At 35.7% G+C, this 423,964-nt stretch overlaps 2 protein-coding genes across 6 annotated transcripts; both read right to left on the reverse strand.

Annotated features, from left to right (window-relative positions):
* Window positions 1–10,718: 10,718 nt before the first annotated feature.
* Window positions 10,719–133,838, reverse strand: Nplp1 (Neuropeptide-like precursor 1). 2 transcript variants are annotated; one of them, XM_067771385.1, is made up of 6 exons: window positions 133,575–133,838; window positions 133,328–133,455; window positions 45,411–45,533; window positions 39,691–40,417; window positions 38,132–38,487; window positions 10,719–18,993 (listed from the first exon to the last, which is right to left on the reverse strand). In XM_067771385.1, exons 2-6 carry the CDS (start codon window positions 133,367–133,369, stop codon window positions 18,544–18,546), a joined length of 1,698 nt encoding a protein of 565 aa, XP_067627486.1. In that variant the 5' UTR covers window positions 133,370–133,455; window positions 133,575–133,838; the 3' UTR covers window positions 10,719–18,543. The 2 variants fall into 2 exon arrangements, with proteins under 2 accessions (XP_067627486.1, XP_067627485.1); XM_067771384.1 differs by having other exon boundaries at window positions 133,328–133,838.
* Window positions 133,839–171,825: 37,987 nt separating this feature from the next.
* On the reverse strand, window positions 171,826–422,870 carry uzip (unzipped). Of its 4 annotated transcripts, XM_067771388.1 has the most exons (8): window positions 422,720–422,855; window positions 417,934–418,121; window positions 417,657–417,863; window positions 326,997–327,036; window positions 275,611–275,642; window positions 182,053–183,000; window positions 180,157–180,506; window positions 171,826–180,011 (listed from the first exon to the last, which is right to left on the reverse strand). In XM_067771388.1, the coding sequence occupies exons 6-8, from the start codon at window positions 182,837–182,839 to the stop codon at window positions 179,583–179,585; spliced, it is 1,566 nt and encodes a 521-aa protein (XP_067627489.1). In that variant the 5' UTR covers window positions 182,840–183,000; window positions 275,611–275,642; window positions 326,997–327,036; window positions 417,657–417,863; window positions 417,934–418,121; window positions 422,720–422,855; the 3' UTR covers window positions 171,826–179,582. The 4 variants fall into 4 exon arrangements, with proteins under 4 accessions (XP_067627489.1, XP_067627487.1, XP_067627488.1 ...); XM_067771386.1 differs by lacking the exon at window positions 417,934–418,121 and having other exon boundaries at window positions 422,720–422,870; XM_067771387.1 differs by lacking the exon at window positions 417,934–418,121 and having other exon boundaries at window positions 422,663–422,868.
* Between the last annotated feature and the right edge of the window lie 1,094 nt (window positions 422,871–423,964).

Here is a 423,964-nt window from a genome sequence, read left to right on the forward strand (position 1 = left end):
AAAGAAGTATTATGAATATTGAAAAAAAAAAAAAAATTATACTACTGTTATCCCATTCCACAGTCCACAGTGTGCATTTGATAATGCATACAAATTTCATTCAAAAAGCATAAATGTGCTCTTCACTGAAATAAACACAAAACTTGTATAATAATCACACAAAAAAAGGGCAACTATTATAATATTTAGCGCTAACCATTTTTTGATTTGTTGTTCTTAATTATTCCAATAATCTTGTACGGTCTAATGTTAGCTAGAAACACAAGTATCGGTTTTCTTCACTTAACACACTACGTTTCGCCAAATTTCTTGGCATCTTCAGGGGCAGAATCTTTAATTTATAAAAAGACAAACATTTATAAAAAGCCAAATTATTATGTTATGTTATTTCGCACACCTAGATCAATAGTGAGCTAACCCAAAAACCTAAGATTTCGAAGTATGAGTATCTTAGTACTTCCCAATTCAATAACTACCTAACTTTGTGTATTCGATTCATTAATACTTCCACTAATCAGCCGGAAAAGACATTGTAAACATTTAATATTGCATTTGCGCATATGGGAGAGGCCGTCAGGTTTTTGCGTTTTCTGAACATTGCGATTTTTTAAGTTAATTGCAGTTTTGATCTTGGTATTAATGTCTTTGTCTTTTTATAAATTAGAGATCCTGCCCCTAAAGATGCCAAGAACTTGGGGAAACGTATGCTGTTAAGTGAAGAAACCTTATACTTGCTCTAGCGAACATTAGACCGTACAAGGGAATAATTACTAAAAAAGGAGACTATTGCAATACATTAAAAAGTATGAATTATGTAATTAAAATTGTAAAAAAAAATTATTTCTTGTACAGTAAAATTAATTATTCACATCAAGCATCGTAGCTCACTATTATATCTCTACAAGATGGTGCTGATGATGGTGCATCGATAGACTAACAGCAGATTCTTCATACACTCAGAGAAAAAATCGTTCTAAAACGAACGAAACAAGTTCAAAATTAAGAACATTCGTTGACAAAAGTCTATTAAGTACGTTTCTTCTTGACTCGTGACCGATGGGCTTGTTTTAAGAACAGTTTTTCCAAGCACACCGTTCGTATTTTATGACCACTTTGGTATTGATGTGTGAACCTTCGGTGCTCATTTCAAGCATTAATTGGGCTTGAATCAAGAATTTTCGTTCTCACGCTTCGAGAACGATTTGTGGTCGATTTAACATTTGTCGGTTTCAATTCAAGAAAGGTTTGTTCTTGATCTTTGGTGGACGGGAGGGGGGTGGTTTGGGAAAGTGATTTTCCCAATTAGTACCCATTTAATTATTCATTTTTATTAATAATAATTTTTTTGTAATTAATAAAAAATATTAACAACAAAAAAGTCATTATTAAAGACCGAAATATGAAAAAACGCATAACATGCATTTTTTCATGTCTTTCTCTTATTGAGAAATTTTTCTTTTTATTGATGCAATTTGAATATATACTTAAAACATTTCATAACAAGTTTGAGAATTAGCTGTGCATATATGAGTGGAACTGAACGAAAAATAAGATTTAAAAAAATAGAATATAAAAAAAATTGTTTTAAAAAACTTCAGAGTTTGACGGTGATCGAACTCGCGCCACACGATCGCAACCGCAACATCGTAGCCCCTGGGCCACTACAACTGCTTGGTAGCTGATGCCAAATGTTGTATTTAACATTTTAGTGCACACGAATTATACCGTTTCTTTTTTCTTGAACTTAATTTAAGAACATTGTTCTTACTTTATGAATATTGTTCTCATTAATAGAACATTTGTTCATATTTTAAGACCAGCCATTCTCATTTCAAGAACATGGTTTGTCAGTTCAAGAACAAGGTTTTTGTTTTGAGAACAGGTCGTTCGTTTTTCAAGAACAAAAAAGTAACAACATGAAAAGCTTGAATTGAGTCCGGTGGTGCTGGATTTTAGAACGGCGTTTTTCTCTGAGTGTATTGCTCCTGCAAATATGACGGGCACGCTCCGCGATCTGATGGACGTTTCTTATATTATGATTATTTATATGATGTCCAGTACCTCTGCAGGGATATCTATATATAACTTATATTATTTATTATAGCTAAACTAAACAAGCTGAGGTATAACCGCCAAGGTGATAAAAGCGGAACAATTTCCTAAATATTTGTTATTTTTGAAAGTAATAAAACTTCAGCGACTGTAAAAGTTTCTTTTTTTTTGTGGCTAAAATCATTTTGGCTGTTATGGCTAGAAATAACAGATGTCTTGGAAGAGGCTTTTTTATTGTACCGCTTCTTTTCAAATTTCAACTCAATAATAGTCTCTGCAAATAGTCCCGAACTGATGCTGATATTGTTAAAAATTAATTCCGATATAGTGTTGAAATCATTACGAATATAATCTTGAAATGACCCTGTAATGACTTCGAAAAGAGATCGAAATAGATTGAAAATTATCCAGAAGTTGTCACGAGCTAATAAAAATTTCCTAAAATTGTTCCAACTTGTTGGTAAAATTGTTTCGAAATGAATACGAAAATAGAATGAGTGATTAAAAATGTTTTATTACTTCGGAGTTTTTTTTTTTTTTTTATTGCTCCGGCTCTGAACAGGTACAGAGCATAGAGCAGAGACATAGCATACAAAACTGATTCCATTTTTTATGCTCTGCCACGAGCTACGTCGTGCTTTATTTAGCAAATAGCATAATAAAAACTACAAACAAAATGCTATTTGTGGTTGAGCGAGATCAAAAAATGCTATTTACTCCGTTGGGCATTGTTATGCAGAACTTTGTCTTGCTCTTGTCTTGGGAACAGGGGTGAGTATCCCCATTCTATAACAATAACAGCAAAAATAAAAAGCTACAACGACAACTTAAAAACAGACAAATAAAACGACAAATACAAAAAAAAACAACATCATTGCTACAATAGTTCCAAAAATAAAAACAAGATAACAAAACAAACTTCTGCATAACAATTCCGAGCAGAGCAAATGGCATTAATTTTTATTCTTTTGCTCTCGCTTCACTACAAATTTTATTTCGTTTGGAGTTTTTATTCTGCTAATTGCTGCACTCTAAAACAAGACGTAGCTCGTAGCAGAGCATAAAAAATGCTATCACTCTTTTATGTTATGGCTCTGCTCTATGCTCTGTTCATGTTCAGAGCCGGACCAGTAGCAGAGAAAATTTGTTTCGTTGCTACCACAGCTGTGGACCAAAAAATGCAAACACAGCTTAAAATATTTCCTGAAGTCATCCCGAAGTGGTCGTGAAACAGATCCCAAGTAGTCCCGAAAGGGTCAAAGAATAAACCATACAATTCCACACCCATCAAATTTTGAAGTGAATCCCGCTTTTACTGCCGATCGTTCATATATGTATATTAGATTGGGTGGATTTATTAATCGATGTCAGGAAAAAAAGTTCCACTACGCATACCCAAAAAAATAATTTTCGAGCCTGCGATAATTTTTTTGCCTTTTTTTACATTTATATTAAGTCGATTTTATGTTTGTCACCTCATTTCCATACGAATTTTTGACCCACGGAAAAGTCTTTTTCGGTAACTTCCCGTTGAGCTACACACTTCAGATCTGGCAAACATTACAATGCAAGTGAAAAAAAAAATCCTCTACGTGGCGCACGGATCGAGATATACAGAAAATCAATTTAAAAATGGAATTTTGCGATCGACTTTTAACTGACATCTCGGTGATCCAAAGACTTGAAACATAGTTTGCGAGTCGATGGCACTACAATTTGTGGAAAACAAAATGCCGCCAGGTGGCAGACGAATCGAGATAAACGAAAATCCCTGAAAAAATGCAGGGAATCTTGCGATCGATTTTTAAGTAACTTCCCGGTGAGCTACAGACTTGAAACTTGGGCCCTGAGTCAGAACCCGGTGACAATTTGATCAAAAAAGTTTCGCTAGGTTGCGCATGGATTGAGATATTAAGTAAATTAATTTTGATTTGGGAATCTTGCAATCCATTTGTAACTAACTTCCCGGTGACCTAGAGACTTGAAGTTTGGCACAGTTCTGACAATATAATTTACGGAAAACAAAATTCCGCTAGGTGGCGCGCTAAGTGAGATAACTACAAATCCTTGACAAACGAGGGGAATCTTGCAATCGATTTTTGAGTAACTTCCCGGTAAGCTGGAGATATGAAACTTGAGGCATAGTCAGAACCCAGTGATAATGTATATATGACAATGCAATATTTTATAAAAAAAATTCCGGTAGGTGGCGCATGGATCGAGATATTAGGAAAATTTATTTTAATTTGGTAATTTTTCAATCCATTCTTAACTAACTTCCCAGTTACCTAGAGACTTGTAACTTAGCACATAGTTCGAGACCCGGTGACAATACAATTTATAGAAAACAAAGTTCCGCTAGATGGCGCGATAATTGAGATAACTACAAATCCCTGAAAACGAGTGGAATCTTGCAATCGATTTTGGAGTAACTTGCCGGTGAGGTAGAGACTTGGGAGACTTGGGCCGTGGGTCAGAACCCGGTGACAATGCAACATTTGATCAAAAAAAATTCGATAGGTGGCACGCGGATCGAGATAGTAAGAAAACATATTTTAATTTGGGAATCTTTCAATCCATTTTTAATTAACTTCCTGTAACCTAGACAATTGAAACTTGGCACTTAGTTAGAGGCCTGGTGAGAATACAACTTATAGAAAACAAAGTTCCGCTGGGTGGCGCGCTAGTCAAGACAACTGCAAATCCTTTAAAAACGGGGGAATCTTGCGATCGATTTTCGATTAACTTCCCGATGAGCTAGATACATGAAACTTGGGCCATAAGTCAGAACCCGTTGACAATGGAATATTTTATCAAAAAAAAAAATCCGCTAGGAGAAAAGAAAACTAGTTTTAAATTGGGAATCTTGCAATCGATTTTTAACTAACTTCCTGATATCGGTTAACTTTCATCCATACAAATCGACTTACGTTAATGCATATGTATATATAATATCCATGTACGAGTTATGTAAAACGATGTAATAAATGTTAAAAATGCTGTGCAAAATCAACAGTAATTAAAATTTAATTAAATTTGTTTAATGATAAACCCAAGTACACACATACATACTTATTTATTGTCAAAGCCAGGCAATTGGCAGCTATTCTTTTAGCGACGTTTGCAGTGATGCGCTCCTATGTATTGTTGCTGTTGTTGGTGTGACCTTGCGCCTGACTGCGCTTAATTATTTACCGCCTGAGCCTTGTAGAATTGTAATTATAATTACATTAAGAATACAAGTGCACACGCACATATACATAGATAAGTTTATGTTATAAAATTTTATTTCATTTTTAAGTAGATATGTACATATATACATACATAGGTAAATAATTAGCTATAAGACAATCATTATGGCATAAGGTACATAAAAATATGTTCACAAATACATAAAGATGTTGCACATAAACTCAAGCACATATAAATAAGTTCATGCATACGTACTTACATACGTATATACAAAAACTATAAATGCATTTAATGTAAGAAAGTTAATAAACAAGTAAAGTTGTTGTAACCAATGTACAAATGTGGAATCTTTTATTTGCTTATCATATCCCTGCAAAAAATCGTGCGACTAATCACTGAAATGACTGTGCTCCGATTAATCTCTTTTGTCTACATTTGGGCATAATTTATCCCCTTTGGTCCTTTTTGGGTACAGTTAGGATTAGTCAAATTGAAATTTATGTAGCACATTTTAAGAAATATTAAAAAAACGGCAATGCAATAAGTAAAACGAAAAAGATTACAGGTGATTGAATCGAATTATTTAAGAAAAATTCGGTGCCTCATGCCGAACCTAAATTATTAGGACGAAACGACTACGCCGGATTTAGTGTTAACATTCAGAGAATATTTTTTATTCCTTTTTGAAAAGCAGTCGAACAACTTACATCAAGCAGATTTGGTGGCTTGGCAAATACTTCGATTTTCTTGCCATGAAAAATGCGACTGGTCCCTATTTGAGTCCTTATTGAAGCGAAGAGCGACTAGGCTTCATATGTTCTCATATGGGTACAAAGGGGATTGGTCCTATCGATCCCTTTCAGATATAAATGGGTACAATTAGTCTGTTCATAGGACATGTTCAAACAAAAGGGAACAGTTCAACGCAAACAAAGAGATCAAAGCTGGTATTAGTCGTATACTCCTTTGCGACTCATCCCGGTCTCATCCTAGACTAATCGCTTTTTTTGCAGGGATACTACAGATAAATATACACACATAGATATGTAAGTATGATAGATGCATTTTATTTTTCAATAGTAATTGTTTACATAAATATTTCAAGGACGTGGAGTTGTTTACGAGGCGTTTTTGGGATTTAAAAATTTTGACTGCCGAGCTTTTCTACCAAGTTGCGTTAATTTTTCATACAAATTGGCAGGATGGGTCCTACTTGTTTTATGCCGACTCCGAACGGCATCTGCAAGGCAGACGAGTTTTGATTGGGAAGCTTTCCATGGCAGAAATACACTCGGAGTGCTTGCCAAACCCTTCCAAGGATCTTGGAAGGCATCTACGGCATGAGCCTGTACTCATGTTTGTAACTATACTATGCAGTGAAGTGCCTTCTTCCCTTAAGTATACCCATACTGTGTGAAGAAAACCGCCTTTCGTCCATGTTCGACGTTTTATGTACATTGATTAGGCTATCAAGGACTTTAAACAGAAAATACGTTAGGCTATATAGTTGTTGGGGTACAAGTGGCTTATCTTTTCCACTTTTGGATTTTACTGAGCCAATCCAAGTTTATTCAGCATGGCAGGGAATATTCCGTCGAAACCGGGCGATTTTAGTATGTTTTTAAATTGATTTTGGTGCGAGTCACAATTTGGAGATCTGTTACAAGAACTGTTAATCGACGTGTTCGCATCACTTTTCAATAGAAGATGTCATTCATAAGTGCTTAAGGAACTTTTCATTGCTAAACATGCATTCCCAATCATCTTTTTAGTATCCCATGAATTATATCGCTCGTTGATAGAGCTATTTTTAATCTTGCAGTTTCACTAGAGCATTTGATATCTGCTCTTTGATCCACCATGCCGGCTTTGTTTTATTCCAGGATCTCCTTAGAGGGCAGTATTTATTTTAAGCATTTACTTAATGTATAATGTTTTTGGCCGTTAATATAAAATATTTTAAAATTTTATTGAGCTCAAGGCCGGTTTTCAATAAAACAAATAAATATGTTATTGTTTTAATTTATTTTTACTAAATATTTCGAATTCAGTCTGAATTCATCATTCAATACCGTTCTTGGACACTCTTGTTATTAAGAAAAACAATATGATCACTATGGATTGGTTTAAGAAGCCAACAGCATCCGGAAGACTCATCAACTTCAACTCGAAACACGAGAAGAAAATAATTATTAATACGGCCAACAACTTTGTGCGGCTGGTTCTGTCCATCAGCGACAAGATATACCGTAACAAAAACATAAAGATAATTCAAAAGACGTTAGAGGACAACAACTTCCACCTTAAATTATTAAAAAAACTGATTTATAACCACTATTTTCGACCTAGTGGTGAAAATGTGAGAGAAACATCGCAGGATAAAATATACAAATCAGCAACATATATCGCAGGGCTATCGGAAAGGATAAAATATTCGAACTTATATGATAAGGAAAACGTACGACTAGCCTTTACGTATGACAATACGCTCCGGTGCATTTTCAGCAATGTTAAGGATAAAATATCCAAATATGACAAGTCCGATGTGGTATACAAGATTCCTTGTAATGGCGACGGGTCTCACTTATGCCAGAAAGTATATGTAAGGACTACAAAATCTAAACTTAAGACAAGGATATCCGCTCACAAATCAAATATAAAATTAAGGAATAATTTTTCGGAAAACAAAACAGCTTTAACATCACATTGTAGAGATACAGGGCATTACCCGGACTTCGAAAATGTCACCGTCTTAGAAGAAGAGAAAAATTACAACAAAAGATTCATTTTAGAAATGTTACATATAGTATACACACCTAATGACAAGAAAATTAATTTCAAATCCGACACTTCTAATTGTGCATATGCATACCGCAACCTTATAAAAAACAACAGACACCCCTAATGCATTTTTCATAAACATATATGTACATATATGTAGGGATGTACATGCATATTTACACCATCGTCTTGGAGACAACAACACCAACGCTAGGATGATCAGCTTAATCGTTACTGTTTTGCCGTCTTATGTATTGATGTTTTCCAATATTTTTGTTTACAAAAACTGTTCTTTAGTTTGTTTATATTTTCTGTTTTATTATGTTAAATACCTTTGTTACATATAATTAGTATTAAACGATTTAGTCTTCTAATCACAGTTGAAGAAGTAAGTAGCGATGTTTTGTTTTAAAAATTTTTTGTTTGTGTATAAAAAAGGGCTTTTTTCGTTTTGTGTATTTCTAGCTCCTGATGATGAATTCAGACTGAATTTGAAATATTTAGTAAAAATAAATTAAAACAATAACATATTTATTTGTTTTATTGAAAACCGGCCTTGAGCTCAATAAAATTTTAAAATATTAAGCATTTACTAACATTTTGGTTACAATGTTGTTATAACAAGAAAACAGCTCGACGTCCTTTTGCTATGCTAAAAGTTTATTTGTACGTCCTGCAGTGTCATTTCGTTGTTTCTACATCTGCGTCAACTTAATGTCAGTTGAATTCAAGGTTGTCGAGGTGCTTTTCTATCTCCTCCGATTTTAGAGTGTTCTTTTTGATGTCTTTGAACTGATTGCTCATTTGAAATAGATACGCGAAATACCTTCCGAACCTGCAAATAAAAAATAAAGGCATACAAGGCACTATATACCTCCTTGGAGAATTAGGTCGAGCTTCTTTTCCGATTTGCATCGTGCAACTTAGGAATTTCTCTATAAGTTGTCGCGACGTGAATCATGAGTTTTAAGTCGACTGCCACACACCTTCCAAGGCCGAACCCGCTTAAAAAATTTTTTTAGTATTTAATGTTGATTTTCCAGAAAATGGAGCCCAAGACGTTTACCACATTCACTAGGTACGACCATTCACAAATTGCCATCAATATCCTCTAACGAGAGTCCGAGGAAATTTTCTGTTTCAGACAGGATGGACAAGAGAGATAAGGGCTTTAGAGGCGTTGGTTCCACATTGCAATTGAAAAAATGGTTGGTGCCATGTGGGAAAACGTTACATGCAAGACACACGTGGGGTATTTCTGAGTTGGCGAGTGCAGGGCGCGAGCAACGCAACATCACACATTTTGAAAACGATTTTTTTCAATTTTTCTTAGCTGGGTCGCCCATTGGCAATAGTTTAGCAAACGCTTCCTGCTTCTCACAGAAAATCCATATGGTGTTCTGAGCCGGCATTAATGGGAGCAGCGAATATGGGAGATAGCCGCATTCGGCAACAGTTTTGTACTTCATGTTTAATGACTACCTCCGAAATGGTATCTACTGATGAGATGCAGAGTGGGACACTCGGTAGCCATTCGTATACCAAAAGCGCTGCGAGGGAACAGAGTTAGAACTAGTACCGTCCCCCCATACAAAAGTTATATGCTATATCGGAACTAGAACGAGGTCTAACTTATAAGCATTTAACGACAGAAGGCAGTGTCCAGTATTATACCAATCGTGAACTTTGAGTTTTCTCTCTTTAGAGTTATGGGCAACTTTGTAAGTCCAATATCGTAGGATTTCCAGTCCCGCGCTTCTGCCCACGCCTTTCCTGCTTGATCGATCATATGCAACTTCTGTATTTTTTTATTTATTCCAAATTAACTGCGACATCTATTGTCGATTCATCGAGTTCTGCACCCTCTTTTGCAAACTCATCAGCCTCTTTGTTACCTTATTTTCCTTTGTGATCGAGAACCCAGCATTGATGTATGGTTCGGTCTCTTTAATCGTTCTTTGCATTCCAGAACACTTCCTTATGAAGTAAGTACTGTGTAAGCGTATTACCTTGATCGACGTCTGACTGGCAATATTGTATATTTATTGACGCGACAACAGCTTATGCACGCTTCGTCCTGAATTTCTGCTGCTTTATTCACGGCTACAATATTAACCTAAAATACACTGCAGTAATTTGGCAGCCTGAAGGATCTTCTTATTTTTGGTTCGCCATAGTAAAAAAAGAAGGCGTTGGGCTTCCGTTAAAACACCAAAAGAATGAAAGTAATTATTTTTTGTGGTACGGAAAGAAGCCTCAATTTTTTAAAATAAACTTTTTTCTCTCAGAAAATTCAAAACGTTAAACATTTTTAACAAAAATTTTATAATTTGCGGGTTAAGTGTTATTTCGAAACTTTGGCTGTTACATGCTGCGCCTAATAATAGGCAACAAGTATTTATTGTGCTCATGCAACATAAGCTTTCAAACTATTGATAGCAACAGTTTAGAAGACAGTGGAAATGGACAGTGGTGTTAATCTCAAAATAAATGTCTAAAGGATGTAACAACAGGAGGAGTTATGACAAAAAATGGATTACTTACATATTTGAGATATTTCTTTGTGTCAAATTGTAATATGAAAATTTCTTGCATGCTTTTGTAAGAAACTTATAATAAATAAATGTATGTATATATAATTTTTTTAATTTTTACTCACCACTTTAGTTCATAAATAAATAAAAAAAACACGCTTTATTCCTGTTTTGTAGGAGCCATTTAGATATATTCACTTTTTTATACATAAGCATGTTTGTTATAATTTTAAATATTTGTATGATTAAATAATTGAATTTTGTATTTAGTTCTTTTTTTATTTTCAATGACCTAGCGTAGATGTTAAAAGTTTATTCGCTTCCCAAAATGGTCTTATTTCTGGAATTCGCGGGAGGAGACATTTGTTTTGCTTATAAGTAGATGTGTACCTTTTTAAAATTGTATGTATATGTTTATATAGTTTTTTAATTTTTATTATAATATATGTTTTGTTAGATTTTAATAATTTCTTTTTTTTTTTTTGCTTTAAATATGTATTTAAGATATATATATAATTGTTACTCGCACCTGCATATGTATATTTTTTTTTGTATATTTTTGTAAGTTAATTTGAAGAAAATTGCAATTTTGTTATATTCTTAGACTAAAAGTAAATACTTTGTATGTGTGTATATATAGAGGTATGTATATTATTTAAATTAAACACATATACACATGTAACATGCTTGTTTAACTATTTTTTGTTTTTTTCTAGCTTTATTCAATTATTTGATTTAATGTTTGCTGTGTTCAAATATTATACTTATTATTATTTATTGACCTCATCAGACTTTAAATTGTCGCAAGGATATTTATTTTTTATTTATTTGTTTTGTATGTTTCGTTTTGCCTCGTTTTTTTCATGCTTTAAATTCAATAAATACGTACACATATGCATATTTGTTATTGTCTTCAGTTACATTTATAGTGCTTAGTTTTCTTAAATTTCTTATTTATTTTTTTCTCATTAATGTTTCTCAAACTTTTTATAAAGTAGGTATTTCATTTTTTTAACTTAAATGTTTGTTAAATATGTAGATATGTATGTATATTTAATAACATTTCGAATTAAAACATTTGTCAAAATTTTTTTATATAACTTTGGTGATACATATAACACATAAATACAATAAACGATTACATATTTATAGCCAAAATGATTGCATGCAATTTTTTTTGTTTAATTTTTGTGTGTTATTTTTTGCTTCTGATATTTTTTGCAACTTGCCACAGTAAGCAATAATTCAATTTTTTTCAAGTTTTAGTAAATTTTGTTAGCAATAAATTTCTTTTGATTAATATAATTATAATTTTGTTTTTTTAATTTGCACATATTTTCGAGATTCATTGTCCATTTGAGCAGCTCTTTAATTTTTAAACTTGCTTGTTTTTTTTATTTATTGTCCTCACAAGAATATTCTCAACTAATTTTTTTTTACTACTTCGAACTTTTGATCTTTAATAAGTTATAGCAAGTTTAGTTCTAGACAACGGTTTAGCTATAATAAGCATTGAAATTAGTCAAATTAAATGCCAGCGTTTCATGTTTATGACAAAAAGCAATTTCCTTCAAATCTGATTCTAATATAAATCGCTTTCCAGAACAACACCGTATATGGTTTTAACTACACCACTTAAAATTTTTTTTTAATACTTAATTTTACAGAATTATTGTCATTCTAGTATCGCTTGGTTGTTTTTTTAAACATCCCAAGGCTTTTATTGTCTTCTACGCAGTATTGTCTTAATGTCATATTCATCATATATTATGCATGTTTTTTCCTTTTGAAATATACTGAACTTTTTCTCAAAGTTTCCATTTAATTCTTTTTTCTGGCCTCACATGGCCTTTTACTTTATTCTTAGCGTCTTTATCTATATTTTACTTCCAAACACAATTTTGGTTCTCATACAGCCCAATTCTAAATAGTTTTTTCTCATTTTCATATAATTTTTTATGAATATGAGGAAAACTCCACGTGTAATGAGAACTCAAAACTATTATGTGTTCTACAAAGAGAATTTAAGAAAGAAGACCTGTTGAATAGGTCTGTTTTTACATTTTATTGTTTTATCATTTATTTAATTTTTTTTAATTTTGTTTTGTATTTTATTATTATTATTATTATATATTTGTTTGATATTCTTGTTTTTATTAAACTCTTTCTTTCAGCAACTCGAAGTAAGTCCGTCAAGCGGACTGCGCCTATCAAATTTTTGTTTGCGTTCGTCTTTCCTATCTTTCGAAACGAAATGCTCTTATCTAGGTTTTCAAGAAAAACTAAAAGTAAAAAAGTAAATACAAATATACAAAAGGTCTTCAGTGTTTGTCAAATAGCCTCTTATGTGCCTTTTTTCAAAAGTGTAGAAATTTATATAAAAAATCAAGAGAAATAATTTTATAAAAAATTTTTAGAATACTGTCTCGTGTTTATTGATTTTTGATACAAAATAAAAATGTTCATAAATTTTTGATATTTTATTTGTTTTTTTTTCAAAAATTTTAAAATTATTAAAAAATTTGTAAAAATAATTTTATAAATTTTTTGTGTGTAGTTTTTCTACGAAAATATATAGCGTTGAATAAAATATATCTCATGATTATTTTATTTTTAATACAAGCAAAAATGCTTATAATTTCTTAATATTTTTTTGAAAAATTAAAGTTCAAAATCTTGCAGCACAAAAAAATATAAAATTATAAAAAATGTTGAAAGAAACAAACAAAAAATTATAATTAAAAGAAATAAGTGTTTCGAAATAAGTTGCTCTATTTTTTCTATTGGAATGTTAAATTAACGTAGTAGAGTTTAATTATTGAAATTTTTTGAGGTTTTAAAATATTTATAATAAAATGTAAGAAATAAAATTGTGTTTAATGTTTTGTAGAACCCAGGTTAAGCATGCTTAAGTCAATGCAAGAATCGCATAGAAAAATTCCCGGTTTTAAATTAAAAAAAAAGAAATATATATATATAAATTTTCGATATTTTTATTTTTAAATCCAGTTGGTTTTTGTTTTTAGTGTTAATTAATAAAAAAAGTTTAAATTTAAGGATTTCACAAAAAATATTCTCAGTTAAAAAAAAATACAATTTTGGCTTTTTTTATTTTAAAATAGAGCTAATTGCTTTTTTGTTTTATTAAATTAAATTAGCAAAACACTTTGTTAAATAAACAAGCTTTCAAAATTTTGTTTTATCCAAAAAATGATTTATTTTGTTTTTGTTTTTGTTTTATAAAATCAACTTAAATTCAATTGAAACGCGTTTTTATAATTCAAAACACGTTTTATGGCACAATACCTTTTTATTATTAAAAAAAATCAAAATTAAAATTTTTAAGGTCTATTTTTTTTTAATAATTGTCATCATACCTACTCACGTATGGAAGGACCTAAGGTCCTAAATTTTTTTATTTACTATTATAGTGTTGTGTAAATTGTTTTTCAATAAATTCATTTTTAACGGAGCATAGTTAGGGTTTTTGAAGACATGTAATAATTTTGAGCAGATATCTTCATCGGATATGTACAATAAATATAAGATTTTATAGATTTTGGTTGTTTTTTTTTTAATTTAAATAAAAAACATTGTATAAAGAACCAAAATTTCAAACAATTATATAATAATTAAATACAAGAATAAATACAAAGAAAATAAAAGAAGGAAAGTAAATAAAAACAATTTCAAATTAGCGCTGAATATAAATATTAATTATAAATTAAGAAAAATTTTAATTGAACCAAAAAATAATAATATTAAAACTAAATATAAACTTTATAAACATAAAAACCGAATTGTAAAAAATTTGAAAAATTATGTGAAAATGTATAAATAAACAAAAAAAAAAAAAAAAACTGAACAAATATAACTTTATAAAAAATATATAAATATTCAAAATAAATAAAAATGGTTACAAGTTATGAATTTGTAAGCAAAACAAAAAGAACAAAAATATATATATGTATTGTAAAAAATTATAAAAAATTTAAGAATTGAAGATATATAAAAATTAAAAAAAAAAATTATAAAAAATACAGCAATTACTAAAAATTATAGCTCTAAGTTTACGTCCTAAATAAAAACTATTTTAAAATAAAAATTTTCTAAATTAGCTTATTTTTTTTATTTGTCTGCGAGATATTTTCTTACTTGTTATGTTGTAATTTTTTTAGTATTTCATTATATATATTTCTTTTATTTTTTCGAATAATTATTTTAGATATGTTCAGTTAGAGAATATGTATGTGCATTGAATAAATATAGATATATATGAAAATGAAAAGATAATTCGAAAATAACACAATTATTTCTCACTCAATTATATATTGAATAATTGTAAATAGTTTTTTTTTAATATCGTATAATTTTTAGACTGCCTTTTTGATATGCCACACTTTTTAATAGTATCTAACAACCACCTGTTAATTTAAATATAAAAATAGAAGTAATATTTAAAATAAAAATAATAAAATAATTGTAATTGCTTTTATCCCCTTGGCATACTCTATAGCAAAGGAGTTAAGAGACATTTTTTTTTTATATTTTAAAAAAACAGCGATTTTTTTTGATGTATATTCATTTCTAGATCTCAATATATATATTATCGCAACATAGAAAATTGCAATAACTCTATCGCGCATGCTCCATTAGTAGGCCAAGTTCCAGGTAGTGTTACCTGATAGTTTTCCAAATTGCGCCCTTTTTAAATGAGACTGGCCTCTTCTTTGTTATCTATTGTGCTTAATTTTATCCCTAGTAGGGTTTTCAGAAGCCTTTTTGGTGTCGACCGTCCTTAACTGGATATATATACGATATGCTCGAGAAATACCTCAAAGTACTAGCCGAATTATCTCGCGGACGATCATTAAAGAAACTAGAGTCAAAGCTACCATGAAAATAAATTTTGAGGTCTTGTTGATAGCACAAAGAGTTTTTTTGAACTCCAAGTAAGTTACGCTATGCTTCAGACTGAAACTATGTTTCTCCGGAAACATTTATTTTCAAAATTTAGACCAATTCAAATAGAGTGAGCTGTCTGTCCACATATTTTCACTATCAAAATCAATATGACACTATATCCCTGTTTGGGATAGAGTATACATTCTATAAAATGGTTTTTTTTTTTTTCAAAGACGTATAGTTTTTTTTTTCAAATAAAGAACGCATTTCAGGCACAGTTAAGTTTAACAAAAATGCCTCAAAAAATACATTATTTAAATTTTTCGAAATGCATCAAAATAAAATAAATTTCGCTGGGAAACACGCCACGAAGAATATTTTATTTTAAATAATTTAATAATAATAAAATGTCTTCTTTTAATGAAAAGATAAAAATAAAGTACGCCTGCTTTTTTTTTTATCGAAAACGCAAAATTAATTTGTTTGCTTTCTCTCTCAACTATTTATTCCTGAAGTGCCACTAATTTTTTATCATTTATGTTATCGCCTAATGACTGCGCAATTCCCAACTCACAACTAAAGCCTACTTTACAGCGCTTTCCTGGTTACGCCACATTTTGTGACTGAAAAAAAAGATCGTTCTATAGAGAAGATCTATCTGTCGCTGGTGGCGCTATATTGAAAGGTGTAGCTATTTTACTACGTTGGATAAGCCATGATGATTGCACAATCTAGCATTTGGATAGAAGCAAGTAATTTATGTGCCGATTAGCTTAAAAAATTAGCCTAAATGTATGCTATATTATTCACCACTTACGCTTCATATACCGGTTATCTACCATACACTCAACATCCGCGAAAATTTTTCTTTGAACTTTTTAATACAATGATGAACTTCTGAAACTCAACAAGAGATTTTTTAAAATCTTTAGTTATTAAGACTTGCTTATTTTGTATTCGATAATATTCATTGCCGAGCTATGCAAAGCATTCCTTAAAATGTGCTTCCATTCGCGACCAACTTATTTGCATTTTGACATTTTTTTTATATAAACAGAACAAGCAACTTTGATTCTTGCTTATTAAATAAATTCCCGGAGGTCCTAAAAGTATGCACAATTTCTTAAGTAAGCTTTCAGAGAAACATAGTTTAGTTTGAGAGCGGAATTCTTTCTGACACATTGCTATGCTAAAATTTTTTGAATTCAAGAAGCACACAAACGCGCTTGAAGTATCTTTTATGTTTCAATCTTTCTAAAGTTTGTACTATTAACATTTTACTCTTGAATACAAAAAACAAAAATTATTAAGCTCGCTTGCCATATAATCCCTAGGGATTCTAAAAGTGTGCTTAATTTTTCTGTTCGTGTTTTTCAGATATTTAAGTTTCATAGAGAGGAACAAGAAGAAGCCTAAAATTCTTAGTATAGTAAAGGTAAAAGCGCCGTAAAAATGGCAAGCGATTCTTAAAGTATGCCAAACTTTCTCTACACTTCGAGAGTTTCGACCTTGAGTTAAAGACGAGGAAAAATTATGGTCTCCGACCACTTAATCCCTAGGGATTTTAAATGAATGCAAAGTTCGCTGTATTGCTAATCTGAATTTAATTATTTCCGTTTGTTTTAAAATTCACAATGTTTAAATTTTTCGCAGTCAAGAAAAAGAACTAGGAGAAGCATAAAATTCTTTATTAAGTAAAGCCAAAAAGCACCTAGAAATATGCTTCACTCAAAAACAGCATTAAAATCCATTTCGAAAAAAAAATTGGCTAAAGATTGCGCACTGTTATCGGGTTTCGCCTTCAGAAAGAAGAACAAGAGGAAGCTAGGACAGAAGAGTTCAAATCAATTTAAAGCGTGCTGTCGCTGCAGCGACACCTAACAGAGCTACATTTTTTGGATTCAAATCAAACAGTTGCAAGATATCCTAAAAGTATGCAACATTTTCTCAACACTTCTAGAATTGTGTTCTTGAGTTCAAGATTAAGGAATTAATAAAGTTCTCTCACCACTTAAGCGCTAGGGATTCCGCAATAATGCTGAGTTCCTGAAAATCAGAACTTAATTAAGATATGTTTGTTTTTACAGTTCATATTGTGTCGATTTTTCGCAGACAAGGAAAAGAGCTAGAAAAAAAATTAGCTCTTTAAAAAGTAAAGCCAAAAAGTACCTGAAAGTATGCTACATTCTAGAAGAATGTGAAGAAATAGCATTTAAATCTATTTCGAAAAAATGTTTAAGCTTTCGTACGGTGCCGTTTTTCGCATTCAGGAAGAAGAACAAGGAGGAAGCATGCCGTTTTTGTGACTGTAAAGTTCATAGCAGCTAAAAATGTGCTACATTTTAAAAATTTCATCTTAGAGAAGTGCAGAACAACATTATTTGGATTCAAATAGAAGAATTTTAAAATATCCTAAAGGTGTGCAAAACTTTCGCAACATTCGAGAATAATTTGAAGAAACAGCATTAAAACTCTTTGGAAAAAATTGCAAGGAATCCCAAAAGTATGCTGAAAAATAAAAAAAATCACAGAAAGTATGCTTCGTTTTTTTTTTTTAATTTTGATTTTACAAATATAGACTTGAGCTTAACTTTTTTGTTTCTTTTGGTATTTTATTACAAGTCAACCAATAATCTTCCTTGCTATAGAGTAAAAACAAAGAGCTTTCGTAGGTTTTATTAATTTTTATTTCTAACGTTTTGTTGAGGGCTTGCGATCATTTGTCATTTCGACTATTTATTGTCAATTTACTTTATTAAGAAGAGTTTTGATATTTTTGAAATTCATATACAATTATTGTCATTTCAACTTAAAATAGAAAATGTAAAGATTAACTTATTATGTATATGTATATATGTATTTAGTTGCACATGTTTTTTTTTATTTAAAATTTTCATTCTTTTTTTTTCTTGCTTCAAAAATTTTGCAACTACTTTTGCTAATCTAAATATTTATTTTTTGTATTTTTGTATTTTTATTATAATTATTGTCATATGTTACTAGATTGTTATATATAATTTCATTTATTTCTGTTTTTTATTTTTGATTTTTTTCGACATATAATTTTTTTCATTCCTGTTCATATAGCATTTTTTCCATTAAATTCCATTTCCGGTCGACGAAAACTGCTGCGATGCATTGCCGTTATACGCGGTGGTGTACCCCAATGACGTTGTCTGCCTAGGCTGCTCGTTGATGATGCTCCAGCGCCCGTTCGCAATTGTGCACGATACGCACTTTTTTGATTGATATATTTTTTATTTTTACCATTCGTATAATAATTATTACTCGCCATTGTTGAAGCATAAGCGATTGGTGGTCGATTGAACGTTATTGGCAGCGAATTGGTCATTATGCTATTGACATTTTCATTATTATTTGTATAAGCATTGAAGTATTTTTTGAATAGACGACCGCGTATACCAGCAGCACCGCCCCAATGTACTACAGGGCGATAGGGTAGATAACAGCGTTTACAAACGGACGCGATGGGTTGAAGCAGTCGCTCTTGTTGGGGGTAATATTCGACCTGTTCACATTTTGTGGTTGTAGTTGTTGTTTTTGTTAAAAAGAAGAAGAAATAAATGCAATTTGAACAAATATATAGTCATTGATTAGAAACGCTTAATTGTTAGTATGTATGTATGCATGTATGTATGTATATTAGACCGTATCAAAAAAAAATTTCGTGGTAAACTCCCATAACTTTAGTAGATTTAAGAGACAGCTGCGAAGAAATTTTAAATAAAATTTTTGGAAAAACTTTTTTTATCTAAAATATTTGTAACACACTGATAAAATAACTCATATTGATCGATTTTAATTTAAATAGTTTTTTTTTAAGTTCAAGTCACAGAAAATGCTAAATTTTTTCTGCATATTTTAATGAGATAAAGTGCAAATTTTAAGTGCTTTGAAAATCGCAATGAGATTTCAGAATTTATCTTCTTTAATATACAAAAGCGTTCATGCGTTATGTACCTACAAAAGTTTGGCCTACATCGTGAGACAAAGAACAAAAAATATTTAGAAAACTAAAAATTTAGCACACCTAATTTTTGATTTAAAAAAGTGAAGCTTTTCTGATTTTTTTTTTAATATTTTAGATCAAAGAAACGAAAATAATTTTGAAATAGAGTTTGAAAATTAAAGTGTAAAATTTTTTTTGTAATTAAAAAAAAAAAAACTAAAAAAATTTAATATTTTTTTATATATTTCTTTTTTCTAAAATTATATTTTATTAAACTCGGTTTGAGTTATAATTCAGTTTTCTTTTCCATGTATTTCGCTTTCTAAAAGTTGACCTACATAAGAGAAAAAATATTTAAAAAATGAAATAAATAAAAAATAGAAAACATTTAAGGTGCTACAACACTGCGTAACCTGATTAATAATATAATTATGTGAATATTTTCGTAATTAATTTTTATATATTTTAAATTTAAAAGCTTAGTTTTAAAAGAGTAGTTTGGATTTTTTATACAATTAAAAATTTTTTTTTATTTATATATATATATATTTTTTTTTATTTTCCGTTTTCCAGAGAATGTAAATGTAAATGCTTCATTTTGTTTTGTTGATTTTGCGACAAGGTGGATAATTGATAGAATTTTGCCATCTTCAGTGTGATTTTTCTTTCTTACGCTTAGGTAATATCGATTAATTAGTTACATTTTCGGTGGAAGTTTTGTTTAAGTTTTATTTTAGTTATTATTATTTTTTATTAAGTTTTAAAAGAGTTTGAAACAGAAAGTTCTTTTTAAATTGTTTTTAAATAAAAGGTTTGAAATTTTTTAAATTTTAAATTTACTCAATTTTGTTTATTTCATATTTTTGAAAAACAGATGTCATTTGTTTTATTTTTCAAAAAATTTATTAATACTTCATAAAGTTTTAGATAAAAATGTTGGTCTCTGTTAAAACTTGAAATCAGGTTTCGAATACTTTTAAACTAAAAATATTTATAGATTTTTTTTAATTTTACTCGCCATAGTCATTTATATGATATTGTTTTATATTCCGAAATTTCTATTCTTGAAAAAGTTGGAAAATTTTTGATATTTACTTATTAAAATTTTTATTAAACAAAAAGCTTTGAAAATTGAAAATTTTATAAAATTTTGTTTTTAGTTAGACCTCTTATTGATATAATTTTTTTTTACTTTCCATAATTTTTCAAAAAAACTTTCGAAGACATATGAAAAGGAAAATATGTTTCTTAAATTAAAAAAAAATAAATATTTTTGAAATATTTTAAATCAAAAACCCGTAAGGACAGTAAATGTAACCCTTTAAGACTTATGCTGAATAAATATTTATAAATCACTCAAAATTTGCACTTTAATTTGCTTCAAAACTTCGGTTCGGTGAAAAGCTACTTCCAAAATTATTTCCAGGAGATGTATGGCGAGTTTTTTCGAAACGGTCTAATGTATGTTTTTCAGTTTGTAAGTGTTGACAGTTACTATGCAAACTACACAAGTGATTAAGTATAGATATAAGTTAAAGTCTTTACATTATTACACGCACAATTTATTAGCGTAAGCATTATATGTTGTTGCTTTGTTTCACACGTACACATACAGCCACAAATAAACTACATACCAAAAAATTTAAATTATTTTAGTAAAATAAAACGACTCATTCTTATACATACAATATTTATTTACATAAATGGCAAAGTAGATAAATAGCAAGAAAAGGCGTATTTTAAAAAAGACGTATTTCTTACAAATTTTTCGAAAAGTTTTTTGCCCAAAATTGTGTGCCAAAATCTTTTAAACCTCAAAACTTGGTGATAATTTCAAAACTATAAAGAGAGAGAGAGAGAGAGAGAGCGAAAATCAGCTACACTAAGCATGTGTTCTGAAACTGTTACACCCAAGGGGGTCTAGTTTGGTCAAAAAAAAGTTATTACTATCGCCAAGTTTTGTGTCTTTTTTTGGTGCATGCAAAAGTGGGATACCCGTAATATCTTTTTTTGAAACAATATTTGCCGAGACCTAATAGAAGTCAAATTGGTGTCTTCATGAGGGCAATTCTTGAGTTTTTAAATTATTCTGAAAGCTTTTTCGTAGGAACGCCCTGTACATTTTAATTCAACTCTGCTTGATAAAACCCTGTTTTTTCCCCTCAAAGCGGGACCTTGACTTGTGGAGGGGCACATGCCTATGAAAAATTGAGATATACCTCTCTGCTGATCAGCCGCTCAACGGCCCTATCTGATGTAGTCAATGTCAATATTTCTTGAGCGTATAGCAAGGCGCAAGTAATAAGGTTCATTTCTATTTGCGATACCGGAATTTTCGGGATTTCATATGGCAGTCCTCTGATTCCGGGCTTTGACCTCAGATTGAGATATTTTAAAATATTTTTTCTTTATTTCTTGGCTCGCAAATGTGGTGCAATTTTCTTTGGAAAGTCAATCTACAATTTGTCTCACAAGTCAAAAAAAAGTTTGGTTTGATTTGAAAAAAGTTTAATTTGACTAAAAAAAGTTTTGTTGGATTTGAAACAAGATTCAACTTAAAAAAGTTTCATTTGGCTTAAAAAGGGTTTCATTAGGTTTGGGAATAAAAAATTCATTGGATTTAAAAAAAAAAATTTTTTTTTTTTAAGTTTCATTTAATTTCAAAATTAATTTCCTTTTTGATTTTTTTAGCATCCAATATATTTTTCCAACTGTATACATAGAACACATCTAGCAAATTTGTGGTTTTTAAAAGTAATTCATAATTAATTAAACTTAATAAACTTGATAGGCATGGATGGATTACTCTTAGTAGTGCATATTTTTTTTAAGAATTCATCAGTGTTGAAGATCTGTGATTGACTTTCTTTTCAGGCGCGTGAAATTAGTTGGTCTTGCTGACAGAGCTAGAATGAATGGGTTGGGGTGAGTTAGAAACCTCGTGTTGTATGAAATAGCATACTTTATGATTTCTTCAGCTATTGTTGGAACCTTTAGATCCCGGTATAGCTGGTTGTTAGTAACATAGTAGGGTGCATTTACAATCATTCTAAGAGTTTTCGAATGGACTCTTTGGAGAATTTCTATGTTTGAGTTTGCTGAAGTTCCCCACAGTTGTATTCCATATGTCCAAATGGGTTTTATGATGGCTGAGTAAAGCAGGATTGTTATCAACTGATAATTGTGAATTTCGGTTCATAAGCCAATACAGACTTCTTAGTTTGATACCAAGGGCTTTTCTTTGTTGAATATGTGGCTCCTCCAAGTTAATGTTCTGTCGAGGTGCATACCAAAGGTACTTTGTTTCGTCGCTTTGTGGTATATTAATATTGTTGAGTTTAACGTGTGGGCAAGTGTTACGTCTGGTAGTAAACGTCACTTGAACGGATTTTGATTCATTAGATTTGAACCTTTTTGATTTCAAACAAGTTTCATATGCCTTGAAAAAACTTTAACTTGACTTGATAAAAGTTTCATTTGATTAGGAAAGTTTCATTCCATTTGTAAAAATTTAATTTTATATCAAAAATGTTTCGTTTGATTCTAAAAATGATTTTTTTTTTGATTTGAAACAAGTTTCATTTGGTTCGAAAAAGTTTCATTTAATTTGAAAAAATGTCATTTAGCTTGATAAAAGTTTCATTTAACTGGAAAAAAGTTTCATTTGGTTTAAAAAAGTTTTATTTGATTTGCAAAAGGTTTTACTTTATTTAAACTAAGTTTGATTTGACTTTTTAAAAGTTCTATCTGGTTTGAAGAAAGTTTCATTTGACTTGAAAAAAGTTTCTTTTAACTTGAAAAAAGTGTGTTTTAACTTCGAAAAAGTTTAATTTCGTTAAAATTTAAATTGATGTAAGAAAATGCATTTGATTTGAAAAAATTTCATTTAATTCTCGCAAAATTTCATATCATTTAAAAAAAGGCAAAAATTCGGAAAAATTTTCGTTGCTTTGGAAAAATTTTCACGTTAGTTGAAATAGGTTTTATTTAGGTTAAAAGAAAATTCATTTCTTTTTAAAAAAGTTTCCTTCGATTTGAAAAAGTTCCATCCGACTTGCCCTCTATTGGAAATGTAAAATAAAAAGATATTATTTCAAAAAACCGCTTACTGCTTTATCAGAAAGTGATGTGTCTCACGATTTCCTAAAATGTTCGTCTGCATAACGTCGAAGTCATTGAAGGCAACCATTTCCTAGCTGTAAGCTCAAATACCAAAAATTGGAAACTTTTTAACGGTGCGCAAATTTGCGAAAAATTTAATGTTTTTTTGCTGTCTGACTACTTTCTGAATTTTGACTTCTGAAATTTGACATCTGAAATATGGCTTCTTAATTTTGACTTCTGAAATTTGATTTCTGAATATTGATTTCTGAATTTTTGTTTCAGAATTTTGACTTTCTGAAAAAAGGGTTCTCTGAAAAAATGTGTTTACGAATTTTTTTTTTTTCTGAATTTATGGCGGGAACCATCCCCGACAATCATCAAACTTCATTTTGCAAGGTGAAACTGATTATTTTAGTATTCGCATTCAATATATTTCTAAAAATTTTTTAATTGCTGTAGAAAAGTGTAAAGCCAATGGGGTAACAAAGTCACATCTACCCCTAGTTACCCTATAAATTTATTTATTTTTAACGCCTTTGTATTATTATCACACATCAGTCATGTAAATGCATAAAAGGAATACATTAACAAATTTTGTAATAATAGCAATCTTTTTCTATAAATATCCTCACTAGCACATTGTAGCATTACGAAATGCAATCTAACCACCTTTCAGCCAACGCAAAATCTAAAAACAGAAATTACACAAATCATAATTTTCATTGTGTAATATTGCTGTTACATTAAAGTAAGGCACGTTTGTTCATGGACAAAGTTAATGTGATAAATGAATAAATATTTGCATTAATTTTTTGTCTAGGCAGAGATCAAACGATTTAGGGACAAAACAAAGTGTGTTGAATTTAAATGAATTATACTGAAGTTAAAAGGACCATTGAATTCGCAGTTACAGCAGCGAATAAAAACATTACAGTGAAGATTTTTATAAAAAGAAAATTTGTTAATATATATTTATTTAAAATTTTAAGAAAAAATTTCTATGAGTCATAACTATGCAAACCAATTCGAGAGTATTTTTCGAAAATTTATAATTTTTAATACAGATTTCTCTGAAGGTTTTTGAGTATGCAGTTTTAAAGCCCAATCAATTTAAGTTTAACAAAGTACAAGTTATAGGTCTGTCAAGTTTGCTCTAATTTTTCAGTTTATCTTTTTTTAAGTTGTTTTAGATTTTCCTCAATACTAAGTGAGAACAGTTTTTTTTTTCATATGGAAGAAAATCTAAAATATCCAGCAGCGAAAAACCTGTCAAAAATCAATACGAACTTTGAGACAGATATAACATGCTAAACTAGAATTGATTGGGCTTAAAATCTGCCTAGTCAAAACAAGTTTAGAGATATCCATATATAAATTGCGAATTTTTTTTTCAAATTTTCGAACCTTTCCGAAAACGATTGTTTTGCATCATTTCAGTTAAAAAATTAATAGAAGTTTTTTCTAAGAATATGGAAAATAAAAAAGAAGTACTTAATAGACGGAGTTTTCTAAAAATTGCCAACGTTGTTTTTTTGTTCGCTGCTGGTGGCTAGGTGATTTTTAAAATTAACATTTTTGTTTTTTATTTAAAAAAGTTTAGATCCAGAGATAAGGCCATGCTTGTTTAAAGCTCTCCGGCTCTGTTAATCCGAATATCAAGTCGGATGTTTAACCTACTCTAAGCTTTCGAGGTATTCTTTTATAAAGGTACGAAAAAATATGTTTTTCGGCTGCACTTAGCACGTAATTTCGCCACGAAATCAAATTTTCATTAAAAGTCTACATACGCCGTTAGAAAGTCTAGTCATTTCGCTCACAAAAGGTTTGTGTTAAACTTTTTCCGATATCATTTTTTGATGTATTGATGTTCATCATTTCGCACCCTAAATTCGTATTACTGTACACTGGAGAATTATTCTGTAGCATACTTTAGGACTTTCATACGTTAAGTTTGCAGTTGTGTAGCAGATGATTTAGTCTATCTTATCTGAACTGTTTAAATTCGCTAGTTTAATGTAATTTCAAATAAGCGACTGACGTGCCGTAAAGTATAATTCAAGTTTGCAAAAACAAAATTGGTTTGAAGAAAATATCGCGGATCTAATACACTTTAAGGGAAAAATGTTTGAAGTCTTGAAAGGAGAATACAATACATTAAAAATACTCTGTGAGTAAAAAGTTGTACTTTCAAAGAATATATACTTTTTTTAATTCAATCTCAAGTATGAATATCTCGAAAACCAGAATCAGTTTATAAAACGGGGCTTTGAATTGAGTTTAAGCACACCTTCAGAAAAGTATAGGTTCAATTTTGAGTCTAAAATTGGTCGACCTATGTAATTTACAGACATTTGTAGATTTTACAAAGCGTAACATTTCCAACATAACTTGTCTTAATTTTTTTTTTAATTTAATTATTTATTCATCAGCAACTAAATAAATTCCTGAAGCAAATGAAATGCAAAAAGATAATCTCCAAAACTGCACACAATTTAATTTATACTCACTTCAAGCGCGCCTTTGTTAATAACTCAGCTAAACTGGCAGAAAATTCGCTAAAACCATTCCGGACAGGAAATGATTACACAGATGTAAGTTTAAAATTACCGCCAAAAAGTATGCAACGCCTACTTTCCAGCAATCAACTATTGTAAACAGCTTGCGGATATCATTTACTCATGCCGCCACAACCAAGAAGTCAATGTCATAGATCCGCTTTGTAATTAACTGCAGCTCAACTGCATGTTGGCAGTGAACTTTTTACAAAGCGAAAGGAAGAAGTAGAAAATATAAAAGAAAAATAAAGTACGTGCTGCGCTAACTTTGTGGGAACCCTATCCGTCAAAAGCCAAAGTAGTCAGGAAACATTCTAGTTCGTTGACTAGAATTTTGTAGGGTTATACGCACTAGTCAGCTTTTGAATAGTTCTTTGACTATAATTTTGTGGTGTTATACATACTGGTTATTATTTGAAGAAATTATTAGACTAGAACTTCGTCTGTCGGACTTGAGGAAAAGCGCGAGTGCTTTTTGTAGCCAATTTGCATTGCATATTTCAGTTTAAAATGCTAGATATCGTCCAAATCAACGGGCACATAAACACAAGCATAACGAGTCGACCCTCACCGTTACCTCAACTGAGGTTAAAGAAGCGATTGAAAGGCCAAGTCTTCCATATCAATAGTCCCAGCCGGAAAACCTATGCCGATGCCAAAACACCTTGACCATGAAGGCATCATCAGCCTAGCACGTTTTTTCTACTTGTCGTTAAGAGCCTTTGCCATTAGAGAATAACGGGGAATGGCAAGGATAAACACACTACCAAAGACCGGAAACCCAGCCAGTATCTGCCGATTTTATATCTTCAGTCTGCCGTTAAAACCGTTATGATTACCTCAATTAAATGAAATTCTTTGGTTATCCAGCCACCAGCATGACTTTCCTAAAGTGTATATCACTACCACCGTTTTAAACTCCATTAAAACTCATCGTAGGACGGTGCTAGTGTAGCTTGGTCTATTTTGACACAGTCAACCATGACTCATTCGTTGCTTTTCCGATAGATAGATAAATAATTTATTGAGAATTGCAGTGCGACCATTGGTCTATTGTGCCCTTACATCCTTCACAGTACCCCAAATAAACCGACTTCATTGATAAACCCTAGCAGTTCTCTTGGCTTGAGAGATTTAATAAGTAAATATGCTGGCCTTGGTGAGCCCATAAAATTATCCCTGCGTCTTGATATTGCGTCACATTCCACGAGGATATGGTCCGTCGTCTCCACTGATCGATCACCAAATCGGCGTGTATTATTCCGTTAATTTTTAGTTTTTATATAATTTATATACGTATCTTTATTAAAATTTATAAATATTATTAAGAATTCATGAGCTTAATACCATTTTCACACAGAAACTTAATCGAATCGCAGTTCTATTTAATGAAATAGTTAAGTTTCCCTTTTCGTACAGGGCTTTTTGCTTCATTAAGCGAACATCTGTCAGCAGCCCCAAAAAAATATTTCGTTTTTACAAAAAATAGGTAAAATGGAAAGCAGCCGTTTCCTTTTTATACTCAGTTGAGCAGAGCTCACAGAGTATATTAACTTTGATTGGATAACGGTTGGTTGTACAGGTATAAAGGAATCGAGATATATATAGACTTCCATATATCAAAATCATCTGTATCGAAAAAAAATTTAATTGAGCCATGTCCGGCCGTTAACACGATAACTTGAGTAAATTTTGAGATATCTTGATGAAATTTGGTATGTAGGTTCCTGGGCACTCATCTCAGATGACTGTTTAGAATGAACGATATCGGACTATAACCACGCCCACTTTTTCGATATCGAAAATTTCAAAAAATCGAAAAAGTGCGATAATTCATTACCAAAGACGGATAAAGCGATGAAACTTGGTAGGTGAGTTGAACTTATGACGCAGAATAGAAATTTTTTAAAATTTTGGACAATGTGCGTGGTACCGCCCACTTTTAAAAGAAAGTAATTTAGAAGTTTTGAAAGCTGTAATTTGGCAGTCGTTGAAGATATCTTGATGAAATTTGGCAGGAACGTTACTCCTATTACTATATGTATGCTTAATAAAAATTATCAAAATCGGAGAACGACCACGCCCACTTTAAAAAAAAAAATTTTAAGTCAAATTTTAACAAAAAATGTAATATCTTTACAGTATATAAGTAAATTATGTCAACATTTAACTCCATTAATGATATGGTGCAACAAAATGCAAAAATAAAAGAAAATTTCAAAATGGGCGTGGCTCCGCCCTTTTTATTTAATTTGTTTAGGATACTTTTAATGCCATAAGTCGACCAAAAATTTACCAATCCTTGTGAAATTTGGTAGGGGCTTAGCTTGCCATAAGTCGACCAAAAATTTACCAATCCTTGTGAAATTTGGTAGGGGCTTAGCTTCTGGGACGGTAACTTATTCCTGTGAAGAAGGGTGAAATCGGTTGAAGCCACGCCCAGTTTTTATACATAGGCGACCGTCTGTCCTTCCGCTCGGCCGTTAACACGATAACTTGAGCAAAAATCGATATATCTTTACTAAAATAAGTTCACGTACTTATTTGAACTCACTTTGTATTGGTATAAAAAATGGCCGAAATCCGAATATGACCACGCCCACTTTTTCGATATCGAATATTATCGAAAACGAAAAAAATGCTATAATTCTATACCAAATACGAAAAAGGGGATGAAACATGGTATTTGGATTGGTTTATTGACGCAAAATATAACTTTAGAAAAAAACTTTGTAAAATGAAATGAAAAAGTTCCGCAGGGCGAAATAAAAAACCCTTGAAATCTTGGCAGGAATACTGTTCGTGGTATTATATATATAATCACCCTGGTCCACATTTTGGTCAATGTATGGAAAACGCCTTCACATATACAACTACCACCACTCCCTTTTAAAAGCCTCATTAATACCTATAATTTGATACCCATATCGCACAAACACATTCTAGAGTCACCCCTGGTCCACCTTTATGGCATTATATCGAAAAGGTGCCCACCTATAGAACTAAGCCCCACGCCCTTTAAAAATACTCATTAACACCTTTCATTTGATACCAATATCGTTGAAAACAAATTCTAGAGTCACCCCTGGTACACCTTTATGCCGATATCTCGAAAAGGCGCCCACTTATAGAACTGAGGCCCACTTCTTTTTAAAATACTAATTAACACCTTTCATTTGACACTCATTTCGTACAAACAAATTCTAGAGTCACCCCTGGTCTTCCTTTATGCCGATATCTCGAAAAGGCGTCCACTTATAGAACTGAGGCCCACTCCCTTTTAAAATACTCATTATCTCCTTTCGTTTGATACCCATATTGTACAGACGTATTCTGGAGTCAACCCTGGCCCACCTTTATAACGATATCTCGAAAAAACGTCCACCTATAGAACTAAGGCCCACGCACTTTTAGATAATCATAAACACCTTTCATTTGATACACATGTCATACAAACACATTCCAGGGTTACCCTAGGTTCATTTTCCTCCAGGGTGATTTTCCCTTATTTTGTCTCCATATCCCTCAACTGAGTATGTAATGTTCGGTTACACCCGAACTTAGCCTTCCTTACTTGTGTTAACTATAAATACAATCAAAATAAAATGCATGCGCAACTACCCGTATGTGTTGCACCTAACAAAATATGTGCCTATTTTCGAAAAGGCCTTATTATCTTTTGCAGGAAATGCAGCGAAAATTAAATTTTGAATTTTTTCGTGTTTTTCTTTTTTTCGTAAATTTTTGAAAATAATTTATTTTTGATTGTCATTTGTTACATTGACGATAAAATGCGAAGTACCAAGCAAAATCGATTGGATTTTTCACTCGATTCATTTTCAAAAAAACCAATGAACTATTTCAGAAGCTCAACGGAATCGTAACTATTACGATGAATATCCTTGATCGAAGGCACCTGGAAACGCTCCAGCAAGATATCCAACACAGAATGGCAATCCTAAAAGAGGATGTGAATGAACTTATTCGCGCCTGCCAGATGGATAAGGCTGACATCGTCAATAGCAACCTTTTAAGCAAAGAGGAAGTAAACCAGCTTGTTAGTGATATCGACGTTCTCGCATACACCAACGCCATTGAAGCCATTGAGTATGGCAAGCCATCGATCTACACCAACAGAACACTCCTCCTTGCCTAAGGTTACCGGAAGCCATATTTACACACCTCATGGCACGACCAAACATCCAAGGTGGTCATCGAATAGATCTGCGATACAATTCAATTCTGACCAACAAATTTTCGACATATGGCATTAGAGAACATTGCCTGCAGTTTTCTTCAGATATGGTCTGCGATCGAAAATTTTGCATTTGTTACCAGAAACGGGCTGCCTGGCATGCCTTGTCAAGTGGGGAAACACAAGATGTACCTATTCCACATACAATGAATCCACGGTAGAAGTCATTAAGGAGGATACAATATTCCTCGACAATTTCATCGGCGCCGTAGGTTCAGGTAAATATATTGTCTTTCTTAACGGTTTTTTATCCTTCAGATAGACAACGAGACCATTGTAATAAACAACAAAACATTATCGAACACTAGTGTGTCAGGAGTTCAGGTGCTTCCACCAACGTTGACCAGCGTCACGAATCGGAGCATGGCATTAAACCTCAACCTCGTACACGGAATAACAGTGGCCAACATAAAACTGCTTAAATACCTTAAGGCCAAGACCAACTGGGTTGCGCTTACTGAAGGATCAATGTTATTGGTACTTATGCTATTCATTTGGTGCATTTGTAAGATCACAGCAATGATACTCTTACCTGAAATAAACATTGCAAATCGGCTAAGTCGGAGAAGCCAAAATCCTTCTTTGCCAACTAATCCGCGGGACGCATATCTTTAAAGGGGGAGGAATTAACACGCTGGCGGCACCCAACATGTTGCATTCCCACAGTCCAGAAATACACGTGCCGCTGTGTCAGCACAAATATTGTTCCCATATAAATTGCAACCCAACTCCCTCGTCAAGGTCAAGCTCATTTCACCATAACGCGCAATAGCATATCATACTTATTACCTCTGGCTAATATTAATTGTAGCCGCAATGCGGTAGACGTTGCGTCAGCAAATTCTAAGTCACACGATTATGAAATAAGGAAATTGCAGAAGTGCACATTCCTGCAATGCACGAAGCCCGTGGGAAGTCAAGGCCAAGGTAGCTAGCATGCGGACGGCGCATGGGTCTGGCTACAGAATGTAGCTGCGCAAAATGTTATAAAAGGAAGCAGCAGATCATGCAGGGGGGTTCTTATACTAAATACTATCGTACTGTATCGAATATTAAAGCAATAAAATTGTTTAACTTTTACTTGCAATGCTTCTTTCTTGTTTTTGTATCCAGGGCACGTTGGCCCTTTAATTTTTTTTAGTGTAAGGATTCTTGATCCTTTAACTTATATATATATATATATGTATATACATATTTTTATGTATATGAAATATAATGAATAAAATGAATTTGAGCTAATTTATAAATTTTCAAGTAATTTTTCTATCCAAATGCGACTAGTATATTAACTAGTAGGATGCTGATGCAAATACCGACTAGTATTTCAACTGGTGCTACAATGATGCATAGACTGAGTAGAGTATGCCAACTGACTGGTATGTTGATGTTGAATACACTAACTAGTATGTAAATTGGTATGATATTGATGTATATAATAACTAGTATGCCATCTGGTATAATGCTGGCGCAAAGACTGTCTAGTATTTTAATTGGTATGACCCTGATGGGTATGCTGACTAGTATGGCATCTGGTAAGATGTTGGTGTATATAACGACTAGTTTGTCAATTGGTATAATGCTGATGCAGAGACTGGCAATTTATATTTCGTAGGACATCGCCATGTTAAAAATACCAGTTGCTAATATGGAAAAATTACAGAACTCATACTAGTTAGGATTTTCTGCAAACTAGTATTCTTCTAATATACAACTAGTTGGTTTGACTGCAGGGAAGGTGAGCAAAAAAGAAAAGGATAAAAAAAATGAATATATTGCAAAAAGTGTCAATAATTCTAAGTTTAAAATTAAAAAAAATCTGATTTATTTTCAAGTTGTAAAGCAAGAGAGAGTGAAAACGCGCAAAATTTTAATGCTGAACGATTTTGTTGGTTGAACAAATTAAAATTTAATTGAATTACGATACAATAATAGGTAGCGCTATTGCTAATGATGCGATGTGGGTTTCTTTTTTTCCGTGAAAAAGTTCTACAAGAAATACTTTGTCGAAAAGTTTGCTATGACACAAGTCATACTTGACAGCTGTTGTGTATTACAAGAAGCTTTTTGTTAATGCAGTGATTCCTGAAAGTTCTTAACATTTTACGCGAATATGAAGTGAAAAATAAAATATTACCGTAAAAAAAAATGTAAGAAGGGATAACCTCCGAAGAGATTTTAGGCCGAGCTTCTCTTCCAATTTGCGTCGTGCTCCTCTTGATTTTTCCTGCAAATTGGCGGGACGGGACCTACTTGTTGTATGCCGACTCCGAGCGGCATCTGCAAGGCAGATAATTTTTCACTGAGAGCTTTTCATGGCAGAAATACGCTCGGAGTGTTTGGCAAATACTGCCGAGGGGCGACCCCGCTTAGAAAAAATCTCTACTAATTGAAAAAACTTGTTTCTAAAATTTTGATGTTTCTTTACCCAGGGTGTGAAACCAATATCTTCGTTGTGTATGGCGGAGCACGCTACCGCCGTATTACCCTACCGTATGGGATATTTTGATGAAACTTGTCTCAGGACAATAAAGGTGTGGTGTGTCATTTTCAGTGTCAGTTTGTTTTTTTTTTTTTTTTGGGTATATACACACAAATATTTTATAAATGATTCAAAAGATGTTCAGAATTGATACCTAAAATAACCCAAAGTGATCTTGTAAATGGCCTTAAATGTCTTCGAAAAGGTCTCGTATAGACTGCAAAAATTGTCCTAAAATGAACCCGAAACGCTGCCTAAAATTAAGCGAAGCAGTCTCGCAAATATTCGTAAGTTGTCCCGAGATGTTACCTTAAATAATATAAGCGTGATCCTGAAACAGTACCGAAATTGTTTTGAAATAATCCAAAATTAATTTCAAAACTTCTGCAAAGTGAGCCCGTAACGATGCCAAAAATGTCACAAGGTCGAGATGATTCCGGAAAAGTCGCTAAGTGATTTGGTAACAGTCTCAAAAATAGTTTCAAAATAGTATCGAAATGATCTAAAAGTTGTCCCGATATGTTGCCTAAAATAGTTCCGAAATGCTCTTAAAATTGTACGAAAGAGATGGCGAAATAGTCTCGAAATTCTTCCGATAATAGTCCCGAAGTCATTCTTTGACCACTACTAAATGGTTTCAAAGTAGTTTCGAAATGGTGTATAAGTTATCCCGAAATGATACCTAAAATAATCCCGAAGTACTCCCAAAATTGTTCCAAAGCGGTTCCGAAATAATCTAGAAACGATTCTGAAAATAATCCCAAAGTGATTCTGTAACTGTCCTTAAATGGTTTCGAACTAGTTTCTAAATGATTGATAAGTTGTCCCGAAATGATATTTTAAATAACTCCGAAGTGATCTAAAGTCGTTTCAAATAATACATACATGATAACATAACATAATTATTTCGAAAAAATCCCCGAAGCGATCCTGAAATGAATTTTTAACTCCACTGAAATGGTTTCACAAAAGTACCCAAATAATCCATAAGCTAGCGCAAAGTGATACCTAAAATAATCACTTCGAGGATCCTGAAATCGTTGCAAAATGGTTCCGAAAAAGTCTCGAACTAATTTTTAAAATAATCTGGAAGTGATATTGAAAAGATCCTGAATTCTGCGATCCTGTAACTCTAGATCCAGACACCGTCATGTAATATTATCTATAATGATCCCGCAGGTATCCTAAAATTGTTCGAAATTGTTTCCGAAATAGTCTTGCACTAATTTCGAAAACAATCCCGGAGTGATCCTGATGATGATGATGAACCGATCTTATCGGTGCCAACAAATCATGGATGTAGATGCTGAATTCGATTAAATAAAAAAATTAACGATCTTTTTAAACAGAAAAAAATTATTACCAAATAATTTCAAATATTTTAGGTTTTTTTTCCACTTGCAGTTTTAAATGCAGCTCATATAGCAAGAAATCCAGTTAATATCTGACAAATTTAATACAAAATAAAATCAAAATAAAAACGTCAAAATAACTCGTGGAAAGGATCCCTCACGTAACTCCTTCACTGCCTTTGGTTTTGCAGCACTTATTGCATAATTTTAGGCGCACTTTTATTTAAGTATAAGCCTAAAACTAATTATAATAGATAATAACATAAACTTTTATCTTCACCCTCATCGGTCAGCCCAGCATATTTTCTTTTGGTTTCACAGACAAAATTCGCGTTGACGCATTCAAGCAAAACCTAGAACAATTTTCGAAACAATTTAACAAATATCCATGACAATAATTGTCACATTCCGCACAAAAGAAAAAAAATATTGAACAAAAAATATGTAAAAACTTTCCAACACAAGTATTTGTATAATTGTATTAGAATTACATGCCAATCAAGAAAAAATAACAATACACGTGCACAACCTACGGTATATGTTAATACTAGGGATGCCAATCTCGGGATACCGAAAACTTAAAATACCGAAATAAGTAAGACTGGCTTTTTAAGGGGAACGTTGAGTGAGAAATGACAAATTATGAAAAATGTGATAACAGTTTAAAGTTATTTTAACTATTACGTAAATTTTTACAACCTGTTTCAAATTATCCCACAGTGAGTGGAGTGGTGAAATGCATGTTCAATCTAAATAAATCATGTTGAGCCCTCTAAATGTAATAAAAATTTTCCACCATTTTACTTTTTTACGTATTGATATTACAACTCCAGGGGAAGTGTCCTTGTTTTAAATTCACGACATGAATTTTGGAGAAATATGCCTACACTCAAGGCTGTATCATTTATTCAAAGTAGTAAATCCGCATGGCAGAAGTGTAGTTTGACCAATTCCTCCTTCTTCAACAAAGACGGAAGTCGACTTTTCGCTGGGAGAGGGTAAAAGTGGACTGTTTGCTCTCAACAAACTATTCGAGTTGGCTCAGGATGGCAGGCACTGAAACTAAAGCAAAATTATAAAATCTTTAGCTCTACGGAGGCTACCGGCTTTCTTCAAGTGGTCAGCGGCAAAATATTGTCGTGGTCACGAGAAACGCGAGTTCTTGTTTGGCGAACAACTCGAATGTATATCAATCCAAATCAAACTTTCCTTCTAAGTAAACAGGTTTACCTTCTAACCAAATTTGATAAGGGATGACGTAAAAACATTTCGAAATACGTGAGTCATTTGCCCTGACAATTACAAACCGAAATGAATTATCACATCCACTGCTGAGTGGAATATTACCATATGTTGCTGTTGTAGCGATAAAGTTACTCCTCGAAGGTTTTGGGGAGTGTTATCGATGTGATGGTCCTTTACCGGATACAGATCCGGTACGCGCCGGCAACACAGCACCATTAAGGTGCTAGCCCGCCCGTCTCGGGAACGATTTATATGGCCACATTAAACCTTAAGGCCATCTTTCCCTTCCCATGTTCCCGAAGAGCTTGGGGTCGCGAGAGCGCCGTCTGTTAGTGAAACGGGATTCGCCGCTCGAAGGTGAGGTTGACAATTGGGTTGGAGAAGTTATATATTGCGCTACACAACCCTTTGAATCCGCTGTCGTTTGGGAAGCGCTCTATATTAGAAAACGTCGATATGTTCCAAGTTCCTTCCTTTGTGTAAAAAAGGGGAGCTATTGCGCCCTGTACTCGACCACTGTGAGAGCTATATAATTTGAACCCTAATGGCGTCTGCGCACAATATCTTGAGGGTATAAGGAACGGTAATATTGTGATAAAGTGTGTTCCCCCTATCAACTCTGCTTTGTTGCAAAACCAGATCTTAGTGCTGGATATGTGCTTTCTTGTTTGCAAGAAGTCGAAAAGATGAAAAGATAGAAAGAAGGCTTTACAAAAAGGAGTATTTTCCTGTTTGGATCCGAACGACATATTTCATCTGTATATGCATTTTTGTAAATTTTAGTCAATATATTTAAAATGTTGAAGTTTAAACAGTTCAAATAATTCACAGATTTTACTTCATTTCATTCAGTCATTTCATTCATTTGTTTGCGTTCGTAGTTTACAACCAGCTTTTAGAATATTCAGAGTATATATGTTAAACAAAGTCTCAAGGGATTGTGTAGCGCAACGTATGGCTTCTACAACCCAATTTTTAGCCACATTTACCCGTTTTTTTAACAAGTGGGGCTTTGGCGACCTCAAGTTCTATAGGGAAGTTCATATCAAATCTTGGTCTTATCAAATCGGTCCCACGATGGTCGGGCTAGTACCCTAATGTTGCTATTTTCCGGATCAATATACGGCATAGTCCCATCATTATTGATAAAACTGGCCAAACTCTTCTGGGAGTCACCTTATCTCTACAAGAAGGCGAAGAAAATTGCTTAAGTAGATTGGCGTTCTTTACGGAAAATTTAGGTAGCTACCTCAATACCTCAGAGCCAAAGAGCTCGCTCAAAAAACAGTTATATGCTCTTCCACTTATTCAAACAATGAATTCGAAAAAGGCGCGAGTACCAAGTAGTCGTGAAGCTCTTATTATTTTTTTTCGGCTTGTTACCGACGGGTTACAGACGTTTCATCGTTTTCATATTGAAACATAATCGCTAACTATTACGTAAGAAAACTATGAGTTGTCGTAAACAAATTGATAACACGCCGATAACAACTTAGAAGAACTCCGAAAAGAAATCGTCAGCTTTCGATATCAGATTAATGATTTTTATATAACAAATCGATAAGGTTTCCGTAACTTTTCGATAAATAATCGATAACAAATCGATAAGCTAAAAAATCAATATTTTCAACAAATCGATTACTTTTTAATAACATATTGGTAACTTCTTGATGAATATCCGATAAGAAGCCTATAACAAATTAGTTACACTGTGATACAAAATCGTTAACTCCTCGATAAACGTTGTCATCGATAACAAATTTATAGCACTTCTATAACACGCCTATAGAAACCCGATAACTCGTTGATAAATAATGGATAACACGACCGTAATGCTTCGATAACAAATCGATATCTCATCAATAACAAGCCTTTAATTTCAAATTAATTTCACCACGCACACTGTTCCCACATTTCGCTATAGTGTACTGACTACCCTTAAGCTTACATTCTGGAATACTCAGCACCATGAGAAAAGTTGTTTACACATCGAAATAGCAAAAAATAAAATCAGAAAAATTTACTAAAAATATATGCATGCCAATCATTTAAGTTACTTAAGTAGCGGAAAGAAATAAAACAAAAAATTGTAATGGGGAAGAAATCGCAATACCGAAATTGGCGCTCGCAAAATATTAGCAACGCTAATAAACATATGCATACATGTAAGCAAGCATTCATTCAAACTATCATACAAAAGTTAACCTTTTTTGTTTGTATTATCTAGGGCAATACACTAAATGTAGGAGCTAAATGGAGGCGATAGATTTATGAGAAGAAGAATAGTGAAAAACACGCTTCACAATATAAATACTTATTAAGCACAAATATACATTCATAGAACTAAAATAAAAGTAATAAAAATATGAAAACAAAAAAAAAAAAAAACAAAAAAAAAAAAAAAAATAATACGAGTCACAATTTTGGACAAAGAGAGAGAAAAGTAAAAAAAGAAAAAAATATCTAATTACAGAATGCGTCTAGATAGGACACAGTAGAACATAATGCTCTCTTATGTCACCGAGATCAGCATAAGTGCAGCTACACTACACGTTTTACGAAGAAACAATGCAAACGAATTTGTGTTTTTTTGCTTCTAACAATTCACCATACAATGTTACGACTGTGTTTGGTATGTGAACAAGGTATATGTGTAAAGGTCAATTCAGAGCAATCAATACACAAATTCACCGCCATTTACTCATACAAATTGCCTGGCACGTCCAGAGCGACTAAAACGGCCGCCACTATAACCACCACGGCCGCCGCCATAACCACCATAGGAACCAATTGTGCTGCGAAGCGAACGATATGAAGGCAAGAAACCCGAACGATAAACTGAACCAATATGACGTTTCTCTTGTGGTGGCCCATAGGCGTCGTGTGTTTCCAAAGGTGCTTGCAATGATGATGATGATGATGTTGCGTGATTATTATTTATATGCTCATATGCCGTAGTTTTCGGATCGCCAGGATCAATGCCGCCAATATAGGGTTCATATTCCGAATCGTTTGAGTGTGGCGCATTTTCGATGCCAAAAAGTTCAGGATCCCTGGATGTATCTTTAGATGTTGTTGTTGCACAATGGATTATATATATATAGTACATAATTTACAAAATATTACAATGTATGATTATTAATATATGATATAGAGTGATTATTTAAATTTGTAAATATATTATATATAATAATAGCCGTTATTTAGTTACATAAATACTTGCAATGCTCTTAGCTTATTTACATAAAGGTTCCGCTCATTTGAAATACAGTAGCGCATACGCAAATAGCAGTGGCAATTTCTATAAAATTTCTTCATTCTTTTTTTTATTTCCAATAATTTAAGAAAAAACTCTTATACATTCTGTAACTGTTCTTATACAATTTCAGAAACGTTTTCGAAAAATTTAAAAAATTCGAGAAAAGTATACAAAAATTTCGGACTTTTTATTTAGACTTGTCTGAATACCTTTGAGTATTTTGAGTATGCACGCTTGTAGCCCAATCAATTTCAGTTTAACAAAATACACGGACAGGTCTCTCGAAACTTGCTTTGATTTTTGGCATTTTTTTCCGGAAGGTGTTGAAGATTTTAATCCAAATCAAAATGCTATGAAAGGAAATATAAAACATCCTTCGGAAAAAGAATTGTCAAAAATCATTGCGAATTTTGAGAGACTAACAACTTGTATTTTATGAGACTGAAATTGACTGTGCTACAAAATTGTATAGTTAAAAATATGCAGAAAACTCTAAATCAAATTTTTTCGAATTTTTTGCAAAATAGTTTGGAGACTAGTTTGCATAGTTTCAGGTACAAAATTGATGGCAGCTTCTTCTTTATATATGAAAACTTGCACCGTGCAAAGCAACATCAAAATTTTAGAAATAAGGTTATTCAATTAGAAGAAAAATTTTCTAAGCGGGGTCGCCCCTCGGCAGTGTTTGGCAAGCGCTACGGGTGTATTTCTGCCATGAAAAGCTCTCAGTGAAAACTCATCTGCCTTGCAGATGCCGTTCGGAGTCGGCATAAAATATGTAGGTCCCGTCCGGCCAATTTGTAGTGAAAATCAAGTAGAGTACGACGCAAATTGAAAAAGAAGTTCGGCCTTAGAACTCTTCGGAGGTTATCGCCTTACATTTATTGTGTTATTTTAATAAAATAATAAATAAAGTAGTAGTTAGTTGATGAACTTTCATAAAAACTATCACTGCTATTTTTCTCTACGCTGCTGTATATACTTTACAACTTTTCAATCTTACTTACCTAAGAAACGTTTTTGTGCGCGTCCAAAATCACCCCAATCCAAATCAGCATAACTTGGATACAACCAATATTGTGGCATATAATCTACATAATCCATATTATTGTGAAACAAACTTGCTGGCAAATAAACTTCATCTTCATCACGTTTTTGTTGCTGTATGCCATGTACTGGTGAAGCCTTTAATGCTCCAATATTACGTTTCTCACCTGGTGCATTGGTTGCTAGACGTCCATGCGAATTATAACGTGCCACTGCTGCCATATTACGTTTAGTGCCATCACCTTTTGTTAAAAGTCCCAGACGTGCCAATGTTGCCAGATTACGTTTACCATTTTGTGGTAGTTGATAGTCACGCGCCAATGTACCAATATTACGTTTACCACCATAAGTGCCGGTTACAAAGCCACCGCTACGTGCCAATGCACCCACATAACGTTTGTCTTCATTGGTTGATTCCATGTCGTCCGGTTCTGATGATGATGGTAATTGTCCATTTTTGGCTAATGTTGCCAGACTACGTTTGGGATTTAGCAACCCTTGTGCAGCCAATGCAGCTACCGAACGTTTATCCTCGTCTGGGTAGTCGTAGTCGAGTGTGGCGGCATTAGATGCGAATTCATCATCATTGGCAGCATTGTCTGCAGCAGCAGCAGCGGCGGCGGTAGCAGCGGCATCTAATTGGCGATTGCGTAACATTTGGCGTAGTTGATTGCGTAGCGCGGCGACCTGGAATGAGAGTTTTGATCAAATTGTGTGTGATCTAAGCAAGAATTTGACTAAATTCAGGGTTAAGGATATAGATCTCCTCCACAAAAAATTGTTGACCCTACAACCAAACTAATAAGCAGGCCAAATTTTTGTCCCTCATAAGCGAACGCAAGACATTGATTTCGAAACAGATACGAAGCTCCCAATAAATCCTTAATCGAAGGTAAATAGATATTTTTGTGACTATACAACAACAACAACTGAGACCGATCTGAATTGTAGTTGTAGAAGTAGAAAGGTTGCAAATGGAAGAGTGTCACGTATTACAAAGTCACAAACTATAGAACAACAAAGCGGTGTCCAATGAAATAATTTGGCAGATTATGTCTTTGAAAGATAACATCTTTTACCCCTTGCAGGTATATGCTGGCATCTGCGAGACTCGTTGTCATATCAGAAGGAAAGCTCAATGAGCTAAAAGCGGAAGTGTAATGTTATATGAAGAAAGCTGTTTTCATTTGTAACTACTTAATTTCGTAGGATCAGTATGAAGGAAAGCGTGAGGAGAAGAAAAAATGGAAATAGAGAAGGAATGAGAGATATGAGTTGGGTGACAAGAAGACAAACAGGTGCAAAAAGGCTGGTGATGGAAAGGGAGCGGCGACAGAGGGAGCGGAGGGAGAGAAAAGCGGAGAGACTGGAAATTGGAAAAGGAAGGAGAACGATTACGTAAAGATAGACGAGAAGGTAGAAAGATAAAGGGGGGAGAAAACGGAGTGTGAGGAGAAGAGAAAGGGAAAAAGGAATTTGAAGCAAAGGAAAAAGAGATATTGATGAAAAAAGGCTGAGAGAAAGATAACGGAGAATAAGGGAAAAAGAAAGAGGTAGAAATTTCGAAGGGAAAAACAAAGTGGGTTTGGAAGAAGATTAAAAGAAGGCGTAATAAAAAGAATGATGGAAGGGCGTAAGGAAGGGCGAGACTAGAAGCAGTACAAATAGAGGAAGGAATATGGGGGCCGAAAGAGACTGGGTTTCTAAAAATAAAAGAAAGATATTGGAACACAAAGAGCAAGAAATGGAGTAAGAGAAAAGGTATTGAAAATGATGGGGAAGAGTGATAAGAGAACGAATGGAATATTAGCAATGCAAAGGGAGGAAGGAGGATGAGAGGCGGAAAGCAAGTTGGTTAACCCTAGAAAGATAACGTTATTTTTACCCTAGAGAGATAACGTACGTCTGAGAGACGTGTTCAAGTTTAAGGACCCTAAAGATATAAAAAAAAACTTATATATATAATTTTTTTTAAATAACTTATTTGATATATATTCACTTGCTTTAAATGTTTTTTAAAGAAAAATATGGTTTTTTTAATATATTAAAAATTAAGTTTTACTTGTCTTGGACTTGTTCTTACAAAAATGAGTTTTTTTCGAAGAACCTAAGTTAATAGCAAAAAAATTAAAATAAAATACATATTTTTGTTCTTCAATTGAACGAATTAACTGTTTTAAACTATACTTAAAAAAATATTAACTAAAATTACCATTTTCGGCAAAAATCTTAATATATAAAAAACACGTGTTACAGGTTTAAGGCCAATGGACTCCTAGACTACTGAACCGATTTTGACTTTGTTTCGCACCCCGTCTGTAGTTTGATCAAACTTGAAATATAGGATAGGTTATATCTCAGTTTATAGTCGCAATATTATTTCATTGCAATTTTTTTATTTGTTTATACGTAATATTAAAATGTTACGTATACGCAGTGGCACTGATATTTTCGGTGGTGAGGATATACTTCCGTGTAATTGCTTGGTGTTTAATTAAACCACCTGCTTATCAATAAAAAATATTATAGCGAATGAAATCAAGTATAGCACATATCCAGGCCCGACGAGAGGGGGGGGGGCGTGGGGGTTTCTGAAAGGGACCGCGATTTAGAGGTACTATGACATTTTTTTTAATACAGCAGAGTCTTTAATTGTTCCATGTGCAATTTTTAAGCCAAATTTCAAAAGCAACGAAAATCTTCGGTTTAATATTATAGTGAAGTGTGAAAAATAAAAATCTATATATATTAAAAGAAAGGCTAAAATGTGTGTTAGTTGGTCGCCGGTGTTTGAAGAGATGCGTCGGTCGATTTTGTTCAAACTTTCACACAAGTTGCGTAAACCTCACGCGGTGGTTACTACAGGCACAGGGTCTCAAGATATAGGCCAAAACGTGTGCCAGTGAATGCCTAGACAGTGTTTATACAATATGGATATCAAATGAAAGCTGTTGATGGGTGCTTTGGTACAGATTAATATATTATCCAGAGACGGACTGGGACTGGGATTAGGACTAGGACTGGGACTGAGACTTGGAGTGGGACTGAGACTCGGAGTGGGACTGGGACTGGAATAAAATACATACCACCCTCTGGGACAGGTAATAAGGGATGCAGAAGAATGAGAAGGAATTGAGGGAAGAGAAAAGAGAGAAGGAGGAGATTGAGATTGAGAAAGAGATAGAATGAGACGAAGATGGAGAAAAATGAAGCGAAAAAGACGGAGGGAGGAGTGAATAAAAGGATTAGGAAGAAGTGAAGAGGGGGGAGGGCAGAGTCAGACGGAAAAAGCTTATTAAAATGTATGCAGATAGGCCAAATTTAGGGCAGGACAACGTCTGCCGGGTTTTCTAATTACATATAAAATTAGTCATGTCACGCAGTCACGTAAAATATAACGGTTCGTCTTTTAGACGTATTTTTAAAAAACAATCGTATATATTTCAGCAAACAAAAAAGGTACTATTGTAAAATACTCCCACTGACAAATTGGCAATGGTAGCTGAGAAAACTGAGAATGAGAATGTTCTCTTATTACGATTGTGGGAGACTGAGAGCAAAACTAAAAGAACGTACTTCTCACAGACGTAAAAAAAGGGGAGAAAGAAAAAGGAAAGATGAGAGAAATCTAGCTCAAGCGAAGAAAAAAGGAGGGAGTTGGATGAGAGGAGAAAATTGATTTGTTTAGATCTAGAGGTGATTTGATTAGAGAGAATAGACGGAGAGCAAGAAGATAACTCCAGCGGATTAGGGGACTTAGAATGGTCATACTAAATAGTTCCCGAGATGATCGGGCTGGTGCCTTAATGGTGCTTGTTACCGGAACGTACCGGATCTGCATCCGGCAAAGGCCCATCAACATCGATAACACTCCCCAAAGCCTGCGGGGAGTGTCCTTATCGCTGCAACAACAACAACACAAGCAAGAAGATGAGAAAGGGAAGGTGTAGTGAGAAGAAAAATAATGAAGGGTGATTTCCCTTTACTAACTCTTCCCTTTTGGGCACTCGATGACTTAATATTAAACATACAGAGCGTATGATTCTTGGCCTGGATTATATAGAGGCACTGGAATGGTCTTTTGACAGCTCAATAAATACAAACCGACGACATGTAACGAAATTTTACAAGATATGACCCTGCGTTTATTTATAAAGGCATCCGCCAGCCCAACTACGGGAGAACCAAATACTTACTTAGTTAGGAAAATGGTCATGAGGTCATTCGTGGTTCGATCGAGGCTAGTCTAAAAGTGCCTGACTCCGCTTATTTTTGTCTAGAATTATTTTAAAATTGATTTAGATTCCACCGCATGTTTGTGTCTGCAGACTACTGACACGTGGCTCTCTTTGACAATATGGGCATCATCGAACTTAACGGGGATGGCTTTAACGAATTCAGATTCTGCCCTTGTACAAATGGGAAGTTACCTTCCACTTGTAGAGTAGCGAGATACTTCTGATCGAAATTGGGTGGCAGGCGCTCTACCGAAATCATTGGAGCACAGAAGCCCACACATACGGTGCGTCTCAACTTACTGGAAAATTGTTCATGCTGCTACTGCATGGAGGATGAATTCATCAAATAACTCCATGCTTGTTTCTTTACCCATTTCCAGAGCTAGGCGAAAATAGTTTTTTCTACGGCAGCCAAAATTTCGATAGTATTTAAAATTGTTCACATAAAATTTCAAATACAGGCCAATAGTGGAAAATAGCGACATTTGCTCATGAAGGGAGCTCTTATTTCTAATTTAGCTTACCAATAAAAGTCGCTAAATACCTATTTAGTGGAATAAAACCGGATAGAAAGTTCTGATTTTACAACTTAGCTATGTGTAATGGCTATTTTCAATATAATGTAAAGGAATCTGTAAAAGGGGGTAAAAATATGTGGAAAAACCATAAAATTGTGGTTAAATAGCTATAACTCAAAAACGAATCACTTTGTAGAAACATTGTTAAATAAAAATGATAAAAAAAAGCAGTTTGTGTGTTTGTTCGCTGTGAACCAAACGATAAAACACGCGTTCAGCGAAGGCATTCTACCAAATCATATTAATGTTGACAAAATGGTAAAAATAGCCAGCATAAACAAGCATACCTGAATATGTGCTGAGTGTGTAGCAAATTTCATTCGTTTTTCTTTCAGCCTCACTTTTTCGTACGCCAATGCGTCGAGTCAAATTCTAAAATAACTATCTTTCACTTTACGATTTGCCCCTTCTTACTTATTGCTCTGCTACTTTTGAAGGCAATTTGTATTAAATAAATTTGTTTCATAACAAAGCACCCAATTACGTACGCTCACTTTACTATATTCGCCCAAAGAGGGCTTTGCTTCAATATAAACTTTGATTACCGTTGCCTTACTCTGCATGGCCACAATAAAGTTCATAAAACACTCCGTATTAACCCAACTTATTGTTGTAGTTTTAGATGCCTTCCAGTATCCTACCACGTATCCTTTTGCAACTCGATTATAAAATAATGCAGTTACAATTACGTTCTAAAAAAATCTGTAAATTATAGATATACTCCCTCAAATATAAAGAATAGCAAATCTATAGCAAATTTTGTATCTAGAATTAACACTTTCTTTGACCATAAGGAGAGTAGGAGTGGGTATTTGAAATGAAAAAAAAAAAAAAAATAAAAATAAATCAAATATTCATACTTACATGCATTTCATAAACAGGATTTGGATAGACAAGCTGATTTATTACCGAATCCACATCATAGGGCGCGGCAGCGGGACCATCAACATCAACTGCGATAGCCAGAACCACGCACGGTTTTTGTAGCTGAAATAAGAGAGAAGAGAAGACGAAAATATAAATTCACTGTCTATATAAATGAAATCTGAAAAAGGGTAAAAAATAAGTGTGTGGGTGAGTCTGTGAATGATTATATGATTGAGTAAAAGCGCGAAGAGAGAGGAGTGCTTCGCAGAGAACAAACCATAAAATGAATGCGCAAGTAGTAGAAGAAAAAGAAAAACAAAAAAGAACTTTCGATGAAGGGTGTAAAGGAAAAAGGAACAGGAAAAAGGTATTTTTAAAAGGAAGTAAAAAGAGGGTATTCTTATGACAACAACAACCAGCGAAGCACGAAAAACAGCAGGAAGAAGCATACTACAGTGGCTAAAGTTACAGACGCTTGCGAATTTGTTGTAAATGAAAAACAAGTACGAATTTGAAGGATTTGCAAGTTGAATTGAATAAAACTTTGATGAACAAGGTAGCTTATCTTCTTTAGAACTTAAATGTTTTATCTCATCTTCTTCTTCTTCTTCATCTGTAAGAGTACTAGAAACTTGTATAATGCGGGCACTGATTGCTTAGGATTAAAGTGAATTATTGACTAGATGCGTGTTATGACTTACTAATTAACGGTGCTTTCATTTGAAGTTACTGAAGGATAAAAATGCTTAAAAGTCACTTGCACGAGGGTTAATATGAGTTTTTTAAGACTTTTGAAATTAATTTATTTCGATTCATAATCAAGTAAGCTTTATTTAAAAATCATTGAGTGATTGATGTAGGTGGAAAATTATAAATTGATTTAATATACCCAAAAATAGTTCTTCTTATTTCTAAATATTAAAAACTAAAATTTCTAGTATAAAATTCAAAAGAGATTTACATAAGCCTTAGATTAGGTTGAAGTGACCGGCCCGTGAGGACCTCTGAATGAGTCCAGAATTTTTTAAACGACCAAACTGAAAACCCCTATTAAAAATCAGAATCTACATATGTTATTAGTATAACATCTCACAGAAACGACAAATTTGGGTATCGGATGGATTTAACTTACATGGGTGATATCGTAGACCACAGTGTCCCGTATATTACCCAGTGAGAGTTCGTAGTTCCTCCCTGCTTAGACTACTGAGTTTGGCTGATACTTTCGTTGCCGGTATTATAAACAGTTTGGGATGTCCTTGCCCTGCGCAGTCAATCTAGTGACGTATGAAATGTCTAGTTTTCCAGTTACTTATAGTTTCCCTGGTGTGTGCTTTGTAAGTCCACAAAAGGGCTCTGGACCAAAGAATGCTGCTATAGCATCCTGCGTTGCTAGGTAATCTGCAAGTTCATTATCTTAATGACCCTGATGTCGTGGAACCCATTCTAACAAAAACCTGTTTTTGGCCCACAGGTCATTAAGGATTTCAGTACAGTCATCCACCAGCTTAGATGTAACTGTGTAGGATTGCAAGGCACGCAGGGCTGCGTGGCTGATATGTTATAAAATAACTCGGCCCTTTTAGCATATACCATAACGTTTGTATGACCTATGCCATTTGCCGCTTCTAGATCTGTATCACTCCGTATTGCTGAAATCTTAGCCTGGCAAGCACAGCGCACAAGCACAAAACGTGCTCGATCGTTTCCTCCTACACTTTCTACACCTGTTATCGCAAACTAAGCCTGAAGCAATGTCCAATCAGAATGTGTACAGTCTAAGGTCCTCTCTTTTCAATCATAGTCTAAGGCTGTAAAAGCGACACATGATCTTCGACACTTTACAGCACCGCGCTTTGGTCCACACCTTTCCTGCTTGGTCGATCATGTACAACTCTCGCCCTCTCTTTATCGTGGCCAATCTAATTTGGGCGTCTATGAAGCAAGCTTCTACGGATGCGCATTTTTAGCTATCTCATCCGCTTTTCATTCCCATTTATTCCCATGTGCCCCGGTACTCAATAAAAATTCATGCTTATCTCTATATCGATACTTTCCAGGCAATAGTAATTGGTTTCAAAATTATTAGTTTGTTTGGTTATTTGAAAATTTAATTTTAAATTAAAATTTTTGTTTGCAACAAAATTATTTTATTTGATATTTCGCATTACAAAACTGTCTGCACAATTTAAAAACGTATGTGCATTTCATGTTTCCGTTGTAGGAGATGCAATCGTAGATTCAATACATTTCAAACAAACACTTACAGCTGCGAGCACAAATATAGGAGTGCAGTCAAATTGCGTCCGTTTCTACTTTCTATAATTTAAGAAAAACCTGCGTGAGATTTGTAACTGAAGTAGTGCGAAATAATCTCAAAAAGGTTTTCGAAAAAAATTTTAAAATTCGAGATATTTTTACGAAAATTAAAAATTTTTTATTTAGATTTTTCAAACTTTTTTGAGTATTCAGTTTAACAGCCGAATAAATTTAAGCCTTACAAAGCACAAGTTATAGGTCACTCAAAACTCGCATTGATTTTTAACAATTTTTTCTCCGAAGGGTATTTTATAATTTCTTCCATACAAAGGTGTCATTGCTTCATTTTTGTGTGGATGAAAATATGAAACACCCTTCGGAAAAAAAATTGTCAAAATTCAATGCAAATTTTGAGAGATCTACAACTTGTACTATGTTGGTCTAAAATTAATTGTGCTACAAAACTGCATATGTACAAAAATTCTTAAAACTCAAAATAAAATATTTTTAATTTTCGTAAAAATTTCGCGAATTTCAAATTTTTTTGAAAATGGTTTTCAAATTATTTTGCATTGTTTTAATTTTAAAATTCAAGGAAGCGTTTGTTTAAATTACCACAAATACAAAAAAACAAAAAAAAAAAAATTAGCTAACAAACTTTCAAAAAAAAAAATTGCCACTGCTTTATCGTGTTCGCAATTGTATAGACTCAAAGCAAGAGCACTACAGCTTCGCTTGAAAAAAAAAAAAAAAACTCGTTTACGCGTATTTCTTTTCCATGCAAACATTGCTTGTACAAAGGAGTAGGAATTTATTTAAATAATATTAAACTTCTTTCTCCTGCATATAAAATTGATGTGGCGTTTCCGCATTGCTTTTGTTATTTGTATGTCGTGCATTTGGCATTTAGCTTATTTTAAACAGCGAGTTTACGCATACATGAATGACATATGAATAACACATTTGCTTGCATGCAGATGAGCACACTTCTATGGCAAATAAAAGATTTGTGTGCATGTGTATATGTGAGATGAAACGCGATTTCATACGCCATGGCGCACCTATCCCTATGCACTTGCACACATGGCCTCATTGCTGTGAGTGCACATACTACACATATTTTCGCGCACAGCGGATAACAAACACACATGTATGCAATTACACATACACGCATACATGCATACGTGATGTCAGTGCATGCTGTGGTTTCTCTGCATCATTCTGTTTAAATAAAATTATATTTAAAATGCCCTTTTGTTTGTTTTGTAAACAAGTAAATATTTTCTTTGAAATTTCTCACCTCCCATATCTTGTTTAATCTTCTTCTTCTTCTTCTGCTTTATATCATTCATACATGTTCTTACATATTCATTATTGACATTAAATATTCTTATGAAATCTTTTTCACCTTTTCACTCGTATTTTATTTATTTTTGACAGCTGACAAGCAGGCATTGATGTTATGTAAATTATTGAAATCTTTGTCTGACAAAAGTTGATTCCGTTGTTTGATAATGCCAACAACATTGTTATGCATTGGAATAATTAATAAGTTGCTGTTGTCGTGTGCACGCGAAGTAATACCTGCTTAGATGTTAAGCAGCGAACAGAAAAACTGAAGTGGCATTTTTTTTTAAATTTCGTTGGTTAAATTTTTTTTATTTTTATTTGAAATATTTGAAGAAAAAACTTCTATACATTTTGCCACTGAAACTAGTCCGAAAAAAAAATTCGAAAAAGGTTGAAAATTCGAAAAAAAATATCGAAAATTTCGAACTTTTTACCTAGAGTTCTCTAATTTTTTGCGAGTATTCAAATTGGTAGCCCAATATATTTTAGTCTAGCAAAGTATAAGTTTTTGGTATCTCGAAATTTGTATGGCTTTTAGGAATTTTTTCCCCTAAGGGGATTCAGAGTTTCTTTCATATAAAAAAACTTTTAACACTTTGTACGGAGAAAATTTAAAACAACCTTCGCAAAAAAAAATCCAGGCTTAATGCGAATTTCGATAGACCAGTATTTTATACTACATCAGAATAAATTTGATTGGACTAAAGAGCTGCATTCTCAAAAAAATTCAGGCAACTAAAAAAAAAAAGTTTGAAATTTTCAAATTGTTTTCGAATTATTTCGAGAACGTTTTTGGGATTGTTTTCAGTTGCAAAATTCATAGAAATTTTTCCTTCGAACATATAGAACAAAAAAAAAAAAAAAAATTTAATTAACGAAATTTTTTAAAAATTGCCAGTGCTATTTTTTTGCTCGCTCCTATACATCTAAGCACTGTACTAACCCTTCTGTAATGTTATCGATTTTTTTTGAAAATGTTTTTGAGATTGATTCGCATTGTCTGACTTACAAAATTGATTGGAGTGCAAAATTGCAGACCCAAAAAAATTCAGGGAACTCCAAATAAAAAGTTTGAAATTTACGAAATTTTTTTTCGAGTTTTCGAAGTTTTTTGAAAACTTTTTTGCGATTGTTTCCAAATTCATAGAATTAAACTAATGAAATTTGATTAAAATTGCAACTGTTAGTTTTCTGTTTTAAGCACGTTTATAGTTTCGATTTTTTTTTCGAAAACCTTTTGGACTGGACTACAAAACTGCATATACCCAGAAAAATTTAGGGAACTCCAAATAAAAAGTTTGAAATTTTCGAATTTTGTTTTCGAATTTTCGAATTTTTTCAAAAACGTTTTTGGTATTGGTTTCAAATTCATAAAAGTTTTTCCTTCAAATATCTATAACCAAAAAAAGAAAAATTTAACTAACGAAATTGTCAGTGCTATTTTTTTGTTCTACTACTACTATTACTAATTTGTGTAATGTTATCAATTTTTTTTTTCGGAAACGTTTTTGGAGTTGGTTCGTATTGTTGGCTTACAAAATTGATTGGACAAAACTGCATACCCAAAAAAATTTAGGGAACTCCAAATAAAAAGTTTGAAATTTTCGAAATGTTTTTCGAGTTTTCGAATATTTTTGAAATTTTGTTTGGGATTGCTTTCAAATTCATAGAATTAAATTAATGATATTTTGTTGAAATTGCAACTGATATTTTTCTATTGTAAGCACGGTAATAGTTTCGATTTTTTTTTCGAATCATTTTTGAGATTTTATAATTTATTTAATAATTTGGGAAAAATTTAAACAACGTGACATCAGGACGGACAATGCGACAGCTGTTTCGATTATACCTCGTAAATCTCTTCCAAGCCTTTTCTCCCAGGAGCGGGAGTCGAACCCGCACTCCTACGATAGTTGAAATGGTTATAAACGCATTCAGATTTGTCATGCCTTAGTTGTTGTAAAGTTTTTCCCAATTGCCTTCTTTTTGCATACCTTAATCTTTTACACATTGCATACTTCGTTTGCAGATTGAGATTGTTTCGAATTGTTTCACTTCCAAAATTGATTGGACTACAAAACTGCATACTCATAAACATTCAGGAAACCCCAAATAAAAATTCGAAATTTTCGAATTTTTTTTATAATTTTCGAATTTTTTGAAAACTTTTTTGGGATTGGTTTTTGAAATTCGTAGAAGTTTTTGCTTCAAATATCTATAACAAATAAAGAAGAATTAAATCAATGAAATTTGATTAAAATTGCAACTGCTATTTTTAAAAAATAAAAAGAATGTGATTCACGAAATTTTATAAAAACTTGCCACTTCTATTTTGTTGTTCGCTGCTATATTTTGAATTCGTGATAGTTATATATACTTGAAATCCTTGAAATGTCGAATAGTGTGATAAATAACTTAATTTCAGAGTAGCTCATGTAAATAGGCGTACAAATACGCAATTATATGAGTGTTTTAAAATACATACAACGCATTGCGATTTTATTCTCATTCAAGCATAGCCAGGTGCATGTATACTCATACATGCTGATAAAATTTTTATTTATAGCGACAATTCAAGAAAATTGTCTCATAAATTTTAACACAATTCACGCTTCGCTGATTTACATGTGTACGTATGTAAGTTTTTTCATTAGAAAACACCTGCGCCAAACTATGTACTAGAAATAATTTGCAGTCATTTATTTATGCTTGTACTTATGAGTTTATGAGCTTCTTTGTTAGTGTGGTGTAGAGAACTAAGCAAATAAATTTCATTTCACTCATAAATTTGATTTGGTCTCATTTTATTTAAACGCTTCTTTTGCTGTTGACTGCTTTACATTTATTTAAAAGCGTTGTTCGGGATATTGAAATTTCTTAAGCGTGAAAACTTCGAAAAACAACACTATTTTATTAATTTTTATCGCCTTGTTATCGCCGAAATATCGACAACCTATATACAAGTTTTGGACTCGTTATAAATGTTCTTTACACAATAAAGGTTATCGAAGATTCGTCGGGTTTTTATCGATGCGTGATCGATTTTTTACGAGTAGTTATCGTTTTGCTATAGCAAAGTTTTCGAATTGATATTGGAGGTTTATCGGTGCGTTATTGACAAATTATGGGTTTGTAATAGACGACCACAAGTAAGGACAGGGTTGTCTTCATGCAAGGAGCTTTACAATAATGTGTTGAAATTTCAACATTCATAAAATCTAAACAATCGATTGTTTGGCATATATACTATATATATGACCGATTTTGACAATTTCCTCAGGAAACAATGTATACCTCATATATAATCATCCTGTGAAACTTCAATCTCTTAGCTTTCAAAATTAAAAACATATGACAAAAACCCTTCTTTTTCTAAAAATTAGTTGTATATTATATGGTGGTCCGATCCAATCAATTTCGACAAATGATCAATCAGACACCCAAATTTACCAGCTTACCGCATTTCATGTCTAGTTTGTGTTCAGAGAGATGAGTAGACAGAGAGACGGACATGGCTAAATCAACTGAGCTCGTTATCCTGATCATTTCGGTATGCTTTTTGGTGGGTTTACTACCCTCCTTTAAAGTCATACAATTTTGAGATTCCTGACGAACTTAATATGCCATTTTATTTTGATGAAAGGTATAACAAAGGCAAATACTGATCTCTTAAAGCTACCACTGAAATAAAACTTACGATAGGAGTTTCACAAGGAACTAGAATGTATTAATTCGAGAAAAATATCGAAAATTCGAAATAGTTTTGAATCATTTTATTAAAATTTTAATATTTCAGAAACTGTTCGAGTCTGAAATTTAATAAGTTTATGCTTAAAAAAATTTTCGCAAATTTTGCATTGCATTTTGAAAATTTTTTCCACTTCGAAATCACTACGATTTGTATAGACTCCAATCTTTAATTATGTTAACTTAAATTGATTGGGCTACTTCACAAAATAATTAGAAATTTCTGAAAATTTCAGTATTAATGTATAAATTTTTAATTTTTATGAATATTTTCATAGGTATGTCAAAATTTTAAGTTATTTAAAAAATGCATCTGAAGTTAATTTAAAAGGTTTTCGTTCCACTAACAACAAATTTTCCGCTTTTAAATAAATCGCGCCTCAAGCTGACATACCAAGTGGTTGGATTTGAACGAGTAAAAGTTAAAACCTAACCCGCTTGTTCTACACAATTGAAATCGAATTAAAGCAGACCGATGGGCATGTAATGCTGTTGTTTGTTTATGGTGGTTCATTGTATGTTTACGGCTGACTAGTTGCTAAGAGTTGTAGTGAAAGTACGACGTTTTGGCAGTAAAATCCACTTGAATTTAATGTGCTCGTATGTTTGCCTGCTGTTTTACTACAATTAAGCACACTACATTTTGTCAATGGTCAAGATCTCTCCTTGCATTTAATAGCCAAGTTCAGTTAAGTATACGCAGTGGTGTCCCATCGATTTGTATTGCGTATCCGTAAATAAAAGTCTGTTATTGAATGCCGCGTTAAGTTATGCTTGAGCTGTCTCTAATTGCTTTCACATTTGCCATACAACAGCTTATGTTTTATTTCAATCGATTTTTTACGTACATCCCTACAGTAATGCGGCACAGTAATATCAGCTGTTCTTAATAAAAATATGCAAAATAAATTGATTCATGCTTAAATCGGATTATACTTAAATGTTAACTAAGCTTAACTGACAATGGAAAGCGATTCGCTCACTTAATTTGTTGATATTTTAATTGATTTTATAGCAAGTGCAGTACTTGAATTGAACGAAGTTTAATAACAGCGACGTTAATGCTTGTGGCTGCGTGCGATTGACAGCAAATCAAGTCGTCGTGCAATTTATGTCGTTTGAGTCTTCGCCTAATGTGATGGCAATCTAATTGAAATTTCTGTTTGTTTTTGCTGCTGTTCGTGGCTGATTGGCATTAACGTAGTATGCCTACGGCGGTGAGCAAATTCCAGCAAATTGTTCACGCGTATGATGTTTGGGGTTAACTGAACTGTGCTATGATGCTGAATGGCTGGAACATGCGATATGGTATGAGACTCTAATATCATGTCAAGTAGCTTACACTTGTAAAGCAGGCTTTTGTGTGCAATACACATAATATACACGGGCAGGTTACTTATTTCGAAAATATATGTTTATGGGTTCACAAGTTTCATATTGAAATACTGTTTGAATAATTGGTTGTGATACGATGCTATTAAAGTGGTTTCTTGTGCAGATATGTTACTTTATTCTTGGAAATATTAAGGCCATTATAAAATTTTAATATAGTCCGCTTATGCCACTGAGTTTTATTGTATGAATTGAAAAACCAATCTCATGAGAAAAATCAATAGAGGAAATTGGCATTTCTGTAATATCTGATTCAACCATTCAGATATGTGACTGAAGAGAATGAGTGAAATAAATTTCTAACCTAATACGCCATTCGATATCACATTAGCCTAATAGTAATTAGGTGAGGTCAACTAAAAGAAAATCAAATCACATAAACAGATTCAGTATGATGACGTTCGAGAAATATCACAATATCAAATCACCTATGAAAAGCCGAATGTGTCAATGAAAACTTAAAATGAAGTAAAGTACGAACTAGCCGAAGTCATGTCAGATCGCATTATGATCAATCAGATCATATCGTGCTTTATAAGATTGTACCATGCTCAATCAGATCTCTTTAACACAAGAAGATAGTGATGCCATAACGTAAAGATGAAAGAAGAATACTTTAGGAAAACTTTAACAGAGTTTAAAATTCATGAATGGAAAATATTAAAAAGTGCACAATACCAAATACTTTTTGAAAAGAAATTCAAAAATTTGCATAATTTATTACATCGTGCCCAATCAGTACACGTAATGTTCGACCAGCCACCCGGCTGGTCTGTCAAGTCAAGCTAAATAAAACCGTTTAAAAATAGCACGTTCCAAGAAAATAATTCGATATCAAGTCATATGCTTACATTATATGAAGTAATTTTGGCTGAAGTCAACGTAAGGGAACGTTTTTTTTTATAAGAAGAAATCCATTCGCCCTTAGAACCTCATTTGATTTAAAATCACGTTACAATAAAGCATGATCACGCCGACTCATATCACGTTAATCAATCACGTTACAATAAAACATGATCAAGCCGACTGATATCACGTCAATCGATTTAAGTTTATAACACTAACAAATCTAAAGTTTTCTGAATTCATAAGAAAAAAAGGTCAAGCAGGAGTGTTGAAATACCTAAGCAGCCCGAGAAACGTCAAGACATATCAAGATATTTGACATCACATCGATTAAAATAAATTTACTAAAAAAAACATGATATATAAATTCTTAACATAAGACCGGAAATAAATAATATGTAGATAATTTGAGCACATATAAAAGTGGAGCGCACATAACTTGAATTGGAATGTTGTCAGAAAAGGAGTGAACTTTTCAATCTTTAGTCCATTAGATGCGCCCCACTTTTATATTTTTATCTCTCATAAATATTTCTACAATGTCCATGTCAAAATTTTAAAATAAAAGTTCAGCAAGGATATGTCTTTGTATAAGTACACAATTTTCGCTGATTTTTGTCCATTTGTTCCTTTATAAGTGCTTAATTTTTTTTTTATTTTCTTTTTATTTTATACTTTTTAGTTCTATATGAAAAAGAGTATGGCCTTATTTATTGCAAGGCGAAAAACTTAGTTTTATTAATTTAGAATGCATACAATACTTGTTATGAATTGAGTGGAGGTTAGACTGGGTTGGTCCCCATACAAAAAAAAAAAAACAAAAAGTAGCTAATGTCCGCCCCTAAATTTAAAGATTATGTTGAGAGGGCTTCGGAAAATTTTATTTTTATTTTTTTTTTTTTGATCCTTCGGAATACATGTCATTATTTTGGCCTTGGGAAGCTTCACATTTTCGTTTAATGTCCTTTTAAGCTGGCGGCCACCGTGGTGTGATGGTAGCGTGCTCCGCCTACCACACCGGATGCTCTGGGTTCAAACCCCGGGCAAAGTAACATCAAAATTTTTAGAAATAAGGTTTTTCAATTTGAAGAAAATTTTTCTAAGCGGGGTCGCCCCTCGGCAGTGTTCGGCAAGCGCTCCGGGTGTATTTCTGCCATGAAAAGCTCTCAGTGAAAACTCATCTGCCTTGCAGATGCTGTTCGGAGTCGGCATAAAATCATGTAGGTCCCATCCGGCCAATTTGTAGGGAAAATCAAGAGGAGCACGACGCAAATTGGAAGAGAAGCTCGGCCTTAGATCTCTTCGGAGGTTATCGCGCCTTAAATTTTTTTTTTTTATGTCCTTTTAAGCTATGAAGTCGTTTTTACATCATTAGGTCAGCTAACGAAATTTTACTCCCCCTAATGTATGTTTTTTTTTCTTTACCAAACGAAAGCACTTAAAAATTCAAGAAAATGTTGCTTTGAAACCATATTACTAAAACACAAAACATAGAAGTTATAGCACTTAAAATATTTATTGCAACTGTTATTTTACCTGATTTTTATTATACTTAGACCTGAAACTCATGATATTTTTGGAGGAAAAATTGCAGGGTTTGCATTGAAAAGTTAATAAAAATATGCCAAATATCATGAATAGGGGAAGTCAAAGTAAATAAGTGAGTAAAACCTGTAGTTTCGTATTTATAATAATAACGCTATGCGACAAAATCAACTTTTTTCTGGGTATTGGACAAAACCCACTTTTTTGTAGAGATTGAGGCTTAAGTAAACAAAGTACTATCTCCGTTTTTCGAACTTAGCCTTCAAAAAATAGATATCGGCTTACGAAGTTCGAAGTTCGAAATTCTACATTTCGAAATTTAATTTGTTTTGTTAACGCGTTCAACAAATTGATAAAGTAAAGGTGAAAAGTCAGAAGTCAGAGTGTGGCGCTTCACCTCGTTTCACAGCTGTTATACTAAATTTGTCAAAAAAAGAATTAGGCCTTCAAATAAGGGAAAAGAGCGGACCACGCCCACAAAATAAAATTTCGAAATGTAGAATTTCGAACTTAAAATTTCGTAAGCCGATATCTATTTTTTGGAGGCTAAGTTCGAAAAACGGAGATAGTACTTTTTTTACTTAAGCCTCAATCTCTACAAAAAAGTGGGTTTTGTCCAATACCCAGAAAAAAAGTTGATTTTGTCGCATAGCGTTATTATTATAAATACGAAACTACAGGTTTGACTCACTTATTTACTTTGACTTCCCCTATTCATGATATTTGGCATATTTTTATTAACTTTTCAATGCAAACCCTGCAATTTTTCCTCCAAAAATATTATGAGTTTCAGGTCTAAGTATAATAAGAATCAAGTAAAATAACAGTTGCAATAAATATTTAAAGTGCTATAACTTCTTTGTTTATTGTTTTAGTAATATGGTTTCAAAGCAACATTTTCTTGAATTTATAAGTACTTTCGTTTGGTAAGGAAAAAAAACATACATTAGGGGGGGGTAAAATTTTGTTAGCTGATCTAATTATGTGAAAACAGCGTCATAGCTTAAAAGGACATTAAACGGAAATGTGAAGATTCTCAAGGCCAAAATAATGACATATGAATTTTAAAAATCGGACGTCAAATAACCAAATTACAACGAAAAAACCTTTTCGTCTGTATTTCGAAGGATCAAAAAAATATTAAAAAAAAAGTTTCCGAAACCCTCTCAACATAATCTTCAAATTTAGTGGCGGACATTAGCAACTTGTTTTTCCACCCAGTCAACTTGCAGAAACTTTTGTTTACCGAATTACAGTTGTCCGCTTTCGAATCAACTCAATAACTTGTCGTAATAAAATTCTGAATTAATGCAAAGTGGACCATCAACTAAAATAATGTAGATATATCAATCCCCGTGCAATGAATCGGAAATTTGTTTAGTTCCATAATTCCTAGCTTAGCGCAAACTATAATTCATTTAAAAATCGTCTGAAGGTTTCCCCTTGTTCTTTATGTATTTTCTAAATATCTGCAAGTATCTCTATACATGGCACATAGCACATTCGGAATGCCATGTATTGAATTCTCATTCGGCTCTAAGTTTTGCTCAAAGTTTCATGTCACTATCTCATACGGAAGCTATTTAAAACTCATCCGAAAAGTTTTCCAAATTCGGAAAATATTTCTAAATATCTCGATGTGCGCACAACCTATCGAAATTTTTCTCCCCTTTTATATAGTGTCACCGACATCTAGCTCATCGATAAGTCACTTAAAAGCCGTTTTCAAATTCACAAATGCTCATCTAATTAGTTCGAACCGTGCGCCACCTAACGGAGTTTTTTCCTTTTGTTTGTTTGGAGTCTTAATCTTTCTGTGAAGTTTCGTGTTTATAGCTCAATAAGGAGTTACTTAAAAATTTATTGCAAAATTTGTGTTGAATATGCGAACAAATATTCAACCGACTTAATATAAAGGAAATAAAAATAAAATAAATATTACAATTGATTGAAATTTACTGCTTTTAAATTTAAGTTGTTAGTTTATCTAGGTTTGTCCCTTGTAAATTATGTAGGCCCAAGTAGGTCTTTCAAACGATAAAACCACGATAGGGTCGTTTATTTTATATTTTTACAAGATTTAAGATGTATAAAATGTTCTAAATACAACTTGAATACTAATCTTTTAAGTACTTAAGTGTATAAAACAAAATCCAAAACCTTTTGCGGGCGTGAATAAACGCCGCTGTCAACAAGTGGCCTCTTTCAAACTTATAACTAATAAATATGCTGAACCTTTATGTCAAAGTTGCGCTCATAAAGTTTTTTTTTTGCAGCTTTTTTTCTTTTATCTTTTATGTGTCCTTACGACATAATTCCTCGAAAAGTATGTACAGAATCTGCATACTTTTACTTAAGTTATGTACGTATGTATGCATACTTGAAGTTGCAGGTGTAGTGTTGCTTACATGGCAACTTTGTATGTATTTGTGTGCACATTTTTTGCTTGAAACATTGTAACAAAAATTCCATAATGTTCAATGTAATGTGCTGCAGTAAAACATAATTCAAATAATGCTACAGTTAAATCTAAGCTGAGATGAAATAATGTAAGTAAGTATGTTGAAAAAAAATATGAGAATAATAACAAAAATCAGGTAAAACTACAATAAATAAAATATATGTACATATGCAATAATAACAACAAAAAGTAATTTATGGGAGTATAAAAATGTTGCCAGGCAAATAAAGCAAAAAAAAAAATGTCACTCATACGCAGCGTCACACCGCATTTGCTCTATAGCACGAAATCGTAAAGAATGCCTAAGTAGATGAGAATTGTCACAAATTATGTATACATATTTGTGTATATTCGTACATAATATTCTTATTTTTAGAAATCTTGATCATGCTTCAAAAATTGTAAGAAGACATATAAATGGTTGCACTAAGAACTTGATTTGTGTGAAAGCCTCTAAACGACAGAATAAAAAGCAAATGATGCATGAAGAAAATGTTGTGGGATTAAGTGTGTCATATGTATTTAATAAAATATTGGGGTGAACAAACACGCTTTCTCGAATCGAAAAAAGATGCCTGATGTACATGCATACACATGTCATTGCTTTTAAGAATTGAAAGACTCTGATTTGACTACCCAACTAGTGTAATTTTTTGATTAAAATGAGTGAGATGGGGAAGTGGAGGTTATGCAACTTATGCACTGCAATCGTAATGCCAAAAAAGGTTTTTTATTCTCGTGGTCTATACCTTTATGCCGACCCATGTATCTTTATGTGGTACGACGTGTTGAATCCAAAAATGTGTTAAGCTTGAACAAAATTTCGAGTAAAGTTACAAAAATTTTCGAATAATTTTCTTCCGATCAATATGTCGTATGTGGAGATTAAGTTTCCTTTAAACTATTCTGACCTATTTCGTTATAGTGCGAATAAAAACAAGGTTTATTCCACCTTGCGGCCCAAAAAAAATATTCATTCTCTCAAGATTCTGAATTGAACACATCGAGTTATCAATAGATAACTGCGGCTGTCCAAATAAACATACCGAAAATTCTTTTATATCCCAAGACCTATCTATCAGCATATTTTTTGACGTGCTGAGCCCAAATCTAGTCTCTGTTTGGCTGGTACAACAAAAAGTTGCTGATAACCATAAAAAGCGAAACTTCTTCAAGTTCTTAGAAATGATCTCAAAGTGATCCCGCAATGATCACGCAATGCTTTAAAATAATTGACGAACATAACCATCCCGAAATCGCCCGGAATTAATTCCATGAAAGATTATAAATGGTCTCTAATTGATTCGAAAAAAAATCTTGCAAAGAACCCCAAATAGAACGAACTAATAACGAAATTATGCCGAATAGTTTCGCAATGGTCATAAAATAGACAGAAAAGAGTTTCTAAGGAATCCCGAAACAATCCTATACTGGTGAAAATATAATCTCGAAAAAGTCTCTAGATAATTTCGATACAACAAAGAAATGCCCATAAACGATACAAAACATTTTCCTTATTTATAACGAAGCTATCCCCAAACAGTTCCTCAAAATAAGATAACCATAACTATAGGATATGGAAACGATCCCGGAACTACCACGAAATACTTTCGAAAAGGTAGTAATTTGTAAAAAACACGAAATTTTTTAGTAGTTAATAGAACTGATATCGATAAGATCACAAAATAGTCGCGAAGTTATTCCGAAATGTGTCTGAAATTGCTTCGAAAAGATTCAGAAATAGATCATAAATGATTTGAAAAACAATCTCGCATTGAACCGAAAATGGTCTCGAAATAGAAAGAAAATTGTGCCAAAAAATATTGAAACGGAAAAAAAAATGATCCCGAAAAAGTCCTTAAGTTATTCCGTAACAATCCCGAAATAGTCTTGAAATGACCGCGTAAAGGTCTCTAAATAATTCCAAAGAGTGACAACATGGTATCAAAATGATCCTGAATTAGCACTGAAATAGTAATTATTTCAAAACGGTCGATGAAAAATACTGGCATTATATTGAAACAATCGCTGAATAAATCATTTACGATCTGAAATTTTCCCTAAATGATTCGAAGAACAATATCCAAATTAGCCCCAAATATTCTCGCAAAATAAGAAAACATTATCCCGAAACAGTACCGAAATGATCAAGCAATGATGCCGAAATGATTAGCAAATAATTCCGAAACATATTTGAAATTGTACTGGATCCGAGGCTACGGTCTATTTGGATCGCACAACCAAACGTTTCATATAAATTGCAAGGAACTATGAAACAATTTCATATTTCAAAAGGTAATAACAATGATGATTGTCGCATAATAGTACCAAAGTTATTCCCAAATAGAATTAAAATCGTTCCAAATTGATTCCGAAAATGATCTGCATTCGTTTCTGAACAAAATGAAAAAAACAAGCTTGAAATATTCCTCAAATAGCATCGAAACTAAAAGATATGATGACAAACAGTCCCAAAATGATGCCAAAGCGATTCCGATGTGTTCACGAAATTATCCCCGATATGTTTCCAAAATGATTCCGAACTTGCACCAAAACAGCTTTGTTATGAATACAAAATAATTGTGGAAAAACACCGAAGTTATACCGAAAATGCTTTGATGTAATTACAAAATGGTCGGAGAAAAATACCGAAATGATGCCGAAACAGTCCAGAATTAGTTCCAAATATTCCCATAAACAATACTGAAATGTTGCCGCTTTGTTTTCGTAGCAGTCCTAATATGTTCCTAAAATTAGTCTGGAAATATTCTGTTATGATTATAAAACGGTCCCGAAAAAATGTTGCCGAAAGCCAAAAAAACATCTTTGATATAACAAAATTCTTGGTTCCTCAGTTACTCCGGCACACTCCAAAAATATCCACAAAGTTATTCTAGTACAATTTCGATATGATTGAAAAAAGGAACCGAAAAATTTTCGTGACTGATCCCGAAATCAGCCCAAGAAAATTACCGAAATGGCACGACTTAGGTCGCAACACTACTACTCAAAACTGGTAATATTACATTGAAATCGATTGCCTTATGATAAGAAAACGATAAATTTTCGATAGCAAATTGTTCAATTACTCAAACATTTTTGTGTTTCGATAAATAACTTTCCAATAAAAACAAATAGAGTTTAAAACATGTTGGGCGCTACGCCTACACTTACCCTATAACACACCACTTCTGCTTACATTGAGGGCTCCATCTCACTGGGAGCAAAAATGTTAGCACATCCAAAATGTAATAAGGGATATATGTTGTTAAGGTTAACATCTTAGTTTTAATCCACCTTTTCATTGTACCCAGGTGATATACAGGGTGTTTATGCGCTCTTGTCGAAGGACTAGGTGAAGGGTGTGACTAAGACTTCGTCTAAGGCCGTCTTCAGCTGCAAGACGTCGCTTCAAGCTGAATCCAACTTCGAAAATATAACACTTGTATGGGTACCTGGCCACAGGAACATTAAGGGCAATGAGAAGGTAGATGAACTTGCAATAGCAGGGCCCTGCCGAATGCTGCGGGGGCGGTCGAGATGCATGTTCCATTTACACCAATCTAAATAAGTATGCATGGCAGATTCAAGAAGTTAAGTTGCCTCTAACTGGTACTCCTTGCAACATGCAAGATAACCAAGCACACTTGGTCAAATTATATAGTTGAAGAACGAAGGACCTACTAAAAAGGTAAAGGAAGGAATCACTGCTACAATTACGGGGCACTGGCCGCTCGGCCTGCACGTTGAGAGAATGCGGATCCATTTCAACAGCATTTGCAGAAGCTGGGGCGAGGTGGGCAGCAAACAAACAGTCGCACACTAAATGTGTAAATGCCCAGCCCCATGTGATTTCGTTCATTTTCATAAATTGAATTGGTGTCTTATTGCGCTCTTATCTATCAACTAGACCATGTATATTAGACTGTGTCGATTTATTAACCGATATCGCTCATCGATTTTTCGATAAGATTTGGGTTTAGGAAAAAAAGTTTCACTACGCGTACCCAAAAAAATAATTTTCGAGCCTGCGAAATTTAAATTTTTGGCTTTTTTCGACTTTGATTTTTAATGTTTTTTTCATGACCTACTAAAAAAATTTACAAATGATTGTAAAATTTTGATGTATACCCTGTCCAACCCAAAAATGTCCGCTAAAAAAATATTTTTTTTTTTTCAAAAAACTGTTATCGCCAACGTTTTTAGCGGGTATTTTTAGGTCGGACAGAGTATACATATGAAAATTTTTTTAGTAGATCAAAAAAAAAAAAACAAAAAATCAAAGTCGAACGAAAGTAAAAAAAAAAAAATTTCGCAGGATCGAAAATTATTTTTTTGGGTATGCGTAGTGGAACTTTTTTTTCCTAAGCCTAAATCTTATCGAAAAATCGATGGCGCGATATCGGTTAACTTTCGTCCATACAAATCGACCCACCCTAATGTACATATTTAGTTACTCGTAAAGTGTGCAGTGAATGCTCGCGTGAATGACTAAATTCTACCATACCATAAGCGAAGATTTTCACATATCAGCAATAAAAATGAAAATTTGACTCAAATAATATAGGGAGGGGGAGGAACCAAGTAAGTCATATGAAATCAGCTGTGGGTGATTTTCACCAAATTTCTATTCAACAAGCTGTTTAACGTAGGTATCATGTTCTCACTTATCACAACAGCATTCTCAATTCATTTCTTTGTCTAATTTTTGAGCGCTAAGTCCAAGAGCTTGTCATCACATACTCAACCAAAGTTGGTGACAGTAGCAGAGAAAATTTGTGTTAGATTTGTAAATAAAATCGAGCAAACTGTCAAGACGCACATAAAATATTTCCAACAAAAGTGTTCATGCTTTAAGAGCGTATTATTATTTGTTGTTGTTGTTGTTTTAACTATACATTACTCTTTACAAAGCGATTGCTTTTCGTTCACTTTATACTTGTCAAAGTATTTGCGAAACTGCCACTCTTTCTTTCACACCACAACAAACAAACAGGCAAGCAACAGATCACACATCTTAAGACATTTACTTTCACATACACATTTTGATATAAGTATGTATGTATATATACGTGCATTTGCACTCAATTCCACAAGCACATTTAGTTAACAATGCTCTTTTTACGTTTCCTATGCTATTTTCTTTTTAAAATTTCGGTTTGCGTATGTGTGCTTTTGGTTAAATGTTGACGATTTTATTTAACCAGCAAATCCTTAAGCTGCTAGATGTTTCTCGTAATACTATCAGCTGTCGACATATGTTACAACAATATTACGAGCAGATAAGCATGTTAGCATATCTTTATGTTATGCTATTATGTGGGTTTTATAAACTTTTAATATTTCATTGTTATTTTATAAGCAAAATATATTTTGAAAAGCAGCATAAAAATATTTCCTAAGAGACTCAAGTGAAAAGTAAAAATATTTAGTGAATTATTCGAACTGACGTTTGTGTTGTGAACTGATCATTAAAAAGATTTTACTATCAACACTTAATAATCCTTGGCAGAATATTTTTAAAACTTGTTGGATATCAATCAGGTACGATTGCTTACCATCAGCTTTAAAGTTCAATTGGCGCTAAACCGGTCAAACAGTTATGGCCGTTAAAAATACTTTTTTTGTTGATGAATAATCTTCTATTTGAATAGCATGGCCTAGCAAGCATGGCCGCTGTGTTTTAGGTAAGTAGGTTGAACTGGCCGGTCCATGAGGACCTCATATAGACTGGTTGAGTCCGTAGTGTTACCAGAAGTTTGTTTTAACGACCAAACTGAAAAACCCTATCAAAAACCAGGACCTATGTTATAAAATAACTCCGTCCTCTTGGCAAATACTAGAAGCTCGCTGTGTTTTAATTTGCTTGAATATGTTGATGTCTGCATAAAGCTAGTACAGGACATTATTAAATTTATTTTCTTTGCGGGTTGGGATGGAAAACACCAATGCATCACAATTAATTCCGTCGCAGAAACCATGTGTCTATAGATTAGAAACCAACCTTTTGGAAATGTCGCCAAACCAGGAACTGCTTTCGCTTTATTTCAAGGTGGCATTTCATATTTCTAAATTTTTAAGAGCCTTCTGTTCTGTCTGCATCCCAGTGCCAAATTTTCGTTCTGAATGTGGTTTCCACGAAGTTGCTCGATTTTTGCCACTCTTCTGCTCCACTCAGCATTTTTGTTGTGGCATGGTGTCCATCAGCAGCTTCCGTTTAAATTTTTTTTGGTATTCCAATATTTGCCATTAACCCGCTTAGTAATGGAACCTGAATGAATTCATCGCATATTGAATTTGCGTCTAGTACGTTAATCGTGATTCCTAAATAATTTATTACCTTCTTTGGTGTTATATTTCCGAAGAAGCTTTCAAAGCTAACTTCGAGCAGTGTATATGGTCTCACCACTATTTTTTCTGCTGCGCGAGTCTAGCCACTCTTTTGTATAAATCATGAACCATTGAGCCTTATGTGCACTTCTTCTTTTCGACTTAAAATGAAACGTCGGGCATTCTACTATTAAAAATTTCATCATAGCTGGTGTTTTACAGGAGCATCGCATCGATAAATGATCCATGTGCTGCTTTGCATGTAAATTTCATGGCTCTCATGGCTTCTTATGTTTGGTGCACAAGGACATTATCACTGAGATAGGATCTGGTGACGTGCTGTTGATATGATAGGATTTGAAATCGCTGCTGTAAGGCAGGCAGCATGATTTCCACTTTCGAACTGTTGAAAGCGTCTATGGTTGCAAGGAGGAAAAGCCGCTTGATTTTCTTATTAACTTGCTGTGATAGTTTTACCCTATTAAGAACGATTGCAACTAAAGTGCATTTTCGATACTTGAAGACACGTTGTTTAGATGATACAAGGGCTTCAGCTTATACTATGGAGTCTGCGATACATGACTTCAGCGTATTCTCCGTCCGGATCTTCCACTGATTTTTCTCATATTTTTATGACTCTGCTTTGACAATAGCTCTTTTAAGGCAACTACATATTGTATACACTTGCCTTAAGGGTAGATAGATACGACTTACTTCTACTCTTTCCTCTTTTCACAAATAAACGGGCTTTTTGCGTTGTTTAGCCGGTAACATATGCGTAGATTTGTTTCATGGCTATTTGACCCTCTTATTTCAATATGTGCTTTAGTTTTAGCTTCTAATGTTGTCGCCCTCGGCATTTCTTTTGGCCCTACTAGAACTGAGATGCTTTCGAGTTCTCTGCCCGTAAAGTTTCTCCATCCTCGTTTGGCTTCAGAGATACTCGCAGATACCGTCATGGTATTTGTTATTGTTTCCTCGCAGTTTGATCTCCTAAAGGTGATCATGAGTCGAAATTTAAGACTTCAAGAAGTCATTGACATTTAAGTTAAATATTGTAATGCACGAAATTCGGCTCAAACTCGTAAGGTTAGCGTACACACAAAAGCGTTTTGGTGTCGATAAAAAGCAGCGCTTTTTTAATTAACTGGCCACATTCCACTTTCGTGAATTGCTTATTAGATTTATTAGGGCTATTATTTCTTAAGCCCATCACCTCCTGTCAGGGTCAATTCGACTCAAATCGTTCATCCTGCTTTCTGCTCCACATGCTTAACTTGTAAAGGCACCACGCAATCCGCTGTGAAATGTATCAAGCTGATTCAGTGACTTTAAGACTGTGCGCATCTTTTATTTCAAGCTGTTCAGCCAGAAAGTATGCGAAGATTATTTTTAATGCTCAAAACGGTACCCTCGAAGGTTTTAGTAACATAGAATTTGAGGTCACCAGAGACTCGGCTGCTGAAAAAACAGGATTCGCTACGGGTAGGTGAGGTTGATAATTTGGTTAGAGAAGCTATAAATTGCTAGCGCAACCCTTGAAAGAGTTTCGCTACACAACCACTTGAATCATTTTGGTATTTTTGCCGCTGAGGTGTATTGTCTTTATCCTATTAATTGATGTTCTACAAAATTATCTTTTAGTAACTAAGTCAAATCTTGTTGCTCCGTAATATTTGCTATACCAAGGTGGTGGGCTCATTGGCTTTAAGGGCAAGATGATATTTACTCGCCAAATTTTACTTATGAAATAGGATTTATTATCCTCTTTTATAAAATCCACGAGTCCCGAGGTTTAGCGAAATTTCCACTGCCACTTAAACTCGGCTCATATTTATACATAAAAGTATTTAGCCTGAAAATATGTGATGTTTATTTACGATGCACCTATCAATTTCAATTCAAATCGAGAGCTAATTTCCAGAATAACAAAATAAATTTTTTTAAAAATTGATCCTGTACTGCCGAAACAGTTTGAAAATACCCCCACAATTATATTTGGTTAGGCACCCTAATGTATATACATATAATGTGTATTTTGCACTTCAGTGCAATGCTACATTCAACTGTTGAGCGACAATTTATCATGGCATAGATTGAGTTGACATATACAAACGAGTGGAAAATCGTGGTACAACAGATGCAAACAGCTGTATGTATGTAGTGGTGCATGATAAGCATTTGCACATACATATGAACGCTGCATAAATACGTAATGCTGGCTTTAAAAACACTTTATTTAAAAGCCAAAAAAAAAAATGTATTTAATAAAACTTGAACAAATATTTGTATCGATAGATTTTTTTATAATTCGATTTTTGTATACAATAAATATTTGGTATGAAAATATTTTAATTGACAAAAATTTGCTTCGTTTATCTGGGTTAAACTAATTGCCGTTGCCAGTAAAAATTTTAAACACTACATGAAAACGCCTAGAATTCTGTTAAAATAACTTATGATGACAAAAGCATTTTCAGCCTATTTTATAAAATTTTACTAGAATTTCAGTTTCGTTTTCTTTCTGATTTAGTAATATCCTTTCGAAGCAACAATAATGAAGCTTTGCTTAGGAAAGCTTAATTAACTGAATTTCTATAATAGCCAATTACTAAAATATTGTTATGATACGAATATTTTTTTACTAATGATTTTATTGGGCAAAAGTTTGTATATAAGAAAAAATAATTAAAAAAATTTGTTTAAGTTAAAGTTTATGAGGAGTGTGATGACTAGCACCTAGGACCTACCTAATTATTTTCTAGATTTTAGTATTATTACTACTTCATGTAAGTATTGTTTTCAATAAAATTGTTTCACTTAAATTTTTTTTTTATTATTTTATTTTCAAGTTTTCAGGCTTTATTTAATTGTCCATTATTTCTCATTCTATTTAGTACATTTAGTGACTCATTATTACAAGGACTCTTTCCTGACAATTTGTTACAATCTAAGTCCTCAATACATAATCCTTCCAAAGACTTTACTCGACTCTGCGCCACTTATGCTTGCATCTCCTCGAACTCTAAAATATTTTTGTGTCACTTCTACCGGATTATATGTAATATTTGTTCCAAATATGAGCCAAATCGGACCACAAATACGATTTTTGTGAATATCGCGATCCTTGCGCCACCCAGGGCGATTTTTTCTTATTATTGGATTGTCATCGGGTTCTGAACTATATTCCCAGTTTCAAGCTTGTAGCTTATCGGGAAGTTACTTAAATTTCAATTACAAAAATCGTGCACAACGGCCGTGCAGCCTGTCAAGCCAAGCTAAATAAAACCGTGTAAAACGGAAATAGTCTTCTAAAAAATTTTGCGCCTAAAAATATGTAAATTTTCTAGACACTTACCTCCAAAGACGTGTGCTTTAACAATAAGCAGTAATGCCATTAAAATAGTAACTCCTTTAACAACAAAGTATGCCAATATTTATTTATATATCACTTGCAAATAATAACTTATGCGATATCATGATTGCAAGCCAAAACGCGTTAACAAATTTGATATATTGTGCAACATTGGGGGCATGCCGCACGTATGTCCTTATCATCATATTCACACATTTGGTCAATATAATTGAACGTGATTTGGTGATATAGCGTGAACAATAACGATACATACTCAATGCTGCATAAACGAAAATAAGCCTTTTCTTTATATAATCGTTACATGCATAAAATATATAAAGTCATATTTCTTATGAATAAGTTTTAAGCGTACTCATTAGGCTTAATTGATTTGTATAGATCGAGTTTTTATGTAATGGTCTGAGCAAATGAAATTTTGTGTAAAAAAAGGTTTATCAGAACATGCCTCTCAAATCAAATTCGATAGTGCACCTTATAGAATAGAGTCTTTGATTCGCTAAATATAAATACCGAAGAATTTTACCACTTTGGTCGTTGTTTCCCAAATATTCCTATACATATATAAATCGCCAGAATTCAGTATATAATTTTACTAAGGAAACTAGTTAAAAAAACAAAAACTACATATACCGTGGGAAAGTGCAATCATTTCCCTCACAAACCTTTTTATTTTATCCAGCTTTATACTGGTGATATATATGGGGTATTCCATCCCATTTCGACCAATTTTGACCCGACCCCTTTAGAATTGGCTGAAAGTTTTTCTTCTTTTTCTAGCTTACGAAAGACGTTTTTCAGAAGTTTTTCAAATTTTTTCATCCAACTCAAAAAAAGTTATGAATTTAAAAAAAAAACACTGTTTTTGTCTTCAAAATGCTTTTTTCAGAAGTTGACCGTTTGGGATCTTTTTCTTTTCTTAAATTTGTTTTTAAATGTACTTTTCGGAAAAAATTCAAAACAATTTTTAAAGTTTTTTTTTTGTAGTTTTTCAGTTTTTCGAGATTTTTCGAATTTAGCCCTTTTTTTTCTCATAAAAAACTTCAATCAATTCTGCAATCATCCCCACTAATCTCGGAGTGGGACGAGAATTTTTTTTTATTTAATTGAAAAAAAAAACTTTAAAATTTTTTTTGTATTTCTTCCGAAAAGTACATTTTAAAACATATTTAATTTTTATATGGCAGAAATACACCCGGGGCGCTTGCCAAACACTGCCGAGGGGCGACCCCGCTTAGAAAAATTTTCTTCTAATTGAAAAAACCTTATTTCTAAAATTTTGATGTTGCTTTGCCGGGGTGTGAACCCAGGGCATATGGTGTGACAGGCGGAGCACTCTATCATAACACCACGGTGGCCGTCGTGTTTTATTAGTTTATTTTAATTTTATATACCTTAATTTTGATCGTGTGCGGTTTGTTCAACTTCGCTGCCTAAAAGTAGACTTAATTTTTTTGCAAAAACTTGGTATGGAGAAAATATCGAAAACCTAAAACAAGAACAAAAGCTCAAATAATAAAGGAAGCATTTTCAAAAATAAAACCACATTTTCAAGGAAGGTAGTTGCCTCTTTACATTTTTATAAAATTAAGATTCAGTGTTCTGACAGGTTTCAGAAATATAAAGGCTCCTTTTTTGGTCTCAAATGTGCCAGCCTGATTCACCTTCAATTTTGATATGCCCACATCGAACTCGCTTGAACTACCTAGCCAAACAGTGTGCCATGGTCCAGAGCTATGCTGTGAACTCACAAAGGCAGACACTAGAGATATCATAAGTAAGTATAGGAAAGAAAGCAGTTCAGACAACACTGGATTGACTGCCAAGGGAAAATGAAGCCAAATTTTTTATACTCCCAGCAATGAGACAATTAGGCAAACTGATTAGTTTAAGCGGAGAGGACCTACGAGCTCTCACTGGGTGCAATACCTGTCCCTGTAGTCTACGATATCACCTAAGTAAATTTACTCGATACTCAAATCAGCCGCTTTTGTGAGTATGAATGCCGATTCACATACTTTGACTCTCCAGGCTAGGTGTTTCTTAATATCTTCGTGCTGCGGAGTAAAAAGCCTCCACATACAGCTTTCGGCTGAAAAGTCAAGCCTAAATAAAGGTCGCAGTGCATTGAAAACTAATAATAATTATCCTCTGTTGAGTCTTTATTGTCGCTGTTAAGTTGACTACTCATAAAAGATTCTCGGGCGCAAGAATTTAAAAGCTAGTGCGACGAAGTCCTATTCGATTTACGTTTGCAATTTGTTTAACTTATTATGTAACTTTCTTCCTCTAGCCATTTACATATGCTAATCTAAGGACCGAATTTGGAGATAATTATGACCCTTATCATTAAACCACTATGCCGTCAGAAATTGTTTAACCTGAGATTCCAAAAACTAAACAGTGTTACAAAATATCAGAATCTAGAAAAAAAACTTCAAAAATGGACGTCTCTGTCACTAAAACTTGACACCATACTCAAACCAGCTAGCGAACTCTAAAAATCGCAATTATACCCGTTACTCGAAGAAACTTTTCAGAGAGTTTTAACATTGCTAAAGGAATCTACTTGCATGATTTCAGGCGCACCTGATAATATTTAGATGTTAAATGCGGGGCGTATTAGTCTTTGATTTAGAATGTTGCTAAAGTCATTGTGACTTTGTTATGGGTTCATTAATTTTAGGAGAGCCGCGGCTGTATATATATCTTGTTTTTTTAACTTTCTTAACTCAGAAAAAGACCTCACGAAGCGCCTAAAAATACGCAACAAATTTATATGACAATTACTTGATCTAAAAAATTTTTGTCATGCTTTTAATTTATTCGCCAACACACTTAAAATACAAATAAATTTTAACAAATTCTTATTAAACATAGATTCATATCCAAAATACCCACGCATTCCGCTCGCAAGTATAACCAGTAAATTGTGAAGCCAACAAAAAGCAAATAATATTAATGTAAGCAATGAAACGACAACAATAATAATGAGAATCATTGCTCATCTACAAAACTGTTTAAACTTTTCTCTTTATCATTTATCTTCTTCCGCACGGTTATCCTTTAGCTATTTCAAATTAAACATGATTGAGTGCTTTTCTACAGTGTCTTCTTCATTTGACGTTGCCTACTTTTGTGCGCGTATTTTGCATACAAGACGACTGAATGCATAAATAATATCTGTAGTTACAATATTTCAATTTCTTCCTTTCATTTATTTGAACAATTCTTTTCCTTTATTAAAACACGCACACACAAATATATGTGCACGACCCAAACACGCATTTACACACATATACACCAGCACGTTCATACTGCTACAACTCATGCGTCTTATTTGAGCATAAACAATTTGTGGCCTTTTCAATTTTGATTTGACCTTTGTGCTCTACAATGCGCAATGCCCCCAGCGCGTGGGTATTAAGAAGTTTTAAGTTGACTTAAAAGTGGGTTTATCAAATTCAAATTTTTGCTAACTGTTCCTTTCATAAGATTTTAACCATATTGACTCATTTTATATTATAATTAAATTATCGTAAACTTTAATGGTTGAATGTGCAACAGTTCGGGTTGATTTAATACGAGTTAATATGTGTGGGAATTATGTAAGTTGAACTGTTGCCAGCATAAGACAAGGGTTCTAAATAATTTAATGAACCTACAAATATATTTAGCTACATGTTCTCAAAGATCTCAAAAGATCTCAAAGAAATTTGGTGCAAAGTTCGTAATGAAATTTAATTAACTATCAGAGTTTGCTCTACAGAAACCAGAATGTAATGCTTGAGGGACAACAGTTTTATCTATATATACAAAAATCAAATTCGGTGTGTGTAAGTGTGTTCCCTATGGAAACTTATTTCCCACACTTCAATCATGACCAAATTTTGGTTATAGGTTCCTTCGATCAAGACGAAAGCTTTTCCTATTTCAGAACTAAGAATTTTAAATCTAATTTTTTTGTTTCATTTTAACGTGCGCCACTGGGTTGTGCGACAAATTTTGTATGTCAGCAAAAGTTAATCATACGCCATGTACGTACTTAAGTGCAGAACTTTTGTTTGGTCAAAGCATTGAGTTCACAAAAAGCTAAAGCGATTGCATTGAGTGATTTAAGTTTTTATTAAATTAAAGCATTCCATTGTACAAAATAGCTGTCTATATGAGATGATAGACAAAAATTTTGCAGCTAAAATATTTTGATTAAGTTATGAGATTTTGAGTATGAGTTGTGTGTGACAAAATAAAATAAAGCAAAGAATGATAAATTAGAGGAATGAGGGATCTAAGAAAAAAAAAGGAGAGAGATAGAGGTTGTAAAAAAAGAAGAGGTAAGAGATAAGGAAATTATAAAAGGTAAGAATGAGATAAATTGGGAGATACATTGTGAAGAAGATGAATAAAATCTTATATACTGATTGCATGACTTTGAGTAACGGCAAGGAATACGTTAAAATACACATTCTTATTTAGATTAGTATCTGCCCAACCCGAGCAACGCCGAGTATCCTGTTAGTATTTTTATAAATTTTGGTCCGAGTATCTAAAGTTGTAGGTTTTAATGGAGAAGAGATAAACCCTCCAATAAGTATCCCGAAGGAATCAGAAGCTGATTTAATTTCTGTCGGTCCACCTGTCCATCTGTCTAGTTAAACGCAAACAGTGCCTCAGTTCTTTAAATATCTTGATGAAATTGGATGTGACGGTGTCCGGCTAATCATTATTCAGCACTGAAGGGACCGTGTTACTACAGCAAATATTCCCCATACAAACGATTTTTTAGATAAGAGTTTTTTTCCAATTCTTCCTCATTTTCAGGACTGAAAGCTTAAAATTACACTATGCAACTCATTATTTAGATTTTACGAATTGTCAAATTTTCATCAGATATTCGACAGACCACCAGTCAAATTCACGGCGTATGCAGATGACGTTTCAATCATCATAAGCGGCAGATGTCTACCAATAATCAGATCTCTCAGGGCTCAAGCGCTTAGGGAAGTACATGCCTGGAAATCTGGAGTCGAGTTAACCGCCAACGCGGAAAAAACTAAGCTAGTACTAGTGACTAGAAATATAAGGTTGCTAATTGGGCTAAGCCTAAGCTTGGACGGGGAACCCTACAAGAAAAGTAGAGCATAAAATATATAGGAATTATGCTAAGTAGCAGGTTGCCGTGGAAATTCTAGGTGGAAAAGAGAGCAAAGAAAGCCTGCGTGACACTGAATGCATACAGAAAGATGCTAGAATACGCGTGAGACCTATCACCCCAAGTAACTCATTGGATATTTACGGCAATTGTGATCCTTGTTTGATAATTGGGGTGTTTGTTTGGTGGAACGACATACAAAAAAGTTCGTATACCAAAAAACTAGAGTGGGTATGCACATTATCAATGCTAAGCATAACTTGAGCTTTAAAAAACTACCTCGGCAGCAGCATTGCATGCCATTCTGTACATCTCGCCTGCTGACCTAATGATGAAATAAGTATAGGTATAGCAGTAAGCTCCTTCTAATACAGGTCCAACGGAGTATATGGTCTCACGCCTGAGCTTGGAAGCACACCTTGGGGCCACAACATAGCCTGAGCGTTAGCGCAAGTGAGCAAAAATGGTGGAACATACTAGGCACATACATATCGATGATTCGACATTAACGGAAGGGGTCGCGTCTGCTGTTTGCTGTGACGATCCACAAATAACTAGATCCTACAGGCTGCCATATCACTGCACTGTCTTTCTGACGATAATTTTAGCCGTTAAGAAAGCAACAGAAATTCTGGAAGGAACGTGTTTAAGATACATCCGTGTCAATATATAGATAAATTGGTAGTCAGCTGGCGATTATGGCAACATCTCACACAGTACGAAGAAGTGTCCTGGAAAGTAAAAAGCATTGGAAAGACTTAGCTCAAGCTGAATCATACATCTCTACTGAGTTCTTGATCTCAAAAGCATAGACGGTAACGAAAAGGCCGATGAGTTGACAAAGGAAGGTGCAGCACCCGTTGAATCCATGGTAGGCTTCCCAATCTATTTGGGAGAAATCAAAAGACGACAGGAGTGGCATATGATAGAAGAGCGGGGCTGCAAAGTTTCTAAGATCATGTGCAAATCCTACGACATAAAACTCAGAAAGTTGATCATATCTATGAAGATGGAAAACTTACTGCTCACGATGGGCATACTAGTTGGGCACTGCATTCTAGTGTCACATGCTTAAAAGTTGGGATTCGTTAATACCAGCAGATGTAGAAAGCGCGAACTGCAGGAAGAAACAGTTGACCACGCTCTGTGTTCGGTTCCTGCCTTCGCCAGATCAAGGAAGAATCAAGGCAAGGGCGCTAGAACTTCATGCCAGCTCGGAATATACTAGACTTGTACGAGCGGAAGCACGGCGAACTAAATTACCACTCCACGCAGATATTGAGTGGGCACGGCGGTTTGAAGGAGTATCTACATAAGCGTAGGATAGAGGAGGAACCGAGTTGGAAAACGCAGAACACGATATGTTTCATTGTCCTCGCATTCACTGCGAAAGATCCTCTGTACACAAAATTTTTGGAGAGGAGACTTGCATTAGGAATTTAGTTCCCCTAATTTGCAAAGACATACAATGCTTGACTGCGGTGAGTAAAATGGCATTTCTAGTGATGAGGCGATTAACGCATGCCGAAAGGGAGCGCAAAGAAATGCGCATGAAAAGCGGTAGCAACTTAAAAAAAAGGCCAAGGCTGCAGCTATTAAGGCCGGTAAAGGCCTCGAGGTAGAAATTAAGCTAGGTCCCAGAAAACTTCTAGTACTTTCCAAGAGGATACATTTTACAAATTCTGGTAACACTATGGAAACATTCAGTCTATGTGAGGTCTCATTAACCGGCCAGTTCAACCTAACGTAACCTAAGTGGATAACAAAAAAAAAAATGCAAACCAGAGAAAGACGAAACGTGCAGCAAAACGAATTGTAATATTCATGTATTATTTGGTTTACGATTAACTGTGAATTAATTTATTTGTATGTAAAACCAATAATCCACTTAATCCTATAATTTTTTTTCAATTGACCGTAAATGCAGCATATTTCGATTCAATAGCTTAAAATAATATAATATTGTGCGCAATTAAATATTAACTGACTTTGGCATCAATTGACGAAAAGCTTATCAATTTGCAGTAATACCAATTAGTGAAATAAATGCACATAGCACATGAAGATATTAGGCTGGTTCAATGCTATCAGCTGAAATTTTTATGACACCATTTTGGCATGACACGATTTATTTCAATTTTTTTATTCGACCAAAGCTTTTATTATTATTACAAATTTATTAGAAAAAAATTACAAAACTACAGAAGGTGATGATTGCAGGACAAATTTTTCAATTCGTCACCAGCTACGTTCTTTTTGTTGTTTTAACATTACGTTTACATTCATACACTACCTACGTCAGGGTTGCTCCTTGACAAGTAAGAGTTTAACCTGTTACATTATCCAGAAGGAAGTTGGACCAGGGTAACTCGTATCTCGCTCGGTAGTCTGCATTCTTCTTCTGCAAAGCTTCGCTAGTGTATGTTGATAACGAAACCAAAATTGTCCAATTCTGAGTGGAATAGATTGAGAGCCTCTTTATGTTTATCTGGATCAAACGGCTGCGTAGGCAGGTGGCAGATCTAATAATAAGTAATAATGCTTACGGAGATGTTTCCAGTAACCTGTTGCCCTGACACCTATTCGTCTACTCGAATACAAAGCAACAGTCGCTATTGAAACCAGTCGCTTCTACCTGCTATGCCTTATATCGTTAGCTTAATGTGAAAATGTGCTAAGTCAACATTTACGAATTTTACAGGAGATGAAAAAAAATTAATAATTTTTGAAATAAACTTCTTTTTTCAAAACTGTGAATGAGGATGCCTTAATTTCTTTAGAGTCTAGAAGCTTTGAAAAAGATATATAAATATCATGTATGCCAACCCAGCAGCTACTTTATGACTTAGCACAATTTCCCCACTCATAAAATTTTTTCTCCTGATTTAGCACTTTTTACTCAATATGTTTCTCAGTCACTCCTCCCCTTTAATTATTGAAATATAACATTAAAACTATATAATTCACAAAAAATACTGTTACGAATATTAGCAACAATAAGAGGTACCACCATCTCTAAGCCGATGCTAAGCAGTGACTGTATGCACATCCATAAATCAGTCATGTATCTACATAAACGAATAAATGATTATGTCTACACATATTTACGTACACACAGCGGAGAAGTGATGCACAAACTCATGCAGATATCTTATCTGAGATGCTCCCAAAAGTATGCAATTGTAATTGTAGAAGTGTCGCTCACAAATACACGCGCATATGAGAAGCTATATACGTGCATCTGTAGTTATAATTATATGACGGTAACTAAGTAAATTCTGGAAGCGCCTAGAAGATGCCACGAGGAAATTACAGAGTATAAAAGCACCAACAATAGAGGCGCGAGAAGCAGTTTTGATTAAGACGCTATCTGGCAAGCAATAGCAGTATTATTTATTGTGAAGTACTTTAATAAACGCCATTTTTCCATTATTCAATATTGGAGTTATTTATTCAACAGTTTAGTGATTCGAACTTTAGTAGAAGATTTGAAATAAGCGGAATTGCAAGTAAATTCGTTACAATACTATTTATTTGTCAAACTATTTCTAGCGATTCTGATTTGGACTCTTTTTCCGGATGGTGCGCAGACAATTATTTATATTTAAATTCAAACAAATACTGTGTTGTGTCTTATTCCAAAAAGACAACTGCCACATACTTTATCTACAAACTAAATGCTAAATCTCTTAATCGTTGTCAAGGGAGTTAAGACTTGGGTGTAATTTTTAACTTCAAACTCTCTTTTTCTAGTCACATTGACTTCGTTGTTTCAAAATTTTTGCAATGGTTGGGTTCAGTATACGTAACACCAGTGACTTTAAGGACCCTATGACGTTGAAGGCAATTTATATATCCTTGGTTAGAAGTGGTCTTCAATATTAATCAATAATATGGAATCCTTCCTGTGAATCTAATTCCTATACAATTGAGAAAGTTCAAAAAATGTTGCAAAAATTGCTTTACGTATGCTTCACTGTCCAGATGGCCTCCCATCATATACCAGCAGGCACAAATTGCTTGGTCTACAGGCTTTGCATGACAGAAGAACTTTTATCTCACTCATGCCTGCCTATAATGTAATAAACTTTAGCACGAATTGCTGTGATTTATCTTATTTTGTCATTCCATATATTCCACTGCGTGATCTTCGGCATAATAGATTATTTATCGAAATAAGGCATAAAACGAATTATGCTATGAATGAACCTATAACTAGGACTACACATAAAGCAAATCGATTCAGTAGTGTTCTTAATTTTAATAACAGCTTATATAGTGTAAGCTTCTTCTTTTTTAACTAGTCTGTAACAAAGCATGTAGTTATCGACATGTAAGAATTGAAGTAGATTATGGTCAGCGCAAAGCATTTATCAAACACCAAAGGCATGTGAATTGGGTGAATCCAATTTCAAGGGGTTGTGTAGGCAACCCTCTCAAAGGGTTCCCAGCGTAATATATAGCTTCTTCAACCCAATTGCCAACTCACCTAACCGTGGCGAATCCTGTTTCATTGACAAATCTGGCGACCCCAAGTTCCTCATGGGACTAGGGGGTGGGGAGGACGGGATGGCCTAGAAGGTTTAATGTGGTCATAAAAATCGTTCCCGAGATGGTCGGACTAGTACCTTAATAGTGCTTTATTACCGGAACGTACGATCTATATGCGGCAAAGGACCATCAAAGCCTTCGGGGAGTGTCTTTATCGTTAATGCAACAACAACAACAAAGCATGTACTTTTAGACTGAATGAATTAAATAAGTAAATAAAATGCGAGCACAAAGAAATAACTAGTAATTCAGATTGATATTGTAACGATTTTACTGCCATTCCCCTTATTTGCAATCTTCTGCCAACGTTCGTATCGCTAAACTGTTGAATAAATAACTCCAATATTGAGTAATGAAAAAATGTCCTTTATTAAAGTACTTCACAATAACACTTATACTTTACAACTAGCTTGCTTAATAACCAAACTGATTGATAGCTCAAATGAAACTCTACTATTGCCCGACAGATTTCGTGCTTAATCAATAACTGCTTGAGAGCTCAAATCAAACTGAATTCCAGCGCCTCTACATTTGCTGCCTTTTATACTCTCTGATTTCAACGTTCGCATCTTCTAGGCTCTTCCATTTCCAGAATATACTAGTTGCCATCGGCTCTCAAATTTCTCAGCTGTAACTACAATTGCACGATTTGATAGCTTCTCTTATTGCATACCTTCAGGAGTATCTCAGATATATGCATGTGTTTGTGTATTGATTCTCCGCTGCTCGTATACGTACATGGCACATATGTGTAGACGCAATTATTGTTTCGTTTATGTAGATACATAATGATTGATCTATGGATGTGCATCATATCACTGTTTGGCATCGGCTTAGAGAGAGCAGCACCCCTTAGTTTTGCTAATATTCGTAACAATATTATTAACTGGTTGACTTAGCATATTTTTTTGAACAGCTGAAGACTTAGCACATTTACACATCATTGCAAACAGCACGTAAAAACTAAAAATTAAAATATTTGTTTCTTGTGAGAGATGTATTTTGAATTCAGTTTTAAAACTGCATTAAAATACAGTTTTTCAAAAAAAGTGACTTAGCACATTTTCACATTAAACTAACGATATGTAACTATAACGCTGCTCGTTATGTTTTTTCGTTTTATAATTTTCCATTTCACTGAATTTTCTCTTTTTTCTACCCAGTCTAATGTGTATATCGCTTTAATGTTACTGGCCGAGAGGAAAAATCCGGGATATGTTATTATAGAAAATTACACACACATTTATGTGAGTCATTCATACACTTTCCTGTGTATGTAATTGTTAAGTGCATGTAGGCGAGCCAGCGCAAAAAAAAAATATAAAATTTATAAAAATAACTTTTGTTTGTAATTTTCTTTTTTATCATGCCATAGTGTCTCGTTTCACTGTAGATGTTTGCACGTATGTGCGTGATGTTGAAAGTATGCATACATATCTACACATACGTGCATTAAATGCATACAAATAAATATATGCAGAAACAATTATCTTTATTTAAATTACATATAACATGAGTAAGCTTCTGATTGCTATTTGATTATAATAAAAAGTGAAGTTTCGGTTGCAATTTCTTCGAATCAATTGTATGTGAGAATAAGTACATACTAGCAAATATGTATACATGTATTTTAATTTTTATGTATTTTTTTTTTTATACTCAGCTGTACTTATAGACAGGTTGGATAACGGTTGGCTGCACAAAAAAAATTGACTAAGTCATGTGCGTTCTTCCGTCTGTCCGTGCGTTAACAAGATAACTTGAGATGTATTCACCAATGAACTGCAAAAATGGAACACAACAACGTTCGATTACATTCGGCAACATGATCGTGTTCAATGATCCAACTTGCTTAAACGAACATAATCGACATTGATTTAAAATCAACCAACTTTTGCATGCGTGAATATAATCAATTCAGGCGTTTGCTTGTTTGCTACAACAGCGATTACATTCATCGGAATGAAAAGGCAAGTATGAAAACTCCATGCGTCTGAATATTTACATGATTCTTCTGCTCTTACGTCACGGCGACAAGCTACATATAAAAATACATATAATCATTGCTTACGATTGTGTTTGTTTGCCGAATTAAACGATACTAGTTCTCGTGCTTTGATTTTATCTCCGCTTGCCTTCGTTTGATCAATACAATCGTACGCAAAAACCTGTTCGGCAATTCGATTGCAATCATGCTAACAGAGTCATGTAAAGACAGATGATGAGTTAATTCAATTACGAGTTTATTCGCATGATTCATTGTGATTGCAAGTTTTAGTGTTTGATTAAATCAAGAAAATTGTGATTTTTGCAGTTCTCTGGTATTCACCAAATTTATATGAAGCGAAATCGGATGATAACCGCTTCCACTCTTTCGATATCAAAAAGTTAGAAAAATGAAAAAAACTAAATAATTCAAAAACGAATACGAACAAGAATGAAACTTGGTAGGTCGATTGGTTTTATGAGGTATAACATAAATTCTAAAAAAAATTGGAATATGAGCGTGGCAGCATCCGAAATTGGTTTAACAAGCCGTAAATCAAAAGCCGTTAAAGATATTACATTGAAATTTGCCAAGTTGTATAGACTACGTGCAGATAATCAAAATCGGTTAAGGACCACGCCCACTTTTCCTAAAGGTCTAACCTTAACAAAGTTTTGAATAACACTATGGTATTTAACTACATTTGACTGATATTCTACCACAGTAGTAGTATGATTGAGCTTAGAACAAAACCTAAACAAATTTTGATAATGGGCGTGACCCGCCCCTTTTTTTTACCCTTTCAAAAATACTTCTAATGCCATAAGTTGAACAAAAACCTCGCAATCCGAACGATATTTTGCATAATTGTTCGGTTTCACCCGAACAAAGACTTTCTTACTTGTTTTGTATCAGCTTCACATACAATTATCGACTTAACTTTTTTTCTATGTACCATCACTTAGTTGTATTACAGTGTATGGAGAAAATAATTACTTTAAAATACTGCAAGTAGACAAAATTTCAAAAAAGTTCAAACTAAGAACAGAGCCTTCATTTTGCCAAAGGTGTTGCGTCCTTTGAAACAAGATATGCAATCAAATTTTCTAATTTGATTCTGTTTTTTTATATATTCGCAATACAGAAAAATACGAAAAAGGATGTTTCAACGGCATTCGCCGCGAAAATTAATTTTCATTAAAATATTTATATACCAAATGAAAACGCATTGATTGCGAAAGCTTTTTAATTTTTCCCCATATTTACATGCAATATATTTATACGCCTTTGAACGTCGCTGCGAACAAAAGCATTATGTGTAGCATACTTTTAGGCAGTCTTTCTTGTATTGGATTTCAAATTTCAAAGCGGATGGAGTAATCGATGAAGTAACTCTTTTTATATATATATATTTTTTTAATTGTTTAAATAAGGTTGAACTCATGGACCGGTTATCCTACATATACCTAATGAATCCAAGTGTTACCGCAAGTTTGTCCAAAGACAAAAGTGAACAAGTAAGGAAGGCTAAGTTCGGGTGTAACTGAACATTACATGCTCAGCTGAGAGTTTAGCTGCCTTCTTCTTTTCCCTACAAATTGGCCGGACGGGACCTATATGTTTTATGTCGACTCCGAACAGCATCTGCAAGGCAGATGAGTTTTTATGGCAGAAATACACCCGGAGCGCTTGCCAAACACTGACGATGGGCGACCCCGCTTAGGAAAATTTTCTTTTAATTGAAAAAGATTATTTCTAAAATTTTGATGTTGTTGTGGGCGGAGCACGCTACCATCACACAACGGCTGCAGCATTCCATAGTACATACGTTTGCGAAATATCGACCAAATTGTAGACAAAGGGTGAAATTTTTTGGAACGATTTTCCTTCATCCTTTGTCAAATAAGGGAACAACACCATGTAGGAAAATGAACCTAGGGTAACCCTGGAATGTGTTTGTACGATATGGGTATCAAATTAAACGTGCTAATGAGTATTTTAAGAAGGAGTGGGCCTTAGTTCTATAGGTGCACGGCTTTTCGAGGTATCGCCATAAAGGTCGACCAAGGGTGACGCTAGAATGTTTTTGTACGATATGGGTATCAAATTAAAGGTATTAATGAGGGTTTTAAAATGGAGTGACCTAGAACATCATCTGTCAGGTACCGTTATTTATTATTTATGTTGTAATACCACGAACAATATTCCTGCCATGATTCCAAGGGCTTTTGATTTCGCCCTGCAGAAATTTTTCTTCTTCTTCTACTTAATATGGTAGGTGTTACGCACAGTTTACAAAGTTTTTTCTAAAGCTATATTTTGCGTCAACAAACCAATCCAATTACCATGTTTCTTCCCTTTTTTCGAATTTGGCATAGAATTATGGGATTTTTTTAATTTTCAGAAATATCGAAAAAGTGGACGTGGTCATAGTCGGATTTCGCCCATTTTTAATACCAAGATAAAGTGAGTTGAGATAAGTACGTGAGCTAAGTTTGGTAAAGATATATTGATTTTTTCTCAAGTTATAGTATTAACTGCCGAGTGGAAGGACAGAAAGTCGTCTGTGTATAAAAACTGCGCGGGGCTTCAACCGATTTCGCCCATTTTCGCAGAAAACTGTTATCTTCATATAAGCTATGCCCTTACCAAATTTCACAAGAATTTGTAAATTTTTTACTTATGGCATTATGAGTATTCTAGACAAATTAAATGAAAAGGGCGAAGCCACGCCCATTTTCAAATTATCTTTTATTTTTGTATTTTGTTGCACCATATCATTACAGGAGTTTAATGTTGACATAGTTTACTCATATACTGTAAAGGTATTCAATTTTTTGTTAAAATTTGACTTTAAAAACTTTTTTTAATGGGCGTGTTCGTCATTCCAATTTTGCTAATTTTTATTTAGGACACACATAGTAACAGGAGTAACGTTACTGCCAAATTTCATCATGATATCTTGAACGACTGCCAATTACAGCTTGCAAAACTTTTAAATTAGCTTCTTTTAAAAGTGGGCGGTGCCACGCCCATTGCGGAAAATTTTACTAATTTTCCATTCTGCGTCATAAGGTCAACTCACCTACCAAGTTTCATCGCCTTATCCGTCTTTCGTAATGAATTATTGCACTTTTTCTGTTTTTCGAAATTTTCGATATCGAAAAAGTGGGCGTGTTTATAGTCTGGAGTCACCCGTGGTCCACCTTTATGGCGATATCTCGAAAAGGCGTCCACCTGTAGAACTAATGCCCACTCCCTTTTAATATACTCGATAACACCTTTAATTTTATACCCATATCGTACAAACACCTTCTAAAGTCACCCCTGGTCCACCTTTATAGCGATATCCCGAAATGGCGTCCACCTATAGAACTATGGCCCACTCCCTTTTAAAATATTCTTTAATACCTTCCATTTGAAGCCCATGACATATAAACACATTCCAGGGTTACCCTAGGTTAATTTTTCTAAATGGTGATTTTCCCCTATTTTGTCTCCAAAGCTCTCAGCTGAGTATGTAATATTCGGTTAAATCCGAACTTAGCCTTCCTCACTTGTTTTTTATTATAACCTTTTTTGAAAATACCTTTTTAAAATATACACATACATATATCTTGCGAAACTTTAGCTGACACATATATAATATGATATTATTTTCTAGGATATAATTAATGGTGATTTATTATGTGATTAAAATTGTTTTTTGTAATCAGATACAAATTGTAATAAATATTTCTTTTCTTGTTCGTCATTTGAAAGTATTCTACTATATTCTTCCATAAGTTTTACTCCACGTTCTGCTGTGTCGTTAGCTACTTTTATATTTATAACAGAATCCTTAGCTTTTCAATACGTTTCTGTATCCCGCCAGTATAATGGATCTACTTCCAGAAATTGAGATGATATCCCAAACCGACCAAAAAAACAATTGTATTTCCTGTTACAAAATCGTGTAGTTCTTTTTCTATGAATTTACTGATTTCACTGGGCCTTAAGTATAACCTCTTCAAATTTTCTGTTTCCTTGTCGCAGTTTTCTATGCTTTTGATTTTTTCCACAATCTTTTTCTTCATGGTACAAGAGACTTCATCATCGAACAATGCCAATGCAATACATATTTCAGGCAGGTACCATAGGTGGTTACAAAATTTATTGCAATGATAGATATTTTTTTATTAACATTTCGGTATTTATAAATTTCTTTGATAAAAGATAAGTCTTGAAGAGGTGCTCTATGAGGATTGGTATAGTTAAACCAAAGCTTAAAATAGGATTGTATAATAATCGCGCATATACTTGCTATCGAATTCTCTTCATACTCCGTTTGTTTAAACTGTTCACGAAATAAATATATTTTTAAGCAATGCAATGCCTTAGGCATCCACCGAGCATGATGAGTGGACCCTGGTACACAAAACTTGATGCCATCACTTGCTCCTAGCCATAAAGACGTTAATTCCAATTAATTGTATATTCCGATCAGTTCTCTTTTTAAAATAAAATTTATCAATAACAGGCTTTATTGATCTAAGTCCAGCGTGCAAATAAAACTAGATTATTTCACATACTTATGTTTTTGTTGTTTTATGTTCATGTTTTCGATACGAAATCTAATAGTGTAAGTGTTTCTTTTTAAAATTTTTTACTCATTTAACTATCTTGTAATTTTAACCTTTGTTTGTGGCAGGGATTTTTTAAAATAAATACCCCCCTGAAGATGCTAACAAAGATTAGCGAAACGTTGAGAAAATAGTGAAATAATCTAGTTTTATTTGAATGCTGGACTTAGATCAGTAAAGCCTGTTATTGATAAATTTTATGTTAATTCCAATTATTCCCTATAGTCATCTCTTACTATTTTCTTTTTCAACTCTTCCTTCGAGGAACTTAGAATAGTACCTTTGCTATCGCTTAAAAGTAATTTCAATTCGTTATTTTGTAGCAAATTTTTAAAACTATTTTTGTCGATGATTTTCCAATTTTCTTGAAGTCGCCGAAATAACTGGACGTCTTTACTAGTATTTACTGCAAAATAGCATTCGAAACCCCTCTCAGCAAAACTTCAAAAATATGATGATGATAAGGTAGATACAAAATTTTACGCTCAAGTTTATTTTCTAATAACGTTGCAGCTCCTTTTATAACGCCTGTCTTAACCGATGTCGTATCAAAACAACAGGCCACAACATCATCCTTCAGATCCTATTCAAATAACAGTTCATGCAACGTATCAGCTATTTCCGAGCCTGTTGCAGCACATAATATTGGGCCTCCTATTAACTGTTCGCCATTCCTGTAAGTAACATTAACTGTAAATCATTCCACCTTTTCACGAACTGTTATTTCTGGAAGCAGATTTCCATCATAATGCAAAGTGTCGTAATTTATCTATTTAATAAAACTTACTATAAAAAATTTTTTCATTCAAGAGCAGTATAGTTTTAATAAGAAAACGTCGAAACCAATATATATTGTAACGAATTTACTGAATTCCGCTTATTTGCAACCTTCTGCTAATGTTCGAATTACAAAACTGTTGAATAAATAACTCCACTATTTAAAATGGCCTTTATTAAAGTACTTCACAATAACACTACTATTGCTCGCCAGATAGCGTCTTAAATCAAACTGATTGTCGTGCCCCTACTGTTGCTGCCTTTTATACTCTTTGATTTCTCGTTCGCATACTTCTAGGCGCTTCCATTTCTAAAATTTACTAGTTGGTTATCAGCTATAAAATTTACTACGTTTATAGCTTCTCATATGTATATGCGCGTGTATATGTGAGCACAATTATAATTGCATACTTTTTTGGGAGCATCTCAGATAAGATATCTGCATGTGTTTGTGCGTCTCTACTCTTCTGCGTGTACGTACATATGTGTAGACATAATGATTGATTTATTGATATGCATACAAGTCACTGCTTAACATCGGCTTAAAGACGATAATATCCCTTAGTGTTGCTAATATTCGTCACAATATTTTGCCCTGTAACTCTGTTATTGATCGACCGATTTTGAAGATTGTGGCCATTTTAGAAAAGTAATAAAATACAAATGTAATTACGGTATTGAAAAGCAGTAAATTTTCGTAGAGTTTAGAAATATGGAAGCCTGAAACATGAAATTGTAAAAATTCGTATTTTTTCAGGATTTCAAGCCCTTTGCGCTACCTCTAAATCTTTTTGATTTTCATAAAGCTTTGTATATAATCGTTTTTGAGCTATTCGCGTATTTTTAGGGGGTGAGATCAAGAATCCAAACATTTTTATTTTCCTCCATATAACGAAGGGCCATCCTAACCCACATATGGGTACGGAAGTGTGAATGAAAGGAAAATTTTATTCTCAATGCCTCTGTACTTTTTAAAGGGGTTCTCAATATTTGGTATAAAGGTTTCATGTACGATGTAATGAAATGGGAGAGATAGAGAGTGGAAGAGGGAGTAAGAGTGGGAATGGCAATGAGTGTGGGAATTCGAATTAAAGTGAGAGTTGTAATGAAAATGGGAGTGGGCTTGGGAGAGTGAGAGGGAATATAGGAATGAGAAGGGGGCGCAGATAAACGGAAAAAGGAAGGGACAGGAATAAGAAGAAGAAATGGGAGAAAAAGCTGCAATGTTAGTCTATTCGATGATATATAGAGTGATAGAGGAAATGGAAGTCCATTTTCAAAATATAGCGCAGGATAACATCTGCCGGGTAAGCTGATTTTGTATGAAAGGCATATGCAAGCAAATGAAGCTAAAATATATAAAAAAAGATAAAAGCGTGTTGAAAACCATCTTCGAATATTTCAAATCTGAAAAATATAGCGTTTCAATAAATAAACAATTTTCGTGAAACCAACAATCTCGGTGAAACCTTTGATAACATCACAAAATTGCCTGATGATGATTACGTTAGCGGTTTTCGAAATGGTTCCATCGCAATATGCCAGTAAATGTTTCTCTCTTTTCAGTTTCTCTTAGAAAACATAATGTTTGAAATTCAACTATTATAAGCCGGTGTTAAGCTGATGAATTCTTAAACAATTTTCATTTGCTGAAATGTAAATAAATTAATTTAATTCAATTTAAAGATAACCCAGTTAACTTGAATTTAGATCAAACTTCACGAGAGCAACCATCTTTCACTAATTAATTTATTTCATTTATTTCAGAAAATCTGCTTTAAAGAATTCTCCTGTCAATAGGCATTTACAGCTAAATGGAGGTGTTTTTTTGTATTGCATAATATACTTTGTTTTTTTTGTAGTGTTGTATTTCAATTGTTTCTGCGATGTTCGTATGTACGTACTTGGAAGAAACAAAAGAAAACCACACACGCATGAATTAAATGTCGAAACTGATTGATTGAAAAGTTGCTGCCAATGTACCAGTCATTGAAATTGTGGTCAAAAGGTAATAAAAGTGAGATTGTAGGCGAATGAAATGAACATATCAAAGAAATGTATATCTTAACTTGTCATATATAATCACGTACACACACACATATGCTCTATACACATGATTTTTTTCTATACTAAAATACATTTATGTCGTTGTTAATATGCTTCCTTATAACAAGCTTTTATGCTTCCTTCTAGCAGGCATGAAACGTGCTGAAAGCAAGCGATAGTAGGTATATAAACACGTTAAGGTACCTATGTGTATGTATATGTAATAGCAGAAGTCGTACTCAAATGCAATAAGAAAAAAATAAAGATGTATAAGTTCGAGTGTAACCGAACATTATATACTCAGCGTGAGTTTCAATTTTACACTTCATTTCAGATAAATTACGTTTCTACATAACACGTGGCACCGCCGGTCTAAAAAAAAATATCTCCGCATTTCCTTTTACAATAAAACTTGATAAGTGAAATATCATTTATTGAAAACTATTTTTTTTAAGTCATAGCTTATTATTCTAGCCTACGACTCTTTTAAACTTGTTTTATATCTAACTTGTCGTGGTCTATAACCGATCTCGTCCATTTTTTCTAGAAATATTTCCTGCTATAAGGAAAATTTGTGTACCCAAATTATTACGATCCGTTAACTTTTCTTCGAGTTATGGCTCCCGAAGTATAGCAAATTGCTTAGTCATAAAAGGGGCGGTGCCACACCCATTTACAAAAATTTTAGTGTTTTCCAATTTAATGTTATAATTCGATTTAGAAAGTAAAATGCTATTGATAAAAAGCTCTTTTCGCTAAGATAAAGCTTATTATTTTCGTACACGACCCTTTTAACAATCTTTTATATAAAAGTGGGCGTGGTCTTTAACCGATCTCGTCCATTTTTTCTAGAAATATTTCCCCCTATAGCAAAATTTGTGTACCCAATTTTATTACGATCCGTTAATTTTTCTTCGAGTTATGGCTCCCGAAATATAGAAAATTGCTTACTGATAAAAGGGGCGGTGCCACGCCCATTTTTTTTAAATTTGAAGCTTTTCCTATTTATTGATATAAATCCACTTGCTAAATGAAATACCATTGGCATAAAGCTCTTTTTTGAAAAGATATAGCATATTTTGTTGGTCTACGACCCTTTTAAAAATCTTTTGTATAAAAGTTGGCGTGGTCTTTAACCAATTTCGTTAATTTTTCTTCAAAGCATCCCTTATAGTAAGGGTAACCTCTCTGCCCAATTTTGTTACGATAGGTTTAACGATTTTTGCGTTATGATTAATAATATTTGTAAAATTGATTTGATCACAAGTGGGCGGTGCCACGCCCATTTAAAATTTTTTTTTTTTTCAAATTTTTATCAAAAGTCTCAATATTAGTCCACATGTCAAATTTCAACATTCTAGCTGTATTATTTACTGAATAATCAGGGTTTCTGTGTTTTCCAAAATTTTATATATATAAAAAGTGGGCGTGGTTATCATCCGATTTCGCTCATTTTCAATACGAATCTATTCCGGGTACAGATAAGCTCATGTACCAAATTTGGTTAAGATATCTCAATATTTACTCAAGTTTTCGTGTTAACGGGCGGACGGACGGACGCACGGACATTGCTCAATCAAATTTTTTTTCGATACTGATGATTTTGATATATAGAAGTCTATATATATCTCTATTCCTTTATACCTGTACAACCAATTGTTATCCAATCAAAGTTAATATACTCTGTGTGAAAAGCACGCTGAGTATAAAAAAGTACAACTAAAAGAAATTGTCAAATACAGAAAACCAAAAGAGCAAACGAAAATTGTATTTAATTAAATTCGATTTGCTGCAATTGTATTGTTGCTTCTTGACCACAAGGTTTTGCTAGATCTTCGAAACAAATAGTTTCCGCTTTTCTGAATAAGATTGCGTTTCTATACCAACATATGCCAATTAGTGATATTACTATAAGTTAGTAAGTGCAAGGTGCGATAACTTCCGAAGAGATTTTAGGCCGAGCCTCTCCTCCAATTTTTTTTTCCTACAAATTGGCGGGACGGGGCCTACATATTTTAAGCTGACTCTGAACGGCATCTGCAAGGCGGATGTATTTCCACTGAGAAGCATTTGATGGCAGACATACACTCGGAGAGTTTGCTAAATCGCTGCCGAGGGGTGACCTCGCTTAGAAAAAATTTTTTTGTTATTTAAAAAACTTGTTTCTAAATTTTCGAAGTTATTTTGTCCGGGAATTGAACACAGGATCTTCAGTGTGGTAGGTAGAACACGCTAGCATCACATCTTGGCTGCCGCCAATTATTATATTAATATGCTACAAGTAAATTGCTGAATTCTCGGCTAGGGCGCCCTTACATGCTCTTGATGGCGTGAGTACCTGGTGTGGCTTCATGGATGCATGAACTGGGATAGAAACGCAAGTAGCTTTATTGATATCACTCTTGCTCTAATAACTTAGATGTTCAAAAAACCCATAATGAAATCACATTTTTTCCTAGACTACTAAACTAAAGAAAAAGTATTTATAACAATAGGTCCTAGTAGTACTACTGGAAGGTCCGTATTCCTAATACAAAAATTGATGATTATCTTAATACTACTACTGTATGCTTTGCGAAGCTAAAATCTGTGTCATAAAGTAATATTTTTTCTAAAAAACAAAAAAAAAAAAAAACAACACAGAAATAAGGTCCTGAATTGACTTGTTTTACTTCTCATCTTCACAGCTTCTGCAGGAGGAGCTTGTTGGTATGCATCTACATCGAATAATCTACCTGTAATGACACTAGTAAGTAAGTTTTAGAAGAAAATACGTTATATTTTCACCAATCACGGCCAGAAGTGCCCTGAGAACTACCAATCACTCCGTTATATCCATTTATGACTGGTTGCTTTAAGAGTATATTGAGCAGTTTCTAACACAGAAGAAGTCGATACAGAGATACATTCGGTTAATCCCTTTAAGTAAATTTTAATGTTTTACACTTAAATAGTTAATTCCAGCTCATCAGCCTTCACGCAGCTATAGCCAAATACGCTATGTTGTTGCGTCGCGCTGCATGGACTCCGATTAAACAGAGTTCTACCAAAATACCAATAACTTTAATTAAGTAAGTAATCACTTTGGTGAATCCTGCTAAAACGGATGTGGCAGACCAGACTGAAAATGACCAGAGGTTGTGACCAGTTCCAAAAATAAAAATATTAAACTCACCAAGCAAATAAGATTGCAACTGTGTAAATAAACAAGAAACTCATGTTAACATTTTGGATAAAATTCAATTATTGAGGGACTATAATTTCATCTAAAGATATTAACCAAATATTACAAAGTCAACACAAAACACTAACGCAGCAAAACAGAGTGAAAATTTGTGAAAACAGCAATAAAAATACTTGAATTCTTTATGCACAACAACAACAGTTACAAAAACAAAATAAATAAATAACAACAAAAGCCAATTAGTATAAACACAAAAATAATAACAAAGTACACACAACTTAGTCATAATCCGTTTAATGAATTCACAGCTTATCACAATGAAACTAAACGAAAACATAAAAAGTTGCTCATACGACATGTCATACCCAGAAATTGTCTGCGCTTGGTTGCATCCTAGCAAAGCAATGAAATACTGACTGATGCAAATATATCAAAACTGCATAATATATGGCACGAATTTAGCTGATTATTTGGAAGATGAGGACAAGAGGAAGTACTTGCTGTCATGCAAGAGAGAATCAGTGTATTTGTCTCTTGGCAGCCACGGCACTGTTGACGGATATAAATTCGAGAATGTCAAGGATTTCGTCTATTTGGGAAGCAGCATTAACAGTAAAAACAAGATAAGACTGAGTAGGCAATTGAAAAGTAAAGTACTCTCTCGACGAACAAAAATCACGCTCTACAAATCACACATCATGCCTGTCCTGATGTATAGCTCGGAATCGTAGACAGTGTCGAGAGAAGAAGACGGCTCTTGAAGTGTTCGAGAGAAAAGTTCTACGGAAGATTTATGGTTCTACCCGCAATGCGGACGGTCAGTATTGAAGGAGTTATAACCATGACCTGTATGAGATTTACGCAGATATGACTATAGTGTGGCGAATAACAAGACATAGGCTTCGCTGACAGGGTAACGCTATGCGAATGGACGAAGACGCTCCGGCCAAGAAAGTATTACAGTCGACACCGCAGTTTGAAAGCAGAGGAAGGTGGATACCTCCACTGAGTTGGGAGATGCAGGTGAAGAAAGACTTGACCTCCCTTGGTGCTTCCGTTTGGAATCAGCTGTCGCAAAACAGGGATAGCTGGCGCGATGTGTTATGAAAGGGTCAAAAACGTTTTGGCGGTTAAGAGCCAATCAATGATGATTATGGTGATGTGAAAGAGAAATGTATGACTTTACTTTAAAAGGACAAATATATAAATTTCTAATTTTTTGCTCGCGCAAGCAACAACAAAATTAATTGCTAGTGGTATATATCAAATATTCTAAAGGCAGATAAAAACAGCAGTGAGGGTAATGTAACTTGAAATGAGGAAAGCAAGAATAGAAACAAAACAAAATAGAAACAAAATTCATAAGCTTACACAAATTAGCAAAACGTGAAAAATATCAAATTTGTGCCAATGTCAGATTGTCGGAATGTGTTGGCTAGGCATGCAAGCGAGAAAAAAATAATTACGAACAACGAGCGAAATTGAATGAAAGAGCGATGGTAAAAGTGGGCAAGTTCTAACAGATAAATATTTACACAGTAGCTTAAGAGCGCCCTTGTAGCATAGCGTGGGCAAACAATTTGATGTTCAAATTAAATGAACAAATTTGGTAACACTTGTTATATGTTCAGCTGTATTTGTTCTTATTTGTCAGTGTTTTTTTTTTTTTCTATTTCTCATTATTTCTGGTGTTTGGAAATTTTTTTTAATTATTGTTGGTGTAACACAAAATTAGCAAACATTGCGTGTGGTAGGATTTCGCTGATAAGTAAGGAATTTGTGCTACTTTTCTGGTTGTAAGTTACTTTGTTGTAGTTTTTGGTTTTTGTTTTAATTTCAGTTGTTTTGGAAACGACAAAAATGTAGACAATTTTCTAGTAATTGAATTTTGAGTGATGATAAGATGATAAACAACTTCAACAATTAAGATCTACCTAAGCAGGATGACAGAATATTTAAATTTTGGCATATAGTTTTGTTGGTGTTTTCGCTGGATATGAATTCAGTAAAATTCTGTACTGACATTGCACGACAGCGGTGCACACAGCCATATTTTACGGCAGACATATTCTAAACATCTTAAACAATCGGAATATTCCTCGGAATGCAAGGCCGGGCATTAAGTGCAAAGTTTTAGGTGAGTACCTGCCATTGTTGGCCTAACCTCACGTTGCATCCATGCATACATGTCCAGCCCAAGATTTGCTACCTTGTTCCTAATCGATGATGTGAGTGGACACACCATCACCTGGGTAGGGTTGAAGGCTTATTTAATACCTTTTCTGTTCTAAGGTTCATGGCACCCGGTTGCAATATAACTCAGAATACGAGCTGACCAACTCTTTTCGCATTCGGATATCAATCACAGCCACCAAAATGCTCCCAAAAGCAACTCCCGCAAACGAGCAGAACGGCGCAAGTTCCGCGGGCTATCTGCTCCCCATGGTACCACTTTAAAATCTTAATATGACTTTCGCAGCCGAAGCTACTGCCGGTTGAGTATCCACCTACTCCGGACGGTGCCTGGATACAAGGCCAGACAAGCACAACCAATTGAAAGGTTATGCTAAATTCCAAAACTTATGTTTTCCGTTCGGGTATGCAGACTTAGTTAATATATCGAAGTGCGCGAAGCAGTAATCCAGCTGTGCTTACTAAGCATTGCCTTGGTATTAGGCTGAGTCACGTAAAGACACTGTCAATCAAGACCAAAATCAAGTTAATAATTCAATCAAATAAAAAAAAGAACATCATAAGGCCCTCAGGAATATTCATAAAAAGACGTCGAATTTCAGTTTCAGGGATTGACCGGTAAGACATTTTCTTAAAGACAAATCCCTAAACTCGTAGTTGAGGATAGTAACTTTCCCATAGAGACTCTAGCTCAACTTAGATTTGGATACTGTAATAGGTTAAACCCTTACTAAATCATAATCAAACCCCACATACCCAATTTGTGTCCCGCTTGCATAACACCAACCATTTTTTAATCGCAATGTGGAACCAGCGCCTTTAATACCCTAATCTCTCTTGTCCAACCCTGTTAAAACTGCAAGTTTCCTCGAACTCACGTTAGAGGACATAGAAAACTATTGCACTTATTGGATGGAGCGAAACACTTCTACAACAAAAACAACAATAATAATAACCAAAATCAAATCTAGGATGAAAACTGTACTTTTTAAGGACAATGCTATGAGAGAATGTACCTAGAATATCCTGACCCTTTAAAAGGAATATATCAATGATTCGGCAACTAATTGATTTCGTCGTGTATGCAAATGCTGCCATACGCGATGAACGGATCACGGCAGGAAGGCAATAAACCTTGCGATATCTGCAACAGTAAAGGCTTCTGGTAGATAAAAGCGGCAGTTTAGACTTGGTGTGGGTTTTATAGAACAGAAAAAAAATTTTGAAGTCAAACACTATCGCTTACAGTTGAGAATAATCTTTATGTCGCAATCCCAATAAAGGCCATAACATAGAATTTTGTTTGCGTCTACGCAAATAATGCCACCGAAGTAAATGATGAATCTTTTTGTAATGAACTCAAGGTAGATTCAATCGCAGCCAACACCATGACATTAATACCATTATTGGCTATTTAAACGCCAGGGTGGGCTATGAAATGAAATTTGGTCCTTTAATTGGCTCATTTAAACTTCACCGTGTAACATCTCCCAAGTGATTGAGGATGGTTAACTTCAGCGCCGTTTAAAATCATATGCAGTTTATATTATTAAAACACGCTTTCTGGTACTAGCCGGGCAACCCCGGTAACGAATTTTTATCCCTCAAATACATTAAAAAGGAGTTTTTTGAAATAGAAAACGCACAAAAAGTGCGATAATTCATTACAAAAGACCGATAAAGCGACGAAACTTGGTAGATTAGTTGAACTTATGACGCAAAATAGAAAATTAGTAAAACTTTGGACAATGGGCGTGGCACCGCCCACTTTTAAAAGAAGGTAATTTAAAATTTTGCAAGCTGTAATTTGGCAGTCATTGAAGATATCATGATGAAATTTGGCAGGAACGTTACTCTTATTACTATATGTACGCTTCATAAAAATTAGCAAAATCGGAGAAGGACCATGCCCACTTTTAAAAAAAAATTTTTTTTAAAGTAAAATTTTATCAAAAAATTTAATATCTATACAGTATATAAGTAAATTATGTCAAGATTCAACTCCAGTAATGATATGGTGCAACAAAATACAAAAATAAAAGAAAATTTAAAAATGGGCGTGGCTCCGCCCTTTTTCATTTAATTTGTCTAGGATACTTTTAACGCCATAAGTCGAACAAAAATTAACCAATCCTTTTGAAATTTGGTAGGGGCATAGATTTTATGGCGTTAACTGTTTTCCGTGAAAATGGGCGAAATTGGTTGATGTCACGCGATAACACGATAACTTGAGCAAAAATCGATATATCTTTACTAAACTCAGTTCACGTACTTATCTGAACTCACTTTATCTTGGTATGAAAAATGAACGAAATCCGACTATGACCACGCCCACTTTTTCGATATCGAAAATTACGAAAAATGAAAAAAATGCCATAATTCTATACCAAATACGAAAAAGGGATGAAATATGGTAAGGTAATTGGATTGTTGTATTGACGCGAAATATAACTTTAGAAAAAACTTTATAAAATGGTTGTGACACCTACCATATTAAGTAGAAGAAAATGAAAAGTTCCGCAGGACGAAATAAAAAACCCTTAAAATCTTGGCAGGTATTACATATATAAATAAAGTCGCGGTATCCAACAGATGATGTTCTGGGTCACCCTGGTCCACATTTTGGTCGATATCTGGAAAACGCCTTCACATATACAACTACCACCACTCCCTTTTAAAACTCTCATTAATACCTTTAATTTGATACCCATATCGTACAAACTCATTCTAGAGTCACCCCTGGTCCACCTTTATGGCGATATTTCGAAAAGGCGAACACCTATAGAACGAAGACCCACTCCCTTTTAAAAATACTCATTAACACCTTTCATTTGATACCCATATCGTACAAACAAAGTCTAGAGTCAGCCCTGGTCCAGAAAGGCCCACTCCCTCTTAAAATATTCATTAACTCCTTTCGTTTGATACCCATATTGCACAAGCGAATTCTAGAGTCACCCTGGCCCACCTTTTTGGCGATATCTCGAAACGGCGTCCACCTATAGAACTAAGGCCCACTCCCTTTTAAAATACTCATTAGCACCTTTCGTTTGATGCCCATATTGTGCAAACAAATTCTAGGGTCACCCCTGGTCCATCTTTATGGCGATATCTCGAAAAGGCGTCCATCTATAGAACTTAGGTCCACGCCCTTTTAAAATACTCATTAATACCTTTCATTTGATACCCATATCGTACAAACGCATTCTAGAGTCAACCCTGATCCACCTTTATGGCTATATCCCTAAATGGCGTCCACCTATAGAACTATGGCCCACTCCCTCATAAAATACTCTTTAATGCCTTTCATTTGATACACATGTCATACAAACACATTCCAGGGTTTCCCTCGGTTCATTTTCCTACATGGTTATTTTCCCTTATGTTGTCACCATAGCTCTCAACTGAGTATGTAATGTTCGGTTACACCCGAACTTAACCTTCCTTACTTGTTTTTGCTATGAAAAGCTTCTCAACGAAAACTCGTCTGCTTTGCTCCTGCAGTTGGCAGCTGATATATAATATATTGATACTGCACCGCCCAGTTGTGGAGAAAGTTTATTTCTATGTATTCCTTTTTGCGATAAGCATACCAAACGTGTGATATTTTTAGCTCCTTAACCTGCTCGTATCACGCGTATTGTTTGAAAGACATATGTCGAAATTATATGATCTAATTGAATCTTATCAGTGCGGCTGTAGAAAGCGTGATATAAGATAACATACAGGCTTGGTTACTATGGCTAAAAACTATTCTTGAAAACTGTGTTGGGAAAGGCAGCTGGGCGAAGGTTTTAAGATTGGTGCTCTCAATTTACGTCAGTTATGGCAGTGAAAGAATGCCTTGATAAGGATGTGTCTGTATTCTGCTAAGCCCTAATTTAACGTCCAAGAAAAACTAAGCTGCTTTATTTTATGAAATTGCGCAAGATTATAAGCTAAGTAAGGATTAAGAAGGGGCAAAAAGTGGGTCTTACAGTGAAAGTGGACAAGATTAATTACTTGCTGCTCTCATAAGAAGAATCGCTGTATATGCACTTTTGCAGCGAAGCTACTTTTGAACATAGAAATACGAATCTATGGTGAACTGGCTATATGAAAGATAGCAGCAATCGAAAAAACAATGTCAGCATCGAAATTCCATTGATAGTCACTCTTGCCGACAAATACCACTTCGTTCTGAGTTGGGAATTGAGAAGTAAAATCTTCTTATGTCGAACAAGTGCATATTAAGGGGACTTAGCTTTTTTTGAAACATACTTCGAAAAAAAAACAAATAAGGACGGGACTGTCTCCCACTGTGCCGAAGGCCTCATTCCTTTCATGAATGGGGATGAATAATGCTGTTTTGAAATTTCAAAATTCGCCAAATCTGAAAAATCACTTCTATGGGATATATATTATGTATATATACGACCGAAATTAATGATTTTTTTAGAAAACAATGCATGTCTTTTATGCAAACATCCTCAACATTCAAGCTGCTAGCTGTTAAAATGAGGAAGAAATTACGTTTAACCTGTCATCTGAATAATCAGTTGTATCGCATACATAATATATAAATCATCGATCTTAAGGGTTTTTTCAAGTAATAATAAATGCCGTAGCATCTGGAAAATTTGAAGCAACAAGTAGTTCAAATGTGGCAGAAATTACCTTCAACCTCTTATCTGAATAATCGGTTGAATGGGATATATATTATATATACAATCATTTTGTTAAATTTCAATCTTCCTGCAGTTAAAATGAGGAATAAATGATGAGTGATCTGATCCTGTCGTTTCCGACAAATGATCAATCCGACACCCAAATGTACTAGCTCACAAAATTTCATCCAGTTATCTCAAAAATTGAGGGACTAGTTTGCGTTTAAACAGACAGACTCCAAATAGCTGGATAGGTCATATTATGCGCATGCACGAAGACCAAGAAAGTATTTCTGTCGACACCACAGTTGGGAAGCAGAGGAAGGAGGAGACCTGCACAGAGTTCGCAGTAGCAGATGGAGGAAGGTTTGACCTACCTTGGTGCTTTAAATTGGTGTCATTTATCGCGAAACAGGGATAACTGGCGTGACTTATTACGAAACGGCCAAAGTCGTTTAAGCGGTTAAGCGCCAATTAATGCTCAATGATGATGCTGTAGTTGATTTGACCCAAATGAGTATTTGTAGTTGTATCAGTTTTACTCTTAGCTCTTAATATACAAAAATTTCTAGGTGCTCCCCATAAATTCAGAAAACAAAAATTCAGAAACACGTTTTTTCAGAAAATATTAGTCATATATCTTTTTCCAGAAAGAAAAAATTCAGAGGTCAAAATCAGAAGGCAAAATTCAGAAGGCAAAATTTAGAAGTCAAAATTCAGAAAGTAATCAGACGACAGATAAAACATAAAATTTTTCTCAAAATTCAGAGACGTTCATTTATTTGGAAGGAATTATGTATAAAGAAAAATATTAAAATCTAAAATTTTAAATTGTGTACAATAGCAAGCATGTAATTACTTAAATCTTTTCGCGTTTATCTTTTTCAAATGAATTTACAATACTAAAAAAAAACGAAGTCTTTATATTTTATCTTGCTTTTCCGATATGGCTCGCCTCCAGCTGATTGATGCAGTTTTCTTTCTGGTATTGCATATTCGTTTTTTATTTTATTTATGAAATTAAATATGTTAGCGTATGTCCCAAATGCACTTCGAATGACGTTGTGCCACCTTTCGATAGAATTATTTGTACGGACTATACGTACTCCATAATTCGATTGGACGTTGCTGTGTTCCAGGCTGAAAAAAATTTCAGAAATCAAAATTCAGAAAATAATCAGACAGCAAAAAAACATTTAATTTTGCGCAAAATTTAATGGTTTTTTGCTGTCTGATTACTTTCTGAATTTTAACTTCTGAAATTTGACTTCTTAATTTTGACTTCTGTTATTTTACTTCTGAATATTGATTTCTGAATTTTTGTTTCTGAATTTTGAATTCTGACTTTTTTGGCTTTCTGAACAGAGGGTTCTAACTAATGTTTTCTGAAAAAATGTGTTTCTGAATTTTTGTTTTCTGAATTTATAGGGGAACCAAATTTCTAAATGAGCACGTCTACTGCATAAAAACTTTTTAGCGGAAAATTTTCTGTACCAAACAATTTATCTTCGAGCCATAAACAATTAACAAAGAGCACATCTACGTCAATGACAAAGGCAACATTTAACAAGCGAATGACATCAAAAAGTCACATCAATAATGGCGTTTAATATAGTTATACAGCAGCGACTGCATGCGAACACGTAAATCAAACATTTTTCTCATTGGTATTATTCTGCGTTCAATATCCTTCAATACGCACGACCATAATAACTAATTTTGTATTAGCATTCATTTATGTTGATGCCTTCATCATTGGCATTGTGCATCATGGTAACACAGCACTCAACAGTAACATCAATCGCCTATTGAAATGCAACCCTTGACAATAAATTGAAATGTAATTAAAAAATCCTAAATGAAAAATATTACAGTCACAACGCAGTTCACGTATGTGTGTTAGTGAGTATATATGTGTGTTTATATATGCATGTGCATCCTCGCTGATCTTGTACGTATTTACTGTGACCGCTATTTCGCATACTTCGTTAGGCAGATGTAATTACCCAATATCGAAACGGTGTACTAGAGCTGCAGGATTTTTAATGACATGGGCTCTCTGGACGAAAATATTTATTCTGCTGTAAATCGGTGCTATATATTTCACAAAGTTTGTTAATAAAAAATACTGTAAAAAAGTATTTGTATCTACTGTGCTTCCATGTCAGGAAAACAGAAAATACGCCCACTAAAAATCTGGCTGTTACTTTATATTATCTTCTTCAATTTCTTTTGACATTTACTTTTTCACAACAGCATTCAGCATGTGCTTCGATTACTCTGCAGCTACAGTGCTATTAATGCTTTCAATGCATTGCAACCATACAAACATTGACCATATGGAAGCGATATGCTTGTGATATCATAACATCACATGGTCATGACGTTTAATGAATAATCGGAAAGAAGAGCAACTGAGCGTTGTTTGAATTATTAAGATCTCTTGCATGATATTGGAATGAAGTCCTATGTATGTGAGAGGGTGTGCGGGTGGTTTGCTGATATGACGTTAGCAGTTGCCGCTGACATTTCATTAAGCAGACCTTTTGACTTCTAGTACAGCATGATTGCAAGTTTGTGTTGAACAGAGGAGATTTAATCTTCGTACAAAAACTTAAATAACTTGCGCCTGATTTAAGGGAACTCGATGAGCTTTGAGGAACATACTTTTAGGGGGGCCACACAAATTTTATTTAAAAAATACAAAAATTGATCAAATTCAATACTGAGATGTACAAATGCAGTAAAAATTGTAATTTTAAACTTTTCAGTCTTAATAAACAAACTTTTTTTTTTAAGGTTTTATTCAGCTTGACTTGATAGGCCGGCCGACAAGCAGGCCGAAAAAATTTGTAGTTTGAAACTTCTCAGTTTATTATTTTTTTTTTTAATTTAAATTTCTTTTTTGGACAAAAACGAAGTTTTCAAGAAGAAATTCGTTTTAATTTATTGAACATTTAATGGGGAAAATTATAACTTAAAGCTTGTCAGTTTAAATTTTTTTTAATTTAAGAAATTTTTTGTTTTTTTTAAGCGAACTTTTAAAATGAAAAAAATTTTGACAAATATTTTAGGAAAGAAAAATATAGCATTTTAAAACTTTTCAGTTTTAATTTTTCAATAAAAATCTATATTTTTTTGCTGTGTAAAATGGAAGTTAAGACTTTGATAGCGACCGAAAAATCTGTTGTTGAAAACTGTTAGATGATTATGTATTCCTTTTACGCTTTGTTCTTAAATTTGTTTATCATAATTGTGCACGCTGGATCACCTGATTTATGTATTAGAACGGTGCTACCGCAATATATGCTAGATCACGTGATGTATGTACCTACTGACGAAAATATTGTGGGGCATTCCGCATTTTTTTAAAAAAATTTTTTTTTACTATGATTAATTTTAATTTCATAAACATGTTTTTTTTTTTTGCTTTTTTGGAGAAAAATTGAAACTTGAAACTTTTCAGATTTTATTTATTTGAAACGAAAATTAAATTTCTTTTTAATAACATCGAAATTTTTTAAAAAATAAAAAAGTTTTTTTTTTATATAATAGAATTTTTTTAGAAAAGAAATTTATTTTAATTTTTTAAACAGTCTGGGAAAAAGTGCTAAAAATATTTTTATTTATTAATATTTTGGGAAGAAATCGTAGTACGAACGTTTTCGGTAAAATTTGTTTTAATTATTACTTATTTTATAACAGCTTTTTTAATTGAATCAATATTTTTGGGGAAAAAAACGTTTTTTGGATGAACAAGAAGTTTTTATAAAGAAATTTATTTTAATTTATTAAATATTTTTGACTTCTGGATGTTGCCTTCCCAAATTTTACTTCTTAGTTTTGACTTCTGTAATATGACTTCCAATTTTTGATTTCTGAATTTTGACCTCTGACTTTTGTCTTTCCAAAAAAAAGCAGAGCTAATGTTTTCTGGAAATATGCGTTTCTGACTCAATAATCCGCTCATTTCTCTAAAGACACAAAAACTAAGGCTCAGGAAGATCAAAACTACTGAACACTGCCTTCTGATATCATGTGCATATAAGCAAGTCGTTGTCCGTAACAGCAGATATAGGAGGTACCAGCTGCAGGAAGAAACACTTGAGCATGAACTGTGTTCGTTTCCTGTGCACAAGAGGTCACGGCTCAAGCTACTAGGGGAGGCAGAGTTGCCAGAATTTCGAGGCAGTAATTAGGCAAGGTCCTAGAAATCTTCTAATTCTTTTCAAGAGGACGGAGTTATGCTCTAATATAAGACTTGGTACCGACACAATAGACACATTCAATCTATGTGAGGTTTTTATTGATCGGCCTGTTCAATATAACCTAAGTACTACAAAAAGTTTATCAGCAATGAATCAGACTCCCTGATGAAGATGTCGAAAAAGTACCAAAACGCGTTCGATAGCTAAAAATATTTTTCTTTTGCCTAAAAATATCTGCCAAAATGTGCTGAATAAAAAAGTAGTTCAAAATATAGCAAAAGGCAGCATAGCTTCAAATGGTCTACCCAATAAAACTTAACCTCATTCGGCTTGTGCGTTTTCCGCCCCTGGGTACGCATTTTGCATTACCTAGGGTACGGAAGCACGCTACTTGAGCTCTTTGGCTACCCTGTTATTGGGCTAAGCAACCATCTTCCCCTTTCGCGGGGGAAATCTTCTGTCACTTCCGCAGGTCATCAATGTCATCAACATTGCCCGAGAAAAGATCGCCTGGGCTTCCTCCACCCTTATCCGCTTCTATGCGAAATGAACGCTTTCGAAAAAGGTACTTTCAAATGCTACAATATCAAATAGCATTAAAATTTATTTAACATCCCTAAAGGAATTCAAGTTCAAAAAGCTTGCTCCATTTTCATACATCAAAGCAACAAAATAGAATTTTGCAAAATTCTGTTTAATTGATTGCACAGTAAAAAAAAAAAAGTAAGCGTACGTTTGCAGGCGACATAGAAAAAGGACATAGAAAGGCGGAAGCATGCACAAAGAAAAATATTTAATTAAGAAACTCACGGCAATCAATTTGAAAAATGTTGTAAACATCAACTAAGTACTTATCTAAAGCGAGCAGGCGAGTCTAAATAATTTTATCGTTTGCAAAATATTTGCTTGACCGGAAAAATTAAAATAAATTAGTTCCCCTAAAAAAAGCGATAAAACATTTATGTAATAAAATTATAAATTAAATCAAAGCATATACAAATTACGTACAATCCATTCTAGTAGATAGTTCACAGTTTGTATTTGAAAGCAACTTTATATTGCAAATAAGCTCTAAAAGCGTTGAAGACAAAGTTCGAAAACTTTTGTTGAATTAATTCAACACTGCAGGCCTAAAAGTGTTAAAGCAAATTTTCTAAACTTGTAAACTTTGTTGTGTTGTTTGCTGCTTTAATATAAAAGAAAGTTTTCAAATCAGTGCATACACTACACCAACAAGTTTACCAGTTGGTCTGTGTGTGTGTGTGTGTTTTGTGCAGCAAGCATTCGGTAGTTACTTCTTTGCGTTTCCGGCTTAGAATTGGGTGGAGAAGGATGGAGAATATGAAGAGTGGCTTAAATTGAAAGAGAAATTAAAACAAGGTCAAAGGTTACACAGTTGTGTACAAAAAGATTGTTCTGGAACATAGTGTGTATAAAAAAGAAATTTAAATAATTGAATGAAGCGGATTTTTTACTTCATTATAAAACTTAACAATTTTGATGATCCTCATTTTCATGCGTTTTCTCCTTTTTACTTTGTTTTACATGAATATAATTGGCTTACACCGTTTTCACACAGAAACTTAATCGAAGCACCATTCTGTTTAATGAAATAATTAAGTTTCCCTCTTCATACAGGGCCTTTTGTTTCATTAAGCGAACATCTGTCAGCAGCCACAAAAAAATATTTCGTTTTTACAAAAAATTGTTAAAATGGAAAGCATAAATCTTAAATATAAATCCAATCAAAATAAAATGCATGCGCAACTACCCACAGATATTGCACCTAACCAAACATTATTTTCGAAAAGCTATTTTATCTTTTGCAACAAATGCAGCGAAAATTAAATTTTGAATTTTGTCGTGTTTTTCTATGTTTCGTAAATTGTTGAAAATAATTTATTTTTGATTGTCATTTTGTTACATTGACAATGAAATTCATAGCAAAATCGACTGGATTTTTCACTCGATTAGGCATTCAATAAAACAATAATGAGATAATTACGAATTTGTATTTTGTGTGGAGGATTGAGTTCAATTAGGCATTTAATGTAGAAAACTTGACTAATTATTTCATTAAGGCTCTGTGTGAAATTGGCCATAATATTGGCAATGGTACCATATAAAAATAGCAATAATTAATTTACATTGTCATTATTAAGATATGCAAACATAATACGAAAAACAAATTTTGAAAATTTCAAATTTCTTTTCGCAAAATTTCTTAATTGCGTAAGTATTGTAAAATATTCTCAGAAGCTGAATTCGAGTTTGTGAAAAAAAGTGAAATTTTTTTTTTTAATTCCAATTAAATTTTAAAATGTATTTCGAGAGTTTTAAAAAAATTTCGTTTACATATCACTTTAGTCAAATTTCCAAAATATTTTACGGAAAATCCATTTTGGAAAATTTCATAATTCCTCTACTCATAATTGAGTACTGAAACAAAATTTAAAAAAATAACATTTTTGAAAAAAATCATATGCAATATTTTTTAAAGTTAAAATATAATTTTGTGAAAAAACTCTGGAAATTTATGGTAAAAGTCGTAAATTTTGTCATACTTCAAAACTTCAAATACAAATTTATTTCACGAACTTTATTCAAGAAAATTTAAAAGTTAATGCTCAAAACTTTTACTAAGACTGCCCGAATATTGTATGTGCGTCATTTTATTAAATACTAGCATACCCGGCAGACGTTTTTATGCCTTAGATTTGGTCTATCTGCATATATTTTAATAAGCTTTTTCCGTCTAACTCTGCCCTCGCCCCTCTACACTTTATCCTAATCTTTGTATTCATTTCGCCCTCCGTATTTTCGCTTCATCTATCTCCATCTTCGTCTCATTCTATCTCTTTCTCTGTCTCCTTCTCTTTCTCTCTTTTCTCTTCTCTCAAGTTTTTCTCATTCTTCTTCATATCTTATTGCCAGTCCCAGAGGGTGGTATGTATTTTGTTCCAGTCCAATTCCGAGTCTCAGTCCCAGTCCCACTCCGAGTCTCAGTCTCAGTCTCACTCCCAGTTCTAGTCCTAATCGCAGTCCCAGTCCGTCTCTGGTCTCCTTCTCCGGAAAAAAGCCTCGTAAATACTAATATAGGCAAATTTATATACCAAATTTCAGGCAAATCGAATAGGACGTACGTAAATAGGTATGGGGGTATTATTAATTCATGTTTTCATTTCGGCTTCGCATGCGTATTTATCAATTTTGCCAGGTCAATGTGACTAAATCGAATATCGCAATGAAAATTACTTTAAAACTCTGAGCAACAGCTTTCATTTGATATCCACAATACACACACATTCTAGCGGTATCCGGGTCCATGTCTTGGGTAAAGCATTCATCAACAGCTTTCATTTGTTCTCCATATTCTATAAAAACATTCTAGGGGTACCCGGATCCACGTTTTGGTCTGTATCTCGAGACCCTGTGCGTCGATCCTGAATTTACTCCACTATAAACCTCACGGAGTCCGAGACCTTTCTAACGAATGCAAAACCGTGGAAATCGGTTCGTGCGTTCTAGAGTTATAGCGCCAGGAAGGAAAACCCGACTTATTTTTATATTATAGATTCTGGGAAAACGATTTCAAGTAGAAAAGATTTCGAATATTTCGAAAATATTTCGAATATTTCGAAAATATTTCGCTATATTTCGAAAATATAAAGAAAATTTCAAAAAAATGTTAGAAAATACTGGGAATGTAGAAACCTTTTCAAAAGAATTTCAAAGTTATTATTGCTTTACTTACTAAGGAAATTTTTATTGCGGAACCAAAATATAATCTCCTTGCCATCCGTTTTTGACAAATTTTTTCAAAACCAAATACTGGCTAATATCTGCATAGTCTTCCGACAAATGCGTACAGATTTGGATTTATAAGGTGAAAAGTTACCCAAAATCGGCTTATTAGTAAGCTTAATAAACATACATATACAATACATATATCCCATCTCAAATATTTATTTATTTCTACCGGCATCAAATACAAAGAAACGTCTTTAGTAGACATTTTCCCATTGTCATTCGAGTGTCATGAATAAACAAAACCAAATTAGCTTTAGCGGAAAATCCTATTTTTGATGTATTTCTACAACAATGAAAAAGCAAATTTGCGTACAAAATGCATTTATCAACTATTTTGCTTTACTTTTGTTATTGTTATAGGATGTTATATGTACACAGGTATGCTGATGCCTTTCTTTCCAATCCGCAACCTGCTATATGTACGTATGCAGATTAATACAAGAACAAATATATTACTCGTTATCAGAATCTGTGCAAGCAAGAGTAGAATGTGCGTACGTATGGGAAGGAAAAGCATAAATGATGCAAAGCTAGTATTGTGTGCGCTTCAAGCCGATATGAATAGATTAATATGTATATGTGAGCACGTCCTTAAATATACATAAATACATATGCAAATGTACGAACGAAAAATTAAAGCGTATTTTCTGCAACCCTTCATGTCTATGCTTGAGGCCAGAATTTTCTAATAAAGCTATAGCTACGTTGTCAAAAAAAAAATTGTTATTTTTTTAGATAGGAGTTCTGTTATAGAGAAGAAATATGATTGATATACAAATTCTAACTCACAAAGCATACCGGAAATAAATTGTTATAGGCACATCATAAATTTGTGTCATACTCGTATACTTTCAGGCTCATTGTTTGGAAAAGCAATGAATGAAAACACGGTATAAATGTGCAAGGATTGAACACACGCTCATCCTAAAAAGAGTGGTCTGCGATTGTTCTCTTTTGTTTACATTGGGACATAATTGATCTCCTCTAACTCCTTTTGGGTACAGTTGGGACTATCCAGTTTAAAATTTTTGTAGCTAAGTTTAAGAAACAATAAAAAACGCAATGAATAAAACGAAAAAAAAAACCTAAATGGAATTAGTTTCGAATTATTTAAGAAAAATACGGAGCCTGATATCGATTTTAAAAAAATAGGACCATATGTTCCATTATCATGGAATTTGTTTTATTTTTATAACGCTGCGCAATAATACAAGTATGGTTCTATTCTGAACTCATTTTCGTTCAAAAGAAGCAAACAGGATACAGAGGCTACCACGAATGAACTTGAGGCGGGTAAAAATGCAGTTTAACAGTATGTAGCTATGAAAAAATCTTTATGCCAAATTTCGTTCGGATAGGGAAATTTTCGTTTGACTTATGGAATTTAAAGTATTTTGGAGAGAATAACAAAAAAGGGGCGGGTCACGCTGCTGAGGTAGAATATCAGTCAAATATTGTCAAATACCATAGAGTTATTGCGAACTTTGTTAACGTTAGACCATTAGGAAAAGTGGGCGTGACGTTTAACCGATTTAGAATTTCAATGTAATATCTTTAACGGTTTTTGATTAACGCCTTGTTAAACTTCAAAATTTTTGGAATTTATATTTTGCGTCATAAAGGCAATCAACCTACCAAATTTCATGAGCTTGGTGGTATTCGTTTTTGTGTTATCTCATTTTTCTAAATTTTCGATATCGAAAAAGTTGGCGTTTTCAATACCGGTAGGTATTCCTGTCGTAAGTGGCGATTTAAATACCAAACTGATTCAAGGGGTTGTGTAGCGCAACCCTTTCAAGGGGTTGCCAGCGCAGTATATAGCTTCTACAATCCAATTATCAACCTCACCTACCCATTCTCTTTCTTTAACAATCGAATCTCTGGCGACCCCAAGTTCCTCATGGATCAAGGGGGTGGGAGGTGATATGGTGTAGAAGGTTTCATATGGTCATACCAAATCGTTCCCGAGATGGTCGGACTAGTCCTTTAATGGTGCTTGTTAACGGAATGTACCGGATCTGTATTCGGCAAAGGATCATCAATATCGATAACACTTCCCAAGGCTTTCGAGGAGTGTTCTTATCGCTACAGCAACAAAATATCTATCTTGACTCCTTTATACCTGGTATAACCGTTATCCAATCAAAATTATAATAGCCTGTGTACAAGTACAGCTGGGTATAAAAAACATAGTATTGTAGAAGAGGCTTGAAATAATTATAAAATCTGTAACGACTTCCGTTTGGATATAAAGAAGAATTGTCCAACAGCCCCTTGGGCAAAGAGAATGGTCGACGATACCCGGGTTACTTCAGTTCATATAAAGCGACATAAATTGGCCATAATAGCGAATTCCGTTGCAAATCATTTCGAATTCATCCGAGTATAATAGCATTTTTTGCAAGAGAAAAAATTTTCAGGTGTACGAACTATAAATATTAAGTGAACGAAATTGATAGCACCCTGGTTTATGGTATAGCAGAACGCATCTGAGTTTTGGTGATTCCGGTAGCGCATGCAATCATAAAATATTGAACCATTTTGTGGGTCAGCAGATAGAATGCAGCTAGCGAACAACAAATGACAAAAAGGGCGTAGCAGTGCCGGAGCCAGTAATCACCAGCGAATTCTTCTTTACAGGATTATTGCTTAAATATACTGCCTTTTCAATAGATACACCGTACCTGAATGAAAAATTATTTGCGAAATGCCTGTGAGCTGATGTGATGTGCAAAACGGTGGCCCTTTTGTACACTAGCATTATATCATAACCAAAGCTTGAACTGAAGGGAAATTATCTCGACTCGAAAGACTTGTAGGGCGTGATATTTGTTTTTCGACAGAGTTTTTTACTTTTCAATTGTCAACTCAGTCCAAAGTAACACTTGTCAGCAAGAGTTATTTTCCATTTAATTTCTATGCTAACATTTTTTTTTGTGCTGTTAATGCTGGTTCCCAAATAGATGAAATCCTTCACAGCCTCGAACTTATATCCGTCAAAAAATACCTGGCTGCCAAGGCGCGATTCTTTCTTGGAAGACTTCAAGTACTTTGCCTTGGCCTCATTTAACGCAACACCTTCTATTTTGTGCTTCTTTATCTAATCCAGACACAGCAGAACTCACAGCGCGTTTGTTCAGGTTAATAATATCAATATCAACCCCATACGTCAGTAATTGTACGCTTTTTAAAAAGATTTTACCATCACGTTTAAGCTCTGCTGCTAAAATTGTGTCAAAGTAGTCACACGATAAGCAGTCGCCTGGTCTGAAGCCTCATTTGGTTTCAAAAGGCTCCGACAGAACCTTCTTAATGCTTATGGAGCTTGTGGTGTTGTTCAACGTCATTTTAAATCACATACACAAACAAAAAAGAAAACTAAAATAATTAACTTCATAAAGACATAAATACTACCAATGCTAAATCAAATGAGCTCAGTGGTATTCAATGTTATGAAAAAACGCTTAGAAATCTGAACTTGTTCATGCTGATTCAGCAAGTCTCAAATTCTTTGTGTGTCAATAACATTATTATTTTCATTTTCATATGCATACTCATGCACCCCAATGCCACCTTCTTACAAAACTGCACATTTGTATGCTCATATACCTATTTTTGAAAAAAAAAAAAAAAACAAATCCATGTGCTTCCCACACAATTTCATTTGGTTGTGGTTTAAACGAATTATTGAACATCATAACGCCAATGTAGCATAAAAAGTGAAAATGGAAGGATAAAGTTATGAGCAGATAAAGTACACACAACCACACACAAGCAAAGATTTCTATGTGTTTTTTGTTAAACACATACACAAGGGCAAAATATGATAGTGAAAACCCAAAAGTGAGCATAGTATTTAAAACTATTTATGGAAATCCCACACAATACCAAATTTTGCGGGGATGACAAAAATTCATTTGGATGCAAATGACGTGCAAAAAACATGTAATATACATACGTACTAGTTCATACAAAACATGTATGAATATTCGGTTAAAAATGGAAAACATTTTTGTGTATGCTGAATGGACTTATTTTAGTGGTGAAGTTGTAAAGAGGGCTTTATTCGTATGAAAAGTCAGTTGAAAGCGGAAGTACGCTAAAATAATGCCCAATTTAAAGGCAGAGTGCATATATGTAAATATGTATATATTGAAGGGTATTTGTGTTCACATATACAAATAATGAACTTTCGTTTCTGCAGCTCGCCTTATCGTAATCACTTCTTTTCTCTTTGTGTGAATAAAGGACACTTCTTACGACAGGAAATCCGTGCACATTTGGCTGAAAATGCCAATAAATTAAGTCATCAATTTGGATGATTTTGTTATAAGGTTGAGCACATGCGTGAATAAATATTTGCATATGTACAGCAGCGTGCACGAAAATAGCAATGGCAATTTTTTATAAAATGTTCTCAATTAAATTGTTCTTTTTTTTTTGTTTGCGAAAGTTGAATAAAGTGTAGCTTTCAATTTTTTAGCTGAAAGTATGTAAACCAATCTCGCAAAACGTTTTCGAAAAAATTAGAAAATATTTTCGATAATTTCGAATTTTTTTTTTTTATAATTTTCTGACATTTTTTTTGCTGCTATGAATTTTTTAACTGAAACCAAGGCGAATTCAGTACCAAGTGTTGTTATCCCAACAGCTGATTGCTACTTCTTGATTATTTTCCATACAACGCCTTGTACTTTGATATGTTAGTTAATCGCAATCAATGAAAATTTTTGGTTGAATACGCTTTGCCAGCACCTGGTATGGATTCGCCTTGACTAAAACTATACCAAACAATTTCGAAAATGTATCAATAAAATTCGAATATTCAAAAAATGTGTTCAAAAACTTCAAACTTTTTTTTATGGTGTTTTCTTTTCTACACGAAAATGTCGCCTTTACGCCAACCCTTCAACAAGTTGTGTTCTGTTGTAAAATCAGCTTAGCCTCAATAGAGCGCATCATTATCTTTTCTCAACAACCTACCCCTAAAAATGGCCCTAAATGCAACATTACTTACCCTCGCTGCCACTGACGGTGCAGAAAACAGCCTTGTCAATTAGCTGATGAATCACACGAAGCTGATGCGAATGCCATATATGTACGTATGTGTCGCATTATCGCTCACTCAAAAGCAATTTGCGATCACAGTTGACAGCGAACAACCACACGAGCTGCATTTTTTTGTAAAAATGGTTACAATTTTTGTTCTTTTCAAGTCATGTAACATTTTAAGTGGCTACAATTTCACGGGGCGAAGGGAGAATCTTAAAAATGTTTGCCCCTGAAAGTGGTGACATTTTCGTGTAGAAAAGAAATTACCATTAGAGTCTCTGAGTCTTAAAAATGTAAAGTTATATATCTCTCAAAATGTGCATTGATTTTTTAAATTTTTTTCCGAAATGTGTTAAAAATTTTCTTTCACATAAAATAATGGCTATGAGTCCGGAAAACTTTTTTATAATTTAAAATGAAATGAAATAAAGAAAAGCAGCAGAAAAAATTTTTTTCTTACTAAATTTTCCCGACGAGAAGGGACATTCGGTATTGTAGAAAATGTATAGCCCAGTTCGGAAAAAAATGTGTAAAAACCAATGCGAATTTTTTGTAGCCCTATAACTTCTACTTTGCTAGACTAAAAGTGGTTGAGCTGCAATCTTTGAAAATTTTTTTCGAATTTTCGAAATTTTTCGGAAACATTTTTGAGACTGGTTTGCATAAATTCGGCTACAAAATTCATCACATTTTTTCTTTAAACTATCGCACGTAAAAAAAAAAGATTAATTGACGAAATTGGTTATAATTTTATTATTATTAGAACTCGCAACACTGCGTCCCTCAAATCTTTTGTGCTTGACTTTTGACCTCTTCACGATTTGTACTCTATATTTCGAAGTCATTAAGAATCATATCACCTAGATGGGAGAGTCTTTGCCTAGCAGAGCGACCCATTCATAGAAAACGTGTAAAGGCGTTTCTTCCTTCAGATTAGATATAGCTTACTGAAGTGATATTGTACATTACAGTGCTATAGAGTGGGAATTTATAGCTCCTCTCTACTTAGATTCATGAATTTGGCTGATTATCGCGTTGCCAAGTCTATAAGCAACTTGGCTCCTATTAGCCCTGGGCTTTGAGTGCAGTGTTGTCTTGCTTTGCTGCTAGTTTGATTTTCCTACTATGTGCCCTTCCTTGTGAGTCGACAGACGGGCTATGGACTACCAAATGCTGCTATAGCGCCCTGCTTGACTACACGGCTGAAAATTTTGGTTTAAATATATCACTAAACTTTTTTTGGTTTTAATTGCAGACCTTGCGAAGTTGAGCTCATATGACTGGTTTTGAATTTAAACATTTTGGATTAATTTAAACCTAAATATATTAAAAATTTGGTTTAGCTCCTCATAATTCATAATATAGACCAAAACGGTACGGACGGGTAAAACTTTTTGGTTTTAGTTTTCTTCTCTAAATGACGTTTAGAGCGCTGCAATTGCGTTCACTTAATATCTTTTTCATAGTTTGTGCCAGAAGCACATTTTAAGCGGTGACAACTTGTACTAGTACAAACAACGGTTAAATGAAAACGATTTAAGATCTCAAAGAAACATTAGAAAGAAATATATAGCTTCTTCTATGGCGTATTAATTTTAAAAACAAGAAGAATTTCTTTTTTAATTTTAAAATTTGTAAAAAAAATGCTTGATAAAAAAATTTTAAATTGGATGTCAGGCCGATAACACATTATGCAAAATAACTTCCTGTTGTAATATATATATATAAAAATTTGACGTGAAATAATCAAGATACAATAAAAATTCGACAGTACTTGCAAGGATATATCTTAACTTAAGCTTCCAATTCCGTTGTAAACTTTTGCAACTTTTTTTTTCGACCCAGTCTAATGTGCATGTATTTTTGTTGAGCGACTTTCATAAACCAGATCTTAGGTGAACTTAAAATTTTAGCAGTTGATCTGAAAAGTGTGTACGATATAGGTTAGGTTAGGTGGTAGCTGCCCCGATAGGAGAAGCTCACTTGGACAACATGAAGGTCCGTTGTGATACCACATGCAATGAAATAATGGTGACGTAGCTATAGCTACTTGAGAAACGTTGCGTAGCAACTATAAGATTTTGGATGAAACCGATTTAAACCTGGATAAATTCCCCGAAGATCCTACCGCATGGATTCCCATGGGGCAGTGCCCTTTATTTTTATTTTGCTTAATCTCCTGCCATCCACTTCTAGCCAGAAAGATCTTGCTACCCTGAAAGAGGTGGTGTCCGCCCAACGTTTGTTGAGCTATCCCGAGGCGCATCTATAGAGAAGCAAACCAAAGGTGGCCAGCGGAATTCCGAAATCCCTACAGCCATCTTAATTTGGTTCAGTTGTACCGATGCGTGCTAAGAGATACGCTTGACAATTGCCCGGGATATCACTATGGCCAGGACCAAGATAATCTTAATTATAAAATAGTTCGATTCAATCGCAAGTGAGGTCAGGCAGTCCCAGACCAGCAACTCGCGCTTGGAGCAGGCTGCAGTGATAAGCCAACTTAAACTTGCAGCTTAAATTTAGCCCTGGACTAAATACCTCCCCCCACGGATCTTTCCGGCCATCTTCGACCCATCCGTGAACAAGTTAACCGGTCCCCTGTCCCATATGAGTCCTCTTCTTCACTCCTCTCTCGGGAGAATGACTGCCGAACCTGGTAAGAAGGCTTGAGTGTCCGAAGTCAGAAAGCCCATAGCCCATATCACGAAGCCTGATCAATAACCGGGCCCTATCAGAAAGTAACAACGGTACCCCTCAAATCGAGGGAGTTATGAAATCGGGCATCTTATATTTCCTGGTAAAAAAAATAACCAGTTCCGTTTTTCCCGGGTTGACCGCCAGTACACATGAATCAGCCACCTAGCCACAGTATCCAGGTAGCCCTGCAGAACATCGCGCAGTGTGCCCCGAAATTGACCCTGACTAGGATAGCCAGGCTATTTTTTCCAGCTCCACAAGAAGCACCTGCACAACTTCCTCTCAATTATGGCCACTTCCCACTCCGCTGCGATAGTTCTGCTGCAGAGAAGTTTGTTAATAAATTCAACAAGAGCCCCGTCGACTTCTAAACCAACCACGGCATAAGTTTGTATGCTTTAGAATCCTTTTGCTTTATTTTTCGCCACTGCTTTACCTCGTCTTGTTTTAGAGCAAAATATGTTATACAATACAGTGAAATTCCAACTCAACTCAAACTTTTTTTTAGATGCCTGAAGCATTCATTGGCTATATATTCTCAAATCTTGAAATTTGCACTTAAAGTTTATCACTTTTGCCGCTTATCACTTTCGACAGGCTTTATGCTAATTATCATCTTAAACGTTTTAAAAGTTATATTACTAAATTTTGTACGCAACCGTCACGTAGAGCATTTAAAACATGAAAAATTTCCACATTTAACTTTTGCTTACCTTATAAACACTTTTAGAAACAATTATGTATTATTTGGATTTTGGCTTGTAAAATGAGATTTTTACTTGCTTATATATATATTAGTAAAATAACTGCAAATAAAAAATTTGAATTTTGTACCCTCTTCAACCAACCCACATTCAGAGACTTCAAATGCGATGTTGCGTATACGCCATGGCGTACATTGCCTACGGTGAGAATTCGCAGCAGTCGTCTGATTGTTGCTATACAGACGGTAAATTTAGCTATTTATGCAAATATTAACAATTAAATAATTCATGGCAGGTAAATGAAAGCACATAAAAGCCAAGAATGTAAAGAATTTAATTAACAACAAACAGTGAGATTAAATAGTGAGGTTAATAGTGGTATTTGGTCGTGCTGTGCAGCAAAGCAATAAAATTCTTTAGATACAAAATTGTAGATTGCTGTAAAATAACTAGAAACTTATTTGTTTTTCTTATGCTCGTAATAATTAAACTGAATATGAAATTTAGTGAAAGTATGAAAATAAGCTTAGCGTGGTTATTTGCGAAGGCGGAATCAAAGTTGGACTATTGTTATTATTATTAGACCTGAAAGCATTGCGACCATTGTGTGGATCTATTGTGCATGATCTTTCAGCCTAACTTTGTAGGTGGAGGCTTTTATTGTGTTTCTTTAGGCTTTTAATTCCATATCACATAGGGATTAAGAGTCACTCCACGTAGATGGGAGAGTCTCTGCCTTGCCAGAGCGGCGCATTCGCAGAGAATGTGAACCGGCATTTCATCCTCCAGCTCACAGAAACGACAAATTTGAATATCGGATAGATTTAACTTACTTAGGAAATATCGTAGAACACAGTGTCCGGTATAGTACCCAGTGAGGGTTCGTTGTCCTCCGTGCCTTAGATTAATGAGTTTTGTTAATACTTTCGTTGCCGGAAGTATAAACAAATTGGCCTGTCTGGGCAGTAAATGCAGTGACCTCTGAATTGCTTTGTTTCCCAGTTATTTGTGGTTTCCCTATGTGTGCTTTTGTGTGATCCTTAAAAGGGCTCTGGATTATAGAATACTGCTGTAGCACCCTGCATTGATATGTAATCTGTATGTTCATTACCTTTATGTCACTGATGTACGGGAAACCGTCCTGACAAAGTCTGATAACTCCAGGTAAACGAAATTAATAATATAAAAATCGGCTAAGCGCCGATAAGAGATAATAAATAGTATTAAGAAGACTCAGGTTCATTTTTTCTTAATTAAATTTTTTTCATTTGTGTGGATGTGTAATTTCTAACAAGTTCACTAACCTTCAATCAAACTTTTTATCTTATTCACACCTAAGCGTAAATTATGCAGGGTGATCCAATAATTTGATCATTTGCTGGATATTGAAATTAGTGAAGGGTATGTCCCGAAATTAAGAACAACAGTGCGGCGGGCGCTGATGGATTGCCCGCAGAGTTATTGAAATACGGCGGTGAGCAGTTGGTAAAGCTCAGGCATCAGCTTCTTTGCAAAATATAGCCGGACGAGAGCATTTCCGAGGATTGGAATCTAAGTTTTCTTTACCCAGTCCACAAGAAAGGGGATACTGCAAACTGTGCCAACTATCGCGGAATCAGTTTTCTTAGTATCGCATTTAAGGTCCCCTTATTGAAGGGGCACATTGCACTGAAGGTAAGTTGCAAAAAGACTATGTGGAATCTTGACTCAGAGAGAAACAAATCAGAAACTGGCCATCTTTGTGCATGAGCACAAGCTGAATTCCGCACTGGACAGTTTTATGCACTCTGCCAAGATATTATAATAAATTCAGTTCCGTCTCTTACTCTGCACTAATATCTATAGCTAAAAGACGTGCAATGTTCACGCTTCAAACTCCTAAGTCAAATTTAGCAGTAATAGAAGCCTCTTCCTGTGTGAACCAGTTTATTGAGGATAAAAATCAGAACGGACGGTTAGCTAAGGGTGTTCTTTACTATGTTGGTAGTGTTCAAAACACATTGCGCACTCTCTTGTTACGTTGAAGCACTGAGTTGTTTATGCCTTTACTAAAAAGGAAATGCCAGATCGATAACGTAACCCAGATGTAGCCAAATTTTTGGGCGACATCAATTATGGTATTTACTTAGCTGCACTAGTAGGAGTTGCTGCTAATACTCGCTGATAAAAGCATGTAAAAGACTTCGGAAACTAGAACATAAACCGATGTCCCTTTGGGACATAACTGATCTGAGTTGCAGCAAACAGAGTATATAGCTTTAAACGTTGTCTTAAAAGAAACCCATGCAAGTCGCTGGCTGAACCCAAATGTTGTCTTTAAAAAATTGTTTAATAGAATGAAAAAGGTCGTCTGTCCGCAGTGTGTTTATGGCAATGTAAATAAGGGCGACGCTGAATACAACATCTTGAAGTGCTCGCTTTAATCAAGCATCTTACTGCTTTCTTATCGGCTTGTTAACGAAGGGATACAAATATATGATTGTATCGTCGTATTGAAGTTTTTTGGATATCTCTTTACAAACCCTGAGTCGTCGGTAACAAATATATAATAGGCCGATTACAATTTGATAACACCTCGATGGCAAATTGATAACACTCCGATGACTTTTCGATAAAAAAAGGATAATTTCTTGGTATCAAATCTACAACTTTTCTGTAGCAAATCGATACATATTCGACAACGATTAACACGCCGACAACAAATCGGCAAAGCCTGCAATAAAAAATCGATAACATTTTTTTAACAAACTAGTGACTTTTTAATAGCATATCGATAAGTCTACGTTAAAATATCGACACTTTTTTGATAAGAAATCGGTGAGCTAAAATATCGATATCAAACCGATAACAAGTTGGAAAAATTCCGCTAACAAATCGATAACTTGTTGATAGAAAATCTATAAATTTCTAGATAAATAATCGATAACTTTTTGATAACAATTCGATCAATTTTTGAAAAGCAACCTATAACTCGTCTTTTAAAAATCGATAACTCATTCATAACTTTTTTTATCGACAATAAATTAATGACACTTCGACAAGTTGATAACTGGTTTATACTTCGTCGATGACTTATCTTTCTCATCCTCCTTATGCCTGGAATGCCTTGCCTTGCTTGTTCTGACGTTCCATTTACGCACCAGGGGCGGCAGTGAATCTGCAACGAAGCTTCTAATGCTGCTTACCGTTCCTGCAGCTAACATAGGGCCAACTGAAATTACCCTAATTAATTCATACTTTACCAAACTTAATTTATTTCTGCTAGCTAATTTTTTACTAAAGTTTGTGTATTTTAGCCACAGCGACTTGCTTCCGCCTCACTTATTAGATGTAATATGGAAATCGTGAAATAATAGCTTTGCGAAAGCAATTCTAATGCAAAATATTTAAGTAGTAGTAAACTTTGTTGTAGTTATTTTAGCGTACAATTGTTTTTATTGTACTAACAGATGTACAAGTATTAGTATATTCCTTTCATTTCTTGCCTGACAGCAAATTGACATGTAATTTAATTGGAAATTAATACAACACGGAAGATGAATAAATTGTTTGAAAGCAAAAGTACAAATTTAGAATTTATGTGTATGTATGTCATGGTTGGGGGTAGTGCACTAAATTTTTGTTGCATTACACTTTTAATATCATTGCACTTACTTGCTTACTTAATTGGTGCTTAACCGCTGAAACGGTTATGACCGTTCAACAAGGCCCGCCAGTCGCTTCTTTTCTCTGCCAACCGGCGCCAATTGGTCACACCAAGGGAGTTTAAATCGTTTTCCACCTGGTCGTTCCAATCACCATAACTGTTAGTGCGTGCTGCCTCTCTTCATTACGACTTTGAACATCTATTGCAGTCATTTTATTTTTTCACTACAACTCAGCTGAGTTAAAAAGCAAAAAATCATGAACCAATTAACAGATCACGCATTAGAAAAATTCAGCAAATAAATCAAAGTTAGTTGTGAAGTAAATTTTCTCGGCGTGATGTCACGTTTTTGACAACATATGTCATTGCTGACGCAATGTTCAGACTTTATTCAAATCGGCGTATTTTGCTTCGCTCCTACCTACTACTACATTTTTTATCTCAAAGTTATATTTGGGTCGTATTGAAAACTAAATATCATTTACTGCCTAATATCTTTTAGTTGAACTTTCATTGCATACAAAAGCCAATTCGATGAAGTTGACGTGAGTTCATTGTGCGTGTCTTAAGACATGTTTGCTCACATTTTACTTAAAGTTTTTGTACTTTTTTCGGACGGAATGAGAATAGAAGGAGTAAAATATAAGAAAAATATTCGTGACCGTGACTTTTCTCCATCTCATCTTTTCGCGACACCGTCCTTGATTTCGAGGCATACATCAGGACAGGTGATTTGTTTTTAGTTGTTCAGCCGCTTTCCAAAAAAAGAAGAAAAAATATACCACAAAAATTTTACTCTAACTCAGGCGTAGTCGCTTACTCAGATAAAAATTTTAAATGCACCGAGCACTGGTAGCGAAATATGAGAGCAATAAAACAAATCGAAAAATTTCAGAAGCGTTACGCCATCGAACTTTTTTTAAATTAGATTACAAATATAACAATTCCGCAATACGTGATCTGGGCTCATTTTTTTATGGCAAAAAATATCATTATTGGAAGTTTTCTATGCCTCAACTCAAATGAGTGAAGAAAAGTTTTTTGTGAACTAAGCTGAAGCTGAAAGTATTTTCACTAACAACTTTTAAATTTTAGTCAAACATTTTTCAACTTCACTACCACTATAGCTGAGTGAGACTTATATTTTTTGCATTACTGCTCAACTGTAAGTGAAAGCTGGTGCATTAATGCACTACTCCCATCTATAATGTGTGTAAAAGGCAATGCTATTAAAATGGCCGAAGGGAGAGGGAAATAGAAAACAGCATAAATAATAATGAATGCTGTAAGCATGTTCTTTAAAGTTAATTCCCCAAACAGCAGCCACCACAGCTTGAAAGGTAGGAAATGCTTTTTGCACGAGTACGAGATTTTGATTTAGAATTTAAAAAAAGTAGTGAATTTCTGTTCTCAAAGAGCTTTTAAGCTCTCAGCTGAGTTACACAATATCGAAATATAACTTGATTTTTTTACTTTTTAAATAAGACTAACAAGAAAAAAAATCAGCATTGAAATTAGCAAAGTAGAAAATCAACCCTGTTGCAATTTCAATTGTAATATAATTTATTTCTAACGAAAATGTACTCACAACAATTTCCTGTGGAAAAAAGTATTTAGCTACACTGCTATATACACGGCAACGTGTAATGTTTCAGTATATTTACAAAGTTCCTCTTTTTTACTTTTTCTCCGTTATTATTATTTTTCTTTTTAAATACTCCCTCGCCGTTTTTTTATCAGCTCTGGTTGCTCTTGATGCAATAAAACCAGACAGGGGAAGTCAGTAGTACAACAACAACAATTTGACGGCCCACATAATACGGTAATGAACTTTGAAGTAGTTGGGAGCCACAATTTTTTGGTATTATTTTGCTACCTTAGTAATGTGCGAAAAAAGCCAAACTTGATAGAATTCCACTTTGGAAACAGGAACTTGAAAGAAAACAAAAAATGAAGTAGAGTTAATGGAAAAAAGTAGAGAAAGTTGGGTTGAAGTCGGAAAAGTAAAGAGAACAAGAGGAAGATGAAGGGTGAAAGTAAAAGTAAGAATATATATATTGAATAATATATATTGAGATCACTAGAGTAAACGAAAAATTGAGAACGAATTGGTATTCTAAGTCCATAGCGTCATCGAGTATGATAAACTACCACTCGAACCATCCATGGACCCAAAAGAAGAACACGGCAATAAGCCTAATAAGAAAAATTATGATTTTAAGTGATCAGGAGTTCAGGAATGAAAACGTGTTGAAAATAAAAAATATTCTATAGAAAAACGGGTACCCTAATGCAGTCACTGAGAAGCTAATAACTACAACAATTAACAATATTGAACATTCAAATATTTACACACAAAACAATAAAGTACGGGATAACATAATATACACAGGAATTACATACATACCAGGCTTAACGGACAACAAAAGTTTGAGAAATATCATAAACAGCAACAACGTAAGATTTGCGCACAGACGACACTGCACTCTAAATAAAATATTTACACGAACAAAAGACACAATCGAAAAGGAGCAACAACATAATGTGATATACGATATCAAATATAAGGGGAAAGCTGGCGAAGACTATAAAAAAATTTATATAGGGACAACAAAAAGATCATTAGGAATACGAATAAGCGAACACAAAGCAGACGCAAGAAACAAAAAACCTCTACGGCACTTCCACAACACCTATCAATACACAATCACTCAGCTGATTTTTCGAACAAGGCTAATACTAGAGGGCTTGCGAATACAACAAAGAATAAAAGACTGTGTGAACTTCAAAGAAGACGTAGACAATATCAACTGTGCTTACTTCACAGCAATCAAAAAGCACACAGTTTAATGAGATGAGCTACGAAAAGGATGCAACGCAAATATATGTATATAGTTTTAAAAACATTTTTAAAATTTAATTGAATGTAATGTAAGTGAAATCTTCAATGTTGTGTAAAATATCTATTTTGCAAATAATTGTTTTATATTATCAATAAAAAGAGATATCCCTGAGGAAGGTACAAAATATAACGAAACGCGTAGGAGGATAAAGGAAAACTTAGTTTTTCGCTTAAAAACCACCGACCAAATAGCTCTTATATAAAATAACCCAAAAGTAAGAAGAATTGTAATGGTTTGAGACAAATTAGTTAAAAAAAGTTAACAGGAAAATTAAAAAAAAGATGAGATTAAAAGTAATAGTGAGAGTTAGACTTGGATAAGACCAAGAGGGGAAAGAATAAGAGGAAAAGCGGGAAGATTTATGGAAGAATGAAAGAGATGCGGAAATTAAATGAGCCGATTAATTTAAACCAGATAATACAGAGGGGAGAGAAAATAATAGAGGAAGAGATATAGATAGAGGATAGGCAGGTGAATAGATAGAGAAAGTCAGAGCAATGATTGACATACAAGCAGCCTACCGTATTACTACTATACGAATAACATGTGCTTTTCGGACGGTGTCCGATGACGTGATCCATGCTTTATCCAGGAAAATCCCAGTAGATCTACTCTCAGGTGAAATGGCCGATCTGTATGGTATTGGAGCCAGCCGACCATCTGAAGATGCTAAGAAAATTTCAAAGTCATGAACAATAATTAGGTGGCAAGAACGGTGGGAAGAAGCGAGAAAACGGCGCTGGATCTTCATACTAGCTCGAAGTATAGCGAAATGGTACGAGCGAAAACATAAATAAAAAAAAAATAAATGTAAGGCGCGATAACCTCCGAAGAGATCTAAGGCCGAGCTTCTCTTCCAATTTGCGTCGTGCTCCTCTTGATTTTCCCTACAAATTGGCCGGACGGGACCTACATGTTTTATGCCGACTCCGAACGGCATCTGCAAAGCAGATGAGTTTTCACTGAGAGCTTTTCATGGCAGAAATACACCCGGAGTGCTTGCCAAACACTGCCGAGGGGTGACCCCGCTTAGAAAAATTTTCTTCTAATTGAAAAATCTTATTTCTAAAATTTTGATGTTGCTTTGCCCGGGAGTTGAACCCAGGGCATACGGTGTGATAGGCGGAGCACGCTACCATCACACCACGGTGGAGCGAAAACATGGCGAACTAAATTATAATCGAAAACAGATATTGAGCAGGCACGGCGGTTTCAAGGAATATCTACATAAGCCTGTGATAGAGGAGGATCCTTTTTATCCACACTGTTCCTCCGAATTGGAAACCGCAGAGCACGTAATGTTTCACTGCCCTCAGGTTCATGGCGAAAGACTCTCTGTATACACAGATTTTTTGGAGAGGTTCCTTACATTAAGAATGTAGTTCCCCGAATGTTCATACAAATAGATTGTTGGACTGCTGCTGTGAGCAAGATGGCCTTTATAGTTATGACGCAATTGATGTATGTTGAAAGCTAGCGCAGAGAAATACGCATGCGATGTAGTGGCGACTAAACCTCTTTCTCCTCCCCACAAATTGATATTAGAGAAAATTGCAAAGTTTACAAGATGGTTACTAGGACATTTTTCTGAATTTCACTTCTTCATCAGCTAGCTTCTCGGAAGCTGAGTATTGAACTGAAAATCTTCAACATTCATACTTTGTACTAGCATAAAGGCAGATGCCTTTAACCACTCAGCCATATGAATGTCCCGCTGCTCGCTTTGCAATTGGTATCGAAGTATTGCTTTTTGTTCCTATTCCATTATTCACCATTTAGGTACCATACTAATTCTATGCGCTATTTAATCCTAATTGTGTGGAATATTTTTAGGCGCGTTTTTTTTTCTTTGACCACCAGGTAAATCTATAAGCTCTGATTTGTTGAAGCATCGTTGCTGTAAAACTTCTGCTGCTATATATTTTCATATCAGTTACCTTGTATTGCTCAATGAGCCTACCTCAACCCTTGGTTTATAGCGGCAATCCCTAGTTTTGGTGTTATAAGCCTCCCACATACTCATTCCCATCCTTATGATATTGTACCAGATCGTCAATCATCTCATTGAAGTCAGCAGTATTCCTTAGTTGTGGACAATGTGATACTCTGAAGATCAAACCATTTAGTTCCTTTGAATGAAACTTTTCCATTTCCTCTTAGGAAAAGGTGTTAAGGTAGCATTTTTTTATGATACTGAAAAAATTAATGCTGCAGAGAAGGCAAGAAGCAACACATAAATATATGAGGGCGAGTATTGTCAAAAACTTACGCCCACAAAAGACATGACGAACTTTTTATGCTAAATTTTTCTAATCCATCAAATCTTTTACATTTTTTTCAGTTTATATGTATGCATTTGAATATCTCTTCCCATTCTATGTGTTTAATTTAAATTTACTTTCGCATACCCTTAGCTACTTATGCATGCGCGTATGCGGAGCATAATGGAGATTTTAAAATAATATTCCCTTTTTTTGACATTTATTACGCTATAAATATCAATGTTCGCACGCGCTTTGGAACTGCTATAAAAAATATCCATAAAAAATGTTCGTATGTATATTATTTCATGCTTTTTGTAGTGCACTGTGGGCAGATTGGCATCTGTTTTTGTATTAAATGACAATGGAGGCCACGGTGGTGTTGTGGTAGCGTGCTCCGCCTACCAAAGCGAAGATCGCAGGTTTAACCACCGAACAAAACAAGAATAAAAATTTAGAACCAAGTTTTTTCAATTAGAAAATCTGCCGTTAAAAGCTTCTCAGTGAAAACTCATCTGCCTTGCAGACGCCATTCGGAGTCGGCGTAATACATTTAGGACCCATCTGGGAGTTCTGCGCTCGCCAGTTATTAGGGACGGCAGAGTTGCCAGATCTTAAGGCAGCAATTAAGCTGGGTTCTAGAAAATTTCTGGTATTTGCAAATTCTATAACATAAGTCCTGGTACCTGATTTGAGGTTCATCCGTTCGGTCATAAAACAAGTTCTGTTAATATTTTTTGTTGTTGAATTTCCGACAGGGTGATAAATGATTTTCCGTCATCCCTTGTAAAATTTTGTTTTGAGACAAACGAGTTTCGGGGTTGTGCCATCATCAGTGTCGATTTTCATTCTGATCTGTTGTTATCGCTTGCTTTGTATTTATAATTCGTAGGTACATGCGCAGGTATTGTCAAAATGTATGTATTTATATGTATGTGCTGTGCGTTCATTCAGAACCAAGGGTGGCTTTTACTAATCGATTTGTGTGGCCGATTGAGGCAGGTAAAAGTCAGTAATTCTAGTCGTTTGACCTTCTTTGTAGATTTGTAGCTTAAGGCATTTGGTACACAGACTTGAAAGAACACCTCTTACATAAAAAGCATACAAGAGAGAAGACGGTAAATCATTCCAATGTTGTATATCAAATTCTAGTAACACTATAGATACATTCAGTCAATCTGAGATCTTTATTAACCGACCATATTAACCTAACCTAACCTATTTCTATTCCTTCCTTACAGAGTCTTTTTCTGTTCCTATTCCTATTTATATTGCATTTCTATTATGCCTTTTGTTCTTATCGTATTTTCGCCTACTGCTTTTCCCACTCCTGTTGTTGTTGTTATTGTTGTTGTTTTTGTAGCAATAAGTATGCTCCCAGAAGGCCTTTTAGAGTGCTATCGATGTAGATGGTCCTTTGCCGGATGTAGATCTGGTACGTTCCAGTAACAAGCAACATTAAGGTACTAGCCCGACCATCTTGGGAATGATTTGGTATGACCACATGAAACTTTCTAGGTCATCCCACCCTCCCAATTCCTACATCCATGAGGAAATTGGGTTCACCAGAGCCTCGGCTGTTAAATAAACAGGATTAGCCACGGGTAGGTGAGGCTGAAAATTGGGTTGGGCAACCTGTATAATGCGCTGGCAACCCGTTCAAAGGTTGAAGGAATTTGGTATTTTAGTCGCCCCTTACGACAGGCAAACCTGCCCCCTAGCCCGCTGGGGTACGCAATCCTGGTCTGACTCCTATTCTTATTCTTGTAAATTTTCCTGTTCCAGTCAGTCCCTATTCCTATTTCTTTTCCTTATACAATTTTCTTTTTACTATTGCTTTTCAATTCCTAGAGGAATTCAATCAGGTCAAAGCTTTTTCAATAAACTTCATAGTAGCATTAAAAGAAGGTGCTTTTAAAAAAATTTGAAAATTTAACTTTCATTGCAAGACAAGTGTAAGCTTGCCCAGCGTGCAGCGTAACAGCCGGTATGTGTGTCCATCTTTTTAACACACCATTTATCAAAGATTTAACTGAAATGACAATGCGTACATGCGTACAAAAAATAACAAATTTTTTTTTTTGCATATATTTTTTCCTCTTATTTTTCTGCTTGCCATAACAAAAAATTTTTGATTATTTTATTTTACTTTTAAAAATGATCTTTTTTTGCCAGAAACCTCTTTAGACACCAATCAATTACCAGCTTTTTCAATTATCATTGATGCATAAAATAAATGTTGAGTATTTTGAGCCCACAGCTGAAATAAAAATTTTATTTTCACGAAATGTAAATGACGTTTGTTTGCAAAAGTTGTTACTTTATTTATGCCAATGCTGCTGTCTATATAATTTTAGAATGGCAAAAAGCTAATTTGGCGTGGTACGTATTGATTTACTGCCAGTTCGAGAGGGAGGTGTGCTTTTCGAAATATGAGCAAATTTTTGATTAGATATTTTTCAAATACCGCATACTTTTCCTACACGGTTTCTAAACCAAAAAGTCAATGAGATTTCAGGATATACATACAAGCCATTACTTATGTAGACCAGCCACAGAATAGATACTTTTCTTGACAAGTTTTTAGGATACACAGAAAACTGCCTTGTAAGGCTGCTGCTTGGAGCCATCTGCTGTTGTAAGTAAGTCGGTACTATACTAGTGTAATGGCCTAGTGGGATGTATTCGACAATGATATTACTACAAGAAAAGCTAAAAACCACACAGCGAATTATTCTTTTTTTAAATTAGCGGCGCTGCTTTTTCAAGACCCAATACCATGCTTAATCGATATATGAGTACTCGGTGAAAACTGCAGCCATATATTACCCGCCAAGTGTTGTAACTAAACGCCGATGCCACAGTGCTTTGAAAACTCAAGATGATGTGAGCCACAGCTTATATCCAATACAAATCAGTTGTTAACCTTTCCCCTATAATAAGAAGCACGCTGTTTTGTAAATTACACGTAAACTTATCCGTGCCATCCCAAAAGACGGAACCAGTGCGTATACGTAATATTTTTATTATTAATTGGTATAAAAGAGTATATAAGAGGGCGTGTTAAAAATAACTTGACTTACGACGAGCTTTAGGTCTCACTTCTATTACAATATAAGGCATGCTACTCTTAATTTCTCCTACAAAGAGGCCTAACTATTTTAAGCCGATCCGAACGGCAACAGCAATTTAGATTAACTTTGACTGAGCAGCTCATAAGTCAGGACTGCACGAGCAGTGTTAATGAAACCACTGGTGAGGAGCGACCACGACCTGGGACTGGTACCTAGAACGTTCGATTGGTAGGCGAGAACACTAACTCCTCCCCAGCGAGTTAAAGAGCTTAGAAGATTCGCAGGGCAGGCACAATAGTCGTAAGTGGCAAATCAAATACATATACACTAAGGTTCGAAAGGTAAGAAAGACTGTTGCCGAGGCAGTCGAGCCATAGGCAAAAGGTTTCAGTACCGTAACACTACCTAAATATTCGGGGAGTTTTTGCGGCAAAAGCAACAACAACAGTACACAGCCTTCATACCACGACTGCCGCTCATTTTTAATTTTACACTTATGTTTAGCTGTCGAGGCTGCTGCGATCGCAAATTTCTTACGAAGAGAAGGAATGCCGCTACATCTGCTACCTTCAACTATTATTAACCTTCTAAGGAGGACTAGAGGGGATTATTTCCATTCCGCACGCAGTAAATAGGAAACTTCTTTGCGTAATGCGACAGCGGAACAGTAAAGTTTTGAGATCAATTCGAATTTGAGATTCGAATGCCAAATAAATTTATGAAGTTTTGTTGAAAATTCGCTAGTTTGAAGTTGGCGAGGGGTCAAGAACTATTTGCATTCTGCTCATAGAGAAGGTCGTCCACGGATTAGATGATAAATATTTGCATTTAGACCAGCTGTTGTTGGTTAACGCGCCACTGCTAGCCTAGGTTAGGTTAGGTAGTAGCTGCCTTGGTAGGCGAAGCTCACTTGAACAGCATGAAGGTCCGTTGTGATACCACATAAAATAATGGTGGCATAAGCTATAGCTACCTAGAAAGTCGTTGACGTGAGTCGAAACCGAAATATTTTAGTTTAGTTTAGTTTTCGCTAAAGCTCGTCTTTCAAGCGCCAAGTGATTCGATGATGCCCCCTTATCAACCTCCATACAGCTGCAGCATTCTGCTAGCGTTTTATATTCACTAAGTACTCATCCGAACGTTTGTGCTAGTGTATTTTGATGCTGGGCATACATCTAGTGTATTCGGTGCGCTTTCTGCATAGCTACTCTGGTTTCTTTCGGCTTGATTGTCATTGAATCACCGTAAGTCTTATCGACTTGTTTGCTAAACCCCTTTCAAGTCAAGGGTTTCGTTTTTTATTTAAATGTGAAAGAATGACTAAGTCTCACATATTTTTCAACATGATCGAATTTTCGGTAATTTTCAAGAAATAAAAATCAGATTCTTTTTACACAAGTTAGCATGAATACTACTTATTTACCTATTGATGTCTAAAATACAGGCTACGCCTTTATGAAAAAATCAAAATCAGCTGCTGAAAAAGGTGCATATTTTTAGGCGCATACAATTTTAAGCTATAATAATCCCTCAAAAGTTGGATTAAAATAAAATCTATAACATCGGCATGAGATAACATTGAAACTCCTTTCCGCTATTTTGCTTTGAAGCGAACAACGCGTTTATGCATATTCGCTTTAACTAGTTTTAAAGTATTTGTCCCTAAAGGTAGGCGAAAAAAATAGTTTATTCTTTTAACGCATCCTTGGTTGGTTGGTTGGTTGCTGTACTGCCCGGCTATGGAGCCGGGGCCAAGTAGCGCTCTAGGCGCCATTTTGATGTATTTCCTCCTGGAACCAATTACGTTTTGAATAGATGTACCCTGCGTACAATTTTACACAAACCACTTGGTTAGATCAATAAACCTATTGATTTCCTTGATTCGGCAGTTGGCCACCACCGCCCTTAAGTCCGGAAACACATAACTGCCTAGAGTTCGGGACCGAAAATTCGTGAGGGCTGGGCACTCGCAGAGAAACTGAGTAACCGATTCCTCGGCACCCTCCTTCCTACAGCTCCTACACCTCTCATTTTGGGGGATACTCATTCTATTCGCGTGTGTTCCAAACCGCCAGTGCCCTGTAATAGTAGTCGTGATTCTACATATTTCCTTCCTAGACCTATTTAGTAGGTCATCGGTTCTTTTCTGGTTGTAGTCTGGCCATATTAATTTGGTGATTCTACAGGTGTCCGTAGAGTACCAATCGCGGATTTGCTATTTTCTTTAGATAGGTGAGAATGTCTCTTTTAACTGATGTGTGTGGTCGATGCACCGTGACTGCTTCCGTGATGTCTAACGATGCTGCTTCCTTCGCTATTTCATACGCTTTCCGGTTCTGCAAAAGGAAAATGCAGACCCTCTCTATTCCTTGCAGCTCTGCTTGGAAGATGCTGGCTATGTTTGGAAGACGGAGGGGGGTTGCGACTTTTAGTTGGTTGAAGTAGACACCTGCACCGACGCCGAAGTCCATTTTGGACCCGTAAGTGTAGAGTGAGGTGGCCTCCTACCTGCCAACTCTGTCGCCCGACCAATGCGTTCTAGAGGGTATCTGCACCTTGTAATTTCTGTCGAAAACCAGTGTTTTTTAGAGGTAATCTGTTGTCGAATCCATATCGGTGAGCCTTGTTAGGATGTCACTGTGGCCATAATCTTTTTCTTTCCAGCTTTTAGACTCCCTTAGTCTGATGGATGTGCTGATCGCTGTATATCTGATGTGAACGGTCAGTGGCAGCAGGTTATGTATAACGTTTAATACATCCGTCGGGCACGATCTAAGTGCACCTGTTACCCCTGCGCATGCTGTCCTTTGTATTTTGTCTAGTTCTTTAGTGTTGTATTGCTTGTTCAGGGCAGGCCACCACGCTATGGCTCCGTACGCCAGGATGGGCTTTTTGACCACCGTTTAGAGCCACATCATAAGTTTTGGCTTTAGCCCCCAATTTCTGCTGACTATTCTCTTGCACGAGTAGTATGCGATATACGCCTTCTCTCTTTTTTCGATATTGGTTTTCCAATTTAACTTGTTGTATATTTCGACGCCTAGGTACTTAACTCTACTAGAGAGCGAGAGTTCCGTTCCATCTATTGAGGGTAGTCGAAAAGTTGGTATTTTTGTTCTGTTACTGAACAGTATCAGTTTTGTTTTGCTAGGGTTGATGTTGAGGCCACACGATGCTGCCCAGGTGTGCAGTCTACTTAGCGCGCCCTGAAGGATGTCGCTTAGCGTGGAGGGAAAAGCCCCCGATACTGCAAGGACCAAATTTAGGGCAGAACAACGTCAGACGGGTCTGCTATTTATATATATAAAAAAATTAGCGGTACCCGACAGATGATGTTTTGGGTCACCCTGGTCCTTATTTTGGTCGATATCTCGAAAACGCCTTCACATATACAACTAAAGGCCACTCCCTTTTAAACCGTTCATTAATGCCTTTAATTTGATACCCATATCGTACAAACAAATTCTAGAGTCACCCCTGGTTCACCTTTATGGCGATATCTGTAAAAGGCGTCCACCTATAGAACGAAGGCGCACTTCCTTTTAAAATACTCATTAACATCTTTCATTTGATACCCATATCGTACAAGCACATTCTAGAGTTACCCCTAGTCCACCTTTATGGCGATATCTCGAAAAGGCGTCCATCTATAGAACTATGGCCCACTCACTTTTAAAATACTCTTTAATACCTTCCGTTTGATACCCGTGTTATACAAACACATTCCAGGGTTAATTCCTATGTTAATTTTCCTACATGGTGATTTTCCCTTAATTTGTCTCCAAAGCTCTCAGCTGAGTATGTAAAGTTCGATTACACCCGAACTTAGCCTTCCACACTTGTTTTTTACTAAACTTTTTTTTGCAAAATTCCGAATTTAATAAAAGCTGATATTTGAAATTTATTTTTGGACAATTAAAAAAAATGTTGAAGAAAAAATTTCGAATTTTTAAAATTTAGAAAATTTTCCACTTTTTATAAAAAAATAAAATTTAAACAAAAATTTATTTGAATTTTTCTTTTTTATTTAACTCTTTTTGTCTTATATTTCTGCAAAATTACTGCAATAACACAAACATGTTTTAAACCCTGTTTGCTTAAGAATTTTTATAATTTTTCACTGGAAAATAAAGTGAAAAACCATTTTATTTAAAATACAATTTTTTATATACTATTTTTGCCTTAAATTTCAGTTAAAAAAAAAAAAAAGATTTCTAAAAATTATTTCACAACAAAAAAATTCAAAGCCTGATTTTAATTCCACGACAATAAGTTTCAGATAAAGAAAAACAATTAATGAAAAGGCTAAAACAAAATTTTTCCTCAAACACAAAAAAATTATAAAATTTAATTTTAAGCATATTTGAAATATTTTTACTTTTTAATTTTACTTCTTTCGTCTAAAATTTGCGTACAATTACTGTGCAATAAAACAAACAAACAAAATTTATAAAATGAAAAAATGTTTTATTTGAAATACCAATTTTTTTTTTTTTTATTCTTAATTGTCTGCACAGTTCATTTAATGACAAGAAGTTTTGGCTACAAAAAGATAAAAGTTTAAAACAAATTTTTTCATGAAAAAATATAATTTAAATAAAAATGTTTTTTAAATTTTTTCTTCTTTTTAACTTTACTGACTTTAGTCATAAATTTCTGCACAATTACTGTGCAATAAAAAAAAATATATTTAATTTTTTTTGGAAACAAAAAAAAAATTTAATTAAAATAATGTTTTATTTGAAATAATACATTTTTAATTTTTTTTTCTATTTTAGTCGTATTTGTCTGCACAGCTACTGTGCGTTATAGCACAATATTCATTTGAAATAGTTATATTTAAACAGATTAAAAAGTTGGTTCGAAGTTAAAAAAAAAATATTAGAAATTTGTTTTTAGCAAAATTTGAAAAACTTCATATTAAACTTAACTTTCATTTATGACAAAAAGTTTTAGATAAAAAAAGAATAAAAGGTTAAATTGAAATTGAAAAAACTTCTTAAAAAATTTTTATAAAAATAAGGCCTTCTAAATTTAATTAATCTTATTTTAATATTGAATTAAAAACCATAATATCAAACAAGTAAAGATGACTAAGTTGGGGTGTAACCGAACATTATATACTCAACGTGAGCTTCAATTGTACATTTCGTTTCGGATAAAATACTTTTCTACATAACACGTGGCACCGCCCGTTAAAAAAAAAAAAAATTTCTCCACATTTCCTCTTACAATAAAACTTGTTAAGTGAAATATCTTTAATTCGAAACTATTTTTTGCTAAAATATAGCTGATTATTTTCGTCTACGACGCTTTTAAAAATCTTTTATATAAAATTGGGCGTGGTCTTTAACAGATCTCGTCCATTTTTTCTAGAAAATTTCCTGCTATAGGGAAAATCTGTGTACCCAATTTTATTACAATCTGTTAATTTTTCTTCGAGTTATGGCTCCCGCAACATAGAAAATTGCTTAGTCATAAAAGGGGCAGAGCCACGCCCATTTTTTTAAATTTATAGTTTTTCCTATTTATTGTTATAAATCCACTTGGGAAATGAAATACCATTGATATAAAACTCTTTTTTGCAAAGATATAGCTTATTTTATTCGTCCACGATCCTTTTAAAAATCTTTTATATAAAAGTGGGCGTGGTGCTTAACCGATTTCGTAACTTTTTCTTCAAAGCACTCCTTATAGTAAAGGCAACCTCTCTGCCGAATTTTGTTGCGATAGGTTTAACTAATTTTGATTTGTGATTGATAGTATTTGTAAAATTGATTTTATCACAAGTGAGCGGCTCCACTCCCATTTTAAGAAATTGTTTCAAATTTTTATCAAGAGTCTCAATATCAGTCCACACGTCAAATTTCAACATTCTAGGTATATTATTTACTAAATAATCAGGTTTTTTGTGTTTTCCAAAATGTTATATATATAAAAAGTGGGCGTGGTTATCATCCGATTTCGCTCATATTCAATATCAATCTATTATGGATCCAGATAAGCTCGTGTACCAAATTTGGTGAAGATAACTCAATATTTACTCAAGTTACCGTTGTCCAGGCGGACGGACGGAGATGGCTCAATCAAATTTTTTTTCTACACTGATGATTTTCATATATGGAAGTCTATGTCTAATTCGATTCCTTTATACCTGTACAACCAACCAATCAAAGTTAATATACCCTGTGTGCAAAACACGCTGATTAAAATAATTAATTGAAAATTTGAAATTAAAAAAAAAATTTTTTTTGTTAATATTTTCATTTTTCAAATATTTTATGACAAGGATACGATTTTCAAAAAGAGATTATATAAATACTTTAAGACAAAAAGTTTTAGCTTAAAAAAAAAAACATGTTGATAATTATTCATCCATGGTTATGGTTTTTACTCAGCTGTCCGGCTGAGTTGCATAAGAAAGTTGTATTTGCTTAATGTTGTAGAAAATTTTAAATTTATAAAAACTGTCAAATTTGGTAATTTTTCAGAATTGTGAAGCAAAAAGTTGTCTTTTTACAAAATATTTCTTCAATATTTATGTAGTTCGAAATTTTAAATTCAAAAAATTTTCAAAGAAGTATTTTTTATTTCAAGTTTATTTGGAAAAGTCCATAACGTATTTCATATCATGGTATCAATGAGCTTGACTTTTAAAATGTTTATATGAAATTGTTTTTTTTTTGCAAGTTTTTTTTTTTTTTCAAGATATTCTTTAGCAAACTCATTTCATAATCTCAAATTTTAATTTATAGAGACAAAACTTATGTCTTTGTTTCTAAAATTTCCTATTTTTTTTAACTTTTTATCAAAAAATTTGTTTAAATTGGTAAATATCAGCTCAAATTGCTTTTATTTATAAAAGCAAATAGTTCATAACGACCGAAGCACAAAATTTTTTTGAAAATACTGGAGTTAACATATTCGAAATTTTTTAAAAACAGGGCTGTTTGATTGAGGTTGATTTGGTTAGGTTGTTTTTATGCAAAATCAAACTATTTTGCAATAAAAATTATTTATTGTATTTATCTCATCACATTTGTTAAGTTTTTTAACATTGATTTGTAAAAAAAGATTTTCTTAAATGTAACTTACCGCGTTCAAAGTCATGAAGAGCAATAACCAAAAGCGTAGCATAGCTATAGGCGCTGTCGAAAAGAGATGCTTATTTGTCAAAGATTTCCCTTGATTGCCGCGTCTTAGGCGCACACAGCTGTTAATCACTTAAGTTCAAAATAAAAATGTTTAAAATAAACAATCAAACTCTTAAACTTTTTTCAACTACAGCACTAATACATGCACAAATCTGTTTTTTAAACACACTAAACACCGGAAATTATACCTTAATTAAATTCTTTTCAATACTATCCATATAAGTAAGTTGCGCACGTCTTACTGTTAATTTGCGCGCTGCTGCGATTTTCAAATTTTATTACTGCAATATATATTTTCTGTATGTTGTTATATTTATTTCTTTTGTTCTGCTTTTTTTAATTTTGGTGTCTATGTCTGGTCGTTTGTCCGTTGGTATCCGTTCGTTTTTTCCGTTTTATTTCGTTGCGAATGCGTTCGCTGCGTCGGCTTCAGTATTACTGACAGCTATGACTATCTTAGTCGCCTATTTATATGCAATGTCAGAATACTTTGACACTCGCGCTCTCAATGCCTTTAACAATAATCGTTAAAACCAGGCAGCTATCGAGCTGTCGAGCTGTGCAATCAAGCATCTAACCTACATGCTATTGAGCTTCGTTGAAGTTAAGCTACACGCGGGAGTGTAATCGGAGCTGTTATGCTCATTTATGTCGGATAATGAGCGTAACAAGGTATCGGGTATGCAAGATGAGACGATTTCACGTATTTGTGTGTGTGCGGCAGCATGGTAATAATGCGTTTAATGTCAAACTGTTGCTGTAACTGTTGCTGTAACTGTTGCTGTGGCTAACGCCTTCATAGCTTCGTAAACCGTATTTTTGTTACTGTGTATTGTTATTTTAAATACCAAAGGGTTAGTGTTACAGCAGCTACTTTTGCCTGCACACTGCATATAAATATTTTTCCATTATCTGCGGCATACTTTTAGGCGGCGTATGGCGCAATACCCTGTCAATTATCTGTTGACTACTTTGAAACTTCTCTTTTTGCTTAGAGGGTATTTGTGTATATGAGCATAGAATGGTGCGTGTGTGTGTGTGTGTGTGGATCTCATTGCACCATTTTAGTCATATGTGTCAGTAATGACGTCACAAGTGGTACACAATTAGCAGCAAGAACGAGGGCATTAACTACACAATTGGGCAAAATGCTTAGTCCTATTTTATATTTTTATATTCATAATAAAATCCGCGTATTAATAAAAAAAAACTAAAAATAATAAAAAAAAGTATATGCGCCTAAAAATAAGCAACAATTTTATTGTAAGCGTTATACTGCGAAAATCGACTAATTGCTGGTAGTTCCTGCTGGAAGTAAGGTAGAGAAGTAACTTAATGCTGTTTCCTACCTACAAACTTTGCTCTGCTGCTTACTAACTTGTCCTACATATTAGTAGCCCTATTTTATGAACTTTGGCGGCGGAGCTTTGCATTGCAGAATTAGACTCGGAAGGCTTTGCAAGCCACCGCCGACTAGCGATGGTAATAAGAAAACTGTTCTAACGTATTTTTATGAAACCATTTCAATTTGAGACGGTCGGTATGTTAGGGTCAGTACACTGCCTCAATGCCAGGTGGTTGGGGGGTTTTTATTGACTGCCAAAGTATATTGGATGTAGAACTTTCAGGAAGTAGCCATGTATTGGTCTTCGTTACGAAGTAATGGGAAAGAAGCCTTGGTTATAAATCAAGCGGTGGGTTTTTGAATAAATATCATTATGATGACTTGATTTTTAGAGCGTGCTTTGCACACAGAGTATATTAACTTTGATTGGATAACGGTTGCTTGTACAGGTATAAATGAATCGAGATAGATATAGACTTCCCTATATCAAAATCATCAGTATCGAAAAAAAATTTGATTGAGCCATCTCCGTTTGTCCGTCCGCCCGTTAACACGATAACTTGAGTAAATATTGAGATATCTTCACCAAATTTGGTACACGAGCTTATCTGGACCCAGAATTAATTGGTATTGAAAATGATCAAAATCGATGATAACCACGCCCACTTTTTATATATATAACATTTTGGAAAACACAAAAAACCCGATTATTTAGTAAATAATACACCTAGAATGTTGAAATTTGATATGTGGACTGATACTGAGACTCTTGAAAAAAATTTGTTTAAATGGGTGTGGCACCGCCCACTTGTGATAAAATCAATTTTACAAATATTATTAACCATAAATTAAAAATCGTTTCAAAATTCGGCAGAGAGGTTGCCTTTACTATAAGGAATGTTGAAAAGGTCGCGGCCGAATAAAAATAGGCTTTATCTTTGCAAAAAAGAGTTTATGTCAATGGTATTTCATTTCCCAAGTGGATTTATAACAATAAATAGGAAAACCTTCATATTTAAAAAAATGGGCGTGGCACCGCCCCTTTTATGACTAAGCCATTTTCTATGTTTCGGGAGCCATAACTCAAAGAAAAGTTAACCGGATCGTAATAAAATTGGGTACACAGATTTTCCCTATAGCAGGAGGCAAAAATTTCTAGAAAAAATGGACGGGATCGGTTAAAGACCACGGCAACTTAGATATAAAACAAGTTTAAAAGGGATGTAGACTAGAATATAAGCTATAACTTAGCAAAAAATTGTTTTTAATCAATGATAGTTTACTTATCAAGTTTTATTGTAAGAGGAAATGTGGCAACATTTTTTTAAACGGGCGGTGCCACGTTTTATGTAGAAAAGTAATTTATCTGAAATGAAATGTACAATAGAAGATCGCGCTGAGTATATAATGTTCGGTAACACCCGAACTTAGACACCTTTACTTGTTTTTTTTTTTTTTTTTTTTTCGTGGCAGAAGGAAATGCTTTATGCACTAATCGAGATATTTAAGCCTCACTGCGAGACTCTCCGAGTGTAGGTCTCTCTTCTTCCATGAAGAGCTACGCACCAAAAACCTAACCTCCCACGGCCCGCGCAAAGCCCTGTACCTGGAACTGCGTTTAGCATTACTTCGGGTACGGGTGCGCACTACGTGAGATCTATGTCTACTCTCACGCTAATGGGCTAGGCATCTGTCTTCTTGTTTACAGATAAGTATATGCCTGATATATGTGCTGACCATATCCCATCTGCCTCTTCGGCAAGTCATTTTATTGATGACACTGTCCGGGGTTAGGTCGCGAAGTGCCTCTTCTACCCTTTCTCGCTGATCGGAGAAGTGCGCGCAATCGAAGGAGTTGTGGCGTACTTTGTCTATTTCCCCACAGTACAGGCAGCACGGTTTATCAGTCTTGCGCATTCTGTGTAGGTATCTGCGGAGGCGTGTCCGGTTAGAAACTGGATCTGGTAAAAGTCTACCTCTCCGTGTGGTTGCTTCAACCTTGGTTTCAGTTCGGGGATTAGTTCCCTTGTCCACTTTCCTACGATGCTGTTGCTCCACTGTTCTTGCCAGCGTCGAATCGATTCTTGTCGCACCTGTATGGAAACAGCAGCTCTACTCGCTTGCGATCCGTTGTCGTATCTAAGTGCTGTGCACTATAACTTAAATCTATAAAAATTGGCTACCTCTGACGGAATTACAACAAAATACCTCAATAGCGCTTTCAATTAGAGATGACACGAATAGTTAATTGGCCGAATACCGAATACCGAATATTCGACAACGCTGTCGGCTGAACCGCCGAATATTCGGCACGAAATACATGCTTGTCGGGGCGAGTTAGTTATGACGAATCTTAGTTGTGATGAATCTAGTAGTACCGATGACGATTCTTCTACTTTCAATATTAAAGTAAATGCAAACTTTTAACACAATCGATAGTAAACTGCTACACTGTTCCAATTAAAAATGCAATTTAAGAGCAACACACTGAACAATTCTCTTGCGAGTTGAAACACCGCTCTCAAGAGAATTTATACAAGACCACCGTTACTCCACTCGTACAATTGCAGAGTACAATTTCGTAATGCGAGCCAAGGACTTGCGCGCTTAACAACACCAATAGTTGGGTGTGTGACATGTGCGCGCGGATATCCGGTGAAGCAATACCAGCCAGCCTTTTCCATTCACAATTCTCCACACACACACACACATATTCCCACACCCTGATTCCTGCACACTACGCCACATTTTACAATTTCATTCAAACTCATTCATATATACAGTGATAAAGTTCTAAGCGACTGTTGCTGACACCGGCAGTCAGTTGCTATTACGCAGCTGAAACGATGGCTGGTAATAACGAGCAACATACCAAAGCTACAAAGTCTATGGTTTGAACCAAGCAATTTGTGCGATTTTTGCACGAAATCACAACACCCGCGACCAGGCGAAGAAAATCATTATATTTCATTTGCATTTGTATCTTATTTATGTATGTATGTAGTTATACGCTGGGGAAAAGTTTTTTCATTTGACACCACGATGATAGAGCAATTATCTGTGTGTGTGTGTGTGTGTGGTAAGTGGTTGTGTCAAATGCTCGGTTGGACTGTCGGTTGGTCAGTCAAATGAGGTAACAAGGGCATCTCTGTTCTAATGACCATTATATTTAATAAGCATCCGTTTATTCCATTCGAGTGTTTGAAAATTGTGTGAAATTCTAGGATATGGTTTCGATTTATTTTAAATAGATATATTCATAAATGGATGACAATATGTATATGTGCGAATGAGACCAGCAACGCTTAGCGTATTGAAGCGGTAACCGTCTAGACAGCTTTGGCCGCTGCGTAATAAGTCCAGCCACCTACTCCTGTGAAAGGAAGGACTAGGAAGCCTCAGGTTATTTTGTACTGCTGTCCAGGAAAAATTGGCAACGCTAGAAACAATCTCCAAGGATGATACACCAGCTGTAGGATATAGTTGCCAAACCGATTATCTTCTACGCCATTGTGGGCCGGTGGAGTGCGGTAGACACTCCTTCCACGTTTAAAAGGATGGAAGTAGTGCAGCGGTTAGCGAAGGTTGGAATTAGTGAGCCTTTCCATACCACAGCTGCACTGGCGCTTAACGCTATGCTAAATCTGTACCCAGTTGATATCGTGGGCAAAATGGCTACAGCCCCTGCTGTAATATGGGTTCATGATGCTATGCCTACTCTGCACCAGCTTCCTTCCGCTCCCGTTGCAACATCTATTACTCATATTCCCTCAAGGGAGGAATAGAGTTGGAAATAAGTATGGGAGTAGCATCTAGGGATGTTGTTCACTGAAGGATTCAGGCTGGGCGGGAGGGTTATGGGTGGAGTGTTCTGCCATAAGCTCTATATTACTGAAAGTTTATTTAACATCTACTCATATATTCAGGCGGCTATCAAAGCGCTAAGCTCGGTTCCCATAAGGTTGAGGGATGTGAGGGATTCCTTGGCCTCACTTTCGAAAGCATCTATCGACTTTCTGATAAAAAATTACCTCGGTGCCAGGCCACAAGGATATCCCTGGCAACTCATAGCCTGATCTCTTAGCCCTGGCAGGCAGTGGAGTATTGAAGATATCTACCAGTGGAGGCTTTGGATGGGTCTCGAGCCAGTTTAGCAAACGCTGGGTGACACGACCGGTTGCCGTCATCTATCCATTGATATTGGAGTGTTAGTGATTGGAGAACGACAAGGTGGAACCATCCAGTCACTTCATGCTCAGCTGTCCGTTAGACTCATACAGTTTATTATTCTTATAATTTCATAGATACTGCCAACGTGGAAAATACAGATATGGTTTACTAAAATGTATAAAGTGCCGCATTGGGCAACGTCTAAGCTAGGAAGGACCTTGCAGAAAATATTTACGAATCATTGTAGAATAAGTTGTCGTTAAAACGAACGTGGAGGAAAGAGTGAAGAGAGCCTCAATGAAAGTTTACGCATGATAGGGTGTACGTGACACCTTTCACCCTCTTTCTCTCTCTCTCTCCATCACTCATAAAGAATTTAAAGCCATCATTAAGCCCCGAACTACGAATATTTAGCTTGGTGGGCAGCAGCACAACAAGGAACGTACATTGAAAAATTATATAGGGTATGTAGGCAGCCCTCTAAACAACCCCGACGACTGCTCTCTATACCATTCTGCCCATTCCACTTTAAGACCTTGTTGCGGAGAACATAGCGTTAACAACTTCAACGAGACTCAATGCATTTGAGGGCAGAACATACGGCCATAGTAGTTTAGTGTCATTAAATACTGTACAAACAGGTTGCTTAATTCCGTATCTGTGCTTATATGGCGCGCTTAGAAACTTATTATTGGTGGAAGGCTGGCGATGTATAGCGATGGTACCAAAGTAATGGAAGGCGTAAACTGCGCGGTATACTGTGCGAATCGGGAAATAAACAGATCCTGCAAGCTGCCAGATCACTGCCATAAGCAATCCCTCGACATGTCGGAATATATGGAAATGATAGCAGGTATGGGTGGTGCGGATTGGAGGGGAAAACGATCAAGCACGCGCTGTGTTCGTGTCCTGCGCACGTCTGGCTAAGACTCCAGCTATTAGGAGTAACCCAGTTTTCAGATCTAGAAGCAGAAAGTATTATATGATCTAGTAAGCTTCCACTATTTGCCATTAGAACAAAGTTGTTATATAACAAAAATCCTGGTTTTTGATAGGGTTTTTCAGTCTGGTTGTTGAGCAAACTTCTCGCAACACTATAGACTCATTAAGTCTATGTGAGGTTCTAAACTTAAACTAATCTGGTAAAAGTTACTCCCGATTTTATTTCAAAAACTTACTGTTTCGAATTTATTTCAGTCAACAGTCACGTGGCTCTCAAGGCGCGAACCCACCGATTCTTTCTCTGATGATAGCAAGTACTAATTTTTGCCCTCGTTCACCGCAATAGCCACTTCATCTGATTCTTTATCCAGATCAGTTAAAGCAGACTTTAGTTACGTTTATTATGCGCTAAAAGAAATTACATCCCTGCAGTTTACATACGCTGCTAGTGTTTTCTTCTCAAGCCTAATGTAAAAAAAATTGCAAGATAGGTTCTCGCCGTCTTCATTGCCTTTGAGTGGGTGGTAGGCATCTGGAAGAAGTTATTATTTCTGAATTATGGCCGCCACTGTTTTTGGAAAGACATGTGTTAATTTGATCTCTGCTGATTTATCCTGTAGGCATCAATTTTTACTACGACCCAAATTGTTTAGGCGGCTAAGCGCCAATGACAACACCGAGCATTATTTTAGTTAGTCGGTTTCTTACCAAACGCATATATAGCCCTTTATCCACATTAACTAACAGACCCATCAATTCGGTAGAGAGAACTGAAAAAAAAATAAAAAATCAGGTCGCGATATACCTCCGAAGAGAACTTAGGCCGATCTTTTCTTCCAACTAGCGCCGTGCACCTTTTAATTTTTCCTACAAATTGGTTGGACTTTCTTACTTACTTAATTGGGGCGTAACCGTTTAAACGGTTATACCCGTCCAAGAAGACGCGCCCGTTGCTTCTTCTCTTTGTCAACTGACGCCGATTGGTCACAGCAAGGGAGTTTAAATCGTTTTCCACCTGGTCCTTCCAGCAGAGTGGAAGCATCTATCCACTACGTGGTGCGGCTGCAAGCGGGCGTCTGTCTGGGATCAAGCGGCTCACTATATAAACGTGCGAAAAATATTTTCATTCCCGCTGTGCCAGTTGTGCGCTGTGCTTGGGACCGGCCACTTCAAACCACACTCTAATGAGAGGAAAAAACAAGCCTTGGTAGGACGGGCCTACATATTTTATGCCGACTCCGAACGGCATCTGCAATGCAGATGGATTTGCATTTAGAAGCTTTTCATGGCAGAACTGCACTCGGAGTATTTGCCAAATCACTGCCGCTTAAAAAATCTTTTTTCTAATTGAAAAAACTTGTTTCAAAATGTTTGATGCTGCTTTGCCCGGGAATTGAACCCAGAATCTTTGGTGTGGTAGGCGGATCACGCTACCACCACACCACAGCGAGAATGGAGAGCTATTAGGGCGATATTCAGCGGTCAACTGCACGTACTATTTCCCTTTTTTCTCAAATTTTTTAGCTGCAAGTTAATGAAACCAGTATGCCTTTAGTTACAAGTAACTTGGAAAAATCTTTTCGAAACTTGACCAGAGTGAATGTGTTGTATTGCTACCGTTTGATCTCTGTGTCCAGTCTATACGAAGCTTAGCTGCTTGCGCCAAATTGAAATTAGCTTTAAAGAGTGCCTCTCTATTTTTCAAACTAAAGACCAGATTACACAGGTCATCAAAACAAAATTATTTTTTTTTGTACATGGGTTTTGCCCTATATATTCGGATTCTATGTTCAATTCTATAAAAAAATGCAATTACGAATCAAAAATATTTGTTTTTGTAGAAGTTATAGCGATTTGAAAATTTTGCATTTTTGCACCAGGCTAATGTAGGTCCTTTCGCGCTATTTCGGTCGATAGAAGGCGGCGGGTAGCTACCTGATGCAGCGATGCATCGAAAAAAGATCTACTTAAAGCACAACATACCCATCTTACAAAAAAAAAACAAAAGATGTGGCTGAGAAACATTAAAAAGGTGATAAAAAGGTCCCAGATACACATGATTTTAGGTAGATTTGGCAATTCGTTAATTACATATTAAGAAACTCATCGAAACTTTTACTGACGGATTGGCAGGCCTAGCAATAGAGCACGCCAGCTACCTGATAGCGTTTTTGTAAGTAAAATTTTTTTTAAGAGACTGTAGTTTCTTGGGTAAATCGTTGTGGGCGACACTATGTTTTTGCATATCACAGAGGAATGATGTCTTCGAGAAGTTGTAAACGAGCGGCTAATTCGTTTTGCTATATATGTGCCGAATGTATTGAAAGAAGACAAAAAAAGTTAGATTTAACTAAAAACACAAGGATTTTTTTTTTTCTTTTTTTATCTAGCTTACTTTGGTCTACCTGTTAAAAACCAGGACAAAAAATGGGCTCTACATGTTTCATGTAACTCTTGCAGAAGCATTCTGGAGCGTAAGTTTATTTTCTATTTTTTATTGTACTAACTGTTTCATATATATATACATATATCTACATATATATAATGAAATTGTTGTGAAATGCTTTAAGTTTTATTATAGTTTGGTACCAGGGTGAGAAAAGAGCCATGAATTTCGCAGTGCCGAGGATTTGGAGGTAACCGAGTAATCATGACACTGATTGCAATTTTTGTGTAGTGAAACCACTGAAAGGGAAACGTTTAAGGAAAACAATATATCCGGAACTACCATCGACATCCGCTCCAGTACCACATTCGGAACAAAATCCTGTACCTGATCCACCTGTGTTTGAAAAGTAACTATTACCTCAAGGCAGCTTTCAAACACCGAGTTCATCTGCATCAGTACATTTTTTCCTCAATTTGATCCAGGAATACCACATCTCATCAACTCTGAAGATCTCAATGACTTAATAAGAGACTTAAATCTATCAAAAGACAAAGCAGAGTTATTAGCATCGCGGCTTAAACAACGAAATTTACTTACTTCTGATGTTCGAATATCTCGGCAAAGAAAGCGTCATGAAGAATTTTCTTGTTTCTACAGTAAGAAAGATGGACTCTGTTTTTGCTATGACGTGAAAGGTTTATTTGAAGCAATTGGTATTCCTTGTAATACAAATGGATAGCGCCTCTTTATTGACAGCTCAACATTCTAAATTTCAAGTCTAAAAGAAGTTCTACTACACAATGGGAACAAATTTCCAACTATTCCACTGGCACATTCCATACATCTCAAAGAAAATTATGACAGTATTAAAATGCTATTAACAGCAATCAAATATACGGAATACAAGTGGGAAGTTATTGGAGACTTCAAGATGGTTTGTTTTTTTACTGAAATGCAAGATGGATATACCAAACTCTCCTATTATCTTTGCCTATGGCATAGCAGAAATGATGCCGCCCACTATCGCCAAAAACATTGACCTGAACGTATGGAGTGGGAAGATTTAATATTAAACATGAAGCAATTGTCGATCCTAAAAATATGTTGATGCCGCCATTGCATATTAAATTGGGCCTTATTAAACAATTTGTGAAGGCTCTTAATATTGAGTCTAAAGCTATTAAATATTTGTAAGACTATTTTTACAAAGCTGTCAGAGGAGAAAATTAAAGCTGGAGTCTTTGTTGGCCCTAAAATAAAAAAAAATTATGAACTGCGATATTTTCCCGGACCTAATTAGCAATGAGGAGAAACTAGCGACGAACAGTTTCATGACTTTCTTGGAAATCATAGGGATGAAAATTATGATGAGCCAATAACTGGCATGATTACGAATTTTTCCGCCATCGGATGTGGAATGTCGCTAAAGATGCACATGTTACATTCACATCTGGATAAATTCAAACATAATATGGGAGCTTATTCAGAAGAACACAGGGAGCGATTCCATCAAGATATAATGGAGTTTGAGGAACGCTACCAAGGCCAGTATACAGAAAGCATGATGGGGGACTATATTTGGACGTTAATAAGAGAAAATGTTACCGAATATGGCAGGAAAAGCAGAAAGAACCATTTTTAAACATTTAAACTGTATTCTAAAAGTAAATTTATAAGAATAAATCTTAAATTGATTTTTACTATACTAGAATAAATCAAATCTATGTCAAATTTTGATGAATTTTCATGTTTTTCGTTTTTCTCATTTTTTTCTAACAAAACCAAATCAAAAACTTTTTTATGTTCATATTCTTATTTCTGGGTGCAAAAGCAATACAGCAAGAAAGAACGGGACTATCTTCGGCTGTGCCGAAGACTTCATACCTTTCATGAATGGGGCTGAACAATAATATTATCCCGTTCGTAATATCCGAATAATCGGATCTATAAGATAAGAAATATATAGTGAACAGATCTACATACCTAAATAAAAAACAGGTAGGTATTTTGTGTGAGGATGCAAAGTTTCAGGTTTTTTGTGGTCTGCGTGTAAAACTATGACTACGAATCACGTATTTCAAAAATATATGACATAAACGTAACTATTTGATGAAATCTGATGAATTTTGAAGCTTCTAGCCGTAAAAAAGGGGCAAAAATGACAGTTTATATGGGGTTTTTAATATATATACCATCGATCTTTATGATTTTTTCAGACAACGATATATGCTATATACGCAAGCAATCGGTGAAATTTGAAGCTTATAGCTGTTAAAATGGGGTAGAAATTGCGAAAAGTTTCTTATCTGAACAATCGGTTGTGTGAGATATATACTATATATACAACCGATCTCTATGATTTTTTCAGACAACAATATATGCTATATACGTAAGCAATCGGTGAAATTTGAAGCTTATAGCTGTTAAAATGGGGTAGAAATTGCGAAAAGTTTCTTATCTGAACAATCGGTTGTGTGAGATATATACTATATATACAACCGATCTCTATGTTTTTTTTTTTCAGACAACAATATATGCTATATACGTAAGCAATCGGTGAAATTTGAAGCTTATAGCTGTTAAAATGGGGCTAAAATTTGCGAAAATATATATATATATATATGCTATATATATATACTATATATACCACCATATATATACTATATATACCACCGATCTTTATGATTTTTTGAGACAACAATATATGCTATATACGTAAGCATTCGTTGAAATTTGAAGCCTCTAGCTCTTAAAATAGGGCAGTAATTACGAAAAGTTCCTTATCTGAACAATCGGTTGTGGGATATATATACTATATATACGACCGATCTCATCAATTTTTTCAGGCAACAATATGTGCTATATACGAAAGTATATGGTGAAGTTTGAAGCTTCAATCTGTTAAATTGGGTAAGATATTACAAAAATCCTCTTTTTCTGAAAAATCAGTTGTATGGAGGATATATCCTATATATAGAGTGGTCCGATCCGGTCGGTTCCGACAAATGTCTAATAGGACACCCATATACACCCGCTCACCAAATTTTATCAAGATATCTCAAAAATTGAGGGACTAATTTGCATACAATCAGACAGACGGACAGACGGACATAGCTAAATCAACTCAGCTCTTCAACCTGATTATTTCGGTATACTTAATGGTGGGTCTATCTATTTTCCTTTAAGGACTTACAATTTTGGGTTTCGTGACGAAATTAATATACCATTTCATTTTCATGAAAGGTATAAAAATATACGCACGACCCATGTAAAAAATATTTGACCACTGCTGTGTATGACGCCGTGCAACTTTGCGTCGCAATCACTTGCAATCACATTCCCCACTATATAATATAAAAAATTTCACAAAGACAATCAGGTTTACTTTGAGTCATTGAAGTGAATGAATGCACTTATATTACACGTATTCTGATCACACGAGAAAAAAGATTCAATGGGTTACGCATAATAAGCCCCTAAATTTCTGCCTAGAACAATAAAACCCTCAAATTATGCGCATGAAAAATCAAATTTATATTTAAGTGAAAGAATTTAAAATCGTAAATTAACTCGGATATGAGCTCGCCAACAACAATCGAGGTAAATGCCAGCTATTTTAAATTCTATTGCAATCTGCATTAAGTGCAAGCCCCCTTCGCCCTCAAACCGCACTAAAATGTATGCAAACAAACAAGAGTTTCCTAAAAGTTATGGCGAAATGCAATAACTGAAACTACTTACAAAACTTTTTAGCAAATGCGGAGGCAAATCGCTGGGCCAATATTACGAAAATGCATTTTACAGAAGAAAAAAAAATTAATAAAAAATTTGATGGAATTATGAGACGCAAAAGGAATGGTCAAATTTTTTAGCAAACTATGAGATGAAGTTGCACCGCTCAACAACAAGTTTTTTAAACGCTTGATTGAATTCAAGGTCATGCAAACATGGAAGGTGGACGCTTGTAAAAGTAAACTAAGCAAGACGAAGGAATGAGCAATTTACTAACTTAAAGTGCTTCCTCAAGCGTTTAAAGGATTTGGGTATACAAGAAATCGCGCCAGTCGCTTCTTCGTTGCAATACCTCAAACCAATTAGAAGCATCGTGAAGAGGACATGGTTCTGTTAGGCCTTCTTTAGAAGAAATCGACGACAATTTAGAGTTAGTTAATTATTGAACGAGTAAGAGTCAAGGGATTTGAAGCGCTCAAAGTTGAAGCCGAAAATATGTATGCCTTGCCCATGTTGTGTGCCCATGCAATGATAAAGTACTCTGAAAGAGAGTTGGATGTTTCAGTTCTTTGAATAGACCCCTCCTCTCACCCTACCGATTCACTTTAAACCGTCGATATGTATGGAATTGGTGTCATAAGCAGCGAAGCACCAAAACAACTTCACCCAATCATTCCTGCTGGGAGTGTTTACCAAAATGTTGCTGTCCGCAAATTTTGTGGTCACACATCGTTCTGTACTTCGAATTAGAAAACCATAATGTCTAAGGATACTAGAGTGTCTTATGGTTTTAGTAATCCAACTGGAAGACTCTCTTAAACGTAACGCTGACAATGTCGCTGCTCGTTTATCTGCTAGGGTGTGATATCAATATTGGTCTGAAGACCTTCGCTTGGTGTTGACCTTAAAGCATCAGTTATGCTTATCATTTAAGATCTGTGCGCTTTTCCCAGCAAACTTAGGCTTGACGCCTCTCTCAAAGCTGTGCACCATAACCCAAACAGCAATATGGGTCAAATAATCACGGTATAAATCAATCTGCATACATTGGGAATAAGTCCGCACTTTACGCGAGGGCTCTTTTGCAAGTGTATAATGCAATGTACGCTTTCCTTTGTTGCAGAATGACCCTATCCCTGATCTCAGATATCCAGGCACCATTATTAGGTTAGGTTAGGATGAACTGGCCGGTCCATGAGGATCTCACATAGACTGAATGAGTCCGTAGTGTTACCAGAAATTTGTTTAATGACCAAACTGAAAAACCCTACCAAAACCAGGACCTATGTTATAAAATAACTCCGTCCTCTTGGCAAATACTAGAAGCTTCCTAGGACTTAAGCTACTTGCTGCTTCTAGATCTGACATCTGTATCACGTGGATCGTTTCCTTCTCCAACCCGCACTTCCTACATCTGTTATCACTGACCAAGTCTAATTTAAGGGCATGTGACGCTAGAAGGCAGTGTCCAGTCAGAATACCCGTCATTAGTCTACAGTCCTCTCTTGTTATTGATAGAAGCAACTCTGTTATTCTAAGGTTGTAAGACCTACACATAATCTTCGGCACTTTACAGCCTCGCGCTTGAACCCACGTCTTTCCCGCTTGGTCGATCATGTGCACCTCTCGCCTTCGCTTAATCTCGCCCAGTGGGACGTCTACGCAGCAAGCTTCAAGGGATGCGCCCTTTTTAGCTAGTTCATCCGCTCTTTCATTCCCATCTATTCCCATATGCCCTGAGACACAATATAGATGTATGCTTCTCCCTGCCCCGATTCTCTACAGAGACTGCTTACACTCTGACATGCATTTAGATGCTGTGCTATGCGAGATTATTGCCTTAATTGCTGCTTGACTGTCAATATAAAAGTTAACACGGTTGCAGCTTAAGCTATTCTCTTCCAGGGTTTCTACCGCTCTTTCATTCCTAACTATTCCCATATGCCCTGGAACCCAATATAGATGTATGCTTCTCCCCCTCCCGATTCTCTCCAGAGACTGCTTACACTCTAATACGTATAGTCTGTTCGTCTTGTGATTGATGACGCTATACTACACCGAGCTTGGTTGCAGTTGTTAACGCCATGTTCTATGCTACCAGGTCTAGAGGTGCAATTTGCAGAATAGCGTACAGTGCAGCCGTCGGGGTTGTTTTCATGGCTCCCGTAATGCTAAGCATTAATAATCTGCATACCCCCTCTAATTTTTTGAGGTAGGTGGTTTTTTGTGTGGCTTTCCACCAAACAAGAACTCCATAGTATAGAATAGGGCTTACAATGGCTGTAAAAACCCAATGAGAAGAAGAGGGCGATAAGCCCCACGTACACCCCAGCATTATTTTACATGCATAAAATCCCATTGAGGCCTCCTTCTACCTCTCCTCCAAGTTGAGCTTCCATGACAGCTTACTGTTTAGGATGATTCCTAGATATTTTGTGCAAGGTTTCTCTTGTAGGGTCACCCCTCCTAACTTAGGCCTGGCCCAATTTGGGAAATTGTACCTCTTTGTAAATAAGCCCTTATCCGTCTTCTCCGCGTTGACTTTCAACCCAATATTGATGCCCAGGTATGAATATCCCGAAGCGCCCGATCCATCAAAGAGCTAATCGTTTGAAGGCACTTTCCACTTATGACAATTGCAACGTCATCTTCGTAAGCCATAAGTTTTACGGGACCTTCATCGAATCGCCTGGTCAGTTGGTTGATGACCAGCGTCCACAGCACAAGTGATAGCACCCCTACCTGTGGCGTGCCCCTGTCCACTGATTTCGTGGCTTCGTACAATCCCCATTGTGATGTAATCTTCCTGTAATTTAACATTCAGCCGATCCATCTCGTTAAGGCTGGATGTACTTTAATGTAATTAATACCATCCATAATCGCCCATTTAGAAACATTATTGAAAGCCCCGGCAATGTCTAAGAAGACTCCTAGAGCATATTTCTTATATTCCAGGGCTTTCTCTATGCTTATTACCACCCTATGCAATGCGGTGTCTACCGACTTGCCTTTGGTGTACGCATGTTGTGTTGTGGAGACCAGCTTTTCGTCCACGTTGGACTTTACACATCTATCAGCCTATTAAAGGTTTTGAGCAGAAATGATGTCAAGCTAATGGGTCTATAGTCTTTGGGAAATACGTGACCGATCTTCCCCGATCTTTGGTAGGAAAGCTACGCGAGCAGTTCTCCAAGAGTGCGGTACATGATTCAGTCTTGTGCACCCATCAAATATTATTTTAAGCCATTCCACGACCGCTCTAATTGAAACTTGTAGCATGGCCGGGAATATGCCATCTGGGCCCGGCGATTTAAACTTAGAAAACGTCTTTACTGCCCACTCGATCTTGGTATCGGTCACCAAGCCCGGCACTACCCGCTCCGTGATCGAAGTGTGAGTGCTGTCTGCTGGCTCTTCTAAACCATCTCCTGATGAGAAATGTGTATCGAGAAGCACCTCAACGGATTCCTCACTATTACGTGACCATTCCCCGTTCTCTTTCTTTATTAGTCCCTGAACTATATTTCCCTTTGCTAGGACTTTTTTCCACCATGCTGTTTCGCTGGAGCACTCTATACCCACTTTTCCATGAGATTCTCTTCGCGCTGGAAATTTCACGCTTTTAGATCCTCAATAGACCCCTGTACTCGACCCGACACGCTTCGCTTTCCGCGGTCTTTACGAGCTTAAATATTTCTTTTACAGGTCTTCTTAGAAGACTCAGCTCATTGCTCCACCAATGCGGCTTTGCTTTTCCTCTGAATCTTCTTAGAGGGCAAGCTTTGTTATACGCAGTCATAAGCGTCCTTGTTAGTAATTCATTAGACTCCTCCAGTTCCTACACATTCGCAAGCTCTTTGGGTTGTCCCAGTTTTGTTTCTACCTGTTTCTGGAATTTAGTCCAGTTCGTTGACCTAGTGTTTCTAAAGATTCCTCCCTTCTCTACTCTCTTTAGGGGGATGCTGAAGTTCATATACGCATGATCGAAGAAGGACGGTCTATCAAGAACCATCCAATCATACCTTGATATATCACGTTCGTAGCTCAATGTAATATCCGGAACATTGCTGGATCTTGGACCAATATATGTAGGAACATTTACCCTGGTGGCTATCTGCAAATTGGTTTTAATTATTAAGGCGCTGACCATTAAGTTCCGGCAGGTTGAATTTTGGTATTCTGTACCGTCTGGTGTATAAGACAAGCTCAACTTAATCAGAATTTACGCTGAGTCCGCATCAGGAGGTTTACAAGGAAACCTCTCGCAATGCTACCTGCATGAGGTCACACAAACACACAAAGTATGAGCTCATTTGTTCCTATAAACAATAGTTAGGTCATCAGATTTTGCCACAATTTTCTCACCTCCCAAACTTGTATTTGCAAATAGTGACAACCATTTACTTTTTTGAGTCGGGTGCTTTTTAAAAATTGGGTATATTTTCATATACGGGTGGTTCTTTGTGAAAACCTGGCACTTTTTTGAACGGGATACTTACAAAGAACAAGGTACTTTTTTGAAGCGGGCTCTTTTTAAGAGCCGGGTGCCTTTAAGAACCGGGTAGTTTTTACAAACAGCGTACTTGAATGCAACTTTTTCAGAATCTGTTACTTTTAAAGAATCGAGTATTTCTTGAACCGGAAGCTCTTTGAAAACCGGACACTATTTAAATCGGTTACTTTTTTAGAACCGCGTAATTTAGCAGAAACGGGAACTTTTTAAGAACAGATAACTTTTTCAGAATCGGGAAGTTTTTTAGATTCGCGCCTTCTTTAGTACAGAGTAAGCCACTCGGCCAACTAACGCGTTTAGAGTGGTCTGATATACCAGCAGTGAATAGCCATTAATTCTTAATCCAAAGGGAAGTTACAATATTGTCTTTATCATTAATGGTGGTCGAGTCTTCCTACATCTGCCTGTTTGCTTCCAAACTGCGTTGTTGATTGGCATACCTTCTTGGCCAGAGCTTCTTCGTACCTTCGCATAACATGACCTAGCCAGCGAAGTATTTGGTCTCTCTTGTTGGTGCACTATCTTCATATCTGCGTAAAGCTCATACAGCTATCGATACTCGCCGTTGGCATCAAGGAGAGGGTCATAAATCCTCCATAGAATTTTTCTCTCGAACACTGTCCATGATCATGATCTATGAGCCATACATCAGGTCAGGTATGATGGGCGACTTACGGGTTTTTGTTGGTCGAGAGCGGATTTTACTTTTCAATTTCGTTCTCAATCCAAACTATCACTTGATGGCAAGAGTTATTATTGGTTTGACTTCTAAGCTGGTATTGTTTTCCCTGTTAGTGCCGGTTTGCAGACAGACGAGGTCCTTAAAAGTCTCGAGATTCTATCCGCCAATATTGAAGTGGCTGTTACGGCGAATACGCCGATTATTTCTTCGATGATAGCAAGTACAGTGGCGTAGTGGGGGATGGGGGCAAGCGGACATCTTGCACCGGGCGCTACCCACAGTGAGGCGCCAAATGGTTCGCAAAGCAGAACTTCCTAGATAATTTGTATTTTTATTATATTTGATTTCTGGAAAAAAATTTCTATACTAAAAAATGCATGCATAAATCTGGAACACTTGCGGCAGGTTGTGGAATAATTGAAAGCATACATAAAACTTTTTTCCCAATGTTCAACATTAAGATGGGAATTATTAAAAATGCTTTAACAAAAACTGTCAAACGTGAATCTGAAACAAGATGTAGCGCCAAAATACAAGCGGTTAGCGTTATCGTCGATGATCTATAGAATGTAGTAGAACACTTAGAACAATTAGCAGAGGACACTAACACCACAAGTGACACCACAAGCGAAGCTACAATTATTTTGCAAAATATACTAAATTTTAGTCGCATAACATTAGTTCATTTCTGGTATGAATATAATCATTGATCATGTGCAGCTCAGATTACAAGATCAGAGAAGCGTATCATGATCTTAAAGCACTGGCGACTGAACTATCTGAAATTCGAGACACTCTCTGCGGAGAAACAATAGAAAAAGGAAAGTATCTTTGCGAAAAATGGGATATTGATATAGTAAACGTGGAAAAAGGCACCGCCCGGAGAATCGGCTAGAGATGTTGGTCTTTCCGTAGAAGGTGATATGCCTCGCGTTATGAAGAGTGTTCTCGATCATATCCAACAAGAAATACGTACAAGATTTACACGACTAAATTACCTTAATTTTAAATTTGGATTTCTCTTAGACGTAGGAAGTTTGTAATAAAAAAAGGAATTTTAAGATATTGTGTGAATTTTATAATACAGATTTCGATGGAACAGAACTTTTATCGAAATATGTGACTGTAAAATATTACTTCGCAGTATTAAAGATATTAAACCTAAACCTCCGTTAGAATTTCTTACTTTTATAATCTCGTATGGAGGAAATGTTTTTCCCAACTTACGAGTGGCACTTCAAATACTCTTGGTTATCTTAGTATCAATTGCTAGCTGCGAAAGTTCATTCAGCAAATTAAAACTTATATCGCCCCTGGCGTAAGAAAACCTCACTACGCCACTAAGCAATTACTCGGGCTTGCCTTCATTTTCCGCTATACCCAGTTTTTTCGCTTCTGTATCTAATCCAGAGAAGGCAGAGCTCACAACGCGTTTGTTAAGGCCAATAATATTGTCACGGATATTAGCATCACTAAGCTATACCATCACTAAGGCGATGCTAACGCCATGCTAAACAGTATTTACGTCAATAATCAAATCATGTATACACATATATAAGGCAGCCGAGAAATGTCACACACAGATGCATTTACTTATACGCCTATGGGAGCGCGAGAGACTGTAAACTACAAATATTCACATCAATAATTGAATCGTTATGTATCTACATAAACGAATAAATAATTGCGTCTACACATATGTGCATATACGAGCAGCGGAGCGCCAATGCACAAACACATGCATATATCTTATGTGGCTGGCGATTTTGTGGCCGAAACTAACTAGTAAGTTCTGGAAATCGAAGAGCTTAGAAGTATGCAGCGTAAACTATAAAAGCGGCACATGCGAGTAGGAAGTAATTCAGTTTGAGTTGAGCTATCAATCAGTTTGCTTAAGCACGCGATCTGGCGGCCAATAGTAGAGTTTCATTTGAGTTATTAATCAGTTTGGTTATTAAGCCAGCGAGTAGCAAAGTATAAGTGTTATAGTGAAGTACTTTAATAAAGGCCATTTTTCCATCATTCAATATTGGAATTATTTATTCAACAGTTTAGTGATTCGAACTTAGCAGAGGATTGCAAATAAGAGGATTTGCAAGTAAAATTCGTTACAATATGAATATCATTAAGATACGCCAGCAAAATAAAAATTATTATAAAGTAACATTGAAAATATATATCAAGGAGCAAAAACACTTCACTGTCCTTCACCTCCAAAATCGAATGAAGTTCACGCTGCGACGTTGCGTGGAAACGTGAAAAATTCAAATAAATTTATATTGCGCTTGTCGTTTTTTGGACTGCAAACAACTGAATCATTTAATTTGCGGAAAGATACCAACCACACAAACAACCGACTTCTGCCGACGAACAATGAACTTACAACAACAAATTTAATACAACCAAACGGTGCACCAATGTGATTCGTGGTCACCCAGTCAAGCGGTGAAACAATAAAAAAAAATTTGCATATAAACAAGTTAATGGCCAACAGCTGTTGCTAAAACATAGCTCCATTGACTAGGTATATTTCATTGTTGCTATTGTTGTTGTGGTTGTTGCTGTTAAGTTGCCCTTCCTACATGCGCACACGACATTTACGCGTACTTAATTTATGCACCCACCCAAAGGTGTCACATTGGCTGAGTGTAATTAATGTTGAACGCGTATCAACGCAAATGATAATGTAAATTTGCGTTATTTAACAGCGCAAAGTTAAGTGAGAATTTTCACGAATTTTGGTGTAAAAGCAAATGTGTAGCATTTGTGTGAAGTACACACCTATGCATTGACCTTTGGTTGAAAATCAGTTGAAAAGTAATTATCAGTGTAATTATGCATTAAAGGAGTATGGCTTTAATTTAGAAAATATAAGAATTTTCAAAAAATTTTACATTTGCTGCGCATGAAGCTAACCTGAGTAGTGTTTAAAGAAAATTAACGCACCAAAGCAACAAACCCACAAAGAAGGTCAAACGACTAGAATTACTAACTTTTACCTGCCTCAGTTAGCCACACAAATCGATCAGTAAATGCCATACTCGGTTCTGAATGAACACACAGCACATACACATAAATATACACAAGCATCAATTTTGACAACACTTGCTCATGTACGTTACTTACTTACTTAATTGGCGCTTAACCATCTAAACGGTTATGGCCGTCCAACAAGGCGCCGTTCGTTCCTTCGCTCCGCCAACCGGCGCCAATTGGTCACACCAAGTGAGTTTAAATCGTTTTCCACCTGGTTCTTCCAACGGAATGGGGCCACCCTCTACCTCTGCTTCCATAGGCGGGCTCCGATAGAAACACTTTCTTGGCCGGAGCATCATCTTTCATTCGCATAACATGGCCTAGCCAGCGCAGCCGCTGCGTTTTAATTCGTTGGACTATGTGGATGCTCATGTACCTACGAACTATAAATACAAGACAAACGGCAACAACAGATCAGAACGCAAATCGACACTGATGATGGCATAACGCCGAAACCAGTTTGTCTCGAAGCCAAATTGGACAAGGGATGACGGAAAATCGTTCCAATATACATCATTTAAAGAAAAGTTCGTGTGATTCAAAGATGCTAGCCTCAGAGCGGTAAGAGCTAGAGCAAGCAAGGGCGCACAGCGTACAGTTGTGTTCGTTGAAACAGTTGTGACCGATTGCAATTTGCTTCTAGTTCTTTTTAAAAGTAATGAAATCCCTTTTATTCAGTGAAAAATATTTGTGAAAAACATATTCATAAAACAAATAAAGATTATTTACTATGAAGTGACAAAGTTATGCTTTTGAATATAAATGCACCAGATCGTGAGTCAAGCGAAAACAAGCCTAATCATGTAAAAAAAATGCTTAAAAATTACTCGTAGTTCGCGAATTAACTGCAGCAGTTTTATGTGCAATGTTAGAGAATGGAAGAAGAACTTGCGTAGATACGCACACACGCATAAACATATTATGGTGAATATAAGCAGTTCTATACATCACTATGCTGCTACTAAATGTATGCACAATAACAATAAAGCAAGCAGCCACACTTATGTACATGGACACAGTAAAGCAAGCAGCCACACATACACATAACCAGCAGCTTGAAGCAGACAGATTATTACATAAGTGTGGCCAGCCGATAAGAGTGAAGAAGAAAGAGAAACAATGACGCATCACATTATCGTCAGCTAAAAGTAGAAGTTGTTACTCACACATACACACGCACAGAAGGCATGTTCGTGAAAAGTTTAGACCTTAGGAGAAATATGCGAACGAGGCAACACAGAGTATAAAAGCAACGAAAACTGAGGAATAAGGAGTCAGTTTGATTTTAACGCACTTTTAGTTAAGTATGCGAGTATTGTACAACAGTAGAGTTCTAAATAAAGGAGATATTTCTATACTGAATATTTGAGTTATTTATCCGAGAGTTCAGCCCGAACGATAGCAGAATATGCAAAATAATCACAAATTATCTCAAAACTCGCTAAAATATCAATTTATTTTTATAGACTCGTAAAAACGTTCATTAAGACCTTTGGTAATCTATCTAAAGAGGTTCTTGCAGGGAATATTAGCTGTTCGACAGAATGCAAGACCCTTTTCCCCTTATCATGAATTGCCCCATAGTTCCCTGCATTAAAAATAACGTGGTAACATTTGATTTCTTAAAAATTTGCTACAAAAGTAGGTTATACCCAAGGCATCACATAATGAAAAATAAAGGTTATATCTTCATTGCATAAGATGCATAGATAATAAGTAATGTGAAGCATACACTACTATTTCATTGATCAAAACTCTATATATAAGATAAAAAAGCAAAAAAAAACAAACAAGTAAAGAAGGGACTGTCTTCGGCTGTGCCGAAGACTTCATACCTTTCATGTATATGGCTGAACAAGAACCTTATCCCATTCGTAATATCCAAATAATCGGCTATATAAGATATGGAATATATAGTGAACAGATGTACATACCTAAGCGATTTTTAAGATAAATATAAAATAGGTATGTAGCGAAGATGCAAAGTTTCACATTTTTCGTGGGCTGCGTGAAATAGATATGACAATGAATCACTTCTATGAACGATATATAAAAAATAGATAGGTAGTTTGTGTGAGGGTGCAAAGTTTGCCACGTTTTTTGTGGCTGCGTGAAATAGCTATGACAATGAATCACTTATCTTAATAATTTATAAAAAACAGGTAGGTAGTTTGTGCGATGTAGGCAGGAGTGTAGGTAGTTTCTGTGAGGGGAAGAAAGTTTCCACGTTTTTTGTGGGCTGCGTGAAATAGCTATGACAATGAATCACTTATCTTAACAATATATAACGTAAACGTAAGTATTTAATGAAATTTGAAGCATCTAGCCACTAAAAAGAGGGCAGTGACAGTTTATTTGGGGTATATAATATATATACCACCGATCTCTATAATTTTTTCAGACAACGATATATGCTATATACGTAAGCATTCGGTAAATTTTGAAGCTTTCAGCTGTTAAAATGGTGTAGAAATTGCGAAAATTTTCTTATCTGAACAATCGGTTGTAGGGGACATATGCTATATATACAACTGATCTCTGCGAATTTTGCGGACAACAATATTTGCTATATACGAGAGCATATGGTGGAATTTGAAGTTTCTAGCTGTTTAAATGGGGCAAAAATTAGGAAAAGTTTCTTATCTGAACAATTGGTTGTATGGGATATATACTATATATGACACCGATCTATAAAATTTTTTCAGACAACAATCAGTGCTCTATACGTAAGCATTCCGTGAAATTTGAAACCTCTACCTGTTAAAATGAGGTAGTAATTACGAAAAGCTTCTTATCTCAACAATAGGTTGGGGCGGATATATGCTAAATATATGACCGATCTCATCAATTTTTTAAGACAAAAATATGTGCAATATCCTAAAGCATATGGTGAAGTTTGACGCTTCAGTCTGATAAATTGAGGAAGATATGACAAAAATTATCTTTTCTAAAAGATCGCTTGTATGGGGGACATATGCTATAATGGTCCGATCCAGTAGCGGGTTTGAAGGGGGAACAAAATTTTTTCACGAAGTCCCAGAAACCAACTATTTATATACAGTATTTGTATAAATATGATGGATATTTGATCGTTACTTTTCATAATGCAGTTTTTGTATGCATACTTTAATCGAGTATCAATTTTCAAATATTATTAGCGCTCAACAGTAAGAATGTTCTTGCAAATCAGTCCAATGCTCAGAAATATTTGCGCTGTTGATAACATACTGAATCAAACCTTAGTTTATTGAATAAAGTTTATTCAGAATCTTATATGATGGCAATATAAGAGAAGATTTTATAACTTTCCTTGATGCGTACCATTCGATCCGAGAAGAAGATGTTATAAATGGAGAAAAAAAATTTACAGGTGTAGCCTTGGCACACATAGTGATTTAATAATTTAGGACTACCCTTCGAAGATTGCGTTGGAATTGGAACGGATGGATGTTTTGTAATGACATCAGAAGTTAAGGGAGCTGTGCAGGAACTTATTAAAATATGTACCAATGCTAATCATTGTCCGTGTTTCAACCATTGTCTTAATAACTCGCTTGCGAAACGTCGAAAGTTCTACAAACAAAGAATTGTATTGCGTTGATGAAAAAAATTATCAGTTTTCCAAATCAGTCTCCGAAACGTACCATAGTTTTCAAAAATCATCTGCAGGAATCATTAAGTGGTCCATGTGAAACACGCTGGTCTGAAAAACATGATGGTATAATGCAGTTTGAAGAAAACATCACAAAATTTTTTGCCGATTCTGCTGGCTCTTTTTAATAAATGAAACACATAGGTTTTTTTCCTCCGATATATTTCGGTTACACTACGGTAGCCGTCCTCATGGAACTACAAACGTAAACAAAAATTTTTTTTTTTATATAATAATCAAAACCAAAAACTTTACAATAAAATTGATTAAAAATATCACATACATTATTTTACACCTCCTTCAGCCGTGACGTGGAGTTTGGTACTGTTCGTTTGTTTGTTAGTAAATATTTATAGTTGTGAGCGGAATGGTCAATGTCAGCTTTATAGTTCAGTCTAATGTGTTCTGGAGTGTTTACGATATGTAGCATTTCCAATATAAATCACTTATTGTAGTGTTGCTCTTGTTGGAGAATGCTCGCGCTCTCGAAGCTCGGTATATGACCGCTAGCTGCACAGTGAGACATTAGTGCCGTTTTTTGATTATTAGACTGTTGGCAATATTTTAAATCTGATTTGTGTTGCGAAAACCTTGTTTCTAATTTTGATTTTGTTGTTCCTACGTAAACGCTGTTACATGGTTCGTTGTTTTTGCCGCCGCATGGGATTTTATATATGACATTGCTTTTTTCGGTTTCGGGTATCTTTGCTTTTGTTTTGTTAAAGAAACACCTTAATCTGTTGTTAGGTTTATGTGCAATTTTAACTATTTCTCCGTCATAGCAATGAGACTTTGCGAGTCGTTCTAATAACCGCCGTATATATGTTACGGATCTAAAAATGGTAGGTTTTTCGGATTTTTGTTTTCCTTTGTTAGATTTTGCATTTCTAATTAATGTTTTAATAATGTTGTTCGGGAAGTCATTGCTCTTCAATATATTTTCCGCTTCTCTTATTACCTCGTTGTGGTACGTGTCGTCCGAAATACGCAGCATCCGTTGTATACAGCACATTGCTGTATTCATTATCATTGACTTCGGGTGTTTTGAGTGGAAGCTATTGATTCGTCCTGAAGTTATTTGCTTCTTATACCACGATAACTTTAGTTGATTTCCTCTTTTTATCACAATGGAGTCTAGATACGGTAGTTTTCCATCTTCCTCTATTTCTAATGTAAATTTAATGTTTTTATGGAAAGTGTTGAGAGCGTTGAGTGTGTTATGTACTTCTTTTTCGGAGACTATCGCGAACAGATCATCAACGTACTTTGTTAGCAATATCATGGCTGTGCTAGTTTTTCTATTGTGGTGGTTAACAGTTCTTCCACTATTATGTCCGCAATCACTGGAAACAGCGAGACCACATCGAAAGAAACCAATTTCTCATCGTCGCATATAAATGTGTTATTAATTCTCTCTTTAAAATCAATTGTATTTTTGATACTAAATGCAGAGTTCGCTGTTATGTTGCTTAAAATGTTGGTGATGAATATATCGGAGGAAAAAAACCTATGTGTTTCATTTATTAAAAAGACCTTGAGCCAGTAGAATCGCCAAATATTTACAAGAACACAGGTCGCAAAAAATCCAATAGCATCACAAAAATTGTTGCTTCGTTTCAAGAAATTTCTACTTGGCAAGATTCAACAAAAAGTTCTGAGGGCCGTTCTATGTTGAAATCTATTTGCGAGACAGAGTTTGTGATTTCAATGATTTATTTGACCAATGTACTTTCTGTTACGCGACCACTAAGCTTACTTTTGCAAACACCGTCAATAGATTTGAATCAAGCTTCTGAAGCATTGAGTGACACTTTGCGAACATTAAAAAACCATAGACTTGAAGCAGGAAGTCGTTTTTCGGGACTTTACAAAAAAATGGTCGCTTTAGCAGATGAGTTGAAGTTTGATATTGTCCTCCCACGAATTGCTAAAAGGCAAATACATCGAGCGAATTACACTTCATCAGACGCTGAAGAGTATTATCGAAAAGCAATTTATATAGCTTTTCTTGATCATATCATAATTAATTTACAAGGTAGATTACCTGAAGATACATTGCAAGTTTTTAATCTTAATTTGCTACTCCAATCGTGAATCATCAAAGATAATACACTGCAACAAAATAATTTGTCTAAAGAGCTTGTCCAAGATCTTGGTAAACGATACGCATCTCTTAATGGAGTAGATAAAATTAATCTAGATGAAGAGTACGAAGTGCGGTCAGAACGCTGGTCTGATAAGCAACACAAAAAATTAATTCCACTATCAGCTGAAAAAGTTTTAAATGATTGCAATGAATATGCGTTTCCATCAATAAATGCTCTTATCAAAATTCTGGCCACGCTTCCAGCTAGCAATGCTTGTGCTGAAAGGAGTTTTTCGACACTTCGCCGGTTGAAAACGTGATTACGGTCCACAAAGTCCGAGAACAGACTCACTGGTCTTGCACTTTTAAATACCCATTTCGATATTGAGATGGATATTGATCATATAATTGAAAGATATGTAAAAAAAATTAAATTTACTGCGTGAATATGAACTATGCAGAAGATAAAATTGATGTCAAAAAATTGGATGTACCATTGTAATTTGAATAACTAAATGAAACCAGGGCGCCCGCGATTTAGAGGTACTAAGACATTTTTTTTAATTCAGGACAGTCTTTAGTTGTTCCATGTGCAAATTTTAAGCCGAATTTCAAAAGCAACGAATATTTATAATGATTTTTTGCCTGGGCCTGAGGAGACAATACAAACATCAAACAAAAATTTGTTTCTCAGTTCCCGCACTCATGCCTTTCTGCCGCCATTTGTTTCTTCTTGCAAAAACATATCGCTTTCCTTTCAAATCCTGTTAGCGTTCTCTCGTCTTGTTGCGTACGATTTTAACGTTGCCCTTTGGGCGGAGTTCTTTCTGACGCCGGTTACCAATTGTTTCTACGGCAGCGGTAAAATGTGCTCTACATATATGCTCCCACTTGACTTATGCTCTCAGAAAGCAGGTACGGGAGACAAACTACCGACTTTGTTGGGAGTCTGTTGCGATTGCAGCCTTTTGAAGTCTTGCTTTCTTTGTCCGTTTTGTTGCTCCCTTTTAGACATGCCTGCAGAGGCGGGCGCATATTTTGGCTGCGACAAGGTGGCGATCTAAATCTATGTTAGGGACTAGGATTGTGCATGCAACTAAAACAAACAACATTAAAGGCATGCCGTCGGTCTATCTGAACATGGTCGATCTAATTACGTGTATTTCGATCGAGGGACAGCCATGGAGCTTGATGTATATTTTTATGCTTGAACCCGGTGCTGGCTATGTCCATGTTTTGAGCTTCGATACACGATATTTTTTGTAATATTTTGGAGTTTAAATAAAAAGATTTATCGCTGAAATGGAGGTTTCGTTAAAATAAGCTATTGTTACGAATATTAGCAACACTAAGCCGATGCTAAGCAGTGCTCTATGCACATCAATAATTCAATCGTTATGCCTACACATATGTACGTACACGCAGCGGAGAAGCAACGCACAAACACATGCAGATATCTTATGTGAGATATGCAATTATAATTGTGGAAGTATCGCTTACAAATACACGCGCATATGAGAGCTATATACGTACATCTATAGTTATAATTATAGCAGATAACCAACTAGTAGATTCTGGAAATGGAAGTGCCTAGAAGATGCGAACGAGGAAATCAGAGAGTATAAAAGGCAGCAACAGTAGAGGCGCTACAATCAGTTTGATTTTAAAAGCCACCTGGCGAGCAATAGTAGTGTTGTCAAGAAATTATATTGTGAATAACTTTAATAAAGGCCATTTTGCATTATTGAATAGTGGAGTTATTTATTCAACAGTTTAGTGATTCGAACGTTAGCAGAAGATTGCAAATAAGGGGAATTGCAGTAAATTCGTTACATTATGTTTGTACCGCAGCCATAGTACTGAAAAATCCCATCTGTAGAGAAAATGCCATGACACCTTTTCCTCATTTCCGGATTTTACTGGAGGTGTTAGGACGTAACGTCATATGGCCCTTGCTTTGTTCAAACTTTATTATTGTACAATAACTACATCCAGAGATACGCAGTATGAAATATTCCATTTTTGTGGGAGGTGCCACGTCCACTTCTTCCTCACCCCTTATTTTATTGGCGGTGTTAGGAATTGTCTTAATATAGCTCCTTTCGAATTTCAATATTCTAACATAAATACTACCAGAGTTATACAGTATCAAAAACTTCATTTATATGAAAGTTTCCACGGCCCTTTTATGTATCGAATTTATTTTATGAGCATCCTTGGAAAGCTTCTAATAGGTGTTTCAAATTTGGTTGAGATCGACGGATCGACCGTTTAGGACGCAGCCGGATCTACACCTACATATATACATAATTTGAATTTTATATAAAAGGAATAGATAACAATTGCCTTGTATTATTTTCACTTTGGGCAATGAGTTATTGCTTGTAGAAATTGGCGCTTACAGCGTGTTTCGCAATTACCCTTCATGTTTATGGACATATATGTTGCAACTTTATGGAAAACTATCAAGAAACCTAAACATGGTACTTGGTGATGGGTAACCCCCGTATCCCGAAATTGAACTTTTGGATCCGTAAACCCGAGAAGCTAAAAATCTTGAAAATCGGCGTCCCTAGTATATATATGGTTATGACGTAGCGTGGGCTTATGTTCACAGCGATATCTATTATTGTTTACCCACAATTAGCAAAGCTTAGTCATGCGTGCAGGTGTAGATTTTATTGATGTTCCATTGTGGATTCATTAAGAATCCGATCGTTCTGATAATACACAAAATAAAAATTACTGGCATAACTAATGATAGCATGGGTTTAGAATAATTTGCGCATTTAATTTTCGAAACTTTTAGAGCTTTTATCTACAAAGGTATGAAGCAGGTTTTCAAAATGAAGTATGTTTGGAAACGTGTTTGAAAAGCTTTTCAGCAAATTTACAGATATATCCATAAATAAGCAACGTGATGCAATAAACCAAGTTAAACCACTTTTTTCAATAAATAAGAAGTTGTTCTACCAAAAATTTATCACCACCGGCAAAATTAGGTTAGATATTTGAACAGAGTAATTTTACAAAATTTTTTTTTCGCTATATAAATTCATGATTTGATTTGATGAACGTGTTTGAAAGCACAATTATTTTCGCTGCCATATCAACCATTTGACTTTTACTGGCATCATGCTACCAGATCCCTGAGGAATTTTTCCCAACAGGCTTTTTAACAGATAGAATCAATTTTGCCACATATGGCGATGATAAAAGACTAAAACACGAGAAAAGAAGCGCCTACGTTTGAGGGGTCAAGAAATCGCTAAAAACAATACATGGAATATTTTCATACAAAAATTCATCTACATATTTTTCGATCATGGAGTTTGATTGATTGCGGCCACCGTGGTGTGATGGTAGCGTGCTCCGCCTATCACACCGAATGCCCTGGGTTCAACTCCCGGGCAAAGCAACATCAAAATTTTAGAAATAAGATTTTTCAATTAGAAGAAAATTTTTCTAAGCGGGGTCGCCCCTCGGCAGTGTCTGGCAAGCGCTCCGATTGTATTTCTGCCATGAAAAGCTCTCAGTGAAAACTCATCTGTCTTGCAGATGCCGTTCGGAGTCGGCATAAAACATGTAGGTCCCGTCCGGCCAATTTGTAGGGAAAAATCAAGAGGAGCACGACGCAAATTGGAAGAGAAGCTCGGCCTTAGATCTCTTCGGAGTTTATCGCGCCTTACATTTATTTTTTTATTTTATTTAGTTTGATTGATATGGTTAGTTATACGTAGGATACAAATATGTAGATGTAGTTCCACTTCTTCTTCTTATCCGCCATTTTACATAAACTGTGTTTTTTGACATTCATTTTTGAAACCACGCTACCATCTTCACCATCAAACGTTCTGTCTCTTTTTTTAATTTGTTGGTTCATTTTTTTTTTGGCATTGCACAAGCTCATCCATGCAGGTTTGGTCCAACACCCGCGTAAGAACATACAATACCCCTGCATCAGTTGTTGAGGTTCGCAATTTAAAAGGCGTAATGGGTCAGGTGCTACGTAGGTTAATCGGTTTATGGATAACTATTGGCTCAGTCCATTTCAAGGCACCCGGTCCGCGCAGGACATGATTTTTGATTTCGATGAAATTTTAATATGGTCAAAATAATGAAACACGTGTTTGTTTTTTTTTTTTGTCTCAAAAAAATTTTTTTTGGATTTATCGGCAACTGAATTTGATAAAATGCAATCGATATTTTATTCACCTATTTTTTCAACTGTCAATAACTTTTTTTTTTTAATGGAAGCTGTGGCAGCGCGCTGCCCTCAAATGGCCCAATGAAACCAGGCTAATCCTGTACACACGATCGATTTATATATATATTCTGCATTTTGATTGCGTTCCCGTTCTACGCTCCGCTTTAATCGAAGTTGGGTATTCTGCATTACGACGGAATCGTAACGAGAAGAGGAAGAGCAAATAATTTTTCGAAATCAGCTGTTTGTACGGAATGTGTGAACATTGGAACATATTAAAGTAAAGAAAATTTGTAAAAAACACTGAAAATTTTTTATATTTTATTATCCACGCCATTTTGTATAAAAAAAAGCAATAGAATATATTGCCGCAGTGTTATATTTTTTTGGGTGAAGTGATTTCATAATTGTAAGTATGTTTTTGTCGTTCTTTTGGCCAATTCCCTGCCACGGCCACCAAGTTTTGTTAAAACGGATTCATTCACGAATATATTTGACATTTTCTGAATTTTATAGATGCTAACTTCATTGCACTGGCCTAAAATACTTTATGAAGATTTATTTATTCTTTCCGCAAGTATTGTTGATAATGATGCTTTCAAGTATGTGTTAGATACTTTTGCGGGGCAAATACGTCCAAGGACTTCGACATCGACATGTTATTTTTGACCTGGAAACATATAAAAAACAATCATCAACAAGCCTTCTACGTTTCTTCACAAGTTTTACTTACATTTTTGTTAAAATTCTGTTATAAATTAATAAAAAAATAAAAAGAAAATATTTTTCCGCCAACTAATTTGCAACTTAGAAAAAACGGAACTACGATCGAAATGCAGAATACACAAAATCGAACGATTCGAAGTTGGATCGAAGAGATTGGAACACAGAATACCAAATTTGCCAAATCGAAAAAATTCCAATCCAATTCGAAATGCAGGATAGGGGTGAATAACTTTTAATAACCTTTTTTTTTTTGTTTTTTGTTTTTGCCGAGTCTTTGATGGGCAGCGGTTTGTCAAGCGTCGCGATCTGAGACTGCTCAGCTACAGAAGAGATTTCATCAGCCAAGCGTAATACGTAAAGAGAACAGAAGCAAACGTATTATATATTAATTATTAAGAGAGGTGAGAACAATCTTTTTTATAGAAAAAAGGGAGTCCCAGCTATCAAATGTGTTTGAGTGAGAGTTATAATATTGGCATAAACGCCGAAACGGTTCATTTTGTTCGAAATTCGTTCTACGTTGTTTCAGCAGAAGAGGTTTGAAGTGTCTCGATGTCCGAGAGGGAACGCAATAGTTCATTTCATTCAGAAGGAATGGGCTCGAAATTGATCCATTTAAAAGTTTTGTCATAAATATTACACCAAGCATTTGCCTTCGACTAGCAAGAATGGGAAGATTGATAAGTTTTAATCGATTAGTTTAAGGTGGAAGATTAGTTAAAGAGTCCCATTGACAATTTCTTGAGTCAAATAGTAAAAATTGTTTTTGCATTGATTCGAGTCTGTCTGCATGGACTTGATAACGCGGATTCCAAATTATTAAGCCGTATTCTAATATTGGCCTAACTAATGTTGTAAAAAGTGATTTAGTTATGTAAGGGTCGTTAAATTCTTTTGACCACCGTTTAACAAATACAAAAACAGCTTTGCCTTTATTCACTATAGCATTAATATGAAGATTGAAACTAAGTTTGGAATCCATCATGACTCCCAAATCAATAAAATTACTTACAGTTTCTAGACTATAGTTGTTAATTGTATATGAAGCTGGTGACAAAATTCTCCGAGAAAAACACATGAATTTACATTTTTTGAGATTGAGCGGCATATTATTTACATTACACCAGGTAACCAAGTAATTTAAATCCATTTGTCAAAATTTAACCGATTCTCGTGATTTTTTCTTTGAAATGTTCGCTATTACATTTACCTTTATATAAATTTATAAAAAATAGCATATAGTTTACAAAAAAATTATTTTTTTCAGTATTTAGTAAAAATGTATGACTTTTTTCAAAAATTAATTTCTCAAAAAAGGATATTTTTTTTTTTTTTGTTTAAACTTTTTCTATATTGAGCGAACACTCCATTTTTCAATTTGAAATGCCTATTAGCCAAAACTCGTTGAGTTCGAGATATGAATTTTTGAATATTAAATATTTTTTCCCCCCATATATTGATTTTTTCTTTGAAATGTTCGTTATTACTTTTAATTTTATATAAATTTATAAGCAATAGCATATAGTTAAAAAAAATATTTACTTTTAAAAATTTATGATTTTTTTTTAATTAATATTTCAAAATAAGTTATTTTTTTTTTTTTGTAAACTTTTTCTATTCGAGTGATCAGTTTTTTTTTTTGTAAACTTTTTCTATTCGAGTGATCAGTTTATATTTCAACTTGGGTAAATAGGTATTAGCCAAAACTCGTTGTTTTCGAAATATGAATTTTTGAATATTAATCTTTTTTTTTTTTTTTTTTTAAAGTTATTGACTGTTGAAAAAATAGGCGAATAAAATATCGATTACATTTTATCGAATTCAGTTGCCGATAAATCCGAAAAAAAAAAAAAAACACTTGTTCCATTATTTTTACCAAAGAACAACATGTCCTGCGCGGACCGGGTGTCCTGAAATGGAATGAGCTTATTATAAATTTTTGTATATCTCTTGAACGAAGCCAAATGACAAAGACTTTGTTTTTGCAGTATATGGCTACCTACTTGTAGATAAATCGACAATTTCAAATAAAGTTCCATCATTAACACTTCAGGGCAAAATTGGAATTCATCTACTTTCAGATTAATTCACAATTTGACAAAAGGTTACATCGTTAACCCATCTAGGCAAAAACGAGAGGCTATCAGAACACAAATGAACCAGCATTTAAATTGGGTGCTATCATTAACGGTTCAAGCGCTACGTGAGATATCAGGATTATCGACAACTACTGACGACTAAACCGATTATTGTATATATCTCTTGAATCAAGCAAAATTTAAATTTTTTTGTTATTGATATTAGAGAAAAATTGCAAAGTTTACAAACGGCGATGGTTACTGGGACATGTTTATGAATTTCACTTCTTCATCAGCTAGCTTCTCGGGAGCTGAGTATTGAACTCAAATCTCCAACATTCATACCAATGCACAGTGGTCGGTTTCATAGGCCAAAAATAAAAAAATCCAAGTGAAAAGTTTGTCGCAAAATGTATCGTTAGTATCTCTTCTTAGAACAGCATTTTAAAAGGTATATTTGTTTTTCTTGTATTCGAACTGTACTTTTTAAAAATAGCTTCAAAAATGAGGTTATGGTATTAGTTGGTTTTTGCAGTGTGAGCAAGTTAAAAATAAAGTGCAAGTTTAAGCTATTTAAAAATACATAAAATATCATTGTATTGAAATAAATCAAAATGAATATTGAATTCAAAAATATTTACTTCATTTTGAAATAATTTCAGTGTCTTTAGCTCATTGTATTTTTTTTTTTTGTTATTTAAAATTTCGCCAGTGCCTTTATTAGTGTTTATTTGCACAAATATTTTAATTTCAGCTAAAGTTTGAGTTCGGTTCGTCACCAATCCTCACGTTGGGACTTACATCTTATTAATAACCAAAGGTTTTAGATTCAAAAGTGTTAATATCAGCTGCCACTTTCTGCCACTAACTATGTTTTGCGACAGTTTTATGATAGCGTCACCCTGATAAATTATTGTCGTATGTTATATGTGCTCACACGTAACATACGACATTATTTTATGCAGTCGACGAGTTGCAAATGTAAACTTGTGTGTGTGTTTGTTTTGTTATTGTTATGTATGCTAGATCTTTTAATAACCTTAGAGACATCTTACCAATGCAAACTATCGCGCATGTATATGCATGCGGTGAAAGTGGGTGGTTGTGGTTCAGTATGAAAGGTATCACCCGCACCAATTTTATGAAAAGATAATTCTCACATATTTGTAAAGCCGTCACCAAAGTTTCACGTTGATATCTCTACTGGAAGTATTTTTGGCCACCAACTCCATATAAGACCGACCAGTCTGCAGTGTAAAGGCAGATGCCTTTAACCACTCAGCCATATAAATGCCCGCTGCTCGCTTTGCAATTGATCTCCGATTTTTTTTGTTGCGTTATATAGGTATGTACTAATAGATTAGGACACAATTTGTTGAAAGTTTCTATCATTAACGGTTAAGGTGTTAAGTGGGTTAATCGATTTTTCGATAACTACTGTCAGTTTGTATATATCTCTTGAAGCAAATCAAATGGAGAAGTTTTTGTTCTTGTAATATAAAGGTACTGGGTTAACCCACAATTTGACATACATTTCTTTCATTAACTCTTCAGAGCAAAATGGGAATTTCTCGGTACACAAATGACCCAGCGCTTTAATTTCTTCATTTCTTTTCATTCAAGACAAATTTTCTTAACTTTTTCCTCGCATTATATACTTGTTTGTAAATTAACATGACATTAATGACAAAATATGACTCAGGGTTCCATTTGTCTTGATTTAGGAGACATACACAAAGCGACAGTGGTTATCGATAAATTGATTAACCCACTTATCGCGCCAACTGTTAATGGTAGAACCTTAAGTGAAGTTGTGCCTCATTCTACAAGGAGGTAGCTATACAATGCAAAAAAAAATTTAATTTTTCTTGGGTCAAGAGATGTTCACAATAATCATTTAAGTCATCAGTAGTTGTCGATAAACCGAATATCTCCCATCGCGCTTGAATCGTTAACGTTATTCAATGCAAAACAAGAGTTTGGAAAATCTTGCTTGCTTCAAGAGATATAGGACACTTTAAGTGCTGGGTCATTTGTGTACCGATAAATTCTCATTTTTGCCTTGAGGGATCCTTATTTTTCCATTAACACATTTCCGCTTGCAGTAAATGCATTAAACATGCAGCAAGTTGCTGAAGCGTATGCTGCGTAACGTTATTGTGGCTGAAAAAAAATTGGTACACTAATGTGTCAAAGTACTTTACAAAGTTAAACACCCTATTAAAATTCTATCACAATTCAAATGACCATCTAAGAAGTTGAATGTTGTCGCCTGACTTTCAGTCATAAAAATCATATGGAATTTCGGTCGTTTAGCCTAGAAATGGAAAATCAGCACTCGCATATATTGTAAGAATTAGTAAGTGCGGCAACTGAGTTGAGACATAAAGTCTTCTAAGTTTAGTGTAATGGCGCTAATCAAAATTCTATGCAACGACCTACAAAATGATATTATATGTAATAGAAAATGCAACAGATGTACATATGTATGTAGAATCTAGTAGTTAAAAACTTCCGCTGTAGTACAGGGTGTATTTAGTTGCGGCGCTACTTAATTCAAACGTTTAAAGTGTTACCAACTTTCCAAATTGAAAGTGTAAAAAAAGTTAAATTTGTAAACATACAGGGGAACGTCAAGAAAACTAATGTCTTTAGGTTAAAAACACCTTTTTCAACTGTGTTTGATATAAGTTAAATCACAACAGAGGAGGGCTTTCTGAGAAGAGCTATAACAACTTCTAAGCTGTAACAAACGATACCGACTGGCTGATGTTTTATTATCAGACCATTACGACAGCGAATTAGTATTTTAGAGCTATCGATTTGTTATCGGCTTGTTATGGCCGAGTCACCGGCTTCTTATTAGTTTATTTTTGTCTTATTGTAGCCGGGTTACAGAGGTGCCATCGATTTTGTAGTAAACTTTTATCGGTATCAGTTTCATAACAAACCAATGCGTCATCGCTAGCAAATCGATACAACGCCGTTAATAAGTTGGTAGCACTCCGATAAGAAATCGAGAGCTTTTAGATATCAATTCTATGGCTCTTTGATAGCAAATCGATAACATTCTGATAACAAATCGATAGCTTTACGAAAATAAGTTGATAGCAAATCGATAGCACGCCTATAATGAATTGGTAGCACACCGATATAAAATAGATACCTTTTCAATAAAAAATCGGTAAATTTATTATAATTTATCCATAAACCTTGTAGTAAATCTATAACTTTAAAATATCACATCGATAAATTTTTTATAACAAATCGATAACTTATCGATAACTTCTTTTATAACATCTCTATAACTTGTTGGTAATATGTCGATAACTTTGCGTTAATCAAACGATATTTTTTCGATATAAATCTTGGACAAAAATCAATAGCTCATCGTTAACCCTTGTTATCGATAATAAGTTTGTAATACTTCGATATAAAACGAATAGCACATCCTTACCCTGTCGATAACACAGCTAAAATAAACCGATTACTAGTCGATAACAAACAAATTTGTTTTTCTGTTTTCGTTAATTTCCGTAACTACAATTACGCTTATAGTCTGTATTCTTCAGCATTCCAATATCGCATACTAAGTCTACACTCACATTCTTTATTCCTCTATACCGTGAGCAAGGGAGATTTAGGCCAGTCTTCAAAACCATGGCGCCTGTGTGTCGGCAGCAGCCTTTATTTTCATAAACAGATTTTATTCTCTAAGATATACCATGAAGATGTATTTATCTCTCTCTCTCTTAGCATCAGTTATTTGTTAGAGAAATAAATGTTTTTCCCAAATAAATTTCCTTGTTGATTCACTTCAATAATGAATAATAAAATTAGGGCTTAAACGATAGTTTGTGCCGATTTTTTTTAGAATAAAAATGCGTCTACTGTAAAATATAATATTGACATAATAGTGAACAGCGAAAGTACTGCTTATAAAAGCAATGCTATAAACCTAATGTTACTAAGCTCTTAGAGCGCGCCTATAATTATTCCACACAATTAGGATTGAAAAGCATATAGAATTGTATGTACCTAAATGGTGAGTAAAGGAATAGCAACAAAAAGTCAATACTTAGGGACCATTTGTAAAACGAGCAGCGGGGCATTCATATGGCTGAGTGAATAAAGGCATCTGCCTTTACACTAGTGTCTAATATCTATAACATATTTATTTTGTTATAATAATATTTCAACTTCGGATTCTATGAAAAAATTCAATTAGCGACATCGAGGGTCATAACATGAGAACTTTTCAAAATTCAAAACTATAAACAGAATGCGATCAACTCCTGCACTTAATGGAAAAACAGGGTTTGGAATGGGCCAAAATTGTTTTATAAAATTTATATAATAATCAAAAAAAATTTAATATAAATAATAATATTTTTAACTTAAAATATTTAATTTTTATATAAAAAATGTTATAATAATTTTTATATAAAAAACTTAATAAATCAACAAAAAAAATTTGTTTTTTTCCAAAACTGAATTTTTTATTTAAAAAATTAAATTTTTATTTAAAAAACTAAATTTTTATTTAAAAAATGGAATAAACCAATAAAAATTTAGTAGCTAACAAGCTGGTTTACTTTTAATTAAAGAAACTAGACTCGCTGGGGAAGACGCGAAAGCATCGAAACGCGTCGTGTTGTAAAAAAAAAATATCAAGGCAACCCACAAAAGTATCGCATTTGTGTAAAATTTTAAGATTTGGTCTGTTTTCATGGTTTTCAATATAACATTTGGTCAAAGCATACGGCAAATAGGAGACCTTGTGAATTGCCCAATATTAATGTTTCCTATTAATTTACCAGTCATAAGGCTACAACACAATACATTTATGCACAAAAATGTTACCCAATAAAAGAGTACAAATTTTATTTTGTTTAAACATATTTATTTTATTTATAACTTAAAATATTCAAATTTTATATTTTACAAGTATTCTTTTATTTAAAAAGTAGGGAATAACATAAAATTAATATATTCTTTGCTTGTTTGGATTAGTTAGATTTTACTTTTGTTTTATAATTAATAAATTTAAACATAATTTTAATTACATAAATTTTGTAATTTATTTCATTGTGTAAATTATAATTTCCACATATGCAATTTTTTGTTTCGCTTTTGTAGTAATTTGTTTTTTTTTTTTTTTTTAAATAATATAGAAATATTATATAGTTTTTTTTTTTTCAATTTGTAGTCTATGATGTAGAAAGACACTTTTATTTATATTTTCATATAAACATTTTAGTTCAGGGTCTGCAAAGTGAATTGAATGGCAGGAAAAAAACAGTTCTTATTTATGGCCATATTATGTATAACGCCGTGGTACTTTGCGTCGAAGTCACATTAACATTTACCACTATATAATGCCAAAAATTTCACAAAGAAACTCAGGTTTACTGTCACTCATTGAAGTGAATGAATCATACGAATTTTGGTCAACAAGAAAAAAAGACTCGTTGCGTTATACATAATTTGCCCCTTAATGAACATTAGCAGATCGTTTCATTTATATTTTATAGTATGATATGCTTGCTATATATTTTAAATAAATTTAGCGGCAATTAAGAAGTTAATAGTTTATCCGGTACAAACTTAACAATTGTGTGTTTGAGGAAATTTGATATTTACTTCATTCAATCTAGAGAAACGTCGGCTACTTCTAAAAGATTACTAAAAAGTGTATATATTTAATATTGATATTTAGCCTCTTCACCTCTTTACTCGTTAAAGTATGGTACTGATACCGTAGCCAGTTAAATATGACAACCCAATCAATATATTATATTTTATGGCGCTTAAGCATAAAATATTCATACTCAAAATTCCTACAAACACAGAAAAGGCTTTCCGCAAAATAAAGTTCTAATATTAGGTTAGGTTGAACTGGCCGGTCCATGAGGAGCCAAGTTGTAATATTAATTACATTAAAAAAAATAGATAGAGGCGTAGTTCTTCTTTTAATTTTCCCTACAAATTGGCGGGACGGGATCTACATATTTAATGCCGACCCCGAAAGGCATCTGCAAGCAGTTGAGATAAGCTTTTCATAGCAGAAATGCACATCGAGTGTTTGCCAAATCCCTTCCCAGGAGTCTCCCCGATTCGAAAATATTGTTCTAATTAAAAAACCTTTTTTCTTAATTTTGTTGCACGAAAGTTGAGCGTAGGACCCTCGGTGTGGTAAGCGGAGCACACTATCAGCACACCACATTTAACTTTTTCATTGTTTTTTTCGGTTAATAACCTCCTTGCAGTTCTAAGGAAAAAGATACATTTTTTTAATATTTCTAGGTTTGTGTTTAAAGTTTACTAATTTTCTTAAAAAAAAATTGGGCAGCATATAGCAAATTTAAGTTTAAAGTTTTCTCTGCACACACATTTAAAGTTCTAAAAATGTTCAAGAAAAAAATAGTGGCCCAAATTTTATAGTACCGAAGCAGCTCAAAAGCAATTTCATACCCAAACCACGGGTGGCTCGGCGCGATTCTATTTTTTCTGAGAGCTTCTGCAAATTCACAATATACAGATGTGCAATATATAATAAAGGTAGGGTGGTAACCCTATATAGAAAAACCTTTCTCTGTAAAAACATCCTAAGTTGCAGCAGCTAAGAAATATAACCTAGAAAGAAGAGTGTTACCTGTATACTACATATTATACAAATAGTTTAAGCTGCATCCTAAATAGTAGCAGATATACCGGGGTATATTTAATGAATTTAGCTAAATGTGATGGTATCGTGATCCGCCTACCACACCGAAGATCTTGGGTTCACGCCCCGGGCAAAGCAACATCAAAAAGCGAGCATATTTCAATTAGAAAAAAAAATTTCATAGCGGAGTCGCCCCTCGGCAGTGTTTGACAAGCACTCCGAATGTATTTCTGCCATGAAAAGCTCTCAGTGAAAACTCATCTGAAGCGAATGAACTACGCAAAATGATGCATCAAGTGATGTGCGCGATCATCACGCTCTCACTAACACATCTGCATTTTCATTTTGCCGACGTCTGGTCAAAACCGAACTTTGTTTTTGTATTTTACTACAGTCTGGGCATACTCGCAAACATCAGAGTGCCGAAAGCCAATATCCAGTCAATTTTCTAGCTCCGTGTCACGCTCCATTCTCACGGGAATGCTCTGGATAAATGGGAGACTTGAAAAGCAGAGCCCATAATATTTTTGTACACATGAGTTGTGGTAGGAAGATATCACTGTTGTCTTTTATATAACACATTCGGGTTAGAACCAAACAGTGACATCTAATTTTTGAAAAAAAAGGGTTTGTTGCCAGACTAATGACAAGAAATTGACAAATTATCTGGCTCACAAATTGGACCAGACATCTATCTGGGTTTAACTGGCTCAAATTTTTGTTGTTGCATTTACATGCAAAATTATTTATCTAGCTCAGTATAATTGCGACTGAATGATGCCTGATATTGCTGTTCATATGTTTTTGTTTTACGATAAAGGAAAGACCTGCATTTTATGTTTTTCTTGTCACACTTAGGCCCTGTTTTTCAGTAGTTGGTTAAGCTTAGCTTAAACTAAGTTTGCTTAAATTCTAGTCAAATTTAAACTCCAGTTTACCTACTGAGCAGTTTTTTAGTCACAGTTTAAGGCCGCCTTTGAGGTAGGCTTTTTTGTTTTTTATTATCTAGATAATTTATAGATACGACAACAGCTGGATTTTGTTTACCCAAAAAACATTTAAAAGATATTTCTCCAGCGAAATATATATCTAGTTCCGGAGATGATATCTAACATCATTATCTAGTTATTCTTAAACCAGATAGTTCTCAAGTTGATATCCAACTTCATTCTCCAATCAATATCCAACCTTTGAGAAATTTTGTAAAATTTATAGTTCTCGAGTTGATCTCCAACGTCATTAGCATTTTCAAATTATTATTCAACTTTTGAGAGATTTTGTGAAATGTACAATTTTCAAATAAATATTCAACACGCTTCTCTACATTGGATATCGAGTTGCTGTGAAGTTGACAAAAAATCTCCATGGTGGTACCACCAAAGCCAACGGCTATTTATAAAAATAAATTCTTTATATTTTATTTTCATAAAAACACTGCAGTATTGTAATCTTCTTGAGTACAGATAAATAACCACAAGTTGGGAAATAACATTTTTTCAACTTAAGTAATAACATATATCGCTTTATGAAAAATTCCTTCTTTTGCTGAGTAACCTATGGATATCCAAGTTGAGCCACTGTTTCGAAACAACTCTTGAGATTTTGAAAGTGTGCTAGTTATCAACATGAGCTCTAATGTTGCTCAAGCCCAAATGTTTATTGGGTATTCGGCGCCATTTCGAGCGAGCGCACCGATAGGTTAACTAGAGTTTAACCCTGCCAGATCGGCCGCTTAAGCTCAGTTAAAGTAGACTGAAAAACTGCAGAATAAGTTTAAGCGTAGTTCAACTGACAAACTGAGTTGCACTTGTACTGAAAAACAGGACCTTATACAGCTAGAATTACAAAAAAATTTTAGGTTGCCGTCTTTTGATTTCGAATTCAAAACTCATTGCGAGCATATTGTAATAGCAAAATAGACGTATACGCATGATAAAAACACATATGTACAAGGTTTAACCGTTTCTGACATTATTGACGTTTTCCGCAATGAAAAACAAAATTGTAAATTTCTCAACCACACAGACATACATATTTATCATGGTTCAATTACTAGAGGTTTGTTCTTCAATGATGACAGATCTTTGACACTCCCAAATTGAAAAATCTGGACGGGTTGCTTTTACGAAGTAAGGAAAACGGGGAATAATTCAATCCCCTTCAGTGAAATTGTAGTAGGCAAGTATCTTTGGTAGTATATTAGTAGTGATAATAAATTTGTAACTGCCAAAAGTTTTTTGGCAAATAACTAATTTCCTACTAAGTATTTTCGTGAACAGAAGGTCGACTTTTAATACGCACCCAAAAATACCGAGAGAAGTGTCAAAAGACGCGTATTGACCTCGATAACAATAATTCGAAGGCGGAAAAAATTTTTAGCTTATTCAAAAGATAATGACGAAAAAACGAAAACTGGCCCATGCTTGCGTTGGCGGCCTTCAGCCGAGCTTATAAAAAATTACCGGTCCACCAATGAGGTGGGATCAAAGTTAAATGCGTGCAAAAGCCCTTTGTACACATCATCTTTTTCAGTGCACAAAAACATTACAACAACCACATGAAAATTGCCAACTTCAACTGCAAATATCGCCGGACGAGATACAATTTTTCTTTTCCGCCTTCGGATTATTTTTGTCGATGTCACTTCTCCCGATATTTTTGGACGCGTATTAGCAGTAGACTCCTGTTCTAGACTTTTACCTGAATAAGTTAACATGCCCAATGAGTACATTTCGTTATGCATCTCCATTATTTACTAATGAGATTTTTACGTGAATCGATTTAATAATTGAGGTTTTGACATTGAACGATGATTTTTGAATTGCTTTAGGTTTCGTATATTCATAGGTTTACGAAAGTGCACAATTCCTTGGTGCCATAGTTAAGTGCTTATCGGGTATTTGTAAACTGATTGCTTCCTATTTCTACTACTAATATTTTTCGAAAATTCGCAAAGAAACAACACAGTTAACGGATGTCAATTCGAGTTGGGAGCAAAATGGCTGCAATTGTCAAAAAATGTGTCTGTCGAGCAAACCTCTTGTGATTGAATCATGCATATTTATTTTTTTCTCAAACAAAATTAAATTTGAATAAATTACTTTGTTTATTTTTTGATTTCCTTTTGTTCCGAGATTGATTTCTGAATTTTTTTTCTTGCCCAAAAACTTCAAAAATATAAAAACCATGGCCGACCAGAAGAGGGAACGGTTATACCTTGAAAGTATTTTTATCATATGTACGTTTTTAAATTTACATGAAGATTTGTAAAATTAATGAAAATAAATAGAAAACAAAATTGACAAAATTTGTTTTTAACTTTTTTTGCTATTTTTATGTTTACAAGTGTTTTTTTTTTTATTGAATGAATGTATATCTCTTAAAAAATTTCAAGCAGCATAATAATTTTTTTTTAATAATTTAAGCTTGAAAAGATGCTTTCGAGGTTTTCATATAAAGGCTTATGTGCCTATTTGGAGAATTTGATGAAGGAAAAATGATAAACACAGTCATCACTTTTAAAAACTGTTGTATGTTATTTCGAAAAATTTGAAATATTCTATTTAGTTTATCTCCAAAAGGAAAAGTATCAAAATATTATTTTACAGCTTTATTAGTGGACATATTTTTTAATTAGTTTCCTTTTTGTTTTTTATAATATTCCTACACACAATAATACATACAATAATGCAATACAATTATAATTGTACAACTTAGCTCTAATTCCGTAAATAAATATCAAATATTTTTATTCACTTGCTTACAATTTCTTCCTTTTACCTATTCTTTATTCATACTTATTTAGCCTATCCAAACCGTCTTCAAAAAAAAACTATTTTTCAAAAACTCGTTTTCATTACAAGAACATACTTGGTTTACTGATTTTTTAACTATTGTTTTATTGCATAGATGGGCAGTTTCCCTAACCTTGCATAAGCAAAAAAAAACCATTTTCATTTCAGCTTATCCAAATGCAGGGCTGTTGAACATTTTTATATTGAATTGCGAAACACAATACATTTACAAAATTATATGTACGCTGAACCTTTTTTTGAATTGAAAACAAAAAAATAATTTTTTGATGTCTAAAGAATTTTGATGGTTCCCTTAACCCTAGAATATCATACTTATTTCTAATACGTAAACATCATACTTCGTCGAATCGACTACGGTAATATTTAAAAGGGTACAGAGAATGTCTCCTGTTCAAAAAAGATGTTTAAATTTGTATTAATAAATCCTTTTTAATGTATTTTAATGAAATAAGACAAAAACAGTTTAGCTTTTTAATATTATCTATACAAAAAATCAGCAAAAAAAACATATAATTTAAGGACAAAAACCAAAAACAAAAACGTGCGTCGTCATTTCGACGAAATATGATATTCTAGGGTTAATGAATAAATTTTTAATAAAAATTTTTCTCAGTGCTACAATATTTTTGAAAAATTGTTTGTTATCAATTTGTTAGTTTAAATTTAAATATCATACCGCAGTGCCTTAATATGGAAGTGCTTTTTCTTTGCACTTTCATATGAAATTCAGGCACTTTCAGGGCGTATGGGACTTCTATGAAATTTTGTTTTGTTTTTCTATTCAAAGTTTGAATTTGTATGTGTGCCTCTTCTTAAGGGCAAAACAAAAACAAAAGTGCTATAAGTGTATAGCGGTTGAACAGCTCGGTCCAAATTCATTTCAAAACTTAATTCAGCGAAAGTGATTTCTTTTAGCCCAAATTTACAAAAATTGCACAGAGCGATGGTCATGTTTCTGAGTTTCACTTCCTCATTTGCTAGCTTTTCATGAGCTGAGTTTTGAGCTCGAAATCTCCAACATTCATACTGGCGAAAGGCAGAAGCCTCTATGCACTAAGCCATATTAATACCCCGCTGCACGCTTTGTAATTGGTCTTAAAGTATTGCTAATAATTCACTGCTAGAAAATCCAGTGTCACTTATCAAGTTCCGTTGAACGAGCCTAAAAATATTCCAAGAGAGACAAATTGCAAAGCGTGCGGCTGGGCGTTCATATGACTGAGTGGATAAAGGCATCTGCCTTTACGCCATATTAATGTTGGAGATTTCGAGTTCAAAACTGATCTGAAGAAGTTAAATCGATTGATTATATAATAATTATTATAAAGCAATATGAGCCTGTCTCGCCCATTAGAAGTGATTTTAATTTGAATGAAAATGGGTATAGAGTTCCGTTGAAATTTTTTTATGATTATGATTGTTAATGTAAATTGCTACACTGTGCTTTTTGTTATGCTCATTTGCATTATTGTTTTGTATTTATTTTGGCTTCTTTCGATACATATATACCTTTGCTTTGCCTTTATTTTTTAGTCTATTAAATTTTTTAATCTTATCTTTATTGTGTACGAATATAAAGTATGTATATATGTATATATTTTTAATTTTTTTCTCCACTTGCGCTAAACAATTTGCAGACGGTTAAAACAGGTACAACAACAACTAAACACTAAACGCTAAACTCTAAGCTATATTCAATTTATGCTCATTAAAATGCATTTGCTTTTTTATATATGTATATATTTTTTTTTTTTTTTTGACAACAAAAAATTGTTTTCTTACTTACGATTAATATCATTTTTGTTCTTTGCTTTATTTGCTTATTGTTTTATTTTTTTCTCATAATTTTTCAACTTTCATTAAAAAATGTTATTATTATTATTTTTTTTTTTTTTTGTTAAATAATACAAATAGTAGCTAGCGAATAAAAACAAAATGAAAAAATAAATTAAAAAAGCTTATTAAGCCTAAACAAAAAAATTAAAATTTTAAAAATAAAATAAAACAGACAAGCTCGTCCTCGCAGTTAAATTTTATCACTTAAGCCTACAACGCTACATCTCAAATAACCAATAAGCTGCACATTACGCTACACATTACTTGCTGCGCCTTTGCTTACAGCAGCATACCCAGCCACACATCTAATAACAACAAATCTAAATGTAGCGTTTCAAAGTCATACATTGCCACAGCGTCAGCGCACAAAGCGCAACCAGCAGCGCATAGCATTGTTGTTGTAATTGTTGCACACTGCCACCTGTGGCCGCTATACCAGCCAGCGATGGCTTATGTTGCTCTGTCGCCAAATTGTCTGGCACATCATTGGGTATTTCATTGCTACTTGGTGAATCGTGCATTGTCTTCTCCAATGAATCAGGACCCGAATGCGTTACTCCAATATTTTTAACTTGCACAACTGGTGGTTGGTGCATAGGCACTGGTTCGTGACTGGTTGTGGTTGGATTTGTTGTTGTTGAAGTGGAAGTGGTTGAAGTTGTGGTCGTAGTGGGTATTAAAGTGCCATTCTCAATCCAATAGACGGGACTAAATTCGAGTTTGACATCTTTCAAATAACTTTTGCGCACCTAAAAGTATGCAATATTAATATAAAAGTACTCACATATTTATCTAAAGCGTTAGAAGTTTGAGTAGCTCTCTCACTTGAAAAACAAAAAATTATAAAACTTTCAAAAAATCAATTCAAACCTCTAACTTATTTTTATCACTTACCTCCGCTGTTATCTTCCTTGATACGCTTTCATCTATACCATAATAATAGGCATACAATTTGGCGCTATACGGTGCTTCCAACGTTACATAATTGCCTTTAAGTGTTACATTTAATGCGGTACCAGGCCATAGCTTAGTATGCACTGATTTCGTTTCCGAACGTTTATCAACATATTTCAATCCCCATTTGATTTCTGTTGGCACTATGGTGTCTTTCTCATAGATTTTTGTGGGCAGACCGCGTGCCACACCCTCATGTGAGCCCCAGTATTGTACTTGATCGAATTCGTACGTCATCACTGATTCGACGAGGAAGTACATATCACCGCGATTCGCCAGCACGCTGGAGGCTAGAATTGTAAATGTAAAATTAGTTAAAATGGAATTCTGAAATGCAATAAATTTTGAACAATTTCCAATATGCACAGCGTTCGAAGGTTCAAATCAGCCACATAGAACCCTACTTCGTGTTCTAATCAAATCATCTAATACCAGCAAGAATGTATTGTCGAATATCTAAACCTGGCTCAAACCCCGAAGTCGATTTAGCAGTTGCACCGATGTTTCGCAACAAAAAATCAAAGGTTTGATGAAAATCAGTCTTTCATGAAACGGTTTGGTCGTGTCCTTTGGAATTTTTAACATCTTTCAAGTGGCCTAAACTACTATTCTTTACTGAACCCAAAGCAATCCGCATACTAAGGAGGGTCATACCGACTGGTATCTTCCCATCTCCCATACTACATCATGATGACTTTGACGCTTCCTACACATTTGCCTAAAGTCTACATTGCCAGATTTATTTAGGACCTCGAAGTATCGCAGCACGCGCTGAGTGATGTGAGCTGTGACACACTTCAGTAAAACCTTGGAACGAAACAGTAAAATTGAATACGAGGTAAAGCCCTGTTGCATCCTCTCTCTTCTTAAACTTCTAAATATCGAAAACACACGCCCCTGCAAACTAAAGGCCTCAGAATATTACCGCGGTAAGCATGTCTAAAATCTACAGAACCGAAAGTTCGAGGGAACAATAAAAATTGTTCGGGAGGCAGTCGAACTAGTTCCAGTAGGTGCTAATACCGGAGTCTACAGGAACCGGTATGAATCCCACTAGACTGCCCACATCCGCAACACTTCCTATACATTCGGGTGTGTTTTTACAGAAAAAAAACAACAAAAGCCTCGTCCATCAGAAGTAGTCCCCTTTACCGTAGCCTTCACGCTCTTCCTCTTCTCATACGCACCGGCACCGAGAGTAGCGCAGTCGAGTGGACCAGTTCCGGCTTAACCTCTGGGTTGCATTCTATAGAATAAATCGACTTATCATCAGTCTTTGTACTTCCATGGTATCTTATTTACCCATGAGGCCACAGGGTACAACAATATGCTTAGGAGACAGTTGAATAACGGACCTGCGATTTTTTAATACCTCTCGTTAAGTCATATTGACAATGTATATGTATGCTTACGTAATAGTATCGCTCTACATCACGATCAGCATTCGCGGATTGTCGGATCAATGGACATCGTCTGTGAATGCTGAAATTAGAGTGCTTCGAGCCTTCTTGGATGTAGAGGGAGATTTAGGCAAAATGGACCACAACAGTGCTATTTTCAAAAATAAGAACTCACACAATAAATTATGAGCTCAGGAAACGGGAGGTATGTCTAGGAAACCAATACTGGATTCAAGTCAGAGTTGCGACAGAAAAAACCATATAAAATATTAAGCCACAATGAACCCAAATTGCAAATTGCATTTGTAAATCTGCTCTAAAAGAAAACCGGCACTAACGATTGGACCAGCTTGATTTCCTGAGGTCTGATTACCAAATCCATAAAATATTAGCTTAGTTTAATTTTTGTTTACCAATTTCAATACATTCCACTTACCCAAATCCGTAATATTCTCGCGCATATCCAAACGTATCGTATCCAATTTGATATCTTTCAATTCATAACGGAATGGTTCAGTCTCGACCAACACTTCACCTTCATCGTAATCTTTATCACGTCCATTTTCAACCACTTTGATTTTACCCAAACCCAAAGGATCTAAACGTCCCAAATTGTAATCTGCACCCCAATGTTCACTACCGCTCTCGCCTGTTGGTGGCGCCTTATGACGCCCAATATAATCATTCTCACCGATGCGTATGGCGCCAATAGGTATGCCAGCATTGAATTTACGCCAATGTTTCCACATTATCTTGCCCAGATGACCCTTATTCACCAACACCTCAAAATGTTCATATTTGCCGCGTTTATAATGCGCTGCCACACAAACATGCGATTGTAGTATCTTTTCCGTATGACCACTTGTGGCAATACCCTCGATATTCACACGACACACATAAATTGGATAGTGTTCATCTTCAGTTATATATTTACCACCTTCAACAGCAAATTGCAATTGCTTTGGATCCTTTGGGTTGTACGATTCCCAAACTAAAGTGCTAGATGTGACCAATTGGCCCAACTGTGTTGAGGCGTTTGTGTAGGTGAGCACCGGATGTACCGATGCGTTGGATGGTGCAATTGTCTGCATTAAAATGATTGTCAGCGCCACCAATAGTGGTGAGAGCTTATAATTGGAGAGAGTTTGTATTGTAGTTGTGTAAGAGTCCATTTTGTGTTTATGTTGTTTTTGCTGCTTTCTTTGCTTAAAATTTACTAACATTTTTCAAGTATCCTTTGGTGTATTGTTGCTAAGTTTACTCTGCTCAGTGCTAATGTTGATTATTGTTGAGCGTACCCAGCTTGGCAGAAGTAAATTCAATTCAATCTTATTTGTTTGTGCTTGTATATGAAGCTTTTGATTGATTGCTTGGTTGTTGAAAGCTGCAAAGAGAGAGAGAGAGAGAGAAGGAACGTTAGTAGAAGCTCAAATGGCAGACGTAATGATGTATTTTATTTGCATTATACATATATCGAGTAAATAATATTGTTGTTGAAATAAGTAACTTATAAACATGCACATTAGGGTGTTATACCAAAGAGGATAAATATAATAAGAGCCGTCACTCGTTATTTTTTAGGCATTTACTCGATGCAAACTGTGAGGTAGTCGCTACTTTTGTTTTATGAGGGACATTTTTGAATTGCCTTCCATTTATCCATGTGGTGTTGTCACTTTATGCAAATGTGTTTTTTGGAAAGAGAATTAAATAATTAATTAAATACAGTCGGAAAAATAAACACAAATACCCCATGAAAATGTATAGAAAACATTTATTAACATCTCGCCCAAAAAAAAGTAGCGACTACCTCACAGTTTACATCGAGTAAATGCCTAAAAAATAACGAGTGACGGCTCTTATTATATTTATCCTCTTTGGTTATACCACTTTTTTCAAACTTGTATATGGGGTATTCCATCCCATTTCGACCAATTTTGAACCCGACCCCTTTAGAATTGGCTGAAAGTTTTTCTTCTTTTTCTAGCTTACGAAAGACGTTTTTCAGAATTTTTTCAAATTTTTTCATCCAACTCAAAAAAAACACCGTTTTTGTTTTCAAAATGTTAAAACTTTTTCAAAAATTGGCCGTTTGGGATCTTTTTTTTTTTAAATTGTTTTTTAAATGTACTTTTCGGAAAAAATACAAACAAATGTTTAAAGCTTTTTTTTTTTAATTCTTCAGTTTTTCAAGATTTTTCGAATTTCGCCTTTTTTTTCTCATAAAAAACTTCAATCAATTCTGCAATCACCTCCACTAATCCCGGAGTGGGCCGATTTTTGTTTTTTTTTTTTGTATTTAATTGAAAAAAAAAACTTTAACAATTTTTTTGTATTTTTTCCGAAAAGTACATTTAAAAACAAATTTAAAAAAAAAAAGATCCCAAACGGTCAATTGTGAAGAAGTTATAGCATTTTGAAAACAAAAACGGTGTTTTTTTTGAGTTGGATGAAATAATTTGAAAAAATTCTGAAAAACGTCTTTCTTAAGCTAGAAAAAGAAGAAAAACTTTCAGCCAATTCTAAAGGGGTCGGGTTCAAAATTGGTCGAAATGGGATGGAATACCCCTTTTATATATTCTGGTTCTGAGAGAGGGTGTCAAAGTTTAGGTCTTAAAAGGTTCGCTGATAACCGCTGAAAAAGCTCTCAAACAAAAACGTATATATGTCGTTTTTCTACTTCTCAAATTGCGAATTTTTATATTTTCAAACCTATCTCAAATATGACCTGAACAAAATGGAGTTGAGATTCATGATTGCGTAATAACTGTGCAAAATCGGGAACAGCGATTGAGGCCAGGTCTAGCTTCACCTGCCTTACACAATTCAGTGGATGACTGCTTCCGAATGAGGGCCTGATTGGCCTGAGCGTCTTTGTCTATTCGTATAACATGACCTAGACATCGAAGCCTTTGGGGGTTTTTCACGTTGCACTATCTACATATCGCCGTCGCCATCACGGATCAAATCAAGAATCATCCTTCTGCCTTGCCCCGCCAATCGTGCTTCTTGTATGTCCTGGATGTCGACTTAACGAACCTTAACGAAAACCAACCGAAACACCCGAGCATCGGTAACTTCTCTTAATTTCAATATTATGTAGGTTAAGAAGAAAAGTTGCTCTAATTCGTATCTACTAAAGAATTTATATCTTTGATGCCGTATGAAGGAGTGGGAATGACAAAAAATTAAAAAATAGTTTTTTAAGCGCCATCTTAATGTACATGCATATATGTTATAAACCCCTACACATCGAGTGCGCGTGTACGTAACAAACGGTCACTTAACGAATAGCCATACAAATGCTCCCCATATAATAAAAGACGCACGCACATACTTTTTATACTCAGCTGAGCAGAGCTCACATAGTATATTAATTTTGTTCGCACAACGGTACCCCTTAACGGCATAAATTAATCGAGATTGATATAGACTTCTATATATCAAAATGATCTGGGCGAAAAAAGAAATTCATTTAGCCATGTCCGTCCATCCGTCCGTCCGTCCGTCCGTCTGTCCGTAAACACGATAACTTGAGTAAATTTTGAGTTATCTTAATGAAATTTGGTATGTAAGTTTCTGGGTACTCATCTCAGATCGCTTTTTAGAATGAACGAAATCGGACTATAACCACGCCCACTTTTACGATATCGAAAATTTCGATAAACCGAAAAAGTGCGATAATTCATTACCAAAGACGGACGCCGAATAGAAAATTAGTAACATTTTGGACAATGGGCGTGGCACCGCTCATTTTTAAATGAAGCTAATTTAAAAGTTTTGCAAGCTGAAATTGGGCAGCTGAGTATGCAATGTTCGGTTACACCCGAACTTAGCCCTCCGTACTTGTTTTTTTTTTTTATTATTTATCACTTTCTTTTAATTGATTTTAGTAAAAACCATTAACTGTAAATCGATCCATTTAACAATTAATTAAGGAAACAAACCCTTTACGCTTGATTTAATTAAGTTGCGTAGTAACGTTTGATGTTAAGTGGCGTACTTAGTCACTAGAATTTCTGTGCGGGGGCTGCCTCATATTCAATTCGTAGGGGATCTTTTTTGCATACATAGAAGGATAGAAAAACTTGGGAGCTCACTCAAAGATTTTATGTGTCAATTTGCAAGGACGCATCAAAAATTGGCTGTAGAGTAGGAAAAGGAATATTTGCAACTCTCACAGCCACGCCCATGTCTATGCGTCTCTTTGACTTCTCCTCCAGCGCGTTCTAATTCAAGATTTATGCTATCCAGGAGACATCTAACATATTATTTCATACAAATATTTTCGGTAATAGGAGAGCCATCTTTCCAATACCAATCGGTTCTTTGGTCTCACGCGGCAAAAATGAAAACAACAACAGATTGAACAGATAAATATCACCTCTCGACTTGACATTCAAAACATTGTCATCAGCCACCTTTACACTTCCTTGATAATCCTTCATCCTTCGTCAAATGAGCTGAAGCTCCACTGTCCACATACCAAACATTTTTGAGGAGTATATCGAACAGAATAAGCAGCATATAGTGAGGATTTTTGTGATCCCAATTTCTTATTACCAACCTTTTCCCGACTTGGGCAATCAGCTATAAAATGGCCAACACCAACGCAGCCATAACACTTTTTGTTTGTATTTTAACGCCCTTTTTTACGAAAGACTTCTTTCTAGCCAATGCTTGCTGTGAAGACTTCATTCTAACATCTTGCAATAATTTCATTTTTATTGAATCTGCACTCCATTTCTTCCCAGAGCTCTCAAGCGACATTATCATTGGACGATATATCTCAGGTAATCCCTTCAATAGCAAACAACCTAGCCATTCATCATTTACCTCAAAACCAATTGACCCAACGTCGTCACAATCTGTGACACATAATCCTCAATTGAGCTGCAATCCTCTAGTTCAAAAGAGCAAAGCTTTTGCAGTAAACCAACTTTTCTGTCTAACCCTGAATCTTCAAAAAGGTCCTTTAATGCCTTCCAAACTGCTTTTGCCGTCGTACAATTTCTTATGTAAATATACAATGTTTTCTCTACTGAAAGTACCAACCGACATCTTGCTTTTTCTTCCTTTGCTGCATCAGGCCGATCAGATCCAACAACGTACTCCCACAAACCTTCAAGACGTAATTGCGATTCGATCGCAAAACTCCATGTCAGCCAATTCTCTGATCCCACAAGCTTTTCAAAACGTTCCGATCATAGTAAAGGTTTACAAGTGTGATATGTATTAGAAGGAAACAATTCCTTTCTGTTTCTAACACACTGCAGTTTGACACTTCGGTCAGTGTAAAACTATTGTGGAACTCAGTGGAACCTGCGTGGAACATGCGTTTGACACTGAACGAAGTGTCAAAATTACCGGAGTTGCTGTCGTGGAAAGCGACACAGGAAAATAAAAAACGGAGCGGAATATCAGATATGGGTTGCTGTGATGGTAAATTTTTTTGAACGAATTTAGTATGAAAACGTAGTGCGCCTATATGGGTCCTACAGAAAATTATACAAAAGTCTTGAATTGGGATATCTGAGGACGCGTAGTTATTCCAGCATTAAGAATACAAACACGGGTGCTAAGTTTTTCTACCCGTTCAAAAGTTCTCCGCGAAAAACAGTTTGAAACCGAGCTCGGCTGCAATAACCCGTCCAAAAATGTGGAAAAAGAAATGAAAAGACGCGTTTTGTCATGTTATCAATAGTCCAAAGAGAAAAAGTATTCGAATTATTGGAAGCGAGGCAAAAACGCGTCTATTAATACCTCCCCCGACGGTTTTGATCGTGTTTTAGCAATCGTCACGGTAATAAAGTATCAAAATTTTTTAATTAAAATTGTCCAAAACATATGGAATTTAAAGAGAGGTGAACTTAAGTGCTCGTTTGAAAGTAAATAAGGATATTTCTTTGTAATTTTACGATAAAAATTCTACGCAGTTTTCGTTAGCAGCTACTACACTTTTTTTGGACCTAAAAAGTACAACAGTGCCAAATAGCATCCACAAAAAAAACGAACAAGAACAAGCATTTTATCAGGTGAGCGTGGCTGTGTATGTGCGTGCTGCTACATATCCTACTTGTAGACCTGTACTATGCCCATAACCTTATAGAAATGTTGGAATTTCATTTCATGACAATTGATAAACTACAAACAAAGAATACTTATTTATATGAAGTACAATTTCGTAAAGTGTATTAAATCTAAGTATGTAATTCAATTAATTCAATAGATTCCATATAGGAGGAACTGAATGGAGAGTTGAAGAGAGTGGAAGTGGAAGAAAAAGTAGGGGTGGAACTGGGAGTGTAAGAGGTGGTAATGGGAACGGCAATCGAACTAGGAATAGGAGTGCGAGTGAGTGTAGGAGTGGAAATGGGAGTCGGAGTGAAAGTACGACTGGGAGCGGAAGTGAAAATGGGTTTGGGAGTGGACGGAATATAAACGGAACAAGGGATGGACAATAATAAGAAGAAAAATGAAGATAAATTAGGAAAGAATGGGATAGAAAGTGAAGAGGAAAAATCAGGTCCACTCTTTATATTTAGGTTAACCAATTTTCGGGTACTCTAGCACTTTATAATATAGTAGAGTGTTTTAAGTTTTTACCGTTACAAACTCATGCAAAGCAAAAAAATATAATTTTAGCACGCATCAAACTGGAGTTATAAAATTCATAAGCTTGTAAGAAAAAGTATTAATGAAGTGGCTCACTAACTCTGAATCAGAAGTTCGGTCAAGATATTACATAGACAAAGACAAAGGACGCACAAAAGATAAAATGATGCCTATAAAAGATCATATCCACATCAGACTTAAACAAGTACGATTATGTATTATTACTCATGATAAACTCCAAAGCCTCCGCAGTGAGTGGGGACATTGAGAACATACCAACCTCCTTCGAACGTGTTATTATTATTACTAGGCCTGGAAGCACTGCGACCTTTAAGCAGATCTATTGTGCACGACGTCTCAGCCTAATTTTGTATCTGAAGGTTTTTGATGTATCTAAGTACCTCTTCACGCTTTTTACTCCATATCAAATAGGGATTAAGAGCTACAACACCTAGATGGGAGAGTCTCTGCATAACCGGCGTGTCATCCTTCAGTTCACAGAAACAACAAATCTGGGTATCGGATGGATTTAACTTACTTAGGTAATACCGTAGACCACAGTATCCCGTATAGTACCCAGTGAGAGTCCTTAGGTCCTCCCTGCTTAGATTAATGAGTTTGGCTGATACTTTCGTTGCCGGAAGTATAAAAATTTGGCCTGTCTTTGACCTGGGCAGTTACTCCAGTGACGGCTGTATTGTTTAGTTTTCCAGTTAGGATGCTGATATAGCACCCTGCTTTGCTAAGTAATCTGCATGCTCATTACCTTCATGTCCCTGATGTTCGGGAACACATCCTAACAAAACCTTGTTTTTAGCTCCCTGGCCATTACGTATGACTGCACTTCCACTAGCGTAGATGTAACTGTGTAGAATTGCAAGGCACGCAGGGCCGCCCGGTAGATCGATATAAAGTAGATGCTCATCAATGTTGAGCCTCTCCACAGACATTCTCTACCACAGACTTATATGCATGTATTTCTGCCTGAAATATGGTGCGGTAGCATGCCATTGGTGTTGATTCCTTGAAGTTCGGCCCATAGATGCCAATTCCCGTTCTTCCGTCATCGAATTTCGATCCATCCGTGAACCAGACCTCTGAGTCAGGGTCATTACAGGGATCACCTGTTCTCCAGTGGGTCCTGTCCACAAAGGACACTTCAAATATTCGTGAGATTCTGGGCTTAGGGGACATTGCGTCACGCAGTTGTAATGTGGGATTTCCTATGAATCTTGTTATTGCTTTCATATGCTCTATCATGTTTGGAAGTCTTAGTGCGTCTAGTGTTGCCTCTTCCTCTATGAGAATAGGGAAGGAAGGTATTCCCACTAAAGCACAAATGCTACGTTTCCACCAAACCCAAACTCTGTGTTTGCCAACTCTTTTATGCAAAATATCTCTTGGCAGAAATGCAACTTTTGATTTTTGCTTTCGCATTATTGATAACGAAGTTAAAACACATTTTACGATAGCTTTCGTGATATTTTTAGACATGTTTTAACAGTTTTACGAAACTGGCAAACACGGAGTTTGGGTTTGGTGGAAACGTAGTATAAGTGCATCAGCAGGTGCCCCTGAACATGTTACTTATTTAAAGATTTCCAACGAAACGAAAACTTTGCGCATCAACAACTCCCAAGCAAAATTAAACTCATTACTTTGTGATTGGATTGGACAAAGCCCTGCAAAACGACTGCGATAGTAGCCAGTTTCTCCTGCTCTTTTGTGGTTAGTTAAACATCGTATCAGCTTTATTAATTTTCCGTCTTCTTAATTCATTTTCCCACTAAATTACAAACAGTTTGCTGGAAAAGTGCAGTTTTAGTTTCACACAAATAATGGAATCTAATTTGCTATAGAAACTGTCCCCGAACAGTTGTTAATGAAATTCGTAACAATTCAAGAGTATTAACTCGCATTTGAAAGGATGCACAATAGGCCGGTCGATTTGTGGGGAGGCAAAAAAATCGCCCATTGCTCTGTGAAAATCATATTCTAGGGATCAAAATAAGAAACTTTGCCGAAGGAACCATACCTCTAAAACGAATTCTGATGCCCCCCCCCCTTTGGGTCGTAGGGGCAAATTTTGAAAAATCCCACTTTGAAATGCCTATGTTTTTTCTTTTTGGAGTTTATTTTTCTCTTTAGAAATTTATTTAGTCAGTACATATGTAAATGAAAAAATGAATTTAACTTAGTAATAGAAAAGAAATTTAAAAAAATTATTAGAAATTAGCATTTTTACAACCCCCTTTTAAAACCAAGGCATCACTGTGATGCATTTGCATGTCGTAAAATTGCTTGTGTGAGTTTTTTATTCAACCGTTTTAAAAAATTAAGGTATCACTGTGACACAATTGCAGATCGTAAAATTGCTTGTGTTGTTTTTTTTAAGCCACCACAAGACACAGCAGGTAGAATTGAAGTTGCCCCTACCCAAAAGTTCGACCCAAAGGGGGGACATCAGAATTCGTTTCAGAGGTATGGTTCCTTCGGCAAAGTTTCTTATTTTGATCCCTAGAATACGATTTTCACAGAGCAATGATCGATTTTTAAATCGACCCGCCCTAATGCACAATTCTCACACATTATTATCTTCTCTACAAATGCAGCTCAAGCACTCGATTCATTTGTTACATTCATTCAAAAATTCCACAGAAAACACAATTGTTTGGAGTGTTGCATTGCAGGGAAAGATTGTTGGTAGATTGATGGAATAAAAGTGATGAATTGAAAGGAAATACACACCCACTCATTCACTTACTTGTAAGTCTATTGAAAGTTTGCGACAAATTACTTCATGTCAAAGTAACCAACAGCAAACAGAGGGAAAAAGGACCAAATGAATGGCTAAGCGAAAAGTTGAGTACCCAAAGCACTACGAAAACTGAATCCATATGAAATCGGAATTTATTGTAATTTCCTTTGTTGCGTTTTGCGCTATGCTCAGCATTGGTAGAGTCATTTAGAAAGTTTTGTTGCGATGAAGAGATAAATTTCGTTTTAACAGAAACAGGATACACATACGCCATGTCCAACGACGATATGATTGTATGCGTGTGAGTACGAAATAACGAGCACTTGGCCAACTACATTAAATACGTACTAGGAATATTTATTTATAAACCCACAAGCAATAGAACTAAGTGCTTATGAGACTATTTTTATTCAGTGCTTGTATGTATATATATGTATTATGTCTATATATTTATACAGGGTGATACAGTTCTTTGGGAACAAATTCACTTTGATTTTGTTCAAAGATAATCCTGACCTCCGTGAACTGAATTATAATTAGTCAGTCAGCCTTGGCAACGCTCCAGAACACATTCCACAATATATGTTTTTTTCATAACTCAGTGAGCTGAGACGGCCGCCGTGGAGGTCCGGATTCAAAACGCACTGAAGAGAAACTTCAAAATACTTCGGGAAAAGTTTTAACAGCGGGGTTGTCATTGACACTGGTTCGGCAAACACTGCGAAAGCATTTCTGCAATAAAAATCGTCTCAGCGAAAGTTTGTCTGCCTCGGAGACGCCGTTCGTAGTCGTCAAAACCGTAGCCCGTCCGACCAATTTGTAGGAAAAATTATAATGTAGTACTGCACAAATTGTATAAGAAGCTTCACCTTAATCTCCTCAGAGATGCTTGTAACTATTTTATTTAGTGAGCAATGAGGCCAGAATGAGTAAGTTTTAACATCATGTCAAACTGGCAGTCAAAATCAAGAAGTAATATCTGACCTCTCCCGTCAGGTACTCCTCACAATTTCGTTCATGGCCTTGAGAGTTTCGAATACTTCAATATAGCAAGCTTAAAAATAAAAGCTATTTCAAATATAAGGACGGAGAAATATTTTATGGCGAGGGCGAAGTGGAAGAGAATGATACTGATAAGACGACGACCCAAAACCCTAACGCGACGACAAATATGGAGAATATGAAGAAAGCAACGACCAAAATGAGAACAAGGAGAAAAGGGAGAACGAAGTCAAAGAAAAAGATGAAGTGGAAGGAGAAGAGAAGGTTGAAGAGGAAAAGAAATAGGAAATGAAAAAGGAAAAGGAAGAGAAAAAGAAGAAGGATAGGAAGAAAATGAGCAAGAGGAAATAAAAAGGAAGAAGCAGAAGCAGAGGAACGGGAAGGGGAAGGGTGGAAAGAAAGGGAAAATGAAAAGATTAAGAGGAAGATTAAGAGATGGTTAGGTTAGGTTAGGTTGAGGTGACTGCCCGAGGGCACACTTAGTCCAGTGATATTAGGACTAAGAAAAACAGGAAGATGAAAACAAAAGGAGAGAATAATAAGAAGACGTATAGGAAGAGGAAAAAGGAAAGGAACAGTAAGAGAAAGATGAGAAGGCAGCGGAAAATGAAAAAGAACAGGATGAGGGAGAAAGAGGAATGCGAAGATGATGACAAAATGACGACGTATACGAACAATGATATGAAAATGAAGACGAAGGCGAAATGTAATCCGAAATCGCCGAGGGCTAACGGTCTTATTAATATGCCCCTCGCGACTAAAAGGCACAAACCCCTAAGCTACAGGTTTAAAAAATCGTTTCCGTGTGAGTTGGGCCAGTACCAGAGCGTGCTATCAGTGGATGTATATCCGACAAAAAACTGCCCATGGCTAAGGGTGGATCTTAGTATTTTTGCGGTTACAGTAGCAAAAACAAAAAAACTAAGACGAAAACTAACAAGATAATGAAAGCGAAAAGAAAAACAACTTCAAAACGTAGATAAAAAGGAAGCCGAACTATGTTGCATCTCGGTCAATGTGTTAAACCACGCAGACCTCCGAAACCAAATACACTTTCCACACCGAGCTTTCGGTTTCTCATAGTCCGAGAAATGCCTTCAAAAGCTAACTAAATTTCTCAAATTTATCACTATATCCGAGAAAAAGATATCGCCACTGTGCAAGGTATACAACTTTATGTCACGACTTTAAGCAGTACCGCGCCTTTTAAGTAAATGTCAACAGTTAGAACAGACACAAAAACTTGAGTAGAATATTCTAGGTTTTTTAACACGCTTATATTAGCTTCGCTTGTATGAATGCTTGTTTTATCCTCTTTAGGCTTATGCGCGCAAAGGAGAGTTAGACCCATCTAGCGGCAATTATTGAAGACTCGCGGCAGTGGTTAAATAACTCGCTACAAAACGAGTTGTGCTTAATAGCGGGGACACTAACCTCTGTGCTACGGTGCTATCAACATCAAATAGCTAAGTGGATTGTAGATGCTAAAACGGCACCATATTTGCGTGTTTTTTTAGTTTTTTTTTTAACTATATTTATTTTAAGTGTTTTCCAGTTTACCCAAGGCACCCTGTATACACATATTTACTCTCAATTACGACCACATGACTGTGTCTATTTACCAACACAATAGCCATAGCTTCAATATTTGTGCTATATATGTAGCTGGTAGTTTCAATGTATTCATTCACAATTTCTATGAACCAGACAGGTGCCACATGCCCCATTATATAGATTGTTGTCATTGACACACGTTGCATTGGTCAATCAAGCGACAACCATTGATCATTAGTTGTGCCAATGTCAGACAAATCCCCAGGAAGGTGTATGCCCTCATACACACACACACATACAAACGCTTACATGCGTATAAAGTTTATTATAGAGGATGCATTAAATAACAGTTTTAATGATGGTTCACCTGTGCGATGCATTGTAAAGCTTATGATTTTGTATGGCAGGCAATTAAGAGCCATTCATTAAAGTGCCAACCGACAAAAACGTTTAATAAACGTTATTAATAAAGTTTGAGCTATAGATGTATATACAGCATTTATGTTATATACACTTATATACATACGAGTAAATATAATTTAAATTTATAGTGTGCGTGTTTTAACAAAAATAGTTACATAGAGTTGGCAATATGGTGCCTTTAAAGCACGAATATACTTCCAGCGCTATAACATACAATAGGGTGGTTCAATATTTTTGAACATAACATGTGGATTCTCAAAAACTTTTTTTTAAATAGTTAAGTATACCATGGGTCGGAAATAATGCTTAGCTGTAGGAAAATGATTACCAATACAATCTGAAAATGTTCCGAAAATAGTTACGAAATAAGCTAGAACCCGTTCGAGATCGTAATAGTCACGAAATGTTACCGAAAATAATACCAGAAGTATCAAAATCACTCTATTTAGGAAAATTTAGGGTCATAATAATTAAAAAAAAAACTGTTACCATGAGTCAACGAAAATCAAGAAATAGTCCTGAAATAGTTCCGACATAATCTTAAAAGCGATACCGAAATGAAACCGATAACAATTTTTAGTCCATAATTCCGAAATGTTGCGAAAATAGCTCAGAAACAAATTCGAACACTTTCGAAAATATTTTCGAAGTGCTTCCGAAAATAATACCCGAGATATCGAAATGTAGTTGATACATGAAATTTCTTTGAATTTAAAATCTATAACTGCTTGGACCTCGACCAGTTTATACGACCCTTTCATCACATATGATTGCTCTAGCGAGAACAACAATCTGATGAGAACAGCAACCTAGAGCTAATACCGAAATAGCTCCGCCATCGTCTTCAAAGGAATCCTGAATTAGTCCCCATTACTGGAAATAGTGCAGAAACGATCCCTAAAGAGTCTCAAAATGATAACCCCGAAACACATCAGAGGCGGTCATAAATTGATGGTATCAATAAACTCGAACCTGCTTCAAAATATATCAAAAATGATATCGACCTAATATTGGAACGACTGTGAGATATATAGTTTCGAAATTATACAGAAATAGTCCAGACCTTTTCACCGATATGGTCCGTGAATTATCCCAAAATCATCTTGACGTGCTAAAGAAATATATCCATATGGTTTTGAAACAGCTCCGAAATCATCCAAAAACTATTCTCAAGTAGACAAGAAATGATTTTGAAATTATCCCAATAAATATAAGGAATTGAACCAAAAAATTCCTGAAACGATCCGATAGACTACAATGTATATCGACAACAAACCCGATATTATCTAATAGCAGTCATAAAAAGATGGTGAAACAAAAACAACTCCGATATGATCTGAGGGTTGTCCTAAAATTATCTTGAAATAATAAAAAAATAATACCATATTATTTCAAAACAACTCCGAAATTATCCAGAAATATTCCAGTAATGATCTCGAAATAAGTTCAAAATGATGCCAAAAATAATGCGGAAATTATCCTGAAATTTAACCGAATTAATATTTAAAAACAAAAATCAAATGATCCTTGAACCGTCCCCAAACGTCCTTTATGATCCATTTCAGGACAAACATTGTTTATACGACTAGGCCAAATAGACTCAAAGTTTAACCGGTTCAAAGAACTCTTTCCTTGATGGTGGGTGCGGAGGTGAGGGAAGAGGTGTAGCACTAACCTTTTCCCAAGATTGTAAGATCTCGACTTGCATTTAATATAATTGGGCATGGCCAATATCCATAAAGTTATAACGATTACAAATTGTTATAAATAAATGTTCACAGGGGTCGTTGGCCCTCGCTTTTTCAAAAAGTTATTGTCATGAGTTCCTTCAAGACCAATGTCCATCCGTGAGTCAAAATTCATACTACTTCGTCCAGCTGTTCTGGCACGATTGAGTAACAAATCGGTGATGTTTTATACACACTTTATAGCAAATAGCACAAAGTCAAACAAATTTTAATTTCTCAACATTATTTCGAGATATCGCCTATAGGTAACTTCTTTCAAATCGAAATCGACCCTATATTCACGCGAAAATTGCCTTTTTTCTTAGAATTATATATAGAAACCGAATATTCTATAAACCCAATCGGAAAAATAAGCTTCATTTAAATTGGTCCACCCTAATATTCATATATAATCACTTGTATATACCCATCGTATCCATCCACGTTTCATCATATATTCATCAAATTTAATTTTAGAAGCCGGAAGTTTGCTCATGCCTTCAAACTCTTACGAAGTCCTCACCGTCTCACTAATAACAGCGACAGCAACAACAACAACAAGTGCTATAAAACTTCCATGCCAAGTATACTTGGACCATATTATGCAACATCGGCATTTTGATGTGTTCAATAGACGCCGGCGCCTATGTTTATCAGCTGGTTTTCATGTCCGGTATCTTAAACAAATGACACTAACACATACACAAACTCAGTTACTCTTCCCTAGAAATTGTGTAAGCTTAAACAAAATGCCTGTAGGACATGCAACATGCGACTAAACATAAAACAAGCTAAAGAAGAACAAGTAACCTAACAACAAGCGACCGAAAAACAGCAAATGACGATAACAGCAAGAACTTGTCACATAGCATACCAGTAATACAAATTGAATGACATCCTTCGAAAGTTTTGCAAAGAAGGCATCTAAGTATTCCAACGTTGAGGGATAAAAAAGAGTATTGACATGAACAATTTGTGAAGAAACATACAGATTTAGACGTGCTTGTATGTATTGAAGAGTATGATCGGGCTTAAGTAAACTCAATTATGTCGAATGTGAAAGAAAGTATGAGGTAATATGAACATCATATACCCACAAATATCTTGCAGGCAAATTTAAACCTAGTGACGGAAATTTCTGAAAACTGGACCGCAGTGGCAAATCGGTCTCAGTTTGATCGTAACTAGATCTTCATCAGATAAAATATTGGCAACTGTGCTACCATTGCAAGCATTGTTTAGTGCTTCTACTCATTTTAGTTCAGATGAAACCCAATGAAAATTAAGAGTTACACGAATGAGCTCTCAACTCCATAATACATTTAAAGCTCGTCATATTTATGACTTACTGGTAAGGGGCTCGGAATCCTTCAGAAGAGCACCTATTTAAAGCGAGATATTTTCACCATGGGGTATATACTGCATACGAATGTTTGTAATTTTATTGTGAAACAGCAAACAGTCTAGAGGAAGGGAGTTAGTTTGAGGAATAAACATTGCTGAACGAGCGTTGCTAATTTGTTTGTTTAAGACCGAAGGCGCCGACAAGCCCTTAAGCAAAAGCTGCATTGCGAGAAATCAACAAATTTGGCTCAAAATCCACAAAAACTTGTGCTAAAAGAAATAAATTTGATTGATATGTACACAAGTTTTTGATGTTGCGATAAGGACACTCCCCGAAGGTTTTGGAGAGTGTTATCGATGTTGATCGTCCTTTGCCGGATGCAGTTCCGGTATGTTCCGGTAACAAACACCACTAAGGTGTATACATCTTCTCTCACAGTATGGGTGAATCCATAATGTAAGTGAAAGGTAAGTGTGCGTAAGGGTAGTATTTGGAAGTGGTATACTGTATGGGAAAATACAGCGTGGCGTATAAATACTATGGACTTATTGTCTGTTTGAGGTTCTAACAGGCCGGACGACTCGTTCGAGTTCCATTTTACCTTCCCTGCACGACTCGACTGCGAGAAAATCATCGCAACAAAATGCACTGACGTGATTGATTTAACAACAGTACGATAAAAAAATATTCAATATACAAAACATTTTCTAGTAGAATTGTCAGTTTGCCTTAAAAAAACTCATGGAAACTGCCATTTATAACTCTGCTACAGCACTAAAATTATGATATGTAATTTAACCATTGTGTTCTTGCTGGCTTTACTTTTTTTATGAATAAGAAAAGAAAAGAAAAGAAAAGAAAAGAAAAGAAAAGAAAAGAAAAGAAAAGAAAAGAAAAGAAAAGAAAAGAAAAGAAAAGAAAAGAAAAGAAAAGAAAAGAAAAGAAAAGAAATAAAAGGAGGAAGATGAGAGGTGAGATTAAAAGTCGAAACCAAAGCCAAACCTGAAATGAGACGCTGTGTTATCACTTTTTTGACGAAGTATTTACTGTTACTATTGATGTGTTATCGGTTTATTATCGACGGATAACGGGCGTGGTACTCATTACTTATGGACAAGCTATCGGTTTGTTATAGGTACGTTATTGACAAGGTGTTATCAATTTGTTATTATTTATATATCGAAAAAATATTAATTATTTATCGAAAAATTATCGATTTGCTATAAAAATGTTATCAATTTACTATTAAAAAATTATCGATTTGCTAAAATTTTTTGATATTTTAAAGAAAAGCTATCGCCTCTTTATTGGAATGCTACTAAATTGTTATCGGCATGTTATCGATTTATTATAGAAATAATATCGATTTGATAACGAAATGATATCGATTTGATAACGAAATGTTATCGATTTTTTTTCTAAAAGTTTTAGATTTGTTTAAAAAAAACTTATCGACTTGATATCGAATAGTTAAAATTTTTTCTATCGAAGTATTATCGATTTGTTATCGACCACACATAGGTTTGTAATCGAAACAGAAACTGATAAAACTTCAATACTAAATGGATGATACATCTGTAATCGATAACAAGCCAAGCAAAACCCAACAAGAAGCCGATGATTTGGCATATCAAGTCGATAAGAAAGCTATAACTCGACGATAATAATTAGCTATCGACAATAAGCCGGTAATAAAAGAATAACTTGTTCGTATCGGTAAAACTAAAAAAGTAAGAAGTGCAACACTCGTTCAAAAGTTGTGTGAGGTAACGTTTTCTTGGCAAACGATTTTCATAAGCTCCTGATCTGTTTCGTTTTTTTACTTCCCATAACTTTGTACTTTCCCATACTAATATTTCGATTATGTCGGTGATAATTTTTACAGCTACTTCTGATATTGCATCAAAGGAAAGCTGAACACACAAGTTGCTACACGCTCTACGGATTCTAGGCCCGTACAGGCACCTTACATCTGAAGTGTGTTTGGCACACATCAAGGAGCTGTACAGTAGCGTGAGTAAGGTGATGTTCGTCAATGGTATCTTGGCGCCATTAACCTTCTTCGCAAGCTCAATTTGTGTCCAGTATGTTTGTGGTATATCTCATCTTCTTCAAGTCTATGTTCTCGGAATTTCCTTAACGGCTTCTGCTGGAATTTTTTCTGGCTTTGGGGGTTTTCTTTAGATCTCAGTATTGAGAGTACGGATATAGAATCCATTCTATTTTTTTGTAGGCAAGTCCTCGTTTATTGGACACACTTTTCGCGTCTTTTACAACCGAAATGTTCCTTTCAAGAATCCGGTTCTCCGTGTAAGCTTTCGAGCTACTCCACATCACTAGATGGATATGCATGAAGATATAATGACTCAAGTTTTTTACTTTGTTCTTTTCTAGATGTTTATGGGCTTTTTTCGACGTTATGTTTGACTTAAAACACTTCGCATGTCCCTCAGTTATTCACCGTATAAAGCGATAATCGTATTGACAGTATTATGATGGCTTTAAATTGCAATATGTATATATACATGTGCTTTTCTTAAAGTGAGACACAAAGCGGCACTTGAAAGTGGAGTTCTGTTCCAGCTGTTTTTATTTCTTTCAATTTCCGACTTTTAAATTTTATAGCTGCGAATGTTGGTGGATTTGGTCATGCATAGAATAATAAATTCCTTTGTATTATAAAACTACTACAAAATCTTTTTTGTATTAAAAACTAATTTTACTTTGTTGAATTTGAAGTAGAAATGGCTTTTTTAAACTTCTGTTAATCTTACAATGAACTTGGTATCACTTTTTGATTAATCACATAAAATTTTCAAAAACCTTTCGAAATTAAATAACACTGATATAAAATTACCCAACATTAAATTAAATTATATGTAGTGATATTTAAAAGCACATATTGTATAGGGAACTCTTGTAACGTAAGAATGCAACCACAATCATATAAAATCTCTCAAAATATACATATACATAAAGAATAGGGATGTTACGAAAGTGTATTTACCAAACCCGGAACTGTGGTGTTATTTACCAAGTTTTCTCTAGCGGAATCGAACAGAAACCGGAAGTCGGACCAGTATGTCCCAGGGACATATATGGGGGTGACATAATGTTGAGGGACGTATAGGAAACTGACTTTGTGACTATTGCAAATGAACATAAAGTCCATTGTCCTCATGACAACTTTAAATGGCCATAAAGTCAATTGACCTTCCGATCATTTTCAATTTAGACTTTAAGTACATTTAGGGCGAGAATCCGTTTGACCTTACGACAACTTTGGTAAAAAGGCTATAATAATATTTTTCAATTTAGATCACATAAAAAGCTCCGCACGATGAATTGGACGTTTAGTTGAAATAGTTCTTTTTGTTTCATAGAAATCTTCGGCGAACCAGTTTCCAATCCGATTTCTTACTGATATGAAACCATAATATAAACAAGTAAGGAAGGTTAAGTTCGGGTGTAACCGAACATTACATACTCAGTTGAGAGCTATGGTGACAACATAAGGGAAAATAACCATGTAGGAAAATGAACCGAGGGACATGTGTATCAAATGAAAGGCATTAAAGAGTATTTTATGAGGGAGTGGGCCATAGTTCTATAGGTGGACGCCATTTAGGGATATAGCCATAAAGGTGGATCAGGGTTGACTCTAGAACGCGTTTGTACGATATGGGTATCAAATGAAAGGTATTAATGAGTATTTTAAAAGGGCGTGGACCTAAGTTCTATAGATCGACGCCTTTTCGAGATATCGCCGTAAAGATGGACTAGGGGTGACTCTAGAATGCGTTTGTACGATATGGGTATCAAATGAAAGGTGTTAATGAGCATTTTAAAAGGGAGTAATCCTTAGTTCCATAGGTGGACGCCGTTTCGAGATATCGCCATAAAGGTGGACCAGGGGTGACCTAGAATTCGTTTGTGCGATATGGGTTTCAAATGAAAGATGCTAATGAGTATTTTAAAAGAGCGTGGACCTCAGTTCTATAGATCGACGCCTTTTCGAGATATCGCCGTAAAGATGGACCAGGGGTGACTCTAGAGTTCGTTTGTGCGATATGGGTACCAAATGAAAGGTGGTAATGAGTATTTTAAAAGGGAGTGGGCCTTAGTTCTATAGGTGGACGCCGTTTCGAGATATCGCCATAAAGGTGGACCAGGGGTGACTTTAGAATTCGTTTGTGCGATATGGGTTTCAAATGAAAGATGCTAATGAGTATTTTAAAAGAGCGTGGACCTAAGTTCTATAGATCGACGCCTTTTCGAGATATCGCCGTAAAGATGGACCAGGAGTGACTCTAGAATGCGTTTGTACGATAAGGGTATCAAATGAAAGGTGTTAATGAGTATTTTTAAAAGGGAGTGGGCCCTCGTTTTATAGGTGTTCGCCTTTTCGAGATATCGCCATAAAGGTGGACCAGGGGTGACTTTAGAATTTGTTTGTACGATATGGGTATCAAACGAAAGGTGTTACTGAGCATTTTAAGAGGGAGTGGGCATTAGGTCTATAGGTGGACGCCCTTTCGAGATATCGCCATTAGGGTGGACCAGGGTGACTCTAGAATGTGTTTGTACGATTTGGGTATCAAATGAAAGGTGGTAATGAGTATTTTAAAAGGGTGTAATCCTCAGTTCTATAGGTGGACGCCTTTTCGAGATATCGCTTTAAAGGTGGACCAAGGGTGACTCTAGAATGTTTGTACGATATGGGTATCAAACGAAAGGTGTTACTGAGCATTTTAAGAGGTAGTGGGCATTAGGTCTATAGGTGGACGCCTTTTTGAGATATCGTCATTAGGGTGGGCCAGGGGTGACTCTAGAATGTTTGTACAATATGGGTATCAAACGAAAGGTGTTACTGAGCATTTTAAGAGGGAGTGGGCATTAGGTCTATAGGTGGACGCCTTTTCGAGATATCGCCATTAGGGTGGGCCAGGGGTGACTCTAGAATGTGTTTGTACGATATGGATATCAAATTAAAGGTACTAGTGAGGGTTTTAAAAGCGAGTGGCCCTTAGATGTATATGTGAAGGCGTTTTCCGTTTTCGACCAAAATGTGGACCAGGTGATCCACAAAATCATCTGTCGGGTACTGCTAATTTATTTATATATGCAATACCACTAAAAGTATTCCTGCCAAGATTCCAAGGGCTGTTGATTTCGCCTTGTAGAACTTTTTCATTTTCTTCTACTTAATATGGTAGGTGTCACACCCATTTTCCAAAGTTATATTTTGCGTCAGTAAACCAATCCAATTACCATGTTTCATCCCTTTTTTCGTATTTGGTATAGAATTATGGCATTTTTTTCATTTTTCGTAATTTTCGATATCGATAAAGTGGGCGGCCATTTTTTATACCAAGATAAAGTGAGTTCGGATAAGTACGTGGACTAAGTTTAGTAAAGATATATCAGTTTTTGCTCAAGTTATTGTGTTATCGGCCGAGCGGAAGGACAGACGGTGGACTGTGTATAAAAACTGGGCGTGGCTTCCACCGATTTCGCCCATTTTCACAGAAAAAGTTACCGTCATAGAATCTATGCCCCTACGAAATTTAAGAAGGATTGGTAAATTTTTGTTCGACTTATGGCATTAAAAGTATTCTAGACAAACTAAATGAAAATGGGCGAAGCTACGCCCATTTTGAAATTTTCTTTTATTTTTGTATTTTATTGCATCATATCATTACTGGAGTTTTGACTTAATTTACTTATATACAGTAAAGATATAAAATTTTTTGATACAATTTGAATTAAAAAAAAAATTTTTTTAAAAAGTGGGCGTGTTCTTCATCCAATTTTGCTAAGTTTTATTTAGCACATATATAGTAATAGTAGTAACGTTCCTGCCAAATCTCATCATGATATCTTCAACGACTGCCAAGTTACAGCTTGCAAAACTTTTAAATTAACTTCTTGTAAAAGTGGTAGGTGCCACGCCCATTGTCCAAAACCTTACTAATTTTCTATTCTGCGTCATAACGTCAACCCATCTACCAAGTTTCATCGCTTTATCTGCCTTTAGCAATGAATTATCGCATTTTTTCGGTTTTTCGAAATTTTCGATATCGAAAAAGTGGGCGTGTTTATAGTCCGATATCGTTCATTTTAAATATCGATATGAGATGTGTATCCAGGAATCTACATATCAAATTTCATCAAGATACCTCAAAATTTACTCAAGTTATCGTGTTAACGGACAGACGGACGGACGGACGGACATGGCTCAATCAAATTTTTTTTCGATACTGATGATTTTGATATATGGAAGTCTATATCTATCTCGATTCCTTTATACCTGTACAACCAACCGTTATCCAATCAAAGTTAATATACTCTGTGAGCTCTGCTCAACTGAGTATAAAAAAAGAAGCGTTGCAGGCGAAAATTTGGAATGAACGTTAATTTGCCAAAAAAAAAAAAAAACTCACTTAACGGTCACTTCAGAAAATATGTGTTAATTTTATGACCATTTCAGGAAAGCAGATTGGTCATAATGTCGATATCGTTTAAATTGCATTAATTTGAGATTTGACATTGTGACTATTTCATTTGATTATAACTTCAATTGATCTTATGTCAATTTAAAACTAATTGGACAGTATGCCCCTTAACTTTACGTCACCCCAAACATCATCTCATATTGTTTTTGTTATTCGCAATGGATTAGGTAACTAATTATCCACAATGGGTTTATTTATGTGGTATCCTTTAAACAAATTTTATATTGGAAACCATAAGAAGTATTTTGCACAGGCTAATATCTTCTATCGAGCTGTGAACTGGGAATCCACCTATTCCAAAAAAATTCTATTGAATACATTAATCTTACAGTTGAAACGTGGCCTTTTGTCTGAATTAATATTCAGTATACTCCTCTTCTTCAAATTGTATAGGCCTAATCGGAACATTTTTTATATTTAGAGTGCTTTGCACACAGACTATATTAACTTTGATTGGGTGACGGTTGGTTGTACAGGTATAAAGGAATCGAGATAAAAATAGACTTCCATATATGGAAATCATCAGTATCGAAAACAAATTTGATTGCGCCATGTCCGTCCGTCCGTCCGTCTGTCCGTTAACACGATAACTTGAGTAAATATTGAGATATCTTCACCAAATTTGGTACACCAGCTTATCTGGACCCAGAAAAGATTGGTATTGAAAATGAGCGAAATCGGATGATAACCGCGCCCACTTTTTATATATATAATAATTTGGAAAACACAAAAAACCTGATTATTTAGTAAATAATACACCTAGAATGTTGAAATTTGACGTGTGGACTGATATTGAGACTTTTGATAAAAATTTTTAAAACATTTTTAAAATGGGCGTGGCACCGCTCACTTGTGATAAAATCAATTTTACAAATATTATTAATCATAAATCAAAAATCGTTAAATCTATCGTAACAAAATTCGGCAGAGAGGTTGCCTTTACTCTAAGGAATGCTTTGAATAAAAACTAACGAAATCGTTTAAGGACCACGCCCACTTTTATATAAAAGATTTTTAAAAGGGTCGTGGACGAAAACAATAAGCTATATCTTAGCGAAAAAAAGCTTTGTATCAATAGAATTTTACTTTCTAAATTGAATATAACATTAAATTGGAATATGCTAAAATTTTTCAAAATGTGTGTGGCACCGCCCCTTTTATGACTAAGCAATTTTCTATGTTTCGGGAGCCATAACTCGAAGAAAAATTAACATATCGTAATGAAATTGTGCACACATATTTTCCTTATAGCAGAAAATATTTCTAGTAAAAATGAACGGAATCGATTAAAGACCACGGCAACTTAGATATAAAACAAGTCTAAAAAAGTCGTATAAATAGTTTTGAATCAATGATATTTCACTTATCAAGTTTTATTGTAAGACGAAATGGGGAGATATTTTTTTTAAACGGGCGGTGCCACGTGATATGTAGAAAAGTAATTTATCTGAAATGAGATGTGCAATTGAAGCTCACGCTGAGTATATAATGTTCGGTTACACCCGAACTTAGACATCTTTACTTGTTATGATTGTAGTTTGATTATCAGCTTTTTTACCTAAGTAAAGAACCATTCGTATACTTTCTTTTCACGAAAAGGACTGGGGATCGACCTAGATAAGATCAGCACAAAATCTCTGTACCGCCTAGTATTTTTCCAATCCAAATCATCGTTTCCCTGTTTGGACAACTTTTTCTCCCACCTTTAAAAGGTTTCTTTTATTATTATTAGGCCTCGCGCAAGGCGCTCTTTTTATCTATTGGGCTTGACCTATCTGCCTGCCATTGAATGGAGAATTTTAATGTATCTTAGCATCACAACAGACTTTTTACTCCGATGGTATTAAGAGTTGCCAGAGCGAACCGGCGTTTTATTCGACAGCCCACAAAAGCGATAGATTTGTGTATTGTATAGATTTAACTCACACGGTGGCCGCCTTTCTGTGATGGTAGCGTGCTCCGCTTACCACCAAGATCCTGGGTTCACGCCCGGTCAAGCAACATCAAACATTTTAGAAACAAGTTTTTTCAATTAGAAGAAAATTTCTCTAAGCGGATCCGCCCCTCGACAGTGTTTGACAAGCACTCCGAGTGTATTTCTGCCATGTAAGGCTCTCAGGGAATACTCATCTGCCTTGTAGGAAAAATTAAAAAAGGGAGCACGACGCAAATTTGACGAGAAGCTCGGCCTAAAATCTCTTCGGAAGTTATCGCGCCATACTTTTTTTTAATTTAGGCGATATCATACTCTACAGTGTTAGGTGGTGGATATACGTAGCTTCTCTACACTCAGAGAAAAAATCGTTCTAAAACGAACGAAACAAGTTCAAAATAAAGAACATTCGTTGACAAAAGTCTGTTAAGTACGTTTTTTCTTAACTCGTGACCGATGGGCTTGTTTTAAGAACAGTTTTTTCAAGCACACCGTTCGTATGTTATGACTACTTTGGTATTGATGTGTGAACCTGCATTGCTCATTTCAAGCACTACTTGGGCTTGATTTACGATTTTTCATTCTCACGCTTCGAGAACGATTTGTGGTTGATTTAACATTTTTCGGTCTCAATTCAAGAACGGTTTGTGTTTGATCATTGGTGGCAGTGGCAAGGTACCATTTATTTATTTTTGTTATTAATAAATAATTTTTTTGTAATTAATAAAAAATTATTATAAAAATTCCAAAAGGTTTGAAAAAACGCATTATGTGCATTTTTTCATATATTTCTCTTATTGAATGAAAAATAAGAGTTGAAAAAATAGAATATAAAAAAATTGTTTTAAAAAATTTTAGAGTTTGACGGTGATCGAACTCGCGCCACACGACCGCAATCGCAACATCATAGCAGCTGCGCCACTACAACTGCTTGAGAGCTTGTGCCAAATGTTGTATTTAACATTGTAGTACACACGAATTTTACCGTTGTTTTTTTCTTGAACTTAATTTAAGAACATTGTTCTTAATTTAAGAACATTGTTCTCATTAATAGAACATTTGTTCATATTTTAAGACCAGCCGTTCTCTTATCAAGAAAATGGTTGTCAGTTCAAGAACAAGGTTGTTGTTTTGAGAACAGGTCGTTCGATTTTCAAGAACAAAAAAGTAAGAACATGAAAAGCTTGAATTGAGTACGGTGGTACTAGATTTTAGAACGGCGTTTTCCTCTGAGTGTATGCTTTGATTAATGAGTTTGGCTGATACTCTCGCTGCTTTAGGTATAAACAATTTGGATTGCCTTTGCTCTGGGCAGTCAATTCAGTGTTGTCTGAACTGCTTTGTTTTCCAGTTGCTTATGGTTTCCCTAGTGTGCCTTATAGTATGTCCACAGAGGGTTTCTGGACCATAAAATGCTGCTCCATCCTACAAAATCTTGTTTTTGATAATATAAAATTTATTTTTGTTTATTTTTGAGTTTAGACATTTTCCAACTAATTAGAATTTTCTTTTTTTTGAAGTTATTCAAAATTTTAAGTTAACAGGAAAACTCAATTACCCGAATCTTCTACTGCATGAGTTTGTGCCTAAAATATAGTGAGGTGGCATCTCATTCGTATCTGCAATAAAAAAATTTAAAAAATTATGGAAACCTTTGATAGTACTAAGATGTAAAATTAGCAGCGTAATCGGTGATTCAAAAACATATAGATGGAATAAGTTGACGTGGAATCACACGAGAGGGCTCTATTACCTTAGAATATAATTGAATTAAGTACTTCAGGAGGTGTGGCTCTAAAAGGAGGAAATTATACTTAATTGTACTGATTCCAAACAATCGCAAAAGTATTCGAAATAAAATTTCTTAACAAATCGGAGGTTTCAGAATCGAAAACGAAGCCCCGTAGCATCACTCATGCATGTAGTACACCTACATATACATGCAAACATAAATTCATACACCGAAGGCAACCAAGTTTAATATTACAAATATTAACATTGCGAGTTTACAATGTGTGCGTGACCTCTCGCATAGCATTTGGTGAGCTTTGAGATACCCTGCACCCTCCGGGGGAGTGTCAAGATTTATGACCGTAGCGTGGCCAAGTGAAAGGTCTGCAGGCGAAATTTAATATAATATATGAAAATATATGTACCGCGTTGTTGTTTTTATAACAAAAACAACCACAAGAGAGCAACAGCAAAAACATTTGTTGCATTGCACTACAGCAGCAGCAGTGGAACTTTATCCATTGTGTTCTGTTCTTGATATGGATGCAGTTGTTATTGCGGTTGTTGCTACTGCTAATGTTTGTATGTTTTTGATGTTATTCTTATTGCTATTGTTGTTGTTTTTGTTATTTTACTATCGCTGTTGCATACATTGCAGCAGGTTTGCATTTAATTGAGCTCCATTGAACTGTGACCCTCATCGTTGATTCGTGGTTTTGCTTATTGCCGGCTGCCAGCAAACTCCCAACAACACACAACTACTACACTCACATAAGTACTTACAAAAACAATTTATAACGCTACCGCTTTGTTATCCTCATTGAAAAATCGTTCGCGTTGATATCGCAGTTGCATTGCTTGAAGTACATGCAACATATTGCCGCTTTCATTGTTGTTGTTTTTATTATTTATTGCGCATACGTGCCCCCACATTATTTTCCCATGCCACCACTGGCACAAAAAATTTGGACAAGCGACAATGCAACTCTGAACAGTACCCTTTTCTTTATTTATGTGTTTATGAATTTTAACTGCTTTTACAATTTATGTTGATTATTTTCGGTTATTATTTGTTTACTGCCACTGTTACGAGTTTTTAAATGCTTTTAAATTTTTTAAATCGTCCCCTATCAGTTCGATATTTAAGTGCATATGGATAATCAAAGACATTCGCAATTATTAACAAAAATGTATAACATAAAAAAATTATTATTCACATTCATAGCTCTTAAAATAGAAATTATTTTTTTTTTTCTTTCTATGCTGCTATTGCACCTTTCGCGAAATTTTTTGTTATTTTCTTATATTGAAGAAAATTGAGCACAAACAAAATAGTTCAAAAAAAAAAATATTTAAAATTTTAAAACTAAATTTTTTTTTAAAATTAAGTTTGTGAGTAAACAAAATTTTTATTTTTTTTTTGAATTTTTCAACCAACCTCCATTTTCGCAAAATTTTCTAAAATCTCTTTTTTTAATATAAAAAAGAAATGTTAAGAAAAAAATTTTGATAACAAAAAAAATTTAATTTTCAAACATTAAAGTTTTTAAATTTTGTTGATTTTTATTTTTCAATACTTTTTATTTTTTTATTTTTTTCTTTTCATCATATTTTCGAAAACATTGACTGTTTTAAATACATAATATTTCAGATTAAAAAAAAATGAAAAGTAAATTCTTCAATATATTAAAAATAAATAAATGTAAGGCGCGATAACCTCCGAAGAGATCTAAGGCCGAGCTTCTCTTCCAATTTGCGTCGTGCTCCTCTGATTTTCCCTACAAATTGGCCGGACGGGACCTACATGTTTTTTGCCGACTCCGAACGGCATCTGCAAGGCAGATGATTTGTCACTGAGAGCTTTTCATGGCAGAAATACACCCGGAGCGCTTGCCGAACACTGCCGAGGGGCGACCCCGCTTAGAAAAATTTTCTTCTAATTGAAAAACCTTTTTTCTAAAATTTTGATCTTGCTTTGCCCGGGGTGCGAACCCAGGACATACGGTGTGATAGGCGGAGCACGCTACCATCACACCACGGTGGCCGCCAATTATTATATTGAATTAAGAAAATACAAACTGTCTAATTTTTTTTAAATATTTAAGAGTATGCAGTTTTTTTTTTGTTGTAGTTGTTTAGTTCTCTAAAATATTGGAGAGTCTTAAGGCGGAAAACAAAAATTTCAAGTCGTTCAAAAGATATCAACAAAAACCCGAAATAATTGTCTGATCAACGTCCTAGATTGATAAGGAGTGTGATGACTAGTACCTAGGACCTACCTAATTATTTTCTAGCTTTTCGTATTATTATTATTTCATGTAAGTATTGTTTTCAATAAAACTGTTTAACTTAAAAATTTTTTTTAAATTATTTTATTTTATAAAAAAGAGAGCCATTTTTTTCATGTTTCCAAAACTTAAGTCCCCAAACAAAAAAATTTTTTTAATTATTAAATATTCAAATTTTTCACATTCAAAAATTTCACATTTTGTAGAATATATAAATTGTAAATATATAATTTATTTTCTATAAAAAATATCAATAAAAAATAAACAAAGCTCTCAAAGATAATTTTTTTTTTAAGTTTTATCTAATACTCCTAACCTAACCTAACCTAAATTTCTCAACGCTGACACCAAGTAACTTTTGAATTTTTTATCTGTAAATATTTCGACCGCTGAGTTGAATATCACCCTATCTCGGCTGCCGTTTCAAGAATTCAGTTCAAGAACGCCCTTCCTCAGATTTTGTTTCGAAAGTGCCGTATTTGGGCTCAAATTGAATACATTTTGACATTCGCTTAGGTGTTTAGGAAACAAATTCTGAGAAGGGCATACTTTAAGTGAATTCTGAATCAGGGCTAATTTGAAACAATTACTTTGACAGAAATAATAGGGAGTTATTCAAACTATTTCTAAAACAGGGCGTTTTCGAAACGGCAGCCGGGATAGGGTGATATTCCACTCAGCAGTCAATGTGTTAAACTGCTGGCTTAAAATTTTGAAGAAAGGGATAAAAAGGATAAAAAATAATACAAATATAAAAAAAAATTCATAACTTTGAATTTTTGGGCAAACTTTTGTTCCGGAAGTGTTTCGAATTTTCTTCCATACTAAATGTAAATATTTGTTTATGTATAAGTAACAAAATCTCAAACATGCTTCTGAATAATACTGCCGAAAATCAATCCGAGTTTTGAGAAACCTATAGCTTGTGCTTTGTTGGACTAAAATTGATTGGGCTACAAAACTGTATGCTCAAAAAAAGTTCAAAGGATTCCAAATAAAATTTCGAAATTTTCGTATAATTTTCTCGAATTGCCAAATTTTTCGAACACTTTTTGAGATTGGTTTGCATACTCACAGTTACACTTAAAATATCGAAAATAAAAAAGATGAATTAAATTGTCGAAATTTAACAAAAAATACTACTGCTATGTGTCTCCATGTTCGCTGCAGTATATATCGATATATCAATTTTTTTCTCTTATACTTCGTATATCGATATTTTTCCATCTCTAGTTCACACATTGATGTACTTGATGTAAATGCCTACATTTTTTATTGGCTCATTAAGTGCTCCTGTTCTCCCTCTTTTTGCCATTCACTTATTTATTTTGTTCATTCATTAATTTACTACACAGAAAACTCTCAAGTAAATTTTTGGATTTTGACTTTATGACTTTGACACTATTTGAGGTCAATGAAGGCAAATTGGTCAAATGACTGCAATTTATAGCCGGGTACATATGCATAAAAACTTACTTGTTTAATTACAAATAAACATAACTTATATGCACTATATCCCCAATAAAGCACATCCATTCACACACCCACACATACACATACTTGGATTTAAAATCCATTAAAAGTGGATATGCATTCATAAGAGGCTTTGCGTATTAAAGTTTTCGGTTCATAAATATTTTCATCAATTCACAGTTCATTTATGCGGGTAACGAAAATCGGCATCATAATAACTGTTGGATTTACACATTAACATAGTAAACATAGTAACATATTGTATGCGCGCTTATAAATTGTGACAAAAAAAGTAGTAATTACTGAAGTAATCTGTTGAGTGTTTTCAATTAAAGTACCGTTATACATAAAACGATCTTTTTTAGCTACAAGAGTTCAACGAACTCATGAACATTCAGTGATTACGTGACAATCTTAGGTAATATATTTTTAAGTATTTAATGGGAAAATGCTTTTAATGTGATCATAAAATATGAAAATAATGAGAATACAAAAATTATCTAAACTATTTCAAATAAAAGTTATCATATAGCGTTCTTAATAAAGTAGCTGCATTATTGTCAATCAAACCAAGAAATAGGGAGACTGTTACAGTTTGGATAACGGAGACTAATTTACCTTAGTGTGAATAACCACAAACTTCGCTGGTTGGATGTTTTTGTGGGAAAGCAAGTGTGTCTGAGGCAACTTGAGGCAATTAGTACATAATACAATTAGAACAACAACAACCTCTTATCTGTAAGACAGGATCAGGGAAAAGTCATGCCTCTTACAAACCCCCCAATTTAGAAAACCTAACAGACGACGCATCTGTTGTTATTCAACCTCCTTTGAAGCAACTCTTAGCAAAGCAGATCACATTATTTTATATTAGATATTACTAAATCATATAACATGATAGCAAATATTTTTATCATATCGGATCATTCAAATAACATCACATCACATTGACTCATTTCAGCATAATATAGTTCATGAGCAGCTCAAATCGACTGTAAATGCTTAAAAAATAGCGTTATGTTTACAAACAAATAACAGGTCAAGTAGATAATAACCATATATGTAATACTCCTATATTTCTAATAGAAAATGTTCGCAATGTGTTTTGAATTCGAAATCAAAACAAGACAGCCTATAAAATTTTTGTGATTGTAGCAGCACAAGTGTGACAAGAAAAAATTTAAATTTAGGTACATTCGATTATTGAATACAAAAACGAAAACGTTTATACGGCAATATATCGGCACTCTAATGTTTGGGAATGTACCTAGCCTTTTGTAGCAATATAGGAGTATTAAATATATGATGATAACGATGAAGACATAACTGAACACAATCCCCTAAGTTAAGAAAAGCAACTGTCGGCAATGCAGATCTGATGATTCTGAATCAGTACTTTCAAAATCATATTATATGATTTCATACATACATTGCATAAAATCAGATCATATCACGTCACGTTATATCAAATTAAGTATGAAGTCACATCACATTGGCACATGCTATTGTAATATTGCTACAGAATTTCAATATTGCTACAGTTCATGTGCCGAATAAATCGGGTTAATAATATGAACTACCTTTCAACTACCTGAAATTCAATAATATCACTTGAGTCTCACTACATTATATGATGTCAAACTAGTAAAAATCACATAATTTTAATGTAAAACTGATCAAACGAGATAAATAGGCAATTAACAATGTCTCCTGTTCGCCCTATGTGGTATGCTTTAATAAAACTGTATATTAAAAACCATGGAAAAACCTCAAATCCTAAAATTTTACTTGAATACGATACTCTTGCAAATTGCCCAAAAGTGTAAAGTCATACCACCCCACAATCTAGCTAAATTTTTATAGTCAGATCATATCATCGTATCAATTGGCAATATTGTTACAGAATTTCACTATAATACAGTTCCTATGCATTGCAAATCAGATGTAAATAGTGGTAAAAAGAAAGCATCATGTCCACAAATAAAGAGCGAGTTAATTAGTAGATAGTGATATAGTCAGACCTCTCTATATCCTCCTAAGCTGTCTAAAGTGACTTTCAACAAAGCAGATCACGTTACTCTGAATCAGGCCTGATTATAGCATCATATTATACATAGTTTGCATAATTTTTTATCACAAAACATCACGCCATCTGAAATATTGCGCTTTCCATTGCAATTTTGTTACACATTTTCAACATAATACCGTTCGTGTGCAGTCATACTACGTCACATCTTATCAAATATGATAATATCACATCATATGAAACATGACGCACGCTAATAATAATATTGATTGCTATTGAAAATTTCAACACAATACTGTTATTCTGCAACCAACTCAGCAATAAATAGCGGCCAAACGGTAGGATTATTTGCAACTATATTTGCTGGATTGAATTCTACAACATCAGTTGTGTTTGTCACGTTATTTCATATCACACCAGTATATTTCACATCAAATCAAAACTGAACAAATATCGTGCCATGCTTCTATAATGACATTGGAGTTAAAGCTTAATATTCCACAGGTTTAGCAGATCAAAACAAAAAATGATTTACAAAATCAAATCGATGCATCGATTGATATCGTGTTATAAACTTTCCATTCCTTTTATATAATTTCATATCCTACAGAGCATCATTAGACTAAATCCATGGGGAGGGGAGAATCGTTTCCAAGGCAGTCAGCTGAAAGCTGCTGGTAGTTAAGCATACCGGATCCGTCAAAGGACTGCCCACATCAGCAAAACTCTCCTTCTTGAAAGGGTTTTGCTATTCCAACAACAATAATAGCATCAACAAGATAGTAATGATCCAGTCTCCAGAGGACTGAAGGATAACTTCTGTAAGAGAAATTGTACAATGATAAATTGGGGAGTGTGAGGTTAAGAACTAGAACGCGGAAGAATGATGTGCCAAAAAAGAGAAAAACAGAGGTAAAAACGTGGAAGAAGAAAAACGGATTAACTGAGATAGAAATATAAACATGGGGTCCGAGCAGGAAAGATAGCGGCGAACATTTCTGGCTAGAGGGTGAGGAAAAGGCCGAAGTGAGGGAGGCGTACATAAATTTATTGGCAGGAGAACGAAACGGTAAAAGGTTGAAAACAAGTATTGTCGTGTTTTTTTTTCAGAAAAACTTTGCTTGTACGATCAAAAGACAGCCACTGTATGATAGCTTCTGGAAAATTAAGGGAGAAAAAAATTTACAACGATAACTAAAAAAAATGAACTAGAATGAGAAGCTGTTATGATAGGAATATGGAAAAAACAAAAAAAAAAAAAAATGAGAAGTGGAAAAGGATTGGCTGAGATAGAATGACCAAGAGAAAAAAATGTTAAAAAATGTTGAAGTATCAGAAAACTAGCGAAGTGGGAAAGAGTAATGTAGGTAAACAGAAATTAAGTGGTAGGCGACAGAAATGAGAGTAATAGCTTTTAAAAAGTTTTGATTTCTTAGCTATGTAGTATGCTAGCACCTCCATCTAAACTTTCTAGCTTCTCTAATTTGATAAGCTTATATCGAAGAGAAGTTTGAAGCTCACGACCGAAGTTCAGTATCTAAAACTATCAAACGTTTGAAGGGATTTCTATCAAATAGCACAGTTCAGGGAACAATGTGATTTTTAAAGAAACCTTAGTGACTTTTGGTACTACATTCATTTAAAATGCTATTGATATAGATATGCAAAACACATATATATGTATATGAATAAACATACACAAAAATTTAAAAAAAACTGCCTGGTTTTTAAATATTTCACATAAACACATAGCCTGAATTCCTTCCCTATCAAAAAGTTGTTCCCTTTTCAGTTTTGCAGAGATTCTCTATTGCCTTATTTATAGCTCAGTCTGTTTTATGTATGAAGCATTTCTGGTGGTTTAATAGCATGGCTAATTATCATTACAGTTAATCAATTGAATACTTACAACGAACGCAGACAAATTGTTCAGCAAAAACTGAACTTGCAGACAAAACGTGAAAAAATATGACTTCAAGTGCTACACAATTCGGTGCTGCACTTACACGCATACATCGAAACACACAAATGCCGCAAAAAGTCTGTCTACTAATGCACAGCTAGCATACCTACATAAATTCACTCGATATCCCACAAAAGAATATTATAAGAGATTTATCTGCTGTAGTCAGTGTCTGGTAGTGGGTTAACGAAAAAAGTAGTAAATGAGAAAGTCACGATTTTTGTTGGTACACATTTTCAGCCAAATTTTCTTTTAGTTCCTTTTTTTCGGTGGACGAATAATGTACGTATGTTCGGTTCCCATGATAAGCATATAAGTTGGAGGTTGAGTGGATAAAATGCTGCCAGAGGGCGGTGTAATTTTGTAGATGGCATACAAAGTTATGAATATATAAACTTGTAAAAAATGTTTTTTTTTTTCTCATTTTATTCTTGTTTTTACATATTTTTCCTGTATGTATAAAAATAGTCTCGTAAATCGTATGTTTGCATATTTACTAAGACTCGCTGGCAAATAATGCCAAGATGCAGCAAACAATGGAATTATTTTTAAATTTGTTTGTTTGGTGTTTTTTATTTTTTATGTTTTTTATTTTTTGTATTTAATTTATTCTTGTTGGACAGCGAAGATAACTCTGTTATGGTTGCATGTATGAATTTTTTATACAAAATTTATGTGGGTGCATTAACAAGTTTAGTACATATGTAAGATGTGCAAATAATCTGCAATCATCATCAAAAAAAAAAACTAAAATGCTGCTACAATAACGACAACAAAAAAATGCCAAATAAAGTGGACATCTAAAAGGCGGATTAAAAGCACACAGTCTGTGCCTTATCTCTATTTTATGAAGCAAGTAAAAATAAGTGTTTACAGAAGCGGGCCACAGAGTTGAAAGAGGATAACTCATAAATGTCAGTTAGTTTAGTGGGTTTAGTGGAGTTAATATGATGTCATGTCATGTATATAGAGCTATGGTGTATGTGATTTACATCGTTCTCTTACTCCACATCTCTCCATTTCCCTTCCTTTCTATTAATTTCCTATCCCTCTCTGCACTTAATTTTGAGAAAATTTTTGCTTTCAATAAACTTCTTTTTGGGTAATGAATCGCTAAAAAAATTATGCTACAGGCATAACGAACTGGCGACATGTCTTAATCAATTCTCTCGATTCGTTTATGCTGTTGCGATATGCCGCTAAGCAAAATCAATTAGTGTTCCCTATATTTTGTGCAAAACTGAGTATAAAAAGTTCGCGAACAAAGCAAATTTTTCTGAAGATATTCAGCCCAATTCTAAACCAAAATTCCGTGCGAGTTTTTTCCCTTCTCCCATTCCTCGTATTCTAAATAAAAATTCCTTGTGAATTTTTTCACTTCTCCCTTTCCTCCTATTCTGAACAATGTTCGAAAAAGCGGAAACCGGTTATGGGATAAAAGTAGGTAATATGAATGTGAGGGAGAGGGAAATTTCTCTGCCATTTCATAGGAGTTTTTTCACTTGTTAAATTAAAGGGAATGCATCAAAATAGTTAAAGGAAATTGGTTCTTTTAAGAAAGAACACTTATTTGTACAAATTTGTGCTAAAATATGTATACACATTCTACCACAATATTCTCACTGTTAATACAACAACAACTACAACCACAATATTCTTTATTTTAAGTCGAAAAGTATATCACAAGTAACGGTAGAGCTTTTGGTATACATATTTGATGCAGCCATCCAGAAATTGCGCAAGAATTTTTTAATAAGGCTTATATAGATTTTGACATATGACGAAGGACGAATTCAACTCAACTTGGCCGCCAGAAAATTGCTTTGCTGAATGAAAGCAGGCAACTCCGGCAGATTTGTGTTATACGGCCGTCTTCTTCTTATGTTCCGCTGTTGATGTTGCTGTGGCACCAATTCATTACTCATTTCAGTGAATACCACATGAACTACAATAAATACTGTGCATTGTTTATATTTTATTTCTTAATTTCTAAAAAATTTGCAACAATAATTAAACTTTCCAATTTTTTAAACAAAAGAAGAAATGTGCAACGAAATTTCAATTGACAAAACAGCTAACTTCGAAAATTCGAAATTCCTATTCCCCAATTATTGTTCTCCCTAGGAGAACAGGATTGGAGGAATTTTTCCGCGGGAATAAAAAAATCCGCGAGAACAAAATTCCGCGAGAATATTTAGAATTGGTCTGATTATATTATGATATGATGTGGTGTCATATCACATTCTTGCTCATTTCTCCGCATATCACAAAGTTTTGATTTGTACTAGCATATGAGACATTGTGATAAAATGGTATATTTGGAAAATGTATTGTGTTTTTTGTATTTAAATATGTGACATATCACTTATTGAATAACAATAACATTAAGGTATGATATGATGTCATATCGAATTTAGCTCATTTCATGACGTAGCACAATCTTTCAATTACTACCTCAAGTAAATCTTACCTTCCGACCAAATTGTATAGTTTTTTGAAGTAATGTATGATATTTTGTTATATGATGTGACACGTGACACATCACCTTTTGAAATACAATTCCATCAAGGTTTAATGTCAGATCACATTCTTGTTAATTTTATCACACATCGGCACAATATTTACATATATTATTCATGACAGAAAGCATTCTTGTTCATTTCATCACATTGATTTTCACGACAAGTCCATCACATCTTCCTATCAAATTGAATATTTTGGTGAAATAATGTACGATGTTTTATATAATGATATGTGTTGCTCCATCACGTGAATTTCACCTAATACAAGGTATGATAAGGTATGATATGATGTCATGCACATCTTATCACATAGGATGATATTTCAATTTGTAGTACACATCTTATCACATAGGATAGTATTTCAATTTGTAGTACAAGCACACCATATATTCCGACCAAATTGTATATTGTATGAGGTTTTGTCATATGACATGAAACAACCTTCAACAAATATCATAAATATTTTGAGTGTATTTGAAGCACATCATACATTCCGACCAAATTTTACATTTTCTGTTTCAAATATTGTTCGATTTTCATCATATGCTATGAGTTGTTTAAACACGTCATATATCACTTTTGGAATTAACTTAAAGCAGAATCGTGATAGGTTATATCTAGGCCTGTACTCATATATGTATGCATACGGAAATTAGGAAAAAAATCTGTCTTTTAAGACTTCTTCAGTGCCTTCTTGTTAAATATCGCTTAATTTATAATTCTAAAAATAGCAGACAAGTTATCCTAATATTCTGTCTACCTTTGATATTTTCTGACTCGTCACGTACGCTGCATACTTTCTTTTGCCATAATTCTTTATTCATTACCATCCTCCCCTTATGATTTTTTCATTAGTGATGTTGATGTCTAATACTTTGATGCTCTCTACTTCTCTTAACTTTTTTTAACTTAATTTTCTTCACAGTTACTTGAACACATTTTCTTTTAATAATTTTCTAATCCTTACAATCGCTTACTTAACGAACATTTTCTTTCAATTCCAATTACTAATCGACGACGTTGTGGCGTGTTTGGAGTCTGCACACTTTCACTTAGAAATTATGTCAATAATTCCATAAGTTATTTGAAGTGAATTGGACTAATTAGTTCTGCTGTTTGTAGACTTTCGGCACGTACGCACATCCCTTCTCATTTCCTTTCTTGACGATGTCTAGGGAGTTGTTTGAATTTCTTCACGTCTTTATGATGCATGAAGGCGCAATGGTAAAAATATTTTGTTAGCCATAAGTAAGCTAACAGAAAATTATCTTTAGGTTGAAACCTCTGCTTTCTTCCTCCTACACGTTTCGGTTCTATATTCCACCGTCCTCAGCGCGACTTCTATATTTAGCACAACATAGAACAACTACAATTGCAAAATTGTTGAAATTATCGTATGTAATTGGCAATTGTAATTGTTTCAGGTTTTCTTATGTAGATAGGAATCCTGGAAGAAGGTGCAGAGTATCGCCCAGAACGCTTAAACGGAGGAATGAAGAACTTAGCTTGCAGACCTTTTCACGCAAGTTTAAACAGAGACTTCAAATCTTTAACATCTTCATTTGAATGCTTTCAGCAGGTAAGTATGGTCAAACTTTATCATTAAATTTTACAAATAACCAAGCAAGAAAGAATAAAAAATGTGCCCACCCTTGCAGGTCAAAAAGCATTACTAACATTGCTAATTTTACTACTTTCAAGCTAGTGAATGAATACATTTGAGTCCAAAACGATATGGGAGCAAAAACATGAAATAAAATGTCGTAGAATAAGAGAGGATCCCACAGATGAATACCAAAAACAATTCAAAGTGGCTATAAAAAATTCAACAAATATAATAGATTCTAACATGGAACATAGATTGGTCCAAATGAACCCTTCGGCTCCTCCACTGATTGCGCTACCAAAAATCCACAAGCCGGACACGCCAATGAGGCCCATCTTTAATTTTAAATCGAATGAAAAAGCACCATGTTACAAACTATCCAAATATTTAAAAACGATATTGAAAGATACTCTGGAGCTAAGGAACGAATATGCAATAGCTAACACAACAGAGCTAATAGAGAAACTTGAGACCGTAGAGCTAACAAAGAACAGCAAATTGGTATCTTTTGACATAAAAGATGTATACCCATCAATACCACTATCGGAGACTTTGGACATAGTTAGCTCAACAATAGTTCATAATACAAAAAACAAAGTGAAAAGTATGCAAATCACAAATACGCTAAGAACCACTTTACGTCAAAACTATTTTCAGTTCAACAATAAAATATATAGACAAACAAATGGTCTTGGAATGGGAAGCCCCACATCAGCCATTCTTATGGAAGTGTTCATGCAAAATCTGGAAGAAAAGTACATACAGGAGCTGAAGTCCAAATTAGGCGTTTCATTTTATGCTAGATACGTGGATGACATAATATGCGTTTTAGCTACTAATAACGAAGAGCTCGTTCTAGAGTACCTCAACAAACAGCACGGCAATATAAAATTTACAATGGAAACCGAAAAAGACGGAGTAATCAACTATCTAGACCTCACGATAAATATTGATAAAGAAGCCAAAAGATTTAACTATGACATGTATAGAAAGTCAACGGCCACCGACACAATAATACACAATACCTCAAATCACCCTCAACATCATAAAAATGCAGCATTAAGGCATTTGGTACATAGACTAGAAAGAACACCTCTTACACAAGAGGCATATAAGAGAGAACTTGAGGTCATATATAATATCGCTGCAAACAACGGATATAAAAAAGTACTAGTAGATAAGCTCAGAAGGACAAATGGAGAACCAAAAAGGTATAATGAAAAGGAAAATAATAGCTGGACGACTATGACATAAACTGGAAAAGCAACATATAAATTGGCAAACTTCTTTAAAAAAAAAAAAACATTAACACAGCATTCAAAACATCGAACAATCTAGGGCAAAACCTAAGAACTAACACTAACTCAGAGGATCCGTTTAGCAGCCACGGCGTATACAAGCTCACCTACGGATGCCAACATAGTTACATAGGACAAACAGGACGGCAAATAAGAACGAAGTTCAGTGAACATATTAGAGATTACAACAAAAAAATACGGAATCCAAACATTATACCCGAGTCTAACTTCGCGAATCACATGATCGAGAATGAATGTTCCCCAGGAAACATCAATAAAACAGTTAGGGTTCTTCACATACAAGCAAAAGACCGACGTCTCAACGTACTCGAAAACATGGAAATCTACAAACAGAAAACATTCGACGTTAGAATAATACACGAACAGATAAACACAATTTCTGACACAATATTCGAGCCTTTAAAACTTGTTTATAAGAAACAAAGTAGTCACACAGGTACAACAGACAAACACACAACAACAAACAAACACAAAACAATTGACACACCAAAACAACAAACCCACAAAGAAGGTCAATCGACTAAAATTACGGAATTTTACCTGCCCCAGTCAGCCACACAAATCGATCAGTAAAAAACCAACCTCCCACCCACCCTAGTATCTATTTGTATGCATTACAGCCTTAAAAGTATAAATTATTTTTTTACGGCTGACAAGTGTTGATGAACTGACATAAACTCAATTAATTGACAACTGTAGACCAATACACTTTTTAAGTGTAAAGTATCAGTTTAAGCAGTGATTAACACCAATTAAGCATGTTTTATTGCAAATGAAAGCAAATCTTAGCTACATTTTTTATTGGTCAAATATGCTTTTAATTCGTAATCAAACGCTCCACAGAAATGTGATTAAATTACCAATAGAAAAAGATGTAAACAACAGTTTTCTATCAACACTTCTTGTACGCAAGCACCCTGCGAAAAATCATGTGATTAATCCCTAAAGAGAGTGATCTGCTATTGAACTAATTTGTCTTCATTGGAGTATAATTGACCCCCTCTAGTCCCTTTTGGGTACAGTTGGGATAAGTCAATTTGAAACTTATATAGCCAATTTTAAGAAACAAAGAAAAAAAAAACGAAATGGTTCAAATAAAAAAAAATTTATGGAATTGAAACGAATTATTACATAATTATCCGGAGCCACATACCAGTATCCTAGTTTTCATTATCGCAGGATTTTTTATACTCAGCGTGCTTTGCACACAGAGTATATTAACTTTGATTGGATAACAGTTGGTTGTACAGGTATAAAGGAATCGAGATAGATATAGACTTCCATATATCAAAATCATCAGTATCGAAAAAAAGTTTGATTGAGCCATGTCCGTCCGTCCGTCCGTCCGTCCGTTAACACGATAACTTGAGTAAATATTGAGGTATCTTCACCAAATTCGGTGCAAGAGCTTACCTGGACCCATAATAGACTGGTATTGATAATGAGCGAAATCGGATGATAACCACGCCCACTTTTTATATATATAACATTTTTGCAAACACAAAAAACCTGATTATTTTGTAAATAATACACCTAGAATGTTGAAATTGGGCGTGTGGATTGATATTGAGACTCTTGATAAAAATTTGAAATTTTTTAAAATGGGCGTGGCACCGCCCACTTGTGATAAAATCTATTTTACAAATATTATTAATCACAAATCCAAAACAGTTAAACCTATCGTAAAAAAATTCGGCAGAGAGGTTGCCTTTACTACAAGGAACACTTTGAAGAAAAATTAACGAAATCGGTTAAGAACCACGCCCACTTTTATATAAAAGATTTTTAAAAAGGTCGTGGACGAATAAAATAAGCTATATCTTTTCAAAAAAGAGCTTTATATCAATGGTATTTCATTTCCCAAGTGGATTTATAACAATAAATAGGAAAAACTTCAAATTTAAAAAATGGGCGTAGCACCGCCCTCTTTATGACTAAGCAATTTTCTATCTTTCGGGAGCCATAACTCGAAGAAAAATTAGCATATCGTAATGAAATTGTGTACACATATTTTCCTTATTGCAGAAAACATTTCTAGTAAAAATGGACGGGATCGGGTAAAGACCACGGCAACTTAGATATAAAGCAAGTTTAAGAGGGTCGTAGGCTAGAATATAAGTTATAACTTAGCCAAAAATAGTTTTGAATCAAAGATATTTCACTTATCAATTTTTATTGTAAGAGGAAATGGGAGATATTTTTTTTGTTAACTGGCGGTGCCACGTGTTATGTAGAAAAGTAATTTATCTGAAATCCAATGTACAATCGAAGCTCACGCTGAGTATATAATGTTCGGTTACACCCGAACTTAGACACCTTTACTTGTTTTTGTAATATGTTTCTACAATACCAAATTTACTCCTTACTGTTAAAAAACAAGGACTAGTCCTCATATGTTCCCATATAGGTACAAAGGATATTGGTCCTATCAATCCCTTTTAGATATATACGGGTACAATTAGTCTCTTCATAGGACATGGCCAAACAAAAGGGAACAGTTCTACTCATACAAAGAGATCAAAACTGGCATTGGTCGCATACTCCTCTGCGACTCAACCCGGATTCATCCTAGACTAATAGCATTTTTTTCAGGGCAGTTATATACGTATGTACATATGTGCGGACGAATGTATGTATCTCCATGTACGTTTAGTTTATCTGTTTGGCTGCATTTCAGCTCACGGCTTTTATATCTCAGTTGGTCACGTTTAGTGGTGCATAAAAAAATCAATCGATTGCTTGTTATCGATCGCTTGTAATTTGCAAAGCTTGTTGATTGCTGTGTGTATACTTAATAAAAAGCGGGCGTTAAAACAACAATATATATGTATGTACAAACATACGGACTCAGTTGCGCCTGCATGAAGTGTTTTAATAGTTGTTTTAATAAAGTTAGTGTATCATTTAAGCTTTTTAAATATTTTTGTCTTTTTTTATTAACTTTTTTTTCACGCGAATAAGTTTTATGAATGCAGTGGCTCAAACATTTACTTAACTCTTGCATCATAAAATTGTGCAGAATGGACTGAGACTGAGACGAGACTCTTGATTACTGAAAACAGATTTACCACGCTTTTATAAACATTTATTATTAGCAGCTCTGTAATTACGATATTGTAAACCAGCTTTAGTGTGAATACCAATGAGCAGTTTAGCGCAATTATTCAGAATTAATTAACAACTGTGTGTGTAAGGTGCGGTTGTAGATTGATATAAGAAAAAAAGCTCTAAGAAGTTTTTGGCTTATTTTTCACAACTCTAAAGTGGGAACAGTTTCCTGACGAAGTGGGAAGAGATAACAATAGGGTTATACGCATGAAATTTGACTTAATTTCGAAAAAGTTTAGTTCAAAATACAAAAAGTGTTTTTACAGTAACATTGTTGCTGCGGTTTTGATGATATTTCGCAATATGTAAGCCAAAGCCAGTAGAGGCTATGCTGGGCAATAACAGTTTTGATACTGAGGAACAGTTTACAGCTACTCAGTTACATATCTAACCTTATATCAATATTTGTAGTTTTTTTATTTTCGATTTTATTTCACCGAAACTTGTTCAAATACGAAAATCAGCTTAAATTTAGACGGAGATCAGTTCTTTTATAGAGAACAGTTTTTGGCTACACAATGTTTGAAAGACATTTTATATCCATTGCATTGTTAATGACGTAGAAAAAACCTGGTCATACGAAGCACAAAGATTGAGGTATCTTGATGAAATCTGATATGTATGTTCCCCGGCACACATCTCAGATCGCTATTTAAAATAAACGATATCGGACTATAACCACACCCACTTTTTCGATATCGAAAATTTCGAAAAACCAAAAAAGTGCGATAATTCATTACCAAAGACGGATAAAGCGATGAAACTTAGTAGATGAGTTGAACTTATGACGCAGAATAGAAAATTAGTAAAATTTTTGACAATGGGAGTGGCACCGCCCACTTTTAAAAGAAGGTAATTTAAAAGTTTTGCAAGCTGAAATTTGGCAGTCGTTGAAGATATCATGATGAAATATGGTAGGAATGTTACTCTTATTACTATTTGTATGCCTAATAATAATTAGAAAAATCGGAGAACGACCACGCCCGCTTTAAAAAAAAAATTTTTTTAAGTCAAATTTTAACAAAAAATTTAGTATCTTTACAGTATATAAGTAATTTATTTCAGCATTCGACTCCAGTAATGATATGGTGCAATAAAATACCAAAATAACATAAAATTTTAAAATGGGCGTGACCCTGCCCTTTTCCATTTAATTTGTCTAGGATACTTTTAATGCCATAAGTCCAACAAAAATTTACCAATCCTTGTGAAATTTTGTAGGAGCTTGGATTCTAGGACGGTAACTGTTTTCTGTGAAAAAGGGCAAAATTGGTTGAAGCCACGCCCAGTTTTTATACACAGTCGACCGTCTGTCCTTCCGCTCGGCCGTTAGCACGATAACTTGAGCAAAAATCGATATATATTTACTAAACTCAGTTCACGAACTTATCTGAACTCACTTTGTATTGGTGTAAAAAATGGCCGAAATCCGATTATGACCACGCCCACTTTTTCGATATCGAAAGTTACGAAAAATTACAAAAATGCCAGAATTCTATACCAAATACGAAAAAAGGGATGAAACATGGTAATGGGATTGGTTTATTGACGCAAAATATAACTTTAGAAAAAAAACTTTGCAAAATGGGTGTGATATTAAATAGAAGAAAATGAAAAAGTTATGCAGGGCGAAATCAAAAGCCCTTGGCAGGAATACTGTTCCTGGTATTACATATATAAATAAATTACCGGTGACCGACAGATGATGTTTTGGGTCACCCTGGTCCACATTTTGGTCAATATCTCGAAAACGCCTTCACATATACAACTTATACAAATACCATCACTCCCTTTTAAAATACTCATTAACACCTTTCATTTGATACCCATATCGTACACACAAATTCTGGAGTCAGCCCTTGTCCACCTTTATGGCGATATCCCTAAATGGCGTCCACCCATAGAACTATGGCCTACTCCCTCTTAAACCACTCTTTAATACCTTCCATTTGATACACATGTCACACAAACGCATTCCAGGGTTACGAAAGTTCATTTTCCTACATGGTGATTTTCCCTTATTTTGTCTCCATAGCTCTCAGCTGAGTATGTAATGTTCGGTTACACCCGAACTTAGCCTTCCTTACTTGTTTTGATTTAACTTTATTGAAATGTTGTTGTTCTTTAGTGCATAGGAATAAAATCTGGGTGAATATACATTTCGCTTTTTAACAGACATAATTTTTATATGTATTTAATAGGCTGAGGTTAGCTTTCCCCGGAAATCGGCATAATAAAGGCATTTATAAGGCTGGCAATAGATTGCTTGATTAATATGAAGTGCTCTGCAGCTTTTTATGCAACTCATATTATATATACGATGGTTCACTCAGGCTGAGAAGAGTTCTTGAAACTTGTGTCATACTCAAAATATTTATAAGATATTTATATACGGAATATGTATACGTAGATCGGGAACAGGCGCATTAGAAAAGTTTGAGCACATTAAAACAGCTTTTGCTACAGAGAGATACTTGAAACTTGGAATAGTTTTTTTTTTTCAGATAATTTTAAGTTAACTTAAACTTGTTTATCATTCAAACCATTAGCATAATGTGTTTCCCAAGCTAGGAACAGTTTGTTTCTAACATAAATAAATTAAGAAGAAAAGTACAAATTTCATCTGGGAATAATTTGATATGTAAAACATATTTTTACAGTTTTTAGATATTTTTGGTGTCAAATCAATGTCAAAAAGAACTGTCTATTATACAGCCCAGTTTAGATATAATTTGTACGTATCGAATAACGACCAAAAATGCAAATTTTTCGTCCATTTAAAAATATCTTTCCATCGACGCATGACCAACGCCAACCAAACTTACAACTACAAATTATATAATCGCTAAATTGAAAATCACAAAATCATAAGCGACACTCACTCAGACTCATTTAATTGCAATGGCATTTTTTTGGTTTGCAAAATTTATTACCGGCTTGAACTGAATTACCAAGACAAACCGGCCGGTGGGCTGCCTAATTTATTTGACGTATTGAGGTTTGCCGGTAAAGAAGTAAAAAATAAAAAATTTAAAACATTAGATTCTTAACTGTCAGCAGTACAGAGCAAACAGTAGTGAACAACAATCGCCATGAATACAACAATAACAACAAGAGAGAAATTATTGATTCTTTTTTGCTTGTTGTATATGGAATAAGACGAAATCTAAGCGCCAGTGGAAATCCAGAAGCGCTGCAGTGGCGTCGATCAGATAAGAATTGAAAATAAAATCGCTGCCAATGCAATTTTAAATGCATACATTGTTGTTGTTGTTATTGGTTTATTTTGCAAAAACATGTGTGCTTAAAAAAAGTTAATAAAATATGAATAGCAACAAACAGGCAATCGATTGAAAAGTAAAAAATAAAAGAAATAGGAAAAAATGTAAACATTGCAAAAATGGAAGTGTTGTTAATTTAATTAAAAGGCGCTTGAGCTTTGTTTATCGCTTGGTTTGGCGTTGGTCGCAGATTGTCGCTTTTTGCTTCTGTTGTTTTATATCTCATGTTGTTGTTGTCACCGCTCAAATTGGGCGCGTTCGACATAGTTTGTGTCATAGTGCTTTGTCAAAGAAAATCTGTTATAAGTCAAATTATTAAATTCAAATAACCGTATAGAGATTGGTATCTGGTTTAAAAATGCCTACATATTTCAGCAAGTACATTCCCACATAACTAAGTCATTGTTCCAACGGGGCTAGTTTTTATGTTATACGATAGCTTCAATGGTTAGTAATTCCTTGTCCATAACTGTAGCCGAAATCCAGTAATCATCTTCCCTCAAAAGCTAAAATATGATATAAGAATTGAAGTAGGAAAAGACAAACAAAAAACCGCTGTGATGGCTGAATGGTTATAGCAGCGGCGCCTAAACGTTGCCGATGAAGGAATTTAGCAGTTCCCGAAACGGATCTATACAACGAGCTTTAGCAGTTGTCTAAATTTTTTCTTCTATTCTAATTTAAAATTTTTTCAATTAAGAAAAAATATATTACAACAATAATAATGATAAAATAATTATTGTTAGGCCTGAGCTCGATTCAAACTCGCGATCTTAAAATATGATATAATATTCATTCAAACACAATCTCCGCATTTTAGGAGATCGCGCTCAAAGCGATTCTGAAACTAAAGTTGCCTAGCGAAAATTCCGTTAAAATATATCTCCGCCAGAAGGCGCTGTCTATGAACATTGTGACCTAATTACTTCCCCAAAAAATTAGCAAATTCGAGAAAATTTTACGAAGTTGTTTTTGAGCTCGAATCGAACCTTGAATCATTTTCGAGATAGTTTTATGATGATTTCGATGTATTTAGAATTTTCAGAGTATGCATTTCCGTAGCCCAATCAATTCTGTTTCACAAAGTACAACTTATAGGTTTCTCAAAATTGGTATTGAATTTTGGCAGTATTTTTCCCGAAGGGTGTTTTCTGCTTTTATATGGAAGAAAGTCTGAAACAACCTTTGAAAAAAAATACGTTTTAAGTTTCAGGGCTTACCTCAAAATAACTGAGAAAACGGTTTCCAAAATCCAAATGTCATATAAATTTTCCAATTATCTCGATCCATGCGCCACCTAGTGTAAATTTTCACCTTTTCTTACATTTTCAAGTTGCACTGAACTAAGTGCAAGGTTACAATTTTTTATTTCAATCAAAAAAGCGATCGCAAGATTCTACATACTCTGAATGGATTTTCTAAAAATCCCCGAATATATCGACTCAGGCCTAGGTATCTAGCTTATAGAGAAGTTACTTAAAACTCGAAGCAAAATTTCCAAATGCGGAAAGCGCTGCACCAATTTATCAAGTCAAAACCATAGAACTTAATCATGCAAGCAATTAACTTGTTCAGATATTTCCGCAGGTGTCAACAATTCTTCGAGAGAAAAGTTCTCCAAAATGTTTATCGTGCTGTTCGTGATGCCGACGGCGAATATCAAGAGCGGTATAATGATGAGCTGTGTGAGCTTTACGCCGACATGACGATAGTGCAGCGATTAAAAACCCAAAGCCTTTGCTGGCTAGGTCATGTTATGCGAATGGACGAAGACTCTCCGGTCAAGAAGGCATATCACTCGACACCGCAGTTTGGAAGCAGAGGAAGGGGAAGACCTATACTGAGTTGGGAGAGGCAGGTGGAGAGAGGCTTGATCTCCCTTGGTGCTCCCATTTATCGTGAGACAAGGATAGCTATGGTGATTTTTTACGCAACGATCAAGATCGCCATTTAATAATGAATAATAGACGACGTAGATGCAAATTCACACTTTCAATATAAAAAAAAAATTCATTACACTCCCATATGCCCTCACATATATTTTTGTTTGTTTTTCTTTATTGACAACAAAGTTTAAAATTATTACAAGATTTCTCAATTATTATGAGAGGTTACAATGAAAGACAACAGTAAGGAAATAATAATTAAAATTTAACTAAAACTAAAATTTAGCTTAATAATTTAACATTAAATGAGTACAATTAAAAATATAGTGTAGAACACACTTTGCATCTACATATTAAAATCAAAATTTGCATTTGTAACTTCAACTGGAAGTTTGTTGAAAAGTTTAACGTCATAATGTCTTAGTGATTTTGCACATCTTTCCGTTCGATAGACACATACGTGGTTTCATATTTATTCTAACTCTAAGTGTATATTCTGGGGTTGATTCTTCTGGAATGTCTAAATTATGCTTTATTAGCTTATTTTTAATTTTATAAAATAATATTAAAGTTTGAAGGATGGAGTTCTTGCGTACATCAAGCCTGTCTTGGTATAGCAGTACACTTGCTGTCCTTAGCGGCAAATTTAAAATGTTTTTTATTGTTTTATTTTGAATTCTTTGTATTTCATTTGTTAGCTGTTCGGAACAAGTGTTCCAAATTGGATTTAAGTAATTAATATGTGACATAACCAAGGCGTTGTGTGACATGTGTTTTTATGGAAAAAGTTTCCGATTTCTATAAATAGCAAAATTTAGTGGTATTAATTTCATTTCCAATTTGTTTATATTTTCTCGCCAGTTTAAATTGGCATCAAACCAAATTTCGGGGTACTTTAAATTGTCGACTCTCGAAATAAAGCTGCCCTCCCGATAAATTCCCTTCAAGTCATTCATTAAGGGGACCATCAAAATTCTTTAAACATTAAAAAATTTTTTTTAATTTTTATTTTTTCTTTCAATTTAAAAAAGTTTCAATGTACATATAATTTTGTATATGTATTGGATTTGCATTTCAATATAAAAAATTTTAAACAGCGCTGATGATGAAACATTCTGGCTCATATATTCATTAATGCTACGTTTCCACCAAACCCAACCTCCGTGTTTGCCGACTCTTTTATGCAAAATATCTCTTGGCAGAAATGTAACTTTTAATTTTTGCTTTCGAATTATTGATACCGAAGTTAAAACGCGTTTTCCGATAGCTTTCGCGATATTTTTAGAAATGTTTTAACAGTCGAAACTAGCAAACACGGAGTTTGGGTTTGGTGGAAACGTAGTATAAGTTTGTAAATGATTGAGTTTTTAAATGTTATATTGGAATGAAAACAAGACGAGCTAGTAGGTGGATTCACCGTGCAATAAAAAATAATGGATTAAACTGGTATTTTATAAGTTTTAGTTCATTGATTACATTTTTTTGTACATGGGTTTTGCCCTATATATTCTATGTTCAATTCTATAAAAAAATGCAACTACGAATCAAAAATATTTGGTTTTGTAGGAGTTATAGCGATTTGAAAATTTTGCATTTTTGCACCAGGCTAATGTAGGTCCTTTCTCGCTATTTCGGTCGATAGAGGGCGGCGGGTAGCTACCTGATGCAGCGATGCATCGAAAAAAATCTACTTAAAGTACAACATACTCATCTTAAAAAAAAAAAAACAAAAAAATGTCGCTGTTGGCAATTCGTTAAGTACATATTAAGAAACTCATCGAAACTTTTACTGACGGATTGGCAGGCCTAGCAATAGAGCATGCCAGCTACCTGATAGTTTTTTTGTAAGTAAAATTTTTTTTAAGAAGTTGTAGTTTCTTGGGTCACTCGTTGCGGGCGCACTATGTTTTTGCATATCACAGAGGAATGATGTCTTCGAGAAGTTGTAAACGAGCGGCTAATTCGTTTTGCTATATATGTGGCGAATGTATTGAAAGAAGACAAAAAAAGTTTGATTTAACTAAAAACACAAGGATTTGCGAGACCTACCCAGCCTACTTTGGTCTACCTGTTAAAAACCAAGACAAAAAATGGGCTACACATTTTTCATGTAACTCTTGCAGAAGCATTCTGGAGCGTAAGTTTATTTTCTCTTTTTTATTGTACTAACTGTTTCATATATATACGTATATCTACATATATATAATTGCATAATAACTGAAATTGTTATGAAATGCTTTAAGTTTTATTATAGTTTGGTACCAGGGTGAGAAAAGAGCCATGAAGTTCGCAGTGCCGAGGATTTGGAGGGAACCGAGTAATCATGACACTGATTGCTATTTTTGTGTAGTGAAACCACTGAAAGGGAAACGTTAAGGAAAACAATATATCCGGAACTACCATCGACATACGCTCCAGCACCACATTCGGAACAAAATCCTGTACCTGATCCACCTGTGTTTGAAAAGTAACTATTCCCTCAAGGCAGCTTTCAAACATAGAGTTCATCTGCATCCATACATTCCGAATTTGTTCCTCAATTTGAACCAGGAATACCACATCTCATCAACTCTGAAACTCTCAATGACTTAATAAGAGACTTAAATTTATCAAAAGACAAAGCAGGATTATTAGCATCGCAGCTTAAACAACGAAATTTACTTACTTCTGATGTTCGAATATCTCGGCAAAGAAAGCGTCATGAAGAATTTTCTTGTTTCTACAGTAAAGAAAATGGACTCTGTTTTTGCTATGACGTGAAAGGTTTATTTGAAGCAATTGGTATTCCTTGTAATACAAATGAATGGCGCCTCTTTATCGGCAGCTCAACAAAAAGTCTAAAAGCAGTTCTACTACACAATGGGAACAAATTTCCAACTATTCCACTGGCACATTCCATACATCTCAAAGAAAATTATGACAGTATTAAAATGCTATTAACTGCAATCAAATATACGGAATACAAGTGGGAAGTTATTGGAGACTTCAAGATGGTTTGTTTTTTTACTGAAATGCAAGGTGGATATACCAAACACTCCTGTTATATTTGCCTATGGCATAGCAGAAATGATGCCGCCCACTATCGCCAAAAACATTGGCCTGAACGTATGGAGTGGGAAGATTTAATATTAAACATGAAGCAATTATCGATCCTAAAAATATATTGGTGCCGCCATTGCATATTAAATTGGGCCTTATTAAACAATTTGTGAAGGTTCTTAATATTGAGTCTAAAGCTTTCAAATATTTGCAGACTTTTTTCCAAAGCTGTCAGAGGCGAAAATTAAAGCTGGAGTCTTTGTTGGCCCTCAAATAAAAAAAAATTATGAACTGCGATATTTTCCCAGACCTACTTAGCAATGACGAGAAACTAGCGTGGAACAGTTTTAAGGCAGTAGTTCATGGCTTTCTTAAATCATAGGGATGAAAATTATGATGAGCTGATAACTGGCATGATTACGAATTTTTCCGCCATCGGATGTAGAAGGTCGCTAAAGATGCACATGTTACATTCACATCTAGATAAATTCAAACATAATATGGGAGCTTATTCAGAAGAACACGGGGAGCGATTCCATCAAGATATACTGGAGTTTTAGAAACGCTACTTAGGCCAGTATACGGAAAGCATGATGGGGGACTATATTTGGACGTTAATAAGAGAAAATGTTATATACTAGAATAAATCAAATCTATGTTAAATTTTGATCAATTTTCATGTTTTTCGTTTTTCTCATTTTTTTCGAACAAAACCAAATCAAAAACTTTTTTATGTTCATATTCTTATTTCTGGGTGCAAAAGCAGTAAAAAAAATATACGCACGACCCATGTACAAAAATGTTGTTGACCAGTGTTATTCAATAATATTTAAATTGTGGCAAATTTTTTAGGATAAAATATATGTTAATGAAGAGATTTTATTATTGTTATGGATTATTTATATGACAAAATTTCATTTCATTTCATTTATTTAACAAATTTGTGCAACTAATAACTTAAATTCTTTTATATGTACATCAACTGACATTAAAAACTTATGCTAATACATTTTATGTAAATGGGAAGTTCACAATATAAAACTTAAAAAAAACTAAAATTTACGTACTGACATAAAAGTATGCGTTTTATATATGCATTTACTTAAATTAATCTTATAACTATTACAAATTAATCTAGACACATGAATGGCAGAGGTACATAAAACAATGAAAAGAGAAAAAAGAAAATTAGATCACATATAGATTATTTTAGAAAGGGTATTTTAGTCAAAATATAGAAGAAATATCAACATTAGCGATGTATATCAGTATAATGCTTTTGAAGTTGCTATTATTCAGCCCTACTTTAATTGATTCGGGAATTGAGTTCCAAATTCTAACAGCACTAATAAAAAACAATCTGCTAGACGTTAAGTATTTGAACATTGGAACCACCAATTTGTGGTTTCTTTGAGACCTGGTAAAATTCAGTTTGTCATAAAGGTACATGGGGACCGTACACTCTAATAGTTTAAACATGAACATGCAGTTTCTGGCAGCCAAGTAATTAAGGATGTTGCATCCCAGAATTTTATCCCTACAGGGTGATATCGACCTACCCCATACACGTACGTGGTAACATTATTGATCTTGTTGGCGGAGTCCGAGTCAAGTTTAGTATACACAAGTTCAAAGTATGTGAAGTGGGGTACAATTAGCTGCATTGCAAGCTTGCGACGAGTTGCCTGTGGTGTGAATGGTGCCGATATGCGTAAGATCCGTAGTATTACATAAACATTGCGGACTACTTTATTAACATGGTCGAAAGCAGTTAATTTGTTATTTAATACAAAGCCTAAATTTTTAACTTTGTCAGTGGTACTAAGGGCCTGCGAGCCGATCTTTAAATATGGAATACTTTCAGGGTCGATTTCATTTTTGCATATCGGCATAACGTACGAATTTGCAGCGTTAAGACATAAAGCGTTGTTTTTAGCCCAACAAAATACAGCAGACAGATCACAGTTTACTTTGAAGTATAAGTCTTCAACGAGGCCAACACGATTAGAAAGGTACAACTGAATATCATCAGCATATGCGTGGACGTTAACATACTTACACACGGAAAATACATCATTGAAATACATACTAAATAATAGACGACCAAGAACTGATCCCCGAGGAATGGATTTGAATTATGACGAAGCAAATGCAGAATTTATGTAAGTAAATAAAAGAATCGCAGATGCTTACTTCTGAATAATAATAAAAAATTTACAAATATATTATGAATAAAATTTCTATTAATGAGCAATTTTTAATGCAGTCTTCTATGAATCGTTCATTTTTATACTCATTATATATATATATTATTATATTAACTTTGATTGGATAACGGTTGGTTATACAGGTATAAAGGAATCGAGATAGATATAGACTTCCATATATCAAAATAATCAGTATCGAAAAAAAAATTCGATTGGGCCATGTCCGTCCGTCTGTCCGTTAACACGATAACTTAAGTAAATTTTGAGTTATCTTGATGAAATTTGGTACGCAGGTTCCTGGGCACTCATCTCAGATCGCTATTTAAAATGAACGATATCGGACAATAACCACGCCCACTTTTTCGATATCGAAAATTTCGAAAAATCGAAAAAGTGCGATAATTCATTACCAAATACGGGTTAAGCGATGAAACTTGGTAGGTGAGTTGAACTTATGACGCAGAATAGAAAACTAGTAAAATTTTGGACAATGGGCGTGGCACCGCCCACTTTTAAAAGAAGGTAATTTAGAAGTTTTGCAAGCTGTAATTTGGCAGTCGTTGAAGATATCATGATGAAATTTGGCAGAAACGTTACTCTTATTACTATATGTCTGCCTAATAAAAATTAGCAAAATCGGAGAACGACCACGCCCACTTTTTAAAAAAAGTTTTTTTTAATTCAAATTTTAAAAGAAAAGTTAATATCTTTACAGTATATAAGTAAATTATGTCAACATTCAACTCCAGTAATGATATGATGCAACAAAATACAAAAATAAAAGAAAATTTCAAAATGGGCGTGGCTCCGCCCTTTTTCAGTTGATTTGTCTAGGATACTTTTAATGCCATAAGTCGAACAAAAATATACCAATCCTTGTGAAATTTGGTAGAGGCTTAGATTCTGGGACGATAACTGTTTTCTGTGAAAAAGGGCGAAATCGGTTGAAGCCACGCCCAGTTTTTATACACAGTCGAGCGTCTGTCCTTCCGCTCGGCCGTTAACACGATAACTTGAGCAAAAATCGATATATCTTTACTAAACTCAGTTCACGTACTTATCTGAACTCACTTTGCATTGGTGTAAAAAATGGCCGAAATCCGACTATGACCACGCCCACTTTTTCGATATCGAAAATTTCGAAAAACGAAAAAAATGCCATAATTATATACCAAATACGAAAAAAGGGATGAAACATGGTAATTGTATTGGTCTATGGACGAAAAATATAACTTTAGAAAGAAACTTGGTAAAATGGGTGCGACACCTACCATATTAAGTAGAAGAAAATGAAAAAGTTTTGCAGGGCGAAATCAAAAGTCCTTGGAATCTTGGAAGGAATACTGTTCGTGGTATTACATATATAAATAAATTAGCGGTACCCGACAGATGATGTTCTGGATCACCCTGGTCCACATTTTGGTCGATATCTCGAAAACGCCTTCACATATACAACTAAGGGCCACTCCCTTTAAACCCTCATTAATACCTTTAATTTGATACCCATATAGTACAAACAAATTCTAGAGTCACCCCTGGTCCACCTTTATGGCGATATCCCTAAATGGCATCCATCTATAGAACTATGGCCCACTTCCTCTTAAAATACTCTTTAATACCTTCCATTTGATATACATGTCATAAAAACACATTGCAGGGTTACCCTAGGTTCTTTTTACAACATTTTCACTTACTCTGCCTCCACAGCTCTCAACTGAGTATGTAATGTTCGGTTACACCCAAACTTAGCCTTCCTTACTTGTTATTATTATTATTCACCCCTATTCTGCATTTCGATTACGTTCCCGTTCTCCGCTCCGCTTTAATCGAAGTTTGGTATTCTGCATTACGACGGAATCGTAAAGAGAACTGGAAGAGCAAATGATTTTTCGAAATCATCTGTTGGTACGGAATGTCTGAACATTGGAACAAAATAAATTAAAGAAAATTTGTAAAAAACACTGAAAAACGTTTATATTTTATTATCCACGCCATTTTGTACAAAAAAAAGCAATAGAATTTATTGCCGCAGTGTTATATTTTTTTGAGTGAAGTGCTTTCATAATTGTAAGTGTGTTTTTGTCGTTCTTTTGGCCAATTCCCTGCCGTGGCCACCAAGTTTTGTTAAAACGGATTCCTGCACGAATATAGTTGACATTTTCTGAATTTTAAGGATGCTAATTTCATTGCACTGGCCTAAAATACTTTATAAAGGTTTATTTATTCCTTCCGCAAGGATTGTTTACGTTTTCGCTTTACCTTCCTCTACGCCGGCAGCTTGCTTTGGCATATAACTGGACCCAACGAACAGACACAAATTATAGATGTCTATTAAATCAATAGCCGCGGTATTATTTGTGGAGTTGGAAAGCAACGCATACGAAAATGGCCAGGCTAGAATGGAAAGGCAAATATTGCGAGATTTGTGTAAACCATTTGAGATGAGTGACGAATTGTAAGAAATTGAACTTAAAAGTTGTAAAGTTTAATGACTTATTTTCTTATTTAGGTTTTAAAAAATACTTTCGGTTTAATAAGAATGCTTTCAAGTATATGTTAGATACTTTTGCGGGGCAAATAAGTCCAAGGACTTCAACATCGACTTGTTGTTTTTGGAAACATATAAAAAATAATCATGATCGAGCCTTTTACGTTTCTTAACAAGTTTTACTTACAGTTTTGTTAAAATTCTGGTATAAATTAATAAAAAAATAAAAAGAAAATATTTTTCCGCCAACTAATTTGCAACTTAGAAAAACGGAACTACGATCGAAATGCAGAATACAAAAAATCGAACGATTCGAAGTTGGATCGAAAGAGATTGGAACACAGAATACCTAAATTGCCAAATCGAAAGAATCGAAATGCAGAATAGGGCTGATTATGTATTGTTAAAATATAATTAAAATTACAAATTAACCTATTTTATCTGCACTAACTACCAGGGCTATCGGCTTGTAAAAATTAACAATTAACCACATAATCCGCCTTTTAGTTTTCAAAAAAAATTGTAAGTTGCAACCTCATTTATGCCATTTTCCGCTTTCCATATTCATATTTGCATTGTACATGGACTGCCAATTGGATATCAAGTTCATGCTAATTGGTAAGTATTACAGTGTTTCTAGTTTGGAATGTCATTGCATTAGACACAAAATGTTTATGAGTTGTTCAAAATATTTTTAAACAAACCTACATTCATAATAAATATTTTGGACTTATGAATGGCACCTTAAGAATGGCACCTTTTCTTATTTTTTCTGTGCTCGTCCGTCGATTAAATTTCTCATTGTTATTGTTAGGTATTTCTCTTGTGTATCCCATTGTCAAAAATTCTGCGCTGACTGTGCTTTTCTTCCTGTTTTGTATAAGACAATAAATCTGAAGACATTGATGCGTTATAGGTAACCGTATCGGTAACCTTATAACAACTGATTCGGCCAACTTAATGGGAATCAATGCAATCGATTATTGGTGCCGCTAAGGTCGTAACCGTATCGTAGCCAACCAATTGGCTTTTGGTTTTCCGCCGTAACGATAAACAGCTGATTGCGTTAGGGATACGACTACAGCGACACGACAAACGGCACCAATGACTCCGCTTTAAGTTTGTAATGCGTAATTATATTTACACACAATAAGTGTCATGCTATATAAGTATTTTTGCAAAATTGAAATTTTTATTGCTTGACGTATGAGTGGTTTAAATTTAAGTTGGTACAGTTAAAACGACGCCAGTAAAATCAAAAAATCGTGTTTTTGTTCTTTAGTTAACCGAAATTCGGTAAATGTAATCGCATTATGTTTAATTCGCCAGATCCTGGAGAATACTCACGATAAGAGAATCGACACTGACCATCTTTGAGTCGTTTTCAAAGCAACCTTTGACAGCGCCAAAAGAAGCTGCTTGTAAGCTACTAGGTCTGAATTTAAGCAACATTACTAAGGCTTTGCCAAATGACGTTAAGCAACAACAGATCTGGAAGGATTGGGAAGGATATCTGCTAGCCATTCGAAAGCAAACGAGACTTCAGCAAAGGCGACTCCCTTTCGTGCGATTTTTTTTTTTTAACATAATGCTGCAGAAGATAATTTAGTAGCAGAACTTAACCGTGACGGTACAATCTATTTAAAGAGCATACAATTACTGGCGTATGCTGATGATATTGATATTATTGGCCTGAACAAAAGAGCGTAAAATTACTGGCGTATATTGATGATATTGATATTATTGGCCTGAACAAAAGAGTTGTGCGTTCTGCCTTCTCGGGATTAGTTAAAGACGCAAAAAAAGTGTTTCTTGCGGTAAATGATGACAAGATGAAGTACTTGCTGTCATCCTAGAAATAATCGGCACATTAGCACCTTGGCAGCCACGTCACTGTTGACGGATATAAATAAATTCGAGTCTGTGAAGGATTTCGTCTATTTTGGAACTAGCACTAACAGCAAAAACAATTTCAGCTAAGAAGTCGATAGGAGAATAACTCTTGCCAACAAGTGCTACTTTGGACTGAATAGGCAATTGAAAAGTAAAGTCCTCTCTCGACAAACAAAAGTCACGCACTACAAGTGGCTCATCATATCTGTCCTAATGTATGTCTAGGAATCATGGAAGGTGTCGATAGAAGATGAGATGGCTCTTGAAATGCTCGAGAGGATGTATGGCTAGGAATCATGGATGGTGTCGATAGAAGATGAGATGGCTCTTGAAATGCTCGAGAGAAAAGTTCTCCGGAAGATTTGCGGTTCTGTTCATGATGCCGACGGCGACTATCGAAGGAGGTATAATAATGATGAGCTGCATGAGCTTTGCGTAGATATGATGATAGTGCAGAGAATGAAAACTAAAACGCTACGCTGGCTAGGTCATATTATGCAAAGGGACGAAAACGCTCCGGCCAAAAAAGTATGCCACTCGACACCGCAGTTTTAAAGCAGAGGATTAGGGAGCCAAACCTCCACTGAGTTGCGAGAGGCAGGTGACGAAAGACTTGACCTACCTTGGTGCTCGCAATTGGCATCAGTTATCACGAAACAGCTAGTTTCAATAAAAATATAATGTAAAAAAAATAGATTCCCAATCAGTCTTACCTGATTTTTCAATTAAAAGAACTTCTTTCATTAGTCATTTTAACAGTGAACAACTGTCAATATTCCCCTAATACATTTGATAAGTTTAGATAGTAACTTACTTAGAGGTAGATAATAGGCATGGACAAATTATTAGAAAGAGGGCTGATGTATAGTCGAACAATTTTCCGTCACACGTTGTCAAATTTGGTTTGAAGACCAACTGGATATGGCGTTAGCCATCTTCAGTTCAATTTTTCGTTCTGATCTATTGTTCTGTCGCTTGTCTTGTTTTTATAGTTCGTAGGTATATGAGCAGGCATTTTCAAAATGAATGTTTGTGCATGTGTGTGTATTATGTGTTCATTCAAAAACGGGGATAGTTTTCAAATGGTTAGCTATGGTAGGTAGAAGTCAGTAATTTAAGTCGTTTTTTTTTGTTCGTGTTTGTTGCTTTCTTTCGTTTCTTGTTTTGTGTTTATTTTTTGGAGCGTGTTAAACAAGTAAGAACATACAGAGGTTACAACAAAAACACAGTATCCCACCATCATACCAGAGTCCACCTTTGCGAATCACATAGTTGAAAATAAATGTTCTCCACTAAATATTAATAATACAGTCAAGACTCTTTACGTACAAAACAATTGACAACAACAGATCAGAACCAAAATGACAGCGAAGATGGCACAACGCCGAAACCAGTTTGTCTTGAAACAGAATTTGGTAAGGGATGACTCAAAATCGTTTCAATATATATCAATTATTCAGACTGTCGGAAAATCAGCAAAACACAAAACGCATCAAAACGTGGATCCTTCCATACCAAGAAAATAATTTATCTTTACTATACATGAAATTAAAGCTTTTGAAGTCTTTAGAGCTAAACAAACAATGCACTGGGCCGCTTTTCCTAATTCAATTGCTAAAATTGCATATATCTGACCCAGATTTGCATAGGGGTATATATAATAGTAACTTGAATAAAGTCAGGTAAAATTTAGTTGTTTACTTTCATAACAAGACCAAGAACTACCTAAGCGGTTTGTATCTCATATTATCAAACGTTTTTTTTTTTATACAACGTTATTTGTTCATAATTAAAATATTTAATAAAGCATATTTTAATCTTTTCGGTTATTAATATGTATTATTGCAAATATGAATCAATAAAGCAAAAAAAATTAATTATACATATTTCATAACTCTAATATGCCGCCTGAAAAAATTAACTAAGTCAAATGATAACCGCATACAAAAACTGGCCGTTACAAACAAATTACAATATTACATGCATATGTGTAACTAATTTAAATTGCCGACGGCTTATTAATTAAGTGACAAACGAACAATTAAACACTCGCTTCACTAATATAAATAATTTATCTCTTTATGAATGCTTCCATTGTGCATACAAATTTTAGTTTTTAAATTTAAATATATGTACAAATCAAATATAATATATTTACAGATGGCTCATTCCATGGTGACAGGTGTGGCATTTTAACTTATCTATATATATAAAAATGAATGTTGGTATGTATGTCATCGATTAACTCAAAAACTACTAGACCGATTATTATGAAAATTGGTATATATATGTATTTTTCCACGGGGAAGGTTTATATAATGAGTACTTTTATACCAGGTGAATAGGGTCTCGAGATATAGGCCAAAACATGGACCCGGGTAACTCCAGGAAGTGTTTGTACAATATGGGTATCAAATGGAAGCTGTTTATGAATATTTTGACACTGGGTATTTTTCGTACCCCTGAGTGACTAGGGTCTCGAGATATAGGCCAAAACGTGGACCCGGGCACCCCTAGAATGTGTTTATACAATATGGATATCAAATGAAAGCTGTTGATGAGTGCTTTAATACAGTGTAGTTTTCATACCTATTGGTGACTTCGGTCTCGAGATATAGGCCAAAACGTGGAATCGGGCACCCCTAGAATGTGTTTATACAATATGGATATCAAATGAAGCTGTTGATGAGTGCTTTAGTACAGGGTAGTTTAATACCTAGTGGTGACTAGGGTCTCGAGATATAGGCCAAAACGTGGACCCGGGCACCCCTAGAATGTGTTTATACAATATGGATATCAAATGAATGCTGTTGATGTGTGATTTACTACAAATAATTTTTTATACCACTGGTTGTCTTGGGTCTCGAGATATAGGCCAAAACGTGGACCTGGATACCCCGAGACAATGTTTATACAATATGGATATCAGATGAAAACTGTTGATGAATGCTTTACTAAAGGATAGTTTTCATACCTATTGGTGGCTAGGGTCTCGAGATATAGGCCAAAACATGGACCCGGATACCCCTAGAATGTGCGTGTATTTTAGATATCAAATGAAAACTGTTGCTGAGGGCTTTTAAGTAATTTTCATTGTGATATTCGATTTAGTCGCATCAACCTGGCAAAACTGATAAATATGCATGTGAAGCCGAAATAAAGACATGGACTAATAATACCCACATACCTATTTACATACGTCCTATTCGATTTGCCTGAAATTAGGTATATATATATTTGCCTATATTAGTATTTCGATGCTTTTTTCCGGGAAGTAGACCAGAGTCGGACTGGGACTGGGATTAGGTCTGGGACTGAGACTGATACTCGGAGTGGGACTGTGACTGAGACTCGGAATGGGACTGGAACAAAATACATACCACCCTCTGGGACTGGCAATAAGATATGAAAAGGAATGAGAAAAACTTGAGAGAAGAGAGAAGAGAGAAGGAGAATGAGACTGAGAAAGAGATTGAATGAGACGAAGATGGTCTTGAAGCGGCTTTGGGAGTGTTCGAGAGAAAACTTCTTCGAAAGATTTATGGACCTCTACACGTTGGCTATGGCGAGTACCAAAGAAGATTTAATGATGAGCTGTACGAGCTATACGCAGACATCAACATAGTCCAGCGAATTAAAACGCAGCGGCTGCGCTGGCTAGGCCATGTTATGCGAATGAAAGATGATGCTCCGGCCAAGAAAGTGTTTCTATCGGAACCCGCCTATGGAAGCAGAGGTAGAGGGCGGCCCCGCTCCGTTGGAAAGACCAGGTGGAAAACGATTTAAACTCCCTTGGTGTAACCAATTGGCGCCGGTTGGCGGAGCGAAGGAGCGACTGGCGTGCCTTGTTGGACGGCCATAACCGTTTAGACGGTTAAGCGCCAATTAAGTAAGTAAGTAATGTAAAAACACATCCTAGTGTTACTCTGATCCACGTTTTGGACTATATCTCGAGACCCTAGTCACCAATAGGTATGAAAACTACCCTGTACTAAAGCACTCATCAAAAGCATCAATTTGATACCCACAATGTAAAAACATTGTCTAGGCGTTCACGGGCCCACGTTTGCCCTATATCTCCAGACCTCAGTCACCCAGGGGTATGAAAATTATCCTCTACTAAATCACTCATCAACAGCTTTCATTTGTTATCCATATTGTATAAAAACATTCTAGGGGTATCCGGGTTCACGTTTTGGCCTATATGTCAAGGCCCTAGTCACCCAGGGGTATTAAAATTATCCTGTACTATGGCACTCATCAACAGCTTTCATTTGATGTCCATATTGTAGAAACACATTCTAGGGGTACCTGGGTCCATGTTTTGATCTCAGGACCCTAGGCACGTAGCGAAAAAAAGGTAGACGTTGGCCGATACTTAGACCGACCCAATATGCTCACAAAATTTCATGAGAATCGGTTCAGCCGTTTCGGAGGAGTTAAGCCTCTAACACCGTGACAGAAGAATTTTATATATTAGATTAAGATTAAAGGGCTCAAATCCTAAAGATGTAATGCGGTTTCAAGTTAAATGCAATTTGTATGCTGATCTGTGTAATGTGTTAAGTAATTGATTAAAGATAATTTGTTTTTAATCCGTAAGGAATGCATGAATATCGAGTATACGAAAGCTTAATCAATCAACTAAGTAACCTTAAATGTCACTTAGAACGTGCCACTAACTTAAAAATTTACTGACAGCAATAAATAGCTGGAATATTGTGAACTTCAAATTGATTCCCTTTAAAATATGCCCAATTTTCGAAACGGCAATTAACTTAACTTTTATTACTGTCGTCTTAAGAATGCTTACTGTTAAGCTAACAGGTTTCCGTCAACATAAGAATGATAGTGAAGGATCTCTATAAGAACAAAGTAGGAGGCATTTGCGTAATATTGACAGTGGTTTGCTGTTTAAATTACCAATGAAGTCAGTCTTTTTAACAGAAAATTTGTTTTAATTGATTTAGAACCTGTCATTTTTACATAGTATCTTAATTTCAGACCAAGATTTTCTCTTCTGTTGAAATGACTGAACAAATTTGTTCTGTTGACAAAAAACTCGTTTCAATTTACTATAATACAACAACAACAAACCTTTATTTTTGATTTCACTAGCGTGATTTCTTTCGGTGTTGTATGCTCGCCATTTTTAATCTAATCCCTTCATACAATGTAAGTAACATGCGATATCATAAATGTTTATAGTACCGTAGTATTTGTCATTATCAAAATATTTAAATTTATTTATTGCACAAATACAATGGGCACATACCCCGTTTTATCACCTCAATTAATGTTGTTCTAAAACAATAGTAAGTGTAATAAATAATGTACCTACACATGTATAGGTATACAGTCCAGTAGCGCGTTCTAAAGCCAACCAGTTTACAAATTTGGAATAATTATTATTCTACCCTATAATAAAATAATAAAAAACGAGTTTCTAATTTCTACTATCCAGAATAGCGTCACGCGAACAAAGTAAATAATTTGCACTGCGCAAAAGAGACAAAAAGGAATTCATTTTCCTATACACTAGGGATGTTATGGAAATAGTACACCGTAAGAAATTAATCTAGTAAAATCAACCAGGCGCGTTTGTTCTTGAATTAAGAGACATTCTGTAAAAAAAATATCGCATTTTGGTTAATTAAACTGATTTTTGTTTAAGTGAACAAATTTGTACAGTCATTTCCACAGAAGAAAAACTGTTGGTATTAAGTTAAATCGCAGACTCTCCAATATCCAAATGATTTTTCTGTTAAAAAAAAGTGATTTCAGTGATGATCAGTGAAAGTTAGCACCCACAGCGCTCGTTAGAATTATCTGTCTTATCAACAGGCCTCGCAATTATTTTCGCGATATAGGTAATGTGTTGTTAGAATAGCAGTAACAATTGTTAAGTTAACAGAGCTATGGCTTACGCACTATGATGTACAATGTTATGTAGATTTGAATGTTGAAACTGTCAACTATTTCCCGGTAACTGACGCCAATTGGGAGCATCAAGAGAGATCAAGTCTTCCTCTACCTGCCTCTCCCAACTCATTTGAGATATGCCCCTTCCCCTGTTTTCAAACTGCTGTTTCGACTGAAATACTTCCTTGGCCATAACTTCTTCGTCCATTCGCATAACATGACCTAGCTAGCGAAGCGTTTGAGTTTTTATTTGCTGCACTATCGTCACATCTGCGAATTTTTTTTTCTTTAATCCGTGGTTATGTTTGGTGTTAAAACATGCTAAGATACTGCGTATGTGAAACACTATTATTAAATTAAATCTTTCTACAGACCGGCCTCTGATGTACATCTGATTCTAAACAGTATTTATTGAAATCGTTAGTGTAAGTCAATCAAAGGTTTCAACCTACCGGAAACGGAATAGAAGCTCTGTTACATCCAATTCCAAGAAACCACCTTTTACGTTCTCCTTTGCGGCCAGATTTCATATGACATTGATGTGATGTGACATTCACCCCATCGCAGTTTTTCGCGCTCATAATCACCACTATATAATACAAAAATTCACAAAAGCATTCGGGTAAATTCAATGAAGTAATATTAGTTCACACAAGAAATAGTGAATCGCTGCAATATCGCCTAAAGCGAATTCAGTAACTAGTGGTACAAATTCCTGTTTCAAACTAGACCTAAACCACTTAATTATCTTTTCAACACACCCATTTTTTTTTTATTCGCACATTTGTATTGTGACGAATATTAGCATCACTAAGCTGATACTAAATAAATAAAGGCACAACAACAATAAAGCATGCTGCCACTCTTGTGTACGTAAACAAATCAATCATCATTTACACACATACATACAAGGCAACGAAGAGATATTCACAAACACATGTAATCATCAGCCGAAGTAGTACTCACGCATACACCCGCATATGGCTATATGATAGACATAAACTACAAATATACATGTATATAGAAATTACCAAGAAGGAGACACAGCAGTTCTAGAAGGCCAGAAACATCTAGACTTTAGTAGAAATATGCGAATGAAGCAACGGAGAGTATACAAGCAATACCAGCTGAGTAATCAGTAATCAGTTTTGATTTAAACACGCTATTGGTTGTGAAGTATAATTGTGAAGTACTACTCCCAAAATAATGTAAATAGAGACCATTTTGCAATACAGAATATTGGAGTAATTTATTCAACAGTTAGCGATTCGAACATTAGCAGAAGGTTTCAAATAAGCGGAGTTTCTTAAATACGTTACAGTATGTATGATGTTATGAGTTTTTCGTTGGTTTAAGCTCAAATATTTGATCTTAATCGTAGTTCTTAAAACACAACTGCACTATCTACTTCTATTTAGTCGCAGCACAAATCACTAGACTGTCACAGGTCATTGTTCCTGTGATATGAGCTAAGTATGATTAGGTTTTTTTATCGCAATTACTGGTAACCGTGATTAGAAACACTGTCAGAGCCATGCTGATTACAGTGAAACTCTCGCTGCGATTTACTATCATATTTCAGTCACTGTGACAAAATCATAGATATGCGTATATTTTCCAGCTCTACAAAAAAATACGTTACTAAAATATCAAAACAATATCACCGATCTGCGATGATTCTGCTTCAGAGCTCTAAATCTCTTTGATCGGCTTTTTTATGTACAGCTGGTTGGACATCTTTTTTAATGCTAAAAGTGTTTTTAATACTTCGCACTAACCAAGTAAGGAAGGTTAAGTTCGGGTGTAACCGAACATTACATACTCAGTTGAGAGCTATGGTGACAACATAAGGGAAAATAACCATGTAGGAAAATGAACCGATGGTAACCCTGGAAGGTGTTTGTATGACATGGGTATCGAATGGAAGGCATTAAAGAGTATTTTAAAAGGGAGTGATCCTTAGTTCCATAGGTGGACGCCATTTCGAGATATCTCCATAAAGGTAGACCAGGGGTGACTCTAGAATTTGTTTGTACGATATGGGTATCAAATGAAAGGTGTTAATGAGTATTTTAAAAGGGAGTAATCCTTAGTTCCATAGGTTGACGCCGTTTCGAGATATCTCCATAAAGGTAGACCAGGGGTGACCCTAGAATTTGTTTGTACAATATGGGTATCAAAAGAAAGGTGTTAATGGGTATTTTAAAATGGAGTGATCCTTAGTTCCATAGGTGGACGCCGTTTCGAGATATCTCCATAAAGGTAGACCAGGGGTGACTCTAGAATTTGTTTTTACAATATGGGTATCAAAAGAAAGGTGTTAATGGGTATTTTAAAATGGAGTGATCCTTAGTTCCATAGGTGGACGCCGTTTCGAGATATCATATAAAGGTGGACCAGGGGTGACACTAGAATTTGTTTGTACGATATGGGTATCAAATTAAAGATATTAATGAGGGTTTTAAAATGGAGTGGTGGTAGTTGTATAGGTGGTCGCCTTTTCGAGATATCGACATAAAGGTGGGCCAGGGGTGACTCTAGAATGCGTTTGTACAATATGGGTACCAAACGAAAGGTGTTAATGAGTATGTTAAAAGGGAGTGGGCCTTGGTTCTATAGGTGGACGCCTTTTCGAGGTATCGCAATAAAGGTGAACCAGGGATGACTCTAGACTTTGTTTGTACGATATGGGTATCAAATGAAAGGTATTAATGAGAGTTTTAAAAGGGAGTGGTGTTAGTTGTATATGTGAAGGCGTTTTCCAGATATAGAGCAAAATGTGGACCAGGGTGACCCAGAACATCATCTGTTGGATACCGCTAATTTATTTACCTGCCAAGTTTTCAAGGTTTTTTTATTTCGCCCTGCAGAACTTTTTCATTTTCTTCTACTTAATATGGTAGGTGTCACAACAATTTTACAAAGTTTTTTCTAATGTTATATTTATTATATTATTTGGTATAGAATTATGGCATTTTTTCATTTTTCGTAATTTTCGATATCGAAAAAGTGGGCGTGGTCATAGTCGGATTTCGTCAATTTTTTATACCAAGATAAAGTGAGTTCAGATAAGTACGTGAACTAAGTTCAGTCAAGATATGTCGATTTTTGCTCAAGTTATCGTGTTAGCGGCCATGCGGAAGGACAGACGGACGACTGTGTATAAAAACTGGGCGTGGCTTTAACCGATTTCGCCCATTTTCACAGAAAACAGTTATCGTCATAAAATCTATGCCCCTACCAAATTTTAAAAGGATTGGTAAATTTTTGTTCGACTTATGGCATTAAAAGTATGCTAGACAAATTAAATGAAAAAGCGCGGAGCCACGCCCATTTTGAAATTTTCTTTTATTTTTGTATTTTGTTGCACCATATTATTACTGGAGTTGAATGTTGACATAATTTACTAATATACTGTAAAGATATTAAATTTTTTGTTAAAATTTGACTTTAAAAAAAATTGTTTTTTAAAGTGGGCGTGGTCCTTCTCCGATTTTACTATTAAGCGTACATACATTCCTGCCAAATTTCATCATAATATCTACTACGACTGCCAAATTACAGCTTGCAAAAATTTTAAATTACCTTCTTTTAAAAGTGGGCGGTGCCACGCCCATTGTCCAAAATTTTACTAATTTTCTATTCTGCGTCATAAGTTCAACTCACCTACCAAGTTTCATCGCTTTATCTGTGTTCGGTAATGAATTATCGCACTTTTTCCGTTTTTCGAAATTTTCGATATCGAAAAAGGGGGCGTGGTTATAGTCCGATATCGTTCATTTTAAACAGCAATCTGAGATGAGTGCTCAGGAATCTGCATACCAAATTTCATCAAGATACCTCAAAATTTACTCAAGTTATCGTGTTAACGGACGGACGGACGGACGGACGGACGGACATGGCTCAATCAATTTTTTTTCGATCCTGATGATTTTGATATATGGAAGTCTATATCTATCTCGATTCCTTTATACCTGTACAAACAACCGTTATCCAATCAAACTTAATATACTCTGTGAGCTCTGCTCAACTGAGTATAAAAATATAATAAATCTGCACTTTGTATTCTTCTCTGCTCTCCACCAAAATTAAAATTGTAAACCAAAAACTCATAAATTGTCTAAAGTCATTGGCATTAACGATGACTCGCCCAAACCCTCTCGCGCTGATTTGAAAATAAGACAAATGTTTTTGTTAAATTAGTTTAGGCGATGACTCAAAAATCACGTTTGGTTCTGTATGGTTTTTTCTGTTTCAAGCTGAGTCCTAAACATTCTTTTTTAGGCCAAATTTTTATTTTACATTTTTGTATGTAGAGATCTTTTTTTTTTAGTTTTTTTTACGCATTATTTTATTCTACAGTTTTAACTATTTTATTGCAAATATTGCTTTGTTCATTTATGTGTGTTTAATCGGGTATGCATGTTACTCATTCTCTCCGCATTTCATTAGCGCTTTGATTTACCTATCCTATTTCTTTGCTTGTTCATATTCTAATCGCACCTACGCGGCTTAAATCATTTTAAGCTTTATTAACGTGTCAAACTTAACGATCTCTGGATCTTTCAGATATATCAATCAAATGCTGAAGTGTAGAAGTACGGATATTAATTGCTTGAAACTTGTAGCGACTTTTAAATTGCGTTTTCCATTTTTTCTCTTTTTTTTTGCACAAACTTATAACATCAATGTGCTAATTGTTGTAGAGTATTGAACGATTTACGTTTTGAAAGTGTCTAAACAAATTGAGATTCGTATTGATTTTTAATTGATGGATCTAAAAACATATTTACATACTGTTAGTAGATAAATTTTATTGTATCAAAAATAATTAGTTATCTGAGGGCTTAACAGAAAAAAATAATATCTGCGTGGCGAGTATGCTATGAGTTGAAGTAGTGTGTGTGTACATGCGATTTAAAATAAATTGTTACGTGTGTTTAGAATTTTTTTTTTTTTAATATTTTGAATTTACTAAAAAAAAATTTGATTTCTTTGCAAAATATCACTATGTAACAGTTATTTTTCTACTATTATTTTAATGCTCTTAATTTAAGAATTATTTGCACCTTTTATTTTTACTTACTTACTTACTTACTTAATTGTCGCTTAACCGTCTAAACGGTTATGGCCGTCCAACAAGGCGCGCCAGTCGCTCCTACGCTCCGCCAACCGGCGCCAATTGGTTACACCAAGGGAGTTTAAATCCTTTTCCACCTGGTCCTTCCAACGGAGTGGGGGCCGCCCTCTACCTCTGCTTCCATAGGCGGGTTCCGATAGAAACACTTTCTTGGCCGGAGCATCATCTTTCATTCGCATAACATGGCCTAGCCAGCGCAGCCGCTGCGTTTTAATTTGCTGGACTATGTTGATGTCTGTGTATAGCTCGTATAGCTCATCATTAAATCTTCTTCCGTACTCGCCATCGCCAACGCGTAGAGGTCCATAAATCTTTCGAAGAACTTTTCTCTCGAACACTCCCAAAGCCGCTTCATCTGTTGTTGTCATGGCCCATGCTTCTGCCCCATATAGCAGGACGGGTTTATTTTCGCCGAGAGAGGGCTTTACTTTTCAATTTTTAAAACTCAATAATAAGTCATTTTTGATTAACGAGTTGATTTGTTTTGCGTTACCTTAAGGTTTTTTACACCTGGAAGTCATCACAATAATTTTTAGTTTTTAGGTTCATAAATCCTATTTTAATAGCAATTCAGTAAAAATTCAGATTTTCAATTTCAGTTATAGCTCAGTTTTCAGTTCCGAGTACGGTTCTAGCTTCAGTATTCCCCATTTCTACTTCTCCTCTAGGTTCTATTCCAGCTTCTATTCTTTCGTTCAATCTTCTCTCCCACTTTTTACATCAGTTTCTTCTCCAGTTTTTCTTCACATTTCAGTTCCAAAACAAACAAACAAACAAACAGTTTTCAAGGTTTTTTCTTAATTTTCTGTTCCGTTAGAGTTTCCTATTTCAGTTTTTCATTACAATTGCAGTTATTTGTCGCAATTTCTGCTCCATCCAAGTTAAAGTTTCTGGATTTCGGTTTTCGTTGCAGTTAAAGTTTCAGTTCCAGAGATTTTTTTTATTGGTTTTGATCTCCTTCTTTATGTTGCATGCAGTCTGTCATCAGTTCCTTCGTTTTCCGTTAATTGTTCCAGGTTACGGTCAATATCTAGGTTTCCTTGTAGTTTGGTCTTGGTTCTGTATTCTATTCCGGTTCATGTTTTATTTTTCGGTTTCATGTCCAGTTTTGATCCCAATTACTTTTCTGCCTAAAATTTTAGTTTTAGTTCTAGCTTTTTAGTCCTAGCTTTTCTTCCTCTGGGCCAGGTTCAATTTTCTCTTCCGTTTTTTCTGGTTCCACACTCTCTTAAATTTTTTTCGTTTTACATTTGAGGCCCAGCTTACATTCCAGTTTGCTATCCATTGTCGATCCCAATTCAAGTTTAAGTTTCCTTTTTGTTTCCGACTTAAGTTAAGCTCTCAATATCAATTATCTTTGCTGTTACAATTTCTTCCGCTAGTTGGAGAAACAGGCGGACGGAGACTTTAGCACCCTATGGTTGTTGCTGTTGTTGTAGCGATAAAGACATTCCCGGAGAGTTTTGGACAGTACTGTGGATGTTGATGGTGCTTTGCCGGATATAGATCCGATAACAAGCAGGATTAAGGTATTTGCCCGACCATCTCGGTAACGATTTAATAGGACCACGTTGAACCTCTTAGGCCATCCCGCCTACCACCCCTTAACTCCAGGAGGAATTTGGGGTCGCCAGAGCCTCGCCTGCAAAGAATGTATATGATACATTCATAATTGTAACAGGATTCGCTTCGCGTAGCTGAGTTTGGCAGTTGGCGTGCGGATGAGTGTCATTACTTTTTAAGCAACAGCCAAAGTCGCCTAGTAGGCCAATTATCTTTGTGGATGTTATCTAAGCCTATTACTGATAGGTAACTTTTCACAACAGGCAACTGTTATGAGAGCTGATGTAGTTTGTTCACTCTCCAATATATTTCTTTCTTTTTTCTAAAGCTTAATACGGGAGCTTGGTTTCAATACCTTTCTTCTTTCTAATCAAAACGTCATTGTGTTCGATCATTTGCATCGAGATGTTTATGTGTTTGTAAAGATTTGTTCATAAAAGGATAGAAATAGTTATTTCGAAATACATATTCTATATATATGTATGTTTTTTCCAAGAAAGTTTCTTCTATGGCAAGCGCCTCGAGAAAAAAATGACCACATCAATTGGTTTACTCATATTTCTTAAACCCAAAGTTGAAATGTGTGCTTTGATTGGAAAAAAAATCGAGGGAACTAAACACTTAAATTTTATTTTTATACTTTTTTACATTCATAATACGTAAAGCACCATCAACACTCATCAATATATTGGAGGCTCGCTAAGAAAAGCGCTACGTGCACTTAAGCAGCAAAACAAAAACAGTGAGTCAATAATGAATCGTTACAACCAGACCACAACATAATCATATGCAAATTGATGTTTTTTCTTATGTAAATTACATATGTAAATTGAAATATAAGGCTAATTATAAATATTTATGAGTAAATGACTGTGTAAGTAGTTGTTCGCCACATAACCAAAACAAAGAGCTCTAAATAAAGAAATATCCCGTCTTTCAAATGAGTTGTGTGAAATTAAACTGAAAGCTCTACGTAAATAGTCGCTTATCAATGGCTGGTCAAATGTCTGGTGCCACACTCGTAATTCATTTAAATTGAAAAATAAAAATTTGAATGGCTCAAGTTTTAATTAGGTATGACTAATCGTTAACTAATTACAGTACAATAAAAATTTGCTTTTAAAAGATTTTTTCCCAGCTTGCGTTGTAAAACATGGAAAAATTTGTATAAGATTGTACAAATAGTTGCATGAATATGCACTTTCGAATATTGTACATAAATATAGGTAATTTGTAGGTATGTATGTAAGCATAACAATTTGATAATTAATGCCTAAGAGGTCTCTCGATTTTAAATGTGAGCCAAGCAATTCTTTATTCATATTATAGCATACATTTACAGCGACGCGTAGAAAAATAGCAGTGGCAATTTTAATAAAATTTTTTAAGAAAAACTTCTATGAATTACGTTACCGAAACTATGCATACTAATATCACAAAAAGTTTTGAAAAAATCGAGAAAATTTTAGAAAATTTTCGAATTTTTTGTTTGAAGTTATGTGCATTTTTTTTTTTTTAAGTATGCAATTTTGATCGAAGGATGACATAGTTTCAGTGTCCTGTATGTGCGAACTCCACAAGGCCCAAATCGCAGCAACGATACATACGTACACGCCTCGCAAAGCTGCTCACGAAATAGACACTCGGCACTTACACCTGCTCACCGAGCTGACAGTGTGATCGAGCAGTGAAAGCACATTTCTCTCTCATTACCTACAGCGGCTGTTGACATCATAGGTTTCTAGCAAGCAGGAACGATGATGACGACCGGGTAACTGACGAACAGAGTGTGTATAAGTTGTGGAGGGAATACTTCTCCTCATTTCAAGCTAGCGAAGGAGAAGACAAACGCAATCGCTGTTCCGGGACCCAACTATGACGCAGAGAGATTGGTAAAAAACTAAAAGGCGCCAGGTGGTGGCGGACAACACGTGGAGCTGTTCAAACATAGAAGCGAAGAGTTGGTAAAGTCTGCTTAATATCACGCATAAGGGTTTGTTTAGCGTACTGTGCCAAAGTCTGAAGTCTATTGTCATAAACTGATTGCACCCCATCAGTGCGGCTTCAGAGCTAATAAAACGACCAGATCTTTACGATGCGCGGGGGCCCTGGAGAAGACTCACGATAAGATAATCGACACTAGCCATCTTTTTTTTGACTTCAAAGCAGTATTTAACAGCTCGAAAGAAGCTGCTTGTATGCTTTTGATTTTTAGTTCCCTGCAGAATTAATAAGGCTATACTGAATGGTGTTGAGCAACACCACCAGTCCTGTCTGGATTGGAAAGGACCTTTACAAGCCATTCGAAACCAAGCGACGCCTCAGACACGGCGACTGCCTTTCGTGCGATTTTTTTAACATAATGCTTCGTATATTTGGGAACCAGCATTAACAGCAAAAACAATGCCTTGAACACAAATAGTACTTTGGACTATGTAAGCAACAGAAAAGTAAAGTCCGCTCTAGACGAACAAAAATCACGCTCTACAAGTCGCTCATCATATCTATTCTGATGTACCGCACGAAATCATGCACGGTGTTGAGAGAAGATAAGATGACTATTAGAGTGTCCAGAAGATTTATGGTCTTGTTCGTAATGCCGACGGCGATTAGCGAAGGAGGTACAATAATAAGCTCTACAAGCTTTACGCAGATATGAAGACAGTGCAGCGAATAAAAACCCAAAGGCTTCACTGGCTAGGTCATCCTTTGCGAATGGATGAATACGCTCCGGCCAAGAAGGTATTTTATTTGACACCGCAGTTTGGAGGCAGAGGAATGCCTCTGCTGAGTTGGGAGAGGTAGGTGGAGAAAGAATTGACCACGCTTGGTGTTCCCAATTCGCGTCAGTAATCGCAAAGCAGGGATAGCTGGCGCGACTTCTAAAGAAACGACCAAAATCGCTTAAGCGGTTAAGCGCCAATTAATGATGATGGAATGTTCTAACAAAGTTCAAGCTATAGGTCTATCAAAAATCGCATTGGTTTTTGAAATTTTTTCCCCGAAGGGTGTTTTAGATTTCCTTTCATACAAAGTGTACAAATTTTTGTATATAAAAGAAAACCAAGCTACGGAAAAAAGTTGTCAAAATTAAAAGCGAATGTCAAGAAACCTATACCTTGAAGTTTGTTGAACTAAAATTGATTGTGCTACAAAACTTCATACTGAAACAAATTTGAAGAAATCCAAACAGAAAGTCCGAAATTTTCGAAAAATTTTTTCGGATCGTCGTATTTTTTGGAAAAGTTGTGTAACAATTGTTTGCATAGTTTCAAACACAAACTTCATAGCGTTTTTTTAAATGTCTGAAATGAAAAAAGAAGAATTTCGCTGTTATTTTCTCTGTTCGCTGTATATATGCATTAAGCTGGGTCGATTTATTAACCTATATCGCGTCATCGATTTTTCGATAGGTTTTGGGCTCAGGAAAAAAAGTTTCACTAAGCATACCCAAAAAAATAATTTTCGAGTCTGCAAAATTTTGGTTTTTTGACTTTTTTTCTTTGATTTTTAAGGTTTTTTTCATTACCTACTTAAAAAATTTTCATTTGATTTTAAAAATTTCATGTATACCCTGTCCGACTCAAAATTGTCCGCTAAAAACTTTGGCGATAACATTTTCTTGAAAAAAAAATTTTTTTTGGGTTTTGAGGAGTGTTTTGGTGAAAAAATTTATTTTTTCGCCATTTATTTTTTAAGGGTTTCTTCAGAAACGTGCAAAAGTGTTGCCGATGAAAACGAATTTGTCTCATAGTTCCTATCCCACTTAAAATTATGCGATAAAAACGTTGGCATTAACAGTTTTCAAAAAAAATAAAAATTTTTTTTTGGTTTTTTGGGACTTGTTTTGGTCGAAATCGATTTTTTTCATTTTCAGCCTCCAAATCATTTTTTATGTATATGTTTCCGTTTGACCCACCAATAAGTACACCAAAATGATCAGGGGACGAGCTATGTTAATTTAGCCATGTCCGTCTGTCCGTCCGTCCGTCCGTCCGTCTGTCCGTTTGTTTGAACGCAAACTAGTCCCTCAATTTTTGAGATATCTTGATGAAATTTGGTAAGCAGACATATTTTGATGGGGGATTTGACATTTGTCGGAATCGACCGGATCGGACCACTATAGCATATACCTCCCATACAATCGATTGTTCAATAAGAGGGTTTCGCCGTTTCTGCCCCATTTCTGCCTCATTTTAGCAGCTAGCAACATCAAATTTTACCACAAGCTTACGTATTGGGCATAGATTGTTGTCGGAAAAAATCATCAAGATCGGACAAAAAATCGATTTCGACAAAAATGACGAAAATCCTCTTACCTGAACAGTCGGTTTTATGGGATATATATTATAAATATGTCCAATGGAACTTTTTTCCTGAGCTCAAGACCTCTCGAAAAATCGATGACGCGATATGGGTTAACTTTCTTCCATGCAAATCAACCCAGCTTAATATGCATACCTTAAAATTTAAAGCCTTTTTATCAAACGTTAAGTTATTCATTTATTTTAAAACAGAAATTAGAAATTTTATAGTAATGAATTAATTTAATATGACTTAGCTACAGATTTATGTATGTTTGTGTTTAACGCAGTGGCGCCACAAAACTTGAACGATAACTCATGCACATTTCGAGTGAGAGCTTTGCAAATTTAACTAGCAAAAATTTTAAGTAAATATATTCATGTTTGCTATGCAATTTTCAATTTAATTGAGTTAGGTCAGTAAAGCTTTAATTGATAACGGCAATTAAAATATTTTGGCACTTATGCAATGAATAAAACTAATTTTGTTGGAATTTTATATCAATGCCAGCTTTCCTGTGCGGTCTAGAGCTTTGGTAGAGATGATAACAAATCAGTTGATATGAAAAGGGTGGTGTAAAGGAAGGCTTTTGACTGAAACACATCAATTTATCCTTATTGCAAGTAAGTTAGTTAAAAGTTTTGTAAAAAAGGAAGTTGCTCCAATATTCCGTTAAAACGGTCGTATTTCAGTCAAATCATTAACGAAGTCAAATATAAGGAAGGCAGTAGCATTAGATCTTCAACTAGAAGGTGGGGGCGGGACGACCTAGAAGGTTCACAGATGATCGAGCAAGTCCTTAATGAGGCTCGTTAACAAAAAGTACCACATCGGGCAAGGGAACATGAACATTTGTAATATCCCCTGAAACCTTCAGGGAGTGCCCTATTGCTACAACAGGATTTGGAAGGCATTTAAAAAGATTCAACTTCGAAAATTAAAAGAAGATTTATGAAGCTCAGGTTGATGGAAACCTGGCCGCTGTAAAAAAAAATTATAATAGCCACAATGATAAAAGCCAATCGGTTTTTCAACCTTGGGCATCAGTCTTTTGCACAATACCCTAGATAAAACGTTATGTGCAATATAAGGCCGGCTGAATGCGATAATTGCGGGATCGCCTTTTTCGTAAATAGGGCAGAACATACTTAAATTGCAATATAGAGGCATGCTCTCATTCTACTGGCATATTTTCTCCGTCAGTCAGCATCTCAAGCTACTCGCACTTACGCCGTTCGGTCTCACGATTCATTCATCTAACTAGGCATCTCTCTGCGCTCTTCTCGTCCGGATAACATTTAGCGCGGCCTTCGAAGTAGCACCCTTCTTTTTCAATACAGCATGACTTATTTCATCATACATGTTGTTTTTCGGTATCACTGGAAACCTGAATTTTCGCAGAAGTGGTACATAGCAAATAAGAAATGTTCTTCCACAGCTTAGTTAAACTGAAAATTACCCTCACTGAGCACACAATTTAAGCGGTTCTCTTAAGGATTAAAACCAAAGAATTCATACTTTAAGTAACTAGGACTTCTATGAGCACTAACTACCAAATCTGAATAAAAAAATGCGTTTATCTCATATGGGCTGCTGACTGGAATATCAACCTATCTCGGCATCAGTTTCGAAAACGCTTTTTACCAGAACGTCTATTGAAATGGGCACTATTTCGAAATTCGGTTTAAGAATGCTTGCGTTCGAAAAACCATTAACTTTAGTTCCTAGGTGGTCCTTTTAAAAAAAGTACTACATATTTCATTTATCCTTCTATCACTTTATCTCATTTTAGCCGAAGGTACCAGGAAGTTGCTACGTGTTGATGCAGCATGTTGCTAAAGCTTTACTCGGCATTTTTACTTCCGGGGCAAAAAGACTATTGAAGGAGCTACGCTGGAAAGTTGAGCTGGTATAAAATGTTGCGCTTTGTACAGAGAGCAATATTTTCTAGGACACTAAAGTTATAACTCTTCCAGATTTGTTGCAACTTGGCCTCTTGTGATCATTTAATCTTTAATAGTGTTGATGCAGCACTTTGCTAAAGCTTTACTCAGCACTTTTACTTATGGGGCAAAAGGACTATTGATTGAGCTTTGTAGAGAGAGCAAAATTTTCTAGGACACTAAAGTTATAACTCTTCCAGATTTGTTGCAACGTGGCCTCTTGTGATCATTTTATCTTTAGTGCTGTTGATGGTGCATATTGCTAAAGCTTTACTCAGCATTTTTACTTCTGGGGCAAAAAGACTATGAAGGACCTACGCTGGGAAGTTGACGTGCTGGTATGAAATGTTGAGCTTTGTACAGAGAGCAATATTTTCTAGGACACTAAAGTTATAACTCTTCCAGATTTGTTGCAACTTGGCCTCTTGTGATCATTTAGTCTTTAATGGTGTTGATGCAGCACTTTGCTAAAGCTTTACTCAGCACTTTTACTTATGGGGCAAAAGGACTATTGATTGAGCTTTGTACAGAGAGCAAAATTTTCTAGGACACTAAAGTTATAACTCTTCCAGATTTGTTGCAACTTGGCCTCTTGTGATCATTTTATCTTTAGTGCTGTTGATGCAGCATATTGCTAAAGCTTTACTCAGCATTTTTACTTCTGGGGCAAAAAGACTATGAAGGACCTACGCTGGGAAGTTGACGTGCTGGTATGAAATGTTGAGCTTTATACAGAGAGCAATATTTTCTAGGACACTAAAGTTATAACTCTTCCAAATTTGTTGCAACTCGGCCTCTTGTGATCATTTTATCTTTAATGGTGTTGATGCAGCATGTTGCTAAAACTTTACTCAGCATTTTTATTGCTGGGGCAAAAGGACTATTGAAGGACCTACGCTGAGAAGTTGGCTTGCTGGTATGAAATGTTGAGCTTTGTGCAGAGAGCAATATTTTCTAGGATACTAGAGTTATAACTCTTCCAGATTTGTTGCAACTTGGCCTCTTGTGATCATTTTATCTTTAATGGTGTTGATGCAGCATGTTGCTAAAACTTTACTAAGCATTTTTATTGCTGGGGCAAAAAGACTATTGAAGGACCTACGCTGGGAAGTTGGCTTGCTGGTATGAAATGTTGAGCTTTGTGCAGAGAGCAATATTTTCTAGGACACTAGAGTTATAACTCTTCCAGATTTGTTGCAACTTGGCCTCTTGTGATCATTTTATCTTTAATGGTGTTGATGCAGCATGTTGCTAAAACTTTACTCAGCATTTTTACTTCTGGGGCAAAAAGACTATTGAAGGACCTACGCTGGAAAGTTGACGTGCTGGTATGAAATGTTGAGCTTTGTACAGAGAGCAATATTTTCTAAGACACTAAAGTTATAACTCTCCAGATTTGTTGCAACTCGGCCTCTTGTGATCATTTTATCTTTAATGGTGTTGATGCAGCATGTTGCTAAAACTTTACTCAGCATTTTTATTGCTGGGGCAAAAAGACTATTGAAGGACCTACGCTGGAAAGTTGACGTGCTGGTATGAAATGTTGAGCTTTGTGCAGAGAGCAATATTTTCTAGGACACTAAAGTTACAACTTTTTCAAATTTGAATAACTCAGGCTATGTTTATTCTCTGGCAAGAAAAATTCCATTGTCCATTTTTTATATACCCAGCGTACTTGTACACAGGGTATTATAACTTTGATTGGGTAACGGTTGGTTGTACAGGTATAAAGGAATTTTGATAGATATAAACTTCCATATATCAAAATCATCAGTATCGAAAAAAAATTTACTAAGCCATGTCAGTCCATCCGTCCGTCCGTTAACACCATAACTTGTGTACGGGCTTATCTGGAGCCAGAATAAATTGTTATTGAAAATGAGCGAAACCGAAAGATACCAGTTCGATAATATTTTCGATATCGAAAATTTAGAAAAATCGAAAAAATGAGATTATTCAAGAAAGGAAACGGCTAAGCTAATGAAATTTGGTAGGTGGATTGGTTTTTTGACGCAAAACATAAATTCTAAAAAATATCGTGTTCATTAGTGGTAGCCTCTGTATCCTTTTTCATAAGCTTTTATTTAGTTTCACGTTTGTTGTCTGTAATGGAATCTTGCAAGTTAAATTTGATACACTTCCCGGTGTCCGATTGAGCTGAAATTTTGCACACATGTATAACTCCGATGACAATGCAATATTACTTTGTTAGAATTCGATAAATTGATCGATAACACAGTTATCGGTAAAGATTTGTTTTTACTTTGGCATAACAGCCTAAGTCCCATACAAACCCGCCGGTACCTATCCGTGGATTGTGATATTTGGACGTGGTGAATCACGCGTGGTGAATCTCAACGCTTGCGAAAAGCGGAGACACAACCCTCTGTTGTATTTCTGTGTATAACCAACATAGCTGAATTTTTAAGGCTGTTTAACTCTGTAATCTTTTCTGTAATTTATTTTGCTTTTGGAAAAATTACCTATTTGAAAAAAAACTGGCAGAAAAATATTGGCATAACAGCTTAAGTTAAATCAAGAATGGAAAAACTTGGAAAATTTGAGCAGATGTGGCAATTACGCGTGCCTGTTGAACGAAATATTGACAATCTATTGATAATCGCTAGGAAATTAGCGACATTCCATCAACTTAGCAGCACTTTAGCAATACTACTGTTATTATTTGGCCGCTCAAACACACCCATATTAATTGTGCATTAAATTGAAAATATACAACTCAAAAATGACTACGGTTGTTATGTCCGCAGCATTTATTTGGTGCAAATACAACATAATATTTACACGGCCAAAGCCATAATAATTTGCACGGGCCATCAATTCTTTCTCTGATTCAAAAGCTGAACTACCAGCGCTACCGCCATCAGCTCAGTGTCATCATTGCCAGTAGCGCCAATAACACCAAACTCGTGCCTGACACACAAAAGTCGTTTCACTCAATAGCGCAAGTGAAATGTACTACGCACTCACTACTAAGTAACGTCAAATATTCGATTGGAGTCATTTCGTCAATGAGCTACCATTGAGCTGGCACCGCATTGGCGCTGGCGCCATACAATTTACATCACTAAAATTGCACGAATGGCCAGGCTCATGACTTTGTTAATCCAGACGGTGAAAACGAAGACTCAAAGGAATGCAACCTTGCAAACAACAGCCGCCATTTTCAAAGTGTAAAAATTCTGTGATACAACGTACGCTAACGCCGTTAGGCTGTTATCGGTGAGTGTTGCATACTTTTCTGCGCACTTGATTTTGTTTTACAGATTTTTGGCGATGGAATTTTAGCTAAGCGAAAGTAGAATTTTATTTTAAAACAGATTTAACCCACAGATGACAGATCTGCAATAAGTAGTTGTAAACTGAACGCGGCATAGGCAAAGTTAAGTTATTTAACACTGTTTGACATAATTTTATATGTGCTCTCTGTCAAAAATGCTTCAACTAACTTAGTCACATTTTATTTCGATTATGAATATGCCCCAATATATTCGGATTATGATATAATAAAATTAAAGAAAAAATTAAATTAAAGAAAAAAAACTGTTTTAAAAATAAGCTTTTATTATTGGCTAATAAAATTAACTAAAAAGTAAGTTGATGCATTAAAAGAAATGGATAGAATGAGAAACGTTACAAATAACTAAGTAAAGATTACGTAACTAATTTAAACAATATTTTACCCTACTAAAAATTTAAAAAAATTCCTATTTAAATTAAATTTAAGAAAAAGGCTCTTCTAAGAACAAGCTTCTATTACTTGTTAATAAAACAAACTAAAAGTAAAAAATAAAATTAAAGAAAAAAAAAACTTTTTTAAAAATAAGCTTTTATTATTGGTTAATAAAATTAACTAAAAAGTAAACAATAAATTGACTCTAAAGAAATATAACACTTTATAAGTTCATTGTAAGCTTTAACGATAATTAGGCTTTTTCGTCTGCGACAAAAGAATTCTATATTGTACATAATTATATATTTTTAACATTAAAACTTTACACCTAAATTATTTAACCTTACAGTTTATATCACAGTCCTAATTGTTCTAATAAAAGCGTGTTACATTGCGATAGCAAGAAAAGGAGATCCTAAATGTTCTTAATTATACCATCAAAATTCAACACGTTTTATATTAGAACAATTAGAACTGTGATATAAACTGTAAGGTTTAATAATTTAGGTGTAAAGTTTTAATGTTAAAAATATATAATTATGTACAATATAGAATTCTTTTGTCGCAGACGAAAAAGCCTAATTATCGTTAAAGCTTACAATGAACTTATAAAGTGTTATATTTCTTTAGAGTCAATTTATTGTTTACTTTTTAGTTAATTTTATTAACCAATAATAAAAGCTTATTTTTAAAAAAGTTTTTTTTTCTTTAATTTTGCTGCTTAAATTTAGAATATTAGTTGTGTTTTTTTTTCTCAAGTCTATATACGTTTACGCTTAAACTTTATATGGACTGCTAAGCGACAAACTTTAAAAACACCTATGAAATTGCTGCGCATAAAATTAGTACCACTAAATTTCAATACGCATTATACTCAGATGTAACTGAAATATGTGTCCATGTTTCACCCTCTGCACTAATTCCATATATTCTATGCGCGTTCACTATCTATCACAGCTGATTTAGCTATATGTTATACACAGAAATACAACAGAGGGTTGCGTGGAGACACAACACACACGCTTTTCGGTACGCCCTGTAGCTGTAGCTAGTTGTTTAACCACTGCCGCTAGATGGGTCTTCTAAGCATTATCTAAGCGAGGATAGGAGTTTTTTTTCACGCGCAAACGAAACGTATACGCGTGTAAAAAAAACACGGCTATTATTGCGCAGCCTTACAACACTATTAACTACACACAGCAAACAACAACAAAGTTTCAGCACAGCTGGGTATATAATGTTCGTTTTCACCCGAACTTAAACTTTCTTACTTGTTCTCAATTATTTAAAGGTCGGTTAGTATTCTTTTATGCATTTTACATTTTATTAGACAATTATTTATTTAGAAGATGACCCCCACGGAGATGATCCATCTAAACCAATTAAGACTGATATGCGTCAAAGACAATTTTCTAAATGTGTAATTAAATTCGCTTAAATAAATATTTACACATATACAGAGATTTACATTAGTACATACATATGTGTGGATACATTTCTGAAACGAAAATGTCACTGACGATTTACTGAGATATCGTGACAGTGTCAATAAATTAAACTGTAAATACTTGACTCTTTATAGGATATAAATACTGATGTATGTATTTTTATGCACATACTCATATATTTATGTGATAAATGTAGATATGTAGGGAAACGCGTAAATAAATGATGCTCAAAGACTCAATGAAGTTGAATAATAAATTATGCACATTTATTGTCATTAGTCAATGAATGACAAAAAATATTATAAAAAAACTGTTCGTGCATAAATATATTTTTTATTGGCATTAGATTGAGTGATGTAATGGACTAGAGGGCATAATGCACTAAGAAATCCATCAACATTGAGATCTAAAAGTTCACGACTCTTTGATGTTCACTTGAGTTGCATGCTTAGTGCATTCTTATACTAATAAAGAGGAATTTTCTTCATATTATAGAGAAAAGGTTGAGAGTTTCTTCTTACGAGAAAGGGACGATAGATTGAAAACCAATCATTTGGAACCTTTAAAAAATTCTAATACGGTGATCGGAATCCCCTCCATTCCAACATCATTAACAATATAATTTCGATTTTTTATGAATTATGTAAAGTCTTAAAAATATATTTACTGATTCTGTTAACTTGGTCGTATTTTCATTTATGGAAACTGTATACTGAATATCTATTAGTATATGTAGATGTACATCTAGGTAGTCTGTTTTTAAAAGAAGAAGCGTCTGTAGCGCCTTGTTGGACGGACAAAACTGTTTAAACGGTTAAGCGCCAATCAAGTATATAAATAAGTAGTCTGCAAGATTTGATCAATTCTTAGACGCAATAAATAGATAAATAACAAACTTCAAAAATAGTCTAAAAAATTGACGACGCGCCCATAATTGAATGTTGAGTTTATTCCTTACTTTCTTTAGAATAAGTTAAGTCTCCGTAGAACGAACATTTTTCCCAGTGTTTTCAGAATATTACTTGTTGCTCCCATCATTCTTCTCATACACTTCCCATTTCTTCCTCCCAAAACTCTATTTTTCGGCATTACTCTTGAGCAATTTTTGTTGTTAGGCCTTGAGCTCCATTCGATCCCGCAGTATTACTCTTTGTTCTTTGGCATTCCATTAAAATCTTTCTGCTACCTCTACGGTTTTTATTCCAGTTTCTTTCTTGTTTTTCTTATTCTTCATTTGAATTTCCGTTTTGCTTCAAGTTTTAATATTTCTTTCTATTCATTCGTTTTTCTTCATTATCATATTTCTTATGTTGCTCTTTAGCCTGTATGTCTTTTTTTGTCTACCTGATCTTGTTCTTGATCTTCTCATTCTACAGCTCAATATTTTCCTCTTACCTTTTCTCCTTTTTATTCAAAGTATTTCTTTGATTCGGCAGGTAGTGTCTACATCAGGATTTTTATTTATGGAACAATTTACTTCATATTTTTGATCTACAAAAACTACTTTCTAGATGGCTAATGCTAAGATCAAGATTTTTTAATTTCTATTATAGTTTGTGCGAATCGTACCCATTCCAAAAAATTTTAAGAGAACTTCGATAGAGGGAATGGAGCAGGAGAGGTTGAGATTAAAGATGAAGACAAAATAGAATATACGGAAAAGCAATTGGAATAAGCAGAGAGAAGCAGCGTATAAGGACAGATATACCTAGATAAAACTATTTAGGATTTCAAACAGACGAAACAGTACGAAAACTATAGAGAAAATAATACATTGATGTATTTAGAACAGCTCTCCTGTTCCGTGAGAGTCCGTGGGAGACTTTAAACGATATTGACATAAATGTGGTGTATGTCCAGGCCGAGCTACATAGTATGCCCTACTAGTATTTAAAATAATTATTTTGGTGTAATATTAATTTGGTTGCTGTGAGCTGAAAATAGTCTAACAACAACTTTGTCCATAAAAAATATTTTATCCATTATCCTTTAAGTTCAATACGAACTCACATCGAATAATATGGCCTTCTTAGATGGTTCGAAGGTCCATATTTACGCTACCGCAAACTCATGCAAATTTTGTTGGGATCCGACTGGCTTTTTTTAAATTTGGAGCCAAATTAGTCGACTTTGTGTTTTCTAGGGAAACGTTGAAGGAAGAAATTACATTTGTCTAACTCAGGCCAGAGGTAAGGTTGAACTGGCTGGTCAGCATAGACCTCACATATACCGAATATGTCCGTATGGTTACCACAATTTGTTTGAAGAACAAATGGGTGAACCCCCAATTAAGTACCAGTACTTAAGTAAGCTCCGTCTTTTTGGCAAGTAATGCAAGGTTTTAGAACCTACCTTTTTTAACTGCCTCGCCACTTGAAAACACCGCCACTCTTAGTAGCAGGGGCAGTTACTTCGCGAAAGCAGAATGTAAGCGCAAAATGTGAGGAACCGTAGTCAGCACTTCATACATCTGCTGTTACCGCGTGGCTTATTTACAAGCATGTCGACGATGTCCCGTTAGTACGCACATCATAGCAACGTTGTAGGTCTGATTCTACCACTATTTTCCTGCTTTCTGAATGGGACGTCTATCCTATATTCATCGAGCTCTGCACTGTCATTTGCTAATTCGTTGGGCTTTTTGTTACCTTCTATCCCTATATAACCAGGGACCTTGTATTGATATACGGTCCCGCTTGAGCTCAGTCTACCTAATGCTTTTTCGCATTCCAGAACACTTCTTGATGAAGTATTGTGTGTGATGATTGCCCTAATGATCACCTGACTATCAATATACATATTGACACTGGTGATTTATTCACGTCTTCCGCCTGTAAGACACTACAGGGATCACAGTGATATAGCAGACTGCAGAACCAACTTATTTCTGGATCGACACAGTAAACAGCAGACCCCACCAGTTTCGTTTATTTCAAAAGATCAGGCTAGAGCCCAAAGTGCCTTTTTTTTTGTTAAGCCAACTGCCGACTTGGGTTAGGTTAGAAGAGCATTTATATTAATTTTTAATGTCCACAATACATATCGGGTCGGACCACATTTGTCCAATTTCCATATTTCTTAATTTAAACCTATTCAATCATGGCCTTTATATAGATATCGAATCCAAAAAACATTTTTGGGAATCACCCGAAAAAGAACATAAGTAATTCGAGAAGATTGTTCTGCTTAGTCTCGGTGACAACAGAGAGTTAGTAAAGATTTATGATGCTTTGATATTTGAGAATACTCAAGTCAGTTTCAACAACAAAAGATTTAGTGGGTAAAGCTGACATATGTATAAGTTCATTTCAGAACCAGTTCGTTCCTCCTGACCGCTTATACGTATGTTTTTCTTAGTTTGAATGGGTGGCAACTACCTCTTTGGATCGAAATTTTATCTTCTATATATATTTTTCGGCAATTAAAATGTGATCCGTTCCGGACGACGTGTTTCCAGGCCCAGAATTCATATAGGACTAAAATATAAGGGACAAGGGATTTTTTTAAAATCAGAGTTTCAAATGAATTTTTGGAACGCATTGCTATCTGACCCCAAGTATCTATTGAAATTCATTTGCAACCTTAAAAAAAATTTACTTCTGAACCATGCACCACTGTGCTACATATCGATGGGAATCAATTTGATGAATGTGTTGAAATCATGGCATGAATAAATTAAATCCATTAGCACTTGCATACAAAGGAAAGGCGCGATCAGATACAACACGGATATCAACGCATAAACAAATGAACTTGGATCTATGGCATATATGATCGATTGGCTTGAGCAGAGGTAGACAGACAGACAAAAGTATGTAAATGTGTAGATAAATTATTACGTCAGGCACCTTGAAAACGAGCAGACATACATACTTACATATATTTATGGTCAGCGATTTATTTAAACATAAATACAATAAAAGTACTTGAAGTTTAAAGCTCTTAATAATTCAATTCAATATACAAAATAGAATGACAACGACTTATCAATTAATTTTAAAATAGTAATACAAATAAAGTAAAATAAATTACGAAATTGCCGTATTTTGCTATAAAAAATAAATAAATATTTTAACATCACAAAATGAAGTATTTATGTGATTATGAGCTGACTTATTTTTATACATAAGCGCTGTATGAAATCACTGCGCATGCGCGCCACATTTTTAGCACGATTTACGTTTCAGAGCAGCAATCAGGTCTATTAAAGTGTGTGAACCGGTTGAGTATGTTTACGCGTCCCACTAACTGAAATATTTAAAGCGCAATACAGTTCTTTCGTGGTAACTAAAGCCGTTGCACGCTTTCAATGTGGCTATACAAAGCGAGCGAGTTAAGGCAACAAAGAAGCACGTGGTGTCAATTGCTTCATTTTGTGGTCTATAGCTGTATATGACGTAGTTCGCTGCTTGTCTTTCAATCAGCCGTCCATTAAGTTAAGGCAATTAAAAGTTTGTGCCACATTTCCAGTTAATTGTCTTATCCATGTGCTTACAGTCACTCATGCACTAAATGGGACTAATACTTGATTGCATATTTTTTAAGCAACATTTGAATATTCTAATTTGTATTTTTTCATTTTTGAACAACAAGAGAAAAATGCTATAGCCTAAAGTCTTGAAATTTCTAAACTTGTTACTCAATGTCCAGTTGATGCTCACATCCAGTTGAATTGGCGAAAAATGTACAATTCTCTATGAAATAAACAGCCGGTAAAACGTGATCTAATATGGAGAAAACTGCCCTTGGAACTTGGAAGCTCATGTCCCATTTTGTTTGTTAGTCACTGTATCCACACATTTATATCGTTTACGAACCATTTCTGTGACTATTAGAGTTCAAACGCTTACTAAGCGCTGATTAAACTCAATCCATGGGGAAGGTCAATGCTACCAACTATTCCATACAAATGTACCTATACAAATACGTGTGTACGTATGTATGTATGTAAAACATCGGAAAGCTATAAAGCTAATAAATATGTTAAAGCACAATAAAAATAATAATAATAAATAACGCATAGCCAATTAATTTAAATAATATAAATGATGCCTAATATTATGTTGCTATATTTTGTTTGTTTAAACATCGAATCTCGTTCGTCTATACTCTCGACAATGACGCGACTTTCTAATACATATTTACATACTCGTGTTTGTTTTTCACAAGTTTTTTAATTACTCACTTTTTCAAATGTTTACTACTATTTAATGTATTAACTTTTGTTGTGTTCTTTTTTTGTGTTTTGTTTATTTACCAGCCCAAATCTTGTCTATATTTTATGCACAGAAGCTACTACTGCCTTTAAGTATTCACGCCTTTGTTGGCTTCGGTTTTAACAATACCAACCATGTAGTGCTTGCTTATTTTTAACAACTCTGTAAATATTTGACTACGTAAGGGTTGGACACTTGTGATTTAAGATTAATAGTCGTGGTCTTAAGCTAAAGCCTTGTAATTATGATGTTCGAATGTGAAGTTATAGGAGTTCTGGTGTTCTTAACGCTGTTTAAAAAAAAACTGGTGGGTTGGCTTAAGTCTATTTCTTGTATCTTTTTTTGCTAAGAAATAGCTTTTCTTCCTGAAAAATTTGTAAAAAAAACGAAGAAAACTCGGTTTTAAGTGTGAGTTTAAGTTAACTAGAGTTTAAATAGGCCGCATTCTGTGTTTAAACTGAGTTGAGAAGTGAAAATTTAATGGTAATGCCCAAAGTGGCAAGGTTATATTGAACTCAAATTTAACTGCGGCACTGAAAAGCTGACCCTTAGCATCCTTTTTTGCAGAACTATGGTCTAGCCAAGCTTTACTGTACTCTTAAACACGCGTTGGAAAACTGTGCCTTTATGAAAAAGTCTCTCCGAATTCATTCATCTAGGTTGAACTGGCGGATCAACCGATTTCGCTCATTTTCACAGAAAACCGTTATCATTATAGAAGCAATGCCCCTACCAGATTTCACATGGATTGATAAATTTTTGCTCGACTTATGGCATTAAACGTATTCTAGAAAAATTAAAAGAAAAAGGGCGGAGCCACGCCCATTTTGAAATTTTCTTTTATTTTTGTATGTTGTTGCACCATATCATTACTGGAGTTGAATTTTGACATAATTTACTTATATACTGTAAAGATATTAAATTTTTTGTTAAAATTTGACTTTAAAAAAATTTTTTTTTTTAAATCGTCATCCGATTTTACTAATTTTTATTTAGCACACAAATAGTAACAGGAGTAACGTTCCTGCCAAACTTCATCATGATATCTTCAACGACTGCCAAATTACAGCTTGCAAAACTTCTAATTACCTTCTTTTAAAAGTGGGCGGTGCCACTCCCATTGTACAAAATTTTACTAGTTTTCTATTCTGCGTCATAAGGTCAACCCACCTACCAAGTTTCATCGCCTTATCAATGTTTCGTAATGAATTATCGCACTTTTTCCGTTTTTCGAAATTTTTGATATCGAAAAAGTGGGCGTGGTTACGGTCCGATTTCGTTCCTTTTAAACAGCGATCTGAGATGAGTGCTTAGGAACCTACACACCAAATTTCATCAAGATACCTCAAAATGTACTCAAGTTATCGTGTTCACGGAGAGACAGACGGACGGACGGACATGGCTAAATGAATTTCTTTTTTTGCCGAGATCATTTTGATATATAGAAGTCTATATCTATCTGGATTAGTTTATGACGTTACGGGGTACCGTTATGCGAACAAAGTTAAGATATTCTGTGAGCTCTGCTCATCTGAGTATAAAAAGCCAGAGATATTAAGCTTGTCGAAAAGGAACCCCTGTACTAAAGTTTGAGCAAATAGCTCCATTAATAAGAGTATTTCTAATAGCCGGTCTCTGATCCGATTTCCGGAAATAAATGCTTCCCAAATGATAATCTTATTAAGGAAGTACGCCTGTACCATATTTCCAACAAATCGCACCATACATAATTTTTTTAACGGACCGGCTCTGGTTCTCTTCCCGGAGAGATAAGAAAGAGAACGGACAAAATTGTAAGTCCAAAGCATCCTTAAATCCACTTGAGCACCCAAGCCCATTAATGTCAGTCCAGTCGTTTAGAAGGAGCTCTGCCAGGGGACCGCCCCTCGTCCAGTTCCCGGAATGAAAAGTTTCTCAAATATTATCTTTGTAGAATAACAATTAAAAACAAGTAAGGACGGGACTGTCTTCGGCTGTGCCGAAGACTTCATGCCTTTCATGAATGGGGCTGAACAATAAGATTCCCGTTCGTAATCTCCAAATAATTGGATGTATGTATAAAATAAGAAATATATAGTGAACAGATGTACATACCTAAACGATTTTTAAGATAAATAAATAATAGTTAAAAAAAACTAAGAAAACACGCTTTTATAGCAAACCGAACTAAAAAATAGAAAATAATTTTCAATTAAAAAGAGTTTATATAACAGTAGTAGAAGGTCAAACAATCGTTTATAATTAATCACCTCAAAATAAAATTATAATAAAATTTAAGTTATTATCAGAATAATTTAATTCACAGTAAAAAGCGTGGGGTGCTTGATATTGAATGTCACAATCATTCTATTGGCAACTATCTGAGAGAAACGATATGAAATGTAGTCAAATGCAGCCCACGTTTTTTACTCTGAATTAAATTATTCTGTTAATAACTTAAATTTTATTATAATTTTATTTTGAGGTGATTAACTATAAACGCTTGTTTAACCTTCTACTAGTGTTATATAGACTCTTTTTAATTGAAATTTATTTTCTATTTTTTAGTTCGGTTTGCTATAAAAGCGTGTTTTTTTTAGTTTTTTTAAACTATTATTTATTTTTAATTTTTTAGTTCAAATAATTTTAAAAGTTTTAGTCGAGAGTGATGAAACCTCTAAACGCCACTGTCCATGGATGAATCCAACCCCACGGCACCGAAAAGGGCCAAGACGCAGGTAGGCTGGACGCGGTCTTTCGCCGAAATTGCAAAGGGTCGGCAGATCAAACCTATGGCCATTCAAAGTGGTAATAAGGCTAATTGATCTTATGTCAACACACCATCACATTAATGCATTGTCATCGAGCCTTGATACGTGTGCAAAGTTTCAATCAAACTTATGGCCATTCAAAGTGGTAATAAGGCCAATTGACCTTATGACCGTTGACCTTATGTCAAAACGCCATCATATTAATGCATTGTCATCGACCCTTGATACGTGTGCAAAGTTTCAATCAAACTTATGGCCATTCAAAGTGGTAATAAGGCCAATTGACCTTATGGCTGTTGACCTTATGTCAACGCACCATCATATTAATGCATTGTCATCGAGCCTTGATATGTGTGCAAAGTTTCAATCAAACTTATTGCCATTCAAAGTGGTAATAAGGCCAATTGACCTTATGGCCGTTGACCTTATGTCACCACACCATCACATTAATGCATTGTCATCGGTCCTTGATACGTATGCAAAGTTTCAAATAAATAAGACTTCTAGAAACCGGTGAAAATTAAGCTCAAAGATTCCGCTACATACAGGCCAAGCTAATAAAACCGTGTTAATATAAAATAAAAAATGGCAAAAAACCCCCTTATCTGAACGATCGGTTGTATGGGATATATATTATATATAGCTCCGATCGAAATGATTTTTACAGAAAATCTTCTATGATATATTAGAATATATATCACAAAGTTTCACGTTTATATATTGGAAACTAAGGGAAAAATGGCCAAAATCTTTCTATCTGAACGATCGGCTGTATGGGATATTTATTATATATAGCTCCGATCGAAATGATTTTTTCTCGAAATCTTCTATGATATATTAGAATAAATATCACCATGTTTAACGTTTTTATATTGGAAATTAAGGGAGAAATTGCCAAAAATCTTTCTATCTGAACGATCGGTTGTACGGCATATATGCTATATATAGCTCCGATCAAAGTGATTTTTTCAGGATATTTTCTATGATACATTAGAATATACATCACCGAGTTTCACATATATACTTTCTAAATTGCGGCAGGAATGACCAAAATCGTCTTATCTGAACGATCGGTTGTATGGGAGATATATGTTACAGTGGACCGATCCTACCGAATCCGACAAATGTCTAATATAATAAAAAAATACATCCTTGTGCAAAATTTCATTGAGATATCTCAAAATTTGAGGGACTAGTTTGCGTTGGAGGGTGGGGCCGTGTGTAGAAGTCCACGAAAGTGGGGAAAGCTTCTGACCGCCATTCACCTGGGAATGGCCAGAGCGATTCTTTTGCATGCGGTTCAAGCAGCTCACTACTGCCGGTCGCTTGCGGCCAAGTATCCTCTGGGTAGCCGCTAAACACCCGTTTAGCGGGGAGCTAATGTGAGAAGGCGACAACCTGGCTAGGCCACTCTGACATAATCGGTTTAAGGGCTAGCCGGGGGGAGATTTCATCGGCAGCGTCTGTACACCTCTAGGTGCGGCTGCAAGCGGGCGTCTGTCTTGGAGCAAGCGGCTTGCTATATAAACGTGCCAAGTAATATTTTCACCCCCGCTGAGCGGGTTGTGCGCTGGGCTTGGGACCCGCCACGTAAAACCATACTCCAATGAAATATAACAACAAGCCTCGGATAAATACACTCTCTATTGATGACGACCATGGCAAACGTTTGAAGGACAATGAATTGAGGGCATGCACCTGGAACGTCCGCTCCCTGAATGGGATTGGTGCAGATGCCCGGCTGGTTGATGTCCTCGTCAAAGCAAAATCTGACATCACCGCCATCCAAGAAATGCGTTGGACGAAGCAAGGAAGAAAGAAGATCAAAAATTGTGACATATATTGGAGTGGCCATGCGAATAAGCGCAGTTTCGGCGTCGGATTCGTGGTGGGAGAGAGACTTTGTCGCCAAGTGCTGGCGTTCACGCCTGTGGACGAGCGTCTCGCCGCTATTCGAATAAAAGCAAAATTTTTTAATATATCATTCATCTGCGCCCATGCGCCGACAGAGGAGAAAGACGATGAGGTGAAAGACACTTTTTATGAACAATTAGAACGCACATACGAGCGCTGCCCCCGTCATGATATAAAAGTCGTGCTTGGCGACTTTAACGCCAGGGTGGGCAAAGAAGGTGTTTTTGGCCCTACAGTCGGAAAGTTCAGCCTACACAATGAAACTTCTCCTAACGGACTGAGGCTGATTGACTTTGCCGGTGCTCGAAACATGGTCATATCAAGCACGAGGTTCATGCATAAAAAGATACATCAAGCTACATGGCTGTCTCCTGATCGAAATACTCGCAATCAGATCGATCACGTTGTGATAGACGGACGGCATGCCTCCAGTGTTTTAGATGTGCGAACGATCCGAGGACCTAACATCGATTCGGACCATTATCTCGTTGCAGCCAAAATACGCACCCGCCTCAACGCGGCTAAAAACAAGGAACAAAAAACACAAGGAAAGCTAGACGTCGAAAAGCTTCAATCACAACAGACTGCCAATGATTTCGCAACTCGACTCTCACACCTGCTCTCTGAGGGCACAACTCATCCTGAAGGAATACAGGAGCAGTGGGAGCATATCTCCAAAGCACTTCATACTGCCGCCGAGGAAAAAATTGGTTACCGGCGGCCACGAAAAAACAACTGGTATGATGAAGAATGCCGCGTTGCAACCGAAAGAAAAGACGCTGCCTACAGGGCTACGTTAAAAGCGAGCGCGACAAGAGGAGTGTGTGAACGCTATCGTGAGTTGAAAAGGGAAGCGAGACGCCTTTTCAGGAAGAAAAAAGCAGAAGCAGAAAGGCGTGAGTGCGAGGAGCTTGAGCTGCTAGCCACCAGGAATAACGCCCGAAAATTCTACCAAAAAATACGGCGACAGACGGAAGGTTTTAAGACCGGGGCAAACTCCTGTAGGAATGAAAACGGCGACCTTGTAACTGATGTCCAGAGAGTGCTTAGATTATGGAGGGAACACTTCTCTGCTCTCCTAAATGGAGGCAGCAATTCACCGCGCAGAGATGAAGAACCCGATCCCGCAATCGATGATGATGGAATATATGTCCCCCCTCCCGATTATGACGAAGTTAGAATAGCAATAACCAGATTGAAAAACAACAAGGCCGTGGGCGCTGATGGATTGCCTGCGGAGCTATTCAAGTTCGGCGGCGAGGAGTTGGTAAGGCGCATGCAGCAGCTTCTTAGCAAAATATGGGCGGACGAAAGCATGCCCGACGGTTGGAATCTAAGTGTTCTTTGCCCAGTCCACAAGAAGGGGGATACTGCAAAATGCACCAACTATCGTGGAATCAGCCTTCTTAATATCGCATATAAGGTTCTTTCAAGTGTATTGTGCGAAAGATTGAAGCCCACCGTGAACCGGCTGATTGGACCTTATCAGTGCGGCTTCAGACCTGGTAAATCTACCATCGACCAGATTTTCACAATGCGCCAAATCTTGGAAAAAACCCGTGAAAAGAGAATCGACACACATCACCTCTTCGTCGACTTTAAAGCCGCCTTCGACAGCACGAAAAGGAGCTGCCTATATGCCGCTATGTCTGAATTTGGTTTCCCCGCAAAACTTATACGGCTGTGCAAAATGACGTTAAGCAACACCATCAGCTCAGTCAGAATTGGGAAGGACCTCTCCGAGCCGTTCGAAACTAAACGAGGTTTCAGACAGGGTGACCCTCTATCGTGCGATTTCTTTAATTTGATGCTGGAGAAAATTATACTAGCTGCAGAACTTAACCGCACTGGAACAATATACTATAAAAGCGTGCAATTACTGGCATATGCTGATGACATTGATATCATCGGCCTAAACACCCGCGCTGTTAGTTCTGCTTACTCCAAGCTGGAAAAAGAAGCGGTAAAGATGGGTTTGATGGTGAATGAGGACAAAACGAAGTACCTGCTGTCATCGAGCAAAGAGTCAGCGCATATGCGCCTTGGCACCCACGCTACTGTTGGCAGCCATAATTTCGAAATAGTAAAAGACTTCGTTTATTTGGGAACCAGCATCAACATTAGCAACAACATCAGCACTGAAATCCAGCGAAGAATCAATCTTGCCAATAAATGCTACTTTGGACTAGGTAGGCAATTGAAAAGTAAAGTCCTCTCTCGGCGAACGAAAATCATACTCTACAAGTCACTTATCGTACCCGTCCTGCTATATGGGGCAGAAGCATGGACCATGACAACAGCAGATGAAGCGGCTTTGGGAGTGTTCGAGAGAAAAGTTCTTCGAAAGATTTATGGACCTCTACGCGTTGGCGATGGCGAGTACCGAAGAAGATTTAATGATGAGCTGTACGAGCTATACGCAGACATCAACATAGTCCAGCGAATTAAAACGCAGCGGCTGCGCTGGCTAGGCCATGTTATGCGAATGAAAGATGATGCTCCGGCCAAGAAAGTGTTTCTATCGGAACCCGCCTATGGAAGCAGAGGTAGAGGGCGGCCCCCACTCCGTTGGAAGGACCAGGTGGAAAACGATTTAAACTCCCTTGGTGTGACCAATTGGCGCCGGTTGGCGGAGCGAAGGAGCGACTGGCGCGCCTTGTTGGACGGCCATAACCGTTTAGACGGTTAAGCGCCAATTAAGTAAGTAAGTAAGTTTGCGTTCAAACAGACAGACGGACGGACAGACGGACATGATTATATCAATTCAGTTCGTCGCCCTGATCAATTCGATATACTTAATGGAGAGTCTATCTTCTATATTTCTCAACGTTACAAACATCGGACCAAAGTTAATATACCATTTCATGTTCATGGAAGCTATAGTTATGTATTAATAAAAAAAAATTAAGAGGATTAGCCTGGTTTCATAGGGCCACAATATTCGAGAAAAAAGAGGTATCCTTGTGCCAAATTTTAAGGTAATCACACCATAAATTAAATTTTTTAGATTTGGTCGGTGCCTGGTCCACTTCCCGGAAGGAAAATTTTCTCAATAATGAGCTAGTCAAGGAAGTAAATCTGCACCAAATTCCAAGTCATGCCTATTCCCATTCTGAGGGCAAAATATATAACTACGCTATTTGTCACTTTATAAGAAAAACCATCGATATATTTTCACTTATGACCTTCTAGCTTATTATATCCATCTCTTCTGCAAGAAACCCCTCAATATACGAATATAAGCAAGTATGCAAGTCCGCAATATAAACAGGATCCGCCTAGCATAGGTGATGTAGAAACATGGACTGGAGAGAATAACTAATGCATTTAACAAACCCTTCAATCCATATCATTGGTTGGCTCTTTAAAGTAATGAGTATTTAAAGTAATCGGTACTTACGTTTTTGATTAGATATTAGTTTTGTAGATAATCTGGAAAAGATCAATAAAAAGGAAGTTATTATTATTTGGTAAAAAAATGTATAAATAGGAATATCTTGACTTTGTGAAGTGCTAAAGTGTTTCCCTGCACATTGGCAGAATATCATAGCTCTGTCACATAAGCAGTTTTTCATATAGATGAGTTTAACACAAGCGCATGCATTATGAGTAGATTGCAAGTATTTTTATGGAGAACGGTAGATTGAGCGACACTGGCGCCATCTGATATGAAACAGCAGGCAACTCCCAAATTTTGTAGCAAGTAAGTAAATCATAAGAAGAATTTGACATTTGCTTTGGCTAAGGGTGTTGGCACTCTGTGCAAGTGCAATTATTTTTCCCACTGGTTGGTAACTTTTTTTTGTTGTATAGAGAGAATGTTTATAACAGAGCTTCGCGAAATTTTGTATGTGAATGGGCAAGACGAAATAAACTTCAATTGCCAAGTCTGAAGTTCCTTCATATTTACAAATGCAACATCATGGTTGATTGTGTCGATGTTATTGGAATGCATAAAGCTGTGTTAAACGCATCTAAATGAAAAATGGCACTGTGCCGCGACCTTCAGTTTAGGTGTATGCCAGCTAGAAATATCATCTGCCAAAATAAATAGTTCTTACTGAAGAACTTCTGCTGAGTACACAAGGCAGAGGCCAAGTACCTTCACGCTACATTCTTTCTCATTGTTGGCGTTTCTGTATACTTATCTTCTTTAAAAAAGGTCACTGAATGTCATCAAATCGGTCAGCTGTACTTAAGTAAGCTTTAAATAATCAAGCAATTACTTAATCTTTAACTTTGACCAAATCATTAGCAAAAGGTATGGTAATCCATACGACTTATGTGGTGGTACAATAAGAAAAGGAAAACTGGATATGAAGTAATAAGTAAGGCAAAAGATTAATGCAAACGCAACCCAGTAAGAAAATCGTAGATTTGTTTATGGGTGGAGCTTAAGAGAATAGATTGAACCCACTTCTTGTCGCATAAAATGGATGCATTTCAAAATTGCGTTTTTCAGAATAGCGACATTCCATTTGTCCTAGAAAGTTCAGACAACGAAAACTCCAGAGAACTCTAGATTTTTCGTAATAAAAGATAATAACTAGGGGAAAACGGCATGAAAATAGAAGCGATTGTAAAATTATTTTATAATTTTCGTGTTTTTTTTTTTTTTTTTTTTGTCGGTTTTGTCCAAATAATATCTGGTCGGGGTTATGTATGATCGGGATTAGGACAGGTCTGGATTATGAGTGGTCGGGATTTAGTCGAGGCTGTATTATTTCCGTTCGGGATTTGGTGGTGAATTTTGTATCTCGGTATTTCGTGGGATGTGATTTCGTACACACATAAAATATATACTGTAACAAATTTTGGGAAATTCCGATTGTTATCCTCCTTCTGTTAACGTTCGAATCGCTGAACTGTCGAATAAATAACTCCAATATTCAGTATGGCAAAATGGTCTTTATTTACAACTCTACTTCACAATTACAATTATCGCGTACTTCACTAAAAGCGCGCTTAAATAAAACTAAATAGTTATTCATCAGCTTGCGCTGCTTCTATACTCTCTGTTGCCTCGTTCGCATTTTTCTTCCAAGGTCTAGACTTTCCACGAATATACTTGCTGGAACATTTGCATCTCATAATTGGTTATTTAGCTGTATGCGTGTGTATGTGTGGGTAACAACTTCTGCTCTTAGCTGATGACTACATATGTGTATTTGAAATAATCTCTTCGCTTGGAGCTGCTGATCATGTGTGTAGAATTTTCTTCGTTGCATTGTACATAAGTGTGGCTACTTCCTTTGTGTACATGTATATAAGTGTGGTTGGTTGGTTTTTTGTTGTTAAGATTATTTACTAAGATCATAGTTATGTCAATATTCGCTAAAATACAAAAAACTTTCCGTAAGAGGTTTGGAGCTAGGTATTCATTTAAAATGTTTCATAGATTTCTTGGTTATCCTAAGGCAAAATTTGAATTTCCTTCTTTCCCTCCTACACGTTTCACAGAACTCTTGGTAGTTTTATAGAAAAATTTTAATTTCCCTTTTTCCTACACGTTTCATTGCTTCTGCATCTTCTTCAGGGAATCCGGTTTTTATTTACAGTTTCATAGTTATTTAATGTTCCCCATCATTTAACTTTTGAAAGATAAACAGCTCTGCATGGTCTTCCTATCATAAATAATACAAAACTGTGTCCTTTAAGTATCATGGCTGCAACAATCTAAAAACTAACTCCAAGCTTCTGCATATTTTCCGATTTTCAAGTAAAAAACCTAATTCACTTATTTTTTTTTTCACATTTACCATCCAGGCAACTGAGAGAAAGCTTGCATACTGCTTGGCTTCCCGCTATGTAACATGAATCGTTACTTTAAACTTCATAATGATTTGCAATTTGCGGTTTTGCTACTTCATCTGTAAATCATGCGCAACGTGAACTTTAAAATGCGGTGAATAGTGGCGCAAGACTTTGTTTTGCATTTCTTCTTTATTTCCATATGCCTTGTGGCATTTGCTTTTGACGTGCTCATCTAAGGTTGTAGTGTTAAAAGCTGTCGGCACTTATTGTTTGAGCAATCCATTTTACGTTTCCTTTCCTTTTTCATTTTTGTTTAGCTATTGTGCTTAGGTAATGCATTTTATGGCAGTTTTCTTCGGCTCTGAACTATTGAGGTATGAGTATTCTTGGCGAGTAATTTGTTTATCACGCTGCTAAGTCGTTGACTCCTAGAAGCAGCGTTTTTATACCTTTCATAAAAATTATATTTGTATATTAATTTTTTCTCGAATCTCCAAATTGTAAGTCCTTAAAGGAAAATATATAGACCCACGAATATGTATACCGAAATGATCAGGATGAAGAGCTGAGTTGATTTAGCCATGTCCGTCTGTCTGTTTGTATGCACACTAATCCCTCAATTTTTGAGATATCTTGATAAAATTTGGTGAGCGGGTAAATTTAGGTGTCTGATTAGGCAATAATAAACTCTTGATTATTCCTACCCCATTTTAACGGCTAGAAGTTTCAAATTTCACCAATTCCTTATATATATTACATATCCCATATAAACTGTCATTTATGTCCCCTTTTTAATGGCTGGAAGCATCAATTTTCATCAAATACTTACGTTTACGTCATATATTGTTGAGATAAGTAATTCATGGTCATAGCTATTTCATGCAGACCACGAAAAACGTGAAACTTTGCATCCTCACACAAAGTACCTACCTATTTTTACCTTTATATTAAGGCGCTCTCATGTTTGTCCCCTCATTTCCATACGAATTTTTAACATGCGGAAAAGTCTTTTTCGGTAACTTCCCGTTGAGCTAGACACTTGATCCTTAGAACATAGTTCAGATCTGAGAGACATTACAATGCAAGTCAAAAAAAATCCACTAGGTGACGCATGGATTGAGATATACAGAAAATTAATTTTAAAATGGAAATTTTGATATCGATTTTAACTAACTTCTCGGTGCTCCAGACCCTTGCAACTTAGCACTTAGTTTGCGAGTCGATAGCGCTACAATTCGGGGAAGGTGGCAGACGAATCGAGAAGGTGGCAGACGAATCGAGATACACGAAAATCCCTGAAAAAACGCATGGAATCTTTCAATCGATTTTTGAGTAACTTCCCGGTGAACTGGAGACATGAACTTGAGCCGCCAGTGAGAACCCGGTGACAATGCAATATTTTATCAGAAAAAATCCAGTAGGTGGCGGATGGATCGAGATATTAGGAAAATCAATTTTAATTTGGGAATCTTTCAATCCATTTTTAACTAACTTACCGGTTACCTAGAGACTTATAACTTAGCATATAGTTCGAGACCCGCTGACAATACACTTTACAGAAAACAAAATTCCGCTAGATAGCGCGCTAAGTGAGATAACTACAAATCCGTGAAAAACGAGGGGAATCTTGCAATCGATTTTTGAGTAACTTCCCGGTGAGCTGGAGATATGAAACTTGAGCCGTAAGTCAGAACCCGGTGACAATACAATATTTTATCAAAAACAAGTAAGGAAGGCTAAGTTCGGGTGTAACCGAACATAACATACTCAGTTGAGAGCTATGGAGACAAAATAAGGAAAATCAATCTGGGGTAACCCTGGAATGTGGTTGTATAACATGTGTATCAAATGAAAGGTATTAAAGAGTATTTTAAGAGAGAGTAGGCCATAGTTCTATGGATGAACGCCATTTAGGGATATCGCCATAAAGGTAGACCAGGGCTGACTCTAGAATTTGTTTGTACGATATGGGTATCAAATGAAAGGTGTTACTGAGCATTTTAAGAGGGAGTGGGCCTTAGGTCTATCGGTGGACGCCTTTTCGAGATGTCCCCATTAAGGTGGACCAGGGGTGATTCTATAATGTGTTTGTACGATATGGGTATCAAATGAAAGCTGTTAATGAGTATTTTGAAAAGGAGTGATCCTTAGTTCCATAGGTGGACGCCGTTTCGAGATATCGCCATAAAGGTGGACCAGGGGTGTCTCTAGAATGGGTTTGTACGATATGGGAATCAAATGAAAGGTGTTACTGAGCATTTTAAGAGGGAGTGGGCATTAGGTCTATAGGTGAACGCCTTTTCGAGATATCGCCATTAGGGTGGGCCAGGGGTGACTCTAGAATGTTTGTACGGTATGGGTATCAAACGAAAGGTGTTACTGAGCATTTTAAGAGGGAGTGGGCATAAGGTCTATAGGTGGACGCCTTTTCGAGATATCGTCATTAGGGTGGGCCAGGGGTGACTCTAGAATGTGTTTGTACGATATGTGCATCAAACGAAAGGTGTTACTGAGCATTTTAAGAGGGAGTGGGCATTAGGTCTATAGGTGGACGCCCTTTCGAGATATCGCCATTAGGGTGGGCCAGGGGTGACTCTAGAATGTTTGTACGATATGGGTATCAAACGAAAGGTGTTACTGAGCATTTTAAGAGGGAGTGGGCATTAGGTCTATAGGTGGACGCCTTTTCGAGATATCGCCATTAGGGTGGGCCAGGGGTGAATCTAGAATGTGTTTGTACGATATGGGTATCAAATGAAAGGTGGTAAGGAGTATTTTAAAAGGGAGTAATCCTTAGTTCTATAGGTGGACGCCTTTTCGAGATATCGCCATAAAGGTGGACCAAGGGTGACTCTAGAATGTTTGTACGATATGGGTATCAAACGAAAGGTGTTACTGAGCATTTTAAGAGGGAGTGGGCATTAGGTCTATAGGTGGACGCCTTTTCGAGATATCGCCATTAGGGTGGGCCAGGGTGACTCTAGAATGTGTTTGTACGATATGGGTATCAAATGAAAGGTGGTAAAGAGTATTTTAAAAGGGAGTAATCCTTAGTTCTATAGGTGGACGCCTTTTCGAGATATCGCCATAAAGCTGGACCAAGGGTGACTCTAGAATGTTTGTACGGTAAGGGTATCAAACGAAAGGTGTTACTGAGCATTTTAAGAGGGAGTGGGCATTAGGTCTATAGGTGGACGCCTTTTCGAGATATCGCCATTAGGGTGGGCCAGGGTGACTCTAGAATGTGTTTGTACGATATGGGTATCAAATGAAAGGTGGTAATGAGTATTTTAAAAGGGAGTAATCCTTAGTTCTATAGGTGGACGCCTTTTCGAGATATCGCCATTAGGGTGGGCCAGGTGTGACTCTAGAATGTTTGTACGATATGGGTATCAAACGAAAGGTGTTACTGAGCATTTTAAGAGGGAGTGGGCATTAGGTCTATAGGTGGACGCCTTTTCGAGATATCGCCATTAGGGTGGGCCAGGGTGACTCTAGAATGTGTTTGTACGATATGGGTATCAAATGAAAGGTGGTAATGAGTATTTTAAAAGGGAGTAATCCTTAGTTCTATAGGTGGACGCCCTTTCGAAATATCGCCATTAGGGTGGGCCAGGTGTGACTCTAGAATGTTTGTACGATATGGGTATCAAACGAAAGCTGTTACTGAGCATTTTAAGAGGGAGTGGGCATTAGGTCTATAGGTGGACGCCTTTTCGAGATATCGCCATTAGGGTGGGCCAGGGGTGACTCTAGAATGTTTGTACGATATGGGTATCAAACGAAAGGTGTTACTGAGGATTTTAAGAGGGAGTGGACACTAGGTATATAGGTGGACGCCTTTTCGAGATATCGCCATTAGGGTGGGCCAGGGGTGACTCTAGAATGTTTGTACGATATGGGTATCAAACGAAAGGTGTTACTGAGCATTTTAAGAGGGAGGGGGCATTAGGTCTATAGGTGGACTCTGGTATGTTTTTGTACGATATGGATATCAAATTAAAGGTATTAATGAGGGTTTTAAAAGCGAGTGGCCCTTAGATGTATATGTGAAGTCGTTCTCGCGATATCGACCAAAATGTGGACCAGGTGATCCAGAAAATCATCTGTCGGGTACTGCTAATTTATTTATATATGCAATACCACTAACAGTATTCCTGCCAAGATTCCACGGGCTGTTGATTTCGCCTTGTAGAACTTTTTCATTTTCTTCTACTTAATATGGTAGGTGTCACACCCATTTTACAAAGTTTTTTCCAAAGTTATATTTTGCGTCAATAATGTATTCTATAATAAAAGTATTCTAGACAAACTAAATGAAAATGGGCGGAGCCACGCCCATTTTGAAATTTTCTTTTATTTTTGTATTTTGTTGCATCATATCATTACTGGAGTTGAATTTTGACTTAATTTACTTATATACAGTAAAGATATTAAATTTTTTGTTAAAATTTGAATTTAAAAAATTTTTTTTTAAAAAGTGGGCGTGTTCTTCATCCAATTTTGCTCATTTTTATTTAGCACAAATAGAGTAATAGTAGTAACGTTCCTGCCAAATTTCATCATGATATCTTCAACGACTGCCAAATTACAGCTTGCAAAACTTTTAAATTACCTTCTTGTAAAAGTGGGCGGTGCCACGCCCATTGTCCAAAATCTTACTAATTTTCTATTCTGCGTCATAACGTCAACCTATCTACCAAGTTTCGTCGCTTTATCTGTCTTTTGTAATGAGTTATCGCACTTTTTCGGTTTTTCGAAATTTTCGATATCGAAAAAGTGGGCGTGGTTATAGTCCGATATCGTTCATTTTAAATAGCGATCTGAGATGAGTGCTCAGGAACCTACATACCAAATTTCATCAAGATACCTCAAAATTTACTCAAGTTATCGTGTTAACGGACGGACGGACGGACGGACGGACATGGCTCAATCAAATTTTTTTTCGATCCTGATTATTTTGATATATGGAAGTCTATATCTATCTCGATTCCTTTATATATGTACAACCAACCGTTATCCAATCAAACTTAATATACTCTGTGAGCTCTGCTCAACTGAGTATAAAAATTCGCTAGGTGGCGCATGGATCGAGATATTAGGAAAATTAATTTTAATTTGTGAATCTTTCAATCCATTTTTAACTAACTTTCCGGTTACCTAGAGACTTGTAACTTAGCACATAGTTCGGGACCCGGTGACAATACAATTTAAGAAAACAAAATTCCGCTAGGTGGCGCGCTAAGTGAGATAACTACAAATCCTCAATAATAGAGGGGAATTTTCAATCGATTTTTGAGTAACTTCCCGATGAGCGTGAGATATGAAGCTTGGGCCGTAAGTCAGACCCCGGTGGCAATGCAATACTTTATCAAAAAAATTCCACTAGGTGGCGCATGGATCGAGATATTAGGAAAATTAATTTCAATTTGGGAATCAATCCATTTTTAACTAACTTCCCGGTTACCTAGAGGCTTGTAGCTTAGCACATAGTTCGAGACCCCGTGACACTATAATTTATAGAAAAGAAAGTTCCGCTAGGTTGCGTGCTAATTGAGATAACTATAAATCCCTGAAAAACGAGGGGAATCTTGCGATCGATTTTTGATTAACTTGCTGGTGAGCTAGAGACTTGAAACTTGGGCCGTGGATCAGAACCCGGTGACAATGCAACATTTGATAAAAAAAATTCCCTAGGTGGCACGCGGATCGATATAGTAAGAAAACAAATTGCGGTTTCTGAGGGGACCCGCGAGTCAGACGGAAGAAGCTTATTAAAATGTATGCAGATAGGCCAAATTTAGGGTAGAACAACGTCTGCCGGGTCTTCTAGTACAACTTATAAAAAGCAAAGTTCAGCTAGGTGACGCGCTAGTCAAGATACCTGCAAGTCCTTTAAAAACGGGGGAAGTCTTGCGATCGATTTTCGAGTAACTACTCGATGAGCTAGAGACGGTGACAACGCAATATTTTATCAAAAAAATTCAGCTAGGTAGCGCATGAATCGAGATATTGAGAAAACTAGTTTTAAATTGGGAATCTTGCAATCGATTTTTAACAAACTTTCTGGATATCTAGAGACTTGAAATCGAAATATAGTTTAAAACTCGATGACAGTGCAATGTTTGATCAAAAAATTTGAGCTACGTAACGCACAAGTCGAACTATTTAGAAGATTAGGCCATACCTTTATGGCTAGCCTCCTGAGTGTTGCAGGCGTTGTAGAATTCCACCTCGTTGAAGGCCCAACTCAATGCACGTCCTTGGATACTTTTAGGCGTATGCGACTTTCCCCACGTTTCTTTTGGACTTTCAGGCGTAAGCGAATTTCACCACGATTTTCAGCTGTGCAAATTAAGTAGCTGACAAATTAGGTGGAATTCTCTTGTTATGATGCGAGGTGGAATTCTGCTGTTTTCGCCAGTGTTGCCAGCGAAATTTCCACTAATTCTATTAAATCTTGCTATTTTGAACAAATAAATAGAGATAAGAATTTTCACTTAGGAACTACTTAAATTACTAATCCAAGTTGCAATTGCCTTTTTGTAGGCAGTGCTAAAAAATTGAAAATAAAAAGATGATAAAAAAATTTGAAGGACTACCTTTATGTAAATGGACCAAAAAATAGAAGGCAATTTTTCCTTTAATACAGACATCGTCTTGTTGAATTTTGACTAAAAAACTTTAACAATAGCTCGTGTAAAAGAATTTTGGTATTTAAAATTATAAAGGTAGAGGGCGTGTTTAAATTTTAAATAATAAGTTATTTAATTCCCAGTATATGGTTTGCCTTAAATTGAAAGGTTGCGCTCCACCTTTATAATTTCAAATCCCAAAATTCTTACAAGAGCTATTGTTAAAGTTTTTTAGTCAAAATTTAACAAGGCTATGTCTGTATTAAAGGAAAAATTACCTTCTATTTTTTAGTCCATTTATATTAAGGTAGTCCCTAAAATTTTTTATCATCTTTTTATTTTCTATTTTTTATTTATCTTAAAAATCGCTTAGGTATGTAGATCTGTTCACTATATATTACTTATCTTATACAGTGGAGAGAATCGGGACAGGGAGAAGCATACATCTATATTGGGTCCCAGGGCATATGGGAATAGATGGGAATGAAAAGGCGGATGAACTAGCTAAAAAGGGCGCATCCCTTGAAGCTTGCCCCGTAGAATTCCCAATTAGACTGGGCGAAATTAAGCGAAGGCGAGAGGTGCACATGATCGACCAAGCAGGAAAGGCGTGGTTTCAAGCGTGGGGCTGTAAAGTGTCGAAGATTATGTGCAGGTCTTACAACCTTAGACTAACAAAGTTGCTTCTATCATTATAAAGAGAGGACTGTAGACTCATGACGGGTATTCTGACTGGACACTGCCTTCTGGCGTCACATGCCTTTACATTAGGCTTGTCAAGTGATAGCAGATGTAGGAAGTGCGGGCTGGAGGAGGAAACGATCGAGCACTTTCTGTGCTCTTGCCATGCGCTTGCCAGGCCAAGACTCCAGCTATTAGGAGTGATACAGCTGTCAGATCTAGAAGCAGCAAGTGGCTTAAATCCTAGGAAGCTTCTAGTATTTGCCAAGAGGACGGAGGTCTTTTATAACATAGGTCCTGGTTTTTGATAGGGTTTTTCAGTTCGATCGTTAAAACAAACTTCTGGTAATACTACGGACTTATTCAGTCTATGTGAGGTCCTCATTGACCGGCCAGTTCAACCTAACCTAACCTATACAGCCGATTATTTGGATATTACAAATGGGATAAGAATGTTGTTCACCCTCATTCCTGAAAGGTGTGCAGTCAGCCGAAGACACTTCCGTCCTTACTTTCTTTTCCCTTATTTTGTTGAATGGCCTATTTAGTTGCGGTTAACTGTTGACTTTGTGATTTGCGGATTTTTTATTTTTATTTTTATAAAATAAATATGCTGATTCAGTATTGTGATCCCAAGTCTGCTGCCGGTTGTTGGTTAAAACGTTTTGCCTTTCTTTAATTTCAAATTAAATTTACTTTAAGTGCAATCTGTCATCAATTTTTCGCTTCTTTTGGTCACCGTTAAAGTTTTTTTTGTGTACCAAAATCTCTAACCAAGTATCATCAAATGTTCCGCTCACTTTGTGGCGTCAGTTAATTTTGTCCAGCCGTCGCCGCTTGTCTGTTATTATTATGTTATTTGATACCTTAAAAGCCGTTTTTGTTTATTACGTACATTTTCTTATTTTACGGTTTTTGTTTTCATATTTCTTCTTTTTCAAATTTCAACCTGGTTTTCTTTATATTTGTTAAAGATTCTCCATTTACTTACAATTACCTCATAATGCAGCTCATTCGTATTATTTTGGCGTTTGTTCATTTCTTATGACCAACCTCGCCGGGTCTTTTGTTTACTTCCTCTCACTATTAGAGTGGGCTTCAAACTCGCTCACATTTCACCTTTTTGGCTCTACTTCATATCTAAGCCCCTACCTTGACTGTTGTATTATTTTTCATAAGCCGTTTTCACTGTGTTTTTGTTTTTTTTTTTGCTCCGTTTACTTTAGTTAATTAGCCTTTTGTAAGTCTTTAGTAAATTGGGTTTGCTTGTGTTGTTGTAGTTTGTTTGTCATTGCATATATACAAATTAGTGAAGGGGTTTATTTTTCAATTTGCAACAATTTCTTTGTAATGTAACGCGTAAAGGCGTTAAATATATTTCTTATGTTTTTCAGCAATTAGCTTCGAAATTTGTTGGTTACTTAAAGTTTTCTTTAAACAAATTTGTTTTGCTGAGTTGGTAGACGAAACAATATTTACATGCATTTTTTTTTTTTATTTTAGGCTCTAAAAATAGCGACTCCATCAGTCTTTGTTTTTACGGACTACCTGTTGGATAAACTATTGATGCGCTTTTTTATCTCACAAACAGTAGCCAAGAAGGCCTATATTACATTTTTCTCAGACCTATTGAGAGATTGGACTTCCTTTACCATATTGTAACGAATTTTACTTGCTACTTATTTGCAATCCTCTGCTAAGTTCGAATCACTAAACTGTTGAATAAATAACTCCAATATTGAATAATGTAAAAATGGCCTGTATTAAAGTACTTCACAATGACACTTATACTTTGCTACTCGCTGGCTTAATAACCAAACTGATTGATAACTCAAATTGAACTCTACTATTGGCCGCCAGATCGCGTGCTTAATCAATAACTGATCGATTGCTCAACTCAAACTGAATTACAGCGCCTCTTCATCTGTTGCCTTTTATACCCTTTGGTTTCCTCGTTCGCATTTTTCCAGAATGTACTAGCATTGTCCATGAGCTCTCAAATTTCTCAGCTATAACTAAAATTGCACAATTTTATACATTCCAGAATCTACTAGTCCAGTAGCTCTCAAACTTCTCAGATATATGCATGTGTTTGCGCATTAACTCTCCGCTGCTCGTATTCGTACATGGTACATATGTGTAGACGCAATTATTTATTCGTTTATGTAGATACATAACGATTGAATTATTGATGTGAATGTTTGTAGTTTACAGTCTCTCGCGCGCACATAGGCGTATAAGTAAATGCATCTGTGTGTGATATCTCTCTGGGCTGCCTTATATATGTGTATACTTGATTTGATTTTTAACGTAAATACTGCTTGGCATGGCCTTAGCATCGCCTTAGTGATGGGATAACTTAGTGATGCTAATATCCGTGACAATATATTACCGCTAGTTTAGCTAAAGGACTAGTGAGAGCGTATGTCTATCTATGTCAGACATGAAAACGAAGAAACTAAGGCAGCTGCTGCAACTGTCAGTATAATTGGCGCCCACCGTCAGTACCGTCTTAGCACCATCAATGCTCAACCGGTTCAAAAAATTTAGATTTTCTTGGACATCACAATGGAGAAGTCTAAGATTTATGTGTTGGTTTAAGAGAAAATTTAAACAAGCGGTTGTATTTTCCTGATCCCGACTGCACTTAACGATTGCCTAGAGCTCTTCTTGAGTGTTCGAAATTATGGTCAATGTTATACTTTTCCATAGGGAGAAGCTAGCGAGCTTCTTGGCTTCTATAGTCCCGAAATTTCTCTTTTCATATTGATTTGATTTTTAACGTAAATACTGCTTGGCATGGCCTTAGCATCGCCTTAGTGATGGGATAACTTAGTGATGCTAATATCCGTGACAATATATTACCGCTAGTTTAGCTAAAGGACTAGTGAGAGCGTATGTCTATCTATGTCAGACATGAAAACGAAGAAACTAAGGCAGCTGCTGCAACTGTCAGTATAATTGGCGCCCACCGTCAGTACCGCCTTAGCACCATCAATGCTCAACCGGTTCAAAAAATTTAGATTTTCTGGGACATCACAATGGAGAAGTCTAAGATTTATGTGTTGGTTTAAGAGAAAATTTAAACAAGCGGTTGTATTTTCCTGATCCCGACTGCACTTAACGATTGCCTAGAGCTCTTCTTGAGTGTTCGAAATTATGGTCAATGTTATACTTTTCCATAGGGAGAAGCTAGCGAGCTTCTTGGCTTCTATAGTCCCGAAATTTCTCTTTTCATATCCGTTCTACTATTTTTACACTCAGTTGAGCAGAGCTCACAGAGTATATTAACTTTGATTGGATAACGGTTGGTTGTACAGGTATAAAGGAATCGAGATAGATATAGACTTCCATATATCAAAATCATCAGCATCGAAAAAAAACTTGATTGAGCCATGTCCGTCCGTCCGTCCGTCTGTCCGTTAACACGATAACTTGAGTACATTTTGAGGTATATTGATGAAATTTGGCACGTAGGTTAATGGGCACTCATCTCAGATCGCTTTTTAAAATAAACGACATCGGGCTATAACCACGCCCACTTTTTGGATATCAAAAATTTCGAAAAACCGAAAAAGTGCGATAATTCATTACCAAAGACGGATAAAGCGATGAAGCTTGGTAGGTGAGTTGAACTTATGACGCAAAATAGAAAATTACTAAAATTTTGGACAATGGGCGTGGCACCGCCCACTTTTAAAAGAAGGTAATTTAAAAGTTTTGCAATCTGCAATTTGGCAGTCCTTGAAGATATCATGATGAAATTTGGCAGAAACGTTACTCCTATTACTGTATGTATGCTTAATAAAAATTAGCAAAATCGGAGAACGACCACGCCCACTTTAAAAAAACTTTTTTGAAGTCAAATTTTAACAAAAAATTTAATATCTTTACAGTATATAAGTCAATTATGTCAACATTCAACTCCAGTAATGATATGGTGCAACAATATACAAAAATAAAAGAAAATTTCAAAATGGGCGTGGCTCCGACGTTTTTCATTTAATTTGTCTAGGATACTTTTAATGCCATAAGTCGAACAAATTTTACCAATCCTTGTGATATTTTACCAATGCCATAATTCTATACCAAATACGAAAAAAGGGATGAAACATGGTAATTGGATTGGTTTATTGACGCAAAATATAACTTTAGAAAAAAACTGTCTACCATATTAAGTAGAAGAAAATGAAAAAGCTCTGCAAGACGAAATCAAAAGCCCTTGGAATATTGGCAGGAATACTGTTCATGGTATTACATATATAAATAAATTAGCGGTACCCGACAGATGATGTTCTTGGTCAAACTGGTCCACCTTTATGGCGATATCTCGAAAACGCCTCACATATACAACTACCACCACTCCCTTTTAAAACCCTCATTAATACCTTTATTTGATACCCATATCGTACAAACACATTCTAGAGTCACCCCTGGTCCACCTTTATGGCGATATCCCTAAATGGCGTCCACCTATAGAACTATGGCCCACTCCCTCTTAAAATACTATTTAATACCTTCCATTTGATACGAATGACATACAAAAACATTCCAGGGTTATCCTAGGTTAATTTTCCTACATGGTGATTTTCCCTTAATTTGTCTCCATAGCTCTCAGGTGAGTATGTAATGTTCGGTTACACCCAAACTTAGCCTTCCTTACTTGTTTCATCTTCAGTTTCCTTACTCCGATAATTCTTAGACTTTCTTGCTGTGATTTGATTCATGTTCATTCGCAAAGTCTCTGTCTTGTTGTGGGATATGGCAGAATTGTGTGCTGACAACGATACCACTAGGTTCACTAACCGCCAGAGCGAGTTTGGCTACCTCATAGCAAAGAACGGTCATTCATTCCTTCCTAACGATCAATTTGGAGCACAAAGGCGGATCAATTGTTTCTCCACATATTTCTGCGAATCTAGTGGGGTCCCCTATCTGGCAAAAGCAAGTGCCAACTAACATAACATGGCGTAGTCAGCGTAGCATTTGTGCCGTACGTTAAGGCCAGGTATTATTAGAAACATATGAAGTGCGTGTGTTTTTTTTTCGTTTATACTGTGGAGGCTTGTGTGTCTTATTCTTAAAGGTTAATGTTCGTGATAGTATGGACTTCCGTCCATGGAGGCTTTGTAAAAAATTTTCAATTTTATCACTTTAACGAATTTTTAATGTTTGAATCTCCGAGTAGTAGCTACTTAGTGGTGCCAAACCCGCGTTTCTAATCCTAAGAGCGTTTCTATGTATGCATTCGAGATGTAACCTCACTGGGATGAACGATAAAGAAAAATCCTATTTGGTTACCGGTGCTGTCTTATTTATAGTACCACCACAGGAATTGTTCGACTTAGTTTATTCCATAAATGACCACAAATATCGGCTCCAACTAGATTGTGCGAATAGAGGTGCAATTTACAAGATAGAGAAAGAGTAGCTATTTAAGTTAAACTGCTTAATTTATTAATTTTGTCTGCTTTTTAGCTATTTACATATCCATTTCCCTCGTAATCGCGTTAACTGCACCAGTTTTTCGCCATCATCCATCATCATGAGCATTTGTCAGCATAAATTTATCAACTCACATAACATAAACACAATACTCAATTACATAGGAATGTTGACATAGTTTCCCACTCATTTCATTCAAGCTCTTAAATATTCACTGACTCTAAATATTCGCACGTCTGCAAACACAAAACCCATCTTAGATTTCACACCTCATGTTATGATATGTGCACATATTTGTTATCTTGGTTAGATCCATTATCATGTGCAATGAAGTGGAGAGACAACACGCTTGCCCAGAGTGGTACGGTGGTGCAGGTGATGAAACATACAAAACAAAGCACAATGAAAATATTTGCATTCATAAATTGTTGAGCAAATAATGAGGTGTTAAATGACCCGAACTAATATCGAGTTTAAGCAAGCACATGAGACATAGCTAATTTGTATGAAACGCAAATGGAAATGGCTTAATGAAATCAAACACCGGAATTTACTTGCGTAAGTAGATTAAATACGCTGAATAATTAGGAAAGAAATAACTAAAGATGAATGTATGGTATACAGCCTACCAAGTCTTTGGAGAGCCTTTAAAATCTTCAAGGTCGTTCATGGTTTCAGCTGGTATTATTTAAGGTACTCCAAAAAAAAAACCTATGCTGGTCCACCCTTATGATTCTTCAAACAAATTGAGCAATAAATACAAGGCGCAATTACATCCGAAGAGATTTTGGGACGAGCTTCTCTTCAAATTTTCGTCATGCTACTTTTGATTTTTCCTACAAATTGGCGGGCCGGGATCTACATATTTTACGCCGACCCTGAGGCGCAGAACAACTCACCTACCAAGTTTCAGCGCTTTATCCGTCTTTGGTAATGAATTATCGCACTTTTTCGGTTTTTCGAAATTTTCGATATAGAAAAGTGGGCGTGGTTATAGTCCGATTTCGTTCATTTTAAATAGCGATCTGAGATGAGTGCCAAATTTCAACAAGATACCTCAAAATTTACTCATGTTATCATGTTTACGGACAGACGGACATGGCTAAATGAATTTCTTTTTTCGCCCAGATCATTTTAATATATAGAAGTCTATATCTATCTCGATTAGTTTACGCCGTTACAGGGTACCGTTATGCGAAAAAAATCAATATACTCTGGGAGCTCTACTCAGTTGAGTATAAAAATCACAACAATCGACAAAGCGAAAGCGGTGCTAGGAAAGATTGCAATTTTTAGAAGAATATGTTCAACAGATAGAATGAGAGATTTCCCACTAATTCTTCAGAATTAGGAAAGGAGTCAAGTTCTGGCAGACTGGCAATCCCTTGAGTGGTAACTATCTGAGATGGTTTCCTAAAACATATGACCCGCAATGACGCTCCACCATTACTTACACACCATAGAATAGACTTGACCACCGTGTCTAACAGTCCGCATACCGGAGAGCTTCCATCGTTTTCCCATGTCCCCACAGCAGAACTGTTAGGCGGCGATGCATTTGTCAAGTATAACGTTAAAGTACCTACCTCCTTAAAAAGACAACTAGCTAACCTTTATTTGGGTTTATACTCGCAAGATTAGGACAACCTAGCCAGATGCCAAGAAATGCGCCTAGAAAAATCCTCCTTCGCATGTAAAATTTGATCAAGTGCTACAAATATGTTGAACAGTAAAAAGGACCGACCGATTGGTCTTTCGGCATACATACAGAAAAACTGGAATTCTGCATAAGAACCCCTGGTGATGAGGTAAAATCTAACTTCCAGAGATACTGTGTACAAAAACTGAAATTGTTGACCTCAAAAATTGTTGGTAATTAAACAGATGACCGATAAACCACCTACTTACAATAATTATAGACTGTTGCTCTACATATTTAGTAGGGACATGCCATAAACAAATCTTTACAATGAAGAGAATTTTTTAATGACAAAATTATTCAAACATGCACATCATCAACATATGCAATCTGGCATGAATATTAAATAGTTTAGTGTATTATTAATGTCAAACAAAAAATAAACTAGCAAATATGCGATAAAAACTTTATGATTATTATGACATGTATTCTATATACAGACAAAATAATAACTACTATAATTACACTAAAAAATTGCGTACAAAACAATTTGTTTCAATCAAATAAATGCCAGTGGCATACATTTAGAACTTCGAATTAAAACATGTACGTGTGTTTGTTTGTTTGTCAGAGGGCAAACATAGTGGGAGTGAGAAGAAATACATATTAAGCGCACAGACCGTTCAACAGATATAGCGATTGATAGAGCGACATACAGTTATTCAAAAAATTATTTCTACTGTGAAATGTCGATGAGAGAGTTGATATGAATGAAGACAGACAACAAATTAGGGTAAGGCAAGATAAGAAAAGGAAAGGAGTTATCGATTTGTTATAAACTATAAATTTGCTATCGGTAACAAAGGTTATTAATGAGTGACCGATTTTTAATCGACGAATAAATTATCCAAGAGCTGTGGATCATTTATCGGAAAGATATCGATCCCCTATCAAAAAGTTATAGAATTACTATCGAAAAGTTATCGTCTTGTTATCGTAGGGTTACCAGTTTGTTATCAGCATGTTATTTATTTGTTAGAGAAAGGTTATCGACTTTGTATTGAAAAAATATCAATTTGTTATCAAAAAGTTTGCGATATTTTATCGAAAATTAACCGCTTGTTATCAGATTTCGATTGTTTATCGAAATGCTAGCAACTTTTTCGGATCGTTTCCAATTTGTTATCGGCGTGTTTTGTATAAGTTATCGAAATGCTGTCGATTTGCTATCGATTTGGTATCCAAAATTTATCTGTAACCAGTCGATAACAAGCCGATAAGAAACCAATAAATGACTCGGCAATAACAACCCAATAACTCGACGATAATTTCGTGTTCGACAATAAGCCGATAACTAAACTCTAACTTGTCGGTATGGGTTGTTACAGATAAGAAGCCAACGAAACTCTTCCTAAAATTGTTTGTTTCTGGTAAAGGTGTTGTGATTTAACTACAACTCCTCAGCGAGCTCTTGTTAACTTAAATACATTAATTTTACAGAAGTGCAGCTGTATGTTTACACTTCGAACTTCGCGAGTACTTGGTACTCACGCCTTTTTTATCCGCCACAACGAAAGCATGGTATCGAGGTGCACATATGCATACCAAGAAAGTATCGGAAAAGGCTTCGAAAGTAGTACCTGTAATCTATTGACAGTCGGGCAGCACAAATGAAGGGCTCAACACATTGACAAACTTAGGTGGTGCACTAGATCGCCAGAGTCAAAACGATCGGATGGTGATGCTAGCAAAAAGGATATATGAGCTCCCTCATTTCCTGCTTTTCTAGTTCCGCTAATGGCGTCCGAAAAAGTTTAAAATCTCGAGATTTAACTAAACTAAAATATTTCGGGAGAGCATCTTGTGGGCAATAGCGCTAGGAAGGTCTTTGACACCTTGCCCTGCTGCTTCAAGAAGGACAACGGTAAGAGCCTCTCAACATCAGTCGATCACTTGATTTATCAAACGAGCACTTAGAACAACGCTAACATTGGCAATGAATGTTATGCCTAATATACAAATGGAAGGGGCAGTAAGGCGACCCTTGAATTGCTGCTAATTAGGTTTCGTCATATGGGTTTAAGGCTTATCGACTAAGAACAGCATTCAATAGAGATATTAGCCAGTACTTCTAGGGGTTAGGGAATTTAATACTACATCGATTAACCACGCCAGTCATTAAGTCTCCATGTTCAACAATGGTGCGATCGAGTGGCCGTAACAAATCGACCACTGTTTCCATTATACATTGTAAATCTTTTCAAAGCCTTTTCTCTCGGGAGTGGGATTTGTACCTGCACTCCTATGATGGTTGAAGTGTTACAAACGCATTCAGCCACGTCATGCCAAGATTTACAAGGTATAATCGAAACAGCTGTCGCCTTGTCCATGCTGATCTTACGTTGTTTGAAATTTTCCCAAATTATTAAAAAAATTATCGATAACTTTTAGATGACAAATCGATATTTTCGATAACAGTTTGAAATTTCTTTATAAAATATCGATAACTCTTTATAACCGCGGTTTGTATCATATTCAATGTCAATGAATGTATGCATTACAAAAAATACTCAAAAAAAGTTTATAAGCTGCAGCCCAGCCACTTGCACGGCTGATGTGTGCGTGCTTTAAATTTAATAATTTAGAGCAAAACATAAAAAATTAATAATAGTACTTTTAAATTCATACAGTCTCAAATACAATTTGCTCAAACGCGCATACAAACACGCAAATAAGCAGAACTTGCAGTGCGTATAACTCCCTCTTCTCGCGAATGCGTTCCTTCGGAATTGGGTCAAGGCAGAATAAGGTCAATTCTATTAATAAATATGGACGGCAGTGCACTCAAAGGCGCCGCATAAGAACACATACAGGCAGTCATAAGCTTAGACATACATAACTATCCAACATCTAAAAGCTTACTACTTAGCTATACAAGTCCTAGTCACTTCCTTTCTACAAAAAATCTATTCAACTAGATTTCTTGCCAGCAGAATTGCGTCTGGAATTTTATACACCACACATACACACACAATTCAGCACAATAATCGACCCAAGCGCATCGGCATCATCCACTTATCGCTGCTGGTGATGGTAGTAAATTTTACCAATTGTTGTTATAAATTGTGGGCTGTCTTTGTTGTGCCCACAGTGTCGCCAAGTTTTGTCGCTGAACTATTTTAGTGCTTCCAGGTCACTGCATTAAACACAACGCTGGCATACAGAGAATCTTTGTACATAATTTCATGCTTGCATGCCATAGCAACTATTTTCGACATGGAAGCAAAAGTTTTTTTTGGATTGGCAATATTAACCCTATAATGGCTGAGAAATTTTAGGTGATTTCAAAATGTGTTTAGGTTAATTTAGATGGTAAAACTTTAAACGGCGATGGTTGCAGGAATACATATGTTTCTAAATTACCGACTATTCAGAGGCTGCTTTTTGCGCACTAGAACGCGGTCCAAAATTGGAAAATGATCACGTAACTGTGATTTTGTCTCTGTGGTTTACTAGGTGCGAAGGGCTATGTGTCTCCTCGCAATTACGCTTACCAATATTGCTAAACACAGCTCCTCAGCTAAGCACACATTTTCTGCGATATTAACCAACGACCTTGCGATTCCTACTGCGACTAAGCGAAAGTAAATATTCGGCTATGCAATGCTCTCTCGAAGATTCCTTCGTTTGAAATTCCCGCAGCTGGTTGTTCTGCTTTGAAGAGTGTAGTATTTAGGTCTGATATTGTGTTTATTTGTAAGCGTAATTGAAAGCTGATATCGTTATACCTTTCATGAAAATGAAATGGTAACTATATTAAGTTTGTTATGAGAAGAGATAGACCCACCAGAAATGATCAGGATGTCGAGCTGCGTTGATTTAACCAGTTCCGTCTGTCTGTTTGAACGCTAACTAGTATCTCAATTATTGAGATATCTTGATGAAATTTGGTGAGCTGGTATATTTGGGTGTCTGATCATTAATTCATATATCGCCAATACAACCAATTTTTCGAAAAAGGGGGTTTTGTCACTTACTCCTTATTTTTACAGCCAGAAAATTAAAACTTCACAGGATAATTACCTATAAGGCGTACATTGTTACCCTTAAAAAACAGTCAAGATGGGTCATATATAAAATATATATCCCATACAACAGAATGATCAGATAAGACGTTTAACGAAATTTCTTCCTAATTTTAACCGCTGAAAGCTTCAAAATTTCCCAGATTTTAACAAAGAAGACATATGTTAACGTCTGAAAAAATCGCCAAGATCAGTCATATATATAACTAGAAGACCCGGCGTTGTCCTGCCCTAAATTTGGCCTATCTGCATATATTTTAATAAGCGTTTTCCGTCTGACTCTGCCCTCCCCCTCTTCACTTTTTCCTAACCCTTTTATTCACTCCTCCCTCCATCTTTTTCGCTTCATCTATCTTCATCTTCCTCTCATTCTATCTCTTTCTCAATCTCCTTCTCTCTTTTCTCTTCTCTCAATTTCTTCTCATTCTTCTGCATCCCTTATTGCCTGTCCCAGAGGGTGGTATGTATTTTATTCCAGTCCCAGTCCCAGCCCCACTCCGAGTCTCAGTGCCAGTCCTAGTCCTAATCCCAGTCCCAGTCCGTCTCTGGATAATATATTACTCTGTACTAAAGCACTCATCAACAGCTTTCATTTGATATCCATATTGTATAAACACTGTCTAGGCATTCACTTGCCCATGTTTTGGCATATATCTCGAGACCCTAGTCACCCAGGGGTATGAAAATTACCCTCTACACAACTAAAGACTCTCCTGAATTAAAAAACTTGTAATAGTACCTCTAAATCGCGGGCCCCCTCAGAAACCCCCCCCCCCACTCTCTCGACGGGCCTGGTGATGTGCTATACTGGATATCATTCGCTATAATATTTTTTATTGATAAACAGGTTGTTTAATTATACACCAAGCAATTACACGGAAGTGTATCCGCACCACCTGAAAATATGAGTACCACTGCGTATACGTAACATTTTATTATTACGTATAACCAAATAAAAGAAATTGCAATAAAATAATATTGCGACTATAAACTGAGATATAACCTATCCCATCTCTCAAGTTAGATCAAACCACACACGGGGTGCAAAACAAATCCAAAATATGTTCAGTATTTTAGGAGTCCATCGCGCCCAAAAACGGTGTGACACGTGTTTTTTATATATTGAGATATATATCCCATACAACCGATTGTTCAGAAAAAAGATTTAACGTAATTTCTGTCTCACTTTCACAGCTAGTAGATTGAAATTCCACACGATGTTTACATTTAAGGCATACATTCTTGCATGAAGAAATCGTTTAGATCGGTCGTATATATAATATATATCCCATACAACTGATTGATCAGGGGCCGAATCGTAACATACGATACGTGATCGAATGCCGTTTATTACATCACAATACCTACGAAATGGTGTCTCGAATTAATGATATATTACTCACTCCATAATATATTATTATTAATTTTTTAAATAGTTGGATAGCCTAATTTGTATCGCTTGAGTGAAAATAGTTTTCGATCCGTAATCATATGTTACGATTCCATAGCAGATTTTGAGAAGTTTTTAAAATATCAACACACTATTGTTCAGCTCCACTCATGAAAATTATCCCGTCCCGTCCTTACTTGTTCATATTGCCCTTCCTTGACCGTTCAGTCACAGTCACGCTGTCGTTGTTGCTGCTGTGGTAGCGAAAATCGATTAAGGCGGATTAACATAAACTTTTTGCTAGGGTTCTTTTCTTTGACCACGCCATAGGATAATAATATATCGCCATGCTGTGGCCTTCGCTTTGATGCGACAAAAGCGCTTATGGGAACTCGCCGTTACTTTCAAGTGAACTGATTTCCGGCTACCTATACTACAATATATATCCCTACACCAAACTGCTTTCTCAGGCACTAAAGGGTTAAAATATCTACATCCTAACTAAGCAATTTACTTTACATTCCATATTCATCTTGTGCCATTCTGCGCTCGATATGTTTGCTTGTGTGAATGGTATTATGGTACCCAGAAATTACCATAAAACACACAGATTCATTTTAAGTAAAGCTTGGGGTTTGTTCTATGCAAATATTTGATTAAATAAAAGCATATCCTTGCCAAAATTACTTTATACTTGATTTCCCTAAATATATGTACGAATATTAGCAGTACATATTTGCATATTTAAGCACTCTCAGGAAAGGGGATGGTGCAAATTTTAAAGAACTCAATTTTAGCATTAGAAATGGCCATTTATATGAGACCTCGAGTGGCCAAGTGAACGGCCTTTTGGAGGTGCTGATTAATTCGTCAGGGAAACTTGATATTCCAGAGACGTAAGATAAACTTATAAACAAAAAATAAATACAAGGCGCATTATACATCTGAGCGGATTTAGGCCGAGCCTTTCTTCCCAATGGCGGCGTGCTGCTTTTTAATTTTTCCTCAAAATTTACGCAACGGGTCCTACGGAATCTTTTATACCGACTTCGAACGGCATGATTTCGTTTAGGATCTTTTCGTGACAGAAGTATTTTGATGTTGGTTTCAGCGGTGCTTAAACCACCGCTATTGTGTTGTTGTAGGCGCAAAAGCACTCCCTGAAGGTTAGGATAGTGTTGCGGGTGTGGGCAGTCGTTTGCCTCGGGATCAATTTCTTTTACCCCTCGAGCCTCCGGGTCTGTGAAGTTTAGTCGTCTCTTACGATAGGCATGTCTACCTTGAGAATATTCTAAGCACCGTATTCCGCTCGAGCTATTTAAACCCAAGTCATTCGATATGGTAGGCTTGTACGCTACCACCACACCACGACGGCGACCCAGATTATAAGGACGACAAAGAAACCAATAAAATTGCGAAACTACTGGGCATCGTCCAAACGAGGGGGATATGGTGGAGCTACATTCTGGGTGGCACCAATGGAACCTAGTATTAACAGCCACCAATTAGACTGATCACAGTAAAGCAGCGCTCGAAATGTTTCAGTGACGAAATGCTTCTTCCGAGGCAGCAGTAGATTGCCGAGAGCCGCTAAACAAACTAGCCTCTCAGCATTCCATAGTGGTGATGTGAATCTAAAGTTAGACTCATATACCTAGGCACTGTTTGCCTAGGTAAATCCCTTGAGTTACACCCAGTGCTCAGTGCTAACATATGAAAGCACGTTCCGGGTTGGACCTATGTTCCACGTTCATTCAAGGATTGTCATCGATCATGCCGAGCTAACTTACCAGACCGAAGTTGACGAAGTGTGAATCGAGGCTTCCAGAACAAGTCGGAATTTGCTTGCTAGATTTGGCTATTGAGCACCGATAAAAGTATCTTTTGGGGCGAGAGTGGGCGTATTCATGTTCTACAACGGATAAAACGTCTGTTTTCAAAGTTATACTCACCAGAAGTGAGTTTTTATCAAGCAGTCATCGTGGTACTAATGTTGGCGACGTGCCGCTCATGTATGTATGTGTATGTTGAATTTTTACTTGAACACATGAAAGTGAACAAAAATAACGATCGACCGTTAACTTGCATCACCTCTTAGTTTTTCTTGGTATATATTGTATATTCAAATAATTGGAAGCCCTTCCTAATTATCTCAAGGAAGGATGTGTTCTCTCAAGGTTTTGTAAACGCGTGGCTTAGTTGAAAGTATTGAAATCTATCCACATGTTGAGAGCCACAGGGATAGTTCAATGAATTTTCTAACAGTTGCGATTGTCTGAGAAGGATAGAGCCGTGTGTAAAAGTCCAAGCAAGTGGTGAAAGTATGTGATCGTCATTCACCGGAAAATTGGCAGGGCAGTTCTTTCATTTACGCTGGCTTGCGGCCAAGTATCTTTTGGGTATCCACTGAACTTCCATTTAGTGGTTATATAATTTAAAAGGTAGACAACCTGGGAAGATCACTTAGATATTATAACTATCACATTACTAAGTGCGTCTGCAAGCAATCCCCAGTCTTGTATCAAGCAGCTCACTATAGCAACGCACGATTTTGCGCTTTGCTTTGGATCAGTCAAGTAAAACATACTGCTATGAAAACCAGCAGAATAATAAGAAATGAGGGAGCGCTCTCCACTTTGTTGGAAGACCCAGGCGAAAAACTCTTTAACGATTTTGAGCTTCCAACTTGCGTCAGTAAGCTCAGCGGAGGAGGAATGGTTCAATTAGTTGAAGCGGCAAAACCGAGGTAAATTAGCCTCAGCCCTAACCAGCCTTTAAGTTTTGAGCTTCTTACTGAATCGGTGTAAGTTGCTGCTTAAACCTACCTTAGATATAAAATTATCACTTGTTGTGGTCTCAAATAATATAAAACAACTAGAAGACTCGACAGGCGTTGTCCTGCCCTAAATTTGGCCTATCTGCATACATTTTAATAAGCTTTTTCCGTCTGACTCTGCCCTCCCCCCTCTTCATTTTTTCCTAATCCTTTTATTCACTCCTCCCTCCGTCTTTTTCGCTTCATCTATCTCCATCTACGTCTCATTCTAGCTCTTTCTAAATCTCCTTCTCTCTTTTCTCTTCTCTCAATTTCTTCTCATTATTCTGCATCCCTTATTGCCTGTCCCAGAGGGTGGTATGTATTTTATTCCAGTCCCAGTCCCAGTCCCACTCCCAGTCTCAGTCCCAGTCCTAGTCCTAATCCCAGTCCCAGTCCGTCTCTGGATAATATATTACTCTATACTAAAGCATCAACAGCTTTCATTTGATATCCATATTGTATAAACACTGTCTAGGCATTCACTGCTCACGTTTTGGCCTATATCTCGAGACCCTAGTCACTCAGGGGTATGAAAATTACCTTATACACAATTAAAGACTCTCCTGAATTAAAAAAAATGTCATAGTACCTCTAAATCGCGGGCACCCTCAGAAACGGCCCACACCCTCTCGGCGGGCCTGGTGATGTGCTATACTTGATATCATTCGCTATAATATTTTTTATTGATAAGCAGGTTGTTTAATTAAACACCAAGCAATTACACGGAAGTATATCCGCACCACCTGAAAATATGAATGCCACTGCGTATACGTTACATTTTATTATTACGCATAAACAAATAAAAAAATTTGCAATAAAATAATATTGCGACTATAAACTGAGATGTAACCTATCCTATGTCTCAAGTTAGATCAAACTACACACGGAGTGCAAAACAAATTCAAAATCGGTTCAGTAGTTTAGGAGTCCATCGCGGCCGAAAATGTTGTGACACGTGTTTTTTATACATTAAGATAAAGCTTGTACTTAATGATGCCTTCAGAGGGCATAAAACAATTGTTAGTATGTAATACGTATGTATGCTTATTGTTCATCCATATCATCCTAAGTTCCAATGAATACAATTGATTTGGCACCGATCTTCGTCCTAGGTAAGTTCTTGAACGACATCATCCTTGAGTTCTAAATAAATTAAGTGTATTGAGGGATTAGCCAACAGACGGCACCAATATTTTTACAAATCCTCATTGCAGTAACAACTTTTTTATGATCTACGACTTTTAGTGATTTTCGTATGTACGAAAGAAGTGCAAAAAAATTTAATGCAGGGTTTACAATATAGCACAATTTAATTTGAATTTAAATTGCAACAAGCATGCATCCCTCTTTAATGAATGTGGGTGTTATCGCTGTGGCTGTTGTCTCTGTTTGGACCGTTGTTGTTATTTGTATTTTTGTTGTCGATGGCATCATTTGACAACATTGACACGTATAAAGTGAATGTAAAAAAGCTTGTTATATTTGTTGTTAGTATCTAGCCTGCTACTGACATATAGCACACTTCAGCACTTTCATATCTATGAGATAAATTTTGTGTTAATGCCTTAGTGTGTTGATGTCATATACCAGAACAAGATATGAACCATAATACTTGTAAGCTATATATAACAATAGATTTTATGTCATGCATGGTTACCACAAAATAGATGTAAATACAAGAATACAAGTAAAAATATATATACAATTGTATAAGCACTAAGCCAGGCAAGAAAAACAAAAAAGTGCGAGTTATTCATGCAAGGCAGTGTAGGGAATACAGAAAAAAATTGGTCATCCCAGGAGGAGCGTTGAGAATAAAAAAAAAAAAACCTGGTAACATCAAGATGTTTTTATTTTTACTATGAGGCGGAGCTGTTTAGGTCTGACATCTCCACCGTTTCGCCTCATAGGAGGGTGGCGGGATGTCGGTGACCAGGAACTGCCAACCCCCTAATCCAGGGTGTAATGCGGACCGTGCCTATTGGACGATTTGCAGCCAGGGGATAAATTCGGCTGTATTCGAACGGAGCCTTCTCGATACCGGGCCACCTCGCGAAGTATTAATGGCTTTACCACAGTAAGGGGCGCTGTTGTGGCGGACGGTGCTTTCCCCGTATATAATACTGGACCGCTGAGCCCGCCTTGTCGGGCAGGTAGTCGTACGACCAAGATGAACGACTCATTACCTGATTGTAATATGTACGATGTAAAGAGGAGAACTGAGTCGTAATACAAGGACGACAAATACGAACTAAGCGATGCGTCGGACTCGAGGAGCGAGAGAAGTGCTGATTCAATGAACTTCGTGTTGGAGAAGCACACAAATGAAAACGGTGTAGAAGAGTGGAGAAGGGTACGGAGCAGAGGAAGTAAAAGAGCTCTCTCGCAGTACCGTGCAGCACTAAGAATTGTACAACGCTTGGGAGCAGTGGTTTACCCAACATAATTGGAGATCTAGCGCTTGGAATGGGCCCATGAAGCGGTAGAAGTAAGTCGAAGGCAGTTCAAAAGGTTTGCTGCGGGAAACCTTCGGTTCTGTAACCGGTACGAGGAGGAAGAAGCGTCGAATGGCAGAATGAAGAGGCAACGTTCGGCGGAAGGTGACAAGCCTGCTTTCAAGAGGCAGAAAGGATCCAGTCCTAGAGCCGCGAGATAGGGCAGTCGCATAGACAAGACAAGTAGATCAAAAGCTGTAAGACAGATGGGCCCCAATAGCGAGGTAGCGAGTACCTCGAAAACTGCGAGTCAGAGGGAAGTTCCAATTACGGAAGTAGGAGATAAGCTAAAGGGAGATAACGCTAAGACTCCGGCTTTCTCGGAGGCGCTAAAAGGAGTTAACGCTAAGACTCCGGCTTTCTCGGAGGTGCCAAAGGGAGATAACACTAAGACTCCTGTTTTTCCCGAGAAGATGAGTGATGTGGCAAAGCAGTCACTGGCTGTGGCGCTGGTTGATCGTAGCAGTCCTTTCGGACAAATGACTACTGAAAGGTGGAGACTTGTGGAAAGGGAGCTTATTAGCTTAATGCTTAAGATGTTGCGCGAACAACCAAGTAAGCCCCTTCCAACCTTTGATTTGATAGCGTGTGACAACATCGCGAGCTTGCGGTGGCTGAAGGAAATGGTTCCAAACCTCCAAAGGCAAGTTACGAACGCGCGGTTTGAGGTGGTGGATAAAGCGCAAATCCCCTCGGTACCAAAAGTTAAGGTATGGATACCATGCGTGATGAAGTCGGAGGATACACTGCGACTTCTGCAGAATCAGAATCCGAACATACCGACACAGGATTGGAAGGTAATTACTGTATCTCGGCCTATTGAGGATGGTCTGTTCTACATCTTCTAAATAAACTAGCAGGCGGAGGATATTTTGTACACGCAGCTTTGCAAAATGTCCTTTGGCACTGGCAAAATGTACATGCGACTCAGGAAAAGAAGTCCCGAGGATAAAAACCCTAACACGCTAGAGGTGGGCGAAGTCGAAAAGGACCTCAAAACTTAAGGGAAAAAAGACAGGTGGAGGTCCCCGACGTCACCACGAACGTGCTAGAAGAAGACCAACCGCTAAATGTTGCTGTGACTCGTTCAGAGGAACACCCGGCACAACAGTCACGCGAGGCTGAAGGGGGCCTCGAATACTCTAAACCAAAAGGGCAAGGAGAGGACGATAACATCAACCCGAAGGTGATGCAGGGGGACAAACAGCCCAATGGTGCTGCGAGTCCTACAGATAAACCTCCAACACAGTAAAGTGGCGTCGAGCGAACTCCTCCTAACCCTTGGGGAGGGTTCGTTTGACGTGGCGCTGATCCAGGAGCCGTGGCTCTCATCGGGAGGAAAGGTTTCTGGACTTAGCGCGCGCGGGTTTGGCGTTTACTACGCGCAAACGGAAGGACGGGTGCGAGCTATAGTAATGGTAAGGAAACAGCTGCATTCATATATGCTGCCTAATTACACCACTAGGGATCTCGTAGCGGTGGCCGTTGAGCAAAAAAATAAGCAGGCATTTATCCTGGCGTCCTGCTACATGGCCCATGCTACCGAGGTTCCACCGATGGAGTGCAAAAGGCTAGTACAGGAGGAAGGGCGCTAAGGACGGTTGGTCATAGGCGCAGATGCAAATGCGCACCACAATGCGTGGGGAGGAGCAAATACGAACGAGAGAGGCGAATCTCTGTTTTGTTACATCCTGCAAACCAATTTGCAGATAGCCAACAGGGGAAATGTCCCTACATACATTGGTCCAACATCCAGCAATGTTCTGGATATTACATTGAGCTCCGAGCATGATATATCAAGGTATGATTGGATGGTTCTTGATAGACCATCCTTCTCCGACCATGCGTATATCAGCTTCAGCATCCCCCTAAAGAGGGTAGAGAAGGGAGGAACCTTTAGAAACCCTAGGTCAATTAACTGGACTAAATTCCAGAAACATGTAGAAAAAAAACTGGGACAACCCAAAGAGGTTGCTAATGTAGAGGAACTGGAGGAATCGAATAAATTCCTAACAAAGACGCTTATGACTGCGTATAACAAAGCTTGCCCCCTAAGAAGATTCAGAGGAAAAGCAAAGCCGCCATGGTGGAGCAATGAGCTGAGTCTTCTAAGAAGATAGGTAAAAGAAATGTTTAAGCTCGAAAAGACCGCGGAAAGCGAAACGTGTCGGGACGAGTGCAGCGATCTACTGAGGACCTACAAGCGTGAAATTACCAGGGTGAAGAGAAATTCATGGAAAAGTTTCTGTACGGACATACAGTGCTCCAGCGAAACAGCACGGTTGAAAAAAGTCCTAGCAAAGGGAAACATATTCCAGGGACTAATAAAGAAAGAGAACGGGGAATGGTCACGTAATAGTGAGGAATCCCTTGAGGTGCTTCTCGATACACATTTCCCATCGGGAGACGGTTTAGAGGAGCCAGCAGACATCACTCACACTTCGATCACGGAGCTAGTAGTGCCGGGCTTGTTGACCGATACCAAGATCGAGTGGGCAGTGAAAACGTTTTCTAAGTTTAAATCGCTGGGCCCAGATGGTATATTCCCGGCCATGCTACAAGTCTCAAGTAGGGCGGTCGTGGAATGGCTTAAAATAATATTCAATGGGTGCATACCACTGAATCATGTACCGCACTCTTGGAGAACTGCTCGTGTAGCTTTTCTACCAAAGGCGGGGAAGATCGGTCACGTGTATCCCAAAGACTATAGACCCATTAGCATAACATCATTTCTGCTCAAAACCTTTGAGAGGCGGATAGATGTGTAGTAGATAAAGTCCAACGTGGATGAAAAGCTGCTCTCCACAACAGAGTATACGTACACCAAAGGCAAGTCGGTAGACACCGCATTGCTTAGGGTGGTAATAAGCTTAGAGAAATCCCTGGAATATAAGGAGTATGCTCTAGGAGTCTTCTTGGACATTGCCGGGGCTTTCAATAATGTTGCAAAATGGGCGATTATGGATGGTATTAATTACATTAAAGTACATCCTGCCTTAATCAGATGAATGTTGAACTGCAGAAAAATTACATCACAATGGGGATTGTACGAGGCCACTAAATCAGTGGACAGGGCACGCCACAGGGAGGGGTGCTATCACCTCTGCTGTGGACGCTGGTCATCAACCAACTGCTCAGGCAATTCGATGAGGGATCCGTAAAACTTACAGCTTACGCAGATGACGTTGCAATTGTCATAAGTGGAAAGTGCTTTGCAACGATTAGTTCTTTGATGGATCGGGCGCTTCGGGATATTCATACCTGGGCATCTAATGTCGGGTTGAAAGTCAATGCGGAGAGGACGGATATGGTCTTGTTTACAAAGAGGTACAAGGTCCCAAATTGGACCAGGCCTAAGTTAGGAGGGGTGACCTTACAGGAGAAACCTTGCACAAAATATCTAGGAATCATCCTAGACAGTAAGCTGTCATGGAAGCTCAACGTGAAGGAGAGGGTCAAGAAGGCCTCAACGGCACTCTATCCATGTAAAATAATGATGGGGTGTACGTGGGGCCTATCGCCCTCTCTTTCTCATTGGGTTTTTGCAGCGATATAAGCCTTGTTTAGTGGAAAGCCACACAAAAAACAACATACCTCAAAAAATTTGAGGGGATATGCAGATTATCGATGCTTAGCATTACGGGAGCCCTGAAAACAACCCCGACGGCTGCACTGTATGCCATTCTGCACATCCCACCTGTAGATCTGGTAGAAAAGAACAAAGCGTTAACGACCGCAACCAGGCTCGGTGCTTCGGGGCAGATTAAGCGCCGACCATATGGCCATAGTAGTATAGCGTCATCAATCACAAGACGAACAGACTACATGATTCCCTATCTGCGCTTCGAGGGAGATCTTAAGGCCACAATAGGGGTGGACGATTGGCGCAAGTGTGCGCAAATGGCGGACGAGGCGATACATGTGTACACTACCAAAGTAGTGGAAGGAGTAGGGTCTGCGGTATACTGCGCTGATCCGGAAACAAGCAGATCCTACAGGCTGCCGGATTACTGTAGCGTTCTCCAAGCGGAAATATTATCCGTAACCAAAGCAGTGGAAACCCTGGAAAAGAATAGCTTAAGCTGCAGCCGTGTTAACTTTTATATTGACAGTCAAGCAGCAATTAAGGCAATAATCTCGCATAGCACAGCATCTAAATGCATGTTAGAGTGTAAGCAGTCTCTGGAGAGAATCGGGACAGGGAGAAGCATACATCTATATTGGGTCCCAGGGCATATGGGAATAGATGGGAATGAAAAAGCGGACGAACTAGCTAAAAAGGGCGCATCCCTTGAAGCTTGCTCCGTAGATGTCCCAATTAGATTGGGCGAGATTAAGCGAAGGCGAGAGGTGCACATGATCGACCAAGCGGGAAAGGCGTGGGTTCAAGCGCGGGGCTTTAAAGTGTCGAAGATTGTGTATGTAAGTCTTACAACCTTAGACTAACACAGTTGCTTCTATCATTAAAAAAAGAGGACTGTAGACTCATGACGGGTATTCTGACTGGACAATGCCTTCTGGCGTCACATGCCTTTAAATTAGGCTTGGTCAGTGATAGCAGATGTAGGAAGTGCGGGTTGGAGGAGGAAACGATCGAGCACGTTCTGTGCTCGTGCGCTGCACTTGCCAGGCTAAGACTCCAGCTATTAGGAGTGATACAGCTGTCAGATCTAGAAGCAGCAAGTGGCTTAAGTCCTAGGAAGCTTCTAGTATTTGCCAAGAGGACGGAGTTATTTTATAACATAGGTCCTGGTTTTTGATAGGGTTTTTCAGTTTGGTCGTTAAAACAAACTTCTGGTAACACTACGGACTCAATCAGTCTATGTGAGGTCATCATGGACCGGCCAGTTCAACTTACCTACCTGCAATATATGGCGCCCTTAGTCTGATATATTCTAAAACTCTAAACGAGCATTCATGTATCTATACATCTAATTTTCACTCCGCAAGGAAAGCTCCGAGCAAATACTTCTTACTTGCGATTACAATTTAAAATATTTGCATTTGTTCTGCAACGAAAAAAATAGTTGATTCCTTTCTAATATTACGAGAACTGGTTAACCAAAAATCATATTAAAAAACGACGGAGACAGAGAAAGAAGCAGGTTGTGTGTTTGTTCGCTGCGAACCAAACGTTCAATCACACTTTCAGCTAGAGCCAACAATGGATACAGCATAATAATGGAAGCGAGAGAAAGAAGGAGCGAGGAAATAAAGAGAAAAATGGGAAGTGGAAGAATAGAGGAGTAGTAAGATATAAAAATCTTTTAAAAGTCATGCAGAAAACCAAAATAAGAGCCGAGCAACGTCTGCCGGTTCTGATAGTATTTATATATCCACTAGAATTTATTTAGGTGTTCGAAATTTTTCAAAAACAAAGGAGATTCACTAAATTGGTAACATAGTGGAAGTTGTTTCACGCCATATCTTAACAAAAGTAATCCTAAGTGCGGTTGACACCTGGATTAACACATCCGCCATTTTAAAAAATCACTTAACCTTTTTGAATGAAAATTACACGCTACATATATAGCTCTTTCGTTAAAAGCAAATCCTGAAACAGGGAAGCTTTAATAAATACTGCGGATAGAGCTTTTTCGAACTAGACGGCGGGATGGGGTGATATTCCACAAAGCACTCGACAATGCCTTGTTTTTCGAAATAACCTTTCGAAGACACATGATATTGAGATAGGCCCATATTTATTTTCGATTAAAGCTATTGTATATATTATTATATATATTTTTATACCTTTATATTATTTTATACCTTTATATTAATTCGCTTTCATGTTTGTAACCTCATTTCCATACGAATTTTTGACCCACGGAAAAGTCTTTTTCGGTAACTTCCCGTTGAGGTAGATACTTGATACTTAGAGCATAGTTCAGAACTGGGAGACATTACAATACAAGTGAAAAAAAATCTACTAGGTGGCGCACGGATCGAGATATACAGAAAATTTATTTTAAAATGGAAATTTTGCGATCGACTTTTAACTAACTTCTCGGTGATCCAGAGACTTGAAACTTAGCACATAGTTTGCGAGTCGATGGCACTACAATTCGTGTAAAACAAAATTCCGGCAGGTGGCAGACGAATCGAGATAAACGAAAATCCCTGAAAATCCCTGAAAAAACGCAGGGAATCTTGCGTTCGATTTTTAAGAAACTTCCCGGTGAGCTAGAGACTTGAAACTTGGGCCGTCAGTCAGAACACGGTGACAGTGCCATATTTGGTCAAAGAAATTTCGCTAGGTGGCGCATGGATCGAGATATTAAGAAAACAAATTTTAATTTGGGAATATTTCAGTTCATATTTAACTAACTTCCCGGTTACCTAGAGACTTGAAACTTGGCACTTCGTTAGAGGCCTGGTGACAATACAACTTATAGAAAACAAAGTTACGCTAGGTGACGCGCTAGTCAAGATAACTGCAAATCTTTTAGAAACGGGGAATATCTTGCGATCGATTTTTAAGTAACTTCCCGGTGAGCTAGAGACTTGAAACTTGGGCCGTGAGTCAGAACCCAAAATTCCAAATGCCTTCTTGTAGGCAGCACTAAAAAGGTGAAAATAAAAAGATGATAAAAAAATTTTAAGGACTACCTTAATATAAATGGACCAAAAAATAGAAGACAATTTTTCCTTTAATACAGACATTGTCTTATTGAATTTTGATTAAAAAACTTTAACAATAGCTCTTGTAAAAGAATTTTTGGATTTAAAATTATAAAGGTAGAGCGCGTGCTTAAATTTTAAATAATCAATTAGTAAATCCCAAGTACATGGTTTGCCTTAAGTTGAAAGATTGCGCTCCACCTTTATAGTTTTAAATCCCAAAATTCTTTTACAAGAGCTATTGTTAACGTTTTTTAGTCAAAATTCAACAATAGGAAAAATTGCCTTCTATTTTTTGGTCCATTTATATAAAGGTAGTCCTTAAAATTTTTTTATCATCATTTTATTTAAACATAAATTCACACCCGCTTTTGTATTTACTTATACATATTTCTTTGTCTTCATGGTCGTAGCTTGTGTCACTGAGTCTCATTAGAGCTTAGGTTGAAAATTAACTTACATACTTCGCAAACATGTCAAACATGTTGTTTGCAGCAGTTGCTTGCTTACTTTATTGGCGCTTAACCGTCTAAACGGTTATGGCCGTCCAACAAGGCGCGCCAGTCGCTCCTTCGCTCCGCCAACCGGCGCCAATTGGTCACACCAAGGGAGTTTAAATCGTTTTCCACCTAGTCCTTCCAACGGAGTGGGGGCCGCCCTCTACCTCTGCTTCTATAGGCGGGTTCCGATAGAAACACTTTCTTGGCCGGAGCATCATCTCTCATTCGCATAACCTAACCAGCGCAGCCGCTGAGTTTTAATTCGCTGGACTATGTTGATGTGTGCGTATAGCTCGTACAGCTCATCATTAAATCTTCTTCGGTACTGCAGCAGTTACTTACTTACTTACTTAATTGGCGCTTAACCGTCTAAACGGTTATGGCCGTCCAACAAGGCGCGCCAGTCGCTCCTTCGCTCCGCCAACCGGCGCCAATTGGTCACACCAAGGGAGTTTAAATCGTTTTCCACCTGGTCCTTCCAACGGAGTGGGGGCCGCCCTCTACCTCTGCTTCCATAGGCGGGTTCCGATAGAAACACTTTCCTGGCCGGAGCATCATCTTTCATTCGCATAACATGGCCTAGCCAGCGCAGCCGCTGCGTTTTAATTCGCTGGACTATGTTGATGTCTGCGTATAGCTCGTACAGCTCATCATTAAATCTTCTTCGGTACTCGCCATCGCCAACGCGTAGAGGTCCATAAATCTTTCGAAGAACTTTTCTCTCGAACACTCCCAAAGCCGCTTCATCTGCTGTTGTCATGGTCCATGCTTCTGCCCCATATAGCAGGACGGGTACGATAAGTGACTTGTAGAGTATGATTTTCGTTCGCCGAGAGAGGACTTTACTTTTCAATTGCCTACCTAGTCCAAAGTAGCATTTATTGGCAAGATTGATTCTTCGCTGGATTTCAGTGCTGATGTTGTTGCTAATGTTGATGCTGGTTCCCAAATAAACGAAGTCTTTTACTATTTCGAAATTATGGCTGCCAACAGTAGCGTGGGTGCCAAGGCGCATATGCGCTGACTCTTTGCTCGATGACAGCAGGTACTTCGTTTTGTCCTCATTCACCATCAAACCCATCTTTACCGCTTCTTTTTCCAGCTTGGAGTAAGCAGAACTAACAGCGCGGGTGTTTAGGCCGATGATATCAATGTCATCAGCATATGCCAGTAATTGCACGCTTTTATAGTATATTGTTCCAGTGCGGTTAAGTTCTGCAGCTAGTATAATTTTCTCCAGCATCAAATTAAAGAAATCGCACGATAGGGGGTCACCCTGTCTGAAACCTCGTTTAGTTTCGAACGGCTCGGAGAGGTCCTTCCCAATTCTGACTGAGCTGATGGTGTTGCTCAACGTCATTTTGCACAGCCGTATAAGTTTTGCGGGGAAACCAAATTCAGACATAGCGGCATATAGGCAGCTCCTTTTCGTGCTGTCGAAGGCGGCTTTAAAATCGACGAAGAGGTGATGTGTGTCGATTCTCTTTTCACGGGTTTTTTCCAAGATTTGGCGCATTGTGAAAATCTGGTCGATGGTAGATTTACCAGGTCTGAAGCCGCACTGATAAGGTCCAATCAGCCGGTTCACGGTTGGCTTCAATCTTTCGCACAATACACTTGAAAGGACCTTATATGCGATATTAAGAAGGCTGATTCCACGATAGTTGGTGCATTTTGCAGTATCCCCCTTCTTGTGGACTGGGCAAAGAACACTTAGATTCCAACCGTCGGGCATGCTTTCGTCCGCCCATATTTTGCTAAGAAGCTGCTGCATGCGCCTTACCAACTCCTCGCCGCCGAACTTGAATAGCTCCGCAGGCAATCCATCAGCGCCCACGGCCTTGTTGTTTTTCAATGTGGTTATTGCTATTCTAACTTCGTCATAATCGGGCGGGGGGACATATATTCCAGCAGTTGCTTAGCTTATATATATTCTCAACTTGTTCTCAAATGTGATTCTCTAATTGGACTCAAATGCAAGTCTTCAATACAGCAGTTTTTACATAAAAAAGAATGAAACATAAAGAAATTTTAGTTTATAACGCTTCATCAGTGCTACCAATCGTGCAATAATGACCTGTTGGCTGCGTTGATGCCACCTTGGAGAACAATTTTTATTTAAACTTCCCCTCAACTAGATAAAAAACGTGGGCTATCAATTGGAGAAGTACTTATGTTGGATACAAATTTGGGAACTATAAGTTTCTCAAAGTTTATCTAAGGCTGGATAACGATTGGAGATTGATATTAGAAACCAACTTGAAAACTATAAATTTCTCAAGGGTGGTCGGATTGATTGGGAATGATGTTGGATATCAGCTTGAGCATCATGCATTTTTCACCTGTTCAAGAAATATTTTTTCGTTGTTTGTTGGGAACACATAACTTTTAATGGACTTGGTTGCCACTAGTATATTGCCCCTGCCACTTAGCTACTATTTAAATTCTAACATAACCACATACCTGCATATTTACCCACTAGCGCTTTAATTAGAAGCGTTGCTTGAACGTCAACTGATTTTAATGCCTGTCAAAGGCATACATAGAAATATTTGTTTGCAGTTTTTTCAGGTTATTATGTTACTATTGTTATTATTATTATTATTATACCTGTATTCTTATACTAGGTTCAGACACACACCAAATTGGCAATTTATACTATTTGGGCAATTTATTACGCAATTTGTCATATAATAAATTGTAATAATAAATTGCCAATTTAAAAAAAATTGCTTAATAAATTGTTTCAAACTGCAAATGCAACATTGTAAAGTGTGTTTATTTAGTATATTTAAACGTCAGCTACGCACGGCTGAACTATATGGTTGGCTCATCTCATCAGCTGATTTTATGTCTTTCATTTCACTGGAGTAGAGATTGTCAAAAGAAGATGGCAAACTCAAAATGAAACCAAAACATTGAACACATTTTCTTACAACACACAAAAATTTCAAAGTTTTATGTTTTCATTCCATTTCATTCGCCTAATACCAACACGAACATTTTGACAGTCTGAACAAAGGTATGTTCTTGCTGTAGAGATGAGCCAACCAGCTATCAAATTACTATTGTGTAAGCTAAATCGAGTTGTATGAACAGCACTCAATTCAAATCGAAATTTCCTCAATTTATTTTTCTGTTTGAACATAGTATTATGGAACATGAAATAATTGTGTGTGACTTAATAACTAGCAAGTCGCAAAAATTTTAAACGTGAACAATGTGCGTTTACTAAAAAAGCCTTCGTGAACTCATGGCATGTACTGCCTGGTTGATGGTCTTGGTCTGAAAAAATTATTTATTTATTTGCTAATTGAATCAGTTGGCAGCAATGTTGTTTTTGTTGTAACCGCAAAAACACTACCCAAAAATTAATTAATAATAATTGCAGTACTCCGGTAACAACACCTTCTACTACTAGCCTGACTGGTTGGGGAGTAAGTTTTTGGCCCCTCACATCTTCGAGTCTGTAAGTTTAAGACTTTCCTTAGGATAAGCATCCTTACCGTGGTAAGTTTCTAAAGCCTTAAACACGCTGGGCGAGTGGCAACAATGGTCTTACATCCTATGTACTGGTCACAATGCGGAATACCTATATGTTTCGCACACGATAACTCTATATTTGTCCAGAAGACTCCTTTTTCTCTTTTCATTGTCAGAACATCTTGATATTGCACAAAAAGTGGCACTCTTCCATTTTCGTTGTGCTTTCTTCACGTACAAACTTGTGACGATTTCTTTGGTTACGGCTAACTTCAAAGCCAGTCATTCCCTATGTCCTTCTGCCGAGATCTTACATGCCCCTACAGGCTCATATGCTTTCCCATTACCCAGAGCGCATATAAAAGATACTTCTGTAAAGATGTATAACGTACCTCCCCAAAAGTAATTTGCAGCTATACCAAAATGTAAGAATTTCTGACAGAGGTAAACTGCATTATGACGGGAGTTTAATTGGAACACAGTCCTTAACAGACTCCGTCTGGATTTCCTTCTCTACATTTGACCCAAAAACGGAGATTGTTTGCTCTTATCTACTTACATCTTTCTCTATTCCAATCATTCTTACCGGATAGGAATCATTTTGCTATACCTGCGTTGCGTACCTTTTAACATCCAGATTCATAGGGACTAGGTACGTTTTGTGCCTCAAACACTAGGCACTGTGTTGGGTAAGGTTATATTGAGCTATAACTGCCCCAGTAGTAGAAGCTCACTTGGACCACATGAAATAAAGTAAAGGTGACATTAGCTATAATTATTAAGACAATCACTGCGTAGTTTCGAATATAACTAATCTCGATAAATCATCTGGAGAGTACGCCTATATCGAAATACGTTCACGTGGTTGTGGCAAAATGTGGACAGTCAAGCAGGGAGTGAATGATGTCACCTCCTACATGAAGGGTAGCGGGAAGGATTTTCTAGAATATTCAGATGTACTGCGTGGACTCCTATTAGACCGTAAGCTGTCAAGGCACCAAACACCAAGCATAAATAAGTTTTTATATATCCATTGCTCGTACGTTATTATCTTCCAGCTTGAAAGATCTTGAACCCTGTAATATGTAGTATCTATCTATTATTTTTTCATCTGATGCGATGCCCATCTGAACAGGAGCAGATCACTAGACGTGAGGGAACCTCGAGAATCTCTGCAGACCACTGCGTCAGATACAACTATATCAATTCAAACCCAGATATCAACGAGACATTTGCCCAAATACTACTTTTCCTCGTCTTCGAATTGATTGTTGTGTTAAAATTATTCGAAGCTATCGCACCCTCAAATGGGTCACTGTCGGCTCAATGCCTTAGTTCCCACTATACTGTCCGAGAAGTTGTTAAAATCACTAACTGTAGTAGCACTGAATCGTTAAACACGACATATTTCGCATGAAGATGATGCAACAGCTAATAAACAGCTTACTTCGACCTCCTGATTTAGAACCCCAACACAACCGTCATCTTTCAACTTCGATCCATGCGTGAACTAGTTATGTGATCCACTGCCTCAGTTGAATTTCCCTGCTCCCGCATTATTTTTCGACCGAATGAAGGTGCTAGGACTAACACAGTCGAAAATTGTCAGCACACAATAGCCGCCCTACCTTAGAATAAATTCAAATTTGGTAAAAATGCTGAAGTGGCTAAGATCAGGAAGATTGATCAATGTCAAAGTAAGTAAATAACAAGTAAGGAAGGTTAAGTTCGGGTGTAACCGAATATTACATACTCAGTTGAGAGCTATGGTGACAACATAAGGGAAAATAACCATGTAGGAAAATGAACCGAGGGAAACCCTGGAATGTGTTTGTATGACATGTGTATCAAATGAAAGGCATTAAAGAGTATTTTATGAGGGAGAGGGCCATAGTTCTATAGGTGGACGCCATTTAGGGATATCGCCATAAAGGTGGACCAGGGGTGACTCTAGAATGTGTTTGTACGATATGGGTATCAAATGAAAGGTGTTAATGAGTATTTTAAAAGGGAGTGGTGGTAGTTGTATAGGTGGTCGCCTTTTCGAGATATCGCCATAAAGGTGGACCAGGGGTGACTCTAGAATACGTTTGTACAATATGGGTATCAAACGAAAGGTGTTAATGAGTATTTTAAAAGGGGGTGGGCCTTAGTTCTATAGGTGGACGCCGTTTCGAAATATCGTCATAAAGGTGGACCAGGGGTGACTCTCGAATGTGTTTGTACCATATGGGTATCAAATTAAAGGTATTAATGAGGGTTTTAAAAGGGAGTGGTGGTAGTTGTATAGGTGGTCGCCATTTCGAGATATCGCCATAAAGGTGGACCAGGGGTGACTCTAGAATACGTTTGTACAATATGGGTATCAAACGAAAGGTCTTAATGAGTATTTTAAAAGGGAGTGGGTCTTAGTTCTATAGGTGGACGCCTTTTCGAGGTATCACAATAAAGGTGGACCAGGGGTGACTCTAGACTTTGTTTGTACCATATTGGTATCAGATCAAAGGTTTTAATGAGAGTTTTAAAAGGGAGTGGTGGTAGTTGTATATGTGAAGGCGTTTTCCAGATATCGACCAAAATGTGGACCAGGGTGACCCAAACATCATCTGTTGGATACCGCTAATTTATTTATATATGTAATACCTGCCAAGATTTCAAGGGTTTTTTATTTCGCCCTGCAGAATTTTTTCATTTTCTTCTACTTAATATGGTAGGTGTCACAACCATTTTACAAAGTTTTTTCTAAAGTTATATTTCGCGTCAACAAACCAATCCAATTACCATGTTTCATCCCTTTTTTCGTATTTGGAATAGAATTATGACATTTTTTTCATTTTTCGTAATTTTCGATATCGGGCGTGGTTATAGTCCGATATCGTTCATTTTAAATAGCGATCTGAGATGAGTGCTCAGGAACCTACATACCAAATTTCATCAAGATACCTCAAAATTTACTCAAGTTATCGTGTTAATGGACGGACGGACGGACATGGCTCAATCAAATTTTTTTTCGATCCTGATGATTTTGATATATAGAAGTCTATATCTATCTCGATTCCTTTATACCTGTACAACCAACCGTTATCCAATCAAACTTAATATACTCTGTGAGCTCTGCTCAACTGAGTAGAAAAACAAAGCGATTCTGGTTGCTTTGTTGTTTCCTTTCGTCCGCTGCAGATATTCCACTTCAGATTTAGAGAATTTGCACCACATCATTTCAATCACCAAATAGTTTTGGTGTAAGCGGAACCCTTCTCAATCCATTTTTAAACTTTCCATCATATGCACACCACACGTTCGCAATATATACCAACCAAAATTTAGTCTGCTCGCTCAACATAGCCGTCAAATATATAGCATCAGGTATAACAAGAACAAAGCCGAGATGTCAACGCGTGTTCATAGCTGATTGTGTGGTAATTTTGTAATTTTCTAATTACTGTGTACAATGCTTAATTGACATTCAACAGGCGTGACGACAGCTTTCCTTTAATAGCAACCGAGTAGCAGCTGTAGCAGATGTCAGTAACGGTTGTCAAAAGTTTCAATGTCACCCAGAACTCACCGGGCTTTGTTATCGCACTTTTCTTTTGCTTCCTATCAAGCACTTCCTATCACGTCCCGCTGTTAGCTTATCCGCATGTCTAGCACGTAGTAGCAAGTGTACTGCGTACTACCACCTGTGCGTAATTCTTAGCTATTTCCGTTATGTCAAGTAGTCTCTCGAGTCACAGCTGGGTTCTTGTGAATTACGAGTTTGCATTTCAATCACTGCATTAACCGCTTTCGCTTCACCGACTGCCTTTCTTTGCTTCTATAAACGGAATTTTTTTTTTTTTTTGTTAATTAAAAAAACATTCTGCTTTAATGATCATTGTGTTCGGTTACGTAATGTTCATGTTGCATGCAACAATCTTGGCTCATTTTATCCATCAGCAAAACGTAGAAATTTCGTGCGCTAATTTGATGGCATTTGCATGCGCATTCCATTGTAGGCTTCACCTTTTCCCCGCCAGCATCTTTTGTTGCATCTCATTCCGTTCTTATTCAGGATTGTTTTAATAGCATTTAAATGGCTTATGAGTGTACCCAGTCGTGCTCTATAGAACTCTTGGCTCAATTCAAGCTAAGTCAAATGCCCCCTGACATGCTGGCCCATATGAAAGTACGCAGTATGCAATAATTTTAGAAAATTATTCAGAATAAAAAGAACATAGAAATTTACATAATGTTAACCCCTTTTGATAGAGGTCAGTTAGAATTATTTGCTGTGAAAGCTATGAACCGTCACAACCGCTAGGCAATTGCGCAATTAAGAAAGCTGAGCTAATATTCATAGAAATTTTTCTATTTTAATTTAACTCTTCGAATTAAATTTTTTTTATTTTTATTTATTTTTATTTTTTTTTTATTATTACCTTTATATTAAGTCGCTTTCATGTTTGTCCCCTCATTTCCATACGAATTTTTGACCCACGGAAAATTCTTTTTCGGTAACTTCCCGTTGAGCTAGACACTTGATATGTACTTAGAACATAGTTTAGATCTGAGAGACATTACAATGCAAGTGAAAAAAATCCGCTAGGTGGCGCACGGATCGAGATATACAGAAAATTTATTTTAAAATGGAAATTTTGCGATCGACTTTTAACTAACTTCTCGGTGATCCAGCGACTTGAAACTTAGCACATAGTTTGCGAGTCGATGGCACTAGAATTCGTGGAAAACCAAATACCGCCATGTGGCAGACGAATCGAGATAAACGTAAATCCCTGAAAAAACGCAGGGCATCTTGCAATCGATTTTTGAGTAACTTCCTGGTAAACTGGAGATATGAAGCTTGAGCAGTAAGTCAGAAGTCAGAACCCGGTGACAATGCAATATTTTATCAAAAAAATTCCACTAGGTGACGCATGGATCGAGATATTAGGAAAATTCATTTTAATTTGGGAATTTTTCAATCCATTTTTAATTGAGATAACTACAAATCCCTGAAAAACGAGGGGAATCTTGCGACCGATTTTTGAGTAACTTGTCGGTGAGCTAGAGACTTGAAGTTTGGGCCGTGGGTCAGAACCCGGTGACAAAGCAACATTTGATCAAAAAAATGCCGCTAGGTTGCGCATGGATCGATATCTTAGGAAAATTAATTTTAATTTGGGGATGTTTCAACCCATTTTTAACTAACTTCCCGGTTACCTAGAGACTTGTAACTTAGCACATAGTTCGAGACCTGGTAACAATACAATTTACAGAAAACAAAATTCCGCTAGGCGGCGCACTATGTGAGATAACTACAAATCCTTGAAAAACGAGGGGAATCTTGCAATCGATTTTTGAGTAGCTTCCCAGTGAGATGGAGATATGAAATTTGAGCCGTAAGTCAGAAACGGGTGACAATGAAATATTTTATCAAAAAAATTCTGCTAGGTGGCGCATGGATCGAGATATTAGGAAAATTATTTTAATTTGGGAATATTTCAATCCATTTTAAACTAACTTCCCGGTCACCTAAAGACTTCTAACTTATCACATAGTTCGAGACCCGATGACAATACAATTTATAGAAAACAAATTTCCGCTAGGTGGCATGCTAATTGAGATAACCACAAATCCTTGAAAAACGAGGGGAATCTTGCAATCGATTTTTGAGTAACTTCTCGGTGAGTTGGAGATATGAAACTTGAGCCGTAAGTCAGAACCCGGTGACAATGCAATATTTTATCAAAAAAATTCTGCTAGGTGGCGCATGGATCGAGATATTGAGAAAACTAGTTTTAAATTGGAAATCTTGCAATCGATTTTTAAATAACTTCCTGGATATCTAGAGATTTGAAACCTGAAATATGGTTTAAAACTCGGTGACAGTGCAATGTTTGATCACAAAATTTGAGCTACTTAACGCACAAGTCGAACTATTTAGAAGATTAAGCCATACCTTCATGGCTAGCCTCCTGAGTGTTGCAGGCGTTGTAGAATTCCACCTCGTTGAAGGGCCAACCCAATGCACGTCCTTGCACACTCTTAGGCGTACGCGACTTTCACCACGATTCTCTTGTTATGGTGCGAGGTGGAATTATGTTGTTTTCGCCAGTGTTGTCAGCGAAAATTCCACTAATTCTATTAAATCTTGCTATTTTGAACAAATAAATAAAGATAAGAATATTCACTTAGGAATTACTTAAATTACTAATCAAAGTTGCAATTGCCTTTTTGTAGGCAGTATTAAAAATTTCAAATAAAAAGATGATAAAAAAATTTTAAGGACTACCTTTATATAAATGGACCAAAAAATAGAGGGTAATTTTCCTTTAATACAGACATAGTCTTGTTGAATTTTGACTAAAAAACTTTAACAATAGCTCTTGCGAATGTGAGTAAAATCTTTCTTTTTCTATCTCCATCTCTTTATCTCCCTTTCTCTTTCACTCTCTCCCATTCTTTCGGTCCCTATCTCTCCCTCTTCATCTTTCTTCCACATTCCCATTCTCACCCAACTCATCCACTCTAATTCGAACTCCTCCCTTCGTTCTTCCCGAAGGCTTAGGAGGTATTGCGGATATGGGCAGCCCTTTGTTGGTTATGAATCCGTCATACCAGTACCAGTGCCTTCTGCTACAAACACGACTGCTTCTGGAAAAAATGCTTCCACCTCCAAAACTTGTTTGTAGATTTTAGTCATCTCTTCTTACAGGGTTGCCTTGCAGCGTTAATATTCTAAGCAAAACCCAACCCTTGATTTTTTCCTTTTAAGTCTCTCCTTAGACTATTCCTCTACTTCTTAACAGGTCTTACAAAAATGTCTTGTTTTTAATAATAAGTTTTGCCCAAGTGGGGTCCCCTAAGCAATGCTTTGGCAAACACTCCGAGTGTACTTCTGCCTTGAAAATTTTCTCAGCCAAAAGTCATCTACTCCCGTTCCACCATTCAGGTCAGGTACCGCCAGTTTGTAGGAGAAATTCAAAAGTGACAAATAAACTCAGCCTTAGTCTCTTCGGAGGTTCATATATCGCCCTCTCCATTTTTTCTTTTCCATTTCGTCTTTTTTTTCCTTTTATGTCTTCTTACATTTTTCTTTCCTTTCCTTTTTTCAAAAAATTTCGCCCTAGGAATTCGCTTCCATTTGCCCTTTTTTAAATCATCTTGGAACTCACATTTTTCTTGTTTTCGACTTTTTCGTCTTCTTCGCTTACGTCTTCCTCTACTTCTCCTTTCCACTCCCTTTTGTTCACCTCTTTTAATCTCTTCCTCTACTCTCATTCCTATTTAATTTTCTTCTGCTCCATCTTGTTTCTTTGCCTATTTCTTTCGTATGCCCCTTTTCGCTTCTCCATTTAAAATTTTTGTAGTTTCGTTTTGGTTTACGTGCGCTATTGAGCTTTCCACTTTCAACCTTTATCCTCGATTGAGGTTCATTCTCCAAGCTGTAATCTTCATGCGATATACGCAATCTTGGTAATTTTAGGTCATATACTCACTTCAAAAGCTGGATTAAGTGCAGATGTTATTAGTTAGTGCATGTACGTTTGGGTTCTGAATTGCATACGCAATTTCAATTCTATAAATCTGTACGTAAAATATTGTACATATTCCCTTTTCCAATTTCACTCGCCTACCCGCATAAATACATACTTTGTTCTACGAAGGTTAAGTGGGATTGCCTACTTCCACACAAGCTCATCCAAGCTTGGTTGGTTTGTGGCTTTTCAGCTTAACCTGCTGCGAGACATTTGTATGCGTGTGTGTGTCTGTGTGTTTTTATGTTAATCAAAAGGCATACCTTGAACTATAAGATAAATCATATTTTAAGGTCAATTCTATGCTAACCACTTTTTGACTTCTACTGACAGGAAAATTTTGTGAATGCATTGATGAAGAAAAATGAACAAAAAATTTAACAAAATTACTTTTTGAGTAGCAAAAAACAAGTTCGAGATTTATTTATTTTAATTTCAATATTTACATAGCAATTTGAAGAACATTGTTTGTTTATAATTTTGCGTATTAAATTCTGCGTTTAAACTTTTTGTTATTATGTGTTTTATGTATTTGGAGTGTCTTGTTTTCGAATCGAAAATGATGTAATCCCCAATCACTATGAAGTCGTAAAATTTGAGATTGACGTGCCTTTAAAGTCCACTAAAAAATGTGCAAACATAATTTGCCTGTCAGCGATTACTTATTTTATAAAATATTGTTAACGTGTTATTCTCACAAAAAGTGCGTACAATTTCAATTTTTCATTTGCAATAATAAGGCAGCGAATTGAATAAGTGACCTACCTCTCAACTTGATTGGCATTGCTGTTTTATAACTAATCGAGTAAGCAAATGATCTATAAGCAATTGTTGGTAAAACAATATAGTCACACTCTGAGTCAATAGAAAATTTATGATCGCATTTTTTGAAAATTTTGATCAAAAAATATTTAAATATCATACCCCAAGATGATTAAAAACGTTCAAATTTAAAAGCATTTTCTATTCGAAAATTAACGTATCCTCGGGAGAAAAGTTTACCATACATGTGATTATTCTTGAACAATCATTTATGATTCCTATTTCGAAACGCTTTTTATTCATATTTGATATCATTGTAAAATTGAGCTTTAAGCGCCAAATACACGACACGAACATTTCCGCGAACATTCCCGTTATGTCATATTTCTGCGACCTTTTCTGTCGTGTATGGTGGTGTTTGCCAGTTCGCGCAAATGTTCGCCAAAAATCAAAATATTTTAATTTTTGGCGAACATTTGCGCAAACTGTTCGTGCGTGTATGGCGAAATAGCTCATAATCGTAGTAATTTCTGAACGGAACAGACGTGCGTGGAAAAGTAAAATGGAAAATAAAAAATTTTTAAATGTTCGGCCAAAAGTTCGTATGGTGTATGGCCAAAGCTGCGAACAAGATTGCGGAATGTTCGCGGAAATGTTCGTGTCGTGTATTTGGCGCTTTAATAGTTTTAGAGTAATATTTGACTGCTTTTCACGGTCATTTTCTGATCATATACGTGAATATATTTCAATCGTTTTGGTTGAGATTTTTGAATCATTTTTGAATGCCATTATAATGCATTTATTCTTCATATCTCATTCAAAATAGGATACTACATAATAATCTTATTACATCAGGGGAAGAAAGCATGCGAAAGTGAGCTATTCGAAACACAGCTAACTCGCAAACAAACTTGACCGATATGAACCTGCGACTACAACATCCAACATTAGCATTATCGTCAATATCTTAAAATACGATACGGTACGGGATGTTGAAGGCGTATCCAGGTATGTCAAGATAGTTTCACTTACCTGGGGTTCATATAGCTTACAACCTATGTGTTGTCCAATCATTATGTATTTTTTGGGAAGCTAAAGGGGAGAAATGGTTGGGTAAATCTTCGTTCACGAGCAGCATTACATTTTTTTTTGCCTTGAAGAATATATTTTGCATAAATAATAAAATTTGTATATATTTTTTCTTAGCTTCATGATTGAAAAAATATGTGTGAAAAAAATAATATTTTTAATGAAAATTAAAATTTCAACAAGTATAAAATTCATTATTCAGTCAACAAATATATTCATAAAAGATTCAGAAAGCTGAATGAAAAATGATTATAAATTTTTGATCGCCTAAAGTAAACACATTTATTTAAGAATTCATGAGCTTAACACCGGCTTATAATAATTGAATTTAAATTATTATGTTTTCTAAGAGAAACTGAAAAGAATGAAATATTTACTGGCATATTGCTATGGAACCATTTCGAAAACCGCCAACGTAATCATCATCAGGCAATTTTGTAGTGTTATCAAAGGTTTCAACGGGATTCGAACCGTGAATCACATGGTTAAAGGCTACTGCAGTTTCACCATGTGATTCACGGTTCGAATCCCGTTGAAACCTTTGATAACATTTCAAAATTGCCTGATGCTGATTACGTTGGCGGTTTTCGAAATGGTTCCATAGCAATATGCCAGTAAATGTTTCATTCATTTCAGTTTCTCTTAGAAAACATAATAATTGAAATTCAATTATTATAAGCCGGTGTTAAGCTCATGAATTCTTAAATATAAGTATAAACTGAACACACCATTAAACAAACATACGTAAACACATTTGATTCAAAGATGATTCCAAAATGTGATTGAAAAACTATATTCAGTTTTTGATCATCAAAGGTAAGCATATTTGATTATTCTTTTTGTTAGTTTTTATGAATTATTAAAATTTAGTCATTAAAGGACTTCAAAAATGATTCCAAAAAGTGATCGAAAAATGTTTTTTAGTTTTTCATCATGAAAAGTATTCATATTTTTTTATTTCTTTTGTTCAATTGTTTGATAACTCATTATTTAGTCAGAGAGAGTAATCAAATTGTATTGATATGTAGGGAAATTCAAAATTGAATCACCTAAATGCTGAGTGGGTAAGATTTATAAGTTTTATTATAAAAATCGCATTTAGTAATTATTTTTTGAGACTTTTATTTTTGTTCGGAAAAAAACAGTTACTGTTTGAATTTTTTATTTCGCTAGGATATTTTGTGAGTTTTCATTATAGTTAGTTTTTGATTTCAAATCTATCTTGAAAGAAAAGATGCATCTATCTATTCCCAAACAATATTTACTCAAAGGTCTAAGACTCGACATTTTCAGACAGTTCACATACAATTACAAGTGTCTAGGCAAAAATTGGCGCGAAAAATTAAATGAGGGTGGAAATGAAAATTAACACCAAATACACCAACAAAGTCATATTCATAGCTACTTATACAATATAGGATAAACATGCAAACATCCATATTTACATGTGCACAATCATGCAAATTCAACGCCAACACAACATGAACCCCGATTTAAACGAGCTGAGCATATAAACGCCTCTCTACAAACGCTGCGGACATTTGGGTGCTCACATAATATAACCTGGCAATGTAAGCTGCTGAAACAAATGTATATGCCTTGTGACCCCTGTGAAACTTTGTATGACACAGTTCAAGGTGCTGGCATATATGTAAATACATATGTACAGTTATAAGTATACATATGAATATAGTATAACCAAATATGCATTGGATATTTAGTGCAAATAATCAGCCCGTAAGTATCAGATGGCAAGTTCGACCGCTACTCATTTCACAAATTTGCATATACGTAAGCCTGCATACGTGCATACCTACCTAAGGTATGAAATAACGCCAGTCGACACTTTGTTGCCGCTTTGAGGGTGCCACCTACCCACAACACTTATGACATTTTCATACACAATTGTATCCGTAGTATATTTGAAGTATTTCAATTGAGCATTGGGCATTCATGTAAATTTTCGTTTCAGTCTCATTTTTTTTTTGTCTCTCATAACTTGCTATTCTTTGTATTAGTTTTCTTTGTATATGTTTTTTTTTTTGCCATTGGTCAGCAAATACTTGCGTTCCGTTTGCTGTCATTTAGAGGCAGTTGTCTACTTATTGCTTAATTTGAATCTGTTATCTTTTTGTTTTTATTGTGCTTTCAAGTGATTCTACAAAAGTGTGTATGAGTGTATTTTTATATATGTGAACTTGTCTTCTACTCAATGAAATTTTAATTTGTGGAATTTTTAGTGAACGGAAGTACTAAAGGGTTTTGAGGAGGTAACCTAATGCAGTCATTTACGCTTACCTATGTTTGTTCAAAGATTGCCTGAGAAAAGAGAAATTGATATAATTTCATATGTGTGGGGAATTATTTGAACAACGACGTTCAGAAACTCGAAAATAAGGCGGGGAATTCATACGACTGAGTGGTATTAACTCTAGTATGAATGCAGATACGCGAAACAATGCTGCAAAAGTTTTAATGTATTTCAGGCCTAAACAAATCAAGACTCGGGGACAAACAGTGGCTTACATCAGATGAGGCACAGTTCTATTCACTTCGAAAATATTTTGAAGTTATAGGAGACCTAACAGACGTTGTTTTTTAATAATAATAATAAACCCAACGGATTAGTACCCTCCAAAGCCCGCCCAACCGACACGTAAGGTGCATCCGCAGTACGCTCGGATTTGGTTTTGCCGAGTTGTTGATAGGAGGAGGTTGATAGGCGGAGGTTTGTTAAGCGTCGAGATCTCAAACTGCTCAGCTACATAATAAAAATCATTAGCTGAGTATTATACATAACAGTTGGAAATTATACATATACTACATTGTTAAATAAGTGAACACTTTTTTTATTTTTATTTTTTTTTTTTTATTTTTTTTTTTTATTTTTTTGTTTTTTTGTTACGAGTTAAGATAGGATAGGACAGTTTTCTAGATAGTAAAAAGTAAATCCGTTACATCAAATGAATTCGAATGCGAGTTAAAATCATGACACGGTGTTTAATTCAAACATTGATAAGCTTTACTCGACCAGTATAAGGTGGAAGATTATACGCAGAGTTCCAATGAAAATATCTTAAAGAGAAATGTAAAAATTGCTTCCGTATTGACCATATTCTATCTGCATGAACTTGTTATCCCAGATTCCATACTATTGATCCGTATTCGATTATCGGTATAACTAATGTGGTAAAAAGGGCTTTAGTTCTCCTCTAACTTTGGTCTTACTCTCCTTCCCCTTCTCTTTATACTTTTATTCACTCCTCTCTGTGCGTCTCTTCTTCCATCTTTACCATTCTTTTCCCTCTAGCTCCCTCTCCTTCTCTCCCCCCCGATCCATCTATTCCTAACTCTGTATCTTCCTATAACTCTATCTCTTTCTCCTTCTCTCGTTTTTCCTCTCTCTAGTTCTTTTTTTTTCTACTCCATCTCTTATTCCCAGTCCCAGTCCCGGACACAATCCCAGTCCCAAAAAATGTTGTCTAAAAAAAATTAAGGGGTGAACCACCACCTTACCATTTTGGGGTGTAAAAAATATCCGATTCTCAGACCTATTCAATATGCTCACAAGATTTCGTGAGAATCGTCCGACGCGTTTCGAAGGAATTCACCCACATACACTTATTCCCAGTCCCAGTCCCAGACACAGTCCCAGTCCCAAAAAATATTGTCTAAAAAAAATAAGGGGTGAACCACCACCTTACGATTTTGGGGTGTAAAAAAATATCCGATTCTCAGACCTATTCAATATGCTCACAAGATTTCGTGAGAATCGCCCGACGCGTTTCGAAGGAATTCAACCACATACACTTTGACACGAGAATTTTATATTTAAGGAGAAAAAATGTATGAAATTCACTTGGACTTACCGTAAAAATTTAAATTTAGACCTCTATGTAGGATTTTTTTCTGAAAAGACAAAAAAAACGAGAAAAATTAACACCATATTCAATTTAATGCATGTTTCAAATTATTTGATTATAGTGAAACATTTTATATCTCCTAGGAAGTTTGCACTTTCTGGTCATTGGTAGGTATCGGAATTTCGATACAACATGATGCTTTTTTAAATCAACTCTGTTTTTGGGGTTCGCTTATGTAGCCCTTTCTATTTTTTTGTTCCCAGAAAAACCAGGATCCAAATAATTTTAAAAAAAAGTTTTATTCTAAACAGAGTCACCCTTATGCAGTGTTTCGAAAAACACTGCGAGTTTTTGTCTACCATGAAAGGATTCTCTGCAGAAATTCACCTGCCTAGCAGATGCCGATCGGAATCTTCATATAAAAACCTACGATTTTTGGGAAAAATTAAACGAAGCATATTGGTAGTATTGGCGGCCACCGTGGTGTGATGGTAGCGTGCTCCGCCTACCACACCGTATGCCCTGGGTTCAGACCCCGTGCAAAGCAACATCAAAATTTTAGAAATAAGGTTTTTCAATTAGAAGAAAATTTTTCTAAGCGGGTTCGCCTCTCGGAAGTGTTTGGCAAGCGCTCCGTGTGTATTTCTGCCATGAAAAGCTCTCAGTGAAAACTTCTGCCTTGCAGGCCGTTCGGAGTCGGCATAAAAAACATGTAAATCATGTAAAATCAAGAGGAGCACGACGCAAATTGGAAGAGAAGCTCGGCCTTAGATCTCTTCGGAGGTTATCGCGCCTTACATTTATTTATTTTTTTATTGGAAGTAAAGCTTGGCCTATATCTCCTCGTAGGTATATAGTACCAAGTACTCTCCCAACCAGAAATTTATTTCATCGAACGCAATTCCTTGGTGTAGAGTTCCTATTGCCGTAATATTTGTTTGAAATATAATCCAGTTTGCAATAAAATAGATTAACCCATAAAGATTGGGTCAGCAATACTACTTTTTTTTATCATATATGTTTTTATGCACTTCCACTTCACAAATTATGACTACAGACACTAACAAGATTATTTGTACACCGTTGTGATTGTGCATAAAAAAGCTGACTGCAGATCAACTTTTTATTTATGTAATTGATCCGTGTCCGCAGAAAATGTCAACGAAGTATACATCTACGAGAACAAGCGAAGCTCCTTCATACCAAACAGCATCAGCGACAACATAAACATTCAATTTGGAACAAAATTTTAATGACAATCATTAATACAAACAAGCACACAATAATATTAGCATTTTATTAGAGTTATTAGATTGCAATAAAGAGGAACACATTCTACTTGTAACAAATAGATAAACAATCAATGAAGTATACAATACCCTGCTTCTTGTTTGAGGCATAGAAATAAACGGGTAATCAAGAAAGAAAAAATGCAGAAAATTAAAAAGTCCACAAACAAATGGCAAACAGGCTAAACAGCTGTCGTAATGGTGACATTATCGGCGTTCATCAGAGGCGCGTTGGATAATGAGGTTTTGTTTGTTAGAAAAAAGAAAAAGTTTACATATGTAAACAAATCTGAAGTTGCAAAAAATCTGTGAAACAATGAGGGAGCATACAAACAGCAGAGAATAACGAATTCGAGAGTGTGCGAAGCTCGGTTGTTTATTTCCATACAGAATAAATAAAATAAGTCGATAAAATCTTATGCTACAAGCAGGAAAAAAAATTGTTAAAAAAAATATAAAAAAATCTAAAAAGCAATGCATTTTTTCCAACACCAACAGAAACACTCTAATAAAAAAATGTGCTGACATAGTGAATGCTCTTCCTGTTGTAGGAGATGTAGATATCGTGCGCAACGGTAGTTGGCTTAAAGCGTAAGCACATTGAAACTGGTTTAAAAAGCAACAACAAATAAAGCAATAAAAAATATGGAAAGAAAAATAAAATGCTAAGGCAGCATGATTGAAATGTTAACCTTTTTTCTTATTGTGTTTTTTTTTTGCTGAATCTGTGCTTAATTCAAGCGAAAACTAAATAGTAATTAAACCAAAAATTACACAATTTGTTTACAAATAAATTACAAAATATACGAACAAAGGCTATTGAAAGTCTGTAAAATGCAAAATAAAACATAAACCAAAGATAACTTATGCAAGCAACTAATGATGCTCTGTGGGTTGTCTTTGGTAATCTTTCACTTTTCAAAGGGTTCACGTAGTATGTATGAACCTTAATGTAAGCACAATCGGCATATGCAAATAGAAATAAGAAAGCTTATGGAACACACAGTAAGAAAGAAGTGATAGTATAATATATTTTTCTTCGGCTTAAGTTTAAAACACAGTAGTTTCCCGGAGGCAAGAAAATCTCGAGATTCATGATATAAATTGGAACGATTTTTCGTGAAGTCTTGTCAAATTTGGTTTCAAGACAAAACAGTTTCGCTGTTGTATCATCTTCAGTGTAATTTTAAGTTGTAATCTTTATTCATTTATCTATTGTCTTGCTAGTTATGGATGTAGTTTTACAGCTCGGTAGGTAGAAGTCAGTATTTTGAGATGTTTTATTGATCGTTGCTAGGGAGAAGATACTTACGAATATGTGGTGAACTGGGCGGTCAATAAATACTTCACGTTATCTTTTTCTTGTAGTCAGTTATTTGTTTTCGGGAACTCGTTGTAGTTTCCCTAGAACTAGTTCTGGCTCCCAGTTTATGCCCTAAGTTTTCCGCTGTTCACGATGCTGTGAAAATACTATATTTCTTTTAAAAAAAAGTTTGTCAGTTTATAATTCGCTATTCCAGTTTAGGTCATTGTGCTCCAAATCTTTGCGTTTTCCTTTCATTGCTTCTCCTGTGGGTTGGGATGTTATGTTTATGTTTAATTTCGAATTTGTATAGTCTTTACTTCCTCTATGCCTCTTGTGTTAGAAGTATTATTTGACAGTGCTATTTTTTGCTAATGAATGCTGAGGCAAAACTGAAAAGAGATCAATTCTCAAATTTAAAGCTGGATATTATTTATAGCTCTTTGCTCTATGCACTTTCAGATCCTATCGTCGATTCTTAGGTGGTCAGCTTGGTTTCGCTTTATTCGAACAGGAGAAAACAGGTCTCTCTTTCCTTGCTAACGGTGGTACTAAAGCTTATTATGCCCCTCGACATTTGTCTAAATAAAAGCAGTCAGGTTTTTCATTAACGAGCCCGAACATCAGGCGAATAGCAAAATCTAAGCGATTAAATACTGGTACCTAAACTTTTGCCAAGAACATCAACAAATAAAAGTGGTCCTTTAAGAGGTTTTGTGTTCGATATCATTGGCGCGTCCCAATTACAGCAGAAAGTAGATACGGGACTTGGTTTCAGTTTCAATTTTTTCGTACAGAAAAAAATATATAATTAAGCTGTGACAGCGGAACAAATCCGCATATTCTGACCATTTCAAAGTTCTCTAGCATCTTACTTTATGTTGTATTCGAGATTCTTGAAAGAATATTCTTTGAGAGCATTATCAAAAGAGCATATCACCACCTGCATGGAACACCATCCAATCATAACAGCTGTGAGAATTTTTTTCAAAGGGCTCTATAACAGATATGTTTAAACAAAATTAAGTATTTGAGCCGAAAACGTATTGAAGTTAGGTTGATATAGAAGTTCTTAAAACCATTTATTAGATAGGTGTTCCTGAAATGAGCTATCAGATACGGTTTTGAAACGAATTCCGAGAAAGTTCGTTCCTAAAATATGAGACGCCAAAAGCGTTGTTTTTAAAGGCGTTTGTTGGTGAAAACAAGGCTGATTAAGCCAATATCCGAAATTGGCTGAACTTCCATTCAAACTTCATATTCCTCCCCTAATTTCTCACTGTGTTTCAAATTTATGGCGCTCTAAGCATAATAATTCCATTTTATATCAAATAGCATGTTTTTGCCGCTTTACATCGCTTACAACAGTAAATTATAAGGCGCTGGTAACTGTAAAAAATTTGTAGCTGAACTGTAAAGCATCCAAAAAGAAATAAATAAAATTGTTTGTAATCGCAAGAAAGGTTAAAAAAATATACAAGCAAAAGTTGAAAAGAAGCACTAAAGCGACAAGTTATCGTACATTTTCTAAAAGTGTAGTTCTTCTTTTTTACTTTTATGCGCAACCAAGAAAGTACATCGACTGTTAAAAGTAGTTCGTTTTTTTTTTACATTTTTTATTTATTTATTTTTTTTTTTCAAAAGTCAGTTACCGATAGACATTAGGTAGTTATCAAAAGGCTCTATAACAGATATGTTTAAACAAAATTAAGTATTTGAGCCGAAAACGTATTGAAGTTAGGTTGATATAGAAGTTCTTAAAACCATTTATTAGATAAGTGTTCCTGAAATGAGCTATCAGATACGGTTTTGAAACGAATTCCGAGAAAGTTCGTTCCTAAAATATGAGACGCCAAAAGCGTTGTTTTTAAAGGCGTTTGTTGGTGAAAACAAGGCTGATCAAGCCAATATCCGAAATTGGCTGAACTTCCATTCAAACTTCATATTCCTCCCCTAATTTCTCACTGTGTTTCAAATTTATGGCGCTCTAAGCATAATAATTCCATTTTATATCAAATAGCATGTTTTTGCCGCTTTACATCGCTTACAACAGTAAATTATAAGGCGCTGGTAACTGTAAAAAATTTGTAGCTGAACTGTAAAGCATCCAAAAAGAAATAAATAAAATTGTTTGTAATCGCAAGAAAGGTTAAAAAAATATACAAGCAAAAGTTGAAAAGAAGCACTAAAGCGACAAGTTATCGTACATTTTCTAAAAGTGTAGTTCTTCTTTTTTACTTTTATGCGCAACCAAGAAAGTACATCGACTGTTAAAAGTAGTTCGTTTTTTTTTTACATTTTTTATTTATTTTTTTTTTTTTTCAAAAGTCAGTTACCGATAGACATTGGGTAGTTATCATTAACTTGCTTGCGCTAGACGCACGGACGGTCGATTGTGTAGAACAGTAAATGTGCTCGAAGCTTGGCCATTCGTTCTATTTTCTGTTAATGGCCGCGTCACAATCAACTTTTTCATATACGTAGATGCGTTCAACACAGTATTATGCATGATGAGTAGATCCCTGCAAAAATCACGAGTACTCCATGTATGCATGTATGCATTTTGAAAAATCCAACTTTGACCCATTTAGAGTGCTCCAATCGAGTCCAAATGTATGACCGACCCCCACTAACTTTGGAGGCCCGACCCACCGATGCCAGTGGCACACCCTCTGGAACCCCCCTGGGGGTTTACCATACAAACATTTCAAAAAATCGCCGGTTTTGCACTTTACATGAAAAAATCAGCGAAATGCCTATGTTTTTTCTTTTTGGAGTTTATTTTTCTCTTTAGAAATTTATTTAGTCAGAACATATGTAAATAAAAAAATGAATTTAACTTAGTAATAGAACAGAAATTGAAAAAAAATTATTAGAAATTAGCGTTTTTACAACCCTTTTAAAACCAAGGCATCACTGTGATGCATTGGCATGTCGTAAACATAGTTGTGTGGGTTTTTTATCCAACCGTTTTAAAAAATGAAGGTATCACTGTGACACAATTGCAGATCGTAAAATTGCTTGTGTTGTTTTTTTAAGCCACCACAAGACACAGCAGGTAGAATTGAAATTACCCTTTCATTCTTATTACCTCGTCTCGTAGACCATATATAACGCAACAGTTTTTGTGAATGCATTAGTCGTTGTGAAGAACTCAAAGTGTGAAGTGCTAATTTCAGATAAAAAAATATTTCAAAAAAAATAATAAGTGAAGTGACCATTCCAAATCAAAAAGTTTACAATGAATCCACCATCCTCTACACCGCAAGATGAAGCAACTACATCAACAACTATCGAAAACCCAATGGGTCATATACCCAAGCATGATGTTACTGTTTTTGGTGTGTCTACTGATTTAACTATCTTAATTTACCAACCCATCTGGATATCTTGAGATATTATCTTTACTTAAGCGAACGTGCTAAAACAGAACAAAAAAAGTTTTCCCATAAATCATTCACTATTCAAGTACAAGATAAGTTGATTGGAATTTGAGAAAAACTTGGTATGGAAATAATGCTAAAAAAAAGTGTATTTAATAAATTGAATAAATTGCTTGACAAGTATCAAGAGCAAATCAAGAGAAGAAACAACACCCAACAATTTACAGAGTATGTAAAATCTCTGTAAACAATTTTTTACATTGGAACATGTAAATGCGATTTGAAGGCAGCTCCATGTGCATGCGGCTGGGTTTCCGAACGCCTCAAAGAGTTCATGCACGATCAACATAATCGGAGAAGACTAACAATGGATGCATTTATGATGGAAACGGAAGAGCAAGGAGCAACGTCTATGTCATCAATGCCAACATACCAAGATCCCGATGATTCAGCATACGCACCGCCACCGGTTCAAGAAGATATGGATAGAAGCACAAGCTCACAATACACAGAGAGATACGATTGTTTTAACTTTTCTTTGGTATGTGACAGATTTGGTGTGCCTGACAGAGTAGCATCAGCATTGGGAACCGCTCTTTTGCAAGATTTTAAAATTAAAGATAAGCATGGGAAACCTCTCATCGTGGATAAATCGAAAGTTCGCAGAGAAAAAGAGAAATGCAGACAAGAAGTGCTTCGAAAACGGTTAGATGATACCAATTTGTTAGCGTTTTCATTCGACGGTAGAAAAGATTATACTTTAACTATAGATAGGATTGATGAGAAGTATCATACTAGGATGGTAAAAGAACCTCATCTTGTTATTTTGAGAGAACCCAATTCTGAATTGATTGGTTTCGTAAGACTGGAACATGAAACCGCTGAATACAAAAAAACCAAATTAAATGGTTTTTTCAACGATAAAAATATATCACTGGATGCATTAATTGGAATATGCACTGACGGTGAGCCAACAAACACTGGCCCACACGGTGGAATTATACGACGATTCGAATTGCTGTTAAAAAGACCATTGTATTGGTTCGTTTGCCTTCTACACTTCAACGAACTTCCGTTTCGGCACTTGTTTGAAGCTTTGGATAAATCAACCAGCACTGGACCAAGATCGGCAACCGAAAAACTGAGCCGTCAAATCGAAACTTGTGAAACTCTTCCGGTAAGTTATTGCTATCACTCATTTATTATAATTGTCAACCATTTTTAATTATTTTATTATTATATATTTTCAGGTTGTGGACGGCTTCCAGAAAAAATATGCCCCGGCTCTAGAAAAAATTCCACCGATTCGAAGTACTTATACGACATGGCCCATGCAATTTCTAGCGGCGTGGTTCCGGTGGATCTGGCTAACATCAAACCAGGGAAAATTGTGCATTCTCGGTGGCTCACCAAGGCCGCTCGATTATTGCGATTATATGTGACAACGGAAAATCCAGATGCAAATTTAAGAATTCTGGTTGAATTTATAATTAAATATTATGTGCCAATGTACTTCAATATCAAGTATTACAGCTCTGTCGTGTACGGCAGTGCATTATATTTCAAGTTCATTGGTTGGTCACGATTTCTAGAACCTCGTTTACGCAAAATTGTCAATCAAGTAATTAAAGATAATTCATATTATGCGCATTCAGAAAATATCTTGATATCAATGTTGTTTGATGATAGCAAAGAAAAGCGCGACTGTGCCATCAAGAAAATTCTACGCTATCGAACCGATGTTGACGACCCAATGGAAATTAGAGTTTATAAAAAACCAGATATAAACTTTAATTGCACAAGTTATACGGAAATGATCAATTTGAATAATATAAATATCGTATTTGAACCACCACTCACGCGAAGCATTCCGTACGATACATTGAAAGAATATTTAAATCAAGACCCAATCAATCACCGTTTAATGATGCAAAAATTCCATCACACATACAAGGAACGGAACGAAATGTTCAATTGCTAGCTAGCGTTTCCAAACGGGTTATACGGGAAAATGTAGAGGCTGTTATGGCGACGACATTAGAGAGCCGTGCGAAATTGCCCAGACTTGAAAGTAAAAAAGATTTCAAACAATAATTTTTTTTAGTTTCTTTTCTATAACTCACTTAAATTAATTTTTTGATTTACATATGTTCTGACTAAATAAATTTCTTAAGAAAAAAAATAGATATTATTATAAATAAATAATGAATATTATTATAAATAAATAAATAAAAATAAAGAAAAAACATAGCTATTTAGCTGATTTTTTCATGTAAAGTGCAAAACCGGCGATTTTTTGAAATGTTTGTATGGTGAACCTTCAGGGGGGTTCCAGGGGGTGTGCCCCTGTCATCGGTGGGTCGGGCCTCCAAAGTTAGTGGGGGTCGGTCATACATTTGGACTCGATTGGAGCACTCTAAATGGGTCAAAGTGGGATTTTTCGAAATTTGCCCCAACCGAAAAGTTCGAGCCAAATTGGGGGACATCAGAAGTCGTTTTAAAGGTATGGTTCCTTCGGCAAAGTTTCTTATTTTGATCTCTAGAATACGATTTTCACAGAGCAATGAGCGATTTTTAAATCGACCCGCCCTACTGTATAGAGTACTCGCTATGGACCAAGCGAGTGCTCCAAAATTAACCACAATTCATAAAAAAAATATGGTCCAATTAACATTGCGATGTCCTAGGACTGGACCATATATTCCAGCTTCGCATTACATTAGAGTAATCCATGGAGTACCCACAGTCCATTGCTGCATTACAGTGGAGTATAATGGTAAGTACTCCAGTGGATCATGCATTGCAGGGATTGCACATATTTTTATGGACAACGCCAGATCGAGCGACACTAGCGCCATCTCACACACAAAAGTTAGCAATTTTCAACTTTTGTTGCAAGCAGAGCATAGAATAAGAATTTGACATTTGCTTTGGCTATGAGTGCTTTCACACTTTTTTTTTTATAGTGAGAATGTTAGTAACAGTGCTTCGCGCAATTTTGTTTTTGAATGTGCAATGCGAAATAAGTTTCAATTGCTAATAGCGTTTTCTTTTCTGGCTAAGGTGTTACGCTTTTTGTACGCCGCGCAAGGGTCGTTGTTCTATTCTAAAAAACGCAACCGATTTACGGGGTATTTCGTTCTTTTGTGAAAATTGTTGCCTGCTCGCAACGCAAAAGCGTTACACTTTTACCCTGTATAAAATGGCGGTGAGGCAGTGCAACTCTGTAAAACTCTCAATTCACTCTTTAGTTCCACATATACTCTGTTGATAGCCGTGTTTTTTAACACGCGTATATCCGTTTACGCTTAAACTTTATATAGACTGCTAAGCGACAAACTTTAAATACACCTCTGAAATTGCTGCGCTTAAAGTTTGTCCTACTAAATTTCAGTACGCATTATACTCAGATGTAACTGAAATATGTGTCTTTGTATCACCCTCTAAACTAATTCTATGTATTCTATGTGTATCCACAATTCATCGCAACTGATTCAGCTATATGTTATACCCTATGGCCATCAGAGCGCTGTGTCTCCGCTTTTCGGTACACCCTGTTGCTGTAGCTAGTTGTTTGACCACAGCCGCTAAATGGGTCTCCTAAGCATTATCTAAGCGAGGATAGGCGCTTTTTTTTCACGCGCAAACGAAACGTATACACACAAAAACACGGCTAATATGAGTGAATATGGTGAGTTGAAATGTTCTTTGTATGCACTAAAAATGTTTAAAATTTTCTGGGGTAGGAGTAACTCTATTAAGGCTTTACCATTTACTTAGGCAACAATTTATTTCAGAAAAGAAAGCGCTATAAGTTTGAAGTTGCTTTATATTTACAAACGCAACATCTTACATGATTGCGCCGATGTTTTTGTCACGCATAAGATTGAGTTGAACGTACCTATATGAAAAAATTCACTCTGACGTGGCCATAAGCTTTGCGCACTGCGCTAAACTAAGCCAAGACGAATTTGTTTGCCCATCATCGCATTCTCGGTAAAAACTTTTCATATTGCATTATTCACGCTTTTTTTGCTTAAGGTGCCGCAACGCTGTTGGTGTTCCCCTTGCTGTTTTCTTCTCTTTTAAGGCCTCCTGCGATTTACAACAAGATTGACTGAATTTTGTGTGTGTTAGTGCATTCGGGTGGCTTCGTGACACACGTATTTGTTGTCGGCTACACATTGATGAAAATCAAAAATATTTGATTTTTTCATTTGACGCTTGCTTATTTGATAGTCGCGGGATGTGATTGACAAAACAGCAGTGTTGTATTTAATTTGTATCGACATTCAAAATGAACAAGTGCGCGGAATAACAGCAATTCATATTAAAATTTATTGAAAATTATCAATGTTTATAAGCTTTATGTAATGTAAAGCTTTTATTATTATTTAATACAGTTTTTATTAATTTTTCTATTATTTAATAAAACTGCTGTAGTTGCAAGTAAAAAAAATCATCATCCGATGTCGACATATTCACGTCCGAACGCTACGGTTTCTCAATACAAATGTTGATTGATGGCTTTTTATTTGATAGTCGCGGCGCAAGTGTCAAATACCCGACACGCTCACATACAAACATTCAGTCAATCTCGTTGTAAATCGCAGGAAGCATTTATTATTTTTCCGATTTTATTCTACTTTGGTATTTTTTTGCTGCCAAACGCCCTGTTCCACAGAGCCAGAGTATGTTGTTTTTGTTGCTGTTACGGCTTGTGCATTTCTAAGAACGCAGTTGCTGAAGCTTGAATTGTTACATGGGTGGCAAGCATATATATTTGTTATTATTGTTAGTGTGGCAGAGGCGCATAATTTGTCTTAGTTAAAGCAACTGCTCTTGCAGAACCCATAAGCGGTTATAGAATGTTTACAGTAAATTTTTTTGTTGCACAACATGTCCTACTGCGTAGGGGGCTACATACATACACTGATATAAAAGACGATATTTTTAACCTCACCTACCAGTGGCGAATCCTGTTTCTTTGGCAGTTGAGGCTCTGGCGACCCAAAGTTCTTCATCGAACTATGAACTTGAAGGTGGGGAAGACTAAAAGTTCCCCAGATGGTTGGGCTTATAAGTTTATGGTGCTTTTTACCGGAACGTACCACATCTATATTCCCAAAACCATCGGGGAGTGTTTTTATCGCTACAACAAAAACCACAAAACCATATGGCGTGACCAAACGATGCCTTATAGGAAGCTTAACAATGTTATCACTATCCCTTCGTTTGATTCGGGACATAAGCGATTGTTGCAGACATTCACTATTCAAGGAAACCTTAGTCGTCTCAGGCGAAGCATCTTTAGACTTGAATACAGTATCCATCATTACGAAAAGTCCCAATATGTCAGCGTTGCCGATATAGTCGGCCTTGTACCTTAATGGTACTAATTTCCAGAACGTATAGTATAAATATCCGGTCAAGAAACATCGTTATCAATCGCCTTCGGAGGTGTCTGTATCACTACAAGAAGAAAATGATAATCCCACTCTATTGCGATTCCCGTTTCGAAAACAACCTCTCTAATAATTCTTAGCAAGTGTTAAATACAACTTGATATTAAATATGACCTTTATAGAAAAATTCTGTGAAAAGGCGCTATTCAAGTGAATCCTGAGGTAAGACGTTTTTATAGAGAATTTTCAAAAAAAATTACATCGGCGGTGTCCGACTTGAAGGCCCAACAAAACCTCATCATGCTCAAGAAAGCAAGGCACTATTCGAGCGAATCATGAGCTAGGACGTTTTTATAGAGTATTTTTGAAAAGATGTCATCGGCGGTGTGCGATCTCATCCTGCGCATGTAAGTATTCCCTTTAAAAGGTTAGGTTGCACTGACCGGTCAACAATGATATAAATTGACTGCTTCCAAAATCCTAACTCTTGGAAAGTATTAGGCCACCTCACACCACTCAAGTTGATTCCCGTTGCTTGAAAATTAAAAAATAAAGCAATAAAGCCCATTTTAAGCGACCTTTGGAGACTTCCAATGACCAAACGAACGCACCTAATGAAGAAGGGTGAGGTTTCTTCTTTCGGAAGATAACTGGCTTGTGAGAGCAATTTATTAGTAGTAATTTCTGATTCGAAAAGAGAACATTTTCACTGAAGTAATTGCAGCAAGGAATGAAGTGTAGTTTATATTTCCTAATTATCCTGAACTTATCGGGGAGTTTGTGAAAACTGATAAATTAAATGTTAATCGCTTTGTATATAATGGATAAACATTTAAACTCAACAGTTATCCAATTAAAATTTTAATAAAATGAAATATACATAATAAACACAATTCTAAACATTCCCATGAGAGCTCATCTTTCTCGTACTTTATTCCCTTAGGAATAAATTCTCCCTGGGAGATGATTTTGCCAAAAGAGCCGATTCTGATATTAGTCACCAACCCCAGCTACTCGCTTACATCGCAATGTAAGTAGGCTTCTCCGCATCACATCCCTATGAAAAAATTGCGTCGATAATCGCCTAATCTGTACTACTGCATATTCATTTCACATTAAACTTTTATATCAGTCCCTGAACTATTTCGCACCTAGATGGAACATTCTTCAATTTTGTTGCTTCGATAAAGTGTTCGATGTCTGTACAGTAATTTATTGTTACGTCTACGTCTTTTTCTTGCCTCCCTTATTTAAGGTCCACGAACTTAATTTATGCATCGTCTGCATTCAGCGTGTTATGATTGCTATCTATAGAATTTGTCTTACTGAGTTGGAGAAAAATACGAGCTCCGTGTACAACACGCGAACTTATTTATTTCTGGGCTGGAGTACTGACCCTTATACGTAGGTCGAGATACCCGAAGTACCATCAATGCTGTATTTGGATTTTGCCCTGGCAGAAGGAATAGCGCTTCCACCGACGTTACGACCCATGGGATCCATGACCTATTGTAACGTGGGATAAGCGCTCTATCTACCATCTCAAACCGTCCACATGTGATGACGATACTAAGAAGCTCGCAACTGCTGCTTGCTTGTAATTTTACTTAATAAAAAGATTTTATATAATTTTTCTTGCGAGGTTTTATTCTCTATCAGCTTTCTTTGTATTACAAATAAAAAAAATTTTCCACTTGCATACAGAAGGGAGAATGTCGAAGGAACAGACCTTGTAGCACTGTTAACAGTATTTGGCGTTTAAACGTTACGTTTCATGTGGCGTTTCATGTTCCCCTTCAAAGAAAAATGCATTTTGTAAGTTTTTGGAAGAGTTTTTTGTACTTAAAATGTTTTCAACAGGCAACTCTGGCTTCAAACAGCTCAAGAGTAAATTGTGAAAATATTACAAAGCAAATACAACGGAAAAACATATTTCCTTGTGTTCACATGCTTGTAAGACAACTTAGCATTGAAGTTGAGGGTATGAACAAATGTAAGTATGTATTACCACGCTTGCTTGCAAGCTCAATGTACATATTTACAAAAGCTTTAGAAACAGTTTCTTTAAATTTTTTACAAAGCAATTGTTTCTTTTGTTGCCTATGGCCAATGTCAACGCTACGCTTGCCTACAAAACTTTAAAATGAGTTAGGAGTCCACACGCGTGGGTTCATTTCAAACGCTGCGAAAAGGTCTATTGTTGCACGAGAACGCCCTCGTGCGCCTGAAAGCAGGCTACATTTGCAGGAAATGCAAGCAAATGCTTTAATTTAGCCAAACCAAATTTAAATTTTGCATTAAAAACTTAAATAACAAAGGAAATAAAAGTTTGCGTTATCAACATCACAATCAGCTGTGGTCAGAAAATATAACAACAACTGAGAAAAATATAAAAAACATACAAAGCGAGAGTTGCAACTGCACAACACCATTAAATGTAATGAAAAATTAGTTAGTAACCAAAATAGGAACTCTCGTGCTGTTGAAATTGTATGTGCAAATATTTTCATTATAGATATGTATTTTCATATGTATGTACAAGTGCAACTACTTATCATCCTTCCCCAACAAAGCAGCATTTTCAGTCAGAACTGCCGCTGGCATTTGCAGTCAAGTTGCTGTCATGCTCCACTGCTGCTTGCTTTTTAAGGGCATTCTGCTTGCATACTTGTATTTGCCGGTGTGTGGGTTGGCGTGCGCGTGCGCACTGTACTGTTTCATGTGTACCATGCAACATGCACCATGCCACATGCCAGATGCCAGATGCTAGTTGTGGTGTTAGCTAATTAAGCAAGCATGACAATGGCAGAATTTAAATTAAGCGGAACCCAAACGATTCGTAAAGCAGCAACGTAGCGTAGTTAACCGATGAAATAATAAAAATAAATTATAAAATGTATTTAACAGTGGGTGGTGCAAAATGGTGGTGTATTAGGCAGCGAAAATCGTAGCAAAAAATGCAAAAAGAGTTGGTAGATATTTAGTGAGATAAAATTTGACTGGAGCTCAGCAGAAAATTGGTAAATTTTAAGTAAAGCATTTTCACCGAAATACCTAATCAGCATTTGACTCGCATGAGTTTAAAGTACAAATGAATTGAAAATTTCATACACCAAATGAGAATTACAGACCTAAAATTTTAGTCAAAGAAATGAAATATTTTTTGAAAGATTTTTTGCTTCTACTAAATGTTCAGTGTAAAATAAAAAAAATTAAATAAATGCTTGTAAAAAAATGCGTGAATGCATTTAAAAGCAAATGGGCAATTCCCGCTTTGCAATAACAACCAACTATCATAGTAAGTTGTTGTTGCTTCTATTCCACATTTTTTGCTGTTTGAACCTAACTAAGCATATTGACGAAATTGATCTCGAATGCAATAAGGGATGAATAATGTAAGAGACTCGTGTGAGGTTCTCAGCTTCAGACACAGTTTCAAATATTTCTCCTAGGCTTGATAAAGTATCCATATCATATTTTTCAGTTTTGCGGAAAACAAACTTAAAAGTGAAGGATTTCGAGCTTACTTCACTCGAAAAAGCTACTCAAGATTGTAATCAGAAGTAATTAAATAAAAAATGTTGTTCTCAAGCAAAATGCTCATATGTAGAACACCCTCTTACTCGATTCTATGAAAATTATCCGAAAACTCCGTTGTTGCTGTTGCTGTTTTAACGATAAAGACACTCCCCGAAGGTTTTGGAGAGTGTTATCAATGTTGAAGGGCCCCTGCCGGATATAGATCCAGTATGTTCCGCTAAAAAAGCACCATTAAGGTACTATCCCGAAGAACGATTCAGGAACGATTAATATGACCACATTAAACCTACGCTACCCCATCCCCCTAGTTCAATAAGAAACTTAGGTTCGCCAGAGCCTCGCCTGCTAAATATGTGTATGATACATTCATATTTGTAGCAGGATTCCCCTCGCATAAGTGAGGTTGACAATTGGGTTGCGGAAGCTTTGAAGCTATAAAGCTTTGTATTGCGTTTATCAACTCCTCGAATCCCCGAAATTCCCGAAAACTCGGTCAACAGTTTTTATGTGATTTCAAAAATAGACTTGGATTAGAACTAGTGACGTGTGGTTGTATTGAAATGCTCTGTGCCCCCCATAACATCCTGAGAAACATAAGCAATCCTAGTGAAAAATGTAAGTAAAACCACACTGAAAGAAATGGTGCTAGTAAAATCATCAAATGGGTTCTGCTGTTCTTGACTTAACGGAGATTCGGTGAAATTGATCGAATTATGGTTAATTCGACCGAGTTCTTTAACAAGCGAACAAATTAGTTTAGTCATTTCAACAGAAGAGAAATTGTCGCTCTTAAGTTAACAAAATTTTGTAAAATTTACAGATTCCTAATCAATCTAACTGATTTTTTTGTTAACACAACTGATCTCATTGGTCATTTCAATAGCGATCAACAGTCAATACATGAGCAAATTTCAAAGAGAATTTTACTCTCACTGCGCTCTCTACTTTGTACTTATGTATGCTGTGTACTATATGTATGCACATATTTACGTATGAATATGGCGGCCGCCGTGGTGCGATGGTAGCGTGCTCCGCCTACCACACGGAAGACCCTGGGTTCAAACCCCGGGCAAAGCAACATAAAAATTTTAGAGATAAGGTTTTTCAATTAGAAGAAAATTTTCCTAAGCGGCGTCGCCCCTCGGCACTGTTCGGCAAGCACTCCGAGTGTATTTCTGCCATAAAAGGATCTCGGTGAAAACTCATCTGCCTTGCAAATTCCGCAACATAAGTACTGTTGTACAAAGCTGTCGCAACAACTTTTTTTGTTCATTTGACTACTAAAACGGTCAATTACGAATCAACGATTTGTGCGCAGTTGATTCAACATCTGCTACGATGGATGAAAATTGACAGAAATTTCGGTTGAATTGACCCGTATTTCGTTTGATTTTACCAGTATTTTTCTTTCAGTGTACATTATTAATATTTTTTTTATTATTAGGCCTGGAAGCACTGCGACCTTTGTGTAAATATATTGTGCATGACCTTTCATCCTACTTTTGTATGTGGAGGCTTTTAATGTATCTAAGTACCTCTTCAGGCTTTTTACTCCATATCACGTAGGGATTAAGAGTCACACCACCTAGATGGGAGAGTATCTGCCTTGCCAGAGCGAAGCATTCGCAGAGAATGTTAACCGGCGTCGGTGTCCGACTTGAAGGCCCAACAAAACCTCATCATGCTCAAGAAAGCAAGGCACTATTCGAGCGAATCATGAGCTAGGACGTTTTTATAGAGTATTTTTGAAAAGATGTCATCGGCGGTGTGCGATCTCATCCTGCGCATGTAAGTATTCCCTTTAAAAGGTTAGGTTGCACTGACCGGTCAACAATGATATAAATTGACTGCTTCCAAAATCCTACCTCTTGGAAAGTATTAGGCCACCTCACACCACTCAAGTTGATTCCCGTTGCTTGAAAATTAAAAAATAAAGCAATAAAGCCCATTTTAAGCGACCTTTGGAGACTTCCAATGACCAAACGAACGCACCTAATGAAGAAGGGTGAGGTTTCTTCTTTCGGAAGATAACTGGCTTGTGAGAGCAATTTATTAGTAGTAATTTCTGATTCGAAAAGAGAACATTTTCACTGAAGTAATTGCAGCAAGGAATGAAGTGTAGTTTATATTTCCTAATTATCCTGAACTTATCGGGGAGTTTGTGAAAACTGATAAATTAAATGTTAATCGCTTTGTATATAATGGATAAACATTTAAACTCAACAGTTATCCAATTAAAATTTTAATAAAATGAAATATACATAATAAACACAATTCTAAACATTCCCATGAGAGCTCATCTTTCTCGTACTTTATTCCCTTAGGAATAAATTCTCCCTGGGAGATGATTTTGCCAAAAGAGCCGATTCTGATATTAGTCACCAACCCCAGCTACTCGCTTACATCGCAATGTAAGTAGGCTTCTCCGCATCACATCCCTATGAAAAAATTGCGTCGATAATCGCCTAATCTGTACTACTGCATATTCATTTCACATTAAACTTTTATATCAGTCCCTGAACTATTTCGCACCTAGATGGAACATTCTTCAATTTTGTTGCTTCGATAAAGTGTTCGATGTCTGTACAGTAATTTATTGTTACGTCTACGTCTTTTTCTTGCCTCCCTTATTTAAGGTCCACGAACTTAATTTATGCATCGTCTGCATTCAGCGTGTTATGATTGCTATCTATAGAATTTGTCTTACTGAGTTGGAGAAAAATACGAGCTCCGTGTACAACACGCGAACTTATTTATTTCTGGGCTGGAGTACTGACCCTTATACGTAGGTCGAGATACCCGAAGTACCATCAATGCTGTATTTGGATTTTGCCCTGACAGAAGGAATAGCGCTTCCACCGACGTTACGACCCATGGGATCCATGACCTATTGTAACGTGGGATAAGCGCTCTATCTACCATCTCAAACCGTCCACATGTGATGACGATACTAAGAAGCTCGCAACTGCTGCTTGCTTGTAATTTTACTTAATAAAAAGATTTTATATAATTTTTCTTGCGAGGTTTTATTCTCTATCAGCTTTCTTTGTATTACAAATAAAAAAAATTTTCCACTTGCATACAGAAGGGAGAATGTCGAAGGAACAGACCTTGTAGCACTGTTAACAGTATTTGGCGTTTAAACGTTACGTTTCATGTGGCGTTTCATGTTCCCCTTCAAAGAAAAATGCATTTTGTAAGTTTTTGGAAGAGTTTTTTGTACTTAAAATGTTTTCAACAGGCAACTCTGGCTTCAAACAGCTCAAGAGTAAATTGTGAAAATATTACAAAGCAAATACAACGGAAAAACATATTTCCTTGTGTTCACATGCTTGTAAGACAACTTAGCATTGAAGTTGAGGGTATGAACAAATGTAAGTATGTATTACCACGCTTGCTTGCAAGCTCAATGTACATATTTACAAAAGCTTTAGAAACAGTTTCTTTAAATTTTTTACAAAGCAATTGTTTCTTTTGTTGCCTATGGCCAATGTCAACGCTACGCTTGCCTACAAAACTTTAAAATGAGTTAGGAGTCCACACGCGTGGGTTCATTTCAAACGCTGCGAAAAGGTCTATTGTTGCACGAGAACGCCCTCGTGCGCCTGAAAGCAGGCTACATTTGCAGGAAATGCAAGCAAATGCTTTAATTTAGCCAAACCAAATTTAAATTTTGCATTAAAAACTTAAATAACAAAGGAAATAAAAGTTTGCGTTATCAACATCACAATCAGCTGTGGTCAGAAAATATAACAACAACTGAGAAAAATATAAAAAACATACAAAGCGAGAGTTGCAACTGCACAACACCATTAAATGTAATGAAAAATTAGTTAGTAACCAAAATAGGAACTCTCGTGCTGTTGAAATTGTATGTGCAAATATTTTCATTATAGATATGTATTTTCATATGTATGTACAAGTGCAACTACTTATCATCCTTCCCCAACAAAGCAGCATTTTCAGTCAGAACTGCCGCTGGCATTTGCAGTCAAGTTGCTGTCATGCTCCACTGCTGCTTGCTTTTTAAGGGCATTCTGCTTGCATACTTGTATTTGCCGGTGTGTGGGTTGGCGTGCGCGTGCGCACTGTACTGTTTCATGTGTACCATGCAACATGCACCATGCCACATGCCAGATGCCAGATGCTAGTTGTGGTGTTAGCTAATTAAGCAAGCATGACAATGGCAGAATTTAAATTAAGCGGAACCCAAACGATTCGTAAAGCAGCAACGTAGCGTAGTTAACCGATGAAATAATACAGGCATGCTTAACCAACGAACCGATATCATTTCGTTACGATAATTAACGTTAATAAACGAAACAAAGTCATTTCGTTTCGTTTATTAACGTTAAGAACGTCAAATTAACGAAATGATTTTGCTTCGTTTTCTGCCATATCAAAACGAAATCAAATCGTTTATGTTGATTTTTAATTTCAAACTATGCTGGCAAAGCTGATTGATGGCGGAGTCATTAAAGGTGAAAGCATTAGCCAAGCTGATTTCCACTTTTCTCATGAATTTTGACAGTACGAACATTTCTCAGAGTATTTTTGACATTACCACCAACGAATTACACAAACAAATTAGGTACATGGAGTTTGTGTGTGTATGTCCGCTCGCTGTTACCACCTTACGGCTTCACCATGGCTATAGCATTGCCAGCACAATTCAAACACAAAGTATTACGTTTTTGTTAATGTTTTTAACGCTAACGAAAGATTTTCGTTTCGGTTAAAAACGAGATACAATTTATCTTGATAATTTCTTTATCGATAATATTTCGAAGTGTTTCAACGGAAACGATGGAAATTTTTTAATAAACGATTAGCTTAACGTTAAGGTGCATCCCTGAAATAATAAAAATAAATTATAAAATGTATTTAACAGTGGGTGGTGCAAAATGGTGGTGTATTAGGCAGCGAAAATCGTAGCAAAAAATGCAAAAAGAGTTGGTAGATATTTAGTGAGATAAAATTTGACTGGAGCTCAGCAGAAAATTGGTAAATTTTAAGTAAAGCATTTTCACCGAAATACCTAATCAGCATTTGACTCGCATGAGTTTAAAGTACAAATGAATTGAAAATTTCATACACCAAATGAGAATTACAGACCTAAAATTTTAGTCAAAGAAATGAAATATTTTTTGAAAGATTTTTTGCTTCTACTAAATGTTCAGTGTAAAATAAAAAAAATTAAATAAATGCTTGTAAAAAAATGCGTGAATGCATTTAAAAGCAAATGGGCAATTCCCGCTTTGCAATAACAACCAACTATCATAGTAAGTTGTTGTTGCTTCTATTCCACATTTTTTGCTGTTTGAACCTAACTAAGCATATTGACGAAATTGATCTCGAATGCAATAAGGGATGAATAATGTAAGAGACTCGTGTGAGGTTCTCAGCTTCAGACACAGTTTCAAATATTTCTCCTAGGCTTGATAAAGTATCCATATCATATTTTTCAGTTTTGCGGAAAACAAACTTAAAAGTGAAGGATTTCGAGCTTACTTCACTCGAAAAAGCTACTCAAGATTGTAACCAGAAGTAATTAAATAAAAAATGTTGTTCTCAAGCAAAATGCTCATATGTAGAACACCCTCTTACTCGATTCTATGAAAATTATCCGAAAACTCCGTTGTTGCTGTTGCTGTTTTAACGATAAAGACACTCCTCGAAGGTTTTGGAGAGTGTTATCAATGTTGAAGGGCCCCTGCCGGATATAGATCCAGTATGTTCCGCTAAAAAAGCACCATTAAGGTACTATCCCGAAGAACGATTCAGGAACGATTAATATGACCACATTAAACCTACGCCACCCCATCCCCCTAGTTCAATAAGAAACTTAGGTTCGCCAGAGCCTCGCCTGCTAAATATGTGTATGATACATTCATATTTGTAGCAGGATTCCCCTCGCATAAGTGAGGTTGACAATTGGGTTGCGGAAGCTTTGAAGCTATAAAGCTTTGTATTGCGTTTATCAACTCCTCGAATCCCCGAAATTCCCGAAAACTCGGTCAACAGTTTTTATGTGATTTCAAAAATAGACTTGGATTAGAACTAGTGACGTGTGGTTGTATTGAAATGCTCTGTGCCCCCCATAACATCCTGAGAAACATAAGCAATCCTAGTGAAAAATGTAAGTAAAACCACACTGAAAGAAATGGTGCTAGTAAAATCATCAAATGGGTTCTGCTGTTCTTGACTTAACGGAGATTCGGTGAAATTGATCGAATTATGGTTAATTCGACCGAGTTCTTTAACAAGCGAACAAATTAGTTTAGTCATTTCAACAGAAGAGAAATTGTCGCTCTTAAGTTAACAAAATTTTGTAAAATTTACAGATTCCTAATCAATCTAACTGATTTTTTTGTTAACACAACTGATCTCATTGGTCATTTCAATAGCGATCAACAGTCAATACATGAGCAAATTTCAAAGAGAATTTTACTCTCACTGCGCTCTCTACTTTGTACTTATGTATGCTGTGTACTATATGTATGCACATATTTACGTATGAATATGGCGGCCGCCGTGGTGCGATGGTAGCGTGCTCCGCCTACCACACGGAAGACCCTGGGTTCAAACCCCGGGCAAAGCAACATAAAAATTTTAGAGATAAGGTTTTTCAATTAGAAGAAAATTTTCCTAAGCGGCGTCGCCCCTCGGCACTGTTCGGCAAGCACTCCGAGTGTATTTCTGCCATAAAAAGATCTCGGTGAAAACTCATCTGCCTTGCAAATTCCGCAACATAAGTACTGTTGTACAAAGCTGTCGCAACAACTTTTTTTGTTCATTTGACTACTAAAACGGTCAATTACGAATCAACGATTTGTGCGCAGTTGATTCAACATCTGCTACGATGGATGAAAATTGACAGAAATTTCGGTTGAATTGACCCGTATTTCGTTTGATTTTACCAGTATTTTTCTTTCAGTGTACATTATTAATATTTTTTTTATTATTAGGCCTGGAAGCACTGCGACCTTTGTGTAAATATATTGTGCATGACCTTTCATCCTACTTTTGTATGTGGAGGCTTTTAATGTATCTAAGTACCTCTTCAGGCTTTTTACTCCATATCACGTAGGGATTAAGAGTCACACCACCTAGATGGGAGAGTATCTGCCTTGCCAGAGCGAAGCATTCGCAGAGAATGTTAACCGGCGTTTCATCTTCCAGCTCACAGAAACGACAAATTTGAGTATCGGAGAGATTTAACTTACTTAGTTGATATCGTAGACCACAGTATCACGTATAGTACCCAGTGAGAGTTCGTAGGTCCTCCAAGCTTAGATTAATGAGTTTGGCTGATATTTTCGTGGCCGGAAGTATAAACTGTTTGGGCTGTCTTTGTCCTGGGTAGTCAAGCCAGTGACGTCTGAATTGTTTTGTTTCCCAGTTACTTATGGTTTCCCTGGTGTGTGCTTTTATGAGTCCACAAAGGGGCTCTGGACCATAGAATGCTGCTGTAGCTTTGCTAGGCCTTATTTACATACATACATATGTTTGAGAAATACCAGTCACTATATCTAGACATAAGGCAGAACTTCCCAACAGCCTTAGTACCGCATAAATCATTCCAAATAAGCGAATTACTTTTTTGAATGAAATTTTTTAAGCTTATTCGCTATTTTAGCATTCTTTCTTTTCATCTAACTTTTATTGCAAATTGGAATACAAAGAAATTCCGTAAATATTTTGACAGGAACTTTGAGACCGCAATTTATGTATGTCTTAAATTTTGCATTAACATTAAGTATATAATAATAGTAGTTATCTATGTAAGAACACCGCCGCTCTTATATGTAGTCCCTCCACACTTCACAAGCAAACATAATGAGACACGAAAGCTAATGACTTCTTGTGGCAACTTTCTAATCGACTTTTTAGCTCATATCTTTTGAAATGCACTCAAACAATTTGTCTTTGCCTACTTGCTTTTATTTATTACGTAGAAAAATGAATACAAAAGTGAATGTGATACGAATAGAAGTTGTACCCAGAACCACAATTTAAAATTCGACTGAACAAAGTACAAAGGCGAGCGCCATCAAAGCGTCAAGTGGACAAGTCAGTAGACATTAATTTTAATGTCAAAAGGCGCCGAAAAACTTGTTACCATATCAAACAATGAGAGAAGGGCAGTAAGTTGATTGTGGCTATACCCTACATGCCGCGGAATGGAAAAAATAGGGGTTACCATTCCGATTTTTCGTACCGTCGACGAAGTGTCTAGCTATACGGATTAAGGCTATAAAGAAAACTATATGCAGTAACTGGTCATTCTGCAGCACTACCTTCGGACTTACTTTTAAAATAACTTTGATGTGTTAATGAATATAATTATCTTAGTATTAGTTCTCCAGACATAACTCTGGCTGACACATGAAAATCAAAATGAGTTTGATTTTGACTGTGAGTCAACACGTACGCAGATGACTCGCGAGTCAGACTCACCTTGTGTACACCCTATTAAATTAATATACTTAAATTCGTAAAAAATTACAAAGAACTACAAATATACTTCATGTCGTGTCATTGACAACATAGCTTTACGACTCATTCGCCCAGTAAATGACATTCTTTAGCAATTTAGCTAACGCGGGATTTCTATGCAGCACAATACGGCTACAGCAACAGTGTGAAAAGTGACAAGTTCAAGTAAAGAAAATTTAAAGATACATATTAACATATTTTTTTTAGTAATTGACTGACAGCAGCGAGCACGAAAATAGCAGTGGCAATTTTTATGAAATTCGTCTATTAATATATATTTGCGATAAATTGAGAAAAATCTTTCATAATTTTTGTTACTGCATCCATGCAAATCTATCTGGAAAATTCTAAAATTCGAAGAGATTTTACGAAAATTTCGAACTTTTTTTAGAGATTTCTGGTAAAAGTTATAGGTCTCACAAATTTCTTACTGATTTTTGACAATTTATTTTTTTTGTGAGAGGTGTTTTAAACTTTCTTTAAAAGAAGGGCGCTTAGCTTTTCTTTTTTGTTGTTAAACATTTTTTTTTTCTCTAATTGAAGGAAAATTGTCAATGAATTTTGTAACTGAAACCGTACAAATCCACCTCAAAAACATTTTCGACAAAAATAGAAAATTTTTAGAAAACTTTAAGAAGATGTCGAACTTTTTATTTCGGTTTTTTTGATTTTTTTGAGTAAATTGTTTTGTAGCGCAATCAATTTCTGCACAACAAAGTACAAGTCACAGGTCTCCACAGTTTCCAATAGACTTTTGACAATTTTTTTTCCGAAGGTTGCTTTGTATTTTTGTTCCATACGCAAAGCACTTAGCTTAATTTTTTTATATTGAAGAAAATATAAAATTTTTTATTTTCGATAATGAAAGAAAAAACTTGCATTGTTTTTGTAATTGAAACCCTGCAAATCAGTGGCAAAAACGTTTTCGAAAAAATTCGAAAATTCGGAAAAGATTTTCGAAAATTTTTAATCAAGCTGATTTTTTTTGTTTTTGTGTTGATATAGGCCTCTTAAATTAAGTGTTTATTGTTGAAATTTTTTCCGAAAGAACAGCTTTTTTTTATATGAAGAAAATCTGAAACACGTAAGAAAAAAATTTTTGAAAATCAATTTTAAAAATTTTGAAAATTTGAAAAACTCAAACTTTGTTCTTTGTTAGACTAATATGGCTACAAAACTACCTACTCAAAAAAAAAATTCTAATAAAAAATTCGAAATTTTTATAAAATTTTCTCGAATTTTCGAAATTTTTCGAAAACAATTTTGAGTTTGGTTTAAATAGTTTCAGTTACAAAATGCATGTTATTTTTTTGTGAAATATTCGAATATAAAAAACTAAAAATTTAAGTGGACAAATTTGATAAAAACTGCCACTGCTATTTGGGTGCTCACTGTTGTACAACAACAAATGATAGCCGCAGCACTCGAATTATTAATATCAACGAAAGCTTCAACTAGTCTATAACTCCACACTTGGTTATGCTTATTCGATAATAGGAAATGCAATCAAAATTACAATCACAATTTTCCTACCAAAAACGCGCTTAGCACATGATACCCTAATATGTATGAATCAATAATCTGAAAAGTCAGCGTACGCTTAACCAGCCCATCTCCCATTCATAGCTTACTCCCTCAACCCAATCTAACTTCATATAATCTACTGCTTTTGACATTTTTTTATTTCGTTAACCAAACCAATACTTGTTGGCAAAAGAAAATTCGATTTCGAAAATATTCCAGCAATGACTCGACAGATACTCCTACACACCTAAACATTTTTATTTTTTTACTAACCTGCATTAACTAACTTCAATGACTTTTAAACTATTTTCGATCATTGTATTTCATGATGGTCAATTGTTCAATACACAATATAAAAATTGAAAAAAAAAAAATTGGAAAAAATCTGAAAAAGAAAATCTTAAATAACGCTTCTCAGCTGTCACATTCACATGATTGGCATTTCACTACAATTGAGATCCATTTCATTTAGCTGCGGTGAGTTGGTAACTGATGTTGCCTGCACCTACATATAAAGTGTTTTTCATAATTATAACAACGGGTTAAGATTTTATCTTTAATTTAGGGCGTCGGCGTACCGCAGAGCAAGTAGTCCGAATAGAGCGCCCATATTTAATCCCTACTTTTACATCCACGTTCATACATCCTGAACAACGTGGCCGATCTAGGCACAAGATACAAAAATCAACTCGAGCGATAAATACCCAGCGTCGCGGCATAAGCAAGTGGAAACTTGGGCGCCCACTTTGCTTTGCATGGTTTAAGGGCTTGCTAAGAATTGTAACGACTGTTCAATATGACGTGCAACTGCAAGAGGACGTCTTACTTGGATGAAGCAGCTCGCTATATAGATGCTTAAAACCTTGTGTATCTCCTACCCCAACTTTGGTCTGGAATTGGAACCAGTCGTGTGAAAAACTACTTCCACTGAAAAAGTGGACCAAACCTCGGATAAGAACTTTTATTTTGATAACAAGCAAAGGGTTTTTTTTTATGATTTGAGGACATGTATCGGAATTTTCGAATTTTTTTAAAGGGAGGTACCGATACCTTGCTGGTTTATGATGGCATAGCAAAGGATGTCAAAGAATGACTACACCTCCATATAGAAAATTGGCGAATCGATATTTACCCAAGTGTCCAGAAGGGAAGCGCAAAACATAGCCATAGTAATGGTTTTGTAATAGGGAAGATATTATCTTATCATCATGACAACAATACCGTGATTAGCTATTTTGACACTAGGACGGGCAAGTATCTGAAGATTCTATAGAACTACCGTAGCAAAATTCGAGGTGATATCTCCCAATACCTTAAGGTTTATTGACATCAACTCAGCTCGAAATATGGTCATTTGCGGTATTACGTTACTTTGATTTCTCCTGATCAAAGAACACGAAAGATACTAATCACGTCCTGGCCGAATACACGCATAACAACGGCGTCCTACAGGTGCGTCACTTGCAAACTGCAAATACTGACTCAGACCTAGTCGAAGCCATGAGACGCAAACACCGATCGTTCATAAGAAAAAGGAGCGTTTTCCGTTGACATGCTGCTCACGAAGCACACAGCTAATTATTACTCACTTGGCTCTTATACGTGCCCACTGAAATCATTATTCAACCTAGCGATTTCGCCGAACAGTAGGGATAATTAAAATTTAGATGGAATTCAAGGGGTTCTCTAGGGCAACCTTTTCAAGAAGATGCCAGCGTAATTTAAAGCTACTTCTACCCAATTGTTCACCGCAACTACCCGTGACGAATCATGTTTATTTTTCAGACGAACCTCTGGTGATCCCAAGTTCCTGACGGACGAAGGAGGTTGGTTGACCTAGGACGTTCAATGTGGTCATATCAAAACATTCCCGAGGTGGTCGGGTTTATATAGTATCCGGAAAAGGACCATCAAATCGATAAAACACTCCAAACTTTTCCATGAGTCAAGAAGAAGAAGAAGCAGAAACACTTTTTCAACTCCCTGCCAGTACTTTAGAGTAATAGAGGGCCTAAAAAACTAACTATTACGATGACACTTATAGTGGCGAAAATCTCTGATAATAGGGCGCGCTGTGCGTGGACGTTATCATGAGATAAAATGTGAAGGCAGTGGTCTGGTAAGAAGAAATTGAGGCCGGAGACGAAAGTGCGTGGAGCTTCAGAAGCTAACTAATAAAAAGATAATAATCTCACGGAGGATGGACGGTGCTCAGAGTAATTAAGATATGGAAGCAACGCCTCTTGTCTTTGGTAGACAGCGAAGAATATGACGAACTAAACTTCGCAATCAGTAAAGACGATGATTCCCATTGCTATAATTATGAAAAGCACTGTTTCCACTTCCATTAAAATATATCCCAGCCAGCATTTTTTGAAAATTTTAATCAAAAAATATTCTAATATCATATCCCAAGATGATTAAAAACGTTCAAATTTAAAAGCATTTTCTATTCCAAAATTAACGTATCGTCGGGAGAAAAATGTACCATAAATGTGATTATTCTTGAATAATCATTTATTATTCCTATTTCTAAACGCTTTTTATTCATATTTGATATCATTGTAAAATTTAGCTTTAATTGTTTTAGAGTAATATTTGACTGCTTTTCACAGTCATTTTCTGATCATATTCGTGAATATATTTCAATCGTTTTGGTTGAGATTTTTGAATCATTTTTGAATGCCATTATAATGCATTTATTCTTCATATCTCATTCAAAATAGGATACTACATAATAATCTTATTTCATTAGGGGAAGAAAGCATGCGAAAGTGAGCTATTCGAACCACAGCTAACTCGCAAACAAACTTGACCGATATACACCTGCGACTACAACATCCAACATCAGCATTATCGTCTGCATCTTAAAATACAGATACGATACGGGATGCTGAAGCCGTATCCAGGTATGTCAAGATAGTTTCACTTACCTGGGGTTCAAGTAGCTCACAACCTATGTATGTATTTTCCAATCATTATGTATTTTCTGGGAAACTGAAGGGGAGAAATGGTTGGGGAAATCTTTGTTCACGACCAGCATTACATTTTTTTTTTGCCTTGAAGAATATCTTTTGCATAAATAATAAAAATTTTTTTTTTTTTTTTCTTAGCTTCATGATTGAAAAAATATGTGTGAAAAAAATAAAATTTTTAATGAAAAATAAAATTTCAACAAGTATAAAATTCATTATTCAGTCAACAAATATATTCATAAAAGATTCAGAAAGCTGAAGGAAAAATGATTATAAATTTTTGATCACCTAAAGTAAACACATTTGATTCAAATATGATTCCAAAATGTGATTGAAAAACTATATTCAGTTTTTGACCATCAAAAGTAAGCATATTTGATTATTATTTTTGTTGGTTTTTATGAAATATTAAAATTTAGTCATTAAAGGACTTCAAAAATGATTCCAAAAAGTGATCGAAAAATGCTTTTTAGTTTTGCGTCATCAAAATTATTCATATTTGATTATTTCTTTTGTTCAATTGTATGATAACTCATTATTTAGTCAGAAAGAGTAAAGAAATTGTATTGATATGTAGGGAAGTTCAAAATTGAATCACCTAAATGCTGAGTGGGATTTGTATATTTCGTTCCATTTTTCCTAACGACGAATTGTATTCACTTTGTATTGACACGTCCGCTGACGTTTTACTCCACTTTAATTCTGACTCCCCCGCCCCCACTGCTGCTCTCTTCATCCAAATGCGTATGCAAGTGTCATTGACATTTGAATTTAACGTTGATATGTGTTTTTTTTTTTGTTGTGTACACAATACTTATTGCATATATATTTAAGTGTTGACCAAACGATACATACGCGAACAATCGAGGCATCCAGCATGGGACTAGTGAAAGGGAACGAACTTTATGGTGCCACTGGGAATTGTCGTTAAGTGGTTTGAGGTAACAATGAGGCGAGAAACTTCAACAGAAGCAGACGATAAATAGGTGTTTTTTTTTTTTTTTGAACTTTTAGAAACGTGGAAGTTTATTAGAATTAATTGTGCAAAGACGCGGGAGCCCTGATTTTGTGTCTATGTCTGTAACTAAAAATAGCGAAAAGTGTTAAGTGTTCCACAGCATGTTCCCAAATGAAAAATTTTCATTGAAAACCTTTTGTCAAAAGTTCTAGTCCATGATAGGAAAAAGGCCTGCCACTTTACGTTGCAGTTGTCTCTTTTGACTAATTGACCTGTGATTAGCCTTGATTTGTGGGAATTCCGAAACTGTTTCGGTGTCATTTCAAACTATTTAGGAATTATTTCAGGACTATTTTCCGCATCATTTCTTCCCATGCCAGAATTTTTTCGGTATATTTCACGGATTGTTTCTTCCCGAACTTTTTGGGATCAATAAAGGTCTATTTTACATGACTATACTTTCGTGACTGCTTCAAGATTATATTAAAACTATTTGGGCATTGTTTTCGCGACTATTTTTGCCATCATTTCAACCATTCTAAAAAAAATTACGGTATAAAATATGAAGTTATGCGGTATGTTATTGGAATAACTTCAGGGCTGCTTTGAGATCTATTAGAGACTATTTCGGGATAAAGTCAAAATAATTTTGCGCGATAGTTATAAGACTATTTCGGAATCAATTTTGGATTGTATTTGTAATAATTTCAGCAATTTTTTCCAATAATTCCAACACTGTTCTGAGATCAAATGGAGACTATTCTAATTATGTCTAAGTGTTTCCTGATTCATTTCAGGATCAATTCGGGAATGTTTCGGTATTTTTCTCGGAATCATTTCAATATTATTTCTATAATCATTTTGTGATCCTCGAGGGAAGGGGAGCTAGTGATCCACTACTAGGATGTCTGGGTTCTGCAATACAGGGAAGGCGTTCCAGTAGTGGGTCCTTCGAATTTAACATCCTTTTTTTTGCAATTGTAACTATTTGCCTGAACGTTATGTCAACTTGAAGCTTCAATTCTGATAAAAATGCTCTACACCTGCTTTTGTCACCTCTGTTTTCGAATTGAGGTGTAAAATAAAAATAAAATAAAAAAATTTTAAGCACTTCCTTTATATAAATGGACAAAAATCAGCGAAAAATGTCTCCTTATATAAAGACATATTCTTGCTAAACTTTGATTTTTAAATTTTGACATAGAAATTGCACAACATATTTATGAGAAGTAAAAATATAAAAGTGGAACGCACATTACTTGGATTGGAAAGTTGGTAGGAAAGGAGATATTATTAGTCAATTGCGCTCCACCTTTATATTTTTACTTTTTTTTTCTCGGACGTTGTGGCAGCGCACTGCCCTCAAGTGGCCCGATGAAACCAGGCTAAGTCTGCTTTTTTTTTTTTAATTCATACATACAATTTTTTTTTTTTATGTGTTATTTATAATTTTTTTGTTACCGAGTCTTTGAGAGGCAGTGGCTTCTTAAGCGCCGAGATCTAAAACCGCTCAGCTACAGAGAAACTCATGAGTTGAGAAATATAGACTCACAAAGTACAATAGACTAAATGTATAAATATAATTTTTTAATTATTAAGAGAAGATAGAACCGTCTTTTTTATGGCAAAGAGCGAGTCCGAAACATCAATTATTATCGAGTGAGAGTTATAATCTTCACACAAACATATAAAAGGTTCGTGTAGTTGGAAATTGCTTCTGCATTGTTTAAGAATTATAGGTTTATAATGCCTTGAAACTCGGCATGGAACATTCAAGTTTACTTCGTTCAAAAGAAATGGGCTTGAAATCGATCCATTTAAAAGTCTAGCCATAAATAGTACACTTAGCATTTCTCTACTACTTGCAAGTGTAGGAAGATTTATTAGTTTTAATCGATTACTGTAAGGAGGAAGATTATACGGAGAGTTCCATTGAAAATTTCTCAAGGCAAAAAGTAAAAACTGTTTTTGAATTGATTCTAGTCTATCCACATGAACTTGATAACGCGAATTCCAAATTATCGATCCATATTCTAATATCGGCCTCACCAATGATGTAAAAAGGGTTTTTGTAACATAAGGATCACTAAACTCTTTTACCCATCGTTTCACAAATGCTAAAACTCCTCTCGCTTTATTGACTGTGGCATTAATATGAGGGTTGAAACTAAGTTTGCAACTCATTGTAACTCCCAAGTCGACAAAAACATCAACGCTTTCCACAGTTTGGACATTAATTGTGTAGGAAGCTGGCTGTATTTCCCCACGTGAAAAACACATGGATTTACATTTTTCTATGTTGAGAGGCATGAAATTCGCATTACACCAAGTAACTAAACGATTTAAACCCGCCTGCAGTACAGAACGTTCTTCAACCGACGCGTATGACTTAAAAAGTTTTACGTCATCGGCATACATTAAAATTTTAGAATATTTTATAGTTGTGGAAACATCGTTTATAAATATCAAAAACAGAATAGGACCGAGATGGCTGCCCTGAGGCACACCGAAGGGAACATCGATGACATTCGAACAAATGTTTTTAAAAAATATTTTTGCAATTTCTATGTCAAACTTTAAAAATCAAAGTTTTACGCTTGTAGCTCAATGAGAACTTACATACAAATCAATCCCAAAATTTCCTCCGTTCCGTTTGATTTGCGTGCGCTCCCTACCGAATCTTTTTGTGTCGTGTCATCGGCTGTCGTCGACCTCTGAATTAAATTTGAAATTTCAAGTCTCTAGCTCATCGAGAAGTTACTTAAAAGCTGGTTTGAAAATTTTTAAATTCCTAAAACCTAACCTAACCTATCTAATTATTTCGATCCGTGCGCCACCTAACGGATTTTTTTTCCTTTTGCTGCATTGTTACGGTGTTCTAACCTATATGTAAAGTTTCGCCTTTGTAGCTCAATGAGAAGTTACTTAAAAATCGATTGCGAGATTGGTATGAAAAGCGGACAATCATTCAACCGACCTAATATAAAGGAAGTAAAATAATTTCTTTCGGGCCGAATCACTACACTGTGCTTATGTCTCCATAAAACTCGTACAGCTCTTAACTAAATTGCTATCGATACATGCCAGGTGAAACGAAAGAACTGTGAATTTTCCCATATAAGATGCGTTTATAAAGTTTTTAAGAGTCCATAACCAAGGTACGTTTATTGGAATGGTAAAAACACTCACTATAAGTTTTGAAATGTATTACACATGAGGGCAGTTCTTCGCCGGATATGATACTAGGCCGGCTGCTGTTTTTTGACCCTTCGAGTCGACTCAACTTTCTTATATGTTTTCCTAAAAGCGATTGGAGTTTGCTGTACCCCAAAACGTTGAGAAAATTAATATATGTATTCTTGAAGTGGCAACTATCATATCCGTATACAAGACATCAATTTCCTCATCACTGCCCGGACCTGTAACCGTTGACTGCACAATCTAGCGTGAAAACCCAAAATAAAATTTTAAAACATATTACACAACTAATTGCCAGAGTATGAAGACAATTGAATTGGAACATTTATTGAAACGAATGAATTAATAATAAGTATAGTTATTAAAGAATGAACCCAATGAACGCGTGGGTAAGCAAATAATAAATAACTTTTAGAACCGAACAAAAATAATGCTATAAACAATTGTACGATGAGACATGCAAATAAATATTATGAACAAAGCAAGTTAACCAAGAACTTTATAAGCATTGAATAAAATTAGTAATAAAGAAAATATAGAACAAGAAGCAATAAAATAAGAAAACCCATCACAAAAGCGTCCCACTCCCTTCAAAACCAATTTCAACGCTTCAAAAACAATCAACTTCGAAACAAACAAAAATTCAGAACGCCTGTATGTCTGCCTTTGGGGTTAAATGGTGCAAGGAAATTACATAAAATGAAATGAAGGAAGCAAAACAAAATTGTTTACTGCATTTACTGAGAAGCAAAATTAGCGTAAAACACACTCACGCACATACCAACTCACGCCTTTACTTTGATATTCATCTCATTGGGTTGCAACGGCAAGGCTAAGCGCCACAATGACGCGCCCACATTATTTTCAAATGCAACAAAAAAGGACTCGTGCAAGGATATTGCGTGTTGATTACATTGTTTTTGTTGAATTAAATTTTAAATTGTTTTCGTTACGCTAGCGCATTGTTGAAGCAATTTTAGAAAATTAATCTTATGCTTTGTTTACTTTGTCAGTCAATAATTTGCGGTCGATTGTGCGTGGGTTTGCGTGTATTATACCGCAAGAACAACAACTGTTGTTGTACTTTCTAAATTTGGTGGTAGAAATAATGGCATTGTGCTAACTAAATTTGTTATTTTATGTTGAAATTTTTATGTTTTTCTTATTACATTGGCGTTTTGCCTAACATTCTTCAAGTTCTCAGGGCTCGTCCTTCCGTGTTTGCGCGCCGTTGATTAGCTTTGCTTACTGGCTTATTTTTGTTGGTGTTGCTGCTGCTGTGCGACACGGCATATGGTTCAACTAAAGTCAAGCGTATGTGCTTGACATGAGACATTGGCCGCAGGATAAAAACAATGCTAACGGGATATCTAATTTGAATATTCTCTCTTGGTTTTTTTTGTTTCTTGCTTTTGTGCTAAGCTTTTTTTTTTTTTTTTTGTATTTATGTTTTATTTAAATTTTTTCTTCAGATTTTATGCAGCACTTCCGCATTTCATACTTGAAACCAGTCCATTAAATCCTGTTTAGCGTCCATGTGTCGCATTTATTTGCCGTCCTTCAAACAAAGCCGAGCGCTATAGTTCGCTTGTACGTGTGCAAGTCGTATGACCTCGAGAGACAGTCTGTGAACTGTCATTTCCACTTAAAATCTTTGTGTTTTTTTAATGAACTCACATGTGAGAGAGTAAAAACGCTTCTTACCACCTTCCTCTAGTGCTAAACTAGTAAGTCTGATTTCCAACTGTGTGGCGCCATTGTAGTTGACTTCAAGGACATTAAATATATTCATGATTTTTATGTTGAATTAGTGTCAGCGAGACAGGTTGTTTTGTGTGGCTTTGTTTTCGTTTTAATAATGCGGACTTATTATTTCAGCTTCGAGCCTTGGCTAAAGCGGTTAGTGAACTTCTAATCTAATATTATGTGATATTTTTCTTATTATTTCATTTGATATTAAGATTTCCTTCATCTAAAGAACACTTCATAAACTTTTAATAGTGCACAAAAAAAAAATGCCAAAAAAAAAAACTGCGGCAGAAAGTTCTGAAGATTAAGAGATTAATCTGTATGCTAAGTTGCCTACTCTCTGAAGGGTGAGTCCCATATAGTATTTTTTTTAAATCAAATGAAACTTTTTCCAAACCAAATGAAACTTTTTTCAAATCAGGTAAAAAAAGCGAGGGACGCAAAGCGCAAAAGTTTCGAGGGTCAAAAAAGAGGACTGTATGTTCATGATGGGTATACTTACTGGACACTGCCTTTTGATGTAGGAAATACGGGTTGGAGGAGGAAACAATCAAGCACATTTTATGCTCGTGCCGAGCGCTCGCCAAGCTAAGGCTCCAGCTATTAGAAGTGGCAAAGCTATTAGATCTAGAAGCAGCAAGTAGCGCTAGCTCCTAGAAGCTTCTAGTATTTGCCAAGAGGACGGAGTTATTATATAAGATAGGTCCTGGTTTTTTGATAGTGTGTTTCAGCTTCGTCGTTGAGCAAACTTCTGGTAACATTACGAACTTATGCAGTCTATGTGAGATCCTGATGGACCGTTCAGTTCAACCAAACCTTTTTGTGAAATAAAACCTTTGTCAAGTCAAACGAACCTTTTTCTACTAATAATATTTTTCTACATTTCTTTATAGATTAGCCGCCACTTTTCGCATAACACAAAGTGAATCAAAATAAAAATATGCGTAAAAATTAAAGTCACTCTCACATTCCTGCTAGGGAGCTTATGCAGGAACGGCGCAAAGATTGCAAGAGAAAATAACAAAGCAGGCATTAGTCACCCCTGTACCAGCGTTGATGCTGGCGAGGAATTGCGGCAGCGCCACGTTAACTTCGAAACGTTGGTACGATGGAACGTACGAAGTTAACGATGGGCAAGTCGAGTCGAGTATGTGTCAAATGCTTCAAACCCCAGAGGCATAAGCAACAACAACAGAAACCAAAAACAACAGTAAAGTGTAACAGCACTAGAGTTGTTAGATGCCGGAGGCAGTCAGACAAGCTGCCAACGAAGCTGTCAGCCATGAATGGGTGCATACATAATCGTACATACATATTTACATCTGTATGTGGATGTGAATGTGTTTGTCAGCCTGCCACCCCTTAGTACTGCTGCCAAAATAGAAGCAGCTGCTGCTGAACCTGAATTTGTGACGCGTCGCAAATTTCATTCCGTTAGTAGTACATTAACCACGATGCCGAATATCACAACAAAGCAGAATGCAAAAGAAGAATAACATTATAATAGAATATATGTTTGTAGATGAAAACAGGAATAAACAGAACGGAGTTATAAAAGTTGCAAATACTAGAATGAATGACACCCAGCGCAGTGGCGCCACTCGTGAATGACAAGGACGTGCAAGGATGAAGTGACTGTGGGCATGGATTGCAGAAATAAGCAATAAATCGCTTGAACTTTAAAAAAGAAGAGTCAGTGATGAAGACAACATCAAATGTCATCAGATTTTGCTTGGAGGTTTTGGGAGCTCTATCTTCAGTAGATTTCTAGATCCCAAAGTAGACTAGTGATTCGAATTTCGGGTAGTTACAGGTGCGTAGGCTTAGGTCATTGGATATGCTTAATGCAGTCCACAAATTGGAATTACAACATATTTTTTACCAAGGTTAAGTCTGAGTATGTAAGAGTAAAACCTAAAACCTGTTACAGCACCTGAAACAAAACTGACCTAGAAAGGTACCCATCACCATCAGTAGTTCGCGGTCTTCTACGATTATACTTGAAAATTTGCCTCTGATGAGGAATTTCCTCAAGCAAGAGCTGGTAAAAGAGCTTGCATATATTTTTCAACTTCAAATGGCTTAGTTGCACGCTGCCGGATGTCTTCATAGTGCTCACCGAGATGTCACCTTCTTTTCCTGGCCAGCGAATCTGCCTCTAGCCGGCTTCCGTGGAAATATCTTTATTTCGTATACGAAAAAATGAAAGTATAATACTGAGTTCCTTAGAAGTTCGGCTACTAGCACTTCTTTCTCAAAAACTTCGTTCCTCGCCCTGGCAAGGTCAGACGTGTAGGAAATGCTTTGAAAATAGGAAAGGCAGGTGGGATTTTCGTGTATCCTGACCGCAGTTAGTACATTAACCCGTGTCAAATTACCTACCAGCATCTTACAAAATATCCGCAGTACCATACGCTCAATAAGAGATTAGCTGGACCTTTTAAACTTCTTGAATCCATGAATTAAACCTACTTTCGGGTTCCCGACAATATCTAGTCTCAAGTGGCGCTATAAGTAAGAACAAAGTTTTTTCAAGTGGCTTCAGGGGTCTAAGTAAGACGGCCCAAAATCAGAACGTGAAATTCAGAACTTTAATTTGTAGTTTAGAAAATCACATTTGTAGTTCAGAATTTCCATTTTTAATTCAGAAATTTCAAACATAAGTTCAGAATTTTTATTTTTAGTTACGAATGTTAGAATTTTAGTTCAGAAAACTTAAAATTTAGTTCAGCGCGCTCATTTGTTATTCAGAAAATCAAAATCGTAGTTCAGAAGATTAAATTTAAGTTCAGAGTTTTCATTTTTAGTTCAGGAAATTTAAATTTTAGTTCAGAATTTCCATTTTGTAGCTCAGAAAATAAAATTAAAATTGAAGTTCAGAGGAGTTAAATTTAAATTCAGAGTTCCCATATCTAGTTGATAAAATTCAAATACAATTTCAAAATTTTCATTTGTAGCCCTAAAAGTTTAAATTTGAGTTCAGAATTTCCTTTTGTAGTTTAGAAAACTTAAATATATTTTCAGAATTTTCAATTGTAGTTCAGACAATTTGAATTTTAGTTCAATCAATTTATTTTAAAAATAATTTTTATCATCAAATTTTCTGAAATACAGTTTTAATTTTCTCGAAAAAAATTCTAAACTTCAATTGCAACTTTCGGAAGTAAAACTGAAAAAGGTCTAATACTACAGCTTAAATCTGGGTGGGTTTGAACAAAGAAAGAAAAACTTAACATAAACAAGTAAGGAAAGCTAAGTTCGGGCGTAACCGAACATTACATACTCAGCTGAGAGCTTTGGAGACAAAATAAGTGAAAATCACCATTTAGCAAAATGAACCTAGGGTAACCCTGGAATGTGTTTGTATGACATGTGTATCAAATGAAAGGCGTTAATGATTATTTAAAACGTAGTGGGCCTTAGTACTATAGGTGGACGCCTTTTTGATATAACGCCATAAAGGTGGACCAGGGGTGACTCTAGAATGCGTTTGTACGATATGGGTATCAAATTAAAGGTATTAATGCGGGTTTTAAAAGGGAGTGGCCCTTAGTTTTATATGTGAAGGCGTTTTCGAGATATCGACCAAAATCTGGACCAGGGTGACCCAGAACATAATCCGTGGGTTGGGTACCGCTAATTTATTTATATATGCAATACCACGAACAGTATTCCTGCCAAGATTCCAAGGGCTTTTGATTTCGCCCTGCAGAACTTTTTCATTTTCTTCTACTTAATATGGTAGGTGTCACACCCATTTTACAAAGTTTTTTCTAAAGTTATATTTTGCGTCAAAAAACCAATCCAATTACAATGTTCCATCTCTTTTTTCTTATTTGGTACAGAATTATGGCATTTTTTTCATTTTTCGTAATTTTCGATGTCGGAAAAGTGGGCGTGGTCATAGTCAGATTTCGGCCATATTTTATACCAAGATAAAGTGACTTCAGATAAGTACGTGAACTAAGTTTTGTTAAGATATATCGTTTTTTGCGCAAGTTATCGTGTTAACGGCCGAGCGGAAGGACAGACGGTCGACTGTGTATAAAAACAGCTCGTGGCTTCAACCGATTTCGCCCATTTTCACAGAAAATAGTTACCGTCATAGAATCTATGTCCCTGCCAAATTTCACAACAATTGGTAAATTTTTGTTCGACTTATGGCATTAAAAGTGTTCTAGATGAATTAAATGAAAAAGGGCGGAGTTATGCCCATTTTGAAGTTTTCTTTTATCTTTGTATTTTCTTGCACCATATCATTACTGGAGTTGAATGTTGACATAATTTACTTTTATACAGTAAAGATATAAAATTTTTTGTTAAAATTTGACTTTAAGTCAAAATTTGACGTTAAGTGGGCGTGTTCGTTCTCCGATTTCGCTAATTTTTATTTAGCACATATATAGTAATAGCAGTAACGTGCTTACCAAATTTCACAATGATATCTTCGACGAATGCCAAATTACAGCTTGCAAAACTTTTAAATTACCTTCCTTTAAAAGTGGGCGGTGCCACGCCCATTGTCCAAAATTTTTCTAATTTTCTATTTTGCGTCATAAGGTCAACGCACCTACCAAGTTTCATCGCTTTATCCGTCTTTGGTAATGAATTATCGCACTTTTTCGGTTTTTCGAAATTTTCGATATCGAAAAAGTGGGCGTGGTTGTAGTCCGATTTCGTTCATTTTAAAAAGCAATCTGAGATGAGTGCCCAGGAACCTACGTACCAAATTTCATCAATATACCTCAAAATTTACTCAAGTTATCGTGTTTACAGACAGACGGACATGGCTAAATGAATTTCTTTTTTCACCCAGATCGTTTTGATATATAGAAGTCTATATCTTTCTCGATTAGTTTATGCCGTTACGGATCTACTCAGCTGAGTATAAACATACATAAAGAAGCATAACATATAACATGACGAAACATACATATTTGTATGAAAGGTAATCCGACGTTACGTAATATTAAATATCAAAGCACAACACAACAAAGACTAACATAGCACGTATGAAGATAGCGTTAGCCGCAATAATTTAGCCTTAGCAGTATAACATAAGACATAAAAAATCCTAGGGCAGTATTAGCCCATTAATTTATGTTGCTTGATATTTGTGTCATTTGTAGTGCATGCTGACCCACTGTGCGCCGCAAAAAATGCACCGATAAAAACTCTAAAAGCACACATTCATACAATTAATGCGAGAGTTTTTCAAATTTCTTTTTCTATTCACCTACAGCAAAGCCAGTCGACAAGAGGGTGCTGAATTGCAATACATTTTTATATGGCCGCAAGGATAATCACCACACATACATATGTATATGTATACACACATTTTTGGGGATGATGACGTATCACATGTACGTACGTACATATATAAATAAGTATATGAATGAAGACTGAAATATTTAACAAAATTTCATTACCAGTTCGTTTCAATTGTTGCGGATTACAATGTGCAGTAAATTAATTTTCGAAATTTCAAATTACTAAGCCGATCAGTGAAAGCAAATAAATGGTTTGAAAAAATATATACCTACAGATATGTTCATATGTACTTAGGTGTAAGTATGTACATTGTACATATATTGAGCAGATTTTGCGATAGTATTTAAAGGATCAGAATTGCATGTGTGTAGGCGCAGCTGTAACGGTTTGCTTACAACTGCGCTCTATCATTGCAATTTACTCCCTGTCATAAGAAATTCATTTCATCTTTAATTAGCATTTGCAATATTTAGGTGACCACAGAAATTGTGATCAATTGAAGTGTGATATAAAGCCACAAAATGCTACTGTATATTTTTACAGTTCTTCTTCTTATTTTCCGTTTGTAGTCGTCACGATTCTGCAGGCAATTGAAGCAAATTCCATATATACAGCTTTGTACAAAAAATTAGAAGCAATACTTATCAATGTTTTTACCAAAGCACAATTTTTAACAAAATTCGCTGAATCAAATTTAAAAAACAAAAAGGAAAATATGTTTTGTTTAAATTTAATTGCAGGCCGATTATACAATTATGTATTAGAAACATTTTTTGAAAAATATTAGGATCTATTGGTTATCATACTCAGCGTGCTTTGCACACAGAGTATAATAACTTTGATTGGATAACGGTTGGTTGTACAGGTATAAAGGAATCGAGATAGATATCGACTTCCATATATCAAAATCATCAGTGTCTAAAAAAATTTGATTTAGCCATGTCCGTCCGTCCGTCCGCCTGTCCGTTAACCCGATAACTTGAGTAAATATTGAGATATTTTCACCAAATTTGGTAAACGCGCTTATATGTACCCAGAATAGATGGGCATTGAAAATGAGCGAAATCGGATGATAACCACGCCCACTTTTTATATATATAAAATTTTGGAAAACACAAAAACTTGATAATTTAGTAAATAATACACCTAGAATGTTGAAAATTTACATGTGGACTAACATTGAGACTCTCGATAAAAATTTGGAAACATTTTTTTAAATGGGCGTAGCACCGCCCACTTGTTATAAAATCAATTTTACAAATATTATTAATCATAAATCAAGAATCGTTAAACTTATCGTAACAAAATTCGGCAGAGAGGTTGCCTTTGCTATAGAGAGTGCTTTGAAGAAAAATTAACGAAATCGGTTAAGGACCACGCCTACTTATATAAAATATGTTTAAAATGGTCGCGGACGAATCAAATAAGCTATATCTTTGCAAAAAAGAGCTTTATAGCAATGGTATTTCATTTTCCAAGTGGATTTATAACAATAAATAGGAAAACCTTCAAGTTTTAAAAAATGGGCGGGGCACCGCCCCTTTTATGACTAAGCAATTTTCTATGTTTCGGGAGCCATAACTCGAAGAAACATTAGCGGACCGTAATAAAATTGGGAACACAGATTTTCCCTATAGTAGAAAATATTTCTAGTAAAAATGGACAGGATCGGTTGAAGACCACGGCAACTTAGATATAAAACAAGTTTAAAAGGGTCGTAGACTAGAATAATAAGGTATAACTTAGCAAAAAATAGTTTTGAATCAATGATATTTCACTTATGAAGTTTTATTTTTTTAAACGGGCGGTGCCACGTGTTATGTAAGTAATTTATCTGAAATGAAATGTGCAATTTAAGCTCACGCTGAGTATATAATGTTCGGTTACACCCGAACTTAGGCACCTTTACTTGTTTTTAGTTTAAAACAAATTCCAAGCCTTTATTCTATAGTCTTGAAAGTTTTCAGAAAATATTTTTGATGAAACGTTTAAGCAAATACATATGTATTTTCGAAAAAGGTTATGAAATAACTGAAAAAGTTTTGAAAAGATCTTTTTAAACAACATTTTAAGCAAATAGTTTGAAAAAATCTTTTTGAGACAATTTTGGGAAAATTTTTGGAGAAATCATTCTGTACAAAAATGGAAAAATTCTTAATATAAAACAAAATCTAAAAAAAAAGAAAAATTCTTAATATAAAACAAAATCTAAGTCTTCACAATATACATGCGTGAATATACATACATATATTGAGGACACGTTTGTTTTCGTTTTTAGAAAATATAAAAAATAAATGAGAAAATAAATGAAAAAGTTTTTGGAAAATGCTTTCGAAGCAAGTTTAAAGAAAACATATTTCTACAAATATAGCACAAAAATGTGTATGCTTAATTTGAAACTAGTTCTAAATATAGAAAAATCCTTCATAAAATATCTTTAGTATTGAGGCAATTTTTTTTATTTTTAGAAAATATTTTTGATAAAACGATTTTTGTACCATTTTGGCACAAACATGTTTATGGTTAATAAAAAGCCAGTTGTATGAATTTTTTAAGCGGGGATAACCCTTATTGCTTTAAATGTAAGAAAACATTTATTTGAAAAAATTTTTAATTTTATAATTTATTTAATAATTTGGGAAAAATTTAAACAACGTGACATCAGGACGGACAAAGCGACAGCTGTTTCGATTTTGTTTTGTTTCTAGATATTCCAGAAACTGTTAAAAAAATTTTGAGAATATCTATATAAAAAATTTTAGAAAATCTTTTGAAAAAGTTTTGAGGGTATTTAAAAAAAATATTGGGAGGTATTTCTGAAAATTTTCAAGAAAATATTTTAAACAAAGTAGTTATAAACAAAGTTTAGAGAAGTTTTTTTCGAAAAAAAGTTTGTTTTGAAATAAGTTTTGAAAGAAGAGAAAAAATAGAATGAAGGAATTTAGCAGTTCCCGAAATGGATCTATACAAAGAGTTTTGGCAGTATTCTAATTTTTTTCTTTCTTTTATTCGAAATATTGGAGAATAATGATAAAATAATTATTGTTAAGCCTTGAGCTCGATTCGAACCCGGGATCTTAGAAATCAGTAGACGATATAACAACGAAAGTGTGTAATATTTTTATTAATTTTTAGGAAATATATTTGAGAAAAGTTTTAAAAGAACTTGCTTTTCCAATTCTAGTACAAAAATATGTAAGGCTAAAATTAATTGTACGTCATGAACCTATTTTTTAAACAATTCTGGCACACAAATATTGAAGTCTTTTCAAATACAAAAATTTATATAAAATAAAAATAAAAAAAAAGTTTTAGAAAATAATTGTTGATTAGTCTAGAAGAATTCTGAGACTCGTTTTAATAAATACGTTTTTTGAAAAGCCTTTTAAATTTTTAATTCATACAACACAATACGTATTTTACGTTGAAGGCAAATTTATATATTAAACTGTTTCAAATCTTTGTAATATATCGTGCTCTTATCAACTTGCGCACCGCTGTAAAAGAAAAAAAAACTTTGAATAATAGGCTGAAGGTTCAGCTCGTGCACTCATAAAACGATTGTGGCATTCAAAAGTCAATAACCACGAATGATATTCTTGTGGATTTCAAATTCAATATTTTACTTATATTGCTCTTACAATACCCTCCCAATAGCATTATATACTTTCGCTGCTCTTATTATTTCTTCACCATCTACTTCCTCTTGCGCACTTTTATGATTTTTATGGTTTATTTGCACGTTAACCACAAACATTTCAGTTGGCTCACATTTTTATTTTTTATAACTTCATTATTGATTGACTAAAGAAAATAACATAATAGAACAAAATTTTTCATAATGATTATAGAGTGCTACGTTCTCCACCCTACTCCTTACGTATTTCTATTGAACGTATTTGTTCTACTCCGCTCTTTCTTGTGTTCGCACTCATAAAAGAAATTTATCATTCATCCATGATGTCATCTTATGTCCGCACAAATTCTTTTAAATATTTACTACTCTTATCGGTTGCTATATCTTCATCAATTCTTTTGCTGCTTATGACTCATAATTTTAGTGCTGTGCGAATATCTTCGTGTGCGTTTTGTTTTGTGACATGGCATATTTATTGAATTTGTATAGCCTTTTGCATATTTTATTCCTGCTTTCATCACTTTGCAATCGGATGTAACCTCTTGACTAAATGATCTCATTCAAACGGGCATACAGCATGTTATGAAGCTTCAAAGCGCAGACAACGGAACTCATTTCCTTATTAAGTGTTCGTAGTTTTCTTCGGAAATATCATCAACTCACGCGAAATTAATTAAATAATATTGTGCTTGTGACCTTGGATATTGTGCGAGATATTTTAAGTGTGCCAACTTTTTTCGATTTTTATATAGAACTAATTTTGTTTGATATAGTTTTACATTAAAAAATTTTACTAGGAAAATTTACAGTAGTTTTACAGTAAAAAACTTTACTAGGAAAATTTTTCGAAAACAAAAATTGAACTTCGAAAACTTTTCCAAGTTGTAATTTTTTTTCGAAATCAATTTATTTTGCTTACGGTTGTATGTACATAACAAAAAAAAGTTACGTATACACCCTGTACTCTTCTTTTTAATTGTTTAATTATTTTTGTACATACACATTGAATTACAAACTAAAAACATTAATATAGTGACGAATGGTAGCATTACTATGCTGTTAGTAAATAAATGCACAACAACAATAAAGCAAGCAGCCACACTTGTTAACATGAACACATCAAAGTAATCCTACCTAGAAGGCGACGAAGAATATGGCACATACACATATGTAGTCATCAGCTAAGAGCAGAAGTGTTACTTACACATGCATACGCATATAGCTAAATAACTGTTCCATGTTCGTGAAAAGTCTAGACCTTACGAGAAATATGCGAACGAGGCAACATAGAGTATAAAAGCAACGCAAGCTGAGGAATAACTAATCAGTTTGATTTAAACACGCTATTAGTTGTAAAGTATACTTGTCAAGTACTACTCCCAAGTAGTCTAAATAAAGATCATTTTGCAATACTGAATATTGAAGTTATTTATTCGACAGTTCAGCGATTCGAACGTTAGCAGCAGGTGCAAAATACTCGGAATCCCCCAAAATATTTACAATATATACATACAAACTCCCATAAAGGGAGCTGCAAAAGCAAACATTAAGATTTATTACTAACTAACAAACACAGCAGACGTTTTTTTGCCCTAACTTTGGTCTATATGCATAATTTATAAGAATTATTTACCTCTTGCTCTCCCTTCCCCTCTCCGTCTCTCCCTATCCCTATCCTTTTATTCACTCCTCCCTCTGCCTTTCTATTTCTCTCTTTCCCTCTCCGTTTTTTCTCTCACTTCTTATCCACCCCATCTGTCCTTACCGCTTTGTCTTCGTCTGACTCTATATCTTGCTAAGTATCTTTCTCTTTCCCTCTTCTCTCTTCTCTCGAGTCCCAACCCATGTCCAAGTCCCAGTCCCAATCCCAATCCCAGTCGGTCCCTAATCTACTTCCAGGAAAAACAGTATCTTAAATACTAATCTAGGCAAAGGGCTACCTATATACCCAATTTCTGGAAAATTGAACCGTGAACAGAATTTGTTCGAATGAAGCGATCCCTAGTCCACTTCCCGGAAAGGAAACTTCACAGGAACATTCTCTGGGGTGCTGTGAAGCTATTCCGCAAATTCTAATAAAATCGGCGGAATATTTTCGGAATCCATAAGCTGCATACAAACATACATCTTTCTTTATGTATATAGATAGAAGATGAGTCATGTCAAGGTCGGTACTCAATACCACATCATAGTCAAACGTCAATAAAAGTTTATTAGTACTAAAATACACTTCTGATTAATATCTGTCAAGAACAGGACCCATATTAACAAAATACTAAGTTGTGTGTTGTTATGTTGTATCCTGTATAGAGCAACCTACTTTTAGGCGCATTAACCTTGGCTGTCACAGAAGCTATTTATATTATTAGTTTCGTTTTATCGATTACTCTATTGACACGCTTTTTATACAAATTATATTTACGTGCTGTAATATTTTTTTACGACTTTTGTATACTAAATAACTTGCCAATGCATTTAAAAACAGTAGGAGAAGCCTGAATGTGTAACGCGCACAAAAAAAATATTTAAAGGGATAGAGGCAGAATGCTCTCTGAGACTAAGACTATAAAGGGAATCGAGTATTCAAAGCTCGGTCATCGGACGTAGCTTTGTCTGGTCCGGCTGTGCCGATGTTGTCCATATACCATATACCTCTAAACATATTGTATGCTTCAGACCCAAGGACATGGCCGAGCTTCCGTGAATAACAGAGTTAACAATTTGGGCCTTCGGTGCAGACCGAGACTGTATGATCATTTCTTCCAGTCGGCGCCAGTGCCCACTTCAGCTCGCTGTCTGATACGACACTATTCAGTAGAATATTTCAGGATTTCTTGTTCATACCTTTTTTATGACATGAAAATTGGTTCGTAGCCAAAATCGGTCAGTAAAATATGGCTGTATATTCAAGCTTTAAACATATACAGCATAAAGAAATTAATTTTCCCATAACTATTTCCCAACAATCGCCTAGGTTTTTTGAAAAACTCTCCTAGTACTTCGTTTACAGGAAGTGGTATATCAATACAGATATTCAATGAAGCGAGTCCATTCAAAAGTAATTGACTGATTGTACTCCGCAAGTATGATTTTAACCTTTTGAGGGCAGAAAATGTGCGTTCTGGTGTTGCTGTCGAAACTGGTAGAACGGCTAATATACGCAAGAAATATAGCATACAAATTTTGTAGGTAATCATCAAAATTTTACCCAACTCAAGTGCATCAAACACGTTTTTAAAATTCTGACCATCGACTAGCCTTCTCCACATTTTGACTTCCATTGCAAACTCAATTTTGGAACAAATCACAACACTTTCATCAAATTCATGCCGTTTATTGCATTTTTCAGCGTTGTATTCATTTCTGAGTAATAAAACACCGAAATTTTCGAAAATCAGTTGGTGTTTCATGTAACGGCTCTTGATATGAGTTATGAAATCATCAAGAAATGGAATATAGAATGCGATTCTATAATAATCTTCGACGCTCTCAGTATCAACTTTGCATCTATTATTAATTGTTGTTTACTGATGCGTAGTTTCTTGTATAGCGCAACTCTCTCAAGGGGTTGCCAGCGCATTATATAGCTTATCTAACCCAATTGTCAACCTCACCTACCCGTGGCGAATCCTGTTTCATTAACAGCCGATCCTCTGGCGACCCCGAACTCCTGATGGATCAAGGGGGTGGGAGGGCGGTATGGCCTAGAAGGTTTCATGTGGACATAACAAATCGTTTCCCGAGATGGTCGGGCTGGTGCCTTTATTGTGCTTGTTGCCGGATCTGCATCCGGCAAAGGATCATCAACATCAATAACATTACCCAAGGCCTTCGGGGAGTGTCCTTATCGCTACAACAACAACAGCAACGTTTGGAATTGCACGCTATAAATAGCAGCTTGAGCTTCATATCAATGGTATTTCATTTCCCAAGTAGATTTATAACAAAAATAAGAAAAACTTCAAATTTAAAAAATGGGCCTGGCACCGCCTCTTTTATGACTAAGCAATTTTCTATATTTCGGAAGCCATAACGCGAAAAAAAAAATAGTTAAGAATAGAACCATATGTATATTTATTATTGCGCAGCCTAGTAACACTATTAAGCACACAATACAAATAACAACAGCATTTCAAGTGAACAGCTGGGTATGTAATGTTCGGTTTCACCCGAACTTAGACTTCCTTACTTGTTGCATAATCGAAATTTTTTCTGGAGAACGTTTTGCCTTTTTGGCGATCGGTAAAAATCATCAAAATAAATGCACCCTGCCTACATCATGTTACAGTCAAATATACGATATAAAATAATGTAGTAACAACCCCCCCCCCCCCCCCCCCCCCCCCCCCCGGAAGTATAATCCTAGATTAGACCCACCACTGGTGTGAGCCTATTGGTTTCTTCATGTTTCTTCTTTTTTGGATATCAGAACTCCTTCGTGATATCTTTGTTTGGCCTGGTTCTTCACTCACTGTCTGTTGGGCCCTTTATGAGCCAATGCAGCATGGGTTTCTTCTTAAGAGCAGTTTCCTGCATCTCGCGCAGCACTGATGCCACGTATGAGAGGAGCTCTTTCTGATTGTTCCCTTCGAGGTTTGTCTGTAGGAGTCGCGTACTTGACCTTTTCGACAGCGCTTTGTACAGTGATGGTGGGGTTCAAGGCAGGCGCTATCTCGCTGGTAGCAGCGGATGTTTTCTGGCTAACTGTTTCGCCCATAGGCTATATTCTCTCTGACGCTTCTGCGCCTTGGCGAGACATTACCAACAGAGCTGCTTTTGCGGGGATTTTCGAACGCCGCTTCATCTCATCCTTTTTTCTCGTTAGAGGTAAATATAGAAGTAGAAATAGTTGTTAATGCATAGTAGAAGTAGAGGTCGAACAAGGAGCTGAAGCAGATGATATCTTATTATACAGGGGCAGGAAAGAGGGGATGGTCGAAAGATAAAATGAAAATTATAGGGAGTGGAAAAGGAGTCAGAGTAGACATTTATAAGATTTTTTAAATTCTGCATGCTAGATTTTGTTTTATGTTTTTGATAATAAAAATAATAATGAAAATTGTATCAACGAAATTTTCGAGTTGATATTGCAAAAACCACGACAGTTAGTAACTGCGGATGTCATCAAAAATCATATTCTACCACAACAATGGCAGACAATGACAAATCATTAATAGAAATGCCTTTTTAATATACCAAAAAAACGGAGCGCTGAGAAAGAACGTGCAAAGATACATGACAGTGGGGTGACGGTGGCCAAATCAAGTGGCAGGCGGAGGCGTTTCATCTATTAACTGCTCATGGTGTCATCGACTTACCGCCCCCACTTACAAACATATTTCCTAATTTCCTTGAGCACGAACGCCCCCAACCCCAGTGAATAGTAGAGAGTTTCAGTCACGTGGCAGCAAACTTAATGACAAATTTTTCTTCATCATTTTTAGTTATTGTTGTTGATGTTATTAAGTAATCTTAACGCTGCTAATTTTTCGATATTTTTTTATTTTGCATTCTTATTAGACGCATGACTTTGGCTGTTTATAATAGCGCTGCGTAAAATAAAAATTTATTATGCTAATGGCTCCAGAAAGGAGTTGGAGGTGGAGAAAAAAATATACAAAATCGAAATAAATCAAAAAAAGAATTATTGCTGGAAAAAAATGGAAAAAATTATAATAAAAGAAATAAATAATAAAAAAAATGCAAAGAAGAATGTACTACATATAGCACCGAACAGGAAAACAGCAGTGACAAGTTTTATCAAATCGTATCAACTAAATTCTTCTTTTTTTTATTTTCGGCATCTTGAGAAAAAACATCTAAGCATTTTTTTTACTGATACTATGCAAACCAATCTCAAAAAACTTTTCGAAAATACGCGAAAATTTTACGAAAATTTCGAATGTTTTATTTGAGTTTTTTGAGTATGCAGCTCTGGAGTAAAATTCGAAAATACGTGAAAATTTTAGAAAAATTTCGAACTTTTTATTTGTCAACTAAATTATTTTTCTTTATTTTTCGCATCTTAAGGAAAAACTTCTATGAATTTTTTGACTGAAACTATGCAAACCAATCTCAAAAAACATTTTCGAAAATGCGCGTAAAATTTACAAAAATTTCACACTTTATTTGGAGCTTTCAGGTTTTTCTTGAGTATGCAGTTTTGTACATAGATGAATCAATTTCAGTCTAGCACTTTTTCCGAAGAGTGTTTTATATTTTCCTTCCTACAAAATGGGAAATATTGTTTTTATTTGTAAGAAAATATAAAACACCCTTCAATATATAAACTGTACCATGTCAGACTAAGATTGATTATGCTACAAAACGGCATACTCAGAGAACTTCAAATAAAAAGTTCGAAGTTTTCGTAAATTATTTTAGAATTTTTCAAAAATATTTTTGAGATTATTTTGAATAGTTTTAGTTAATTGATGGATTTTTAGTTTAGGAAATTCGAAATTTTTATAAAATTTTTAAAATTTTTATAAATTATTTTCCAATCTTTCGAAAACATTTTTGAGATTCGTTTACGTAGTTTCTGTAACAAAATTCATGGAATTTTCTCAAATGCTCGTAATTTTCATACAAAAAAAAAATAAAAGTTCGAAATTTTCGAAAACATTTTTGAGAGGCAATTGGGATAAGGTTTACAACAACTAAGGCATGACGTGGCTGAATGCGTTTGTAACACTTCAGTCATCGTAGGAGTGCGGTTTCAAATCCCACTCCCGTGAGAAAAGGCTTTGAAGAGATTTACAAGGTATAATCGAAACAGCTGGCGCCTTGTCCGTCCTGATGTCACGTTGTTTAAATTTTTCCCAAATTATAAAAAATTAAAAATTGCTTCAAATAAATGTTTTCATACATTTAAAGCAATAAGGGTAATCCCCGTTTAAAAAACTAATTTTTGAGATTATTTAGCATAGTTTAGTTACAAAATTTTTGAATTTTTATTTTAGAAAGTTCGAAATTTTTATAAAACTTTCTCGAATTTTCGAATTTTTAAAATTTTCGTAAATCATTTTCGATTTTTGCGAAAGCAATTTTGAGATTAGTTTACGTAGTTTCAGTAACAAAATTCATGGAATTTTTTTAACTGTTCGCAAATTTCATAAAGTTTTCTCGAATTTTCTATTTTTGCGAAAACACTTTCGAAATTGACTTGCATAGTTTTAGCTACAAAGCTTATATAAGTTTTTTCTTAAAACAACAAAACTTTAAAAATTTTACGAAAATTTGAAAAAAAAATTCCACTGTTTTTTTTTGCTGTTCGCGGCTGTAGAAGTTGAGCTTTAAGCAAAAAAAAAAAAAAAACAAAATTTTTTTCAAGGACTAGCAACAAAGCACATGCGGGGGATGACGCATCCCTTTGCTGATGGTTCTGCGTATGTAGTTTGGTTGCTTACTTACTTACTTAATTGGCGCTTAACCGTCTAAACGGTTATGGCCGTCCAACAAGGCGCGCCAGTCGCTCCTTCGCTCCGCCAACCGGCGCCAATTGGTCACACCAAGGGAGTTTAAATCGTTTTCCACCTGGTCCTTCCAACGGAGTGGGGGCCGCCCTCTACCTCTGCTTCCATAGGCGGGTTCCGATAGAAACACTTTCCTGGCCGGAGCATCATCTTTCATTCGCATAACATGGCCTAGCCAGCGCAGCCGCTGCGTTTTAATTCGCTGGACTATGTTGATGTCTGCGTAAAGCTCGTACAGCTCATCATTAAATCTTCTTCGGTACTCGCCATCGCCAACGCGTAGAGGTCCATAAATCTTTCGAAGAACTTTTCTCTCGAACACTCCCAAAGCCGCTTCATCTGCTGTTGTCATGGTCCATGCTTCTGCCCCATATAGCAGGACGGGTACGATAAGTGACTTGTAGAGTATGATTTTCGTTCGCCGAGAGAGGACTTTACTTTTCAATTGCCTACCTAGTCCAAAGTAGCATTTATTGGCAAGATTGATTCTTCGCTGGATTTCAGTGCTGATGTTGTTGCTAATGTTGATGCTGGTTCCCAAATAAACGAAGTCTTTTACTATTTCGAAATTATGGCTGCCAACAGTAGCGTGGTTGCCAAGGCGCATATGCGCTGACTCTTTGCTCGATGACAGCAGGTACTTCGTTTTGTCCTCATTCACCATCAAACCCATCTTTACCGCTTCTTTTTCCAGCTTGGAGTAAGCAGAACTAACAGCGCGGGTGTTTAGGCCGATGATATCAATGTCATCAGCATATGCCAGTTTGGTTGCTTATTTTCGTTTAATCTTTCGTTCCTCTTTATATCTACATTTGGTATCAAATACTTCATTTGTTCGATTTTCTATTTATTTTTTTTTTTTTTGAATTTTCCTATTTTGGTTGCTCATTCTGTAACTGCGTCGAGATGACTCATAGCAGCGACGTTGCCAAAAATTATTTACGCACTCACAACAGCAGCAGCCACCACCAGCATAAAGTAGTAAGTGGCATGAATCGGAGTGCATGAGTCGTAGTTTTTGTCCGCCTTTCAAGTATTTGTCTGCTAATCCTGCGCTACTGCTTTTCAAAGGCATCCCTTCCATTAACCCTATTATCTTGCATTACTTCCTTCCTTTTTATTAAAAATTTTCGGCACATATACGATTTGTTGTTAGCCTGCATTATAAGCGCTTGCTATGTTCAGTGAAAAAAATTCAAACATAATCAAACTCCTTTTTATTCTGCTTTATACCTCAGCCTTTCCAACAGCTGTCAGATTCTAATGCTTGTCTGCCATTTTCGACATTTATTGGATTTATGAGCATATACAATTTTTTTTCCATTTCTATACAAACTCGTAGAAGGCAGATGAGACAATTTTTTTTATTTCAAGTATTTCCAGTTTTCAATGCGTTACAAATATTTCCTTTTTAAGAAACAGTTGGCAACTCTGCCACCTTTTCACACCATTACTTTACTTTCAGCTGAATTGTGTTCTACACAGAGATTTGCTATTTTTAACAAATCCCACTTCCTTCCTCATCACGCCCGTCGAAATTCATAAAACTTTTTGAAAGGCAGACCCGCTAACTGACGTGCTTTTTAGTTTGTCTATTATTATTATGATTCTAAGTCTTATGCAATCACAGCACGTCCTTGTTTGGTTGGCATTTACACATTTTTATTTGGTTATCCTCTGCCAGCAACTTCTCAAACTTGGCGCCAATTGAATGACACTCAATGTCGCGTGCTGTAAAACGATGAACGTTAATATTCGCGTGAAATGTGAAAAGGATAATAAATGAACCACAGGAAAAAAGTTGCGCACAAATCCAAGGACAAATGCGCTGGTTTGTGGTGTTGGTTGGGCTACAGCGAAGATATGAAAATATTTATATATGGATGAGACGGAAGTATAAATCGGTATCAATTAAGTGTTCTTCCTTTAATGAATTCATTCTAAGCAGCAAAGTCAGTGAGTTAACGAACATCCGAGTATTTCCGAAAATGCCAACGTAATTGAGGTGAAGACTGTTGACTGTTTCTTTGAAGTCCGAAGCACCCGAATAGACTTACTTACTTACTTAATTGGCGCTTAACCGTCTAAACGGTTATGGCCGTCCAACAAGCCGCGCCAGTCGCTCCTTTGCTCCACCAACAGGCGCCAATTGGTCACACCAAGGTAGTGTAAATTGTTTTCCACCTGGTCCTTCCAACTCTGCTTCCATAGGCGGGTTCCGATAGAAACACTTTCTTGGCCGGAGCATCATCTTTCATTCGCATGACATGCCTAGCCAGCGCAGCCGCTGCGTTTTAATTCGCTGGACTATGTGGATGTCTGCGTAGAGCTCGTACAGCTCATCATTAAATCTTCTTCGGTACTCGCCATCGCCAACGCGTAGAGGTCCATAAATCTTTCGAAGAACTTTCTCTCGAACACTCCCAAAGCCGCCTCATCTGCTGTTGTCATGGTCCATGCTTCTGCCCCATATAGGAGGTCGGGTACGATAGGTGACTTGTAGAGTATGATTTTCGTTCGCCGAGAGAGGACTTTACTTTTCAATTGCCTACCTATTCCAAAGTAGCATTTATTGGCAAGATTGGTTCTTCGCTGGATTTCAGTGCTGATGTTGCTAGTGTTGATGCTGGTTCCCAAATAAACGAAGTCTTTTACTATTTCGAAATTATGGCTGCCAACAGTAGCGTGGTTGCCAAGGCGCGTATGCGCTGACTCTTTGCTCCATGACAGCAGGTACTTCGTTTTGTCCTCGTTCACCATCAGTTTAGAGTAAGCAGAACTAACAGCGCGGGTGTCTAGGCCGATGATATCAATGTCATCAGCATATGCCAGTAAATGCACGCTTTTATAAAATATTGTTCCAGTGCTGTTAAGTTCTGCAGCTAGTATAATTTTCTCCAGCATCAAATTAAAGAAATCGCACGATAGGGGGTCCCCTGTCTGAAACCTCGTTTAGTTTCGAATGGCTCTGAGAGCTCCTTCCCAATTCTGACTGAACTGATGGTGTTGCTCAACGTCATTTTGCACAGCCGTAAAGTTTAGGGGAGAAACCAAATTCAGACATAGCGGCATATAGGCAGCTCCTTTTCGTGCTGTCGAAGGCGGCTTTAAAATCGACGAAGAGGTGATGTGTGTCGATTCTCTTTTCACGGGTTTTTTTTCCAAGATTTGGCGCATTGTTAAAATCTGGTCGATGGTAGATTTCCAAGTCTGAAGCGGTACTGATAAGGTCCAATCAGCCGGTTCACGGTGGGCTTCAATCTTTCGCACAATACACTTGAAAGGACCTTATATGCGACATTAAGAAGGCTGCTTCCATGATTGTTGGTGCATTTTGCAGTATCCCCCTTCTTGTGGACTGGGCAAAGGACACTTTGATTCCAATCGTCGGGCATGCACTCTTCCGCCCATATTTTGCTAAGAAGCTGCTGCATGCGCCTTACCAACTCCTCGCCGCCGTACTTGAATAGCTCCGCAAGCAATCCATCAGCGCCCACGGCCTTGTTGTTTTTCAATCTGGTTATAGCTATTCTAACTTCGTCATAATCGGGCGGGGGGACATATATTCCATCATCACCTATTGCGGGATCAGGTTCGTCATCTCTGCGCGGTGAATTGCTACCTCCATTTAGAAGAGCAGAGAAGTGTTCCCTCCATAATCTAAGCTCTCTCTGGACATCAGTTACAAGGTCGCCATTTTCGTTCCTACAGGAGTTTGCCCCGGTCTTAAAACCTTCCGTCTGTCGCCGTAATTTTTGGTAAAATTTTCGGCCGTTATTCCTGTTGGCTAGCAGCTCAAGCTCCTCGCACTCACGCCTTTCTGCTTCTGCTTTTTTCTTCCTGAAAAGGCGTCTCGCTTCCCTTTTCAACTCACGATAGCGTTCACACACTTCCCTTTTTGCGCTCGCTTTTAACGTAGCCCTGTAGGCAGGGTCTTTTCTTTAGATTGCAACGCGGCATTTTTCATCGTACCAGTTGTTTTTTCGTGGCCGCCGGTAACCAATTTCTTCCTCGGCGGCAGTACGAAGTGTTTTGAAGATATGCTCCCACTTCTCCTGTATTCCTTCAGGCTGAGTTGAGTTGTGCTTTCAGAGAGCAGGTGTGAGAGTCGAGTTGCGAAATCGAGTTGCGAAATCGAGTAGCGAAATAGACTGCTAAAGGATATTACATGGGCAGTCTTAATGTTAGAATGGGAGGATATGCATGGGAAATTCCTACTCTTCCACTCGGAAACATTTATAATCATTGTGAATAACCTCGGTGAGTACCGGTTAGGGCACATTGCTTTATTCAGATTCTTTCTAATTAGTCTTCAATAAACCATTTACATTCACGTCTTACTTTACAATGAGTTAAAATTAATCATAAGTTGGTAAAACTCCATTCATTCAGCCTGCCTGTGTGCTAGAGTTCCCTCAATTGCCTGCTTCTGCGATCAACAAGATCATTGGCAAATTACAATCTAAACTCTGTATTTCACATACCTGCGTCTTCTCTTTACATTGTTGTTGAAGCGATACAAATTCCGCTTCCTTACCCACTCCAGCGGGTTAGGGGCTTGGAATATACCTGCGGTAGGTATGCCTGTATGATATCCACTTGGACTGCTTATGATTTCATTTCAAGGTGTTTCTCTGGTAGTGATAGGCAGCACCGTGCGACAAAAAAAAAACCATTAGTAAGTCTTCGCAGCTACACCTAGAGCTTCTAGGAAAGTGACATCAACGAAGGTATGAGTTCGAAATCGCAGTTCTTTATCTTCTGTGCTGGCATGTGGTGTGAGGGCCAAGAGGCGTGGTAGCGACTGATGATGGACAGGGTTGCTACTGTTCGCACATCGGGAATTATGGCTCTTAAAACAGCCGAAAAAACTATAGACGCACTTTGGAGCGATCAACAATAGGCCGATCAACCTGTGCCATGAGTAATAAAAGGCCATTAATAGCAACCTTAAGTCAGCTTTGTGCGTGACCAGCAAGAAGCCACATATAATTTAAAGAAATCGTGTCGATAACGAGTATTAGAAGTTAGCCCAGAACAGCTCCTTCGGTGAAACTACGCTTTGTACTAGACATACAGACACAAGTGTGACAATTTTCATTAGTTAAACTTTTTTCGGCGGAAGCAACAGTACCTGACCTTAGACCGGGGTTAAGTTGGAAGCCTCCCTGGAGTAAGTGAACAAAATTCCCTCCTGAAATTTATTGAACGATCCGCGCGACTTTGAGGCGAAGACCGCGGATCTTTCCAAAATGGCCTTAAATACAATACTTTTCTAAATATATTGTATACTCAGCTGAGCAGAGCTCACGGAGTCCGTCCCCCCGGCCGTCCGTCCGTCCGTCTGTCCGTAAACCTGATAACTTGAGTAAATTTTGAGGTATCTTAATGAAATTTGGTATGTAAGTTTCTGGGCACTCATCTCAGATTGCTATTTAAAATGAACGAAATCTAACTATAACCACGCCCACTTTTTCGGTATCGAAAATTTCGAAAAACCGAAAAAGTACGATAATTCATTACCAAAGACGAATAAAGCGATGAAACTTGGTAGGTGGGTTGACCTTAATGCACAGAATAGAAAACTAGTAAAATTTTGGGCAATGGGCGTGGCACCGTCCACTTTTAAAAGAAGGTAATTTATAAGTTTTGCAAGTTGTAATTTGGCAGCTGAGTATGTAATGTTCGGTTACACCCGAACTAAGCCTTCCTTACTTATTTTTAAATAAGAAAAATTAAGCTTTTTAAATAAGGAATGCCCGCGCGCCGCCGATAAAGTGATCGGCGTAAACCTCTAGTAGAATAGCTTAGGCTTTGTCCAAATAGGAACCTTATATTTCCTAGTAAATAATACTAGATCGGGGTTTTCCGCGTTGGCGCTTAACCCAACTTCAGATGCCCATGCATATGCATCCTGAAGTGCCTGATCCGTGAGAGAGCTGATTGTTGTTAAGCATCTGCCACCTAAGAGGACTGAAACGTCATCTACATATGACGTCAGATTGACTGGTTCTCCGTCGAACCGCCTAAACAATTGGTTGATAACCAGCGCCCATAGCATTGGTGATAAAACCCAACCCTGCGGCGTTCCTCAGATTTTGTTGCCTCGCATAGACTCCATCATTAAATTAACTTACGCTTGAAGCTTCTGCTGGCATTACAGGACACTTTCACACATTGACGAACACCCTTATCGAATTGGAGCATATTGCGTCACAAAGTACATCAGTTTCAAAGAGGCTTACTTTATTATCAATAAATATTTTGGAATTTTTACTAATATTATCTAAGCCTGAGTTCAGACAACTATCCACTATGTCATTTTAGCTTATTGCATATTTAAATATAAATTTTGTTTTTTGTACCTAAGACCCCGCATATAACTTTCTACACAATTTTTAGATACAGACCAATCCACATGAATAAAATAGCACTAATTTTGAATAGCTTTTGTTTTGCTAAATTCATATTTATTTTCTTCGATATATCTTTTTGATGTCATTCAGCAACTTAAGTCACCACCAAAGTCAATGTTAATGTATGCCACAATCCATACGAGTGCGTAGAAGGCAATTGAAAGCAAAAAGCGAAAACCATAGTTAACAAATGTTGTAGGAAACAAGTAAGAACGGGACTGTCTTCGGCTGTGCCGAAGACTTCATACCTTTCATGAATGGGGCTGAACAATAATCTTATCCCGTTCGTAATCTCCGAATAATCGGATGTATAAGATAAGAAATATATAGTGAACAGATCTACATACCTTAACGATTTTTAAGATAAATATAAAATAAAAAACGGGTAGGTACTTTGTGTGAGGATGCAAAGTTTCAGGTTTTTTGTGGTCTACGTGTAAAAACTATGACTACGAATCACGTATTTCAACAATATATGACGTAAACGTAACTATTTGATGAAATTTGATGAATTTTGAAGCTTCTAGGCGTAAAAAGGGGGCAAAAATTAGAGTTTATATGGGGTATATAATATATATACCACCGATCTCTATGATTTTTTCAGACAACAATATATGCTATATACGTAAGCATTTTGTGAAATTTGAAGCTTCTAGCTGTTAAAACGGGGCAGAAATTGCGCAAAGTTTCTTAGCTGAACAATCGGTTGTATGGGATATATACTATATATACCACCGGTATCTATGATTTTCTCAGACAACAATATATGCTATACACGTAAGCATTTGGTGAAATTTGAACATATCTAAACAATTTTTAAGATAAATATAAAATAAAAAATAGGTAGGTAATCTGTGTGAGGATGCAAAGCTTCACGTTTTTTGTGGTCTGCATGTAAAAACTATGACTACGAATCACGTATTTCAAAAATATATGACGTAAACGTAACTATTTGACGAAATTTGATGAATTTTGAAGCTTCTAGCCGTAAAAAAGGGGTCAAAATGACAGTTTATATGAAGTATATAATATATATACCACCGATCTCTATGATTTTTTCAGACAACAATATATGCTATATACGTAAGCATTTTGTGAAATTTTAAGCTTCTAGCTGTTAAAACGGGGCAGAAATTGCGCAAAGTTTCTTAGCTGAACAATCGGTTGTATGGGATATATACTATATATACCACCGGTATCTATGATTTTCTCAGACAACAATATATGCTATACACGTAAGCATTTGGTGAAATTTGAACATATCTAAACAATTTTTAAGATAAATATAAAATAAAAAATAGGTAGGTAATCTGTGTGAGGATGCAAAGCTTCACGTTTTTTGTGGTCTGCATGTAAAAACTATGACTACGAATCACGTATTTCAAAAATATATGACGTAAACGTAACTATTTGACGAAATTTGATGAATTTTGAAGCTTCTAGCCGTAAAAAAGGGGTCAAAATGACAGTTTATATGAAGTATATAATATATATACCACCGATCTCTATGATTTTTTCAGACAACAATATATGCTATACACGTAAGCATTTGGTGAAATTTGAAGCTTCTAGCTGTTAAAACGGGGCAGAAATTGCGCAAAGTTTCTTAACTGAACAATCGGTTGTATGAGATATATACTATATATACCACCGGTATCTATGATTTTCTCAGACAACAATATATGCTATACACGTAAGCATTTGGTGAAATTTGAACATATCTAAACAATTTTTAAGATAAATATAAAATAAAAAATAGGTAGGTAATCTGTGTGAGGATGCAAAGCTTCACGTTTTTTGTGGTCTGCATGTAAAAACTATGACTACGAATCACGTATTTCAAAAATATATGACGTAAACGTAACTATTTGACGAAATTTGATGAATTTTGAAGCTTCTAGCCGTAAAAAAGGGGTCAAAATGACAGTTTATATGAAGTATATAATATATATACCACCGATCTCTATGATTTTTTCAGACAACAATATATGCTATATACGTAAGCATTTTGTGAAATTTGAAGCTTCTAGCTGTTAAAACGGGGCAGAAATTGCGCAAAGTTTCTTAACTGAACAATCGGTTGTATGAGATATATACTATATATACCACCGGTATCTATGATTTTCTCAGACAACAATATATGCTATACACGTAAGCATTTGGTGAAATTTGAACATATCTAAACAATTTTTAAGATAAATATAAAATAAAAAATAGGTAGGTAATCTGTGTGAGGATGCAAAGCTTCACGTTTTTTGTGGTCTGCATGTAAAAACTATGACTACGAATCACGTATTTCAAAAATATATGACGTAAACGTAACTATTTGACGAAATTTGATGAATTTTGAAGCTTCTAGCCGTAAAAAAGGGGTCAAAATGAGAGTTTATATGAAGTATATAATATATATACCACCGATCTCAATTATTTTTTCAGACAACAATATATGCTATACACGTAAGCATTTGGTGAAATTTGAAGCTTCTAGCTGTTAAAATGGGGAAGAAATTGCGCAAAGTTTCTTATCTGAACAATCGTTTGTATGGGATATATACTATATATACCACCGATCTCTATGATTTTTTCAGACAACAATATATGCTATATACGTAAGCATTTTGTGAAATTTTAAGCTTCCAGCTGTTAAAACGGGGCAGAAATTGCGCAAAGTTTCTTAACTGAACAATCGGTTGTATGGGATATATACTATATATACCACCGGTATCTATGATTTTCTCAGACAACAATATATGCTATACACGTAAGCATTTGGTGAAATTTGAAGCTTCTAGCTGTTAAAATGGGGCCGAAATCGTAAAAAAAATATATATATACTATATATATATACTATATATACCATCATATATATATTATATATATCACCGATCTCTATGATTTTTTGAAACAACAATACATACTATATACGTAAGCAATCGGTGAAATTTGAAGCTTATAACTGTTAAAATGGGGTAGAAATTGCGAAAAGTTTCTTATCTGAACAATCGGTTGTATGAGATATATACTATATATACAACCGATCTCTATGATTTTTTCAGACAACAATATATGCTATATACGTAAGCAATCAGTGAAATTTGAAGCTTATAGCTGTTAAAATGGGGTATAAATTGCGAAAAGTTTCGTATCTGAACAATCGGTTGTATGAGATATATACTATATATACAACCGATCTCTATGATTTTTTCAGACAACAATATATGCTATATACGTAAGCAATCGGTGAAATTTGAAGCTTATAGCTGTTAAAATGGGGTAGAAATTGCGAAAAGTTTCTTATCTGAACAATCGGTTGTATGAGATATATACTATATATACAACCGATCTCTATGATTTTTTCAGACAACAATATATGCTATATGCGTAAATATTCGGTGAAATTTGAAGCTTCTAGCTGTTAAAATGGGGCTAAAATTTGCGAAAATATATATATATAAACTATATATATATACTATATATACCACCATATATACTATATATACCACCGATCTTTACAATTTTCGGTTTCGTGACGAAATTAATATACCATTTCATTTTCATGAAAGGTATAAAAAGACTAAAGTATGCTAAAGCTACCCATAAACACTGAACAAGCGAAGCACAAAAAAAGAAATGTAAAACAAATTGCGACGCTTTGCAAAGGAGATCAGTCAATGGCATAGAACACCAAGTGGCACACAAATAAAAAAATAAACAAGTAAGAAAGTACAAATTCGTGTGCGCCCGAACATTACATACGCAGCTGTGTACTTAAAACGTTGTTGTTGTTTGCTTTGTATGGTTAATAGTTGTTGTTGTTGTTGTAGAGATAAGGACACTTCCCGAAGGCCTCGTGGAGTGTTATCGATATGAATGTCCTTCGTCGGATGCAGATCTGGTACGTTCCGGTAACAAGTACTTTCAAGGTACTAGTCCGACCATATCGGGAACGATTTGGTATGACCACATGAACCTTCTAGGCCAGCCCGCCCTCCCACCCCCTATATCCATCAGGAAATCGGGGTGACCAGAACCTCGGCTGTTATTGAAACAGGATTCGCCACGGGTAGGTGAGGTTGACATTTGGGTTGGAGAAGCTATATATTGCGCTGGCAATCCCTTGAGAACAGCTGCGCTACACAGCCCCTTGAATCAATTTGGTATTTTAGTCGCCTGTTACGACAGGTATACCTGTCGCGGTTATATTCTAAGCCGCCTAACCCGCTGGGGTGTGGTTAATAGTGTTATAAGGCTGCGCAAGGCTCTCAGGAGTGGCTTTCAGGCGATTTCGCTCATTTTCAGAGCAAATCAGAGTTGCAGCTATGAAAAAATTATTTAAGCCAAATTTCGTTCGGATTGGGAAATTTTTGTTCGACACATGGAAAGAGTAACAAAAAAAGGGGCGGCTCTCGCCATCGACAACGGGTAGAGGTCCGGAAATCTTTCGAAGAACTTTTCTTTCGAACACTCCCAGAGCAACTTCATATGATGTTGTCATAGTCCATGCTTCTACACCATATAGCAGTACGGGTACGGTAGGTAACTTGTAGAGCATGATTTTTATTTGCCGAGAGAGGACTTTACTTTTCAAATGCCTACCTAGTCCAAAGCAGCATTTATTGGCAAGAATAATTCTTCGCTGGATTTTAGAGCTAATGTTGTTGTTAGTGTTAATGCTGGATCCCAAATAAATGAATTATTTTACTATTTCGAAGTTATGGCTGCCAACAGTATCGTGGTTGCCATGGCGCAAATGCGTTCTTTGCTCGATGACAGCAGGTACGGTCGTTTTGTTCTCATTCACCATCAAACCCACCTTTGCCGCTTCTTTTTCCAGTTTACAGTAAGCTCAGTCTATATAATTTGACAGGGATAATGTCTGTGCCAAATTTAAATGTAATATCTTTAAAGCCTTTTGATTTACGGCCTGTCAAACTTCCAAATTTTCTTCTTCTAAATTTGGGTGGTGGCACGCCCATATTCCGTGATTTTTTGGAACTTATGTTTTGCGTCATTAGACCAATCCATCTACCAAATTTCAGTAGCTTAGCGGTATTCGTTTTTGAAATATCTCATTTTTTCCATTTTTCAAAACTTTCGATATCGAAAAAGTGGGCGTGGTATCGTCCAATTTCCAACATTTTCAACAACAATCTATTCTGAGTCCTGATAAGCTCGCATACCCAATGTGATGAAGATATCTCAACAGACAGACGGGCGGACAGACGGACATGGTTTAATCAAATTTTTTTTCGATACTGAAGATTTTGATGTATGGAAGTCTATCTCGATTCCTTTACAATTGTTAGGTCAGGTTAGGTTGAACTGTTGACCGACCTAAAGACCTCACATAGACTGAATGTGTCCATAGTGTTTTCAGAATTTGTTTGACGACCAAATGGAAGAACCCCAATCAGGCGACAAGACATATTATATAGAATAACTCCGCCCTTTTGAAAAGAGCTAAAATTTTTCTAGGACCTTTCCAAATTACTGCCTCGAGATCTGGCAACTCTGCTGCCCCTAATACCTGGAGCCTTGACCTGGCGAGTGTAGGACATGAACACAGACTGTACTCAACCGTTTCTTCCTGCAGCTCCACTTGCTGTTACTGACTAGGCCGAACTTATGAGCATGTGACGCCAGAAGGCAGTGTTCAGTCAGCATGCCCATCGTGCGTCTTAAGTCTTCTCTCTGCAGAGATATGAGCCATATGCAACTCCTGTCTCCTTTTGATTTCCCCCAAACTGATTGGGTCATCTATCGTCAACTCAGCGAGTGTTGCACCCTCTTTTGCCAACTCATCGGCCTTTTCGTTATCCTCTATCCCTTTATGACCGCGAACCCAGTAAAGATGTTTGGTCCAGCCTGAGCAAAGTTTTTCCAATGCTTCTTTGCATTCCAAAACACTTCTTGATGAAGTACTGTGTGAGATTATTGCCTAACCATCAATATATATATTTACGCGACTGCAGCTTAAGCACCCTCCCTTTCCTCCCTTGTATACCTGTACAACCAACCCTTATCCAATCAAAGTTATAATACCCTGCGTACAAATACAGCTGGGTATAAAAAACAAAGCAGCACAAACAAAAAAGTAACAATTGCTAAAACCTTTTACCATTCAGTCAGCCAAGTCATTCAGACAGCCAGCCTAATAAAGGTGGAAGAATTTAAGGGCAGCCGTCAGCAGCGGCAGCTTATAAGAACAAAAGCAATGAAAAAGGGCAAGAAAATAAATGAAAAAAACTTCGTAAGTAAGAAACATGCCGGCGGTTGTGAAGCTTTTTCAGTTACCCGTGTAAAATTCTTAAAATCATACATATATACATACAAATATGTAGAGCATACTGAGGCACTCAAGACCAAAAGCACCCATGTACTAGTACCCATTGATACCATCAAAAAAATTTTAAAGTCTTAAATTTTGCGCTTTTATTTTCATTCCCGAAATTTGCCTGTTCTGTATATCATTAAGCCGTCATCGACTCTGCTCTTCTTATATAAGTTTGTATGTTAGGTATTTTGAGTCAAGTCAAGCACTTTTTTTTACTACCTATTCCTATTTTTAGACTTTGTACTCGTTTCTTTTTTTCAAGCACCTTTTTTTTTTTGTTTTAGTAAGCCTTGTTTATCTAAACTTTGTTATAGCAGATGATTTTAGCATGCGAATTTTTTGCAAGAGAATTGAATTTTAAAACAAGTAAGGAAGGTTAAGTTCGGGTGTAACCGAACATTACATACTCAGTTGAGAGCTATGGTGACAACATAAGGGAAAATAACCATGTAAGAAAATGAACCGAGGGAAACCCTGGAATGTGTTTGTATGACATGTGTATCAAATGAAGGGCATTAAAGAGTATTTTATGAGGGAGTGGGCCATAGTTCTATAGGTGGACGCCATTAAGGGATATAGCCATAAAGGTGGATCAGGGTTGACTCTGGAATGCGTTTGTACGATATGGGTATCAAATGAAAGATGTTAATAAGTATTTTAAAAGGGAGTAATCCTTAGTTCCATAGGTGGACGCCGTTTCGAGATATCGCCATAAAGGTGGAGCAGGGGTGACCCTAGAATTTGTTTGTACAATATGGGTATAAAAAGAAAAGTGTTAATAAGTATTTTAAAAGGGAGTAATCCTTAGTTCCATAGGTGGACGCCGTTTCGAGATATCGCCATAAAGGTGGACCAGGGGTGACCCTAAAATTTGTTTGTACAATATGGGCATCAAACGAATGGTGTTAATGAGTATTTTAAAAGGGAGTGGGCCTTAGTTCTATAGGTGGATGCCGTTTCGAAATATCGCCATAAAAGTGGACCAGGGGTGACTCTAGAATGTGTTTGTACGATATGGGTATCAAAAGAAAAGTGTTAATGAGTATTTTAAAAGGGAGTAATCCTTAGTTCCATAGGTGGACGCCGTTTCGAGATATCGCCATAAAGGTGGAGCAGGGGTGACCCTAGAATTTGTTTGTAGAATATGGGTATAAAAAGAAAAGTGTTAATGAGTATTTTAAAAGGGAGTAATCCTTAGTTCCATAGGTGGACGCCGTTTCGAGATATCGCCATAAAGGTGGAGCAGGGGTGACCCTAGAATTCGTTTGTGCAATATGGGTATCAAACGAAAGGAGTTAATGAGTATTTTAAAAGGGCTTGGGGCTTAGTTCTATAGGTGGACGCCTTTTCGAGATATCGCCATAAAGGTGGACCAGGGGTGAGTCTAGAATGAGTTTGTACGATATGGGTATCAAATTAAAGGCATTAATGAGAGTTTTAAGAGGGAGTGGTGGTAGTTGTATATGTGAAGGCGTTTTCCAGATATCGACCAAAATGTGGACCAGGGTGACCTAGAACATCATCTGTTGGATACCGCTAATTTATTTATATATGTAATATCTGCGAAGATTTTAAGGGTTTTTTATTTCGCCCTGCAGAACTTTTTCATTTTCTTCTACTTAATATGGTAGGTGTTACAACCATTTTATAAAGTTTTTTCTAAAGTTATATTTCGCGTCAATAAAACAATCCAATTACCTTACCATGTTTCATCCTTTTTTTCGTATTTGGTATAGAATTATGGCATTTTTTTTAATTTTTCGTAATTTTCGATAGCGAAAAAGTGGGCGTGGTCATAGTCGGATTTCGTTCATTTTTCATACCAAGATAAAGTGAGTTCAAGTAAGCACGTGAACTAAGTTCATTAAAGATATGTCGATGTTTGCTCAAGTTATCGTGTTAACGGCCATGCGGAAGGACAGACGAACGACTGTGTATAAAAACTGGGCGTGGCATCAACCGATTCCGCCCATTTTCACAGAAAACAGTTAACGTCATAAAATCTATGCCCCTACCAAATTTCAAAAGGATTGGTTAATTTTTGTTCGACTTATGGCGTTAAAAGTATCCTAGACAAATTAAATGAAAAAGGGCGGAGCCACGCCCATTTTGAAATTTTCTTTTATTTTTGTATTTTGTTGCACCACATCATTACTGGAGTTGAATGTTGACATAATTTACTTATATACTGTACAGATATTAAATTTTTTGTTAAAATTTTACTTTAAAAAAATTTTTTTTAAAAGTGGGCGTGGTCCTTCTCCGATTTTGCTAATTTTTATTAAGCGTACATATAGTAATAGGAGTAACGTTCCTGCCAAATTTCATGATGATATCTTCAACGACTGCCAAATTACAGCTTGCAAAAATTTTAAATTACCTTCTTTTAAAAGTGGACGGTGACACGCCCATTGTCCAAAATTTTACTATTTTTCTATTCTGCGTCATAAGTTCAACTCATCTACCAAGTTTCGCCACTTTATCTGTCTTTTGTAATGAATTATCGCACTTTTTCAGTTTTTTGAAATTTTCGATATCGAAAAAGTGGGCGTGGTTATGGTCCGATATCGTTCATTTTAAATAGCGATCTGAGATGAGTGCTCAGGAAGCTACATACCAAATTTCATCAAGATACCTCAAAATTTACTCAAGTTATCGTGTTAACGGACGGACGGACGGACGGACGGACGGACGGACATGGCTCAATCAAACTTTTTTTCGATCCTGATTATTTTGATATATGGAAGTCTATATCTATTTCGATTCCTTTATATATGTACAACCAACCGTTATCCAATCAAACTTAATATACTCTGTGAGCTCTGCTCAACTGAGTACAATGAATACCTAATGCTGATTATTCGAAAAAGATAGCACCACAGTGTGCACCAAAAAAAATGATATAACTGTAATTACCGAACTCTTTTAGTATAAAGTTCCGATGTGCGGTTGTTTCGCTTGAATGATGTCTTCGTCGAGGCAAAGGCCAACATCACCGCCATACAAGAAGCACGATGGTAAATAATCCCTAACGCGAATAATGCCCAACATCGGCGGCACAGGCGAAGCTACGTGTCAACTATTATCCAATGTAACCAGCTCGATACTTATTATTTGCAGCACCAGTATAAAACGGATCTAAAACGTCCCACCAAAAAGATATAAAAGCAACCCACGGTATGCCTGAAGCAAGTTTAATTGAGGGGTCAAAGCACAACCGATTTTCTCGTGGATTCTTATTTTATGGACCAAATTAATTCAGAATCAAAAATTTAAGCTTTTTCTACCGAGCCGTTTTTGAGAAAATACGATTTAAATTTTGAAAATAGCAAAAAATCAGTACTAACTTTTTTAATCTTTTTTGATTTGTTGTGCGATTTGGCTCATATTTGGAACACATAATACATACAAGATAGAAATCGACATATGCAAAAAAATTCCCGCTAGGTGGCGCATGGATCGAGATATTCACAAAAATCGTATTTGTGGTCCGATTTGGCTCCTATTTGGAACACATTATACGGCCTGCGAAAAAAATTGCCGCTAGGTGGCGCAAAGATCCAGATATTCAAAATTTTCGATACGATTTTTGTGAATATATCGATTCTTGCGCCACCTAGCGGCGATTTTTTTCATAAGTCGATTTCTATTCTTGTATGTATTATGTGTTCCAAATATGAGTCAAATCGGACCACAAATCAAAAAAGATTAAAAAAGTTAGTACTGATTTTTTGCTATTTTCAAAATTTAAATCGAATTTTCTCAAAAACAGCTCGGTAGAAAAAGCTTAAATTTTGGATTCTGAATTAATTTCGTCCATAAAATAAGAATCCACGAGAAAATCGGTTGTGCTTTGACCCTTCAATTAAACTTGTTTCAGGCACACCGTGAGCCTACCGTATTACTGCTATACAAATAGTATGTGCTTATCGGACGGTGTCCGACGACGCAATTCTTGTTTTATCTCAGAAAGTCCCAGTAGATCTACATTCAAATGAAATGGCCGATCTATATGTTACTGGAATCGTAATCGGCAGAATGGTAAGAACAGAGGCAAGGCGAACTAAACTACCGCCTCACGCACATATTGAGTAAGCAGGGCTGGGCTTCAAGGAGTATCGGCATAAGCGTAAGATAGAGGAGGATACCATCTGCCCACACTTCTCCACCGAATTGCAAAACGCAGATCACGTAATGTTTCATTGCCATCGTTTTCACAGCGAAGTATCGGGACGGGGAAAGCCTACATTTATATTGGGTCCCAGCGCATATGGGAATAGATGGGAATGAAAAAGCGGTTGAACTACTTAAAATTGGATCATCCCTTGAAGCTTGCTCCGTAGACGTCCCAATTAGATTGGGCGAGATCAAGAGAGGGCGAAAGGTGGACATGATTTACCAAGTTGGAAAGGCGTGGGTCCAAGCACGGGGCTGTAAAGCGTCGAAGACTATGCGTACGTCTAACAACCTTAGAAAAACAAGGCTGCATCTATCATTAAAAAGAGAAAAATGTAGACTCATGACGGGTATTCTGACTGGACACTTCCTTCTGGCGCCACATGCCTTTAAATTAGGCTTGGCTAGTGATAGCAGATGTACGAAGTGCAGGTTGGAAGAGGAAACGATCAAGCACGCTTTGTACTCGTGCCTTGCGTTTGCGAGAGTAAAACTCCAGCTATCAGGAGTGATACAGCTGTCAGATCTAGAAGCAACAAGTGGTATAAGTCCTAGAAGGCTTCTAGTATTTGCCAATAGGACGGAGTTATTTTATAACATAGGTCCTGGTTTTTGATAGAGTTTTTCAGTTTGATCGTTTAATAAATCTGGTAACACTACGGACGCATTCAGTCTATGTGAGCTCCTCATGTACCGGTCAGGTCAACCTAACCTAACTTTATCATCAGGATGGACAAGGAAGGAGTTTTTTTGTCTAACAGTCGCAAAGTTTTGTTTACATGATGTAACATCTCCAAACAGGTTGAGGCTGATTGACTTCGACGCAGTTCGAAATATAGTCTTTTGCAATACCAGCTTCCAGCATTAAAAGATACAGCAAGTTACCTGGCTGTTTACTGATCGAGGAACACGAAACCAGTATAGTTCCAGTGTTCTGGATGTACGCACCCTACGAGGTACAAATATCTACTTTTGGCAGCCAAGATTCCTACCAGGCTCTGTGCAGCAAAGAAAGTGTACGCAGTGACACAAGGAAAGTTTGCATTCCAAAAACTGATCGAGCAGTGACAGCATTTTTCTCTCGGTTTCCAGCGAGCCCATATATATAACTGGTATTATGGGGAATGTCGAGACGCCTCTAAAAAAACGGACGTTGCCTATAAGGCTTCACTGCGCACGGGCGCGTATATTGGACCTTTGTCTTGTTGAGAAAATGGAAAGGAGAAGCCTAATTAGAAGGAAAATATGTGAGGCATAACGGCGTGAGTGCGACGAGCTTCAGGTGCTAGAAGAGGAGAATAATGCCCGTAAATTCTAGTAAAAAATCCGGTGGATCACAGAAGGTTTCAATACTGGCGAGAATTCTGATAACCTGGTAACTGACGCACAGAGTATGCTTAAATTGTATAGAGAGGATTTCACATTGCTAGCTAGTGAGAGAGACGATGAAACCGACACCTAAATCGCTGATGACAGAAAACCCGATTCGGCACCTAACTATGTCGAAATGAGAATGGCGATATCCTGGCTAAAGAAAAATAAAGCGGCGCCTAATGACGGACAACCTGCCGAGCTGTTCAAACACGAAGGCGAGGAGTTGGTAATTTAAGTTCGCAAGGCTCTTAAGTTAAGTTACCGTGGCTCTAGCAAATAACGCAACTCTACCAGCTCCTTCTCTGGTTTGGATAAAGAAGGAAATAGGGTGGGTCCTGCGAAAACTGATATCTTGCTGCAATCCAAGAAAGAAACGGCGCACTAGCTCCTCGACGTGACCGAATTGGCTGCAAAATGTCTAGTCATAAGGAGTTACATGGAAAATCGCTTCGGTGCAGCTTGATAAAACAGCAGCGTTTAAATGCTTACAGTGACATCTACACCATTTACCTCACAACCTACTGCTCTGACCAGATCCTCGGTTAAAGTGAAGGCTGTTGCAGTTGTAGGGGCAAGCCGTGGGCTACCAAGTACAGAAACTTTACGCATACACTTACAACCTGATATGCATAGATATGTAAGGTTTACATAAGAATGAAAAGTCTATTAAGTGCACTTACAAAGTTTTTCAGACTTGATTGAATTACTTCTAACATATTCCTTCAAATATCGCTTCTTCATTTTGCTTCACTATTGAAAAAAGTAGACCACTTGGCTGAGCCTCGATAGCATCACTCAAAAAAAAAAAAAAAAAGAATAAAATATGTCATTCACGACGAAGGCGATAATAATCGATGACAACAGCACAAACAAAACTAAGGATGAAAATACACCAAAACTGGAAGATGGAAAATGCGTAAAGCGTGTAAAAATATTATGTTTGAGTGTTAATCCTGCACCACAAACGCGCTGCACAGGTGTTTATCACCGACGAGCAGATGAGTTATTGGGAGCAATAGACAAGTTCAGTGCAGCAAATGTTATTAACCCCATCTGATGCATGTGTACATATGTACACAAGTATGATTAAGTACAACCAGCCGCTCTCCAACGTGTGAAGTGAGTTCATTATGCGCCTGCTGAGGCGAAAAAAGTTTTTCAAACCTATGAATGTATGCATGAACTTATGAAATTGAGAGGGTGTGCAACACAGGTATGATTCCCAAAGGACACAGCAACATGGCACAACAAAGACAAAAAACAGATGTAAAACTATACGAAAAAAAAAACATAACAAATAGACACACTCTTGGGGAAACACGAGGCAATTAAGCAAATATTGGTGGAGGAACGAGCAGGGGCGGATTAAAGATTTACGAGGTCCGGGACTAAAATGAATATGGGGCCCACTTAATGAGAGCAAAATATGATCATTTTTTTTAAATAAATAAAAACTGTTATAATTATTTTTATAATTTATTTTAGCAAATATTTTTTCTTAGGCACTTTTGTATAAAAACTATAAATTATTATAGAATTAAAAATATTTTTTTTCTTGATTTTGCTCTGGCAAAGTCACTTATCAAATCATCAAAATCAATTGATCGAAGTAAATCAACTTCAATGCTTTACCGCATCAATGCGGACAACCGTTCATTTAACATAGTTGATCAATACATATTTTTTATTATTTTTAAAACCGAGAATGACATTTCAGATTCGCAGTTTGCTATTGGAACCGTAACCAAAATCCTGTAAACGATGTAGATATTCGGGAATACTTCGATCATGTTCACATTTACAATCCAATTAAGAACTTGCAAAGGGCACAAAATTTGTTCTGTTTCGTTATATAATTTTTCTGTTCTATTAGAGAAAGAACCTTTTGGCTGTAGTTTCAAGCGGGGTTTAAACTGTTTGAGTTCTAATAATAAGTCATTTTGCAAATCATCCGAATAAACTTTTATCAAATTTGTTGCTTTAGTTCATCTGATAATATGGTTATACGCTTCACGAAAATTATCCGTCGCACTTAAACTATCGACTTGTACTGTACAAGCAGAATATTCTTGATTTACAAAATCACTCAATTGTTTAGCTTCTTGCTCAATATCAGAAAATTTATTACGCAAATCTTGAAAAAAATCTACTAATGAAAGTAACATGTTATTAGCAGAGATTAAGTCTACATTAACTTTTTGAAGATATTGACTGGTCGTGTTAAATCTTTGAAAAATGCTATTCCATAAAATCACTCTCAATCTTAACTATATGATTCAGTAAAGCTAAAGCTTCTTGGCGTGTGTCACGTTTTTTTTTAACATCATTTGGTAATCACCCTTATCGCGAGTTTTATTTTCACCCGAAAATATTCACAGTTTTTGTTCACCCTATCGCAGAGGGTGGGAAAAAATTTTTCGTGTTCGAAAAAGATTTCACCTTATCGGCAACTCTTTGTTCGGGCGAAATGAACAGCGTGGAAACCCAAATTTGTTCACTTACATTTTACAGGCGAACGAAGAAAAATGTAAGTAATTCTTTGTTTGGAAATTTGGTACTCTTATAATTATATGTACTTTTATTATTAGAAATAAATCAATAAATAATGCACAATCGAAAGCTAAGTGTGAAAAAGTGAAATTCCTGTATTGCTAAGTATGTAAATTCTATTTTTTATGACAACGTATCAGTCGACCAAGTTATCCATTGTGGACAAAGCAACGATTCCAAAATGTTGAGTACCTCACAGAAACAAGATTGGCTAAAGCCTACTTCATGGTCCTTTCCAACGCCTTTTCCCTATGCGAAAAACGAAGACATGTACTCAATTTTGCAATTGGGGGAACTCCAAATATTTGCTTCAATGGTGGAAAGGAGTTGGTAAGAATCTAGCAAATATTAGAATGCCGGCTTGTTTAGCATGTAATATTGGCCAAAGCTAATTAAAAACAAGTAAGGATGGGCCTGTCTTCGGCTGTGCCGAAGACTTCATACCTTTCATGAATGGGGCTGAACAATAATCTTATCCCGTTCGAAATCTCGAAATAATCGGATGTATAAGATAAGAAATATATAGTGAACAGATGTACATACCTAAACGATTTTTAAGATAAATATAAAATAAACAAGTAAGGAAGGCTAAGTTCGGGTGTAACCGAACATTACATACTCAGTTGAGAGCTATGGTGACAACATAAGGGAAAATAATAATGTAGGAAAATGAACCGAGGGAAACCCTGGAATGTGTTTGTATGACATGTGTATCAAATGAAAGGCATTAAAGAGTATTTTATGAGGGAGTGGGCCATAGTTCTATAGGTGGACGCCATTTAGGGATATCGCCATAAAGGTGGAACAGGGCTGACACTAGAATTTGTTTGTACGATATGGGTATCAAATGAAAGGTGTTAAAGAGTATTTTAAAAGGGTGCGGGCCTTAGATCTATAGGTGGACGCCTTTTCGATATATCGGCATAGAGGTGGACCAGGCGTGACTCTAGAATTTGTTTGTACGATATGGGTATCAAATGTAAGGTGCTAATGAGTATTTTAAAAGGGAGTGGGCCTTAGTTCTATGGGTGGACGCCTTTTCCAGATATCGCCATAAAGGTGGACAAGGGGTGACTCTAGAATTTGTTTGTACGATATGGGTATCAAATGAAAGGTGTTAATGAATATTTTAAAAGGGAGTGCGCCTTAGATCTATAGGTGGACGGACGCCTTTTCGGGATATCGGCATAGAGGTGGACCAGGCGTGACTCTAGAATTTGTTTGTACGATATGGGTATCAAATGAAAGGTGTTAAAGATTATTTTAAAAGGGTGTGGGCTTAGTTCTATAGGTGGACGCCTTTTCGAGATATCGCCATAAAGGTGGACAAGGGGTGACTCTAGAATTTGTTTGTACGATATGGGTATCAAATGAAAGGTGTTAAAGAGTATTTTAAAAGGGTGTGGGCTTAGTTCTATAGGTGGACGCCTTTTCGAGATATCGCCATAAAGGTGGACCGGGGTGACTCTAGAATTTGTTTGTAAGATATGGGTATCAAATGAAAGGCGTTAATGATTATTTTAAAAGGGAGTCGGCCTCAGTTCTATAGGTGGACGCCTTTTCGGGATATCGTTATAAAGGTAGACCATGGTTGACTCTAGAATGCGTTTGTACAATATGGGTATCAAATGAAAGGCGTTAATAAGTATTTTAAAAGGGAGTGGGCCTTAGTTCTATGGGTGGACGCCTTTTCCAGATATCGCCATAAAGGTGGACCAGGGTTGACTCTAGAATGCGTTTGTACAATATGGGTATCAAATGAAAGGCGTTAATAAGTATTTTAAAAGGGAGTGGGCCTTAGTTCTATAGGTGGACGCCTTTTCGAGATATCGCCATTAATGTGGACCAGAGGTGACTAAATAATATGTTTGTACGATATGGGTATCAAATTAAAGGTTAATGACGGCGTTTTCGAGATATCGACCAAAATGAGGACCAGGGTGACCCAGAAAATCATCTGTCTGGTACCGCTAATTTATTTATATATGTAATACCACGAACAGTATTCCTGCCAAGATTCCAAGGGCTTTTAATTTCGCCCTCCAGAACTTTTTCATTTTCTTCTACTTAATATGGTACGTGTCACACCCATTTTACAAAGTTTTTTTCTAAAGGTATATTTTGCGTCAGTAAACCAATCCAATTATGTACCATTTTTCATACCTTTTTTCGTATTTGGTATAGCATTTGGCATTTTTTCATTTTTCGTAATTTTCGATATCGAAAAAGGGGGCGTGGTCATAGTCAGATTTCGGCCATTTTTTATACCAATACAAAGTGTGTTCAGATAAGTACGTGAACTGAGTTTAGTAAAGATATATCGATTTTTGCTCAATTTATCGTGTTAACGGCCGAGCGGAAGGACAGACGGTCGACTGTGTATAAAAACTGGGCGTGGCTTCAACCGATTTCGCCCTTTTTCACAGAAAACAGTTATCGTCCTGGAATCTAAGCCCCTACCAAATTTCACAAGGATTGGTAAATTTTTGTTCGACTAATGGCATTAAATGTATCCCAGACAAATTAAATGAAAAAGGGCGGAGCCACGCCCATTTTGAAAATTTCTTTTACTTTTGTATTTTGTTGCACCATATAATTACTGGAGTTGAATGTTGACATAATTTACTTATATACTGTAAAGATATTAACTTTTTTTTAAATTTGACTTTAAAAATTTTTATTTTTTTTAAAAGTGGGCGTGGTCGTTCTCCGATTTTGCTATTTTTTGTTAGGCATACATACAGTAATAGGAGTAACGTTCCTGCCAAATTTCATCATGATATCTTCAACGACTACCAAATTACAGCTTGCAAAACTTGTAAATTACTTTCTTTTAAAAGTGGGTGGTGCCACGCCCGTTGTCCAAAATTTTACTAATTTTCTATTCTGAGTCATAAGTCCAACTCACCTACCAAGTTTCATCGCTTTATCCGTCTTTGGTAATGAATTATCACACTTTTTCGATTTTTCGAAATTTTCGATATCGAAAAAGTGGGCGTGGTTATAGTTCGATATCGTTCATTTTAAATAGCGATCTGAGATGAGTGCTCAGGAACCTACATACCAAATTTCACCAAGAAACCTCAAAATTTACTCACGTTATCGTGTTAACGGACAGACGGACGGACGGACATGGCTCAATTAAATTTTTTTCGATCCTGATGATTTTGATATATGGAAGTCTATATCTATCTCGATTCCTTTATACCTGTACAACCAACCGTTATCCAATCAAAGTTAATATACTCTGTGAGCTCTGCTCAACTGAGTATAAACAAGTAAGAACGGGACTGTCTTCGGCTGTGCCGAAGACTTCATACCTTTCATGAATGGGGCTGAACAATAATCTTATCCCGTTCGTAATCTCCGAATAATTGGATGTATAAGATAAGAAATATATAGTGAACAGATCTGCATACCTTAACGATTTTTAAGATAAATATAAAATAAAAACAGGTAGGTACTTTGTGTGAGGATGCAAAGTTTCTGGTTTTTTGTGGTCTGGGTGTAAAAACTATGACTGCGAATCACGTATTTCAACAATATATGACGTAAACGTAACTATTTGATGAAATTTGATGAATTTTGAAGCTTCTAGCCGTAAAAAGGGGGGCAAAAATTGAGTTTATATGGGGTATATAATATATATACCACCGATCTCTATGATTTTTTCAGACAACAATATATGCTATACACGTAAGCATTTGGTGAAATTTGAAGCTTCTAGCTGTTAAAATGGGGAAGAAATTGCGCAAAGTTTCTTATCTGAACAATCGGTTGTATGGGATATATACTATATATACCACCGATCTCTATGATTTTCTCAGACAACAATATATGCTATACACGTAAGCATTTGGTGAAAGTTGAAGCTTCTAGCTGTTAAAATGGGGAAGAAATTGCGCAAAGTTTCTTATCTGAACAATCGGTTGTATGGGATATATACTATATATACCACCGGTATCTATGATTTTCTCAGACAACAATATATGCTATACACGTAAGCATTTAGTGAAATTTGAACATATCTAAACGATTTTTAAGATAAATATAAAATAAAAAATAGGTAGGTAATCTGTGTGAGGATGCAAAGCTTCACGTTTTTTGTGGTCTGCATGTAAAAACTATGACTACGAATCACGTGTTTCAAAAATATATGACGTAAACGTAACTATTTGATGAAATTTGATGAATTTTGAAGCTTCTAGCCGTAAAAAAGGGGCAAAAATGACAGTTTATATGAAGTATATAATATATATACCACCGATCTCTATGATTTTTTCAGACAACAATATATGCTATATACGTAAGCATTTTGTGAAATTTGAAGCATCTAGCTGTTAAAAAGGGGCAGAAATTGCGCAAAGTTTCTTATCTGAACAATCGGTTGTATGAGATATATACTATATATACAACCGATCTCTATGATTTTTTCAGACAACAATATATGCTATACACGTAAGCATTTGGTGAAAGTTGAAGCTTCTAGCTGTTAAAATGGGGAAGAAATTGCGCAAAGTTTCTTATCTGAACAATCGGTTGTATGGGATATATACTATATATACCACCGGTATCTATGATTTTCTCAGACAACAATATATGCTATACACGTAAGCATTTAGTGAAATTTGAACATATCTAAACGATTTTTAAGATAAATATAAAATAAAAAATAGGTAGGTAATCTGTGTGAGGATGCAAAGCTTCACGTTTTTTGTGGTCTGCATGTAAAAACTATGACTACGAATCACGTATTTCAAAAATATATGACGTAAACGTAACTAGTTGATGAAATTTGATGAATTTTGAAGCTTCTAGCCGTAAAAAAGGGGCAAAAATGAGAGTTTATATGAAGTATATAATATATATACCACCGATCTCTATGATTTTTTCAGACAACAATATATGCTATATACGTAAGCATTTTGTGAAATTTGAAGATTCTAGCTGTTAAAACGGGGCAGAAATTGCGCAAAGTTTCTTATCTGAACAATCGGTTGTATGAGATATATACTATATATACAACCGATCTCTATGATTTTTTCAGACAACAATATATGCTATATACTTAAGCATTTGGTGAAAGTTGAAGCTTCTAGCTGTTAAAATGGGGTAGAAATTGCGAAAAGTTTCTTATCTGAACAATCGGTTGTATGAGATATATACTATATATACAACCGATCTCTATGATTTTTTCAGACAACAATATATGCTATATACGTAAGCAATCGGTGAAATTTGAAGCTTATAGCTGTTAAAATGGGGTAGAAATTGCGAAAAGTTTCTTATCTGAACAATCGGTTGTATGATATATATACTATATATACAACCGATCTCTATGATTTTTTCAGACAACAATATATGCTATATACGTAAGCAATCGGTGAACTTTGAAGCTTATAGCTGTTAAAATGGGGTAGAAATTGCGAAAAGTTTCTTATCTGAACAATCGGTTGTATGAGATATATACTATATATACAACCGATCTCTATGATTTTTTCAGACAACAATATATGCTATATGCGTAAGTATTCGGTGAAATTTGAAGCTTCTAGCTGTTAAAATGGGGCCAAAATTTGCGAAAATGTATATATATATATATATATACTATATATATATACTATATATACCACCATATATATACTATATATACCACCGATCTTTATGATTTTTTCAGACAACAATATATGCTATATACCTAAGCATTCGTTGAAATTTGAAGCCTCTAGCTCTTAAAATGGGGCAGTAATTACGAAAAGTTCCTTATCTGAACAATCGGTTGTGGGTGATATATACTATATATACGACCGATCTCATCAATTTTTTCAGGCAACAATATGTGCAATATACGAAAGTATATGGTGAAGTTTGAAGCTTCAGTCTGTTAAATTGGGTAAGATATTACAAAAATCCTCTTTTTCTGAAAAATCGGTTGTATGGAGGATATATGCTATAGTGGTCCGATCCGGTCGGTTCCGACAAATGTCTAATCGGACACCCAAATACACCCGCTCACCAAATTTTATCAAGATATCTCAAAAATTGAGGGACTAGTTTGCATACAAACAGACAGACGGACAGACGGACAGACGGACATGGCTAAATCAACTCAGCTCTTCAACCTGATTATTTCGGTATACTTAATGGTGGGTCTATCTATTTTCCTTTAAGGACTTACAATTTTCGGTTTCGTGACGAAATTAATATACCATTTCATTTTCATGAAAGGTATAAAAATAGGTAGGTACTTTGTGTGAGGATGCAAAGTTTCAGGTTTTTTGTGGTCTGCGTGTAAAAACTATGACTATGAATCACGTATTTCAACAATATATGACGTAAACGTAACTATTTGATAAAATGTTATGAATTTTGAAGCTTCTAGCCGTAAAAAAGGGGCAAAAATGACAGTTTATATGAAGTATACAATATATATACCACCGATCTCTATGATTTTTTCAGACAACAATATATGCTATATACGTAAGCATATGGTGAAATTTGTGAAAGAGTGAAAGTTTCTTAACTGAACAATCGGTTGTATGAGATATATACTATATATACCATCGATCTCAATGATTTTTTCAGACAACAATATATGCTATACACGTAAGCATTTGGTGAAAGTTGAAGCTTCTAGCTGTTAAAATGGGGAAGAAATTGCGCAAAGTTTCTTATCTGAACAATCGGTTGTATGGGATATATACTATATATACCACCGGTATCTATGATTTTCTCAGACAACAATATATGCTATACACGTAAGCATTTAGTGAAATTTGAACATATCTAAACGATTTTTTTTTACCATTTCATTTTCATGAAAGGTATAAAAATAGGTAGGTAATCTGTGTGAGGATGCAAAGCTTCACGTTTTTTGTGGTCTGCATGTAAAAACTATGACTACGAATCACGTATTTCAAAAATATATGACGTAAACGTAACTATTTGATGAAATTTGATGAATTTTGAAGCTTCTAGCCGTAAAAAAGGGGCAAAAATGAGAGTTTATATGAAGTATATAATATATATACCACCGATCTCTATGATTTTTTCAGACAACAATATATGCTATATACGTAAGCATTTTGTGAAATTTGAAGCTTCTAGCTGTTAAAACGGGGCAGAAATTGCGCAAAGTTTCTTATCTGAACAATCGGTTGTATGAGATATCTACTATATATACAACCGATCTCTATGATTTTTTCAGACAACAATATATGCTATATACGTAAGCATTTTGTGAAATTTGAAGCTTCTAGCTGTTAAAACGGGGCAGAAATTGCGCAAAGTTTCTTATCTGAACAATCGGTTGTATGAGATATCTACTATATATACAACCGATCTCTATGATTTTTTCAGACAACAATATATGCTAGCCGTAAAAAAGGGGCAAAAATGAGAGTTTATATGAAGTATATAATATATATACCACCGATCTCTATGATTTTTTCAGACAACAATATATGCTATATACGTAAGCATTTGGTGAAATTTGAAGCTTCTAGCTGTTAAAATGGGGTAGAAATTGCGAAAAGTTTCTTATCTGAACAATCGGTTGTATGAGATATATACTATATATACAACCGATCTCTATGATTTTTTCAGACAACAATATATGCTATATACGTAAGCAATCGGTGAAATTTGAAGCTTATAGCTGTTAAAATGGGGTAGAAATTGCGAAAAGTTTCTTATCTGAACAATCGGTTGTATGAGATATATACTATATATACAACCGATCTCTACGATTTTTTCACACAACAATATATGCTATATACGTAAGTATTCGGTGAAATTTGAAGCTTCTAGCTGTTAAAATGGGGCTAAAATTTGCGAAAATATATATATATATACTATATATACCACCATATATATACTATATATACCACCGATCTTTATGATTTTTTCAGACAACAATATATGCTATATGCCTAAACATTCGTTGAAATTTGAAGCCTCTAGCTCTTTAAATGGGGCAGTAATTACGAAAAGTTCCTTATCTGAACAATCGGTTGTGGGGGATATATACTATATATACGACCGATCTCATCAATTTTTTCAGGCAACAATATGTGCAATATACGAAAGTATATGGTGAAGTTTGAAGCTTCAATCTGTTAAACTGGGTAAGATATTACAAAAATCCTCTTTTTCTGAAAAATCGGTTGTATGGAGGATATATGCTATAGTGGTCCGATCCGGTCGGTTCCGACAAATGTCTAATCGGACACCCAAATACACCCGCTCACCAAATTTTATCAAGATATCTCAAACATTGAGGGACTAGTTTGCATACAAACAGACAGACGGACAGACGGACAGACGGACATGGCTAAATCAACTCAGCTCTTCAACCTGATTATTTCGGTATACTTAATGGTGGGTCTATCTATTTTCCTTTAAGGACTTACAATTTTCGGTTTCGTGACGAAATTAATATACCATTTCATTTTCATGAAAGGTATAAAAATTAACTTGTTATTTAAAAGTGCTGAAAATAGTAATTATTAGCTTACAGTGAATCACTTAGCTCCAAAAGGTTAGAACTGTCTCTTAATTGCCTCCGAATCGCTTTCACATTTATATTCTAATCGCGCTCAATCAATACCAACCTAAGTGTAATACTAAACATTATTTTATAAATTTTTTATTTCTATTTTTGTTGTATTTTAAGGAAATATATGCTAGGTTACAAAATTTACACAATTGTAAGCAAATTTTTTGCTCACTGCTAATTCACAATAGAGCATCAGCTGTTTCGAAGTGAACTTTTGTTCGCCCGAAATTGCCGATAGGCGGAAAAAGTTCACCCGAACAAAAGAAGTGAAGGCGAACACTTTTCCGCGTGAACTTCGCGATAAGGGTGATTATTTCTAAAGCCCCGTAAATACCATTGTAATTTTTTACTATACGTTTTGTTCCATCGCCCCGACATGATCATCTCATTTGCGATAGGCTTGTTAGTCTAGATTTTTGAGCTAATAAAATTCCCTATCGATGTGTTGATGCGCTAAAGAAAACATATAAATATATATTTCACGAACTAAAACATGCATCGACGTTCGATCGGCTTCAGCGGTAAACCTCCAAGTGCCTTCGATGGTGTTTTTGTGATAATCTAAGCAAGTGAGTTCAGATTACAATTAGTATATGTCATGATATACTTGCTATAGTTCGAACTCTGAACGTGCTTGCTTATATTATCTTATTCTTAACGAGTACGTGTATTCTTTTCCATATTACCTACTATTGTATATAAATTTTGAGGTGCAAAATTAAATTATGTGTACGCAAATACGTAATATGATATTATTTATTCGCGGGGCCCTCCCGATGCTGGGGCTCGTGGCTATAGCCCCTGCTAGCCCCTTCTTTAATCCACCCCTGGGAACGAGTGAAGAACGGCAAAGAACGAAGCAGACTCGGACTCGGTGTGAGGCGAATGCTCCAGCAAATAAGCGCATGTAAACAAAACAAAGCAATCACAAAGTTCAGCACCCAAAAACCAAATGCAGCCAAAAGTTCTTTGTCGCAAAACAACGACAACAACAAAATTGTGTAAATATAATATAATATAAGTAATAAAAGTAGAAAAAAAGAATCACAAAGAATGCTAGTACTTACGCATAAAAGTTGCCAGTTCGTCTGGAGCCGGTAAGCCGGATATATTGCGTAGTTATTGTGGAGTTAACAAAGCAAGGATGGAAATTTCAACTAAAACTCGTTACGCAGAACAAATATGTGCACGTGACACATTCTATTATATGGCCCCTAAGGTAATAGCGATAAAGCAAAAGCAAAGCTAAGGACATAAATTAGAAATGAGCAAGATGGTGGAGTTTCCTAAGGATATCCTCCTTTGGTGTATTTCTTACTACCTTTTTCGGCAAGGCAAAGCAACTCACCCTTTTTCTTTTGATATGCGTCAAATCGAATGGAAATATCACGAATTATACACACAAACAATGACAGCGTGGAAAATTGAAATTATCTTGTAATTACGTTGTTGTTGCAAAATTCATATATTTTTGGGTCTGGTATTGAATATGAATTCGAATTTGGGGCGTTTACAGATTTATGATTTCACTGATTAATTTGTAAAATAATTATATAATTGTATGATTATATTCCAAATTCCAAATAGGTTTCCAATAGAAACATATTAATTGTAATTGAGGAAGTTGTAATCTGGGTTGAAAGGTAGGGAGTAAGATAGGGGATGCAATGAAAGTAAAGATCTACACACCACATTCAGTCGAGACGAAATCCAAACCCAGATGAAAATATGTACGTATGTATCCCTTCAACCATATATATATTCAACCTTCTCATAAAAATTTGTTTCAAGCTTCCCACCTTCCATATACATACTTGTTCAGTATTTTTTATTTATTTATTTATTTATTTAAGCCAATTAAAAAAAGAATCTTATAGGCTAATTATAAAAGTGTAAAGTAGTTAACAATGTATAATAATATAAATTACTTTACTTATAAAAGTATTTAAAATACTCAGAAAGCCATCTTTCGAACAAGAAAAATCTATCTCACAAAATTTTGAAATTCTATTGAACTCAATTAAGGCTCTGGTAATTGGAGCATTCCGCGCATAAAGAGCCCTGAGAACACCAATATGAAAAAACTCAGAAGCACGAAGAGCTCTAGCCGGTATATTAATGAAAATCCTCTCCAAGAGCACAAGGCAATCAACAACCCCACGTAACAAATCGAAAACGAACGACAGCGATAAAATTGTCCTCCTGTCCTGCAATGATTTTAAGTTAATCAATAAGCAGCGAGCTTTATAAGTCGGGATAGGACCCGAGAAGCGCAGACTGCGTAATGCAAAGTGTACGAATACTTTTTGGATTCGTTCAATTCTTGCAACATGGCAGGAATAATACGGAGACCAGATGAAACAAGCGTACTCAAGTTTGGATCGCACAAACGCAGAATATAAAAGCTTTAGCGTATACGGGGCACTGAAATCCAAGCTATGACGCCTAACAAAAGCTAGCATGGCATACGACTTAGCAATGCACACATTAATATGACTTGAAAACGAAAACTTCGAATCAAATATTACTCCCAAGTCCTTAATTTCACTAACCCGCAACAGGGGCGAGTTTGATATTTGATACACGGTATCAATCAAGTTGACACGCTTCGAAAAAGTTATTTGAAAGCACTTTTTTAGGTTAAGTGATAACCGATTATTATTACACCAGTTACTAAGTTTATCCAAAGCTTCTTGCAACAATACCGCATCATGAAGGCTATGAATAGGCAAGTATATCTTAAGGTCATCTGCATACAGCAAGAATCTTACTTTAGAGGAGCAAGAGCGAATATCATTAATAAACATGACAAAAAACAGTGGACCCAGGATACTACCTTGTGGAACACCGGAGGAAGCAACGAATGGACGAGACCTAACACCATCAATTACAACCATGCAACGACGATTAAATAAGTAGGATTCAATCCAACTCAAAAATACTGAGTGAAAGCCCAAACAGGCTAACTTTTTTATCAAAATAACATGGGAGACCCGATCGAATGCCTTTGAAAAGTCAGTATACACAGCGTCAACCTGATATCCTGCCTGAAAAGCTGCGAGGCAGTCATCCGAGAAAATAGTCAGATTAGACACAGTTGAACGTCCTGGAAAAAATCCATGCTGCTCTGGACACACAAAATTCTTTACACAGAAACGTAATTTATCTTGGATGATACATTCAAAGAGCTTCGCAATGGTGGAAAGTTTTGAAATAGGCCTATAATTAGTAATATCATTTTTATTGCCGCTCTTGAAAATAGGTGTAATGAACGCTACTTTCCACGCATCAATAAAAGTACCTGTAGATAACGAATTATTAAAAATTAACAACAGTGGATAGACTAGGGAATCACATTGTTTAAACAAAATTGCAGAGAACCCATCGATATCGGCACTCGTCGACGTCTTAAGCCGAATAAGCCCATTAAGAACATCTTCCTTAGACAGTACTACATTACCGAAGTCATTAGAAGACTGAATATTAAAAGTAATATTATCATGATTGATAGAGTCAGAAGTGAAATTGTTCATAAAGTATTCAGCAAAAAGATTTGCAGCGTCCTCCGGAGTATCGACAGCTTCTTCAGCAAGAAAAAGAGAGGACGGAATATTCGAAACTGATTTCTTCGAGTTGACAAAGTTCCAAAATGATTTTGGGTTAGATTTAAGATTTTCCTCAAAATTTAAAATATAATTTCTGTGTAAGAATTTATCCAGACACGCGAATTTCTTATCATACTCTTTATACAAGTTGAAAAACGTTGGATTTTGAGTTCTTTTAAATTTACGGAAAAATTTATTTTTCAAATTCCGGAGTTTCTTCAAGGCTCTATTATGCCAGGGCACCTTGTACTTCTTTTTGGAAGCCAAGGGAATGACATTTCTACAAATTTGCAGAACAGTAGACTTAAATATCTCAAACCTTTTAGTGGTATCAAGACTGCAAAACAAATTATCCCAATTTATTTCAAGCAAAAGATTGTTCAAGTTCGAAAAATCGCATCTCTTAAAATTAAAAGAAAAATTAGAGCTGGTAGTACTCGCATCGGCAAATTTATAAAACTCCAGATCAAGAACTAATGGAACATGATGTAAATCGGATTTTTTTAATAGGAGAAATACATTCAAAAAGTGAAAAATTTAGATTATTAGATAAAAATATCAAATCCAAAGTACGGCCTAGTTTATTTTAAAAACGATTAATTTGTTTAATATCAATACTTAAAAAACTATCTATTAAATATATTTCACTGGAGCCAATGACCTCACATGCTATTATAGCCGAGTTTGATAGAGTCTGTGACCATTTAACATTACCCAGATTAAAATCACCCAGCATGCAGAGATGATCACCACCAACTTTGTTCAATGCCAGTGACGTAATATTATCGAAATGTGCAGTGTATAAGTCGTAGCTACTATTGAGCGGTATATATGAAGCACAAACAAAAACAGGGTTTGATGAGCCTCGAATGCATACACATAGCTGGTCAAGTAGCGCACTATTATTTTCCAGTATGATTTCAGAAGCATGATGTTTGGAATGTACCGCAATGAGAACTCCACCACCTCGTGCACAACCAGTAAGGTTTGAATTTCTATCTTTGTGAAAAACATTGTATAACATAGGATCAAAATATTCCTCGCTGAAAAAGTTTTCATTTAGCCACGTCTCAATGAAGACAAAAACATCATATTCTTCATGGGAGCTAAATAGCCGCACCAGCTGGGATTTTGTTCTAACACCTGTCATATTCTGCATATATAATCTTAGGTGATTATTTCCTCCATCTAACCCAACCGATTGCCGTCGTACATCGGTTGGTTTTCGTCATTTTTTGGCTTCAATTTAAACGGGCGCACAACAATATTTGCAGGCCATAGTTCAGGCCGCAACAGCATCGCATATGGGTTGGCATTAACGCCTAACTTGAAATTAAGGTGTCTCAATGAGCTCGGATCCACACCTTTCTTGCTAAGACTACTACAAATAATGGAGTTTTCTTCCATACCAGTATGTCTAGCAATATATTTTTTTACCTGGTCAGCTGTTGCTGAAGTAGAAAAGGGAGATATATGGAGCCATTTTCTTCTGACAACAGCTCGTAACTCATTATTGGAGCTCGACCCAATAACTAAGGGTTTAATTAATTTCCGAGCGTTTGCATTTTTTGGGGGCTAGCGTTGATATTTGCCCTGGAATCAGCATTGTTACCAGAATCTTGCAACAGATTTGAATTTAAATCGCTTTGGGAAGAATTTGCTGTACTAGAACCAGAGGACTTATTTTTGCTTTTATTAGACCTCTTTTTTTTTACGCACAGTGTTCCAATCACTTTGATTATCAGCACCTGCAGATGCTTCATCTAAATTAGTTGCACTCATATGGGTTGGAAACACTGGCGCCGCAGTCGGAGTACCAGTAGCGGGAGCAGCAACATGAGGGGACGGCAGCATTGTCTCTTGGTCAGTAGAAGCAGAAGAAGAGGTATGAGTAAGGGCGAATAACATATACAGATCCGAAGGTTCGAGGTGTGCAAAAGTCGGTCCAGCGGCAGGTAGGCTACATCCATAGCGTATTGGTTTTATATCCAGCAAATGACTGTCACAATTCCTAACGCCCGTCTTAGCCTTCGTGAAGTATTTTGCCGGTTAAAACAACAACACTATGCCCTCAATAATAAGTATTCTGAAGTTGTCGTGACATCTCTCATAACACAGGGAGTCAAACACAGCTCAAGCGAGTTTATGCTTAGCGGTAGAGGTAGGTTTTACCACTATCCTGAGAGTGTGAGTATCACGCAATGACATTGTACACAAGACTGCAGAATTACTTCCCGATTTTATTGCTGTCATACTGCCAGGAACCTGTCTCTTTCTCATGTCAATTTCCCAAGCACACTTATTACCAACTGGGCGGGGTATGTCAAAATGTGTGTTTTGTTACGCTACTGTTCCCACAAGCAGAATTCTCAAGATTGTAGGTTTTAAAATTGAACAGCCCGCTCTCTCTCACCACTCGCAATCTGAAGGGATTCAAGGGGTTGATAAGCGCAATACAAAGCTTAATAGCTGTAAAGCTTCCGCAACCCAATTGTCAACCTCACCTACGCGAGGGGAATCGTGTTACAAATATGAATGTATCATGCACATATTTATCAAGCAATGCTCTGGCAACCCCAAGTTACTCATGGAACTATGTGGTAGGGGGGTGTGATGACCTAGAAGGTTTAATGTGGTCATATTAATCGTTCTCGAGATGGTCGACCTAGTACCTTAATGGTGCTTTGTTATCGAAGCGTACCGGATTTATATTCGGCAAAGGACCATCAACATCGATAATAAAATAGTTCCTATCGCAACCTGTTATTTTCTGCATATTACTTTACTATTTACATAACTTCGGGGACACCGTCGTAGTGATTTTGGGACCTCTCTCGGGATCCTTCCGGGTCGTTTGAAGGTCATTTGAGGATCACTTCGGGGTCGTTTGGGGTTATTTCGGGATGATTTTGGTGACTCTCTAGGGGTCCTCCCAGGGTCATTTGGGGTTACTTGGAGGTCATTTCAGGATAACTTTGGGAACTCTGCCGCAATCTCCCAGGATCATTTCGGGGTCACTTTGGGGTTGCTATGATTTGGAGATAATTTCGGGAGGTTTTTGGGGAGTTCCTCGGGATCTTCTTGCGGTCATTTGGGAGTCACTGCGGAAAAAGTCGTAATATTCTATGTAATCATTATGCCATATTTAGTTCCTTTCGCACACTGTTCTTTCTGCCGCGTCTGCTGAAAAGAAATAGAGATACATAAAATGGTCACACTTTTGTCTGTATATCTCGTGCAAAGCGTAGTTTCACCTGGAGTTAACTCCTAATAATCGTCGCCAACACAATTTCTTTAAATCATTTGTGGCTCCTTGGCGGTCATGCACAAAGGCGACTTACGGTTGCTATTAATGGTTTATTAATACACATGACTCTCGTGGCACAGGGCGCATCCAGTGTCCGAACACCAGTCTCTACCACGCCTCCTGACCTTCACACCATATACCAGCACAGAAGCTATAGGACTGCGACTTCGAACTCATACCTTCGTCGACGTCATTTTCCTAGAAGCTCTAGGTGTAGCTCCGAAGACTTTCTAAGGGATGTTTTTGTCGCGCTATGCTGCCGAGTTACACCATAAAAACACCTTGAAACGTTAGAGAGTGACTATTCGGCCAAGGATGTCACCCTCGAAAACATAAGCAGTCTAAGTGGATATCATTGCGTAACTCATGGGTGAAAATCGTATAATCCTCTACATAATTAAAATTTTACAAGGACCCTGGATAAAATTTTTTAAATGTAGACCAAAGTTTGCAGCGTTAAAGTTTACATCATTGGTTTCAATAGCCTTCGTTAAATCAAACCGATATTGTGGAATGAAAGTCGATCGATTTTAAGTTGAAAGATGTTAACTGTTGTTTTCCGGCTTAATGATATAAGAGCTCATTATGGATGACCGCGTAGCTTCAGTTTTCAGACTAGTTCGACTGTCCATTACATTAGGGTAGTAGCACACACGTTCATTAGTTTGACTGTCTTGGGAAAGCTTTTGCTTCACCACTTTGAGTGTTCTTGCGAAGGACAAAGCCTCACCTCGTAAATATATGTGCCTACATATTCACATTTGTAAAAGGAGCTGTAACGTGTAGGGGTGATATTTAAACTTGGTTTATAGGCTATAATCAATGTGATTCACTCCAATGAACTAGTTTAGGATAGGGCCGCCAACTTTAGGAAATGTCAAACCGGGAGACTTGGGTGTTGAAGGATGAAGTGTGAAAATCAAAATTAACATTTCACACGCTATTGTATAGTTTCGCAAATAAACAATAGATTTTTGAATGTAAGCCCAAGTGATTTTTCAAACCCTTCTCATACGTACATATATCCACAAATTAAGTATGAGATAAGAATCGTTTCAAAGGAGTGTTTGTGCCACTAGAACCTACTGAAGGATTTTTCATCACTGATTTTGCTTATTCTTTCACCCAATCGGAATGTACATTTTTTTTAAATATCGGCAGCTTTTTGGGTAGTTTGCTTTTTTAACAACTTGAGGACAATTTGAAAACATGTTAGCATTACGTAATTTGAATTTTTAATTTTTTGTAATTTTGAATTCATTGTTCATATTAATTTTGGAAAAAAATATGCAAAGTGAGCACATAAATTTGTTATGCAAATTTTCTTTTAGTGCTTTGTTTTAAATAACTTGGTGAATTGGGTGATGCAAAGTCCGTGTTAAGCTGACATCGAAAGCGCCTGTTTTTTAAAGGGTTTTATTTAGCTTGACTTGACCGGCCAGCTGGCCGGCACGAATTTTGTAATTAAAATTTAAGTTACTTCCAGATAAACTACAAGCTTCAAACTTTGAATATAGTTCAGAACACGATGACAATGCAATAATAAGAAAAAAAACTCCGCTAGGTTGCGCATGGATGGCGATATTCAAAAAAATCGTATTTGTGGTGCGATTTTGCTCATATTTGGAACAAATATTACATACAGTCATGTAGAGATGACACCAAAATACTTCGGAGTTCGAGGACTTAGATTGTAACAAATTGTCAGGAAAGAGTCCTTGTAATAATGAGTCACTAATTGAACTAAATAGAATAAGAAATAATGGGCAATTAAGACTAAAACCTTGAAAATAAAATCATTAAAAATGGTTTTATTGAAAACAGTACTTACATTAAGTAATAATAATACTAAAAGCTAGAAAATAATTAGGAAGGTCCTAGGTACTAGTCATCACACTCCTCATCAATCTAGGGCGTTGATCAGAAAATTAAAAAAAGCGTTAGGCGCGTGAAATTTCTAAAAATGTGAGGCGTAGCATAACCTGATTAAAGTTCAGTTTGTCTTACTTATGACTATCAATTGAAATTTGACGCTTCCAACGCTTTTATTTAATTTTCTGATCAACGCCCTAGATTGATGAGGAGTGTGATGACTAGTACCTAGGACCTACCTAATTATTTTCTAGCTTTTAGTATTATTATTACTTAATGTAAGTATTGTTTTCAATAAAGCCGTTTAACTTAAAAATTATTTTTTAATTATTTTATTTAAATAACTTTTGAACAGTTAGAAACAGTTAAATTTCGCAATTAGTTTCTTATAACTGGCAGTGATGCGCATCCGTTGATATCACTTTCGACCATATCCGACTAATTTTCGACATGAACAATAAATGGCCTAAACAGTCTTAAACGAGTAGAAAATATAGTAACGCGCCGGACGCCGCCGCCGTCGCGATATTTTTGACATTCGGCCGCGGCGTGACAAAAACACACAAAATCGGCGGCGTTTATCGGCGGCGTATATCTCTAATACACACACACACTTTTTCCAGTGTTTTTGTTGTGATAGCGAAAATACCTGTAGATTGTTTTAAATATAGTTTATACAAGTAAGGAAGGCTAAGTTCGGGTGTAACTGAACATTACATACTCAGCTGCCAAATTACAGCTTGCAAACTTTTAATATTACCCCCTTTTAAAAGTGGGCGGTGCCACGCCCATTGTCCAAAATTTTACTTATTTCCTATTCTGCGTCATACGGTTAACCCACCTACCGAGTTGCATCGCTTTAGCCGTCTTTGGTAATGAATTAGCGGCCTTTTTCGGTTTTTCGAAATTTTAGATATCGAAAAAGTGGACGTCGTTATAGTTCGATTTCCTTCGTTTTAAATAGCCATCTGAGGTGAGTGCCCAGGAACTTACATACAAATTTTCATTAAGATATCTCAAAATTTAGTCAAGTTAACGTGTTTAAGGACGGACGGACGGACATGGCTAAAATAATTTCTTTTTTCGCCCAGATCATTTTGATATATAGAAGTCTATATCTATATCGATTAGTTTATGCCGTTACGGGGTACCCCGTAGCGCAGAAGTTCGTGTCTCCACTGTTAAGCACAACTCGTTTTGTAGCGAGTTATGTATTTAATATTTCTTCAATAATTGCCGCTAGATGGGTCACTTTGCGCGCCTAGCCTAGAGAGTTACAAACATACAAGTGAAGCTAATATAAAGCGCCAAATACACGACACGAACATTTCCGCGAACATTCCGCAATCTTGTTCGCAGCTTTGGCCATACACCATACGAACTTTTGGCCGAACATTAGTTCTCTTTCAGACAGCGCTGAATACACACAACAATTGTGCTGCAGCAATATTGCTCGCTGTGGCAATTAAGCGTAAAAAAAAGAGAGAAGATCGCAAAAAAAGAATTTGGTGCAAAGAATGGTTTAAAAAACGAGCAGTTCTTGGACAAAGTGAGCTTATTATAGAACTGGAATTCATGTCACAAAATGACTTTAAAAATTACGTTCGTATGAGCAAGGCAACTACTTATTTTTTTTATAACTGTATCCTTTGTGGCATCAGGATCTACTTCTTTTAATTTTTCGATTAAAGTCGCATAATCATTATTCTTTTTAATTCTATTACAATAATCTTTGCTTTTTACTTGCCACAATGATGGCAAAGATTTATACATTTCAATAAATTCACTCAGAAATTTTTTATTGTCCATTTTACTTTTCCGCGCACGTCTGTTCCGTTCAGAAATTACTACGATTATGAGCTATTTCGCCATACACGCACGAACAGTTCGCGCAAATGTTCGCCAAAAATTAAAATATTTTGATTTTTGGCGAACTGGCAAACACCACCATACACGACAGAAAAGAACGCAGAAACATGACATAACGGGAATGTTCGCGGAAATGTTCGTGTCGTGTATTTGGCGCTTAAGCGTGTTGAAAATGGCACTTGATTTATAATTCTCCGCTGATAATGATTCCATATGTATTTCACCATGAGATTTGTGGACTGTAAATAGCAAATCCCAGTTTTCTACACCAACTAGCGCTTTTTTAGTTTCTTTTACAGTAATTGGGATTTACAATATTTTTTAAGTACCTTCTTGTTTCAAAAAATAAAGTCGTCTTTAAAGTTATTTACAGCATTGTTCGATTTTACTTTGTACTTACCTCTAAATTCTAGATAATATGAGTTTGAAGACTAAGTCATCTACTGGAAAATTCCTCGGTTTTGTTTAAGTTTTCAATTTGGTTTTTGTGTTTTTGTTTTTATTTATTTTATTTTGCTTTTCTTTTGGAAAAGAGTCTGTGATTGTATTAGTTTTATTTAAAATGCATAAAAAATCACTTTTATTCAAATTCAATTGAATGTTTTAACTGGCACAAAAAAAAGAAAACTATACACATTAGTATGCTGCATTAGATTCACAAACACATACATACATACATTTTCGCAATTCCACTTTTCAGAAAGTGAGGAGTTTTTGTTTGTAATACCACCCTTTTAAAACTTCATTACCAGGTCGTAAAACACACTTTAGTTGTGAGGTGAGCAGAAGAAAACATCGTGTCTGCCTGAATGTTTTATGTATTTTCCCATTTATTTACTTATTCAATAATAAATAATTCAAAGCACTTAAAATAAGGACAAAGTAAAAGAAAATGAAATGAAATGCTAACTTAAAATTGCAAAAGCAAATACACAAAAATAATAAAAAAGAATATTAGAACAAAACAAAAACGCATAACTCAGCAGAGTCACACAACACTGAAGAGCAAACAAAAATTTAAACCAGTGACGACACGATATACGGCCAATGCCCTGAAGTAACCGCTACTTCGAAAAATTTGTAAAAAGGATCCACTACAAGAGCTGCCAGGACATTGCATGCAAGTCAAAACAGCTACAAATATGTGCTTGTTGTGTGTGTGTGTGTGAAAACATTGAAAAGAGGCCAACAGTTGGGCAGCCCGCGGTGCTGGTCATGCAAACAATGGGGCGGCAGCGTTGAGTGCGCTAGAGTAAGTTGGGTGGTAGAAATGCGGACAGTTAAAAGCTTAGTGGTGGCTTTGACTGCTGCTGCTGGCATTGTTGCCTCTCTACAGCGCCCTCTCTCTGCTTACATATTGAATTAATTTTTGCCGCTCAATTCATTTGAGCCTAACAAAATATTAAAATTTTTTTTTCTTTCATTCTTTTTATATATTTTTTATTTGTATATCTTTCGCTTCGATTCGGGATACAATTACATAAAATAAACAAAATCCATACAAACGTAGCATAGTTTATTTACGACTAGATATGTACATTGCATATGCATTTATGATGATCTCACACTGTAGATACACTTGGGTTCGGTAATATAAATACTAGGCTCAATGTATGAAAACAGCTGCGAAGAGTGGACGGAAAAGAAAATAATCAGACGAAAGCGTTCTAAAACGAAATTGTCCACGCAAAGGGTATTTTGGCTCCACATGACTCCCAATAACATCATTTTAGCTCCGACTGGCTCCCAGCAATAACTAAATCGATTTCGCTTGGATTTCGCAATTCAAAACCTGAGGTTCTTTTGAATTTCAAGGCAAGCTGTAACTATTTTCTAAATTTCTACCCAAATCGATTTTTTTTTGCTGTTGCGAGTCAGCCAGAGCCAAAGTGATGTTGTTGGGACCCATATAGAGGCAAAATAGCTATTGTGTGGGCAATCAGTGCATCGCCGTGCAGATGTTGCCTTCGCGCTTTACTAACATGCGTAAAATGCCTACATACTACACTAGCACAACACTTTGTTCGCATGATCTGGAAGTCTCCGATCCATAGTACTCCAAGGTAGGACATAGATGTAACTATTCTAGATTGCATAGTCCAGAAATAGATTTAAGTTAGGCTTAATAAATAAATATATAAAATAAAATACACAACAGTAATTCTTGGAAGATGAGACGTTATTCCTCTTCGCATATATGACTATATAAAACGGATATTTTTCTAAATTGAGATCAATTGGAGAACCCTGGGAGAAATAAGTTGACATTTCTTCATCAAATTTTTGGGAACTGTAAAGGCCATTTGTGAAAGTTTTTATGAGTACCCCTTAGTAGCATAAGGTTTACTGTTTCCCAAAATTCTGCGGGTAAATTTCATAAACTCGCAATTAATAATAGGGCGAAGGAGGGAGCTTTTCTAGTTCTAAGCTCCATTTATCAACGAGAAATTAAGTAAAAGAACTCCTTCTGAACTTGGGTTTCTTTGAATAAAGCTGAACTACCAATGTTCAATCGAAAATGTATACTCCCGCTGTCATATGCAGGTTTGGGGTCTTGTAGAAACTGCTTTGAGGAGCTCCTTAAAATTCTAGGCTCCTCAAAGCAACGTTTGTTAGGCCGAACTCGTATTATAACCATTAGAATGAGTGGGGAGCAGGGTAGACTGCGTGGTGTTTCTCTAATTAAACAGTGGCTGACACAAAGCAAAAATTAACTTGGCATTGGAAATCTCAAGAGCAGAGAATAATGCAACTGTAAGGCTTATCAAAGGCAATATTTTGAAAGACGGTTATAATAAGCAGACTGAGAATCGACGTTTCATAAAAATAAAATTCCCACACGTTGTTGCTCCAAAATGAAGTATCAACGCCGACTGGACTCGCCACAACAATCAATCATTTCTATGGGTCTGTAGTATTTTGTAGTACTTCCGAGAATATTTTAGTTTCAGTTTAGATTTTAAAACCCATTAACAGTGCTTGCCAACCACTGCCGAAGGATAAACCCTTTTTGATTTAGCTGAAGGGGTTTGATATTACCCACTCTGGGAATTGAACCTGAGACGGAAAGTAAGGAACTTGGTCACAGTACCATGACCGGCTTCAGCTTTTAGGATCTAGATATGAGTAGCACCATTTTTTTGCATGAAAAATCTTTCCCTCCATCTCTATCTGCAGCCCCCACTCCGTACATCTGTTTTCAGCAAAGTGCCCTTAATGGAAGATATACGAGTTGGCGGCGGGGAGGTCCGAAATAAAACTTCCATCTTAAGCCTACAACCACTTCTTTTCAGTTATTAGACCGACTTAAGCTTGCACTTATTGTCATAAAGCGGCTTACACATAATCTTCGACACTCTGCGCTTGGTGTCACGCCTCTCCTGCTCACTTGCTCAGTTATTTCACCCAACGTGATTGGGGTATCTATAGTAAAAGCTTTCATCACGCTCTATACTCATATGACCTGAGGCTGAGTATAGATGTATGTATATATTTCTAATGATAGCTCTTAGCAGTCTTTGCTTGCACCCCAGCACGCTTCCGAATAATGTGCTATGTGAGAGTATTGCCTTAATGGGCGCCTTCTGTCAATATTGACTTCTATGAGAAATAGAAAATGTAAAACTTGGTCGCTTAAGGCCCATTTGGATGTTATGGCATTAATTTATTAATGCGACTGCTGTTTAAGTCGCTCGTACGTCAGCTACCTTTCGCCTTATTGCTGGATCTGGTTCTGCATTATACTGCATAAAAAGCAGACCCTGACTCTTCCATTAGCTTGGAATAAACCATCAGGGTGTATGTGCATAGTGTTGTCCGTTCCTTCAGGTGGAACTTGGCCTTTTTTAGCTTATACTGGCACACAGGTAATCAGCATATCCTCTTTTGAGACATTCATTCCATATACTTAGTTCGGATTTACGTCCGCCAAAATTGTGCCTTTTTAGCTGAAGCACCTTGCAAGCTGAAATAATTTCAATTCTTTTTAAATATTGTGCTTCCGACAGACCAGGTTTTTGGAATGTTTTGGCACGATATGTCAACAGCCTTTGTTGTTGAATTAACCTTCGGGGAGTGAAGGTTATGGGGAGTGTTATCGATGTTGATGGTCCTTTGCCGGATATAGATCCGGTACGTTCCGGTAACAAAGAACAATTATGGGACGGCCATATCGGGAACGATTTATATGACCACATTAAACCTTGTAGGTCATACCGCCCCCCCCCCCTTTGTTCCATGAGGAAATTGTTGTCGCCAGAACCTCGCCTGCTTAATATATACATATGTATGATACATTCATATTTGTAACAGTATTCCCCTCGCGTAGGTGAGGTTACGGAAGCTATAAAGCTATATACTTCGCTCATCAACCCCTTAAATCCCACCACAGCGTTTGCCAATTTAGTTTTCGATACAGAACCGGTCCTTTTTTGTTCAATTTGTCCGGATACTCAATTCGCTTTTATCTGACAAACTTTCTTTGTGTTTTCGTTTATTCCTTCATATTTTTAAGGGCTCATTATTACTCAAAGCTTTAATTGTTACATTTTTAACTTTAATTACCCCCCACCACCGCCTTTAGCAAGCGACCACACGTTTGTCTTCGTTTATTTATTTTCAATCAAACAAGCACAAATATTTATGTTGTGAATTTATTTTGATTGCAAATTATTTTTCGCATGATTGCACAAACACTTAAAAACCTCTGGCACTGTGTTGCTTGCTGCCTATCCAACGGCTCTTCAAAGAACCGAGGAGTCCTTTTTCAACCACCTTTTATTGTGTCATACAAAGCGTTTCGCTTGCACTCGTTTAAACGATTGTTGTACATGAATTTCACACAAAAATGCGCATTCAAGTGCCCGTGTGACGCATTCCCCAACAACCAACAACAAAGTAAAGTTTCCGCCTGCCTTTTTCCGTTTCCTTTTTCACTGACAAATCTGCATTTCCTATTGCAATGAAATTCTCTGCAATTTAAAGAAATTTTCTTTTTGCCAAAGCAAGCAACCATTGAAAATGAAAAACCGAGTATAATAAGAACAAGCACAAGAAATCCGGTGAAGACGTAAATAAAAACGTAATTAAAATTTTCCAAATATTAAAATGAGCAAAATGTGTGGGGCTTTCTTGTACATTAGAGCTGCCTTCTTAGAGGCGCCTGGCGCTGTTGACCTTCATTGGGAGTATGGGAAGTGACGACGACGTCTTTGCTTCACCCACCCCTAAATTGTTTTTGGTGAGTTTGCTTGACTTTGAATTCACGCAAGAATAAAACAGAATTCACTTCAAATTATTTACACTTAAAGTAGATATAGCACAGAATATTACACAAAAGTACAACTATAATTTGTTTTTTTTTTTTTTTTCAATTCATAACATTTTTATTCACTCGCATTCACTCACGTATATTTTTTAATGCAATTTTGTTACAAATGCTATGCTTTCCACCACTTTACTCACTTCTTTGTTTTGTATTGTATATTTTGGTGTAATAACATATATTTTTGTATATTTATTGTACGATTTTTTACTACGATTTCATTTATTTAAGCAGTAATTCAGTGCGCGCGCGTTCGTTTCGATTCGAAGTCGGTGTTGAATTGAATTCGCAGCAAACATTTGAAAACGTCATGAACGAAAAGCCAAACAGTCCACCAACTGGTTATTACACTGTATGTTATTTTTGTGTGTGTGTGTGTTTGCTTGGCAAAAATCAACCACTGTACAGTAATAGCAACAACTACACAACAAACGCATGCGCTCACAATTTTGCTATAGGAACGTGTTGGCAATGGAATGCGATAGCATGCAGTGTAACAATAACTTTTGTTTGTATTGCTTAACGAACACAAGCGTTAATAAAATTTGAATTAAAATGTGTATTAATATTTATCTATTTTTGTGTATGTAATTGAATTTTAAGTAAAACATAATTTCAATGCTAAAAGCAACAAAAAAAATTGCATGCGCTCATCTATTATGGTTTTTATTTTCTTTTAATAAAATTGTTCACTTCCCACGCCCTGTAATCATGAACACAAACCTAACTGTGTTTAATAAGCAGCAACGAATGTTTCAGTGTTACCAGCTGTGAGCTCGCAAAATTTTGAGCATACAACTTTTTTAAGATCACTTTTTTGACATGTCAATATATTGTTTCACAAACTCTCAATACCTATCGGAATGCTTGCACTATATAAAATAAATTAGTTTCATGCTTTGATTTAGTTTTCAATTTAAGAATAGCTTCATCAGTCAAACTCCGTCAAATTTCTTTGAGGTGCACGTGCATATGCATCAAGTTCTTTTAAGCTCAAGAAGGTCCAAAGCTCTGTCACGAAAAGTGTTTACTCATCGAAGTATCTAGCCACCAAAACAAGAATTTCTGTTTGGCCGCTTGTTTCATCAACAATTAACGAAAATTGGTTTGCTTCAAGATCCAACACCTTTGTAAACTATCTGTTAGGTGAATTGTCATTGTTCTGCTACATTTTAACGACAGCAGTTTTTTCGTAAAAAAAACCATTGAGGTAAATTTAAAATTTTATGAGGGTTAATGAAGGTGTGGAAAATTTTGTGTGTAGTGGTGAACATTCTTACCTCAGTGAAAAAAAAACACTAAAGTACCAAAATCTTGATTAAAGACTAAAAAGGAACAAAATTGAAAAAAGGACGTGTGGCACTCGGGGACTGCCGCGGTAAAGC

This window comes from Eurosta solidaginis, chromosome 3, assembly GCF_040869045.1.
Source record: "Eurosta solidaginis isolate ZX-2024a chromosome 3, ASM4086904v1, whole genome shotgun sequence".
In the NCBI taxonomy this organism is placed as follows: Eukaryota; Metazoa; Arthropoda; class Insecta; order Diptera; family Tephritidae; genus Eurosta; species Eurosta solidaginis.

Coding starts and splice junctions, on each gene's coding strand:
- uzip (XM_067771386.1), bottom strand. CDS start 182,839: ATGTTAGTAAATTTTAAGCAAAGAAAGCAGCAAAAACAACATAAACAC. Junction 180,507..182,052: donor CGAGAATATTACGGATTTGG/GTAAGTGGAATG, acceptor TTACAATTCTAG/CCTCCAGCGTGCTGGCGAAT. Junction 180,012..180,156: donor CAAGGAAGATAACAGCGGAG/GTAAGTGATAAA, acceptor GCATACTTTTAG/GTGCGCAAAAGTTATTTGAA.
- Nplp1 (XM_067771385.1), bottom strand. CDS start 133,369: ATGCTACGCTTTTGGTTATTGCTCTTCATGACTTTGAACGCG. Junction 40,418..45,410: donor ATCCTGTTTATGAAATGCAT/GTAAGTATGAAT, acceptor CTCTCATTCCAG/GTCGCCGCGCTACGCAATCA. Junction 38,488..39,690: donor CGCACAAAAACGTTTCTTAG/GTAAGTAAGATT, acceptor CAACATCTAAAG/ATACATCCAGGGATCCTGAA.